The sequence below is a fragment of the Lagenorhynchus albirostris genome, chromosome 4 (genome assembly GCF_949774975.1).
Source record: "Lagenorhynchus albirostris chromosome 4, mLagAlb1.1, whole genome shotgun sequence".
Classification (NCBI taxonomy): domain Eukaryota; kingdom Metazoa; phylum Chordata; class Mammalia; order Artiodactyla; family Delphinidae; genus Lagenorhynchus; species Lagenorhynchus albirostris.
In genome coordinates, this window is record NC_083098.1 from 49052791 (window position 1) to 49629506 (window position 576716).

At 37.1% G+C, this 576716-nt stretch overlaps 3 protein-coding genes across 15 annotated transcripts; 2 read left to right on the plus strand and 1 right to left on the minus strand.

Moving 5' to 3' along the window:
• Positions 1–2750: 2750 nt before the first annotated feature.
• ALB (albumin) lies at positions 2751–142115 on the minus strand. 10 transcript variants are annotated; one of them, XM_060148028.1, is made up of 18 exons: positions 141840–142115; positions 137098–137343; positions 22003–22103; positions 19512–19549; positions 18749–18806; positions 17771–17903; positions 16232–16440; positions 15545–15677; positions 14613–14710; positions 12985–13114; positions 11776–11990; positions 10325–10457; positions 8895–8992; positions 7368–7506; positions 6284–6507; positions 4980–5112; positions 4271–4338; positions 2751–2910 (listed from the first exon to the last, which is right to left on the minus strand). In XM_060148028.1, exons 3-17 carry the CDS (start codon positions 22008–22010, stop codon positions 4297–4299), a joined length of 1791 nt encoding a protein of 596 aa, XP_060004011.1. In that variant the 5' UTR covers positions 22011–22103; positions 137098–137343; positions 141840–142115; the 3' UTR covers positions 2751–2910; positions 4271–4296. The 10 variants fall into 10 exon arrangements, with proteins under 10 accessions (XP_060004011.1, XP_060004013.1, XP_060004016.1 ...); XM_060148030.1 differs by having other exon boundaries at positions 137098–137699; XM_060148033.1 differs by lacking the exon at positions 141840–142115 and adding an exon at positions 141649–141797.
• ANKRD17 (ankyrin repeat domain 17) lies at positions 142039–303498 on the plus strand. 2 transcript variants are annotated; one of them, XM_060148023.1, is made up of 34 exons: positions 142039–142810; positions 214632–214785; positions 220165–220321; positions 223514–223661; positions 223923–224070; positions 225229–225462; positions 228627–228721; positions 230654–230891; positions 232253–232444; positions 232825–232934; positions 235144–235231; positions 236538–236665; positions 236917–237060; positions 237599–237701; positions 239196–239948; positions 244217–244365; positions 251438–251549; positions 251682–251827; positions 255124–255266; positions 256032–256245; positions 256748–256923; positions 258008–258170; positions 260494–260589; positions 261882–261998; positions 272714–272885; positions 274016–274463; positions 275121–275276; positions 277130–277279; positions 278632–280268; positions 286742–286939; positions 298970–299218; positions 299726–299904; positions 300308–300472; positions 301171–303498. In XM_060148023.1, exons 1-34 carry the CDS (start codon positions 142400–142402, stop codon positions 301228–301230), a joined length of 7833 nt encoding a protein of 2610 aa, XP_060004006.1. In that variant the 5' UTR covers positions 142039–142399; the 3' UTR covers positions 301231–303498. The 2 variants fall into 2 exon arrangements, with proteins under 2 accessions (XP_060004006.1, XP_060004007.1); XM_060148024.1 differs by lacking the exon at positions 239196–239948 and having other exon boundaries at positions 142043–142810.
• A 3691-nt stretch (positions 303499–307189) lies between these two features.
• On the plus strand, positions 307190–320845 carry LOC132519794 (cytochrome c oxidase assembly protein COX18, mitochondrial). Of its 3 annotated transcripts, none has more exons than XR_009540298.1 (7): positions 307198–307571; positions 308169–308269; positions 310354–310517; positions 311426–311547; positions 313136–313243; positions 314391–315694; positions 317721–319665. XR_009540298.1 is itself a non-coding variant. In XM_060148045.1 (7 exons), exons 1-6 carry the CDS (start codon positions 307230–307232, stop codon positions 313661–313663), a joined length of 888 nt encoding a protein of 295 aa, XP_060004028.1. In that variant the 5' UTR covers positions 307198–307229; the 3' UTR covers positions 317721–319665. The 3 variants fall into 3 exon arrangements, 2 of the variants coding, with proteins under 2 accessions (XP_060004026.1, XP_060004028.1); XM_060148045.1 differs by lacking the exon at positions 314391–315694 and adding an exon at positions 313613–313663; XM_060148043.1 differs by lacking the exon at positions 314391–315694 and having other exon boundaries at positions 307190–307571; positions 317721–320845.
• The last annotated feature ends 255871 nt before the right edge of the window (positions 320846–576716 follow it).

Genomic DNA, 576716 nt, shown 5'->3' on the forward strand with positions numbered 1-576716 from the left:
GCATACATATAGATCAACACATCTTCCAACCATGTTTTTTCCTGAACTCTTAGATCATAATCACTGCATTTTTAGAATGTGATCTCTTTCAATGTTAACTGCACTCCTGGCTTCCACACACAACCATCAACTGGGAGGATGGGTGAGAGACCTGGGGTGAAGCAAGGAGAGTGATCCTATCCTTGCAAGGGGTGTTTGGCAGGGCTCAAGACCAACCCAGGGGAGCACAATGTAACCACGGTGATGAAGGCAAGAGAGGATGTTGACTGGCAGGGTCCAGGGGCATTATGGAGGAATGATCTCCAAAGCCCTTGGAAGAGATAAATATATCCACCCCTAAAGACTATAGGAGGCTTTATGTGGAGATTGTGGAGGAATTGGAGTGACCACCCTGGGTGCCAGCATCAGGGAGCACATTGAATAAAGGACACCTGCCAGACCCCTGCCATCTTTGTGTACTGTAAACAGAGGCTGCCCTATGGGGACACAAACAACAAAGAGCTGCTGGATGGGACCACACATGCAGCTCAAGCCTAAGGGTCAGTTAACAGCCCAGACCCCAAACTCCTCTTGTGTCCAATGTGAGTCACACAAAACTCATCAGTCATAACCTTACTTAAGTGGGTAGAGGGGGAATGGAGTTGACCTAAGTAACGCTGGCAAATGATATTTTGACTGGAAATTGCGCTTGCCCGGCCAACCTCTCAGAACCAGAGAGGGCCTTGGGCTCCTGGATCACTCTTAGACTCAAGTGTCTGAATTCCCCTCAGGAATCTGATTGACCCTGTGTGCAGCGGGGAAGCAAGGCTCTTGGAGTTCTGCATTCTGGAGAGTCTTTCTCCAAAATTTTCAAGTCCGCTTTCAGTGCCTGGGCTGCAATGCCATCCAGACAGGGCATGTAGATCCTGGTCCCATGTGGATCCAGTTCTGTGGAAATGTCTCAATCAAAATTTTCAAGGTCTGACTCCAGGATTTTCCAGGAGCCCACCATCTCCATTTCTCCCCTTAAAGGCTCTCTTTGAGCTTTTTGATGAAGCAACAGATGTGGAAAAACATTTGATACAGTCAACATCAGGTCAAAACAGGGGTTGAGGGCCAATAGGGAGGGAGTGTGGAGCCTTTTTTAACTTGGTACAAAAATCTTTGTAAGCATCACTTAAAACTGTAAAGCATTATTATTAGGGACAAAATAAGCAAGTTGTGAATAATGTACAGTATGAAACCAACTTTATAAAAATTTTAAAAATACACAAACCAATAAGGTTATAAATGATTTTTAAGTATGTAATTGATAGACAATGATCTAATATCAGTGGCAACCTCTAGGAACAGGGAAAACAGGCTCAGTGTTGAGTATAACATCTTAATTTTTTATAAGAAAATTTCACCTTCTAACTGTTGCACTTCCTCAGTTCAAGATATCTTAATTATCCATTAGTGTACCTTTGTCCAGACTTCTTAATCCTCTCTTCCAATAATGCTTCTCCAAACTTGTTAAACTTCTTATATTCTTCTTGTATTGTCATCCTAAACTGTCTTAAATTTCTTCTAAGATCATTTTTTTTCCTAATTCAGTTAACTACCCTAGTCCTCCTTATCCATGGCTTCACTTTCTGCCATTTCAGTTTCTCAGGTCAACACGGTCCAAAAACATTTAATAGAAAATTCCAGAAATAAATTATTCATAAGTTTTAAATTGCACACTGTTCCAAATAGCATGATGGGATCTCGTGCTGTCTGCCCTGGACATGAATTATCTCTGTGTCCAGCATATCCCACCTGTTAGTCACTTAGCAACCCTCTCAGTTATCAGGTCAACTGTCATGGGACCACAGTGCTTGTGTTCAAGTCGCCCTTATTTTACTTAATAATCGCCCCAAAGTACAAGGGTAATGATGCTGGCAATTCACGTCTGCCAAAGAGAAGCCATAAAGTGCTCCTTTTAAGTGAAAAGGTGAAAATTCTCAACTTAATATGGAAAGGAAAAGAATTGTATACCGAGCGTGTTAAGATCTATGTTAAGGACATATCTTTTACCTGTGAAATTGTGAAGAAGGAGAAAGATATTCATACTAGTCTTGTTCTCACACTGCAAACTGCAAAAGTTATGGCCACAGTGCGTAATAAGTGCTTAGTTAAGATGGAAAAGGCATTAAAATTGTACGATAAGGTATTTTGAGAGAGTGACGACACCACATTCACATAACTTTTATTACAGTATATTGTAATCATTGTTCTATCTTATTATTAGTTGTTGTTAATCTCTTATTGTGCCTAATTTATAAATTAAGCTTTATCATAGGTAGGTATGTACAGGAAAAAATCATAGTATATATACGATTTGGTACTCTCTGCAGTTTCAGGCATCCACTGGGAGTCTTGGGACTTACACCCTGCAGATAAGGGAGGACTACTACATCCTTACAATCCTCTCTATCTTTTTGGTCCCCCACCTTTATAATTGAGTCTTAGTAGTAAGAAGAAGCCATGTTTTGTATGCCTTACCTATACCACAGTTTCTATTCTTTTATCCAGAATTATCATAATGTTAAAATATTACATTGAATGCTTATAATCCATAACTCAGAACAGTATTAATGTTTCTTTTACATAATTAACCCATAAGGAACTAGAAGTCCTCCACTGAAATGGGGAGAGAACAGTGGAACTTTTATAGCACCTACAAAATTTTCAGGGTGGCAACACATCTTTGAAAAATAACAGTCATGGACAATTATGTTAGATTCTTTTCATTTTTTTATTAATTGTAGCACAGAGAAAAGAGGCAAAATATTTAAAGAAATTTGTGTTCTTAAGACAGGGTGTTGGTTAACACCAACAGAAAAGAAAAACAGATGAATAAGCTCTGAGTTTTCGTTTCTCTTTTTTTCCTCTTACTCTCAGGGTAGGCTGAAAAACAAAAAGATAAATATAATTACTGTTTATAAAATGGCATGTGTTTTTTCAAATCTCTTCAAATGAATGCCAAATTGCTTAGATTGCCTTTCCGCAATTTCCACCAATGAAAACAATTCAAGCCTGTCCTAGACTCATGGCAGCTGAATTCTTCTGTTGGACTAGGGGAGAGGACACAGCAATAAGGATTGTAAAGTCCTCTCTTCGTCACACAGGCTTTTCATCATTAACTCTCAGGGTCATTTACTTAACTCCTACATTTTTTTTTTTTTTTTGCCACAACACACAGTGTGGCTTGTGGGATCTTAGTTCCCAGACCAGGAATCAAACTCGTGTCCCCTGCAGTGGAAGCATGGAGTCCTAACCCTGGACTGCCAGGGAATTCCCGACACCTACTTCTTACTTAAGTTAATTACAAACAAAAAAGTTGTCTTCTCAAAGTTAGACCTCTAGGAAGAAAATCTTGCCATTTAGGACTAAAACAAATCACATTTTGAAATGCCCAAATTTGCAAAGATATGAAGCTGGTTCCTTTCCTGAATGCACAATATGAAGGTTTTACCATATAGGCAAAGAGCAAGTTAAAATCTGATAGTGGAATAAACATCACAGTTTAAAAAATATGAAAATAATTCATGCTAAAAAATAGTTGGACAAATTGTTTCAAAAAGGAAGTTCATTCTATTTTTTATTATAATTTCCCCCAAAATACTACACCAAAATGGGTAAAACATGTTTATGTTCAAACACCTAAATTTTAAAGTGGGCCTTTTTGTCATAAGAAGAGAAATTCTCTTAAAGCTCAGCATGTTGACACATTGGAAACTTAGTAGCAAATTATTTACTTGTAATAAAAGTTCACATAAGGTAGACCTATCATATTCTCCAATGAAATGAATTTGTTCTTGAGCTATATGGTTGAACCATATGAAATCATTGATATTGAACTGTTTTTGTACATACAAAAATGCACTTTCATATGGTCCAGCCTATTGCCTAAAGTTTCCCACTCCTGAGCCAGTACGTAGTAGAATGACTCTGTCTTCTGTGTCACATTGGGTCAGAACAGGCCAGTGGTTAACTCTCAAGCCCTGGTTTAAATCTTTAATTTTGGCTCCGTGGTTGGGTAGTCCTTGGGTAAATTATTTAACCTATTTCTTGATCTAGGCCTTCATTTTCTCATCTGCAAAATGGGAATAATAATGGTACTCAACTCAGGCAACTATTTTGAGAAGTAAAGAAGTTAATATATATAATCAGTTTAGAACAGTGGTTAGCACTGGTCAGTTGATCTTTGCTATTTTAATAATAACTATTAAAATTAGTTTTTTAAAAAAATCTAAAGTGTAGTTACCTGAGATGCTTGTGGTTGTGTTCTTTTTAGGCTATGGCTTCTCGAGTTTTAACAACAAGTTTTGGACCCTAAATACAAAGAAACGACAGATGTGGGGAAAATATCAGCACCACTATTAGGGTAAAAAAGTAACATTTATACAGCCATTGGTGATTACAAAGTAATTTTATGTACATCACATCCTTTAATAACAGTTTAGTACTAGAATCTCTAGAAGGAAGCTCACCAGCATCATTGCCCCCAAAGGAATAAAAAAATTACTGTCAAGTCATACGGGGAATATTAAATGATTCAGACATCTAAATATAAATTTCCACACTAACCTGTAAAATAAACATTCAGATTCAACCAAATCACAAACAAGCATTTTCAAGAAAATGTTTAAATAAATTAATGCTTTGGTTTGATGATGTCTCTACCAAAACATCTCAGGCTTTATAAATATTTCTATCTATATTCATAAACATCACAACTTTGGAAACAGAACAAACATTACAAACACTTAGTAATAAACTACAGTGCAGCAGGAGATTTAAAAGAAAAAAGAGCTATTTCAGTCATTTGGTAAGACAATTGTATGAAGAATAAGATTCCTGTTCTACATGCACATAATGTCTTTCAGATACTTCAACCACTAACCCCTAGCTTGATCAAATGCAACAGCAAAGGAAATTAGACATGTGAAAATGAAGGCAAACAACTCCAGTACCTCCAGAGCAAAGCAAGCCTCTTTGTCTTCGGCTGCACAGCACTTGTCTACAAAAGCTGCAAAATCCCCCATAACAGTTTTCAGTTGTTCCTCTGTTACCTTGGGTTTGTGTTTTACCAGCTCAACGAGTGCACTGCATTTGAATGAAAACAAAAAACAAACAAACAAAAAAAACCGGAAAAAAAGTTTACTCTCTACAGAAAAATGGAGATGGTAAAAATGGTATCGCTGCTACTTAAGATGCTAAGTCTTAGAGCCAGACAACTCTGGACCTGAGGCCCAGGCTTACCATTATAAGCTTCAATATTCTTATTTGCATAATGAGGATAATAAAATCCACCTTCGCAGGGTCAGTGGAAGGATCAAATTAAGTAATCAATGTAAATTGCTCAACATTTGTAGTGTCAGTAAATCTCAACAAATCATTCTTCAGTAAATCACTGGAAAGGATGATGTCATTGCATTTATATGGTTATTCAGATTTTGGAAGTAATGCCATATGGAAGTTTTAAAATTTGAGAGTTAAAAATGATCCTGAAAAACTTACTTATCTTGGGCTCCATTTAAAAAGTTTCTAATCTGAGAATCTTTATATTTGGTTATTGTAATCTGCCCGTTCAAAGTTAATAATGGAGCGGCCATAGGAAATAAAACTATCCAATTCATGGGAGTGGGTGGTTCTCTTTCACTGACATCTACAGAGACAATAGTGCTAGAGAGTCATATGGGCATGGCAGGTTTTGCAATATGACTTTTAAGTCTATGTCCATGATCAGAATCCACCAGAGATAGTAGCAAATTTATGTTGCTAAATTTCATGCAATTATAACCCCTTGTGACAGCAATAGGGAGTCATGCCTCAGAACTTTAAATCCCAGATATTTTTAATCCAAGTTCCATTCTCAAAAGTCAGGTCTTGAGGGGTTGCCTTGTCTGTGCGTTGCCATAGAACAAACTGAAAATAACCATTCATGCCTAGAATTAAATTTCCATATGATTTCTACTAACTAATTTGCTATCTGCAAAAATGCATCAGTTCAGTTTTTTCTGCTGGACCTAGCCTAAGCTGTTATTCTACTGCAGCTTTTATCCACAAGATTATTCTGAATAGTACTGTTTTTTTTTTCTTTTGCTAAGAAAACAAAATGCTATCCATTTTATTCTTGACACTTTTATCTGCTTAATAAGGTCAATATTTAAGTATTTAAGGTATATAATCACTACTTAAGGAAAAGTTGCTCATTTTAATTTACAATTCTCACTATCAAGACTACAAACACATGCAGTAATGAAGTACTCCTCACATTTGTTTCTTGATTTGTTTCTCATTCTCGGGAAGTGTGCATAAATCTGCATGGAAGGTGAATGTTTTCTCATCAAAGGCTTTGGGTTCATATGTTTCATCAACTGTCAGAGCAGAAAAGCATGGCCGTCTGTTCACCAAGGACTCCGTGCAGCATTTGGTAACTCTTTCGCTAACTGGTGTCTTCTCGTGCAACACGCACAACCGGTTCAGGACCAAGGACAGCTAAAATCAGGCAGGAGAGCAGAAGTTCAAAGGAAGCATAATGAAAAGTTTTCCATGAAATTCCTACCTTCCAAAGGACCAAAACAAATGTTATATTTTAACTAGCAACATTGAATCCTAGGTTGATTTGAGAAAACGATTTGCTTATTTTTAGAACTACAAATAATAAGGGACTTTGAAGTCTTCTCTTTTAATTAAATTGTCTACATTTTAAGAATAATTTATTGAGAAAATAATTGATTAAATAATTTGAGGTGAATCCTGATATATGTCTTGGAGTAGGGAAGAAATAGTGTTATACTGATACATTAAAGATCCAATGATGCAAAGCAAAAATACAGGGTAGGGCTTCCCTGGTGGCGCAGTGGTTAAGAGTCCGCCTGCCGATGCAGGGGACATGGGTTCGTGCCCCAGTCCGAGAAGATCCCACATGCCGCGGAGCGCCTGGGCCCGTGAGCCATGGCCGCTGAGCCTGCGCGTCCGGAGCCTGTGCTCCGCAACGGGAGAGGCCACAACAGTGAGAGGCCCGCGTACCGCAAAAAAAAAAAATTTAAAAAAAGATCCAAAGAAAGTAAAAATTTAGAAAATTCCAGGATGGAACATTAAAAGTTCACAGAATTTTTTCAACAGTTTATCATTTTTGGAATCTTATCTAAAACCTCTTTCTGATGGTCAGGATAATACAGGTGACCAAATCCTGGCTGCCATTACCATATACACAAAACACACACACACACACACACACACACACACACAAACACACACACATTAGCCCACCCTCACTTCTGAAAGTTAGCTTTGTCAATATCTAAAAGCAAAAGTTCATCATTATTAACTTTATTATGTTCTAAAAGACTCACATAGTCTTCAGCACAGGACATTCTTTCTGATTCAGGATTCTTACAACACTTAGAGCCCACTCTTCCTAGGTTTCTTGAGACCTCCACGAGAGTTGGAGTTGACACTTGGGGTACTTTCTTGGTGTAACGAACTATGAGCCTATAACAACATAATCCATGTGTTTTCAGCCAGGCAAGAAACTGTCTTTTTCTAACACGTCAGGTCAAGCAGAGATCACTTAGCCAAAATCCACTAAGATGGTTTTCCATTCATAAAATTATCATCTCCAGGTTGGCGGGGTAATGTGGGAGAAGACCTTGTCCTGAGCAACTAATTAAGCCTAGCTTTGAATCCACCTGTGCTGTATAATCTTAGGAAAGTGGCTTACCTTATTGTAATTCAGTGACATTAAGATATTTATTAATTGCTTCTTTCTTTCAATAAAACCTACTGAGAGCTTAACATACATCAGCACTGTACTAAATTTGAAAGACATGGATGAAATTTCTCACCCATGAAATGGAAGGAAATATACCTGACTCAAAAGGGATAGTGCAAGGATTAAATTAAAAGGAACAAAGCATGCAATCAACCTGATGTGGTATCTAGCATGTAATAATCATTTACTAAGAATGCTAATCACCATTGAAAGCCAATGTATGACCATAATCTACTCAAGGGAAGAGACTATGTCTTGTTCATTGTTGTTATTCCTAGCACCTATAGGTAGAAGAGTGTTAACATGTGTAAGCTGAACAATAAATAACTAAATGATGTGTCCCTTCCTGTCTTAACTTCCACAGATAAGGCTCTATTTAATTGGGACATTAATCCATCATCTTATTAAGCTACTGCTACTGAAGATCTACTATTTTCTGCTCTGTGAAGCATTGCTATATTTTGTTTGCTCATAAACTATTTCTTAACTTTCAAATGGCATCCTCAGTTCCTATATCCCAAGATTTGATATTTTTCCTCCCAGACTTAAGAGCCCAATTTTTTAAAGTGCACTCAAATATAGGCCTCTTCATCCCATCAACTATTTTATTTCATTTTCTCTGGTCTTTCTTGATGGAGAGTGATTAGAAATGATACTTTATTTTCAAGATTAAAAGTTCTATGATAGGGCTTCCCTGGTGGTGCAGTGGTTAAGAGTCCACCTGCCAGTGCAGGGGACATGGGTTCGAGCCCTGGTCTGGGAGATCCCACACGCCGCGGAACAACTAAGCCCATGCACCACAACTACTGAGCCTGCGCTCTAGAGCCTGCAAGCCATAACTACTGAAGCCTGCATGCCTAGAGTTCGTGCTCTGCAACAAGAGAAGCCACCACAATGAGAAGCCCGCACACTGCAACGAAGAGTAGCCCCTGCTCTCCGCAGCTAGAGAAAGCCCATGTGCAGCAAGGAAGACCCAAAGCAGCCAAAAATAAATAAATAAAATAAATAAATTTATTTTAAAAAAAAGTTCTGATAGGTGGTCTATAAATTGGCTTAAATATTTATTAAATGAACATGAAAAATTTAGTCAATAAGCAAAAATACTTACGCATTTTGGAATTGATACTCTCCAAGTTTTTCAAAAAGTTCACAGTTTTGTTTAATTAAATTCTTAGGCTCCTCCACAAGAGGCTGAAGTTTCTCAAACTGAAAAATAAAAGAATAGTGTTTACAACATTCTCCCTGAGGACCAGATGCAGGTTGTGTTTCATCCTTCTAGGCATAATGAGATCCTTCCTCCTTTCTGCCCAAAGCCATGAAAATAGATTTTTGATGTCAAATCTATTATAATATGTCCAAACTGTTTATTTGATGAGACCGTATGAGATAAGTGATTAAGAACATTCAGACTCTGGAGTGCAACTGCGGATGTTTGAGCCAGGTCAACCTGACTCATGTTCTAGTTGTGCAACTTTACTTCCCATCTCAAAGCTTTAGAACCCTCATTTCTAAGATGGAGATGAACATGGTACTCACCTCAGAGAATTGCTCTTGTAGACTACCTGAGCTAATGAAATTAAAACATAGCCTGGAATATAGTAAAAACTCAGTAAATGATGGCTATGATTGTAAGTATCATCATTATTAAGCCATTTCTCCAGTTGGACCCTGAGCTTTCTGAGATGAGAGATTTTACCTTGGTCATCAGTTCCTGTGTGGCACTTGGCATATAACCAGTTTCTTGGTAGAGGAAAAAAATGACTTTCCTCTGATTCTTAAGTTTGCGCACCACTATATGTGCTAGGAGTACTAAATATCTCAAACATGATAAAATTCTATTTTAGCATAGCTAAATATGCTAAATATTCTCAAAACAGATTTCCTCTCCGCACTTAATTTCTTGTAAAACCATTCTTAAACTGTCTCAAAAAAGGATTTGAAAATATTCTAAAGTACTAGATTTCACAATCTTTCTTATGATACTAATTCTTGATACTTAATAAAATTGGAATCAGGTTAACTTTCTTTATATCTAAGTTAAATCTCTTAACATTTAAATTTACTTTATTTTGTTCTCAGGAGTGTAAAAAGGAGAAAAAGCATGGTCAAGATTTTGTGAAATTAGGGCTTCCCTGATGGCGTAGTGGTTGAGAGTCCGCCTGCCGATGCAGGGCACACGGGTTAGTGCCCCGAAGAAAGATCCCACATGCCGCGGAGCGGCTGGGCCCGTGAGCCATGGCCACTGAGCCTGCGCGTCTGGAGCCTGTGCTCCGCAATGGGAGAGGCCACAACAGTTAGAGGCCAGCGTACCGCAAAAAAAAAAAAAAAAAAAAAAAAAGATTTTGTGGAATTAGAGATTGCTCTCTTTGATCTTTCTATTTAAGGCTATTATTCCTATAATGTTTAAAAGCACAGAGTTGAAACCATCTTAAGAAAAAATCTAAATTGCACTATGTAACATTCTTGCGTTATTTTTCTTTCCTGTTATTAGAATCATCAGTTAAAGAGCTATATATTTTTTTCCTTCCAGAAACCTACCACTGTGGCATAGCATGCAGGAGGATCATCTTTGGCGCAGCAATCCTCCAGTGTGGCTTCATATCCCTTGGCAATTCTCAGCAGCAATGAGACAGAGTACTCAGGATGCCTTCTCGCATACTCATACAAAAACCTAATTAAGATGACAATAAAATAGATTTAGTTGGACAAATGAGCAAGACAAACTACATAATTGGGACTTCCCTGGTGGCCCAGTGGCTAAGTCTCCGCACTCCCAATGCAGGGGGCCCGGGTTCGATCCCTGGTCAGGGAACTAGATCCCATATGCATGCTGCAACTAAGAGCCAGTGCAGACAAATAAATAAGTAAATAAAACATCAAAAAAAAACACCCCATAATTAACCACAAAATTAACTCATATCATAAAGGTCTGAATTTGACTAAACGCCATGCAGTAAAGCTTAATGGCTAAGGACTTGGGAGTTCAGAGTTAAAGCTATCAAATCCTGGCTCTGCCACTTATTTTATTATATCACCTTAGGCAACTTATTAAAACTATCAAGACTTTGTTTCCTCCTCTGTGGAATGGGGATAATAATAGTACCTATCTCATAAGGAAAACTGTAGGAAATAGATGACGTAATCTATGTGAAACACATGCGGTCTGGCACATATTAAATGTCTGAGGAATGACACCCGTTACGATCAGGTATAATTTGTTTGATTCGGACTATACCTCAAAAAGGTTCTGATAGATTAATAGAGATATTTTCTTAATTTTTTTCCTCTCTGTATGAGTAAATTCTTAATGGTTACATAATTTTATGAAATATTATTTAATGTACAGAATACTATTATAATTGAGCAATAAAAATGCAAAGTTTATCACTACACTTACTGACTTTATATAATCATCGATTTTGTCATTTAATTGCTGTCATTTAACGCTGCCTTGCCATGCTACCAGACTTCTGGTCTTTTTAACCAAATATAAAGCATCTGGTAACATTCTACTTCTCTTTATAGTTCTTTGCTGACATCAGATATATCAATAGATAGGTAGATAGATAGATATAGAGACATAAAGATGTATTACATATATTCACAGATATATAAGTTCAAGAAATATTCTTTGAATGAATGCATGAATGGATAATATGTATATAATTTATGTATACACAAAATATTTCTACAGGTATTTCCAGAAATATTCCTAAGGAGTAAGGAATGAAATGGGGGTGTAAAAATGAACTTTTATTATTACTTTGTACTCTTCTCTATTAATTGAGCATCTGCTGTATGCATATATAATTTTACAACAATTTTTAAAATTAATTTTTTCCAAAAATGTTTAAAGACTGGGAGAAGAAAGAATAAAGAAACATTGTAGGCAACATGAAGATTGTAGCAATTCCAAAGGAAAGCCTAGAATAATTTCCTAAATCCTGAGACCATATAAAACTATGAAAGATCATTCCTTATCCACTTACGTGCCCAGGAAGACATCTTTTGCTTCATTATAGTTTTTGCAAACTTCCTTATCTTCAGCAAAATCAGCAGCTAATGGGGACAGGTTTTCAGGCAACTCATCTTTTTCCACCTCTGAAATGCAGTGGGATTTTTCCAACAGAGGCTTATCACAGCACTTCTGCAGTTTACTGGAGATTGTAGCTTGATTTTCACATATATACTTGGCAAGATCCGCCTACAAGCAAGTTGATGGAAACTGTTCAACGTAAATTGACTTTGCTGTGCTTCCTCCCTAGACTTTTACTATGTTGGCAGAACAAGTTCATTTTATTCTAAGACCATACATATACCAACCTGCGTTCTGTGAATATTTTCAGTCTGTGCTGCTAAGTCTAGAGACACAGAACTACTAAAACATTTCCACTTGATTTGAAAAAAACTAGTCAGTAATAAGGTCTCATATCTGTTATTTATTAATTTTATATTTCTACTGTTAAAGCATTTAAATTTTAAACTAAAACTCAGTACTGTTTTTCCAAATACTCCCCACAAATTAAGTGCAGGCATCTTGAAACCAAAAAACTAAAGTGTTACAGATTTTTGAAAAATTAGTCAAGATCACAGTCACAGACCCTACTTACACATGTAAAATATCTGCCTTAAATTTTCCAGAAAGTGTACTAAGAGATTAGTATTCCGGTATTTGGTCATATTTTTCAGTTTGAGAAAAAGATATGCTAAATATTTGTATTTTTAACACGGATAGTTGAGAGAATATAGAGCAAAAAGTTACATAATTTCCAAAGGTCTCTTCAGATTCTAGCCTTTCTCCAACTCCTCCCACCTCCTTAAAAAATCTTCTTACAAATCTACCTTTGTAACTGTCTTACTTCAGTTTTAAGCTTTTGTTCTCAGAATATGAATGAAAGGGATTACAAATTACTGAGTGAGTTTATCAGATCACTTACTGAGTAGGAGAAAGAAAGAGAGAGAGAGAGAGGAAAGAAAGAAAGAAAGAAAGAAAGAGGAGAGAGAGAGAGAAGGAAAGGAAGGAAGGAAGGAAGGAGAGAGAAACAAAGAAGGAAAGAACCGCAAGGCAAGGCAAGTATTGAGCAGATTAGAGCATAGAAAACTATCTCAAACCACTCTCAGTTGTTCTGATGCTAAACAAATTGATTCTACCAACTTAAGCAAGTAAGTTACCAAAAGGTATACTGAGGATTCTTTACCCTGTCATCTGCACATTCAAGCAGGTCACCATGGCAGCATTCCTTGTGGACTTTCGTAAGATCTGTCACTATCTTGGAAACCTCTGCAAAATCAGCCTTGGGAAATTTTTGGCTCAGGCGAGCTACTGACCTAAAGAAGAAAATTCTCCCATCAGAATATTAACAGGCAACATTTTATATCAAAGTACTAGGAAAATACTACGTATAACAAGAAAATTTAGGATAAAATAACATAGAGAAATAATTTGTAAGATTTATTAGTTCTTATTTTAATGCTAATTCTGAACCAAATTGTTCTCTTAGGGCAAAATGTTTCCTTAGGGCCTACTTATCCATTGTAGGAGTGTGTATGGTTGTTAGAAGTCCAGCAATTCATGAAAGCAGAAATCAAAGAGGGATTCTAAAAATGGCAACATGCTGAGAGGCATCAGGTTTGGAGCCCAGAGCTGACTTCCAGATCTGGCTTTATAGCTTATTGACAGTGTGACCCTAGGCAAGTTACTTAGCCTTTCTGAGCTTCAGTCTCTACAGAGTCACAACAACATGCTAAACCAAAGGATTGTTGTGAGGATTAAATTAGATAATACATATGAAAGCATTTTATGAACTGGAAAGTGCCATACAAATTCCAGTTATCCTTTTTTTTATTAACTAAAACACATTCTTCCTGACTTCCACAGGTCTCTGAGAAAAGAAATTTCATAACTTCTACAAAATTAGAGAGTTTTGATTCAGCATATTCTTACCAAGAAATTGATTCAGCATAATCTCTCAGCTCACTGACAAGATGTAAAAGGCTAACATCCACAAGCTTTCCCAAATCATTTCGGAGTTGCCTAAATCTGATAAAAGACACTTCTTCCCCCAAACTAATCATAGCCTGTTTAACTATGTATCATTTCATGTTGAGGTTGTTTCGTTTATTGATTTGGTTGCTTTTGGTGGTATAGATGGTAGGGATGACAGGCAAAGATAGTTTGTTCAAGTGCCAGTTTCTAGAGAGTTTGCAAAATATCTATTTTCATTTTATTTCCTGTTCGTGTTGACTAGAAGGGAGGGATTGGTGACGGGGGTGTGGGAGATGGAGAAGGGGAGTTCCTTGGCTCAGATACTGAAGGATGATGCTTCTAGAGCTAGCTAATAATATAAAAACAGAGGCCCAGGAAAAAACAAGACATTAAGCGCAGAACTGGTGCTACAAGAAAGTGAGAAGAAAACCTGATGGCTGAAATTAATTATCAGAACATAAAAAGACAAGCAGACACTTCAGATAATTGCGTGGAGGGGAGATAAAATTAAATAAAAGACCCTGACTACAGCTTTATAAAAACAGTGGACCATTATACTAAGATCACAGTCATTATAAATACATGGGAGTTTAAACACCTGTCCTAGAAGAACAAAAAAGTCCTCTAGATTCTTTGACTACTTAGAAAAGATATGATAAAAAAATAATGACAAATTGTTACTGATGCTCTGGTTTTCACCTCTGTCAAATTTCTACCTTTTAGACAACCAAAAAGATATATGCGAAAGCACTGCGTAAAATGACATGCAAGTGTACGGTTTTGTCAACTGAACCATCATCATTTGCATCATTATAAAAATGCAAACTAAGTTTAACATACCATGCTTTTAGAGCTCTTTCTCCGAATTTTTGGATACTGGTACACTTGAGTCTCTGTCTGGCAGACGAAGCTAGTACTTCTTCTCTCACAGTTTCAATCTGCAAAAAGAAACAATTTTGGAAAAATTAGAAAAGAAAAATTTTACGCAGACCACCCCTTCATAAGCTCAGATGAGACTATGCCAAATTGAATTTTAAAGAGAGAATTTACTCCTAAATTCCCAAGTATCGCTATTGGCAAATAACTATTTTGTTCTGTAGGAAGAGGAAAAGTCAGTCTGCTCATAGTGGAAACTTCCAGGTAGTTAAGAACCAGCATGGAGCCATTGTTAGGGAAAAGGGAACGGAAAGGAAAAGTGGAAGGACAGAGTACGCTAATATCCCAGGGAACAGAACTTTGCTGACTTCTTAATTTTGCATATAACCCCTTTCAATGCCTCCTCCACCAACTGTCATAACATCAATAAACTCCCTATAAAAGAGAATGCAGTGTAAATATTCATGGAATGAATGAATAAACCCAGGTTTCTAGATGCAGTTAAATTCTCCCCTACTTTAAGTTCCCTTCCGAATAAAAAAGTCTCATGAAAAGAGAAACAAAAACTGTGTTCCCTTGCTGTGTAATTTTAAACATGATTTTCCATATTTCACTACAGCAACTTGCACTATTAAAAGAGGCAGGATATTTAGACACATACACAGCGATTCCCTCTACCAGATCCACTTAGGCAAATCTTAGAAGGAGGAAGGTGGAAGACATAGGCCTTCAAAAAAGGTGAAAGATCTTTGAGGGGGAAAAGATGGAGGAAGGCTTTTTTGACCACGTAAAGAAGTTTCTATTGGAGGATTAGGTTTCCGAAATCTAACCATAAGATGTCCCCAAACTGAGATTTGATTATGAATTGATTCTTCTATTCTTCTTCTGGGGAATACCTTTGGTATCAGGCAGGCACCTTTATCAGCAGCTTGGCAGCATTCTGCAAAAACTCCTTTATATTGATGAGCAAAGTAAAGGAGTTCTGGGGCATAAAAGTAGGGGTGTCTTCTGGCAATTTCATATAGGTATCTAAATTTTTAAACAAAAAACAGACAGCCATTTTTCTATAGCAGACAGTATTGCAGGAAGACTTGTAATCTACATTCTCCCCAGAACCTCCAAAATCTGAAGACATCTAATTTACCAGTTAAGCTCAATTTACACATAATGAACTTGCTTTTGTCACTCTTTGAGTCAGTGAAAATGTTAAACTCATACATATATATACATATAAATATACACACATGCATAAATTAAATATCAGTGATATGTTATTGACTAAAATGAACTAAATTCTGAGAATACTAAATATATATATATCTTTATAATATTTTAATACATGTCATCTTCAAATATTTTCATACAGATAATATCCTGTTTTGATGAACTCCAAAAGATCTTTGATCGACATTTTCAACGTGTAGAATTTTGTAGTATCATATATTATTTCTTTGAAAATTGTCATTAGAACAGAAGCTTCAAGTCTTAATGTTGATAATATTTTTCAAAATAGTAATTGTTATAATGAGTCTTGACCTATTCCATAATTTTTAATTTTGAAGCTTAAAAATCTGATTACTTACTTTCCCCAAAACTTCTGTTCGTTTTCCTTAAACTCGGTACACAAAGTCTCAGGGTCTGGTTTCAACTTAGGGAGGTCTGGATTATCATCTTTGTGTTTCAGGAGGCATTCATTTCTCTCAGGCTCTTGTTTCCCACAGCAGTCGGCCATTTCACCATAGGTTTCACGAAGGGATGCAACTGCACACAGTTTATCTCCAAAGAGAGTGTGCTAAGTGAAAGAGAGCAGGTGTCAAATTGCTGGGCAGACTTTTGTTTTCCTTATACCCAAAGAATAGTATAAGGAATTAATATCTTGGTAAGCCTTGGTTAGTAAATCATATAAAAATCCACATTTTTCTCAGATTTAGAGACCTTCCCTTGATTTGACCATCTAGGGTCAAATCTAGGGAAATCATGTGTGATTTCCATAAGAATTAACTGTCACACTATCACTTATAGTGGATAAAACAGAAGGGCAAAAAGGCAATGACCTTAATGAATGAGCATAACTCCTATTTCCACCTGAGGCTAAAGGCTAGGAGAACAATCATTATAATAAAAACTCAAGGAAAAATATCCTCTAAGTAGCAAGTGAATTCACATTAGGGAGGGAAGTGTTCATATAGTTTCTCATTTGATCTGCTCCTTTTTGAGAGGTTCAACTTTTTAGTAGATACCATTCAAAACTGAGGAGTAACATAATCTACCATGCATTAGTTGTTATTGTATTAAAATATAGATTTTTTTGTTCTAGAAATATTTGCCTCAATGCATATTCCATTAAATGAATCCTTTCTGTCCCCATTAATTTTTATTATGAAAGTAATTAAAACTTTAGGGAAAATATGCTGCTCAAGACAGAATTTATTAATTTTTTAAAAAAGACACGTTTTTAAAATTCATATTTAGAGCAATATTATTGTGTGTAGCTAAAGAACTGATTCTGCCTTGAGGCAGAAGTACATATAGAGAAAAATAAGAGGAAGAAAGGCTTTAGTGATAAATAAAAAACTGCCTTGTCCCCAGAAAGGTATATATAGATTAAGTGGTGAGAGAAACATAAAGCTATCCTTATATTAAAGACCTATCTGAAAATATCACAAGTTCAAAGTTCTGATTTTTTATTGTATGTAAAAATATGAATATCCCTAAAATGAGGAATACATAGCTGTACTATTATTTCACCCGGGTAACAAAGTTAGCACAGAGATCAGGTGAGTACTTTCTGAAGATAAAAACTATACTATCATTATTAGCCTCTATGAAAAGAAATCTAACTTCAAATTTTAAAAAGAAACTTCTACAAATAAAAAATTTCCATTTAAAAACACTATGACTCTTGTGTGTGGTTTCAACAAAGAAATGTTTTTAAAATTGTGGGTATACTAGAATATATCTATCATTGAAGAAACAGTGGCTATACCCACTTTTGAGCGTTGCTTACAAATACGGTCGTTTAGTAATAATTGAGAAAACTAAAGTGGTATTTGTTTTCTTTGTAAACATTCAAGATTACGTAAAGGAAGAAGAAATACTATTCAAAATCAGAATATACTTACAAGTGACTTGTCACAATTTGCAGCTGACTCATCAGCAACGCATGTTTTTGCAAAGTCAGTTATTTCATTCACTAATTTTACATGCTCATCAAACGGGCTCTGCTGAAGATACTGAGAAAAGGCAATCAGCACCCTGAAACGAAGGACATAGAAAAATGTAGCATAATAAAATTTTAATATACAGTAGGTTGCTATGCTAGAAAACAAAGTGTGTCTGTATATGTTCTATATTTTACACATCTTTCTTACTATTATCCAGAAAGCCTGTTCACATCAGCTATTATCTGAGGCCTAACCAGGTATGTGTGGCTTTCTAAGCAAAGATGATTATATTTCCACCACGTATAAAAATATGTGTGTGCATGTCAGTAGATGCATACACATAGAGTAAGCAAGCAAAATGTATTCTAAATAGACCTAATTGTTAAGACTGGGGCATTACATAGGCCTTTTGACTATTTAAAACAAAAAACAAAAACCACACACATATCTTATTTAATCAGGCTGTAGAATAAGGTAGACCTTGAAAAATAAACTATTTTCTCAACTTTTACTAGATTAAAAAATATTAAAATCATCTCAAGAAACCACAGAACTATTTGCTAGGTAAAAATTTAGTAAGCAAGTTGTGAAAGGAACTTTCCACCATGCAGGTTATATAAGAGTTCCAGGGCTACACTGTCCAAATAGTTGCCATTAGCCATAAGTGACAATATATATTTAAATAAATTAAAATTAAATACTGTTTAAATTTTTGATCCACAGATGCACTTGTCATATTTAAAGTACTCAATAGCCACATGTGGCCAATGGCAGCTATATTGGATTACACTGATATAGAATATTTGCATTAATGCAGAAATCCTATTGGACAGTACTATTCTAGAATCTTTGATGACAGTGGAATATAAGGACTTCAAAATTATAACCAATACTATTAGAAACGTTAAATGTTCATTCTTAAATATTTTAACTTACAGGCCTTTGAAATTTTCTTCTCCCAGATCATTAAACCGATGAGCAATCTCACTCTTGTCTGGAGGAAAAAAAGGGAAAAAAAGATTTGCTTTAAATTCTAAAGAAACAACTGGTTAAGATATTATTTTTTATGTTTCTCTCCATTTGACTTAGGTATTCATTTGCTCCAAGATATTGAGCTCTGACTCCCAACAGAAAATCTTAGGATGATGGTGAACTATTTCTTCTGCATTTAAGCAGAAGAGTTATTTAATCTCAAATGATACTATTTGAAAAATCATTAAATATTTATAGCTTCATATTCAAACCTGGATAAGATCTAATGCCTTTGCAGTGTCTATTAACAGCCACTGAGAGGGCAGTCTGAAATGAAAAATATAAATACAAGTTCTATTTATAAGATTAAAAACACAGGCTTTATATTTTTCTGTATAAATTAAGGTACAGTGGATAGACCTTTGGGAATCTGGAGTTTTGAATTCTATCTTCAACTATATTCTGTGAAGTTTAATTCACTCTGCCTAAGTTCCCTCATGTGCAATAGCAAATAACAGTTACTAAACAATTCTCACTATTCGTTTCACCTAGGATGTTAGAAATGTAAGATAACTTCTTAAGGGTTCACAAATACAAAATATCATAACAGTCTAGAAAATAAATGCTAAAGGAAAACTTACTTCATTAAAGATTCAAGGTTTACTGAAACCTTCTTTTACTAGGAAAATAAAATAAAAGTTGAACAGTAGAAAAATAGAATTCTTACGTGTATCTCGACGAAACACACCCCTGGAATAAGCAGAGCTGAAGAGAAAGATAAGGGAAATAAAAGTCACCCACTTCATTGTGCCAAAGCCTTGTGGGGTTGATAGAAGAGAAAAGGTAGGATGAATAGAGGGAGATCAGCGCTAATATACTTCTTTAGCCAATAATTGTAGATTATTAACTAGACTCATCTTTGTATTTCATTGGCTCACAACTGATTACAAAAGTAATAGTATTCTTGCCAAAAAAATTGTTTGACTAAATCCGTTGCGTATGTTTGCGATCTGGAACTGTTTTCTCCACAAGACCTTGTCAATTCATTAGTTATGTAAAACACCTTATCAAATTTTACATAAGAGTTTAAACAATTTGTACGATTACCGTGTTCTCTGTGATTTACCATTTGAACATTTGAGTTTTCAGTATTTGCAAAAATTTAACCAAACCAATAACTTAAATAGACATGGGGAAGAAAATGGACACAATGGCAGTAATGATGATCTTTGCCATCATAATATACACAGGACAGGCTGAGCCTGATTACACCTTTAGTGGTTATAAGAATACTAGATCTTCTTTACTAGGCATCATATTTTTTCCATCCCTATTTCACGCTTTTTTCCTTTCTCTCTTTTAATAAAAAGAGAAGTCACATGCTCTTTTTTAATGTTATTTTAAATTTCAAAATAAATTTAACTTCATGTCTAAAAACAAAGCAAAACAAAGATAATTTTTTTTAAATGTTTTTTCAAACTTCCTTTCTTATTCTCCCCACCCAAGATTCTGATCTCTACCTCTGAATGACTATTCTCTCTCTGCCCTTTTGCTCTAAAAGATGAACTATGCATTTCAATCAGTGGGAAAATCGACCCTCTCTGATACTACAGAACAATAATTAGTACCAAGCCAGTCATTTCATTTAATTAAATAACCGAGTCAATTAAAACTGTCAGTCATTTTGCCCTATGGCACATATAGACTCAGAGACTAGTAAATACTCAAGAGAAGAATTATTTTTCCTATTCAGTTATATAGTGAAAGAAACACACTTTCTATGATCTTATTTTATTTTATTTCATTTTCAGGGTACTAATTAAATAATCAAGCACAGAAGAGGAGATAATAGAAAAACAGGTGATAGATTTTTAGATAGGTGACCGAGATAGGTAATATACATACAGACGATAGCTAGCTAGCTAGAGCTGATAAGAGTTTTTTTAATGGCTCGAGGGAGTCCGAATCAGGGAGCCAGACTTGTCTTTCCAGCCATAGATGAACAGAAGTAAACGAATATCTGCCTATGGAATTATTTCCATTGGAGACAACCATTTCTTTGAAGCCTGATATTGTATACTGTAAAAGAATGAAGGAAACTACGCTGATTTTCTGAATAAAAAAATAATTCCTTTTTGGGTAAATGAAGTCAACTTTTCTTTTAGCCTCCAAGAAAAAGTAGGCACTTTTATTTGAAGTCAGTATTCAACCCTGGCCTTTTCCTTAAAATGAGTCTTCTGGGAAAGCTTGATCAAACACACAATCCTTATCATTGGACTTATTTGTATGACTAATTCACAAAATCAGGCCTTTAGCATTCACACATATACTTTGTGCATATTTTTTTATTTAACAAATGAAGAGAATAATATTAGTTTTTCCACCTACTTTGCACTGTAATATTATACAGTACTATAATAGTAATATAGAAAACCAAAAGAAAATCAAATTCATTATGATTCTAGAAACCTAAAATTGATATTCCTATATTTAATGAAGATTGCATAATTTTCAAATATAAAACTGAAACACCTGAAAGAATCTTACTAAGAGTATCAATAATGCATTTTCCATATGTGTATCCTTTTTAAAGACTAGCAGATGGTTGAGAAATTAAAATATTTAATTCTTAACACTATCTGTTTAAAATTTATCTTAATTAATAAGTATCCCTTGAATATTTGCATTTTGTGGGTTCCCAAAGTAAGGATACCTACAGTTTTCTTCGATTAATTCTGCATGCACATTATAAACTGAAAGAAAAATGAAACTACATAATTGTTGGTTATTTCTAAATATTCTCTTCTTCAAGCTTTTAAAGTCATATTTAGTTAATCATCAAAGGAGTCTGGCATGGGAGTAAATGCAAATATTTAAACCAAGAGTTAAAAATACGTCTTACAGATTCTAGTTTCTTTTTATGGAAAAAGTTTAAAGAGAGAGTGGTTAAGATGATTACTTCATATGCAAAGGTTAATAACGTACTGATCATTTAGAAGAGAAAAAAAATACCTCAGTTGAAATATAACTGGGAATTAAACCTGAGCCTTTATCCCTTTCGTCCTTTATTTGTGCATTCATTTTGACAGGATAGAAAAGGCACAGTTTTGAAGCAAATGAAATCTTTCTTGAGACCAGTCCCCTACTTCTTTGCCCTGCTAATCATAACCTTAAACCTACAGCCTCCTACCACACTCTGAATTCCTGAAGTTTCTCACCAAGTCATCCAAACCAGCTTTCCTTCCAACTGTCCATCTTCTTGGTCCAGCCCTTATGCCATCTCCTTCTGTGATAGATTATTACTTCTGGGTTGTCTTCTCTTAGAAAAAAAGTGAAACATATGCATTAAAATGTGACAACAATGTCGGATAATAGCCTCAGTATTTTAATAGAGACTTTCTAGAAACACTTAACCCAAAGTCATTCCAAAATAAGGGAAATTTGGATCTTTTTGGAGAGAAATTCAAGAACAAAAAAATCTCTTCTTAGCATTTTTCCTATGATACTATGGACATATGTGTGGATAGGTAGGGTAGATCCTACCTATCATGAAGGCTCTGGACTGCTTTCTAAAAAATACGAAGGGTAGAAAAGTAAAAGACCATTAAGCATCAAACTAACTAATTGAAACATGGTAAGCAATTTAATTTCTTGTTCACTTGTGAAGATATATTTCCCATTAATAAATAAGAAAATAAATTGTCCAAATTGTATGAACTTATATAGGCATCTAATGCAAACAAAAAATTGTAATGTAATCCAAGTATCAATTGTCCCCTCATGTCCCTCCATAAACAGTTGCATTAGTGAGAAAATTCTTTGCTGAAAATTTCATAGGAAACAAAGAAAAGAAAGTTCACATTATGAAAACCACACTAGATCACCATTGTTGGCTTGTCCCATCCCTTAAGTTCTCTCTCCAAAGCTCCCATGGCAGGAGGGTCCCTTTTCCACCTTTCTTCATGTTACTCTGGGCCTCTAGAAATTACATGTACCTTCTCTCAGATTTCCTAACCATTTACTTCAAACTTCTCAACTCTTTACTATGCAGTTTAATTCAGCTCAGTGTCAATTTCTAGCTCCAAACTTGAACACGCAGATCTAGTTATATCTTTATGCTATATGGGTCAAGTTGAATTAAATCATCTTTAAGGACCCTTCTACCTTGAACATTCTGTGATTTCATATTCCCAATGAAACAGTCATAGCATGAGAAAAGGGTCTGACTGTTAGAATGAATATAACAAATTAGGAAATTGGGATACAAATCTGAGAATTGGTCCATTGCTAAGTTGCCCAGTGGCTCATCAGGCATTACTCTCTATCCAATTCAGGTTAACATTTTTAAGAAATGAAAAGATCATTTAACTTGTCTAAATTATGGAAATAAAATGACACTTTCTCATATCTTTCTAGCATTTTTCCAATCCAAGAAAAATATAGCTAATGTCTGAAATCCATGTTTATCCATTCTTTGTATAAGTTAACAACAAATAGTCTATAAACATAGAAATTGAAATTAATACTAGTGACTCCTATCTCATAATAGTAGCTACAGATGGACATCAAACAGAAATTAATACATTGCTGAGAGTTTAATAGTGCTTAGTCTCTTCATATTCTATATATTTTTTCAAATATAATTCAAGAGACTTACTACCTAAAAAGATTAGTTTAAAGGTACAAAATGGAACTATTTTTAACCTCTTGTAAAACAATAAAGGTTGTGTAGCTAAAATATTCTTATGTTAAAATGTCAGTGGATCAAATTTAGGAAGTTTTCATTAAAGGATAAAAATTGTTTTCTCCTTCATGTCTTCTAAAGCTTAAAATTAATCAAATGTTTTGTAATCTTACAGTGCTGGACTTTAGCTGAAACTTCTCTGGCTGGCCACCCAACTGAGCCATGAAATTTAAGTCTTGAAATTCTCGTTACCTTTTTAAGCATCCATATATGGGTTAACATCAAGAAATGAATTATTTGATCCAAAAAAACTTGTAACTTTTAAGAAATATATCAAATAAATAATTGGCCTAATCTTTTTTAAAGAGAAATTCATCTCTAGCCTAATTATAATAAACTATACAATGTAAATATTTTGAAAATGATTTTAAATATAATTATTGCACATATAAGCAATGAATTGTTCAAAATTAGTTTTTCGTGATATAGACATTGAAAAGAACAAAATTCTTTTATTAGAATAGTATTTATAGGTTTGAAGTTTCTGTTTGCAAAAATAGCTATTTGATAATAATATGTTGCTATAAAAATATGCATTCAAATAGCATAAAGAAGTAATTTCAGTAACGTATGATGTTGACAATGGCAATTTCTTTCCAAAATACTTTTGATTCACAGTTGTGAGATATGCAGTATATTTAATACATGTAGCTTAATTATTAGATGAAATATATACAATTACTATTTTAATTTTTATATTTATATTAGATATTCATTCATTCATTAAAATTATATAAATTGGCCTCTCAGCATTTAATGTTTTGAAGGCAAATGCTGTTATTGATGAGTTCAAATTTCTCTTTGTTATTACATGGAAAATTGGCAAAAATTGCACATCGAGAAGCATGGTATCTAAAAGCAAACATTGTCCTAGCATCAACAAACCCATTATTTATTTAGAAACACCAGTGTTCTTGCTGACGGCACAATTCTGAAAATAATGTTTCAGACTTATTTTATTACTTATTATTTTAAGCAGTACCACCTTGTCTTTCATTCATGTGAAAGAAATGTATCAAATGCTCACTAAATGCTCAAAATGTATTGAATGCTCACTAAATGCCACGCATTTCCTAGGCTATGAGGATACAAAAGATTAATAAGATACAGTCCCTGACTTTGAAGTTCTTGAAGACCTCCCTAGGTCTTGAAGCCCACAGTTTAATAGGGAAGGTAGAACCAAAGAAAGATAATTACACTGCAACATTGTAAAGTGCTGTGCATGTAGAACACAAAGTACTCCTGAGGTGCTAAAGAAGTATCAGAGGAGAAGCTCTAAATTTAAGGGCAATCCTGTCCATAAATAAGAGGTGTGGGCTCTAACCTCTTCAGGTAACTATGCAACTCAACAGACTGCAAAGCTTCAAATTTGCATTCTCTGGGTTCAATTTTGTCTATGAAGGAAACTTTGCCTGAAGAAATGGAATGAGTAGGTAGAGGGCTGAGGGAAGTAAGGAGGGTAAGAATATGTGTAATTTCTAAATGTTTGATAAAATACCAAAATGCAGAAAGCAAAGAGTTAGACCTGAATTTAAAAGACAATGAAATTTCCTGTAGGAGTAAGAAAGAAAAGAAAGGCAGGCTGGTAATCAGAAAAAATAAAGCAGAATTTTCAATTATTTGGATTTGCAGGCAAAGCTAAGGATGAGATTGGTCATTTTAATATTATAAACCCCAAAGAAATGTATTGTTCTGGTAGAAAGCTACAAAACTTCTATGGGGAAATAATTCATCTAAGATGACTGACAAAGTCAGTAGACCACCCAAATATTTAGTGATAAAACAGTGTTCTTGATTCAAGCCATATTTATTTAATAATACCATGTGCCTGGAAGTCTGAGAGGGCTTTCCCAGCGATGTGAGTTTTAAACTGAGAGTTTTTTAAATGGGCATAAAGAAAGATGAAAGAAAATAGCCTTCCAGGCACAGGGGACAAAATATGCTTGAGAAAAGAAAGAGCATGAAAGAAACTGAGAAAGGCTAGAGTTGAGGGGAAGCACAATGTGAGATGAGATATGAGAGTAGATGGTTTGTATGTCATCTTAGCTACAGTAGTATATTTGGTTTTCATTCTAAAAGCAATGAGAAGTTGAATGATTTTATTAGCCCAATGATATAATCTGATTTATGCTTCAGAAAATTACCCTGGTTGCAGTGTAGGGAAGAGACTAGAGAAGGCAAGAGTAATATCTATGAAGACTAGTCAGGGGATTAATGCAATAGTCCCAGCAACAGATGGTGAGATCTTGGCCTATAGCAGTGGTATAGAAATGGAGAGAAACGGACAGATTGAAGAGATATTTAGGAGCAGTACTTGTCTTGGACCCAAAAAAGAGACCGCCTTCTATAAAATCCATGCTTTAGAAGGCCTCCTCCGGCTTCTTCCAGCTATGTTCTGCCCCAGCTATGTTCTGCTTCCAGCTATGCTCTGCTCACAAAACCGAGGGTATGTCTTCCTCCTATTCTAGACCATGATTCAGGCACCCTAACCCTGGAACTCCCAGTCCAAACAGCTCTGAACCTCTTCTAGGGCCAGAGAGTTCCCTTACATGAGTATATCTTTCCATGGGCAGACCATATTACTGATGTATTTACTCCTAGGTCTGAGAAATGGCCAAGAGGCAGCTTTTGAAGGTGGTATATAATAAGTTGGGATATAATAAGTGGAATTTCCACATGCACATAAATAACGTCCCTTCATAGTATAGGATAAAGCCAGGGATAAGCAGAAAAGAGAGGTGGGCGAGGGGTGGGGGGTGGTTCTCTCCAGCACAAAACTCCAAGGAGAAAAAATCAGCAGGACTGGATGGATTGAAAATGGTTGGTAAGAAAAGTAGAGGTGTCATGATGATTTCTAGCTTTCTGCCTTGTACAATTCAATGTTTGTGGCATGACTCACAGGTCTAAGGAGCACTGGACAAAGACCAGAACTATGTAGGAATATCATTAGTATGATTTGGACATGTTTGATTTCAGGCATGTTTGAGACATCTAAGAAGAGATGTCAAAGACAAGAAAAAGAAATATAAGGAATCCAAACTGGAAAGTAAGAAGTAAAGCTGTCACGGTTTGCAGACAACAGGATACTATACATAGAAAATCCTTAAAATGCTACCAAAAAAACTACTAGAGCTCAACAATCAATTTGGTAGAGTTGCAGAATACAAGATTAATATACAGAAATCTGTTGCATTTCTATACACTAACAATGAACTACCAGAAAGAGAAATTAAGGAAACAATCACATTTACAATTGCATCAAAAAGAATAAAATACTTAGGAATAAAATTACCTAAGGAGGTGAAAGACCTGTGCTTGGAAAACTATAAGACACTGATGAAAGAAATTGAAGATGACACAAACAGATGGAAAGATATACCATGTTCATAGATTGGAAGACTTAATATTGTTAAAATGATCATACTACTCAATGCAATCTACAGACAATGCAATCCTTACCAAAATACCAATGGCATTTTTCACAAAACTAGAACAAATAATTTAAAAATTCGTATGGAACCACAAAAGACCCCGAATAGCCAAAACAATCTTGAGAAAGATGAACAGAGCTGGAAGAATCACACTCCTAGACTTCAGACTATACTACAAAGCCACAGTAATCAAAACAGCATGGTACTGGCACAAAAACAGACACACAGATCAATGAAACAGAGTAGAGAGTGCAGGAATAAACCCATGCACTCATGGTCAATTAATCTATGACAAAGGAGGCAAGAATATACAGTGGAGAAAAGACAGTCTCTTCAATAAGTGGTATTGGGAAAACTAAACAGCTGCATGTAAAAGAATGAAATAAGAACATCATCTAACATCATATACAAAAATAAACTCAAAATTGATTAAAACCTAAATGTAAGACCAGATACTATAAAACTCTTAGAGGAAAACATAGGCAGAACACCCTTGGCATAAATTTTAGCAATATTTTTTGAATCTGTCTCCTAAGGCAAAGAAAACAGAATCAAAAATAAAGAAGTGGGGCCTAATTAAGCTTAAAAGCTTTTGCACAGCAAAGGAAATTATCAATAAAACAAAAAGACAACCTACTGAGTGGGAGAAAATACTTGCAAATGATATGACCAATGAGGGATTAATATCCAAAGTACATAAATAGCTCATACAACTCAATATCAAAAAAAAACCCCAATTAAAAATGGGTATATCTGAATAGACATTTTTCCAAAGAATACATACAGATGGGCAATAGGCACATGAAAAGATGCTCAACATCACCAATCATCAGGGAAATGCAAATCAAAACCACAGTGAGATATTACCTCACACCTGTCAGAATAGATGTCATCAAAAAGACCACAAAAAAAAATGTTGGCAAGATTGTGGAGAAAAGGGAATACTTGTACATTGTTGGCTACACATTGTTGGGTGCAGCTACTGAAAAACATTATGGAAGTTTTTCAAAAAACTAAAAATAGAACTACAATGATCCAGCAATTCCACTCCTGTGTGTCTATCCAATAAAAAAAAAAATTAAAAAAAACCACTAATGTGAAAAGGTACATGCACTTCAATGTTCAGAGCAGCATTATTTACAATTGCCAAGATATGGAAGCAACCTAAGAGTCCATCAACAGACGAATTAATAAAGAAGATATGGTATACATATACAATGTAATATTACTCAGCCATAAAAAAAATTTTGCCATTTGCAGCAACATGGATAGACCTGGAGGGTATTATGCTTAGTGAAATAAGTCAGACAGAGAAAGACAAATACTGTATGCTATCACTTATATGTGTAATCTAAAAAATAAAACAAACTAGTGAATATAACAAAAAAAGAAACTGACAAATATAGAGAACAAACTAATGGTTACCAGTGGCAGGAGGGAAGAGAGGAGGGACAAGATAGGGATAGGGAATTAAGAGGTACAAACTACTATGTAATAAAATAAATAAGCTATAAGGACATATTGTACAGCACAGGGAATATAGTCAATATTTTATAGTAACTATAAATGGAGTACAACTTTTTAAAATTGTGAATCACTATGTTGTACACGTGAAACTTGTATAATATTGTAAATCAACTATACCTCAATAAATTAAAAAATATTAAAAATTAAAAGAACACTGAAAAAAAAAAGAGATGTCAAGCAAGATAGTTATAGAGTTTGGAGGGCAGAGGCAAGGCCTATGCTTGAAATATTATTTGTGAGTCACAAAGCAGTACAAGATTGAGATAGGCTAGGAAGAGAGTAACATGAGACAAGGAGAGGCCCATTATGGAGTGGAAAGACCAAAGATCAAATCACAGGTGGCCAGAGAAGAGGAAACAAGTCAAGGCATTGTTATACCAGGGAATGTAAGGGAAGAGAATGTCTACTAAAGAGTTACAAATGTTACTGACAGGGATAGTAAACAAGAATTGAAATAATATCTATTGCAAGAGCATTACCAATGTCCTTAATAGAGCTGTTTGATGGAATGATGAGCCCAAAAACTACACTGGAGTGGCTGGAAAGGTAGATGGGAGGAGAGGAATAAATAACTACAGTATAGATAACTCTTCCAAGAAATCTGGATGTTAAGGGGGGCAATTGGAGAAGGTTGAGGGTGAAAGAAAATTTTCACTGATGAGCATTTGGAAGCCAATGACAAGGGTTTTACTGATTGTGGCTTTTATTTACTCTGTAAGGAAGGGATTGCTAAGAATGAATGGCTTGGAATTGAATATTTGAGGGAAATTGAGAAGTTGAAGTAGTCATTAAAAAAAGAGGGCATGCACTAAACAGAGAGACGTATTACATGGGGCTAAATTGAAAAGTAAGAAAGTGTATTTGTGGCACTCATCTCCCTCTGCAACCCCTCACTAGGGCTCATGATAAACCCTCTCTCCCATTCCACAGCCCTCTGCACATCTCAAATGCATGTCTTAGATGCACCCCACCATTACTGTTCTCTTAGGTTCACCAAGCCCCCCACTGGCACCCCACCTCTACTCTGTGTGCCTTCTCTCTAATGGACACCCTGTGCCAAAACTATCATTTCTGATTTTGTAGGCAAATTCAGGTGGGTGTTAAAGATCAACAATCTTAGTAAACTATAACTCCACAAAATCTAGAAGTCTCTCCTTTATCTCAACCCCATGCTCCCAATTTCCTCAGCACTCTATTTCCTCCACAAAACCACCCCTAAACTTCTTTGAAACAAAGGCATTTTAGAAGTACTGCTGTTCTGTTGGTTAATTCCTGAGTGGAATCTCAGATAGGCAACCAAGTGAAGAGCAGAACCTGAGGCAGAGGTTCCATGGTTCTTCAACTCTCACCATGTAGGTCCTATCCCACTAGGACAGAGGTTAATTGACCCTTGTAAATAGCCTGTAAGGCCTGAACTTTGGTGCTTGAACTTTGGAATATCTATTTGGTTGTTCAGAAACTTATTTTTCCCTTTTTCTTTTTTGGATCATTAAGGTTGTTAGATCAGTGTTTCCTTACAATTGAAACGCTGCAATTTATATCCTACATGCCCAGTATAATATATAATGTCTTTGAAGGGATACCCCATGTATTATTATGTTCACTATATCTAACACCTGATCCAGTGCATACTTTGGATATGGAAGCCATTCAAAACTTTCACTGACTGTCAGTTTCACTTGACTGAGCAAGAGTCAATTGCACTCCTGTGGTAAGAGGCCATGAGCAACTTGATATTGATTCCGTATGTCCTCCCACATTTTGTGTTTCTCATTGGAATGCAACCTGGGAATTAGTTTGGTTACAGGGATAAAATGGAGGCAAACATGTTAGCAAACGCTGACTTACTTCAATCCTGGCCAACTAGAAAAGCTAACACATTCTTGCCATTAGGCATATGGAGATGTATTTACATAGCTTGATGATATATCCCATTGGTCCAGCAGCCACATTCACTGTCCAGAGTGTTGCTCAATTCTTAACCTGTTGCCGTATGGCTGAAACTTCTTTGTACTCCCCACCCAAATCCAAGTCCCAAGCCAATACTAATTCCCATTTATAATCTTTTGTGTGCAGTTTAGGTGAGTAAACAAAAGGGGTGCTAGAAAAGTTCAAATATGAAACTCTTTCCAATTATTCAACCACCTTGTTACGCAAGACCACCTGTAGAGAACTTGCTCAAGGCCACTTACTACACTGGTGCTATTGCTTCTTCATTAGCCATATTAAACTGATAGCTACAATAACCTAAATCAGTCCATTCAGAGGTTGTTCTTTGGTTCATTTTGACTATACCTTAAAATTGTGAGCACATTTCTGGGAAATATCAAATATGGAATGTGTCTGCAAGGATGAGGAGAAGAAGGTATGAGTAATATTCCTTTACTCAGTAGGAAAAATCTGGTGTAGTCAGACATTAATACAGATATCCTTTTTTTAAATTAAAAAATATTTTATAGCAAAAAAAAGATTAGATTGCACGGTATTTCTAATATTCTTTGCTATCCACACACTGAGGTACATCTAACCAACTTGTGCATATGTTGGAGTCTCTCCATCTGTAGCCATGATCATCTAAGAAGGATTTCTATACCCTGTGAACTTGAAATTATTTCCTAATGCCTGATGGCACAATTCAAAATCTATATTAGCTTCTTCCTTATTGCCAAAAGGCTCTACAACCCATCAACTAAAATAAGATTCTTATTTTCAACTATCTTTAGAACAGTTTTTCAAACAGGGTCACAAAATAAATTTCGTGCCATGACCAATATTTTTTAGTAAAATAAAATGAACGGAAATGATCAGGGTGAATTACATAGAGTAGGATAAATATCATTTTGTGAAATGTTTGCTATATATGTCATTAGTTCATTATGTAAAATGCATTTCTTACTACAGTCACTGTAAAAACACTTGAAGATCTATTCCTCCCCTTAAAATCCACTTGACATAAGCTCAGTGTGTATGTTCAAAATCAATTTGTCATCTTCCCACCACAACCCTCATTTAATTTTCTTCCAAATTTACCCACTTGACTTATTATTCCCTAATTCTCCATGTCACTCATTTTTATAACCTTATAGTAATTTTAATGCCTCCTTCTCCTTAACCTCAAGTATCCAATCTGTCCCTAAATAGTTCTGATCCATTCTTTAAAATCTCACATTTATCCTTATCCCCCAAACACTGACACAACTCTGGTTCAGGCTTTCACCAAACCATGCCAGAGTTATTATAATAAACTCTTAATTAATGTTCATACCTGGAGTCCTTATATGCTCTGATTAATCCTAAAACTTTTCTCTCCTTAAAGTCTTTTTACATTACATTGCATTTTAAATAAATTCCAGGCTCCTTACCCTGGTAGTTAAAATGTTCAGGAATCTGATTCCACTAGTTTATAACATCTGTGAAAGCAGAGGCTTTATCTTTCTCCATCACTGCAGTATCCCTAGTGGATAGCACATGATTGGCATTTAACATGTGTTCAATAATATTTGTTAAATGGATGAGTAAATGAGTGAACAAATAAAAGAAGGATCTCTGTAGCATAATCTTTTATTTCTCTTGCACATATAAGTTCCCCTATTAAGACAGTGATATTCAGTGTAATATTTTTGGCAACCCTATAAAATATATAACACCATAATGGGTGAGAAGATTGTGCAAGGTGCTGCAAGGTCATCTTCATCTTACCCAGCATACCAAGCTCATTTCCAGACCAGGTCTCTGTTTATTAGGCAGTCTCCCACCATGATGACTTTCCTCTGCTTTCTATTTATATAAATCCTCCTCTTCAGAGCACACCTCAGAACTTTCTCTCCCCCAGTCTTACAGTCTTCTCACTCTCTTCTGATAATTTCTATTACTTTTATTAGTTCTTAGTCATACCTCTTGAATTTTATGGTTTTACTAAATTGTAATTATTTTATAAGAGTAAAGATTTGCCCTATTTATTGTATTCTCCACAAAATCTCGGTCCAGTACTAGACGAGAGTTGTTAAACCCATTAATTAAATTTAATTAGTAAAAATGTGCAAAATGATTGTATTGTGGAAAAAAACTAAGGAATGTTATTAAATATCCATCTCTAGCAAATTTAAGAGACACACAAGAAATCACATACATTCCTGGCATGTAGTATTTATGAGTATTCATTCACAAATGTTTGTTGAGTGAATGAATGAGTAAAAAAACAAATAAACAGTTTCTAGTCTAGTGTCCATAAACTCTTTGATATCCATGAAAGCATAATGAAAGTCCATGGGCTTATTGTCAATATTGCAAATAATAATAATAGAAATTTTGTGTTTACTCACGATGAGACTGCAAATACTAACTAAAATCTCAAGTGCTTTTACATTAGATTAGGGGTATATCAACTACAGAAGCACTGATGAGTGTGTCAGGAGAAAAATGCAGCAGTTTATTTAACAAACATTTATAAGTGCCTACAATGTGCCAATGTTGTAGCAGTGCTCAGATTAGCTCATTTCCCTCCTCAGAAGAACGCTGTAAGGGCAACACTGTTATTATCTCTATTTTTCAACTGAAGAAACTGAGATTGAGTTAAAGTAACTGAGGTTAAGTAACTTGCCCAAGGTCAACAGTTAGTGAGCAACAGAGCAAGAATTATGAACTCATGCAGCATGGGGTCAGGAGGGTATAGATCTAATCTATGTATAGATCTAATCGATGATGGCTTTCAAAAAATTAGAGCAGTTGTTCTCCACTGATAGTCCCTAAAAGCTTTCATTATATATGCAAAGCTACATCCATTGCCATTGGCAGTAGAAATACTTTTCCTTGAGTTTGAGCTGCAGAAGCTGGCATGAGGATCTACCCTTTGTGTTTTATGCTTTATTCTTTGTTCTCCTAAAATAAGGTCTCTGTCATAGAGGCCTTGCTTTTTACCTTTCCTGTAACAATCCCAGTGGCTGCAGCAGCAAGATAGGCGGTTGGTAGAGGTGGCAGTGCAAGATAAAGAGGAAAACAGACACTGGCCACCACATTGGAAATTAGACAGTAAAGTATCCATGAATATTTCAAATTTCAGATAATCTGGCAATAAATTAAAGCTAGAATCTACTCTTTCATATTATTTTACTTTACTATGTTAAAAACAGGCATATAAATCTTTATCTTAAAATATTTTAATTCACATTCTTTTCAATCATTGCTTTTCCACTTCTAGAGGACCTGTAGAAAGAATACTCTTTCATAACTCTGAAAGCAAAGTCCTGTAAGCCACAAAGTCTTGCTCATCCTAGGAAGATTAGATTTGAGGTTGTTTTCAGTTTAGTTGTACTAACGATTGCCTTTCAAGCCCAGTAGGTTAGATAAGACATCTGTGGAATTTGTTTGGAGACATATGGGTGCTCAGATACAAAACTGCTGGATTAAGCAGAGGCAGTGTGGAATGGAATGATAAATACAAATGCAAGCCATGTAAAGGTGGCAACCAGAAAAAACAAGGTATTCATGGTAATGCGCATCCTTTCAGTAATAATTATTTGGGAGGTTTCTGGATGAGATAATACAGCCACTGCATAGAATTGTTATTGCACATTTCTTTCTCTTTGTTATTCATTCATTCAGTTCATTCGAATGGATATCTAGTGTCTGCTATATTTCCCACATATTTCTAGTGTCTATGCCAGGTACTGTATGAGGCATTATCATGTGTTGATTAAGAGCAGACTTGGGAACAGACTTCCCAAGTTTAAATGCCAGCCCCACTACTGGCTATGTAGAATTGGGCAAGTTACTCCAACTCTCTGTGCCTTGATTTTTTCTCTTCCAAATTGGGATAATGTTAATTCATGGGATCACTATGAGGATTAAATTAGTTAATGCATGTCAAGTGTAAACAGTGCCTGGCACATATAGGCACTCAGTGAATTTTAGGAAAAGCAGGTTGGAACCAGCACAGGCTCATACCTTGAGCGTGTTCAAATGAAATTGCACCTATAGATGTACATGCAAGAGCACTTTAGCTAAGAAGGCAAAACAGCATATGGCTAACTGTAGACTGGCCTTTAGAGACTCTGAAATTGTCCACATAGGGAAGGTCGAGAAAGTTCTGTAGGGCAGTGTGGTCCGAGGTGTGACTTAATCTAGGTCTTAGAGTATGGGTTCAACCTGGACATTTTGCTATCCTCATTATTCAGACCAATACAGTTTTAAGAGACTAAAGCAAAATCTTAGGACTAGAAAAGTCCTTATAGATAATTGGTTCCATGTCTTTTGTTTTACAGAAAAGAATATAAAGGCCAGTTAGCCAGCTCATCAACAAATTTGTTGATGACCTACTATGTGCCAGCCTCTACTCTAGGTGCTGGAGATTCACCATTGAGCAAAACATACATATTCCTTGACCTCAAGGAGCTTACATTCCAGTAGAAAAGACAGCAAGTAAACAAGTAAATAAATAAATAGCTAATTTTATGTACTGATAAGTTGAAGATAATAAAATCAGGTACTGAGAAAGAATGTGATTAGTGAAGGGCTATGGTTTTTCCAAAGGATGTCAGAGAAGACCTGTCTGAGGAGGTGACATTTCAGTTGAGATCTGAATGATGACAACGAGACGGGCATGGTGAGATTAGGGCTGGGGGCAAGGGGCATTCAAAGTAAAAGACACCGTAAGTGAAAAGGCTCTAAGAGGGGACAAAAAGTAAGCCAGGATAGCTATAGTGCAGTGAACAAGGAGAGAGTAGGAGATGAGGTCCAGAAAGGGCAGAAGCTGATGCTCTAGACCTCAGTAAGGAGCCTGAACTTTATTCTGGAGGTTGTTCAAAGTCATAGGTCAATTCTTAAGCAGCAGCATGACAAGATCTAATCTAAGCTTTAGAAAGATCACTGTCTAGATGTAATAGACCACACCGGGCAAGAGTGGAGGTAGGGAAACCAGCAGGCTTGGTAGTAGCCCAGCAAGAGATGATGGTGGTTTAGGTTAGGATTATAGCAAAGGAAATGGTGACCAGTGGTCAGATTCTGAATACATTTGGGGAGTAGAGCTACCAGTTCTTACTGATAAATTGGATGTGCGGTGAAAAAAAGACCCAATGACTCGTAGGTTTTGACCTCAAGAACTGAAGAATGCTGGAGCCATTTGTGGAGATGCGGAGGGTTTGGGGGACAGATAGGGGAGAAGAAGGTGGGAGAAGACATACAGGTTTAAGGAAGGTAATTGATAGTTCTGTTTGGCCTTGTTAAGTTTGAAATATCTGTTAGACATCCTGGTAGAAATGTCACCAACAGTACTTAATAGAGCTAAATATATGGTGAGAATTCATTAATTGTTGATAGATTATACATATATGTGACAATCAAAACCAGGCTTACCTTGATAGAAAAGATAATAAATTTCTACTTTTACCTATCTGCAGTCCCACTGAGTTGCAAATGGATATTTCTAAGCAATATCACTTGGTTATTCTCATGAACAATTATTGGTTAGTCACATACACTCTCTGATTTAATGATACAATATCTACCTTGGTGACCATACCGATATATCTTGACCCTACAATTTGAATATTCTTGTGCAAATAATGAGATAGATTTATAGTTGTATTTAATTTGGACAAATAATTAATTCAAAATCTTTCTTGAGAATATACATTGTATTAGAAACAATATTGGTACTTTATGATATGCACAAAAATATCAATATGCACAGTAATTTCTCCCAAGGATTTTACAAATTAAAAAGCCAAGGCAAGCCAAAAAAAAAAACTATAACATAAGGCATTCAGCCATGAATGCTAAATAAAGATACAAGCAAAAAGCACTTCTATTCAATCATAGTACTTTAAAATTTTAATATATAGAACTATCCGACCCCTTAAACTTTAGAATCATCTCTGACTGTAGTGAATTTCTTTTGCATACAAAAATCATCCTGTAGAAATCCTTCAATATATTAAAGAATGAATTCATTTAAAGATTTTTAAAATTATAACATCAGGCCATTCATCACGTTGAAGGCCAACGACCTGATGTTTATACTTTAATCCTTTGCCACAGATAATTTGCAAAACCTAGGCAGACAGCAAATACTTTACAACTCTGATCAACAAAGAGTGAACTATGTCCATTGAAAAGTATACTCTGGGCAAATGAATTACAGAAAGTCCACACAAAGAAATGACCTCCAGGGAGTAGCCTAGCTTTGGGGAGAGGGAGAAATGCTGAGTCCAGCATCTGTGTTATCAATCAGGGAAATCTTACCTGGTAGAGATTCAACAAACAAGTCCCATTATTCTATAATGTGGGTGACAGCTAACAGCTCTGAAAAGCTCCAATGGTAAATACAATAAAACAATCACTAACTTAGATATGACAGTGATCTAATTTGGGGAAATATTTTTTTTTTACATCTTTATTGGAGTATAATTGCTTTACAATGATGTGTTAGTTTCTGCTTTATAACAAAGTGAATCAGTTATACATATACATATGTTCCCATATCTCCTCCCTCCTGCGTCTCCCTCCCTCCCACCCTCCCCATCCCACCCATCCAGGTGGTCACAAAGCACCGAGCTGATCTCCCTGTGCTATGCGGCTGCTTCCCACTAGCTATCTACCTTACGTTTGGTAGTGTATATATGTCCATGCCACTCTCTCACTTTGTCACAGCTTACCCTTCCCCCTCCCCCTATCCTCAAGTCCATTCTCTAGTAGGTCTGCGTCTCCATTCTTGTCTTACCCCTAGGTTCTTCATGACATTTTTTTTTCTTATATTCCATATATATGTGTCAGCATACGGCATTTTAAAATATTTGTTATGGGGCTTCCCTGGTGGCGCAGTGGTTGAGAGTCCGCCTGCCGACGCAGGGGACGCGGGCTCGTGCCCCGCTCCGGGAAGATCCCACATGCCGCAGAGCGGCTGGGCGCGTGAGCCATGGCCGCTGAGCCTGCGCGTCCCGAGCCTGTGCTCCGCAACGGGAGAGGCCGCAACAGTGAGAGGCCTGCGTACCGCAAAAAAAAAAAAAAAAAAAAAAATATTTGTTATGTCTCACATGTTCTGCCAAGCCCCCTTAACACATAAGTGAAGAGGCATTTGTAAGGGACTACATGATGAAGTAAAACTAGGGATTATAATATCAGTTTTCTACAATACCTCACATCACTTTACCTCTTCCAATATGAAAAGTCTTAAAAATATGGCAGTGGGTGCCATACTACACACAAATTAGCAAAATGATCCCAGAGACATTAAACTTAGTTTGTAGAAGTTCTTTCTCCCTCTGACCTGCTGTCAAAACCTCATGATGTACAAGGAGAACACACAACTCTTATATGACACTCCTATGTTCAGAGAGAAGCGACTAAGCCCACAGACTGCCTGGGTGTGATCATCCCTCTGCCATTTACTAGTTTTTGCCATTGGACAAGTTACTTCTTTATGCCTCAATCTCCTCAACTATAAATTGGGGATGCGAATTTGTTTTAAAGGATTCAGTGATTTAATACGTGTAAAGTGCCTAGAAAGTACCAGGCACATAGCAAGTGCTCAATAAATGTTGGCTATTATTACTATAGCTTTTCTTATCACTATTATATGTTGTAAATACACAAGTACATGTATATGTGGAAATTATGGTGTCCAAAAAAAAAAAACAAACAAGCAAACAAATGGGAGTGAAGAGTCCAAGATATTTAGCAAACAGGATATGCTTTAGGTGGAGAGACAGAAAGAATACACACAGCTACTCACATATATCTTATTCATTACTGATGTCTGCCGAGGTGATTCTAGGAAATATTTGTAAGGCTAACCTACACAATCCTTGTAAAGAACCTTTACATTTTCCCTGTTTCAAAGTCTTAATACAGTTAAAAGCAGCCAAGGTTAATCTGGAATCCCTAAGGGGAAAAAAATTAAAAACCGCTAGAAAATGTTTATTTCATTTTAGGTATGCATGTTACATGCCTAGAATAGTACCAGGCACCTAGCAGAATCCTGATATAAGATGAGTGTTAAAACAGGAGTCAGAGTCAGTTCTGAACTCTGCCACTAACAGGCTGTGACCTTGAAGTGAATTACTTTCCTGTCTCAATTTTACAGCTACAAATGCAAGAGATAATAGTTACTATGTATATTCATAAGTTTCCTCTGGTCTTCAGCACTTAAAAACTTCCCATTTAAAAAATTTTTAAATGAATTAAGTCTCACTATTAATAGTCCTACTTTATCATTCTCCAAAATATCACAGGAGAGATTTCTCTAAAGAGCCTTACCTTCTATCTTAATTTGACAAACAAACAAAAAATGCCTCAGGATGCCCTTATTTTATATGAAAATTCCCAAAATTTGGGGTGTTGTCACTACTATCACTGGATATCTACCAAATACTCACACACTGAAGATGACGTGTCCCCATAAAATAAAATATCAGTACCTATGTGGTGGGATAGCATTTGATCTAGTAAATTCTCCTCCTTTTTTCAGAAAATGTTGATTTTTGTCATAAGTAGTTAGGATATTCTGTGCTAAATGCTTTAGAGGAGGGATGTAAAAGGATGAAAAGCATGGACAAAGAGTTCTCTTTAATGTTGGCTTCTAAAACTTAAGCTCTTAGAGGAGCTGAAAGTATTACTGAAGTAGACAAAATGTTTGGGGGAAGTACTTGGGGAAGAGCAAAGGACATGAAGAGACAAGAAATAATCTATCAGGCTGGGGAGAGGAGACAGACATGGAGGGAAGTAATAAGAATATGGTCCCTGGTAAATATCATATGATATCACTTATATGTGGAAACTAAAATATGATACAAATGAAGTTATTTACCAAACAGAAACAGGCTCACAAACATAGACTTACGGTTATCAAAGGGGAAGGGGAGAGGGGATAAATTAAGAGTTTGGGATTAACAGATAAAAACTACTAGGTATAAAATAGATAAACAACAAGGTCCTACTGTATAGCACAGGAAACTATATTCAATATCCTGTAATAAACCGTAATGGAGAAGAATATGAAAAGGAATATATATACACATATATATGTACATATATCACTGAATCACTTTGCTGTACACCAGAAACTAACACAACATTGTAAATCAGCTATACTTCAATTAAAAAAGAAAAAAAAGAATATGGTGTCTCAAAGTCAGAGAGAAAGGCTTGTCTTAAAGGCTCTCTTTTTCTCCAAGAGTGTAGGAAAGCTTTAGAAAAATTAGTATCTTGAGAGAAAGACAGACCCTGTATTCTATTCAGGAAGGGTTTGGGAGGGAGTAAGACCCCAGAGAGGAAATAACTGTGAGACGTGTCTGAAGCAACCCCAAAGTGATGGAGATGAAAAGTACTCTACTTGAGCAGGTTCAAAACTGAAATACATTTGACTTAGAAAAAATTAAGGAAAGTTACATTCTTACACAGCTGCTTTACTTACAAACACACACGTGTATTAAGTAAATTAAAACTAATTTTTCTTTGAAAATTGATCTATATCTCCCCAAATTTTTAGCGAATGTCAGGGATATCACAAATGCATTATAAACCTAAGAACCTAAAGTAACATGTATAATTTTAAAAATCACTTAAATAGATTAATTATTCAGGTTCATTTTTGCTGTTATTTATAAATCATATAATTTTATGAAAATAAGTTATATTACAAAGATTTTCAGAAGAAACTGGATGTAAGTGCCATGTTCAAAAGGTCATTCATTTTGCTTAAATTATCAATATCTCTAAATACACATATTTTTCAATATATAGTGACAATATTGCATATAATTGCACATATTCAATATCTACACATACAATTTTTCAATAGTTTCTACTAGTTATTTTCTTTAAACAATGGGAGTCAGATTTCTGATTCAATCTGATGACCTGGATTTGCTACATGTCTTTCTGTTTTTATGTCACTGTTAAGTGTCAATATATTCATAGAATTTAATCATATACCCTAGTAGGGATTTTTAGAGAAATCTTTAACTAATTTTGAAATATATTAAGCATTCATTGTTTTAGTCAATCATTCCACAAATATTTACTGCACGCCTATAGAGTACCAGGAATTATGCTAAGGTATAAACAAAGCACCTTGTTCCCAATACACCACTATTGAATAAAGTCAGTAATAAATATTTTCAACATGTAGTTTTTAACACGTTTTCATAAAATCCAGTGTGAGTGGAGACTATAGTAACGTGATTACACTACTAGAATTCTGTAGTTTACAAAAATCTTGGGAAATTAGAAATGCTAGTGAAATTTCATTAATTTGAAAAATCTGTAGGAATAGCTGCTTAATTTACCTTTTCAATTACATATCTTATATGAAATTGAAATGAAACAAAAACTGATCCTCTCATATTCCATTTGATTTACATTATTCATCCATTTTAATATGCCATTATTTATAGACATGATTTAACAATTTAGTAATAACTTTCCAGAGGAGAGGAAAGAAGAAAAAAAGAAAGCACCATTAAAAAACACGTATCATACACTAGCAAAAGTAAAATAGATAGCTAGTGGGAAGCAGCCACATAGCACAGGGAGATCAGCTCGGTGCTTTGTGAAAACCTAGAGGGGTGGGATAGGAAGGGTGGGAGGGAGATACAAGAGGGAGGAGATATGGGGATATATGTATATGTATAGCTGATTCACTTTGTTATAAAGCAGAAATTAACACACACAAATTAAGTAAAGCAATTACACTTCAATAAAGATGTTAAAAAAAAACCACGTATCAGTTCCAAGATGCTCCCTAATTTTAGATATGTTACAACAATAAAACAAGTAATCATCTTAGATTAGGAAACTAAGGTATTTTAAAGGCCATTTTTGAAGTTAGAATCTTATTTCCATTCAACAGGATTTGTTGTACTACTCAGAGTGCAGAATACAAATTTAAATGGACTGTTCCTTGAAAATTAACAGACTTAACTTTTGTCAAGGAAATATCTAACAATGCAGGAAGTGTCACTGCTTCAAATAACAAATTTATTTGAACCTATGAATTGCTACCAGAGTTGGTCAGCTGATTTTAATACCTAAGAGGTCACACATACCTCCTCATACACTCTTACCAAATTCTGAATATACATCAAATTCATAGATCATTGTAGTATTTGATGTTCTGGTCTCAAATTTTTAAAATTTAAGAAAATTTTATAATCAATTGTAGCAAATTTTATGTTTATAAGCACATATGATAGCAAGTTTGCTACACCAACAGAGAAATTACAGAGCTAATGAATTCACACATTTAAACAGAATTTAATTTAATTTTATTCAAATTAACACAAAAGATGGTATTCTGGGTGCTGGGAAAAATGAACCAAGCAGTATGTGATATCAGCCAAATAATTAGAGAATCAATCAAAGTAGAAAAGTAAACCAGACCTGATTCATCAAACCTAGTCACAGTGACGCTTCCATGTTAAATACCCTTTTAAAGATCAAAATTATATGAGAGAACATATTGTAGATCCTTAAAACTGTCTTAACTCTGAATTTGCTAATATCACAGTAATGAGTTACTGGACAAAGAAACTAGAAACCCAAAAAGCAATATTGAAATATATATGGGGCTGGCTAGACCTTTTAGGTGATAGGCTGGCATATAGTAAATGCACAACAAATATTTGACTTATTCAGTGAATAAGAGAATAAGTGAGTGACTCACTCAACATCCCAACACCCTCAATTGAAATGTATGTCTCAGCACAAGTATAAACTTGTACATGCAAAGGACCTTCAGAGTTGTTTGAAAGTAATCAAAACTGTGAATGTTAAATCTGCAATTTCTAAATATCTATCATTACAGATATGTATTAAATTTAGGAGTGACATAACTGAGAACTAAAATATTGCCTGCCAAATCAGTAAACAAAGGATGTTGCAGCCATCAAGCCACTATATTACAGCCTCCTGGGGGGTGAGCCCTGAAGGAATTCAGGATGGAGACAAACAGGGCAGTCCACTGCCAAGCCCATCTAGCAGTCAGCTGCTACAGCCACCACCAATGATGCACCTGAGGAAACCCAGGATACTGGCCCAGATAGCTGAGGTGCCTATCAAAGGAATTATTTCAATGAGCCGAGACTCTTGCATCTTCCCATACATAGAAAAGCACTAAATTCTTTAACTCGAGATATCTGGTTTTCTTTTATTAACAGTAATATTTTGATGTTCCACCTACCTGGTCCTTGTTGCAAAAACTCCTATTTATCCTGGCTCCCCCCTTGTCTCTTCGGAGCAGTCTCTCAGAGCTATCTGAGATGCTGTGTCCCAGGCTTAAGACCTCAGATTTGTTCACCGAATAAAATATAACTCTAAACTTTAAGTTGTGCATTATGTTTTAAGTCGACATAACAGTAAATTCATTATCTGAGGGTCAACAAGAGACTCAATTGGCTCCAAAAAAGAACTAACATAAATCAAAATCTCAGGGAAAAAAATAATTTATAGAAATGCTCCTTATAAGTAATAGCTCTCCCTTAATACAACACAACCTTAGCTGCCTATCCCCCAGTGTGGCACACAAGATTTTGCATGGTAAATTGAATTATACTGAATTAGTTAATTTACACACTTAGAAGTTTTCATGGTGAAGCAAGCATTGCAATAAAATTACTTTTCTAGTGTTTTATCTAATAGAGTGAGATATTCTTTTTTATAGATATTGCTATAAATTGAGACTTTGATAACATGTATTCCTGTTGCAAAATGCCTTGGACTGCTACTGCTCTATCCCCAGTATTCTGTGTTTTCCATAATCCACCAATCTTTTTTCTTTTCTTTTTGTCAAAGAGAGTAGAAATATTTCATTTAGTTGGATCCATCTTAAGCATCTGTAGCTTTACACTGTTCTCCCTCTTAACAAGAATTCTCATTTTGGCGCTCAGACAACTCACACACAATACCAGAAAGCAAAATTCAAAGTAAGCCTAAGGCAGCATCACAAAGCTAGAGGCTTTGAAATCTGGAATTTTGAAACTGCACATTAATAAGATTTTCTGCATACATAAAAATCTAAATGCATAAAAATAGAGCACCTTGAATCAGAGAAAGACAATAAATGCAAATCAGGGAACTCGAGCTTTACTTAGGTTTTCTTTTTTTTTCCTTTATTTTTATTTTTTGTAATTGAAGTATAGTTGATTTACAATGTTGTGGCAATCTCTGCTATACAGTAAAGTGACTCAATTATATACATATAGACATTCTTTTTTTATATTATTTTCCATTATGGTTTATCACAGGGTATTGAATATAGTTCCCTGTGCTATACATTAGGACCTTGTTGTTTATCCATTCTAAATAGAATAGTTTGCATCTACCAACCCCAAACTCCCACTACATCCCTCTCCCTTCCCGCCTCTGCCTTGGCAACCACAAGTCTGTTCTCTATGTCTATGAGTCTGTTTATGTTTTGTAGATAGGTTCATTTGTGCCATATTTTAGAGTCCACATACCAGAGATATGATATGATATTTGTCTCTCTCTTTCTGACTTACTTCACTTAGTATGATAATCTCTAGTTGCATCCATGTTGCTGCAAATGGCATTATTTTGTTCTTTTTTATGGCTGAGTAGTATTTCATTGCATGTATGTACCACATCTTCTTTATCCATTCATCTGTCGATAGACATTTAGGTTGTTTCCATGTTTTGGCTATTGTGAATAGTGCTGCTATACATGAACATAGGGGTGCATGTATCTTTTCGAATTATAGTTTTGTCTGGATATATGCCCAGGAGTGGGATTGCTGGATCATATGGTAATTCTATTTTTAGTTTTCTGAGGAGACTCCATACTGTTTTCCATAGTGTCTGTACCAACTTACATTCCCACCAACAGTGTAAGAGGGTTCACTTTTCTCTACACCCTCTCCAGCATTTATTTAAATAATAGACTTTTTAATGATGGCCATTCTGACTGGTGTGAGGTGTTATCTCATTGTAGTTTTGATTTACGTTTCTCTAATAATTAGTGATGTTGAGCAACTTTTCATGTGCCTACTGGCCATCTGTATGTCTTCTTTGGAGAAATGTCTATTAAGGTATTCACCTTGGGTCAGTTGAAGCCCTTAGATCTCAGTTCAACTTGGTGGGTGTTTGTAATCCAAGGGACTCAAGCAATCTGGATATTTCATGATCCCAGCTAGATGAGAGTATACCCATCAGTAACAAATCTGTAATGGGTTTACCTGCCTAATAGGAGTTTATTTAAAGTGATGTTGGACAAGTAATTCAACTTCTTTGGGTCTCAATTTCCTCATCTATAAAATGGAGTGATGGGGCTGGATGATTTATAAAGTTCCTTCTACAATTTCGATTCCTCTGAAACCACTATAAAGTGCAGATTTTTCTCTCTATGTCTAAAAATGAACAAGTCCCTAAGAGTAAGTCTGTGTAGGATCAGGCACGGGAAATGAGTGTTTACTCCCAAAAAGAAACACTTAAATAGCACTTATGATGGACCTTGCTCCGATCATTTTACACATAAGCACTCATTTAATCCTCACAACTGAGGCAGGTATTATTTTTATGCCCAGTTAACAGGTAAGGAGCATGGAGCATCAGGTTAAGTAGTTCACCTTGTTCCAGAGTGCACAGCTAGTAAGTAGTGGGGTCAGGATGCAAACCCAGGCATTTTGACTTCAGAATCAGTGCTCTTTGCCATTCACTCTGCTGCATGCCTGACACTCACAGAGCCCACAAACTTTATCCATATACTTAACACTGATTATTACAGAATTCTTCCAGATTCCCTACACATTAACTAAGGTCAGGGGACAGGGCTGACCACATGTGTGTTGTAGGAGCTCTGGAAGGAAATGTGACTTAAAACTCCTGATGTTGCAAATTTAACAGTGGTTAAAAGTAACCTATTCTTGAAAAAAAATATTATAACCCTGAAGTTCCACTCAACATTATAATGACATTTGCTATTAATTCCATTCAATATTATCTTTAGTTAGAAGCATAAATGAATATGGTTTAATTTTATATACTTTAAGCCTTGCTATTTAAACTCACAAATAAAAAAAATTACTTGTTAGACCATGAGTATTTATTTTTAGTTTGAAATATGATCCACACAACTTAATTGAACAGGCACTAGTCTTTTATTCCAGGACCTTATAATAGTAATAATGCTATATATCAATGCAACATAATTTCTTGTATAATGTTAAATATAACTATTTCAGTAGCTCTGGGAGACCATGAAAATAGTACAGAGAGAAGAACAAACATGTCTAAGGTTCAAATTCGAGTAAGTGGTACCAAGACACAAAGCCTCGTTCTTCTAAGTTGAGGTCTAGTAGCTTTCCATTATCCTAGTCCTCATTTAAAATACCTAAAATAGATAATCAATGAAAGAATAGAAAGATTTACCAACTACTACCCAAACATCTAAGAAATACATATGTCAAAAAAAATATTTTCAGGGCTTCCCTGGTGGCGCAGTGGTTGAGAGTCCGCCTGCCGATGCGGACACGGGTTCGTGCCCCGGGCCGGGAGGATCCTGCGCGCCGCGGAGCGGCTGGGCCCGTGAGCCATGGCCGCTGAGCCTGCGCGTCTGGAGCCTGTGCTCCGCAACGGGAGAGGCCACAACAGTGAGAGACCCGCGTACCGCAAAAAAAAAAAAAAAATTTCAGAGCAACATTTCCCAAAGAAAACAAACAAACAAAAAAAAAAAACACGTTTTATTTTTGTGGCAGGTGAAAGAATAAAATCAGAAAATAACAATAACAATTATGGTTTGGTTATGCATTGTAAAGTAGAAAGGCAAGTCTGTCCTTTTAGAAACTTTAAAAGAAAACTGAGAACCTATCACAATAAAACTGGGAAAGGGGAACCTGAATGAGCTTTAGGAGTTACTTACTAAGTTAATGTGCTTGCACACTAGGCATCTATTAAATGAGTTTTCATGAAGTTCAATCTCAACCAATTATTGTTTATATGGTCTCATTGAAAGAGCAGTCATTGTTAGCCAGTGCATAAAAGATCTCTTCAATTAAAAGCAAGATATCTGATTTATAGATCTTTCCACTTCAGCAACTAAGACACTAAACAGGAAAAAGTCTAAAGTTGAGTTTAGCAATCAAGTTGCAAGCCTAATCCTGTTGTTTGGACAGAGACCTTTGAAGACCCCTAATAACTGTGTTAGGCCACCTGACATTGAGTTGAATAAACTGAATTAAAATTAAACTCCAAAAAGAGCAATTTAAAATTGCGGGGCATGGGAAAAAGCAAACATAAAATACAGTCACCCATCTGTAGAACCAAGTAATCTATAGTGGAATATGATTACCTGAATCTTGAGATAAACATTAATGATTAAAATGTGGATGATGGGTCTCAGATTTATAAACTCTTGTTTCCACTAAAAGAGAGTCAAGGTTATTGCTGCGTCTCTCTAAACAAATTCTAAAGCCCACGCATGGTAACCTTTGAAATTTTAACAGAGCATCACCAGGCTTGCACTGATTGCTTCAGTTTACATGCCACTGGTCATAGAACTTTGAACTGGCCATTTTTGTTTGGAAAACTTGAAGATACTGTATCTCTTTAAGTTAAACAAACCCTTGGACATACACACATGCTGTTTAATGAGCGTTGTCCCTTACAAATGGAAAATTGCCCTGGTAAGGAATTGAATGGAATAGTACAAACCAAATGGAATAGTCCCCAAGCTGCAAAAATACTCAAATTTTCTATCTTCTCTCTCACCTACACTCTATATGAAAAAAATCTTTGCCTTTCTTTTTTATTTTTCAAGAGAATGGTCCTATATGATCTGGAGTTACACCTATTTGAATTTAACCTTAAAGGATCTTATTATATCATAGATATTATAAAACTTCATTCTTTTTGCTTTACAATATCCTTTATTCAGATACAGAGGTGTTTCTAAGCAAATTGCTGGTAGTGTAATTCTATTTTTCTGTTGAATTTCACAAAAATATCATAGGCATATTTTTAGAGGAAAGGATATAACCCCACGGTAAACTAAAGCTACATTTAATTCTTTAGCAAAGAAAGTTTAAATTATTTAATTAAATAAATGAAATTAATTTCCCACAGTGACAAAAATGTTCAGAATATTAATAATATTATTGCTACGTAATTACTACACCTCAGAATAAAAATATCAAACAGAAAATAAACAGCTGTGTTAAACTCTGACAGTATTCATTTATTTTTCTTTTATTGAGGTTTTAAACACATTGCCTTTTGCTTTTTGTCTAGATTTTTCTACTGCTTCAGACTAGGCTAGAAGTTGGTAGAGGTTAGAATATGTTCAAGTACTGTCAATGCAAAAATCACCCAATCCAAGCCCTACAATGACACTGTGGCCAATCATAGTGACAATTCAATGAATTACACTTATTGCCTTTTCGTTTCCTAAACTTTTAACTCAATCATGAGCAAAGATAATACATGAAATCTGAAGTTCAGCCTATGCATCCATTTGATATAGGGCAAGTTGTGTGACTAGCCCATAATGCGAAAGGAGCAGAAACTCAGTGGGAGATCTTTCTCTCTATACCTCAATCTAACAGAAGCATTCTCAAAACATGTTGTTCAAATGATATATACTCACGTTGCTTATCCTGCAGTAAAGAGCTTTTTAAAGGCATTTCAATTTGCATGCCACTGGGTGGAGCACACCCTATCTGGTGTACTACAGGAACGTCACTCCCAATAGTCTTATACCTAGCCTAATTCATATGTTTGTGTTATACCTGCCTGGTCTTTGTTGACAGTTGATTTTCTAACCCTCTTTTAAGCTGGTTCGTACTCCATTAGAGCAAAGAGAACTTCAGGAAGATCCTTTTTTATCATAACAACTAAGGAGAAAATGATTGCTTTAAAATCTAGGAATATTTACAATTTCATAATTCCCCCAATTAAAAAAAAATAAGTATAGTCAAGCTGATCAGGGAGTGTCAGGAAGCCTGGAGCTCTGCAAGCCTCATTCCTACTCTGGCAAAGGAGTCCTTGGAGTACAGGATGCCTGGATAGTAGCAGAGGCAGGCCTCCCTGTGGGTAACAGAAAGATAAAAAATAATGGAAGTCCTGAGGCCTCCCACCCCTGTAAGTCACATGAATTATCATGTAGAGCTCAGTTCTTAACAGGAATTTTCAGCACATCTTGTAGTCAGATCCAACCTAAAGAAAAGTGTGTCATAGCCATGGTTCTCCCATGCACAGTTACCTGATAATGACTCCTGTGTGAAAACTACTCATTTCCTCTTCGGTTTCCTCCAAATGCTTTCTACCTCCACCACTGCTCTGAACTGCCTCTCAAGTAGAGTATTCAACCTCAGTAGGAAAATATTTGCTACATGTTTCATGCATATGAAAGGGCCCAGTCAATGGCACTTGACTCACCTCTTTCACATTGACTTCCATAAAATTACATTATTTTAGTTCCTCATCTTCTTCTTGAGCCAATTGTTCTTTCTTATTTGCTTACAACTCTTCTTTTATCATCTAACAAATGGCTCCTTCGCCTTCTATTGAATCAGTCAGAAGTCATTTAGTTCTTTCTTTTTTGGTCTCTATTTACTCTCTCTCTCTCAGTTTTATTGTAGTAAGTATTAATGGACACACATACTTCAAACCACAAGCAATCCTGCACATTACTCCCACAAATATCATCCTAGAATATCACGTGCAATCATTGCTCTCCTTCCACTCAAAGATTTGTAATGATTCTCTATTGCTGAAAAACTTAAATCCAAACTAATACTGTGCTGGACCCTGTGCTTGGTACACAAAGGGGAGTGGAGACAAAGAATGTCACCTGCAATATCAGTAAACAAAGGATGTCATGGCCATTAAGCTATCAGCCAGTGCAGCCGCAAACCCATCCCAAAGGTGCACCCTGAGGGGATTCATGATGGAGAAAACAGGATACTGGCCCTAGACATTTGAGGTACATATGAAAAGAATGATTTCAATGAGCCCAGACTTTGCATTTTCCGTACATAGAAAAGTGCTAACTTCAGATGTCCTGTTTTTCTTTAATTAACAGCATTTTTTGATGTTCTGACTACCTGGTTTTTGTTGCAAAAACTCCTAAATATCCTGGTTCCTCCCTTACCTCTTCAGAACAGTCCCAGAGCCTGTCTCCCAACTTGGGATGAAAAATGCAGGCTCTCTTAGGGCAGTGAAAATTCAATGGATTGGTGAAATACAAGGTGCCAAAAAAAGAAGATTGTACATAACTGGTGTTCAGTAAATGCTTGTCAATGAACTAGAGAGCCAGGTTTCAATTAGGGGAAGGAAGTATATAGAAGAGAAAAGAAATAGGATTAAAAGATTGGAGATCCAAATATGCCAAATGGATAAAAGGGGTCGATAAGAGGAAATAGTGAACTTAGAGAGGGCGTGAGCTAGACGAAGGTAAAAGAAGTAATATCCATAAACAGCTGGATACCAGTAGTGATCCACAAGGATCTCCTACAGGCAAGGAGAGGAGAACCTTAGCATGAGAGAATACAATTATTTCTGAAGCAAATGTTAAAAAATAAAGCCAATTTACTAAAGGCAAGAAGGTAGAGGCAGATGAATAGACATAGACATGAAAATACAGACATATTTAATGACAATTTAAAAAAATACTTTCTTTCTGGCTTCTTTGTATATGATCTTCTCCCTATTTAATGTCTTGAGAAGGATTAAAACTGTTATATCAGGAATGCAAAGAAAAGCAGTGTTAATATTCACCTATCATTATAGGATTTTCAGGAGACACAATAATCTTGAGAAATTTTTTCCAGAGAGAAGGATTTACTCTTTAAGCTTGTTCATCCACATATTAAAAACAAAACTTGTATGATTTCAATCTACATTGTCTTCCCGCCCACCTTTTATAAGCTTTAGATAGAGAGAACTCTGAATGTGAATAAGGGACATTCCATTCTACCCAGGAATGAAATGGAGAGTCTTTCCAGAGGAAGAATAGGAAAAGCAACAGGGAAATTCATGGCTAATGTCAGTCTGATACCTGTAACAGAGAAGTGATGTAAATTCAGATACATTGAGGAGTAAGCCAAAAGCAGTTTGTACTGCTTCCCATTTGGAACTCTTAAAAAAAAATTTCCCTCACAAAGTATCTATGGAGCAAACATGAGGGGACCCTCACAGAGCAGAAATTAACATAATTGCATAATGATAGAGTTCTTTAATATGATCTACAACATTGTTTCTTACTAATTTTTAATCATATGTTACATGGATAAAGGAGAGATAGTGCACTAAGCTCATGGGTTTGAAGTCGGGGTAGGACAACTATCTGCTTTGTATCCAAGTGTAGCCAAACATGGTCCTTGCAGAGCTCTATCATAGTTAGGTGCAGACAGCTGAATTTTAGCATTTTCTCCACTGTGTAGATAGTATGCTGTAGAATCTTGTGGAATAGGAGAGTTAAATGCAGGAATATTGGAAAGAGGATTAACAGCACTCCAGAGCAGTAAAATTTAAACACATATACGTGGCAGATTTGGAAAGCTAAATCTTAATCATTTCTTTAGGTCAGCTTTAAATCAGAAAAGAAATGAAGTGCGGAACAGTGACCATCACACTGACTTTCTTGGTCTGTCTAGTGATAAGAACATGGTGTTCTAGACAGGTCTCAAGCAGAGGGGCCCAAAACATTAGTGGTAACAGTCCCTTTGGCAACTGTTTAATCAGTAAGTTCAATGTCACATGGAAAAGTTACCTAGAACATTCACAGTGTGTCTTATTCCAGAGAACCCACCCACACATGTTTGTCTACTATGTGCTCTGCCACAAAATTTTACCACTCCTACCAAAAGCCTGTTGACCCAGCCATGAAGTACTAAGCACGGGATTAGAGGTCACACATTACCAAGACAGAGCTCACTTCCACTACAAAAAATAACCTAGGATAAACATCCCTTCCTTCTACTTTTTCCATTCTTATTCCTAATATTGTCTCATCACTCTGAACAAAACACCATGTCTCCTTTATTTCAAACAGACCATTGGCATTTACTTACAGACAAGATACAAAATTTACTAACTTCCTTTTTTTCTGATATGAGCCTCTTTCTCACTTGCATGGAGAGAATTTCCTCTCTCTGACCCTTTAGTTACTGCTAAGTTCGATGTTCAATGAGATTTTAAAATATCTGGCCTTGCAGGAAAGAGCATAAATGGGGAATAACCAGTATCATTTGCCATTCTGAAGGTAAATGTGAACCCAAGTAACACATGTGTGATCCCACTACCATTCTAGGGGAGTAGGTCTCAATCTTTCATGTGTTTAAAATCATCAGTGGGGTAGTAGGATGTCTCTTACTAAATCATATTCTTCCAGCAACATTCCACACTAAGAATGATTTAATCCCAATTTTCAAATGATCTTCCAAAATGTACAACTGTCATTCTATGCAGATGATATGATACTATATAAAGAAAAACCTAAAGACTCCACACAAAAACTACTAGAACTGATAAACAAATTCAGTAAGGTAGCAGGATACAAGATTATACAACATACAAAAATTATACAAGATTATACAACATACAAAAATCAGCTGCATTTCTTTACACTAACAACGAAATACCAGAAAGGGAATGTAAACAAATAATCCCCTTTACAATTACATCAAAAAAATAAAATATTTACTTAGGAATAAACCTCACCAAGGAGGTGAAAAGCTTATATGCTGAGAACTAAAAAACATTAATAAAGGGAACTGAAGACGATTCAAAGAAATGGAAAGATATCCCATGCTCGTGGATTGGAAGAATTAATATCGTTAAAACCTCCATACTACCCAAAGCAATCTACAGATTTAATGTGATCCCTCTCAAATTACCCACGACATATTTCACAGAACTAGAACAAATAATCTAAAATTTATATGGAACCATAAAGGAACCAGAATTGCCAAAGCAATCCTGAGGGAAAAGAACAAAGCAGGAGGACTAACCCTCCAGACTTCAGACAATACTAAAAAAGCTACAGTAATCAAAACAGATTTGGGTTTTGGCACAAAAACAGACATATGGATCAATGGAACAGAACAGAGAGTCCAGAAGTAAACCCACACACCTATGGTCAATTAATCTGCAGCAAAGGAGGCAAGAACATACAATGGGGAAAGGACAGTCTCTTCAACAAGTGGTGTTGGGAAAGTTGGACAGCCGCATGCAAATCAATGAAGTTAGACAACTCCCTCACACCACACACAAAAATCAACTCAAAATGGTTTAAAGACTTAAATATAAGACATGACACCATAAAACTCCTACAGGAGAACATAGGTATAACATTCTCTGACATAAATCAAACCAATGTTTTCTTAGGTCAGTCTCCCAAGGCAATAGAAATAAAAGCAAAAATAAACAAATGGGACCTAATCAAACATATAAGCTTTTGCACAGCAAAGGAAACCATAAACAAAATGAAAAGACAACGTACAGACTGGGAAAAAAATATTTGCAAATGATGCAACCGACAAGGGCTAATTTCCAAAATATACAAACAGCTCATACAATTCAATAACAAAAAAAACCCCAACAAGCCAATTGAAAAAATGGGCAGAAGACCTAAATAGACATTTCTCCAAAGAAAACATACAGATGGCCAATAGGCACATGAAAAGATGCTCAGCATCTCTAATTATTTGAGAAAAGGAAATCAAAGCTACAATGAGGCACCACCTCACACTAGTCAGAATGGCCATCATTAAAAATTCTACAGGGACTTCTCTGGTGGCGCAATGGTTAAGAATCTGCCTGCCAATGCAGGGGACACAGGTTCGAGCCCTGGTCTGGGAAGATCCCACATGCCGCGGAGTAACTAAGCCTATGTGCCACAATTACTGAAGCCTGTGCGCCTAGAGCCCGTGCTCCACAACAAGAGAAGCCACCTCAATGAGAAGCCCACACACTGCAACGAAGAGTAGCCCCTGCTCGCCGCAACTAGAGAAAGCCCGTGTGCAGCAACAAAGACCCAACACAGCCAAAAATAAATAAATAAGAAAAGAGTCTACAACTAGTAAATGTTGGTGTGGAGAAAAGGGAACCCTCCTACACTGTTGGTGGGAATGTAAATTGGTGCAGCCACTATGGAAAACAGTATGGATTTTCCTCAAAAAACTAAAAACAGAGCTACCATATGATCCAGCAATCCCACTCCCAGGCACATATCCAGACAAGACTATAATTTGAAAAGATACCTTCTCCCCTATGTTCACTGCAGCACTATTTACAATAGCCAGGACATGGGAGCAACCTAAATGTCCATCAGCAGATGAATGGATAAAGATGTGGTACATATATATAATGGAATATTATTCAGCCATAAAAAGAAATGAAATTGGGTCACTTGTAGAGATGTGGATGGACCTAGAGAGTGTCATACAGAGTGAAGTAAGCCAGAAAGAGAAAAAAATATATCATATATTAACACATATATGTGAAATCTAGAAAAATGATATAGATGACCTTATTTGCCAAACAGAAATAGAGACATAGACGTGGAGAACAAATGTATGGATACCACGGGGGAAAGAGGTGGGGTGGGAGGAATTGGGAGATTGGGATTGACACATATACACTACTGATACTATGTATAAAATAGACAACTGATGGGAACATACTGTATAGCACAGGAGACTCTACTAATGCACTGTGGTGTCCTAAGTGGGAGGGAAATCCAAAAGGGAGGAGATATATGTATATGTATGGCTGATTCATTTTGATGTGCAGTAGAAGCTAATACAACATTGTAAAGCAACTATACTCCAATAAAAGTTAATTTAAAAATAAAATAAAATAGAAAAATTAAAAGTCTACAACTAGTAAATGTTGGCATGGAGAAAAGGGAACACTCTTACACTGTTGGTGGGAATGTTAATTGGTGCAACCACTATGGAAAACAGTATGGAAATTCCTCAAAAAACTAAAAATAGAACTACCATATGATCCAGCAATCCCACTCCTGGGCATATATCCAGACAAAACTATAATTCGAAAAGATACATGAACCCCTATGTTCATAGCAGCACTATTCACAACAGCCACAAAATGGAAACAACCTAAATGTCCATCAACAGATGAATGGATAAAGAAGATGTGGTGTATATATATAATGGAATATTACTCAGCCATAAAAAAGAATGAAATAATGCCATTTGCAGCAACATAGATGGACCGAGAGGTTATCATACTAAGCTAAGCAAGTCAGAAAGACAAATACCATGTGATATCACTTATATGTGGAATTGAAAATATGACACAAATTTGAAACAGAAACAGATTCACAGACATAGAGAACAGACTTGTGGTTGCCAAGGGAGAGTGGGTGTGGGGGAGGGATGTATTGGGAGTTTGGGATTAGCAGATGCAAACTACTATATACAGAATGGATAAACAACAAGGTCCTATTGTGTAGCATAGGGAACTATATTCAATATCCTGTGACAAACCATAATGGAAAAGAATATTAAAAAGAATATATATATATATATACACAACTGAATCACTTTGCTGTACAGCAGAAATTGACACAACAATGTAAATCAACTATATTTCAATAAACTTTTTAAAAAAACGATCTTCCACATCTAAATGCAATATTGCATCAATTCAATGGGATACCATGCCCTATACAAAGAAAAAACTCTTATAAATGCATATAAAATTATCTCTAAGGTGTACTGTTTAGGAAAAATCACAGTGTATAATAAAATAAAATAAGAACAACAGTTTTTAAAAGTAGTGTGTCAGGAGGGACATACAGGTATTGACTCGTTCATTGTAAAAACCATGTGGCTTGACTCAAGTGATCTGGAAGGATATGCAAGAAAATGGTAACACTAGTTAACTCCTGGGATGCTGGAGCTGGATGACTATGGAATGGTTATAGAATGGATACTTTTCACTGAACATTCGCTTATGCCTTTGTAAAAATGTGAATCATGTTAGTGAATTATTCATTCAAAAATAATTGAAACTAAAACTGAATAAATATTTAAGACTTGAAGTAGTCTTGTGAATCTTAGTACTGGTATATTTTATTGTATCATCATAGTAATCCTAGGAAAGTATAGACGACATTTGAAATCACATATTTCATAGACCTTCTCATATAGTTGTCACAACTGACTATAGCAGCTGAGTAGAATGCGAAACTGCAGGAGCAACCTTCAGAAATTACATCTAGCTTTAAAGTTTTAAAATCCAACATTAACTCTCAATCATTGCACATAATATTTTTCATTCTATAAGCACTGGAGAAAGGTAGAATTGATATTAAAGAAATTAAAGAAAAACAAACAGAAAATTTACCCTTTGCAAAAGCAATCATTTTCATTCTAGTTGGAAACTAGACAATAAGCTATATTAATGTACATTTTATTGGACAGCCCCTCTAAGATTATGTGGTTCTCTCAAGCACACACCATCTCTTACTTATCCTTGTAGCACCCAGTAACTAGAAGAGTGATTTTTAAGTTATGGTCTATGGGCCCTGCAGTACTTCAGATATTCTGCAAATATTTGATTTTATTTACTTCTTTTTAAATACATATATAGCTTAAACTATGTGTGTGTATACACACACACACACACATATATATATATGTGTGTTATATACATAATATATAAAATATATATTATATATATAAACACATTTTATTTAATGTTTTATATCCAAATTGGAGACTTTGGAGACAATGAAAATATTAACTTCTGGGGACTTGTCTGGTGGTCCAGTGGTTAAGACTCCATGCTTCCACCGCTCGGGGCATGGATTCGATCCCTGGTCTGGGAACTAAGATGCCACATGCTGCACGGTGCAGCCAAAAAAAAAAAGAAAAAGAAAGAAAATATTAACTTCTATGGGTAGACCAGCTTATTTTTATATAAATCTAGGAAAAAATCTTCTCTATGCATATATTAGAACTTTTTGAAAATGTCAATGCTTAGGAAGGTCAAAACTTTACAACTGGTGTTTTTCTAAAATTCAGAACTGGACATATCCATGGTATGTAAAATTCTACAGAAGATTTATTCTGTTCTGCTGCTCTCCAAGCTGGATGGGCAATTTCAAACTGATTCTATCTAGTCACTCTTGGGTCAAGGAGAATATTTAACTTCAAGTCACTTCAACCCTTAAAGTGGCTAAAGTCTTCACCCTTTGGGGAGTGTGTGCATTACAGGTATCCTGGGTCACTGTCAGGCAGAAGATTATCTGATGGGGGGCTAAGCAGAACTTCAAGGTACAGAGGATGTTACTCCAAAGTGGATAAATGTTGGAGAACTGACTGTTTTGGTGGCTGGTTTTGACCAGCGACAACAATAGAACAACATGGAACTCATCCAGGTTCCATGAAGCTTCCTGATGCTAGAACATATGAGGGAGACCTGCTTTGGCTGGTTGGTGTGAGGGGGTGGAGCATGACATTCCTTCTTTTACCTCTTCCCTAGTTATGAATAATTACCTCCTAAAGGTAGGGAAATTTGCTCTTCAGCTATGCATCCATGTCTTTACATACTTTTGCACCTCTCCTCCCCCTCAAAACTAGCATACAGGCAAAAAAGCAAAATATCCTTGAGTTACAAGTTAAATAAGGCTGTGAGCCCTAATTAAGGAATTTCAGGGGAAGGAAGATATAATTAATACTCAGAAATGCATGTGCCATGCTCAGATAAATGTCAATAAAGCTTTAGGATATCTGCCTACTTTTCTCGAATCATAATAATCACATGTGTGGAGACCAGTGAACTTCCAACAGGAAGCATCATGAGAGTATCATAGTTTTATCACTTACTGTAAATGTGGTATGTTTCTTGTCTGTTATATTCATGATAAATAAGGTAAGTAATTGCTAGATATTGTTAGTGATGTAGTTATAAAATGAAGTTATTCTCTTATTCCTATTAACCACAGTTATTTTGAGGTTGCAAATCATGCTGTTTCTCTTTTTGCTTTATTTTTAACTATTACCATTTGCAACTATTTTTCCTTTTTCCCCAGCTTTACTGAAGTACAATTGACAAATAAAATTGCAATATATTTAAAGTGTACAATGTGATGATGTGATGTATGTATACATTGTGGAAGGATTCCCACAAAAAGTTAATTAACACAACACTTCACATAGTTACCTTTTTTCTGATAAGAATGCTTAAGATCTACTCTCTGCAAATTTCAATTATATAATAGAGTGTTATCAGCTGTTACCAGTATTATACCCACTGTGCTATACATTAGATTCTCAGAACTTATTCATCTTATAATTGAAAGTTTGTATCCTTTGAACAACCTCTCCCCATTTCCCCACCGCACCCCAACACTGACAACCACCATTCTATTCTCTCTATGAATTTGACATTTTTTTTTTTTTTTAGTTTTCACCTATAAGTGATACTAGGAAGTATATCTTTCTCGGTGTGGCTTATTTCACTTAGCCTAAGGGTCACCAGGTTTATCCCTGTCGTTGCAAATGGCAGGATTTCCTTTTTTATTAAGGCTGAATAATATTCCATTTTATATATATATATGTATATATATACACACCACATCTTTATCCATTTATCTTTCAGTAGGCACTTAGGTTGTTTCCATGTTTTGGCTATTGTAAACAATGCTGCAATGAACGTAGAAGTACAGACATCTCTTCAAGAGAGTGATTTCCTTTCCTTTGGATATATAGCCAGAAGTGGGATTGCTGAGTCATATGGTAGTTCTATTTTTAATTTCTTGTAGAACCTCCATATTGTTTTCCATACTGACTGTACTAGTTTACATTCTCACCAGTAGTGTACAAGGGTTCCTTTTTGCCACATCCTCACCAGCATTAATCTCTTGTCCTTTTGATAGCAGATATCCTAACAGGTATTAGTTGATATCCGACAGTTGTTTTGATTTGCATTTCCCTGATGATTAGTGATGTTGAGCACTTTTCATGTACTCGGTGATTATTTGTATGTATTATTGAAAAAATGTATATTCAGGTCATTTGCTCATTTTTTAATTGGGTTGTTTGGTTTTTTGCTATGTAGTTGTATGAGTTCCTTGGATATTTCGGGTGTTAACCTCTTATCAGATATGTGCTTTGAAAATATTTTCTCCCATTCAATAGGTCACCTTTTCATTTTGCTGATGGTTTCTTTTGCTGTACAGGAGTGTTTAAGTTTGAGGTAGTCCAACTTGTTTATTTTTGCTTTTAGTGTCAACTCCAAAAAATTATTGCCGAGACCAATGTCAAGAAGCTTATTCCATATGTTTTCTTCTAAGAGTTTTATGGTTTCTGGTGTTACATTCAAGTCTTTAATCCATTTTGAGTTGATTTTTGTGTGTGGTGTAAGATAAGGGTCTAATTTAATTCTTTTGCATGTGGCTATCCAGTTTTCCCAACACCATTTGTTGAAAAGATTATCCTTTCCCCATGGTTGTATACTTGGTGCCTTTGTGGTAAATTAATCGATTATATACATGTGGCTTTATTTCTGGGCTCTCTATTCTGTTCCATTGATCTATGTTCCTGTTTTTAATGCCAATACCATACGGCTTTGATTACTATAGCTTTGTAATATAGTTTGAAAACAGGAACTCTTTGTCTTGCTCAAGATTGCTTTAAGTATTCAGGATCTTTTGTGGTTCCATACCAACTTTAGGATTTTTTTTTCTATTTCTATGAAAAAATGTCATTGGAATTTTGATACAGATTGCACTGAATCTGTATGTAGATCATTTTAGGTCATATGGCAATTTTAACAATATTAATTCTTCCCATCCATGAACATGCCTCCACAGAGAATGCTTGCTCTTCCACTTAACAACTGCTTCTTTGTTTGTTATGGTTCTGTGGGACTCACAAATGCAAACCCTATTGGCTCTCAGGGCTAGGTGGTTTGGGGGCATATCTCTTGGGTGGCAACCTTAAAAGTTGAGGCACTAAATGTGTGACCTAGACCCTCAGCTCCTCAGGGAGAGGCTGAGAATTAGGGGTCCGCTCCTGATTGTTGTGCCAGGTGGGGTTTATGGTGAAAATGTGTCTTAGCCTTTCCTACTCCTGTGTGTAGCTGTATATGCAGTGTATCCATGGGAAAGTCAGATCTTGCCATCTTGGTGATGTCACTCCAGATACTTGTAACTATTTTTCTTGAAACCTTGCAACAAAAGCCCTTCTAGACATAAATCAAGGAGGAAGCTAAAAAAGACTGCAACTGGGCTTCCCTGGTGGTGCAGGGGTTGAGAATCTGCCTGCTAATGCAGGGGACACGGGTTCGAGCCCTGGTCTGGGAGGATCCCACATGGCGCGGAGCAACTAGGCCCGTGACCCACAACTACTGAGCTTGCGCTTCTGGAGCCTGTGCTCCGCAACAAGAGAGGCTGCCATAGTGAGAAGCCCGCACACCGCGATGAAGAGTGGCCCCCGCTTACCACAACTAGAGAAAGCCCTCGCACAGAAACGAAGATGCAACACAGCAAAAATAAAATAAATTAATTAATAAACTCCTACCCCCAACATAAAAAAATTTTAAAAAAAGACTGCAACTGACATTCATGAGCTCCATTACCCAGGCTTATGTTGGATCAAAACAGCCTTCTTGCTCTCATCAATTGACTTTATATTATTAAATATTTTAATGTGAATCTGCAAAACAAATTTATACTAGGAGAAAACTGCTTTTGTCTGTGTGTAAATTGGGGTTTCAATATACAAAGTACATTATATTCATATATTGTTGTCAAAAAAACATTTGAAAAACACTGGCCTAGGTCAATAACCATGACAAAAAACAGGTTCAAAATAAATTTAAAATTCCCTTCTTATCTAAGTAAGACCAGTTTAGCCTCAACAAAATTCACAGTCATGCAATATGGTTAGAAAACAAAATTTGAGAATTTATAGGTTGAAGAGTAGTCTTGCAAATATTGTTACTTCTACCTTTAAGTAAGGAGATAATATAAGAATTACAAGAGTCCTTGTGAAATAATTTGATTTCAAGAACTTGATTTTAATAACCATGGATGTACAGAAAGAACTTATCTTGTTCATGTACGGGTTAGCTGTGATAATCAAGTCATAAATAATAGTCTTAGTTATATTCAGTAGCCCTTAATGTTCCTGCAAATTTGGTAGAACATATTTTACCATTTTTAAATATGTGGCACTTACCTATAAATGAGAAAATGTTGACATATGGTATTAATAAACTGGGCTCTATAAATATAAATTATCATAAAGGAAATAACTTTCTCAGGTTATTTCACAACTGTCATTCATTCATTCAGTGAATATTATTGCTGCATATTAATTAAAAAAACACTCCTACTGTCATGAAATTTACAGTCTAGCACAGGTAGACAGACAATATTAATGTAATAAATAAGTAAATTACATAATATTTTAGAGGGTGCATAGTACTATGGAAAAATTAAAATTAGAGCAGGTAAAGGGAGATTGGGAGTGCAGGCAACATAAGATTGCTTGCAATTTTAAACAAGACAGTCAGAGTAGACTTCACTGAGAATGTGTTATCTGAGAAAACACTTGAAAGAGATAAGGTAGGTGCCACATACGTATGTGGGGAATGAGTGTTCAAGACGAAGGGAACAACTAGTGCAAAGGCTCTTGAGACAGGAGCACCCCTGATGTGTGGGAGGAATATTAAGACAGTCAGTGTGTCTGAAACAGGGTGACCAAAGAGACAGGGACTAGAAGGAGAGGAAGTCAGACAGGTAATGACAGCAGATAATATAGCATCCCACTGGCCATTGAAAGGATTTCAAGTTTCACCCTGAGTGAAATGGAAAGGCAATGTAGGGTTTTGAGCAGAAAATATAGCAAACTTAATATTACTCCTTCACAATAAATATTATATAATAGTATATGTAATAGCAAATTATGAGGTTCTATATGAATAAAATGCCTTATAAAATTCCTCCTCTAAAATCTTAAATTCTGGGGAGCTTTTATTCTAGACACTATTATAAAAACTATTGAGTAGTCACTGTGTTCTAGGTGATGTTCATTAATTAATTCAACAAATATTTATTACGTGCCTACTGTGTGTCAGGTGCTACTCAGGCCCAAAGATAGGCATCATGGACATAAACACAAAAGCGTATAAGTGCACAGGGGTGGGGAGAGGGAAGGATGCTCCAGAAAAGCATCAAGGTTTAAATTCTAGTTTCACCATTTACTAGCTGTGTGACCTTGGCTAAGTTCCTTAACCATTTTCAGATCCAGTTTTCTCATATGTAAAAGAAAGTAATAAAAATATTTCTTACACTATAGGGTTTTGTCAACATTATTCTGGTTGCTATACGGAAAGCAGCTATTAGGGAGAGTTGTTAGGAGATATTGCAGTTGTTTAAGGGAGAGTCCAGGGTAGTGGTAGAAGTGGTGAGAAATCATCAAATTCAGGACATATTTTGGAATAAAACCAACATGACTCGATTGATGGATTTGATGTGGCATATAAGGGAAAGCAATGAATCAAGGATAATTGCTATGTTTTGGCCAAAGCTACTGAGTAAATGATGGGTCCATTTCATTGGGTTGTTGAGACTGGAGATTTGGGAGAAGGAACTGAGTTCTATTTTGGATATGTTATATCTCAGTTACCTGTTAGGCATCCAAGAAGATTTCAAGTAGGCATTTGGATATATAAATTTAAACTCAAAGGAGAAGCCAAGGCTGAAGATTTAAATATGGGATATGCCAGATGGTAATTATACCATGAGATAAAATTAATTGCTTAGATAGAGAAAAAGAAGAAGACCAAGGACTGAGCTCTGCGTTACACCAATAATCCAAGCTCAGATATAAGGGGGGAGTCAGCAGAGGAAAGAGAAGTGGTCGATGAAGTAGGAGGAAAACTAGAAGAGTGTGATGTCCCATAAAAAACATTAAGGATAAAGAAATGAACAGTTATTTCAAATCCCCCTGAAATTTTCAGGAAAATGAGGCCCGAGATTTGACCATTAGTTTTGAAAAGATGGGGTCATTGTTGATTAGTAGTACTTCCAGTGGAGTCATGTGGCTATCAGCCTGACTGAAGAGAGAACTGGAGCGGGAGTTAAGAAGTAAATGTGGAATAATAAGTAAAGACAACTCTTTTTTCCTGAATTTTGCTATAAAGGGGAGCCAAGAAATGACGCTGTAGCTAGAAGTCTTGGGCCAAGTGAGACTTTTTAAAGATAGTGGTGATATTTATATTCTGATGCGAGTGATCCAAAAGAAAGGCAAAAACGAATGGTGCAGGAGAAAGGATCTAAATGAAGGAGAAAATCCTTGAATAGGCCAGATGTTATGGGATCCAGCACACAAGTTGAAGAATAGTCTTTAGACAGGAGCTAGGATAGTTCAGCCACTGAATAAGAGAATAAAAAGTTTAAGAATAGGTGAAGACAAGATGGTAATTTTGGGGTTGGAAAGATGAGGTAGTTGTCTTCTGATTGCTTCTATATCCTGAGTGAAGTAAGAGTCACGGCCGTAGCTTAGAATGATGGGGAAGAGGGAAGTATTTGTTCTGATTTCCTGATATTTTTTTCTTCTTGGAATCTTTGGCCACTTCATATGCATGTGGCCTGAGCAATCATACAGGACCCTGCACCCAGAAGGAATCCATACTTGGTTTAATGCTCTGCTGCTGCAGTCTTGAAATTCTTAATAATTTTTTAACAAGGAGCCCCATAAGTATTTTGATTTTTCACTGAGCTGCAGAAATTAAATAGCTATCCTTGCTGGGAGCTTTTGAATCTTTGTCACCAGTGTTCTAGAATTTCACGAAGTATCATGGTATGAGTTTTTTTCAGCCATTGAACTGGATCATAATTTGGCCTTTTCAAAACAGTAATTACAGTTGACTCTTCAAGAACACAGGGGTCAGGGATGCTGATCTTTGGCAAAAATCTGTGTATAACTTTACAGTCGTTTCTTTTTATCCGTGGTTCCTCATCTGCACATGGACATCAACCAACCATGGATCGTGTAGTATTGTACCATCACTACTGAAAAAAATCATATGTAAGTGGACCTGCACAGTTCTAACCTGTATTCTTCGAGGGTCAGTTATAATGTCCTTCAGGTCTAAGGAACTTCCTTGCATTGCTTCAGTGACAATTTCCTCTTTTCCTTTTTCCCTTTATGCAAATCTTATAGTTTGAATATTGAACCTCTTGTACAAATGCTCTAGTTTTCTCATCATTTCCCTCCCATTTTGTATGTCCTTGTAGTTTTGTTCTACTTTCTGGGCTACTTCCTCAACTTTGTTTTCCAATCCAAATTCTGGTTTTTCTTTTTCCTTCTATCATATTTTAAATTTATTTCTAGTTTTTCAGTTCATGTTTTGATAGTCTCTTGTTTCATAGTCTCTGTGTTATCTTTTCTAACTATAGATTTTTGCTTTGTTTTGTTTTCTTCTGCTACTGGTATTTTCTGTATCCTCTGATTGTGTTTGTTTGTTTGTTTGTTTTCTCATCTCCCATGTAAGAGACTCCTCTCAAATGTCTAGTGAATTTTGGTTTTCCATACATATTTTAAAATTAGACAATAAATATTATTTGGAGATTTTGTAGTCTTTGTGGAAAGTATTGACTCTGCGCTTTGCTTCAGGGTGATCATATAATCCAGACATTTTGTTGTCCTTTACTCTTGGGTCTGTTTGCTTCTTCAGAGAGAAATTTTCCTAATTTCCTGCTTAGATATAGAAGTTTGGCAACCAGTCTTCTGGCCATCAGTGGAGAAAAGGGAGTTGGGATCTCACTACTTAAAATGCTGACTTTCATTTATGTTCCCTATTTTCAATACGGCATCTCATCCTTGCTTCTATCTGAGTTCAGAGATTTTCTGGTTCAGCAACTTTATTGACTAAATTTTCAGTAATTTAGTATAATAAGGGAAGGTTTGTCACCTGGATGCATAGAGAGAAGGGGGATCTGAAGAGATAAGTGCTCTCTAATTTCATTTAATTCTTCAGTTAAACCAACCATCTTTCATATCTACCTTTAAAGTTACTAGTTTCTTCCATTTATGATGATAGCCTAAATTCTGTGGCATATATCAGCTTGATTTTTATTGGCCTGTATACAAGTTTGCTGGGGCTGCTGTAACAAAATACCAAAAAGTGGGTAACTTAAAGCAAGTAAAATTTATTGTCTCACAGTTCTGGAGGAGGACAGAAGTCCAAAATTAATGTATCAGCAGGGTCATGCTCTCCAAGAAGGCCCTAGGAAAAGATCTGTTCCAGGCTTCTCTCCTAGCTTCTGGTAGCCTCAGCAATTCCTTGGCTTGTAGATATATTACTCCAGTTCTCTACATTCCCCAAGACATTCTCCCTATGTGTTTTCCCTCTGTATGTGTATGCCTTTGTGTTCAAATTTCTCTTTTTTATAAGGACACCAGTCATGTCGGATTAGGGTCCATACTAATGACCTCCTCCTAATTTGGTTAAATCTGCAAAGATCCTATTTCAAAATATGATCACATTCTGAGGTATTAGGGGTTAGGACTTCAAGATGTCATTTATTTATTTATTTATGGCTGCATTGGGTCTTCGTTGTTGCGCGCAGGCTTTTCTCTAAGTGGCGAGCGGGGGCTACTCCTCCTTGTGGTGCGTGGGCTTCTCATTGCGGTGGCTTCTCTTGTTGCAGAGCATGGGCTCTAGGCGCAAGGGCTTCAGTAGTTGTGGCACGCAGGCTCAGTAGTTGTGGCGCACGGGCTTAGTTGCTCTGCGGCATGTGGGATCTTCCCAGACCAGTGATCGAACCCCTATCTCCTGCATTGGCAGGCGGATTCTTAACCACTGAGCCACCAGGGAAGCCCCAATATGTCATTTTTTTAACAGACACAGTTCAACCCTTAACAGCCTCTCTCCCATTTTTCTTAAATTTCAGCTTTTGCCCGTCTGTTAAATGTTACATCTTTTCTATCCACTTTCCAGATCTCAAAATTTTGTTGCCTATTTCTTATGCACTGTTACTTACTTCCCAGTTCTCTTTGTCCTTATGAATTTATGTTTTTGTTATTTCTTTACTGTTTTGATAGAGTAGAGATAAATGTGTGTGCTCAATATTCTACATGTAACCAGAATCTCCAGAATAATCTTTTTGAAACTTAAATCATATTATATTGTTAGCCAGCTTACACCACCCAAAGACTTCTTGTGACACTGTGACTTATCATACTCCACAAGGATCAGCCCCAGACTAATCCTCCCAAGGCATCTCCTACCACTCTCCCCTCACATGCTCCACTCCAGCCATACAGTGTCCTTGCTATTCTTCACAATGGCCAAGAATGTTCCCACCTCCAGCTCATTCCCACCTCCCACCTCCTTTAGATTTGCTCATTTCTCTTCTTTCAGATATTCACAAGGCTTGCTCCATCACAGGACATTTCTATTATTCAAGTCTCCTTCTGAGAAATAAACCCTCCTGGACCACTGTCTCAGTTTGGTTTCTCCCAAAACAGATTCTGAGACCAAGACCGGATGCACAGAGTTTATTTGGAAGGTGATCCCTGAAGGCAGAGTGAGGAAATCAGAAAGTAGACAGGGAAGAGAGAAAAAACAGTGAAATTCCACCAACCCCCTAAAAATAGTAGTTAGGTGTTTTAGGCTAACTAGGAAAAAATGTTTGCATGTGGAAATGCACAAGAAAAAACTTTCCTGGCAAATTAGAGAATTGCCAAATTAAAAGACACATGGTTTATATTGTTAAGTGCTTTACATTAAAAATATGTTTCATTTCATTTTTAATAGTAAGCCCTATTTTATAATTATCTTCTCACTTTGGTTTAATAACTTTCACTTAAAAGCCTTTCATGTTTAAAACTTAATCCTTTCAGTGACCAATTTATAACAGACTCACAGTTAAAGTATTTGAAAATTTAACTTTTCCTTTTGGATTTTCTCACTTGAAAGTATAACGCATGTTATGACATTAAGTAAAGTCAGAATGGAAATTATATGTGTACTGTGAGTATAATTATTTTTTTTTTAAGTAGATATATGGGGGAGAGAGTGTAAACTAGAAAGCAAAGGAGTGATGTGATTACATTTCTAGAACTGAACCATAATTTTTCTCCATTGAAGTATCCAGATATTCTATAATGTAGTTATAGCACTTCTATAGAAAAATTATATATTCTAAGGATTTTCTTTATATAAATTCCTAATATCTTGTTTTTCATTTTATCTGTTGTCTCATCAATTTACAAATTATTTCCAATGTTTACCCAGTTACACTGTGTATACCAAGAGCTCCAGATGGCTTCTTACAACAAAGTTAAAGCAATCTTGTTTCTATTAAACACACTCCATGAAAATTTTCAAAAGATAAATGATGCAAATGCATTTTGACAGGGCGACCAAACACTAGAATACTTAAATCTCTCATTTGCTCTTTGGGGTATGTGGGAAGGCTCTGCAACATTATTTAAACGGTGACAAAATTCTGTTGAATATACAAAGGGGATTGAACAGGGAGTTAGGGAGCCTGAGTTCTAATCTCTGGTCTGCTTTAAACTGCTCTGCAATTTGATGGTTTTCTAACCTATCTGATCCTCAGTCATCATCTGTAAAACCTGAAGATTACCAGCCTCTCCCACATCACAGTGCTGGTAGGCAGACAAAGTTAGAGTACATTAATGTTACTTTAACTTAATTGGTTGTGAATCACAATTCAAAGGCAACTGAAATTATAATTGTGGCAAGTGTCTGATTAGCAGCAGTATTAAACAGGCCTAATTTAATTCTACAAGCTTAAAGCAAATCAGAGTTTGAGAGGAAAAAGAACAAGTTTAGCAAGAAAGCAATAAAAAGAAGAAAATAAGTTGGAAAATACCAGAGTACTCAAAAGAAAGGCATGGAATTTTCAGAAACATTATCTTTAATTAACCAAAAAGTTCTACATTAATTACTATTAGTAAATTATGTTTCCCCAGATGTCTGGTCCTTTACTAAATGGTTGCCCCTAATGGTGGTTTCAATTTGTGTGCTCTGCTATCTTCTTCCAGCAATACATGGCACACGTAGCCTTTTGGTTCATGGATAACAGTTCTGTTTGCAAACCCCTTTGGCCTATTTCAGGTGCTCAGATCAAGTTTGTGGAACAGAACTGAATTAATTACACAGGTCTTTGACTGCTACTTAGCATATAGGCTTGTGCAAAGAAAGCTACCCAGTTTCAATAGGGGCCAGGAGTCCAACAGAATTAATGCTGCTTCTTGCAGAGTTACTTAAACGCCTAATGCATTTTAAATGATCCATAAGTTATAAGGCAAGAAATTTACAAGTAATGTATTCATATAAAAGAAAAAATAACACTGTAAAAATTTTTTTTCTTTGACTTCTAGGAATCAAAAATCTCTCAAGGTGAGTATAACTCATGCACTTATGATATAAAAATATCTTATTTCCCTAATTCTTAGATACCTTAGAAAGAACTTAAAGGTAAAAATATTACACATCTAAAGAGTATTTTTGCATTGCCTTTGTACACCATTAAGCAACTTGAATTATTTTGTCAGCCAGCTAATATTTTAACCACCTGTGGCTTTCTTGGTGTTTATCCAAATATTTGTTTTTTCACGTAATGTTCACTCCATGGCCATGGTAGCTTTTAAACATTAAGTTCTTCTACCTTTGGACTTCAGGGCATTAATAGATGATAGGCATTTCTGCTGTGTTTTCTATGAGGGGAAAATTATTCCACAGTGGTTGGTATGTATAATTATAATAAAAAACTAGCATTTACTGAGCCCTTATCATGTGCCAAGAACTGACTTTTACAAGTATTATTTCACTTAACCCTCACAGCAAAGAAAGGAAATTGAGGCTTAGAGGAGTTAGGTAAATTACCCAAGGCCATAGCCCCTGTTAGTAAGTTAGTCAGAATTCAAATGGAGATCTGACTTAAGCACCATGCTGTTAGTTCAAGAGCAGCTCACTAAATCTTGCAGCAAATTCAGTTTTAAGAATATAATATATACTAAGAAAGACTTGAATAGTATAGCCTTTCTAATCCTTCTATATATAATCATTATTTTACCTGTGCCTAGAGCTATAACAAAAGAAGGAAGAGGAAGAGGCGGAGGAGAGAAAAGTAGGGAGGGCTGGCCGCGGGGAATAATTTTTTAATTTTTCTCCACTGGAAAATAAAAGTTAAATTCCAAAAATGGATGATTTGGATCATATTAGTTGGTTCTTAAACGATTAGCTCTCAACTCCAAATCCATTCTTCTTTTCTGTATTTTGTAAAGCTGGGACTGAGACTCTGAAAATTGCATTTCTCTCTCGTCAGCTAATTCCTGCTAAAATCTACCAAAGGGAGCATTAGAAGGAAATTAGAAAGCAGAAGGAGGTCTAATATATGTAATGTGGATAAGAGCAGAAGTTGCTGGAATATGAAAGATGCAACAGATAAATTCATTAAACACAAAACATGGTTCTTTAACATTATTAACAAAATGTCTGAATCTCTGACATAATTGATCAAGAAAAAAGAGAGAGAAAGTGAATGTCAAATCTTTATGTAGCATACCTTAAACTAAAATAATATTGTATGTCAACTATATTCCAATTAAAGAGAGAGACAGAGAGAGCAAAAAATATGAATTTAAAAAAGAACACATAACCAAAGTTAAAATAGATTAAAATAATAATAATGGAGATTTCTGACTCTGGGCATGACAGACCAGGTGATTTAGCTCTTAATCAACAAAAACTCTAACGTCAGTGGAAAATGGACAAAGGGAAAATATGAGATCATCAGAACATATGATAGAAAACTTCAAACATGCACAGAATAGAAGAATAGTATGGGACCTAGACTTCTGAGCAGTGGGTAGCGCTACAGCTTCTCATATTTCTGAAGCAGCACAATAATGTTACTTCTGGGAATATATAAAGAAAGTGGGAACTGGAACGGATTGCTGTTGTCAGGATAAAAGGCCACTGCTATAGCAAAGCTGCCATGAACAGCCAGCTAACAAGAAGGAGCAAGCAAAATTATAAAATATCAAAACTATATCATTCACAGTGATAGTGAAAGCATGTGACATTTGTCTACAATAGTGTACAAACTTTCTGAATACAATATGGCAATATGAATCAAGAAACATAAAAATATTCACACCGGGGGCTTCCCTGGTGGCGCAGTGGTTGAGAGTCCGCCTGCCGATGCAGGGGACACGGGTTCGTGCCCCGGTCCGGGAAGATCCCACATGCCGCGGAGCGGCTGGGCCCGTGAGCCATGGCCGCTGAGCCTGCGCGTCCGGAGCCTGGGCTCCGCAACGGGAGCGGCCACAACAGTGAAAGGCCCGCGTACCGCAAAAAAAAAAAAAAAAAAATTCACACCGTTTGACGTGGTAATCCATACTTTGCAGTTTATCTAAAGACAGGATTCAGAGATGTGCCCCAAAATTTATGTTCATGGTGGTTCAAAACAGTATTAAAACTTAACTACATGAACATACATGTCCTATGCAGATAGGGTCCTCCTTTTCACCAGAGTTACACGAAACTTGCATAAGTAAATTACATTTACATAGAATGTCTTTAGCCCAGCTTTTAATTAAGAAATCCAAAAACACTAAAATTCCCTGCTCCCTCCCAAAATCAGTCAAATAAAATGGTATCACAGTGGTCATTCCAAATGCAAGATGATAAAAATAGTTCCAGAGATTGGTCCAGCAATTTGTATTTCACAAAATATCCATTTTAAGCAGCCTAATAAAGTATAATTAAGAATTAGAAGGTGATAACTGGTCAGAATAGCCATCGTTAAAAAGTCCACAAACAATAAATGCTAGAGAGGATGTGGAGAAAAGGGAACCCTCCTACACTGTTGGTGGGAATGTAAATTGTTACAGCCACTATGGAGAACAGTATGGAGGTTCCTTAAGAAAATAAAAATAGAATTACCATATGATCCAGCAATCCCACTCCTGGGCATATATCTGGAAAAGGCGAAAACTCTAAATCAAAAATATACATGCACCCCAATGTTCACTGCAGCAGTACTTACAAAAGCCAAGACATGGAAGCAACCTAAATATCCATCAACAAATGAATGGATCAGTAAGATGTGGCATATGTACACAATGGAACATTACTCACCCATAAAAAAGAATGAAATAATGCCATTTGCAACAACATGGATGGACCTAGAGATTATCATTCTAAGTGAAGTAAGTCAGACAGAGAAAGACAAATATCATATGATATCACTTATATGTGGAATCTAAAATATGATACAAATGGACTTATTTACAAAACAGAAACAGACTCACAGTCACAGAGAACAAACTTAGAGTTACCAAAGAGGAAAGGGGGGGTATAAATTAGGAGTTTGGGATTAGCAGATACATACCACTGTACATACAACAGATGAACAGCAAGGTTCTATTGTATGGCACAGGGTACTATATTCAATATCTTGTAATAACATAAAATGAAAAAGAATATATATATATATATATATACACACACATATATATGTGTGTGTGTAACTGAATCACTTTGCTGTATACCAGAAACTAACACAACGTTGTAAATTAACTATACTTCAATTAAAAAACAAAAAATTTAAATGAATAAATAAAAACAATGGGAAATATTCAAGTAGTTGTTCCTAGTAAACAGGATCATGACTTAATATTGTTCTGTTTTATATTTTTCTGTACTTAATAATAATCTATTACGTTTTCTTTTTTATTGTACTAAAATGCACATAACATAAAATTTATCATCTTAACCATTAAAAAAAATAATTAGGAAGGTGAAATTGGAAAAGCAGCAAGAAAAGAAAATGCATAGTCACATAATCAACCATAGATCTTAGACTAAAGATCTAAGAATTAAATAAATACAGGGAAAAAAGAGAAACTAAATAATTAAACTTGACAAAGGAGTCTGCCTAAATCACCTCCTCCAGGAAACCTTCCCAGACAATTTGTAATTTGAGGTAGTGACCTTGTGAGTTCCCATTGTCCTTGTGCTTTCCCCTAATTCATCATGCTTACAGTGCTCATAAGGTGATGGTTTATTTATTTCTCTTAACCCCCATCCAATGGTGTGACCCTGAGATTGAACACTGTGTCTTTATTTCTGTGCTACCAATACCTGCCCAAAGAAGAATTTGATAAATGTTGACTGAATGAACTGGGGATAGAAAAAGTAGGGAGAGAGGATACTTTTTCATGAAAAGAGGACTGATTTACAGAAATGATAACAACGTTTAGGGATAAATTCATATTTCTTTTAATAAAAAATATGAATTGCTAGGTTTCTCGGTTTATGAACAAGTTAAGGCCTGTGCTGAGTTTCTTCGGCTTGCTTCTCCAGATCCACACTATGCCCTTCTCCACCCTCATCTGTGTCACACGAGACTGACATGCGTGAACTGCAGCAGCTGAATTGCTTGTCCTCTAGATTCCAGGGGATTCTGTCAATAGAAAGCCCTGGTGGCAGATTGGGGTTGGTAAGAGAATGAGGTGAGGATATTAATTTCCCAGGCTCCCTGCCTGCTGGTCACCATGAATGGGCTGTATCTCTCTGTAGAAGCTTTAGTCCTGGTCAGGCAGTCCTCTCCCTATAGCTGCCCTCTCTCATTCCTGGTATCTGCTCCCTTTTCTTGCTTCTTGAAGCCTAGGAGAAGTACCATCCCCCCATTTTGCTAAACCAGGGATAGTTTGCTTTTCTAAACTCTCCCCACACCTTTGTAAGCAGTCCTATTCTCAATGGCCTACTTTGAGGTGTCTGCTGATTCTTGCCAGGACGGTGACTATTCAAAGGCCTTAGTTCACAATTCTCCACAAGATCTCAAAAAAGGGACAAACTTTATGGTTGACATTAAGATCGTCTAATGAGTTTGGGGACTTTTTTTAATCCAAAGATATAATAATAAATATCAAGAGGATTTTTTGAGGCAGTGTTAATTAGCGGAGGAGTTTTACTGTGGGCAATAGTTAATCCATCTGGGAATTACTAATATAAACTATAGTTAGAAAATAGCAGAAAACAATCTATCGGTTATAATCCAGGAAAATCATCATTATTACCAAGATACCATTATAAAAATGATGCAATTTAATCTTGAAATTTTGAAGAATAATTAAGAATCACTATACAATAAATTCTCCATTATGCTATCCATTTTTATATCTTATACTCTCAGTGCTTAGAAACAGCACCTTGTACATAGAAACTGAGAAATCATTTATTGGATGAATTAATCAGAAACAACACTGAAAACAAAACAGGAAATGTCACCTTACACTTGCATAAAGGGGAAAATTCCACACTGGAAATACTGAGGCATTCTGGTAATTACCTAACAATAAAAACATAATGGACCTGAAAATGGACCCTGAAAATAGTAAATACTCATGAACAAATAAATGAAAATGATTGACTGGATTTGTACGATGACAATAGATGCCATTTGTTAGACATCTATACCCTGTTAAGTAATTCACGTATGTTAGCTTCAATTGTCACATTACTGCCCAGTGGAGGTGGTCAAGGAAGCCTTCTAGGAGGTAAAATTTGTGTTGACTCAGAAAGGTGGAGCAGGAATCATCCATGAAGATGAAAGGACAAAGAATGTTCTAGGTAGAATGCCATCATACACAAAATCACAGAGACAAAGAGAGTAGGATGCATTTCAGCAACTTCATATATTTCAGTAATGAAGAAAGGGTGAAGACTGGAGACAAAGTGGGATTTTATCATGAGGACCACAGGGATCCATTATTTCTACATAGCAGTGTCATTATCTAATGTTTGTTTTAGGCTTGTGTATGGAGCAGCAGTGAAAAGATGATTGTTATAAAGATTAAATAAATAGTAAAGGTAACTAATCAGTGTACTATAAAGCACTGTCCAGACACTAGTTATTTTTCTCAGGTGGTTGCTATACTACTTTCTGCCCTCTGCCCAACTGTACCAGCGTACTTTCTCAATCTCATCTATGGCTCTGTGCCCCATTAGCTGTTCAGTCTGTCAGGCAGTCACCCAATGGCGTTCAGACCTACCACAGTCTCCTGAAGCTGTGTATCCTTTATCTGACGTGTTGCTCTACAACACTCACTGGGATGAGAGTGCCACCTCGTGTTGTATCGCTGACTGTTCAAAATCCCCAACAGGCTTTCTTTTCACTTGAACTTCTTGTGGATAAGGCTACTGAAGCTTCCTCCCAGGAGTAATTTGGAAAACAAAATTGCTAACAAATAGTTTCCCAAAAATAACAGAAAAAGAGCCCAAGACCTTTTCAATACAGTAATAGTGTTAATGCCTGAATTTAGTAGATTTGTCCCTACATGCTGGAAAATGCTTAACCTATGTCCTTTGAACTCTTGCTATATTTGTTTTTTAAAGATTTATGGGTTTTTAAAAAAATTATGTTTTAAAATACAGCTGAAATTATGATCTGAGAGCTGACATAGGTTAAGTAGAAACCTACCCTGCTCTCTCTCACAGAGGCCCATACTCAATAATAAGTTCTGAGAAGGGATTCCAAGAGGTTGTTTGAAAGTACGTTCCTTGATGCCCGCAAAAGAGGCTACAAGCCTTTGCAGGCAGACCAACTATTTAAACTATTTTAAAAGAATTGTTAGAGAAAAAAATTTTCTTAAATTCCTGGAGAATGACCATGCCTAGATTCTTTTTGCCTCCTCCTCCCCACAGTTCTCCACAGGCACTTTTGCTTTACTTTTCTCCTCTTCTGGAGAAATGAGCTCCCATTTTTTTCTCATATTTGTTGAAAAATGAGCTCCCAACATCTGGGAGCTTATTTCTATTTTCTTAATCAAAGTATAAACCAATATACTGTCACTGTACACACATGATAAACATGTAATGCAAATTGACATTCTGTCCAAGAAAATAAAGCCTATATTTACTGAGCATTTTCTATATATTAACTCATTTAATCCTCACAAAAATCTACTAATGTAAGTATTATTGTTCCCATCTTAAGATTGAAAACTGAAGCTCAGAGAGGATTATACAAGTTTCCACATCAGGAAGTGGTACAATCATTTCAAATCCAGGTCTCTCTGATTCTAAACTCCTATGCCCATAATCATTATGCTTTATTGCCTCTAACCATAAAACTCCATAATTATAAGGATATACTAGTGCTGACTACCTCTTAAGTACAACCCAAGATAAACAAATTATGTGTAAATGTCAAAACTAATATAAATTTGGAAGTAAGATGATCATTCCAAACTTACCACAGGACTTCCCTGGTGACGCAGTGATTAAGAATCCGCCTGCCAATGCAGAGGACACAGGTTCGAGCCCTGGTCCGGGAAGATCTCACATGCCACGGAATAACTAAGCCTGCGAGCCACAACTACCGAGCCTGCGCTCTAGAGCCCGTGAGCCACAACTCTGAAGCCTGTGCGCCTAGAGCCCGTGCTCTGCAACAAGAGAAGCCACCGTAATGAGAAGCCCACGCACTGCAACGAAGAGCGGCCCCTGCTAGCCAAAACTAGAGAAAGCCCGTGCACAGCAAAGAAGACTCAACACAGCCAAAATTTAATTAATTAATTAATTAAAAAAAAAACTTACCACAAAGTTTCAGTATCAGGACTCTGTGGTACTGGCATAAAGGTAAACATATAAATTAAGGTAATAGAAATGAGAGTCCAGAAATGAAGCCACACAGCCATGATCAACAGATTTTAGGCAAGGGTGCCAAGACCACTAATAGGGAAAGAACACATTATAAACAAATAGTGCTGGGACAAATGAATAGCTGTATACAAAACAATGAGGTTGGACCCTTACCTCACACTAAACACAAAAACTAACTCAAAATATATCAAAGACCTAAATGTGAGAGCAAAAACTGTTAAATTTTTAGAAGAAAATAGGCATAATCGTTTTTGTGCTTTTTTCTTAAACATCTTTATTAGAGTATAATTTCTTTACAATGGTGTGTTAGTTTCTGCTTTATAACAAAGTGAATCAGTTATACATATACATATGTCCCCATATCTCTTCCCTCTTGCGTCTCCATCCCTCCCACCCTCCCTATCCCACCCCTCTAGGTGGTCACAAAGCACGGAGCTGATCTCCCTGTGCTATGCAGCTGCTTCCCACTAGCTATCTATTTTACGTTTGGTAGTGTATATATGTCCAAAAAAATAGGCAAAATCTTCATGACCTTGGATTAGGCCATGGTTTCTTCAATACGACACTAAAAGCATAAGTGACAAAAGAAAAAATAGATAAACTGGACTTTATCAAATTAAAAACATTTGTGCTCCAAAGAACACCCTTAAGAAAGTAAAAAGTCAACCCACAGAATGAGATAAAATTTTGTAAATCGCATATCTGAGTTGTACTAAAATATAAAAGGAACTATTACAACTTAATAGTAAGAAGATAAATAACCCAATTCTAAAAGAAGCAAAGGATCCAAATAGATGGTTCTCCAAACAAGATATAGAAATGGTCAATAAGCATATGAAAAGCTGCTCAATATCATTAGCCAATTGAGTTCAGTTATTAGTTCTAATAGTTTTTTGGTGGAGACTTTAAGGTTTTCTACGTATAGTATCATGTCATCTTAATTTTTCAAATTCTTGATTGCAGCACTGGCAGTATCTACTTTGATGACCCAGTTCTGCAATATGGATTTGGGTGTAGTTCCTGGAAATTCAGATAAAATCTCTTTTTCAGCACTAGCAATGTATCTCTAAGTAAGCCATTAATATCCTATAGGATAATTCCCTTTTTACATAGTGTGTATTCTGTTGCCTCAAACTGAACCCTGACTAATATACTACCTAATTTACCTTCAAAATCAAACCGGACAAGGACAATACAAGAATGGAAAATTGTATTAGGATGCCATTTATAAGTATAGATGCAAAATCCTAAATAGAAAATTAACAAATCAAATTCAGCACTGAAGAGCTAGAGCTAGAGGTGACCAAGTAGCGTTTATTCCAGGAATTCCAGAATGGTTCAAGCTCAGAAAACCAATTGGTGTGATTTACCACATTAATAGATTAAAAGAATAACATGATTATTTCCATTGAGGAAAAACTGCATTGAAAAAGTCAATATGCATTCATGATTTTTTTTTAAATAGCAAACAAACAATAGAAGAAAATGGGCTTAACTGAAGGTCATTTAATAAAAACCTTCCATAAGCATCATACTTCATGACCAAAAAACTAGAAATATTCTCTTTAGGGTCACAATACACAGATGCCCACTAAAGCCCCTGCTTTTCAATAATGTACCAGAGCTCTCAGATAATGAAATCAGAAAAGAAAAATAAATAAGAATTATAAAAATTGTGAAGAAAGGATTTCATCAATATTCTTCTTTACTCTCATTGTGCAGCAACAAGCCTATTACCCTTCAAAAATAGAATAAATCATCTCTGCAACATCCAACCACCTTTTTTCCTTCTTTGTCAAGTGGAATGAATTGTGGCCAGTTAACTCTTTCCACCTTCAGTTCAATTAAACTTTACTTTTCCCCCTGGTATAACCATTTATTTTAGATATTAAGACCTCTAAACCATTAAAAATTAGTGTTCTGAAGACAGGATGCAAAAAATGTATAAGTAGGGCATTAGGTATCTTTTTGTGAACCATCACTTATAGTCATTGATTCTCAGACCCATGCATTCTGGCTCTCAGAAAAACTGTACCACGTATTTTTTGCTGGTGTCAAGCATACAATACATTATGCAAAACAACATTCTGACCTCTCAAGATATTGCATTCCCACCTAGCACCATAAGTTAGGCTTCAGTAGTAATTTCTAACAACCTATAAGGCAGGTGGTAAGGAATAAACTGTAAACTATAAAATCAATTCCTTGGAGGCAATGCTGTGTGGGATAAAATGACAGTAAATAAGATAGTCAGAAACTCCACGCAATCAGGGTGCTACCAAAATCATGGCAGAGAGAAATACAATCTATATCCTTTCTAGCTACCTGCTCTCCACCTACTCTACTCGTTTATGGTACTATTGCAGGAAGACCCTAAGTGGAGGGCTCTCGGGATTCCTACCTCCTGGTATTCATGCTGTTGTATAATCCTCTCCTCTTGAGTCTGGGCAGAGTCTGTGACTTGGCTCTAGCCAGTAGATTATGGCAAAGGTAATGGAATGGCACTCCTGTGACTACATTATATTATATGGCAAAAGATATCATTTTCATGATTACATCATGTTATAAAAATCTCTACCTTAACACACTGGAGCAATGGACTCTCCTTGCAGGTAGGACTGGCTACATAATTTGTGGGGTCCAGTGCAAAAGCAAAATGTGAGACCCCTTGTTTAAAAATTATTAAGGATTTCAAAACAGCTACAGAAGAGCATTAAACCAAGTGTGGGCCTTCTAAGCACAGGACCTTATGTGACAGCATACAACACATGCCCAAAAAAGCCAGTTTTGTTTGTGGATTTGATGAAGTAAGTGGCCATGTTCATGAAGACTACATGCCAAGGAAATGTGGACAGCCTCCAGACAATAACCAGCAAAAAGCCAGGGCCTTCAGTCATACAGCCAACAACCCGAATAAGCTTAGAATTGGATTCTTCCCCAGTCAAGTCTCCAAATAAAAATGTAGTCTGGCCAACACCTTGATTGCTGCCTTGTGAGACGCTGAGTAAAGGACTCAGCTAAGCCATGTGTAAAATTCCGACCTATGGAAACTGTGAAATAATAACTATGTTGTTATAAGCTGCTAATTTTGTGATAATTTTTATGTGGCAATAAAAAACTAATGGATTTATCACATAAAACGTTGAGAATAAGTGCTTCTGTTGGCAAGTTAGGCATTCAGCAATGGTAACCAAATCAGCCTTCAGAAGTAAACATTGATGTTGCTACATCCATGCATAGCTTCCTTTCCTGAAGGATTGGGTCCATTAGAAGAGGTCTATCCATGTATTTTTCTTCTCAAACCTCCTTGTCTCTAAGATTCCTATCTTCCTCCTTCCAGGTCCATTACAATGATGTTGAATGAGTATAGATTCATTACCCAGGCCACACCTGCCATGAAGTCTGGAGATTTACCTGAAATACTCAACATTCCACCCATTAGGAGGAATTCCTTCTTATGTTCCTTTAGTGTCAACTTTGAGTGGAGTTGTAAGGCAGTAGCAGTTTACTTCCACTTGGTGCCAGAAAATCATGTAGACTAATCTGTTAACCAGAGTCAAATATTTAGGTATTAAGAAACTCCCCACAAGAACTTAAATGAGATTGAGGGGAAAATGACAGTGTGGCAGATAGCTGGCTCAGAATGTGGGTTATCCGCTTGTGCAACTTACTTGTGTCTTGGATATTCTCAGGCTTGTTTCCTTTTATATCACTTCCATTTGATGATAGAATACTTCTGGACATGACCAACTGTTGGGTTACTTTGATTTGATAACACATGGTTCATAATGGGAAGCTCTGATCAAGTAGTCACTTTGTCTTATGATCAAGGATTTACTATTTACCTTTAAGGTAATCATGCCCATTTGCCTCTATTGATTAAGTGTTTCTAATTAACTTTTGCTAACCTAGAATCTTTTCATCCTCACTGAAATGGAGGGAGTATATAAGATGCTGGCATTCTCCTGTCTCATGTATTTCTCAAGGATTTGGTAAAGAAATTGTCTCTGGACCCACTTTTGGAATACAGTTATGAGTGAGGAGAGTAAGATGCATATAACAAATTAATCCAACACGTCTACCTCCCAAATCTTTAATTCTTTTTTCTTTTGTTCTTTATGGTATGTCAATTTATTTTAATATGAACTATAGTCTAGATTTAAGTCAACTAAAACAGAAAACAGTTAAAACCACTCCCAGACGTTTAAGCTAGTGAATTAGAAATCAAATTTCTGAATAGGGTACCCTTATAGGTAAATTGCTAAATCTTAAATTATATTCTTCCTTTTTATTGGTCTCGCATGCTCAGATTCCATTATCATATGTACTGGTCAGATTTCTTTTAGCTAATTTTCAGTCTATGCCCTAGGTTAAAAATTTGAGAATGTCATTTCTTTTTTTTTTAAACTCTTTAGCATATTTAGAAACAACACTCCCTGCCCACTCCTGGTGCTCATCTATAACAGTCAGCATTTTTAGTTGGAAACTAAAAATAACCAAGTTCAACTGATTTATGCAAAATAGGAAACTATTAAAAGGATTTGTGGTAGCTCATAGAATCATTAGGAAGCCTAGACAATTAGAGACAGGGCTTTGCACCAAAAACAGTGCCCAAAATCACACCATACAACTGGTTTAATGAGAACCCACTGTTCTTTCACCAAACAACAGTTGTTGAAGTCTACATAGTAAACAGAGCTATCTTTGTATACTAAATGCCACCCAATAGCATGGGTGCCACTACTGCTATAAAATTTAATCTTGTGCAATGACCTACACAGTGATCCAGAGTTCCTCTCATCTGATTCATTAACTCCCAATTCCAAGTACCCAGGCAAGATCATGTGTCCACACCCTAGGTGCAAGGGAAGCTGAGATAGCAAGTATTTGACATTTTTAGTGTTTATAGTGGAAAGTAGGCTCTGCCTCCCACCATATTAACAAAATAGGAAGTTCCCAAAGTATCGGAGGGTATGAGTACCAAATGTCAACTATGATTGAAATTACACATATTATATGTACTCTGTGATCCACAAATTCTGCCCCTAGAACTCCTAAAGAAATTCTCACGCACATACAAGACAGGAACAAGGATGTTTTCTGAAGCATTGTATGTAATAACAAAAAAGTGTGGGGGGGGGACACAAATGCCATTGGTAGAGGATTAGATAAATAGGTTGTGATATGTTAAAATATTATGTCATTTTTTTAAAAATTCAGGTATTGTAAAACTACCGTGTCAGATACAATACTAAGCACTATGGACGGAGACTGGGGTGGGATGGGGAGAAGTTTACAAATATGAATTTCAAAAGACTGCTTATGAGATGTTCCCAATGAAGTGGAAGTACAGACACATCAGTATATCACTGGTACATATGTAATGTATCAAAGGATCAAATGGATCATGCTGTGATGATGCAGTTAGAAGAATCTGTCTGCATTAGTAGGAGAGGCATCACAGAGGAAGAAGATACATATATAAGTTAGGCCTTAAAATATGTACAAGAGTGTATGATGTAAAGGAGGAGAGTTCCATTCCAGGCAGTACAAATTTTACTTGTAAAGTCACTAAAGTTTGTTTTTCTGAAAAGTGCTTTTAAAGTACTTGACACTGTTCAGGAGATCTAAATAGACATTTCTCCAAAGAAGACATACAGATGGCCAACAAGCACATGAAAAGATGCTAAATATTGCTAATTATTAGAGAAATGCAAGTCAAAGCTACAATGAGGTATCACTTCACACCATTCAGAATGGCCATCATCAAAAAGTCTATTATTTAAATAAATGCTGGAGAGGATGTGGAGAAAAGAGAACCCTCCTACACTGTTGGTAGGAATGTAAATTGGTATGAGCCATTATGGAAAACAGTATGGAGCTTCCTTTATAAACTAAAAATAGAGTTAACATATGATCTAACAATCCCACTTCTAGGCATATATCCAGACAAAACTCAATCCTAAAAGATACATGCACCCCAATGCTCATAGTAGCACTATTTACAGTAGCCAAGACATGGAAGCAACCTAAATGTCCATCAACAGATGAATGGATAAAGGTGATGTGGTATTTATATATATATATAATGGAATATTACTCACCCATAAAAAAGAATGAAATAATGCCATTTGCAGCAACATGGATGGACCTAGAGATAATCATATTAAGGGAAGTAAGTCAGACAAAGAGAAATATCATATGATATCACTTATATGTGGAATCTAAAAAAATGATACAAATGAACTTATTTATAGAATAGGAACAGACTCACAGACATAGAAAGCAATCTTCTGGTTACCAAAGGGGAAGGAGGGAGGTGTATATCTTAGGAGTATGGGATTAGCAGATACAAACTACTATATATAAAATAAATAGACAACAAGGTCCTACTGTCAAGCACAGGAAATTATATTCAATATCTTGTAATAAACTATAAGGGAAAGGATCTGAAAAAGAATAAAGATATATATAACCCCTCCCAGCTACTCACCAGCTTCACCCAGCTACTTTCCTACGTTGCCCAGCTACCCGCCTACATCACCAAGCAGCTACTCACCAGCTTCCCGAAGCTACTTGCCCACCAGCCCTAACTATTCTCCAACCAGTCCTAATTACACCCAGATGTCACCCAGCTATAGCCCAACATCCCTCAGTTACTCACCTACTAGTCCCAACTAGTAGGTGAGGAGCCTACTAGTCCCAACTAGTAGGTGAGGAGCCCCAACTACAGCCCAACTGCTCCAAGCTACTCTCCGACTTCACCCAGCTTCTCCCCGACCTCGCCAAGCTACTCCCCTTTGAGCCCACGATACACATTACAGTCTCCCACCTATACCCCAAGTTTGCCCAGCTACAGCCCCAGCCCTCCCAGCTACAGCCCGACCTCTGGCAAAGTACACCCCAACCAGTCCTTCCCACGGCCACAGCTCACCAGAGTACACCCGACCTCTCCCAAGTACTCACCTACAAGCCCAAAATATTTGTCCACCTCCCCCAATTACTCTCCTACCCCCCAAGTACTCACCCCCCAGCCCCACCTACTCTCCTGCTTCCCCCAAAGGCTCGACCTACTTGCCCACCTCCCCTAGCTACTCGCCCACCAGCCCCCCCCATAGCCTCACCAGCCCAGCCATCAGCCCAGATGACAATGATGAGGAGAACTGAGGGTGAGCAGTGGGCAGTGGCACCTGGCAAGGTAAAGGGCGGCTTCAGGATGCTCTGCATTCCTCCCCTTCCCCACGGGGTGCAGGCCCCAGTCCGGCTCCTTTGTACATAGCTCCTTATGACAGAGTTTCCTGTTGAAGTTCTGGTTCCATTTCTGCCAGGGCTTTTGTCTTGCTCTCCACTTGTGCTGTCTCAGAACCCACTCACCCGCTGTGGTGTTTTCCTTCCTGCCCCACCTACACCAGACCTGTCCCCAAATCCAGGATCCTTCTTGCATGTGGCTTGATTTGGGGTAAAGGGTATTTTAACTTCTTAGGGGTAGTTCCTACTGTGGGTTGTTACATCTGATCCTCCTGAAGAGCAAAGCAAAAGCTACTCTTTTTATTATTTTATTTTTTGAAGTTTAAGTAAAGTTTACTAATTTTGACCAAAAAAACCCACACAAACACTACACATAACACTCCAATTTTTGTCCACTTAAATCTCTGCCATTTTATATTACACCACTGAAAATGTTTCCTACAAGTAAAGCAATTATAATTTGGCCAATCAAAGATAAATAATTCATTCATAGAAAACCAATCAATAATAAAATTGATGCCAAAAAATTAAACAACCTATAAAAAAATGGATAAAGTCCTAGAAATATACAGTGTACCAAAACTGAGACATGAAGAAATGGAAAATCTGAACAGACCAATTACTAGTTAGGAAATTGAATCAGTAATCAAAAGCCTCCCAACAAAGAAAAGTTCAGGACAAAATGGCTTCACTGGTGAGTTCTACCAAACATTTAAAGGAGAACTAATAGACTTCCCTGGTGGCACAGTGGTTAAGAATCTGCCTGCCAATGCAGGGGACATGGGTTCGATCCCTGGTCCGGGAAGATCCCACATGCTGCGGAGCAACTAATTCTGTGTGACACAACTACTGAGCCTGCGCTCTAGAGCCCGTGAGCCACAACTACTGAAGCCTGCACGCCTAGAGCCTGAGCTCTGCAACAAGAAGCCACCGCAATGAGAAGCCCACGCACCACAACAAAGAGTAGTCCCCCCCTTGCTGAAATTAAAGAAAGCCCGCACGCAGCAATGAAGACCCAATGCAGCAAAAAATTAATAAATAAATTTATTTTTTAAAAAAAGAAGAACTGGGCTTCCCTGGTGGGGCAGTGTTTGAGAGTCCGCCTGCCGATGCAGGGGACACGGGTTCGTGCCCCGGTCTGGGAAGATCCCACATGCTGTGGAGCGGCTGGGCCCGTGAGCCATGGCCGCTGAGCCTGCGCGTCCGGAGCCTGTGCTCCGCAACGGGAGAGGCCACAACAGTGAGAGGCCCGCGTACTGCAAAAAAAAAAAAAAAAAAGAAGAAGAACTAATACCAATTCTTCTCAAACTCTTTCAAAAAATAGAAAGTGAGGGGACACTTCCAAACTCATTTTATAAGGCCAGCATCACCCTGATATCAAAACCAGACAAGGATATTACAAGAAAAGAAAATTGACCAATATCACTGATGAATATAGATGCAAAAATCCTCAACAAAATATTAGCAAATTTAATTCAACAGAACAGTTAAAGGATCATACACCATGATCAGATGGCATTTTTTCCTGGGATTCAAGGATGGTTCAACATACACAAATCAATCAGTGTAATACATCACATTAATAAAATGAAGAATGAAAATCATAATGATCATCTCAATAGACGCTGAAAAAGTATTTGACAAAATTCAACATCTATTTATGATAAAAACTCTCAACAAAGTAGCTATAGAGGGAATGTACCTCAAAATAATAAGGGCCATATATGACAAGCCACAGTTAACACCATATTCAACAGTGAAAAGCTGAAAGCTTTTCCTCTAAGATCAGGAAAAGGACAAGGATTCTCACTCTCACTACTCTTATTCAGCATAGTACTGGGAGTCCTAGCCATAGCAGTTAGGCACAAAAAAGAAATAAAAGGGAACCAGGGAAAAAATAAAATTGTCTCTATTTGCAAATGACACGATAGTATATATAGAAAAGAATATATATATATATATATATATATATATATATACACACACACATATATAAAGAACAAAGCTGGAGACATCATGCATCCTGCTTTCAAACTATATTACAAAACTAGAGTAATCCAAACAGTATGGTATTGGCATAAAAACAGACACATGGATCAGTGGAACAGAATAGAGAGCCCAGAAATAAACCCATGCATATATGGTCATTTAATTTATGACAAAGGGAGCCAAGAATATACAAGGGGGAAAGGCTAATCTCATCAATAAATGTTGGGAAAACTGGACAGACTAATGCAAAAAAAAAAAAAGAACCTATATTTCTATCTTACACCATTCACAAAAATTAACTCAAAATGAATTAAAGATTTGAATTTAAAACCTGAAACCATAAAATTCCTAGGTAAAAGCATAGGGGGTAATTTCCTTGACACTGGTCTTGGTAATAATTTTTTAGATTTGACATCAAAAGGAAAGACAATGATAGCAAAAATAAACAAGTGGGATACATCAAACTAAAAAACTTCTGCACAGCAAAAGAAAACATCAACAATATAAAAAGACAACCTATGGAATGGGAGAAAATATTTGCAAATCACACATCTGATAAAGCATTAATGTCCAAAATATATATAAAGTCACACAATTTAATAGCTTAAAACCAAACAATCCAATTTAAAAACAAGCAGAGGAACTGAGTAGACATTTTTCCAAAGAAGATATATAAATGGCCAACAGGAACATGAAAAGGTACTCAACATCACTAATTATCATAAAAGTACAAATCAAAGCTACAATGAAGTACCACCTCACACCTGTTAGAATGGCTATCATCAAAGAAATCAAGAGATGGACAGTATTGGTGATGATATGGAGAAAAGAGAACATTTGTACACTGTTTATGGGAATGTAAATTGGTGCAGCCACTATGGAAAACAGTAGAGAAGCTCCATAAAAGATGAAAAATAGAACTACCATATGATCCAACAATCCCACTTTTGGGTGTATATTGAAAAGAAATGAAAACAGAATATTGAAGTGATGCCTGCACTCTCATGTTCATTGTAGCATTACTCACAATAGCCAAAATATGGAAACAACCTAAGTGTCCATCAACAAATAAACGGATAAAGAAAATGTAATATATATAGAATATATGCATTGTTTATATATATATATATACACACACACACACACACACACACACACACGCACACACACACAATGGAATACTATTCAGCCATGAGAAAGGAAATCTCTCCACTTGTGATAACATAGATAGAACTTAAAGGTCTTATACTAAGTGAAATAAGCTAGACAAAGACAGACAAATAACTGCATGACTGCATGGCATCACTCATGTGGATCATGTGGAATCTTTTTTTTTTTAAAAAGTCAAATTCATAGAAACAGAAAGTAGAAAAGTGGTTGCCAGGAGCTGGGGGGTGGGGTAAATGAGGAGAAGTTGGTAAAAAGGTACAGAATTTCAGCTATAAGATGAGTAAAGCCTGAGGATCTAATGTAAAACATGGTGACTATATAGTTGATAACACTGGATTGTATAAATGAAATTTGCTAAGGGAGTAGAAATGAAATATTCCAGAAAAAATATTAAAAATAAATCTGTGTGGTGAGGGCTAGATTAATTAACTAAAAGGGGGGGGAAATCCTTTCACAATGTATATGTATATCAGTTCATCACAATATACAATTTAGATATCTTACAATTTTATTTGTCAATTATACTTCAATAAAGCTGAATTTTTTAAATGGTAATAAAGTTGAGTTACTTTTCCACCTTAAGCAATAAAAACTTTTGAAAATGTTGCCATCTAGTGGTGTCAAACAAAAAAAATAATTAATAACTAGTAAATCGTTCAACCACGTTTCCTAGGAAAACTTTCCTTAGCAGTTTTCAAATAAGCAAATGCTACTCTTGTGCCTCTGCTTTAAGAAGTACTCTGGACTTAGGCTATTGGACTTTAAAATTTGGCTTCGTCATTTACCAGCTGAATGGTAAATGCCACAGGCAAGATGCTTAATTTCTCTGTAAAATGCACATAATAGTAGTACCTACCTCCCAGAATTAAGAAAAATTAATAAGAAAATCCATATAAACTTGTTTAGCGCTCTGTTTGGCTCATAGTATGCACCCAGTAAGTAGTCATTATTATATTACTTGATGGGGAAAGAGTCGCGAACTATTTGGGTTGTCGGTGAGAATGAAGTTTGAGTGATACAGCACTTAAAACTATGGCACTTTATACTGTCAAATCTGGTTAGAGTATTATACTTCTTTCTTGAAGCAGTAGAAACATTGGTATATCGTTGCTATCTAGATGGCAGGTGTTAATGACTGGTATTCTCTAATTTTAAAAGGTCCCTGGGGTTTCCCTGGTGGCTCAGTGGTTAAGAATCTGCCTGCCAATGCAGGGGACACGGGTTCGAGCCCTGGTCTGGAAAGATCCCACATGCCACGGAGCAGCTAAGCTTGTGAACCACAACTACTGAGCCCATGTGCCACAACTACTGAAGCCCACGCTTATAGAGCCCATGCTCCACAACAAGAGAAGCCACTGCAATGAGAAGCCCGTGCACCGCAATGAACAGTAGCCCTGCTCGTCACAACTAGAGAAAGCCCGCGCAGCAACGAAGACCCAACACAGCCAAAAATAAATAAATTAAATAAATTAATTTAAAAAAAAAAGAAAAAAAGGTCCCTGAATCTGACCATAATTGTGACTTACTGTCAAAATATTTATAAACTATAATTTATCCCTGATTTGGTCTGTTGGCTGTTTTTTTAAAAAATGTAAATCTTTCTAGGAGAGCACAAATGGAAGTGGAAGAAAGGCAGCTTCACTAGTTGGTTAAAAAAATCGAGGCTCGGACTTCCCTGGTGGCGCAGTGGTTGAGAGTCCGCCTGCCGATGCAGGGGACACGGGTTCGTGCCCCGGTCCGGGAAGATCCCACATGCCGCGGAGCGGCTGGGCCCGTGAGCCATGGCCGCTGAGCCTGCGCGTCCGGAGCCTGTGCTCCGCAAAGGGAGAGGCCACAACAGTGAGAGGCCCGCGTACTGCAAAAAACAAAACAAAAAAAATCGAGGCTCATATAAGATGCAATCATCTCTAAACCTGCCTGTCATGAAGGTAAGGCTGATGGAACTTGTCCTCTCTTTATTATATCCTTTGAGCTATAGTATTGCAATGACTTATTTTATTCTTCAAGACAGTCCTTACAGCTTATTTTAACTTGATTTCACCTCTCCAGTAATGCATAGTGTGATTTTTAAAATATATTTGACTAAAATGTCCCCTGAGATCTCCAAGGATATGACGACAAAATAGTTAGATCACACCACAATTGAGAATTTACAGGTATGCAACCAACAATATTCATAGTATTAGTTAGTGGATTGGAGTCAATCTGAGAGGTAAAAATCATGCCACGAGACTCTGTCATGAACACTTTTTTCTCAATATTTTTATCAAAAGCCTGATGAATAAAGCATGCTTTGTTTAAGTTGCAGAAAACTCTGGGTGGATAGATGTGGCAGGCAGCCTCTAAGGTGACCCCAATTATTCCTGCCTCCTGGTAGTCACACCTTTGTGGGATCCCCTGCCCTTGTGTGCAAACTGGTCCTAATAACTCACTTCTAATGAATATAATACAGCAAAAGTGATGGGAGTTGCTTCTGAAATTAGGTTACGAAGAGATTATGGCCTCCATTTTGCATGCTTTTTTCTTGGTCTCTCTTGCTAACTCGCTATGATAGAATCCAGCTGCCCTATGAAGAGGCCTCCCTGACGAGGAACTGAGAGAGACCTCTGACCAACAGCCCTGGAGGAAATGAATTCTGCCAAAAACCACACGAGTGAGCTCAGAAACATATCTTCTCTTAGTTGAGGTTTCACATGTGACTGCACCCCAGACACCCTCATTACAGCCTGTTAAGGGACTTCTAGTCAGAGGTAACCAGATAAGCCATGCCCTGGATTCCTGACCCACAGAAACTCTGAGATAATATTGTTTTGTATTTCAAGACATTAAATTGTGGGAATAATTTGTTATACAGCAATAGATAACCAATTCACTTGTTCGGGGGTCAGCAAACTACAGCCTGCAGGCCAAATCTGGTCTGATGCCTGCCATTGTATGGCCCTTGGGCTAAGAATGGTCTTTACATTTAGAAGAGTTTGGTTTTTTGTTAATGAAAGAAAAAAATGATATGTAACAAAGACCCACGGCCCACAAAGCCTAAAATATTCACTAGGTTTTTCAGAAAAGGCTTGCCAACAGTAAATAATATGACCCATAGCAGAATCAAGATTCCAAATGATTACCTTAACTCACTAAAATAAAGAAGTGAAGGTAATGAGATAAAATTTAGCAGTCATTAATAAAAACTTCTGTCCTTAAATTCAAAAGCTCAATCTCAGAAATATAGGATAGTGATCATGTGAATAGAATTAGAATATTTTAGTGGATCCCGGTCTCACAAAGAGCAAAAATATGGTGTGGATACTTCAAGTTAATATAATCCAAGATGGCATTAACATAAATATAAATCTAGTTCACAGAGAAATATAACCTCAAGACTACTCAACTCAACACATGTGGTGTATTTTAACATGGATCATTTTTAAATTGATTAGAGACAGTGGAGAAGGCATTTGTATTTATTTTGGTGGAAAAGCCTTTTAAATTTACTTTCTTAAATAATTGCAAGATTTTTTTTTTCATCAACATGATAGGTGGAACTACTAGTATCCAAATTTATGTATTTTATCTGTATTAATCTCTCTCCATATTTTTTTTTACTTGAATCTTCCTTTGATGCCTATTTGTAGTTTATGTTGAATAACATGTTTATAATTTTCATGGATGTCTTTCCCTTCCTCTTACATACCTGTGTTTGACTATGGAGGTGGCAGATGTTTGGTGTATTTAAGAGTATTATGTCCTATATATCTTTTATAACCTCTTAAAATTGGTCTATCACTGTCTATCTGTTTTCATATCCTGTATACACCTGTGCCCACAAATGTATCCCAGAGCTTTGAGGTAAGAGTCACTGCAGAATAAAATCCATCTAGAAACAAACAAAAAGCAGATCATTCATTTAAAACTAACTCTAAATTCACATTTATACTCATCATGAATGAGAAACAGAGAGACAAACCAAATATGTTTCAACTTACTTGAATTCAGTTTTGAAGACTGACTGGAGATATGACGTACCCAGAGTCACAATTAACTCCACTCATTCCATTTTTACAGTAAAATCTACTCTCTCCTGGTTTTTCTACCAGTGTAGTTTATTTTAACATCATAGTCCACGATTCCTTGTTTCCTGTTATTCCTGAGAAATTGCTCTGAACTGATAGGGAGTCACTGACTCAGATCCAATGGCTCCTTCAGCTTCCATACCAGCCAGTGGTAGGACAATCAAGGAGGACTGGTGATTAGAGCCTTTGACGCTGAACCCTGGAAAGCAGAATGTGGAGGCACTACGAGAGTTCCTCTTTATTTTTTATTTTATTTTATTTTTAGCTACTTTGGGTCTTTGTTGCTGCAAGCGGTCTTTTCTCTAGTTGCGGTGAGCGGGGGCTACTCTCCGTTGTGGTGTGCGGGCTTCTCATTGCGGTGGCTTCTCTTGTTGCGGTGGCTTCTCTTGTTGTGGAGCAGGGCTCTAGCCTCGTGGGCTTCAGTAGTTGTGGCTTGTGGGCTCTAGAGCACAGGCTCAGTAGTTGTGGTGCACGAGCTTAGTTGCTCTGCGGCATGGGGGATCTTCCCGGACCAGGGCTCAAACCAGTGTCCCCTGCATTGGCGGGTGGATTCTTAACCACTGAGCTACCAGGGAAGCCTGAGGGTTCCTCTTGAGAAGAGTATTTCTCCCTCAGAATGAGTGAAAAGTGACTGCCATTTTCATATTCTAGAGGGAGGTGCAGACTTTCACTAAGCTGACTCAATGATGAAAAGACAGAGATTAAAAGAAAGAAAACACAGAAGAGAGAATTGTAGTGATAACACTTCTGCTTATACTGAATCACTATTTGAATAAAATTTTACTTAAGTACTTAAGGTTAAAATTTAAATCTCAAACATATATTTGGGTAATGCTCATATTTGACTCTATTTTGTTCTACAAGTCCATAACTGGTAGCCTTCCACAATAAACTTCACTTAATATTTAAGTCATAGATCATGATAATCTATAAAAACTTCTCACTGTTAAGGAGGTGGATGGAAATCATTATGTTAAGCCTCTTAATAATGAGTGTCTCCATAAAAAATTTATTTCTTATAAATTTTAACTTGACTATGAGAAACTAGGAGATGCAAAAAAATTTATTTTAAGTTGTTTCAATAACTTGGGAAAAAGAAAAGGAAAATCAAGAATGAAGTAAACCAGCAGAATAACTTGCTTGTTAAAAAGGAAATTACAAGCATATATAACCAGACTTTCTATTTGTATATTAGTTACCAAGTAATTTACCAGAGATTATTCAAAGTCTTTAGTATGGTTTAGAAGGTGACTTTCAATGCGCAATATGTTTTCACTTGTCTGAGGATTAGAAAGTCACACGTCCAGAAAAGACTCTTTTTGGTATGCGATATATAGTTATGTGGTTATTGCATCTTTATTTTGTTTTTTGTTTCTTTTAATATTTATTTATTTGGCTGCTCCAGGCCTTAGTTGCAGCACGTGGGATCTTCATGGCCCCATGTGGGATCTTCAGTTGCGGCATATGAGCTCTTAGTTGCGGCATGTGGGATCTAGTGGGAGTGTGGAGTCTTAACCCCCGGACCACCAGGGAAGTCCCTGCACCTTTATTTTGAATTACAATTTTCTCTGTTACCGTGTATTGGCCTTAACAGATTCATAGGTCAATTAGAAATGAAAATGACTCTAAAATTAGTATTGCTTAATATACATTTTATCATTTAATTATTATTAAATATGCTATTATTTGTATTACGAATATCATTATTATTATAACATTTTATATTTATATAATGCAGAAATTTTTCTCCTGATTTTTATTAAGTAAACAAACAAAATGGCAGTAGAAAAAAATGTATATTATTGGCATGTCCCTCTAACACAGTCACTGTTTCTTTTTCCTTGTTCCCTTATTATTGTGCCCATATTCATCTATATTTTAAATTGTTGCTTTTGTGATAGACAAAATGTTACGCTTTAACTTTTTATTTAAAATTATAGCAAAACAGCTTTTCTCCCTGCTGCATGGATTCATAATGATCTTCTTAATGTGGTGATGTTCAAAGATTTCATAAAATGAAATAGGGTGTCACTTGTGGAACTCCAGGTGATTAGTCATGTCCACAAGGTGCCACTTACCTTGGTAAATTCTTCACTATCCCCTCATTTTACAGACTGGGACACCCAATTTGTTCCCTGTCCCAGAAACTGATTGAGTACGGGGCCTCATTCATTCTAACAAACATTAAAGAGACTGACATATGATGAAACTAGAATAGCCATTTATTAATTTACAATGAGAAGTAAAGAAGTAAAGATGCAAGCCTACCTTCCTGTGTTTGCTTTGACCTGCCTGTCACATTCTATCCGTCTAGGCAAACTCCATGAGATGTCTAATGATAGGGAGGTAGTCTGATTAGAATGGACTACAGACAGAAAAAGAATCCCTGAGTAATTTGAATGCCTGTCCCCATAACTGCTTTAAGTACTTCTAAGCAAGATAATAATGTCCTAATCAGTGCTGAATGGGCATGCTCCTGTTTTGTCTTCAAGACCTCTCCTTTTTTGTTGTTGTTTCCATTGCTGAACAACCTTATCCTCAGTTGGCACATTCTTTCATGAAATGTGCCAGTAAGTTCATTCAGGTTACAATTATATACTTTGGACTTGAAAGTCATTCTCCTTCTTCTGCCCTGATCTATTATGCTTTGATTTTACTGCCTACCTCTTGCAAACAACTTATTTTTCTTTAATATTAGTTATTGAAAAACACCTATTGTTCCCATATACCCCAAATATCCCTTATAAATGGCAACATAGTATTCCATTGAGTTCCTGCACCATAATTTATTTAAGCAATTCTCTATCAATGGCCATTTTGTATTTTTCCCTTCCCCACCCTATGAAATCATAATGCACATCCCTTTTTCTTCTTTGGCATTGTTCACAAGAATAAATTCCTATGAGAATTAGAGAATCAAAGGGAGAATACATTGCATACCTTTTTACATTTATTGCCTAATAACTTCACAAAATGGTTTGAGCAATTTATGCTGATACCAGCAAAATATAACAATTTCAAAATAATCTCACCATTTTTATTTCTCTGAAATTAAACATAGGAATAAAATTATAATATGTTGCTATTTCAAATCGCATTTTAATTACTACTGAAACTGGTCATTTTTCATGTCTCATTATTAATCTTTTCTTGTTAACTGAGTCAAATTATACTTTTTGTTCTTTTTTTGAGAAGTTGGTATTTAGCTTATCACTTTGTATAAACAGTTTATATGACATATTGTTTCTGTCAATATAGAGCCTAATATTTTCCCAATTATTATTTTAATTTAAGATGTCCAGATATGCTTTTCTGTGTTTTATAAATCTCTTCAAATTGTGTTCAGCCCATTTAATGTATTTTGATATTTATTTTTTGATAAAATCTTCCTCATTCACTTCCCTATTGTTTCAAAATACCTCATTTGTCATATGTTAAAATAAATGATTACATATAGCTAGTTTTGCTTTTCAACATTGCTTACAAGATTTATCAACTATCTTTAATAATGAATAAATCCCAGGAGCCTCACATTTCACCCTGCACTACATAGAGTTGCCCATGAAAGAAACAGCTCAATCGCAAATCAATGCCAAAAATCAAAACTTCTTCCTTTGTGAATTTTGATTGAGGCTCATATTAAAAACTCCTGTCTGTTTTCTTTATTCATTATGTTTTAATATTTATGACTTGTCTCTCACAATTGAAGTAGTATGGGCCTCAATTTCAGTTGTTCCAAAGAATTACTGCCTATCTTTTCGAAGTGCTCTCCACAAGACCTCTAAAGTGATTTACTTAGATTGAGTCTTCCTGGGCTTCTTTTTCTGACTACATATCATATCATAATATATTATTATATCACATTATAGTATATATTACATTACATTTCCAGTCACTTAAATTCTTTTGCATTTTGATTTGCAACTCAGTAGTCTAAGTGTGTCCTGATAGTTACACATATTGAAATAAGTTAAAGATAATATTCTTCGAAGTATGGTAAATTCTCTCTGTTACTTACATCAGCTATCAAACTCTACAGATAGAAAAATGAAGGGAAGGAGGGAAGAAGAGAAGGAGCAAAAGAGAATGAGAATAGAATTTACAGTTATAGTCATATAATTTTTTACAGCATATAAATGGAAACATTCCTTTATTATTTGTAAATGACTGCAGTTTTCACTTCCAAGATGCAAGGCTCTCTACCATTCTGATAATAAATACTATGCTATGTTCTGATCCCACTTAGACATTCTGTGATGTAAGGTATGACTATATATCTTCCAACCTTTGTATTCCCAAATTCTAAAAACAGGAATGTACAGATTTAGATATATGCTGCCAAAGGCAAAAAAGAGAGCCTTTCAACTATGCAAAGACAAGTCCTCTCCTGTTAGTCTAGTCATGTCTGTTTCACTAAAACTCTAATGTGTATCTCTAGATTGTCACAATGTACATCGGTAACATAGTACATGTATGGGGAAACAAAATAAAAATTTAGAACAGAAGACCCTGGATTAACAACTTTGAAATAATCAAGGCATTTTGGAGGGAGAATAACTAGAATTATAAGAAGGAAATATTGTTACAATTTCTCACTCTGTAATATGAATAAAAATGAGGGGTGGGGTAATGGGGATGGGGTGGAGAAAAAGTGGAATGTTATGATACTTACACTATTCCTGGGTAAGCCCCATGACTATGTTTAAATGATCACTGGTATTCATCCAATGTAGTCAGATCACTTTGGAGGACAATGATATTTAAGTCTTTACCACCCTCAACAAACATACTTGAGGGTGGAATTTCACACTTAGAGATTAACAGCAAAGTTTTCTAGTTAAGACACTTGGTCCAATAGTTGCCTTTGTTTGCAACAAAAAGTATTATTTACCATGTGAACATGGAACGAACAGAAAGTATTAAAAGTTATAGATTGTCACAGTTGATTTTAATATTTTGGGTTTAACATGAACCCTAAAATCCTAACTGGAAAAAAAACTTTTTTTAAAAAAAAGGAATCTGTCAAAAAATATACATATATATGTATACAATACGAGCTTTGGTAAAGACATATAACTTAATTCTCAAAAAAATATGGTTTTCCCCTAAACATCCTATAGAAAGTAACTGATTTTTCAAAAATCTATTCATGTTTTTAAAATATAAAATCCTAATAGTCATGCCATAAAATTATCTGAAAAAGATACTTTCTGCTTCTTTAAATATATATGACCTTCAGTTAAAGAAAACAGAAAATTCAGCCTTTAGATCTTATGCACTATTGAATTTTTTCATTAATGCTTCATCATACCCCTTTCTACTTGTTCTAATTTCAAGTTGAAGGTTGAGGTAGAAGGCAGAGAGTAGAAGTTGCATAAACTGTTGCCAACTGAATCTCCTTTTTAAAGTGATTTCAACAGTAAGTCCTTATTCCCAACCACCTAAGATCTAAACTATATCTCAGGGTCCTAGAGCTTCCATAATCTGGACCTAACTTTCCTGCTTTATTCCCAATAATCCTGAGTATTCTTCTTCTTTTCTGGTTGGGCCTATTAAACTCATTCATTCAATAAATATTTGTTTAGTGTTTACCATGTAGTAGACACCAAACCACAGTGTAGTGGTGGCACAGGCTCCAGAACCAGACAGATCAAGTTAAAACACAGGTTAAAATACCACTTACTGTGAGGTTTCTTACTGTGTGAGGTTCCTTAACCTCCATTTGCCTCTATTTCCTTATCTGTCAAAAAGGGGTAATATAGTATCATAATTTTATTGTAAAGATTAAAGGAAATAATACATATCAAGTGCATAGAACAGTTCCTGACACATAGTAAGCCCTCAAAAAACATTATGTGTTATTAGGTAGTGTATAGTGTTTAAGGAAAACAAAAATTAAAACAAAATTTTCTAAGTGTTATTCCCGGGGAAGTACAGGGTGTTGGGGGGGGGCAAAAAAGGCAACTGCATTGACAGGAAAGGTTTCCCAGGGAAGTGACATTGAAGTTGAGTCCTGAAATATAAGTTGGAGTCAGCTTGGTAATAGAAGAAAGCAGTAGTCTAAGCAAGAAGAACTATATGTGAAAAGGCCCAGGAACGCATTAACATGGTACTTTGGTGAAACTGAATGAAATTCAGTAGGGCTGAGGAATGAGAGATGAGGTCAGAGAAATGAGGGAGGATCCAGGTCACAGATTCTTTGAGTTTCAACTCCATACCAAGAATAATAAAAGGAATTTGGGGATTTTAAGAAGAAAGGCAATATGACCCTATTTGTGCATCAAAATAGGTAGCAGCAGAGTGAAGAATAAATTGGAGAGGAAAAGGAGAACAGGATAGTCCCTTGTGTCTTACTGTCATGACATGCTCTATCATCTTTCATAGGCCATATGAACACCATAGTCTTTGGAAAGCCTTTCTTCACTTCTTGAACTCTCACTGATCATTTTCTTCCTTCTAAACTCCAGTAGCACTTTTTTTTACTGTGACAATGCACCTTTAATCCATAACCTAACTACAAGGCTATTATCTGAGGGGAGGAAGGCAAAGCGGAGGATTAGTCATCTGTCTTTTCAAGCACAGCTCCAAGAAAGACTCACAAGCTCTTCAGGTCTTGCAGTTTGGATTCCTAGAAAGCAGATTCTGAGTTTAGTGTACAGTGAGTACTCGTGGGACTAAGGAGTACCCATGGGGTTGACACCTGTGGAAGGGAGAAGAGGAAGCAGGAGAGGGGAGAGGGAGAAGCGAGTAAAGCTCCACCCAACCCCGTTGGAAGCTTTGGAGCTAGAATGGTCTTTCAGATGGCAAGGCCTTTATACTCAATCCACTATTGGATATAGGACTTCCCAGGTGGGTCTCTGGAACTGAGGCAATCTCTGAAGGTGTTGAAACATGATGGTTATCTGTAGATAGCCCCTTCAGTAGCTGAGGCATCAGGCCTTCACTGAAGGGATATAGGTGGTGTATCACAATGTCACCACACTGGGATAAGATAGCCTGGACTGCTTATCCAAGAAACTTGACCAAAAATCTTCACCAGACTTCCATACATAGTTGCCTAATTATACCTCCTTGTAGCTATGCCCTCCTTCCCAGAAGAAGGATGAGTTTTCAGTGTAGACAGGCAAGTGGAGAGGAAGACTGTGGAAGAGAAGAAAAAGACAAAGAAGAAGCTAGAACATTAGGGGGAACATGCCCAGGCATATATGTTAGCTAGGTATATGCTGTTAGAGGGCTATTATCATCAACTAACTAGAGACACACAATGCTGTGAATTCCTGGAGCACTTAGACACTGAACTTCACTTGAGTGTAGCATTCCCACAGGCCATTGAACAGTTTTACCTGATGCTCTCATTCTTGAGGATATATATAAATATAAAATATTTGGCCTATTAAATGGTGCGCTTGCAACAGGGAGCAGATAATAACTGTGAATTTACAGTTGACTGCATGATCTGTTTTGCATCTGTGGCTCAAATCCAAAAGAGTAAAGGGAATGTACTTCACTCTTAGAAGATTTCTGCCCTTTAGAATTCCATAGATGAAATCTCTATGACAATCTCTCAACCCTCTTTATTCCTTTGTTGGGGCCCTGGTACTCTTTAAAGAGAATAATGAGAAACCCCAATTCTGCCAGGATCTATTGCAACTCCAAAGCTGCGCCAGTATGAGGCTGTCCACCCCCAAGGCTTTAGACCAACTCAGAAGGAGCATGAAATCTAATCCACATTCAAGAGAGCATTATTAGGGAAATGGTCTTTTGTATACACTTGGAGGAATTTAAGTATTTGATGATACTCTTTAGCCATTAGAATACTCTGGTGTTTTATTTTGTTTTGATTCTCCATGATCTAGATATGTCAAAAAATATGGTCTTATATGATTGCCTGGGTTTTGTGGCCCTAGGACCACTAAACCATCTTCACCTCTGAGGAAACGCCAGTAAATGTATCTCTGAGACCTTTGGGTTTGAATGTCTATGTTGGATTGTGTGAATTTAGCTAATGCTGAAAACTACATTACTCAAAATTCTTTTCTCTCTGTGTTACTAGGTTAGAGTTGACCAAAAGAGGAACTGCATGCGATTTAAAAGGCAAAAGTGAAGCAGAGGCCATCGCTGTCAGAAAGTCATTGTTGTCAGACATGGTGAAAACAGACACAGAATATTAGCAAGTTCCACCTTATCCTCCCCTGTATTTGGTTCATCCTCACAGCTGCTGGCCCTGCTGGCCAACAGTGACCCCAGGCTCTCCACCAGGTATTTGACTGTGGACCCACAGAGGCAGTAGGTACATGAAGGCAATAACTTCCTAAAGGCAGCAATTTCCATAGATCCCACCTCAAGTTTCCCCTTCACTGCTGCACTTTGGCAGCCTGAAGTACTTGGCTTCTTGCTTTTCCCTGCAAACTTCAACTTGTCTACCAGACAGATATTTAGAAGGTTCTGACTGGTGATGATTTCTCTGGGTCTCTGACTCCCCTCTTCCGAAATTTCACTTCCACAGCTCCTTTCACTTTTAATAAATCCCTTATTCCCCCAAATTTATAGCGATTCTATTATCCTGAAAGAACCCTGAATGATACCCTTTCTAGCCATGTAAGTTAGAGGAAAGAGAGATGTCAGTGATGTACAAATGGTAATTACCTTTCAAGAGTGGAAGATCCTCTTCACCTCAGTCTCAATCACACCCTACCATCCGTCTCCTCCTCTCATCATAAAGAGAGGCCTCCATCATCTCCATGGAGGAATCCCTGCCTTAAGGGTACCTCAGGCTGAGATGAACTCTGCCTGTTCTTAACTTTCTAGAGAAAGTTATCTGTGACAATAATTAATTACTCAACATATGAAACTGATTCGCTCACTGTAAACACTGTCTTTAAGATGTGAATACACTTATTGAGAGGGCATAAAATTGCTCCATAACCTGATGTTCTTAACAAAGAACAGCACAAATGAAAAGGGAGCTAAGCATATGTCAGGTGCTGTGTGTGATATTCTTCTGGGAAGTCAAACTTTATATCATGTATATATCAGGTACATATAAGGCAAAAGAAATCTATGAATTTATTGATGGACAAGGTTAATCATGTCTGAGACTCTTTGCTCAAAGGCTGACATGGCCCTAGAACCACAGCTAGAAGAGAAAGACTTTATCAGAGGGCAGCAAGAGGCAGACATTTGGGCCAAACAGCATCCGAGGGATCTCCAGAATGACTGGAAGCAGGCTTGAAGAATCAAGGTGTTGTTTTTACAAAAGTGAATCAAAGACAAATGTTGACCTGGCTAGATGCTGGGGTCCATTCAAGACCCCAAACATGACCCATAAGTATATATGGTAATCCTCTTTTCTGACAAAATGTTCTGATGCGTACCACTGCTTATAAGATTTGCATCTAGAATCAAAGCAGGCTCAAAATACCCTAGGAAAAATTACACCTGATCCTCAGAGCTCATTAAAAAACTGTTACCATGGTTCATCATAACCCTTCCCCTTCATATAGATTTAGTATAATTCTTAGTGCTTCCACCAAGATGGGGCACAAAGTATCCTTTACATTAATCACATTCTTCTTCAGAGCCTGTGGCCTTGCTAATTAAGGAGGTGTTCCAAATCCATAAACTACCTGACAATTTAGAGTGATACCATGTATTGCAATTATCGTGTTTCTGGGTGCAACGTCTGATTCATCCCTCTCCTACTCATTATCCACAGATGAAGATGAAAAAGAATGATCCACCAGATACAGAAAGAAAGAAAATTTCCATGGCTACATATCAAATAAGCAATATGACTAGGTCACTCATCTCATAACAGAGAAGTTGGCCTTTGACAGTTTTTATATCCTTTCTTCAACAAATATGGGTTTCATGCCCACTGCTTTCCTTTAGGCCTAGCATCACCATAACCTTTGCTGCAAGTCAATTCCTGGAAGAAATCCAAAATACCCAAATGAGTTATGGACATCTCCTGACACAAGAGAGATGGTTTTAATACCCACCATTACCCAGTCACTACAGCATGTGACTCTTCAGTTTCTACAGCCAGCATTGTCCAGACATAACATGTGGGTTGGCAATTGCTATGTTTATGACAACCCTGGTCAAATCCTCTGGTCCACTTCCCACTGTCCATCTGCCTCAAAGAAATTCACCATGCCTTGCATTATAAGACAAATTGTACGGTCATCCATCCTCTATTTCACCATCATAACCATAACACTTTTCACCTCCTTTCTTCAGATCAGTCCTCACCTTTTACTCCAATTCCAAACTTTAGTAAAGAGCCCAATACAATAACCAGGACTTATCCAGAAAACTCCTCTGTATCCTTAGAAGCTTCTCTTGAGCTCTCACTTTATTCCCTTTCTTTAATTGAAATTTGTCCCCTGAAGATACCCCTTCCTCTAAGACCCTCTCTAGTACATGTTTGTTGGCAGGTATAAGAGAGAGTTCTTGTTTAATGGCTTCTATTTTCTTTGTAAAATAGGAGATGAGATCATCAAATAGATGATCTTCTAAAAGATCAAGGAACAATTGGAGGGGTCAGAGATTGGACCAACTCATCAGCAAGTCCTATTGGCTCTGACTTCAACATCTATCTTAAATCCAACTCCTTCCAGTTACCTCCACCACTAACATGGCAGTCTAAGCAGTATTGTATCTTGCTGAACCTACCAAATCAGCATTCTGACCAGTCTCCCTATATCTTTTTGGTCTCCTCCACATAAGCAAGTAGGATGATCTTTTCAAAACACAAATCATCGCACTCTCTGGCTTAATACACTTCAATGGCAACCCATCTTTCTTTGGTTAAAGACAAATTCTTACCATAGCCCTCCTTTACTTCCTTGGACGTTACCTGCTTCTTAGACTCATCTGGCAAAATGTTTTTCATAGCTTTCTGACACAATGGTAACAATAGCCTTCTTTCAACTACTTGAAGCCACAATAATTCCTTTTACCACAGGGACTAAGATTGGATGTACTTCATCCTTCCTTTACCTGGTTAATTCCTCTTTTCCCTTAAGATCTCAGATCAGCCATAATTTCTCAGGGAAGCACTTTTATACTCTCTTATAGTGTTATGTACTTCATCCTCATAGCACTAAACATAGTTATAGCTTTCCATTAATTATAGTTATATTATTATATTTATATTTGTTTAAATGGGATAGTTGTATTATTATGTTATATCTAGCATTAATTTCCATTATTTAATTTTTGGGTTAATGTATGATATCTTTCTCCCACTTAGCTTGTAAGCTTAATAACAATAGGGACCATGTCTGTTTTTGTTCACTATTGTATCCTCAAGCTCTAGCCTGCTGCCTAATACATATATGGTAGGTGCTCAATGAGTATCTTTTAAATAAATGAAAGCTTAAATTGACAGTCTTGAACACTAAGGGAGGCAATACAAAGAGAAGACTCTGTGGCTCTTCTCATAACAGATGTGTGCCACCTATTACTCCTATTACTACTTTCTAACCTACACAAGAACAAGCTTCCTGACCCATAAAATGGGGGTCTTCCACTTCCAGGTTTTCCACCCCTGCATCCCAAATTCATTTTCACTAATCCCTGTGCACATGTCCCTAGAACTTCACTCAGAACCCAATTCCTTTGCAACTTATCCCAACTGCCAGAGATAAGGAGCCAAAATACACAGTAGGGAATGATCTGGACTTTGCCATTATTATAGCTAGTCCTGGTACTTTGTTTGGTATATAGTAGAGGAAAACACAAATGAACAACCACTGATGTGAATCCCTCATGTAAGGTCCAGTGATTTGGGTTGAGGCATTACTCCATGATCAAAAATGGGGGGTATGGTTCCTACAGAAATGGGGATTGAATCCTTACAGAAAAATTAAAGTGAAGCAGTTTGAAGTGGGAATGATTATTAGAACAGTCTTTTGAGAGCAGGCCAAGAATCAAAAAGAAGAAACCAAACACCAAAGTCTAGTTCAAAGGACAGGAGCAGAACTATAAATTGGGAATGGAGCCACAGTCAAAGGCCAGATGGACTATGGAATGAATGATTGCACATCAGGAACCTGGGAGGTGTCTACACAATAATTATAGTGAACAGATCAGAGCAGGCAAATGCCTGGGGCCATAAGGCACAGAGATGGAATAGAACCTCCTACTAAAGAAAATTGACTCCTTCAAAGGCAATCCTTGGAAAGTCTTCCCTTCCTTGAAAGCCCAAGCCTGGGTGTTTGTGTAGTAGTCAGAAGGAAAGTCACCTCGTAATCAGTTTCCTTTAATTCAGGCCCCCTCACATATTCAGCATGTGACCCACACCCAATAACAATTAAGCTTCAGAAATAGGTAAACTTCTCTGGTAACTAACAGGGAGCTTCAAGTAATCCAGCCCTTCTCACACTGAGAGTGACAAATCCATTAACCTCATTGCCATGTTACTCCTTTCTCCCACTGTTTTCTTGTGTTGACAAAATCATGACCTCTGATTTGTCTTCTGGCTTTTAGCTAAACATTCATTCCTTGCATCTGACAACAGATTCAGTTTCAGTAACTTTTCTCCAGGTTTTTGACTTAGACAATGCTTTATACTTATTTTTTATTTTTTATCTCTTATTTCTTCTAGCTACTCCAGATAATTAATTAACCTACTTGATACTGTCTCTGGAGTCCTTTATCTGGCTTAAAATTTAATCGCTGATGTCTCTATCCAACCTGTCCTAAACCTTTCCACTCTCAGAGTAGCAAGAACAAGATTTATAGAATATACAACTTAATGTGCATTTAGTTATTATCTTATAAATAATTGTGCAATTCCTTGCTGTTTCCTGTATATAGGCCATATCTCACTAAATAAATTTCTTGAGGAATAGGATTGATTTTATACTACCTCTCTAGTGCCTATAATGCTGAGCACCTAATCAATATACTGAGGTTGCAAATAAAAACTAAATGTCCATCATCGGATGAATGGATAAAGAAGATGTGGCACATATATACAATGGAATATTACTCAGCCATAAAAAGAAATGAAATTGAGCTATTTGTAATGAGGTGGATGGACCTGGAGTCTGTCATACAGGGTGAAGTAAGTCAGAAAGAGAAAGACAAATACCGTATGCTAACACATATATATGGAATTGAAGAAAAAAAATGTCATGAAGAACCTAGGGGTGAAACAGGAATAAAGACACAGACCTACGAGAGAATGGACTTGAGGATATCGGGAGGGGGAAGGGTAAGCTGTGACAAAGTGAGAGAGTGGCGTGGACATATATACACTATCAAACGTAAAATAGATAGCTAGTGGGAAGCAGCCACATAGCACAGGGAGATCAGCTCGGTGCTTTGTGACTACCTAGAGGGGTGGGATAGGGAGGGTGGGAGGGAGGGACACGCAAGAGGGAAGAGATATGGGAACATATGTATATGTATAACTGATTCACTTTGTTATAGAGCAGAAACTGACACACCATTGTAAACCAATTATACTCCAATAAAGATATAAAAAAAAGAAATTAAGATTTCAAAAAAAAAAAACAAAAACAAATTGTAGATGAGGTACAATGGGTATGGCAATGTTTAGCCTCATTCAAAGAAGCCATCCTGAGAAGTTAAATGTTACCAGATCCCATTTAACATTTCTACAAACAAACTTGATAAAATACTAATAGTCTTAATAAGTAAGATAGTTTTAAAAATAATGTGTTCATTTGTTTTTAAAGAATGTGTGTTATATTCGGGAGTGGTCAAGATGGTGGAGTAGGAAGACCCTGAGCTCACCTCCTCCTATGGGCACACCAAAATTACAATTAATTACAGAGAAACTATCAATAAGAATGACCTAAAGTTTAGCACACACACATAAAAAAGATTTTTCGCAATAAAAATGTAAAGAAGGAACCACAATGAGACAGGTAGGAGGGGTGGAGATACTATATAGTCAAGACCCACATTCCTGGGTAGGTGAGCCACAAATGGGAGGATAATAACAGTTGCAGAGTTTCTCCCCAAGGAGTGAGGGGACTGAGCCCCACATTGGGATGCTCAGAAGGGGGTCCTAGACCAAGAACATGAGCCACCAGAACATCTGGTTTTGAAGGCCAGCAGGGCTTTCATACAGGAGAGCCAGAGGGCTGTAGGAAACAGACTCTGCTTTTAAAGGGCTCATACAAATTCTCACATGCTCTGAGACCTAGTGTAGAGACAGTAATTTGAAAGTATCCTGAGTTAGATCCACTTGCTGATCTTGGAGAGCCTCCCAGAGAGGCAACAGGAAACTGGGACTACACCTGGGGACACAGACACTGGTGACATCCATTTGGGGATGCTCATTCTACCATGAGAACTGGTGCTAGCAAGTGCTATTTTTGAGTCTTCCCTCTAGTCTATTAGTAACAGGTGCTTACCCACTTACCAGTGGGCTGGCAAGAGTCATGGGACAGCCAGGTATGCCATGGGTTTGCCCACCAGTAGCTGGCAGCCTCCACATGAGGCAGGCCTGGCAACCAACAGAGTCAAGGACCAGCCTTGCCTACCAGCCTGCCCACAATAGGCAGCCTCACCACAACAGAAGGACCCACTCAACTCACATAGGAGGCACCCCTACAGCATATAGCTCTGGTGACAAGAAGGGAGTATGTTGTTGGGCCCCATAAGATGTCTCCTATATAAGGCCACTTCCACAAGATTGGGAAATGTAACTGACTTACCTAATATACACAAATAAACACAGAGAATTAGGCTAAACGAGGTGACAAAGGAATATGTAACAAATGAAAGAACAAGATAAAACCACAGAGGAAGAACTAAGTGAAGTGGAGATAATCTACCCAATAAACAATTCAAGGTAATGATAATAAAGACACTCATCAAACTTGGGAGAAGAATGGATGAACACAGTGAGAAGTTTAACAAAGAGTTAGAAAATGTAAAGAAGAACCAAACAGAACTGAAGAGTACAATAACTGAAATTAAAAATATGCTAGAAGGAATCACAGTAGATTAGATGATACAAAGGAACAAATCAGTGAACTGGATGATGGAACAGTGAAAAATCAGCCAAGCTGAAGAGAAAAAAGAAAATAATAATTTTAAAAAATGAAGGCAGTTTAAGAGACCTCTTGAGAACATCAAGTGTACTAACATTCACATTATAGGGTTCCCAGAAGGAGAAGAGAGAGAGAAAGGGGCAGAGACCATATCTGAAGAGATAATACCTGAAAAATTCCCTTACCTGCAAAATGAAACAGACATTCAGGTACAGGAAGCAAATAAGATCAGAGAGTCCCAGATAAGATCAACTCAAAGAGGTCCACACCAAGACACATTGTAATTAAAATAGCAAAAATTAAAGAGAGAATCCCAAAAGCATCAAAGGCAAAGCAACTAGTAATGTACAAGGGAATTCCCATAAGATTGTCACCTGACTTTTCAGCAGAAATTTTGCAGTCCAAAAGGGAGTTGCACGATATATTTAAAGTAATAAAAGGAAAAACTACAACCAAGAATACTCTACCCAGCAAGGCTATCATTCAGATTTGAAGGAGAGATAAAGAGTTTTACAGACAGCAAAAGCTAAAAGAGTCCAGCACTACCAAACTAGCTTTACAAGAAAAGTTAAAAGTACTTCTCTAAGTGGAAAAGATCATAACTAGAAATATAAAAATTATGAAATAAAAAATCTCATTAGTAAAAGCAAATATGCAGTAAAGGTAGTGGATCAACCACGTACAAATCTAGTAGGAAGGTTAAAGACAAAAGTAGTAAAATCATCTGTATCCACAGTAAGTAGTTAAGGTATTAAAAAAATAAAAATATGTAAAATATGATGTCAAAAACATTAAACATGTGGGGGGCAAAAAAATTCAGGGTTGTTAGAATGTGTTTGAACTTAAGTGATCATCAACTTAAGTTTGATCATCATCATCATCAAAATAATCACGTATATATATAGACTGCTATATATCAACCTCATAGTAACTACAAATCAAAAATCTGTAACAGATTCACACACACAAAAGAGAAAGAAATCCAAACACAGCACTAAAGATAGTCATCAAATAACAAGGCAAGACACCAAAAGAAGACAGGAGCAGAAAAGAACTACAAAAACAACCCCAAAACTATTAACAAGATGATAACAAGTTCATACCTATCTATAATTATTATAAATGTAAATGGACTAAATGCTCCAGTCAAAAGACATAGAGTGGCTGAATGGATTAAAAAAATAAACAAACAAAAAACAAGACCCACATATATGCTGCTTTCAATTCTAAACACAAACACAGGCTAAAACTGAGGGGAAACAAAAGGAAAGGAAAGCTTGGGTAGCAATACTTACATCAGATGAAACTGACTTTAAAACAAAGAGTGTAAGTGTAACACGAGACAAAGAAAAACATTACATAATGATAAAGAGATCTATCCAACAAGAAGATATAACAATTATGAATGTAAATGAACCCCACATAGGAGCACCTAAATACATACAGCAAATATTAACAAATATAAAGGGAAAAATTGAGAGTAATCTAATAATAGTAGGGGACTTTACTACTCCACTTACCTCAATGGACAGACCATCCAGACAGAAAATCAATAAGGAAACACTGGCCTTAAATGACCCATTAGACCAGATGGACTTCATAGATATATATAGAACATTCTATCCAAAATCAGTGAGACAGACATTCTTTCCAAGTGCACAGGGCATATTCACCAGGATAGATCACGTCCTAGACCACAAAACAAGTCTCAGTAAATGTAAGGAGACTGAAATAATATGAAACAACTCTTCTGACCACAAAGATATGAGACTAGAAATCACTACAAGAAAATGCAAAAACAAAAAAACAAAAAAAAAATGTGGAGGCTAAATAATACACTGCTAAACAACAAATAGGTCACTAAATAAATCAAAGAAGAGATTAAGTAATACCTGGAGACAAATGAAAATGAAAATACAACAGTCCAAAATCTATGGAATGCAACAAAAGCAGTTCTAAGAGGGAAGTTTATAGTGACACAAGCCTACTTTGGGAAATAAGAAAAATCTCAAACACACAACCTAAGCTTACACTTAAAGAAACCAGTAAAAAAACAAACAAAAAAATAGAAAAGGCCAAAACACTAAGAGTTGGTTCTTTAAAAAGATACAAACATCGATAAACCTTTACCCAGACTGATCAAGAAAAAGAGAGGACCCAAATGAATAAAATCAGAATTTAAAAGAAGTTACCACAGCCTGCCATGTCCTGCCCACTGCCTGATGCAAACAGTGGAGTATTGCTCTGTGGCAGAAGAGGGAGATGCCATGTCCTGAGACCTGCAAGAGTCCTTAGGATGGACTGACTGCCAAGTGAGGGTTCTTGGCTTCACGATGCAGGAAAGAATCCAAGAGCTGGCCAAAGAAAAGTGAAGGTACCATTTTAAGCACTAAGATGTCATTTGATCTTCATAAAATCAACTTTGAGATCTCCTTTTGTGAAATGTCAGTTCAAGTCATTTGACCCATTTTTTCCATCTCACCACATTTGGAAATGCAGAGCTCTGGAGACTTCCTCTTGTGAGAGCACCAGAATCACAACTAACTGCTGAACAATCAATGACAGGAAGACACTGGAATTCACCAAAAAACATACCCCACATCCAAAGACAAAGGAGAAGCCACAATGAGATGGTAGGAGGGAGTCAATCACAATAAAATCAAATCCCATAACCGCTGGGTGGCTAACTCACAAACTGGAGAACAATTATACCACAGAAGTTCACCCACCGGAGTGAAGGTTCTGAGTCCCACTTCAGGCTTCCCAACCTGGGGGTCCGGCAACAGGAGGAGGAATTCCGAGAGAATAAGACTTTGAAGGCTAGTGGGATTTGATTGCAGGACTTCAACAGGACTGGGGGAAACAGAGATTCCACTCTTGGAGGGCACACACAAAGTAGTGTGTTTATCAGGACTCAGGGGGAAGGAGCAGTGACCCCATAGGAGACTGAACCAGACCTACCACCTAGTGTTGGAGGGTCTCCTGCAGAGGTGGGGGGGTGGCTGTGGCTCACTGCAGGGACAAGGACACTGGCAGCAGAAGCTCTGCGAAGTATCCTTGCCATGAGCCCTCCCAGAGTTTGCCATTAGCTCCACCAAAGAGCCTGTAGCCTCCAGTGCTGAGTCACCTCAGGCCAAACAACCAACAGGGAGGGAACTCAGCCCCACCTATCAGCAGACAAGCAGATTAAAGTTTAACTGAGCTCTACCCATCAGAGCAACTTCCAGCTCTACCCACCACCAGTCCCTCCAATCAGGAAGCTTGCACAAGCCTCTTAGATAGCCTCATCCAGCAGAGGGCAGACAGCAGAATCAAGAAGAACTACAGTACTGTAGCCTGTGGAATGAAAACCACATTCACAGAAAGACAGACAAAATAAAAAGGCAGAGGACTATGTACCAGATGAAGGAACAAGATAAAACCCCAGAAAAACAACTAAATCAAGTGGAGATAGGCAACTTTCCAGAAAAAGAATTCAGAATAATGACAGTGAAGATGATCCAGGACCTTGGAAAAACAATGGAGGCAAAGATCAAGAAGATGCAAGAAATGTTTAAGAAAAACCAAGAAGAATTAAAGAACAAACACCTCAAAGAATTAAAGAACAAACAAAAAGAGATGAACAATACAATAACTGAAATGAAAAATACACTAGAAGGAATCAATAGAATAACTGAGGCACTCCATAAGTGACCTGGAGCACAGAATGGTGGAATTCACTGCTGTGGAACAGAATAAAGAAAAAAGAATGAAAAGAAATGAAGACAGCCTAAGAGACCTCTGGGATAACATTAAATGCACCAACATTTGCATTATAGGTGTCCCAGAAGGAGAAGACAGAGAGATAAATGACCCGAGAAAATATTTGAAGAGATTATAGTTGAAAACTTCCCTAACATGGGAAAGGATATAGCCACCCAACTCCAGGAATCACAGAGAGTCCCAGGCAGGATAAACCCAAGGAGAAACACGCCAAGACACATAGTAATCCAATTGACAAAAATTAAAGACAAAGAAAAATTATTAAAAGCAGCAAAGGAAAAATAACATACAAGGGAACTCCCATAAGGTTAACAGCTGATTTCTCAGCAGAAACTCTACAAGCCAGATGGAAGTGGCACAATATATTTAAAGTGATGAAACAGAAGAAACTATAGCCAAGATTACTCCACCCAGCAAGAGTCTCATTCAGATTTGACAGAGAAATCAAAACTTTAAAGATAAGCAAAAGGTAAGAGAAATCAAAACTTTAAAGATAAGCAAAAGGTAAGAGAATTCACAATCAAACCAGCTCTGCAACAAATGCTAAAGGAACTTCTCTAAGCAGGAAACACAAGAGAAGAAAAGGACCTACAAAAACAAACCCAAAACAATAGAGAAAATGGTAATAGGAACATACATATTGATAACTACCTTAAATGTGAATGGATTAAATACCCCAACCAAAAGATACAGGCTTGCTGAATGGATACAAAAACAAGACCCATATATATGCTATCTACAAGAAACCCTCTTCAGACCTAGGGACACATACAGACTGAAAGTGAGGGGATAGAAAAAGATATTCCATGCAAATGGAAATCAAAAGAAAGCTCAAGTAGCAATACTCATATCAGATAAAATAGATTTTAAAATAAAGAATGTTACAAGAGACAAGGAAGGACACTACATAACGATCAAGGGATCAATCCAAGAAGAGGATATAACAATTATAAATATATATGCATCCAACATATGAGCATCTCAATATATAAGGCAAATGCTAACAGTTATAAAAGAGGAAATCAATGGTAACACAGTAATAATGGGGGACTTTAACACTTCACTTACACCAATGGACAGATCATCCAGACAGTAATTTAATAAGGAAACACAAGCTTTAAATGACACAAGAGACCAGATAGATTTAATTGATATTTATAGGACATTCCATCTGAAAACACCAGATTACACTTAATTCTCAAGTGCACACAGAACATTCTCCAGGATAGATCACATCTTGGATCACAGATCAAGCCTCAGTAAATTTCAGAAAACTGAAATCATATCAAGCATCTTTTGTGACCACAACGCTATGAGATTAGAAATAATTCACAGGGAAAAATGTAAAAAACACAAACACATGGAGGCTAAACAATACATTACTAAATTACTAAGAGATCATTGAAGGAAATAAAAAAATACCTAGAGACAAATGACAATGGAAACATGACAATCCAAAACTATGGGATGCAGCAAAAGGAGTTCCAAAAGGGAAGTTTATAGCAATACAATCCTACCTCAAGAAACAAGAAAAATCTCAAATAAACAATCTAACCTTACACCTAAAGGAACTAGAGAAAGAAAAATAAACAAAACACAAAGTTAGAATGAAAGAAATCATAAAGATCAGAGCACAAGTAAATGAAATAGAAACAAACAATAGCAAAGATCAATAAAACTAAAAGCTGGTTCTTTGAGAAAATAAACAAAACTGATAAACCTTTAGCCAGACTCATGAAGAAAAAGAGGGAGAGGACTCAAATCAATAAAATTAGAAATGAAAATGGAGAAGTCACAATGGACACCGCAGAAATACAAAGCACCATAAGAGACTACTACAACTCTATGCCAATAAAATGGACAACCTGGAAGAAATGGACAAATTCTTAGAAAGGTATAACCTTCCAAGACTGAAGCAGGAAGAAATAGAAAATATGAAGAGACAAATCACAAGTAATGAACTTGAAACTATGATTAAAAATCTTCTAACAAACAAGAGTCCAGGACTAGATGGCTTAACAGGTGAATTCTAACAGACATTTAGAGAAGAGCTAACACCCATCATTCTCAAACTCTTCCAAAAAATTTCAGAGGAAGGAACACTCCCAAACTCATTTTATAAGAACATCATCACACTTATACCAAAATCAGACAAAGGTACTACAGAAAGAGAAGATTAAAGACCAATATCCCTGATGAATATAGATGCAAAAATCCTCAACAAAATACTAGCAAACAGAATCCAACAGCACATTAAAAGGATCATACACCATGATCAAGTGAGATTTATCCCAGGGATGCAAGGATTCTTCAGTATACACAAATCAATCAATGTGATACACCATATTAATAAACTGAAGAATAAAAACCATAAGATCATCTCAATAGATGCAGGAAAAGCTTTTGACAAAATTCAACACCCATTTATGATAAAAAACTCTCCAGAAAGTAGGCATAGAGGGAACCTACCTTAACATAATAAATACCCACAGCAAACATCATTCTCAGTGGCGAAAAACTGAAAGCATTTCCTCTAAGATCAGGAACAAGACAAGGATGTCTACTCTCACCACTATTATTCAACATAGTTTTGGAAGTCCTAGCCATGGCAATCAGAGAAGAAAAAGAAATAAAAGGAATACAAATTGGAAAAGAAGAAGTAAAACTGTCACTATTAACAGATGACATGATACTATACATAGACAATCCTAAAGATGCCACCAGAAAACTACTAGAGCTAATCAATGAATCTGGTAAATTTGCAGGATACAGAATTAATGCACAGAAATCTCTTGCATTCCTATACACTAACAATGAAAGACCAGAAACAGAAATTAAGAAAACAATCCCATTCACCATTGCAACAAAAAGGATAATATACCTAGGAATAAACCTACCTAAGGAAGTAAAAGAACTGTACTCTGAAAACTATAAGACACCAATGAAAGAAATCAAAGATGACACAAACAGATGGAGAGACATACCATGTTCTTGGATTGGAAGAATAAATATTGTGAGAATGACTATGCTCCCCAAAGCAATCTACAGATTCAATGCAATCCCTGTCAAATTACCAGTGGCATTTTTTACAGAACTAGAACAAAAAAATCTTTAAATTTGTATGGAGACACAAAAGACCCCAAATAGCCAAAGCAATGTTGAGGGGAAAAAATGGAGCTGGAAGAATAAGCCTCCCTGACATCAGACTATACTACAAAGCTACAGTAATCAAGACAATATGCTACAGGCACAAAAACAGAAATATAGATCAATGGAATAGGATAGGAAGCCCAGAGATAAACCCACACACCTATGGTCAACTAAACTATGACAAAGGAAGCAAGGATATACAATGGAGAAAAGACAGTCTCTTCAATAAGTGGTACTGGGAAAACTGGACAACTACATGTAAAAGAATGAAATTAGAACACTCTCTAACACCATACTCAAAAATAAACTCAAAATGGATTAAAGACCTAAATGTAAGACTGGACACTATAAAACTCTTAGATGAAAACATAGGAAGAACACTCTTTGACATAAATCACAGCAAGATCTTTTTTGACTCACCTCCTAGAGTAATGGAAATAAAAACAAAAATAAACAAATGGGACCTAATGAAACTTAAAAGCTTTTGCACAGCAAAGGAAACTATACAAAGATGAAAAGACAACCCTCAGAATGGGATAAAACATTTGCAAACAAATCAACAGACAAAGGATTAATCTCCAAAATATATAAACAGCTCATGCAGCTCAATATTAAAAAAAAAACAACCCAGTCAAAAAAATGGGCAGAAGACCTAAACAGACATTTCTCCAAAGACATACAGATGGCCAAAAGGCACAAGAATAGCTGCTCAACATCACTAATTATTAGAGAAATGCAAATCAAAACTATAATGAGGTATCACCTCACACCGGGTAGAATGGGCATCATCAGAAAATCTACAAACAACAAGTGCTGGAGAGGGTGTGGAGAAAAGAGAACCCTCTTGCACTGTTGGTGGGAATGTAAATTGATACAGCCACTATGGAGAACAGTATGGATGTTCCTTAAAAAACTAAAAATAGAATTATCATATGACCCAGCAATCCCACTACTGGGCCTATACCCAGGGAAAACCGTAATTCAAAAAGACACATGCACCCCAATGTTCATTGCATCACTCTTTACAATTGCCAGGTCATGGAAGCAACCTAAATGCCCACTGACAGATGAATGGATAAAGAAGATAAGGTACATATATACAATGGAATATTACTCAGCCATAAAAAGGAACGAAAGTGGGTCATTTGTAGAGACATAGATGGACCTAGAGACTGTCATACAGAGTGAAGTAAGTGGAAAGAGAAAAACAAATATTGTATATTAACACATATTGTGGAATGTAGAAAAATGGTACAAATGAACCGGTTTGCAAGGCAGAAATAGAGACACAAATGTAGAGAACAAACATATGGACACCAAAGGGGGAGAGAGGGGGGCGGGGGGCAGTGGTGGTGGTGGTGGTGGGATGAATTGGGAGATTGGGATTGACATATATACACTAATATGTATAAAATAGATAACTTATATGAACATGCTGTGTAAAAAAGATAAAATAAATTTAAAAAAAAATAAAAGAAGTTACAGCACAGAAATACAAAGGCTCATAAGAGATTACTATGAACAATTACAAGCCATTAAAATGGATAACCTAGAGAAAAATGGATGAATTCCTAGCAACATAAAATCTCCCAAGACTGAATCAGAAAGAAATACAAGATACAAACAAATTACCAGTAATGATATTGAATCAGTAATCAAAAAACTGCCAACAAACATAAGTCCAGAATGAGATGGCTCTACAGGTGAGTTTTACCAATTTTTTAAAAAATAAATTTATCTATTTTATTTATTTATTTATTTATTTATTTATTTATTTATTTATTTATTTATTTATTTATGGCTGCATTGGGTCTTTGGTGCTGTGCGCGGCCTTTCTCTAGTTGTGTCGAGCAGGGGTTACTCTTCATTGCGGTGCATGGGCTTCTTTTTGTGGTGGCTTTTTTTTTTGTTGGAGCACAGGCTTTAAGGTGCATGGGCTTCAGTAGTTGTGGCGTGTGGGCTCAGTAGTTGTGGCTTATGGGCTTTAGAGCACAGGCTCAGTAGTTGTGGCGCATGGGCTTAGTTGCTCCACAGCATGTGGGATCTTTCCGGACCAGGGTTCGAACCCATGTCCCCTGCATTGGGAGGCGAATTCTTAACCACTGTTCCACCAGGGCAGTCCGAGTTCTACCAAATATTTACAAAAGATTTCACACCTATTTTTCCAAACTATTCCAAAAAAATCGAAGAGAAAGGAACACTTCCAAACTTATTCTATAAAGCCAGCATCACCCTGATACCAAAACCAAAGTTACCACAAAAAATAAAATTACAGCCCAATGACACTGATGAACATAGATTCAAAAATCCTAAACAAAATATTAGCAAATCGAATTCAACCATACATTGAAAGTATTACACACAATGATCAATATCCAAAAATCAGTCAATGTGATAAAGCACATTAACAAATTGAGGAATAAAAATCATATGATCACCTCAATAAATGTAGGAAAACCTTTTGACAAAATTCAATGTCCGTTTATGATAAAAACTCTCATAAAAGTTGGTATAGAGGGAATATAATATAATAAAGGCCATATTTGACAAACCTACGGCCAACATCATACTCAGTGGTGAAAAAGAAAGAATTTTCTCTAAGATCAGGCACAAGACAAGGATGCCTACTCTTGCCATTTTCATTCAACATAGTATTGGAAGTCCTAGCCACAGCAATTGGACAAGAAAAAACAAACAAATGAAAGGAATCCAAATTGGAAAGGAAGAATTTAGACTGTCACTGTTTGCAGGTGACATGATACTGTATATAGAAAATCCTAAACCAACTCCAAAAAACTATTAGAACTAATAAATGAATTCAGTAAAGTTACAGGATACAAAATTTACATATTCAAAAATCTGTTGCCTTTCTGTACACTAACAATGAATGGTCAGAAAGAGAAATTAAGAAAAGAATCACATTTACTATTGCATCAAAAAGAATAAAATATCTTGGGATAAACTTAACAAAGGAGTCAGAAGACCTATATTCTGAAAATTGTAAGATACTAATGAAAGAAATTATAGACAACACAAACAAATGGAAAGATATACCATGAACATGGATTGGAAGAATTAATATTGTCAAAATGACCATAATACTCAAGGCAATCTACAGATTCAGTGCAATCTCTACCAAAATGCTAATGACGTTTTTCACAGAACTAGAACAAGTAATTCTAAAATTTGTACAGAACCACAAAAGACCTCTAGATAGACAAAACAATCTTGAGAAAGAACAAAGCTGGAGGTAATCATGCACCCTGATTTCAAACCATACAACAAAGCCACAGTAATCAAAACAGTATGATACTGGCACAAAAACAGACACATAGATGAATAGAGAGGCCAGAAATAAACCCACAGTTATATGGGTGATTAATCTATGACAAAGGAAGCAAGAATATGCAATGGGGAATAGACAGCCTCTTCAGTAAGTGGTGCTGGGAAAACTGCACAGCTACGTGCAAAAGAATCAAACTGGACTACTTTCTCACATCATATAGAAAAATAAATTCAAAACAAATTAAAGTCTTAAATTTAAGACCAGAAACCATAAAACTCCTAAAGGAAAACATAGGCATTACATACTCTGACATGAATTTTAGGGATACATTTTTTTTGGATTTGTTTCCTCAGGCAAGGGACACAAAACAAATGGTACTACATCAAACTAAAACACTTTTGCACAACAAAGGAAAATATCAACAAAATGAAAAGGTCACCTACTGAATGGGACAAGATATTTGCAAACAGTGCTGTCTAGTAAGGAGTTAATATCCAAGATATAAAAGAACTCATTCAACTCAACATCAAAAAAACAAACAATTTGATTAAAAAATAAGCAGAGGACCTGATAGTCATTTTTCCAAAGAAGACAAACAGTTGGCCAACAGACATGTGAAAAAATGCTCAACACCACTAATCATTAGGGAAATGCAAATCAAACCACAATAAGATATCACCTCACACCTGTCAGAATGGGTATTATCAAACAGACAAATTACAAGTGTTGACATGGATGTTGAAAAAAGGGAACCCTTGTACGCTGTTGGTGGGAATGTAAATTGGTACATTCACTATGGAAAACAGTATATAGCTTCCTCAAAAAATTAAAAATAGAACTAACATACAATACAGCAATTCCCCTTCTGGGTATTTTTTTGAAGAAAACAAAAATACTAATTCAAAAAGATATATGCATCCCTATGTTCATTGCATTATTTTCAGTAGCCAAGATATGGAAGAAATCTAAGTGCCCACTGATAGATGAATGGATAAAGAAGATGTGGTATCTATATACAGTGGACTATTACTCAGACATTAAAAAATGAATTATGCCATTTGCAACAAGATGGATGGACCTGGAGGGTATTTTGCTTAGTGGAATAAGTCAGTCAAATAAAGGCAAATATGGTATGTTATCGCTTATATGTGGAATCTAAAAAACAAAATAAATGGACCAATAACCAAAAAGAAACAGAGTCATAGATACAGAGAACAAACAGAGGGGCTGAGGGGATGAGTGAAATAAGTGAGGGAGATTGAATGGTACAAACTTCCACTTATAAAATAAATGAGTGATGGGGCTGAAATGGGCAGTGTGGGGAATATAGTCAATTATAATACAATATTTTTGTATGGTGACAGATGGTAACTTGGCTTATCATGGTGATCATGTTGTAATGTATAGAAATACTGAATCACTATGTGTGCATCAGGAGCTAACACAGTGTTGTGGGTCAATTATACTTCACAAAGAAAACAAACAAACAAGCTCAGAAAAAGTGATTAGATTTATAGTTACTAGGGGCAGAGGGGGAGGGGAAATTGAATGAAGATGGTCAAAGTTACAAGCTCCCAGTTATAAGACAGACAAGTACCAGGGATGCAATGTCAACATGATTAATATAATTAACACTGCTGTATGTGATATATGAAAAGTTGTCAAGAGAGTAAATCCTAAGAATTCTTAACACAAGGAAAATTTTTTTCTTTATCTTTTATTTTGTATCTATGTGAGATAATGGATGTTCACTAGACTTAACTGTGGTAATCATTTCATGATGTATGCAAGTCAAATCATTGTGCTGAACACCTTAAATGTATATAGTGTTGTATGTTAATTATATTTCAATAAAACTGGAAGAAATAAAGAACATGTGTTATATCCAATCATAGAAACTTACAATTAGAAACACCCTCAGAAGTAATTTAACATACACCTTGATGAATTACAGAGTATCTCCTTGATATTAATCTTGATCTCTAAGCCTATGGGGACAACAATAAAAACATAACTAACTGATAGAAGCCAAGAACAGTTTCCCTGAAAAAAATGACATTCAAAGCAAATTTTGAACTACACATATGAATTAGCTAGGTGAAAAAGGGGTGCACAAAATATAGGGTAAAGCCTGGGGGAGGAGAGACAGAAGCAGCTGTTGAGTTTCCACAACAGAAAGAAGGCTTGTGTGGTTGAAACAGAAAGAGTAAGGAGATGGCACAAGATGAGCTAGAAGCAGCCAGATTTTGAAGACCTTGCCAAGGATTATGGACTTTATCCTACGAACAGAGAGAAGTTATTGACAGATTTTGTGAGGAACATAATATGAAAGCTTTCTGCTTTTTAAAAAAGTCACTTTGGACTTTTGCTCCTTGGCAAGACAAGTAACCAGTATTAGATTTACCCTTCTGCCTGAAGTAAGCATAGAAATTGCATTGTAATAACATGGATGAACCTGGAGGACATTATGCTAAGTGAAATAAGCCAGACACAGAAAGACAAATATTGCATGATCTCACTTATAGAAGGAATCTAAAAAAATGTTGAACTCATAGTAATAAAGAGTAGAATGGTAGTTAGCAGGTGTTGGGGGAAAAGGGAAGATGTTTGTCAAAGGATACAAACTTTTAGTTATAAGACAAATAAGTTCTGGAGACCTAATGTTCAGCATGGTGACTAGAGTTAATGTATTACATACCTGAAATTTGCTAATAGAGTAGTTCTTTTTTTTAACATCTCTATTGGAGTATAATTGCTTTACAACAGTGTGTTAGTTTCTGCTTTATAACAAAGTGAATCAGTTATACATATACATACGTTCCCATATCTCTTCCCTTTTGCATCTCCCTCCCTCCCACCCTCCCTATCCCACCCCTCTAGGTGGTCACAGATTAGCACAGCTAATCTCCCTGTGCTATGCGGCTGCTTCCGACTAGCTATCTATTTTCCGTTTGGTAGTGTATATATGTCCATGCCACTCTCGCACTTTGTCACAGCTTACCCTACCCCCTCCCCAAATCCTCAAGTCCATTCTCTAGTAGCTCTGTGTCTTCATTCCCATCTTACCCCTAGGGTCTTCATGACCTTTTTTTTTTTTTTCTTAGATTCCATACATATGTGTTAGCATACGGTATTTGTTTTTCTACTTCTGACTTACTTCACTCTGTATGACAGACTCTAGGTCCATCTAACTCACTACAAATAACTCAACTTCGTTTCTTCTCATGGCTGAGTAATATTCCATTGTATATATGTGCCACATCTTCTTTATCCATTCATCTGTTGATGGACACTTAGGTTGCTTCCATGTTCTGGCTATTGTAAATAGAGCTGCAATTAACATATTGGTACATGACTCTTTTTGAATTATGGTTTGCTCAGGGTCTAAGCCCAGTAGTGGGATTCCTGGGTCATATGGTAGTTCTACTTGTAGTTTTTAAAGGAAGCTCCATATTGTTCTCCATAGTGGCTGTCTCAATTTACATTCCCACCAACAGTGCAAGAGTGTTCCCTTTTCTACACACTCTCTCCAGCATTTATTGTTTCTAGATTTTTTGATGATGGCCATTCTGACCGGTGTGAGATGATATCTCATTGCAGTTTTGATTTGCATTTCTCTAATGATTAATGATGTTGAGAATTCTTTCATGCATTTGTTGGCAATCTGTATATCTTGTTTGGTGAAATGTCTATTGAGGTCTTCTGCCCATTTTTGGATTGGGTTGTTTGTTTTTTTGTTACTGAGCTGCATGAGCTGCTTGTAAATTTTGAAGATTAATCCTCTGTCAGTTGCTTCATTTGCAAATATTTTCTTCCATTCTGAGGGTTCTCTTTTGGTTTTGTTTATGGTTTCCTTTGCTGTGCAGAAGCTTTTAAGTTTCATTAGGTCCCATTTGTTTATTTTTCTTTTTATTTCCATTACCCTAGGAGGTGGATCAAAAAGGATCTTGCTGTGATTTATGTCATAGAGTGTTCTGCCTATGTTTTCCTCTAAGAGTTTGATAGTTTCTGGCTTTACATTTAGGTCTTTAATCCATTTTGAGTTTATTTTTGTGTATGGTTTTAGGGAGTGTTCTAATCTCATACTTTTACATGTACCTGTCCAGTTTTCCCAGCACCATTTATTGAAGAGGCTGTCTTTTCTCCACTGTATATTCTTGCCTCCTTTATCAAAGATAAGGTGACCATATGTGCATGGGTTTATCTCTGAGCTTTCTATCCTGTTCCATTGATCTATATTTCTGTTTTTGTGCCAGTACCATACTGTCTTAATTACTGTAGCTTTGTAGTATAGTCTGAAGTCAGGGAGCCTGATTCCTCCAGCTCCATATTTTGTTCTCGAGATTACTTTGGCTATTCGGGGTCTTTTGTGTTTCCATACAAATTGTGAAATTATTTGTTCTAGTTCTGTGAAAAATGCCAGTGGTAGTTTGATAGGGATTGCATTGAACCTGTAGATTGCTTTCAGTAGTAGAGTCATTTTCACAATGTTGATTCTTCCAATCCAAGAACGGGGTATATCTCTCCATCTATTTGTATCATCTTTAATTTCTTTCATCAGTGTCTTATAATTTTCTGCATACAGGTCTTTTGTCTCCTTAGGTAGGTTTATTCCTAGATATTTTATTCTTATTGTTGCAATGGTAAATGGGAGTGTTTTCTTTTTTTTTTTTTTTGCGATACGCGGGCCTCTCACTGTTGTGGCCTCTCCCACTGCAGAGCACAGGCTCCGGACGCGCAGGCTCAGTGGCTATGGCTCACAGGCCCAGCTGCTCCGTGGCATGTGGGATCCTCCCTGACTGGGGCACAAACCCGTGTCCCCTGCATCGGCAGGCGGACTCTCAACCACTGCACCACCAGGGAAGCCTGGGAGTGTTTTCTTAATTTCACTTTCAGATTTTTCATCATTAGTGTATAGGAATGCCAGAGATTTCTGTGCATTAATTTTGTATCCTGCTACTTTACCAAATTCATTGATTAGCTCTAGTAGTTTTCTGGTAGCATCTTTAGGATTCTCTATGTAGAGTATCATGTCATCTGCAAACAGTGACAGCTTTACTTCTTCTTTTCCAATTTGGATTCCTTTTATCTTTTCCGACCACAATGCTATGAGACTAGATATCAATTACAGGAAAAGATCTGTAAAAAAGTACAAACACAGGGAGGCTAAACAATACACTATTTAATAACCAAGTGATCACTGAAGAAATCAGAGAGGAAATCAAAAAATACCTGGAAACAATTGACAATGGAGACACGGTGACCCAAAACCTATGGGATGCAGCAAAAGCAGTTCTAAGAGGGAAGTTTATAGCAATACAATCCTACCTTAAGAAACAGGAAACATCTCGAATAAACAACCTAACCTTGCACCTAAAGCAATTAGAGAAAGAAGAACAAAAAAACCCCAAAGTTAGCAGAAGGAAAGAAATCATAAAGATCAGATCAGAAATAAATGAAAAAGAAATGAAGGAAACGATAGCAAAGATCAATAAAACTAAAAGCTGGTTCTTTGAGAAGATAAACAAAATTGATAAACCATTAGCCAGACTCATCAAGAAAAAAAGGGAGAAGATTCAAATCAATAGAATTAGAAATGAAAAAGGAGAAGTAACAACTGACACTGCAGAAATACAGAGGATCATGAGCGATTACTACAAGCAACTCTATGCCAATAAAATGGACAACCTGGGAAGAAATGGACAAATTCTTAGAAATGCACAACCTGCTGATACTGAACCAGGAAGAAATAGAAAATATGAACAGACCAATCATAAGCACTGAAATTGAAACGGTGATTAAAAATCTTCCAACAAACAAAAGTCCAGGACCAGATGGCTTCACAGGCAAATTCTATCACACATTTAGAGAAGAGCTAACACCTATCCTTCTCAAACTCTTCCAAAATATAGCAGAGGGAGGAACACTCCCAAACTCATTCTACAAGGCCACCATCACCCTGATACCAAAACCAGACAAAGATGTCACAAAGAAGAAAACTACAGGCCAATATCACTGATAAACATAGATGCAAAAATCCTCAACAAAATACTAGCAAACAGAATCCAACAGCACAATAAAACGATCATACACCATGATCAAGTGGGGTTTATTCCAGGAATGCAAGGATTCTTTAATACACGCAAATCAATCAACGTGATACACCATATTAACAAACTGAAGGAGAAAAACCACAGGATCTTCTCAATAGATGCAGAGAAAGCTTTCAACAAAATTCAACACCCATTTATGATAAAAACCCTGCAGAAAGTAGGCATAGGGGGAACTTTTCTCAACACAATAAAGGCCATATATGACAAACCCACAGCCAACATCGTCCTCAATGGTGAAAAACTGAAACCATTTCCACTAAGATCAGGAACAAGACAAGGTTGCCCACTCTCACCACTATTATTCAACATAGTTTTGGAAGGCTTAGCCACAGCAATCAGAGAAGAAAAAGAAATAGAGTAGTTCTTAAGTGTTCTCAGCACACACAAAAAAAGATACCTGTGTGAGTTAATTGATATGTTAATTAGTTTGATTGTGGTAATCATCTTCCAATGTAAGTGTTTATAAAAACATATTGTACATCTTAAGGATATTAAATTTTTGTTAATCATACTTCAGTAAAGCTGAAATAAAGAAAACAAGAATTTTCTTATTTAAATGCCTTTAATAGATAACTGACTCCTTAAAAAAACATATTGTGAGGTTTATTTGTTTATTTATTTATTTACTTATTTTTGGCCACACCGTATGATATGCGGGATCTTTGTTCCCCGACCAGGGATTGAACCCATGCCCCGTACAGTGGAAGTGTGGAGTCTTAACCAGTGGACTGCTAGGGAAGTCCCTGTGAGGTTTATAAAATATGTAGAAGTAAAATGTAAGGCAAAAATTGTAAAAAGTCCAGAAAGAGAAAATACAACTATACTTCTATTACACCTATTATCTATTACTTCTATTAAAGATTTTTACACTATACATTAAAGAATATAATAACATTTGAAGGTACAATGTGTTAAGTTAAAGACGTATAATATAAACCCTATATCAACAACTAAAACTCTGTATCTCTTTATTGTGAATAATAAAGAGTTACAGCTAATAAGCTGACAAAGGATATAAAATGAAATAAAAATTGTATAATTGCTCTAAAAAAGTAGAAAAATAGGAAAATGGGAAGAAAGAACAGATGGGACTAACAGAAAACAAATACCCAGACCATATATTTAAATTCAAACATTCCAATGATCACATTAAATGTAAATGGTCTAAATAGTCTCATTTAAAAACTGGAGATTGTAAGGTTGGGTAAAAAGCAAGATTCAGTTATGTTAACATATAGGTTTAAAAAAAAAAGGATGAAAAACCACACCATGCTAAGACTAATCAAAAGAAAGCTGGGATGGTTATATAAATATCAAACAAAATAGATTTCAGAGCAAATATTACCAGAGTTGAAGAAGGACAAAAAATGAACAAATTCCTTGAAATACATAAACTACCAAAGCTCATTCAAGAGGAAACAGATAAGGGGCTTCCCTGGTGGCGCAGTGGTTAGGGATCTGCCTGCCAATACAGGGGACACAGGTTCGAGCTCTGATCTGGGAAGATCCCACACGCCGCGGAGCAACTAAGCCCGTGTGCTACAACTACTGAGCCTGTGCTCTAGAGCCTGAGAGCCACAACTACTGCGCCCGCATGCCACAACTGCTGAAGCCTGTGCGCCTACAGCCTGTACTCCACAACAAGAGAAGCCACTACAATGAGAAGCCCGCGCACCGCAACGAAGAGTAGCCTGCTTGCCTCAACTAGAGAAAGCCCACATGCAGCAATGAAGACCAAACGCAGCCAAAAATAAATAAACAAAAATAAATTTTAAAAAAAGAAACAGATAATCTAAATAACTCTATAGCTATTAAAGACATTGAATTTTTAGTTAAAAACCTCCCCACAAAGAAAACCCTAGTGTCATATAGCTTCACTGGCAAATTCTACCAAATATTTAAACAAGAAATAATACCAATTCTACGAAACTCTTCCAGAAAATTGATGAGGGAATACTTCCCAAATCATTCTGTGAGGACCACATTACTCAATACCAAAACCATAAAATTACATTATAAGAAAAGAAAACTACAGACCAATATATCTCATGCTTATATGTGCAAAGCTTCTTAACAAAATGTTATCAAATAAAATACAATAATATACAAACGGATAATACATCATAAATGGGGTTTATCCCAGGAATGTAAAATTGTTTTAATATTCAAAAACCAACCTACATAATTCTGGGTAATAACTGACTAAGAAAGAAAAACTACATGATCATTTCAATAAATACAGAAAAAAACATTTGAGAAATACAAAATACATGCCTGGTAAAAACTCTCATAAAATCAGAAACAGAAGGGAACTTCCTTAAACTCATAGACAAAATATATGAGAAACCTACAGTTAACATTATACTTACAGTGAAAGACTGAATACTTTCTTTCTAAAATCAGGAACAGGGAAAGGATGTTTATCTTACCACTTTTAATCAACACTGTACTGCTGGTTCTAGCCAGTGAATTAGGAAAGAAAAAGAATTTTAAAACATCTAGACTGGAAAAGAAGTATAACTCCCTTTATTCACAGACAACATGATTTCCGTGAAGTAAATCCTATGATGTGTACAAATAAGTTACTAGAATTAATAAGGAAGTTTAGCAATGTTTCAGGATATCAGATTCATATACAAAAATCAATTATATTTCTATATAGAGCAGAGCATCGTTTCATGCACTTATTTGCCACTCATGTATCTTACTTAGTGAATTGTTTATTCAATTATTTCACCCATTATTAGAAGGTAAACATACACCTACAATATGACCCAGCCATTTCTGCGTCCTACGAGAATATTCCTGGTCATGCCCTAATCTCAGGAAACTGTACATGGCAATACGTAACCTTACATGGCAAAGGGGACTTGACAGGTGTGATTAAGTTAAGGCTCTTGAGATGGAGAGACAATCCTGCCTTATCCAGGTGAGCCCAATGTAATCTAAGGGTTATTTTTTATTTTATTTATTTATTTTTTTGCGGTACGCGGGCCTCTCACTGTTGTGGCCTCTCCCGTTGTGGAGCACAGGCTCTGGACGCGCAGGCTCAGTGGCCATGGCTCACGGGCCCAGCCGCTCCGCGGCATGTGGGATCTTCCCGGACCGGGGCACGAACCCGTGTCCCCTGCATCGGCAAGCGGATGGTTTTTATTTTTAATGCACTAATAATCAGTATTAAGCAGTTTTTAATTTTCTTTAGTGTATCCAGATTTATTTTTGAAAATAGTTTTCAGACTATTTTATAGGCCCAACAATATAACAAAATCAATTTGTTGTTTAATACATATTTTTAAATATTATGTAAGTTTAATTGTTTAATGCTCTATTTCAATTTTTTTAAAAGATTTTTTTGATGTGGACAATTTTAAAGTCTTTATTGAATTTGTTACAATATTGCTTCTGTTTTATGTTTTGGTTTTTTGGTCGTGAGGCATGCGGGATCTCATCTCCCCAACCAGGGATTGAATCAGCACCCCCTGCATTGGAAGGCGAAGTCTTAACCACTGGACCACCGGGGAAGTCCCTCCATTTCAATTATTAAAAGTGTCTCAGTCTGGACAACATAAATTTGTTGTCGTTAGGTCTAAGAGTGACTTGTGCCATTCCACTGCCACCACTTTGTTCTCAGACCAATGTGTTCTGTTATTAGAATGAGTATCTGAATCCTTTAAGACAGTACTTCCCAACTTGCTTCTTACATCATAACTGAGTTCTTCAATAGACCATCCCACCATTCTATAAAGTCATTGCTTTATAGTTCAGTAATCACACGGATTTATAAACCATTTAAAACCAGTGGCCACATGGTTGTTAATGGTTGTTATTCTTTTGCTTTAGTTCATCTACATTAAAATTAGTTCTTTGGACAGATGCAATGTTGTATGAGATTCTCTAATGCTGAATAAGCCATTCTATCATTTTATAAATAGCATTGCTACAGGAAGTATGGCAGGCAAGAAAAACAAATATAGCTGCACAATAGTGGTCCATTCTATGAAGACAAATTGATTCCACCTATATATAGACAAAGTCTAATATAATCAACCTGCCACCAGGTGGCTGACTGGTCCTCCTGGTGTATGGTGTTGTTTCAAGTGCTCAGCATTGGCTTTCTGCTGCTGGAAGATTAGGCTCTCAACTATAGCAGTAGATAGATCAGCCCTCTGGAAGAGAAGTCCATGTTTTTCTGAGATCATAAATGACTTCTATCTCTGTCATCATACTTTGTTCAGGGAACCATTGATGAAGCAATGACTAGCTGGAGAAAGAGGCTAACTAGTAGCCACGTAAGAGGTCACATTGGCTACCTGATTAATGATAAGCCTCCCCTGCAGAGGTGACCTCTTTTGCTGCTGCTGCTGCTACTGTTGTTAGCATTTACATGAGATATAAATATGCTCACACTCTGTTAACATTACAGGAGGTCCATCTACGTACTTACCATCTACGTACGTACAAATGTACTTATCCCTTAATCCTTCGGTCTTATTTTTCCCATGTCCCTGTATGTCCAGCCAGACCACTAACCACTACCCATAAATAGACAAAGTACACTGCTTTTCCAGATTGAAAATGACACACACTGATTAAAGTTCTTCCCCCTTGGAGTTACCTTTGAGTGAGATTGTAATGCTATAGCAATCTGCTTCTGGCAGGGGCCAGCTCATTTTCCAGAACCATCTGCAAACCAGGATTGAATTTTTTCTTCCTGAGTCAACTAGTCATAGAGAATTCCCTATGTGGTCACAAGTGTGGGTTGATAGAATGGTGGCAATGTAGACAGAGTAGGCATCTGGTAATGTGAGGCACCTACTTGGTCATGTCATTTACCAGTGGCTTCAGTGACTCCAATCTTCTATATGTCATTTCCAGTTGATGTTAAAGTGATTCTGGTTATATACAGCTTTATGGTTTGGGTTTGTTAGGTTAGATAAAACCCAGTTGGTGATGGTCATCCCAGACTTCACGGCCTTAAATTCTCATGGTAAGGTGCTCAGTCTCTACTAAGGCTCACAGGACAAGCCCAGGAATATTCCAAAAGGAGAATAGTTGATTATATGGCACTGATTCAAAGCCCTAATAGGCTACACCATGATTCTTCTCCTGGCTCCAAACAGCATCTTGATCTGTTATAGACTCTAAATCTGTCATAGAACCTTAATCTACAGCCTAGACCAGCTAGAAAGTTCTCTTGCTTTGAGGATATTTCAAAGTTGGTAACTCATTAAATAGATTGGAGTAGCACATCCAAATGTAGTATACTCTACTTATAAAACTCAAAGAGGCTCATCAAGTGCTTTCTTAGTTATATGGGGAAAAGGTGCAACACTCTTCCTATTGTGCTGGAGGGAATATCCTGAGATGCTGAGACCACCTGACTCTCAGAAATTTCAGTGAGGTCACAGTTACCTGTATTTTCACTGGAGTTTTACCTCCCACTCCCTGAAATCCAGTCACCCATTACTATGAGTATATCATCAAAGTAGTTGGCCAGTGTGTTGTTATGTAGGATTATGAGATAGTGAGATAGTAAAGGTCTGTGCAGGCTAGAATGTAACCCAGAGCTAGAGAGCTGAAACAGATCAATGAAAGTATATTTGTGCTCCTTCAAGATAAAAACAAACACTCTTTTGGAGTCCTCTTCTTACTGAGATAGAAGGAAAAACACAATTGCCAGATTAATAGTTATATTATAACTGATAGAGGCTATGTTGATTTGCTTTATTAAAGAGAGCATGTCTGGGGCTTCCCTGGTGGCGCAGTGGTCGAGAGTCCGCCTGCCGATTCAGGGGACGCAGGTTTGTGCCCCGGTCTGGGAAGATCCCACATGCCGTGGAGTGCCTGGGCCCGTGAGCCATGGCCACTGAGCCTGCGTGTCCAGAGCCTGTGCTCTGCAACGGGAGAGGCCACAACAGTGAGAGGCCCGCGTACCGCAAAAAAAAACAAAAACAAAAACAAAACAAAACAAACAAAGAGAGCATGTCTGGAACAGCAGCTGTAACCAGAGTCACTACCTGATTATATTTACAGTAATCCACTGCTATTCTCCAAGACTCATCTGTTCTATATAGGCAAAAGAGGACACATAAATGTGAATAGAAAGAAATCATTGCCACTACATCTTTCAAGTCTTTTATGGTAGCACTAATCATGCAATTTTCCCAGGAATGCAGCTTTACCTTACTTCCATAAGTAACAATTCTAATTGGTGGATCACAGTGGCACTCCAAGTCCTGGGGATTCAAGTATGCTAAGAGTCAGTGTCCAGTAATTCCTGGGTATTCCCTTTTCTCAATGAATAGCTTCCAAGTATTGATCAGCTATTGCTACATAACAAAATTTTCCCAAAGTCAGTGGTTAACAACAATTATTTGTTCTTGTTCACATTGGTGGGTCAGCTTCCCTAGACTGGATTAGATAGGTTGAAGAAGTATACACAAATGCCATTATGTTATCCTTAAAAACCCAAAGAGGCCCCCTGGGTGTTGCTCTTCATTTTTACTGGTAGTTCTGTTCATCTCAGCTGGGCTTATTCACATATCTTAAGTTTAGCTGAGGTGCAAGTTTGCTGGTGTGGGTCTGTTCCACTATCTCTTTTTCCTTGAATATGTGAACTAGCTAGGATGTGTTCTCATGACAGCAATAGAGAGGCAAGAAGTCAAGCAGACATGTACAAATGACACAACGTTACTTCCATCTATATGACCTGGCTAAAACAAATCATATTGCTGGGCCCAAAGTGAGGAAGCAGGAAAATACACTCTGGCTATGGTAAGGACATAGCAAGGATGTGGCTAGAGATAGGGTTAAAGAAATGGGGCCAAGCATCAGTAAATATCCATGGGTCCCTTAAAGAAAGTAAGGAGAAACATTTGCAGCATGTACCTGTGATGCGTTTATCTTCTTCATGTGACCATTTCTTGGGGTTCTTAGGGACTGTAAAATGACTCAGGTTTGGAGATTAGGTAAGAAGCTTCAATTTTCAGTATGTTTTAAGTTATATCCAGGCCACCATTTTGCACAATTCAAGGGTGCACAATTCTCACTGTAGTAGGTCTTGTACTCCAGGAGATACCATCTATATAGACTACAATGTAAATGTTGCTAAGAGCTACGTGCGATGTGGTAACCCTGACTATTCTTGTAAGCTGCCTATCTATTTAAGTCCTAAGGAGCTTCATGGTCAATTTGCCATTACCAAAGGCCTTTCATTCTGAATTCCACTGTAGTCTTACAGTTACGGCAATCACACCTACCTTGCCTCTGTTGCTTAAATGCAATAAATTGGTCTGTACTACTATGGGATTACACCATTTCTATTAAAATCAGAGAGCCTTTTTCAATAGTATTTGTAACCCCCCACTTTATCCCCAGACTTTAGATGATGGAAACTAGAGTGTTGAGCTTTTCAAGACTACTGACACTTCTGTCACTACCTTCTCAATATCTTGATGAAGGGAGTATCCTCTGGGCTCTTCTGGGAGACAATGGAACGTAGGAGAAAGAGTGAACATGATAAATCACTCAAGTTTTCCTTTCTCCTTAAATCTTTCTATCCCTTACTCTACGTTTTGCTAAGGAACTTCTGATATCTCAAATCCACTTAACATTGTCCACCAGCAAAAATACATTTCAGTCACTCAAGCAAACAAATGATTATAATCACTCCAAAGTGACTACATCTAAAATAGTTATAACCACATGGAATTGAGAATCCTATATCAATAAGTTTGACTCTATCTAAACTTGTATTCTTTTTTCATCTTTATATGTATTTCCAGTTTTCTGGAGCATATCAAAAGCTTGCCACTGTTACACATAGACCTCTTAATGGATTATGACTCTAGTTATAGATCTGGTCTGGATCCAAGAAGTGGTAGAGATATGGCATGTGGTAGCTCCCTCAAGTGGGGTTGCTACAGAGATTTCAGGCACGGAGAGGACAGTCTTAACATAAAGGGAAGAGGGCCTGCTGGTAAAGAATACATGGTGAGGTTTGATGTTTTATGAACCTCAGGGTTATCTCAGTTCACCCAAATGTTCTTAGGGTCTCACTGTATCCCAAATAGTCCCTGATTTTTATATATAAGCCCCAGAAATACTGTAAATCCAACCTTCATTTTAATCCTGCAATTTGGAAGATGAGACTCTACATCTTATTTTCAGATATGATTGCTCTGGACCTAAAGATGCCAGTTTCTTTTAGGGCAATTATAGAAGCTCCCTAAAACTCTAATCATGCCTGGAGCCTGGAATTTAAAATCCTGGATTTGTCACGGTCTTCATTTAAGCTTTGTTTGGTATAGTTAAAAGCAGACAATCCACTCCACAAACCTGTATTCCTCATTCTCATTATATTCACATGGTTTGCCAAAGTCTTGACATCAGTAGGCACTACATTCCAGGCAATCACAAGTGAGCATCTAAGCAACAGATTTCCTGAGTCCCACCTACTGACGCCAAAAGGATTCTTGCTTGTTTAAAACCCACTCAGGTCAGATAACCAATCACAAGTTCACATTTTCTTGAGGATGTTGTCTATAGCCACTCTGGTACTACTCTATTGGTCAGAGTTAAGTTGAAGAGAGTAGAATATACTGTGCTTTAAGCAGAAAGGGATATATTATAGGACATTAAATAGCTTATAGAATTATTTTGATGGACAGATGAAATGGATTTTAGGTGAGCTTCCAGAATTACAACCTAAAGCCACACCTCAGAATAAGGCCACCAGAGGAGCTACGGGTCCTCCCAAAACCAGAAAAGTGCCTGCCTGTCAAGTTGAAGTCACCTATATTATTAACTTATATTATTTTCCTTCTCTCTGAAGAACTTTTTAAAACAATTCTTACAAGGCAGGTCTACTGGCCACAAATTCCCTCAATTTTTGTTTGTCTAAGAAAGTGTTTCTCCTTCACTTGAATGATAATTTTGTGGGGTACAGAATTCTAGGTTGGTGTTTTTTTCCTCTCAATGCTTTAAATATTTAACTTCATTCTCCTTTTGCTTGCATGGTTTCCGAGAAGTTAAATGCAATTCTTATCTTTGCTCCTCTATGGGTAAGCTATTTTTTCCCTCTGGCTTCTGTCAAGATTTTTTCTTTAACCTCTGATTTTCTTAAGTTTGAATATGATATGCCTAAGTGTAATTTTTTTGTTTTGTTTTTGGTTTTGTGTGTGTGTGTGTGTATGTGTGTGTGTACGTTTTGTTTTGGCATTTATCTGCTTAGTGTTCTCTGAATGTTTCGGATCTGTAGTTTGGTGTCTGACATTAATTTGGGGGAAGTCCTCAGTCATTATTGCTTCAAATATTGTTTCTGTTGCCTGCTTTCTTTTCCTTCTGGTATTCCCATTACATTCATATTACACTTTTGTAGTTCTCCCACAGTTCTTGGATAGTCTGGGATTTTTTTTTTTTTTTCAGTTTTTTTCTCTTTGCTTTTCAGTTTTGCAAGTTTCTATTGTTATATCCTCAGGTTCAGAGATTCTCTCCTCAGCTGTGTCCAGTCTCCTACTGAGTCCAACAAAGACATTCTTTATTTCTGTTAGAGTTTCTGATCTCTTCTATTTCTTTTTGATTCTTTCTTAGAATTTTCATCTCTCTGCTTACATTATCCATCTGTTCTCATGTGTTGTCTGCTTTGCCCAAGAAAGCCTTTAGCACATTCATCATAGATTTTTATTTTTATTTATTTTTAATTTTTATTGGAATATAGTTGCTTTACAAAGTTGTGTTAGTTTCTACTGTACAGCAAAATGAATCAGCTACACAAATACATATATCCCCTCTTTTTTGGATTTTCTTTCCATTTAGGTCACCACAGTACATTAAGTTCCCTGTGCTATACAGTATGTTCTTATTAGTTGTGTATTTTATATGTAGTATCGATAGTGTATATGTGTCAATCCCAATCTCCCAATTCCTCCCACCCCACCGTTTCCACCTTGGTATCCATACATTTGTGCTCTACGTCTGTGTCTGTATTTCTGCTTTGCAAATAAGATCATCTATACCATTTTTCTAGATTCCACATATATGTGTTAATATACAATATTTGTTTTTCTCTGACTTACTTCACTCTGTATGACACTCTGTAGGTCCATCCACATCTCTACAAATGACCCAATTTTGTTCCTTTTTATGGCTGAGTAATATTCCATTGTATATATGTGCCACATCTTCTTTATCCATTCATCTGCTGATGGACATCTAGGCTGCTTCTGTGTCCTGGCTATTGTAAATAGTGCTGCAATGAACATTGGGGTGCATGTGTCTTTTTGAATTATGGTTTTCTCAGGGTATATGCCCAGTAGTGGGATTGCTGGGTGATATGGTAGTTCTATTTTTAGTTTTTGAAGGAACCTCCATACTGTTTTCCATAGTGGCTGTATCAATTTCTTCATAGATTTTTTAAATTCCTGGTCTGATAATTTCAACATTCCTGCAAGGACTCTAGTTCTGATAACTGTTTAGTCTCTTCAAACTATGTTTTTTGCCTTTTAGTATGCCTTGTAATTTTTCATTGAAAGGTGGACATGATGTACCAGGTAAAAGGAATTTTACTTCCTCAGGAAAGCTCTGCCCTCCCAAACAAAACACAAGTCCCTAGGTCAGGTTTCCCTTGTAGCAGTTATTTTATTTGTATATCTCTCACACCACCTTAGACTATATTTTTCAAGGTATAAGGGCCCATGTTTGTGTTGCTCACCATTTTCTTGCCTAACATAGTGCATGGTGCATAGTGGGTAGGCAACAAATACTTGGTGAATGAATGAAAATCCATTCTAATTTTGCATAAATTGTCCATTTTCAACTCAAATTCAAAAAAAACACACACAGAAACAATAGCAACAACAAAATAAAAACAGGTTAGGGACAAAAATGACGGAATAATACTGTGCATAAGAGAAAAAAATTTGTGGAAACTATGAGGAATTGGAAGACAGCATTATCTTGTGTAAAGGCATTCAAAATTCAAATAACTTTGTAATGCTGTGAGGACAAAATAAAGTATGTCCATATACCAGTTTTGATTATAGGCTGTCAGTTTGCAATGCTTGCCTTAAATAAATTGATATATCCATTATATATTCACTATTGGTTATAGGCTGCCAGTTTGCAATGCTTAAGTTGATATATCCATTATATATTCAATACAAATGGCATTTAATGCCCTGAGAATATGCTCACATATACTAAGTAAAACAAAAACAAAAGCATGCTAAACAAGCATCAACAGCATTCTCGTTTTATTTAAAAATACACCTAGGGCTTCCCTGGTGGCGCAGTGGTTGAGAATCTGCCTGCTAATGCAGGGGACACAGGTTCAAGCCCTGGTCTGGGAGGATCCCACATGCCACGGAGCAACTGAGCCCGTGAGCCACAACTACTGAGCCTGCGTGTCTGGAGCCTGTGCTCCTCAACAGGAGAGGCCGCGATAGTGAGAGGCCCCCGTTTGCCACAACTAGAGAAAGCCCTCGTGTAGAAACGAAGACCCAACACAGCAAAAATAAATAAATTAATAAACTCCTACCCCCAACATCTAAAAAAAAAAAAAATACACCTAAAAAACACTGAAAAGAGTTGGACTAAAATGTCATCAGTGGCTATCTCTAGCTGATGGAATTAAATGTTCCTGTGTGTGTGCTTTTCTATATTTTGTTAACGCTCTACAATGAATATGTATTGTTTTTGTATCCAGAATTAAATTGTTTTCACAAGGTAGAGAATTAACTTGGGTGGCAATGTAGAGGATAAAATGGAGTAGAGTAGGATCAGAGGCAGAGAGATTAATAGACTTTTGCAATAGAATGGATGAAAGATGGTAGAAGCCAAATTAAGGCAGTGGTTGTGAGGCAAAGAAAGTAATTAGGTAGTGAGAACATAGAACATAGAACGAATGAATAGGATTTGGTAACCTTGGATCCATTTAGGTTGGAGATAAAGGCTAAGGAAACATTAGTTTAAACACTGTAATTCCATTGGTAACCCTGGATCTATATGGGTTGGGGTGGAGATAAGGGATATGAATTCATTAGTCTTATATATGGTAAATGAAATTGTGAACGTAAATGAGATTCCTTAGGGACAGTATATAAAATAGAAATAGGGCAATGGCCAGAATCATGGGGAACTCTTAATATTTAAGAACCAGACAGAGGAAGAAAGGCCTATAAAGAATAAGCAGGATTGATTAAAAAGGTAAAGCAACTAGGTTATCATGGAAACTAAAGGAAGGAAGGAAGGAAGGAAGGAAGGTTCAAGTAGGAATTGGTCAATGATGCTAGTGGAGAAAGCAACGTGCTTGCTTCTGAAGTTTGCTCCCTGTGAAAGGACCTCAATTAGTTCTGGGTCTTCCTCTACACTTGGGGAGATTGAGTGACTTATAAAATTAGTAAATTTGTGAAGAATGTCTGATTTAGCTTTGTCTTCCAACCTCAAAGAACAAGGTTGTCCAGAGACCAAATTCCCATTTGATCCTCCATGCTGTCCCTGTCAAGTGTTGTTGCTAGGAATTGGAGGTATAAATCTGCCTAATTCTGGGGATCAGTTGGCAGGCCGATTTGGTTTTCCCACTACGCAACATCAACCAACTTAACTTTATCTGTAATAAAGTGATATTTTGGCCCCCATTTCTATCCTTTGCTTTATTTCCCAAATTGTTCAGAACCTAGGCAAGAAGAGGGGGATTAGTTTACTGGGACCCACTTGGAAACTGCAACAATTGATGCCAAATTCCACACCAGGTAAGGTAGGGACTGGGAGAGGCTAATGTCTTTGGCAATTAGGAAGTAATCATAAATCACTATCTTAATAAAGTCAAACAATTTTTCCAAGGAAGGCAATTGAGGAAATGTCTCCATGGAGATTTGGTGGGACAATGTTAACTACTGCCCCAATCCTTGTTTTGTAAGATTCTCTAAGAATGGGACTATGCCACCCAGGGGACTATATTAGTCAGGGATATTTTAGTTGCACATGTATAAAACGTACCTTGAAATAGCTTAAATGAGAGCAGCAGGTGTGGGAGGGAAAAAAGACAGAACTTAGTGGCCACTTAATTAATGGACAATGGGTTAGTCTATGATCCTGGATTTCAAATGCTATCTGGACTCTAGTCTCTATTGCTTATAATGCCTTGGTCTGTTTTTTCTACAGGCATTCATTGCTTTGTTACATTTCACTTTACTGAATTTTGCAGATACTGCATTTTTTAAATAAAAGGTTTGTGGCAACTCTGCACTGAGCATACCTATTGGCACCACTTTTCCAATAGCATTTGTTCCCTTTGTATCTCTGTGTCACATTTTGTAATTCTCACATTTCAAATTTTTTCATTATTACTATATATGATTTGGTTATCTGTGAAACTACTTTGATGTTACTACTATGACTTGCTGAAGACTCAGATGATGGTAGCATTTTTTAGCAGTATTTTTATTTAAGGTATAATGCTTAAACATGCTTAAGACATAATGCTTTAATATGTTTAACACATAATGCTATTGCATACTTAATAGACTAGAGTATGGTGTAAAAATAACTTTTGTAAACACTGGGAAATCAACAAATTCGTGACTCACTTTATTGATATTTGCTTTCTTGTGGTAGTCTGGAACCGAACCTGCAATACCTCCAAGGAACACCTGTATGTGGTAAGGTAGGTTTGCTCCCTGTTGTGCCAAAGATGGTAAGTGGCAGCTCTAGCCTCAGTAAAATTGTCATATATTACTCTGGAGATTGGCTTGGCTCATGTACCTATCTTTATGACAGGGGAAGTCATATAACTGACAGCTTTATTACATAAAGGATAGGAATCTCCTGAAAAGATGGACATACAAAAGTGTTGTTCACTACGTTCTACCCTTGGCTACCCGGCACCTATACTTGTGCTTTCTTCAGTACACAGAATTTTAAAAATGCCCTAGTCTAAGACAATATAATTATACCATGGACAACTGAAATACTCTCTTCTCCAACAGGAGACATGCCAAACTCTCATCCAATTTTTCCATCTTGCTCTTGGAAACCAAGAGTTCTAGGTGATATGCATTTCTTAAACCAGGTTTGAATGTAGCACATCATAGTACAGCATGATAAAGATAACTTTATTAGATATTGGTATACACTTAAGGAAAGTAAGGGCACTCTAATTAGCTAGTAGATGAGGTTCTTGGTTAGTTAATACGTCCTTTTTTCTTTGGCTGTGTTGGGTCTTTGTTGCTGCGTGCAGGCTTTCTCTAGCTGAGGTGAGTGGGGGCTACTTTTTATTGTGGTGCACAGGCTTCTCATTGTGGTGGCTTCTCTTATTGCAGAGCAGGGGCTCTAGGTGCACAGGCTTCAGTAGTTGCGGCATGTGGGCTCAGTAGTTGTGGCTTGTGGGCTCTAGAGAGCAGGCTCAGTAGTTGTGGCGCATGGGCTTAGTTGCTCCACGGCATGTGGGATCTTCCCGGACCAGGGCTCAAACCCGTGCCCCATGCATTGGCAGGCGGATTCTTAACTACTGCGCCACCAGGGAAGTCCAGTTAATATGTCTTGAGTTTGTGCTCTGGAAGGTGCTCCCTGATCCCTTGCCCATACATAAGAGGGTACTGGAATTAAGCAATCATAGGCCTTTGTTTGCAAGACTTGGTATTTTTTGTCTATACAAGTCTCTTACAATCTTAGTTGGTTGCTGGTCACCTTGCTTTTTGGTAACTCTGGTTTAGAAACCAAAAACAGAGATGGTGTGTTAATCTGTTTTCTGTCCCTTAGCAATGTGTTACAAGTTTGGAATGCAATGTCTATCCTCCAGTCGACTAAATTAACTATGTATTTCTAATTTGGCCTTTGCATCCAAAATCATAAGCTGAGCAATGAGTTTAGGGATAATGCAGATAGGATTTATCTCTGTCCACGTGCCTCCAAGTTGCATCTCAGGGAATGGTTCCTCACAATGGGACTAATTTGTCAAAGTTTGTCGGATAGGATATACACAGCAAGAGATGCATGAGGTGATCAAGAATCAGGCTTTTTTCAGGGTTCCAAGTATATCTTTTACTGAGTTTTCAACTCCTTAGCTGTTTGCACTAACTTTAGCTCAGGACAGAGAATATGGGTTTTCCAAACCTGTACATTGCAGGTTTAGTTGATTCTCAGTCACATGGATTACTGAGTACATGCAGAAAGGGGGTGTCTTAGAAATATACAGTTGTTCCTCAGTACTCAAAGGTGACTGGTTCCAGGACCTGCCACAGATAGCAAAATCTGCGGATGCTTGGGTCCAGTGGTCAACCCTCCAGATCTGTGGATTCTGCATTTGCAGATTTAACCATGTATGTGGAGTCCCCCAGTACTGAGGGCCACTGTATTTATTTTTAAAAATTCGCACAGTTTAAGGGTTAACTGTATTCTTTCTTCTGCATTCATATAGGCAGCTTGAACTGAAATGTATCCCTTTCTTGTAGGACCTTGCTAATGGACACACTGCAAAATCCTGACATTTTTCTACCAATTCCCCTAAAACGTTAACCTTGATATAGATATTGTCTAAGATCTAAAATTTAACAATTTGCTTGCTTGCTACAACATAGTAAATATTAACGAACCTCCTAAGCCAAGGACTCATTATCACTGTGCATGCCACCTAGACTTACCAGTTTTACATTTCAGGGTGTGTCATTTGTTGACACTGGTATTATTTTATATACTAGTCAGGAATAAAAACCCAAACCTTGCCATTTTGAGATTTCTTACTCTTTTCCAGTTTAACAGTCCGTTTGAATGTCACATCAATTTTGGATGCAAGTTCAGGGAATTCAAAGTTTAACATATTATTAGGCTTTTCTCTCTCTCTAAGATTTTATCTGGTTGCTGGAGGTAAGTCCTTCACTACCATGGCATTGCTGGAGGGGCATCTGGCCTGCTTGCTGTCTAAATTTGTTGCCGTAAGGTCTATTGTTGATACAATTTGCAATCTATTCTCTCAAAATGTGATTGTTTTTCCTCTGCCCTTACTTTAGAATTTATGGGTGTTAGTGTCTTTTCAATAGGATCCTCTATCCAACCCATGGATTCATACCACAGCCTGTGCCATGAGTTTCAATCACCCTGTACTGCAGCAAGCCTGTGTAAAGCAATTGCGCTCTTACTGTGAATCAAATTTACATACCTCTTAAGGAATTCTGTATCTCCTTTTCAGTTCAGTGTAGTCAAGGAACATGCAGGAGTGGGAGTGGTTATCAATGCTGCCTGGCCATCTGCTTAAACATATTATGTTGCCATTTCTACTTGATTGTAGTTGCCTGTGTTGGGCAAAGTTCCAGGTGGGAAACAGGGCCCAAGCCACAAGCTCCCTGTTTTTGAATTCCGAAGTCTTCCTGGCAGTGTCTATCCCTTACCCCTTAGGGTTTCAACTCTGAGGAGAGAGCCAAGAAATAAGTCTCAATTCATGAGCACTTTTTTCCTCTTGCAATACCATCAAGACTGCCTCTACTGTCTTGTAATGATTTCTTTCTCAGACATGTTCGTGCCACATGGTGACCAAAGGCCACAGATAATTTAAGCTTTTGCTTAACTTCAGCCAGAGTGAGGTGCCTCTTTCTCAATAATGCTAGGCAAAATGGTGAGGTTGTCTCTGATTGGCTCCTTTTGTTAACCTGCCCATTCCTAAACCATTCCCTATGACTGAGGAATTATGGTAGTTTGGTTGGCTTGATTCATGGGCCCACTCCTGTGGTATGGGAGTTAAGACCAGGAAATGGATGGTTGCACCTGGAGAAACAAGGGTAGATCTATATTAGTTAGGACAAACTCTCAAATATCAGTGGGTCACACAAAAGAATGCATAGGAGGGGCTTCCCTGGTGGCACAGTGGTTGAGAATCTGCCTGCCAATGCAGGGGACACGGGTTTGAGCCCTGGTCTGGGAAGATCCCACATGCCACGGAGCAACTAGGCCCATGAGCCACAATTACTGAGCTTGCGTGTCTGGAGCCTGTGCTCCGCAACAAGAGAGGCCACGATAGTGAGAGGCCCACGCACTGCGATGAAGAGTGGCCCCCACTTGCCGCAACTAGAGAAAGCCCTTGCACAGAAACGAAGACCAAACACAGCCATAAAAAAATTAATTAATTAATTAATTAAAAAAAAAGAATGCATAAGAACTCTAACACAAGTTAATAGGCAGGCAGCTATCCTCCAAGTGAAGATTCAGGAAACCAGAGTCCTTCCACCTTGTGGCTTCGCCATCTTCTACACATGGCTTCCAATACAAATGCCTTAAGTTGCTGGGGAATGGGAGATGCTGGAGAACTTTTCATGTGATATCTTTTATGGACCAGAGATGCAATAGGAGCTCATCACTTATACTCACATTCCACTAGTTAGAATCTAATTGGCACATCTAACTGGGAAGCCTAATTGCAAAGGAGGCTGGGAAATGTAATCTAACTCTGTGCCCAGAAGAATCTAGTGTCTGCAAGAGTCCACTATTCTGATCACTAAATATCCATTTTACCTCTCTTCCCAAACAAAGAACATATCCTACTCCAATAAAGACAACCTAGAAGTTCTATCCAGTTACTAGGTCAGGCTTAAAGTCTAGTTTTTAGGTAATGTGCAGTCCTCTTCATTAGGTCCAGATACAACCTATGAATTAAAAAACACAAGTTATCTCTAATATCACCCCAAATTCCAGGAAACATATTGTACAGTGGTAGATCAGAAACAGGTAACTACAATATGCTCTCATTAGGAAAAGAGAAAACTGTGAGACACTAGGCAATATAGATACATAACAATGATGAAATACTGAGCAGGCATTTTGTGGTTCATCTGCTGTGAGTGGAGGAAATGTTGATGAGATCGCAATTTAGTTTTGGAGAGGAATTTGTCCTCTGTCTTCTGTATGGCCCAATACTGGCCTCTGAAATGTTTTCTGCCCATTATTACCCATAGCCACGTCCTATGTGAGTATTGGGGAGTTGTAAAGCATTTATGCTCTATTTTCTACTTATGCAAGTTTGGGATGGAACAGCTGCCTCAAGGTTTTAACACTTGAACAATATTTGAATCAAGTTCATAATTTGATCAGTAATAAAATTCCTTCAAAAATTTAGTCCTATGATCTATTTGCCTCCAGTAACTACACCCAAAGTTCTTACATAATTCTCTAACCCAATTTATTCCTTTGCTTCCTTGCCCCCGTGTCAGTTTCTCAAGAACTTCATCCCAGCCTCCTTGAGGCCACCGAAAATAACAGCCTTGGATGGAAAGGCCAAAGCCTTGATCTGATTTTTGTTCCAGCACTAAATCTTGGGAGGACTGTACTCAAGGCCTCTTCTAGTTTCATTTTTTTACTGTTCCAGGTCAAGAATTCCAAATATTCCTATGCACTTTCATTTCTGCAACTGTTTCCTGAGCTTATCTCTTTAGCAAAGTCTTGCTAAAAGTAAAATGCTAAAATGCAAAATACAGTATTACTTATACTCTTTTGAACTATTTCCTCTTATTATTGAGATTGTACTGAGCTACAGTCTCAATAGGTAGGTAATAGTTTTACCCCCCATTTTGCCACTGCGAAACATGGGTCTCCTTCCAGCCTCTGATACCAGTTTCTCCAACATCTGCTGCATCATCAGTAAGCCAATACAGCATATTTTATAGCATAAAAATATGGGGTACTGTCTAAGCAGTACCCCACTTCCAGCACCAATTTCTAGGTTAGTCATGGTCATTCTAGCTCCTGTAACATATGAATTCTCAAATCTCAATTTTCTCTCTTTCAAGAAGTCCAAAAAGCAGTGTTTCTAATTTGGAGGTGTCTGTCTTCCAAGTAGTAATTTAGCCATTCATGCTCCTTCTCTCTTCTGGCTCTGGCATCTTCAAAATACAGTTTTTAAGATCACCATACTCACTAGCTTCAAGTTGATGGACAAAGAGTGAAGATGGAAGGACTTCATTAAGCCTGAAAATGAGCATGTCACTTCCTTTTATATTTCACTGGCTAAAAGTCATTCAAATGACCACAAATAACTAAAGGGAAGTTGGGATATTTAGTCTAGCTGTTTGCCCAGGAAGAAGAAATAAGTTTCATGAATGACTAATCAAGTCTCTGTTACAAGATTCTAAAAGGAAAAAAAATGCTACATAAAAAGAACAGAAAGTCACTCCAGGGGCTTTGTCCATTCTAATAGGTGTGACCTTATTCTAATAGTTCCAACAAAATAATCATTTCCCTATTATATAAAAGAGTAAGAATTCATTTTGTTGTAAATAATGGAATTACTTCAAACAGAGTATTTGTGATAGTGTGATAAGTACATAAGTCAGACTGCAGAGGGTTAATAAGTGAAATTCAGATAACAAAAACAGACATTGAACGTAGAATACTCTTTAAAGCTTGGTTATGAAGCAAAGGAAACACAGTGGAACCACAAATGTAGAGGATTGAAGACAGAAAAGATAATAGAAGAGAACTCAGGGATTGGAACTACAGTACAGACGGATAATTCATCTTATATAAGAGCTGGGAGTGTCTCATTCCTCTGATATTGGAAGGAAGGAAAGATCCAGAAGTACCTAAGTTTCTAGCATTTGGAAAATTGAAGGAGTTTGTGACTAATAGCATCGATCTTCTTGTGAAGTTTGAAGTAAAGTCACATAATGAAATGTGGTTGGGATTTAAAGACTGCAAAAGTATTCTGGTGGGAAGGGAGAAAAAGGTGCTGAAGAATATATAAGTAGGAGGTTAAGACCTAAATCTGTAGTGTTAAGATACGTAATGTAGTGTACTGTTCTGCACAGAACTTAGCAACCACTGTAGGAGAGGAACAGGCAGATGATTAGCACTTCGTGTGTATATTTACTATAACACTTATTACACTGTAAAGCCCCAGGAAGCAGAGACTTAAATTTTACAAACTATGCACACAGTAGGCACATGATGAATTTTTGCTTGATTTTATAAACTATGCACACAGTAGGCAAATGATGAATTTTTGCTTGAATGAATTGATTCAATCATTGCCAATTCTGCCATAGTACTCTGTAGAGTACTGGCAACTGCCCACATTTCATATGGTATGCCAATGCTAAAAAGAAAAAAAAAGGCTAAAAAAATTCAGGCATACTCAGCTAAACTTAGCAGTCTTAAAACGGCAACTATGTCAGCTGAGACATACTTTTTATCTTGTGCCAGTACATCTTTCTTTGATGTTTCCTTCATTTTCCTTATGCTACTGTGTTATTGAACCTGAAAGGGATATATCTAAGTTCAATAAGCTACGTTATTATTCCAAAAGTCCTGAAAGTTCTTCAGACACCTACAACTGAACTCACAACCCCCATCACAATATTCCTTTCAAGAGATTCACAGACAAGGATGACTACTTATGATGCTTACTTCACAGATAAAAAGCTGAGTAGGTGAGGGGTGGAAGGACAAAATCGGGGTCATTCACTGAATCGTCAGCAGAGTCTGGCACAGATTCTGCTTCCTTCTCCTGTCTTCTCCCCTTGGAAACTTCAGAATTGTAGTGATCTCAGACTTCACTTAGTCGAACTCCTTTATGTTACACAGGTGTAAACTCAGGTTCAGGAAGTCTGACCCAAGACTTAGTCAAAGTGGGCTCTTTCCTTTACACGACGCCATCTCTCAAGATCCACAGCCCTAACTCACCATTTGGCGGTAGAAAAAAATGGCCAGAAACGAAACTACGTACAAGAGTCCAGAACCAGGCTCCACCTCCCGGATCAGGCAGTCCGGGCCTCCAGCTAACAAAGCGTCTGGTCCGTGCTTCGGTATGGGTTCCCCACCCGGCCCAGGCTGCTCCTCTCCAGCCTGCCCGCCCGCCCCCAGCACCGCAGCACTGCCCGCCCGCGGGGGCCCAGGACCCGACCCTCGAAATCTCACTTTCGTGTTTCGGCCACCCGCGCGCCACCGCTCAGGCGACGACTGATGGCGTCATCCGTACTTCCGCCTGCGGCTGCGTTCTAGTCATCAGCGAGGAAGGAAGAAGGGAGGTCTGAAGGGCTGTGTGCGGGGGAAATAGCGAGGAAAGAGAAGCAATCCGGGTGTAGCGGGCGCTACGGCAGTAACCGCGGCCCTCCTCTGTCCCCGGCGTCCCCCCATCGGAAGTCGCCCTAGGCACACTTCCTCCGACTCTGGGTAGTCTCCCCTCCGCTTGATCTCCCGACACCCCGGTCTCCCTCTTCGCCTCTAACCACCCCCTCCTAGCTCCCTCACGCTCCCTCCCTCTCCCTCCCTCCCATCGTCAGGCTCCCCGCCCTTAGTATCGCGAGACGAGGTGAGAGCTGGCGGAGCGGCGGCGGCGGCGGCAGCAGTAGAGGTGACCGAGGCGGTGGCGGCGGAGGCGGCACCGAGCGCTGTGTTGGTCCCGGTGCGGCCGAAATCGCGGTAGAGCGTAGCCCCCACGCCCCTCCCCCGTCCGCGCCCTCCCTCTTTCCCCGGAGATGGAGAAGGCTACGGTTCCGGTGGCGGCGGCGGCGGCGGCGGCAGCTGAGGGAGAAGGGAGCCCCCCGGCGGTGGCGGCTGTGGCGGGCCCCCCCGCGGCTGCACCGGCGGCGGAGGTCGGCAGCGGCGTTGGCGGCGGCGGCGGCATCGGGGCTTGCTCGGCCTCGTCTCCTCGTGGGATGGTGCGAGTCTGCGACCTGCTCCTGAAGAAGAAACCGCTGCCGCAGCAACACCACAAGGCCAAGCGTAACCGGACTTGCCGACCCCCCAGCAGCAGCGAAAGCAGCAGCGACAGCGACAACAGCGGCGGCGGTGGAGGCGGCGGCGGAGGCGGCGGCGGCGGCGGCACCAGCAGCAACAACAGCGAGGAAGAAGAGGACGACGACGACGAGGAAGAGGAGGTTTCTGAGGCAAGGGCCTGGTTTCAAGGGAAGGAGGGAGGAAGGGAGCGTAAAGGATAGGGGCCAAAGGTGGGAGGGGACTTGCGGTGGGACAGATTCCTGTGGGCTTGATCTGTCTTAGGGGCCAGGCTTTCCACTGCCCCCTTTCTTTCCCCTGCCGAAATTGTGAGGTGTGGACATGTGGGGGAGGGTAGCTGACACGTGGGGGTGGGAGGACCACGGAGTGCACAGAGTTGGTGAACAGCACGTTACCCTGGCATGGTTCACTCGGTTTAGGATGGAGGGAATCGCTTAGATTCCCTCTTTGCCCAGCCGGCGGGGTCGGCCTTGGGCCAGTAGGGCCGTGTTACTCCTGGGGCGGGGGCGGGACCAAAGCTGGAGGGGTAAGATAATAGGTAGATGAGTCTCGTGAGGAACGACTAGGAGGTTGGTACATATCTCCCACTTGTGAGGTGGAGGGGAGCAGTTTTGGGGGGAGGCAAGGTTGTAATGGACTCAGTGCTAGGTATTTGTGTACGTGAGAGACACGTGAGAAGCTGTACTTTTCCATACTGTTCTGCTGCAGGTTTTTTTTTTTCATAACTATTGTGGCTGCTGAAGTAACCTTCACTTCCTCAATCTCTCAAGGATTTTGGATGAACTGATCTTATGTCCATATACATTTATATGTAACTCGGTGGATGAAAAATATGTTTGATCCTTACATGTACATACTCTTACATTTTCAAATGCTTCCTTGGTGAGGAAGAATTAAGCTAGGCCCTGTTGCTTTCCACATAACGTCAGGCAGGTGAAGAGTCTGCTTTGGAGCCAGGCTTGGTTGTGGTGAGTTGGAATAGGAAGGCCTCTTGGTTTGTCCTAGTGATCTGGTTTCATAATAACTGTTTATAATTTTTCCTGGGTCCACAGACAGGCGGCGTTGCAGGACCTCATTCTTCAAAGAAGACCATTTAACCAAAACTCAGTAAAACATACCAACCATACTGAGAACAAGCGAAGAAGAGTTAGCCTTACTAGTTAGCAGCTCTTTTGTAACTCTTTTGTCCACTCCCTGAAATGGAAGCTTGAAAATCTTGATCTGAAGAAAGAAGTTGTAACTTAAGGCAGCAGAAGGAAAGCAGCTTTAAAGGCTGATTATAAATTAACTTATAAGAGAGAACAACTGAATTATCTAGAAGTACCACTTGCCATTTATTCTTTTCCACAAGCACAGCTAATTTTGGTAAAAGGCTGGTTTTTCGAAAATTGCATTATTGGAACTTGGGTTCCCTAATTTCAAATAGGGAAATACCTTTTAAAGAATTTGAGACTTGTCTGTTAGTAGAAGACCAGATTCTCTTTGACCTCAGACTGGATGAAGTTATATCGGTAGAGATGTAATAAATAGTTCGTGCGTGTATACCAAAAAGATGGACACTCCCTGCTATTTCATTTAGCCTACTGAATTCTAAGGGTAGGTTTGTAGTGATAGATTTTGTATTGACCTAGTTGGGTGTTTCAGGATAGTGTGTTGCTCAGCCTGCATATGAAACAGTGAAGAGAAGGATGTGACAGGATCCTTATTTCCAGTAAAATCTATTATATGGTAGTTAGAATCATTCAATTGTATTATTTTTACAGAGATGAGAAACATTTTAGAGGTAATCTCATCTAACCCTTTTATTTTAAAAATGAGACTTTTTTTTTTTTTTAAGGAAACTGGTTGTGGTGGTAACAGCAAAAGTGGAAATCAGAGTTTTCTAATGATTCAGACGAGTATACTTTTCATGACAATTTATTCCCTGTATCTCCCTCCTGACCTTTTTCAAAAACTAGGCGGTCAATTGCAAGGTAACACCATCATGCAGCTATGGGCAAAATACCAATATTTTATTAAGATTTTAAATTCTCAGATAAAGTATCAAGCTCTGGTTTGGAACTTAATATGAAGTTGAGTGCAGTACTTACTGAAATATTATTCTCTAAACTTCACATACCTAGATAGTTCTGTCCATTGGAATTGAGCCAAATAAGCAAAACTTTTAGTAATTCATTAAATCATGTAGAATAGGCTTAAGTTTGTAGGTGTGTTAGTTTTGTGAGTTGGGTTTGTTTTCCTTGGAAGATAGGAATGATATATGTTGACTGATCAACTAGGGGAGTGTTTTCTTTGTTTTTAATATGCTTTATTCTGTCTTCTGTACAGTGGTGTAAACAGTGGGTTTGTCATTTGTTATGGAGCTGAGTCAGGAGAAATAAGTGGAAGAAAGCACAACCATTTGTATAAATCTATACAGGTACATGATGAGGGATAAGCAGGCAGGAGGACAGTATGTCTCTGCACCTACCTCCATCCTTGACCAGAATAGAGAAATAAATAAACGTAATTGTCACTGTACACTATAAGCTAAATGGATGAGTTGTGCAGTGTTTTTCATTTCATTACCATTTTACTGACATGTTAGCAGAAGTTTAACTTTCTAGAGCTAGGAAATCTTGTGGCTAATACTTAATTGTACTTACTTCCTTTCTGTTATTGGCTACACAATGAAAAATATGGATAACGTCTTTGAGATTATTCTTCCAATAAAAAAATCATTGAAAGGTTAAGAAGGAGTAAGAAAAGTTATAGTTTTGGGATATTTAACCTACAAAAGTGGAGGATAATTTAACAAGAATATATATGTTTACTTCGATGAAATGCTAGCTGGATATTTTGTATATCTGCTGAAAGAGGGAACACTGGGAGGAAAGGAGATTCAATTTAAATAAAAGCTTTATTTGAATGTTCAAGAACAAGAATCTAATTTTTACTAAACGTTAGCGTAGGTTATTGAGAATTGGATTTTCTCTTCAGTATTTCAGAATAAGGATAATCATGTTTTAGATAATTTGTGTAACTTCAGATATTCCTTTACCCACTTCCCCAATCTGATGCAAAACCTTAGATCAAAAACTGAAAATTGCAGTAATTTTCTCAGCTTTCAATGGGTGACTAACCAATATGGAAAATAGAAATGTATTTCCTAACATAAAAGTTGTGATGCACATCTTTTCCAATTAGTGGATTTCTGATTAGATGGAGCTTGGATTCATATCTTTGGTCCATCACACACTACGTTTGTGATCTTGGGCAAGTTACATAACCTCTCTCCTGTTTCCTTATATGTTAATGGTGATAATAGTAGATTCTATCTTATAGCATTGTTTTGAGAATTAAATGAGTTAATACAGTTTTCATGTATTCCCATTTTCACCCTTAGGTGTTGTCATATTTGTTTCATTATTCATAAATGTTTGGAGTTTCTACTATATGGTAGGAGTTTTACTGTACTGAGTAAGCAACGGTGAGCAAAACTATTTTAAGACATTGATTTAAAAATATACCAATGATTAAATATAAGTTTGAGGAAGTATGAGAGTGAAAGCAAATGGTTAAATGTATATCCTGAATAAAGTATATGAGAAGTATACAGATGTTCGGAGAGGATATTCATACTCATTTTAAAGGCAAAGATACTGGGTTAGAAGGGTTTTATTTAGGTAACTTCATTAGGGTCACGTAGCTGATAAGTGGCAGAGTGGACTTAACCTGTGTTTGTTTGATTCAAAGCAAAGCCTGCCTATTCATTCACTCATTCACATACTCTGGTATGCCGTATGATGTTGAGTACGACATCAGTGATGTTGGCATTTCAGATGAGTTAAAACAAATTCAGATGGCATAGGGGAAGATACTTTTTGGCAGTAGGACAACCACTGAAGACAAATTAGCTACCCTGAGCTTTGCTTTTCTTGTTCTGAAAAGCTCATTAAAAAAAAAAAATACAGAGAAGTACAGATAAATATATTCATATTTCCACCATTTAGAATTAACAGTTGCTAACAGAATGAAACTTTATAGTGAAAACCACCTTGTTTAGAGGCAATCTTTTTGCTTCTCCCTGCCTTTCAAGACTTGCGCTTTTTAAGGTTATCTTAGAAAAAAAAAATTTCCTTTTAAATAGGAGATGTTAATTTAGGGTCTGGATAGGCTGTGAATACCCTGGAGTTAAACTCAAGATTTTGTTGAAGGTGCTTATAAGTTGTTGTTGTTTTTCTTCTTTTCTTCCCTTAACCTGTAGTATGTGTGTAAAACTTTCATTAGATACCATACTCAGAAGTATATGACCACCTCTTCCCTCCTTCCTACCTTGTTATTTTGAAACATTCTCACTGCGTGGTTGTGGGAAATCAGGCGAGCATTTATATGGATTGTTTAGAATTGGGAAACTTACTTCTAAGGTAATGTGGTAATGAAGAAGGCATATTTATGTTGTGAAGTAGGGGGTCGCAGATTTATCTGTTCTTTCTGGTAAATTAGCCCTATGCCTACTCTCTCTTCTCTTAAATTCTCATATTTTGCCTTTTAATCGATGAAGCATTTTCATCTAGTCTGCTATGTTCTGTCAGATCCAAAGACAGAAAACTTGTCTTACATATCTCTCTATCTCCTACTGCACTGTACCATGTGTGTTATTAATAAGTCATAGCGTCTTACCTTTGCTAGGATTTGGTGAAGTCAGATCTCCGAAGTAAAAATAGTTTATAAATATATCTTATTTAGTTACTTTGGACATATTTGGTACCTCAAGTCTTTTTTATTTTTTTAAAGATTTCTTCTTTTTTCAAAATATTTATGTATTTATTTATTCGGTTGCATTGGGTCTTAGTTGCGGCAGGCGGGCCCCTTAGTTGTGGCTTGCGGGCTCCTTAATTGCGGCTCGCCGGCTCCTTAGTTGCAGCACGTAGGCTCCTTAGTTGTAGCATGCGAACTCTTAGTTGCAGTGTGCATGTGGGATCTAGTTCCCTGACCAGGGATCGGACCCCGGGCCCCCTGCACTGGGAGCGCAGAGTCTTATCCACTTGCGCCACCAGGGAAGTCCCTGGACCTCAAGTCTTAAGGTAACAGAACTTGGTTGCAGCTATTTATGGTGGACCCCTGTCAGATGCTTTTATGGGATTCTAATTACTCAGTTTAGTCTAGTCATTAACCTCACCAACCTAATTGGAATTAGTACTGTGGAAGTTTTAACTGTTGAATAATCATCAAAGCAGTACATTTTGACTCCCAGAAATTCACTAGACTATTTGCTAGACTGCTTCTACTAGCATCCAGATTAGACCATCAGTTGACTAGGAGGTTGATTTTTAGGCCCTTGAGAGTATTTGCACTTATGACAGTATATTCTGTATTTTTTAAGGATAATTTAGTGGCTTAGGAAATGTGGATATAATGAGCTTCCTTATAATTTTTCCGTACTTGACCATAGACAAAAAGGAATTTTTACTTCCTAATGGTATGTGAATTAGTGCCTGCTGATACCACTTATATTTTTGTTAGGACCGATAGGGGGCACCAACATCCATGGTAACCTATTCCAAATCTGACTAACTTCCTTCAGCTTTCGCCTTTTGAAAAAAAAAAGTCATTAGGGAATAGAAGGTGATGGGTAGATATGAATACTCCTTCGAGTGCTTGGAACCTTACCTTCCTGGTAGAGTTATGCCTATCCATTTGCCACCCAGAAGCAAAATACCCTTCCTGACTTAACGGTGTTTTTACTTCTTAACTTTTTTTTTCTTTTGTCTTTAGAAACTATTCTTATCCAATCATGAGGGGAAGTGGAATTGTAGAGCATTATAGGTATCATTTTATCATGATTTGTAATTTAGGGTTTTAATTATTGAAAAGGGACATGCTGGAAATTTTATCTTCCCCAAGAATGCTATGAAAAAATCAATATAGACTTAATTATTGAAAGCATAACTTAGGTTGACTTCTGTCATCCTGCGAAACTCATAAACATTACCTGATCTTTTTAGAGTTGACTTTTTACGTTTACTTCAGGGTGAAACTAGAGATAAAAGAGGGTCAGGTGGAAAAACATGTAAATATCACAGTACTTTAGGAATTCCTTTTGGAGCCAATATTATTAGTGTTCTTATAGATAATTTTGATATATAATAAAATCTCTCAAAGTATGCAGATAGATCATGTTGAATTGTACTGATGGGAATGGACAACAAGATTATTGAGAATAGATTGAAAATTTTAAATAGGTTTATATGAGTCATGGGTAAAAAAATGTGCTTTTTTGATTAAATGGTCTGAAACAAAGCATGCTTTTTCAGTAAAAGTTCAACATAACGTTAAACGAGATTAAATAAGGTATTAGAGATAACCAAAGTCATAATTCTAATTTTAAATAATGCTAAGATACATCTGCAAAAAATAGATTATATATATTTCTGCCTGCTGTACCGTGAAAATGGTTACTAAAACTAAGGAAGTTCTAGAGAGAGAGTTTAAAAATGATTGGAGGGTGAGGGATGGAATCCATGATCAAGGAGGACTGCTGATTATCCTTAATTATATTCTCATTGCTCTTATTATTTAATGTTCAAATTAACCAGTTACTCAAACTGAGTCACAACATGTATTAGTGTTATTTCAATTTTGAAAATAAATAAACTCATTTCTCATTTCTTGAGATTATTTGAAAGTATAGACTAGACATGGCAAATTTATGAAACTAGTTTATAGCTGTGCATCTCCAGTAGGGTGTATTCCCCTCCCGAGCTATCATTTGGTCTCATTTAATCTTTAATTTTTTAATCCTCCCTGCCCCCCAGTAAAAAAGAAAGTAACAGAAAAGAAAAAAAGAAAAGTGGAGAAATAAAAGACCTATCCTAAAATTAATTCTTGGCTTGGTCTTTCCTCATGGAGTGTTTTTTAATTAAAGAACATTTGAATGAAAAATATTTCAGAGAGATCTGTGGAAAAATTGGTTTCATCAGTTTTGAATTTGGAATAAAAAAACATTAACATGAAGTTCTGTTTTCCTTTTCTTCTTTCCTATTGCCCTAAATCTGAAACCTGAGAAGAAAAGGAAGTCTTCCTGTTTGTGTTATACCAAATCTGTTTTCAGTTTAGTCTTTAACCCCGTTATTGTCTTTTCCCTTCTCTGTGCCACATTTCCCTCTTGTTTTTTATATGAAGTTAATAACAAAAATAGTCCTGTTGCAAAGCCTCTAGTGTAGTTCTTACTAGTGTGAGATTTGGTATAGGAGTTGATTCTTTTACTTGCCAAACATTTATTGTGTATCTACTATGTGTGGCTGTTTTTACTATATAATAATCTCAACCATTTCCTTCTCAGGGAATATGAAAAAGTTAGCTATATTTAAAATCATAGCTCTATATAGTTAGTAAAACTTTTAAACTTGCACACGTGAAAACTTAACACAGTGATGGAATTCTGTTTTTTATGATTTTTAGAAGATAAGTATCACTATTAGTATATTTTTCTAACTAAGTTTATTTAAGAGGCATTATTGAGACCTAGCATAATCACTTCGGAATTTTGAGGGTTTTGAAGAAATTGAGACATTATTCCCAGCTTCATAAAATTTAAATCTTGTTGAGACAAAATTAATAATAATTTAAAACTGTGAGGATGATTTTAATCCTGTATGATTACTTTACTTGGGAGTCTAACAGTTTTCAGTGTATCTGTGTGCCTTTAGAATTGGTCTCATTATAGGGATTGTTCTGTTTTTGCATACTGATAGTGTAGACTTTACATCTTTTATGAGTGTCTCTTGGAATACTCACTAATTTGGTGTATTTTTTTTTATTTAAAAATTTTTTTTAAGATGAGGCCTGTTATGTGATACTTTTATAGAGTGTCCTTGACTACTAAGTTACACCAAAGAAACATTCATTCTAATTTTACCCTGAAGATTTTGTAGTAAGAAAAGAGGTAGCTATACTAGTATACTTATGGTTGCTGCAGGTAGAGATGGGTTAAAATATGAAAAATTGAGTTACAGGGCAATGTCAAATGCAATGTTAAATATCTTTTAAATTAGATCTTAAATACAGTGTTTCTATAATTAAACATTATTAATTAATTAAGCATACATATTTGTAGAAACTTACACATATTTGTAGAAAATTTGACAAAATCAAAAAATATCTAAGGAATACAAAAATCACCTAATCTTTTTTCCAGAATTAATCATTATTATTTGAAATCATCTTTGCATTCTTTTTTTCCTCAGATAATTATTACATATTTATTTAACTATAAAAACTAGTGATGCTTGTTTTGTAAAAAAAAAAAAAAGAGTCTTCTAATACATGAAGTTTTTATCCAACTCTTAGAGTAAATGCTGCTAACAGCTTGGTGTATATCAAATGGTCTAGTTTCTTCGTTGGTGAGAGTGAGTTGAATGAGAGAGATGGTGTGGGTGTGGGTATGTGTGTGTGGCGGGGGGTGTCTGAGAGAGTATGTTAGGATTTGGCTCATTCTCATTTACTTATGAATGTTTCACAGTATGATGTTCATAATTTATTTGATCTTTTATGTTGGTAGACAGATTGTTTTCAGGACATTGCTATCACATACACATTGCTGAAGTGAACATCCTTTTACAGTTATTTTTGAGACAAAAGTATTTCTTTGGAATGGATTCCTTGAAATGGAATTTAAGGGCCAGAGGTTATTCACGTGTTAATTTGATAAATGCTCCCAAGTTTTACTTCCATCAACAGTGTGTAAGAATGCCACTGGATTTGATCATCTTAGTTTTTAAAATCTGTTAAACAAAAAATAGTGTTTTGTTTTTGTTTTCCTTATTACTGTTGACATTGAGCAAATTTTCCTGTTTATTTTTTATTTGGATTTCTTTTGAAAATTTCCTGTTTTATCTATTATTACAGTTGTTACTTATTCTATTAGAGTTTTTTTTTTCTTAGTGATTTGTGATGCTGTTTATATTTATGGGTATTAATCCTTCATGGTGTTGTTGCAACATATTCTCTGTTTACATTATTTTCACAACATAGAAGATTTTTTATTTTTTTGTAGTAAGATGAATTATTCTTTTATGACTCCTTCTTTACCCCAATATTTAAACAAAATTTCTTAGATATTTTCTTTTGATACTTCTATATTTTTTCCCCAAAGATACATGGATATCTTTTTGGATATAGTATTTAATTGTTTATCCATTTCTTATTTACTCTTTTCATCAGCATTTGACCTTGCTGACCAATCCTTGCCTCTTAAAAAGTGCTATTCTCTTTGCTAATGTAATACCACCCTCTCCTCTTTTTACATTACTAGCTGCTTTTTTTGGTCTTCTTGCTTCCTCCCACCCCCTTCACTGTACATCCTTTGGTTATTTAGTACATCATTGCTCATTCCTGGGCCCTTTTTGGTCTTTTATCTGCTTACTTCTTAGGTGATTTTATCTAGTTTTGTGTCTTTATATATGCATTTGCTAATGACTCTCAAGTCTATATCTCCAATATAAACCTTTCTTCTTGAGTACCGGGCTAAAACTTCTGGCCACCCAACAGTTGTACAAACCTTTCTTCTAACACATAGTCTTCTTTCTTCCTCAAGAGAATCAATCCAAAGTCCCATCTGGATACTACATATAGCTCACAGTGTAGGATATCTACATAATGCTTGTCCTCTTAATTCAGTCCAGTAATCTGTAAAATAATAAAAAACGTATCTATCCTTCCTTTGCCCAACCCATTGTACAGTGGTGAATAGGAATAGGATAATCATAATGACAGCTTCTTTGGAGAAGGAAGGAGTAAGTAGACAGCAGTCATTGGTCCATAGTAATGATGAAATCCTTCTGGACAGGAGAAGACTGCCCTGGCAACTATGTAAAATCCTTGGTTAAACTCTGATTTTGCTCTCTGGGAGGAATGCCCTTTTGAATATTGTGTGTGTCCTTGGCTTTGTTCTTTGGTGATTATTCCTTGTTATCTTCCTTTGCCACATCTGAAGTAGTAGGCATTTGAGATTGCAAAACTTTTATAGCACTGTACCAGTTGGCATACATTTAGGGGCTGCAGGGTTACTTAAAGTTCAGTTATAGAGTTTTATAGGCCAGTAATGTGGTTTGATGGTAAATCTGTCTCAAACATTTAATAGATTTCTGTTCTGTTTTCTTTAAGTCAGTACCATGTGATATTAACTACAGCAGGTCTCTTTTTGTCATATTTATTTTGAAATCAACTCATTCTCTTACTTCTCTCTCTACTAGGCCTTTTCCTTTCTCCCTGTGTTACCTGGCTACCTTGAGGGCATCTGAAATAATAGGCTTGGGTGACATATCAGTCAAGATTTAACCAGAGAGGCAGAACAAGTAGGAGGTTTATATATGCTAGATAGATAGATAGATAGGTAGAAAGATAGATAGATAGGTATATATTAAGAAATTTATTACAAGGAATTGGCTTACACAATTCTGGGGGCTGGCTAACAAATCTAAAATTTGTAAGGTAAGCAGTTGAAAAGGTAAGAGCTCAGGCAGGCTGGAACACATGGGCATGTGCTGAAGCTGTTCTCCATAGGCAATTAGAAAAGGAAGGTCCGGTGAAGGGATAGCACCTATAGACTCAGCTGGTATTTGGAGTCACATTTGTCAGGAAGAATCCAGTCTCTTTTAAGAGCTCAGCTGACTAGGTCCAGCTCACTAAGGATGATCACCCTAGCTTATTAGGGACTTTAATTATATCTGCAAATCCCGCCCCCCACCTCTAACAGCAGCACCTAGATTAGTGTCTGAATAACTGAGAGAAAGTATTTACCAAATGGCTGTTGCCCTTCTTTCCTCTTAGTTTACCCTAACCAACTTGACACATCAAAAATCATCGTAGGTGGGAAAGAAACACCCTGTACCTGATCTTTGCTACTGTCTGACAAAGAATCTTTGAGGTCAGAAAGTTAACTCCTTGTGTTTGGAATGCAGAAACAACTGCCTTTCCCAAACCTGAGAGACCCCAAATTAGACTGTTATAGAGTAGGGTTTGCTACTGAGAGATCTTCTCAGAGAGATCTCTGCTTACAAACTGCCTTATTCATAGTTGAGTTGATCTTTCTAGTTATTCTTTAAACAGCTAACACATCAATATTTTGAGTTTTTCTAATTGCTTTTCTTGGAGCTCCATACCTGGTAGTCTTGTGATGTGCCCTACTCGTTATTGCAGGCAAGAGTTTTACAAGATGCTTTGCTACTGCATAAGACTTGCTGGCTTCCCAGCCTGATACGCTTCCTTGCTACCTGTCTTCTAAGCCTTATCAGAATTTTTAGGAATTTGTTATTGCAGCATTCCACTACTAACTTACTGTATTAGTTACGGTATAGGATGGGTTATTTGAACAAAGAGGCTCCAAAATACATGAAGTTCAAACAGGGTAGATTATGTGATAATCTGGGGGTAGTCCTTCATGTCATTCGTAGATCTAAGTTTCTACTGTTTTGTTACACCATCCCTTAACCTGTGCTGCCTAATATGGTAGTAACTAGCCATATATGGCTACTGAGCACTTGAAATGTGGTTCTGGATTTTTAATTTTATTTAATTTTAAATTAATGTAATTTAAATAATCATATGTGGCTAGTGGCTACCATATTGGAGAATGAAGATACAGAATGTTTCCATCATCACAGAAAGTTTTATTGAATAGCTGTGCCTTAGAGTGTTGACTTCATCTACAAGTTCTAATCTGATTTACCAGCATTATGTCCATGTTCACCCTATTGTGGGCTGAATTGTGTTTCCTCACAATTCATGCTGAAGCCCTAACCCCCAGTATCTCAGGATGTGACAGGTTAAATCAGGTCATGTAGGGTGTGCTCTAATCCAGTCTGACAGGCATCCTTATAAGAAGAAGAAATTTGGACATAAAAAGAGACACCAGGGATGTGTACACAGAGAGAAAAGGCCATGTGAGGGCACAGTGAGAAGATGGCTATCTGTAAACCAAGGAGAGAGGCCTTAGAAGAAACCACACCTGCTGACACCTTGATCTTGGACTTCTAGCCTCAGTAACTGTGAGAAAATAAATTGCTGTTGTTTAAGCCACCCGGTCTATGTATTTTGCAAGGCAGCCCTTGCAAACCAATACACAACCCATGAGAAATAAGAACTAGAAAAGTGAGCACAGATAGCTTCCTTTTAAGGAGTTGACCAAGAAATTGCAAACATTACTTCCTGTTATATCCTGTTGGCCAGAACTTAGTTATATGTCCATACCTAGGACCTAGCTCTTGCTCTATGGCCATTATACCCAGATACAACTTGTGGGAGAAGTGTTTTACTAAAAGAAAAAGGGGAGTTTGGATATTGGGGGATAATTAAAGACTTACACCAATATAATTCTAGGATTACATTGTCCTTATGGCTAGCAATATAAGAAAAAAAGTCACTTCTGGCTCCTGAAATATTCTTTTTGGCCTAGTTTGGGTCATGTGTCCATTCCTGAACCAGCAACTTCTACTACAGAAGAAGATTTCTTTGTTCAGGCCTACATCATGTCTTTCCACTTCATCTTGGAGGTGGACTAGGAGAGGTCATTCCCACCTGAGCCATCTCTCTCCATCTTTGCTGCCATTACCCTAGTGCTGGCTATTATCTTACTTTGACTTCATAGCAGCCTCCTAATTTGATCTCCTAGCTTTCTCTTCTGGTCTCACCATACTCCATTTATTATTCATGCAACAACTAAGCTAATCTCTCTGAAATGTAAATTGTTATTTGACTTCTCATCTCTCTTAGAATAAAGCCCAAACTTCTAACTTGGCCTTAGGATGTTATATTGACTCCAATAAATGATTGTCTTTTGTCTCTTTTTCAGTATTTATATCTGTCGTTTGTTTTTCTTCTCTTATTGCATCAGATTTGAACAGGCCCAAAATGTTGAATAAAAGTGGTAATATAGGCTATCCTTGTCTTTCCCTTGTTTTAATGGGAGTGCTGTTGGGTCACTATTAAGTATAATCCTTTATCAATTTAGTATATCTCTTTCTTTTACCCTACTAAATATTAGCAGAAATGTATACTGAATTTTATCAAATGCTTTTTTGGCATCTATTGAAAAGATCATTTCTTCCTCTCCCTCCAATCTCTTCATATAATGAATTGCGATAATAAATTTCCTAGTTACCTGTGTTTGAGATACTTATTATGATGTAGTTTTCTTTTAACATACTGTTGGGTTTGATTTCATTAAGCTTTTGATTTATATTTTCTATGGAGATTATTCATTTCATATTAGATTTTCAAATTTATTGGGAGAAACTATAGATAATTTCCTTCTTACATCAGTCTTATAAAATTTGTGCTTTATAGATTTAATTTATATGCATCCTTTTTCCTTTCAATCTTATATGTTGTATTTTTAACTGTTTTTGCCATTGAGTTGTTAGAAGTTCGATCAAGTGCTTTATTTGATCTCTTTATAGTCAAGTAATTTTTTAAGTGGCTTAAGTAATTTAGTGTGTACGTCTTAATTGTGTATAATTTAAACAATTTAATAACAATACAACAAAAATTTTATTGTTTTAAGCACTTTAGTGTACAGTTCAGTAATGTTAAGTATATTCACATTGTTGTGTAACAGATCTTCAGAACTTTTTCATCTGGTAAAACTGAAATTCTCTACTCATTAGACAGCAACTTTCCATTCTCCTTTCCGCCAACTCCTGGCAGCCAACATTCTACTTTCTGTTTCTATGAATTTGACTACTTTAGATACTTCATATAAGTAGAATCATATAGTACTTGTCTTTTTGTGACTGGCTTATTTCACTTAACATGACGTCCTGAGGTTCATACATGTTGTATCATGTAACAGGATTTCCTTCCCTTCTAAGACTGAATATCCCATTGTATGTATATATACCACATTTTGTTTTATCCGTATATCCATCGACGGACATTTGGGTTGCTTCCACCTCTTGGCTTATTGTGCCTGTTAATTTTTACACTCAATTCTTGTAATTCGAATTTATACTGGCTTTGGAGGAAGACATGAACTTAGTCTTATGTTTCCAAATAGTTAATCAGTTGATTTAGCTATTTCATCATCTATCCTTTCCCACTATTTGAAGTACTACCTTTATTTCATATATTTAGACGATAGAACAATAGACTGGGTTATATCTGCTCAGTATGTATATCTTTATATGTATTGTATTTGTATAACCTTAAGGCCCACGTACTAAAATTAGTTGTTTGTACTAAGCAATTTCCTGTGCTTTTTGACAAGTAGCTAACATCTGTAGGGTTTTATGGTTAACAAAGTAATGTTCCATATTTTTCATCTTACTTAGTGGTCTTTTGAAAAAATATATATATATATATATTTTTTTTACTGCCTGTTAAGCCTGTAAGCAGGGTTGGCTTCTTTCCTTCCTTTCTTCCCTCCCTCTCTTCCAGATTTCTACTAAAGAAGTAAAGGTGCCTTCAGCACCAGCATCTGTACCATGTTCTTATTGATTTGTGATGTCATTAGCCTTAACTAGGCTGCCTTTGGACTTGAACACCTCCATAACACTATTAGGGCAGGATCTACAAACTATGAATGTGTTTTAGTTCTCTTGCATTATCATTCTGGTGTTCTTTAGTTTTGTTTCAATATTTTAAAAATATATTTCAAATAAACCAGGAATAATTTAATACTTATGCAGCTGCTATTCAGGAAATGTCAAAATAGCAGAGCTGCTATATGACCTGAGATAGATGTTTTAATTCTATTGAAGAGATGATACATCTTTTAAACTGAACCTATGCTAAAGTATGTAGCGAAGTTACTAAACTATGACTGATGTTTGTTTATTTAATGTTGGTGGAGTCTTAAAGGGAGATTGCATTATCTTTTTTTGTTATTAAATCATGTAGTAAATGTAAATTGTGTACTTGTGTAAACAAATTTTTGTTTTGCATAAATGGGGTCATTATAAAAATATTACGAAAATTTCTTTTTAAAATTAATGGTCTTATCATAGACTTTTCCCATATAAATACACTTATCGTTTATCTTATTCTTCTTAATGGCTGTGGAGTGTTCCCTTGTCAGGTATCATGACTTCCCTGGTTTTATTGAGTGTTTTGGCTGTGTCCAGTGTTCTACTACAAACAATACTGCAGTGGACTCTTTTTGATATGTATCTCTGTGTATGTGTGTCTGTATTTTGGTAGGATGTATTCCAATGGTGAAAGTGCTAGACCAAGGGTACATGGGTCTCTTCCTGTAACTCCCATTTTGTTATGTGTATGAGCACTGTATTTTTAAAACTACAGTGGTTTTGTAGTGGTTTAGTATGTTTTAGGATGTGCTATGTCAGATGTCAGCTTTCAAGCCCCATTAATATCTATTCTCTGTGGATGTCACTCTGTTAGCTGCTTTACCCATTAAGAGCCAGATAAAATATCACCTCTTCCCTGAAAGTATTCATAACACTTAGAACATTGGGTAATTATAACCTCAATAACTAGTATTTTAATAACTAGTATTTTAATGAGTGCTTACTATATACCAGGCACAGTTCTAATTGCTTTATGTATAGTATCTCATTTAACCCTCACAACTCTAAGAGGTAGATAATAATATTATCCACAGTTTGTAGTTGAAAAAAAATCAGGGAAAAGAATAACTTGCTCAAGGTCACAGTAAATGATGGGAATAAGAAATAAACATGGGCAGTCTCACATCAAAGTCTGCTTTTTTTAACTTCTATAGTTCACTGCCTCCCTACTACTCTTTCATGGTCTCCCTAGTAATTGCTCAAGAGATGTTTTGTATAAATTGTAGAACTCACTAGCTTATTTCATGTTGCATTTTGGTCATCTTTACAGATCTGTGTGAATGACATCTTTTTCTAGTTTATGACTTACCCCTGGGTCATTATACATAAGCAGTAATAGTCCTGGTACGTTTAAGAGTCGGTTAGAACACCATATTATAAAACTGCACCCCACACCCTTCAAAAAAAAGACTTTATAGGAGTGTAGTTAATGTTGCTCTGTTCTGTTACATCTTGTTGTTTCCCTAACTCCATCTTGGGAAAAATTCATGTGATTGATCTTGAGATGGATTTCATAGATTGTGAGTGAATCGTATGCTATTCTTCCCCTTTTCTGGAACGTCAAGTGAAAATAGATACCTTGTAGGTGACCTCTTTTATAGTAAGTTCTTAAAATGTGAAGTGAGAAGAATGCTGTCTTAGACCCTACTACATCTCTCAATTCATGCTGTCAAGTAAGTGTGATGTGCAAGCTAAATCTCTCAGAGCCTCACCTAAGAGGGACATCATAATACCTTCTTTTGCTGGGGGTCAGATGAGCTAAGTGTGTGCAAACATTTGTGAACTATAACAGTCTCCGTAAATATTAGTTTTTAAAACTGAAGTTTGAGGAAGAATGGAGAGTGTTGTAAAAATGGGGTTACTGACTAGTAATATGTTTGGTTGTTTTTAAAAAATACAATTTAAAATCTGTAAGTTAGAAAAATCTGACTCTTTTATTTTCTTTCCTGACTCCATTTAATTTGATTATTTTATTGAATTCATAGACTGCCAATAAAACTCTTCAGCTGTAATTGTGCATGTGGGTTAATTTATTTTAGGTGGAGCCAGTGTTAGCACAGGAAGTGGGATTCTGTAATGAAGATTCTACAAATAATAGTTGTGTGGGTTAAATGATCTTTTAGGATTATATCCTGGATTCATTAGATCTTTAGTATTTAAATAGAATATATTCTTAAATTCCCCCAGAATTTAAAGTTTTTTTACTACTTAATTATACTGTTAATAAAGAGGGACAGATAAGAGTAATGGGAAAGTCAACATCCTTTTCTTACTCTTTTATCTCCTTTTCTGGGAATGATGAGGCAAGCCATATTCGGTGACTTCTCTGCTGTAGGCTTAGCAGGTGATTCAGTGGTTCTAGATAAAATGGCCAGGTATCAAAGCAAAGATCTGACCATGCTGTTTTCTTAAGTCTCAGAACTTTTTTTTTTAAATAAATTTATTTTATTTATTTATTTTTGGCTGCATTGGGTCTTCGTTGCTGTGCACGGGTTTTCTCTACTTGTGGCGAGTGGGGGCTACTCTTCGTTGTGGTGTGCGGGCTGCTCATTGCGGTGGCTTCTCGTTGTGGAGCATGGGCTCTAGGCGCATGGGCTTCAGTATTTGTGGCACGTGGGCTCAGTAGTTGTGGTTCGCAGGCCCTAGAGCGCAGGCTCAGTAATTGTGGTGTGCTGGCTTAGGTGCTCCACGGCATGTGGGATCTTCCCGGACCAGGGCTTGAACCCATGTCCCCTGCATTGGCAGGCGGATTCTTAATGACTGCGCCACCAGGGAAGCCCCTTAAGTCTCAGAACTTTGAAAACATATCCCTAACTTACTTTGTGGATTGTTCTTTCACTTGTACCTTTCCTTCCTTTTTTTTTCTTACTCTGCCCAGTATTACCACCTCTCAGTCCAAGATCCACTCCACTATTCGACCCAGTTTGCTGGCTCCAACCCAAACTCTGGTACTGAGTTCTCTTAGCCAGAGCCGTGTTCTGGAATATATTTTAAGTTGTTAATGTGTTTTAGGTATGTGGGAGGTGTTTTGATATGTAGAAGTTCTTGCCTACTTTATCCTTATCACCAGATCCTCTTATCTTGTATGCCAAGACATAAAAAACATGGGCTTGGTATTGCAGCTTTTTGTCTCCATGCATGAGCAACTTCGTTTTGTTTCCCATGGAGCCCAGAAGAATAGCAAGGGGAGCCATTCATTGGCTTAGACAGCCTTGAATGTTAAGATTCATAAATCTTAATCAAATACTAAGGGCTTCTGACCTTAGTACTAGAAGCAGAAGTTTCCCTGAAAATCTTAATTGAAGGGTCAGATTCCAGTTTCATTAAACCCCAGGCATGTGAATACTTGGCAATTTCTGTGCCTGACATAAAATTACATTCCATTATAAAATAACCCATTGCCTTTGTATTTGTTTTCCAATATTTCTCCTGGAAAAAAAAACATTATATGGAAAAAGTTTAAAATCAAGTTGGGAAACTTTTGCATCCTGCTTTAATACTTTGTGACTTTGGGAAAATTACTGTTTAACCTCATTTTCTTCATCCATGTTGGGACTAATAATTTTTTCTAACAGAGTTTTTCTAAAGAATGGAGATAATCTCTATATCTAGTACACTGTCTTATATGTTGGAGGTATTCATTACTTAGTTTTTTTGTATTTAATTGTTAAATGTAATTCTTGAATGAAGTTGTCATTGTTCTTTTCCAGTCAGGAGCAGTTTTCTTTACCTTTTTTAGGTCATGGATTTTAGTTAGATTCTGATGAAAACTGTGGACCCCTTCTCCCTCATATGTACTTAAATATATACATACAGCATTTTGCAAATTTCAGGAGGCTAGAACTTTTGAGGCATAGGTCTATGAACCGTGAATTATTTACCTTAGGTGACGAGCACTGGATTTCATCTTTCATCCACTGAGGAGTTCAATGACCTTCTGTGCTTTTTATCACCTCTAAAATTAAAAAGTAAATAACCCCTTCCATACCTCTCCTCAAATAATCATATCAAAGCTAAAGAATTTTTCTTCCAGAAGTTGACACTATATAACCTTTCAGAGAGTTTTCTTTGGATATATAATAGATTAGAACATTTTAAATCACTACCAGTCTTTCCTCCTTTGTTCTTTTTGAAACCATTGGAATCTTGACTCAGAAAAAACTAGTTAAGAGATAATTGGTTTCTATATATGCTTTTCTTTCCCTAGAGGTATGAAGGATGTCTTAGGAAATGATAGGATGCACTTAATAAAGTTTATAGCTATTTCCTCATTCTGTGTTTAACACCAAACTATAAAGCTTTAATTTTATTTCTTCTGGCTTATTTTACAATTTTTGTCTTAACTTTTCTTTTAAATATGGTGCATTGAGTACATTCCTTTAACTTTCTTTCTTCCCAACATCCCACTTACATGGTTTAAAGATTGAACTAAACCACAGTTTTGAAAAGCAAAGGACAGATGTTATTACACTGGTCAAACTACCTTAAAGAGGAGTAAAAGGACTTCATTAGCTCTGTAGCTTTATATGTGCTCGGATGTGTGTGGGGAAGGAGGGAAGATCCATCTTTAGGAATGGATAAGTCCATATTTGAATAATATCATCAGTACTGGTTTTCTTTCAACATTTTAGTCTCTCTTTTCTTCTGTATTAGTTTTATTTTCGGCCAGGCAAAGATGGCTGCCAGAGGAGAGGGGGGATGGGATATTATTCTAGCCAGACCTGGGTCATATGGCCACCCCAGTGGTAGCTGGGGAGACTCACCTCCACCCAAATCACATGTAATATTTTCCCCACGGACAAGAGGGATTATATTACTAGAAAAAGGGACTGGGGAGAATGTGTGTTGAACAGTAAAATTGCAGTTGACAGTCCACTACAGGTACCATCAGAGGACAAGAAATTATGAAGAAGATAGGAAGTTCATGGGATTGGATTGACAGCAAAATCTCAAAGGAAACTGGAACTCAAGATACCAGAGGTAAGCTCAGGATTTCCTAGGGGAACCTCAGAAAGACTCCAAGCTTGGAGTCAACAAGTACAGAGAACAGTAGTGGGCAATTGGGTAATAATCAAGAATCTTTTAAAGAATTATTTTCCAAAGTGCTGCATTAGTTGGACCTCCTTCCTGCCCTTTCTCCAGTCTTAACAGCCCTGGTGGCAGTCATGCCTGCCCTCAGGCCAGAAGTCTAAGAACTGCTCTCTTTTAAGAAAGTAGATTAGCAATTCAGTAGGACATCTGAGGTGTTGGAACCTGAGAGAGAAGCAGAGGCACTGAAGCATGCCTCTTCAGAGAATAGCAGTTTTGGCGGATCCCAGCAAGTTTAACTTCCTGTCTAGGTACCTTTCTGGGATACCTGCTTAAATAGTACTACCCTCCCATTTAAGGGAGACACCATTTGGGAAAACAAATTCGAACAACCTCAGAGAGAGCCAAAAATAATCTTTTTTATGCCAATATAAACAGACAGACAGTTGAGAATAAAGATGGAAGAGGAGTAAGATGAAAGAAAGAACAGCTGACCTCAGATAAAATTCAGAAGAAAACTTCAAAGAAAAAAAAGTGTAATATGTATTCTACTAAGATTCAAGAACATGTTGCAATGATTAATCATAGTTTCATTGAAAAAGTGGCAGAGAACCAGGACAGATTTTGAAAATTATGAAGATAAATTTTAATGGATGGGTTAAATAACAATTTAGCATGAATCAAGACTGAGTTGTTGATTTGGAGCCAAAGAGGAGGAACTCTGTGTATGTGAAGAAAAAAAAAAAAAAGAAAGAAAAAAAATCTGGAAAAATTGAGAGAAAAAGAGTACGGAAAATACATCACAAAGTTTTCATATCTGTAAATATGAGTTCTAGAAGTAAAGAACAGGAAGGTGGAAAGGAGAAAAATATTGAAAGAAATCATTGAAGAAATATCATGAGCCAGAGAAAGATAATGAATTTCAGATTAAAGGAACCCATCTAGTACCACACAGGATGAATGGAAAAAGACCTATATCTAGACACGTCTGGCAAAATTTCAGAACTCTAAGGATAAAAAGAAAATCCTCAGTTACTGCCAGAGACAGGGAATAAAAAATGGAAAATCAGGTCTTCCCTGGTGGCGCAGTGGTTGAGAGTCCACCTGCCAGTGCAGGGGACACGGGTTCGTGCCCCGGTCCGGGAGGATCCCACATGCCGCAGAGCAGCTGGGCCCGTGAGCCATGGCCGCTGAGCCTGCGCGTCCGGAGCCTGTGCTCTGCAACGGGAGAAGCCACAGCAGTGAGAGGCCCGTGTACCGCAAAAAAAAAAAAAAAAAAGGAAAATCAAATAACTGAGTTCTTAGCAGCCGTGCTGAACGCTTGAAGATAGTGAAGCAGTATTTTCATCATTTGGGGGAAAATACTGAACTTAAATTTTTTATAGTTAACCACATTATTTATCATATGAGGACAAGTATATTTTTATATTTAGAAAAACTATGTACTTTATATGAAAATATTTGAGACACTATAATACAGTGGAAAATATAATCCAAGATAGAGGATATGGTGGTAGGGCAGTGTCGGGGGGAGGAAACTGGTAGCTACAGTGGCAGTCTTGGACCTTCAAAAAGAGCCAAAGAGAGGGCTTCCCTGGTGGCGCAGTTGTTGAGAGTCCACCTGCTGATGCAGTGGACATGAGTTCGTGCCCCGGTCCGGGAAGATCCCATATGCCGTGGAGCGGCTGGGCCTGTGAGTCACGGCCGCTGAGCCTGCGCGTCCGGAGCCTGTGCTCCGCAACGGGAGAGGCCACAACAGTGAGAGGCTCACACACCGCAAAAAAAAAAAAAAAAAGAAAAAAAGAACCAAAGAGAGCTAGAAGAAAATTCAAGTGCTGCCACTCTTAGAAAACATGGACAATTCTATTTCAACCAGTAATGTCTAAATGATATAAAATTACATTCTCTTCAGTGATTAGTATTTACTTAGTCACATTATAAATGCAGTTAATTAATTTTTAGTTTTTAGAATCAACCTAGAAAATATATAAGATAGACTTGATTATAGTTATGGAATAGTTAAGGAGTATAGTTATAAACCTTTATAATATAAAAATAATATAACATAAAATTGCGAGATAGAGGGCAACAAAGGAAGGGTTAGTGCTCATTTCTTCAATGGACAGTCAATAGATAGCACATAAAAATCGGTAAATCAAGAAACAGAAGTAAAATGATGTTAAAGTTAAGCTTGTAACCGCACTGGAAGTCAGTTAACAGCGTTAACAGTGTATTGCCATTTTGTTTCAGGCCAGTAACAAAAAGATTTACTGTTCATCTTGTGCCTTTGTGGCCTTTGAATTTTTTAAAAATCGCACTTTCATGCATCATATTTATAATACTAAAAAGATTGCAGATGTGTTTCATTTATCTACTTAAATAATAATACTTTTATTTATAAAGTGCCATTCCAGGACCACATGGTTTTTAGAAATTCTGTGAGGTAGGTAGAAATGGAGGATATACGGAAATTAATTCCAAGAAATTGGAAAGTTGCATAGAATACAAATATGAATACTTTTATGTAAGATGCATAATTATTTCTTGACTGGCTTACACTCTATTTTGTATGTCAATTCCGGAGTCCTTTCCATGATTCTTTTTTTTTTTTTTTTTAATTTTATTTATCTATGGCTGTGTTGGGTCTTCGTTTCTGTGCGAGGGCTTTCCCTAGCTGTGGCAAGTGGGGGCCACTCTTCATCACGGTGCGCGGGCCTCTCACTATCGCGGTCTCTCTTGTGGAGCACAGGTTCCAGATGCGCAGGCTCAGTAATTGTGGCTCACGGGCCCAGTTGCTCCGTGGCATGTGGGATCTTCCCAGATCAGGGCTCGAACCCGTGTCCCCTGCATTGGCAGGCAGATTCTCAACCACTGCATCACCAGGGAAGCCCTTCCATGATTCTTTTAAAAAAAAAAGTTTGTTAAAAATTTGGATGTATGGGAAAATTCTGAGTCCTTCTTCCCACTAGTGCCTTTAAATAAGATGACATTTTCTCTGACATACTGAAGACTGGGATTAGAAGCCTGGTTTTTCCATAAGAAGAAAGTCATGTGATCAAGGAGAGCTACAGCTACTGGCGGCAGGGTATATCTTCTGGAAAAACTGGAAGAAAAGATGGGAATAGAGATGGCCTTTTTTATCTTTCTGAAGATAGAGCTTATCTTATGTCCCTAGCTGGACAATGTTTGTTGAATGAAAGAATTTATTTTGATGCCACTTCAACTTAAAGATAGGTTGGCATCCTGTTCCTACTGTACATAGGTAAAATGTTTTTTGAAAGCCTAATTTTAGGAGTGTTGCATCAGAAACGTCTTTTGGGAAGCACATTTCTAATTGTATGTTTGTCATATTTGATTTTAAAAATCATGAAATATTATGCTGTTATATGCATTTAAGTACTGAAAGTGTAAACTGCCAAGACCCTAAGACCTAAGTACACTATCTATAATGATTCTACTTAAATTATACAGTTTTCTAGGCAAGCTGGAGTGCTTAAAAAGAAATCAAATTATGCAAATATATACCCTTAAAATAACTTACGAGAAATACTTTAAAAACTAAGCATTTTACTGGAAATTGTGGAATTTGTGTTAGAGAGAGATGGTTTACCTGAGCGTACAAAAACGAATATTAAAGTATAAAATTATATTTGGCAATTCAGTTATGCTTTTAAACATTTTGTAAGCTATTGGTTTTTCAGTGGCTACCCTTTAAAGAATATTAACTGCCTTCACTGAGAGACATTGGCATATGTGTTCTTGAAGAGGATGGGAATTCTCAAGTAATTGTAAATATAGTTGACTCTGTTAAGAAATTGATGAAAGAGCTATTGAAAGATATGAATGTGGGTTAAATTTGGTTTCATAAAACATAGTAGTGATTTCATAAAACATGCTAGTGTTTATCTGTTACACATATAAAAGTTGTTATATGTTAACTTCTGTTTTCTTATCTGGTGTTAGTTTTTATTAGATTTGGTAGTAAAACTGAATATCTGAAATTTGTGGGGGAAGTTGAAAGTAATGGTAGTAACATTGCTTCTAACATAGCTGTGTTGTGAGATATCTTCATGATGACCAAAGAGTCACAGTTACATTGACTGAAATCAGTATTTCTTTATATATATATATATATATATATATATATATATATATATATGGGGTTTGTGTTGGGATCTCTGGTCAGGATCAGGTTAGTGGAAAAGGGACCCCATTTTGCAATTTTTGGCCTAGTTTTTTGAGGATATAGACAATTTAATGTAATACATTTCCTAGGAGATGGAATTATGAGTCTGAAAGAGTACTTGCAATAATTGCTTGCAGGCAAACCATTCCAGATTTGTTATGAATAGACTAGGCTAGAAACAGCAGAGTGGTAATTGGCATCATGAGAAACCAGACTGATTGGAGCTTGCTGCCAGCAACTCTACGCCATCAAGCAACCAGAGAAGGAGTTGAGATTGCAAGGTTCCTTGGGTAGTTTTTGCATCCTGATTATTTTCCATGCCTTTGATACTGTCTTAAGTGACCTGGAGCTGTTTCTTGTGTCCCCTAGAGCAGGGGTCCCCAATTCCCGGGCTGTTAAGAATGCAGGCCGCACAGCAGGAGGTCAGTGGCGATGAAGCAGAGCTTCATCTGCCACTTCCCTTCACTCCCCATGGCTGGCATTACCGCCTGAACCATCCCCCCGCTCACCGCCAGGTCCTCGGAAAAATAGTCTTCCACGAAACCGGTCCCTGGTTCCAAAAAGATTGGGGACCGCTGCCCTAGAGTAGGACAGTCGTCCTTCCAGAAGGGTGGTAGAAATTGGTTAACTCAAAAAAATTGGCTTTGGACTTGTCTCTTGTTGTAATTTGCATTTTTATCCCCAGGCTCTCTACTCTCCCCACCACTGTGCTTGTGGGGTTGGGGTAGGGAGGTAGGCTGTGTGTGTGTGTGTGTGTGTGTGTGTGTGTGTGTCTGTCTGTGTGTGTCTGTCTGTGTGTGTGTGTGTCTGTGTGTGTGTGTGTGTGTCTGTGTGTGTGTCTGTGTGTGTCTGTGTGTGTGTGTGTGTGTGTGGTATATTTATTTTTGTTGGTAGATACTTGTTGCTTTGGAACAGAAGAAATTGAGAGCACTGTACTATCAGTAGATTTAGCCTATTTGAAACAAAACCAAAAAATGTTGAAGGAAGTTATTCCTATTATATATGTACTTGTTTATTTTTATTTGAAATGTTGTACAGACAAATTTGGGAGGTGAATGTTCTCCAAAAACAATAAAAATCTTGTCAATTTTGTATACATAGAACCTATTGTGAAATACTAGGAAAAGAATGAATTCATGGTGTGACCTAGCATCGGTAGAGACAACAAGTGCAAGTGTCCAGCAGGCACAACTGTAATTGCAGATGTGAAAGGAGGGAAAGCTGTTTTGTTTCTTACTTTGCTTAGTCTGTTACTTATATTTGGACAAGACTGTGGTTGTATTTAATTCTATACATGGGACACATCTGGATGAAATATTTGTTTAAATATAATAATACTTTCTGTACTGTTCTGAATGGAGTTTTGAGTTTTATTTATTAGTTAGATTAAAGAAAAATGGAAAGGGACTATATATCAGAGAAGATGAAAAAATCATTGAAGATTTTGATTTTAGACTTTGTTGAAAATCAGGATCAAGTTTTTCTAGATTATAGACTCTTGAAGGTGCAGTAACTATTTGTCATTCTATATCCATTGTGTAGTATAAAGCCTGTCACCTAGTAAGCACTCAGTAAATATTTGTATAAATGAATGATCAAAATAGTAATGATCTTTCAAAAGAAAGTTTACTAGGGCCTTTTTATAGCATTAGCCTTGAGAAAAATTTTATTTAAGCAATAAATATCCTTCCTCACATTTAGAATATACTAATGGATGGCCTTTTCATGATTTATATATTAGGTTATAATTTTATATATCCTTACTTAATCCTTTGTTACCTAAGCCTTTTAGGTGTTCCTCACACATCTAGAAGCCTGTCCAACTATTAACATTTATTTTGGAGGTTCTGGTGAAGTTTTAATCATTCTTATTTTTAAACATTATCATCAAAATTTGACCTGGGGGCTTCCCTGGTGGCGCAGTGGTTGAGAGTCCGCCTGCCAATGCAGGGGACGCAGGTTCGTGCCCCGGTCCGGGAAGATCCCACATGCCGCGGAGCGGCTGTGCCCGTGAGCCATGGCCGCTGGGCCTGCGTGTCCAGAGCCTGTGCTCCGCGACGGGAGAGGCCACAACAGTGAGAGGCCCGTGTACCGCAAAAAGAAAAAAAAAAATTTGACCTGGGATACATGTCAAGAAACTGTGATAGAAGCTGTTTAGTGCTCTTTGTGTTAATAAAAACCTATCTTCTTCATCTTAGTTTGCGTTCGATTTTTTTTCCAAGAATGATGGAAGGATTACTTTAGAAATTTATGCTTTAGAAATGAATAGTTTGAAATAAATGTGGAAGGCAAACAAATGAATACCCAACAGTATTTTATTAATTTAGTTTAGTAAGAACATACCCAAAGAATTCTGGATCTTTATGATACTGAATTCCGGCAGAAACTTCACAACTTAAAGAGTCCATTAAACCTGGGTGGAATTTGTATTTAACCGAAGTAGATTTTTTAAAAGTGTCATTTGATTCACTATTCTTCTGTGTTCTCCAAGTACGTACATATAGACAGAATCTGCATTGTGGCTCCTTATTTTGTTTTTTGGGGTTTTTTTGTGGTAAATAAATTCTTAATCTGTCAGGGAATTAATGTATTTTTTTTGTTAAGGGAACAGAAGTTAGATGAGAGGAGATGTAATTTTCATTTGCATTTCCTTAAAAAGTGGAAATGATGAGGGAGTAAGGATAAATCTAGAATCATGTTTTAAAACATGCTTATTTCTGATCTGGGTTTCACTTAATAGACTTTGTATCATTAATACTTACTATTTGTAGGGAAGCAGGCAGTCTCATTCACTGTCAGAGTGTAAATTCAACCTTAGAGGGCAATTTGGTAACATAAAGTTTTAAATACATGTACCCATCAAGAAATTTACAGTACAGTTATATTCAGGTATGTGCAGAGTATGTGTGCCCTTTTTTTGGGCATGTTCATTGCAGTATTGTGAAATGTTGAAGCAACACAAATGCCCACCAAAAGGGAACTGATTAAATAAATTATAGTACAGTTTTTTAGTGAAAATTTGAGCAACTATCACAATCAAAGAGAGAGATACATGTACTAATCTGAAACAGTTATGGAGTATTACATTTTTAAAATGGAGATGAAGAAAAGTATGTACAATATGCTTCCATTTGTATAAAAAATAATCTACACTAAGATAAGCTTTATATATGTAGGTTATTTCTGGAAGAATACACTAGTTGTGCTTTTAGGAGTTGGTGAGAGATAGGTTTACTTTTCCCTATGTTCTCTTTTATATAGGAATGTTTTCCATGTACATGTATTACTTTGCAGATAAAAACCATAGTTTTTTTTAAAAAAGAAAGTAATCTGTGGTGGTAATGAAAAGAATATTACTGTGCTACATTAGACATATATCGAGGGCTTCCCTAGTGGTGCAGTGGTTAAGAATCCGCCTGCCAATGCAGGGGACATGGGTTTGAGCCCTGGTCCGGGAAGATCCCACATGCCACGGAGCAACTAAGCCCGTGTACTGCAACTACTGAGTCTGCACTCTAGAGCCTGTGAGCCACAACTACTGAAGCCCACGTGCCTAGAGCCTGTGCCCATGCACCTCAACGAAGACCCAACGCAGCCAAAACTAAAAAAAATAAAATAAATAAGTTTAAAAAAAAAGACATATATCAAGAACCCCCAGTCATATTGTGGCATGATTTGGTTTAGGAGAAATATAAGGTAAATTCATGGTGATAGAGTTATTTTAATAATGTATATAGGGTATCAGAAATTTGACCATATTTTGTTATCCTTTTAATTTAAATTCTGTTTAACTCTTTAATGTATGTATGTCACTTATGCTTGGTCCAGGCTATTTTACACTTCTGCTGAAATATAACTTACAGAGTAGAAAAGAGAAAAATAGAGATGTTATTATGTAATGACTACATTTCACACATTTTGAGAGGTGAAGTTGGGTCAGATTTTGTTTTCCTAGTAGTTTGTTTTTATGTAGGCGGGTGAAATAATTATATTTATGCTGCAACCAATTATTTGTCCTTGTTTTGTTTGAAAATGTGGATTTTGATAAGTCTCGCCCTTCCCTAAATAGAAAAAAATATTTGATGGGAGCAGAACTTCTTTACAAGGAATATTTGATTGAAAAAAAAAGTTTTATGTGGAGGAACAAACATCAACAAAATGTTAAACCATACAAAATAGGGTTGCTTGCTTGTCAGCATATTTCTGTGTGTGTGTGTGTGTGTGTGTGTGTGTGTGTGTGTGTGTTTGGTTTCTTTGCTCCTCGTTCAAAGAAATCAGTGCTGGTCCTAAATAAAATTGTAACTTTCAGAAGATTCCTTTATGCAGTCTTGGTATTTATTAAGCTTCTTCTGTCCTTTTCCCCCACTTTTTATGGGAGGCTTTTCTCTTCACTTTGGACGTTTGAATCTTCTTATTGTAGTAAGTATTTTCCTTTATGATTTAAGTCACTTACATCTGTTAGTTTGTATTTGTTTGCGTAACTGTAAGTAGGTTAACTATCATTTACGCTTTAATGCTTTTGCCATAGGTGAAAATTAAAGATTTTGAAACCCATTTTAGGCAAATGGGAAAACAGGTTTTTTTGCCTACAAATTGAGGTTGAACTAGAAGGAAAGTGGCTTACTATTAGGATGTAGGGTCTTATAGCAGATGTATATGAATCTCCTTTCACACACCCTTTTGCCCAAAGTATCCTATGCTGTGGCATAGGTCCTCATATTAACAAAAGAACCAGAAAATAAAATTAAGAATAAATAATTACTTTGCTGTATAACAAAGAATTACAGGGACTTCCCTAGTGGCGCAGTGGTTAAGAATCCGCCTGCCAGTGCAGGGGATACGGGTTCAATCCCTGGTCTGTGAAGATCCCACATGCTGTGGAGCAGCGAAGCCCGTGCGCCACAACTACTGAGCCTGTGCTCTAGAGCCCGCGAGCCACAACTACTGAGTCTGCGTGCCACAACTACTGAAGCCCGTGTGCCTAGAGCCCGTGCTCCTCCACAAGAGAAGCCACGGCAATGAGAAGCCCACCCACCACAATGAAGAGTAGCCCCCATCACTGCAACTAGAGAAAGCCCGCGCTCAACAACGAAAACCCAATGCAGCCAAATATAAATAAATAAATATATTAAAAAAAAAGAATTACAGAAATTCTCAAATATAGATTCTGTTTATATTCAACATTTCTAATATCTTATTTCAGTGACCTAAAGATAATAGTCACAGAACACATGTTCTTGTCATCAGAAATAATTCCTAGTGGTAGCAATAATTTAAAAGGGGTTAGGATGCAAATCTGGATATCAGATGATTCCTTTATTCATGCATTTGTTATTTAACCAACAAATACTTAAGTCCTTGCTCTATGCCAGAGACTGTGCTGGCCCTGGGTATACCTTGGCAAACAGAGCATTGCCTGCTTTCATCAAGCTTGTGATCCGTAAGGGAGAGACATGATAAATGATATATAAATATCTGTAATTCTGTAAGAAAGCCATAATCACATCTTTATTACTAAAAACTTAACAGTGTATGTCAGAAAACATAAGGGAAGCACCGTATAATCCTAGAACAGGAGGGAAGGAGACAGTGAATGGTTTGATAGACTTGAATCTTAGGGGGCCCGATTTCTTGTCAAAGTTGGAAAGCCTGTTCTTGGCTTATGGGAAATAAGAATGTATGAACATACAAGTTTCTTGAATTCAAATCTACCATTACTTGCTTCTGTTGGAAGAAGGTTTGAGAAACAGAAACTTCGTTGATGACTTCTCCTAATCTAAGGATGAAGCAGTTTATTTGAAGTATGGAACGGATTGATCTGGAAGGAGGAAAATAGTAAGATCAGTTTTCTGGTTCTTCATAAGCTGTGTCTTAACAATGGACATTATTTTGTTTGAGAACCTCCAAATACCAGACACACTTATATATAAATGAAAGCGCTGTATATGGTCTGAGGGAAAACATTTTTAATATCATTTGTTTTCCATTAATTTCACACATCCTTTGAAGTCAGACCCTTCTGGGTTTGAATCTCAACTCTGCTATATAACTATGTACTGTCTGTGGCTTGATTTTCTCATCCGTAAAATGAGGGTCATATCATCTGGAGGAAGTATAGTAGATGGTTCAGAGGACAGACTCTGGAGTCAAGTACCTGGGTCCATATCTTAGCTTAACTTAATTAGCTTAGTTGCGAGTAAGTTGGGGAAGTTGCTTAACTTCTGTGTACCTCAGTTTCCAGAATGGAGATAATAGTAGCTACCTTTCTTTTAGGATTATTGTGAGATTTAATGAGTTAATATATACAAGGCACTTAAAGTGGTGTATCACATATAGTAAGCACAAGGTAATTATTAATGTTATTATTTTGAATTATTATCACCTAGGGTATTGTGAGGGTTAAATAACATGTTTATTTGAAAAACAATGACTTGTATATTGCCTGACACAGTGAGGATGTCTCCTAAATATCAGAAACTGAGTAGTAGATACTTTATCTCATTTAATCTTCTCATAAACCTGTTTAGAAGAAATTTTATCTGTTTTGTTGACTGTACCCAGGACAGTTTCTGATATACAATAGAAAATCCATTGTTGAGTGAATGTTATCCCTTTTTACAGATAAATAAACTAAGGCCCAAGAGAATTACAAAATCTTTCTACTAAAACATGACATCACTTTGAGGAGACATTACTGGAAAGGCCATTCATATCATCACTGAGATTTGACCATATGTGAATGGTCTTCCCTGTCGTTTTCCTTTCCTTTAAAAAATTCACTTTCTCTAGTTAGGTTAGGAAAATTTAGAAGAACTGTTCACCTTAGAGTTACAATTAGATTGGTTAACCTAATTGAGGGATCACTTCAAGTTCAGTTTGTATGGCACTCTCACAAGTACAGGGTTATTTTGTTAATACTGCAGAGCACAAAACATTGTTCCTCTCCCATTGCATTTTGTATATTATATATTATATAAGGGAGAAATTTGACAAAGTAAAAAATTTTACTAAAGTGAGGGTCAATTACAGTGATAAATATAAAATTAGCTCTACTGTTACTCACCCGCTTTATTTGCTATTAAATGATCCAGAAACAGTGTTTCTGAATTTCATTCATCTGAAATATTTTAGTCTCTTGTAGTATTTATGATAAGGTGGGGGGAGGCCATTTCTTTGGTTAGTAAATGACGTTAAAGACATTCCTAGAAAATACATATAACCGTGATGTGTTATGGTTTGCTTCAGTGATTGTAAATCTGTTGAATGTTAATCTCATTTCTCTTAGATATTTCCAAACAGATTAGTTTATAGAAAACCAGTTTACCATTAAAAAACTACATTAAATTATTACTTTCGGCACCCTCAAGTCAGCACCTGTAATATATGTGTTACATAATACATATGGCTGATGTAACAAATTCCTGATTTGGTATTACCTTGCATCCTTCTTTGCGTATTTAATACAGCCATTAATCTTACTACAAGGCTTTACTAAGGATAAATTGCTACGTAACCCACTTCAACCTCTTTTGTTCAACCAGGAAGCCAGACGTGTTTAAATAGGTTTTAAAAAAATGTTATTATTTCTTTTTTGAAATTTTAGAGTTTTAAAATTTGAAATGGTAAAATAAGAGACTTTATTTTGCCTGTTGAAATTACTTGACAGAAGTTTGCTTTGGAATAGAGCTTCTGTATCTTTAAAAAATACACAGTGAGTCACCCCCTGCTCTTTTGGTAGATGCCTGGCTAGTGAACAGCTAAGCTGCTTTAGGCATGTAATAGAACATTCCATTTCCTGTTCCCTTGCTGACACAGAGGAGTGTTCCTGCTGGCAATGATCTAATCATAGTGCAGTAAGAAACATGGCAGTTTGATAAAACATGGTGGAGACAGCGGCTGAAATGGAAGCATATGTTCTAGAAGACATTCTTGAGGTAGGGCTAGGTTTGTAAATGAAATGAAAGTTGAAATCTGAACAAAGAAATCTTATCTGCCGGAATTATTTTACAGATGAATAGATTAGAGGAGAGAGCAAAGAGAGGCAGAGCATAAAAGCAAGATACGGTCAGACCTTATTCTGTGTGAGAATGTGCCAATCTAGTTCACATGATTACTAAAACCTTATTTTGTTTAAACCTAATGTTTTGTAAATTGTAGATATATGTTTGATAGGGGAAAAAAGAAAAAGAAAGGAAGGGCCTCGGACTTAATAAAAAGCCTTGTGCTGGTGGTGACCTTTAGATTAACTCATTAGAAGGTGGGGTCTGCAAAGCAGCTTTGAGTAGGTTTAGTATCATATGTCTTAGAATTCATTTACATATCTAAGCCCAAAACTCTGCTTGCAGTTAACTATTAAAAACAGCTGGTTATTTTAGTTTCTAGGGTAAAATTAAGCATATATATTAATCTAATTGCTTAATTTAGCTGGTACATTCTGCTTCTAGGTTTTTCATGTGACTTCATTATAAAATAAATTATTAAATTAAAAATTAAAAGACTGTAAAATTTAACTAATGCTTGAGAGCTCACAAAAATCTGCATTTTGAGTCATGAGAATTTTAAATTATGTTTTCTTTTTTTTCCTGTTTGTGTCAGTGTTATAGAACCTATTTGCGTATAAATCAGTTCAAGAAAATACATGTCAAAGTGAAACTATAATTGGTTTTGGCCTTGGATGTAATATACCATCAAATATTTGTATTTATAGATATATAGATATTTAAATCCCATTTTCTTATTTTGGGGGTTGTAGGGTTCCCCCCCATTAAAAAAAACTGTCTAATTTTCATGATGGTGAGTGGTATTCCTAATACTTAGACTGTTAAGATAATTCGTTAAATATTTTACTATCTTCAGGAAGAGAATTTGTTAGGGGGAGAGGGCTTGGGAGAATAAGCTGCAAAGGGAAGCTAGGCGGGGTTAACAAGAGAAAAAAGCCTATGCGCATTATAAAGTGCTGCATGATCAATGAGCATTTTCTGGAGTCCCTCAGTGTATGCTTGGAGCTGACATTGCAGCAAGTCTCATGGTTGTTCTGCAGAATGAAAACTGATTCCATTGTATTATCTAGCTCCTTGCAGACACCTGCCAACATACTCTTTACCCCTCTCCTAAGAGCTATTGTCTGAGTTGAATTCTCTGGTTAATTTCCATTCTTTTCATTTCTTTTTCTTTTTTATATTTTGATAGAATTAGTGAGTCTCCTTAGAAGTGGTATGGTGTATCTTATAAATAGTGATATATACTTTCATCAAGGCACTTCAATAATTAGCAGTGGTCACATGACTATTAGTGGTTCAGATTAAACAAGTCTAATTATAAAGTTCTAGTGGGACATATTTATTTGCTTTTTAAAAATTTTGCTTTGGATTTTAAAAGAAGCGTACCTTATAGATTTCAGTAAATTTATATATTTTCTTTGGTCATTTAAAATTTCAGCATATGACAGATTTTAGACGTCTTACTTATTTTCTGGGAAAACCCACTTGGGCATAGTATAGGTTTTTTCTAATACTATCTTAAAAATTGGCTTTTCATTTTTCCCACTAAACACAGAAGTGTTTAATGTCATGTTAAGATTTTATGTTGCCTAATTTGTTCATAGTCACTAGTTAGTTACAGAGGTTATTTTACCTCTGTAATTTTTATTGTTTGTCCTAGTTTTCAGTTTCTCTTAATTTGGTTCCTATACACCTGTCGCATTAAACCATACTAAGTGAGTTTTCTCTTTATTTAATATTATTTTATTTAACTGAGTATTTGTCAGTTACTGGCAGACTAGAAGTGAAAATTTTCCAACTAGTAATAAAATATTCTTTTCCAAAATTAAAAGTGCTCATAATGACCTAATGCTAAAAATAAAAGTTTAAAAAGAATAGACTTGCTAACTCTGAAGCTAAATATACCATATTCTAAAGTACCTCATATTGCAAGTGGATAGATATATTTTATACAGTGAACTTTCTAGAAAAAAATTTTTAATGGGTTACCTCCTTGTGTAAATATCTAATAATGAAGTTCATCTATATGTCACATTGACAATTTTATTATTGTATCTAATATTGAGCCAAACAAACTTCTAATATGTGAAGTTTGTCACCATAATTTTCATCTTTATGACTGTTTATTGAGCATCTGGAATTTTATATAGATTTTTGATTATTTACATTAAACATTGAATTCCTGCTATGTTTTTCTTCTTTGAATGTAACTTGGTCTTTTGAATCTTACATTTTTAAAAGGTGCTTTTATTTAAGTTTTAATAAAAGGAAAACAAAATCAATATCAGTGAATTAGTGCAGATTAATTCTCATAATGCTATGGTTTACCTTTTAAATTGTGATTGTTTATTATATATACCCCTGTGTATTTAACCTCAATTTTTAGATGATCATCAAAATCATGAGTAAAATACTGTAAGTTTCTAAAACTTATAGTAAAACTGGAAAAGCTTGATTTCAACTTATATCATTGCTTCTCAGCTCTCCAAGATAATGGATTTAATAGAATAACTTGTTTGTTTTAATTATGCAAATAATCCAGTCAGTAATTTTCTTCTCCAAACCAAAGTAGTCAAAGTGTTTCTGTTCCTTTTGCCCACCTTAACTAATACTCAGGAAAATAGCCAAATACAGATGATGGAAAAGGGCTGGGAGCCTACGTAAATATCTCTTTTTTTGTATTGCTTATGTTATTTTTGCTGATTATAATTTTAGAATTTTGATGTTCTTCCTCTAAGTCATATATAATAATGAATCTTAGTACTCAGAAAGATCAGTAAGAAGAAAAAGTCCTCCAAACTTTTTTTGGAAGGGTATATTCCAAATTTGTGTGACCAAGTGCTGTGTATATAAACCTTAAGTTTATACATAAGCTTTTTAAATATGAAAACATAAAACATATGAAAGTTCATTTCAGAAACTTGATTACTATATATTCTGGTTTCATTGTTTCTATTTGAACCATGTTTAGTGGTTTTTCTATAAGAATTGCTTTAGAAATGAGAAATTTTCACAAATCTTTTAATTGTAATCAAATTCAAAATACTTTCTTCAGGTTATAGCATTTGATGTATTTTTCCTTTAAAAAAGTAGCAAGTTTTTGAAAATAAAAATATTTACAGGGCTTCCCTGGTGGCGCAGTGGTTGAGAGTCCGCCTGCCTATGCAGGGGACATGGGTTCGTGCCCCGGTCCGGGAGGATCCCACATGCCGCGGAGCAGCTGGGCCCATGAGCCATGGCCGCTGAGCCTGCGCGTCCGGAGCCTGTGCTCCGCAACGGGAGAGGCCGCAACAGTGAGAGGCCCGTGTACCCCAAAAAAAAAAAATATTTACAGTGTTAAGTATAATAACTCTCGTGCCCAATCTTGTTCCTTTGTCAGCTAGAGCCAGTTTCTAGCTTCATCTGTACTTGATTTGACAGGTTGTAATGCATAATCTAAAAGCCTTAAATCTCTATCGTTGTTCCTTAGAGATTCAGTGGTTGAGGATTTGGCTGAACTGTTTAGGGTGTAACTAAATTAAGGGGCAGATTTAAACATATTAAGTAGGTTTATTATGGAACCATTTCTTTCTCTGTATTTATCTTGACATCAGCGGGTTTTTAATAAAATAAGCTTGAAAGAGTCACAGGGACACTATTGTTTCCTTTTGATTTGTCACCATTATGGACTAGTGGTAAATAGTGTATTTTCGTCTAAACAGGGGAAGTCCATTTGCTATTTATCATAAAAATTATTTTTAGTAATGATATAAAATCTCTGTGAAGTAGACTCTTTTGACAGTTACTTCCTATATTTCTTTTTAGTCTATAAAATAGATTGGCTTATGTAATGCACATCATTTATATATTTTATCAGTAAGTCTTCCATGGATTTCTAAAGTTCTGTATCTATATAGTTAGTATAATACTGGTGACATTTTTCACTAGGAATAGTTGGAGTTACTCTTAGGACATAAATATAATTTGATCTGGAGACAGAAAAGTTTAGCTAAATATGTAAATTATTTGAATTAATGTAAGTAACATTTTCCATTCATTAAGAGGCTTTGGAAAGATTAGACATTTGGGGCAGATTGAATCTTATAATTTCGCTCCAGCATTGAGCATCTTTAACATGGTAGGCACTTGAAATTCAATGAGCTTATTAGTCCAGCTAACTTTGCTTCATAAAAGTAAAAATTCGGAAGATAGAATGTCTGTCATTGGTATTTAAACATTCTTGGATTCAGGATGTGTATAGATTTGTATTCGAATACTAGTATTTTACTTCATTTGTTCATCTGAATAGTTTGAAACCCATGTTTTTAGCATTCTGAATTTTTTAGTACGCAAATATCTTTCTTTAAGCACCTTTACGTTATCTTTTTTGTGCTTATCTAATTGTTATGCCTATTTATGAATGTCAGGCTGTCTGGAAAGTCCCCTAGATCCCATTTTCATCTTTTTATCTGTAAAGATTTTTCTATTACCAATTCAGTCAGTATGTTGCTATACATAATGTGTATGTATATATGTGTATGTTCATGCAACACACTCATATATATGCTTACATATACTCTGTATACACACATCCATGTTCATGCTACATTATGCTTTATGAATACTCTTATGTATATATGTGTATTTTCATGCAACACACTCAGATATATGCTTACATATACTCTGCATACACACATTCATGTCCCTGCTATGTTATGCTTTATGAATACTCTTATTTGAAACTCGAGTCTATCTTGAAGAGAGGGGCAGAAGTTGCAACATTGCTTTCACACACCAACTTTGGGAGAATGCATATAGGAGTAGTAGAAGATGACTAAGAGATACACTTATGTTAGTTAATAATCCCTCTAAAGAAGACTGATATTTTAGTGGAGTATAAAGGCTTCAAACAGCTTGCAAAAAGATAGTATAACTAGAGGTATGTGAATTAATCTGTTATTACTCTCACATGAGAGTAAAGGCAGGGTCATCCAAATGCCACTGGTCCCACATTAATCCAACATAGTCCAGTGGTTAATGTGGAGGATGCTGTACAGCTTGCATTAGGAAAAGTCTACATCATGTATTACCTGCATATACATGTAGCAACATTGGCACTTTTCCTGGTTCTGAATTGTTAGGGGCCCTGTTCTGACCCTTGACTGAAGAACTCAGTCTGATGTGAAATGACTTGATCACTACAAACTTGCTGAGTATCAAAGTCCTGCTTAATCATTGGTTCGGTTTTAATATATAGCTTCCAGATTTGCCAAGACAAACGTCTTTCAGGAGGTGTTTGTAAATGTATGTGAGATAACTTTTGGTTTAATGAGTGGTTAGATTAATATTGGCCATTAATATTGGTCTTGGATGGAATCACGCTTATAACTAACTGGCTATATGTCAATAGATAGGTATATGTTGTACGTAGGATGCCCACATAATTTTATGGTGGCAATAGAAATTGACCACATTAGTTACAATTTGTTGAAAATTTAAGTTATTATACAGAGGGATTGTGTCATTACATGTTAACATAATTTTATTAAAAAAAACCTGTTATCCAAAAGAAAAACAACTGAGAAGAATGGCCTTATTTTACATTTTTACAAATATCTTTTAAGTCTGGCTTAATAGAAGATAACGGGACTCATATATCTGCTTTTATATTCAGTCTGTTGCAATGCATTATTTTGGAGGAAGTCTAAGAAGAAAATGTCACGTTTATATGAGGGTTAAAAAAGGGGAAGAATATTTTAATAACCCTTTTGATAATTGTGGATATTCTTCTTTGATACCACTCCTAAAACTACTCAAATGGGGGTTTCCTGGAGGTCAGTTGCAGTGTGTAATCTGAAACATTATCAATGAATTTTCTGAACTCTGTTCAATTAAAACCCACTGTTTTTTTGTGTGTTTTGAATAGATCTCTTGGTGCATGATTTTGTAGCGCCATACATTGGCAATTGGAAAATACTGATTTACTGACTTCCAAATATTGCTGCATTTTATTCTGCAGTAATAACATTTGCTAATATCATCACCACTGTTGTCCTTAGAAAAGTAAAAAAGTGGGAAGCTGTCACATTCGATGACAGATATGTTTTCCAAAATTGTAATGTATACTTGAAAGCTTATCACTGATGACAAAGAAAGTGAGTTGTTTTCCTTGAAATGATATTGGTGTTTGTGAAAAAAACTATTGGTTTAGCTCACATTTATATGTGTTTTCTTGAGACAACTACAGTACCTTGGTATGCAGCAGAAATGTTTCCCATTTTGTTACACAGAATATTAAAAAGTAATATACTCAAGGTTGAAAATTTAAAAATTAGTACTTTTTACTGCTTCATAATGGAAACTCACCTTTTTTTTTTCTTTCATTTAATTATGAGTGCATGACAGAAGAATATGATGATTCATGATATGGCCATGATTTGTGTAAAGGAAACAGCAGTTTTACCCACCATTACTTTTGTATCATCAGTACAAGTGTCAACACAGTGAAACAGGCAAATAACATTTTAGTACTGTACTATAAAAATAGTTTTAACTTCAGAGACCCTCTGAAAGAGTCTTGAGGATCCCCATGGATCCTGTGGACCATACTTGAATAACTGCTGGTTTAGAATATTGCCCAACTTTACAGTCAGTAATGGCATAAAACTAAGATTTAGATTTAAGTCTATTTGATTAAAATGTTTTACCATTTTATCAAATTTCTTAATTTATCACATAGTCCCAACTTCTCTAATCACTTTGTCACTCTTTCTAGGTTTCTTTTTCCTTCAACTACAATGTAGCAGATTTAAGACATGGGAAACATTTTGTGGAAAAAAATTTAAATACTGCTTTACAATTATAAGCCCTAGATTAGTCATTCAGAATTTATGAAAAAGGATTTTGAGGATTCCCGAGTGAAATAGTGAGTGAAAGAAGCTAGACATAAGTAGAAAGTGGTTTTGCTTGAGGAATAACATTCTGTAAGTAACACTTTTGATTTTGGTAAGGATAATTAAAAACTTGAATGGGTTATAAATTTCATCAAATGTCATATGTTACAATTCTAAATGATTAGGAAAGGACTTTATCAATTATAACTATTTGAATATTCCTATCTTAGCTAGTAGAAACAAGTATATGAAGTATTTGTCAAATTTGAATATTTTTCTTTTTGAAGGTTTTAGGCTTCTTTTCTATATTCTGTCACAGGGGCCAGCTGGTTTTCATGCAATCACAGAAGTTCTTTCTTTGAGACTAGTTCTATTTTATATTGTCTATGAAAATGAAAAATGAGATTAAGATAATATATATCTTGGTTATCCAAAGACTAAGCTGTTTCAAATTCCTTTGCATAGTAGCAAATTAAGTCATTTAAAATCTACTTCATACTTTCCTCTTGTATTTATATGTACTGTGTTTTTGCCACAATTTAATTTTGAAATTGGCACTGAAATCATGTGGTCCCATAGGAAAAGATGGTCAGTTACATCTGCACATCTCTGTCTTTATGCTTCTTAAGTGCTGCAAGTCTTCTCCCAAACTCCAAATTCCAAGGGACTGTTGAGATGAGGAACAATGTTGAGCCAGTGTTAAACTGCTTGTTGGTGTTTTCTGCTCTCTGAATTCCTTCTTTAGTCTCAGACCTTTTATCATTTAGCCTCTTTCTCTTAGTTTTGATACCTGCTGCCCACTTTATTTTGATTTCTTATTCCTGCTACAGATGGTCTAGATTCTGCTCTTCTACTTGATGTTTGAATAAGCCTAGCTCCTTGATTACAGACCTTCTCATTTGTTGACCTTCTCCTTTGTCTAACTAGTGTTTATCCTTAACTGGTTTTAACCTTGAATTTGTCCTGTTGCCATTTCCCTAGTCTTTGTCACATGTTCTACATTTGTAATTTATGCACTGTCATCATAAAAAGATCAACATGTATTTGTATGAACTGTTTAAGCAAGTTTGAGAAATACAGTTTCTGAGTTCTTATGTTCCATAGGAAATACTGGTTAAGATTTTCCAAAAACTTGTGCTGGTGTTTAAGTGTTCACAGACATTGGAAAGTTTTCCTTTTTATTATTTTGTCACATTTGTACAATATTTGTTATCTTCCCAAAATATCTTTCTCAGTTTCTTTTTCCTGATTTTCTTGGTTTTATCTATGAAATAAAGTAAATGGTGATAATAGTAGATGGAAAATTGCTTTCTTCTATGAAACTTTATTTATTTAAAAAACCAAAATATTAAGATTAAGCTCTATAAATGTCATTTGAAAAAAATCTTGTCAGGTGGATCATCATTCTGTAAATATTTCATGAATTACAAAGAATATATCTTTTATAAAGTGTGATAGGTAAATGAGAATGCTGAATTATATTGACATTGATTTTTAAGTATTTCTAGAGTATATTTAATAGGCTTCCTTTTTCATTGTCTTGAGGTTATAGTGTTATTATATGATTTTCTGTGAATAGTTTTATTCTTGGTGTCTTCCGTGACTTAGCATTGTATCTTGAACACAGTAAATGCTTGTTTCTTTTTTTTTTTTTAAGAAGATGCTGGGGGTAGGAGTTTATTAATTAATTTATTTATTTTTGCTGTGTTGGGTCTTCGTTTCTGTGCCAGGGCTTTCTCTAGTTGTGGCAAGCGGGGGCCACTCTTCATCTGGGTGCGTGGGCCTCTATCGCTGCCTCTCTTGTTGAGGAGCACAGGCGCCAGACGTGCAGGCTCAGTAGTTGTGGCTCACAGGCCCAGTTGCTCCGCGGCATGTGGGATCCTCCCAGACCAGGGCTCGAACCCGTGTCCCCTGCATTAGCAGGCAGATTCTCAACCACTGTACCACCAGGGAAGCCCTGTCATTTTAGTTTGAGTTATACAATGAAGGAATTACCCTCCTATCTTTTTCTCTTGGGAAGTTCTTTGAACTCTTAGCTTTGGTTAGGTATATACATGGAATGAGGAAGAAGAACTAAAAGTTAATCACATTACTCAAATCAACCCAGGCGATCAGTAGGTTGGAGTTCTAAGACTTAGAGTCTTCGTATATTACTTGAAATAATTTTTTTTTTGTTCTCGCGCTTCTTAATTTCTAAAGTTAAATTGTACCATATAGTTTCTCTAAGATCCCTTCTAGATATAAAAGTCTTAACTAGAACTCTTAAGACAGTGGCTTCAGTAACGTCTAAACAAAAAGTTTGAGATGATGGTGTGTATCTCTCATGTAACTATCTTTTATTTGACATTCTTATACCCACCCAACTTTATCTTTACCATACTTAATATGAATTGTTTGCCTTTACATTGTATTCTAATATTCTGTTAGTACTTACATTGTTTACCTGCTACCCTCTTCAACATCTATTCATTATTCAAAGTCCTACTCCTTCCCTAGGGTTTTCTCTCTCTAGCTTTCCTTTCAAGTTGATTGTCTACTACCCTTTTCTGCTCTTAAAAAGTAATGCGAAACTGTGTACATTTAAAATATTTTAATGTCTCTGTAATGTCCTTGGTAAATGTTAAATTCTTTAATATGGATACCTTGGCTCTTTTTAAATTAAAAAAATTACTTCTGTATTTATGTAAAAGATGTTTCATCCCACAAAAGAATTTGAAGTAGCTTATAAAAGTATATATTATAAAAAATAAAAATACAAAAGGCAGAAATAGTAAATGAAGACCAGAGGTAAAAGCAGTACACAGAAAAGCATATACAATATATAATTACTAGACTTAGATTGAATTTACTAGCAACCAGAGCCAAATTAGAAACTTGATGAGTTTTGAGGTTTATGTTATTCATAAACTGCACAACCATACTACATGATCTGGATAACTGATATATTTCGTGCAATTTAGGTCTCAAAAATTTTTTTTCTTTGGGCCCCTGTATTGGAGGAACTGCTTGTTGTAATAAATAACTTCATCATTCCAAAAGTAAACAAGCTTTATATTGTTTCTACAGAATGTAAGCGAAGGGTTTTCTGTTAAAATTCAGTTGGGTTAAAAAAAATAGTACTGTAGCCTGAGTACTCAGTTTTCTGGTGGTCTGGTTTGTTTCAAGGATAAAATTTAGAACATCCGGAGCAGAGGTTGCAAACTCATGGTTTCTTGGCTATATCAGATTTAGAAATGTATTTTGTATAGCTCACATAATGTTGGCCCACATGATGGCCATTTATTTACATTTTCTTTAATTATCTCATAACTTTTGTGTAGTTTTCACTGTTCAGGCCTTGCAGATGTTCTGTTAAATTTGTCCCTGTAGGGGAGGAAAAACTTCTCTACCCTCTTAGATTCAGTGACTGAGACCTGCAAATTAAACTGATAGCAGATTAGCAGGAGAGAAGATTTATTACACATGCACATGGGGGGGCCTCATAGAAAAGAAGTGAAAACCCAAAGAAGCAGTTAGGCTTGGGAGCTTATATGCCATTTTAACAAAGGCTGATAAATTGTGTCCTGACTAGCCAAAGGAAAAAGAATTTGGGCTTCTAGGGTGGTAAATTGTAGGAAGGTAACTATATGGGAAAACTAATTGGTAGATAAGGATTATTTATTGAAGTTTCTTATGCAGACTTAAGTTGGAGCCATCACCAGTGAAAAGAGTCATCTCCAGTGATTGAGTCTTTCTCCTCTTCCTGGTTTGGGAGAGGGCAGGAGGGTATGCTTCACAAAGGGGACATTTGTGTTCTTTTAGGCAGAAAAGGGTAGGGCATAGAGTTCTTTCTGCATCTGCCTCTCAGTTGCCTTCAGTCAAAATAATCCTTATGCCAAAGTGGTATATTTTGGGGTGGCATATTCTAATGTCCTTTATCCCCTAAGTGTTTTATGTTTTGTTAAATTATTGTGAATGATAATTCTTTATATTTTATTTGGCAGTTGCTTATATATAGAAATGCAATGGACATTTGTATATTGACCTTGTATCCTACTGGCTTGCTAAATTCACTAGTTCTACCAGGATTGTTTGATGGTAGGATTTTCTACATACATGGTCACCACTGCAAATTAAGTCAGTTTTTTCTCCCCTATTTTTATGCCTTTAATTTTTTATTTCTTCCTTTATTGTCCTAGGTAGGACCTCCAATAAAATGCTGAATAGAATTGGTGATCTGTGGACAACACTGCCTTGTTCCTGATGTTAGGGGGAAAAGTTTAGTTTTTCCTAATTAAGTATGATGTTATCTATACTCATTTTTTGATTCTCTTATCTGGTTGAGATGTTCCCTTCTATCCCTAGTTTGCTGGGAATTTTTATTATCAAAAATAATATATATATTTTTTTTAGTTGAAGCATTTCAGTTTATTTCACTGAATAAGGTATTTTACATTTATTGATAACTCTCTGCTTTGTTCCAAGTTACTTATGTGGCTTACAAAAATACATATGAAATAAAAGAATCAATGGAGACAAAAAAAAGAGCATGTTAAAATGTAACTATAATACAGTTGACCCTTGAACAACACAGGCTTGAACTGGGCAGGTCCACTTATACATAGATTTTTTTTTCAATAAATCCATACTAAAGTATTGATATTACATGATCTGCAGGCAGTTGAACAGTTGGTTCTCAGATGCAGAACTATGGATACAGAGGGCCTACTGTAAGGCTTCTGACTTTCAGCTGCATGGGAGTCAGCGCCGCTAACCGCCCCCCACCCCCACCCCCCCGCCAGCCCACCGTGTTGTTCAAGGGTCAACTGTACTCAAAACATGTACTGTGAGCACCTCTAAGGTGGGTTAGTGAGAGCTGAACTTGGCACCTAGGTTCAAAAGATATTGAATTGTCGGGTGTTCTATCTGTTTCTATTAAGATGATCCTATGATTTTCCTCTTTTATTCTGTTATTGTGTGAATTATATTAATTGACTCTTGGATTTTAAGCCAACTTTGTATTCTTGGGATAAACTTCATTTGGTCATGATGTATGACCCCTTTTGGATATGGCTGGCTTTGGTTTACTAGTATATTATTAAAGATTATTGTTCTTCACAAGGCATAGTGGTCTTTAGTTTTCTTAAAAAACCTTTGACCATTTTTGTATTAGAGAAATGTTAGCCTCATAAAGTGATTGGAAGTATATCTTTCTCTTCTATTTTCTGAAAGCTTGTTTGAATTGACCAGTGAAGCCATCTATACCTAGTGTTTTATTTGTGGGAAAATTTTTAATGAAAAGTTCAGTTTCTTTGATAGAAATATAGCTGTTTAACTTTTCATTGTCAGTTTTGATAGTTCTAAGTATTGTAAGGAGTTTGTCTATTTCAATCTAAGTTGTTGAATTAATTGACATAGAGTTGTTCATAACAGTCTTGTACTCTTTAAATGACGGTAAGATCTGTAATAATCTTCCCTCTTTCAATCCTGATATTGATAATTTGCATTTTTAATGTTTCTTCTTTTCTACTGTGAGTATCAAAAGCTATAAATTTCCTTTTCATACACTGGTTATACCACACATTTATAGCCACATACACTGGTTATACCACAGTTTTATACCACACACACAAAACACATGTGTTGTGTTTTCATTATTACTTAGTTCTAAATGTTTTATAATTTTCCTTGTGATTTCCTCTTTGACTCATTCTTTTCTCAGCTGGGGTTTCATGGGAGAATTACACTTTAATGCTTAAGACATCTCTTTTCTCCTGTGCCTGTATAATGATACTGTTTATATAACATACTTGGGAGAATTGAGAAAATAGTCATTCAAGTCATTTTTGGTCATCTGTGGTTCAGATGAGGAACTATTTTTGAGAACGGTTCTGTGGATTATGTAAAAGTGTTTTATTTCTAAAATGTTGGGGTGTTGTAGGTTTCCAGTTATGTGTGGTCAGAGAATATACTGTACTCTGATTTCAGTTCTTTTAAATGTATTGAAACTTGTTTTATGGTCCAAAATATGGTTCATTTTGGTAAATATTCCATGCATACCTAAAAAGAATATATTCTCTGCAGTTGTTGGGGTGAGTGTACCATAAATGTCAATTAGATTATGTTAATTAATAATGTTCAAGTCTTTTATATCCTGACTGATTTTCTGTCTACTTGTCTACCAACTACTAAGACATGAGTTTTAAAATTTTCAACTATAATTATGGAGAGTCTCGTGTTTTCTTTCTGATCTGTCAGTTTTTGCTCCATTATATTTTGGAGGTCGGTTATGAGGTACATAAACATTTAGGATTATTACGTCTTCTTGCTAAATTGATCCTTTTATGTAATTAAATGTTCCTCTTTATCTTTGTTAGTATCCCTTGTTTTGTCTAGATTCTACTTTGTTGGTATATCTTTCTCCATTCTTTTAAGCTCTCTCTGTCTTTATATTTAAAGTGTGTTTCTTATAGACAGCATATAGTTATCTCTTGCCTTTTTATCCAGACTGTCAATTTTGCCTTTTAGTCAGTGTATTTGGTCCATTTTCACTAAATGTAATTATCAATATTTTATGTTTGAGTCTACCATCTTGCTAATTGTTTTCTACTTGTCCCATTTGTTATTGCCGCTTTTTCCATTGTTAATGTATTTTATTAGATTGAGTATTTTTAGTATTCCACTTTATTACCTCTGTTGCCTTAATACCTCTTTTTATTATTTTTAGGTGGTGGTTTTAGGGTTTGCAGTATACGTATTTTAACCCATAGCTGCCTTCACATAATAATATACCACTTAACACATAATGTTAGGAACATTATACCAGTTTATTTTATTTCTCTCCTGTGTCTCTTGTGGAATTATTGCCATATATTTTATTTCTACATATGTTGTGAATCTCCAGAATAGATTATTATTATTTAAAGATTTTTTTTAATGAGGAAAAGATACGCATTTTTGTATCACTCTGGTGTTCTTCATTACTTTGCACGAATTCAGTTTTATTGGGTATCTACTTGAATAATTTACATCCACTTGAATAATTTTCCTTAATGTTTCTTATGGTGCAGGTCTGCTGGCAACAAACTTTCTAAGGTTTTGTCTGTAAATATCTATTTCCCCTTAGGTTTGAAGGATATTTTCACTGCATGTAGCGTTGTAGGTGTTGTAAGATTTTTTCCTTTATTATTGATTTTCAGTGGGTTTATTGTTACATGCCTTGGTGCAGTTTGCTTTGTGTTTATCCTGCTTGAAATTTGTTGAGTTTATCCTGCTTGAAATTTGTTGAGCTTATTGAATTTGTGAGCTTATATTTTTCTCATTTCAAGAATTTCTCAGCAATATTTCTTTAAGTATTTTTTTTTTTCTGTCCTCTTCCTCTCTCTTCCTCGGAATTACACACTGTTACATCCTGCTAAAGGTAGCATTGCCTCTGTACATTTTTTCAGTCTTCTTCTCTTTGAGCTTTAGTTTGGATAGTTTCTATTGCTCTGTCTCAGGTTCATTGGTCCTTTACTCTGCAGTGTGATTCAGTTAATTTTCAGTAACAAATACTGTGTTTTTCAGCTATGGAAATTCTGTGTGATCTTTCAATTTTATATTTTTTATTTCTGTCTTCAATATGTTCACATTTTTCTTTGGGTCTTTGAGCATATTTTAAAGAGCTTAAGAGTCTTGTTCGCTAATTCTATGCCTGTCATTTTAAGGTCTGTTTCTGTTTATCTGTTTTTTTTTCCACCAGTTATAGGACATACTTTCTTGCTTCTTTGCAAGTCTAGTAATTTTTATTTGGTGTTGGACAGTGCGATATAACATTGTCAAATGTCTAAATATTATTGTCCTTTAAAAAGTATTGAATTTAATTTTGGCTAGCAGGTTACTTGCAAATAAGCTTCATTCTTTTGAGGCTTGTTTTGAAGCATTCTCATCTAGTATTCTATACTCTAAAGTTAGAGAAGCCCTACTCATTCGTATGTGTGACCTTTCTGGATTCTCTACCGAGTACCCCAAGTGTTCAGTGAAATCCCTCTCCTCTGTCTGGTTGAATCTTTTGTATCCCAGCTCTGTGGGAGCCCCTGTGGTTGTTAGATTACAGTTCCGTAGTGGTTCTGTTCCCGGTTCTTCTCTCCAGTTTTCTGCCTTACAAATTTTAGCTTTCTCAGCTTCTCCAACTTCTGGTCTTTGTCTCCTGAACTAAATAGGACTTACGTTCTCTGCTTTGTTTTCCTCAAATACTGCTGGATATAGCGGAAAGATGGAGAAGTAGTGTTCACTTCTTTCTTTTCAGTTATCATACCCCTCTTTGCCTGTTGTCCATTGTCTTAAAAGAGATGGGAATCTTAGTCAAGTGCCAGTTATTTTGTTGTAACTGTAAACCATATAGTCACTATATTTAAACTTCTGGGTTGTGGAGAGAATTATACTAAAATAGACTAAGTTATGGCAAATTTGCAATGAAATATCTTTCATGGCTAATAGAGTGCCACATCTTATAGTCTTTCTAGCCCTCATCTGTTTAGTTGTAAAGTCATTTCATATTTTATACATGCAATATTTACTCAATGTTGAGCAGTTCCATTGCAGATACTTGTGAAACAATTGACTGCCAATGTTAACTGTTGATAGAGTACTGTGTTTATATACCAGCATCTAATATGCTTATGTTTCATAGTACATTTTAAGGAGGCCTAAACATACTTAGTGAAAAATTCTAAAAATTGCTCTCAGCTGCATTTTGAAGCAATTTAAAATAAACTGTTTCAGGTTATTACTAATGGCAAACACTCTATTGTCAGGTCTTTAGGAATGAGGTGGAAAACTTTATTAATTATAAAATTGTATAGAAAACTTGGAAATTGTAAAATGGTTCAAAGAAAGTTAAAATGAACAATGTTATATTTTGGTATGTTTCCTTTCAGTCCATTCTTTATGCAAATACAGATATATGCACCTTTTTAACAAATTGGGACCATGTTATTTAAAAATATTATATGTCTTGATTATTTTTTCCCCTCACACCTTATTTATATTTTGCTGTGTCCTTAAATATTTGCTGAAAATATCAAATAAATATGTCAAATTGACTTTTATTTCTTCTTTTGCTATTATAAATAATACTGCAATGAGTATTTTCCTGTGTTTTCCTTTAGATTTCGGAAAACTTATTGTACATTTCTAGATCAAGGGGTATGGATTTTGAAACTTTTTTGTTAATTACATTAATATGTATTTAGTGTAAAGATTTTGAAGCATAAAGGAAAAACATAAATATTTGAATATTTGTATCTGTCTTTTTGCTCACATCTGGTTTATTTTTACTAGACTTTAGAATTTTATGTCCTTTTAATATATATACCTTGAGCTTTATTCTATTTTATTACTTTTTCTTGAAAATAATTCTTTTGGTGATTGCATAATATTCTAGCCTGAGAATATAACTTACTGTGCATTTATATTGTTGGATATCTGGGTTAGTTTTTCTACTGGAAATACATTTTTTAAATATCCTTTGGCCATTTTGCTAAGGAAACGTGGCTTTATTTTTTGAGAGAATCTTTATGTATTGATGTGAATCTTTGTCAAATGTGATGAATTTTTTCTGAGTTATTTACATTTTTTTGGTATGGTTTTTCTTTTTTTTGCGGTACGCGGGCCTCTCACTGTTGTGGCCTCTCCCATTGTGGAGCACAGGCTCTGGACGCACAGGCTCAGCGGCCATGGCTCACAGGCCTAGCTGCTCCACAGCACATGGGATCTTCCCAGACCAGGGCACGAACCCGTGTCCCCTGCATCAGCAGGCGGACTCTCAACCACTGCACCACCAGGGAAGCCCTCTTTTTATTTTTTTGCAAAACTTTTATATAAGTGTACCTTTTTCTTTGAATAATTTCTCTTATTTTATATTTAAAAACATCTTTCCTCTTCTGGAGATCAGATAATATTCGTCTATATGGTTTTTAATCCAGTCTTAGTAGAATTTATTTTATATTGTGATACATGATGTGATGAGATAAGAATCTTAACTTTTTACCCTAGCACCATTTAAACAGATGAGTAGTGAGGTCATTTTATATTCCAAGATACCTGTTCTTTACAGAATCAATTTCTTTTTTACTAGGATTGACTAAATCCTATGAGTAATCCTTGAGTAAAAACAGCTTGACATTCAACAAACCTGTAGTTAAACTTGAACACTAGTTCCCCAAAGGTATACATTTGGCATTACAGTTGTATTCCTGATACAGTCCAACCTCTGATGGAAAGGAGAGAGTGATCATGGTGTTGGTTGAGGTGGGGGCATCTGAAAGGTAGAGGTGAATGCCTGATTACAAGACTACTGTGATCCAGTTTTATTCATCAGTGCCTAGCATAGTGCTGAGTACATTAGAGGTATTTTGATGTGTTTATTTAATAACTGAGCTTCACCCTTAACATACCTCCCAGGGCACCAACTCTGCTTTCCTGAGAGTGCAACAGGGAAGAGCAAAATCTGACTCTGTGTTAGATCTGTTTCTTTTACTTTAACCCTTGCTTTTCATTGCTTTCGTTATTATAATCATACATAATGGCTTGCCTCAGAGAACCCTGCCCCTCTGCCTGAGTGTTAAACAAAAGTGCCTTTGTTCAGCTCACAGGGAGACAGTCTGACCCTGCCCACCTGTGAATGGAGAGAAAACATGAGAAAGAAAGGTTCTGATGTCTTTTATGTGATTTATAAAATGTTTGGCTGTTTTTGAATGTAAACAAAAGCTAATGGCAGTTAGAACAACTAAATGCCTTTCAATTAAGGGAAGTTATTTTTGTCTTCATATAGTAAACTACTTTCATGATGGAGTTATTAATCTTTATCTTTTAAGCAGTGGTTTAACCTTGGTCTTGCATTTGTATTTCCTAGAGAGCTTTTCAAAATTTTTATTCCCAAGCCAATACCCCCAAATGATTAAATCAGAATATCTGAGGATGTGGCCCAGGCATTAGTACTTTATCTGTTAATTCTAGTGTACAGCTAAAGTTGAGAACCACTGCTCTAAGAGTGTGGATAAAGAAAATATGAAGTGATATGCCCCCAAACTCTCCAAATGTCTTAGTCAATTCAGGCTGCTATAAGAAAGTACCATAGACTGAGTGGTTTGTAAACAGCAGAAATTTACATCTCATAGTTCTGGAGGCTGGAAGTCTGAGATCTCAGGGTACCAGTGTGGTGTCAGGTGCTAGTGAGGACCCTCTTCCAGGTTGCAGACAGCCGATTTCTTGTACTCATGTGGTGGAGAGCAAAAAGAGGAAGCAAGTTCTCTTATGACTCTTATAAGGGCACTAATCCCATTCATGAGGGCTCCATTCTCATGACATATAATCCTGATTACTTCCCAAAGGCCTCACCTCTTAATACCATTTCATTGTGAGGTAGATTTCAACATATGATTTTGTAGGGACACAAGCATTTTAGTCCATAGCATCGAGAAAGTAAAGTTGCTTCTTTATTAAATGCTGAATGGAAGCAGACCTTTGAATTGGCTGGCACTTTCTAAAAAAATTCAGGTGGGGAGATTCTGTAGTCTATTATGATAGACTTTTTCAATATTTAAATAATCTGGACAAAAATGTTCCTCCTGTCTTTATTTTATTTTATAATATAAGCCTATTTTGTTCTGTAATCAATGCAGACAAGAGACAAAAGCTCTTCTGTGTTCTTTTTTAGGATTCTGAAATTCATGATGGGTTAAAAATATAAGTAAATCTTTGTTAGCACAAGAACATTTTTAGTGTTTAATGTTTTTCTAGCTTCAAAAAAGGATATATACTAACTGTATGAGTTTTCATTACAATAATACTCCTCTAGGTGAAAAAGATAGACTTCATGGATATACTCTGTTGTCAGAAATTTTTTTAAGGCAATGAAAAAATATGAAAAGCATAGAGACATATTTCAGGGTCTCAAAATAAAGGACTTGTCAAAGTTAAATATATTTAATGATATAATAGTCATTCAACAAATATTTATTGACTGCCTCCTAGGTGTACTGCTCTTGGCTATAGCAGTGAAAAAGACAGATGAAGGTCCTACTTTCTTGGGACTTATATAAAAGACTGGCAGTATATAATTTAACTGGAAAATAAATAATACAATTTAATATTATCATTAATACTATTAAAAATGAAGTCAAGGTGATGGGGGTAGACGATGACAGAGAGGAGGAGGGTTCATAGGGTCAAAAAGTACTGCTCTAAGGAATGACAAATTTAAATATTTATTTTAATTAATTTATTTAAATTAAATGTATTTAAATTAATTAAATTATTTAAATTAATTTAATTAAATTAAATTTAAATTAAAAATTTAAATTTAAATAAACCTGAATGTTCAGAAGAAACTAGGCATTTGAAAATCTCAGTGAATTCCAGGCAGAGGGAACTGTATTGTAAATTTCTGGGGTATGCCTCTACAGTTAATGGGTTTTTTTGTTTTGTTTTGTTTGTTTGTTTGTTTTGCTGTACGCGGGCCTCTCACTGTTGTGGCCTCTCCCGTTGCGGAGCACAGGCTCCGGACGCGAAGGCTCAGCGGCCATGGCTCACGGGCCTAGCCGCTCCGCGGCATCTTCCCGTCTTCCCGGACCGGGGCACAAACCCGTGTCCCCTGCATCGGCAGGCGGACTCTCAACCACTGCGCCACCAGGGAAGCCCTACAGTTAATGTTTTGAAGGGGATTAGAAGAGGTAAAATTAATGAGGATATTTATATAAGGTAATGGAAAATTGAGAAAGTGTTTTCTTCAGGTAAATAGATGACTTCTTGCTGAAAAGTGCCTGGGAGCCTATTTCTTTGTCCTGCTGGAGTTTCCCTCCCCCCTTTTCTTTTCCTCCCACTTTTCTTGTCTCCCTCTCCTTCTGCCCCCCCCCTTCCTGCCCTACGAACATGCATGGGCACCTGCAGAGGGAGACTACATTTTTTAGCGGCCTACGGGGAAGGGCCCAGGGCAAGTGTGGAAATAATTTCTATAGCTGTGGTATAATTGCTGATGTCCTGTTGCCATAATTTGAGGCAAATGGAGCCATGAATAGGAGGAGATGTGTTGGGAAGAGAATGGGGAATTTTTAGAATGTACTATAGCTACTTTCTCTTGGATTTGCTCACAGAAGAGTTTGTTAAGATTTTTGATAGCAGACTCTTCAAATTCTTATATATCTTTTTATGTAAGTTTTAGGTCACCTTCCTTAGCTAGTATATTTTACCTTCACAGTTTTAAAACTTTGTAATTTGTTTTGTTCCTGACTCATCTCATTTATTATGTAATTCATTGGAGAATGTATTGGGGTATCATTTTGGGAAAGGATGGCTTTGATTTTGTTGGGGGATATGTGGTGGGGGCCGGATGTCCAGTGAAAGGAATTTTATAATTTTGGTTTAATCTCCTTTGTGATTTGGGGTGAAGCTGTAGTATGCTAAAGTAAATTATCTTAATTTTTTTTCTTTCTCTGATATTAGACTATTTATACTAAGGAATTACATCTGAAGTTATTAATTATAAATCATGTGCCTTTCAACATTCAAATTGTCTTTTTTCTTTTACAAAAATATGGATTTGGGATGAGATTTTGCATATGCATATATTTCAAAGCCATTTTGCCAGCATATCTTATAGACAACTTAGACACATTTCTTAGGAAGTCTTGAGCTTTTGAGTGTCAAGTAGACATATTCTTAAATAATCTAACGTTTTATCAAATGGAACATAGTGCCCATAACTATTCAGTTAATTTGTTGGGTATACATTTGCAGTGCAACTAATGGGATTTTCATTTGCAAAGAGAAACTAAAGTAAATGATGTGTTTGGGTAATTTAAGGAGTTCGGTGTATAGACTTAAATATTTTATTGCTAATTAAATAATAATTTATATTACTTTATTATCATGACTATGTAATGGATCAAAGTCAGTGATATTTTAGTAAAACTGTTCTGCTCCATTGAATGTTTATTTAAAGCAAATGAATGCTCACGTACAATTATTAAATAGATGCAGTGACCATGTTTCAGTTTGCTTGGGACAATTCTAGTCTATATTTGTTTTCCTGGGGTAATTTCAAAAATGTGTTGATTTAGATCATACATATGGATATCTAAGGTGAATGATGGCAGTAATATAAGGCTGAGGGTACTTTGGTTCATACATGGTTTTTCCAATATTTTTAGGTTTTGTACCACTGGATAATAGAAGCTGAATGTAAAGTATACTAACACACTTGAATACCCCAAGTCAAAGAGTAAATAATATATTTAATGTGATTCTCATCCACCTGAATTTCTTTGTCTTGGCTTAGTTTGGCTAAATGTTCTTTCTTGAAAGTGCTGTAACAGGGTTCTCTTTTCTTTTAAAAGTTAAGACATATTTCTTTATTTGTGGTGTTCTGATTAGAGTTGCTTAAGTTTTGAGTGGAATGTCCCTAGTCCTATTTTTTCCATAAGTCATATTATTTTTAATGTGCTATTTTGCAGAATGTGAGGTTCGTCAGGATGCATTTATTGTGTTATAGCACAATTGTCTATGCCATAAACATTGCATAAACCTTGATTTCCATAATGTAAACGGTATTTACTATATGACTATAAGACCAGTGGTATTTGCATAATAACTGCTTTTCCATCTTCTACCACAAGAACCCTTCTTACTGTGGGTAGGATATATTAGCAACAGAAGAGCTAACTATTTCAGAGCTGCTCAGTTTAGAGTGTTTGTTGGGGAGTTGGAGGCTAAAAGGGTGCTATTCAGAATGCATCCTGAGTTCTTGATAACCAGCAGAGAAATAGAACATTTTAGTTAGAGAACGCTTACAAAGCTTTTTCTGAAAATTGAATGTATTAGTTTCTTTCAAACATTTTAAATGTAGTAAATAAAATATGCTATGTTTGTGACATTTGATGTGTGAAGTGCTATGGTAGAAATAGATTAGTAAAGACATAGATCCTATCAACCAGGAGTTACGGATCTCATTATTAATACTCACATCCAAATTAATTAGCTAAGAAAATCTAGTGAGTTTAATTGGCCGTGAAGATTCTTTTAATAATGTAAACGATAATTAATTTTTAATCTTTGTAATTTAAGATATTTAAATTTCATATTTGCGTTAACTCACCGCAAAATAGTCCTATTCCGAGGATGGAAACAAAACTTTTGTGGAAACACTATGTGACGCAAACTGGCATGCCTGCTACTTCTTGTCTGCCAGCAGACAACAAAATCGGTGAACTTAAAAAGTAAGATTTCACTGAGGAAACCAAGATAGGACAAAGTTTGAGTTTTTTTTCCTAGGCATGTATTTTCATGATTGTGATTTTATGTATGTCTAGTAAAATTATTCCAGAGTAAGAGTTACTTAATGACAGCTTGAAAAGAGCAGTATAATTTCCAGAGGCCATTTGAGTAATTTTGTGAACCTTTTATCAGGTCATGCCAAAAAATCCTCACAAACTTAGCTAGGGAGAGCTCTTAGTACATTTCAGTCCTTTGAAATGGTTCTTGAGGTCGGTGCTAAGCAAGGAATTTAGTTACTTGAAACAGCTACATAAGTATAAACTTTAGGATATAGAGGATCTACTTAAATGTCTACTTACTTTATGAAGTAATTTTGAAAAATATTGATTCTTGTCCACACTAACATTTTATGAAATAATTTTATTTATTATTCTTCACATATACCTTGACATACATGTCTTTAACACAATGTTTTGGGTCATTAGCACAGCTTGCCAAAATACATCTTTCTTTCAGTTTAAGATTAGTGAGATAAAGTACTTTCACAGCTGTCTATAATGACTGAATCTAAAGCCACAAACACCTATTCTTATAGCTTAAGACAGTTGGTGTTTTCATTTTTCCTCTATGTAGCTATGTATTCTTGATTGCTACAGTGAAATCATTTACTGAGTAGTTTAAAATGTGCTCTTTGAAAGGTTTCTTTATAATAACATCCATCCAGCATTTAGAATTGAAGACTGGGAATAAAGTTTTAACCTTGTTATATTTCTTTGCCTTAAAAAATTATCATGTGAATTTTGTATATATTTATATCTTAGTCTTGCACTGTTTTGGACTAATGTGTCTTCCCCAAACAAGGAAGCATGACAAGGTGATTGACCGTTTTTTGAAGCATTTTTTGGTGTGGGTGGAGGAGGGTCAGCATTGCTTTACCCTTTATTTGGTTGTATAGTCTATTTGGCTTCTATATATAAATTCAGATTTTTAGGACTCATTTCTATGCAAAATACAATTAATTTTAAAATTAAAAGGTATCTTTTTGTAAGTTCATTGAGGTTGATAATACAGATGTTCTAAAGCCTCACCTATGAAAGGGTTACCTTTTTTTCTAGTTTCAGGATTTTAAAATTTAGTGAAAATCACAAGCGAGCAGTAGTGGCTTTATTCTTATTACATGGCATAAAAAATGTACCTCCTTTTAAATACTACCTCGACTCAAATAAAGTAAAGTTAATGGATAATGGAAAGTATTATAATAGGTAGCAGTGATCTGTTCCAGTTATTACTGAAATTTATCAAATATGGTACAGAAATATTTATGAATTTAAGTGAGCAAGTATCTAGTGTCCTAATGTTGCTGCTGCTCACCATTGTTTGATATGCCAAGAATATTCTTTTTTTTAGATCTTACCCAAATATTGGAAATTATTCATTTAGCAATTATTTTATTGAGTACCTATTGTGTTCTTAGAGCTTTGGTTACATAAGTCAGTGAAATATAATAATTTTTCCTACCTTGGGACATTGTAAAGACTTTGGCATTGCTTTAAGTGAAATGGGAGCCATTGGCCAGTTTTTAACAAAAAAGTCATAAATCTGATTTACATTTTAAAAGGAATTGGAATACTTAGAAATCTGACTTTTAATTATTTATGCTTGATTAAGTTTTAGGTTTTATATATAAAACCTAAAACATATATAACTTAGGTAGGGTTCAGTCATTTATTTGGATGATAGTCTGTCCCCTCCTCTGTTGCTGTCCATTGTAGAGTATTATCTCTGAGCAGTGGAGGCAGTGAGACAGTGAAGATAGTAAAGGCAAGGCTCTGTACGTTCCACTGAGAAAAAATACGGGAGGAAGAAGAGCTTTCTTTTCTTGGAGATGGGGAATACAGAAAGATGTCAATTTAAGATATGTTTAATTGAGGTGCCTGTAGCACATCCAGATCAGTGGAAACTGATATTTGAAATTATCAGTTAAAACGTGTTTGTAGGGCTTCCCTGGTGGCACAGTGGTTGAGAGTCCGCCTGCCGATGCAGGGGACACGGGTTCGTGCCCCGGTCCGGGAAGATCCCACATGCTGTGGAGCGGCTGGGCCCGTGAGCCATGGCCGCTGAGCCTGCGCGTCTGGAGCCTGTGCTCTGCGGCGGGAGAGGCCACGGCAGTGAGAGGCCCGCGTAACGCAAAAAAAAAAAACAACAAAAACGTGTTTATAGATGACGTTACCTTGTTAACTTACCTAATTAAACATAACTTAAACAAACAAAAAGACTCAAGATGAAACAAAGGGGACATATTAGTATTTAAATGAGTTAGTCAAGGAAGAGAAGCTCAGAAGGGCGTGATTAGAAAATACTTGAGATGGTGGGCACATTTATTTGTGAATTGGTCAGGAAAGAAATGATCCAGAAGGGAACAGATAGACTAAACGAAAGAGGAAAGGTTTAGGATCCTAGAATGCAGTTAAATACAGATTTAATAGATAATAGCAAAATGATAGAATTATAGAGGCTAGATATTAAAATGTAAAACTTCAGAGTTAGAAAAAGGTGTAAGTGTTCAATGTATAACCATGAGAATAGGTTATCATTGATTAGGTGATGTTTAAGATCCTTTCCACCTTCAAAAATTTAGGATTCTTAGAATGGAGCATTCTTTTTTTTGTTAAATATAAAAGAAATATTGATACTAGAAATCTTTCTTTTTAATTGACTTTTAACCTTCTCATATTTGATGTTTATTGAATAGTAAAATTTTATCATTTTTATCATTTTTAAGCATACAGCTTTGGTACAGTATGACTTTCTGTCAATTATCATTCCATTAACTTTATTTAAAATTCCTATAAAACTTCAAACTTATTTTGACTTTGATTAAAAGTTTCTGTGTTCTCTGACTAATGGAATTAAACTAAAAGTAAAAAATGGAAAGATCTCTGGAAAACCCCCAAATATCTAGAAATTAAATAACATACCTTAAAAATAATATATAGGTCAAAGAGGAAGCCACATGGAAAATTAGAAATATTTTGAATTGAATGAAATAAATCAGAATTTGTGGTATGCAGCTAAAGCAATGCTTAGAGGGAAATTTATAACATTAAATGCTTATATTAAAAAAGAGTAAAGTTAGTGACCTCAAGCTCTTCATTAAGAAATTGAAGGACTTCCCTGGTGGTGCAGTGGTTAAGAACCCACCTGCCAATGCAGGGGACATGGGTTTGAGCCCTGGTCTGGGAAGATCCCACATGCCATGGAGCAGCTAAGCCCATGCACCACAACTACTGAGCCTGCTCTCTAGAGCCTGTGAGCCACAACTACTGAGCCCATATGCCATAACTACTGAAACCCACGCGCTTAGAGCCCATGCTCCGAAACAAGAGAAGCCATCACAATGGGAAGCCCGCACACCACAGCAAAGAACAGCCCCCACTCGATGCAACTAGAGAAAGTACGCACGCAGCAATGAAGACCCAATGCAACCAGAAGTAAATAAATAATTAATTAAAAATAAATTTAAAGAAAAGAAATTGGAAAAAGAAGAGCAAATTAAACCAAAGCAGGCAGAATGCAAGCAATAATAAACATAACAGTAGAATATAAATTAACAAAAATTAATAAATAAACATAATAGTAGAAATTAATGAAATTGAAAATAAAAACAACAAAGAAAATAAAACTGAAAGTTGGAAGTAGGTTCTCTGAAAGAATCATTAAAAGTGATTGAGAGAAAGAGAGAGAGAAAAGACAAGCTATCCCATCCATATACATTAAAAGGTTAATAAGGGAGTATTATGAATTACTTTGCCAGCTAATTTAACTTAGATGAAATGAACAATTCTGTGAAAAACACAAAATATCAAATTTCACTCAAGATAAATAAATAACCAGAATAATATTATATCTAACAGAGAAATAGTATTTCTAATTAAAAACCCTCCAGCAAAGAAAACTCCACATCTGAATGGCTTCATCTGTGAATTATATGAAACATTAAAGGAAGACATAGTTCAAATTCTGCAGAAACTTTTCCAGAAAATAGATGATGAGGAGTCACTTCCCAACTCATAAGACCTGCATTATTACCCTAATACCAAAACGCAAGCAAAGATATTATAAGAAAAGAAAATTATAGACCAGTATGCAATGAACCTAGATGTAAAATCCTAACAAAATATTAGCAAACAGAATCTAGCAATATATAAACAAGATTATACATCATGAACAAATGGTGTATATTCTAGGAATGCAAAGTTGATTTAACATTTGCTAATCAATCAGTGTAATTCACTACATTTATATACTCAAGAAAAATTATTTTATAATCTCACTATATATACAGAAAGAATTTGGCAAAATTCAACATGCATTGTTGAAAAAATTTTCAGCAAAAATTTTCAGCAAAATTTTCAGAGAATTCTTGTGTTTGCTGAGAATTTTTTTAACCTCATAAAGGGTATTTATGAAAAACGTGGAACTAATGTCATACTTAACGATGAGAATGAATGCTTTTCCCCCTAAGGTTGAGAACAAGGCAGAGTTGCCCATTCTCATCATTCCTACTCAACATAGTGCTAGAGATCCTAGTCAGGTAAGTTTAAAAAAACTTTTATTCAGCAATAAAAAGGAATGAACTGCTAACGCATGCTGTAGGGTAGATGAATCTTAAAGCCATTGTGCATTTGTGAAAGAAGCTGCACTCAAAACTCTGGATGATTCCATTTCATTCTGTAAAAGAGAAAATGAAAGTAACAGAAAACATGATCACTAGGGGCAGAGGGTAATGGTAAGAGATTGCCTATAAAGGAACAAGAGAAATTTTTGAATATAAGAAATATTGTCTATCTTGTTTATGGTGGCAGTTATGTAACTAGTTGTCAAAATTCACAGATTTATACAACTAAACATGGGTGAATGTATTCGAAATTATACTTCAATAAACCTGACTTTCAAAAAACTTTAATTGGGTACAGAAGGGAAAAAAATGAAGGGAAAGAATATAATATTCTCCTGATTTTTCTTCTCTTGGGAAACCAAGCAGTTGCTTTAACTGAATCTTACAATGAGTGACTTTGATGCCAAGACTTTTTTCATTCATTTAAAAATAATTGGGTTGCATGTGTGTTTCAGACTGAATTACACATACCAGCAAGTTAATCCTATATACCTCAAAATAATACAAATTATTATGGTAGTTCTTTTGGAATTTTTGTTAGAAATATGGAAATAAGTTATTCTTGATATTTTTCTTTGAAGATCTAAAGGTTGTTTTTAAATTATTTGCGAAGATTACATAATAGGAAACTACGTGGTCTTTTTTATTGTTGTTTTTAAAGGTAAGCAATATAGAAGGGTACAGACAAGTAAAACTGTAAAATTCTCTCATTGATTTCACTCTTTGATTACACTGTTAATCGCTTGGGTTTATATATCTTGAAATGTTTTGTTTGTGTTCTTGTACACATACATTTTGTTTTTAAAATCAACTTAAGCAGACGCATACCATGCCTGCTTTACTGAGGCATTTTTCACCTGATGTAATGTTGATATCTTTCTACATCAGCATTCATGTATTTATTCAGGAAATATTTTTATGTTTACGACTCTGTTCTAGTTGCAAAGGACAGAGCAAGGAACAAAATATGGTCCTTGCCTAAGTGAATTTATATTCAAGTAAGAAGAAGATAATGAACAAGTTGGGGGGAAAATGTCACTATATTGTTAAGTTTCATAAAGATAAATAATGAAGTGTAAAGAGATGAAAAGTGAAGGGACAGAATGAGCAGGATACGTACCTTAGATAGTCGTGGTGTAGGCTTTTATATGAGACCTACTTTATTCTTTAGATGGTTATTTATTATTTCATAGTATAATTTATTTAACTTATTCTGTTGATGGGCATATAGATTACTTAGATTTTTTTCTGTTATAATCAATACTTTAATGAACATCCTTGTACATATTTTTTTGCTTACATGTACAAGTATTTCTGTACACTAAATTCTTAGAAGGAAAACTGCATTTTAAAATGTCTATTATAGATTCTGCCAAATTATTCTCCAAAATAGGCATTATCTGTCAATGGATAAAGAATAATACCACATTTTAATTTGTATTTACCTGATTCCCAGTGAAGTTGAGCATATTTATTGGTCATTTGTTATGTCTTGTGTAAATTGCCTACTCATATCATTTTGCCCATTGCGGGATTTGCCTTTTTCTTACTGAAATTTTAGGATTTCTTTATAATTCTGTTTATAATATACTCATCATATTTTATAACATTTTCTCCTAACCTGTCAATTGTCTTACTTTATGGAATCTTTGGATTTTTCATTTTTATACTGTCAAAGTCTATCAGTCTTTTCCTTCCTAGCTTCTAGGTTTTGTGTCTTTCCAGAAAAGCCTTCTTATAGTAATTTAGTCTCTTATATTTTCTTCCACTACTTCTTTAGTTTTATTTATGTTTCTAGTAGATTTTAATTCATCTGGAATTTTTAGAATATATACTCTGTGGTTGGGACCTAACTAATTTTTTCAGTTTTGTAACCATTCTCCCAAAATAATTTATTGAACGATATGTCTTTTTTTCCACTGACTTGATATACAATCTCTATCATATTTTAAAAGTCCAAAATATATTTGTTCTGGATTTAATACTCCATTGCTTTGATGATTGTCATTTTATATTTGACATCTGGTAGGGCACCCCTCCCCATTGTCTTTTTCAAAAAAATTTTGGCAATTTCTGTGTATTTTCTCTTCCAGATGAACTTTAGAATCAACATGTCAAGTTCCATTAAAAATCCCTTTGGGATTTTGATTGGAAGTGCATTGAATTTACAGATTAATTTGGGGAGAATTGACATCTTTACACTATTGAATCTTCCCATCCAGGAACATGGTATGCCTCTCCATTTCTTCAGGTGTTCTTTTATGTCCTTTAGTAAAGTTTTATCGTTTTTTTTCATGTAGGTCTTACATTTTTCTTGTTAGGTTTACTCCTGGGTATTTTGTAGTTTTTGTTGTTATTGTGAATTACATCTTTTCTTCCATTTTGCACTTTATTTTTCAATTGGTTATTGCTACTATATAGGAAATCTATTGATTTTTGTATGTTGATCTTACCATTTACTTAATTTTCAATTGATTCTCTTGAAATTTCTAGAAGGCTTATTATGTTTTCTGCAAATGATGGCATTTTGTTGTTTCCTTTTTTCAGTATTTACTTCACTATTTTGTTTTTTTGTTCGTTTTGTTTTGTTTTCTGGTCTTATTGCATTGGTTAGGTTTCCAGATCTTTTCCCTACTAGTTCTGATTTGGGCATCTTTTCTGATTTAAATGGAATACTTCTAATATTTAAACTTCTACATTTATATATGCCTTAGATTTCTGATAGAAAACATTGTCAAGAACAAAAGTGTCCTTCTTGGCTTACCAGGTATTTCCATGGTAATAGATACTGTGTTTTATCATGTGTTTTTGTTGAGATGATACATTATTCTTTTCACCTCTAACATTTTAATGTAGTGAATTACATTAATACATTGACCTAATATTGGTAATGGTGTTTCTCATTTTTAGTATTTATTCAGCAAGTATTTGGATACTTGCAATGTCGGATATTGCATTGTGCCAGGAACTTTGCCACAAACTTGGTGATAGCACTAAGTCTGAATGGTTCCTCTCTTTTTTATATGGAGAAGAGAGATAATAAGCAAGTACCCAAGGACAAGATAATTTTAGACTGTGGTAGTACTGTGGAGGAAATAAAGAGAATGGTATGGTAGAGAGATGAGGAGAGTACCTCTTTTGATATTATCATCTGAGAAGGTAAAATATAAACTTAAGACCTGAAGAATGATGAAAGCATTGGGAAAAGCATTCCAGGTAGGGGAAGATCACACATTAATTGTATTTCTTAATGTCTCCTTGATCCCCTTTCATATATGTGTGTGCTATACTTTTTACACAACTGCTGAATTTTCTAATGGTGTTTTATTTAAGTTTTTGTTTTGTTTAGTTTTTTTTTTTCGGTTTAGGTTTACTAATAGGGTTATTTATGCTTATGAGCTAGGGAGTTTCACCATCTGATTTCTGGACTTCGTAAATAAGATAATAATGTTCTGTTCCTTCTGAAAGGACTACCCTTAAGATTTCTTCTATGGATATATTCTATTACATTTCTACCTTTCCTTGAGGTAATTTTGATGATTTCTTTTCTTAGAAAACCATCCATTTTGTTTAGACTTTCACATTTATTGATGTATAGTTGTGCTCAGTTTTCTCCTTATATTTTTTTCTTTCTCTGATTTTCTGTAATCAGACTTGTCAAAGGCTTGTTTCTTTCTTGTTAGACTTACCCAAGAAGCAATTTTTGGGTTTATTAATTACTTTCGTATCTCTCTGAATTACTTCATTTCTATATTTATCACTATAAATTATATTGATATATTTTGATTTGTATTTTATTTTTGAAGCTTTTTATGTATTTTAAACCTTTCTTGTGCTCTTCTGAATACATTTATGCTCTAAATTTTTCTCTAAGGATTGCTGTGACCAAATTCCATTGGAAATAATATGCTCACAATTTTAATTTTCTTTTCCTCCGTATTCTGAGAGTTCATGAGTAGGCTTTTTTTCTTTTCTTTTTAAATTTTCAAGTACAGTGTTATTCTTTTATTGATAATATTTAGTTTCTTTTAGCTTAATGGACCAAGAATGTAATTAATTTAAAAAATGTATTAAAAAATCTGTTGAGATTTTCCTTTGCTTAAGATATGATCAGGTCTATTTTACTATGAAATATAAGTATAGTTCATTAATTCTATTTCTGAATTGTCCATATCTTTGCATAATCTACTTGATTTCCTCATTTTCTGAGAAAGATGTGTGGAAAGTTTCCCACTAAGTTGTGTGAATTTTCAAGTTGCTTACATTTCCAGTATTTTTACTTTATATGTTTCTGTTATATTGTTAGGGTACAAAGAAGTTGAGCTATCACACACTCCTGGTGTATTGTATCTATTATCATTATGAAATGTTTTTTTTCTATATAATGCTTTTTGCCTTAAATTCTTCTTTGACTGATATTAATAATGGCACCTTTGACTGGGATTGCTTTTTCACACCTCTGTTTTCAACTTTTATGACAAAAAAATTTAGATCTCTCTCGTAATAGCATATAGTTGAGTTTTTTCCTTTTTTTTTTAAATCCTAATCTACGTGTCAGTTTTAAAATAAGAGGAATTTTCCCATTCACTTTTATATTAACTTGGTCTTTCGGTCTTTGTTCTTTTTCCTAACATTGAAGATTATGGCGAAGATGTATTTTCTTATTATCCCACACCCCACCCCCTTGTCTTTAACTGAATTGGAGTTTTTAAAATTCTATTTCCCTCTCAGTTTGAAAAATATGTTTTCTTCCTGTTCTTCAGCAGGCATTGGATTGCATTAAACACTGTTTGTAACTAGTTGCTCCCTTTCCCTTAACATAGGCTTTTGACATTATTTCATTCAAACTTGACTTTACTGTTTTTTAAATAATTTGAAATTTTAGTAATATATTTGTTTTAATATGCTTCTACTTTTTTAACTTTAAGGAATTATTTATTAACAACTACCTGAAATGTTAATGAAAGATTATATTCTACTAATTTATTTTCTAACTCCTTAGTCTTACGATTCCAAGGCTGTCCTTTTCTTGGATTCATTTTTGTTGTTAAGGCATACATTCTCTAAATTCAGAAATGTTTGTGGCTTTTAAATTTTCAGAGTGCTTACATCTCTAAAAAATTACCTTGTTCTACAGTTTAGACTTTTTAGAAATAATTGTGCTTCATTTCTTTTCATTGCAAATTGTCTTCTAGCATCTAGTTTTGTATTTGGAAAGTCTAATATCAATCTGAGTTTTAATTCTCTTATTAACAACACCCCCCTGGAATCTTTCTAGACTTTATATCCTTGGAATTCTCAAATTTTACCGGGTCATGACTCTGTGTGTAGGTGTGTAATCTGTATGTGTGTGTATATCTGCATGTGCATTTTAATGCCATCCTACAGGAAATTGTTTTATTTTGAGGCTCTTTTTATGATAATTGATGAATAATGATAAATAGCAGAAGTAGGCTAAATTTATAATTACATTACATTGTATTATTGATATGAACTTAAGGAAACCCTTGAAATAATCTATAACTAATTCTGTTAGCAAAAAATCTACTTAAAAACTCTAGATTTGAGAATTCCATACAATTTTTACTTATTTTAAACATAAATAATTTGTTCACTTTATAAAGTTTATAATTAATGTCAAAAATTTCATATTGTATTGATGATTTAATACTGAGTTGTTGCAGGCATGTAAGTACTTTGAAGCGTTAGAAAAGACGTCATGTCTTGTATTAGCTCTGTGAGAACACTGCTGTGTTTTGCAGTATATCACTGATGCTTAGCACATTCCTAGATCTTAACTAAAATTTATTAGATGGATAGATGAGTATGAATGAAAGAATATAGGTATAAATCAGTGTTTTCTTAATGAATAGACTTCTGAAAGCTAAATTTATTTTAGTCAGGTTCACTTTAGTTTTATTTGCTTTAATCGCAGGATACTAATACCATAATGTCAGACTATTAATTGATGCTCTTTTTACAAGGACTTTAAGTGGGCTTTTATTTTATTTTCTTATTTTATTTTAATGTATACATAAATCAGTGTTCAGGGACTCCAGTAGTACAGAAAAATTACACCCCAAATGTATTAATTTTGGAATAATTTACTCTTTATTAAGAGTTGCAGTATTTTAGCTGAATTTTACCCTATTTAAGACTATAGAGTGGGGTGAATTGGGAGACTGCGATTCACATATATACACTAATATGTATAAAATAGATAACTAATGAGAACCTGCTGTATAACACAGGGAACTCTACTTCACTTTGCTGTGCAGTAGAAACTAATACAACATTGTAAAACAACTATACCCACCCCCCCAAAAAAAAGACTATAAAAAATACAGAGCAAAGAAATTTTTATTAGATTTTAGGACCATGTACAGAAGAAAATAATTATGATGTACAGAAGAAAATAATTATGATGACTATGATGATTGTTTCTTATAATAAATATGTGTTTGTATTCAAAGAACTTGGAAGAACACATACCATATTTTTCTGGGCTTGTTTGAGAGACATAGTGTAAACTATTAAGAATTTATTCAATCAGTGTTATAAAATTATCATAGATTCAAATTAATCTCTTTTTTAATATTTACCTTTCTATATACAGCCTTTTAATATTATTATTATCTTGAAGTTTAGATTACCAGCTTGACATTCAATGATAAGTGGAGGGTGGTTTCCAGAACAACAAAAGCAGTAATAAATTGGTGGATAGTGATGAGATGGGAGGACGGGGAGTGTTAAAGGTCAAGAAATCCAAATTCTGTAGTTGCTAGCATTCTCGTTTTTTAAAGTATGTTTACTCTGGAAGACTGACCCTTTTTCCTATCCCCACCTTGCATAATCTTTCATTTGATATATTGATCAAATGATTGATAATTCCTAATTGGTTTCTTTGTCTCTGTTGTCCTGTCTATCCAAAACCATCTTTCACGTGGCCTCTATCTTTCTAGAATGCTGAGTATTTATTTTAATGCTTAAACCCTTCAGTAAGCTGCCTTATAAATTCTGAACTTCTCAGCATGATACTGAAAGACCCCATCTTACTCAAACATTATTCTTTTTACTATTTTCATTCAGAATTGTCTTTTCCTTCCTCTGTACAATCACTGTATTAGTATCTATTTTGTACTGTTTTCCAATTTTGTTTGATATAGTTAGCTATTTGTACATAGAGTTGCCTTTCTATATTTATATTTGTGGAAGGCATTGATTATTAAAAAAATCATTTTGGATTACCATTCTCCTGTGGCTGTCCTACTGCTTTGCACATAGTATGTAATTGGCAGTGAATATTTGTTAAATTGAATAGAGTTTGTATATATAATGTCTGGTTAATCAGAATATACTGTATCCTTATTCTTTGGAGTGAATACCAGTTTATTATACTACCAAATGGACTGCTCTTCTCTTATATAGCAGTGATAATACATTTGTTCTGAAGAGGAGTTAATTTGAAATGTTATGCTAATTTTCACAGTTGGTCCAAATGACACTACATTTCCACATTTTCATGTGACTTTGTGTTTTGAATATACAAGGATTGGGAATGCCATTAATAGCATAAACAAATTCATTCAGCTCTGACCATTGTTAAAAGACCTTGCTTTTTATTGTTAAGCATTTGTGTTAAGTTTATTTTGGGGAGAAAGTAAAAAATAATTTTTTGGGGGGGGCTTCCCTCGTGGCTCAGTGGTTGAGAGTCCGCCTGCCGATGCAGGGGACATGGGTTCGTGCCCCGGTCCGGGAAGATCCCACATGCAGCGGAGCGGCTGGGCCCGTGAACCACGGCCGCTGAGCCTACGCGTCCAGAGCCTGTGCTCCACAGCGGGAGAGGCCACAACAGTGAGAGGCCCGCGTACCGCAAAAAAAAAGCAAAAAAAACTTTTTTTGAATTTTATTTTTTTTATATATACAGCAGGTTCTTATTAGTTATCTGTTTTATACATATTAGTGTATACATGTCAATCCCAATCTCCCAATTCATCCCACCACCACCCCATCCCTACTTTCCCCCCTTGGTGTCCATACGTTTGTTCTCTACATCTGTGTCTCTATTTCTGCCCTGCAAACTGGTTAAAAAATACTTTGTTAATTGAATAGTATTACCATTAAATAAGTTTTTTAAACAAAAGCAACCTCTGCAGTAAAACATCACCTTTAATCTTTAAAAACTAAAAGGATTTAATGTGCACAAAAGTATAGAGACTAGTAAAATAAAGCCTCTATAAATCTCTTTTTCAGATCACCAGTATCAAGAATTCAGCACACCACTTTGTTTTAAATTCCTGACAATATTTCTGTATACTACAATATGCATCTCTAAAAGATAAGGGCATTTTCTTACCTAACCAGAGTAATTCCTTTATACTATTTAATGCACAGTTCATATTCAGATTTCTTCATTTTCCTTGAAAATTTCAAATAAGGTCTATATTATTTTGATGGTTATGTCTCTGGAATTTCTTTAATTTAGAACAGTTCTTCCCTTTTACTGTCTCTGTCTCTCTCTCTCTTTTAAAACATGTTCTCGATTTTAGTTTAGTCTGTGTGCTTCTGTTTAACTCAGTGGTTCCCAGTTTCCCACCCCCAGGGTTTTGTTTTTTTTTTTCCTCCAGGGGGACATTTGGCAATGTCTGGAGGTATTTTTAGTATCACAACCTGTGATAGGGTTGCTACTGGCATCTAGTGGGTAGAGGCCAGGGATGCTGCTGAACATCCTGAAGTGTATGTATAGGACAGCTCCCAACAACGAAGAATTATCTGGCTCAAAATGTCAATGGTGCCAAGATTGAGGAGCCCTGATTTAAATTTTTCCTGATATTTGCCTTAATAATTTTTATAAACTGGAAGTTATTTCAGGGAGGCAAGAGTACTTCATAGGAGGTACTGTGTATTTTATGTTGCATAAATCAGGGGCATATAATGTTTAGTTGTCTCACTTTTAGTAATTAAACATTGGATTCAGGTATTAACAGCTTTATCCCTTAAATATAGAATTTAAAGTCAGCTTTTCTAGAGCAGAGTCAAACAACAGCCTCTTTTTCTGGTGGAAAGAATATTGAACTTGTTAATTGGATAACTGATCTCTTGGTGTTAGATATGTAGAAACTTGCTGTTTATATACAGATCCTGTGCTTTGTTTTTTCATCTGTAGCAATGAATTGAACGTGGTGATTTCTAAGACCCTTGCATTTTGATGGTTCTTTGTATTAGACCAGAATTTGATGCACAAACACCATTTCATAAAATATCCAGCTAGTCAAAACAGCACATCCAAAATAGTTTAGATATAACTTAAATTGTCATGCTTTGAATATTGATAACTTTGACATTATTTCCCTTAAGGATGAATAAACTTAATAAGGACATCCCTTTCCTTCTGTCTCTCCACTCTTCAGGAAAGTTATTTATACATTTCATTTAAGGAAAATGTTTCAGAATATTTATGTGAATTTCTTATTCAGACCATTTTTAATGTTCCGGAACTTGGCCATTATTCAAAATGAATTTTTTTCTATAGAAATAATATGATAAAAATGAGTTAGGTTTCAATGGGAAAATGCATTTTAGTTTTCAATCTGAATTTCCTCAACTAAGGAAATGTTAAAGAGGTATATGCCCATAACTTAGTTGACATTTGAATAAAGGATTACTTATTTTTGTATTTTTATAAGACTGCATCTCCTTATATCAGTCTCTCTACTTGTTCTGTAATGTAGCACAAGAACTTTTCCAGGTGGGAAAGGAGGAATTGGTGTTAAAGGAGGAAGTCCTCTTCTGCTACCTCTTCAGAACTCCTATGCCTCTTTTTTTTTCTCCTTTCTTCATCTTATGCACTTTCTACCTTGTATTATTGTTATTGTATAATTTTACTCTCACATTAAAGAAACAAGCTCCTAGGTAGTAGGCTTAATTTTACACATCTCATAGTAGTAAACATCAGTATCTCTTGTACAAAGACTGTTTGTAATAAAGGTTTAATAAATCAATGAATATAGCATTTTTCCCTACCTGCTACCTAATATTTGATTTTTCTATATCTATAAAATATACCTTTAAATTTATTTTTTGTAACTACCTCTCCCTTCTCCAAATACACTGCAACATTTTAGAATCTGAAAGGGAAGGGTCCCCAAATCATCTTTTATTTATTCAAGAGTTATTTGAGTCCTGACAATGTGATGAGCATAGTTCTAGTTGCTGTATATATATCAGTGCTCCAAAGTGCCTATTTCCATGGAGTTTAGAAAGACAGTAAATATATATAATAAGTCATGTGAAAAATTCATGAAAAAATTACGCAGAATAAGCATCTAGAGATGGCTGAGAGACTTGCTTAGGTCTCACAGGTAGCGGATGAAGCAGAAATGGTACCTAGGTCTTTAGATCCTAACAGTATCCTTGAAATTAGTTTATTCTTCATTAATCTTAAACTGGGGGGGTGGGGTGGGAGAGAATATAATAGACATCCATTCCTATTCTTTTCTTTCATCCTAATGTCTTTTTAAAAATCTATATATAGTATTTCATAGTCACTTGAATCTACTGATTTTTAAGTTATCAAGTTTTTCACATATCAAGAATAGTGGGCTTTAAAAATCAATATGAAAACTTTTATGGATGGGAATTCCCTGGCGGTCCAGTGGTTAGGACTGCGGGCTTTCACTGCTGAGAGCACGGGTTGGATCTCTGATCAGGGATCTAAGATCCCACAAGTTGTGCTGCGCGGCCAAAAAAAAAGAACTTTTATGGAGACGTTTTAAATCAATAAGAAAACATATTTCTTCTGCACTTAGTATCCCTCATGAAAAGATAGAGATGCATTTTTCTTAGTAAATTTTCACCAAACTTAGTTAAGATACAATGTGGCATAAGGGGACCTTGTGTCAGCAAATCACTTTTGATTGAAATTTAATACCTTCTGTGATCTAATTTGTAGCTTTCCGACTTTTCCTATAGTAAACCCTGTATTCTAGCATATAGAAATTTTATGCTTGTCTACCAGTGCTACATTCCTTCTTCTCCTTTTTTCTTATATCAATTAGTTATTTTGGTCAAAATCCTTTCATATTCTTTCTGCATGCATTGTCTCCTTCAAACAGTCTTAGTACCTTTGATCTGTACTGTTGGTTTGGCACTTTGCACTGCTCTTTGATATCTTTTGTTTTCTAAAACCTTAATCTGAAACATTATTTAATTTTTCACCTGTTCATTTTAACCTGTGTTCATTTTTTCCATGATTATTTCCTCTCTCTTTTTTTTTTTTGTCTTCTCCCATTGGATTGAAAAATTGTAGATATTTTAACAGAGAAAATTTCATTGGGATGCAACTTTTTCTCTAGAAAGACTCATCGTCTGGACCATGGTTAAAGATAGGAGGACATAGTTTTTACCAGGCTATAATATTGAATCACATGTGTCTATGACCAAACCATGCTGAAAAGTCCCCTTCCTAATGTATAACACCTAGGCTTTCACTACTGCCTTTAAAAATAAAGTTTAAAAAACATTATTGTTTTTTTCTTAACTCCTTCCTATCATATAGATTTTTAAGGTTAATATAGAGCAAAATTCTTGAAAATTTTCAAATATTTACAGAGATTATTTTCAGAGTATTCGGTGTCTATTTATAGTTGAAATATTAGAAATCTGAAATGTTATTTCATATTAAACTGCATTAGCTTAATGGAAATTTAGAAAGAAGCATATTATTTCCCCCTAAATTTAACATTCAGTATTAAATATGTATTGATATAGGATTTATGCCTGGTTGCTAGACAGGTGACTTTTAAAGATGGAACAATAGATTTCTGATGTTATGTTGGTTAAGAATTTATTTCTGAAGTTTTTAAATCTTATTTCTGACAGCTAGATACTAGGCATGAGGGTAATTGTATTCTAGGTTATTAATAACTTTTATATCTATTTTAGTTATTACAGTGTTAGAAGTACTTTAGACTTGTGAAATAAATTTCACCTGATCATGTTAGTGATATTTTATGTAATAATTACCAACTTTTTATCAGCAAACTGTAAAGAATTATATCTTTATACCTATTTGTAAGTAGCTCTATGACAAGGGATGTCAAAACAAAACTTTTCCCCATGTCTTAAGAGTTGCTATTTTCTAATTCTTTACATTTCTTTTAATTGAATCTGGTGTATGTTACTGTATCAGTGGTTCTCAGTGTATGGTCTGCAGCCCTCTCAAGTTCCCAGAAATCATTTCAGGATGTTCAAGAGGTCAAAAATGTTTTCATCACAATACTAATATGTTACTTGCCTTTTTACTGGGTTGATATTTGCACTGATGATACAAAAGCAATGGTAGGTAAAACTGCTGGCCTCTTAAGGCCATGGCACAAAATTGTGCTAGTATCATTGTAGTTATCACTGCCATATATACTCACAGTTAAAAAAATAAAATGAAAAGCCAGTTTCACCTGAAGAATAATCTTGATAGAGCAATAAATATTAATTTTTTGAAATTTCCACTTTTGAATACATGTCCTTTTAATGTTATTGTGTGACAAAATGGGAGGAACACATAAAGCACTTATGCATATGAAAGTATGGTGGTGTTTGAGGGAAAAGCACTTGGGCTTTTTTGAGATGTGAGGTGAACAGTCCACTTTTTTTTTCATGAAATGTCTTTTTTTGCTGGAAAAATATAAAAGACAGACACACTATGCCTATCAAACTTGGGCATTTGGCGAATGTTCTCAGAAATGATCGAAGTGAGCCTTTAAGGGAAACAATCAACAGTATTTGTCACCAATGATAAAATTAAGCTTTCAAGCACAAACTAGAATTTTGGAAATTTTATTTGCCTGGGCTTGACAGCGTTCCAGTACTTAAAAACTTTTGTAATGAAACCAGTAGTGATATTAATGTTTTGATTTTTTGATATTGTAGTTTGATTTCAAATACAGTAAATATTAATAAATATAACCCTTATATGAAGTCCTTGGGAGCAGCACTACTTTATAGGTGTATAAAGGTGTCCTGAGAACAACAGATTTAAGAACAGCTAATTTAGGTCCTCTACCAAAGTCAAAAGGTTTCATGTCTAAGTATTAACCTCATAACCTCTCCCATGCACTACCCTTCCCCCATGAAATTAGAATAGAAAAGAATACATATGATTTCAGTAAGAAAAGAAAATAGACTACATATGATATGAATAATATATTCTTAAATTATTCTACAGATGTAATTTTCTCTTTTAAACTGTGGGCTTATCTATCCCATTGAAATTATTCAGGATTGCATTGTATTTATCTTTGATTTTGATGTTAAAATATTTCTCTTCTCTTCCTTTTTCTTCTGTTTATTTCTCTTCCCACTTTCCTTTTCTCCTTTCATTCCTCCCTTTCTTCTTTTTTTGGTATTTGTTTTCTAGGTGGAGTCTTTCATTTTGGATCAGGATGATTTGGAAAATCCAATGCTGGAAACGGCTTCCAAGTTACTCTTGTCAGGTACTGCTGATGGTGCAGACCTCAGGACAGTAGATCCAGAAACACAAGCTAGACTGGAAGCTTTACTAGAAGCTGCAGGTAAGTCTGCAAACTCTACATATATAATAAGCCTAATTTTCCAAAGTTCTACATAACTCTTAAAAACTCCGGTTATTATAAATGTCTGATGTTGGATATTTAGTATAAGACTATTAATAAAGATTAATGGATTACTTTCTAGAGCATAACATGCAACATTTCATATAAGCATAGTTTCATTACCAGAATAAAATTGACAGGTTGTTGTAAACCTTATAAACAGAGACTTCTTTTTTTATTTTTTTTGGCTTCATTGGGTCTTCCTTGCTGCGCATGGGCTCTCTAGTTGCGGCGAGCAGGGCTACTGTGTTGCGGTGTGTGGGCTTCTCATTGCGGTGGCTTCTCTTGTTGCGGAACACGGGCTCTAGGCGCGTGGGCTTCAGTAGTTGTGGCACATGGGCTCAGTAGTTGTGGCTGATGGACTGTAGAGCACAGGCTCAGTAGTTGTGGTGCACAGGCTTAGTTGCTCTGTGGCATGTGGGATCTTCCTGGACCAGGGCTCGAACCCGTGTCCCCTGCATTGGCAGGCGGATTCTTAACCACTGCGCCACCAGGGAAGTCCAAACAGAGACTTCTTATGCAGTTAGTTTTCATTAGTCCTGAATTCCATCTTTGAAAATTCACCTACTTTATAAAACGTATTTATACCCCCAAATTATAGTGCTTTCTCAGTCTTTCATAGAAATGCACAGAACGGTGAAAATTTTGAGTTGTTCTGCGTGCATGTTTTCCGCTGAGGTGGTGCTCTCTGCCTTCTTGTTTCAGCTCTCATACTGTAAACAAGTGTCCTTTCCATGGTCTACTTAGTGCCACATTTTCCACATTTTTGTGCCTTTTGTTGGTGATTTCAAATGGCCCGCAAGTATAATGCTTAAGTGCTATCTAGTGTTCCTAAATGTGAAAAGGCTGTGATGTGCCTTTTGTAGAATATACGTGTATTATTAGATAAGCCTTTTCAGCATGAGTTATAGTGCTGTTGGCTGTGAGTTCAATGTTAATAAATCAAGTATAATATATTAAATAAGATTGTATTTAAATAAAAACACACATAAAACAAGCTTATGTATTGACTGGTTAATGCAAATGCTGTGGCCAGAGACTTCAGGCACCTAGCCCTGTATTTCCCCTTGGAGCAGTGGTTCAGTATTCATTAGTTCAGTGTTCCCAGTGACTTTACAGAACATAACTACCATGAATAATAAGAATTGACTGTCTATAATTCCCTCCACTTTTTCGTCACAGATTGTCTTTTAAAACCTTGTAAAGTGAATCATCATTATATTTTTGTAAAGTGGATCATCATTATATTGTCTTCATAAGAAGTGTTTTAATTAGAGTTTATATACATAACCAAGAGTAAACATCATAATATATAATATGCCTTAAATATAAGGGAATAGTAACTCTAAATCTCTGTGATCATTTAAAATAACCATATTTTCTTAACTTTCCTAAAGTGGACATAAATATATGGTGAACATTAATTGTTCATGGCTTGAGCACCCTGAACCAATGCTAGATTTTGTACATTCAATGCATATAAACTGATTTTATTATAGCATAAAACTGACCTATTGCTGTTTGATAATGCTTTCAATAAATATCTCATAACACAGCATCTAAATATTTGAAGGACTCATGGTTAAGTTTGATTTCTATCCTGGGTAAAATTCTAGAATGGATTATTAAGGGAATGTTGACCAAATACAGATGAAAACATAGTAGGGGCACATGCAAGGTTCTTTCCTTGAGTATGGAAAACTGTACAGGGTAGCAGTGATATAATTTAGCATTTGCCTGAAATTTGATGTTGCTTTAGGAGTTTACCTGAGAGAAATGAGGATTGTGAAATTATTTGAAAACATGTCATAAGAGGAACAGGGAATGTTTCTCCTGAAGACGAGAAGACTCAAGTTGAATATAAGGGATATTTGTTTTCTGTGGTTCGAAGAGGCAGAACCAGGCTTAAAGGTGCTACATGAAGGTAGATTTCAGCTGAAAGGAGCTACTTTTGGAAGTAGAGTTCCTTTTTATAGGATGCTAATAGTTGCTTCATTTTTCTCATTTCTGTGTTTATTCCCTTTTTTTTCCCGTTTTCTTTATAATAGCTAACAATCAATCAAGATGTCAGCTAAGCTGAGTTCTCATCTGTAGGCTGTAGAAGAAAATCCATTTCCAAGTTTATTATTGTTGGCAGCAGAATTTAATTCCTTGGAATTGTGGGACTGAGATCCTGATATTCATACAGACTGTCAGCTGAAACTGCTCTCACCTCTTTGAGGTCGCCCACATTCCCCCCATCTTCACATCAGCATGGCATTGTGGAATCCTTGTGCTTTGAATCTCTGATTTCCTTTTCTCCAACCAGCCAAAGAAATCTCTTTGGTCTTCCTGGGGTCATGTGATAAGGTCAGGCCCACCCAGATAACCTTCTTATCTTCAGGTCAACTATGCTATATAGCATAACCTAATCATGGGGATAAAATCTATCAAATTCACAGTCCCAAAGATTATATAGAGTGTGTACACCAGAGCTGGGTAATCTTGGGAACATTTTAGAATTCCTAGTATACCAGTGATTGGACAGAAGCCTCTCCATTTCTTTGAGAACCCCCAAATGTCAATATCTTTAAGTCTTTTCTCTGTGGCTGTTTAATTTCTTGAGAGACACATCTGCCTGTTTCTGTCTAGTGAATTATAAATGCTGGCTGCCAGCATTTTGGGAGCTGAGAGTAGAAAAGGGGCTAAGGATCTCACTGTTTATCATGTATATGTTCACTTAATCCTCATTTTCAATTTAGTGTTATCTCTTCCTCATCTATACCCAATATCTTCTAGCCCAGGGTCTTTCTGGTTTAGTCTCTTTAGAGAATAATTATCTGGCTGTGCAGTTTGGGATGGAGTCTTAAATGTCTGACTGCTCCTCACAGGTGTTCAGCCAGTCTCTCTGTTTTCCAACCCAAGCCTCACCCCTGAACCTGGAACCTATATATAACTCCTGAGTTCTATTGGGTTGATCACTTTGTTTCTCGCTTATTTCTGTGTTTCTGCTTATTCTGTTCTGCTAAGTCAGTTAATCTCCTCTTTACTATGTCTTTATGAATATTAGCTTTGATTTACAAATTTCTTCTAGTTTTATCAAAGATGGAGTTCCTGTTGTATTTTAGTTCTCCTTTGAGTAAGTTCTGAGAAGAAAAAAGGGGGAAATAAAATCTTAAAATCATCTTGAAATCAAAAATCTAGATAATCATTTAATACACCTTTTCTCTGAAATTATATGGTTCTGTTCAATTGATTAAATGTCATAACTTGGAAAGAATAATTTGGTCATCGTGTATCATTTCTGTTATTTGATCTTCACTGATTAATATCTGATAATTGAATAAGACCAGTAAAAAAGATCACCATAATCCAGAGTAGCTAGATAAATTAATTTCCAATCACTGTTTATTTGAAAGGTTACTATGTATTTCTTAGGTTACTTCCTAGTTATTTTTACTAAAATAGTTATCTTTACTTATGAAGATAGGAGAAGTTCATAAAAATTTAATATGGAATATTTTATTTTAAATGTTATTTTTTTAAAAAACAAGGATTACCATATCCTCTTGTTTAGTTCTTTTTTGTCACTGACAAATAGTTGTTACATAGCCAATCTGAGTTGGCTAAAATATTGGAGCTAATTCTCTCATGTGAGAATGCATCTGTGATATTCGTCTCAATAATGTTAGGATACTTAACTAACCACAGATATCTTATTGAATAAATACTACTATAGCATGTTCAGACTACAGTTGGCTTTTAATATTAGTGACACAAATTATGCAGTAGGTATCAGTCTTACCAGATTAAGACTGTTTTTATCCTTTGTATGTCTTGATTGTAGCAGACACTAAATATGACTGCTCTGAACATTTGTTATATCTAAATATCTAAAATCAGAAATGCTTTTTGCAATATTTATTCCGTAAGATGTAATATTTCATATCTTGGATTTGTCAGAAGGAAAAGCAAATGCGTATAAAGTTTTTTTTAAATAAACTTCAAACACAAACTTATATGATATTATTGAGCCCCTTCCACTATTAAAAGAAATCTGTACGGATATGTTTATTATCATTTGGGAGATCTTTTTGGTCTTTGTCTTAGTTAAATAGTTTGTTTTAAAACCTCTTTAAAATAGTGTTTCTTAAACATTAATTGCGTTTGAATCACTTGGGGATCTTTTTTTAAAATGCAGGTTATTGATCAGTAAATTTTAGGGTCTCAGATTCTGCATTTCTGACAAGCTCCCAAGTGACAGTAATGCTTCTATCAGTAGTTCATGAACCACATGTTGAGTAGCGGGGTTCTGTAATATCCATTACAACATTAGTTGTTTTATCTTCAAGTTAGAGCAAAGGTTCTTAATCCTGGCTGTGCATCAGAATCTCCTTAGAGCCTTTAAAGTATGTAGATCCCTAGGCCTTCCTTTTACTTACTGAATTGTATCTTTAGATATAGGAGAATTCAGCATCTGTACTTTTGAAAGGCTCCACTGATGGGCAGCCTGGATTAAGCAGCACTAAGTTTAGAATGTTAGAGATCAGCTTGCTTTATAGTGATATGGAGAGTAGCAACAAGTTGTGTTTCATGTACATGGTAACTAACCATTTCTGCTTTTGAAATTTAAAAAAAAATTTGTCTATTCTGAATATTTTTTAGATATGGTGTTTTTAGACATGATTTTGGGTGTATGTAATAAATTGTAGTCGTAATTTGAAGCAAATAGGTACTCATAGATAGGTTATCTTTTATATAGCCTATAATGTCTTATATGGCCATTTTTTGGTCACAAGTGGTAGTAGCCCAACTAAACATTCTTAAATGAAAATGGGCATTTACCAAAGGTATAGGTATGGTGCTGGCTTCTGGCACTACTAGTGTCAATGAGTCAAATATAACTTTATCAGAACTGTCTCCTTCCTATTTCTCTGCTCTCCTCTCCTCTATGTTGACTTACTTTGGGCAGTCTTTTTCTCTTTGTGGTGATAAAAGTGACCAAATAGCTCATGACTCACGATTTAGCAACCTTTGAGCATAGGTTCTTCTTGCAAACGTATGGCAGAAGTCTGAGTGAGGACACCCGACTGTCCCAGCATAGACCAACGACCCATTTCTAGAACCAGAGAGTCACAGAGTTGAGCACTTATGGACCACATGGAAGGAATAAGACTAATAGAAAATTGGAGAACAGTGATTTCCCAGAAGATTCTGGCCAGGCAATATATATGTCCAGTGTATCATTTGGAGTTTAACATAAATAGAGTTAAGTAACTTGAATTTTGCTTTGTTTCTCCTTTTGGGTATATCTGAATTGGTGTGAAAATAATATAATAGGAATAGGCAAATTATCTACGGCTGATGGTAAAGCCTTTGCAGATCCTGAAGTGCTTCGGAGGTTGACATCATCTGTTAGTTGTGCGTTGGATGAAGCTGCTGCTGCACTTACCCGTATGAGAGCTGAAAGCACAGCAAATGCAGGGCAGTCGGACAAGTAAGTGTATTTCCACTGTGATCAGTATAAAAACATTTTCTTAAAAATAATTAAAATAGCTAACATTTACTGAGCATGTATTTTGTGCCTGGCAGTATGCTAACCACTTTACCTGTGATATCTTATTTATACTCACAAAAAGCCTTAGGCATGGATTTTGTTTTTATTCCCGTTTTACTCATGAAAAGCAGAAAAGAAGTAACTTAAGATTGAATAGGTAACAAGTAGCAGAGGTAGGACGCCAGTGTCTGTCTGACTACAAGGCTGACTTCTTAGCCAATATGTTATAAAAGACCTTTTGCTTATTTAGATTTTGTTTTCTTTTAATGTTTTGGTGACAAAGAAGTAAATAATTTCTAATTAGTCATGCCATTTTCTACTTCATGTGCATAGTTCTGACCATTTTGAAGGGCAGGGTTTTTATTTGTTTATTTGTTTTATGAATGTTCAAAAATGTCAGAGATCTAGTTTCCATAACTTGAATGTAAGTGAGTTCCAGGGATGTTATTTTTATTTGTCCTATAATTCCTTTTATATAACATTTCACGTGTAGTAAGAACTCAGTAAATATTTTCTGACTTGGCCTTTAAAGTTTTTCTGATGATGTTATGCAATAAAAAACAATTACACCATCTTGTATATAAAACAGTTATGGGTAGTATAATGAAAAATACAGTGCCAAGGAAGCAGCTGGAAAAGAACCATTAATACATGTTACTACTGTCTTCACCCTTCAGAGGCTTCTTTTTTTTCCTTTAACTGAAAAGAAGCCATTAAGCCATTTTATTTACAGTTGACTCAAACAACACACGTCTGAACTGCACAGGTCCACTTACACACAGGGTTTTTTTCTTTCTCTTCTTCTTTCTTTCTTTTTTTTTTCTTTTGGCCATGCCACGTGGCTTGTGGATCTCAGTTTCCCGACCAGGGATTAAACCCAGGCCACAGCAATGAAAGCCAAATCCTAACCAGAGAGCTCCTAGCACAGGTTTTTCTCAGTAGTGAATACTACATTGCTGCACAGTCTGTGGTTGGTTGAATCCATGGATGCAGAAACGTGGATACAGAGATATGGAGGAACTGCATTTATGGAGGGCAGACTGATTAGTTATTTGCAGATTTTCAGCTGAGTGGAGTGTGGTTACCCCTAACCCCTGTGATGTTCAAGGGTCAACTGTATTTTAGCAGTTACCTTTAAATAGTTGAAAAAAATGAGAATACTCTTTTATATATGAGTTTAGAGAATAAAAAATAACATTCAAGAATTGTCTTATATAATAGTGTTTTTATGCAACATCTTTTAGTATTAACAAGAATGTGAATTTGCTGTTTCTCTTAACTCTGTTTGTCTTCATTCATCTAAGTTTTCTGTTTTTATTAATTTATTTTACCATCCTTCTCATAGATTGACTCTCATTCTTTAGTTAACTTCCAGTTCTATTCCTTAGCTAACGTTCAGTTTTACTAGCCTATGATATTATTGATATTCTCCAGATATTTTTTAATGTGCCTTCTGGGACTGGCAAGACACCTTGAAGAGTATATTAAAGCTAGTTCAGCAGGAAATAGAATAGCAAAATAAAGAGTCGTAGATTCTTTGGCACTGACACTACTAAAAGTGATCAGAAAAACACTAGGCCATGTTTGTGACAGTCATGTTTGTTCAGCAAAGCTTGAGAAACAGTGGAGCGCGGTGGGTGTTTTGTGACAGTACAGTTAACAAGTAGACAAAATATATAGTATGGCATACAATGATACGATTATGGGCAGAAGAAATTGAATGCGGAAGTGCTAAGGCAGTGTTTGGGGTTAGGGATCATGTTGCATTTTTAATACGGTAGTCAGGGAAACCCTCATTTAAAAGGTGGCTTTTTAGCAAAGACCTGAAATAGATAAGGCAGTGAGCTGCGCCTGGGAGAAGCTTTTTTGTCAGAGGGATAGCAGATACATAAATCTTGGAGTTACAGCTTAATTAGCATTTTTGATGAAAAACGGGAAAGCCAGTTTGGCTAAAGCGGAAAGAGTAAGTGAGAATAGTAGGTGTTGAAACCAGAGAAGTAAAAGGAGGAGTTTGAGATCCTACCACTGGACAGGTCTTATAAGGATTCTGACTTTTACTGTGGGTAAGATTAAAGGCCAGTGGAGGATTCTGAGCAGAGGAGTGACAGGTCTACTTCCTTTTAAGCAAGATCTCTCTGGCTCCTTCACTGAAAAAAGCCTGAAGGAGGAGAGCAAGGGTAAAAGCAGGGAGACTGCTTAGGAGACTTCACCTTAATCTTGGCTAAGGATGATGTTCTTAAAACTGGGTGGTAGTGATAATATAGGTATAGAAAACAGGTTATCCATGGATGATGGCTTTAGTACCTGAAGTGACAGGGCCATGTTTTAAGAGGAGGTTGTAAGAATTGAGGTATATTTGAAATAAAGAGAATATTAATGAAGAGACTCGGAATTAGTGTTTTTCTAAGAATGGATTTTAACCGCAAGTGAAGGAATCTTTAGAAATGTCCATAGTTGAAATTCTTTTGGAAGATTTACAGGGCAAATGCTTTACTCTAAGTATAATTTTCTGTTGTTCCACCACTTTTTCCACTCTCCTTTTGCTTGAATTAAGCCTTTGCCTTACCTGGATATTTTTCATACTTCCCCAAAATATGATGGCATAAGTAAATACTTCAAAAAAAGAATCTCCTTCTCAGTTATTCATAGATTAGTCAAAATTACATGCTCACAACTTTCCTTTCCTATCTGATTTCCCTTTACTTGATTGAAGAACTTAGGCATTTATAATTAGTAAAAGTTTTACCCATTTCATTAAACCTTATAAAATTTTTCTAGTGACTAAACAGAAGTGTAATTATAACTTGTATTTCCTTCATGTGATTTTTCTATACAATTTTATGTTTTAAAATTTTGGATTTTTCCCCTACTTATAGTAAATTAGACTTTATCTTTCAGTTACATGATTGAAAACATTTTGTAATGGGGATAATTTTAATTCAGTGACTTTTATATGTAGATTTTAAAAACTCAGTGAACTGAATCATTTAATTTTCTTTTTGTTATGAATCATATTGAAATAATCATTCTTTTTAGCACTACTGTCCAGATTAATTTGAAAAAATCAACACTTATGCTGGGCAATTTTTTATATTCTTATATCCTGATATTACAATATTCTTCCCCCAATAGCCGCAGTTTGGCAGAAGCCTGTTCAGAAGGAGATGTAAATGCTGTGCGAAAGTTACTCATTGAAGGGCGAAGTGTAAATGAACACACTGAGGAAGGGGAGAGCCTCCTTTGTTTAGCTTGTTCTGCTGGATATTATGAGCTTGCACAGGTTTGTATTATCAAAATAAAGCTCACAGTTTTTAATTGTTTTGTTTTAATTTGGCCTGTGTATTAAGGGAATAATAAACTAAAATCAACCATCAGGCTCATTTCAAGAAATAGTTTTGTTAGATACATTTTCTTTGTTTATTGGCTCTTTTGTTTATTGGCTCTCTAACATGACTAGGTAGGTGTTAACATAAATATATGTTCAAAAACTTTTGATGAAAATATCATTTTCTAATATCCTTTAAACTTTTTCTTTCATAAGGTTTTGTTGGCAATGCATGCCAATGTGGAAGATAGGGGGATCAAAGGTGACATTACACCTTTAATGGCTGCTGCTAATGGAGGACATGTCAAAATTGTGAAGTTGCTGCTAGCTCATAAAGCTGATGTCAATGCACAGTCTTCAACAGGTTATGCATACTTCTTTTTCAGTTTTTAAATATTAATACCCTCTGATAGTAATTAATTCACATGAAAGTGATCATTAGTGATGCTTTCACAATTATCAGTGCTGCACATTTGTATATATCTGTGCATTAGGCTTAAAGTACATAGAATGTATCTTGAATGAAATTTCTCCTGTTTTGTGTATGAGTGCTATTAACTGGCCTTGGTTCTTTTATATTAAACACTGGCTCAGTTAAAAGGACCATCCTCTTGGAAGTGGAGAGGATGGTCTCCACCTCTCAAACCCAAGTTTCCTATTTATCAGGGGAAAATGGAAGGGAAGATAGGGAGAATAAGAAGGATACGCAACAGAAGGCAGGTCTGTCATTGTCTAGTGTTAATAAATTGCGGCCTATAGAAAAAGAAAGTATTATGAAAACATTATGTTACACAAGAGACAATGTTAATCTAAGTTTTTTTTTCTTTCAAATTTGGGCATAAATGGATTTGTGTAAAAGCTCTAAAATATATGAAAATATATTTTGTGCATTTCCTTCATGCAAGATTTTTAAATTTATCAAATATTTTAAATAATTTTAAAGGTCTGCATGTTCTGGTTTGCGGGGGTTTTAGGAATTCTTATTTTACCCAGAAGTTAACTTTTTTCCCCATGTAAAATGGGAGATTTTTATCATTAAGAGGGAATGTTTTTGAAATTATTTTAACTTTGGCCACCAGTTAACTGATGTGTAAAGTTGTGGTGAAAACAGTACGTGATTAAAAGGAACGGTATGAGGTATATCTATATATGATGAATAATTATAATCCAAAGAAAAAATAAAGCTTGGGAACCATTTCTCTGATTAAAGTTAGAATCAGTGTAACTTTTTCCTCATGTGGGAGGTTAGTTTCAGAATTGCTCAGTTCTTTTATAACTCTACAATTGTGATAAGTGTATCTGATTTTCCACATGTGTTTGACCCTGATTTTTAAATGGAAAGAATAGGGAGTTGATTTCAGTAAGATAAAATGTAATGAAGAAAGAATTATATATATAAGTGTAATAGCTAAATTTATTAAGATTATAGTCTCTCATTTCATTTTTGTCTTTGATACTAAATAAACCTCTGTTTTATTTTGGTATTTTATGTTAATGTCTTTGTTTTTCTTCATTCAAATAGGCAATACAGCACTTACATATGCTTGTGCTGGAGGTTATGTAGATGTTGTAAAGGTGCTCTTGGAATCCGGTGCTAGTATTGAGGACCATAATGAAAATGGTCATACTCCTCTTATGGAAGCTGGAAGTGCTGGACATGTGGAAGTAGCCAGATTGCTGCTAGAAAATGGGGCTGGCATTAATACGCATTCCAATGAATTTAAAGAGAGTGCCCTTACGTTAGCTTGTTACAAAGGTACAGTAAAGAACTTTTTTTTTAAACAAAGTTTTTAAATTCATGAAATGACAGTTACTTCATATAGAATGGTTAGTCACTTAAAATAAAAAATAAAATATGGTAATAGTATATAGTACGTTATAAATAAGTGTTTAAAGTGTTTTAGAGTTTAAAAGTTTAATATATAAAGTTTATATATTAAACTTTTAAAATATACACTCAATATTATAAATATTGTCAGTGAAAAATGACTGTTGATCCAGTTGTTTTATTAGAAACAGTTATTTAATTTTAATATGCACTGTACTTTTTAATGATTTTGCTTCTCAGAGTATTTTGCCTGGTTTACACAGAAGAATCCTATTGAATCCGGAAGCGTTTAGCCTGTAAATTTAAAGTAAATGCAATAAAAGCTAGAATGAGGGGCTTCCCTGGGAGTCCAGTGGTTAAGACTCCACGCTTCCACTGCAGGCGGCGTGGGTTAGATCCCTGGTAGGGGAACTAAGATCCCACATGCCGTGCGATATGGCCAGTAAAGAAATAAATAGAAGCTAGAATGATTTATTAACAAGAAGGTGCTTAAGCTATTTCTCATGATACCAAGAAGAAAGGAAAAGAATTGAAGAGAAAGGAGGATATATGAAAAGGAAAATAAAAAGTGGTGTGGAGGGAGTTTGTATTCAAAAGAACAATTTTAGAGTATCATTAACACGTTTAATAAAGTTAGAGGGAAGAGCTGGTTGAAATTGAAAATACCTACCAATATATAGCTGTACAGAGGGGGTACATAGTGTTCTAAATGATGTCAATCAACCTGAAAATATTGATAATAGAGTAAAATATCTTCTTTGGGGGGAGCAAGATAATTGTCTGGAAAGATACTTGGTCCTCAGCTAGTTAATCTAGATTCTAAAAACACAGCCACAGAGCCAGACATTTTTCAGAATCAACCTTTTTGACAGATAAATTGCTATAAACTAAGAAACATTTTTTTTTTTAAAGAAGATGTTGCGGGTAGGAGTTTATTAATTTATTTTATTTATTTTTGCTGTGTTGGGTCTTCGTTTCTGTGCCAGGGCTTTCTCTAGTTATGGTAAGTGGGGGCCACTCTTCATCGCGGTGTGCGGGCCTCTCACTGTCGCAGCCTCTCTTGTTGCAGAGCACAGGCTCCAGATGCTCAGGCTCAGTAGTTGTGGCTCACGGGCCCAGTTGCTCGGCAGCATGTGGGATCCTCCCAGTCCAGGGCTCAAAACCGTGTCCCCTGCATTAGCAGGCAGATTCTCAACCACTGCGCCACCAGGGAAGCCCTAAACTAAGAAACTTTTTAAAAAGAAAATTTCATGAAATTTTATACCTGCATAGCCCATTCACTTCAATGTTTTCTACCATCTGCAGCTGTGTCATGATTGTATCATAAAATAAGTGATACATTTTTGACCCAGAGGCATCAAGAAAAAGCTCTTGCAAGGCAAGGTATAAAAGTTAAGGAGAAAAAGAAAAAAAGGAGGCACTCACTCTCGATGGCTGAATCTTCACGTACACTAGCTTGTGAGTGAATGTCTCCTTAAATTTTGCACCCAGGGCTTTGATTCCTTCACCCTTGTGTTGGACCTCCTGTTGTTTTGTTTCATTCTATCAGTACTTCAGAGTGGCCAGGGTTTTGTGAGGTCTTTTGGAATAACTTCACTTAAAAAACATGGCTAAAATACTCCTTAGACACATAAGTGACTAAAATTTAAGTTAAATGTAAAAATGTGCTCTAAAGGACTTTTGATTTTTTCGTGTTGCAGATAATTCAGATTAAGGGTACTTAGGAAGCACAGCTGAGGTCTCTTACTTCTCCAGTTCTGTTTAGTAGTTACGCAGAGGTTGATCTTCATTGGGAGGGGAGAAATTAAGCCTTGGGGCAGCCTCTCCAGGGCAGGCCGATTGGGTGGCTCTGTCTTACCTTTCCATCAAATACTTTTGAAACCGGAACTAGCTCCATTTTACTACTGAGACCCAGCTGGCCAATGAGCTTTGAGATGGGGCTATATATAACTACTCTTCCCTCTCTCCTATGCTTGTAGCCCCACCCTGCTGAGGTTGGGGCTTGCAGGCTTTCCTTAGAGAAACTGGATATAGAACTGAGCTGGTAGAGAACATCTCTACTACTTCCAAGGATCCATGGACACTCTTACTTTCCCCTATTTCTGGTGAGGTCTCTTAGGATACAGATTGACAAGGAGGAGATGGGGAAGGGATAGAATTCAGGCTGAGACTTAAACATTGATGTGGATCTTTGGGAAGGGAGAATGACAGAGAGCAAGGAGAGATAGTTTGTTAGCAAAAACAAGGTATGGCAGGTGCTACACTTATTCACCAGAGTTAATTTTAACTGTTCATGATTCTGCCATCCACTCCTTCCTCCATTTCCAGTTGACTGAAAATTGACTGCAGCTCATTTCCAGATGAAGTTGGAAAAAAATTAGTCACTTTTCTACTGTTTCTTACATAGTATCTGAAGTCCTTTTTAAAATATAATTTATGTTCATTGTAACTACTCACAAGGTAATCTTTATCTGAACTGAAGCATATGGTTTATTTGAAACTACATAAATATATGTGTGTGTATATATATGTGTGTGTATATATATGTATGTGTATGTATATGTTTATATCTAAATAAATGAATAAATATAAATGGTGTTGTTTCAAGAATATTTTTATATATATGGTTTCCAACTTACAAGCAGGTTGTTCCTAAAATGTCTGTGAGTTAGTTATGGAAACTTAAAGCTCATTTCCTCATAGAAATAACTTCAATGATGATTATCATCCCAGGCTACTAGTTCACAAAAGCTAATTTAGTCTATAGTATAAATAAAATAACTATGGCATGCCTGGGCCCTAAAAAGATTGTAAACGGGATATTCTGGGTGTTGCATTTTAGGGCCACCTTTGCTCACCTACAGCAAGGATTTTAGTAATAGCAGTTTCTAGGGTAACAGGGTAAGGAGTAGAACAGCACAGATCACTTATATAATTTGTGTTGGGCAGTTGAGGGTGGCTTGTAGCTGACTTTAGTATTATGGTAATAAATGTATTGCTGTAAGTTAAATACAACTTTTCAAAATATTGTTAATTTTATTTTTGGGGAATAATAAAATATTTTTAAGTAATCTTATAAACTTTTGGTTTAGGACATCTAGAGATGGTGCGATTTCTTTTGGAAGCAGGCGCAGATCAAGAGCATAAAACAGATGAAATGCACACTGCTTTAATGGAGGCTTGCATGGTAAGATTGGTGAAATACATACATGAAATATATTTATATATTAGGTAGAGACAGAGTCAGTGTATAGTGAGTGCCGTTTCCTTGGGTTCAAAGATTCTGTTTATCATGACTTGTGGATCAGAACCTCAGCTATCTGAGTTATAAGAGCCAGTCGTGCAGTATTAACTTCTATCAGAGGTGCTTTCTGAAGCTTTGTAGCACTACCTTCATTTTCTTAGTCTCCCATAGTTATACTGGTTTTATGTAATTGGCACAAAAAGTGACTTTTTAAAAGTTGATCAAGGATATTAAAAATGAGAACATAATCCACAGAGTATGCACATAATACTAAGTAAAACATGCTCATCAAACCCGTAATTTAAAATTTATGAAAAATTTGAAATTAGAATATTATCTGCATTACATAATTCTCCCTCTGTCATTCTCCTTTCCCAAAGATCCCTTTCCAGAGACTTTCCCTTCCCAAAGATCCTCTATCATGCTCTTTTCTCAGCCTTGAATTCCTTTTTTTAAGAACTTTTTTTTAATTTGTACTTGAGAATGCGTAATAATAGTACTCTTAAACTTTTGTATCTCAGTCTATGACTTGTGGCACAGAAATGAATCAGAATAACATTATAGGCAGATTTATGAGAAAAACACACCAAAGATAAAGCAGACCCCAAATTTTAAGTTTCTTGTCTCAACTTCCCTTCAGAGAATGATTATTGAAAGGATGTTAAATTTTAATTACTAATTTTAAAAAAATTAGGTAGCCATTTAAGACGAGTTATTTTTTGTTTTTCTTATTGCCATACCAGTGTTTGCTTTAGTAAATTATTCTTTTGATTAAACAAATTTTCTGGGAGGGTTTTGAGTTCCCCATCTGTTAAAATAATATCCTTCTCTAGGGTTGTTGTGAGGATTAAATGACATAATGTGCGTAAGGAACTTAAAACATCCTTGCCACCGCCATTAGAGAAACAAACTATATGTAGATTAAAAAATTAAACTGGAATATTCTGTAGACCTACTTTGCATGCAATATAAGTAAGTGTTATAAGTAGATGAAAGATACTAGTAGGGGCCATACGTTTTGGAGACTTGCTAAGAGACTGAGGTTTTAAACTGGACTTTAAAGGAAATGTAGGAGTTGACTACTTATGGAAGGAGAAAATTCTGAGCTAAAGGAACAGCAAAGTAACCACAGGGATAAGACATTAAAGTTGTGTAATATGGCAAGTACCAAGGCAAAAATGGGCATGACATGTTCAAAAGAAGATGAAATGTCTGTGAGGTAATACAGAAGGAAAAAATGTATCAAAGGAAGAAAGAATGGAAAAGTGAGCCTTGGGGTTGCCAATATTTAGGAAAACTGTGAGAAAGGGAGACTGGTAAAGAAGACAGAAGATATTAAGAGAGAACTTCTTTTTCTTTTTCTTAATTTTCACTGGCATTTGATTGTCAAACAACAAAGGAATTACCATGTATATATTGTGTTCCCTTTTCCATCATGCTCAATTTCCCCACTCCTCTAAAAAGTATTGGATTTTTCTTTCTCTACCTAGCCAAAACTTTGCTTATCCTTAAAGTTTCTATGAAAATCCTACTTTCCCTTTCTAAACTTTATACTTTTAGCATTTAAGCTTATACTATGCAGTGTTGATGTTATCTCACAGTAATCTCTTATGTGCTTACTGTTTTTTTTTTCTGATGGTTAATAAGCTTTTTGATTGAAGATATTTTTCTACATATTTTATATCCTCAATTGCTATTTACTACTAGAGTAAACTGTAGATATGTCTTAATTAATGCTTGCTTACTCACCTGTTAAATGTAGATTTATTCTTATTTGAATTGAGATCAGTCAACTTCATTGTATAGCAATTGAGAAGTATTTTTAAAGATTTTTTAATGGTGCTGATTCAGTTTTTTTAATTGCATTGTAATCAGGATGGCCACGTTGAAGTAGCTAGGTTACTTCTTGACAGTGGTGCCCAAGTGAACATGCCTGCTGATTCATTTGAATCACCATTGACTTTGGCTGCATGTGGTGGGCACGTGGAACTTGCGGCTTTACTTATTGAAAGAGGAGCTAGCCTGGAAGAGGTCAATGATGAAGGTTATACACCATTGATGGAAGCTGCTCGTGAAGGACATGAAGAAATGGTGGCGTTACTTTTAGGCCAAGGTAACCAATACCAATCAAGACACTAACGCATAAATGTGTAAAATGTAAGATTATGATTTTATAAAATTGAATTTATTTCATTTTTCTAGCAGATTTGTAATGAGGTGCTATCACAAAAACTAAAGATGAAATATTTTCTTTGAAAACAGCTCTCATACTGTACTAAATAAAATCAAATGGACTTCTTTACTATTTAAGAGCTTTCAGAGCCATTTTGTGCTGTGTGAATAAAAATAGAGAGAAGTGGGGGTGGGATAGGGTTGTAGGTTATGTAGGGGCATGTATGAGATTCAGCATTTCTGCAGCTAATGTATTGAGAGAATGCCTCTTAGGGCAGAATACCTATTAATAAATATTTGATGTTTCTAGTGTTTCATAAAGTACACTATGGGAAATCTTGCCATAAGGACTAACTTGATGAGAATGCAACAATGCATGTATAAGAAGCTGTCAAGGAGCTCAGTACACTGTGGGCTTCTCTTTTGGGGAAAGTGAAACAGTTACTTGACTGTATTAAGATACCTTAACTTTAGAAGTAATCTCGCATCTCTATCCATATTGGTAGCCTGGTTTTATATCTCTTTTAGTAGTAAAGGTTTTGTTTGTACAAATTTAGGAGGAATGGCACATTTTTAAAAAACCTTTTACTGAGAGGTAATATTGACTAGAATTTTAAAAGCATAGTTTTTGGAGCAGACTTTTTAGTTTGAATCACAAATCCACTGCTTGCCGATTTTGTAACTTTAGGCAAGTTTCTAACCTTCTGTGCCTCACTTTTGTTGTCTGTAGGGTTGTTGTGAGAATTTATAGATGTGTTTAAAGCTTTTAGAACACTGTTTGTCATATAGTGTCTGTTAAGTGTTAACTGTGGTGATGGTGGTTGTAGTGATGATGATAATGTTGTTGTGACCTTGGGCAAGTTAGTTAATCTCAATTTCCTTAGCTGTAAAAATGGAGCTAACAATAATATGTAAAATGCTTTAAATATTACCTGACAAATAACAGCATATTGAATATTATCTATTTATTATTTTCATCAACATCTTTATCATCATTATTTTGAACCTTTATAACTAGGGGATGTGGTTTATTTTCTAAGGCCTTAAATCACATGACTTGTACCTTCTAGCTGAATAAATCTTATTCCAGCAGTGTACGTCAAATATGGACTAGTGGATGTGGTTTTGATAGTTTTCTTTATTTTTAACTGCCTCCTAGAATAGGGGAGAGGTACTTCATCATTTAGTAAATTAATATAAATGTTCATTTTTGAACTATAGTTTACTAGAAAATAATAATGTTTTGCTTATCTCTGGAATAAGTTAATGACTTTCTTTAAATAATTAGAATCTTTATTTTAGGAGCAAATATCAATGCACAGACAGAAGAAACTCAAGAAACTGCCTTGACTTTGGCTTGCTGTGGAGGCTTTCTGGAAGTGGCAGACTTTCTAATTAAGGCAGGAGCTGATATAGAACTAGGGTGTTCTACCCCTTTAATGGAAGCTGCTCAAGAGGGTCATTTGGAGTTAGTTAAATACTTATTAGCTGCAGGTAGGCATTTTTGCATTTGGGAGTTTTTTTACATGATTTATTTAAGTAAAAATATTGCAATGCAAATAGCTTTTTTTTGATGTATGATGCACTGAATGTGTATAGAAAAATAATGTGATAAATTTTTTAGTGTATTTTGAATAAATAATTTACCTTATTGCTGTTTGAAATATCTGCAGTTTTAATTTTAAGCAGTAATCTATTTCTAATTTTTTTTCTTTTTTGCTTTTAAAGATGCTGACAGTATTCTCTATTTCTAGAAATGGATAAGGCTGTTTTGTCTAATTTGAGGAGATATGGCTTATCTAGAAGAAATTTCAGTATCCACATTTGTGTCTTATGATTCTTTTATTAAGGCTGTGTATCTAACACTACTGCAGGAGCTAATGTTCATGCAACAACAGCAACAGGGGATACAGCACTAACATATGCCTGTGAAAATGGTCATACTGATGTAGCTGATGTCTTACTTCAGGCAGGAGCAGATCTGGTAAGCTATGTCACTTTCTAAATCTTAATATTTAAAGCTAAGACAAGAAATTAATTGAAAGGAGATTATAGACGAAAGGTGTTTCTTTACTTCTGATTTTATGTTGGCCTTTTTGCCATTCTTTATCTCACTTAGTCATATTTTTTTCCTATGCTGTTTGGTGTCCATTCTTATTTTCCTTGTTAGCAGGACTATCCAGTCTACTACCCCTTTTCCCCTACAAAAAAGGGAAAATTTTGTGTTTGATATGTTAATAAATAATCATAATAATTAATACAGATCTTCTCTTAAGTACTTAGCTATTTTTAGAAGCTTTTCTGATCTGTCATAAAAAGGCAAATATGGCTTAGAGGCATTTCACTGTAGTTTAGGAAATAAATTGTACCTATACCATCAAAGCATTATTAAGTAAAGGAGTTAAAAAGATAAGTGTTCAGTAAATAATATTTTCCCTCAAATAACTTTTTATTTAGTGAGAAGGATGAAATACTGAGGTCATTTTTTAAAATATTTATTTATTTATTTTGGGCCGCATTGGGTCTTCGTTGCTGCGCACAGGCTTTCTCTAGTTGCGGCGAGTGGGGGTTACTCTTCGTTGTGGTGCGCAGTCTTCTCATTGCAGTGGCTTCTCTTGTTGCTGAGCACAGGCTCTAGGTGCGTGGGCTTCAGTAGTTGTGGCACTCAGGCTCAGTAGTTGTGGCGCACGGGCTTAGTTGCTCCATGGCATGTGGGGTCTTCCTGGACCAGGGCTCGAACCCGTGTCCCCTGCATTGGCAGGCGGATTCTTAACCACTGCGCCACCAGGGAAGTCCTTACTGAGGTCACTTTAAGGTAGATTACAAAGAGATGTCATAGGGAAAGGACAGACAGTAAAAAAGCTCAGAAGAGGTGAAGACGTCATCTGAGATGTTATGTTTGGGGCTGGGTAGGGTTTAGAAAGGTAGATACTGCGCTGTTGTTACAAAAGAGATACTCCAGTTGGAGGAAATAGTATGAGTACAGCCTGAGACGTAGGGAAGAAAAAAGCAATTGTGTGTGGGGAAAATAGTTACTCTTCCAGTTTAACCTGTGAGGGAGTAAGAAAGGTAGGTTTTAGTTAAAACATAAGCACCCGTGTGTTCATGGGGCTGAGATTAATAAGCAAATGTGTTTTCCTGTAGAAGTTCATAGTTTATGACAGAAACTCACATGCAGGCAGAAACAGGCTCCTCAATTAACTGATTTCTTAACTTAAACTTTACTTAACTTCTCTTTCCTCATTTATGAAAGGAGAGGGTTAAATTAGATTACTATTGTGGCCTCCTTCAGCTCTGTCTGTGTTGGTACAACTCTTGGAGAACTTATGACGCACATTATATTCTAGCTAGTCATGCGTATATTCTTCTTACTAGGTTTTGAGCTTCTTCAGCTTAGGAACTAAATTTCTAGTGTTTACTACAGTGACTGTGAAACATACAGCAATGTAATCTTGCTTAGTTAATTGCAATGAAAACAACTTAGTGTATGACTTAAGAGAAGAATCATCCGATGTAAGTGTAAAAAATATTGGCATGTAAAATGCTTTATAAAAGGTGTTTTTTTCTCAAACCTTTATACTGTAAGATCTGAAAATTTTTCCTATGCTGATATTCTGAATTGCAAAAATGCAGCTGGTTCTCCATCCTTTTGAAACCCAGAAATCTCTAGTAATATCTTATAATTGATGGTATTAAATATCACTAGCCTTGTTATTTTTATGTAAGGTAAAATAGAAATAATGGGAAGTCTGTAAAGACAGAGAGTGATATACTTAGAGAAATTCATACACGTAGGATACAAACTTATGAAAAGAAAATCACTTGTAGTGGATTAGGATAATGTTGATAATGTTGATTGTTTGGAGAGGGCTGTGCTAGAGTGCCATTCATTGTTCAAGTTCCACAGTCCTTTTTGTAGAGAGAAGGAAAAATTACCCAGATGGATTTAGATGAGGGTGTAACAATCACATGAATATAACCCCAGTTCTTAATTTATCTATGTTTCCATAGAACATGTTTCTAATTCGAGATTGTTTAAATTAAAGAATGTATTCCTAGATTTACTTCAAAGCATGTTATTTAATATATTTAGATTCTGAAATTAGTTCAGTTCTCTTCCTTTTGATTTTCATGAAAGGGAATAATTGTTCATTAGAAATTAAATATCAAGTAAGTCTGTGGTTTTTAAACAGGAGCATGAATCTGAAGGTGGAAGAACTCCTTTAATGAAAGCTGCAAGAGCTGGTCATGTTTGTACCGTTCAGTTCCTAATTAGTAAAGGTAGGTTTGTGTAAGGCAGTAATTTTTTTCCACAGGTATCTATCCCCTGCCCTTGGGTATTAAGAGATTTACAGGTAAAGAACATTTTGGAGGTGTCACATGGTGGAGGGATGCTACTGAGATTTTTGTGAGTGGGTAGTTGATAAACGTCCTGCAACACATAGAACCATTCCAAACTGTGAAGAGTTCTGATACCGAATACCACCCTTGTTAAAAAAATTTCAATACAGAAAAATTTCTCTGTGTAAAAAACTTTGAGGGTTTAGATACCTTGAAGTCTTTTCTGTTTATGTAATAATATATCTCGAAACCTGGATTTTTATGTTGTTTCTGCCACTGATTAATTTGAAGGCAAGTCACTTTTCTTCTTTATATTTCCTTGGGCCTAAGTTTCCTTCTTTGTAAAATATAGAGAGGTGTTCATAAATATTGCACCCCCCCCCCAAAAATCAAAATTGAAATGGAACAAATATGCCAAAAATGCATTTTCATTCATGGTCATTTATTCTACTTTGAATACCAAAATCCTTAATAACAAAGGTAGCCTAAAGTTTGAAATCGTTTGTAGGTAAAGAAAATAAATCAGAAATAACTTACTGGTCAAAGTATTTTAGGCAATTTGAACACTTCCTTGTGTTATATGTTTATAAATAAGACATAGTATTCTCAAGAATGAAATTATTTTCAGTTATTATCTCCTCTCTTCTTTAATTTTAATGAGTTTGATTCCAGTTTCTTCCTGGTATTTTATTTCCATTTCCCACATGCATAGCACAGTGCTCCAAATCAGGGATGAATTCATATTAAGGGGAAAATATACCTGTTTTCATTCTCAGATATTTCCCAATGAAAAAAGATTATACTACTATTACTTACTATTTTTTGTTAATTCCTTCCATATTTGGCCCATAGAGGGCAGTGTGGTTTATTTTTTATTGGTTTTTAGTCATCTTTCCCACTGAAGATATTAAAATGTAGATAAAATTTTATATTTTACTTTTTTAAAACAGTGATTATATTAGGAATAATACATACTTTTATCATTTAATGGTTCATACTGAAACATTTATGGATGAAATTATATCATGTTTGTCTGGGATTTGTTTTAGAATAATTCAAGATGGGAGAGGAGAATGGATGTGGGTATATGTGAAATGAGATTGGCCATGTTTATAATCATTGAAGCTGGGTAATGGGTATGTGGGGCTTCATTATACTGTTCTCTCTACTCTTCGATTTTGAAGTTTACCATAATTTAAGAAACAACACTCTATTAACATGATTTTTCATGCCTTGTCTGTTTTAGGAGCAAATGTGAATAGAACCACAGCTAACAATGACCATACTGTACTGTCCCTGGCTTGTGCAGGGGGTCATCTGGCAGTGGTGGAACTACTTTTGGCTCATGGGGCAGATCCTACTCACCGTTTAAAAGTATGTAACTCAAATGTTTCAGGTAGCATTGTGAATTAATTTTCACTCTTGAGCATAACAAATTATTATCTATAAGTTCCACTTGTATTGGCATTCTAAATGTGTTCATTTTCTTCTGTTTTTAGAGAAAAGTGTTCTTTACTAAACCTAAAACTTTAATGTGTCTGGGGCCTGTTGGCTATATCTTCCTTAATGTTTCTGTAAATTAATTTAAAAAAAATTTTTTTCCCCTTCCATATTCACTCTTTTAGGATGGCTCGACTATGTTGATAGAAGCAGCAAAAGGTGGTCATACAAGCGTTGTTTGCTATCTTTTGGACTATCCTAATAACTTGCTTTCAGCCCCTCCACCAGATGTCACTCAGTTAACGCCCCCATCCCACGATTTAAATAGGGTAAGCTTCTAAACTAAAGCATTTTATGTTATATCATCTTTTTCCCTTTTTCGGTCATAGTTCAAGATTAAACTAGATTGTTTTTTGTTATAATATGTAGTTCTTTTTATAGATAACATACTTGATATGGTTAATGAACCTCTGATGTAATATTCAGATTCTAGATTGATATGATTTTACTTTGCTTTCTTACTGTGGCCAGAATAATCTTTTGATTTCAAAGTTCATTAAAAAAATGTCATGGAGGGAATTCCCTGGTGTCCAGTGGTTGGGACTCAGCGCTTTCACTGCTGGGTCCCGGGTTCAGTCCTTGGTCGGGGAACTAAGATCCCATCCCACAAGCTGTGCAGCATGGCCGGAAAAAAAAAAGTCATGGAAAATAATTTGATACCAACACATTTTAAGTAAATATGTTGCCTGAGATTGTCATATGAAAAACTATTTCGAATGGATCTTTGTAACTTATTCTTCATTTAAAGCAAATTATGTAATGGAAGGTGAGGAAAAGCAGATATATAATCAGTTTCATTTGTCTTAGGCTCCTCGTGTACCAGTTCAAGCACTGCCCATGGTTGTCCCACCTCAGGAGCCTGACAAACCACCTGCCAATGTTGCCACTACTCTTCCCATCAGGAATAAAGGTCAGTTATACTTCTAAAGACTTAACAAGTTGTCCAAGTAAAAATGATAAGATTGCAAAAAAAACCCAAAAACTGGCCATTTAAAATTATTATTCCACAAAAAATGAATTTTACTAGGTCGGCATAATTGAAGATTTTTTTTTTAACAATGAAAAAAGCATGTTATTGGGAGAGAACATAGTTAAGAACACTAATTTGTGCTGGAATCAGAAGTATTAGCAGTAGAAATTCAGATGCTCATCTTTGATGCAATTCTGATTATCCATGATTTCCTCTAATAACTAGTCATTTCTATTCATGTTAAAATGTTAGGCTGCGTATAATTGGGTGACATTTTTGTAAATTACTAAAATTTCTGTAGTGATATGAGGCATAATATTAATAAGCTAGATCAAAATTAAATTTTATTTTAGAATAGCTGGTTTTAATATAGATTTTATATCTGGAATACCTTTTCTCAACCAAGAATTCAAAGTTACTTCAGATATGGTTGTTTGTTGCTCTAGAACTCTGAGGTCCATATTTGGTTTGTGGAAGTTACATCATGCATGTTCATAAGTTATGTCCCAAAAGATTACAGCTACCAGTTTTAATCAGTTTTTCCTTTTAGAAAGTTTTACCTGAGGAACCAATGTGGTTTTAATTTTTTGGTTTTTGGCTACCTATATTATTTTACCAACAAGAATACTAAGTATTTCCACCAGTTCTTTTCAATCACCACTACCAATCTAGAGCCTTGGCACCTTTTTCAGTTGGTATAGCAAGCAAATGATTGCTATACCGATAGCCAGATATGTTTATTCACCTGGCTGTCAGAAGATACAGTGGATGTCATAGTTCAGCATCTTTTCTTCCAGGGAAACTGAATCCCATTTCTCTACTGGCCAGGTAGCTTTGTGAATATGTGAATTTCTATCTTACCTTTATCAGTCTTGAAGATGGTAGGCCCCAACAAAGACATATATTTTAGTTGGATTTTAATTTCCTGGTACTTCTCAGTGGTTTGAGTACTCTTTGTGTGTATGTGTGTGTGTTTAAAAGGCACAGACTATTAAATGTAGAAAAACCTTGACTTAGAGGTTTAAGTTTTCCCTACATCTTAATAATTTAGCATTATTTTTCTGTTCTTATGATAAGTTTTTACATCTTTATGACCAGATGAGGTATCTATCTACACATAGCCTTAGATTTTACTTTAATTGTACCACTTAGATATCACAAACCTGCATCCCTCTATTGTCTAATTGTAACCATGTGATATTTTTAAAATTCTGAAATTAATTTCCCAAAGATTACTCTATGCACATAAAATACATACATTTTATATTTATGATAAAGAAGGTGGATTTGTTTTTAACTCCTTAACAGTGCATTTTCACCTTCTATGGATATATTAACTTGGTGCATAACTGTTGGCACTAAACCTCCCAACAGTAACTCTGTAATGAGGATGCCATTCATGTGCACTTCTGAGGGGGTTTCTTTTTCACACAGCTGCTTCTAAACAAAAGTCCAGCAGCCATTTGCCAGCAAACAGCCAGGATGTACAGGGTTACATCACCAATCAGTCTCCAGAGAGCATTGTAGAAGAGGCTCAGGGAAAGTTAACAGAACTGGAACAGAGGATAAAAGAAGCCATAGAAAAGAATGCACAGCTGCAGTCCTTGGAACTGGCTCATGCTGACCAACTTACCAAGGAGAAGATCGAGGAGCTGAACAAAACAAGGGAGGAACAAATTCAGAAGAAACAAAAGATTTTGGAGGAACTACAGAAAGTAGAACGAGAATTACAACTGAAAACTCAGCAGCAGCTAAAAAAGCAGTATCTAGAGGTTAAAGCTCAAAGAATTCAACTTCAGCAGCAGCAGCAACAGTCTTGCCAACATCTGGGACTGCTAACTCCTGTTGGGGTTGGAGAACAGCTTTCCGAGGGAGACTATGCACGGTTACAGCAAGTGGATCCCGTTTTGCTTAAAGATGAACCCCAGCAAACTGCTGCTCAGATGGGTTTTGCACCAGTCCAGCCTCTGGCCATGCCTCAAGCTTTGCCTCTGGCGGCAGGTCCCTTGCCTCCAGGGTCCATCGCAAATCTTACAGAACTGCAAGGAGTGATAGTTGGACAGCCAGTACTGGGCCAAGCACAGTTGGCAGGGCTGGGGCAAGGAATTCTGACAGAAACACAACAAGGGTTAATGGTAGCCAGCCCTGCTCAGACCCTCAATGACACGCTGGATGACATCATGGCAGGTGGGTTATATTGTTATGAGCAGGTATCAAATATGATTTGCTTAAGGCGAGTAAGAGTGTGCCAGAATTTTTTGCCGTTACCCAACTTGAGAACTATTTCTGGACTCTTGAACCATGTATATCTTTAGAAATATTAGTTCAATCTCAGACGTTCTCAGATGGATACAGGTCAAATTAAAGATTAGCTTATTCAATGCAAGTGGCTGAAACTTTCTGACTCAGGTGGGTAGGCTGGGAATCTAGGTTTTTCAGTAGTCAGGTTGATGTTTGATTTTTTTGTTTGTTTTTGGTTTTTCTCTTTAAGTTCAGAATACTGATAAAATTTTGGCTTTTTTGCTTCTGTATTCACACCAATAAACTCGGAAATTGGTAGAAGTTGAAGTGCAAAACTAGTAGGATATATCAGAAAGCTTATTTGTGAACAGAAATACTTTATATCCTAATGGATCAGACTTCAAACCTGATGGATATTAAAAAAAAAAAAAGTAAATACTTATACAACAATAATAAAGTACCAAACCAAATAAGGTTTGATTATACTGTATGTCAGTGATTTATCCCCTGTGAATGTTCATGTGTAGTTTCTTTCTAATTGTATTATGAGCAGGTGTGGTCCCTTGATAGTATCATAAATGATATATCTTTAAATGGGTAGGCAGAGAAATTTTTTTCCATTTTAATTAGATTCATTGGCAAAAAGAAATATTTTAGGGGTTGTCTTAATGGTTCTAGTTTGGGGTACTTAGTTTTTGTGAGTTCTGTAACAAAGTAGTAGAATGAGATTTTACAGGATTATAAGCCATAAGAATACTGTACTGAAAAGAATAATTTTCTTCATTTAAAAAAAAAGTAAAGAAAAAAAACAGAAAAAGAAGGAACGGGAAAACAAAGGGAGTAAATAGGTGAATTTTGGTAATTTTCATCTGCTCTCTTCCTCCCTTTTAATTCTTTGGTCTATACTTAAAGGATGATTGAATTTTTTCTAATTTTGAAACTGTGTTTAAGTAGCATTATATATTATGATGAGATTATACATAATTTAACTTTAATCTTTTAAAAGAATAAAAGAAAATGAAATTGTATAGTGTTGAGATATTTAGCTAACATTCAGAAACTAAGAAACCAGCTAATGAGACAGATTTTGTACTTAGAAATTGCTCTAAAGTTTCCTAGTCTTCTTTTAGTATCACCTCAACAATAGTATGTGGAATGAAAGTCTCTGCTAATCTTAGAGGGTACAGTAACTACATCGGAAAAAATGCTATTAATTGTTAGTAAGAACTACAAAGCTTCTTATATTAAGAAGTATACATTTTTCCTATAGATTTGAAAGTTACTACTAATCACCATTAGTGGGTTATAATAATTGGGAATGTAATTTTAAAAACAGTATATATCTTATGAAAATTGAAGCACAGTAGCTCCAAATGCCAAATTTGATATTACTTTCATGGCCATTAATCTAGATCATAATGGTGTTCTTTATAATATGTCAATTCAACTACCAAAGAATGTGTAGAATTGAGTGTTATTTATTCTATTAAATGAAGAATGGACATTCCATACCAATGAATATTAAAAATTTTTTGATATGCTATCAGAATTTACCTGATGTTCTTGGGCATAGTTCAATAATGATTTGCCAGTTGTATAATTTTTATGCTGATCAGAATTATCGGAGGTTTGTGAAGTAGTTTTTCTGTTGATTTGTTTACCAAACGAAAACAATTAAATTCTCCCTATGTGTTCCAGGTGTTTTCATATAAAATTATTTTTTAAAGCTTATAACTTCTTAGGAAATATGACAGATACTTGTCATATTATAAAAATACTTTACCTGTTTATTCTCATTTATATGGGGAGAGGAGAGATGGCCAGAAGAAAGAACAGGATTAAAAACATCCAGCTACCTCCCTGCAACCCATTCCTGCATCATGCATGTGCACGTGCACAAACATACACATATACACTCACTTCCACAGCCTTTAAACTTCTTCTCTAGTAATTGTTATTTCAGTTGACTAATGACCATTTCCATTTCTTTCTTTGGGTTTTTTAATATCTTACAACTTCATTAGGCTCAGTCTTCCTTCTCTCCTTCAGCATAATGTCTGTTCTTTATTCCTTAGTCCCCATTTATTAGACTGCTTTTATAAGATTCAGTCTCTTTTTCTCTAGTACTTGGCTGGTCAGAATCTTCTATCTTCCTTGGTTTCTGTACTAGCCAAACCAAAATCAGTTCCCTATTTAACCAGTCTTAACAACTTGCCTTTGCTGTGCTGTCAAGTTCCCTCTTTCCTTACCTGACGTTAAAATTTCTTTGAGCATCTGGTTTTCCCTCTCTGACCCTAAAATGAAGTTCCACACGTAAAGATCTGGTCTGTACCATGGTTCCTTCAGGTACCTACATATTTACAATTGTTACTTTTAATTTTAGAGAATGGATGAGTGACAGGCAGCTATTTAGTTTTAGTAAACCAATATCATAGGTACCCCAAGGGAATTAAATGAGAGAATTGATTTTTCCTATCTCCTTCTAGAAGAGGTGATAAGAAAAACCAGTTTGACCAAAAATAAGAAAACTAATATGTTCTTTAAAAGAACTTATTCAAATTGAAATGTAAATTATAATTTAGTCATTTAACAATAAACTTAGATTTTTTTGTTCAGTATCATGAAATAAAATTCAGTTTTTTGGACAGATTGGTGTTCATTCTGTTTAAGCTAATTTTGTGTTTAGCATTTTCATTTGTGAAAATCAGTCTAATCAGAGGAGAATATGGAACCCATTTTAAGAGCCATAGATTTTATATGGTTTTGAAATTTATATCTAGAATGTGTACATTTGAATTGTCTTGATCTTTTTCTTAACATACAAAACTATCAACGTGGAGTAACAATATCAAGGTCATTAGATGATTAACATGTTAGTGTTGAGTACATGCCCTTTTCTATTGATCTGGATCCCTAAGGATTCAAATAGTGTGTTTTGTTTTGTTTTGTTTTGTTTTGTTTCCTCCTTTGTTCTTCCTTTGGCTTTTAAGTGGACTTAAAAATGTATAATTTTAGAATGTGTGTTGCTATAATGTATAGTGTATGTTTGTGCCTGAACTAAGGATTTCATGTAAAATAGATTTCTTAATTGACAATTGTGTTTATAATTGTTATGATAAGGTCTATTTCAGTTTTGTTCTTGGTAGGAGCATAACCTCTTTTGCCTGGTTTCAGATCCAGTTGTGAATCATGATTGTTTTCTGTCTCATGTAGTTGATAACTACATTGGTAACATACATCCACACTACTGTTGATCATTCAAAGATTAATGCCCAGACTCTAGTGCTATAGCATTTTTAATAAGGGGGAAAAAGGATTGATGTTCACATGGCAACTCCAGAAGTGAGTTGATGAGGGAATAAAGTACCCTCAACTGCTACCACCTTTGGAATTCTCCCATCTCAAGTACTGACCTAATTAGCCCCTTCTTAATTTGCTTATTTTGATGAAAATAATATCATGGCAAAATTATACTTAGAAGAACTAACAGTAATCTATACTTGAAGGCTGATTGCATGCATACATTTTTTTCTACCCTAATATTTTAATTTTGTCCTCCTAAGTCAGTGTGATTGCTAGATTGATTGGTGAGCATTTTACGCCCTTCAGAATAATTCTGTATGTGAGAAACTGTTTCTGTGTGAGGATCAAATTTTTATATATATATATGCTGTCATACTGAGGGCCACCCCCTGTCTGCAGTTAATAAAAGAATAGGAAGTATTTTAAATATTCAATAGCGAATGTCCACAAACAGTGATATTACTTTCATTAGTTCTAGAAAATAAGGTGTGAAATTGGCAGGTAAAAGACACATTTTCTCCTTCTTAACTTGACTATTTTAACTTTTATTCCTTTTCTGATTAAGAAGATATAATGGATAACCATTTGCATATATATTTAATTTTAATTCATAAAAATAGTTTTGTTTTCAGGGTTATTTTGAATTAAGGTTTTGTGATTACATACCATAAGAGGGGAATTTGTTTTTCATATGGTTTATTGTTTAGCAAATGGGTTACTCTCAATATATATTTAAATTTTGGTCTGTTGTCCAGTGTCAGAAATAACCAGGAAAATGAGTTATTAGTGCTATGGCAGTCTACCTGTAGATATTTTGTTTTTAAAGATATTTAAATATTTTCTGACAACTATTTCTTGCTGTTACCTAACAATGTTTCATCCTCATTAAGTACAGTTATTTTGTTCAACAGCAGTCAGTGGAAGAGCATCTGCAATGTCAAACACTCCTACCCACAGTATCGCTGCTTCCATTTCCCAACCTCAGACTCCAACTCCAAGTCCTATCATCTCTCCTTCAGCCATGCTTCCTATCTACCCTGCCATTGATATTGATGCACAGGTAAGCTCCAAACTCAGGAGTGATAGTTTTTAGCTGGAATTATATCATCATTAGAAACATTAATCAGTTATTTAAATCATCTTAGACTGCTTTGTGTCTGGGCAAAGACCTGAGCCACAGTTATAAATTAGAATCCACATTTAAAGAAATAAAATACCAAATACAGATTACTACTGATAATTATTGTGAAGATCTGGTTTCTGATATCATCAAGTAATCTTTTTTTCTTAAACTTTAGTTTAAAAAGGGATGTAAAAAGAAAGAACTTATTTAAGATTATGTATTTTCTTCTAAACTTAAATTAGAAGATGTGTCTTAAAATTCATATTGGATTCCATTTATATAGCATATATACTCAGTTACATTTATATTGTCTTTGAAAATTCTGATCTTGCTGACTGAAATATGTAGTAAGTCTATGTGTCTGTTTCTATAACACTGTTAAGTTTAAAAAACAAGTTTTTTAAAAGACTTAGTTTACCGTGAAATGTCAGAGCAAAGTGAGGTTGGAAAAGAGAAGGTAGCTTGTGTTGTGTCCTGAAGAAATGCCAAGTAGCCTAGCTTAGAAGACTGCTGAATGAGGTAAGGGTATGTGGCTTTCTTCAGGACTGAGAAATGTTTGAAGTTTATTTAGTTTTGTGTTTTGATTAATGCCTGATGGAGAGACTAGTGTGAGGGTGGTGGTGTACGTTATAAAACTTGCAGTTTTATAAATGATCACTTCTTTATAAGCATCAATTTTAGGGAGGGGGGATGGGGGAGGGGGGAGAGAGAGAAAGAGAGAGAGAGAGAGTGTGTGTGTGTGTGTGTGTGTGTGTGTGCGCGTGTGTGTGTGTGTGTTTGTATTATTGCATCCTTAAGGGCCTGTACTATTAAACTATTGAAATAAAGCCTCCTTTTCATTAAGATGTTTCTTGGTAATACTATGAAAAAGGAATTTCATTTCTGTTCTTACTTGCTTCCCTTATTTTATATGAGCTAACTTTTTTTTGAGCACCTAAAATAGTTAGGGGCTTTCTTTAAGGAATAACTTTATTCAGTCTTCAGATTACACATATAAGGTAGCTACTCTTAAACACCCATTTTCCTGCTGAAGAAACCTAGACTAAGAGAGAGATTAAACATTTGGCTTACAATCACTTCATTTAACTAAGAAATGGTGGGGCTGGAGTCAAACTTAGGTTGGTTTGACTTCAAAGGCACCCTTCCAAATGCCATACTATAGGGCTTCATTTTTAGTCTCATAAAAAAAAGTAGACATTCATTTGGTGAACCACAATGGTTTACATTTCATATTGATAGCATTGTAAAATTGGATTGAACTTTTTATTGAATTTGCATTATTTTCCTCTAATCTGTTTTGCTCTGAGTCTGTTAATGTTTTAACCAGAAGTATATTTTCTAATTTTGTGAGATCAAAAATTGATCCATAAGCAAAAGTAAAACTTCACCAAAATATAAAGTGTTTCTTCTTTTTTTTTTTAGTGCTTTAAAATAAAACAGCCACAGGGACTTCCCTGGTGGTCCTGTGGTTAAGACTCTGCACTTCCACTGCAGCGGGGCAGGTTTGATCTCTGGTTGGGGAACTAAGATCCCGCGTGCTGCATGGTGCAGCCAAAATTAAATCAATTAATCAATCAGCTACAGAAAATGTTCCATCAAGTATGATCATGATTTTATTGAATTTGAGATTATAGTGATAATGAAATTTTATCTGACTATACCACTCAACCAACCATGAATTAATTTCTGAGAAGTTACATATAAATACTTTTAAAAAGTTAATTGAACAAATGATGTACATTTTAAATGTAGTAGACATACTTATGTAAAAAGATTTGACTATGGCTCCTTAAAAATCTGCTTCTTTATCTGGTCTTTACATTGAGGCTTTTCAGTTGGGTTAGCCTAATATGAGTTACAATACTTTTCATGGAGTTTACCATAACTGCTTAGTTAGAAATTTCCTGTTTTGGAACACATAATACAAAATAATTATTTGGAAATAATTGTTCACCATTTTTTCTTTAACCTTCAGTGTTAGTTTTTTTAACTTACTAGTTTTTATGATACCAAGAAGGTACTTAAAGTGATAAATACAAAGATTCTTTTATGCTTAATCCACCTGAAGTTTTTTCTAGATTCTCAATACAAATTCCATGAGATTTTACGTAATGGATATTTTGGTTTATGTGTGACAATGCTGTGCCATTACAGACAGGTGATATGATGAAGATTCTTCCTCTATTTTGAAAGATTAAAATTCCTCTAGTAATTGGATTTTCCATTTGTTTATTTAACAAAACTTAACATGTACATTCTTTTTTTTGTTTTTTTTGCGGTACGCGGGCCTCTCGCTCTTGTGGCCTCTCCCGTTGCGGAGCACAGGCTCCGGACACGCAGGCTCAGCGGCCATGGCTCACGGGCCCAGCTGCTCCGCGGCACGTGGGATCTTCCCAGACCGCGGCACGAACCCATGTCCCCTGCATCAGCAGGCGGACCCTCAACTACTGTGCCACCAGGGAAGCCCAACATGTACATTCTTACTCTTTACAGATATTTACTTCTTTAACTTAATCTCTGTAACAATTCCATGAAGTAGGTACTGTTGCTATTACCATTTTACAGGTAAGGAAAGAGGCCTTGCCTAACAGCCAATTTTTTAGTGGAGCCAGCTTTCAAAGAAACAAAAAAAAGACTCTGGGTCTAAAATCTAGAAAATGGGTCTGCCTAGATAGCAAAGGGCCATGTGTGTTTAATCTTTACATCTGTTTAGCATATTTCCTTGGCCATACAGCATATTTACCACAAATCTTAAGGAAGAACAAAAGTGTGATTTTTTTAATGTCTCAGTATATAAGTCTCTTTTTTTAAATGCTAATGATTCTTGAAAAATGGTCCTTTAGTTGATCATTATAGTAGGGAACTAATATTTTAAACAAGGATTAGCTGGAATCGTATGTGTAATTTCTGGCCCTTAAAGAATGCTGACGATAAGAGTTTGCATTCTTTATAACATTCCTCAAATCTTACGTTCTATAACTAGAAATCACCCTTGGTTTGTGTGCCACAGGCTCTCCGCCTCTCATGTAATGGTCTTATTGAATTAAGTTTGGATACTATCAAAACTTTTAAGATTAATACTACACACTGTGCTGTTACCAAAATTTATTTTAGGAAACATCAATAAATGATAGTTTGAAGTAATTATTTGGGACTGTTTTACTATGCATTCTGATAACATAGCTCTAATCTCTTTTTATTTTGCTTGAGTGGTGTAATAAAACTTATACCTGGGTACTCTAGATATGGAAATTAGGAATCACATATAGATTTTTAAGAACTGTGGTTTTATATGAAACAATAAATCTGGTTGAAAGTTAGAGCTGAATCCCCTGAATTAATTAAATATTTTCTGTATTTTATAGTGTGAACTTTTTATTAACTCTGCTAGCCGAAAGTGAGAAAGAATTAGTTGTTCTCTTCATAGGTTCTAAAACCTGTGTTCTGGCATGAACTGAACTTGTGTTCCAGTTCTGAACTGCTTGACATTTTATTCTCAAATTTCTAAAGGCTTTCCTTAAACTTGGAATAACTTATTCTAGCACATCTCAAAAATGAGAAAAATAAATACCTCCTCAGGTAATTTTGCCTTTTTTTCCTGTTTTTAATAATTAACATGTATCTATTATCTTTTAAAGAGGTAGGTGTTAAATTTAACCTACATATCAAGACTGAAATTGTAGAGTATGTAAAATTATGTTTTACCTTTAATGGTATAAATGTCATTGGTATTTCTCTTTTCTTCTGTTTTTGCAACATGGAAAACAGTTTCACCACGATTTAATGAGAAATTAAGGAGCCCAGGAAAAAACTCATTTAACTCATAATAGTAATATGAAATACTCTGCCATTAAAGCATTCTACTTTAAAATGCATGCATTCGACTTGTTTATATGAAGTGTTTTAAATAGGTTATTTACTGTCTTACTGATTTTTCTCATTTATTGAATGCCCTAAAGTGCCATCCTTTTTAATCTTATACATGACCCCTAACGTGGTTAGAGAATGAGATATTTGGGACTATGGAGGTCTAAAAAATATTCAGCCCTTTAAATCCTAATAGTTTTCAAAGTAATTTATTTAATTACTTTAAATGAAATGGATATACTTTTTTATAGTTCAGATATTTTTTTTCACTTATATTCTAGCTCATTAAAAGCTGCCTTTTCCTTTAATATTTCATTTGTCTTATGATTCTTGCTTTTTTTTTAATCTTATAAAATTGAATAGTCATGCTGGTAATTTACAGAATATTTTTACATTTAATATAATTTTATCATTTTTTATAAGCCTGAATCATCATAACATGTTATAATACAGAATGGTTATATTTTATGATATTGTGAGCTAAATGGAAATTTTCTTTAGAATATAAACCTGGAAAGCTCTTAACAAAGCTCTGGGCATCTTTTTCCTCTCCAGGTTTCTCTTAGATATATGACCAAGAATGTGACTTGGTAACCAGTATAATAACATAACTTTAGTGTTACTTTGCCTTCTAGAAAGTCATCACCTACATTTCATTTCCTTGATTAGAAATATTCAAAACACCTGTTTTCTTTAATTCAAAACTACCTGTATCTTATCAGTAGTTAATTTTAACCCAAACTCCTACTTCAGTTAAATTGTTTCTTGATATATTGCAAATCAGGATATTTCTTACCATTTTGGGAATATGTAGTATATATTTGGGGGGGCGGTGAAAGTCTCACTTCAGAATCTTTAAATTCTTTCATTATTGTCTTAAAAAGATTGTTGTAAAATATTAATTGCTTTAATTTCACCTTAATGCAGAAATATAGTGAAGTTACCTACTTTTTTTTTTTTTTTAACAAAGTTACCTACTTTTAAGTTGCCCAGGGAATTTGACTAACCTCCCCATCTTCTTCAGCTTTAAATATCTTTTCCTTCAACTCTCACATTGTTCATATTTCTCTCTTAGTTTCAACCTAAATTTGCCCTGTACAGTAACCTGTAAACTCCTAGTGAGCAGAGACTGTATTTACTTACCTTTGTCAGCGCTAGAGTATCTAGCAGAGTACTTTGAATATAAAAGGTGCTTAATAAATGTCAATTGAATTGATGTTTTATAATGTGGAAAAAACGCAAATTTTACTGATCCTCTAAAATTTTCCATGCTTACCTTTTCCAAATTTTGTTTGTCTCTTCATTCTCTATTACGATTGGCACCAGTTTCCTAAATTACTCTTTAACCCCTAGAAGACTTCTAGAAACCTCATAAACTTTATCATAAAGTTGACTCTTTGTAATAAAGATTACTCTTCTACTGATTGTCTATACTAACATAGAGAACACATAATACAGATAGGCTTAGCATTCTGTTCACCTCAGTCAGCTGTGCCTTAGGGCTGCTCTCTGATGTAAGAGGGTAAGCAGCATTTTGTTATCGATGATCTTCTTGGTTTTTTTTACACCAGTCTTTACCCATTGTTAGCATATGTGACCATCGGAAGGTTATTTCTCTGACCTTTGTCTCCTTTTCTCTGAAATCAGATTCCTTCCTTATAAACCTGAAATAAATATAATATTATATAACACAGTAAATATATATTTCATTTATGTAATCCTTTGTTTTATTAGTGATAGCTTTTATTCTATGACCCTTACAGCTACTGTCATTCATTCAACTTAACTATCTTTTATTGTTTCCTAGGCAAGACATCACTAATAGGTAGAGAATGCAAATATAAATAAGACATGTTTATTACCTTCCAGGAATTTATAGTCCCCTGAGGGTGATAGACACATAAGTAATATTAACATAAGGAAGATTGGTGATAAATGCTGTAATAGAGGTAAATATGTAAAAGCGGGAAGATGGCTTAGACAGAGCTATACAATAAAAAAATAATGCAAGACTCATATAATTTTATGTTTTCTGGTAGCCACATACTATGATAGAGTGTGACCACTGGTTAAATCTATTATTGGTCACTATCACTGGCATAAGTCAGAAGTAAACTGTATATAAACAGTGTCATGTCTCAATTATAATTGTGTTTGTCTTTCAAAATGCATTGTATATTATATTTTTTTGTTCCTTTAAATTTTTAGGGGCTTTGTTCCTCGAATGCAGTTAAGTTACTTGGAAATAATTTTTTCATTTCAAGACTTGTTTTTCAGCTTTGTTAGATGGGTCCAGAGTAGCTAATTTGGCCTAATGGCTGAGGATTTTTCTTGATATTCTGTGTGTTTTGAGGGTCTTTCTGCTCTGGCTGTGGGAACCAAACTATTCCCAGTTCTGTGTAAGCTCTAGGTGTTGTTCAGTCCCTTCTGGTAGTCTTTCCCTGGCCTCCAGTAATTTTTCTTATGCATGTATGTTGATCAGAGCTCAGCTGAAGACTCAAGGGGAGCCCTCTGCAGATCTCTGGAGTGCTCTCTGTATGTAGTGCCTTCCTCTCCAGTAGTCTACCCCATGAATTCTAGCCACCTTCACTTCTCCAAACTCTCTTTTCAATGCAGGGAGAATGCCAGGCTCTATTTGGGTACCCTCTTCCTGCACTTTAGCCTGGAAACTCTTCAGGCTATACAATAAGTTAATCATTTCTGTCCTCAGTGATCACTGTCATGTGTTGCCTGTCTAACTAACATCATTTCAAATAGTTTGTCTTTTTTTGTCGTTTGGGATGGGAAGATAAATCTTGTCTATGCTACTCCATTTATGGGTAGAAGGGAAAGTGAGTCCACTGTAGTATTTCTTAAAACATGTAGTTGAAAATAGCATATGGTTGAAAATCATACATTTTTTTCTTCTTGCTTGCTTTAAGAATTGGCCATAAAGTTCAAATATTATTTGTAGTTTAAAAAAATCACAAGTTGACCATTAGTGGGGAAAAAAAAAGAGGTTACTATCCAAATGTTTGATATAGTAGAATGGTATATATGTGTGTGTGTGTGTGTGTGTGTGTGTATTTGGTATATGTACATATTATGTAATTGATGTTCACATTTTTAATTGTCTAATGAGCTAATCAACAATTTTTTACAGACTGAGAGTAATCATGACACAGCGCTAACGCTTGCCTGTGCTGGTGGTCATGAGGAACTGGTACAGACATTGCTAGAGAGAGGAGCTAGTATTGAGCACAGAGACAAGAAAGGTAAGGCCTACTTTTGTTAACTTTTCTTCTGAATTATTTGTGTTCTGTGACGAAATACTACTTGTAGCCCTATTTTGATGGACAACAGCACTGTTTCTTTGCTTAGCTAAGAAGATCTTTATTTTACTCCAGGTTTTACTCCGCTCATCTTGGCTGCTACAGCTGGTCATGTTGGTGTTGTGGAAATATTGCTGGACAATGGTGCAGACATTGAAGCCCAGTCAGAAAGAACCAAGGACACACCGCTATCTTTGGCTTGTTCTGGGGGAAGACAGGAGGTATTGTCCCCAAGTGTAATTTTTTTTTTTCTCTCTGTTTAACAGATGTGCACTTTAATTTATATGACTTTGTGGTAACAGTGGACAGACATTAAGATTTATCACAGTAACTGAGACTATAATCTTTTAGCAAAAGGATAAGAATTAGTGTTATAAACTGTCTTGCCAGAAAAATCATACATTGTTTATTATCCTACTCATCTGAAAGTACGAACTGCCATAGGAATCCCTCTGTATTGCATTCAGGCTAAGAGAATGATTAAGACATCCCAAATCAAATCAGCAAGCTCCTGATAAGTGGGGCCTGTATTCACTCATCTTTTCTTGTCCCAGAGTACTTAGTGTGAAAGGTACTTAAGCTCAGCCTCTGTTTGCTCCATTGTGTGTCTTCTTCGGACATTTAATAATCAATTGGATAACCTCATTCTTCTGGCATTTAATAATTAGTTGGATAACCTCATTTTAAATCACTTTTTTAAATCCAATTCTATTCACCAGTCGTGCTGTCTCTATGGATTGGTAACTTCTCAGTTAGGGAGTTGTTGAATCTTATATTTAGGAAGCACTCTAGGTCATTCCAGGTGAGTTTCCTACCCTCAGCTTAAAAATCTTTTTCTTTTTTATTTCACCATTCTAATTATTTTCTGTATTCCACAGTGGAGGTGATTCTGTCAGTCGGAAATGTAAATGTTCTGTTTTTGATATATAATGAAAGTAAAATTTTGACTTAACTGAAATTTTCAATCACTGTGTGGTTTGAAATCATACTTGTCTCATAACATTTTTCAATATTGAATCAAAAAGAAATCAGTTGATTTTCTTCCTTTCAAAGCAATGTTAAAGCCTATAGTCTACTGTAATCTTTATGTATTCTTACTAAAATGTAACAGATGCGGTAATGATAATTATAGAAGTCTTTTAGGGTAATAATTTTGCCTATAACACTCTTGCTTTTATTTGGTATCATTAGAACAGTAAAGTATTTTGCAGTAATTAATAAAATATTAGAAAGTCATTTTACTATAAAATCAAAAAATAATTCTTTTATATTGAATGTTTATTACTTTTGGGGAATAGACCATTCCCTCTGAGAGATAACTAGGGTCAGTTATCTTTGCATAAAAGAATTAAGAAACTTTAGAAATTTGATTAGGGTTTTCTACTTTATTGCTTAAGGGACTCTTTGTAAAATAAAATAGCCTAATGCCAGTTTGGGGGCTTGTTTTTATGATGTTGTTACATAAGCCAGTTAGTCTTACTGGCTCTAAAAGCAAAAATGTGATAGAAAGTCATCTAAAATTAGTCATAGCTTCAGAGAAAGATAAGAATCATATCGCTTATACATGGAATCTTAAAAAAAAAATACAAATGAACTTATATACAAAACAGAAATAGACCCACAGACACAGAAAACAAATTTATGGTTACCAAAGGAGAAAGGAGTGGGAGAGGGATAAATTAGGAGTTTGGGATTAACATATACACACTGCTGTGTATGGAATAGATGTCCAACGAGGACCTACTGTATAGCACAGGGAACTATACTCAATATTTTATAGTAACCTCTAAGTAAAAGAATCTGGAAAAAAAAAGTATGTATATGTATGTATAATTGAATCACTTTGCTGTACACCTGAAACTAACACAACTTTGTAAATCAATTACACTTCAATAAAAAAATTTTTTTAAATGAAATTTAAAATAGAAAATGCTTATGAATGTGAACGTAAAAAAAGACAAAAATAAAATAAAATTGGTCATAGCTTTATTCAAACGAGTAAAGTTTTAGCTGGTAGTAAGGCAAAGCACTGTTCATTAACATTTATTTATTTCCCAGTTAGATATATTATTAACAGTAAGAGCAAGGATAAGTGCTATGAGCTTGAGCAATCCTTAACTTCCTTATGCCTCATTTGTAAAATGAAGATAAGATGCTAGTACCTGTGTCAAAGAGTTTTTTTGTGCATTAAATGGCATAATAGACAAAAGATCTATGAATGGCACTTAAATAAATGCTAAATATTCTCAGCAATCAGGGAATGCAAATTAAGACCCCAGTGAGATACCACCAGCTACATCCACTAGAATGGCTAAAATTATAAAGATTGACAATACCAAATTTTGCTGAGGATATGGAGTAACCAGAACTCCTTGTTGATGAGAGTGTAAATAGTACAACCACTTTAGGAACAGGTTTGGCAATTTCTTAACTAAACATGCACCCAGAAATTCTGCTGCTAGGTGGAGCCCATGAGCAATGAAAATATATTTCCACAAGAAATGTTCATGGAAACTTTATTCAGAATTGCCCAAAACTAGAAACAGTAGAGATGTTTATCAGTAGAAGGGATAAAGCAGCACATTCACATAATGGAATGCTATGCAATACACACAGTTGATTTTCAAACACTCTGTGATTCATTTATATGAAGATCTATGGTAAATGAAACTAATCTTTGGGTAGGATTGACTGAGAAAGAACATGAGTAAATAACAGATTTAAATTAGGTTTATGCGTTTCTCGATACAAATTAGGTTTATGCGTTTCTCGATACTCAGTGACTATACACTTAAGTTTTGTGCATTTATTGAAAGTTACAAATTTCACCTAAAAAAAACCTAAAAAGCCTAAAAGCAAGTAAGAGTTTAGTTCATGGTACACATGCTGATGTGTTTAAGGGAAATTGCAGGTGTCTACAATTTACTTAGAAATGAAATGCATCAAAAAATGATGGACAGACGAATAAATGTGATAAAGTAAGCAGAGGAGAATGTTAATGGTAGAATCTAGGTGATGATTGTATGTAAATTTTTTTCAACTTTTCTGTGTGCTTAAAAATTTTTATGGTAAAATGTTGGGGGAAGATAAGTGTTAGCTTTATTCCAAAAATGTTTTTAACATTTAGTTTTTGATTTTAAGTTTAAAAAATATTTTAAGGACATTTACATGTATAAATGAAAAAATCTTATTCTATTTTACCACTATGTGGTGGAATAATACAGAAATACTAATTTCCAAAACAGCATTGCACAAGAACACATGAGGTCAAGATCTTTCAATGAAAACACTGTGCCATTTCAACAGATTCCAAAATGGATTTTACTTGAGAAACGATTCCTTTATCGGCCTCTAAGACCTTTTGCTTTCATTTGAGACTGATTTTGTGCAAAGGATGAATGACTTTCCCCTTCTTTTGTTATACAATAAAGCAGAAAAAAAGAGAAATCAGAAATATACACCTTGCAAGTTGTCTCACCATAAGAAGAAAACACATTTTTTCCTTTTCTTTTTCCAGGTGGTGGAGCTATTGTTAGCTCGAGGGGCAAATAAAGAGCACAGGAATGTTTCTGATTACACACCTCTAAGCCTGGCTGCTTCTGGTGGCTATGTGAACATTATCAAAATATTACTAAATGCAGGAGCTGAGATTAATTCTAGGCAAGTTTTATTCTCTCTCTCCAAGTCCCTTAAGAGTGTTATGTTAAAGATATTTGTAGCACACTTTTTAATGCCATATTTAGGAAATGCCTTCATTACAAATTTAGAATTCAAATTTAAGTGTTTAAAATTGTTGACATAGAACTTGAAAAAATTATCACTTTATTTCTTATGATAAACGTAAACACATCTGTCTTATGTTTTTATTAGCAAGCAAGTATATACTTTAGAATGGAAAGTTCATTTTAATAATGACTTAATAATTTATCACTTTCAGCCCAAGTCATTATGTTGAATGAGATACAGAAAGTATTCTAGTTCTGGGTAGTAAAATATTTGTAGTGTAGTCTTGATAATATCTCAAAGATTTAGTAGGGCTGAGAAGAATGATTATTTTAAATAATTCTGCAGAATAAAGAATCTTAAATCCTAAGATAGAGTTCTGTATTATCATCTAGTTTTTCTGGGACATTTAAAAAATATATTGGGCTTCCCTGGTGGCGCAGTGGTTGAGAGTCCGTCTACCGATGCAGGGGACATGGGTTCGTGCCCCGGTCCGGGAGGATCCCCCATGCCGCGGAGCGGCTGGGCCCGTGAGCCATGGCCGCTGAGCCTGTGCATCCGGAGCCTGTGCTCCGCAACGGGAGAGGCCACAACAGTGAGAGGCCCGTGTACCGCAAAAAATAAAAAAAAATTTTTTTAAATAAATAAATAAAAATAAAAAATATATTTTTCCCTTTGTTCTCCCCATACTTCCACCCCTAGAACTGGTAGCAAATTGGGCATTTCTCCTCTGATGTTAGCAGCTATGAATGGGCACACAGCTGCCGTTAAGCTCCTGTTAGACATGGGCTCTGACATAAATGCTCAAATAGAAACCAATCGGAACACTGCCCTTACCTTAGCCTGCTTCCAAGGAAGAACTGAAGTGGTTAGTCTTCTGCTTGATAGAAAAGCAAATGTGGAACACAGAGCTAAGGTAAGAAAAAGTCTGAGATTTACCCATGGGTTTATTACTTTGACATTTAAGGTGTACATTGGCAATATGCTAATTATACTTCTAGTACTTTGTAGTAACATTTATCTCTTACATATATAAACAAATCATTCTGTGTGACTCAGTTAAGCATTAACTCTTGAAATACCTCAGCAATAGATTTTTATAGGTAATAATGACATTGGGGTTATCAGCTGAAAACTATGTAGTATAATGAAAGAGAAGAGAGGGAGCATTTATTAAGTGCCAGTTATATGCCAAGTACATGTGTCTTAAAATTTTTACCAACAAATGGACATTAGGTAGAATCATCTGCTTTCAGTAGACCTCACTGTAACTGAGAGAGGTTAGCAGTGTCAGTGCTGAAATTTAGTCGTGAATTTTGTAACAGCTGTACCGTATTGCTCCCCCAGATCGTTGTTCTTTAACATTTTAGTACTTTCTGGTCTCTTACGTGTTGTTTTTTATTTTTCACCAAACCTAGACTGGCCTCACACCGCTAATGGAAGCTGCCTCTGGTGGATATGCAGAGGTGGGCCGAGTTCTTTTGGATAAAGGTGCTGATGTTAATGCCCCTCCAGTGCCCTCCTCGAGAGATACAGCTTTAACCATAGCAGCAGATAAAGGGCATTATAAATTCTGTGAGCTTCTCATTGGCAGGTATGATGCTACCATACCCTTCATATATGAACATGGTATTACTAGTGATTACTACTCTCTGTGCAAATTGAACTATTAAAAAATCAGATGTGATTACTTCTATAAACTGCAGTGTATTTTTTTATGTTTTAAACCTATCTCTATTATTTTCCACCCATCCAGAGCTATGCTGCATTGTTTAATATATTTCAGTGCAATCTAGAAATAGTTCTTTTCTTCCTTTTTTGTCTGTGTATACACTTTTAAAGTAATATAATAAGCTATTTGAACATCCATCTATTGTCATCCATATTCACATCTCCCACACAGTTTTGCAAAGATATCACCTTAAGTCTTGTAAGTCTGGCAATAATCTAAGGCTTCATTGTTGATTTTCTTGTTCTGTAATTAGGGCTTTTAAGAGACAGTTATGGAACTGTTCAAGATATGAGATAGAGTCCAGGATATTTTTTGTTTTCAGTCACTTAGGAGTTACTTGCCAGTCTTTCAAAGTTGCTTGTCTGCTAAATTAGATTGCCTACTTTAACAGTCTGAAAGACTTTTGCATGGTGTCCTAACAGTAGTAATTAGTAGTAGCTACTATCAACTAGTTATTTACCATGAGTCTTATCTACCATGATGCCCACTGAGTGCTAAACCTTCATGTTATTTTAAGATTCATTCTTTTACGAAGCCACATAATATAAATACATGAATACAAATAATCTGAAAGATATAATCACCTCATAGGATACTGTTTGTGCTCTAGGATACTGTTTAATATATTATATTAACAGGATGTACCATTATTTTTCACTAAAGAAAATTTTACATTTTCTCAGGATTTTAAGCTCAGAATTATGCACAGTCATTATTTTTAAAATAAGAAAAGCAATTATTGATATATCATTAGTTTTGATTCAATGGCTTTTAATTTGATGACTGGAAATTCTTTGTAATGTAATTCTGTTAGAGAAATATATTTTAGTCCTATATATTTTAAACAATTTTTTCCTTTACAAAATATTTTCACAAAATTCATAGTTGATTTTTATTATTATCTGTGTCATTTCATTTAAAACTGATATTTGTGTCATTCATTTAGGGGTGCTCACATTGATGTACGTAACAAGAAGGGGAACACTCCATTGTGGCTGGCAGCAAATGGTGGACACCTTGATGTGGTTCAGTTACTGGTGCAAGCAGGTGCAGATGTGGATGCAGCTGATAACCGCAAGATAACTCCTCTTATGGCAGCATTTAGAAAGGTAGAAGTCTTTCATTCTCAGTCACTTGGATATTTTTCACTTAGGCTAGGAAGTGCATAATTTAATTATCACTAAAGACTCTCATTTTACGATCTAACAGTAGTGATGAAAGCAGTAAAATAATAAGCAAATAATCACTCTGATGGCAACATTGAAAGGTAGATACAGGTATGCCAGAAAAGCCATTAATAGTATCCATATTGGATGTCAAAGCTAAGTAAACTTTTAAAAAGTTGTTCGAATAGTATTTTCAAAATCTAGTTGCAATCTTAATCTTTCACAAAATATAAATCTAACTAAGTAATTAATTACTTGTTTATGAATGAGTGTTTTCTTGTATTAGCACAGCAGAGAAAAGTTTAGCTTAAATTGATTTCATTTTTAATTATTCACTTTAATTTCTAGGAAAAAAGGAAAAATGAAAATTCAGCTGCCAGTATTTGAAACCTTCAGAAGTAGAAATAAATTTTGTAAAACTGAAACTTTCTGTAATGCATAGCACAGAACTGTGTATAAGTAATTTGATTTAATATTTTGGTTGATCTCTTAAATGCAGGTCTGATTTGTTATTGGGGAAGCCAGACTACTATTCCAGGGATTATAATTTTGAGTTTTGTCATTCTGTAGGTATAATTTTGAGTTTTGTCATTCACGTAGGTAAAATCTCTTATAGATTCCAAATTACTTTGTTGTATTGAAAATTTTTAATATATAAATTGTAAAAAAATCATCTTTTCCTTTTTCTCTTATTATTCTCTCTGACTCTTGTTCTTTATACCACCTCCTCCCTGGGTGTTCTAGACTAGCTTCCCACTGACTCTCTGAATTTTTTTTTCCTTGCTAATCAAACTTATTCTCAGTGGCTACCTACCTCTTCTCCAAGCAAGCTAGCATATAAAGTTTATCATCCAAACCATTTCACTATGTTAGTATCCTCTTCAAGTACCTTTTCATGTCTCCCCAGTCTCTGTAATCCTTTGAAATCCAATCTTAGTTTGTTATTCAAAGCCCAATCTAGTGCTTTTAGAACTCATCTCCCATTGAGTCCCTAATGTGGAGTCTTCTCCTTGCTTGGTCTTTTGTCACTGTCTCCCATAGCACCTTTGTTCTCATCTTGGGAATGCCCATGTCCTTCCTCATTCTTCCAAAATTACTCATTCTTTGGGTACAGTGTAAATCTCCCCTTCTATAGAAACTCTTCCCATTCCATTTGAGCTCACATTGAGATATCTGATCTCTTAAAGGTTGTAGAAATTCTACAATTCATTATTATCTTTATCATTTATTTTGACAAATATATATTGTTATTACCTTAACATCTAACATGCATATATCTCATCTTTCCAAATAGACTTAGCTCCTTAAGAAAGGCACTTATCTTTTATACTCTTTGTATTCATTCCATTATTTTTCTTAGTACCTACCATGTACAACTGTAATTGTTGGCATATTACATTGTACAGATTCCAACTGTTGCTTTTTGTACAAAATGTAATAATCAGGGATCCACACACAAAGTCAGGTAACTGTATGAGTTGTCCCATATAAATAGTTTAAATACTGTAGAAGTGTTGGTGAGATATCAAGGAAAGGTGCAAATGGCATTTAAGCTATTCATTAAAAGATAGGGATAGTTCAAAAGGATGCAGATGAGAAGGAAGAAATAAATGCAATAGAGGAAATGTACTAAATATAAACAGATGTTTATTCATCCGTTTATATGTGTTGTGTCAGTAATAGTGTGGATTAGAGAAAGTAGAAAGCCTCTTGAAGGCTGGTCTAAAGATTTTGAACTTAGTGAACTGTGTTACAGTGAATAATATAATCATCGCTCAAGCCTTAGGAAACTGTATGTTATTTCTTTTGCACTACCTAGTATAGTGCTATGCATTCAGTTTTTATCTCAAAGAAAGATCAAAATTGTTATTTCTACTCTTTTAATGCTTAAAATTGAAACACGATACTCAGTTCTAATGAATTAGCTAGGAAAAAAAAGATGAGGTTTTTCTTTTCTTTCACACATATCCTGCATTTCTTCATACTGACTTTATTGTTTTTTTAAATTCAGAATGGTTTAGAATTTTAGGTCAGGTTATTCTGTATTTTTTTTTTTTTTGGAGGGTAGGATGAAAATGAACAATGTAGATTTATCTAACTTATTAGAACCGAAGCCTGTCTCTTTTTCATTTAAAGTGCGAATAATACCCAATTTAAGTCTTTATTTTGTGGCACTAATGTTAATGGAATCTTAGTTAAGACAGACTAGATTTACTGAATCCTGATAGAGTCTGTTTTCAGTCTGACACTGATATCTATTTTTTAGGGTCATGTGAAGGTGGTGCGCTACTTAGTCAAAGAAGTCAATCAGTTTCCATCCGATTCTGAATGTATGAGATACATAGCAACGATCACTGATAAGGTAATATACTGATTAAATTCATCCCCATTATATGAGCTTGGGATCCCATTTGGCTTTTCATATATATGTATATTCCACGCTAAGATAAAAAAAGTCTTAGTTTGAACAATAATGTGTGGTACATAGCACTTTTCATTTATCTAGGATTTGGGAATGAAGTATGATATTTAAGAATCTCTTCAGATGATTTACTTACCTCATGAAGTAATAAAACATTTTCTGTTTTAGAATTACTTTATCTTTTTAAATAGTACTTAAGCTAATTTAATTTTAATGTAAATACTAAACAATCTAAAGCAAATTATTGTTACTATTCATTAGTGCTGTAATCTATTCAGACAGATATCTCTTCTGAGAGGAACAAGTCAGTGGATTTTTTTTATACCTAAACAAAAATTAACACAGTACTTTTAATTATGGTCAAGAAAACTCTTAACATGTTCAACATAATATAAAAGTTGGAGTAACTGTCAGTTTAAGAATGAATTTGCTAGGATTTTTGCAGGGAAAGTAAGGAAAAATAAATCCCTTTAGAATTCTAATTGAGATCAAAATATTTGAATAAAATCCTAAGACATGCCTCTGAAAATCTAAAAATGTCTTTAATTTTCTCAGCAGTTATCACATGATAGTGAACAGCTTTTTCCCATAAGTTTTATTTAACATAGCTAATCCACTGTCTTGCCTGCCTCTAGATTCATTTATGACAATTAATGTTCCTAGATACCCCTTATGGAAGGGGGGGCAGAGATTTAAAATAAAGCTTTTGTCTTAATAGGGAAATATCCCTTTCCTGTCAAAAACTGTATGTTCTAAGAATGAAATCACTGAGATGTCTATAAATACATGCTTTTTATGAATGATTCCAGCACAAGAAGTTATAGCAACAAAGCTTAAATATTTGAGAACAGTTCTTGCCAAATAAGTATTTTAAATTGTTTTAAACCTATTTTTTTTGTTGACGTTGACCTTTTCCTTTAGCCCATTAACCAGCTGACAGATTATTGCAGCTCTATTTATAGTATGATTTCTTATATTTAAATAACAGGAGTAAATAATTTTAGTACCAGTCAAATGGATATTATTTTGAAGAACAATAGAGGCTCTTTGCTAATGTATTTTTAAAAATATACCATTTAAATTATGTTTTTATTTGCATTCTTTTTTTGCCTTACTACTGATCTTTATTGCTTATGTTCATTCAAGTACCTTAATTAATATTTTCATGTTTTCAGGAATCTCTCTAAATGTTAATTTTTTGAGTCTGGAAACATCTTAATTTTTCATTTTAGGAGATGCTGAAGAAGTGCCACCTTTGTATGGAGTCGATAGTACAAGCCAAAGATAGACAGGCTGCTGAAGCAAACAAAAATGCCAGCATTTTATTAGAGGAGTTAGACTTGGAAAAGGTAATGGTAACCTTTACATATGAAAAATACCTACCTTTTTCCTTTCAGCTTCTCTTCCTCCCAATTTGTAATCTGTGGTTTTTTGTTTTGGTTTGGTTTTGCTTTAAATTATGTACATGATTTTTCTCTCCAAGTTTGGCTCAAATAGTGGAGAGGATTATGAGTATTTTAAACATCATTATATCATTAAAATAGTTTTCTTTATAATCGAATTAACAAAATGTTATTGTAGGAATTGCATTGATCTGCAAGTCAGGGAACCTAGCCTCTAATGCTCAATTATCTCAACTAATGTTCTCTTAATCCCCATCCAACTCTGTACTTCATTGATCCTAGACCTTGTAATTTGTTGCCAACGGATTTATCAGAAGTACCAAATACACTAGGAAGGCATACACTACCAAGCCATGACCAACTAGTGAAATACGACCAGTTGATGGAATGTTTAATGCGCACCTTTTTATTTTATTTTATTTTTATAAAATTGTACGATTTAAATGCATGAAATGTATTGTATATCTATTATTTTTTTAACATCTTTATTAGAGTAGAATTGCTTTACAATAGTGTGTTAGTTTCTGCTTTATAACAAAGTGAATCAGCGATACATATACATATATCCCCATATCTCCTCCCTCTTGTATCTCCCTCCCACCCTCCTTATCCCACCCCTCTAGGTGGTCACAAAGCAACGGAGCTGATCTCCCTGTGCTATGCGACTGCTTCCCACTAGCTATCTATTTTACATTTGGTAGTATATATAAGTCCATGCCACTCTCTCACTTCGTCCCAGCTTACCTTTCCCCCTCCCCGTGTCCTCAAGTCCATTCTCTACGTCTGTGTCTTTATTCCTCTTTATTCCTTTCCTGCCCTTTAATGCGTACCTTTTTAAATGGATGATTTCTCTTGTATTTTTCTCTTTCAGGCACACTACAGTATCATTCCCATTTATTCCCATGGGGAGTAAAACACTCCAAACAATGTACAGTTTGGGCAGTCCCATAGCTGCTTCTTTACTCTCTGTTCCTATCAATAACTGTACTCTATAATGTAATAGTAGGAAAGGAATTGGTTGGTATTGAATATTATGGAATATATATTCTGCCATATTTCATCTTTTTAAAAAAGGTTAAAAATGCTATGAAATTTAACATATACTTTTTAGATTTATAAAGGATATGCAGTGATAGTGGGGGCTGGGGTACCCCCCCCCATGCAGTTGAAAAGCAATGTGTAACTTTATACTTGGGCCCTCCATATCTTCAGTTGCAAGTCCCTGGATTTCAACCAACCACAGATTATGTAGTACTGTAGTAATAAGTACTGTAGTACTTATTCATTTTAAAGAATCCGCATAAAGTGGGCCTGCACAGTGTTGTTCACAGGTCAATTGTATATATAACATTTTTCATTTGGGTCAAGTCCATTCTTTTTAATTAGACTTACTGACTTTGTTAAGCTATATATTTCATCTCACATAAAGAAAGTATGAATTATTTTAAACATTTTGTTCTAAAGTCAATGTGAAAATACAGTATTCTGAAAAATATATTTAAAATCAGAGGTTCTTTTTTTTTTTTTTTTTTTTTCCGGTACGCGGGCCTCTCACTGTTGTGGCCTCTCCCGTTGCGGAGCACAGGCTCCGGACACGCAGGCTCAGCGGCATGTGGGATCTTCCCAGACAGGGGCACGAACCAGTGTCCCCTGCATCGGCAGGCGGACTCTCAACCACTGCGCCACCAGGGAAGCCCCAGAGGTTCTTCATTTTAAAAACTTTCTAGTTTAGATTCTGATCAAATGAAAATTAGCTTTTTTGGCCACTTTGAAGTTTTAATTGAACACATTGAGAACAGATATGGTTATAATTATTGTAACTATACCTATTTTTAATATTCAGTTTCATCAAATATTTATTTAATGTTCACTAAATACCAGGCAATATAATAGGGCCAAGTTGTATGACAGAATATGTATTATTTGAGTCTTCTCTGTAAGAAATATTATTACCCTCATATTACAGATGGAGTAACTGAATCTATGGAAGTTAAGTAACTTGCCGAAGCTAGGCTAAGATTTAAATCCACTTTTTTTAATTCTAAATTCCCTGCTTTCCTCTCCTCCCTTAATTGAAGTCAACCTACATTTTAGTGCTTTCTCCTTATAATATTATAATATCCTGTTTTTGCATTACTCTCTCATTTTTATATGTTAGAATCGCTAATTTATTTCATAATATTGTTTCTTTTTGCATTTTTATAAATCTTAGAAGACATCCTTTCTATAGCTGAGACATAGATATCTGTTTTTAAATAAAATCTTTAATTGTTTCATACCTTTGTTGTTTATACGTTACATGAAATACATTTAGAGATTTACTGCATACCTGTGGATCAAAGTCGAGAAGCAGCTTTTAGGAATGTCCTATTGTGCATGTCTTCAATGATTTATTTTCTTTTTTCTTTATTACAATAATGTGTTCAGTTTAAATTGTGAACTATGCAAAGATAACTAAAAGAAAAGCATACGCCATCATTGTAAGGTAACTGAAGTTCAAAACCTGGTATGGTAATTAACTAAAAGTCCTCACTTCTGACCTTTAAAACCTTTAAAGACCTTACATGTTCTGCCCACTCACACCACTTCTTACTCCTGTCTGATCTTATTTTACTACTTTCTCTTGTTCACTTTGCTCTATCCATAATGACCATCCTTTTTGCTCTTGCTATGCCTTCTGCCTTGAATGTCACTTCACTTGCCTCATATTTTAGTCTCCCTTTCACATTCTTCCTACTCTTCTTCCCTTCTTTATTTTCATGTTCTAATATTCTAAATACTGTATTTTACTTAGTTAGCTTGTTTGTCTCTCTCTACCACTAGATTGTATGAACTACAAAATGGTGCCTGGCATGTTAGTAAACATTTGTTGAACAAATAAATATCCATGTATATGAAAACTGTACTTTTTAAAAATTAGAATCATGCGAACATATTACTCTAATACTTGCTTTTCCCTCTCTCAATAAGTGAAGAATATTGTCAACTGATAGTGATTTATAACTGCATAATATACTCCATAGTAGGTTTGTTTCCAGTTTTGTCACTACAAATAATGTTGCAATAAACATCATTATACATGTTTCTTTATATTTTGGTGCTTTTATTTTTATGGAGTAAGTTTCTTCACTTAGGTCAGTATATTTTAAATTTGATACTTTCAGAATATTTTCCTACTACCATCAGCAATACATAAGTGTTTTTTCCTTGAATTCTTGCCAGTCTTTCTTAACCTAGATGGTCATGCTTTCAGAGCCTCAGATTTAAAGCAATTCAAAAGGAATTTCTTTCAATGTCATTGCATATTTTCCAGTTTTTTTTTTTTTTTTTTTTTTTTTTCGGTACGTGGGCCTCTCACTGTTGTGGCCTCTCCTGTTGCGGAGCACAGGCTCTGGACGCGCAGGCTCAGCGGCCATGGCTCACAGGCCCAGCTGCTACGCGGCATGTGGGATCCTCCCGGACCGCGGCACGAACCCGTGTCCCCTGCATCAGCAGGCAGACTCTCAACCACTGCGCCACCAGGGAAGCCCTATTTTCCAGTATTAATTGTTAATCAAAAATTAATTAGATGCAAATTCTTCTGCATGGACTGTTACTTTATAAACAGTTTTGAATGGGGATGGTACATAGATAGAATTCTAGACTGTGGACGAGACTGTTCTTTCCTGAACTCCAGCCCCTTTCTATTTCTATTTGAAAAATTATCAGATTGAGATGTGTTAGGGTTTGGTTCACTATTTTTAATGTATGATTTACATCTGGAAAAATACACCGTTTTGCCTTTTGAGGCTCAGTACATTCTGGCTCCACCATTTCTGATTTAGAAATATCATTGGAGTGGTCTTGTCTGGTTTAACATGGATGTTCTGCATGGGTAACTTGTGTAAAAATGCTCCTTTGATCAACCTTTCTAATTTGAAAATGTTGGTTAATAGGTTTATAAAAATTGCTGCTGAGAATACTGCTCATTATATTTACCAGATTCCCTTATCCTTATGCAGCAAACACTATGTGGAAGAGTCCATGCTCTAGAGCAGTTCATCTTGTCTAACTGTGGAATACTCTGGCAGTTAATTTCTTGTTCTCTTAGGACATGAACAACTAGGTTATGTTTTGGGCTGTTAGAATCCATAGTGGGTATTATTGGTCTGCATTTTTAATGTTTTACCCCTCTTCTTTATCACTTATTGTTTTTTCTCTTTGTAAACTTTCATAATCTTTTAGGGAGCTATGTACAGTATATTTTTAAAATATTCCTAATAGATGTTTTCAGTTGGGTTTTTTGCCACCACTGAAGCTATTAATATGCCCACCTCACAATCTCAGTTTCATACATTTCATTCTCTGATTATCACCTCTTGTCTTTTCAGCTTTACTCCCTCTAGAATTCTACCTCCAGCAAGCCTAAAAACATTCTGTCTACCAATAAATTGTAAGATCCATTTATCGTACCACCCTTCACTGACCTTACTCTTTTCTTTCTCCTTTTTCTTTATTGAAGCCTAGTAATTAAAGGTGTCTAAGGAAAAAAAGCATTCAACCTTGATGACTAATTTTACTTTAAATGTGTGACAGTGAACCCTTTAATGCCTCCCAGTAGTCATACTATATATTTCCCTAGTTTAATTTACTCTCCCACTCTTCTAGACCATTAGTTCTTTCTCCTTTATCCTGCGACTTCTGGTACATCCTCTTCTTCAACCTCTGATGACCTTGCATGCCACTTCAGTAAGAAAACTGAATCACCAGAAGAAAACTGCCAGAGACTTCCCCTACCCCATCTCCCCAACCCACCAAGCCCTGTACCCATATATTTCCTACCAATTACTAGATAAACTTGTTGTAACCAATCCCTCCATTTGTGAACTACATCATATTTTCTGTCTGCCATCCCTTACTCAAAAACATTGTTTTGGGGCTTCCCTGGTGGCGCAGTGGTTGAGAGTCCGCCTGCCGATGCGGGGGACACAGGTTTGTGCCCCAGTCCGGGAAGATCCCACATGCCGCGGAGCGGCTGGGCCTGTGAGCCATGGCCGCTGAGCCTGTGCCTCCGGAGCCTGTGCTCCGCAATGGGAGAGGGCGCAGCGATGAGAGGCCTGCATGCCGCAGCGATGAGAGGCCTGCGTACCGCAAAAAAAAAAAAAAAAAAACATTGTTGTGGCAGTTTTCTTTTCTTCTATATCATTTTCCCCCCTCTCCTGGATCATCCTCATCATCATATAAGCTTCTTTGTTCAATCTTAAAAAAAACTTCTGATTTTTCCAACACGTCCCCGCCCCCCCATTTTCAGCTACAAGCCCATTTCTGCTCCCATTTGCAGCAAAACTTGTCTATTTTGGGTATTCCAATTCTTTTTTGTCTTGAATTTACTCCTACCAGGCTCTCACTCCTACAGCTCCACCAAAACTATGCCTTTACGGTCTTTGGGGACTCTCACTAGCTAAATCCAGTGATTACTTCTCTATCCTTATCTTACTAAGCCTAATAACACCTGACATACTCTATTTATCTGGCCTTCATTACACTACACAGTCTTGGTTTTTCTCTTATCTTTCTGAATGTTCCTTCTGTATCTCTAGTTCCTCCTCTTCTCTCCTCTTAGTTGGCAAGTCATTTAGCTTATTACATGATCTTCTTTATCCACTGGTCATCTCATCCTGCTTCTTACCTTTAAATATATACTAGCTGATCCCAAATTTATATCTTTAGTCCAAACCTCTTCCCTACCTTCCAGTCTGTTATATCTAGCTAGCTACTCAACATGTCCTTTTGGATACTTAATTAGACATCTCATACTTACGTTCAAATGTGAACTCCTGATCTTTGCCCACTCCAAACCCACAACTCTGTCTTGTAATTTGCTCAGGCTAAAGATATCGATATCATGCTTGATTTCTCTCTGTCCTCCATTGTGTTGGAAAATCTAGTTACCTTTGCCTTAGAACTATATCAAGGATCCTAGTCACTATTTATCACTTCTCACCCTGATTCAAGTCATTAATATCATCTTTTACCTGTATTTCCACAGTAGTCATTTAACTGGTCTCCCTGATTCCATCATTGCTCTGCCGTCTGTTCTCTATTTAACACTTAGAGTGATCCTATATATCAGTTAAATCAAATCACTCTTTTGCTCAAAACCCTACAGTGCCATTTCCCTCAGAGTAAAAGATAAAAAGTCTTTAAAATGCCCCGTGGGACCTTAGGTGATGAAGTCTCCTGATATGTTCTCTGAAAGTCATTTTCTATTATTCTCAACCAGACTGACCTACTTAAACATTCCAGGCCTACCTGAACATACAGCTTATATACTGACTGTTCTCTTTGCCTGCTATACTTCAAATCTTTTAAATGTTTACTTAAACTTCACCTTCATGTTCCCCTATATGTCCCCATATACACACTTCTCTTCCTCTGCTCCAGTATTCCTGTTTTACATTGTACTTAACACCTTTTTAAAAAACTGTATAATGTATTACGTTTGCTATCTGTGTGCCTCCCCCAGCAACTAAATGTAAGCTTCATAAGCTTCATGAGGGCAGGGATATTTTGTCTTCTGCTTAGTCCTAAGAAACTAGAACGATGCTTAGTACATAGTTATCAAAAAAATTTTGCTGGATCCTGCCCTTCCCTTCCCCTGTACTCCTTGACCTCTTTTTCTGTTATTGATACCACTACTGAATTCAGAAATAATTGAAATCTTGATGTAGTTTTCAGATTCTCAATTATCTTTGCTCCGCATTCTCTATATCCATCAAATAAGTTAGTGTAGTAAATTAACTTAATCCAGTATCTGGCACATATTAACCCCCTAAATATTAATGGTATCAGTATCATCATCATGACCTTTAATTGAGCTTTGGCAGTCTCTTTATGTCTTCTGTTCCATCCTCTCCTAAATTATCACTTCTCACCTGAAGTATTGCAGTAGGCTTCTTAACAGTCTGTCTATAAATAAATACCTTTGCCTCTGTCATCTTTTGCCTTCAGTTTAATCCTTCTTTATTCCAGTGTAACTTTTCCAGTTCCCATAGTTTCTGATACACAGATATGATTGCCTTTACTCCCTACTCGAAATCCTTCAGTCTTCATTGTCTGCATGGGAAATTTAAAACATTTGGCTCTTCCTGTCTTCTCTAGGCTCATCACTCACTATGGTTTTCTACTCCTCACATATCTCATTCACATAACTGTATCCAAATATGCACATGGGGGACTTCCCTGGCGGTCCAGTGGTTAAGACTCCACACTTCCAATGCAGGGGGTGTGGGTTCTATCTCTGGTCAGGGAGCTAAGATCCCAGGTGGCTCGAGGTGCGGCCAAAAAAAGAAAAAAAACAGATTTGCACATGGCATTTCTTTAGTCTGGACTGCCTTTCCCTGAATCCTTAAATTCTCATCTTAAAAAGCTTAACTCTCAAACATCAATTTGTTTCCTGAATCTATAATTAGAAATCACCAGTTAGGGAATTCCCTGGCAGTCCAGTGTTTAGGACTCAGTGTTTTCGCTACTGCTGGGGCCTGGGTTGGGGAACTAAGATCCTGCAGACAAAAGAAAAAATCAGTTGGACTAGTGCTCTTTCTTTCCTTTTCCACAATGAGGTTATTTATTCTGCAATTTGACTCTTTTCTTCAAAACCTCTACCCTCCCCCACATATGCTCACAAACATGTAGCAGTTCCCCGGTAAGTGAAATGAGGTCTAGGGCATGTACCTTGTGAGAAAATATAGAATGTAGGCTGAATTTCTAACCCTGTTTACCTGCACCTCCAGACTTACTTGAGTCTTATGGTTTAAATACTCTGTTTTCATCTTTTCTCCTTCGGATCTTGTATCAGTTATTACCACCTCTCCCATACTTTAGTGCCTGCTGTTTCATTAACTCCTACCCTCTTTCTACAACTTCATGAAGTTAACTATCCTAATGAAACCTTACCACAAATTTAGTATTTTGTTTCCTTATCTAAATATTTTAAGGGAATAATCTATGTCTTGACTCTACTTTTCTTTTTTCCTTTTTTTTTTTTTTTCAACTTTTCTTTGTAATTCTCCATCAGGACCATTTGCTGCTTACTTCTCCACTAATTCAGTGAACTAACTATGGCAGAGGTCACCAATGGCATCTTATTGCCAAATCCAGAATAAGATTAGACATCTCATACTTGTGTCCTTACTGATACTTTGTGATACTTACCAGTGTTGATTTGCCTTCCTTTATGAAACTCTTCTCCCATTGAAGCTGCTTTCTCCTGATTGTCTTCTTCTGCCTGATATATGCCTTTCTGAAAGTCTCATTTGGTCTTCCTTTTTTTTTTTTTTTTTTGCGGTACGCGGTCCTCTCACTGTTGTGGCCTCTCCCGTTGCGGAGCACAGGCTCTGGACGCGCAGGCTCAGCAGCCATGGCTCATGGGCCCAGCTGCTCCGCGGCATGTGGGATCCTCCCAGACCAGGACACGAACCCGTGTCCCCTGCATCAGCAGGTGGACTCTCAACCACTGTGCCACCAGGGAAGCCCTAGTTTTTCTATTTTTAAAAGTTCTTCCCCCCTCTTGAATACCAATCACAATTATTGCTTACCACTGGACACATTTTAAAAATCAAGGAAAATTAATAATTCATCTGGCCGAGCCAAAAGTCTTAAACCTCACTTCTTATTTTTATCCCCCCAAATCTATTTCCTGGCTTTTTTTCCATACAGATGTGATATAGATGAAATATCAGTTTTATTATTCCTGATTCTGAATTGGAGAGGCTTAGTATCTATCTGTAGCCACAGTTGCTTTGAAAATGTTTCTTTGGCACACCCTTCACCCCCCTTTCTACTCCTTTTCTTCCCTTTACACTTAGCTATTTATTTCTTGAAAGTCAGCAAAACAGATCAACCCCAGGCCTCCCTCACTGGAGCTCAGGCAGAGATGTAGAAAGTATACGGATCCTGAGGACAGGCAGCTTAGCTACATTAAAGCAAGGCTGAATGAGCTGAATCATACACGCTCAGTTCCTTCTTTCAAACTCACCAGTCAGGTAGTACTCCTTCCTTGTAGTGAACTAGGGTGTGAAGGTCACCAATTACTGTTTTCTTCTCAGTCCTTTGGAAAGGTCAAAAGCTCCTCCCTTACTGGTCTTCAGAGGAAACTTGGGTACTTATGGAAGACCAGCAAAAATTTCTAGGGGGTAGGTACTATGCAGACAATTTTTATATCTCCAGTTTCTGTTTGTGTTCTTTCCTAAAATCCATCTGCTTGAGAAAGTATCTGGTGTTCTATAGATTCTCCTTAATTATTTACCTTTTCAGAAACAAAAGTCATATCTCTTACCCAAGAGAATGTAATTATGGTGCATTGCCCCAGGGTGTGAAAACTTTCAAGGTGGGCAAGACCTTTTAGGCACCCAACAAGGATTATTTCAAAAGGGAGGAGGAGTGTCTAGCAAAAGCTAGAGACTTAAAAAGTCAGACTTTTTCTCAAGAAAAGTAAGTCTGATTTGGCTTATAAGTTTGTCTTTAAGGGCTGCTTTCAGTAGTTAGGATATTGTGACATTTTCCATAAACTGAGTATCATTGTTTTGACACATATTTAAAATATACATAAAATGTATAGAAAGCTAGATTATATCAAGGAATATGTACTTTGAAAATGTCATTTAGAGAACATGCAAACAAAAGAGTTTGTAGATGATTTTACCATTTTATGAGCCAAAGAGGAAAATTCAGTAGTTAAAATAGCTTATTAAGAGATGTTATTGGACTTTAAAACTTATTCCTAGTTTTTTTGACTGTGAAAGTAATATGTATCCAGTTTAACAAATAGAAACAATGTACAGTTATATAAAGTAAAATTGAAAGTCACCATCTTTCTGCTACTTCTTGTCCAAGCCCATGCTCTAGAGGTAATCACTAGTAAACCTTTGATTTGTATCCTGGATAGATTCACATAAAGCACCGGCCCCCCCCCCCCACCTAATGAGATCATTAGTTTGCAATTTGCCTTTTTTTCCCTAGCAAATGTAAATTGTGAGCATTTTCCCAGGTATACATTTATAACTTTTAATGGTTGCCTAGTATTCTGTGAATATATACTGTTGTTAACTTCTCCCCACCCCATGGCTTTACCTAGCTTCCATTTACTAGTATTGTAATCAACTTTGCAATGGAAAGTATTGAGCCTATATTTTTCCACTAGACGTAGTCATTTTATAGAATATATTCTTAGGATAAGCACTTTGTAATTTTCATAGGAGGCTTTCAAATTACCTTTCTAAAAATGTTAATGTTTATACTGACAACAGTGTAGGGAAGAATTCATTTTCCCAAACTTTTGCTAGCTGATATCCTTATTAATTTTCCCAAATTAATGAACAAAACATGGTAGCTTGTTATTTTAATTTATATTTCCATAGTGATTATGAAGTTATGTATATCTTTATCATTCATCCATTTTGAAATTAGGTTGTCTTTATCATTAATTTGATCTTGACATTTAAAAATATTATTTTCTCTTTACAGTGATTTGAGTATGATCTTGATCAAACAATGAATTGAACTAAGATGACTTTGAATTGTATGGTATCCCAGTACCCTTAATGATAAAATGACATTATGTGACAACTTTTTTCCAAGGTAAATTCCAGTGTTATAATTCTGTTTTATTGATTCTTTAACAGTTAAGGGAAGAAAGCCGGAGGCTGGCTTTGGCTGCAAAAAGAGAAAAGAGAAAGGAGAAGAGAAGAAAGAAAAAAGAAGAACAAAGAAGAAAACTAGAAGAGATTGAAGCCAAAAATAAAGAAAACTTTGAACTCCAAGCTGCTCAAGAAAAAGAAAAGCATAAAGTTGAAGGTATTTTCTCTAAACCATCTAATTTGTTTCATGTAATACATTCTACTCAAAATTATATTTCCTTAAATATCAGTAACTTAAGGCGAAAAAAGATCTCTATGTTATTAAGGCCTAAAGTATTCATATGCTATTTTCATTTTTTGACTTCTTCCCAGCTTTTTATTATAAAGAATTTCAAACCTACACACAAGTTGAAAGAATAATGAAACAAACACCTGAAATGCCCTTCACCTAATTTAAAAATAAACATTTTACTGTATTTGCTTTATCTTTTTCTCTAAATATACATACATAGTTTTTTCCTAAGCTGTCTGAAAGTAAATTGCAGACATCTGACATTGCACCTATAAAACATCAGCACACATTCAAGGAATGACATTTGCTTACATAATTGCAATACCATTTATAATACCTTAAAAAATTAACAGTAATTCCATAATTTCATCTACAGCCAAGACCATATTCAGATTTTTCTTAAATGAGGGAATTATTTTTAACTAGGTTCTAAATAAAAAATTATTTGAGATGAGGATATTGTTAGAAAGAACCATTGTCATTAAACCAATGTGTGTGTGTGTTAATTTCCCCCTCCTCCAGCCTTTTATTTTGAAAAATTTCAAACTACAGAAAAGTTTAAGGATTAGTATAATGAACACCTGTAAGTCACCTAGATTCATATAACATTTTGGCACATTTGTTTATCTTTTTTCCTCTCTCTTTTTTTGAATAGTCTTATATATGTTGTACACATCATACGAAATTACCCCTAAATACTTGAGCAGTGTTTCCCAGAAAAAGAACATTATTTTACATAACCACAATAGCATTATTACACTTAAGAAATTTAATAATTATGTAATAATATGTAATATACGGTACATATTCATATTTCCCAAAGTGTCCCCAAAATATTTTTTATAACTGCCTACTATGCGTTGTTTAGAACTTAGGGACAGAGAGAATAGATCAATCATATCCATCTCATTACCAGTGAATGCTGGAATGACTGATAACTTTATATCTAATAGTAGTAGTAAAGTAAATTCAGCATTTATTTTTGTCGAGTGCTTAAATCTAAATATATGCCAAGAACACTAGAACTTGCTAATTCAGTATTGCTACTTCTACAGATGAGCCTGAAGTCTTGACAGAGCCTCCAAGTGCCACAACCACTACTACCATAGGTATATCTGCAACCTGGACCACTTTGGCAGGTTCCCATGGTAAAAGAAACAATACCATAACTACAACCAGTTCAAAGAGGAAAAACAGGAAAAATAAAATTACTCCAGAAAATGTTCAAATTATATTTGATGATCCACTACCAATCTCATACAGTCAGCCAGAGAAGGTGAATGGAGAGTCCAAGAGCAGCAGTACCAGCGAGAGTGGAGACAGTGATAACATGAGAATTTCCAGTTGCAGTGATGAAAGTAGTAACAGCAACAGCAGCCGAAAGAGTGACAATCATTCACCTGCTATGGTCACCACCACTGTGACCAGCAAGAAGCAGCCATCAGTTCTGGTTACATTTCCAAAGGAGGAGAGAAAATCTGTTTCTGGCAAGGCTTCAATAAAGTTAGTTCCAATTTTCATTTTCATGATTTATAGTATCATTATGAAACACTTTCTTGCTGAATTGTTTAGTAAAGCAGGCAGATGAACAACTGACAAAATAAGGGTTTGTCTTTGTTCTAAAGAAGGCATGATTTCATTTGAATTAAAGAATTACTGTAGGGCTTCCCTGGTGGCACAGTGGTTGAGAGTCTGCCTGCCGATGCAGGGGACACGGGTTCGTGCCCCGGTCCGGGAAGATCCCACATGCCGCAGAGCGGCTGGGCCTGTGAGCCATGGCCACTGAGCCTGCGCGTCCGGAACCTGTGCTCCGCAGTGGGAGAGGCCACAACAGTGAGGCCCGTGTACCACAAAAAAAAAAAAAGAATTACTGTGTAATTTCTTCATTTTGGTTGTTAAACTTAACCCATGAAAAGTATTAATTATGGTTTCTCAGGGATTATTATTGTATTTCAGTTCTGCTAAATTTGACCTCTAGATAATATCTTCTTAAAATTGGCCCTTCATATTATGCTAAGTATTGAAAAGTGAAAAATAAATTTCTCATTTATTCATCATAGTATTCTTAAAATAAAGAATATAATCATGTAGTAGATTGCCTTTATCATTAAAAATTCTACATCTCTTCTATATTTAATGTGTTTTTCCTCCCTGTTAAAGATTGTCAGAGACTATCAGTGAAGTGACCAGTAATTCTCTTTCCACTTGCACAAAATCTGGTCCATCTCCCCTTTCCTCTCCAAATGGGAAATTAACAGTAGCAAGTCCTAAGCGTGGACAAAAGAGGGAAGAAGGATGGAAAGAAGTTGTAAGAAGGTGACTGATTATTTCTTTGATTGTTTTTCTCATTTTTATATGTGCTCTATTTCACAATGAAGCATAGTTTACCTTACAGTTAAATTCCCCTAACTCTTCCAGAGGTTGCAAACAAACTGGTGGCCCAAGGCTGCATCTGGCCAACAGAGACGACGTATACTATATTTTAGATGGAAAAAAAAAGTGTATGTTAACACTTTTAAAATTGAGAAATTTTACATAAAAAGTTAGATCATTGTGGTGTCTGCTTGACCCCCATAGGTATTGGTATTTGGTAGTGAGCTAATTTATTCAAGGTGATAGATTGTCTTGTTCGGCTTTGTAACCTCAGAGCCCACTATGTAGTGTCTACTGCATACTTGTAAATGTTTGGAGAATGAATTAAATATTGATTTTAAACTATTCTTCAAATCATAGGATACCTTTATTTCCGGAGTTTTAGGACTAAAATATTTTGCTTGGAATTTTTAAATAATATGTATTAAAAAGTAAAACAACATCCCAGAAACTAAAAGGTGGTAAGATACCACAGACCTAGAAAGGATGTGATCCATTATAAATCTTTGATAACCTATTTTAAGGAACTCTCCAGAAATTCCATCAAAAAAATTAAACTTTTGATTGTTTTAAAACAAAATCTGTAGTGAACCAAGCTTATTACTGTTAATCTCAAGATGTACTGTACATTTTTTATCTTATTTTGGGCCAACACTTCCCCTCAACCCCCATCTCTATCTTTATCTCTTTCTCTGTCTCACACACATTCTTTTGAACTAACTGAAATCACAACATCAGAATACTTTCTGTACAAAAATAAGAGAATTCAGTTTTCCTGCATGTATTTTATATTGTAGTATGCAAGCAAATTCTTAACTAAATTAAAATAATGATCACTGACTGATTATTATGTTCTTTAGGGAAAAAGGAATTATCAAGTAACTTAGTTATGTATACAAAAGGGCGGGGATCATACCTTACCATTTAAAAACCGTATAATTTCATATTTAATCTATTCTAAATAAATAATTTACTTATTCATTGAAGCACAGTTGGCTCCTTTTTATTGAGAGTTATACTGTTTTTCTTTTAGAAGTATTTTTTAATTTAGACTTCTCAGAAATTTATATCTACCTTTCCTGAATCTGAATGTTTAAAATTGTAATGTAATTTTGTGGGTGTTAGGTGGGTTTTGCTTTTTTGGAATTCCAGCAGGCTTTTCTCTTTCCTCACACAACTAAACGTCCCTTAGCAAGTTTCCATATTTGTGGATAATCATTTTAATGACTCTAGAAGAATGCAGGGCAACAATGAATTTTTAGTATCATCCTTTCAGTTATATATTAGGGAATAAAAACAAGAATATGAGTCAAACACCCAAAGGTACCCACAAGAAGCCTTTCTTGACTCCTTGGGGTAGATTAGATGCCCCAACCAATGTGTCTTTATGATACCCTATTAGAGCTCTTACAACATCGTGTTGTAGTTTTCTTACTTGGTTTCTACATAGTCAGTATATGTAGGCAGGAACCCCTGTCTTTTATTTGCCATTAGTATTTGCATTAACACAGCGTATATCTACATGTATGTGCGTCACAGATATTAATGAAGGACGAAAGTCAAAAAAGCAAACAGTTTTTGGTAATGAGATGAGAAGCTGTGGTAAAGCTCTCTCTTTCTTTCTCTTTTCTGTGGCTCTTAGTTGCCCTTTATCACTTAGAGTGAGAGTAGGTAGAAGAGGCTTACTCAACAATATTCTGCATTTACAGAAACATATTTTAGTAATAATTCTTATTTTAATTACAACCACTGATAATTATGATTTATCTTAATTTATTTTTGCAACTGTTAAACAGGTCAAAGAAAGTATCTGTTCCATCAACTGTGATATCCAGAGTGATTGGAAGAGGAGGCTGTAACATTAATGCTATTCGGGAGTTCACTGGTGCACACATAGATATTGATAAGCAGAAAGACAAGACAGGAGACCGGATAATAACTATAAGGCAAAATTTTGTCTCTTACGATTTTTTTCTTTTGTATTTTATTGCACTAGAGCTTAATTATCAATATATATAAGCATTTGAGTTTTCAATGGAACTTTGTATTTAATAGCATACTTTTTAAAATGGGAATTTGATTCGTGTTTAAGATAACCTTTACAGTTTTTTTTTTCTTATTTATATGCTCTTGTGAAGTATTTCAAAGGGCTTTAAAGGAATTTTTCTTTTGTGTGTGTATGGCAAAGGTTTGAATAATCTTTTCCTTATATAAACTTGTAATATGACATTCTTAAACACTTTTTAAGAAGGAGTGGGTTTCTAACACATTCTAATCTGTAGTTTTCCATCTTTCTCTTAAATTAGCATTTGAGATTTGTTATTCTGAGATTGTATCCTTAGAATATGAGCTCAGTAATAGGTTTAAATCTGAAGTGGATATTTGTTTTAAATTGAATACTTGAACATGTCTGTGCCTGAATACCCTTAGAGTAAAGATGATATTCTAAGAAATCATAAATTTGGTTGTGAGAGACAGGTGCCCTTCCCAGTAATAGAAGGACAGATAGTTTTTTAGCCTGCCTCAAGAGGAAGGAAGCAATTAACCAGCTCTGTTTTGCACTTATCCCCTTCTCCTATCTTGTTTATCCCTCCCCTGGGATAGGTGTAGTCACAACTTGCCTTATCCAGAGAAGAGGGGAAGTAGATACCCTTTATAAGTAATTTTCCCCTTAGGGTCTCCATAAGGCTTTCCTTTCAATCAAATATTTTCCTGAACATCCAAGACTGGGGTTTGACCTTATGGCCATTGTTGTAATTATCAGGATTCTTCTCTCATTTTGAGACATCTGTCCAAAAGAGTTATAATAATCACTCTACTAATAGAGAAACCACTAATAAATATAAATGGGGTCATCTTAGCTACCAGGATTTAAAATAAAATACTATTTTCTTAGTGGTATTATTTTTCTTGCTTATTTGTACTGCTTTTAATATTGATCAGCTGTTCAACTTCATGGTAACAATATGGATTACATAGGATTTTAAGTGCAGTGCTTTTCCTGTCTAGAATGTATTTCACAGTTGGAAGATGATTGTTTAGTCTGAGGAAACAATAGTGAAATTAAATTTTTGGGAAAAGAAGTCATTTACTTTTCCTTTGAAAAATATAGTGGTGTGTCAGGAGAGTTTATTGCTTTGTTTGCATAATACCTCAAAAATAGTCAGAAAATTGCTTCTTAACTTTTATCTGTTCTCTGTATGTGTGTACATACACATACACACATGAATTAATTTAGGCTTTACATATTAAAAAGGGGAAATTGGACCTATTTTTTTTTTTTTTGGTCAACTTATAGGGGTGGCACTGAATCAACAAGACAAGCAACTCAGTTGATCAATGCTCTGATCAAGGATCCAGACAAAGAAATTGATGAACTTATTCCAAAGAATCGTTTGAAAAGCTCCTCAGCAAATTCCAAAATTGGGTCATCAGCACCTACCACCACTGCTGCTAACAGTTCCTTAATGGGAATTAAAATGACGACTGTAGCTCTGTCATCAACATCTCAAACTGCCACAGCACTCACTGTGCCTGCAATTTCTTCTGCATCTACTCACAAAACCATTAAGAACCCAGTGAATAATGTGAGGCCTGGTTTTCCAGTTTCTCTTCCATTAGCATATCCTCCTCCACAGTTTGCACATGCTTTGCTTGCTGCTCAGACTTTCCAGCAGATCCGTCCACCAAGGTTGCCCATGACACACTTTGGAGGTACTTTTCCACCAGCTCAATCCACTTGGGGTCCTTTTCCTGTCAGGCCTTTGAGCCCTGCCAGAGCTACTAACTCGCCTAAGCCTCACATGGTGCCTCGCCATAGCAATCAGAATAGCAGTGGTTCTCAGGTGAATTCAGCAGGTTCTTTAACTTCAAGTCCAACAACTACAACCAGTTCATCAGCTTCAACGGTGCCTGGTACATCTACAAATGGCAGTCCAAGTTCACCTTCTGTTAGAAGGCAGCTTTTCGTCACAGTTGTGAAGACATCCAATGCCACCACAACAACAGTCACAACCACAGCAAGTAACAACAGCACTGCACCCACAAATGCCACATATCCTATGCCTACTGCCAAAGAACACTACCCAGTATCATCCCCATCTTCCCCATCACCACCAGCCCAGCCAGGAGGGGTTTCTAGAAACAGCCCTTTGGATTGTGGAACAGCATCTCCAAATAAAGGGGCATCTTCCTCTGAACAGGAAGCAGGTAGTCCACCAGTAGTAGAAACAACAAACAGTAGACCTCCAAACAGCAGCAGTTCTTCTGGGAGTTCATCAGTTCATTCTACTCAGCAGCAACCTCCGGGATCTGTTTCTCAGGAGCCAAGACCACCTCTTCAGCAGTCTCAGGTTCCTCCCCCGGAAGCTAGAATGACTGTTCCTCCTTTAGTAACAACAAGTTCTGCTCCAGTGGCGGTGCCTTCTACTGCCCCAGTGACTTACCCTATGCCTCAGACACAAATGGGATGCTCCCAGCCTCCGCCTAAAATGGAACCCCCTGCTATTAGACCACCCTCTCATGGCACAGCTGCCCCTCACAAGAATCCAGCTCCTGTGCAAAATTCATCTGTTGCAGTCCTCAGTGTCAATCACATTAAAAGACCTCACAGTGTTCCCTCTTCTGTCCAGCTACCTTCGACCTTAAGTACACAAAGTGCTTGTCAAAATTCAATACATCCAGCAAATAAGCCTATTGCTCCCAATTTCAGTGCCCCCTTACCATTTGGGCCCTTTAGCACATTGTTTGAAAATAGCCCTACTTCTGCTCATGCCTTCTGGGGAGGATCTGTTGTTTCATCTCAGTCAACACCAGAATCTATGCTATCAGGAAAATCCTCATATTTGCCAAATTCAGATCCTTTACATCAGTCTGATACTTCCAAAGCTCCAGGTTTTAGACCACCATTACAGAGACCTGCTCCAAGTCCCTCAGGTAAGTTTGTATTTTCTGACATTCTGCAGCTGCTCATTTATACAAATGATTTTGAAACTCTGGGTTATTTTCTAATACTTTTACTCTGTGACTGGGTCAGATAGACAGACAGTAGTACTAATTCAAATGCTATTGTATTGACTGTGTCTAGAATGGCATTGTTATTTTTTAAATCTTTTTAGAAGCTGTAATGGATTTTTATCTTAAATTTACTATAAATAAGTTTATTCATCAGGTATATTTTTCTCTCTCAAAGTAAAGAAAAGGGGACTTCCTTGGTAGTCCAGTGGTTAAGACTCTACACTCCCAATGCAGGGGGCCCGGGTTCCATCCCTGGTCAGGGAAATAAATCCCACATGCCACAACTAAGACCAGGCGCAGCCAAATAAATAAATAAAAATATTTTAAAAATAAATAAATTTAAAAAGTCTCTTTTTTTTTTTTTTTTTTTCCTGCGGTACGCGGGTCTCTCACTGTTGTGGCCTCTCCCGTTGCGGAGCACAGGCTCCGGATGCGCAGGCTTAGCGGCCATGGCTCACGGGCCCAGCCGCTCCATGGCATGTGGGATCTTCCCAGACCGGGGCAGGAACCCGTATCCCCTGCATCAGCAGGCGGACTCTCAACCACTGCGCCACCAGGGAAGCCCCTCATATTTTAATTTAATAAGATAATGCCATCAAAAGTTTGCTTTTAGTTCAAATAAAAAATTATTACCAAAGATTTTTAAAATTTGATTTCACTTCCGACTGTCTTTTTTGTTTTAAAAATAATGAGAAAAATATAGAGATACATAGTTCAAAAGGGTAGGCACTAACTATATGTGCTATTTAAATTTAATAAAATTAAAAATTCATCTCAGTCAAACTGCCCATTTTTAAAATTTTTTCCCAGTTTTGTTGAGATGTAATTGATGTACATCACTGTATATGAGTTTAAGGTGTAGAGCGTAATGGTTTGACTTACGTACATTGTGAGATAATTGCAGCAGTAAATTTAGTTAGCATTCATCATCTCCTATAGATACAATTTTTTAAAAAAAAGAAAAAGGAAAAAATATTTTTCCTTGTGATGAGAGCTCTTAGGATTTAGTCTCTCTTAACAGCTTTCCTATGTATCATACAACAGTGTTAACTACCGTTACTATGTTGCACATTACATCCCTAATACTTACTTATCTTGTAACTGGAAGTTTGTACCTTTTGACCACCTTCCTCCAATTCCCCCACCCCACCCCACCTCCACCTCTAGTAACCACAAATCTGATCTCTTTTTCTATGAGTTTGTTTGTTTGAGATTCCACATATAAGTGAGATCATACAGTTTTTGTCTTTCTCTGTCTGACTTATTTTACTTAGCATAATGCCCTCATGGCCCATCCATTTTGTCAGAAATGGCAGGATTTCCTCGTGTTTTTTTGTGGTTTTTTTATGACTAAATAATATCCCATTGTGTGTGTGTATGTGTGTGGTATGTATACATATATGTATACATACCACAGCTTCTTTATCCATTCATCCATGGATGGATACTTAGGTTTTTTCCATGTCTTAGCTATCGTATATAATGCTGTTACGAACATGGAAGTGTAGGTATCTTTTTGAGTTAGTGTTTGTGTTTCTTTTGGATATAGTTCCAGAAGTGGAATTGCTGGATCATGTGGTAGTTCTATTTTTAGTTTTCTGAGGATCCCCCTTATTGTTTTCCATTGTGGCTGTAGGCTGGTCATATTTCAAGTGCTTCCTTGTTAAGCACATAATGGCTGGTAGCTGCAATATTGGAGAGCCCAGATACTGAACACATCTGTTAATATAAAAAGTGCTGTTAGACAGTGCTGATATCTAAAGAGGATCTAAAGATCTGGTTTTGAGTGACTGCTTTTTCTTTTTTAACTTTTTACTTTGAAATATTTTTAGATTTATAGAAGACTTCTTCTATAATTACCCCAATTTCCCCTAAGTAAACATTCTTACACCATATATTTATTAAAACTAAGAAATTAATATTGGTACAGTACAATTAACTGGACTACAGACTTTATTCAGATTCCACAGTTTTTCCAATAATGTTCTTTTTCTGTTGCAGTGTCCAGGATACCAAGTTGCATTTTGAGCTTTGTGGTTTTGTTGTTTTTTTTGTTTTTTTTTTTTGCGGTACGCGGGCCTCTCACTGTTGTGGCCTCTCCCGTTGCGGAGCACAGGCTCCAGACACGCAGGCTCAGCGGCCATGGCTCACAGGCCCAGCCGCTCCGCGGCATGTGGGATCTTCCTGGACTGGGGCACGAACCCGTGTCCCCTGCATCGGTAGGCGGACTCTCAACCACTGCGCCACCAGGGAAGCCCAAGCTTTGTGTTTTAATATGAATATTTCAAATAATTAAAGATAATTTCATTGAGTTATTTGTAGTGAGGTGGATGGACCTAGAGTGTCCTACGGAGTGAAGAAAGAGAAAAACAAATACTGTATGCTAAAAACAAATACTGTATGCACGTATATATAGAATTGGGAAAAAAATGTGGTTCTGTAGAACCTAGGGGCAGGACAGGAATAAAGACGTAGATGTAGAGAATGGACTTGAGGACACGGGGAGAGGGGAAGGGTAAGCTAGGACTAAGTGAGAGAGTGGCATGGACATATATACACTACCAAATGTAAAATAGATAGCTAGTGGGAAGCAGCCGCATAGCACAGGGAGATCAGCTCGGTGCTTTGTGACCACCTAGAGGGGTGGGATAGGGAGGGTGGGAGGGAGATGCAAGAGGAAAGAGATATGGGGAAATATGTATATGTATAGCTGATTCACTTGTTATAAAGCAGAAACTAACACACCATTGTAAAGCAGTTATACTCCGATAAAGATGTTAAGAAAAAGTCTACCATTAAAGCAATAATAAAATAAAAATAATTTCATGCTAGAGATAGACAAACTATGGTCCATGTGCCAAGTATGGCATACTACCTGATTTTACATTTGTGGGTTTTTTTAATTGAGTTATAACAATTATGTAATATTTAAAAAAATTTTTTTTAATTTTTAAAAAGAATAATACGTGACACAAAAAATAGTACATTCGGAACTTCCCTGGTTGTCTCGTGGTTAAGAATTCGCCTTCCAGTGCAGGGAATGTGGGTTCAGTCCCTGGTCAGGGAACTAAGATCCCACATGCCATGGGGCAACTAAGTCCTGGTGCTGCAGCTAGAGAGCCCACGCACTCTGGAGCCCGTGCGCCACAACTACAGAGAAGCCCACGTGCCACAGCTAAGACTCGATGCAGCCAAAAATAAATAAATAAATAATTTTTAAAAAATAAAATAGTGCATTCAAATTTCAGTGTTCATAAATAAAAGTTTTATTGAAATACATCTATGCCCATTCATTTACATATTGTGTTATGGCTGCTTCCATGCTCTGCTGACAGCCTAAAAATATTTATTATTTAGCCCTTTACAGAAAGGTTGCCAACTTGTTATGTGTTATTGAAGAGATGACATTCTGGGACTAAAAATTTCTAAATAGAATGGAAACTGATTGTTATTTTTACCTATTTCTATAACACATAAATATAATGTAAAGAACATGGTCAGTAAATATTTCCTTGCTGGGGGTTGATTGAAATATTTTCATGTACTTTCAAAAACACTTTCTCTTAATACTAAATAGAATCAATATAATTTGGTTGTAAAAGCTTCATATGCTAATTAGTACATTGGAAATGCTTTTACTTTTTTCATTTTTTTATTTTTAAAAAAGTTGTATTGGAGTGTGGTTGATTTACAGTGTTATGTTAGTTTCAGTTTACAGCAAAGTGAATCAGTTATACATATATCCACTCTTTTTTGGATTCTTTTCCCATATAGGCCATAACAGAGCATTGAATAGAGTTCCCTGTGCTATATAGTAGGTTCTTATTAGTTATCTATTTTATGTCTAATAGTGTGTATATGTCAATTCCAATCTCCCAATTTGTCCCTCCCTGCCCCTTACCCCCTGGTAACTGTAAGTTTGTTCTCTACATCTGTAACTCTATTTCTGTTTCATAGATAAGTTCATTTGTACTCTTTTTTTAGATTCCACATATAAGCAGTATATGATATTTGTCTTTCTCTGTCTGACTTCACTCAGTATGACAATCTCTAGGTTCATTGATGTTGCTGCAAATGGCATTATTTCGTTCTTTTTTTATGGCTGAGTAATATTCCATTGTATATATGTACCACATCTTTGCCCATTCCTCCATTGATGGACATTTAGGTTTGCTTCCATATCCTGGCTGTTGTAAACAGCGCTGCAGTGAACATTGGGGTGTGTGTATCTTTTCAAATTACGGTTTTCTCTGGATATATGCCCAGGAGTGGGATTGCTGAATCATATGGTAGCTCTGCTTTTAGTTTTTTAAGGAACCTCCATACTGTTCTCCATAGTGGCTGTACCAATTTACATTCCCACCAACAGCGTAGGCCAGTTCCATTTTCTCCACACCCTCTCCAGCATTTATTGTTCGTAGATTTTTTGATGATGACCATTCTGACCGGTATGAGGTGATACCACATTGTAGTTTTGATTTACATTTCTCTAATAATTAGTGATGTTGAGCATTTTTTCATGTGATTTTAGCCATCTGTATGTCTTCTTTGAAGAAATGTCTATTTAGATCTTCTGCCCATTTTTCGATTGGGTTGTTTGTTTTTTTTGATATTGAGCTGCATGAGCTGTTTGTATATTTTGGGGATTAATTGGAAATGCTTTTATATTTCATTTTTGTAGAGTTGGAATTTAGTGAAAATACTTCACTTTTCAAAAAATATGAAATCTAGGTAATGTGTTAAGAAAGACTAAAATTAAGATTTAGAGAAAAATAAATAAATTCTTGTTTTGTGGAAAAGTATAGAAAAAAGCCGTGCTATATCGGGAGGTAAGGTTTTGGGGTGTACAGTTGATTGGAGCCAAAATTAGCAATGAAGTTTAACTTAAGAGTCTATCAGAGGGAAGTATTAGATTCAGGTCAACATAGGCATGTTTGCCTTTACAGCTATACCACTATTTCTACACCCTAGAAATTAACATTAATTCAGTAATAGCACCCAATATGTAGTACCATCATCCCAAATATACCCTTTATGCCTGTATGTTTCTTTTTTTTCTCCTTTTGATCCAACCAATGAAGATTCACACATTGCTTTGGCTATTATGTCTCTTTGATCTCCCACAGTCTAAAACATCTCACCACCTTCTTTTGTTCTTCTTGACATTGAATCCTTTGAAGAGTCCAGTTGTACTGAAGAATGTCCTGCATTTCAGATTCACCTGTTTTCTCAATCTGTGGTTACATTCTGGTTAAACATTTCTAGCAGGAACATCAGATAGGTAATGTTTGAATCTCACACTGCATTGTATCAGGAGGCACTCAGTGACAGATTGTCCTTCTCTTATCTATGGAAAGCATGGCCACTTAGTTAAGATGCTGATTGTCAGATCTCTCTATTATAAAAGTATAGCTACAGGGGCTTCCCTGGTGGCACAGTGGTTGAGAGCCCACCTGCCGATGCAGGGGACACGGGTTCGTGCCCCGGTCCGGGAAGATCCCACATGCCGCGGAGCGGCTGGGCCCGTGAGCCATGGCCACTGAGCCTGCATGTCCAGAGCCTGTGCTCCGCAACAGGAGAGGCCACAACAGTGAGAGGCCCGCGTACCACCAAAAAAAAAAAAAAAAAGTATAGCTACAATCTTTTTTTTTCTCCTATAGTTTTTTTTTGGTTTGTTTTTAGTTTTGTGGGGTTTTTTCGGTTTTGTTTTTGTTTTTTTATTTTAGTAGCACTCTTAAGTTCACAGCAAAATTGAGAGAAAAGTACAGGGGTTTTCCATATACCCCCTGCCTTCACACAGGCATAGCCTCCTTTATTACTACATCCCACTTCAGAATGGTATTTTTGTTACAGTTGATGAACCTACAGTCACACATCCTTATCAAAGTCTGTAGTTTACATGGGGTTCATTCTTGGTGCTGTACATTCTGTGGGTTTGAACAAAAGTCTAGTATAGTAACCATTATACTATCATCCAGAGTATTTTCAGTGCCTTAAAAATCCTTTGTGGTTTGCCTACTCATCCCTCCCTTCCCCATACGTTTTTAAAGGTAAAATTTTATACAACTCCTTGGCCACTAAACCTATTTAAATTCTAGTGTTAATATTAAATCTATATGTATTCTATAATAAGTAATAAAATGTCAGAATTAAAATTAAATGTAAAATGTTTTCCTTGGTAATTTCTTTTTCATAGCTATATTTAGGAAATAAAGGGGGAAATAATGAGTGGAATAATGAGTGGAATGACTGGAAGAAGTAAGCAAGGAGAAATTTTTTTAATAATCTAAAATATTTTTGGATATATTAGGGACCTCTTGGAATTTTAGGTTTTTCTAATTATATCTCCTAGGGGTAACTATTATAAATTATGATTATCTTCTACATTATAGGTATTGTCAATATGGACTCACCATATGGTTCTGTAACACCTTCTTCTACACATTTGGGAAACTTTGCCTCAAACCTTTCAGGAGGTCAAATGTATGGACCTGGGGCACCCCTTGGAGGAGCACCCACAGCTGCTAACTTTAACAGACAACATTTTTCCCCACTTAGTTTGTTGACTCCATGTTCATCAGCATCAAATGGTGAGTAATATACACTGTAGTTCCAGAAGAAGAGTTTGTCTGTATGTTCCCTTAAAAAACAAAAGGTTTTGGGTTTCCCTAATGGCACAGTGGTTGAGAGTCCGCCTGCCGATGCAGGGGACACAGGTTCGTGTCCCGGTCTCGGAAGATCCCACATGCCGCGGAGCGGCTGGGCCCGTGAGCCATGGCCGCTGAGCCTGCGCGTCCGGAGCCTGTGCTCCGCAACAGGAGAGGCCACAACAGTGAGAGGCCCGCATACCACAAAAAAATCCCCCAAAAAACAAAAGGTTTTAAGTTTTTCAAAGTTTGGAGTCTTTAAGTTTTAAATCTCTTAATAATTTAATTTCTATAAAAATGTAATTTGTATTCATGGCAATCTGAAATCAGGAGGAATTTAAATAGAATTTCCAGGTTTTTAAAGTATTAGAATCAACTTCGGCTCTATCAAACCTAGCATATTATATTGAAATTAATTTCTAAGAGGGATCATTTTTTGAGAATGAAAAATCTTGTTGTATCATCTATTGATACACATTTACTTTCAGGTTTGAGAATATAGCTTCCAAGAAGAAAGATTTGTAGCCTTAAAAGTAGTATAAATATAATGTTCTTTTGGTCTACCTTTAAATCTCATCTATTACATAAATAATACAACTGATTTCACATTACCAGATATGTGATTTTAACTGTAGTCAGACTTTGAAGCAGTGATCAGATTTTTCAGACCAAGGAAGATCATTCATCATTAGGGAATTCAACTCACATTAAGAGAATTCCATAGTGAGGCTATTATTTGTGGTTATTTATTTATTTAGCAAGGATAAAGGCATCAAATTGCTTTCACCTTGAGGAAATTTTAATAAGAATCCATTTTTTTTTAAACTACCAAATTTCTTCTAACAGTGTTAGAGCCCAGTTAATAGAGACTGGTTAACTGAATGAAAGAGTAAAAAAATATTAGTATTTGAGAGATGCATATCAAAGTACATTGCCAGTGAAAGCATGAACTAAGGTGTAGCATATAGTGAATTTACATATTTATAGTTTTTCTTGTGTTTGTCAAATAACAAGGACTGTCACTTGGAATATTAATTATCCTTGTACAGGTGTCCCTAAGTGAAAAGAAGTGGTTTAAGAAAGAATTCAAAGTGCCTGTGATAAAAACATGCCAGAAACAAAGTGAGAAGTATGAAAATAAAGTACGAATGTAAGAAGAAAAAAAGTTTACAGCAGTTCTCATTGAGGATACTTTACCCATCTTTGAAGATAAAGTGAATATACTATAACATAGCTACTTAGCCTGGCTTATCTAAACTAAGCTATTAACAGAACACTGAAACTAAATATAACTCTAAGGAATAACTGATTATGACATTTAAGTCTTACTATCTGGCTTATAAGGAAAGGTTATAGCCTCAGTTATTTAAAGCTGTATTCAATGCAACATAAATTTCTGTGTACTAGAGGAATATGGATATTTGTTTTATTTATTTAGTTTATTATAAGGAAGATTGATAGGTATATATTGAATGGAAGGTAATTCACTCTGTATTAAAAATTGGCCTGGGCCTTCCTGGTGGCACAGTGATTAAGAATCTGCCTGCCAATGCAGGGGACACGGGTTCGAGCTCTGGTCCGGGAAGATCCCACATGCTGCGGAGCAACTAAGCCCGTGCACCACAACTACTGAGCCTGTGCTCTAGAGCCCGTGAGCCACAACTACTGAAGTCCACGTGCCTAGAGCCCATGCTCTGCAACAAGAGAAGCCAACGCAATGAGAAGCCTGCACACTGCAACCAAGAGTAGCCTTGCTTGCCGCAGCTAGAGAAATAGAGAAAGCCTGCACACAGCAATGAAGACCCAACACAGCCAAAAATAAATAAATAAATAAATTTATTTATTTATTTAAAAAGTTGGCCAAAAAAGGGTGGGGGGAATTCCCTGGCAGTCCAGTGGCTAGGACTCCGAGCTTCCATTGCCAGGGGCACGGGTTCGATTCCTGGTCAGGGAACTGAGATCCCGCAAGCCGCGCCACGTGGTGCAGCAAAAAAAAAAAAAAATTGGTACTTTATCCTAATTCAGGGTTCTCTCCCTTTAGGGAGGTGAATTTGAAGAGATTTTAGGGCAAGTTACAACAATTAAGGAAAAAAAAAAGTAAAGTAAAATATTGAGGATTACCAATGAACTCTGTTTGTAGTATAGCTAATAACCATATGTTACATGATAATAACAATAACAACAGTTAATTTACTGAGGTTTAGATACTTTTCAAGGTAATTTCCCCCCCAGATTGCCTTTGTCAGCAAAATCCTAATATAGACAGGTAGGTGAGCTTAGACAAGTCATTTCAGTGAACCTCAATTTTCTGATCTGTTAATATCCACCACACTGGATTAGTTTAAGGAGTAAATGGGATAATCTACTATTACTATTGGTCTACTATTATCTACTATTACTACTATTATCTACTATTACTGTTGGTCTTTCTTCTTTTTGATGATAATGAACAGTAAGTGTTAGTCCTGTTTTCTAATAGTTTTAGAAATGTACTAATGGAATGGTAACAGAAGAGCAAACATATTTATAAGTAGCCAGTGATTAAAAAGTCTGAAACATAATTTTTTAATGATTTTACCTGCTTAGTTTTTTGACTCCTCTTAAAATTAGTTTTTATTCCTAAGTATAGAACAGATCTGAATCAGTGTCTTCTGAGTATGTTGAGCTGAAACTAAACCGTTATAGGAATAAAAACATCTTCCTTAAAATATCTACATATGGGTGATTCATATTCACCTATTTTTATATAAAAATAAGGATAGTCTTTGATTTTCATGTTCATAAAGAAATAGGAATTGGGAGAAAAGGTGTTAAAATGGTAACATCATTGCTATTGAAATGTGTTACCTGAAATTTTTTGGTACTTAATCTTTAAAATAGAATGGATTCTCAGAAGCAGAGAATGTTTTAATATAAAATAAAACATACTTACTGATACTAATGTTTATTACTTTAGGAAATACATTAGAAATTTTTTTTCCCCTTTTGAACCATGAACCACTCAAGGTAAACATGTTGCATTTGATTATATCTCTAGGGTCTTTAAAGAGTAGCACAAAGAACCCGTGTATATCCCCCCACCCCCACTCACTAATTGTTAACATGTTGCCACATTCCTCCCTTTCCCCACCATGTATCCCTGTGTGTATGAGTGAGTGAGTGTGTGTCTGTGTACATGTGTGTGTGTAGAGTATGTGTAGGGATTGTAGGGGTTTTTTTTCCTGAATCATTTTAGAGTTAGTTGCACATATCAAGCTGATTTCCCCTAAATACTCCAAATTATAATATTTTGGAAGAACAAGAACGTTCTCTTCCACAACTACAATGCAGTTGTCAATTTCAGCAAATTTTACATTGATACATTATTATTATCTAATGTATAGTCCATATTCACATTTCATCACTTGTCCCAATAATGCCGTTATGACTTCCTCTCATTCAAGATTCAAATCAGTATCACAGATTGCATTTAATTCCCATGTCTTTTTAGTCTCAGAAAATCTGGAACTGTTTCCTTAGCCTTTCTGTATCTTTCAAAGAAAGCTTTTTTTTTTTTTTTCAGATTATAGGTTAGTTGTTTGGTAAAATGCCTGAGTTTGTTTTTCTGATATTTCTTCATGATTAAGTTTAAGTTATATATTTTTGACACGAATATTAGTATTAGTCAACATTGCACCCTTCTCACTGACATTAGAAGGTATAAAATGTCAGTTTGTGCTATTATTGGTGCTATTAACTTTGATCTCTTGGTTTCACAGATTTCTACACTGTCATATTGTCATTTTTCCCTTTGTAATTTATAATTAATATGTGGGGAGTTGCTTTGAGACAATTCTTATTCCTCATCAGACTTTCAGGCAGAATATAAGGGAAGGGGGGTGGAGAAGTAGCACTTATCTCAGTAGAAATAATAGTTTTATTTTTGTAACCATGATAATATTTATAAATTTAAAACAAAACCAACCTTGATAAAGGGGAAAACACTAAAATTGAATGTAAATAGAAACAAGTAAACCTATCTGTATTTTAGATTATTAACATAAACCTACTAAAAGAAAAAGAAACAATCCAAAAAACTCTTAAAGACAGTAGTATTTTGTATACCCTTCAGTCTAAAGACAAATAAACTTCAGACAAATCTGCAATTCTACTTAGGACATTTGTTTTTTTATAATATTATAGATAAACAATTTTAAAACTATATGGGGTATATTGTAAGGTTGAGCAAATGAATAAGTAAAAATATTGATGATGATGTGATCCAGGATTCTCACTGTAAGAAGAGAGAAATATAGAGTAGAGTAAGGCAAGGAAAAACCCCATGGAATTGGATTGGAATTAGAGGATCAATATGAACTCATGATTTTATTTTTTCTTTTATTATTATTTTTTAAAATAAATTTATTTATTTTTGGCTGCGATGGGTCTTGCTGTGAGCGGGCTTTCTCTAGTTGCAGCAAGTACGGGCTACTTCTCGTTGAGGTGCACGGGCTTCTCATTGTAGTGGCTTCTCGTATTGCAGAGCATGGGCTCTAGAGCGCAGGCTCAGTAGTTGTGGCGCACGGGCTTAGTAGCTCTGCGGCATGTGGGATCTTCCCGGACCAGGGCTTGAACCCGTGTCCCCTGCTTTGGCAGGCGGATTCTTAACCACTGTGCCACCAGGGGAGTCCATGAACTCATAATTTTAAAATGACGTTATGTGTTGCATTGAATCATATAAAATTGCCATTTCGCCACCCCCCCAGCACTGCCTACTGAAAGGGCCTAGAAGCAATGAATTTTCAGTAGCACTAAGCGTATTCAGTGTCCAGATCTGTCTGTTAAATATTTCAGTTTACTAAAAGAAACTAGGTCTTCTTGGGGAAATAGCTGATTGGAGAGCTGGGGCAGGGAAAGTATAAGGGGAGCCTGCAAAAGTCTTAGAGTGTCAGAAAGTAATTCAGTGCTCAGATGATTGGGACATGTCAAAAGGACACAGGAGGCGGCTTGAAAGGGGCTCCCACTAGCCAAATTCAGGACAATTTGACCATCAAAACGAATAATGTCAGCTCATTGAATAAAACAAAAACCCATGTTTACATAATGATTGTAAATAAAATTTTAAAATGCAGAAGAGGGAATGTTGCTCCTTACAGTATAATGACAACTCATAAATGTAGAGGAATTATAATTTGAGTCATCATTTTGCAACTGTTAGAATGATTGATTCATGCAAGACTCTCAGACTTTTTTACCTTTAATACTGAGCTTTTAACTAGTTTTCATTTTCCTTACCTAATGTAAATCTTAATACTTTTTAATGACCATTTAGTTTGTTTCATCTGACTTCTAACTCTTCTTTAGGTAATCTGTTCACATGAGTGTAATTTCATGTTTTTGTTTATTTCTGGTAGTCTTTTAAAATTTTGTTTTTAGTATTTATATTTTTCTTAAAAATTGCCATTCTGGGTGCTGTTGTAGAACTAACCACAGAAGCATGACTTACTTTTCACAATATATGTATCTGGTTTATGTACTTGAACAGGTTTTATCACCACTTCTCCATACATTCCACTTTTCTTTTCCCTCCCCCTCTTTAGGACATCAGGACATGGTATTAGGACTCTGGCAAATTAAGTTGGGATGTGGGGGACATGGGTCCCTTCCTTCAAAAAAAAAAAAAGAAAGAAAGCAAAGAACCTTCCTTGAGGCCCCCAAACAGCAGATTGGTGATGCCGGAGACCCTTCTGCATACAGTCTGGGCAGAGATCACTTCAGCCCTTATTCCACTCAAACTGCTAAGGTCTATCCTACCAACATTCAACCAGTCCATGCATTGAGTACTGATCACTGGCTCTGGTCTGTGAGTTTCAGGCCTTGGCAAATTTAGTCAGTGGGCCATTTTGACATTCAGTCTTACAAAGCTGTTGTCGGATCAAAAAGCAGTAAAAAAGCATTAACAGTTTTTTAAGGAAAAAACTAATTTTATATCGTGACTTAGTACACATGTACCTGTGTGTGATTGAAATATATTTACAAAACAATACTTATCCTTACAATATATGTTGCATGCTGGTATTTTCTATTCTGTTTTCTTTAACCTTTAAAACAATTTTTTACGTTAGTCATGACCAACCACATTCATCTCATGATCTACTATAGTTTAATCAACACTGAACTGAAGCATGAAAGTACAGTGTAATTTTCCTGCAGGAGCACTTTTTCCATTTGTAAGTCACATTGCTCTTTCAATTTGAATTCAGGACCCTGTTGTCATTTCAGAACTGAGGTGGATTTACTGAAGCTTCAGTTTCAGGATAATCTTATTTGCAGGGGGCCCTGCCAAGGTCCTGTACCTGATTTTGTATTTGTAGTTTCACATTCTTTTTCTAAAACAGATTCCCAAGATTATATAGGATCCCATAAAACCTCTAAAACCTTTTTTTTCTCTAATATATGTTAGCATATTTAATAACATGACTCTGATTTAGATTTTGCTTCTTTTTTTCTAATTAAAGAAATTATAATAATTAGAGATGAGAAGAGAAGTTATAATTATGCTCTTTTCGTAGCAAGGAATATAGACCGACCCAAGCAATCTCAAGGAAAATGGTATTTACTTTAAGGCTGTGCAGGGCGATCTTCAGAACTGTCCAGGATTTAGTACAGCAACTCTCTATCTCTTTCTATAGTGGATTTATGATCTCTCACTCATGGTCTGTTTCTTATCTTGCTTACTCTCTTTACACCTAGGCTTCTTCGTAATCTCATCTTATATACGGTCCTCAAAGATTTAATTCAGAGTTAATTAAGCCAGTTTTTCTCTGTTTACCAATTGCACCTTTCTGATTGAGAAATATGGTTGGCTCAGCTCATATGTTCAAGTAAGGTCGTAAGTCATAGATTACCAGCTAGCCTGAAGTAGATCATTGTTCAGTCAGATGCCTGCTGTTAGTCCAGTTAAGCCATCAGGAAGGAAGCAGAAAACAGTCATCTGATAAACTTAAAAAAAATAAAATAAAAAAACAACGAACTATGGCTAGTGAGGTGGCAGAATCTGTGAAAAGGGCAAATTTTTATTTTTTCAGGCTTTCTCTAGTTGTGGCGAGCAGGGGCTACTCTTCGTTGCGGTGCGCGGGCTTCTCATTGCGGTGGCTTCTCTTGTTGTGGACTACAGGCTCTAGGCACACGGGCTTCAGTAGTTGTGGCATGCGGGCTCAGTAGTTGTGACTTGCGGGTTCTAGAGCGCAGGCTCAATAGTTGTGGCGCATGGGCTTAGGTGCTCCACGGCATGTGGGATCTTCCCGGACCAGGGAACGAACCAGTGTCCCCTGTATTATCAGGTGGATTCTTATGTACTGTGCCACCAGGGAAGTCCCAGGGCAAATTTCTTAAATGAGGTGGGTTAGCAGGCAAGCCTCGTTATTCTGCTCATTTAAACAGAATATGGAGGGTTTCTTGGGACCTCCCTAGTGGCACAGTGATTAAGAATCCACCTGCCAATGCAGGGCACACAGGTTCGATCCCTGGTCTGGGAAGATCCCACATGCCACAGAGCAACTAATTCTGTGCACCACAACTACTGAGCCCGCATGCCACAACTACTGAAGCCTGCGTGCCTGGAGCCTGTGCTCCACAGCAAGAGAAGCCACCGCAGTGAGAAGCCCGGGTACCGCGACAAAGAGTAGCCCTTGCTCGCCGCAACTAGAAAAAGCCCGCTTGCAGCAATGAAGACGCAAGCAGCCAAAAATAAAAAAATAAATTAAAAAAACAGAATATGGAAGGTTTCTGTTATTTTGCTTTGCTTTTGTTTTTTGAAGGATACAGTAAAAGAGTGAAAAACTAGCTCTAACGTAGAAGTTAGGGCAGGCTCCCAGAGATGAGTCTGAGGAAAGGTAGGATTCATTCGTTCTCCTTCCATCAGTCCTTCCTGCTTGCCTTCCATCTCTGCTTCCTTCCTCCCTGTCACCTTTGACTGTGTCTTCGTGTTAGTTTTCTGGGTTGATTTTTCTCAGGTATATAATTGTGCCCTTTCAATATGTAGTTTAAAAAACAAAAAATAGAACTTTGTGTATCATATTTACAACTGCTTGTGTTCCTTGCAGTTCGATTTAGTCTTTTCTGGAATATTCTTTCATTTCTAATCCTTTCCTGAGTTTTGTCATCTTGTTTCTAGTTTTACTAATTCTGAATTATGCTGTTCTTTCAAATCTTTTATTTCTTTAAGCTCACTTTGGAATTTTAGATTATAGTCTCTTTCTGATGTGCCTTTAGAATATTAGACTAAACTATAGCACTGGGTTTTTTTGGTTTTTTTTGTTTTGTTTGTTTTGTTTTGCGGTACACGGGCCTCTCACCGTTGCGGCCCCTCCCGCTGCAGAGCACAGGCTCCGGATGCACAGGCTCAGCGGCCATGGCTCACGGGCCCAGCCGCTCCGCGGCATGTGGGATCTTCCCGGACCGGGGCACGAACCCACGTCCCCTGCATCGGCAGGCGGACTCTCAACCACTGCGCCACCAGGGAAGCCCAGGGACTGGTTTTTTTGGCAGCAGGAACTGGTTTCGTGGAAGACAGTTTTTCTATGGACGGGGGTAATGGGAGTGATGGGGAGTGGCAGATGAAGCTTTGCTCGCTTGCCCGCCGCTCACCTCGTGCTGTGCGGCCCGGTTCCTAACAGGCCGAGGACGAGTACCGGTCTGCGGCCCAGGGGTTGGGGACCTCTGGTCTACAAGTTATTATGGGTCCATATCTCCTTTAGTTAATAGAATAGCTTTGCATGGAATTCGACTGCAGTTCTATTTTGTTTTGAATTTTTTAATGAAGTGAGTTTTCCTGAACATTTAGAAGGAGTAAGTGGATCCGGATATCTTCTCTAGCTTAAAGACTCTAGAATTTCCTCTTGTAAGGAAGTGTGCAAAAATATGGTCTTATACTTTGTTAAATCTCTTGGCTTTGTTGTCCTTACCCACACATCCAGCCTACCCACCTCTTCCACCTCTGCCCTACTCTTGACTGGATATTTTCTTCACTTTGCTTTTGTTGTCGCTTTCCTGTTCAGTTTAGAATCTGTTCCCAGAAGTTTCTTGTCAGTGTAGGACTTTATCAGCAGGTACCTTTAAGAAGTCATAGCGAGGACTTCCTTGATGGTCCAGTGGTTAAGAATCTGCCTTCCAGTGCAGGGGACGTGGGTTCGATCCCTGATCGGGGAACTAAGATCCCACATGCTGTGGGGCAACTAAGCCTACATGCTCTAGAGCAGGGGTTCCCAGCCCCCCGTCTGCAGCCTGTTAGGAACCGGGCCTCACAGCAGGAGGTGAGTGGCAGGCGAGCGAGCAAAGCTTCATCTGCCGCTCCCCATCGCTCCACATAGCTCACATTACCACCTGAATCATCACCCCCATTACCACCTGAACCATTCCCCACCCCCCACACACATCCCCCACCCTGTGGAAAAATTGTCTTCCACAAAACTGGTCCCTGGTGCCAAAAAGGTTGGGGACCACTGCCCTGGAACCCACGTGCCACAACTAGAGAGAAGCCCGTGCACCGCAATGAAAGATCCCACATGCTGCAACGAAGATCCTGTGTGCTGCAACTGAGACCCAATGCAGCCGAATAAATAAATAAATAAATATATATTTTTTAAAGTCATAGGGCCCAAGTTGCTCCAGCTTTTTCAGACCTTACTGTGAATCCCTTACAATCACCCATGCATAGGCAGAACTCTCCCACTTTCACCTGCTGTTCTCAGATTGGCCTGCCCTGCTTTCCTTTGAATACCTTTGACTGTTTTGTGGCTCTTCTGTTCTCAGGTCTAGAGAATTGCTTCCTTCCACACAGATGCTGCTACTACATGAGTCTTATAGCTGTTGGTGATTTGTCCCCATTCACTTGTATCTTTGGATTCATTTGGATATCTTGTCTGTTTTGTTATAGATGTTATCCATGGGCATGGGTTTTGGGCTTAGCTAACTTATTGGCTTTTTTTAATGGGAAGAATCAAAACCTGTGCTACTGTTACTTCCATCATCCTAGAATTCCTTCTTATACCACTGTAAGATGAATTTTTAAATATTTATAATTTTTTTGAAGACACATGTGGCTTTTCCATTTTCTTATCATTTGTTAAAAGTAAATGCTGTCAAGTAATGCTAATGGATCCATGACCGCAGGAAATATATTTTAATTTTTCATTAGAAGGTAATAGTTTTCTTGGTTTACTTTTACAGTTAAGTCCATGTTTCATGTTTTTGTTCCCCAATGAAATCAGTATCCATACAATAAATTATAATTTATAAGGTACTTTAGCATTCATTCCTTTTAGTTAATAGTCACGACATCTCATTGAGTGGCGGTACTATCAATTTAACCAAAATAGACTTCTGCAAGTACTAGTAAGATGGAATTGATCCCCACAGTACTTTCCAATTTTGTATGATTCTAAAATATATGTGAGAAGTCTTCTAAAAAACATGTTCAGGCCAATAATATTATTGAATTTTCTTTGTCTTCCAAGTTCCCTGAAAAGTACCTAAGGATATAGAAGCACTATGTTTGTGTGTACAGATAGATTGATTGATTTTGTAAATTTATTAGCTACCTGAGTCCTTTTGGATAGATACATACACACACACACACACACTCCCACGCATACACACATATATATAGAAAACTTAAATGCAAACATAAATGAAAAAATATTAAATGACTATCACTAGGGCATAGAGTCAGTTATGAATAAGTTGTATCTATGCAGGTAACTCTTTTGACTTTTTAAAAATTTATTTATTTATTTATTTATTTTTGGCTACGTTGGGTCTTCGTTGCTGCACACAGGCTTTCTCTAGTTGGGGCTAGCGGGGGCTACTCTGGTTGCGGTGCACAGGCTTCTCATTGCGGTGGCTTCTCTTGTTGCAGAGCACAGGCTCTAGGCTCGTGGGCTTCAGTGGTTGTGGCACACGGGCTCAGTACTTGTGGCTCGTGGGCTCTAGAGCACAGGCTTCAGTAGTTGTGGCGCATGGGCTAGTTGCTCCGTGGCATGTGGGATCTTCCCAGACCAGGGCTCTAACCCGTGTCTCCTGCACTGGCAGGCGCATTCTTAACCACTGCGCCACCAGGGAAGCCCAACTATTTTGACTTTTAAGCTTCAAGCTCCTCCACAATTCAGACTCTATTTAAATTTGAATGTGCTTGAGATTTGAACTTTTCATAAGAAATACAGTTTTGGTTATTTTTGTTTATCCTTCTTCTCTGTAGTGTGTAAAGAGATTAAATCACTAATGAATGCTCCCAAATTGCCTATATTAAGAACTAGCTTTGTTTTGATAAGTAGAGCTTAAACCGCCATTTCTAAAAGTTTTCTGTGGAATACCCACAAGATAGAATGAAACAGTTGGGTTATGAAGCATAGCCTTCTGTTGGTATTTTATCAGCATATTAAAGTTCTGTGAAGTCCTGATTTAAAGAAACTTATTTTTTTCTTAAGCTTGATCTTCCAAATTTGTTAGATACCTGAATATCTTTGTTTTTTCATCATAACATACCAAGGGACAAATGTTCCCAAGGAAAATAGTTTGAGAATTGCCAATACAGGCAGTGGTTTTCCCCACCTTCATTTTGTTGTTGTCATTGTTGTTTGTTTTTTTAATTTAAACATTGTCTTCTCATTGCTCTGGTGTTCCATTCTACCCACTGTCAAGGGTAAATTTATTTAAATATTAATTAGTGTGTAGTTGCAGCATTCACACCTTCACATTCTACTATCATGAAACTAAATGGGAAAATTGTGAGCCGAATTAAAAACTGACTGCAGAGTCATAGAACTTTAACCAAATTTTAATATACATAATTTATTATCTAAGCATTATACTCAAATTTCATTTTTTCCTCAAAGAATGCATATTTAAGATATCTTCAGAATTTAAGATTCTGTTTTACAAAAGTACAGGCTGTATAGTTGACATGTATATTATTTGAAAATATCTTTTCTTTAGATTCTCCTGCACAGTCGGTATCCTCCGGAGTTCGTGCACCTTCTCCTGCCCCATCATCAGTACCTTTAGGGTCAGAAAAGCCCAGCAACGTCTCTCAGGATAGAAAAGTTCCAGTCCCTATTGGGACGGAACGTTCTGCACGTATCAGGCAAACTGGAACTTCAGCTCCATCTGTTATTGGGAGTAATTTGTCCACATCAGTAGGGCATAGTGGCATCTGGTCCTTTGAAGGGATTGGTGGCAATCAAGGTATGATATGCTATTCTGCTTACTGGAAAGTAAGTTTATGCATTTAACTAAAATATTGTAAGCAGTATTTAATTATCATAGGCATTCTTTAAAAATCTGTATTCATGTCTTTTTGTTTTGACTAATCAATTTATTTAAGAGTTTGAAACATTTTTTTGTTCCCATGTGAGCTCTTACTGAATTTATCATTGCTTTCTGAAGATAGTTTAATGCAAGCATATTATTTTCTTCATATTAAGGAAATATTAATATTTCTTTTGGGTCTCTTAAGCTTTTATCTTAGCTTTTTTTGTTTTGTAACACAAAGTGTTTATGTTACTTTGTTAGGCTATTATGTCACTACCTACAAACATGGAAATACTGTGATAAATAAATAAAAGTAGGTCATTATTCTGAAGGAATTCACAATTCAATATGGAAAATATTCAAAATATATAAATTTTTTTTGCTGCTTTCTGATTTTAAATATCACCAATTATTTTTTTCTGCCTCTTCATTTTCCCTCAGACAAAGTAGACTGGTGTAACCCTGGGATGGGAAATCCTATGATGCACAGGCCAATGTCTGATCCAGGAGTGTTTTCACAGCATCAAGCAATGGAGCGAGAGAGTACAGGAATTGTAACTCCTTCTGGTACATTCCATCAGCATGTTCCTGCAGGATACATGGACTTTCCTAAAGTTGGGGTAATGGTGATTTAAAAGCATTTTCATTATTTCGAAATGATTTTCTGATTATTAGCCTTATTTCACTTACCAGAGTATAAGCGTTTCTGAAATGATGCTGGAGCTTTGGCTTGGAATTATAGGTCAAAAGCTGGCTAAAATATAAACATTTATAAATCCTGATTTTGTCCCAGTTTAGAGAAATGTTTTTTGACAAAATATTTTATATACTAGGCTTATGGTATCTTCTGTTTAGTGCTAGAAGAAATCATATTATGGAAAATAATTTTTACATCACCTAGATAACTTATACTTTTCCAAAATGAGGTGAAGTTTCAAATATCAGTTCTAAGGCTATTGATTATACTGGGAAAAGTAACCAGTGACTTGAATGTCCATAATCTTTGCTTTCTCCTCTTTTAAGGGTATGCCTTTTTCTGTGTATGGGAATGCAATGATTCCTCCAGTAGCACCTATTCCTGATGGTGCTGGAGGACCCATATTTAATGGCCCTCATGCTGCGGACCCCTCTTGGAATTCCCTGATAAAGATGGTTTCAAGCTCCACAGAAAATAATGGCCCTCAAACGGTAAGGCTGATCATTCAGTGAACTTTTATTTAGTGTTTATGAGCTGCCAAGACAAATGGGATAAAGATAAATCATTGTTGTGAGAGAGTATGGTGAATTTGAGCAGTTGAGGAAATTGAGGGAAGTTTAATGTAGCTGAAATACAGCAGAATGATATGGAAAATGGTACCAAAGGTAGTGGTTTGGGGCTAAAATTATGAAAGGCATAATTAATATATTCTGTTGGGTGGTAAGTAAAACATTTTAAGTTGTGAAGTGTTGTAATGTAATCTTATGTATCAGAATTTACTAGTGGTGTGAAAAGGGCCATCTAGAGGTTATTTATTAAAAGTATTATAAATGTCAAAACAGTATATAACTGTGAAAATGCACAGAAATGGTTGTATATTTTAGCTTATTATGGTATATGTTTAATACCTGATTCATTTTCCTTCCACAGTCATCAACCTGTATGTACTCACATAATGGTTTTTAAAAAACAATGATAATTCAGATCCTGTTTGAGGGATAAGAGGAGAGGCAGGAAAACAACAGATAAAAGTGGTTTATCACTGCTTTTCTTCATTGTGCAAACTGATTGAGACTTAGCTATTTTAGTTCATAAATATTAGGAGCACTTCCTTAGTGTTGAGGAGTTTTGTTTTAATCAAATATACGTTCAATACATATGTAATAAAATGCGTGCTCTGTATTCATAGGTGTGGACTGGACCCTGGGCACCTCACATGAACAGTGTGCATATGAACCAGCTTGGCTGATGAGGATCAGCTTGTTAGCCTGCAGATTCCTTTTCATTCAGAGGAAATCACAAGTGGCCGAAAAAAATTTATGCTCCCAAATCATTCTACTGATGTGCTTGACTGAAGTGTGTAGGCTTTTTGCAGAAGAACTTACTAACTGACCTACTTTCTGTGAACATTTGTGACTGCCCATTCCCCATCATCCTCTGTTTTACCTTAGTTAGCATTTTTCTTATCATTTTTCTTTTTTTCTTTCCCTCTTCCCCTTTGGACATAACTTTCTGTTGAAGCTGTTCTTTGGCTGGTTGGTTTTAGTACTGTAAACTGCTTCTGAGCAAACACGGAAATTTAGCAAAATTATGTAAACTTGATCCTGAAGTTTTAGAATGGCAAATAAATGTACAATTGTTTACATAACAGAAAAGGCTAAGCAGAAAGTAAATTTCAATATGTCAGTATAGAGGCTCTACTTTATGTAGACTTAAATTAATGTGAGATATGTACCTTCATATTCAGAAATCTGGATGTTTCCTTCATACATTAAACTATTAATAAGTACAACTTTTTTGCTTGTGTAATTTAAGTATAAAGTAAAACAATGGGCATTATCAGTGAATGCTTCCCGACGTTGGCTTTTAAAATACCCATGCTTCTCTCTTTTGAGTTTGTTTGCAGCAAGGCACATATAGAATAAGAAATTTATCACTTTTTCATGTCTCTTTATTACCTTGTCACACTTTTAAAACTAATACACACTTCTCTCTTCATTCTTTTTTTCTCTCTTCACCCTTACCACTAATACCGGTAAAATTTTCTTGCTGATAGTGAAATAATTCTGTAAAGATTTTTACTCTGATGGCTGCTACGAAGAGGTGGAGAATCTTCATCATCACTTGTCGTTTCTTCTAACCATAAAACATACAGTCTTTTTGAGAATTTAAAAAGCCACCACTGGTTCCCAGTCAGCATATATAAGCCCTTAATATACTGTTTATTATTAAACAATTCAATGTACTATTTTATATTGGATAATATTGATTCTTAACATTGGCTTTCTGGTCACCAGGAGTCAACATAAAAATTCCAATTTTCAGTAATTTAGTGGAAGGTGTTTGGTTTTTTGCGGTTTTATTTTTCAATTTTAAAGGCTTCTTAATCTCTACACTTGTATATTAAAAGTGAAAGGGATCAACAGCTAACTTGGGGCAAGTAATAAAATACATTTTGCATTTTTCATTAAGACAATTTATGGTAGACATGAATACACAGGTTACAAAATGAAGTCTCCATTTAACCTGTTTATATAAGACACAGGGCCACACTAAACTACTCAGTGGAATTTATCTATTCAGTTCACTTGGAACAATAAACAGTAACATATCCAAGAAGAATATGTGTCCTACCGTCTCATGTGGAAAAATAAATTATATGGTTGAAATGTAAAAGAAAGTAAGCATAAAAGTAAAGTGATGTATATATCAATCTGTCTTTTTTTAAAAAAAATTAGACCTAAATTCCTCACTGTTGAAACATAAACATTACGAAGATTCAGATAGATCACCCACAGTTGACAATATTAATATGGTTCCTTGGCTGTTCAAGTAAATGAAATGATTTCTTTATTCTGGTAGCCTGAGTAAAGAGTAGAAAAGAGGATTTCTCAAACATATCCAGAAGTTTGTAAACAACACATTTATATCTTTTATTTTAGGAGGTGGTCTTAAAATATATAAATTTGTTTTCCTACCTGTCCTTGATTGATATGACCAAATTTAAAGGAAAAGCTAAATGAAAACCTACAAATAAATATACTTATGACATAAAATTATTGCACTTTACTAAGAAAGGGGTATAATGCTATTTAACAGAGTATTTTATGTATGACTTTTGCCACCATCCTATAATTTTTTGCTTGATTTCTTTGCTGTGTTTACTAGAGTTTATTTTCTAATTAAAATAATCTTGCTAGATAACAGATACTAGCCAGTATTTATCAAAACACATGACTTGTGTTGACTCACAAAAGTGAATTTCTTAAGGTAGGGTGTCTTACTAAAAAAGAAAAGGAAAAAAAAAAACCCTATATATATATTTTTTACTTTAAAGCTACAGGACAGGGGAGTATTGATTGGAATGTTCCTTATTTAGTTTTGGGGATCAGGCTTGTTAAATACAATACCATGGTTTTAGAAGTCTGTAGTAGGAACATTTTTCAAATACATTTTTTATATTTCAGATGTAATGCAGTGCACTTTTATTTGAACAATAAAAAACATAATCTTTTGAGACCATGCAGGTCTTTTTTTTCCCCTTTTTGAAAGTAATGTGGTATGTATAATTGCAGACTATGTAAGGTATTTCTTTTCTCTTATTCTTTTAAGAAGCAGCTTAACTCTTGGACATAACGGTTAGGTTAGTTCACACCTTAAATCCCAAAATAGTTAATATCCCAATTATTGTGTAATCTGTTTATACCAACCATTCCATTTTAGAGATAATTTTGTTTACTTGTGCCAAGAGAATCCCCATTTCATGCCTTTTCAACATATATTTCAACATATACCAATATATTCAAAAAAAGTAATTTTAGTATTCATGTGAAAGGTATTTTCCCCTTCTGTTCCCTGTTACTGTAAAGTTAAATCATTTTATTTTATTAATAATTGAAAATTAATTTTTTTGGTAATTACTATACTTAGTCATTTTTCTTCTCAGGAAAAAGGAGGTAAATAGTTCACTAACTGTTCCTGTCTTGTTTTTCATGAAAATATTATTCCATTTTTCTTTTGATTCAAATGACCTAATACACATTTCATAAAAACTATTTTGCACAATAGTTTGCACAATAGTGAATACATTATTCACTTTAGTTTTAAAACAATACAAAGTGTTAGATTAAACTGGAAATCTCGCATTAGAGAACAGAACATTTAAAGAATGACAAAACTTTCAAATAACAAATTTTTAAATCAGGATTATTTCAAAATGATTAAAATATCAAAGGAAAACCATTACACTGCTTTTCATTACTAATATGGAGATTCAGTATTCCAGTACTCAATGTATTTTTACTTTAGATAAATGTATTCAGATGTCTTTTAATATTAATGTTTGGGACACTTACATTATACTTTGTAAATTCTGGATGCTCCTGAATCTCTTTGGAAATATATATATCCTATTGATAAATGCTTAAACAAGTCACAACACTCAATTAACTGGTGTTATTGTGAATTAACTGGTGTTATTGTGAATCAACTGGTGTTAATTCCAGGTGACTGGAATTTAGGGTGAGCGCATCATTAGTGCTTTAATACTTAATCTACTGTGTTACACACCTTGATTGCAAAAATACCATCACTTATCATTTTGGGTAAGTGAATATAGAGAAAAATGTGCCACTGTAGCTTAGAAATTCTTAGAAGTAAGAATTTCTTTACGTGACACTTGGAATGTAGGACTAATAGATGTGTTACAAGGGGTCTCATATTAGACTTCTACCTTTAAATGAATTCACACTTTTGAAAAGTAAAAGCCAATTTTGCATGCTCAATACTTAAAAATCAATGATAAGATAATACGAGAGGGTATTTTTTAATGAGAGAAAAAAGCTAATTCTACATTAGGTATCTTTGGTTTTAAAAAGTAATGTATTAAATAGGAAAAAGAGAAGAAATTAAATCTGATTCCCAGGGAACACTAACAATTCCTTGTGAAAATATCCTTTAAAGTCAAACATTTCAGAAGGCATATATGGGAAATGAGAAATTTAAATGACTGTACATATATACAGTTTATGTATAATAGCCTACATTAATATTTTGACCTCCATTCCTATGTTCAGCACAGCGATGGATAAGAATTTCAGAAACTTTAGAAAGTAAATATATAGTCTTTGTTTTTAAGGAGTTTAAATAAAATTAAGAAAAAAGTGTGTTGTAGTAAGAATAAAAGACAGGAATAGGCTAATAATGTTGAACTTTAAAAAAATGTTTAGTATGTCCATTTGCAAAGTACATGATTTCAGTTGGTTGGTTTGCCCGATATTTGCATGGTCATTTTGTACTGTACTCTGCAACTCAAAAGATACAAGGTATCACAATGTTACCAGTACATACATATACATAAGTGCTGACACTTCTTTTGCCTTGGGCTTTATAATTGACAAATACTTTTCCCAACATTCTCTACCAAGTAGACAGCCAGTTCTGATCATCCCCATTATCCAAATTTTAAAATGTATGTTTATGTATATGAAGTTATCAAGTTAAATATTCATAAATTTTATTTACATCACAATATTCAAGCTTAAAACAATGGAACATTTGTAAATGAGAATGTAATTTGTGACCCCAAAATGTAGCAGAAAGGGTGGACCTACACTGGTTGAAGAGGTCCCAGTCCCGACTCCTGATACAGCTTAACAAAAGGAAGTCTTAGGAGTTTGAGGAATAGCTTGACAAACTTTTGTTTTAAATTATATGAACAGTGAATGCATAAATATGAATTTTTCACTTTAGGATCTTTATCCTTTAATCTCCTTTTCTCCTGGATATCAAAAGATCAGATTCCCTAAGCTTATGTGCCACTGTGGAAGGACCAACTCCTAATGTCATCAGTTCTCTGGGAGGAGAGGAATGCAGCAGCATAGAAGTTGCTTCTTTACTCACAATCTTTGGGCCAAGATATTTCCCTCTAAAATTCCTTTCCACTTTAAATCAGTAGTCAGTAGCAACAGGTTGCTTGTTTTAACTTGACAAACGGATAGGGAGATAGATTGATAGGTTTTTACCTTTAAAAAGGAAATTCTATGTATAACAGATATTGGAATGTGTGTGTTAACATTCAAAAATTCATGCATGGATTTATCAGCCAATTTGAAGGAAGATGACTTCCAGAATCCAGAGGAAAGGGTATATCTGGTACCCTTGGGTAGGTGCATAATGAAGCAAGAACAGTAGCTTCAGTTTGACATTACCCCAACATTGGTTGGAGCCTTCGTTTTAATCAACGTTTTATTCCTCACAACACAATTTGGCCTCTAGGTGTAGGGGTGACCCTTCTTTTAGGAAACTCCTTCATGTTATTCCCGTGTTTGCTTTTGCCAGGAGCAAAAAACCCAAAATTAGCCCATATACATTTAGCCTATTCCTTTTAACCAGAAGACACCTAATGTTGCTGTTCAGGCTCTTGAAAGCTTATATAGGATATATGTTAAGCCCCAGTAAAGAATTCACCGCGCTGCCAGTGATAATTCCCCTTAACTCAGGAGATGGTACTTTACCCTTAACATAAGGTGTTTTGCTGCTCTTTATGATGAAAGAAAACACTTAAGTTGGGTCTGAAAATGTCTATTATGACAGATGAGCCAATTAAACATACCACAGACTAAACTAAGCCTAGTGCATAAAGGTTGTTGATTAAAACAATCCAGAAACACACGCCTGTCTCCAAACTGGCATTTCAGCAACATGTTGACTCCTGGGTAGTATAATCTATCTCAATCTCTAGCGGAAGCAATTGTGGCGCACAAAAAGACGTGGGGGACTACCTCCTGATCACATAAGGTAAAACTTAAACCGTGACCCGATTAGTTTAAGTGAAAAAGAACGGAAAGGCACAACCCGAACACCAACTTTACAAGGTGAGCTCTTCCCAGAAAACACTTCTCCCGGCCCAGTGCAGCAAGCCCCGCCCCGGGCAGCAAGCCCCACCTCCGACTCTGCAATTCCGGTCGAGCCTCTGAGGAGCTCCACCGCAGCACCGCGGAAGTTTCGTGTGTGCGCAGTAGGCTTGATGAGTGCCGCGTGGGAAAGGCGGGACTTCCCTACGTCTTGCGTCATCTCTAGTGCGACGCAATACGTCACTGGTGTGACTGGGAAAGTCAATTATGGCTGCCGGCGGGCTGCCGCCATCTTTACGCCCGGCGTCGCCAGCGCATGCGCGTAGCGGCCTCGGTGAGCGGTACGCGCAGCTAGCCCGTGTCGTACGCGTGTTGGGTACAGTCGTGTGCAGAGATGCTGTGCCGGTTGAGCGTTAGGTGGCTGCAGCCGCGGCCTGCCCTGCAGCTCCGGGGCTTGGGCCCACCGGTCGTACCGGCCCCCACCGGCGGCGCCAAGCCCTCCGCTCTGCCATTGTGGGCGGTGGCATCAGTCTCTGCAGTTGGCCCGAGCGGCGCGGGTGGCTGGTATGAAGCCCTGGCTACGTCGGCGCCGGTGCAGGGCGCCGAGGACGTACTGCTCTTTGCGCACACCGCCTCGGGCCTGCCCTGGTGGGGCAGCATTCTTCTCACCACCGTGGCCCTGCGCGGCGCTATCACGCTGCCCCTGGCCGCCTACCAGCACTACATCTTGGCCAAGGTGAGGGGCGCCGAGCCGCGCATGGACGCGCTTCCGTGGTGAGGACTGGCCGACGTCTGCCCGGGGCTTAAGGTCCCCAGGTACCCCCGGAGTGCTTAGTGTTAGTCATCAGTACCAGTAAGGCAGTGAGCTACTTTACAAAAAGGAATTAACACAGGGCAGAAGTAAATGCAATTTTTGGTGGCTCTGTGACTGCCACAGAGTATATTAAAGATTCTTAGTAGACTTCTGTTTCCTCAGTTGACATTACTGGGAAATCCAGGAATTGAAACATTAAAGTGCAGAGTGTAGTTCTTATATAATCCTTATAATAACCCTGTGAAGTAGGTGCTGATATACATTTTATATATGAGAGACTAGGACTTTAGAGGTTAAATAATTTGTCCAAGATCATACTGATGTACAAGCTGGAGTTTGAATTTGGTTGCAACTGAGGAGATCTTAAATTAACATCCTATACGCAGACTTAGGGTTTCTTGACATGACCAGTAAACCACATTTTTAAATGAGCTGAGGGAATAGAGAGTGAAATTATGAATGGTTATGAATAAAGATCTTTTATGTTCCCATAACAAAGCCTACTTTTTCTTTAGCTAGGTGGAAAATTTGCAGCCAGAAATAAAAAGCATTGCAAGGCACCTTAACCAAGACGTTGCAGTTCGTGCAAATCAGTTGCGGTGGTCCAAAAGAGCTGCCAGGTAAGCTAATTCTGTGCATATAACACCATGAAAATATATATACGTATATATAATGTGTAAGTGATTTTTATTATAGGTTTTGGTATTCTGTAGCTTTAGCAGCAAAGTAGTTCTTTTTTCTCTTTAATATTTTAATAAGTTTATGTGGCATGGTAGTTTTATATACTGGACCGAAAGCAAAAAAAATAGGGAAATAAGAAGAGAGAGTTCCTTGTCCTTAAGGGACTTCAGGCTACTGAAAAAGACAGACATGTAGTCAAATAATGACTGAACTAAGTACTGTACAAAAGATTATGTACAAGGAGTTGGGTCATCACGGAAAGTCAGGAAAGCCTTCACAGGATGAAGATACTGTGACAGTTGTTGGGATTTTTGTCAACAAATGATACAGGTTATTTACAAACTTGACCTTTTGACAACATACAGCAGGTAGTAGCCCAAAGGAATGGGGAGGTAGAAAGTATGAATGACATGGTAAAAGCAACTGGATAGGCAAGGTGTTGTCATTCTGCTCTGGTTACCCTATGTAGTTGTCTGCCTGGGTTCTTAGAAAGCCCTTGCCCAAGGGTGCTCGACCATGGCACAGTTCTATGCCTACAGTCATCCACTAGGAACTTGTAAGTCCACCTCCTTCTATCAGCCTAAGCTAGTTCTGCTTAGTCAGTTTCCCAAATTCTGATCCTTACTTGACTGTGACAAAGTGTTCACCAGTTCACAGCGATGAGAAAAATAAGGTTTTTTTAGTATGAATATGTAATATATATACATATATATAGCTTTCCATATATTTTTATCTATATAGGTGTAAATTTGCCAACTATCTTTGGTATGAAATTGTGTCCCTCTTTATATAGAGTTAAAAAGACCTGACATTTTAAAAAAATCATTTTTACAGCTTAACGTCTTTATTTGCTAAAATAGGAAGTTGGTAAACCTATAGTTTTGAAGTTTTACTGATCAGGGAAATCTGAGGACTACAGCTCTAGGCCAGAAGAACAAATTAGTAGCTGCTCACCTGGGTTATAAATGCAGCCTAGACAAGACTGTGGCACCTTGCTTATGCAGCACTGGCAGGATGATTGTCCAGACACATCCTTAGACAGATGAGTGGCTTTCTAGGAAGACATATCTGAGGTTTCCTGCATTTTCAATGGAGCTGGGTTTTGAAGCGTGACAGGGAAGTTGTCAGGTGAACAGCCAGGAAACTGGGCAGTCCACACAGATGATATAATAACTTCCAAAGGCATGCTGATGTGGAAGTCTGATTTGTTGGATGACCCCAGTCATTCAAGGGGCCAGAATATACAGAAGAGTAAAGTAAAGAGAGTAACTCTTCTAAAGAAGAGTTACAGGAAATAAAGTTGGAAAAGCAGGCAGAGGCTGAATTACAAAGAGCCTGCAATGTCTCCGTATACTGTCTTAATTCAGTACATTATAATTAGATTAAATTCAGCAAACCTATTGAAAACCAACCTTGTACAAAACATGCTGTGAGAGATTTAAAGATGAAGACCCAATACCATAGTATAGAAAGTGGGACTTAACAGAAATAACTAATATGGTTAATAGAGAAACAGAGTAGGAAAGCCTTTATGAAAGAGTTGATTGAAGAGTGAAGACCATTTTGACGGGCCAAGAGCATACACAGTACAGAACCACATTGCAAGGTATATTCGGGGATCAAGTGATTGAGCTTGGCTGGAGTGGAGAGATATGAGTAAAATGGGCTTTCACCTCTAGTATTTGTGATTTAAATTGTGGTCATACCATGTTAGTAGTGAAATTTCCCTCCTCAAAGCCTAGTTTGCCAGAGATCACCAGAATCAAAGACTGTAGTCTGACAGTGTCAGATTTATCAAATTGTTAATGTAATTTGCGTACATTGCTAAAGAACTTTGAGTAAAAGGCTTTATTTGCCTTTTGTTTAGGCAGCCCCGTGGTATAGCTCACAACAACCAAAAATCCTGCATAAATCCTTTAGCCAGTAACCACAGCACAGGTGTGTTTGTGCTGTGGGGATGAAACACTGCTAGTAGTCAAATGACATTTTCTCCTTTCCCTTTTTCCCTCTTCCCTCAAACTAGGCTCACTTATCTAAAGACTATGCGGAGGCTTGTTTCAGAGCTGTATGTTCGGGATAACTGCCACCCTTTCAAAGCCACTGTGTTGGTCTGGATTCAGCTTCCAATGTGGATATTCATGTCTGTTGCTCTCCGGAATTTTAGCACAGGGGCAACACATTCAGAAGGTAGTTATTATTGAAGTCTGTTTCCCCCAAATAAGTTTTCTAACGTTGTCTTTGTACTCTTCTTTTTTTTTTTTTGTGGTACACGGGCCTCTCACTGTTGGGGCCTCTGCCGTTGCGGAGCACAGGCTCCGGACGCGCAGGCTCAGTGGCCGTGGCTCACGGGCCCAGCTGCTCTGTGGCATGTGGGATCTTCCCGGACCAGGGCACGAACCCGCGTCCCCTGCATCGGCAGGCAGACTCTCAACCACTGCGCCACCAGGGAAGCCCTGTCTTTGTACTCTTAAAAAAAAGCAAAAACCAAGCAAAAAATAAAAAACATCCATACTTCTCATAACTAGAATACACTTTTATCATCTCCCTTACAAGGGTATAGAATTTAAAATATTAAGTGTAAAGCAAACTAGCTGTGTTGAGAAAACAAATCAATCTAGGAAGGACGTCACTAGTACTGCTTCTTGGAGGTCATGGTTATAATTCCATAATACGGTTTCCTGGCCAAGAATTTTTTCTATTAATAAATTTAAGAAGCCAGAAAAGCTTTCACAGTTATGAGTGTAAACATTAATTAAGAAAGGTTATAAACTAAAGGGCTTGTTTTTTACTTTCATTTAAAGGCATTTCTAACCAGAAAGTAATCTAAATAGACTTGAAAGAAAGTCTAATTTTTAAAATTTTTTAAATTTAAGTCTGAAAAGATTACTGCTACATATCTTTATTGTCTCTACATCTATTTACTACAGAAAGCTTCTTGCCTCTTTCTCAGTACAGGAAGAACTAACTTATGTTGTGGAGTGAAAATAACCTGAATAAAAAGTGCAAATCTTTAGTGTGAGGAACACCTTATTGCAATTACTTCCCTCTGCTATTTTAGAAATTCTTTTGTTTTACTTATAAAAATGTTTCAGCAGGTTTTTCTGTTCAGGAGCAGTTAGCTACTGGTGGGGTCTTATGGTTTCCTGACCTCACTGCCCTGGATTCCACTTGGATTCTGCCTGTCTCCATTGGTGTCATCAACTTATTAATAGTGGAGGTCAGTGGTTTTAAATGAGATTTGCTTGCCATTTAAATCATTGGGGGTTTTGTTGCTGTTCTGACCTCAAATGTAAATTGTATTTGAGTTGGTGGTGATAGCTCTGAGCTAAAATTGAGACTCCTTAGTTTTGGTCGCTGATCAGCTGTTGATAAATTGTCTTAGGCCAGTTCCTTAACATCTCTGGGGGTCAGAATGCTCATAATTAAGAGAGCTGAATTTGAACATTTTCAAAATGTCTTTTAGCTTTAAAATTATATGATTCTAATACATACAGTTTTGTGATTTGCTTTTTGGTAAAGACAACAATTAAAATGCCTAATGAATCTGGTTTTCTTCCCACAATGTATTGATGTTTTGTGTATATGTTTAATATGTCAGTTTGTAGGTGGTCAGTACCTGACTGCCATTTTTAAGTTACACAACCTTAGAAAAGCCATAGAACTTCTTTATAAGATGGAATGGAGAAACATACATATAAAATATGACCCCTATTCCATAAAGAACTGTTCTCAGACTCTGAGTAGAACATAGACTCTTTGAGCTAGAAGAAACCTTAGAAAAGACCTAACTCAGTTGAGATTTCACAGACCTCATATCCACAGCTCTCTGTTTGGGAAATCTAATACAACCCTTATTTTTTCAGACGAGAAAAGTGAGGATGATACTCTGAGGTCTTGCGTGAAGTTTTCCTGAGGAAAGACTATGTGTAGTCTAAGTGTGTTAGCCTAAGAGCATCTACCACAGTGCTGTTAACATGGTTGGTAATTAGTGAATATTTCTTAGAAAGAAAGAATCGATAACACAGGGTCACAGTGAATAATGTCAGTCCTCTAGTCTTTCTTTTATTCCATCTAAAGACCCAGCATGCATAAGTTTAATAAAAGCCTGTTCTTACTTAACATTCACCATGTGCCAGGCACTATTGTAAGCAATGTACATGAATTAACTCATTTAATTCTTAAAATAATCCTGTGATGTCAGTGCTACTATTATCCCCATTTCAAGGTGCAGAAGGTAAGGCACAGAAAGGTTGAGTAACTTGTGCAAGGTCACATAACCACTGAATGCAGGGCTGCCTTGTGAATCTAGGTAGTTTGAGTGTAGAATCTGTTCTCGTAATCATTAAGTTATGCTGCCTCTTAAATAAGTAATTCATAAACCATAACAGCCTTTCCTAGCCTTGGTTCTTTTCTGTACTCCACGTAGCCAGATCACAAACCTTTGAGATACCTGTTAAGTTCCTTCTTTATGCCAGGTCCTGTGTTTAGGTGTTAAAAAACAAGGACAGTGATTCATACATAATACTTATCTTGAAGGGACTTCAGTTTTGCAGACAATCTTTAAAAAACATTGACTTGTAAAAATTATGCTGTGATACTGTTTAGTATAGATGAATCTCTTTATTGCTGTTATTTAAAGTTCCATTTAAGAATTTTACATAAATTTATCAGTTTTATTTTAAATTTTTATTGCTTTTCTTAAAATATAGGTAGAGGCCAGTCAAAAATCAGTTTGTATTTTAAAGCTTGTCTCATTTAATGTGCATTTCAATAATCAGCATATGTTATATATTCTACCCCTTCAGATTTTTGCTCTGCAAAAAGTTGGAATGTCTCGTTTCCAGACATATATAACGTACTTTGTTCGTGCATTATCGGTGTTGATGATTCCAATTGCAGCGACAGTACCTTCAGTGAGTAAGCACCAGTATTGCGTGAAGCATGTGCTAAATATAAATCTTCTGTTTCTAGCTTAGACTGGCTGGGATTCTGCCTCTTCTATTGAGCTTCCTCTGACTACTCAGTCCCTTACTGGTTTCTGGGTTTCTGTAGTAACGAATCTACTGTCTCTATCACCAAGTGACATCTGAATATTTCTTGGGGGATTGGTTAATCTTCCTTTACGTGAATGTGTCTTAACCCTCCTATTAAACCAAACTCCTTTTCCTCTTTTTTTTTTTCTTTTTTTTTTTTAATCTTGCAAAGTACCTGATGCAGTACTATGAACATAGTATTTGCTCTGTTTGATTAACTGATATATTGAATTCCTTCTGTCTTCATAGACTGTTCCAAGGAGTTTTAGCACTGAAAAAAGAAACAAAACTTTGTGCTAGGTTTGTATGGGTTCATATGTAATATTGTTTAATCTCATAACAGTTTTATGAGATACATATACTTGTCCCTATTTATATGTAATTAAACTTTTATAGAAATAGAAAAAGAAATGTTATATTTGCAGTTATTTCATATTTTTAGCCTTTTGCTTCCATGGATACTTTAGTGCTAAGATGGGTAAAGCTATGTCAGGCATAGAGCTGTCTTAGCTCTGAGCCAACACATAGACCGTAAAGTAGTAGTCATTTGTTGCTGGTAGTTAGAGTTATATCATTTATATAAAAGTACTTTATAGGACTTGTCTTAGGAATCTGAAATAGTATGTTTTCATCGTAAAAAATGTGAATTAAATGTTTGTTTTTTTTAAGACATATTTATTCTGCATCATGATCAGACTATTACATTTAGCAGTCAATAGCATGGGTGCAAAAAAAAAAAGTCACAGTGAAAACCTTTGTTGGAATGCTTTACACTTTCCACAGAACAGAAACTGAAATAACCTGTTATACACTTAGTCACAAATACAGTCCTCGAGTTTTTTGGCCCATACATATGAGTATTGTCTAAAACATGTCTTCTTTGTAGCATCTAGGCCCTGCTACCACTGTGCTTGGCTGAGTTCACAAATCTGTTGTACCCTGTAGCTTCCCTGTCACTTCTCTGGCTCTCCTCTCCTGCTAAGCGTTGTTTCCTGGCAGTAATCAGAACCTCCTGCCACTGCCACAGCTCCTGCTGCTGCTGGAACCGCCACAGCCACCTTGGTTTTATCGTTTGACGAAGTATTGGCCTCCACCACCATAGAGGCGAGAACTTTTGCCTCCAAAGTTTCCTCCTTTCATCAGTCCAGAATTTGAAGATTGACTGTTGTAAATGCCAAAATCATTGTAGCTTCTGCCACCTCTGAAATTGCTTCCGTCGTTACCAAATCCATTATAGCCATCCCCACTGCCACCATAGCCACCACCACCATGGCTTCCACCAAAGGCATCTCGACCACTGAAGTTTCCTCCACCACCAAAGTTGTCATTCCCACCAAAACCACCGCCACGACCACCACCAAAGTTTCCAGAACCACTTCGACCTCTTTGGCTGGATGAAGCACTAGCCATCTCTTGCTGAGATAGGGCTTTCCTTACTTCACAGTTGTGGCCATTCACAGTGTGGTGTTTCTGAATGACAGTCTTGTCTGTGGGGTCATGGTCACCAAAGGTTATGAAAAGTAAAGTCTCTCTTGTTGCCGCTGCCTTGGTTAGTCATGGTTTCAATCACTTCAGTTTTCCCATACTGTTCAGAATAATCTCTTAGGTGATGTTCTTCAGTGTCTTCTTTAATGCCACCAACAAAAATCTTTTTCACAGTTAAGTGGGCACCAGGTCTTTGAGAATCTTCTCTTGAGACGGCCCTCTTTGGTTCCCCAACTCTCCCATCCACCTTGTGTGGCCTTGCCTTCATGGCCGCATCCACCTCCTCCACAGTGGCATACGTGACAAACCCGAAGCCTCTGGAGCGCTTGGTGTTTGGATCCCTCGTTACCACACAGTCTGTGAGCGTTCCCCTTTGTTGAAAATGGCTCCCCAGACTCTAATCGGTTGTTTCAAAGCTCAAAGCTCAAACCTCCGATGAAGAGCTTCTGCAGATGTTCGGGCTCTTTGGGAGACTCCGACTTACACATGATGGCAGTAGATGGGGGAGACTTCAATGACGCTTACTTGGCGGTGTCCATGGGCTCAATTAAATGTTAAATGTTTTTAAGCTGTCACTTAGACATAGTACCATCATTAATCCTGTGTAAAATAAGTTTCCTTGTTTCTAAAATAGACACCATAATGTCTGTGAGAATTAGTGAAATGACAAGTGTCTATTATAGTACTTTTCATGTAATAATAATATTATTATAAAATACTCTGTAAAAACAGAACAATACAAACTCACTACATTTCTAAGGAGAAATAATACCTGTTATAACTGAGGAAACCCCCAGATCAAGTGAAATAGGAGCAGTAAAGTTGTAGTGAGAGGTTGGATTCAAAGTGAGTAACAGAGATCTGAAAAACAGTGTCTTTTTTTTTAAGCTTTTTTTTTTTTTTTTTTACTTATTTATTTTATCTTATTTATTTTTGTCTGTGTTGGGTCTTTGTTTCTGTGGGCGGGCTTTCTCTAGTTGCAGCGAGCGGGGGCTACTCTTCGTTGCGATGCGCAGACTTCTCATTGTGACTGCAGTGGCTTCTCTTGTTGTGGAGCATGGGCTGTAGGCGTGTGGGCTCAGTAGTTGTGGCTCGCGGGCTTAGTTGCTTCCCGGCATGTGGGATCTTCCCGGACCAGGGCTCGAACCCAGGTGCCCTGCACTGGCAGGTAGATTCTTAACCACTGCGCCACCAGGGAAGCCCTGAAAAACAGTGTCCTAAGTACCCAAAAATCCATTCTCTCAAATACAGGAAATTCTGAATTAGGTAATTCAGTGTAGAGCTGATGGAGCGTCCCTGTGAAGACTTGAGAAAGGCAGCCTGCTTCTCTCTCAGTGCTGCATCATCCACAGCCTGTAATGGTCTTGAAGGCCGCAGGATAGTCACGATGGCCACTGGAGCTTGTTACCTTGCGAGAATAGTAAAAAGGTTCCTCAAGCACAGTCAGCCCTTTCAGGACCCCGGCCAGGTGCCCCACCAAACACTGAGCTTCCATCTTAAATATGTGACTGTACCTAACTGCAGAAGAGGTTGGGAAGGATAGTCTTCTTTTTCTTTTTTTTAGATGGCAGTATACCCTGCTGAAAATTAGTATTTTTCTTACTAAGGAAGAAGAATGATACTTAGTAGGCAGTTTTTAGTCTGACGTAGTTGAGGCTCAGGATACTGTTCGCTTCATGGATAAGTTTGATGATGATGGTAGTTAATATTTATTCAACATTAACATTGTACCAGGCCCTTTTTAAAATCATTTACATATATTAGTATACATATTTCTCCCAACAGTGCACTGAAGTAGGAGCTATTATAATCTCTACTTTACTGCTGAGGAAACTGAGGCACAGAGAGGTTAAGTAACTCATCAAGGTTACTCATCTTTTAAGTGGCAGAGTCTAACACACATCCAGGCAGTTTGGCTCTTACTCTTAACTACTGTGCTAACCTGCCTTTAAGGATGTATTGCTTACTGCCCTTAAAAACTTGCTCTGGAACAAATGCAAGTGCTTAATATGGGCGACATTACTGTGCTTACCACTCTACCTAAATTTTCTCATTTATTCCTCACAGCATCTCTTTGAGGTGGGTACAGTTCTGTCCCCATTTTATAGAAGAGAAAACTGAAACAAGAAAAATAATGTACCCAAAGTTAGATAAATAGATTTCAAACTCAGGCAGTTTGACTCCAGGACCTGGATTCAACCACCACGTGGTCTTGCCTCTGGGGACTGATTACCTTCTGATGCCAAAGAAAGGTTTGGGAAAGATGTATGTATGGGAATGTTTTGAGAGGCCGCAGAACTTAGTCTTTGACCTAAATAGTAAGTCTGAATGGTAGTAAAAAAGAAAGTTGAAGATAATGCTGAGACTCTTTGTCTCAGGAAAAGGCAAAGATAATGCAGTCCTGACTACACTTAGAAACTGGTTGGTGGGAAAAATTTGGAAGATAGGTGACTGTATATAGGTCTAGGGGGGCTAAGTTTGCCATGATAAATGGCTGTGCCCCCAGTAGCGTACCTTCAATGTAGCAGCCTGTCAAGACTCTTGGTGGGGAAAAAGTATGCTTAACTGCCAGAGATGGAGGTGAGATCTCTCTTGGACCTCTGCTTGGGAGCTGTTCTCTGTCATCCACTTTCTGTCATGAATACCTCTCCTTTTTGTTTCTTTTTGCTTTTGAGTCTTCCTTTCAACTTTCTTACCTACCTATCTGATCTGTCACAGGTATCTAATAGCTACTGAAAGTCTTGGTCAGTCCTGGTGTACTTATATTTACAGAGATTGTAATTTTTTTTTTTATTGCCTACCTATTTCTAGACCTTGGTGTCCTTGGAGAAGGGAGAGATGCTAACTTTCATGTCCTTTCTTCTCTTTACAGTCGATTGTTCTCTACTGGTTATGCTCCAGCCTCATGGGCCTTTCACAGAACTTGCTGCTGCGTTCTCCTAGATTTCGCCAACTTTGTCGAATACCGTTGACCAAGTCAGATTCAGACACTCCTTATAAAGACCTCTTTGCTGCCTTTTACGCCAAGTTCATTTCAAGAAAATGACATACTTTCTAGTAATTTTGAAACAATTACAAGTTTCACTGTTAATGTATTTAGAAGATTTAGAAATTCAGATATGGTTTAATTTGCTTTTTAAAATCATGAGCTCTGTGAAGTACTGTGGATTAAGATATAATCCAGATATATTTGATAGTACTTAAAATCTTTTAAGTGCTAAAAACGTAGTATGTTCAGTTATATAAAAGTGGGATCAAAGTGTCGGGCCCTGTTTATAAAATTACAACTTGCGAGAGGTGCTAGAACTTTGGAGAACAGGACTAGAGAAGTTTGATAAAATAAAAGAATCCAGTGAAGTGATTTTTAAAATTTTGGGGGTGTGGAGGATCATAGACCCGGTTGATCATTTAATAAAGCCATGGTTTTCTCTTCAGAAAAGTCCTGGAACTCACAACATGGAGGCCTTTATTGACCCCCCTTATGGTAATTCCTGGTTAATAAGTATTTTTCTAATGGAACATACATTGATGATGAGTTAATGTGTGATTTTAAAATGAAAAGAACTTGAGATACATGCAGTGGAGTAGTCCACGCATGTAAGAAAGTACCTAATAGGGTAGGTAGTGTTGCTTCTCAACCTTGCTCTGAAGGAATACAAAAATTGTACATTTCCTTTCTCTGTAATTTAAGGAGTCTAGAATACAGAGCATAGAACTAAGTACTGCTAGAGCCCAAAGTAGAAAATCTTAAGCTAATCATATAGAATATGAAGGAACCCAATATCTCTGATAATCCTTTAAGAAAGTGAAAAACTGGTACTAGGGTCAAGGTTATGCTAATTGGGAGACTCCTTTAGACCTGTACACCTTGGTATGATAATGCATAACATTAAATTGGTCTGAGGATCTTAATATTACAAAATTCATAATTTCATAGCTTAGAAAAAAGGATCAAAGTAAATTTTAAAAGCTCAAAAGATCAGGATAGTATTTAGCAAGTTTTAAAAATAATGACTGAATACATGAAGTTACATTAGTTACACTATTACTGGAAATTAAATAGTAGGTGAAGAATCATCTCATTCAGCCAGAGAGCATGCATATGAACATTGTGTATTCAGTCATTAGAGAATATAGGTAGATCACATAATTGTGAAGTAAGCTTGTGGTGCAGAATTCTGGAGACAGAGCTGTTTGAGTCTTTCCTGTCATCTCAAAGTATAGTAGACCCTTCTGTCTTCCTAGCCCCAAAGCCACAACCATTAAGAGCTTCAAACTGTCAGCAGCTAGAATCCCAACAAACAGCTGAAACAGACTTCATTAGATACGGACTAACATAGCCACAGATAGGGAATGATTCTGTGACTCTTGAACATATTAACTTGACTATAGTCGTTTGTGGAATACAGTTTCAAAGTAAAAGGGACTATTAGAAAACTTTGAACTTTATTTGGTAATTGTGTTGCTCTTGTTAATATTGCATTGCTGTTTTGGAACTCTTATTGTCAGGTAAAATATATAATGATGTTTACTGGTATATTTGTTTTCTGTGGATGCTGTTAACAAAATCTTTATGCTGCTTATGCACCAGGAGGAAGATGCTATTGAATGTATTTGATATTATAAGATATATCTCTTTCAAATTTTTCTTTTAAGAGATAGATTTAGGGATTGCCCCTGAGGTCCTACAAAAGAGGGTCCTCCCCACAGTTCTCCACCAGTATACTCAGAAAGCCTAACCTTCATATCTGTTTCACCTAAGACCTTCCACAATCTCAGTTAAGAACTGATGAAATAAAATTCATGTTTTACGGCAAGATGAGAAAAGTTTAAACATAAATTTTTTCTTTGTCCCTTTGGGCCTCCTCCCTCCCCTTTAGCAGGTATTGTGCATCTGCATTAACCAGAGCTCTTTAGGAGATGACATTCCTTAATCTCATTAAGGGACACTGACTCTTTAGGAGATAACCTTCCTTCTTGTAAGGGACCATGATGACTCATGACCCACTGTTTGCTTTGTACCTGTAGGTCTGGATTGTGTAAACTGTTAATAATATGTCGTATGACATAAACCCTTTGTCTCAAAAACGTACATAACTGTGCTTTGACCCCTAATTGGCAGAACGGTCCCCAGAGCTTTCTGAAAGTCTACCTCTCAGAGTATAATCCTCAAAATTGGCTTGAAATTTTTGCATTTTTTTCCTTAAACTGTTGATGAATTTTTCTGTTGACAGAGCTGTACATAAAAGCACTTTGATCCTGGTTGATTCCTGTCCATAGGAACCACAAGGCCTGGCAGTTACCACAAAAAAAAGAAAAAAAAATACCAGCTGAGGAATGGCAGCAGAAGAGATTAAACCAAGAAAGCACTTTTACACAGAAGCCTTGCCTAGTTCTTAGAGCAGTAACTTTTGCTTTGCTGTAACTTGAACATGAGAGAGATCCGACACAACTGTCCCAAAGGAATATGTAACAAGAGAACCCTGTTCCCTTGTATTCTCACTGACTACCTTCTTGACTGCCCAGTTTTTACGTAAGTTTTGCAAGATAGTCTTACCTTTAATTGCCTAGGCCTACACTGCTGATTTTCTTCTGTAAAATGAGGACTTCCGGGTGTTTGAGAACAAAAACCTTGATGGAAAGACCTTAAAATCAAAATAAATGCTTTAAGAAAGCAGCCCGGCTTCCCTGGTGGCGCAGTGGTTAAGAATCCGCCTGCCAGTGCAGGGGACACGGGTTTGAGCCCTGGTCCGGGAAGATCCCACATGCTGCGGAGCAACTAAGCCTGTGCGCCACAACTTAGGGCCCGCGAGCCACAACTACTGAAGCCCGTGTGCCTAGAGCCCGTGCTCCACAACAAGAGAAGCCACCGCAATGAGAAGCCTGTGCACCGCAACGAACAGTAGCCCCCGCTCAACGCAGCTAGCGAAAGCCTGTGCGCAGCAACGAAGATCCAGTGCAGCCAAAAATAAATAAATAATTTTTTAAAAAAAAGCAGCCACTGTTAATGAGTTTTTCTGTCTAAGGCAACAAAAAAGAAATTTCTATCCTTGAAAGTTCCTGCTAGACTCCAGAGGGCCAAGAATTTCTTGAAAAAGAAACCTCTGGGGAAAATGCCCCATTTCTATCTTTTCTATTTTGAGAAAATTTTACGGTCATGCTCCTCTTCCTTTGTGTCCCTGATGTGGCAGTTATATTTGTTTTTCCTTAGTTGAGAAGGCAGCATTGTATTTAATTTAGCTTTGGTTTTTGTCTTCTGGCTAAATTGTAGCTCTCCGGGAAAACTTAAAACTGGACTATGAAATATACCTAACTATATCCCTTTCATTGCAGCTGCATTTCTGCATGTTCCAACGGTAGTACAATTGATAATTTGAGGAATTTCTTCTAATTATAACCTCAAACTTCCTGGCTTTTCTGTGAGTGATGGATGCTTCTGAGGGTAAGGAGTATTAAAAATATGAATTCTGTATCTGAGAATTAACAGCTGCTTATTCCATGTTATTCATAATGTGTCCCATGTGTTGCTATAGGTAGGAAACTCTCCTTTTGTGGTTTCCTTATAGAAGCTTCAGTTGTGCTTATATGAGTTTTCAAATACAGATGTTCCATTTTGGGATGCAAGTGAAAACCAGAAATTCCCATTTAAAATTACAGTCACAACCAAGTAGAGATTTTAAAATGAAATATTTTCTTCCTTTAACTCTCACGTATCTACATCACAATGTGTTACTTTACTTTAAAATACAGTCAATCCTCATTCACAGTTTCATATTTGTGAATTCACCTACTCACTAAAATTTATTTGTAAAATGCTCATGATATTTTTTTTTTTTTGCGGTACGCGGGCCTCTCACCGCTGTGGCCTCTCCCGTTGCGGGGCACAGGCTCCGGACGCGCAGGCTCAGTGGCCATGGCTCACGGGCCCAGCCGCTCCGCGGCGTGCGGGATCCTCCCGGACCGGGGCACGAACCCGTGCCCCCTGCATCGGCAGGCGGACTCCCAACCACTGCACCACCAGGGAAGCCCGCTTGTGATATTTTTGCTGTTACTAGCAGACATGTGGCTGCACGCTCAAGAGCAGCAAAAAATTTGAGACCAGTGCACACATTCCCAGCAGCAGTCAAATCAAGTGACACTGCGTTTTGTTTCAGCTCTCATACTGTAAACGTGTCCTTCTTGTGGTCTATTTAGTGCCATGTTTTTCTCATTTTTACACTTTTTGGTGATGATTACTCTGTTTAAGATGGCCCCCGAGCACTAAGTACAAGAAGACTGTGATGTCCTCACAGAGAAAATATGTGTTAGGTAAGCCTTTTTCCAGTGTGATTTACAGTGCTACTGGCCATGAGTTCAGTGTTAATGAATCAACAATATATATTAAATAAGATGTCTTTAAACAGAAACACACATAGGACGTGATTATGTCTTGATTGGTTGATAAAATTGGTTGTTGTGACCAAAGGCTTGAAGGAGCCTAACTCTGAATTTCCTCTAGGAGTGATGGGTGGCTTTATAGAACAAAACTACCGTGAATAATGAGAATTGAATGTATTTCAGCCTATGCTGCACAGTTTTATAGTCATATGGTGGTTTAAATCAGGCATCCTTAAATTGAGGACCAATGGGCCACATATCTAGCTCACGGCCCTTTTTTGTACAGCCCGAAAGCCAACAGTAGTTTTTACATTCTTATATGATTGAAAAAGAATGAAAAGATAATATTTTGTGACACATAAAAATTACGTGAAGTTCACATTTCAGTGTTTTGCTGGTGCACAGCCATGTTTGTTTATGTATTATCTGTGGCTTTCATGCTTCAACTGCAGAGCTGAGTGGTTGTGACAGATTTTATGTCACAGTGCTTCATACTGTGCTCAGCACACAGATCTTGGTGATGTGGTTATAACTCCACAGCATTTCGTGTGTACTGCCCTACTGCGATATTTTATTTTTTATTACCAGTTCATATCCAGTCAAAATAAGAAAAGTGGATTTTATATGTCATACTTTTAAAGCACAGTAGAGTATGGATTATTTTGTTATTGAATTAGATGGCAAAACATTGTGTTTATTATGCAGTGACACTATCGCTGTGCTGAAAGAACAGGATGTATGTTGACATTTCCAGACATCATGATATTCCCAACTTGCAGGAAAGCGATGGTCAGAAAAAGTAGAAAATTTAAAGTGGAATATCTCATCACAGCAGAATGGATTTGAAAGAAAAACTCACAACTAATGGAAAATTCTGTTTCCTCTATACACTACCCACAGAACCCTTCTGGCCACCAAATGTGTGTGTGTGTTCTCCATACCAAGCAGTTCTCCAGTTCTTTGCAGGCACCAACTCAGTGTCCTACAATTTAGTTCAGTTCTGATACTACCTGGAGTTTTCACCTGAAAACTGGGTTTGCCTCTTGGTGGGTGTCCAGCCAAGAGACACAAACAAGCCAAAGATCAGGAGAAGAAAGGATTTATAACTTGCAGCAAGTAAGGAGGACACGGGGGATTTTCCAAAAGGAATGTCTCCCCGAACTGCAAAATTGGGGAAGTTTTAAGCTAAGGATATGTGCACATTCAGGAAGGGGCTAGAGCAGAGGAGAATTCAGCACAGAATTGGGGCAAAAGTCAACAGAGTCCAAGTTCCCAAGGGTCAGAAAAGGTTAACATCATCATTCCTTAGGTTCTGACCTATCTGAGGTCTCAGTGTGTAGTTACCATCCTCCACCTGGGTGGGGGCCTTAGTGCTTTCAGAACTCAAAGATAATGTATCAGATTGTTATGTATATCCCTTGAGGAGGAACTAGAACTCTCATCTCTGAACTGTTGATTCTTGACTGCATTTCCTTTGTTCCTGCATTCCCTTATGATCATTGATTATAGAGACCTATTCAAGGGCAAGCATCCTAGGCAGGCTTAGATCACAAAATGGCTTAGGGCAAAAATGGCTTCTCTCACATCAAGGAAGCCATGCCTGGTTCACCCCCTACCTTATCTGCTTACAGAGTCAGTACAGATTGCACAGTCCCACAAGACTGCCCTCTGTCCCTGCCCCCCACTTCAGACACCAATCTGAAGTATTACCTACAACCTCTGCCCGACTTGGTTGCAAATCTGGGGTTCCCATAACCCTTTCTTTGGGTTTGATAATTTGCTAGAACAGTCCACAAAACTTAGGAAGGCATTTAACTATTATCCATTTATTATAAAGGATGCAACTCAGGAACAGCTAAATGGAAGGATTGCCTGGGTCAATGTATAGGGCTGGGTACAAAGAGCTCCTATACTCTGCAGGCTTCATTACGTAGGCACGAGTGATTACATCATTGGTCATTGGTGATTGGATTCGGTCTCCAGCCCCTTTCCCCACCTGAGAGGTCAAGGGATGGGGCTGAAAGTTTCCATTTCAACCCTCTGATCTTGTGGTTGGTTCCTCTGGCAAAAAGAAGCTGGGATTGAGAGATCTCATAGACTCCACCACCTTAAGAGATGGAGCAGTTAGCCACAATTCCAAATTTTGACGTTCAAGCCACGTGTTATTATCCTGTTGCTGCTGTAGTGAATTACCACAAACTTAGTGACTTAAAACAACACACACACAAAAACAAACAAAAAACCCACATTTATTATCTTACAACTCTGGGGGTCAGATGTCTGAAATGGATCCACAGGGCTGCGTTCCTTCTGGAGGCTCTAGGAGAGACTCTAGTTTCACACACACCCAGTCTCTCTCTCTTGTCTTATCTCTTTCTTTCACTATGACTCTCCTGCCTCCCTCTTACAAGGACTCTTGTAATTATATTGGGCTGCTCTGATAATCCAGAATAATCTTCCCATCTCAAGATCCTTAATTTAGGCACATTTTTTGACCTTGTTTCTCATGTCTAAGCACTACCACTTCTTTTTTTTTTTCATCTTTATTGGAGTATAATTGCTTTACAATGGTATGTTAGTTTCAGCTTCACAACAAAATGAATCAGTTATATATATACATATGTTCCCATATCTCTTCCCACTTGCCTCTCCCTCCCTCCCACCCTCCTATCCCACCCCTCCAGGCGATCACAAAGCACCGAGCTGATCTCCCTGTGCTATGCGGCTGCTTCCCACTAGCTATCTACCTTACATTTGGTAGTGTATATATGTCCATGCCTCTCTCTCGCTTGTCACCGTTTACCCTTCCCCCTCCCCATAGCCTCAAGTCCATTCTCTAGTAAGTCTGTGTCTTTATTCCTGTTTCACCCCTAGGTTTTTAATGACATTTTTTTTTCTTAAATTCAATATATATGTGTTAGCATACGGAATTTGTCTCTCTCTTTCTGACTGACTTCACTCTGTATGACAGACTCTAGGTCTATCCACCTCATTACAAATAGCTCAATTTCGTTTCTTTTTATGGCTGAGTAATATTCCATTGTATATATGTGCCACATCTTCTTTATCCATTCATCCGATGATGGACACTTAGGTTGTTTCCATCTCTGGGCTATTGTAAATAGAGCTACAATGAACATTTTGGTACATGACTCTTTTTGAATTATGGTTTTCTCAGGGTATATGCCCAGTAGTGGGATTGCTGGGTCATATGGTAGTTCTATTTGTAGTTTTTTAAGGAACCTCCATACTGTTCTCCACAGTGGCTGTATCAATTTACATTCCCACCAACAGTGTAAGAGGGTTCCCTTTTCTCCACACCCTCTCCAGCATTTATTGTTTCTAGATTTTTTGATGATGGCCATTCTGACTGGTGTGAGATGATATCTCATTGTAGTTTTGATTTGCGTTTCTCTAATGATTAGTGATGTTGAGCATTCTTTCATGTGTTTGTTGGCACTCTGTATATCTTCTTTGGAGAAATGTCTATTTAGGTCTTCTCCCCATTTTTGGATTGGGTTGTTTGTTTTTTTGTTATTAAGCTGCATGAGCTGCTTATAAATTTTGGAGATTAATCCTTTGTCAGTTGCTTCATTTGCAAATATTTTCTCCCATTCTGAGGGTTGTCTTTTGATCTTCTTTATGGTTTCCTTTGCTGCGCAAAAGCTTTTAAGTTTCATTAGGTCCCATTTGTTTACTTTTGTTTTTATTTCCATTTCTCTAGGAGGTGGGTCAAAAAGGACCTTGCTGTGATTTATGTCATAGAGTGTCCTGCCTATATTTTCCTCTAAGAGTTTGATAGTTTCTGGCCTTACATTTAGGTCTTTAATCCATTTTGAGCTTATTTTTGTGTATGGTGTTAGGGAGTGATCTAATCTCATACTTTTACATGCAGCTGTCCAGTTTTCCCAGCACCACTTATTGAAGAGGCTGTCCTTTCTCCACTGTACATTCCTGCCTCCTTTGTCAAAGATAAGGTGACCATATGTGCGTGGGTTTATCTCTGGGCTTTCTATCCTGTTCCATTGATCTATATTTCTGTTTTTGTGCCAGTACCATACTGTCTTGATTACTGTAACTTTGTAGTATAGTCTGAAGTCAGGAAGCCTGATTCCTCCAGCTCCGTTTTTCGTTCTCAAGATTGCTTTGGCTATTCGGGGTCTTTTGTGTTTCCATACAAATTGTGAAATTTTTTGTTCTAGTTCTGTGAAAAATGCCAGTGGTAGTTTGATAGGGATTGCATTGAATCTGTAGATTGCTTTGGGTAGTAGAGTCATTTTCACAATGTTGATTCTTCCAATCCAAGAACATGGTATATCTCTCCATCTATTTGTATCATCTTTAATTTCTTTCATCAGTGTCATAATTTTCTGCATACAGGTCTTTTGTCTCCTTAGGTAGGTTTATTCCTAGATATTTTATTCTTTTTGTTGCAATGGTAAATGGGAGTGTTTTCTTGATTTCACTTTCAGATTTTTCATCCTTAGTGTATAGGAATGCCAGAGATTTCTGTGCATTAATTTTGTATCCTGCTACTTTACCAAATTCATTGATTAGCTTTAGTAGCTTTCTGGTAGCATCTTTAGGATTCTCTATGTATAGGATCATGTCATCTGCAAACAGTGACAGCTTTACTTCTTCTTTTCCGATTTGGATTCCTTTAATTTCCTTTTCTTCTCTGATTGCTGTGGCTAGGACTTCCAAAACTATGTTGAATAAGAGTGGTGAGAGTGGGCAACCTTGTCTTGTTCCTGATCTTAGTGGAAATGCTTTCAGTTTTTCACCATTGAGGACGATGTTGGCTGTGGGTTTGTCATATATGGCCTTTATTATGTTGAGGAAAGTTCCCTCTATGCCTACTTTCTGCAGGGTTTTTATCATAAATGGGTGTTGAATTTTGTCAAAAGCTTTCTCTGCATCTATTGAGATGATCATATGGTTTTTCTCCTTCAATTTGTTAATATGGTGTATCACGTTGATTGATTTGCGTATATTGAAGAATCCTTGCATTCCTGGAATAAACCCCACTTGATCATGGTGTATGATCCGTTTACTGTGCTGTTGGATTCTGTTTGCTAGTATTTTGTTGAGGATTTTTGCATCTATGTTCATCAGTGATATTGGCCTGTAATTTTCTTTCTTTGTGACATCCTTGTCTGGTTTTGGTATCAGGATGATGGTGGCCTCGTAGAATGAGTTGGGGAGTGTTCCTCCCTCTGCTATATTTTGGAAGAGTTTGAGAAGGATAGGTGATAGCTCTTCTCTAAATGTTTGATATAATTCGCCTGTGAAGCCATCTGGTCCTGGGCTTTTGCTTGTTGGAAGATTTTTAATCACAGTTTCAATTTCAGTGCTTGTGATTGGTCTGTTCATATTTTCTATTTCTTCCTGATTCAGTCTTGGCAGGTTGTGCCTTTCTAAGAATTTGTCCATTTCTTCCAGGTTGTCCATTTTATTGGCATAGAGTTGCTTGTAGTAATCTCTCATGATCTTTTGTATTTCTGCAGTGTCAGTTGTTACTTCTCCTTTTTCATTTCTAATTCTATTGATTTGAGTCTTCTCCCTTTTTTTCTTGATGAGTCTGGCTAATGGTTTATCAATTTTGTTTATCCTTTCAAAGAACCAGCTTTTAGTTTTATTGATCTTTGCTATCGTTTCCTTCATTTCTTTTTCATTTATTTCTGATCTGATTTTTATGATTTCTTTCCTTCTGCTAACTTTGGGGTTTTTTTGTTCTTCTTTCTCTAATTGCTTTAGGTGCAAGGTTAGGTTGTTTATTCGAGATGTTTCCTGTTTCTTAAGGTAGGATTGTATTAAGCACTACCACTTCTAAATCAAGATCTGTGGAGATGAATGTACTCCTCTGTCTTCCATGTTGCCACTGCACTATCTAGATCTAAGGAGTCACTCCATCTCCCATCATCTCCCTTTTTTTTCCTATCTATAGCCCCCTGTTTCTTTTAGATGGTGGTGGGGAGAGCAGGGTCACTTTCTGACACTATTTAGAGTAATCCCTCCAGGTTGTGTCTTGGACGTTAATGTCAGTGCCTTGGGCAGGGTGTGTTTTCTCCCTACCATCTTCCTGTGGGCAGGAGCTTACTAAAATGCCTTACCAAGATAATCCTGACCATGGTCTCTGACATCATCCACCTCAGGGAACCTAACCCGTCCACCACTACATATGATCAGCTTCCAGTAGTCAGTTGTTTATATGTCTGGAATGCACAAGTAACATTTCTGGAACCAATATCTGGCTTGCCATTCCTGTTGCTGCACATGAGTAACTTGTCTTTTCTGTATGTCAGTGATGTGCTGAACTGCCCAAGGGGTAAGATGTTCATTCCCCCAACTCAGCTCCAGCTTGACAGCTCTGACACCTTGTCACTTACCCTAAAATTGTTTAATGGAAGCAGGGCACATATTCAGAAATCAAAAAAGGTGAGTCCGTCATGCAGCTGGTAATTCCTGGTGGCCTTGTAGGCGTGGCAACCCACACATTGGCTCCATTGTTATTTTCTATATGCAGAGTGGCTCACATTCCTTGTCGATGAAGTTCTATTAAAATTCTCAGGATTGGGGGTTTTCTGAGGATAAAAGGGAATAGACGTTTTTTTAAAAAAGCCCTGCCAAATGAGACATTTCTTTAGTAACCACCTCTCAGTCTTTCCCCCTTGACCACATAGAGTAAAGCAGAGATATTTTTCCCCATAATGTCTAGGCTAGAATTTGGCCTTCTTGAGGGTAGGAAGTAAAGTGATTGATCCACCAACAAAAGTGTGTATACAGATATTACTCTCTGATTTTATGAAAAAGCTTTATGGGTATGAATTCTATGAGTTTGTTCATTAAAATTATCCTGGATAGCCCACTGTGGTGGGTAATGTGCTCAAATGAATGCACTGGCCACCAGAGTCACATTTTAGTCAAGACACTCAGCTCTCTTTGTCCTGGAGAAGAAGCATTTCTACATGAGCTCTCGGGGTGCCTCTGTTCCCCAGGTGTCCAAGGTTAAGATGCATAGACCTCAGCCTCCCATGGGCAGCATTTCTGAGGAGGTGCCAGCTGCACCCACAGCCACTTTTGTCAAGAATGCTTTTATTCCCATTTCATCCTCACAACTAGGACTCAGTTCTCCCTTCACCCCATCTGAAGCTTCAGATGTTCAGACAGACTTTCACCAGTCCTCAACCTCCATCTGAGATACAGTAGGGTTAGGTTGATATGATTTAGGGCTTTATACGTGCCCAGGTACAGAGGCGTGGGTTGTCGGGTACCTGTCTACTCGCCACTTTCTCTCTCCTCCAGTATTCCGTACTGTTCCGATGCCCTTGCTGGTGGGACACATGAATCTCCATGGTTACCCCAGACTGAAAATAGATGCTGAAATTATACTTTGAGAATACCACCTTACAGTAGTCCTGGGAAGCATCCAGTTTACACAGAATAGGAAGATAAGGGAGTAATTATGAGCTCACACTTGAAATGGTACCTCTTCATTCTGTAAATTTATATCTAATAGCCCACTCCAGTGCTAAAGATTCTAGTTTGTACTTTGTTTTTTTTTTTTTTTTTTTTTTTTGTCTGTACCACGTGTCTTACAAAATCTTGATTCCCCAACTAGGGATTGAACTTGGGCCGATGGCAGTGGAAGCAAGGAGTCCTAACTACTGGACCACCAGGGAATTCCCTAAAAATTCTCGTTTGTAAGTGGAGTACAAAGCTCTGTAATTCCATAGTCCCTCAACTAGCAAAGGCAACCAGCTGTTCCTGTTCTTTTGTTCTCTGGAATCATCTTATATTGCACTGCCCCTAAGCCTTCCAAACAGATGTGAGTGTGTCATATGTAGGTCAGATGTTGGTACAGTGACACTGAGAAGTCAATCCACTTATGCATAGAATGCTTGCCTGCTGGCTTCTTCTCCCAGTGGGACCAGGATAGAATGACTCCACTCCTCTCTCAGTGCCCAAGACTGCTGGGGGTCATCAGAGGAGAGAGAAGACAAGGTGGTAACCTAGTGAAAGTGTAGCCTCAAGTCAAAATAGTGAGAGGAATTGGAAATCCAAATCCTTAAAAAACAACAACAGCCCACTGATAACTCCCAGGTATAAGGTCTCTAGTTCTCTAAAGTGCATGAGACAGGGCCAGTGTTTGAGCAAGTCTTCCAAGGGATTTTGTGTTTGCCTTTGGCTGAGATAACAGGTGCCCCACATATTTGACAGGGGTACAGTAGATACAGTACAATTGACGAGTACCATGAAGTTTCAGATTCGCCTTTTTGAGATGGTCTACTGCTTTATTTTTATTTATTTATTAATAAATTATTTTTGGCTGCATTGGGTCTTCGTTGCTGTATGTGGGCTTTCTCTAGCTGCAGTGAGCGGGGGCTACTCTTCGTTGTGGGGCGTGGGCTTCTCATTGTGGTGGCTTCTTTTGTTGCAGAGCAGGGACTCTAGAGCGCAGGCTCAGTAGTTGTGGCGCACGGGCTTAGTTGCTCCGCAGCATGTGGGATCTTCCTAGACCAGGGCTCAAACCCCTGTCCCCTGCACTGGCAGGTGGATTCTTAACCATTGTGCCAGCAGGGAAACCCTGGTCTACTGCTTTAAAGTCTCTTCTCTTGTTCTTCCAAAGAGTTACCAAATATAATGAGATTGTCTAGATGCACCATTATGTCCAGGGAATTTGCGTTCCCAAGCACTTTCTCTAGATCAGCTGCTGAAAGGTAGTTGGAATCCCAGAGGTTTGGTGTTTTTGTTCCCTAAAATGTAGGATTAACTTTTTTTTTTTTCCTGAGCTAGACCTTTCCTTTGTTTCATCTAACTTTTCCTTTCTTGCCATAAGACTGCTTTTGACTCGTCTACAAGGTTTTTCTTCTCTTTTATTCCCAGGTATATTCAGATATTATGTGCACACTCGCCTCTCTCTGAGACCAAATGGGTTTAAAGTCTTCAAATGGGTTTAAAATGGTATCAGTTCAATTGGTCTGAGGGGTCAGATTGCAGGTCTGCTGCAATCAGACAAGACTTAGCCTGCTCTGGAAGGAAGTATTCTTTCTTGCTTTCTTTGGGAAAGAAATTGTGGACCTGGGGTGATATTAAATCAAAACTTTCTTATCTCATGCAGTATATTGAAGGGAAAGGGATTGTTTCCCCCTATCTTTTGTTCTAGACAGTAACCACCCAGACCACCATTAGCATAAATCTTTATTCTAAAATACTGGCCCTGAGAAAGTCCAATGGAACATTCTGACATGGGGGAGGAGGGCAAAATTGTATAGAGTTTAGCACGAAGGGTCACTTAACATTTAGATGATTTGGAAAATTAGTCAAGGGTGTTCTCCTTAGAGTGAGGAATAGTTTGTGCTGATTCATAGCCATGGTTTGGGCATGGATTTTATCAAGAGCAGTGGAGAACAACAAGGGGCTAAGGTCATATGTAGAAGGGAGTAGAGAGGAACAGTTGCAGGGACCCAGTGGAAGGTTCTCGGGTCTCTTACACTGTTTTTTTCTCTTACACTATTTTTAATGTATATATAAAGACCAAGCATGTTTTGCAGACAGAAAGAAGGCTATTTCATAATAATTTCACAAGCATTGTACATTCACTTTCTTTGTAGCATTATGTACCCTCAGAAGGGACAGACAGATAATTGCAGTACGTAGTTGGAAGAACAAGAGAGAGTTTTCACGATCTACCAATTCATCTGATTTCCGATTTCCATGAGAACTAAGATCATTATGTGGTAATAGCAGAGGGTCCCAGGGTTTCCCACAACAACAGGGTGAGTCCTCTGGGAAAATACCCATTTCTTAAATTTAGGAAACCTGTTACCACGGACCACCACCACCGAGCACTGGCTCAGCAGTTTCAGCATTTTGAAGTCCCAGCGTGGGATATTGATGTGTTTTAGCCCATTTGTCCCATACCATACTCCACATATGTCTTAATTTTGTTGCACTCCAATATCCAGGCACTCTGACATTAATATGATGCTTAAGTTAGTCATTTTCTCTAATAAACCATTTTTTTCTAGGATACTCCCTAAAAAGTAGAGGGCTTCATATTGCCAGTGTTTTTTCTGTCTGGCATATTTTACATCCCATTCAATGATAAAGAACACCTAAATCCTGATTTATAGTTTACTTTTCCATTACTTAGTTTGATTATAAGACCTCTTTTGATCACAGTAAGTGGCACCCTAATTCAATCTAACTTCAGAAGAAAGAGGTTATATTTATTCATATAACTACAAAGTTTATTGGTAATGTTGGGTTTAGGCATGGGTGGTCCTAGAAGTTTAAACAGTGTTCTCAGGACCATTTTCTTTTATTTTTCAACTTTGCTTTCCTTTGGGTTGGCCTGATTTTTGAAGCTCAAGTGGCAAATATGGCCACTAGTAGCTCTAGGCTCACAATATCTCTTCAGTTAGTGCTTCCTGTACTTCTAGAAAATGTTCTAGGGAAGACCTTGATTGGCTTGTGTGGGTGTAGTATATTGTTTGGCCAGATATGGGTTACGTTTACCACTCCCAGATCCAGTGTTGGGGTAACTCCAACCTAAACCATGTGAATGGAGTGTTGGGAAGGAATGGATTTTCAAAGGATACAGGACTTCTCCATCCAGCTCCTTAGCTGCTCAGCAGCATATGTATATATAATATAATTTATTATAATGTAATTAATTTTAATATATATGTAGAATTAATATCTTAATATAATTTGAATGTTACATTTGTTATATATAAATAGGTAATTTATATAAATATATAACTTAAAACATAATGTAACTATTTCTCCTTAACGGAAGACAGCCCAAATTTTCATATAATTCCTGCATTTGCTTTTATTTTATTTTTTAATAAATTTATTTATTTATTTAGTTTTGGCTGCGTTGGGTCTTTGTTGCTGTGCACGGGCTTTCTCTAGTTGTGGCAAGCAGGGGTTACTCTTCATTGTGGTGTGTGGGCTTCTCATTGCGGTGGCTTCTCTTGTTGCAGAGCACAGGCTCTAGGCGCACGGGCTCAGTAGCTGTGGCTCACGGGCTGTAGAGCGCAGGCTCAGTAGTTGTGGCGTGCGGGCTTAGTTCCTCCGCGGCATGTGGGATCTTGCCGGACCAGGGCTCGAACCCGTGTCCCCTTCATTGGCAGGTGTATTCTCAACCGCTGCGCCACCAGGGAAGCCCTGCATTTACTTTTAGATCCAAGGTCTTTGAATAATTTATATGCCTCTCAGTTAGGTTCATGAGATTCTACATGGTAAGAAATATACTTACGTGTCCAATAATAAGTAGTGGAAGGGAAAGAAAACAGGAAAAGTTCCCATTTGAGGTAGGGAAGAAGGGAAATCACCGTGTGGCTGCAGGTTCCTAGTGCATGCACACACACAGCCCCTGGGGCTCCCTGACGGGGAAGTAAAGCCGTTTTAGTTTGTCTTGCCCACAGCCGCAGGTGAGATGAGCACTGGGAGGGCTTCCCTTCTGGAGCTGCACCAGTTCCCTTTTGGTACTGCTTTTCCTGCCTGGGAGGCACCTTGGGAGTTAACAGGCTTGTGGTTCTGCTGGCAAAATATTTACTTTGAAACCGTTCCAGCCTTCCCCTTGACTTGCTTTCTCACAGTTCCATGGTCTAGCAAGCAACGCCAGAGAGCTTGTTGATGTGTGGTCTGTGAGTCCTGACCCTGTTTAGGGGCAGGCCTTACTGCACTGCCCATCTTCTGGTTCTCTGCTTACTGCTTCTTATGGACCTGTTTTTCAGAAACTATAGACTGGGTGTCGTTCTGCAGAGCAAACCTCCTCCTCACTGCTAGGCTGCATCCCAGTGCATTGCTGTTTAGAATGGCAGTACTTATTATCATTGCTCGGCAGAAAGAGGACTGAAGGAGGTAATGCTGGGGAGAGGCAGTGCAGTGGGGAAAGATTTTCCTGTTGGGACCTGTAGGTGACACTGGGCCATACCTCTCCTATAGTGACAGGAAAACAATAGAGAGTGTCCAACTCCACCTGGCAAGCTCCTGCTTTGATTTTTACTTTCCTTTAGTTCTTCTAAGTCCTAGGGAGAAGGGCCTGGGCCAGCCAGACTGCACTGTCACAAACAGTATGGAGGACGGGCCTCTGGGGTATAACACTAAACGCTATGGCCAGTCAGTCCCAGCATTCCTGGGTCTTTTCCAGTACTCAGAAGGGATTCCCCAGGAGTTTGCCATCACAGGGCCAGCTCAGCAGAAGCAGAAAAATGTGGCACCTTGAAGAAAAAGGCCCTGAACTCGTGAATAAGAGCCTGTTTTTAAAACACAGCTGAGCTTCTGGTAGTGTCTAATCAAATAACTAATTCGTTCTTCTTCGTGGTCCTGAACCCAGGCCATGGCAGTGAAAGTGCCAGGTCCTAACCACTGGAGCACGAGGGAACTCCCTAGCCATTTTATTTTTAAGTTGTCTGTACTGGCTATCTTCAGTCTCTCATTCTTCTCTCCCTCCCACTCTCCATTACTTTGACCTTTTGCATTGTGCTCTAGTTCACTAATTTGTTCTTCATCTGTGTCTATTCTGCAGTTATGTCTACTCGGTGTTCTTAGTTTGATTTTGTTGCAGGAAGGGGGACCCCTTCCAGGGCCCAAGAGTGGGCCCTTGTCTAACACTTGGAAATGAATTGTCCAAGGAGACACACGTGCTGACAAAGCAAGAGACTTTATTGGGAAGGGGTGCCCGGGCGGAGAGCAGGAGAATAAGGGAACCCCGGATAACTGCTCTGCCACATGGCTCACAGTCTCAGGTTTTATGGTGATGGGATTAGTTTCCGGGTTATCTCTGGCCAATCACTCTGACTCAGGGTCCTTCCCGGTGGCACGCGCATGGCTCAGCCAAGATCAATTCCAGTGAGAAGGATTCTGGGAGGACATGTGGACTGGCTTCTCCTGCCTCCTTTTGACCTTTCCTGAATTATTCCGGCTGGTGGTGCCTTGTTAATTTTGTGTTCCTTACCAGGACCTCCTGTTTAAGATAACTCATGCTAGTAGCTACTATTGGGCCTGGCCAGGGTGGGCAGTTTGAGTCAGTGGTTCCGCTGACAATTTCAGTTACAATATTTAAAAGTTTATTTGTTCTAATCAATTCTTTTTTTTACAAAAGCCGTCGTTTGCTACATGGGTAAGCCTACTCTTGCTACATGGATCTTTCTGTTTAATGATTCTGAAGGTATTAATTATACTTCTTTTAAAAGAACTTTCAGTTTTATTTCCTCGGGAGTTAGTTCTTTTGCGTATTTAGGTCGATGCTTATATTTCAGGGCACGATTTTACTTAACTATTTGGTCATTCTTGGTTGTATTTTTGTCTTTGATTTAACTTTCTTCTGCTAGCATCTGTTATTGTAGCAGCCTCCAGTAATTCTGAGGAAAGGCTGCAAGGCAAAAGGTGTCAATAATGTCTTCTTCTATGAGGAGTGCTCCTTGTTCCTCTCAAGTATAGCTGGCCACTCAGGGCATTACATTGCCCCCTAATTCAAGGACTTACAGTCATTTTTCTTATAGCTGTTAGATGACTCTGCTGGCTGTTATTTGACATAAGCAAGATCAAATGGTTGAAGGGCTCTCAAAACAAGCGGACAGTTGCCCTTTCCCTTGTCTATCTTCAAATTTGCCAAATTTCCAAGCTTAGAGTACCCTCAGAACTGCGTCCACCTTTCATGTAACTCCTTCCCTGCATACGTTTTCTTCATCATTTCTTCATCATTTCTATTCCATTAATGATTGCCTCGTTTTTCATTGCTGCTATAGACTTTTTTTTAATATCTTTTTTTTTCCTTTGGTAATTTCTAGAGGTTTGAGCAGTCAGACAGGTATCCCCAGTCTGCTATGTGGATTCCTCCTTTCTCTTCAAATACTGTGCCACCGCAATAAACATCCACATTCCTCCTGAAACTTTTTTCAATCCTTATTTTGCTTCACTTCTTGATTTCTACCTTTTTGGCAGCATTTGGTATGCTTAACCACTTTTTTCTTCTTTAAACACCCTTTTTAATTTCCATGGCAAAGCATGCTTTGAGTCTTCCTCTCCTATTTCCGATACCTCCCTTGTGGTCTCCTGTTCCTCTTAAGTCTTGACCATTAGAGTTTTTTCTAGGTCTTATCTTCTCATGCTACATCCTCCTCTAGGAGGTTCTTTTGGCCACAGTACCATCTATGCACTTACGTATTCAAAATCTGCACCTCCAATTCTTTGGCTCTCTAGAGCTTGAGACTAATAATGTTACCTGACTATTGGACATTTCCACGTGGCTGTCTGTAGGCAGTAAATTCAATATACCTAAAGTTCAACTCATTATCACCCTCTGACCAAACCCCTTCCTTTTTCTATATTCTCTACCGAGTTGCCCGGGTTAGAGAAATAAATATCCTGAATTCACCCTCTCCTGTAACCTTCCTTTCTTGCCTCATACTCTAAATTATAAAATTCTTTTGCATGTGTCTGCTTCTGTAAGTCCCCATTGCTGGAACCTGTGAGCCACCATTATTTCACTAGGATTTCTACAACATCTTTCTAACTGCTCTCTACCTGCAGTCTTGTCTTTTCAGCCTATTCTTCATTCTGTAGCTATAGACCTTTCTCAAAAGGAAATAGAATCTTGCCGTTTCCTGCCTAAAATGCTTTACTAATCACTGTTTTTTAAAAATAGAATACAAAGTCTTCAACATGGTGACTCATATACTCAGCTTCAATTTATGCAGTCACTCTATTCCTGATTTTTCCCCCCAGGACTTTTCACATTCCTAGCAACACTGCTTCGCACTTCAACCATCCTGCAGTTGAAGTGTCGTTTCTTCTGGGAACTTTCCCTTGCCTCACACATTAGTGTTGAGTGGTCCTCTTCTTTGCATCCATAGCTCTTGCCTGATTCTACATGGCCCTTATTACCCTGTATTGTAACTGACTTGAATGTGTATCCTCATTAGCACATACCCAATATGAGGGCAGAAAGAGTGTCAGGTACAGGGTTTTACCCCTTAGACCTAGCACACGAACAGGCGCTTGATAAATTCTGAATGAACAAAATAACAACAATATTTACCACATATTTCATAGTACTTGTGTCAGACCCTGTCCTGAGTGATTTTCATGCTTTAGCTTATTTACTCCTTGCAAGAACCTGGTAAGTTATAGACTGTTATCATTCCCAGTTGACAAATGAAGACATTAAGGTTTAAAGAGGTTAAATCTCAGGCTCAATGGTGCATAGTACATAGTAATAAGTAATTCAATCTGGATTTAAATCCAAGTCTCTACTGAGTCCTAAAATGTGAATGCAAGGAAGGAGGGTATTGGCTGGAGAGGAGTATTAACCAGATTTGTATGGGAATAGTGGATAGGGGTACATGGATCCAAGACATTTACTTTATAATTCTTTTACAGTAACTTAAACCAAAGCATCTGCTATAGGCTGAATGTTTGTGTCCCCCCACTTCCAAATTAACCCCCAAGATGATATTATTTGGAGGTGGGGCCCTTGGGAGGTGATTAGGCATGAGTGTGAAGCTCCTGTAAATGAGACTAGTACCCTTAAAAAAAAAGACCCCAGCGGGCTCCTGCCCCCTTCTGCCATGTGAGGATACAGCAAGAAAATGGCCATCTATGAACCAGGGAGTGGACCTCACCAGACCGTGAATCTTCTGACACCCTGCTTTTGGACTTCCCAGCCTTCAGAACTATGAGAAATAAATGTTCGTTGTTTAAGCCACCCAGTCTATGTATTCTATTATAGCATCCCAAATGGACTAAGACAGTATCCGAGTTGGTAAAAATCAAGATTAGAAAACAGTTACCCCAAGCCTTCTTCAGATACCCAGGAATCTACTTAAAACAGGCTGTCTGAAATGTCTTCAAATGAAGACATCTGAACATTGAAACATCTGTAATTGTTGCCTGATTTTTTAAACCTTACATTATGCTTAGGTATCAAAAATGTGTATAGAAATTTATCAATAAGAATATTCATTTCAGTGTTGTGAAATCAGAAAGAACCTTAAGTTTCTAAATAGGCAGTTGACTCAGTTTTTTCCTATGACCGTGATGTAATACTGTGTAGACATTAATGAAGATGATGGGGAAGGTAATTAATGACGTAGATATTCATGACATAATTAATGGGGGATGAGCAAATTATAGAACAATATGTATAGAGGTTCTTTCAGATGAAATTGAATCAGTAATTAAACAACAACAACAGAAACTCCCAACAAACAAAAGCCTAGGACCGGATGGCTTCACAGGTGAATTCTACCAAACATTTAGAGAAGAGTTAACACCTCTCCTTCTCAAGCTATTCCAAAAAGTTGCAGAGGAAGGAATGGTTCTACACTCATTCTTTGAGGCCAACATCACTCTGATACCAAAACCAGACAAAGCTATCATTAAAAGAATTACAGAATAGTGTCACTTATGAACGTAGATGCAAAACTCAACAAAATGTTAGCAAGCCAAATCCAACAATACATTAAAGGGATAGTATCCCATGATCAAGTGGGACTTGTCCCAGGGATGCAAGGATGGTTTGGTATCCACAAATCAATTAATGTGATACACATTAACAAGTTAAAGAATAAAAAACATATGATCATCTCAGTAGATGCAGAAAAAGCTTTTGACAAAATTCAACATTCATTTATAAAAACTTTCCAAAAAGTGGGTATAGAGGGAACACACTTCAACATAATAAAGGCCATGTATGATAAGCCCACAGCTAACATCATACTCAATGGTGAAAAACTGAAAGCATTCCCTGTAAGATCAGGAGCAAAACAAGGATGCCCACTCTTGCCACTTTTATTCAACATAGTATTGGAAGTCTTAGCCACAGTAATCAGGGAAGAAAGAGAAATAAAAGGAATCCAAATTGGAAAGGAAGAAGTAAAACTGTCACACAGTTTGCAGATGGCATCATACTATACATAGAAAATCCTAAAGACACTACCAAAACCTTACTAGAGCTCATTAATGAATTCGGTAAAGTTGTAGGATACAGAATTAATATACGGAAATCTGTTGCATTTCTATGCAGTAACAACAAACTATCAGAGAAATTAAGGAAACCATCCCATTTACAGTCACATAAAAAAGAATAAAATACCTAGAAATAAACCTACCTAAGGAGACAAAAGACCTGTACTCAGAAAACTATAAGACACTGATGAAAGGAATTGAATATGACACAAACAGATGGGAAGATATATTATGTTCTAGGATTGGAAGAATTAATATTGTTAAAATGACCATACTATCCAAGGCAATCTCCAGATTCAGTGCAATCCCTATCAAAATACCAATGACGTTTTTCTCAGAACGAGAACAAATAATTTAAAAATATGTATGAAAACATAAAAGACCCTGAATATCCAAAACAATCTTGAAAAAGAAGAACAGAGCTGGAAGAATCATGCCCCCTGACTTCAAACTATACTACAAGGCTACAGTAATCAAAACAGTATGGCACTGGCACAAAAATGGAAACATAGACCAATGGAACTGAATAGAGAGCCCAGAAATAAACCCATGCACTTATGGTCAATTAATTTAGGACAAAGGAGGCAAGAATATACAATGGAGAAAGACTCTTCTGTAAGTGGTATTGTGAAAACTGGACAGCTACATGTAAAAGAATGAAATTAGAGCATTTTTTCACACCATACACAAAAATAAACTCAAAATGTATTAAAGACCTAAATGTAAGATCATAAACTATAAAACTAGAAGAAAACATAGGCAAGACACTCTTTGACATAACTTGTAGCAGTATTTTTTTGGATCTGTCCCCTAAGGCAAAGGAAACAAAAGCAGACATTAAAAAATGGGACCTAATTAAACTTAAAAGCTTTTGCACAGCAAAGGAAACCATTGGCAAAATGAAAAGCAACCTATGGAATGGAATGGGAGAAAATATTTGCAAATGATATGACCAACAAAGAGTTAATATCCAAACTATATAAATAACTCTTAGAACTCAACATCAGAAAAACACACAGCCCAATTTAAAAAATAGGCAGAAGACCTGAATAAACATTTTTCCAAAGGAGACATGCAGATGACCAAAAGGCACATGAAAAAATGCTCAGCATGGCTAAACATCAGAGAAATGCAAATCAAAGCCATGAGGAGACGGCACTTCACACCTGTCAGAATGGCTATCATCAGAAAGACCACAAATAACAAATGTTGACAAGGTTGTGGAAATAAGGGAACCCTTGTACACTGTTGGTGGGAATGTAAATTGATGCAGCCACTATGGAAAACAGTAATGGAGGTTCCTCAAAAAACTAAAAATAGAACTACCATATAATCCAGCAATTCCACTCCTAGGTATATATCCTAAGAAAACAAAAATAGTCATCTGAAAAGATACATGCACCCCAATGTTTATAGCAGCATTGTTTACAATAGCCAAGATATGGAAGCAAGCTAAGTGTCCATCAACAGATGAATTGATAAAGATGTGTGTCTGTGTGTATATATACACACACACACACATATATACATACATATACACACAATAGAATACTAAGCCATAAAAAATGAAATTTAGCCATTTGCAACAACATGGATGAACTTGGAGAGTGTTACGCTTAGTGAAATAAGTCAGAGAAAGGTAAATACTGTATGTTATCACTTACATGTAAAATAAAAAAAAATAAACTAGTGAATATAACAAAACATAAACAGACTCACTGATACAGAGAACAAACTAGTGGTTACCAGTAGGGAGAGAGAAGAGGAAAGGGGCAATGTAAGTATAGGGGATTAAGAAGTACAAACTATTATGTATGAAACAAACTACAAGGATGTATTGTACAGCACAAGGAATATAACCAACATTTTATAATAAGTATAAATGAAGTATAATCTTTAAAAATTGTGAATCACTGTGTTGTACACCTGAAACTTATTTAGTATTATAAATCAACTATACCTCAATAAAAAGTAAATTTAAAAAAGAAGTTAAATGCTTACACAAAGGATAAGCCACAAAATATAAACAGTGATATTTTCAAAACATTAATATTTGAGGGGCTTCTTGCTTTTTTGTGATTTTCCTGAATAATTTCTGAAGTTAAAAAGTGAAACATTTCTTTTGTCATCATAAAAAATGTAGTTACATCTTTTCAGAAACATTTGGATAAAGCAAAAATTTATATAATTGTTCTTATTAAATGAGATCTTAAGTCTTTTGAAAAATTATGATTTTAATGAATTAATATGGTAATTGAAGTGATTAATTAAAGATTAAACTTAAAATATCAGAGTGGGGCCTAATGATTAACTTACAGTGAAAATAAAATGAAATCTAATGTTGAGCCTTTTATTCTTCAAACTTTTCTTCATCTACTTGATTGGTGTGTCTTATAGCACAGGTGAGGTAATGATGGTAGCAATGGGCAGGTGGCCTGCTGACAGTTCTGAGAAAAGTTGCAGAGGCAGTTCTTCTGTGCTAAAGGAATCTCTTCACCCACCCTGCAGGTTGTGTCTTAACCAGATAGCCCAACACTGCCCACTAGTGGTTTGTAGAAAAAGTATCGATGCTAATAAAGGGAAGGTGTTTTTTATAGGCTTTATTACACCTAAGACTTTCAAATTATAATGAAATATTTTTCTGCCTGTAGAGCTTTATAATTCATAAGAAGCAGCCTCTTCATTTTACAGATGAGAAAACTGAGAGGTTAAATGAATAGCTATAGATCCCAAAGCTAGATAGTGATATAGATGCTAGAACATGGGACTCCAGTGTCTATAGCCAACATCATTTCTGCCAAGCAGAGCTGCCATCTAAGTTAGATTGCTGATATCCTAAAAGTTTGAGGTATTTGTAAAACAGTGTCCTGAGTTGTGGACTCAGTTATGCATAGGAAGCTCATAGCTCCTCATTATTTTAAACTATCTCCTAACTTTGCATGATGATTTGTGGTACCTTGGGTTTAGATTAGCCTTTGAATCTTGGGGACTCTGTTTATGTATTCCAGTTAGACAAGATGTGCAGATGATTAAAACAGCACTCAGATGTCTTGTTATTGCTGATGAGGTAAAGCTGGCACATGAAAGATGAACTTTCTGGAAATGGACTCCTTGTCCCTAATAGCAACGGTAACTGGAGGATCTAATATCATTTCTTGCAGACACATTTTCACTCTTAAAAGGGCATGTTATTTCTTGAGTTAAGGCTTGTGTGGAATTATTGTGGTTCCAGTTTCATAATCTCCTGATCCCCCAAAGGTAGAATTGTGGCCTTTGTGTTGTACCTCTTTCTTTTGGAATAGGCAGCAAGTGAAACCACAAAGTGTTAACGAATGAGATGGTGAGACAGATAAGTCAACAATTTGACAGGATGTGTCTATTTGCACATCTCTTCATTTAGTCTTACTCATTTCCCCTGACAGCATTTAGAAATGGGAGCACTTTACTTGATTAACTAATTTGCAAGTCTGTGACTAGAGGGAGAACTCATCTGGATTTTGAACTGACTTGTATCAGTTCACAGAAATGAGAGTCAGATTTGGGATTAATGCCTCTAGGTGGTGCCTGTGACCTACATTTGGATTTGGCAACTTTGTCAGAGGCAGAGGAAAAACACTGCAGGGGAGAAGGGGCTTTCGTGGGTGAGTGTGTGTGTGTGTGTGTGTGTGTGTGTGTGTCCTACTTTGCAAGCTCTGTGGGGAGGCAGTGTTAAAGACCAAAAGGAGCTTGGGGACCCTATATAGTTATTCAGTTCTCATTTTGCCAGTTCCCTTTGTTTTCTCCAGTTTTAGAGAGAGAGTTCACAAAACTGATACAAATAAGAGTATGAAATTCAGGAAGAAAATCTGGAATTTTAAAATCTCATGACAAACAGTTTATGTTTTCAGGAGTGATGAAATGACTCTTTCATGTGTATATTAGCGTATAATAGTTGTGTAACAAGCATATACAGAAGGCATTCTGTTAGAATTCTAATCTTTGTCTCTGATGTTTATGCACAGCCTGTTTTTTCCTCTTCTTTTGTATTTCAGCCCTGGAGTATATAGAATATCCACTGTTTTTGGCTTGTCAAGGTTAATTTGATCACTCAAGTGTATTTTTCCAGTTGACATCCATGTATTAGTTTAGAAAGCAGAGCTGCAAGGACCTTTAGAGATCAGCAAAGAACTGAGTTTCCAGATTTTTGGTTTTCAAGATCAATAACCTTTTCAAGCAGAGACAGTCTATTCACATCCTGGGTCACATAATCTGTAATTAACAGAGCCTGGATTGAAGCCTGGGTCAACCAGTCTCCAAACTGAACTATCTTTTTGCTGTTATACACTCAGAAAAAAAATTTTTTTCAGTGGATTTTCAATGATTTCATAGACCCCAAATTTGGAGGTCAGTTTTGGGTTGGCAATGTATTAATTAGTGAGGACATTCAAGCCACCCCTAAAATCATGTCACCACTGCTTCCTAGAGGGAGAAATATTTTAACACCAGATGGGTAAGAAGATTTGATCTCAGAATCAATGGCAATCTTTTATTTTAGTAACTTAATTTCATGTAAGAAATTAAATTTCTTGGGACTTCCCTGGTGGCACACTGGTTAAGAATCCACCTGCCAATGCAGGGGACACGGGTTTGAGCCCTGGTCCAGGAAGATCCCACATGCCGCAGAGCAACTAAGCCCACGAGCCACAACTACTGAGCCCACGTGCCACAGCTACTGAAGCCTGTGTGCCTAGAGCCCGTGCTCTGCAACAAGAGAAGCCACCACAATGAGAAGCCCGCGCACCACAACAAAGAGTAGCCCCTGCTCGCAGCAACTAGAGAAAGCCTGCTCAAAGGAACAAAGACCCAACGCAGCCAAGAATAAATAAAATTAAATAAATTTATTAAAAAAAAGAAACTAAATTTCTTACATGATTTCTACATTGTTCATTTCGCCTAGGACAGATGAGCCCCTCTTAGTTTGTTGGTGGTCCAAGAGCTGCATTAGAGAATCACTGATCTATGACAATCTCTTCCATTTTTCAAAAGGAGAAACTGAGGCCCAAATAAATTGATATGTTTCAGGTCATATGTCCAGTGAGTAGCAGAGAACTGAGTCTTCCTTGTTAGTTTAAATAGTTAGGAACATGGTTAGTTTTCTCACACTCTTCTCTTTTCAGCTGTTGCTGAGTGAAGGACACACACAAAAGCAAAGAAGAAACAGTATATGGCAGGCAGAAAGTAGGTCCCATAATGAAATTTTCAATTCTATGTCATTATGGCACTTTGATTTTCTGTCAGATCCATTTCATTTCTTTCTTTCCTTCGTTGTGTTTTGTTTTTATTTATTTTCCCCCAGCTTTTTTTTGTTTTTTGTTGTTTTTGGCTGTGTTGAGTCTTCGTTGCCGCTCACGGGCTTTCTCTAGTTGTGGTGAGCGGGGACGACTACTCGTTGCAGGGCATGGGCTTCTCATTGCAATGCCTTCTCTTGTTACGGAGCATGGGCTCTAGGTGCATGGGCTTCAGTAGTTGCAGCGCGTGGGGTCAGTAGTTGTGGTGCATGGGCTTATTTGCTCCACAGCATGTGGGATCTTCCCAGAACAGGGATTGAACCTGTGTTCCCTTCATTGGCAGGCAGATTCTTAACCACTGCTCCACCAGGGAAGTCCCTCGTGTATATCTTAATTATCAGATATATTCATTATTAATCAGATATATGAATTATCTGACCACAACCTGTCTGCAAGGGAGATTAGAAAGTGGTCTTCTAGTTGAGTATATGGTCTTCAAGAAAGCAAGAGAAACTGAAATCAGATTGGCAACTAGCAGTTTCTCTTACATATAAGAACTACGGAATGCAACTTTTATATCTGAAGTAGGCATGCAGTAAATGAGTCAAGCTCAAATTGTGTCATGATAATAGCAGAAAATGAGATGGACATAGGGACGTATTTACTTGACAGTTATGTTGTAACCTGCTATTAAATCTTGCCATTGGGACTACGTAATAATGATTAAAAAACAGACTTCTTATTGCATTTGTTTTTGAAACAAATACTTGAATGTCTCCTATATGCCAGGCAATGTTTAGATGCTTGAGATATACCAGTAAACCAAGATTCTTGCCTTTGTGGAGCTTATATTCTAACAGGGGTATATAGACAATGAACAATAAATAAAATACCTTCCAGAAATCTTAGAGAAATAGGTATTTAGTGCTTGGCACCCCTGTATACTCCTTCCTTTAATGAAAAGCCATCTTTTAAACTTGTTTCCAATTTACAAAATTTGCTCTTATTTTACTTTGACCTTTCAAATCCACATAGGTGAGATTTACAGCTTTTGTATTTCATTTTTAAAAATATTTATTTATTTTTGGCGGCACCATGTCTTAGTGTGGCACGTGGGACCTTTGTTGTGGGATGAGGGATCTTTTTTGTTTTTTGGTATTTTTAGCTGCAGCATGTGGACTTCTTATTTGTGGCATGCGGACTCTTAATTGCAGCATGCATGCAGGATCTATTTCCCCGACCAGAGGTAGAACCTGGGCCCCCTGCATTGGGAGCATGGAGTCTTACCCACTGGACCACCAGGGAAGTCCCCAGCTTTTGTATTTTAGACCCTCTTTGGTCACCTCTGCTATTTTGGTTATGCTAGCTTAATAAAATGAACTGAATTACCTGCCAGCAAAATTGTCTGGTTCTAAAATCTTTTATTAGAGGTAATTAGTTGATAACGTTCAATTTCTTCCAAGCTTATTGATCTTTTCATGTTTGGTATTTTTCTTGAGTTTTTGTTATATATATACTTCCTATCAACCTTTTATTTCATTGAGATTTTGGAATTTATCAGCACAGACTTATAGATAGTAATTATTTAATTTCAGAAAAATCCCTATCTCTTTTTTCATTGTAAGCCCTTCCTGTCCCTGGGACTTAAGTATGAGACCATAGGGACAGGATTGGAAGACAGTCTCAGAGACTGACGTTGGGCTCTACTCATATGCTCTTCTTTCATCATCTGTGAACAAATGCATGATAAAAGTAGGTTACTTTATTAGTCAGAAATTAAGTTATTATAGAAAAGAAGTGGTTTGCTTGTTCTCCTGTATTTGTAGACTATGGCTTCTATCTGCTACTGTTCCACAGCTAGTTTTTGATTAGATGAATGACTTCTTTTCCAGGAAGCTCTCCAGTTCCTCCTACAAATAATACCCTAGACCAGATCCAGGTTCCCTCTTTTCAGACAATCCCAGGTATGTCTGAGTCCTAGAATGTGATCTTTCAAGCTGAGCTCTATATGACATATATTGGAGCTCCTCAGTGTGGCTCCGGATTGAAAAATTATCAGTATGCAGAAGCTGGATTGGAATCAGTGTAAAGAAGAATTTTTAATAAATCTTGTCCCAAGTTAGAATGGGCTTCTTTGGATGGTTACACTCTCGTCACTGGAGGTATCGGAAAATTGATCAAATGTTCATTCAGTGAATGTTTAGAAGGGACTCAAGCCTTTGAGGGAAGCAGTTCAACAGGGTAGTAGTCTCATCCTGTCCTGAGAGTCTGTGATTGTATTCCTTGGAATCTCCCGCAGTGCACAGTTAGGTGCCTTGTCACTGAGTGAACAGGGAGTCAAAATTAATAAACTAAAAGGAATGTCCAACAATACTTCAGTGTTACGGGAAGCAGAGAAACAAACCTGCATGATGAAGTCTGGCCCAGGCTGTTTCTTGGGTATAGAGAGCCCATAGAAACTGTAAGTAAATGCTACTGCTGATGTTAATAGTGTTAAAAAATAAAATTCACCTGAGTAATTTAAAGATCAAATTGGCTTGATTCAACAATTCATGAATTGGGCAGCATCCCACCTAGCAAAGAGAAAGGAACTCCCAGGAGCTGTACAAAATAGAAGGTTTTTAAAGACAGAAAGCGGGTGGGACAAGGAAGTCATAAACAAAAGAACGGATTTTTTCAGGTAAGATCACCTTCCTTTGGGGGAAGAGTGGGGTCTGTCATGCAGATTACTTTACTAGTGTTGATCAGGTGATTCCAGATTGACTGCTAAAGGTCACATTCCTGGGAGAGGTTGAAACTGCAGTTAAGTCTTGGTTTGCTGAAGTGGGGCTCAGCACAAGTGATCTATTTGGGACCTATTATTTCTTTTTAAACAATACTAATCATAGTAACCATGATGATAACTGCCTCAACTGAGCACTTACATATTGATAGTCTATAGCAAGCATTTTGTCTATGATGTTTTATTTATAGTTCACAAGGGCTCTGTGAAATAGACATCATTTGCCCCATTTAATGAACCGGTGCCCCATTTTTTTTTTTTTTTTTTTTTTTTTTTTGCGGTACACGGGCCTCTCACTGTTGTGGCCTCTCCTGCTGCGGAGCACAGGCTCCGGACGCGCAGGCTCAGCGGCCATGGCTCACGGGCCCAACCGCTCCGCGGCATGTGGGATCTTCCCGGACCGGGGCACGAACCCGTGTCCCCTGCATCGGCAGGTTGACTCTCAACCACTGCGCCACCAGGGAAGCCCCCCATTTTTAAAGGTAAGGAAACTGGGTAAATTAGAGCATTTCAAGAGTTGTGTATGCAAATCAATTGTAGGAGTGCCCCCCTATGATCATCTTAGCCCTAGAGGTGGGTAGGAAGAGCATGAGGCACCTGGATTTCCAGGCCAGTCACCTTTGACCAAGTGCACCTAGCCCCAGTGTGCTGTAGAAATATTATAATTCTCTATGCCTACCATGATGTGAAAATTGGGAAGCACATCAAGTTACCTATCCAAGGTGACAAGCCTCAGATAGGGCCCAATTAGAGATCGAAACCGAGGTCTGTATGACACTAGAGCTCATTTTCTTTCCACTATACCTCACTGTCTTTGAAGATCTGAGAAGCGATGGTTCAGAAATGTCAAGTCCTTCAGATGGAAGCAGAGGGAGGCAGTAGAAGATGGCTAATTCTGTAACATGGGTTTCAGACAGAAGATGTAGATTTGAACAGTTCAGCACCTCTAGGGCTGGTACATGATGTACACTAGCATGAGGTTAAGATTGAGAGCTCTGTTGTCAGCCTGCCAGGATTTAAAACCAGACTCCATCACTTACTGGCTGTTTGACTTTGGGAAAATTACTCTGCTTCTCTGTGCTTCAGGCTTTTCATTTGCAAAATAAAGAATAATTTATTGAATGATTCAGCAAATATTTGCTGAGAGACTTCTATGTGTTAGGCACTGTTTTAGGGTCTGAAAATGCAGCAGTGAATAAAGTACTTGATCTTTGAGTTTATCTTACTTGGAGTTCTTCAGCTTCTTGGGTGAATAGATTAATTTTTTCCTCAACTTTATTGAGATATAATTGAATATAACATTGTGTAATTTTAAGATGTACAATACAATATGTTGATTTGATAAACTTATATATGACAATGTGGTCACCATGGTAGCATTAGCTAACACCTCCATTACATCACATAATTACCATTTCTTTTTTGTGGTGACAACATTTAAGATCTATTCTCTTAGCAACTTTAAAGTGTATAGTACAGTATTATATTACACTTATGGTACAATATGTATAAGTGATATCCATATATGTGACATCATGCAGTATTTGTCTTTCTCTCTCTGACTTATTTCACTTAGCTAATGTCCTCAAAGACTATCCATGTGTTCACAAATGCCAGGATTTTCTTTCTCATGACTGAATAATATTTTATTGCATATATGTAAATACCATATCTTCTTTAACCATTCATCCATTGATAGACACTTAGGTTGCTTCCATAGCTTGGCTATTGTAAACAATGTTGCAATGAACATGAGGGTTCATATATCTCTTTGGAATCTTGTTTTTATTTCCTTTGGATATACTCAGAAGAGGGATTGCTAGATCGTATGGTAGTTCTTTTTTTAATTTTTTGAGGAAGCTCCATACTGTTTGCCATAGTGTCTGTGCCAATTTACATTCCTGTCAACAGTGTGTGTTTTGTTTTCTCCACATCCTCAACAATACTTGTTATCTCTTGTCTTTTTGATGATATCCATTCTAACACATGTGAGGTAATATTTTACTGTGGTTTTGATTTGCATTGCCCTGATGATTATTGATGGTGAGCATCTTTACAGGTATCTGTTAGTCATTTGTACGTGTTCTTTGGAAAAATGTCTGTTTAGTTTCTCTACTCATTTTTATTTGTTATTTATTTATTTATTTTTGGCTGTGTTGGGTCTTTGCTGTGCACAGGCTTTCTCTAATTGCGGTGAGTGGGGGCTACTCTTTGTTGTGGCGCACGGGCTTCTCATTGTAGTGGCTTCTCGTTGCAGAGCACAGGCTCTAGGCACGCGGGCTTCAGTAGTTGTGGCATGTGGGCTCAGTAGTCATGGCTTGTGAGCTCTAGAGCTCAGGCTCAGTAGTTGTGGTGCACGGGCTTAGTTGCTCCGTGGCATGTGGGATCTTCCTGGGCCAGGGCTCACAGAATTGCATTGGCAGGCAGATTCTTAACCACTGCGCCACCAGGGAAGCCCCATCTACTCATTTTTAAATTGGATTTTTTTAATGTTATTGATTTGTATAAATTCTTTACATATTTTGGTTATTAACCCCTTATTTGATATATGGATTGCAAATATTTTCTCCTGTTTCATAGATTGCCTTTTCCTTTTGTTGATTGTTTCTTTTGCTGTGCAGAAGCTTTTTAGTGTGAAGAAGTCCCACGTGTTTATTTTTGCTCTTGTTACTTGTGTTTTTTGTGTCGTATTAAAAAAAATCATTGCAAAGAGCTATGTCAAGGAGCTTTTCCCCTATGTTTTCTTCTAGGAGTTTTACAGTTTCAGGTCTTACATTTATGTTTTTAACCCATTTTGAGTTAATTTTGGGGTTATAAGGTAGAGGTCCAATTTCTTTTTTTTTTTGTAAGTGGTTATCCAGTTTTCCCAACAACATTTATTGGAGAAACTTTTTTTTTCCATATGAGTGTTCTTTGGCTCCCTTGTCAAATATTAGTCGACTGTTAGATTAATTTTTTATATCATATTTGCTAAGTTGTTGGCCACTATTTATTCACACTTTTTTTCTGCCACTTTCTCTTTATTCTCTCCTTCTGTGACTTCCACTGTGCATATATTTGATAGCTTGGTGGTTTTCCACAGGTATCTGAGGCTCTGTCCATTTTCTTCATTCCTTTTTCTTTCTGTTTCTTGCCTAGTTAATCTCAATTGACCTGTTTTCTGATTCTTTCTTCTGCCAGTTCTGTTATGAAAAAGCAGCAGAGAGTAATGTTGGAGTGGGCACTACTTTAGCTAGAGTACATATGGAAGGCCTCTGAGGAGATGACATTTGAGTTGAGACTTGGTCATGGTTAAAGAACTGTTTCCTAAAGATAGTGGGCTGTTCTCAGACTGAATTGTAGACTCTGCTTCCATAAGTTGGAGCAGGGGATTGATCCTTCCCTGAGGATCTCCATAGATGAATGCATTTGATGGAAATTTCTGTGTTCCTACTTGAGCTCTCCAGATATGCAATACAAATAAATGTTCTAGTTCTGAGGGCTTTATTTTTTTTTAAATAACTCATTGCCAGTTGTTCTAAAACACCTTGCATTTGCAAAGGAACCTTTATTATTTAGACAGGCTTGAATTTTCTTTGTGGAGAAGTGGGAGGACTTAATTACAGTTTCAACACACATTGGCATGCTTGGAGCAATTCAGAAGGAAGTCAAAGAATTTTGAGAATTTAAGCCAAGGTGCTTATTCCATCTTAATAATGTTGTGACTTGATGTTTATTTACCCCTAAATATTCTCATAAGTATCAGGTAATTGGGCTCTATTCTATGTCCTAAAGGCCCATATTCCTGAACTTGGTGAAACCAACTGAAAAAATGAATTCCAAAAATGGAATCTCTCCATGGAAAATGTGTTGCTTCCAGCCCTTGGTATTTTCACCTAAGGCCTGTTGGCACCTGTTCTTTGGCCAGCTGAAACAAGCATGCTGTGCTACATAAAGGCAGTTTCTATGGAAACCTGAACCCAAAAGATATTGGGGCTTTGAACATCAAGGCAACACCCTGAATTGTTTGGAGAGCCCAGTGAAAGTTTCAGAACTTTATTCTCCACAGAAAACGTTACAGCTAAGACTTTAAAATGTTTTCTTCTCCAGGTTCATTAGAGATATGTGTACAAGATAGAAGTTTCTAGTTTGCTTGTGAATTTATCTGTTCTAATTATTTTACCAGCTATTTTACAACATGTATCTCTGCCATAAAGAAAATTATCATCTTCCATTTTCCCTTCTTATCTTTATTTTAATAAATATGTGAAGCCGTAAGACACAAAGAATATGCTGAGCTTGTAAATTTGGAAGCAGATAATGATTCCTCCTTTTCATAACTCATGGATAACCTATTCAGTATATCATTTTTTTCACACACCTTAAAAAATATGTACAAATGACCACATTGCCAGATGCACACACAGCTGAATTGCAGCTGTGCCTGTAAAGCTTCTTTTTTTAAATTAATTAATTTATTTTTGGCTGTGTTTGGTCTTCGTTGCTGTGTGCTGGTGGCGAGCGGGGGGCCACTCTTTGCTACGGTGCACGGTCCTCTCACTGCCGTGACTTCTCCCGGTGCAGAGCACGGGCTCTAGGCACGTGGGCTTCAGTAGTTGTGGCACACGGGCTCAGTAATTGTGGCTCTCGGGCTCTAGAGCTCAGGCCTAGCAGTTGTGGCGCACAGGCCTAGCTGCTCCGAGGCATGTGGGATCCTCCCAGGCCAGGGCTCCAACCCACGTCCCCTGCATTGGCAGGCGGACTCTCAACCACTGCGCCACCAGGGAAGCCCTGAAGCTTTTGACTTACAGTAGTGTTCCCTAACATAAGTGTAATCTTTAAACTGATTCCTTGTTTAGTACTTATAACACAAACCCTGTTATCACAACCTTAGCAGAAATTAAAGTACAAGAAAATATTTTCCCATGAATGTGTCTTCCCAAGAGTACATTTTGTGTTTATTTTAGGCATGTTTAGACATGTTTCTTCAAGTTCCTATTTTATAAAAGCTCTGATGAATAACAGTGCTGCATATTCTTCCTGGCTGTTGGATATTGTCAAGAAAAAATATCTGAATTTACAACATTTATCTGTGGGCATTTGTATTCTTGATTTCATGGGCCATTGTAGACTTGGCTAGATATATTATGATTAGTTATTCAAATGCATCATATTCACCATGAAGTAATGAAATGAAGACTAGGTATGTTACACCAGATTTACAATTAATCTGTACACATGAAATATGGAGAAAGGGAATGGTACAATTTAACCTTTCATGACCTTTACTTCTCAGAGATGGCCAGAACCAAAGTAGTAAAGCTACCTTGACTGTATTTACTGGAGTCTAGTTTTTTCAACATTCCTGTAGGGAGAAGTTGCTTTTTTCCACCTTGCAGAAACATTCCTTCTCTGTTCCTTCTCTTTGGGACAGTTCCACTTTGTCCCAGCTCCATTTCCAGGCAAGTTCTACATGTTTCCTGTACTTCTCACTCTTGCTTTTATCCTTCATCTGTAGAGAATCAGTTGCCCATTTGCCAGAATCTTCTCTCATTATAACTCTACTTTTTCCTTCCCCTACCACGAAGTAAGGACATTTGACTCAGCATTGTGGTATACCTTTATCTGGAATTTTAACTTCTCTCTATGCAAAGCATTATATTTCAATAGTGAGCTATAACTAGGGTTTAAATCAAACTGGCAAACAGTCTGTCATTTAATACACAGAATCATAGGATGAAAAGGTATAGAAGGGACTTTTGGAGAGTGTTTATCAGTATTTTGCCTTAATTTTCCAATAAGGGATTTCTAACACAGAGAAAAAGGACCCTATTCACCAGATGTCTGGAGGTATAGAGATAGTTCCCCTCAGAATGAGCATAATATGTCTTTGATCCTGCAACTTTGAAACTGACTCCAAGTTATATCTTTACTTATTTTCTAATAAATGTTCTAAATTACTTACCAATGAGTACAGTGGTCCCTATTTATCTTTCCCCTTTATGTAGCACTTAGTACATGTCCAATATAAAATATGTAGACTGGACAATTATATCCTATAGTAAATGAGTGAAGTGACACCATGAAATGTAAGGAGATTTGCTTAAGATCACCGTGGTAGAATCAGCAGAGAATTCAGGGCCAGTGACTTCCAGCCCAGTGGATTTCCCATCAATCTCTGACAGATGTTTCAGCCTGATGTCTTTTCCACATGGGTTCCTGGAAACTAGGGCTTCTGGAAGTTAGGAAAATCTGGAACATGACTGACCCCATTTAACCTGGTTTCTGTGCTATTTAAGTAAACCTAGAAAACTGCTCTAAGAGTAATGTACCTCTACATATGCCTCTGACAGGGGCTCAAAGGGGGAGTTGTGAGGATGTGTGTGTGTGTGTGTGTGTGTGTGTGTGTATGAGACAGTGGATAAATGAGGGGTGAGTGGTAGTAGTGGGAGCAGTGGTGGGTAGCTTTCAACAGTAGATCGTCATATTTTCCCATTTCCTGAAACCACAGCTGTTTCCTGAAGCCCATTAGTCCGGTTTAGGCTTCAGGCGGCTGGAGGAAAGCATTATTTAGTGAGTGCTGTAGAAGTTGATTCTTGTGGAACCCATGAGAGTCAGATCTTGCTGTTGTGAAAATTTTCATAGGATTTTGAATTTTCAGAGACATTTTGTACTTTGCTTGTGAGCTTGATATAGTCTCGTTCTCTGTCTCCCAGATAAAATCCATGGATAAAAAGAACTTCATCTCTTCCCTATGGAAGATACAAAATATATTTGAGGGACTGAATGGATAAATCTTTGTAAATGATCATTACTCAAATTTACATTGCCATTTTCATGAAAAAGGGGGAAATTTTGCTATTTTAAACTAAATTGAAGAGTAGAGGAAGGTAATACTATGTCCATTGAAAGACTATAACAGAAATAAAATGTACATACTCTAATCAGTCAAGCAGAAATAAGAGAAAACCTGTGTTACTTCCTCTCATTGGTGAGATTAGAAAATTCTGACTCCTCTCTTTGGTCAGGTGAACTATTCCTGGTTATTAAGTGAATGCATTCACCAAACAGTCACTTCACAGGACACCTTCTTGGTGCCAGCCACTCAGGTGAAAGTCGGAAATACAAAAATGACGAAGGTCATTTGAGTCCCAAGTTTCTTACAGTCCAGTGGAAAGACAACCGCATGAATAATTAACCAGAGTATAATTAACGAATTTTATGCTAGTGATATAAACCAGAAGAGGGATTGTGTTGATATTATCTTGGGATGTTAAGGAGGGTTTCACTGAGAAGATAAGTTGAAATGCAAGGACGTATAAACATTTTTTTCCAGTCATAGAAGGGGAAAAGGCATTGTAGAAGGAGGAAAGCAAAGGCCAGGCAATGGATGGATGTGGGAAAGTGCCATGTGTGATCTCTTGGGAAAATGAAAGGAGACAAGGTAAGTGCAGGTCAGATTGAGAAGGGCGTTCATGGTATGGCATGCCCACGTGGACATGGGAGCCAACCCAACTTTCAACCAAGAAATCGCTGACTGGATAAGGGCTCTTTGAAATGACATCTCTGATAGGAGCTCATAGAATTGATTGGGTGGTGGGTGGTATGAGAAGATGGGAGAGAAGGAGTGCCATCTAACTCTGTAAGTCCTTTCTTCATACAGATTCAAAAAAATGTTGGTAAAAATACAGCCAGGTTTCAGAAAAGCTAATTACATCTCTGATTGGTGGCCAAGGCAACAGTAAATACAGATAAAAAGAAGTTGCATGCAATGAGAAAGCGAAGGGTAGTTCCAGGAATTGTGTGAGGAAAGAATAAAAAGCTCTTTAAAAGGAGACATTCAGAAAGCAATTTGTCTGACGTTGTAGGGATGTTGGAAGCAGTTAAAATATTATCTTTAGCCCAGTAGAGAGGAATGAGAGAGCACAGAGAAGGAATATCCATATTATGTATTTATTTATTTATTCCACATGATTTAATTTAAATGAAAAAATATCTTGATAAGAAACTTAAAAAAAATAGACATACCCCCTGCCCCCACACACTCACACTCCTCAACTGCCAGCATCCTGCACCAGAATGGTACATTTGTTAAACTGATGAACCTACATTGAAGTATTATTAGCACCCAAAGCCCATGTTACAGTTTAGTCTTGGTGTTGTATCTTCTGTGGGTTTGGACAAATGTGTGATGTCATGTATCCACCATTATAGTGTCTTACGGAATAGTTTCACTGCCCTAAAAATCCACTGCACTTTTAAAAACATTTTAATAATTATATTTTTAAAGAAACATGTGATATACATGTTACATGTATATAAAAGATTAGAATTAAATTCAACAGCATGTTTTAAGAGTGCTGACTGTGTCTTATAGATTCAGATTTCCTGCTTGCTCACAGGGTGTACTACCATCCTTTCCTGTCATCTGGCCTTTTACTAGATTACTCCAGGCCCACTGGGCATGTTTCATTTCATCATTAGACCTAAATAATGGTGAAATAAGATTACTTGTGTCAGGGGACAGTTCCTTTTTTTCATGAAAATTTACAATAAAATATGTGGGTGAAGAGGCTTCACTTAACTCCACCCAGGAGCAGTGAAATAAACATGTGAGGGACGTCTAAATAATTTCAACATGTCCATATTCCTGTTGGAAGAGGACAGTCATTTAGAGCCCCAGGTGCTCATATCACCCATACTTTCAGACCCTGCAGCAGTAGTGTGAATAAGTTAAGAAATTCCAGCACAACCAACTGCAGCAAAGCAGCTGCAGTAGGGTGGTATGTGTGTTTGGTTATGAATGGGAGAAAAAGTAATTTTCATAGCATTCTTTAAATAGGAGTTCTAGTTCTGTCTGAAGATAGATGGACAATTGTAGGATTATAGATAAGATAGACCAAGTTCATGGATAGTTTTGGAAAATGAAAAGCTGATGTTTTAATAAAATCCAAAATTGGAGTATTAAAAAAGGGGAAAATGATTTGTGGGATGAAAGAACAATTCTAAGGATGCTTTTTCTTTTGTCCATTACCCCCACTTTCCTGTGAATTAAATGTGAGCACAGTTTTCTTCTTAAGAACATTGGAATGCCACCTTTTGAAATAATTTCCATTTTCTTATGGCATTTAAATAACATGTTTTGGATATGCTTGAGAATGCAGGAAAGATTTGATTATATGGAAATTTATATCCAGGTATAAATCCAGTATGTTTACGTCCTTTGATTTTTGAAGCTGGTGGTGAGAGGGAGCACAGCATGTGGTGAATATGTGGATAGAGATGTGAAAAGATTTTTTTTTCTCTTAATATATTTATTTATTTATTTATTTTTGACTGCGTTGGGTCTTCGTTGCTGCGCATGGGCTTTCTCTAGTTACAGCGAGCAGGGGATACTCTCCGTTGTGGTGCACGGGTTTCTCATTGTGGTGGCTTCTCTTGTGGCGGAGCACGGGCTCTAGGCACGCGGGCTTAAGTAATTGTGGCCCACGGGCTCAGTAGTTGTGGCTTGTGGGTTCTAGAGCACAGGCTCAGTAGTTGTGGCGCACGGGCTTAGTTGCTCCGCAGCATGTGGGATCTTGCCAAACCAGAGCTCGAACCCGTGTCCCCTGCATTGGCAGGCGGATTCTTAACCACTGCCCCATCAGGGAAATCTCGAAAGGATTTCTTGGTCTGATGTGAGGCCAGTTTCTCCACTCCTCACCTTCCCCCACCATTTCTAGAGTTGTCTAGAATCCATCATAAATATGACTCCAGTGAAGCATGCAAATCTCTCTTCTTCAGAGTATTGTTCACAGTGTCAATATGTATTCCATCCCTGAGATGCTTTTGTGTAAATAAGAAGTACTACTTTATCAAAATCAATATATGCAAGGGTGTAAACCAGATATCAAACCTTCAGATTTTCTTCATGACATATTAGCAGTGCTAACTCTAGTTTATTATTTATGTAGCAAAACCATGTAGGAGTATGTGTGAGCGGCAGTAGACAAGGGTGGAGGAATCTTGCTGCTCACATCAAAGATGTTAGGATATCAGGGACTGTTATCAAAATTCCTTTTTGCAGAGGGTTCTCTAAGGCTTCTGGGAAAAGCCAACTAACTAAGTGGCCTACTGACTAACAGCAGCGAAGAGATTCATTGAATTGGACACTTGTGCTGTGTGTATCTTTCTGAATATACGATATACTTAACAAAATTTACGTTAAGAAAGAGTGGGAAGAGTATTTAGGGATTAACAGGTACCCAGGCCACTGGCATTAGGGCATTTAAACAGTAAAGAGAGACAGATACTGACTGCTGGTTTCTGGTGAAAATATCACCTCTAGGTAGGAAATTCACCTGAAGATAGCTGACAACTGGGCCTAAAACTTGGAATACGGTTTGATTGTTATGGGGGAGAAATGTTTTTGAGAATGTCAATTAAAAAACATTCTCCAGTGTAGCTTTGGGGGAATGTGTCCCACGTTCCATCAGGGAGGGGACCATAAAAATTGAACTAGCAATCTGTACTTTAGTTGTCAAACAAATACTTGTACACTTGCAGGTGGATGCTTGTGTGGTGGAAAGAGAAATTCATCAAAGGTGAGATATGAGAATTTGTTAAAAAGTGGGCCAGCAGTGGTACAAGCAAGGCTGCTGGAAGAAAGAATGGAAGTAACAGTAGCAGTAACAGAATTGGTTGGAGACTATAATCCAAGGAGAAAATGACCCCTGACCCCTCCAGGACTCAGTGAGACAGGGAAGTGTTAGGGATTTGAAATCTCAGAGCTTACTATTCAAACACAACTAAGATTCTTACCTATTCACTTGATTGTCCCTATAACTTCCTCCTTCCTATGCTAGCCCTCCTCTTATAAGTGACCTGGAGAAACAGGGGTATATTCTAATTGCCATTTTAATTGTCATCATATCTTGATTGTTTCCTAAACTGGAATGATTTCAGGAAATAAGCTTTATATTTTAAATTAAAATAGCTACAGTGTGCAGGGTGGACTTTATTTAAAATATGTATATGTGTAAGTGTAAATATATAAGTATATTTAATCCTATCTTGTGGCAGTACTTAATTCACACATAGATAATAAGCAACTGATTTATTTAGGGCATTGTGCTAAGTGTTGAGTAGGGTACCAAGAAGTTAAGACCCAGTCTCAGCTCTCAAATTTAGTGAGAGAACTGATAAACTGTTAATCTGTTTCCAGGTTTTCAGTTCTAGGACTGAGTGGTGGTTTGTGTGATGAATTATTCAAGATAGGCTAACTTCTGTAAAAACAAAACAACTCCTACACTGAGCAGTTTACATGTCATACATTTTTGCAGTTCATTAGGGGTGAAGGGTCTAGTCCACGCAGTAATTTAGAGCCCTAGGTTCCTTCTTTTCCATGCCTCTATATCATGTAAGGTATTGGAGTCCTCCCTTGGATTCTCTGCACCTGGGCTTCAGTTAGGGGCCAGGCCTGGAAGATTTTTTTAGGCACTACATCTGGAGGTGGGTGAATGTCACTTTTGCTACATTCTAATGGCCACATAACCCACTGACTAAAAGGTGGTCTGAGAACTGAAGTCTTTGTGTGTTCACAGAGGGAAACAAAGTGGAGTCTCAATGATATATAGCATAGTCTGTGCCATTGGAAGGAATCTCTCAGGCTGACCTTTTCTAGTTTCTGGGAGCTTAAATGGGATTTGCTCATCAGTCATTAAATTTCCCACCTTTTAGTAGGAAATGGAAGCATGGAAGACAATGAACACTTATCAATTGCCTACTATATACATATATGATCTCAATTGGCCCTCAAACAATCTACTTCAATGGGTATGATTCTAGATAACATATGTAGTTGCTGAGGCTGGGAGAGGTTAGGCAGCTTGCTCGAAGACACTTAAGAGATTGATGGAATAAGTATAGGTCCATATGTCTGTTTCCAAGGCATTTACTCTTTCATTATCTCTGAAGTAGGAAGTTGGGCTCAGGATGAACAAATATTTGTTGGATGAATGAAAAGATAAAAGAATTAAGTTATGCAAAAAGATAAAAGTAAGCAGTTCAGAAAATAATTCAAGAAACATTTATGGGGTTTAATAATGAAAAAAAAGACAGAAAAAAGTAAAATATGTGTGCTTAGAATGAGAAGAAATAGGTGCTCAGCACTTAGCTGTAGTCCCACTCTGAACCTAGGGAACAGTTATTAGTTCTTTTGTTTTTGAACCATTCATTCATTCAAAAACCATTTACTGAAAGCCAACCACGTATACATAAGATACAGGGATACAGAAGACATAGTTCTTTCCCTCATGAAGCAAGCTTACACACACGGGATATGAATAACCATTCGTTTTTTTTTTTTTTTAATTCATTCATTCATTTACTTTTGGCTGCGTTGGGTCTTCATTGCTGCGTGCGGTCTTTCTCTAGTTGCCGTGAATGGGGGCTACTCTTTGTTGCAGTGCACGGGCTTCTCATTGTCGTGGCTTCTCTTGTTGCAGAGCACAGGCTCTAGGCGCGCGGGCTTCAGTAGTTGTGGCACGTGGGCTCAATAGTTGTGGCTCGCGGGCTCCAGAGCACAGGCTCAGTAGTTGTGGCTCACGGGCTTTGTTGCTCCGCAGTGTGTGGGATCTTCCCAGACCAGGGATCGAACCCATGTATCCAGCATTGGCAGGTGGATCCTTAACCATCGCACCTCCAGGGAAGTCCCTGAATAACCACTCTTTTTTTTTTTTTTGCGGTACGGGGACCTCTCACTATTGTGGCCTCTCCCATTGCGGAGCACAGGCTCCAGACGCGCAGGCTCAGCGGCCATGGCTCACGGCCCTAGCCGCTCCGCGGCATGTGGGATCTTCCCGGACTGGGGCACGAACCCGTGTCCACTGCATCGGCAGGCGGACTCTCAACCACTGCGCCACCAGGGAAGCCCATGAATAACCACTCTTGTATAGCTTTCTTTGGATTTGGGCAGCCCTTTCTCTGCATGCTGTAGTTGAACCTGCCGAATGATAGTTTTGTTCTCTCCAGGCAGAGGAAGAACTCCTTCTAAAGCAGGGAAGAGGAAGTACAGTAATAAGAAAATTGTTTCTTATTACTGAAGCCTTACAACCAGTCTGCTTTTCTAGAAATTGTTGTATGGCTTTTCCCAGACACAGAGGGGAGCTCAACATTTAACTGTAGTATCCGAAAGCTTCTTTGGAGCAGTGTGGTTAAATAGGTTCTTAAAGGTTGAGGACCTTTTCAGCTCTGCAAAATCAGCCTCCATCATGCTTATGTGTATCCTTCTTAACTAAATGTGGTGATTTTGCACTTCCTAAATTGATCTGTGATAGAAAGATCCCAACATCTGGGGATATGAAGAGGAAATGTCAAGTGACGGGCAAGACTTTTTCACTAATTCTGCAGCTAGTGAGTCCCTGAGTGAAAACCCTGCAAGTAAAATACAGCATTATAAAAGAATCATGATTATTTCTTTAAAAAGAAGATTCTAATTATAATTTTAACACATATTGAGGTGCTAAAGTAATCTATAATGCAATTATTTTTAAGTCAGATTAAGTTAAATATATTCAAAAGCTAATGTAGATAACCTCTCTCGATATATACCATCTCTTTCTGAAGTTCTCTGATGTCAGTTTAGAAAAGCACCTTTCTTCTGTTGAAGTGTTAATCAGATGTACTTAATTTTTCTGTCACTTGAAAAAAGTATTAAATCACATCAATATTTCTTGAATTTTTCCTTCCAGATTACTCACTTCGATCTTTTTATATGGTTAAATTAAATTTGCTTTTTCAATTATTCAACAGTATATCATCCAGTATTTTCTATGTATCAGGCCCTGTACTAGGTGATTAGGAATAATCTGTGAACCAGCTGGAAAAAGTCCCCGTCTTTGACCTTGGCTCTAGCAGAGGGAGATGGACAATAAACACTAACTAACAAATTATGTGGTAAACGCTAACTGTAACAAATTATGTGGTTTATGTTTTTAGGGTAGGTCTCCTTGAGAAGGTGACTTTAGAGCGAAAACTTGAAGATGAGGGAGCAACCCTGTGTACACCTTGAGGAAGAGGCTTCCAGACAGCAGGAGCGCTCTTTGCAAAGGCCCTGAGGCAGGAGCATGCTTGGCATATTTGAGGAACAGTGAGGAGGTGAGTGCCTGGAGCAGAGAGGAGGGGAGGGGAGCTCAGATTGGTAAAGTGGGCCAGATGGCGGGGGTGGAGGGGGGGCGGTGTAGGCCACTGTAAAGATCTAGTCTTTTATTCTGAAGGAAATACGGAACAGGTTTTTGACCATAGTGGGAACATGATCTTTCCCTCTGTCTTCCTCTGTTCTAATGCTCCTTTGCTGTTGGACATTTTTGTAATATTTATAATGGTGTTATTAGTAGTCTAATCATGAATAAATTCAGATTTTTATCTGGTATCTGTTGCCTACAGAATGCAAAATCAGATACTGCTACAGCTTAGTTATGTCAACAGACAATTTTCTTTGTAGATTCCAAGTGGTCAGGAGATTTCTCCATTCTGTTGGCTGACTGCTTGTGACCCAGTCGGTCCAAATATCAGCCTGGTTGTACATTTACAGAGTGCAGGTTTTAGTAACCAATCTTGCAGTGAAGCAATATTTACATATTTTATAACTTACCTGATTCTACTTCTTCTAGATGGATCTCTGAACATTTACATTTTAATAAACTTCCCCAGATGAAATCTTTCTCCATGTACGCAATAACTCCCTTACGTGTTTGAAAATACGAGGAAGCTTATATTTTATAGTTTACACCCACTACCCTGCTGTGATTGAAGGGTGGTACCCTTCACATGCTATGACAGAGTGTTCTGTATTTTCCAGTTAGGTTCGGAGGGTGTTTTTAGGTCTTGCCCCAGGCCCATAGCCTGGAGAGGTTGTTGTCCAGGTTGCCCAGGTCACCTCAGGGTAATGGCCAGGTAGTAATGTGTGTGAACTCATGGAGTGATGTGCTTCTGATTTCAAGCACTGGGTCCACCTGAGGAGAAAAGTTGTGATTATTGAAGAGTCTTCACAGATTTGCCAGCTTCATACTGTTTCACATAGAAACCTTGAGAGTGGAATAAGATGTATCTGAGTTTGATCATCATTGCATATAAAAAGTGTAAGCAATCTTTAAAATTCCTAGAAGATAGCATAGGTTAATAAGTTTAAGATCCCCTTTTTTTTTTGGTCCCAAATATGTTTTTATTTTTAACACTCAGGCCTTTCTCCTTTGTGTCAGCTCTCTTAGAAAACAACCAACCATTACTTCTCAGAGTCAGTAATTTAAATTGCATACTCTTCTCAAACGAATTTCTGTCAACATTAAATTGCTTCCTTCAGCCCAAGAAAAAGAATGCTTTAGTACACAAATATTTTAGGGCTCAAAATAATCTTTTTGAAATGTGAAATATCATTAGCAAATGAAAGGCAGGATAACCATAATCATTAGCACTACTTTAATTAGCTATTATTTGTATTTGCTGTTTTGTACTATATTGAAGAATTACAGCTATTTCATGGTCATTCTTCATTTTCATTCAAAGCTTGAATATTGAAAGAATCATTAAAATGCCTTCTTAAGGGCTTCCCTGGTGGCGCAGTGGTTGAGAGTCCGCCTGCCGATGCAGGGGACACGGGTTCGTGCCCTGGTCCGGGAAGATCCCACATGCCCCGGAGTGGCTGTGCCCGTGAGTCGTGGCCGCTGAGCCTGCGTGTCCGTCCGGAGCCTGTTGCTCCGCAACGGGAGAGGCCACAGCGGTGAGAGGCCCGCGTACTGCAAAACAAAACAAAACAAAACAAAACAAAAAAATGCCTTCTTAATTTCTTTGCCAATTTATAGACGTCATGACTCATATTTAAAAGTTCACTGCTTTGTTTATGAAATTTAGATTTGTTTACATATCTGAGACTTCCAAACCAGTGAAGTACCACGCTCAGCTGGAACTTAGCACTCCTCATTTTCCGTTCAGTAAGTTGATGTAGGGAAAGGTTTCTTAAACAACACACACACATGTTCTGGAGAATTTAATGAACACCCTGGACGTTCTTCACGAGCTTCCTAAATTTTGTTTACAATATGAGGGAGTTTATGGACGTTAAAAACTATTGAAGTAGGTGTCTCAGAATGAAGGCACTAAACAGGAGCCTCTAATGATAAGATCTTAAAAGTAAAATATATCAGTCAGGATAGCTTAAAGTATGTCTCAGTAACAAGCAAAGCCAAAAATTTCAATGGTCTAAGACTACAAAGGTTATTTTTTACTCACACTACATTTTCATTGTGAGTCAGCTGGAGGTCTCTAATGCAAGTCACCCTCCCTCTGGGATCAAAGTTGAAATAGCAGCTAGAATGTGGAAGGTTGCTAGTTGCTCTTTGGGGTCTCAGCAGTAATTCAGCATTCTTCCTGGAAGTGACATACATCATGTCTGCCCACAACTCTTTGGTTAGAACTAGTTATTTGGCCCTACCCAAGCAGAATGGGTCTGAGAAGTGCAATTGTACCACATACCTGGAAGGGGGAACTGGAGCATTTCAGGAACAACACTGCTGACTGCTATATGGGACCACTCCTACCTCAATTAGGAAGTGATTGTGTACTTTCTGAAATCCTACTTCTCCTTCCTACATACAGTGCCTTTAAAATCCTTCTCCACCTTCTAACACAATATCTTTCTTCCTATGAAGGTAATATCTAAACTAATTTTTTTTAATTATCATAACTATGAATTGACATAAAAGTCACGGATGAATTTCACATCAAATTCTTATTCAGTTGTATGTGATGGTGGACAATTAGGACATTAAGTATACAGTAACTGGTCAGAGGAGAAGTCTATTTGATAGCAGGAAGGAAAGGTATCAATCAAGTTTAGTTATAGACTGGACCAGTTGGTGGCTAGTATGCTCTGGTTCAGTTCCTGTTTACAGCTAGTATACATTCTGATTTGGTGAATACATCCATTCTGATGTATTTTTCATGCCATGTCTGCTTTAAATACTTTGAATATCATCTCTGGTTAGTAGAAATAAATAAGTTAATGAATTCAGGAGAAGAGACAGGTCAGCAGGATCTTATGAAGATATAGATGAAACATATGTCAGAGGAATTATGAAATATTTTACCTTCTTATGTCTATAAAATTGAGATGAGTCAAGAGCATAGTTGGAATTTGATCAGTTAGAATAGAGGATCCAACTGAGACTGAACTTATACACTACTGGTTGCCCTGGCAACAGGGCCCCCTTCCCATGCCAGCAATATCATAGGGTGAGTGAAGTAAGAATTGGAGATAGAGAAATATGTGTTCAAGTCACCTCCTACTTCTGGGAAAGTTAGGGGAGAAGTTTGCTAAAGGCAAAGACGAGGTCATGAAAGGGAAAGGATTTCAATTAAAAAAAAAAATTAAGTATCCCTGAGCTTGAAAGCTTCTGGGTATAGCACTGCACATAGCAATGTTTCTTTCCTGACTCTGGTTGAAGGCGGGCTAGGTAGTAAATCATGTGGTTGCATATCTACATTATCTCTTCCATCATAGCCCAGAAAAAGCACTGGACTGGGAAATTGTGACCTGTGTAAATTGGCTTGGACTGGAGCCATTTGCTGTGTGGATTGCTCTGCCTGCTCTTACTGTTACCCAGGAAGTTCTCATTTGCCTAGAAGGGTCAAGAGGGAGTCAAGACAGGCTTGCCCATCATATACCCAGAGAAAACCATAATTCAAAAAGACACATGCACCCCAATGTTCATTGCAGCACTATTTACAATAGCCAGGTCATGGAAGCAACCTAAATGCCCATTGACAGACGAATGGATAAAGAAGATGTGGTACATATATACAATGGAATATTACTCAGCCATAAAAAGGAATGAAATTGGGTCATTTGTAGAGATGTGGATGAATCTAGAGACTGCCATACAGAGTGAAGTAAGTCAGAAAGAGAAAAACACATATCGTATATTAACGCATATATATGGAACCTAGAAAAATGGTACAGATGAACCAGTTTGCAGGGCAGAAATAGAGACACAGATGTAGAGAACAAACGTTTGGACACCAGGGGGAGAAAGTGACAGGGGTGTTGGTATTGGTGTGATGAATTGGGAGATTGGGATTGACATATATACACTAATATGTATAAAATGGATAACTAATAAGAACCTGCTGTATAAAAAAATGAATAAAATTCAAAAACAATTTATTAAAAAAAAAAAGACAGGCTTGCCCATATTTTCTGTGAATTTAGTTTACTTTGTTTTTAATGTTGCCCTTAGGTGTATTTTATTCTTGCTAAATACTTTTCACATTTTGAAAAAAGAATTTTTGTGTTAAAGAGGCATATTTGGGGGCAACATGTTCTAGTTTCCTTTGGTGGATTGCCTATAGTCCCTGTAAAAACCTAAGAAAAAGGGTGAGAGAAACCTCAGTTGGCTCATCATACAGGTCAGAGGCACAGGAGCAATCCTTGAATCTTCCATAGGATTCAACCTTCTCACCAAGACTAAGGGCTCCATCAAGGCTCCAAGATAGTGAGATGATTTTGATTCCTTAGCCTTGTCTTCTGTGCACATATAATTTTCTAGGCACTTAGCAGGACTAAAGTTATGATTTTCATGGGTATTTGGCACTGTTGATTTAATTTACCCCCTTCCTCCATAAAAAGTATTGAAAATTATGTTTTATGTTGGTATAAAGATAAATATTATATTTTAAGATACTTTTTTGACCTATAAGTTTATTTTCCTTCTGCTTCTAAAATAAATTAAAACATTTTCATGAGCTTCTAAACCTATTGTGGACCCTAGGCATGGGGTTACTGCTGGGTCTAATGGGTAAGTTGGTCCTGAACCTCTAGGGATGGCTGTGGTTATGGAAGGAGTTTGAGGATTCAGGAATTCTGGTCCAACGAACTGTGATCTTTTATCACTAACAATTTCAGCTTGAGAAGAATCTAAAGCAAGGATCAAGCCTCCATAACTTGTTAAAAAATTATCTGAGTAGGGAAGTAAGTGTTTTTGTTGGTGGTGTTCATCTTTTATCCCACAGTTGCTTTTTATGCAGTGAAAGGCAGAAAAGGCAATGAATTTGCCTTCTGCCAAAATATAACCACAAGGATTAAATAGGAAGACTTGGGAAGCAATGCATGAGCCAAAGACTTTTCTTACCTCCACCACTGCAGCATGGAATATTTTAATTGACTGACTGATTGAATCACTTATAATGTGCTCTCTGTGTGGTGCTAGGGTCATGGTGAGCAAAACAGACATGCTCCTTGATCTTGGGGGTATGTAGTCCTGGGTTGGGGGGCAGGTGGGGAGGATAGGAGAGAGATGAGTGACCAAGCAATTATAATATAGAATGTTGTACTCTATCGAAGGAGAAAGTGACAGTTCTGAGAAAGTTTATGGGAAGAGCACTTAACACAGATTTGCAAGGCACAGGGACAAATAAATTTTTACAGATGAAGTGAAATCACAATTGAAGACTATAGCGTAAGTAGGAGTTAGCAAATGATGAAAATAAGAAGGAAGAGGAGGAGAAAGAAGAGGAGAAGGAGGAAGAGGAGGAGGAGTGGGGAAGGAGAAGAAGGAGGGGAGGATGGGAAGATGTCAAGAGGCCAGAAGAGAACTTAAAGGGTGGGTGGGAGGCAAGGAGGGGCACAGGGGAGAAACAGGGTGCATTAGAGGAACCTCAAGGAGTTTGGTATGGATGGAGCATAGAGCACGTGGAGGTAAAAGAGGAGAAGCTTAGAGAGTAGGGCAGAAGCCATGGAGGCAGGGTCTTGAAAGTCATGATGAAAGTTCCAACTTTAGTATAAAAGCAGGGAGCCATGAAGAGTTTTAAGCAGTGGAGTGACACGTTTGTGTTTGCATTTAAGAAACATCATCCTGATTACAGGATAGATTGGAAAGAGAAGGGTATGTGGGGGAGAGGGAGAGATAAGAATCTATTGCCATGTTAATCCAGGCAGAGGAGATGGTGATGACTTGAGCTATACTAGTGGCAGTGGCTATGCAGAAAAACAGATGTGTCTGAAAGATACCTATCTAGGAGCTCTCATTGACAAGACTTGTGATAGACTGTGGAAACTGAGAGAGAGGCTAATTATACCCTAATTATATTTGGGGTGAATACAATTTATTCATGGTACCATTCAACCAAAGGGAGGGAGTAGGAAGAGAATTGAAATAAAAATCACAGGGAAGATCTTCTTTGCAGATTAATAATGAATTCAGCCTGTTCTCATCTGGGTATGATAATCCTGTAAATCTGATGCCCAATTTGACCTCTGTTATGACCACATTCATGGGAGCACCACATTGTACAAACAGTTACTTTCTTCTTGTCTTCCTCCTCTTCCCTTTACCCTATAACCATACAATTTTTTGCCCCAACTCCCATCCCTTTCTAGAAGAAACCACCCCAGAATGCCAATCTCATGGTAGGACTGTTTCAGCAGGAGACTCAGGCAAGACCAGCAGCCTCTGGCCGCACCTTGCTTTGGCTACTGGGTAAAAGGCCTAGACAAGAATGTGCTGTAGTTTATTTGGGCATCACTTGATTTTTCAATTGGCTAAGGAACACTGTTGCCTTAGCAATTTGCAGAGAAAAGCAGATTGTTACTAAATTTTCACCATTCAACCCTTGAAGCTGCCAAACTTGCCTCAGCCTGGACTAGAGGTGATTCCATCTCAGGTTAAATTTGGGGAAAAGAATCCTGGAGTGGTGAGTAGGTGGGTGGAAGTTTAAGGTGCAAGTCCTATCAGACGTTTTCTCTGAAGATGGTGTTCTTCTTTGAAAAAGATTTTTGTTTCTTTTTGTTTCTCCTTCTCCCCCTCCCTCCCCCTTTCTCAACTCCCTCTCCTCTTCCTCTTCCTCCTTGTTCTTCAACCCCCATCTCCTCTAACTGTTAAGTCTTGCCGTCCACAGAGGTTAGCCTGGCAAGTGTGATGAAGGCAGTCAGAAAGATGAAACAACAGGGTGTTCGGTGTGCCAGGCACTGGGCATGAGCTTTAAAGGAAGAATACCTTCCCCGTCCACTGGTGAATAGTGAGGATGTTTTACTGTCTATGCGCCTTTTTTTTTGGTGGGGGGAGGTGGTATTAGAAAAGGTTGGGTGGGAAAGTTGGGTTGGACTGGGAAAAGGAAAGAAGAACTGCAAAAGTGTTTTTCTGTAGAACAGCCGAGGTCTTTGTACTATATCTTTTGTTTGGTTTAGTTTTCATGGGCCCATCCTTTAAATACATACAAGCTAGGTGTCAGAAGGATGGAAAAGTCATCTGGAATAACGATGGGAGCTGTACATGACTTCATGGGAAGAATATTGCTCAGGGGAGACAAGTGGGAAACTTACATAGATGTGGGAGATTGACACGTTGTTCACTTTCCAGAGGAGGCTTGGTGGGGGACAGCAGGCCAAATGCTGGTAAAATGTTCTGAAGGGCAAACCTTACATGGCCTGAGCATTTGGAATTTTTTTGTTGGCTTCTTTCTGTTGCCTCATTTTCCAACTCCTTTTTGGGCTTAGGAAAGCTCTCTTCATTTTCTTGTAGGTTGTTAATTCCTTAATATGTAAGCCTTTGTCTCATTGACTAAATCCAAGCCAAAGGGGAGCAGATGAGAAATTTATGGTCTCACAGTTCTGTGAAAATTGGAGTTATGCTACTAAAAGCCAAAGAACTAGCAGAAGTTAGGAGAGAGGCCTGGAACAGATCCTTCTCTAGTACCTTTGGAGGGCGTGTGGTCCTGCTGACACCTTGATCTCAAACTTCTAGCCTCCAGAACTGCGGGACAATACATTTTTGTTTTTTCAGCCATTCATTTTGTGGTACTTTGTTATGGCAGCCCTAGGAAACTAATACACACCATCTAAAACCCTTAACAAAGTGAGTGCCAGAATCTATGCTTCAAGTGCCTTCTCTCTCTGTCTCTTTTGCAAACTTTCTTTTTTCTATAGCATGAAGATAGCTAGCTCACAGATGGCGTCTGTTTGCAGTATTGTTACAAGTGGTTATGTTTCTATGTCCTTTCTGTATATGTGGTTGAGGTGAGCTTTGCTGATGTATGTGAATCTAAGTGTTTCAAAATAGACCTCAACATGAGCTCTGGATGAATATGTCCTTTATTTTTGATAGTTTTTAAAAATATTTGAAAAAAATACTTTTACATTTTTAGATGGATTTCAAGGACAATTAACTATTTCCTACATGTAAATAACTGTTAGAATGAGTGAAATTGGACAACCTCAGGTAAGTCATTTATTTCTCTGAGTCATGCTTATATTTTAAACAATGGTGGTAACGTTTCCTGTTTATATCAAAGGGTTGCTTTAAAAAAGCAAACTAAAGAGTGTGAAAGGCCTTTATGAACTGTAAAATACCATACAGTCTTGTTGACATTCACCAACTATATGATTTTTGCTTTATTTATAATTTTCACTATGCATTTTTTTAAATGAATTTGAGCTATCTTATAATGAAATACACAAACTCTAAGATGATTAAAATAGAAAATAAAACCATCTAGGGGAAAGGGAACACAAATGTACCCCAAATTCTAAGCTAGAATAGTGTGGTAAAGACTGCCTTAGCAAACAGCTAGACTACAATTCCCAGCCTTCTTTGCAGTTAGAGTGGCCACGTGATTTGGTTCTAGCCAGTGAGTCCTACTGAATGGAAGTGATCTGTGCCAGTTCCAGACCTGACTCATAAAGCCTCCTATAGGGTGCTTCTCATGCCATAACCCATTCACAAAGGATGAAATGGTGATGTGAAGACCAGCGTGAGCTTGGAAGCCATGCATTGAATATGGCAGAGTTTTGTTAGCCTAGAATGACTGTTAGGAGCAGATCCTATCTTTCCTCCGCAAGGTACTCAAAGCACCTGCCCTCGGCTGCCATCTGAGCATGTAATGAACCTCTGCTGTCCGTACATTTTGAGTCTGCTTGTTACAGAAGTTTAGTCTATCCTAATACATACAGTTACTGTATTTGAGTATTAAATTTAGCATTCAAAATTTATGAATTGGGCTTCCCTGGTGGCGCAGTGGTTGAGAGTCCGCCTGCCGATGCAGGGGACACAGGTTCGTGCCCCGGTCCGGGAAGATCCCACATGCCGCGGGGCGGCTAGGCCTGTGAGCCATGGCCGCTGGGCCTGCGCGTCCAGAGCCTGTGCTCCGCAACGGGAGAGGCCACGACAGTGAGAGGCCCGCGTACCGCAAAAAAAAAAAAAAAAAAAAAAATTCTGAATCACAGATTTCTACAACCAGAAGACACTTTAGAGACCTAGCCCAGTCCACTCACTTTTCAAGTTACCATCTCTCTCTCTTTCAAATCCTCCAGTGTCTCCAGATTGCCTTCATAATTAAATTCAAAATCCTTAACATGGTTCACAACACATGTTCTCATTTCTCCCTACTTCTCCTTCTTGTTTCTTGCCACTCTTTTCTTGCAGATCCTTCTCCAATTAAACAGAAAAACTTGCCTTTCCTCTTTCTCATTTCTATGCTTCTTGCTCTCCTTGGACTGCTCTTTGTCTTTTTCTTGAATATTATGAGATTATCTTAACTGTCACATCCTCTTGAAACCTTTTCCTAACTCCCCATTTCCTGACTGGTTAGATGCCCCTCTTATATTTTCCCACAGCCCTCCATGTGAACAATTCTCATAACACGTACTTTGCTCCATTATAAGCATCGGTTTGATTTAGGGACTTGTTGACTAGATTAGAGTTCATCGATGGCAGAAGACTTTCTCTGAGACATTTTGTCTCCCAAATTTCTAGCGTAGTACCTGGAATGTTTTCAAATAATTGAACAACTTATTTCAGCAAATATTTATCAAGTGCTTCCCATGTGCCAGGCCCTTTGTTAAGTGCTGGGGATCCAAGGACAACCAAAAATTGACAAGGCTCAATTGTAATCGGAGAATACAGTCTAGTGAGGGAGACAGATATGAATCAAATAATCACACGAACAAAAATACAACCTTGATAAGTGCTGTGCATATACATATTTTAGCTACTAGTTCCTTTCCAGTCTGACTTCCCAGCACTTGAGCAGAAGAAATTTATGATTTGGCACTCAAAATTATTGCAGTTTCAGAACATGCGAAATTATTGAATCCCATAAATAATAATCATAACTATTACGTTTGAGCCCTTATTGTGGGTGAGGCGCTGTGCTAAACACTTTGAAAGGATTAGCACATTAAGATCTCATTGAATCCTCATGAAAATCCTATCAGTTATAGACTACTATTGTAGAGAAATGAATTTATATTTAGGGTCTGCAGACCAAATTCAGAATTAGAACCATCCATGTAAAAGTGTAGTCAGGCATAGATTGGGGAATTGGTTTTCAGGTATGTCTCAGACCCAAGTTCTGATCGAACACCCAGGGTTATCTGGGAATTGACCTACAACACACCTTTCTTCACAGATGGAATTAAAAAGTGGGATGCTTCTTAGATCTGGTGAAACTTCACTCTAAATCAGTAGTATCATTGGCGTCTGTGTATTCCCAGGATCACCTGGGGAGGCCTGGAAAAGTATCAATACCTCCATCTGAGGATTTACTGCATGCTTCCTTTTTCCCTCACTCCCCACCTCTCTCTCTCTCTTCCTTCCTTCCTTCCTTCTTCCCTCCCTCCTTCTCTCTCTCTCTCTCTCTCTCTCTCTCTCTCTTTCCCTTTTCCACCATTTCCTGCTTCCACACAATTATCCCCATTTTTCAGATGGGAAAGTTGGGACTTAGAGGGATTGTGTTACAGGGATAATAAGTGATAAATCTAGAGATGTGATGTTATTTGCCTAAATTCAGTTAGGAAAAATAAAGAAAGCTCTGTTTTCATACATATGAAAATAGATGACTTATAGAGATAAGAAAAAGTTACAGGTTTATAATTTCAGCTATCTGAAAAAAGGAAGCACTCAAGTTTTTCAGGTGATACACTTTTGGCCTTTAATTATAGAAGGAATTGTTTGAAATTTTATTATTCATTCACTCACTCATTCACATATGAGAGTGAAAATGTTCCATAGAACACTGTCCTTACTCTGGAGGAAAAAGAAACAGATATACAGACAAATATAGGAAGGAGGTGGCATTTGATCTGGTCCCTTTAGTTTAGGTAAAAATCCATGGAACTGAGAGAGAGAGTGAGAGAGAGTATAAACTATGTAGAAGTACAGAGTGTAAACAAGCTTGGAAGTATTACTGGGCTTGTAAGGAAAGAGCAAAGAGCTGAGTATGCTTGTTATAGAGGGTGCTGGGAGAGTGGTGTGGATGAGAGTGGCTGGGGGACCAGATCATGGAAGTCTTTATAGGCTACAACTAGAAGTTCAGATATTATCTTATATAAAATATAAAATGTGAGGTTGAGCATCCCTGGTGGCACAGTGGTTGAGAGTCCACCTGCCAATGCAGGGAACACGGGTTCGTGCCCCGGTCCGGGAAGATCCCACATACCGCAGAGCGGCTGGGCCCGTGAGCCATGGCCACTGAGCCTGCATGTCCGGAGCCTGCGCTCCACAATAGGAGAGGCCACAACAGTGAGAGGCCTGCGTACCGCAAAAAAAAAAAAAAAAAAAAAAGGTGAGGTTAGTGAAGACATTTGGGACAGGGAAAAGACATAATCAGGCTGATGTTTTCAAATGGTAGTGGTGGAGATTGAAAAGAGGGATTGCTTTGAGAAGGATCTTTTCAAGGTAAATTTAAGGGATAGAATCTATGTGTCCTGATGGCAAACGTAATTTAGGTGAGATGAAGGGCTAGAGCTGTGCTTTCCAATAGGACAGCCACACATGGCTATTTAAATCAATCAACATTAAATGCAGTAAAAATTCATTTCCTCAGTCATACTAGCCACATTTCAAGTGCTCTGTAGCTACAAGTGGTTAGTATTACCATATTGGACAGCATAGACACAGAGTATTTCCATCATCACACAATGTTCTGGATAGCACCAGACTAGAGAATTACTCTGTTTTAAATGTGAACAGTGAATGACAGTGGTACTTATCAAAATAGGGAATATAAGAGAAAGAGAAAGTTTGAAAGAAAAAGAAAAGGACTTGGACACAGTGAGTTTGAGGTGCTATGGGGCAGTCAGCTGAATATGTCAAACATGCTACTAGAAATTAGGTCTGTGCTCAAGATGGAGGCAAGGGTTAGAGAGAGACATTTCAGAGTCTTCACTTTATAAGTACTAGCTGAAGACATGGAAATGGGTATGAGAAGAGGACCAGGAATACCCCATAGTTCTCCTCCATTTAAAGAGGAGTAGAGGAATAGTGGTACAGTATGAAAAGTAATCCAAGGAGGAGGAATCTGAAAAGCCAGAGAAGAATTCTGAGAGAGTGATAATCCTAAAGTCAATAATGACAAATCAGGCAAAGATGTCCAAAGGCTTAGAGCATCCAAATAGGATTGGTTACAAAAAAACTCCTTTGGCTTTAGAGGTCAGGAAGTTATTAGTAGTTTTGCCTGGAGAGGTTTCAGTGAGTGGTGCTAGAAGAAGCTTAATTGCGGCAGAGCCAGGATGACATTGGTGTGTATGGGGGTGGGGGTGGGGGTGGGGGGGTATAAGAGAGCTCTCCCTCCTTTTTGAAGTTTGGCTGTGAGGGTGACAAATAGAGGTTATTAGCTGGAGGGACAAGAAAGAATAAGGGAAAGTTTTTATTTTTTAGAAAATGTGAAACTTGAAATTTCTTTACCTGCAAAAAAATGAGTGGGTGGAATGGAAAAGACTTAAATGAGCTTGGAGTGAAGGTATAATTACTGAGCCAAGTGTCAGAGATAGTGGAAGAAAAGGTGGGTGAACCTTGGAAAGGGAAAGATTCTTCTGTTTCTCAGAGCCAGGATGGAAGGAGAGAATGATTAATATCTGAGGGTTGAGGTAGAGAAGTTTGGAACTGTTAACCTCTTAGTTTTATATATATTGTTTTCAACTCTGATTTATAGACAGTACAAAAACATTATATATATATGGATAATGTTGAACCTTGATAACATCCAAAAGCATGTAACCAGCATGTAACTTAATTCACATAATTTTGCAGTGTGGAAAGCTAATGAGGTCTAAATAGACAATATTCCAGAGAGGAATGACTTGATAGTACATTCATTAAACTACCTCTTCATATGTCAGTGGTTTTTGTTTTTCACGGTACGCGGGCCTATCACGGTTGTGGCCTCTCCCGTTGCGGAGCACAAGCTCCGGATGCGCAGGCTCAGTGGCCATGGCTCACGGGCCTAGCCGCTACGCGGCATGTGGGATCTTCCCAGACCGGGGCACGAACCCATGTCCCCTGCATCCGCAGGCAGACTCCCAACCACTGCACCACCAGGGAAGCCCTATGTCAGTGTTTTAATTGGACTTCTGTAGAGCAGGTTAATAATCAGCTCAACCTTGAATTTTGTGGTTAACTTAGATCCAAGGAAGACTAAGTAAATAAATAACTAAATCTACACTTGGACACATCATAATTAAACTGCATAACACTAAAGACAGAACATAAAAGAAAACCTGAAACACTAACAGGGAGGAAAAAGCATTATTTACAAAGGTAGATAATTAGGTTAGATTTGCAACAGACTTCACAGTGGCAACAATGGAGAATAGAAGAAAAAAGGAAAATATTTTTCAAGAAAACAGTTGACAATCTAGTATACCCAACTAAACTATAATTTAAGGGCAAAGGTAAAATGAAGACATTTAACAATAATCTTGAAAGAATTTACTAGTTATTCATTCTCATTGAAAAAAATTACTCAAGGACACACTTTATTTTTTTTTCCTGTATTTACGTTTATTGATTCAATCCTTTAATCATTTATTCAACACATAGTTACTACATGCCAGGTTCTGTTCCAAGCACTAGAAATACAGCAATGAACAAAACAAAATCCCTGCCTAAATGGAGTGTAGTTCACCTACTGCAACTACTAGTGTAGTTAACAGTACTGAGCATTTGGCCAGGTAGCAGTTTCAAAAATAAAGAAAATGGGTAACATGGGGTGTGGTCATCTACAAACAGTGGCATTAACATCCTGTCCTGGGAGAAGCAAAAGAAATGAGAGATAGGGAAGAGCAGACAATAGAGGGTCTTGGTGCTAAGTCACAGAGTTTGAATTTCATTCTGTAATAGGTAAGAGAAGGACACACTTTAAAGGAATTAAAGCATTGAGAGTAGAAGGAAGGAATGAGAAGCAAGAAGCAATGTGACAAAAAGAAATTGGTAAATATAAGAATATTTAAATAATCACTGACTCTGTAAAATAATAAAAGTAATGCTGACTACTTCGAAGGTAAAACACAAGTGGAAATAAAATACCAGACAATAATAATATGTAAAATAGAATATGATTGGAATGAAAAATTCTGAAAACCTTTTATTATTCAGGAGGAAGAGATAAATTGTTTTAGATTTTAAGTCAAATTACGCATGTGGAAATTATAAGGGTAACCACTAAAGTTATAGCAATGGAATAAATAAATTCAAATAGTTCAAAATCTGAAAACAAAAAAAAATAAAACTTAAGCCAAGCAACAGAAAAAGAATTGCAGACAATTTTTCACATTGTGGCAACTAGCTCTTTTTTATTTTAATTAAAAAATTTCTCACTATCAATTATGAATGACTTTGAGTGTATGGGCTGAGGAAAAAGGGAGAATATTCCTCTGTGCCTACTATGTGCCAATCAATATAGTGCTAAATGTTAGTGTTATGTAGTATTAGTTTGGTGGTGAAATAATCATATGCATAGAAATTCCAACAGAGTTAACAGAAGACTATTAGCACTACAAAGAGAACTTAGGACAGTTTTGGGGACAAGACCAACTTGTAAAAGTCAATAATATTTTCCTATACCAGCAACTATCAACTAGAAAATATAATTGAAATAAGATACTATGTATAATATCAATCAAAATGAATAAATTTCTAGGAACAAACCTAAAAAAGAAAGCCAATATCTTTGTGGAGAAATATTTAAAACTCTGTTAAAGACATAAGAAAAGTTTTGAATAAATAGATAGGCCAATTTAATGTAGTAAAGATGTCAATTTTCCTCAAATGCATCTATAAATGCAATACAATTCCAGTCAAAATTCCATCTATATTTTCTGAAAAACTTGAAAAACTCTTCTAAAATTTGTTTGGGAAAATGAAAATCCATTTATAGGTAAGCCACAATTGAAAAAGAAGAGAAAAGACAAAGTTTATTATATGAGATATTAAGACATTTGACAATTATATGGTTTAAAAAACACATAATTGGTTATGGAACAGACAAATAGATCAGTGGAATAGAATAAAGACTGAGAAATTAGACTGTATATATGGGAGACTTACACAGCTGACAGATAAAGTGACGTATTAGAAAATGAAAGCGCAGATCATTTTTGTGGCATTGGGAAAATTTTCACTCGAAGAGAAATTTGGATCCCTACTTTACACTGTATACAGAGGCAATTCTGCATGAGTTAAAGACATCATTGTGAAAGTTAAATCTTATAAATCTAATAGAAAAATATTCATACAAAAAGGTCAACAACATCAACAAAAAAAAAGACAAGAAACCCAGGGGGAAAAATGGGTTGACAATATGTAAAGGCAATGTAGAGAGGGAAGTCTGAATGGCTAACAAGTTCATAAAGAGAGTCCTCAAATGCTGTAATCAGAGAAATTAAATTAAACACTGAGGCACCATGTTAAAGCTATCAGAGTACAAACATCAGAAATGCACATGCAAAGTGTTGGTCAGGATATGTAGTGATAAATACTATGTTCTCTTGTGGGTCTGTGAAGTGGCATGTTCACTGTTGTTACACCCTGTGGCCTAGTGTATTTTTGGGTATTTGTCCCAGAGAATTTCTTGCACATATCTATGAAGTTACATATAATGTTAAAATATGAAATAATATGTGTTAGAGCTCATGAAAGTATGAAATATTTGAAGAGAGGAGAAAGTAGGGCAAGTTGGTCAAATGCTAGTAAACTTGTTATCCTCTCCTTTGGGTCTGAGTCTTGAGGGATGCCCATAAAGCCATCTGGATAGGTATGAGGGAATCACAAAGTGTCTGGCTCATTTGTACAGGTCTTTATGCAAAGCATTGCTTTTGGCTTGAGCCACATCTAACATGGTGAGAGAAGGAAAGAAACCCAAGTAGAGAATGGTGTCTAGAGAAATGAACCAGAGGTATTGTGCCTGGTTCCACAGTGCAGAAGATATGAAGGCAATGAAAGGAATGGAGACTGGGCTCAGGACAAAGAGGCAGCAACATGTGGGGACTTGCTAAGAACAAACCAATGGCTGTGTCCACTGACTTCACTAGCAGTGACCAGCCACATTTCAGGAGACGTCATCATAAAATACCCAGGGGCCAAACCATATCCAGCTACATCACAAACCCAGGTACCAAGAAAAGGCATAAAGACCTACAGGTGAGGAATGTAAGCCCGCTTTCCTCTAGGGTTTAAAATCACATGATTTCCCTTATACTTTCAGACATTGGAGAGGAGAGAGGGGAAGATGAAATATTCTAAAAAGGCAGAAAACTTGCCCAAAAGAGAGTTAACCTGATAGAAATAGTTAAACAGGAAGAGATGCAGATGCCTTTAAATGGCATGGGAGATTAGATCAGTTTCAAAATAAGACAAAGCTGCATTTCTCCCCTGTATACCTGAATGTAAAGTCTGTGGCATGTCTTTGCTACACTGCCATATGCGTTTTCATTGAACCAAATTAAGTATGTGATCCAGGCAGTTCTTTTTCACACTTGATCTAAACAGATGGAAACCCTGTGGAGCAAATTACAGGATGATTCAGTGCAGGAAACACACTTTCACAAGGAAACAAGAATCATGAAGCCATGGTATTCATGTGTAATGGGTTCACCCACAACCTATTAAACAGAAGTCCTTGTGGAATAAAAGCAGCTTCCATAAATCTTAATAGTTTTGACAAGCTGAGAAGCTTGAGTCAGCCTCACTCAGATGACTTCAGGGCTCCAGAAGAGTTCCCCTTGTCCCCACTTTTAAGAAAAAAAATCTCCTGACAGATGCTATACTTTGCTTTTCAATCCTAAGTTAAAGCCTTTATTTTCTATTAAAATGCATGCAACTTGACTTAATATTGACTTAAAGCAATTTTCTCCAACTGTATTTTGAGTAATAATGTCTGCCAACAGAGAGAATTTACTGTAAGATACTTGTTTCTTAATCTTAATTATTCAAAGATATGGAACCGTTCAAATTAGAACTTCCAGTTAGCATCTCGAGCTAGCTCTGACCACTTCACTGCCTTGGTATTTTCCAGGCTAAAGTTACCCCCACCACACACATTTATCACTTCCAAAGCCTCCAAAATGGAGACAGAGTGAACTAAAAAGCTAGTACCATGCAGTTCAGGGGAAAGGACACGATTAGTTATTGAATCAGGTCACATCCTAGTGTTGTTTTTCACTTAGCCAAAACCTTAAACTGAGTCTCATTCATGTAAAGGAGATAATAGGACTTCCTGCACTGTTGTAGGGAAATTTAATTGGTTCAATATGTGTAAAAGTTCCCTGTATTTCATACAGTTTGTCATAGTTATTCTAATTTCAGGAATTGTTTATAAGAAAGTTATCTAATATATGGAAACACTTAGGTACACAGACCTATTTGGTGCAGCATTATTTATGTATAAGTACAAATAAAATAAGAAAAAGAGAGGGGACTTCCCTGGTGACGCAGTGGTTAAGAATACACCTGCCAATGCAGGGGACACGGGTTTGAGTCCTGGTCCGGGAAGATCCCACATGCCGAGGAGCAACTAAGCCCGTGCGCCACAACTACTAAGCCTGCGTGCTGCGACTACTGAAGCCCGCGTGCCTAGAGCCCGTGCTCTGCAATGAGAGAAGCCACCACGATGAGAAGCCCATGCACCTCAACGAAGAGTAGCCCTCGCTCACCGCAACTAGAGAAAGGTGGCTTGCAGCAACGAAGACCCAACGCAGCCAAAAATAAATAAATACATAAATAAATTTAAAAAATACATTTATTAAAAAAAAGAGAAAGAGGAAAAGACGTAGTTAGCTCTTTGTCTGGTAACTTTTTTTTTTTTTTTTTGTGGTATGCGGGCCTCTCACTGTTGTGGCCTCTCCTGCTGTGGAGCACAGGCTCCGGACGTGTAGGCTCAGTGGCCGTGGCTCACGGGCCCAGCCGCTCCGCCGCATGTGGGATCTACCCGGACTGGGGTATGAACCCGTGTCCCCTGCATCGGCAGGCGGACTCTCAACCACTGCGCCACCAGGGAAGCCCTGTCTGGTAACTCTTGACCTTGCTTTCTAAGTATCCAGGTTTGACAATTATCAGTCCACAAAACAGAGTTCACCCACAAATTTGAAAAAGTGTTTTTGGAGTAGCTATATTTTCCCTTGAGATCTTATACTTCTTCCTTGTCTGTCCCCATGTGTCTTTATATATCTGTGTCTGTCTGTATTTTCTGTGCTAAATTCTATGTGCCAGGTACTCACATGGGAAGCAACATAGAAATGCTGTTTGTTGACTGTTAAGCCTGAGAATAGAAAGATACTGAGTAATTAATTGCCCTCCTCTTTCCTCCTCCCCTCCATTTCTGTCTCTGTCTTCATCGCTTCCCTCTCAAATGCACACAATCAAGAAAGCCTCACCCGGCCCTTTACTCTTGTCCTTATGTTCCCTGTCCTCTGTACCTACCATCCTATACTTACAGTTTTCTCCTGCTTCATGTACAAGCTAAAGGGTCTTTGAACTTCATTTCCAGTGCTCCTTATTTCTGGCACCCATATACTTGGTGTCCAAGCTTCCAAAGGGCAGAAATTAGGTCATAAATTTGTGGATTTCTTACTCAGAACAGGAATCATTGCCTTTGAACAACACATTGCCTTTTTACAACACTTAGTTCTAGAAAACTGATGGTGATTCCTGTTCAAATGCAAAGAAATTTTGGCCAGTGAAGATATGATTGATTCCACTGTATGCATCTATTAGCAAATCCATTTTAGTGTCTATTTGAATTCTCTTTTGAAGTATTTTTTTACATATTATTGGTGCCCTCATTAATCAGTTTAATAAAATTTTTGACGTGTGTTAACTTTATATTTATGTGAGTCATGATATTAGTCTTTAAAAAATTATACCTTAACATAGCCAGTGGGGAGGGGAAACTAAACCATTTAATTTCTAATATTTAGGGTTGGTTTTGCCCTAGTTTTTTGGGGGATGGGGGGTGGGGGAGACAGGCTCTGTTCATCACTAGTTGTTTAACAGTAGATAAGGGCCTTGCTTCATCTGAGCCTTAGTTTCCTCATCACCTTCCCATTCTTAAAATGGGGGACTCTCCCTCAAAATGACCAGGAAAACCGTTCTGTGTCTACTCAGCTTTCTCCAGATAAAATGTTCTTTTCAGTATTTCAGTTTTTCCCTAGTTTTATCTAACTTTAGTGCTGTAAACAAGGAGGCTCTAAGAAAGAGTAAAAGGTAAAGTTAATAGTTATTTGAGAAGTTTTGGTGAGCCTTTGTTGGAATTCCTCCCAGAAATTGAGACTTGAGTGGATGACTCTAAAGTGGGTAACAAATGTTTTCCAAAGTGAGCTACTTTCCAATTCTTTGTTTAACTAATCAGTTGATAGATCATTAAACAAATTTTGGTTACAGAACCCTGTATTAGTTTCCTGGGTCTGCTATAACAAAGTACTACAAACTGGGTAGCTTAAAACAACAGAAATTGATTGTCTTACAGTTCTAGAGGCTAGAAATCTGGTACCAAGGTGTCAGCAGGGCTGTATTCTCTCTTAAATCTATAATGGAGAATCCTTAGCCTCTTCTAGCTTCTGTTGTTTGCCAGCAAGCCTTGGTATTCCTTGACTTGCAGATGCATCACTCCAATCTATTATCAGATGGCTATTCCTTGTGTGTGTTTACCTCATCTTCCCTCTGTCAGTCTCTCAATTTCCCCTTTTTATAAGGGCACCAGTCATATTGGAATAGAGGCCTGCCCTGTTCCAGCATGACCTCATCTTAACCTAACTAACTGCACCTGCAACAACCCTGTTTCCAAATAAGGTCACATACTAACATATTGGGAGTTAGAACTTCAACATATGAGTTTGCAGGGGTGGGGTGGGGGGCGGGAGAGGGGTGACAATTCAACCCATAACAAGGAGAAAGTTAGAATTCTAGAGGAAAGAAATTGCCAACTCCAAGCCAGATAATTGACCAAGAACCTTGATAATTCTGTATGTTCTCTGGGGTTTTTTTGTTTGTTTGTTTTTTTCAGGCTCTAAGTCAATAAAATTTGGGAGTTCAGCTGAGTCCCTGGGTATTCATCTTTGGTTGGAGAACTGTTTGGAGGCTGGGTAGGTCCATCAGAAGCATAATTCTCTCCCAAGGTGGCTTGGCATATGGAGCTCACCATGGGTAAAGGTAGTGGTAATGTGTGGGTGAGCCAGCGGGAGAGGTAGGTGAGTCCAGACACAAGTTGAAAAGGACATTTCTAATCTGGATTCACTTCCCAGCACATCATAGAAAGCAATTCCTACTGGACCTGGGGAAAGTACCTGTCTTCTCAGTAGAGTGGTGACCCTCTCCTTCCAGAGTCACAGATTTATGAGTTTTCCTGTTGATTTCTTTATTTTCATCCCCCTAGTTGCTTAGAGGAAAATCAGGATAATTTTGAATGTAGAGCTTTCAATCTAAGGTCTTTTATTGCTCCTGAGTTTGTGGTTTTGGGTATTACTCATACCTTTACATGCACAAAGTAAGCTTGAGTTGTTATGTGGTCATTAATTAATCAATTAATCTAAGTAAAACCTTCCCTGTTAGGCATTTCTTGTATCATCTTTCCAGTGAGTTTGAAACCAGGTTTCCAAATAATTTCTGACCATGAAAGATCCTTTGGCTTAGGATTCATGGTAGAAAAGTTCATGGAAAGCCTAGGGGTGTTAACTTCTTTCCCGGCTGTATTCCAGCTGGTTTTAAATCCCTCTGCTTGCTTTGGCTTTCCCACATTACCTCTTTATGTGGGTGTTATAGGAACCTTCCTCTCAGTGTCCAATAAAACTCACCCCTTCCCTCCTAATCTTGCTACAAAAAGTTGGAAAAAACCCGATGGTAATCTTACCTTAAAATTAAGGCCAGAGGATAGACAGAGGCAACTAAGAGGATGAAGTTAGGAGTGGTTGTAATTTTTCACGTTGAACTGTTTGTGAGCAACAGTCAGGAAAGAGCCCTACAGAGGGGATGGCCCTTTATGAGTTCCTTGGAGGAAATATGTGTCTCATGAGAATTAGAAGTTTGCCTAGAGATTTAAGAAAGGATTAGCAGTTCATATGTGCTACCAGCCAAAGGCAAAAAGGAAGTTGTTCTTGTGGGTGGTCAGAGGTCCATGGAGCCATGGGATTGTCTGACAGAGGTAAATATCAATGAGGAAAAATAAAGAAGGGATTTCTTCTAAGCAGACAGCTTGACTATTAAGTCATCCAAGCACTGAGCACTGATGGGGATGTTCAAATGTGGAGAGCACCACACTTTCCCAGCAACCCCAGAGATTAGGGTTCTTGTCTCTGTTCTGCCATTAACTAGTTGGAGGATCGAGTACAATCCCTTCATGTCTTTGAATCTCTCCTTCCAAACTTAACACTCTTTACCATTGGTTCTGGTTCAAATAACTTTTTCATGGGTCTGTCCTTTTGCTTTAAAGCCCTTTTGACCAAAACTTTCTTTAAATGCATATATATGCATTTGGGAGGAATACTATTAGTGCTGTTACGAATACTGCTATTGGTGTTGTGCAATGGGGGCAACTCTGTGACAGGCACCACAATTTGAGTGATTTATATGTCACCTTCTTTAATCCTAACAGTGATCCTAAGAAGAGATATGACCATCCTTTACAGCCGGGGAACTGAATCTCACGTAGGTTATTAAAGTGTTCAAGTGGAAATGGACAGTTTAAAAGCACCCAACCAGTAAATAGGGCCAATGGAAATGGGACTCAGACAGGCTGATGAGATTTTGAAGGTGGGAAAGGCCTGTGATGAGGGGTGAGCCAGTGGGGGCTCCCTTGTTCAGGGAAGTGGCCGAGGGAGGCATTTGGGAGACAGAGGAGGTTGCTGAGCATCTCAACAAAGAACCAAAAGACAGGGAAAAGTACAGAAAAGGAAGGTGCTAGGAGACAAGATTCTCACTAAAAATTATATTTACTCCCCTTTATATAATTGTGAAAATAACACATGCACATTGAAGAATAATCAGACAGTACAGAAAAAATTAAGCAACCGAAGAAAAATATACTATAGACCCTTTTCCACAATTATTTTCATTACTGCATATTACCTTCTAATTTTTCTCTAATGTTCCCATTTTCCTCAGGCTGCAGTCTGCTTGATATTAAATCATAAACATTTCCCCATGTTGTAACATAGTCTTTTTTATTTTTAATTTTACTTTTTAAAAATAAATTTATTTATTTATTTTTGGCTGCATTGGGTCTTCATTGCTGTGCGTGGGCTTTCTCTAGTTGCAGTGAGCGGGGGCTACTCTTCGTTGCAGTGCGTGGGATCCTCATTGCAGAGGCTTCTCTTGTTGCAGAGCACAGGCTCTGGGCGTGCGGGCTCAGTAGCTGTGGCTCACGGGCTCTAGAGTGCAGGCTCAGTAGTTGTGGCACACGGGCTTAGTTGCTCTGTGGCATGTGGTATCCTCCCGGACCAGGGCTCGAACTCGTGTCCTCTGCATTGGCAGGCAGATTCTTAACCACTGCGCCACCAGGGAAGTCCCACATAGTCTTTATTATTATCATTTTACATGGTAACATACTATTTCATCATATTATGTATAAAAAACCATTTCTCCATGGTTGGATATTGGGAACTATGCGGTTTTATGGGTAACTTAAAATAGATTTTTCATAGGTGGTATTTCAGTTCATTACATCTGGAGGAATCTGGTTTCTAGGAACCCTCTTGGGTTCAACAGACCTATAGATTTATTAAAAATGAGAGTTACCCAGTATCTATTCCACCAGCCGTTTGTAGAAGATAAATATTAGAAAGTTGGTAACATGGAATTAGTATTCTAAAAAATAGAAAAAGATAAAAAAGGAATAAAGGAATGGAAAGTGCTCTTTGGGTGTCAAGGAGAGTCAACGAGGAATTCAAGACATCAATAGAGAGATTAGTGACTATAATAATGTATTTCTGTGTTCCGTATTAGAAGACATTCGGCATAGTCTGTGCGAAATGAAGCCAGAATTCCAAGTAGAAATGGAATAACTTTAAGAAAACTTTTCTTGGCACTGTAAGCTCACACATGTACTTTTATATGCTACAAAGTTGAAAAAAAAAAAGAAAATTCTGAAGTCCTGAGGCCATAGCTATAAAAAAAATTAAGGTTTTAAAGTAGATTTGTGAGAGTAAGAAAACGTGTTACGGTACGCTGCTGTTCTATACGGTGCTTTTGCATGCTGGCAAATGTTCTGCTTCTGCTAATGTGAACAATTATTTTTGCTGGCAGAAATAGTTCAAATAAAAGTAGAAGCAAGCCACCATTTCTTAACATAGTAAAGCTGAAAATTTCAAACATTTAATGAAAATTTTTTACACATTTATTTCATCGCTATTCAAGGGAAGTAGTAGGCATTCCATGAAAGTTTGTGTTTATGACAAAAGTAAATTGCTAGTGTAAAGGTATTTGGAGGCTAAAAGTATGATAAATAGGAGATGATGTAGAAAGAAACAAGTGTATCTATTTAAAAAAATTATTATTATTAGCTTCAGCCTTCTCTGACTGTGACAAAACTAGGTGAGTCTGGAAAAGACAGGGCGAGTAGACTACCAAATATTCATTCATTTCTTCTTTGTGTTTAACGGAAACTGAATTTTGCTCTGTGCGTCCATGGGTCCAGATAAAATACTTTCCCAGACCTGCTTGCAGTTAGGGGTGACTACATGACATTTTCAGCTGATGAAATAATTAACAAAACCTTCTAGGTTCTTTCCCTTTGCTCTGTCTTCCTTCTCATTTTTGCCTGGAAAGCAGGTAGTGAGGGTGAAGGTAATGGCCAACCTGAGAACATCTCACAGCAAGGATGAGGAATTAAGCTTCATAATGAGAATGGGGGAGTGAAAAAGAAGTAGGATCTTGGGGCACCGATGACACCATGGAACCTCTGGACCACTCTTCTCTGTACTTCGTTTTATGTGAGGCAAATTATGTGAGGCTGTTTGGTTAAGCCACTGTCATCAGATTTCTGTTACATCCAGTGCACACAAATCCTAAATGATGCAAAGCCCTTGATATAGTCTCTTTTTGTAACCTATATTTTTATTTATAAAGTATCCATTATGATAATGATGTGTTTAAGGATTTTTGTTCTCAAACCCTCTCAGCTATTAATTACATTAATGAGTTAACATTTGTAAAGTATTTCCTCTTGCTCATCACTGTATTTAATGCCAAAGTGTCTGACACATTGTGTGCACTTAATAAATATATATTTACAGGCAATTTGGAAAGTTGTTTTGGCAAATTGTGTGTATATATACACACACACATTTGCACACGTATCTTTACATAAATGTATATATGAGCAAACATTGTATATAGTTATAATTATAAATTATGTGTTTAAAAATACTTGTAGGACTTTAAAATACTCAGATATGAAAGAATTACTCTATGAGAATAATTGCCACTATTTATTTACTTTCCAATTAGGATTTGTATATGGCTGTGATAATGGACATTTTTGTGTTGCGTGAACTCTAAGGTTTTAGACAAACATAAGAGAACTGATTGGCTGAAAGGGAGTTAAGGAAACAGTGACTTTGGATTCCCTCCAGCAACATTTGTCAGACCACCTGAATAAGCATTCTGCACAAATCAGACAAAACAAAACACACAGGATTTTAAACTCAGGTACTTTTGGAAATACAGAGTGTTATACCATTCTTTTCCTGGTGGTTCAAGGTCCATTAAAGTTGCCTGCAGTAGAGAAATCTGTTCAACTTTGTTTAATCCAGCATTTCCCAATCTTTTGTGTGATTATGAAACCCTTCTTCCAAGTTACGTCAATTAATACCCATTGGAAATATGTGACGGATACTCTGGGAAACCCTATAATACAGGGACCAGAAACATGTAAAATTACCACTAGTATTTAGTATTGACCTAGAAAGTCTAATGCAGTTAAATAATAATCAGAAATAAGACATATGATTTTTGGAAAAGGGGAAAAAAATTAAGACTTTTTACAGAAGACAGAAATTCCTATTTTACCGTGAGAGTGGGATATTTACTTTGTTCTCTACTTTATCTCTGATGGCCAGAGTACCTGTGTAACACATAGGTGCTCAATAAATACTTGTTGGTGGAAGGAAGGCTTAATGAAGAGAGGAAATCTCATGAGAAACCAGTACGCCAGAGAAACACTCTGGGAGATCTGTCCAAGAGCCATGGCTCTATGAGCTTTCTGGAGATTGGAACATGCCTCACATACTGCTTTTTCTCCAAATTTTCATTGTTTGGAATTTTGAGATTTATAAAAATCCAGTGATAGAAAATATGTGGACTTGATAGCTATCAATCAGATTCCTTCTCAACATAGTACTCCAGGAAAAACAAAACAAAACATAGTACTCCAGGTAACTACTACCAATTGATTGGAGTAGACAAGAGACCTTATTGCCATCTATAATGTAAGACTTAATATTCTTTTTTTTTTTTTTTTTTTTTGCGGTACACGGGCCTCTCACTGCCGCGATCTCTCCCGTTGCAGAGCACAGGCTCCGGGACGCGCAGGCTCAGCGGCCACGGCTCACGGGCCCAGCCGCTCCGCGGCATGTGGGATCTTCCCGGACCGGGGCACGAACCCACGTCCCCTGCATCAGCAGGTGGACTCCCAACCACTGCGCCACCAGGGAAGCCCAAGACTTTATATTCCTTTTTTCCTGGTCAAATAACTTCAATTATTTTATAATCAGCAGACTCACCTCCCTAGCATTGGCTGAAGACAGGTGATTTTTTCCCCCTCAAATACTGTTGTGGTAGTTTTAAAATAATCACAATTTCTTTGACATTTCTCTCTTTGATGGAGGGAAACTAGTTCCCCTTCCATTGAGTATAGACTGGAGTGGACTTAGTGAATCTCTTCTAATAAAAAGAATATAATGGGAGTGACAGTGTGAAATTTTGAAGACTAGCTATAAAAGGCACTGTGACTTACTGCTAATTCTCTTTCTCTCTCTCTCTGTTTCTGTCTCTCTCTCAGATGATTCACTGTGGGAAAGTTAGCTGCCACATGGCAAGAAACCAAGGCCTCCTGCAGATAGACATATGTGAGCCATCCAGCAGGGCTCCTCCAGCCCCAGTCAGGCCTTCAGGTGAGACTGCAGCATCTGCCAACATTGTAACTAGAACCTAATGAGGGGCTCTGAGCCAGAGCCACCCAGATAAGCCGCTTCTGAATTCCTGACCCTGAATAGAAACTGAATAATACATGTTTACTGTTTAAACCACTACGTTTCAGAGTAATGTTTAATGTGTAAAAGGATAACAATACAATTATATTAAAGTTTTTTAAAGAAATAAAACTCATTTACAGCCTCTTTTAAAACACCTTCTCCTGTATTCCCAATTTCACCACGTTGGTGTTGCCGACTTTGCTACTTATGCAGCAATACCTGCTTTTTTCTTTCTTCCAAAGCAGGGTCAGAAAACCCTTTTTATAGAGGGCCAGATAGTAAATAGTTTAGGCCTTGTAGGCCGTGTGGTCTCTGGCGCAATTACTCAACTCTGCCCTTGTAGCATGAAAGCAGCTGTAGACAATATTTAAATGAATGAGTGTGGCTACGTTCTAATAAAAGTTTATTTATGGGCGTTGAAATTTGAATTTCACATAATTTTCACATCACGAAATGTCATTTTTCTTTTGGCTTTTTTCACCCACTCAAAAATGTAAAAGCCATTCTTAACTTGTAGGTCACTTAAAACCAGGCAGTGGGCCAGATTTGGCCCATGGTGTAGTTTGCCAATTCCTGTACTAAAGTAATAGAATTCTTGATATTTAGCTGGCACATGGATGCCCAAAATAAAGACAACATTTTTTTCAGACAGTAGCCATGTAACCACACTATGGTTAATGGGAATTAGGTATAAATGATATGTAAAAAATTTGAGTCATGCTCTTAAAGGGAGGTGGTGGATTCTCCCCTTTTACTCCCCCCCTTTCACTTCCCACTGGCTAGAATGAAGGTCACCTTGGACCGTGTGGATGGCAGAAATGTCCTTGATATAACAAAGAGAAAGAGCCAGAATTCCTGCCTCTGGGCCATGTGCAGTCACACTGTTATGAGAATGACAAGTCAGACTACAATTGTTTTGTACAGGGACCTCTGTTTTTAATTCCTTTTCACACTTTGCCAAATCTATATTCTAACTAATTCAGCTGGTTAGACTTTGGCTAACATCTCTAAATGTAATGACGGGTTAATGTGTAGTACTTTCAAGAAGCACTGCAGACAGTGATTAACAGCTATGTGTGGAGTTAAAAAATTCATTCTTGGTTCCTTATCAAGTCAGGATAGTCTGGATATAGGACAGCTTTGACGTTTCTAAAACCAGAATTTCTAAATAATTGCAGGTGTTTGCCTTTTCTTCTGATTGTTGATTTCCTGTAGTTTGGAAGTGAATATGTCTTTGTATTCCTTTTCTCCTCCGTCTATCACACTTATGGCCAAGGCAGGAACATTATTAATTGGGAGAAACATAAACAATTTACTCCTTATAATCTCTGAGGAATAATTAATGCACATTGTCTTTTGTGGAGCTTATTTATATAAATGAATAGGTCTAAAAGTTCACCCTCCCGCCGCCCCCATGGTCCTATGGATTTTCTCAGTTATATGATAGCTGAAAGAAATTGTAGGTATAAGAGACATACTTATCTTGTGAGCATATTATATTTTCCCCAGCAGAACTTGGGGGGTCCCAGGCTGTGAACGACAGTGGAAAAATGATCCCACAGTCTCAAAGTCTGGAAACCACTCTGAGACTCATCAGCCACCACTTGGCAGCACCAAAGGATCAGGCATTGTCCAAACACAATTGTTGTGAGCTCTCGTGCTGACGTACAGTATTTCCCATTCATCTCTTTCCCCCTTTTCTCTCCTTTTTCTTCTCTCCCCGCCAGAAACCAAACTAGCTTGGACTAGTCTTCCAAGTGCTGGCTGCTGGTGTCCCCGAGAGATTTCAGGGAGAAGCAGTCTTGGCCGAGGGTTAGAGCCAGAGGCCGACCGGGGAAGGGAACAATGTCTGGGTTTTGAGAACAGCTGGAGCTTCGGAGGGAGAAAAGCAGCTTGGCAAATGAGGAAAGAATGTGCTTGTCACTTCAAGAGGCAAGAAACTTCGATTTCCCTCCTGCCTCTGCCAACAAGTGTTCATTGGAAAGGACAGAGTGGTGGTGATGGCAGGTGACTTTGGTTTGGATTTTATGGAATTTTTCGTGTTTATTTTACCTTTTCAAAGAAAAGATAAATGTACAAATCCCACAGTTAACTATTCTGAATTCTGCTTGTGTTTTTATTGGAGAAGTGAGTGTTGTTCCTCAGAGTTATTTTTAAGAATGCCACCCCTGGCCCATTTTGAAACTCTGCTTGCTTTCCTTGCATGTAAGCTAATATATGTGATAGGGATTTTGGAGAAAAGTAGCAGAGTGTATTTAAATGGAAAGTGAAGGCCCAAGGGAGAAAAAATCCTGTTCTGAGAACACGAGAGAATTTACAGTTGGAGGAATCAGATGGGCCCATTTAGACAAAATAGGAAAGTTTTAGCTGAAACCAAAGGTGAGCTTATGAGAAGTTTGACATAGTTGGGGGGAAAAATTTTTAAGATGTCATACTCTTTGGTCATGTTTTGATTTCTCTCTGATTTTCTTGGATTCTTATGGAAATGGATAGAACAACAGAGACTGTTTTCCCATTCTGAATTCCATTCGTTAGACTTGGAAAGTGTGACCTGATTTTAAGTATCCCTTTTAAAATGAACAAAAAGACAATCCAATATTAATATTTGAAAAATAATGTTACCATTTTAAAATCTCTTTCCTCCCTTTCTGAACTCTCAACATTTTTGCCTACTTTCAGAATTCTCCCTTTAATTGTACTTAACTGCTGTTTTTTTAAATTTGGCAGTGGGAATGTTGGTTAGTTGGATCTTGGGACATAAATACATCTAAAAGTTAAAATGGGGAATAAATGGGAGTATTGGGAAGGGAAAAACTATTTCTTGAGTTCTACCTGTGTGACAGACCCCTTTACTAGGTCCTTTCCTTGTTAGAATCTGTAAAGTAAGAATTATTATGACCATTTTAAAGAAGGGAGACTGAGGCTCAGTGAGGGTCTTTATAACTTGTCTAATATTACCTGATATTCTATTCATGGTAAAGTCAAGTTATCTGGATTTAAACTTAGTTTTGATTCCAAAGTCCATATTCTTTCCAGTGCCCCGATTTTGTCCACATAATAATATCTGGGTTGATTATGTTTAAACTGATTAATCATTAAAAATTTATTGATCAGAAGTAACCTGTATATATTAATTAGGATTCCCCTTTTGCTGGTGTGTTGTGATTCTAGGTAATGAGACTTTATTACAAGGATTCAAGGGACTACAGAGTCTTCAACTATATAGTTACTTTGCATCTCCAAATTTCCAAGACTGGAATTAGTACTCTCAAGAAAAAAATAATCTGATGTGGTCTCTTGTCATTACCCACGATGAAGTTCCTGGCCTGGCAAGGTTCACCAAACCACTTCAGACATGGTGGCTTCCTCCACATCCAAACTGTGCAATAACTTACCTTTAACTTGGGCACTCTTTTCTGAGGCCAGAGTAGAAGTTTCACAAGGCATATCTGGTGTAAATCCTTGCAAATTTTTTGGAGGAAGTGTCTCTTAGGGCTGCTGTCCTTAGAAGGAGATTATGAGCAAAGCAGGAACTTGGAATTTTGTACCTCTTTCCCAGCACGTGAAGAAACAAACTGGATGTAAAGAAGTCATGAAAAGAAGCGAGTGAGGGCTTCCCTGGTGGCGCAGTGGTTGAGAATACACCTGCCAATGCAGGGAACACGGGTTCAAGCCCTGGTCCGGGAAGATTCCACATGCCACGGAGCAACTAAGCCCGTGCGCCACAACTACTGAGCCTGCCCTCTAAGGCCTGCGAGCCACAACTACTGAGCCCTCGTGCCACAACTACTGAAGCCCACGGGCCTAAAGCCCGTGCTTTGCAACAAGAGAAGCCACCACAGTGAGAAGCCCGTGCACGCAAAAAAGAGTAGCCCCTGCTCACAGCAACTAGAGAAAGCCCGTGCACAGCAACGAAGACCCAACGCAGCCAAAAAATAAATAAATAAAAAACAAAGAGCCTCTCCTGTGGGTTGACACAATTTTTTTTTTTGAGTATCTGCTTTACGTGAATCATGGTGAGAATATTAAGAATCATTTTAGAAACTGGAAAAATTCTTAACCCAGAGAGATCATTACTTTGCATTGCTGTGTTTCCACATACAGTAAATTCAACACAAACATGGCTTAGGGAGTATCTTAACCACTCTGGAAATGTAGAAGTATTTCTTATAATCCAGAATATTTAATTAATCAGAACTTCAATTCCCCAAGCATTCTGAGTAATCAGTATTTTCCTTTGTGAGTTTCAGATGAAGAATCATTTGCATGATGACATATCTGGGTTGTTCAATACACTTTCTTCTGAATCTTTCTTTAGCATGATGTGAGGTATACTTGGGAAATGTGCATTTAAACAGTAACAGCAGTGATTGTAGTGAATTCCAAGTGGGGATTTCATGCTCTAATTTCCATGAATTGAGGGGTAATATTTTTACGTTATTGTTTTCTATAATAAAACCTAAACCCAGCTGCACATGTCTGGCAATTTAAAAGTTTCAATAAACTAATGCTTGATAATAATACTGACCTATTTCTCCTAAGGATTAAATAAGTAGAGGTTTTATTTTACAACTACTTTTTAAAATAGTGTGTTATCATGTAGAACCAATGCTACGGGTATAATAGAACTTTGCTGTTAAGTCAGTTGAGTAAAACATGTACAGAGTTTTTTCTCTTGGCCAACACTCTCCTTTATAGGGCAAAGCAGATCAGAACAGTTGACCAGGGTGTTATATCTGCATAGGCCCCACATTGCTCTTGTCTTTTTTGTAAAATCGAATATATCTTTTTTTTTAACATCTTTATTGGAGTATAATTGCTTTACAATGGTGTGTTAGTTTCTGCTTGACAACAAAATGAATCAGTTATATATATACATATGTTCCCATATCTCTTCCTTCTTGCATCTCCCTCCCTCACACCCTCCCTATCCCACCCCTCCAGGCGATCACAAAGCACTGAGCTGATCTCCCTGTGCTATGCGGCTGCTTCCCACTAGCTATCTACCTTACGTTTGGTAGTGTATATATGTCCATGCCTCTCTCTCGCTTTGTCACAGCTTGCCCTTCCCCCTCCCCATATCCTCAAGTCCATTCTCTAGTAGGTCTGTGTCTTTGCTCCTGTCTTACCCCTAGGTTCTTCATGACATTTTTTTCCTCTTAAATTCCATATATATGTGTTAGCATACGGTATTTGTCTTTCTCTTTCTGACTTACTTCACTCTGTATGACAGACTCTAGGTCTATCCACCTCATTACAAATAGCTCAGTTTCATTTCTTTTTATGGCTGAGTGATATTCCATTGTATATATGTGCCACATCTTCTTTATCCATTCATCCGATGATGGACACTTAGGTTGTTTCCATCTCCGAGCTATTGTAAATAGAGCTGCAATGAACATTTTGGTACATGACTCTTTTTGAATTATGGTTTTCTTAGGGTATATGCCCAGTAGTGGGATTGCTGGGTCATATGGTAGTTCTATTTGTAGCTTTTTAAGGACCCTCCATACTGTTCTCCACAGTGGCTGTATCAATTTACATTCCCACCAACAGTGCAAGAGGGTTCCCTTTTCTCCACACCCTCTCCAGCATTTATTGTTTCTAGATTTTTTGATGATGGCCATTCTGACTGGTGTGAGATGATATCTCATTGCAGTTTTGATTTGCATTTCTCTAATGATTAGTGATGTTGAGCATTCTTTCATGTGTTTGTTGGCAGTCTGTGTATCTTCTTTGGAGAAATGTCTATTTAGGTCTTCTGCCCATTTTTGGATTGGGTTGTTTGTTTTTTTGATATTGAGCTGCATGAGCTGCTTGTATATTTTGGAGATTAATCCTTTGTCAGTTGCAAATATTTTCTCTCATTCTGAGGGTTGTCTTTTCGTCTTGTTTATGGTTTCCTTTGCTGTGCAAAAGCTTTGAAGTTTCATTAGGTCCCATTTGTTTATTTTTGTTTTTATTTCCATTTCTCTAGGAGATGGTCAAAAAGGATCTTGCTGCGATTTATGTCATAGAGTGTCCTGCCTGTGTTTTCCTCTAAGAGTTTGATAGTTTCTGGCCTTACATTTAGGTTTTTAATCCATTTTGAGCTTATTTTTGTGTATGGTGTTAGGGAGTGATCTAATTTCATACTTTTACATGTACCTGTCCAGTTTTCCCAGCACCATTTATTGAAGAGGCTGTCCTTTCTTCACTGTACCTTCCTGCCTCCTTTATCAAAGATAAGGTGACCATATGTGCGTGGGTTTGCCTCTGGGCTTTCTGTCCTGTTCCATTGATCTATATTTCTGTTTTTGTGCCAGTACCATACTGTCTTGATTACTGTAGCTTTGTAGTATAGTCTGAAGTCAGAGAGCCTGATTCCTCCAGCTCCATTTTTCATTCTCAAGATTGCTTTGGCTTTCAGGGTCTTTTGTGTTTCCATACAAATTGTGAAATTTTTTGTTCTAGTTCTGTGAAAAATGCCCGTGGTAGTTTGATAGGGATTGCATTGAATCTGTAGGTTGCTTTGGGTAGTAGAGTCATTTTCACAATGTTGATTCTTCCAATCCAAGAACATGGTATATCTCTCCATCTATTTGTATCATCTTTAATTTCTTTCATCAGTGTCTTATAATTTTCTGCATACAGGTCTTTTGTCTCCTTAGGTAGGTTTATTCCTAGATATTTTATTCTTTTTGTTGCAATGGTAAATGGGAGTGTTTTTTTGATTTCACTTTCAGATTTTTCATCATTAGTGTATAGGAATGCTAGAGATTTCTGTGCATTAATTTTGTATCCTGCTACTTTACCAAATTCATTGATTAGCTCTAGTGGTTTTCTGGTAGCATCTTTAGGATTCTCTATGTATAGTATCATGTCATCTGCAAAGAGTGACAGCTTTACTTCTTCTTTTCCGATTTGGATTCCTTTAATTTCCTTTTCTTGTCTGATTGTTGTGGCTAAAACTTCCAAACCTATGTTGAATAAGAGTGGTGAGAGTGGGCAACCTTGTCTTGTTCCTGATCTTAGTGGAAAAGGTTTCAGTTTTTCACCATTGAGGATGATGTTGGCTGTGGGTTTGTCATATATGGCCTTTATTATGTTGAGGAAAGTTCCCTCTATGCCTACTTTCTGCAGGGTTTTTATCATAAATGGGTGTTGAATTTTGTCGAAAACTTTCGCTGCATCTATTGAGATGATCATATGGTTTTTCTCCTTCAGTTTGTTAATATGGTGTATCACGTTGATTGATTTGCGTATATTGAAGAATCCTTGCATTCCTGGAATAAACCCCACTTGACCATGGTGTATGATCCGTTTAATGTCCAGTTGGATTCTGTTTGCTAGTATTTTGTTGAGTATTTTTGAATCTATGTTCATCAGTGATATTGGCTTGTAGTTTTCTTTCTTTGTGACATCCCTGTCTGGTTTTGGTATCAGGGTGATGGTGGCCTCGTAGAATGAGTTGGGGAGTGTTCCTCCCTCTGCTATATTTTGGAAGAGTTTGAGAAGGATAGGTGATAGCTGTTCTCTAAATGTTTGATATAATTCGCCTGTGAAGCCATCTGGTCCTAGGCTTTTGTTTGTTGGAAGATTTTAAATCACAGTTTCAATTTCAGTGCTTTTGATTGGTCTGTTCATATTTTCTATTTCTTCCTGGTTCAGTATCAGCAGGTTGTGCATTTCTAAGAATTTGTCCATTTCTTCCAGGTTGTCCATTTTATTGGCATAGAGTTGCTTGTAGTAATCTCTCATGATCTTTTGTATTTCTGCAGTGTCAGTTGTTACTTCTCCTTTTTCATTTCTAATTCTATTGATTTGAGTCTTCTCCCTTTTTTTCTTGATGAGTCTGGCTAATGGTTTATCAATTTTGTTTATCTTCCCAAAGAACCAGCTTTTAGTTTTATTGATCTTTGCTATTGTTTCCTTCATTTCTTTTTCATTTATTTCTGATCTGATTTTTATGATTTCTTTCCTTCTGCTAACTTTGGGGTTTTTTTGTTCTTCTTTCTCTAACTGCTTTAGGTGCAAGGTTAGGTTGTTTATTCGAGATGTTTCCTGTTTCTTAAGGTAGGATTGTATTGCTATAAACTTCCCTCTTAGAACTGCTTTTGCTGCATCCCATAGATTTTGGGTCGTCGTGTCTCCATTGTCATATGTGTCTAGGTATTTTTTATGGCTGAGTAATATTCCATTGTATGTATATGCCATATTCTGTTTATCCACTCATCTGCTGATTGTCTTTGATTAATTTTTAAAATGGAAAATTACTTAATAAATACAGCCCAATAAAAAATACTTTCAACATGGGATTCAAAAGGGAAAATATTAAGATTATGAGATATAAACTCTGTATAGCAACCACTGGATCTCCAATGACTAGTATATTTTATGGCACATAGTAGATACTCAACAGATATTTATTGCATGAGTGAATGAATAAACCACTGTAATATGTTAAAAACTGACTTAAACATAGAATAAATGCTCTCTATTGCACAAACCCAAGTAAAAGACAGAGCGCAAGGGAGCTCAATAGCATCTACCGAGGTCAATCATAAGGGCACAAAGCAGAATGGAGAAGGGTGGATCTGGAGGGGCGAACTGAGAAAGCCAACATATGCATCAAGAGTCACTCAAGTCGTAAGTGGGCAAGTGGCTGCATCTCTTATTCAGGGCTGTGTAAGCATGAGTGTGCTTCCCCTCATTAAACCTCTTATATTCTGGCTATTAATGTAAGGAGTTAAAAATAGCATATAAAAACTAATTAGGGCTTCCCTGGTGGCGCAGTGGTTGAGAGTCCGCCTGCCGATGCAGGGGACATGGGTTCGTGCCCCGGTCCGGGAAGATCCCACATGCCGCGGAGCGGCTGGGCCCGTGAGCCATGGCCGCTGAGCCTGCGCGTCTGGAGCCTGTGCTCGGCAATGGGAGAGGCCACAGCAGTGAGAGGCCCGCGTACCGCCAAAAAAAAAAAAAAAAAAAAAACTAATTATTTTGATTAATATACAGTTACATTTTTGGAAACTGGGGAAATTTAAGACCCACAGAGTGACAGTAATGTGAAACTTTAGAAAAATTGAAACTTACCACACAATGTACATCATATGCCCTAGATCTGATTGCAAAGAAGCAAAATGAAATTAATAGAAATTTTGCCAGTTTAAGGACTCTGGGAAAAGGTCTTGTGCTGAAAGAACTCACTACACTTTTGCAAACATAAATCAACTTTAAGACATAATTTTCCTCGAATGGTTAAAGAATGAATGTCCTTGTTAACCTATTTTATGGACATAATCAGAACACTTTCACCACCCAAAGCACTGTTTCGTTATTCTGCAGATTGTAATGAATTTGCTCTGCTTTAGAATTGCCTTATGTCCCATATGCTATAATTTTTTAAGCTGGGAGTAATTTCATGATGCTTTTATTTAGCTAGCTTAAGATTTAAACATAAATGCTTATAAATAATTTTTTGACAATACTTTTGTGATTTATGGACTTGCCAGGAAATAGATGTAGTCTATATACAGAGCAGTTTGACATATTTTATTGAGAGAGAGAAAATTAAGAGGTTGGGAGAAAGAAACATACGTGAGTAAAAAACATGTAAATCATATATGGGAAATGGCTAAAGAAATGGATGTAATTTAACTTAAATAAGGGGTGTTTGAAGACCAATTAATATGGAATTAGTATGCTGACTAGATCTTTCTCTTTACTAAGGGCACAGGATAATGAACTTAAAAAATATAAGTTAAGGATATGATTACTGGATTCAAATAGACTTGGGTAAGAGTCCCATCTCCAAACACTTGCTAGCAGATTATAACTTTGGCAGATTCCTTAATTATCTGACCTTCAGTTTTCCCATATGAAAATACAGATAATAACAATAATTACCTTATCACATTGTGGGGAGGATTGAATGGGCTCAAATCTGCCCCCTGATGCACAGCAAACATCCAATAAACGTAAGCTACTTTTATTGTTCAAAGTCAAGGACAAGTTAAATATTGGAGAGGATCATCAAAGGAGTAAGTCCTTCCCTTGAGAGCAGTTGAGGATACGAGAGGGTCATCTCTGTCTGCAAGCAACATTCTTCTCCAGGTGATCCATTTATGTATTTTTCTAGTCCACAATCCTAGAAGTAAACTATAAATAAGGAGCAACTGTTGTAAAAATACTTTTTATACTCTTTCAGTGTTGGCTTGTTATCTCTGGGAAGGAAAATTTTGCTACTGAAATTTCATGTTTGTCACTCTGAAAGTGGGTTGGAATCAGCCTGGCTGCTGATGGGACTATACCGACGTTTCCAGTTGGGAGTCAGTGTCTGAGGCATATGCTGCTCTTCATGCCCTGCTCTTATCTCTCGGGCAAGCCTCACTATTTCAGTGAGACCAGCCATATCTGCCAGTATTTTCTCCAAAGACAAGGATGTCTACTTTGCCTGGGCATATGGCAGGTGGAAGGGCCAGGGGATTGACACTCCAGGAGTAACCCTCACCAATGACTGTTGGAGTTGGTGGATGAGTTCTTGAACTTCTTTTCTCCTTGGGTGAGAAAATATTCATTTACACTCTTTTCCCATGGGAACCATCCCAGTCACTCACATGGGACTGGCTTGATAATTCACCTTTATTGGCTGACTTCTCTTCCTTGGCTCCTTTCCCCTACTCCCCCTCCAGTGTTTGGGGTCACCTCTCAAGTAAATGGCTTGCATTAAAAATTCTTGTTTCAGAGTCTGCTTTGGGGGGAGCCAAACTGAGGCAGGGTGTCAGTGGCTTTCTTTTGTAATTTATTTATTTTCCAGCTTAATTGACATATAATTGACACACAATTGTGTAAGTTTAAGGTGAAAAATGTATTGATTTGATAACACATATATATTGCATCTTTCATGTTTTCATCACAATACAGATCATAAGAGATTTGATGCAAATGGGAAAGGATGGGATTTATGGGGGAACTGGAAAGAAGAATGTCCATTCATTTTAATTACAAACATGTTATTTAATACAGGCATACCTTGGAGATATGGCAGGTTTGGTTCCAGACCACCGCAATAAAGTGAATACAGCAGTAAAGCAAGTCACACGAATTTTTTGTATTCCCAGTACATATATAAAAGTTATGTTACATTGTACTGTAGTGTATTAAGTGTGCAACAGCATTATGTCTAAAAAAATAATATACAGACCTTAATTAGAAAATACTTTATTGCTAAAAAATGCCAACCATATTCTGAGCCCTCAGTGAGTCCTAATCTTTTTGCTGGTGGAGGCTCTTGCCTCGATGCTGACGGCTGCTCACTGATGAGGGTGGTGGCTGCTGAAGCTTGGGGTGGCCATGACAGCTTCATAAAATAAGACACCAGTGAAGTTTGCTGCACTGATTGACACTTCCTTCCACAGACAATTTCTCTGCAGCATGTAATGCTGTTTGACAGCATTTTACCCACAGTAGAACTTCTTTAAAAATTAGAGTCAATCCTTTCAAACCCTGCTGCTGCTTTATCAACTAAGTTTATGTAATACTGTAAATCCTTTGTTGGCATGTCAATAATTTTCACAGCATCTTCACCAGGAGTAGATTTTAGCTCAAGAAACTACTTTCTTTGCTCATCCTCATTCATTAAAATTTTATCGTGAGATTGCAGCAATTCAGCCACATCTTCAGGCTCCACTTCTAATTCTAGTTCTCTTGCTATTTCTGCCACGTCTGCAGTTACTTCCTCCACTGAAGTCTTGAACCCCTTAAAGTCATCAATGAGGGTTGGAATCAACTTCTAAACTCTTGTTAATGTTGGTATATTGACCTCTTCCCAGGAATCACAAATGTTGTTAATGGCATCCAGAATGATGAATCCTTATCAGAAGGTTTTCAGTTGACTTTGTCCAGATCCATCAGAGGAATCACTATGGCAGCTATAGCCTTATGAAATTTACTACTTAAATAATAAGACTTGAAGTTGAAATTACTTGTTGATCCATGGGATGCAGAGTGGATTTTTATTTGTTAATAGACATGGAAACAGCATTAATCTGTTGTAACACCTCCATCAGAGCTGTTGGGTGATCAGGTGCATTGTCATTGAGCAGTAGTATTTTGAAAGGAATTTGTTCTGAGCAGTAGATCTCAACAGTGGGCTTAAAATATTCAGTAAATCATGTTGTCAACAGATGTGCTGTCATCCAGGCTTTGTTATTCCATTTATAGAGTACAGGCAGAGTAGATTTAGCATAAATCTTTTTTTTTCTTTAGCATAATTCTTAAGGGCAGTAAAGTTTTCAGAATGGTAAATGAACATGGGCTTCTACTTAAAGACACCAGCTGCATTAGCCCCTAATAAGAGAGTCAGCCTGTCCTTTGAAGCCAGGCATTGACTTCTCCTCTTTAGCTATGAAAGTCCTAGATGGCATCTTATTCCGATAGAAGGCTGTTTTATCTACATCGAAAATCTGTTGTTTAGTGTAGCCACCCTCATTTATGATCTTAGCTAGATCTCCTTGATAACTTGCTGCAGCTTCTACATCAGCACCTGCTGTTTCACTTTGCACTTCTATCTTACGGAGACAGCTTCTTCCCTTAAACCTCATGAACCAACCTCTGCTAGCTTCAAACCTTTCCTCTGCAGCTTCCTCACCTCTCTCAGCCTTCACAGAATTGAAGAGAGTTAGGGCTTTGCTCTGGATCAGGCTTTGGCTTAAAGAAATGTTCATGGCACCCCAAAACAATTACAGTAGTAACATCAAAGTCACTGATCACAGATCATCATAACAAATATAATAATAATGAAAAAGTTTGAAATATTTAGAGAATTACCAAAATGTGATACAGAGACACAAAGTGAGCAAATGCTGTTTAAAAAAAAATGGCACTGATAGACTTGCTTGATGCATAGTTGCCACAAACATTCAATTTGTTAAAACACGGCATCTGTGAAACAATAAAGCAAAGGGCAATAAAATGAGGCATACCTTTACTAGGTGCCAGACACTGGGCTAAACACTGGTGGCATAAGACATGGGTCCTGCCCTGGAGAGACTCACATTCTATTAGGAAACACAGACATAGCAATCCTTCATTAAAATCCAAGGTGACCCATGACTTATTTAAGCAAACTGAGTGCAAAGTACTTATGGGAGTACAGATGGGAAAGAAGTCCAGAAGGCTGGTGGAGGTGTACTTCAAATTCTGTGATATTTCTACTAAAGGATGAGTAGGACTTTGGTAGAATAAGGTTGAGAAGAGCCTTCTAAGCAGGGAAAACATCTTGCGTAGAGCTTGAAGATGCGTGAAGTGTTTGGACAGTTGGAGAAAAGTTTATTGTGGGGTAGAAAAGTGGCAGGAGATAAGGCTGAGAGAGTGGAAGAGCCTGAACATGTAAGTTGTAGAACAGATGATAGCATGGGGAAGGACTTGATGCATCAGAAAAAGCAAGTGCCATCATGCCTTGTTCCAACACTGCCTTTTCTGTATGTCTCCAGGGCAAGGAGAAAAGGGAGAGAAGAAGAAAATTCACAAGAGAGGCTGTGTATTTTCAGCTACCATTCATGAATGATGATCAGTTGCCAGGCCCTTCCCAAACCTTATCCCATTTTATCCTCTTGAGAAGCCTTTGAGATAAGACTATTAAGACCTTTCACTGGTGAGGACATTGAGGATCAGAAGAGGTCTAGAGAATTTTAAAGTTCAGAGTTCATGATTGCCTGATTCCAAAGCCATTAACCACTGCATTATACTACTTCTCTTTTCGAAGAAGCAAATGTGGGGTGGACAGAAGTTGCTGTGATTGTTATTGTCTGGATTGGTGCAACAGCTAGGTGGAGGCCACTGAAAGGAGAGCCCCAGTTGCTGACTTCTGCTTATCTGGGGCAACAAAGAAACCAGAAGGAGTAGCCATCATGTTGAAAGTCATTTGTTTTTATTATTTACTTTGGTGAAGTCTCCAAGAAGTATTTTGGATTTGGAGTATTTGTTTGTTCAATAAATTCAGTCTTAGCAATTGCTAAAATCATCCAACAGAGGAAGAAAGAATAAAAAATTAACTTAAGTCACAACAATGGCAATGCCAGTGCTATAGAGCAAGTGAGTTTTGGCCTGTGGTTAATCACTTCCTCTAAGAGCCCTCATACAGTACCACCGTTAATTCTACAGCACTTCAAAGTTTATCTTTTCTTTTGTAAAAGCCTTAAATAAACAAAATCATAGCTTTTCTGCTATGTTCCCAGCACTTTTGAACTATTTGATTTCTTTTGAAGTTTAATGGTTGTCTTCAGAATCTAGTTACTTGAATGAAAATGTTTGCCATTAAATTGTCAGTTAACAACAGCTCAGGAGAAAGTTGACCTAATTGGCATGACTTTTAAGTTTTTTTCTATTAGCACCATTCTTAAATCGAGATAGACAAAAAGATAAAATGGACCATATCTTTTCATAAATAATGAAAAAACAGACATTTAAATGCTTTTGAAAATGCTAAGCACCATGCATTCTCATGCTACACTATAGTAGAACAGGGAAGGAGTACAGAGACAATCTAGGAAATGGGATGCTCCCATTTAAGCATGTGATCAAAGCATTAATGAAAAAGCTCTGCAAATTCTACAATAATTGATTCTCAATCTTCTTCTAGACTAGTAAATAGTCTTATAACAACAATCTACTATAGTCAGTGCAACTTAAAAAATTTTTTTTAACATTAAAAAAATTTTTTTTGAACATTCCATTTCTATAATGTATTTTAAAATACCCACATCATCAGGGGCCCTAAAATCTACACTCCAGAGTTATAAGAACATCATGGAATGTGGGGGCTGGACGTTTTGAGCAGTAATTGTTTCAGGTAGCAATCTTATAGTCAGCTTTAAGTCATTTTCCCATCAGCCACTTGAAACCCTTTAGAACTAGGACAGTGTTCACTCTATATCACAGACTCCCAGTGGTCTTTGAGAAACAACCTGGAAGTTAACTTGCTGCTTGTGATGATGGGTGATTCCTCTCTAGGCTGAAGAGGAAAAAATCTGATGCATTCATCTAAAAACTTTATTTGCTATGGGAATTGCTTTGGCTAATGCAACTTTTAAGATCTGTTGGTTCACTCAAAGGTCAAGGAACATTTATATAAGGAATCTTCAATAGCATTCTTTCAGCTTGGCAAGCCGTGAATGCCCTGATGCCAGTTTTTCCCTCTTTTGAGTATTAAATTTGCGTACGCCTTCATTTGAATTCCCACCAAATAGTGAAATTGTTTTCAAAATATGCAGATAACTTCGTGTAAAGCTAGAGCCTTTTCTTCTACTTTTATGTCCTTATGTCCTGACCCTCCTGAATAAGTCCGCAATAAGGGTCCCTCTGCCCAGTGTCGTTTGAGGCAATAGAATGAGACTGAGTTTGGTCAGAAGCAAAGGAAAGCTTTATTCTTTGGTAAGAGACTGGAGAGGTGTGAGCTTGTGCTGCACATTGCCCTCCCGCTGCTCTAGCCGACAAGCCATGGGCAGGGCTGCTTTATGTGGATCTCATCAGCGGGGAGGGGCGAGAGTGGAGTTCTCGCGCGAGCGAGGAGTTCTCGCGCGAACGAGGCAGGCACAGCTGTGCCGCTCAGGTTCCATATTGCAGTGCCGGGTGCAGCGTCTGTGCGCACGGCCCGCCGCAGCCATCTTGGATTGTGGTGTGACGCAGCACTTTTGCGTATGGCCCGCTGAGCTGCAGTGTCGGGCACAAAGGTTTTGCGCTAGGAACTCTGGTTTGAGGGGTCGGGGCAAGGTCTCTGCCCACGGCCCACTACGAGCAAGTGAAACTAGACGAAATACAAAAGAAAAGGAAAAAAAAGGTAAGATTTTATTACTCAGATTCTGTTGTTATTTCCCGGGAATTGTTAATGGGCTTTGCCGGTGACAAATCCCCCCTCTGTCTTTTGTCCTGCTCCTCATTCTTGAGTGGTGCAGGTCCGTAAGTATTTCCTGCAGGTTTGGGACATCGTCATAACCGCGGGGAGAGGAACAGAACTTCTCCCCAGCCGCCTTTAGACGTTTGTCCCCAGGCCTCAGCCCAGACTGCCTGCATCCCTGAGCGACCACCATTTGTTTAACCTTTTGGAGACAGAGAACACCGGACTATTTAAAATTCATGGCCAAGGTCTTCCCTGGTGGCGCAGTGGTTAAGAATCCTGCCAATGCAGGAGAAACGGGTTCTGTAAGGTCGGATCTTGATAAACGGCACCGCGAAACAGAGGAAAGCTTCAAGTGAGCTTTATTAGGGAGCGCTCCCGAGCGAGGTTCACTGATCCGAGAGAAAGGGGCCAGAGAAGTCGCACCCGGGCGAGGGTTGGGCAAGATTTTATAGGGGAAGAAGGGAAAGGGGTGTGGTGAATCTGGGAGGGCGCAAGGTATTCCTTATTTGGTGGTCTCTTCGGGTATCGTGGCAATATCTGGTGCCGGTTGCATCAGTCTTGGGACCGTTAGTCCCGCCCCTCGAAAGGCGGGAAGGCTGGGCCGTATGGAAAGTCCCCAGGTCAGTTCCTGGAACTGGGTGGTCCGGCGAGTTTCGGTCTGATGCAACCTGTGAATCTGATTGCGTTCCCCTGCCTCGGGCCAGTTGGCCTTACAGGTTCAAGCCCTGGTCCGGGAAGATCTCACATGCCGCAGAGCAACTAAGCCCCTGAGCCATAACTACTGAGCCTGTGCTCTAGAGCCCGCGTGCCACAACTACTGAAACCCACACACCTATAGTCTGTGCTCTGCAGCAAGAGATGCCACTGCAGTGAGAAATCCCGTGCACTGCCACAAATAGTAGCCCCATGCTCGCCACAACTAGAGAAAGCCTGTGTGCAGCAACAAAGACCCAACGCAGCCAAAAATAAATTAAATTAAATTAAAAAATACATGGCCCAAATATTAGCAAGCCAATAATGGTCAAGTGACAAATTATTCTAAAAATAAAGGTATCTAGGTCTTTTGCCTGCAGGCACAAGACCTGTGTGGCCTGATGTGAAGGCTCACTGTCATGGCCTGAATATCCCTAGTCACACTTTTGTTGTTTTTCGGAAGCAGAGAAAGGTTCATAGGGAGTAGTCTGGGGGGGTCTGTTGCTGTTTGTTTGTTTTTTTTTTTTGCAGTACATGGGTCTCTCACTGCTGTGGCCTCTCCCGTTGCGGAGCACTGGCTCCGGACGCGCAGACTCAGCGGCCATGGCTCATGGGCCTAGCCGCTCCGCGGCATGTGGGATCCTCCCAGACCGGGGCACGAACCCGCATCCCCTGCATCGGCAGGCGGACTCTCAACCACTGCGCCACTAGGGAAGCCCTCTGTTGCTGTTTTTTAACCTCTTCTGAAAGTTTGGTGGTCCGAATGGTCAGGTCCACACTACATCAATGTATATTAAAGATACTACATTGATCTAAGAAGGAACTAGCTTTGTGGAGTTATAGACGCTTGTAATTATACACACAAAAACATACTTGGGGGACATCTTGGGGCATGGTTTCAGTAATTTTTCCCCTTGTGTAAGTAAGTTACTCTGGTTTGCAGTACAACATTCTATAGAATGTTAAGTGGAAGTAGATGCTCCCTATTTTTCATGTGGAAGTGGACCAATGTCCATAAAGAGTGGCAAATAAAATGAATAATGATTCCACACACACACACAAAAGGAGTAGTCCAGGGGGTCTTTTGCCCCAGGTTGTCTCTCTGCTGGTTGGGATTTAGGGTCTCTCTTTACTGGAGTGTGATGTACCCACAAAGTGATCCCCTGCAGCTTCAGGGCAGAATGGGTGGTTGGGATCACCAAGTGGGGTCAGTTCCCCTTAGGAGTGAGCTGGTCTTGCAGGCTGCCGGTTTTCCAGGTTTTTAGGTTCACCCAGTCTCCTGACCAGAAAGAGTGGAAAGCCAGGTCAGTGGGTGTGGGCAGCACGTGGTTACCATATTCCATAAGGGCTTTCATGGTTTCTCCTACCTGGAGGGCACACTTGAGTTGTTCCATTTTGAGGGGGTTAAGGTGTCCCTTCTCTTGGGCTTGGGGAATGGGTCTGCCATACCTGAATTCAAACACACTTTAATTTTTCCCTTAGGGCAATCAAAAGCAACTTAATCCAATTTTCTTGAGTCTCCTGATACAGTTTGTCTAAGGCCAGTTTCAAGGTCTGATTGAATCTCCCTACTTTCCCCGATGATTGGGGTCACCAGGATGAGTGCAAGGTTCATTTTATGCCTAGGGCACTTGTTATCCCCTTCATCACTTGAGACACAAATGCTGGACCATTATCGCTTTGTAGGGATCCTAAGAGCCCAGACCTGGGGATTATTTCTTTTAGCAACTTCAGCTGCCATTTCAGTTCTAGCAGGGAATGCTTCTGTCCACCCAGAAAATGTGTCTACTAGCACCAGGAGATATCTGAAATTGCCTGATACTCTCAGTATCACAGTGAAATCAGTCTGCAAACCTTCCCCAGGATATGTCCCCCTGGTCTGAATGGACCTTATCTGGGGGCTTCTAGGGGGTTTGGTGTTGGAGTGGTTTATTTTGCATATGGGGACTGTCTCAACTATGTGACCAATTATACTTTTCATGCCAGGAGTTACCATGACCACAACTAACCACTCTCTCACTTCATCCTAGCTTACCCTTCCCCCTGTTGGTGTCCTCAAGTCCATTCTCTATGTCTGTGTCTTTTCCTGTCCTGCCCGTAGGTTCATCAGAACCATTTTTTTTTTTAGATTTTGAGATTGTTCTAGAAAAAACATTCACTTACTGACAGAGGCTAAAAGAGAAAGGGCAGATTTAAAAAACTTGAATATATAGTGTTCTATAGTTGAGTTAGTATTTGTCTCTCCACAGGAACATTTTCTTCACCCCTGCTTCCCCAGATTTATTAAGACAAGGACTGTGTTTTATTTATTGTTGTATATCTGGAACCTCACATCTGTCTTGTAATAAGATTGGATGCTAAAGAAATATTTGTTAAATTGAGCAAACTAAACTGATTTCTTTTTATATGCTATTTATTCTAGATTTGCTTATTCAACTGTATTGAGGGATCATAGAGTTACTATGATTGTTATTCTTTTAAGACTTAGAAGCAACTAAGCAGCAGTGGCATAAATAGTAACATCATCTGTTTTTATGAATCAACATGCAGAAGAAGACTTAGAGGCAAATTTCAGGCTTAAATATAGAATGTCCATTTCTATATTAAGTCTACAGAAAACTTGTCATTTTTCCAGTGTCTACCCAAAGAAGATAAAATGTTAATTTCCAGTGAGTTCAGTCCAATTATTCTTCAGAATTTCTTTCCTAAACTTTCTCTTAAAGCCAAACAATGAATAGCTATGACTCTCTGTACCTACTCATACATTAGTGTCTTCTTTTATCACCTGCATTTGGTTGTTTCTAACACTGGCCTTGTGAGGGGTTAGAACTAGAATCAGAAGTTGCAAACTGATGGTCTGCACCCAAATATGGCTCACATAGTTGGTTTTGTTTGGTATTTTTAAAATTAGTATTTGTATTTGTGGGTCCCTAAAGCCACCCTCAGGTTCAATGTGTGATTTGCTAGAAGGACTTATAGGACAAAGAAAAACTGTTTTACTCATGGTTACAGTTTATTACATCAAAAGGATAAAGACTAAAATCAGCAATGAAAAAAGGTGCATAGGGCAAAGTTCAGGAGACATCAGGCAGAAGCTTCCAGTTGTCCTATCCCAGTAGTCCTGGGGACAGTGCTCATTCTTCCAGCAACAATGTATGACAGCCTGCTTGGAATATTGCCAACCAGCAAAATTACCTGAACCTTGGTGTCTAGTGTTTTTCTTGGTTGGTCACATAGGTGTGACTGACTGCCTATGTGGCTGGCCTTATTCTCCATTCTCTCCAGAGGTCAAGCTGATATCACATGACACTAGGTCCGTATCATAAATCACGTTGTTAGCATAGACTATCTGATGTGGTCCAAGGCCCTTAGGTAAACAAAGCAGTCTTATCAGGCGGGATATTCCAAGGGCTTAGAGGTTGCCTTCTTGGAACCAAGCAAAGGCCAATCTTTCTTAGGAATGTAAAGAGCCAATCTAGACCTGTTGAGTGAATACTCTACTGCACAGTATTAATTGTAAAACCTATGAGGTTTAAGAGATTTCACATTAAATATGGATTTTTTGGATTCTCTTGAAAATGTGTCCTACATGTTACCCTGGCTGCCACTGATGGGAGCTGAGCAACTTTTTTACTTTGAATAAGGCATGTGCTTTCTAGCTCACCAAAGTCCTTCAATATTACACCTAGTTTGTTTCACACAATTACATGACTTACTTGATTCTTATAAGTGTTAGATTATAGATGGTTTGGAAACTAAGAGATATGTTGAAGATTGAGAATAAAATAAAAAAAATCAGCCTTTTACCTACTGGATTTGTCATGTGACTCCTCACGTTGTTTTTCTATGTTACTCTGTTCACCATTTCTTTGCTTAACTCATGGGATAAATTGTTATTCTGAGAATATCATAATTATCCAAATAAAAGAATCAGAAGTTTACTCTAGAGTAATAGTTTAAATTTTTAAAAAATCTGGGGTCTAAAAAGAATTTTTTTGCAGTAAAGTAACTATATATTGTCTACTTTTTCTAAACTCATTCATCCCTTTTTCTTCCTAAACTACTTTCACCAGAAATAAAGGAATCAATATTGTTCCTTATTTTAGTCAGTATCACATAGAAGGTTTAGTTTGGGAACCAGGACATAAACGTTTTGATCGCATATGACCACTTGCACTTTTTACTGGGACCTGTTCTAAGTTACTCCCCTACAACCTGGCTACTAGGTTATAATGAAAGCAATTCGCAGAAAAAAAAATTGCCACACATTCAAGTATTTGTTAAATAGACATTCTTTAGAAAATAGGCACAAAACAATTGATAATCTTTGGTAAGCTTGTCTTCTCTTGGCTGCCTTATCACAAGAATGTTTTGCTCAAAGCACACATCCATTAGTACAGAGACAGGAATAAGGCAGATGAATTCCTTCTGATCCAAGGGATCAAAGCATGTCCTTTAGGAACCAAGCCTGAGTATTACCCATAAAGGCACAGGCCAGAAGCTTCCAAGATTCTCAGTCTCTGTTCAAGTATGTTTGAAGGGTCATGAAAATATTTTAGCTAATCCACATCTTGAATACCTTGAACATATTTCTAACATTTGTATCACTAATTAACAAACCAGTAATTTCTCCAATAAAACCCATTTCTGATGCTTACTTCACTAGTTAACGAAGTCTCAGCTGTTGACTGAGATGTGGCTAACCAAATTGCCTGCAGTGGCCACCTTGGAGTGTGGCCTTTCTGAAATAATACCAGCTAACTCTCTTGTAGTCTGAATTTTATAGAGTGATTGCTTACCTTAGAGTTGAAGCTTAAACTAGCTGGCACATTCATAATACCAAATTGTCTCTGCTGAATTATTTAAAAATAAATTACAAATATCTTAACACCTTTCCAGATTTCTAGTGGTAATGATTTCCACATTACTCCTTGAGAGAGTAGATATCATATGATCTGTTCCCTACTCCAAAGCAGGAGATGCACTTAAAAATATCCACATATATAGATATCTGTCACATTCTTAAATTCTGTGGTCATTGTGAGAAAGGAGAGACTTTGTTTGTGAGTTGATGGTTTTTATACTTTAACTCTTTTGCTGATACTTATTTTGAGAAAAAATGCCAGTTTTTTTTAAACTTAAAAGGTAATGATGAATAAAGGAATAAGATTTATATAGAGCATAAGTTTATAAAGCAATAAATCATAATAAAAACTAGCACCCAGAATGTATGGGTAAAAAAACCTCTTGGTGTGCAGCAGCTTATCTGACTGGCTTTGAGATTTGTTCTTTATAACAGTGGGCAATCAATTATAAAAGTCTAAGAAATATTGTGTTCATCTTAGTACAATAATGTTAAAGCAAGTTGGTAATTACCAAGAATCGCAAGTTCCATTTGTAGCTATGTCCTTAGAGCCATTAAAAAGTCAGCTTTATTACTGAGAGTCCTGCAGGAAAGCTAAATTTGTTATTAAGGCTCTGGAATTTTCTAGCTCCCAATCTCTTTTTCCCTCCACTAAAACAGTTGTTTTCACAGCATGGATTTGGATAACTAAAGTTTCTTAGGAACATAAGGATCATATTATAGCAGAATAGATGGTATTTAATACAACACTAATAGTATGTATGGGACTAGAAAGAGACAGGTAAGAGGATTTGTGAATATTTGAGTCATTTCCTTTAAACCTTGTGATTTTGTCTTACAAGCAGACTTTTAGCTTATTAATGGTTCATTCTTTTGATGTTTAAGAGCAGAATAATGATTTTTCTTTCTTTAAAATTTATGTCAAACAATGGATACCTGAGCTTACTCTTTGCTATCAACACAAAATTAAATATTACATTTTGTATATTTGTATACTCAATTGTGTATAATACACATATAGTTATACCCTTGCATATACCAGTTATGAATCTAATTTTCTTCTCCAAAGAGTTTTTCCTTCACATGTTCAAACTATACCCATCTTAGAGTTTCTTCTCTTTGCCTGCTCACTCAGCAGCACTCACACTGAAAGACAAAAGTGATTGGGAACATGTATAAAATACAGTTGGTAAAGGAGCAGGGAGAAAAAGATGGAAAGAAATTCTGTGTCAGGAAAAGGGATGTTTTATGTGCAGGAACTATAGAAGGCAATAAGATGTTGGGTAGTATTTCTCCAACATTTGAAGGAATATCGTGAAATGTGTTAATCATTAAGGGAGCCAAACCTTTTCAGATACCTCATTCATGTGTTATCTTGAAGTAAATCTGAAGCTGGTGCTTGTTCTGCTAGTGATTTCCTGTCCACAATGGGGGAAAGAGTTACTATTTTTAATTATAGTGAAACCCTTGTTGGTTGGGCACATTACCTTCTTTTGAGAACCACTTTACTGTTTTTATTTCAGGGATGTTAATAGCATATTTTATCAGTTTTGAAAGGTTTCTAGTTAAATGTTTAATAAGCATGAGGAGTGTGAGCTGAGGGGTGAAAGGGACAAAATAGAATAGGTCCCAAAATTCTCTTTCTAGCGCGAGCTAGAAAGTTCTTTGAGTTCTCCCTTTAGACACAAAAATCAGAGGAACTGTGATATGTATTTTTAAAAAATATTCGTTAGCTGAATAGGAAAAAAAAATCACAGAATGCCAGTTTTTTTTTTTAATGTAAAGCAGCAAAGTCCCAGCATTTAAAATTTTTTAAATTTTTTAATTTTTTTACTTTTGACTGCACTGGATCTTCTTTGCGGTGTGCAGGCTTCTCATTGTGATGGCTTATCTTGTTGCAGAGCACGGGCTGTAGGCATGCAGGCTTCAGTAGTTGTGGCTCGCGGGCTCCAGAGCACAGGCTCGGTAGTTGTGGTGCGCGGGCCTAGGTGCTCTGCAGTATGTGGGATCTTCCCGGGCCAAGAATCTAACCCGTGTCCCCTACATTGGAAGGCGGATTCTTAACCACTGCACCACCAGGGAAGCCCAGTCCCAGCATTTAGAAAAAGACTCTTAAGTTCATATTTAGATTAAGCCCAATCAGTGTGTATCCACTGTTTTGTTTTGTCTCCCCCCCCCCCCCCCCCCCGTACGCGGGCCACTCACTACCGCGGCCTCTCCCGCTGTGGAGCACATGCTCCAGGCGCGCAACTCAGCTGCCATGGCCCACAGGCCCAGCCGCTCCGCGGCATGTGGGATCCTCCCGGACCGGGGCACGAACCTGCGTCCCCTGCATCGGCAGGCGGACTCTCAACCACTGTGCCGCCAGGGAAGCCCCACTGTTTTTATATTAAACTTTATTACTCTCTCAAGTATGTTCCTTTATGTAACTAAATACATTTCCTGAAAACTTCTGGCACATACATATAACTGGCAGCCATTTGTAGGATGATGATGATTATTATCTGCAATTTATTTTTATAGGTGATCCACTATAGAGTCTGGTGGTTATTAAGCTACCTATCAGTATCATAGAGGTTGTGGAGAAGAGAGCAATGCTGTGAGCTCAGAGATCTGCATCTTCATCTCTGTATGATGAAGGTACCCTGGTATGGTGCCTGGGATTTATATAATAGGAATTCAATAAATGTTTTACCTTGAGTAACTGGAAAAGAGGAGTGCATAAACTGTGATTGACACAGTGCATTTTCTCCATTAATTCGCAAACCCCTCAAGTATAATAGATACCATTTTTTATCTCTGTTTTATTAATGAGGAAATGTTGACTGGTGAGTTTTTGTATCTTGCCCAGGGTCATATAACATAATAAATGGTGGATCTGAAATTTGAAGGCAAGTTCTTTAACTGCCCGTTACACTAACTTGCTTTTGCCACAGCGTTCTGAATATTTAAACTTTTTTAGAAGGAAAGGAGAAGTTCAAAGTTTTCAGTGAGAGTGCTTTTGAGACCTAGTGGTTTTGCACAGTGACTGGTGCATAAAGATTTTATTTTATTTCATTTTATTATTTTTTTTTTGCGTTACGCGGGCCTCTCACTCTTGTGGCCTCTCCCGTTGCGGAGCACAGGCTCCGGACGCGCAGGCTCAGTGGCCATGGCTCATGGGCCCAGCCGCTCCGCGGCATGTGGGATCTTCCCGGACTGGGGCACGAACCTGTGTCCCCTGCATCGGCAGGCGGACTCTCAACCACTGTGCCACCAGGGAAGGCCGGTGCATAAAGATTTTAAATGGATGTTATGAGTGCTCTGAGTTTCTGCTTTGGGCAGGAGATTTTTTTTTTTTTTTAATGCAAACATTTCCAAATGGGAAAGGCAGAAAAAAAAAGTCTTAGAAATCTTTATTCTTTCACATACATGGGGGAAAAATCCCAGCAATATGAGGTGGTGGCTTGTATGCAGATGCCAGTGACTGTTGCTAGATCCAGTTGAAGCATTTATTCTGATAAGGACATCAACTTACTGTGTTTTAATTTTCTACTCAATTTTCAGACTCAGTTTAGATTTTTGTAATATTAAACTGTTTCTAAAGCAGCTTTTAAGGAAACCTCCCATGTGAGGCACTTTAGTTAATTATTTACCTAATTTTTTAGTTAATAATTAGAAAGTCATGATGTATAAATTAAGTGAAACAGGCTGTGTGCCTAGAGGAACAGGTGGGAAGGGGCAGTTTCAGAGATATCAGCTAGAATGGCCCCCATGTTTTATTCCTTTTCCAACAGCACCCCACCCCTGCACCCCGGGAAACAAGTTTTCCAAGGTCCCCATGGATGTTTATTGTCAAAATTTAAAAACAATTTTTCAATTATCAAAATTTGAGTACCATGTCTGACTCCCAGTGATCTTGGAGGCTCGCACCATTCCTGATCCCTCTCTCTTTCTGCACCCTACTGTACAAGTGTGATTTCACCAATGAGAGTGGGGAAGCAGTGAGAGTGTCCATGCTTGAATATTCTCCAAGTACTCCAGCTCTCCAGGATTATTTTACCTGTTAGATTTCACTGAAATTGACACAACCCCCTTCCACTAACCTCACATTATATTTGATGAGAACGCAAAACAATTTCTAATATTTTGGGCAAAGAAATTTTTTTTGGTGCTGGGCAGGGTGGTAGAGATTATGATTTCCCTGAACGTCTCTGGCTCTGAATTCCTGCCTCTGCCTCTCTCAACTCTCTCTCTCTGCTCTGCATTTTACTTCTCTCCTTTCTATTCTTTGCTGACTCTCCCCAGATCAAAAAATTCATCCTATTGTGTCATTCACAGCAATTCAGTTTTCTGCAGCCATGACTGCAAACTTATCTGCAGATCTACTTTTACATATTCAAAACAGATCAACAAAAAGCTTGCTAAACATGGGCTTCCCTGGTGGCACAGTGGTTAAGAGTCCGCCTGCCGATGCAGGGGACGCGGGTTCGTGCCCCGGTCTCGGAAGATCCTACATGCCGTGGAGCGGCTGGGTCCGTGAGCCATGGCCGCTGAGCCTGCGCGTCCAGAGCCTGTGCTCCGCAATGGGAGAGGCCACAACAGTGAGAGGCCCCTGTACCCCTAAAAAAAAAAAAAAAGCTTGCTAAACATAACTTCTGTACTGTTAGCAGCATGAAGCACCATCAGAAGCTTTGAAATGACAGTTTTTCTTTTATCTTGGGCCAGCTCAATTTCTTGGGTAGGACTTTCTCCTCCTTACTAAAGCAAAAGGCTACAGTCAGTATTGTTTGTTTTGTTAATAGAGAATACTTATTTCCCAGGTTTCTTGTTTCCAGGAAGAGAAACATTCATTACTGCAGGGGAGGAATATCTTTTCCTCTACCCTTCTTTGCCTGATCTAATAATCATATTATCATAGGACAAAAACAAAGTTAATTACATACGTACAGGGGCCTCATAAGAATATGAGCCCCACAGGCAGTCAGACAGCTGAGGCTTATATGCCATCCTGAGCTAAGGAGAAGCGGGTAAGGGTGTGGGACTTCAAAGGGGAAGAAGACAGTTCACAGGAAGATGGGAAGAGCAAATGTTTGGTAAACAAATATTGGCCATGCCATGCAGAGACAGTGGAACACAGGAATTTGGTTTCCAGACCCAGCCGAGCTCCCCTCCAGCTAACCACACCTGGCCCGTATTATTTGTAGTTATCTCTGGTGATAGTGCTTTTCCTAGACCAGGCCTTCTATCTAAATTCTTCTTGGCAGTTAAGGGAGAGATTAAAGTTTTTCTTGAATCTGCTGGGTCTTGATTGCCTTCAGCTCAAAATAGTCTACATGCTAAAGTGGCACATTTTGGGGAGACTTGTTCTGATCCCCTTCATTGCGGTAACACATGTGACCTCTCCTTGTCCCTTTGTTCTGTTCTTTGGTGAATTTGGGACAAGAGACTGGGCATGTATGGTTCACATCTTCCCTCCGCCTGAGTCTTGGTGTCTGCCTGCCTAGAAGGAGTGTACAGTCTGCATTGCTATTCTGTGATGTCAGTCTTAAGGGGCAGGTCCTTCTCTCCAGGCTGCCTGTGACTGGATGGGTAGACCTAATTCTGAGATTCTAGGTATTATGAAGCTTTTTTTCCCCATTCTACTGATCTAAGGCATATTCTTTCATAGCTCCCAAAGTAATAAAGCAAACATTTTGATCTCCATTTATTTGACTTTTACGTGTCAATTTCTCAGTTATTTTCAAACTTATATGTAGATAGGAGGGGCTCTTTGCTGGTTTCCTCAAACCCCAACTACTTTATTTTATTTTATTTTGTGGTGAAGGAGAGTACATCTTTATTGTAAAGGCACTAATACAAGGAGTACAGGTGGCTCATGCTCTAAATCCCCGAGCTCCAAACCCCATCTGATTTAAGTAGCACACCCCCCCACACCACCGATGTCATGTTCCATTATTACCAGTATCCTAAATCCCTAATGCCTGCTCCTCTCACCCTTCAGTCTCAGAAGACAATCTAATCTCCTATTTCAAAGGGAAAATCAAGCCAGCTGTCTCTTCCTTTGCCTTAAATCATGAAGATCCTTCCCCTCTTTCCTCTAGCCTTCAAAAAAGGAGGTGTTCCACTCTTGGGGTAACCACTTTACATTGCTTTTAATCTCATGCCGTCAAGCCACATATAGGACATTACTCCATCTGTTAGCACCTTCTCTGTTGAACCTCTAGTTTCTCTCCTGCTGTCTCCTTTTTCTGCCTGTAAATATACTTAGGTGTCCTTCATCTTAGAATTCCTTCCCATTACCCTGTCTCCTCATGACGTTATCCCACTTTCTTCCCTTCACAAACAAGATAAAGAGTAGTCTATCCTCACTGATTTCTTCATTATGTCCATTTTTTTCCTTAACTCATTAAAGTCAGGCTTCAACACCACCAGTCTAATGAATTTATTCTGATAAAGGTCTCCATTGAATTCTTTTTTTTTTTAATTTAGTATTTATTTTGTGGCTGTGTTGGGTCATTGTTGCTGCACACCCGCTTTCTCTAGTTGTGGCGAGTGGGGGCTATTCTTTCTCTAGTTGTGGTGTGTGGACTTTTCATTGCAGTGGCTTCTCTTGTTGCAGAGCACGGGCTTTAGGCATGCGGACTTCAGTAGTTGCGGCACGTGGGCTCAGTAGTTGTGGTGCGCAGGCTTAAGTAGTTGTGGCATGTGGGCTCAGTAGTTGTGGCTCGCAGGCTCTAGAGTGCATGCTCAGTAGTTGTGGCGCACGGGCTTAGTTGGTCCACGGCATGTGGGATCTTCCCGGACCAGGGCTCGAACCCATGTCCCCTGCATTGGCATGTGGGTTCTTAACCACTGTGCCACCAGGGAAGTCCTCTATTGAATTCTTAATTACTAAGTCCAGTGACTCTTTTTCATTTATCATTCAACTTTCCTTGCTGCATCACTTAACTCATTTACCGACTCTTTCTTGAAATCCCTTCTTGGGTTTCATGGCATTACTCCATCGTGCAGTCTCTGGAATCTACTAGACTGGGGTTTGCATTCTACTTCTACCACTTACTGTGAGGCTTAACCTTTCAAAACCTCAGTTTTGCCATTTGTGAAATAGTGGTAATAATAGTATCCTCCTAATAGGGTAGATGTGAGAATAAAATAGAAAACAGTACCTGCTAAGCTCTCACTCTAGTCCATGGCATTAAAAATCTTCAGTCCTACTGCCCCACTGAAGTGGCTCTCCTAGTACAATGTGAAGCTCTGTGTCATTAAATCCCACACATTTTTCATTCTCATCTTTTTGAACTCACAGCATTCAATACTCTTGCCTATCTTTAAAACATTCTCTTCGTTTCCTGGATACCATACCCTCTTGGTTTTTCTCCTATCTCTCTGCCGCCCCCCCTTTCAATCACCTTTTCTGACTCATCCTTATTTATTAAATATTGAAGGGGTTAGAGTGTCTTGAAACCATCTTGTCTTCTCATCCTCTATTCTTTACCATAGTCATGAATTTAGTCCTCATCTATCTACTGATGATTTTAAAATTTATTTTTGTAGCTGGAACTGTCCTCTGGGCTGCACAGTTATATATTCATCCATCTACTCCTGTATATCACAGGGAATCCACAGACTCTCTGTGCCTTAAAAACTGAAGTTGTTCTCTTCCTTCACCAAACCCTGATTTATCCAGAGTTTTCTAATATCACTTCTTTCCAGAAATGTTTCCCATACTTATTAGATTAGGTCAAGCTCCCTATTTCAGTGTTCATATCATCCTCTATTTCTCTATCATAATGTTATCACAGTTATAATTGAATAAATAGTTACTTGATACCTCCTTTCCCAGATAGTACAAGCTCCACGACAGCTAATGTGTCTGCTTGTTAACTAAGTAAACAGCATGTAGCACTTTACCTTACATAAGTAAACATTTAATAAAGAGATAAAGTAATATGTGAAAAGAAATTTATTGTTTCCTGGCATATAGCTATTACTCAAAAATGTTAGCTATTACAGTTTTGGCCCCCAGTCTTTAACTTCTGTTTTCCTCTCTACCCCTTTAAATATTGGTGTTTTCCAAGGTTTTTCTCTCTCTCTTATGTCATACTTTACATATCCTTTCTAAGCAATATAATCTACTCTGTGGTTTTATCTGTCCCCACTGTGCTGACATTACGGCGAGGCGCTCAATTTATATTGAAAGACCAGAGAAAAGATCTCTGAGGAGTTACATTAAGTGCTGAGACCTACAGGATGAGTATGGGCCTGACCTCTCTAGGCCAGAGGGCTGTACAACCACTATAGGGAATGAGTAGCCCTGGAAAAGGGCCTGAAGGTATCTGAAGCAGGGCATTCCAGATAAATCCCCCACTTACTGCTGCTGTTTCTTCTTGCATTAAATTCTCATCCTCTCCGCTTTGCTGAAGCAATGTCGCTGGGCTTGACTCTGGCTACATCTTCTATTGCCATTCATGCAGGTCATTCACTAAATTGCAGTAATTCTTCAAGATGTTGAGAGGAAAATTGCATCTCACCCATGCTTAGTGCTATAAACTGTTATGGTGGGACACATCCATATGGTTCTGGGCTTCCACTCTTAAATCTCTTTAATTGACAGTCATTCACACAACCACTTTTTTTTTTTTTTTGCGGTACGCGGGCCTCTCACTGTTGTGGCCTCTCCCGTTGCAGAGCACAGGCTCCGGACGTGTAGGCTTAGCGGCCATGGCTCACGTGCCCAACCGCTCCGCAGCATGTGGGATCTTCCCGGACCGGGGCACAAACCCGTGTCCCCTGCATCGGCAGGCGGACTCTCAACCACTGCACCACCAGGGAAGCCCCACACAACCACTTTTAACAAAGCAAAAATTGTTAATACTATTCCCTTTCACTCTAAAAATGTCTAGATTTGAATGATAAATTATATGACCACCCTCCTTAAAGTCCACCCAACCTAGAGTGGTTGGGTGATTGGAGAGAGAGAAGGGTTTCTAATTTCAGCCACTTAATATGCCCAAATCTAGCCTCTCTCATGACAACTGAAGTCCCATCATTGAGCCAAGTTCATCAATCTTTGACTGTCTCTTTTGTCAACTTGAATGACTTCTTCAGAACCCTTAGTTTACATTACAGATAGATGGCCTCAGCTGGGACCTTAACGGTGCTGCTGAGATACTCTATTTGCACTGAATCCTAAAAGATGGGGAATAAATTTCAGTCTCTTTCATATATGGAAGCTCTCAATCTCCTAATGTGAATTCAAGCACCTTTTCTCTGATACCCTTGAATTTTGCATACCTGGAGTATTATTTAGTCAAGCCTAGAAACTCTAGTTTTACCTTCTACTTATAAAACATGATTAAAGCAATTTACTCCAATAAAGATGTTAAAAAAATGATTAAAATAGTCCACTGATAAGATTCAGCTAAGAATGAAGATCTGTCTAAAGTTATAGATCATCATCACTGAGAGACTTAGAAGCAGCTCACAACTTTTAAATGGCAGCTTCTTGAGCTTTTATTTATGCATATATATGCACATATCATATGTGCACACATTCATGTATCTAAACATAGAAAGAAGTCTAAAGGTTATTCATGAACTGATAAACTGTAAAAGCTGTTTTCAGATCAAACTAAAGAGTATAGGAACACATAGAAATCAACCTGGTTACATTTTCATCAGCAAACATTTTTTGAACACCAGCTATATGCTAGGCATTGTGTAAAGAGCTGTATTTTTAAATAGCATAAGCAATAAAATGATGTGATTTGGGGAAAAGTTGATCTTTTTTGTAGTTTGTAGTTCTCTGACCAAATTAATTACACATTTATCCTTCTCCCATAGAACATCATACTCATGTCCTGTATAGCATACATCACACTATATTACAGCTATTTGCTTCCATTTTTATTGCCTTATATTGTCTATGATCTCCTTGAGCAGAAACTCTCTCTCTTCATCTTTATAATGCCAACTACTGGCCCAGTTCCTGGACTATAATAGGTGCTATTTTTTTCTCTTGATGCTAGATTCTTAACTTTTCTTTATATAACTCAATTTAGAGCTAAAACAACTGAGTGGAGTTGAAGTCTGTGTGGAATAACTTTAGCAGCAGACTGAGAAAAAAGACAGTTACAGAAATAATTTACTAAGTTAACTGAATTGAAAATAAACTTCCAGACCTTGATGTAAAATTAGTTTAGAGGACAGTGTGTAAGTTTCAGAATGATGATAGGTTCCAGCAAATTTAGTAGAGTTGGCATATGATGAACTTTATTTTGAGTAAGAACCATGTTTTATCATATCTGTCTAGTCCACCTAGATAATACCTTAAGGCCGGTGCTAAAAAAATGCTCATGAAATAAATGAGTCTACATTTGTCATAGATTTGTATTACATGTTCTAGTAGAAGTAGCATTTGTTTTAATGTTTAATACTTATCTAATAATAAGGAAAGCTAATGCTGATTATAAATGAAGCATATGCTTAGGAGTTAATATTTCCTTATGAGCAGAGCAGTTATTAAGTACTAAACAAATATTTGGCAAAATAACAAAATCAAGTGGCCACACTGCTCTTCTCTGTGACTGGTCTAGCAAAATTGGGCATTTTCCCTACTGTCATTCCTTAGTCTGTATCTGTTGTAGTTCTTATTTTTATGGCTGATATTGCTTATACAGTAGTCCCCCCCCCTTATCCATGGGAGATATATTCCAAGACCTCCGCTGGATGCCTGAAACCTTGGGTAATACCAAACCCTATATATATACTTATGTTTTTTCCTATACATCCATACTTAAAGTTTAATTTATAAATTAGGCACAGTAACAGATTAACAGCTAATAATAAAATAGAAATTAGAACAATATAATAAAAGTTTTGTGAATGTGGTCTTCCTCAAAATATTATACTGTACTTACCCTTCTCCTTGTGATGATGAGGTGATAAAATACCTATGTGCTAAGATGAAGTGAGGTGAATGGTATAGGCATGGTGACTAGTGTTAGGCTACTACTGACCTTCTGAAAATGTGTCAGAAAGAGGATCATCTGCTTTGAGTAATCCTGGATCATTGAACCATGACAGTGTAGTTGGCTGGATGTCAGGAGTAGACAATGTTGATGGTGGGGGACCCTGGGGAAAAAAAGTGGGAGAGCAAGAGACTTCATCACTTGCACTTTGCTGGTGGTGCAGTGGTTAAGAATCCACCTGCCAATGCAGGGGACATGGGTTTGAGCTCTGGTCGGGGAAGATCCCACATGCTTCAGAACAGCTAAGCCCTTGAGCCACAACTACTGAGCCTGCACTCTAGAGCCTGCGAGCCACAACTACTGAGCCCACGTGCCACAACTACTAAAGCCCGTGTGCCTAGAGCCCGTGCTCCAAAGCAAAGAGAAACCACCGCAATGAGAAGCCCGCGAACCACAACAAAGAGTAGCCCCTGCTAGCTGCAACTAGAGAAAGCCCGCATGCAGCAACAAAGACCCTCCACAGCCAAAAATAAATAAATACATTTATAAAAAAAAAAGAGAGAGACTTAATCACTCTACTCAGAATGGCATGCAGTTTAAAATTTATAAATTGATTATTTCTGGAATTTTCCATTTAATATTTTTGGACTGCAGTAGTTGACTACAAGTAACTGAAACCTCGGAAAGTGAAACCAGTGGATAAGGGGGGACTGCTATAGTTATTTATTTACCTGTTGATTTCACTCACTGTGGACCCTTCAAGGGGCCAGTGTGTGGCAGCCTGAGATTGTGGCACAGCTACATTGTGGCTCTATGTCCTTTGATTCATTACTCAGCCTCTGAGAATGTCAGTTTCCTTGTCTATAAAGTAGAGAAAATAATACTTTGCCTCATAGGACGATTGTGAAGATTTAATGAGATTGTGCGAATAAGCTACTTTATGTCACCTAGTATTCCAGATATGTGAAGTCATGCCTTCTATCAAAAAAAAGTCCTTAGACTCCTGTCAGATAAAGTAGGAAACCCAATGCCTTCCTAACATTTTTGTGGATTCTCAAGGAAGGTTTGGGGGGCGCTTCCATTCTCCTCCTGACACTTGCTCTGCTCCAAGCTTTTTCTCCATCTTAACTTCAGTTAATGTTCCCTGTCTATCCTTTTTCTCAATGTTGCTGCCCTCTCTCCACCCATGTGAACATCTCCCTTTTTCTCCAAAGCACCATTCATATGTCAGTATTGTGAATAACAGATTTTCAGTGGTTTTGTTGGTGATTCTGGGGTAAGGCGGCTGGGGTGTTAATTTCCATGCAGAAAAGGAAACAGCAAATTCAATATCAGTCCTCACTTCCTAGACTTTCATCACTTTAGTCCACCCTAGGGAATATCTGATAGACTCTTCATGCCTCTCCTTAGGCCCCGATCTTTCACCAAGTTGCAGAATCCACAGTTAGGTTGTGTGTGTGTCTGTGTATGTGTGTGTTGGTGTTGTGGGGTGAAGGAAGGAAAGGATGACTTGTAATCTTTTAATGACCTCAGACTTGGAATTTACCTCTGCCTTTGCATGACCTTTCAAATGCAAATTATTGTTCTTCAATGTGTAGTCTCACATACTGTTTATTCAGTCTTCCTAGGTATTCTGTGAGCTCTAGATGTCTGTTTACAAAAATACTTTATTGAGGTGTAATTTACATTCAGTACAATTTACACGTCTTAAGCTCATAGTTGATGAGTTTTGATGGCTATGTACCTGTGTGTAATCACCATCACAATTAAGCTATAGAATAGTTCTGCACTCCTAAAGATTCCCTTGTGCCCCTTTGCAGACAGCCCTCCTCCACCAGCCCCCAACTCCAGACAACCACTAATCTGCTTTCTGTCATTATAGATTAGATTTCCCTTTGCTAGACATTTATGTGAATGGATTTTTCTGGCTTCTTTCTCTCATCATATTATTTTTGAAATTAATCCACAGTGTTGTATGTATCAGGAGAGCATTCCTTTTTATTACTGCATGGCATTACACCATATGGATTTACTAAATTTGATCTATTCAATCACTCGCTGATGGACATTTGAGTTGCCAGTTTTGGACTATTATGAACAAAGCTGCTATGAACATAAACAAATACAAGTCTTTACATAGTGGTATGTTTTTATTTCTCTTTGTTAAATATCTAGGAGTAGAATGACCGAGCTATATGGTAAGTCTATGAGAAACTGGCAGACTGTTTTCCACAATGGTGATACCATTTTAAATCCTCACTAGCAATTTATGAGAGTACTGGTTGCTCTACCTCTACCACCGATCGTTGACATTGTTAGGTTTTAAAATTTTAAATATTCCAGTGGGTGTGTAGTGGTATCTCATTTAGTGGTTTTAATTTGCATTATCCTGACAACCAAAGATGCGGAGGATTTTTTTATGTAGTTATTGGTGATTCATGCATATTCTGTTGTGAAGTGGCTACAGAATCTCTGTAAATACCAATTGGGTCCTTTTTATATCTTCTGTTTCTCTCCTCCTCATGTTTATGTTTTTCCTCTATATTCCTGAGCATATGGAACAAATTTAAAATAACTGTTATGTAACTGTTATAATGTATCTGTCTGCTAATTCCATTAACTCTCTTATTTTTGGATTTGTTTCTACTGATTTGTATTTTTCCTGCTTATGGGCTGTATTTTTCTGCTTCTTTTCATGCCTGGTAATTTTTGTTCTAATGTCAGACATTGTGCATTTTTTGTTGTTGGCTGCTGGATTTTGTTGTATTCTTTTAAATATTTTGGGGCTTTGTTCTGGAAGGCAGGTAAGTACTTGGAATCTGTTTGACCCAGTTAAGTCTTGCTTTTAAGCTTTGTTTGGACATGTCTAAGAGTAATCTTTAAACAAATAGAGTAGTCTATAGACTAAAGCTATAAAGATATGCTTCTGAGGACTCTACCAATGGCCCCCATTATTATGAAATCTTTCCAGTTTGTCTTGTGAGCCAAAAATCATTCCTAGTGCCGGGTGAGATCTGGGAATTGTTTGATTGTTTGGCGCACTGCTTTTTGGTGGTTCTTCTCTTTTTTTTTAAATCTTTTTTAAAAATTAATTAATTAATTTTTGGCTGCGTTGGGTCTTCATTGCTGTGCATGGGCTTCTCTAGTTGTGGCGAGCAGGGTCTACTCTTTGCGGTGTGCGAGCTTCTCATTGTGGTGGCTTCTCTTGTTGCAGAGCACAGGCTCTAGGCATGTGGGCTTCAGTAGTTGTGGCATGGGGGCTCAGTAGTTGTGGCTTGCAGGCTCTAGAGTGCAGGCTCAGTAGTTGTGGTGCAGGGGCTTAGTTGCTCCGCGGCATGTGGGATCCTTCCAGATCAGGGCTCGAACATGTGTCCTTTGCACTGGCAGGCAGACTCAACCACTGCACCACCAGAGAAGTCCCCTTTTTGGTGGTCCTTTACCTCACATTGTGGAGTGTGACTCCTTGTGGGCACAGACCTATACTCAACAAAAGATTCAAAAGGAACTCCCTCCTCTTATGTGCTGTGCCCCACACATTCTAAATACTTTTACCTTCTCATATTCTGATCTCTATTTCCTCAACTTAGTGAGATGGTGGGACTCTGTTTGTGCTTTCCTCTCCCTATGCTGAGGCAGGAAACTAGGACTTATTTAATTCATTTCTATTCTATCAGAGGCCACAGTCCTGCACTGTCTGTTGTCCAGTGTCTGAAGGCATTTGTTGATATATTTTGTCTAGTTTTCTAGTTGTTTAATGTGGGAGGGTAAATTCAGTCACTGCTATTTCTTCAGCTAGAAGCAGAGGTTCATGTATGAATATCATTTATAAAATTGAGGACTGTAATAGGATTAAGAACTTTTAATTTTCTAATTAAGAAAACAAAAGGAAAATTTATACTTACTATAGCCATTTCATAAAAGAAGGTTCATGGTAAAAAATTAAGAAATATATATTATCACTATGTAGGATAATCCTTTCTATTAAATAAGTTTTGTTCATGAAAAATTACATTATTAATTTTCCCCTCATTTTGTCACATGAGTAGAGTTTACTTATCAGGCACTTGTAATCTGTTGATTAGTGTTCAGAAAAGACTGATCCAGGCCATGTCATCCCTTTCTTACGCCCATACTATAGAAAAAAGTACTGAGATTCAGGTAAATTAATGCTAAAGTGATAAATGTTTAGCAATATAGCCAAGTCTAAGACTCAGATTTCCTGACTCCTAGTTTCCTTCTTTTCCTCCATCACAATGAAGTTTTCTGTGTGTGTGAAGATAGTAAAATTGAGCTACTGAACACTTTAGACATTATCTTCCCACTGAGGTATAACATTTCATAAAGTTATCTTGGCCCTTTTTTACTATTCTTTATTCTGAGTTAAGTACAATTATTATTATTATAAAAATGCTATTTACTATTTGTGTAGCACTTTATACTGTTTATACTGAGAGCATGTTAGTTTTTAGCTTCTAGAAAGTAGAAAGTATGCTCAATGAAGCAATTAAAATAAGAGCCCTGGGGCTTCCCTGGTGGCGCAGTGGTCGAGAGTCCGCCTGCCGATGCTGGGGACACGGGTTCGTGCCCCGGTCCGGGAAGATCCCACATGCTGTGGAGCGGCTGGGCCCGTGAGCCATGGCCGCTGAGCCTGCGCGTCCAGAGCGTGTGCTCCACAACGGGAGAGGCCACAACAGTGAGAGGCCTGCGTACAGCAAAAAAAAAAAAAAAAAAAAAAAAAAAAAGAGTCCCAAGATTTCATAGAATACTTAAACATATTCAGATAATATTTATTGAATTGATTGCATTTGAAAAATACCAAATTCAAGACCATTAATCTTAAAGAAAATAATTTACTAAACATATATTCTATTTAATAAATTAATGAGAAGTTACCTAAAGAGATGACTTTATCTTATAAAGAACTTGACACTTTTACTTGGATGTCTCCAGGCAATTAAGATTTACATTTTCTGAAACTAATTCATTTTACCCCTCAAAAATCTCTTTTCTAACACTTATCTTATTCAGTTGCTCATTTCAGGAACTTACAAGTTATACTTGGTTCTTCCCTGTCCCTCAACTTCTACAATCAAGTCTCCAAGTTTTATCAACTTTACATCCAAAATGTATATCAAATCTTTGTATTTTTCTTCACCTTCATTACAAACCACTATCATTTCTCACTCTTTTTGGACCTCAACGATTGTCTGGTTTCCTCACATCTATGTTGGTTCCTAGTCTTTACTCAGCAGACAAGGGATCTTTAAAAAATTCAAATCTGTTCATGTGACTTGTGGGAGAGACAAGGATGCTCACCAAACCCTCCATCTTTTCTCTAACATCTATCAGCCTCCTGGAGTTAGGAAGGCTATGGGACTAGTTCTGGCCAATTGACTGTGGGCAGAAGTGACATGTCAGTTTTAGGCAAAAGAAGAGAGAAACTAGAGTCTAACTCACCAAATGCCTTTACTCTGCTGTGAGGTCGGTGCTGTGAGCACATTCCCCATGGTGAAGTTACAAGTCAGTCAAGTTTCCTTCAGCCTGGATTTTTGAGTGGCTTTGGGGAGAAGAGTCCCTGTCAACCCGCAATAGACATATAGCATGAATGAAAAATAAAGTTTTTTTCCTTAAGCCACTGGGATTTGGGGGTTACTACAGTATAATTCAGCCTATACTGCATTCTCATTGGTTGTAGGATACAGTCCTGAATTACTAATGAAGCTTTGAATGATTCTTAACACACCTGCCACTCTCCATCTTCATCACAGTTTGGTCATATTGGTTTTTCTCTTTTTGTTAAATGTTCTTTCCTCCTTAAACCACTGCGTATCCTGGCAACTTTGAGGGTAACTGAGTGTCATCTTTTGTATACTGCCAGTCACTGATCGTGCTAATGGATTGGGTTAATTATAGCATGTCAGCACGTATTGGGTGGAATTTCTACTAAAGTGCATTTTTTGTAGCTGATACAGAAGTGGCCTTGTTAGGCCATGAATTGACATAAATAGTCTTTAGGGGTAAATTGGAAACACAGTATTACATTCATTTTTAATGAAAAAAGAAACTAATTTGAGGTAATTTAAAAAGTCAACAACATCAAGAAAAAGTATTTGTTGGAAAGATATTTAGGTATCTCATGGAACCCCAAAATATCTGAATTTATAGCCTGCTGGGATAGGAATTAAAAAATAAATCTCTGTCCCAGGCAACAGTTTTTTCTCTTCAGTCTCTAGTCTCTGATTTGCTCACCATACTGCTTTATTCTTTTCTATCAACTGGAATTATCTGCTTCTTTGTGTGCATGGGGGTAGATGGCTACCCCCAGTTCTCAAGCTGGAATTATCTTGGTTCTGGTCATATGGTAGAAGCTAATTAGCTGTCTCTGAACCTTTATTCCAAATTGCTAAGAAAAATATATTTAGCCTAGTCAAGGTCACTTGTGTGTGCATGGGAGGGGTGGGGTGTGTGTATGGTGAGCAGTTCTTAAAGAAATGGGATCATTGTGAAGTGAGCAGAGACCCTGAAGTTATTTCCATTTATTTGAAATCTGGGAAGCAGTGTCAAGAGCAAATCAAGGAGTTGGTAGGTGAAATTCACCAAGTTTTATCTCAAAAAAATTTTAAAAATCTTAAAACCAGGAAGTTTATCTAAGAATCAAGAGAATTATTTATTAAAGATACGAACAGAGGATGAGAAAAATGACAGATTTTGCTTAATTTATAAAGGCTTGTTTTGATTGGCCAAATGCCTATGAAATTAATGAGTTATAATACACAAAATGGACAGCATTCAGGAAGCATTGGTTAGTTCCATCTCCCCTCTCACACTTCTCCAAGTTGGGTTTTTTTTAAAGGAAATGCATAAATGCTGGAAGGGTTTTGGTTATATGAATAGTAAAAATCAAGGAGAGAATTAAAAAACTAAAATGTTTCAGAGTTTCCAAAACCGGAATTCAAGGAATTTCACAGGTGGCAAGAGTGTTGTGGAGATGAAGATGGGCCAGATATCTTAGCCAGAGGACTCCAGAAGGGGTGCATGCTCCCAAGGATAAAATGATGGAGTACAGAAAGAAAATATTTAATTTCTGCTTATACTTATTCTTTATCTAAAAATTAAGAAGGAAATGAAACTTTGCTGATATTTCATATACAGATCAAAGCTGGTAGCCTAACTTGGATTATATGTTAGACTAGAGCTACCATGTGTGGTACATGATAGAAAGGGAATATGCAGTATGGCTAATATCATATACTTTGCAACCATACTCCCTGGGTTGAGTCTCATCTCTTATACAAACTATCTGTGTGACTTACATGAATTACTTAACCTCTCTGTGCCTCTTTTGCCTCACATGTGAAATAGGAATGAAAATAATTTATCTCATAGAATTGTTCTGAAGATAAATGAGCTGATAGATGTAAAGTGTTTGGAAGAGTTGTTGATATACAGAAGCATGATGTGAGTGTTAGGAACAACTATGAATCTGAGAGAAGAATGGGGTTCTAAACCATGGAGGAGCTGACAGTGGTGCCTTCCCTCTTTTGTTCAATTTCAGCCTTATGTAATGTATTACCATTCAGATGAATTTTATCCAATGGAATCATACAGATTGCATCATTTACATTTAGTGAGAGCAGAAAGGCTTCTTGGTATCATTAATATATAGAAATAAGCAACAAACTTTTTTTTTCATGTAAATGTAGAATAAGAACTCTTGATTTTGGTTCTTGGTGACTCTAAGTTCTTTTCTTTCTCAAAATGATAATTTCTAGGCTATTGTTTGTTATTCATATCCTATTTATTTGAGACATTTAAAGGCATTTCACTTAATGCAAGAAAATTGGTCAGAAAAGCACTATTAGATTAATTGTATTAGGCATCAGCACTATGGTGGAATCTTTAATTTGGGGGCAAATTAAAGAATAGATATATCTTTGACTATAAAAATAAAAACAGACCCCAAAGGTAGAATGTGTGCACATAATCGTTATAATTATTTGGAGGCCCTGAATGGGTTGGATTGTTCAGATTGTTCTGCTTGGTTGGGAACAAGAGGAGATAATTGAGAGAGTCTTCATAGAGGCTGGTAAGATCAGCTCAAGGAACCAATCGTGTAATGAAACTTATGCAGGTCAAACCCTCTGGGTGCCTATGCCATTGGTGGCGTAAATGGGTAGGTGAGGAAGCATTTTATGTTCTGTAGAAAAGGCAAAAACTCAGCAGAAATGATATTGAGAATGTTTAAAAATGGTGGAAACTGTTTTCACATGGTTTCCTAAGATTAAGGACCAGGAAGACCATCCTGAGTTGTGGTTCCTGTGTGGCCCCCTTCCATTTTCCTTCCCTATGCCCGGAGAGTCAGAATTTGGAGAAGAAAAATAGCCAAACTAAAGGATATGCTCAAATTATGTTATGGTTAATTTTGTGTGTCAACTTGACTGGGCCACAAGGGTACCAGATATTTGGTCAAACATATTCTCTTTGTATCTGTGAGGGTGTTTTTTTTTGATGAGATTAACAATTGAAGTCAGTAGACTGAATAAAGCATGTTGCCCTCCCTAATGTGGGTGGCCCTCATTCAGTCTAAAGGCCTGAATAGAATAAAAAGACTGACCTTTCCAAGAATAACAGGGAACTTTTCCTGCCTGAGTGCTGAGCTGGGACATTGGTGTTTTTTTCCTTTCTTAGTCTTTGTACTTGAATTGAAAGATCGGCTCCTCTTCGTCTCAAGTCTACCAGATTTCAGACTGGAACTAACACCATCAGCTCTTTTGAGTTTCCGGCTGACTGCAGATCTTGGGACTTCTTAACCTTTGTAATCATGTGAATCAATTCCTTATAATAAATCTCTTTATGCAATAAAAATACAAATATAAATTTAAAAAATGTCTCCTGTTGGTTTTGTTTCTCTGGAAAACATTGACTAGTACAAGTTTCAATAGTATTAGGAATGATTTTTCTCATTCTAATACATTCTAATAGTATTAGAATGAAGAAAAATGACCCACATGGTGGCTCAGGCAGTACAGCCTTAAGAAATTGAATTCAATGTGGAGATCTGAAAAAAAAAAAACTAAACAAAAATAGTTCTGAATTAAAGCACTCAAAAATACTACATTTTATGCTAATAGTACATCTTCTTTGGGATTAAAAGCAGTATATGGCTGCTTAAATCATTATGTAGTACAGTATATTGACAAGTAAAGGAAAGAAATGTAAGTCAGCCTTAAAAAGAATTCACATGTTTATAAAAACTGAACAACTGAATCTTAATTAAGACAGTCTACTCTTCAGAATCATCCCTTATATTTCTGATGTATTTTATGGAGTTGAACATTAACAATAATATTATTGAGGATTTTTAGTTTGTCTTTTAACCATTAATTAATATGGATTTCACCATTCACTTAACAATATGGCATTGTGATTCGTCAGTGCAGGAAATAAACATTTGTAGCATGGCTTTTTTTTATTCCCTAGGCAGCCATGAAACCAAATAAAGAAGAGACCCAGTGTTTTGAATTACACTTCTTTTTCTGTGTGCAAAATGGTCCGAGTTTAGTGAGAAAATGTTCCCCTAAAACCTTAGAACATGTTTACTTGGATTGAACTTTAAGAAAAATTAGAGTTGGAAAGAGGAGAAAGGTGCATTTTAATAATCTGAGTGAAAAAATGTATATGTATGATAAGTTCTCTAATGCATGTTTTTGATGAATTCTGTTATCTTGGCCTTTGAAATAAAATGGGTAGGTGCCTTGATAAACAGGAAGACAATGGTATTAGTGAAATTGATCAAGTGACACTAAACCTAACTCTGGCTTTACCAGTCTGTACTTGCCTAGGCTTTTCCACCCATTTCAGGTATGCTTATAATAGTTGGAGATTCTGGGATTGATTTCCCTAGGCTTCAATTAGCCAAAAATCAAATACTATTCATATTTCATTCCCAGTTTCACCACAAGTCCAAGCTTTTGCCAAATATCCCAGTACCTGAATCCAGAATATATTCCTTACAGACTTTATTTCTCATAAGGTGTTATTTATGTGACTGTCTTGGGATTGCATAACATGATTTTTGATTTAACCAAAAGGCAAAAGCAATGCACTAGGTGCTACTTGTGAGACAGTGTCTGTATGAGAACAGTAGTCTTTTGAGGTAGAATTAGACCTGCAAGTGTGGGATAGCCTGCCAATTTCTAACAATAAAATCAGACGTCTTGGCAAATGAGTTCTGGGTAGTATGTAGCTTTTACTTACAGATTGGAGGGGTCCAGCTCTTGAATACTAAGGAAAATAAATCCAGGAAGGTGGAGTACGGGGGAGATGTTGCTGTTTCCCCAGATAAGCAATTTTCGGTGCTAATGGGAACGCACAGGTCTGAGAACTGCTTTGGTTTCTTGGTGGTGGCTAAGAGAAGAAGGTTAGATAATATATTGTATGTCAAAGACGGAAGTTTAACAGAGAGTGAACCTTATGGGGAAGGGCTTTCAATTTCATATGTTACAGAATTTCAGCCCTGTCTTGAGACACATAATAATTATATGAAACCAGAAACAATAAAGTCATGGGTAAAATAATTTTCCTAAGCTTGTTTCTCTTTTGCCAAGCTCTTCTCTCCTTTCCTGTTACCCAGAGTCTTTATTATCGTTCATCATCATAACTCCTCCTGTGTCATTTCACCTGAGGCTCTTTCAGACTCTGATGATAAAACTAAAAATTCTATTTTAGCAATAATTTCAGTGGCCAATTTTTGTTCAATGTGTTATCCCTCTTAGGTAATATTTGTAATTTAAATCATAGTTTTCTGCACCTCTATCCAAAGGAGCAACCCATGATAAGGCAGTTTAGGCTCCTTCTTGCTGTTATTCTAAATATCACCCTTTGACCCCAAAAGGCATATAGATTAAAATATTATTCTATGTCTTAAAACTAATTCAACACATATTTAATAAAACCTACTATTTGTCAGGGGCTGTTCTGGACATATGGAAACAAAGATCATAAAATACAAACTGTATTCTCAGTGACCCACTGAAGATGTTAGTGAAAGGAGAATGTTAGAGGGGGAGGAGGTCATTCACTGTGAGTGTGAAGCACCTAAGTTAGAGGGAAGAGTTGTGAGATTCCAAGTTATATGCTAATCACTCCTCTGTTTCCCGTTGTACCCCCCATGTCTTGTCTTCCCCATTCTACTGTGAGGTCCTCGCTCAGGAAACAAGTCTATCGGTACTTGCAGTCAGGGAGCCATTCTGACAGTTCAGCTTTTGGCTCTACAACCTACCAACTGTGACCTCGAGCACATTTATTTACCCCCTTGAGCCCCAATTTCCTCATCTGTGAAAATGAGGGAAGAATAATCCCTAAATTGCTTATTTGGGGGAGGATTTCTTTTTTTAAAATTTAATTTTATTTATTTTTGGCTGCGTTGGGTCTTTGTTGCTGCGCGCGGGCTTTTCTCTAGTTGTGGCAAGTGGCGGCTACTCTTCGTTGAGGTGCGCGGGCTTCTCCTTGCGGTGGCTTCTCTCGTTGCGGAGCACAGGCTCTAGGCACACGGGCTTCAGTAATTGTGGCACGTGAGCTCAGTAGTTGTGGCTCGTGGGCTGTAGAGTGCAGGCTCAGTAGTTGTGGTGCACAGGCTTAGTTGCTCCACGGCATGTGGGATCTTCCCAGACCAGGGCTCAAACCCATGTCCCCTGCATTGGCAGGCGGATTCTTAACCACTGCGCCACCAGGGAAGTCCCTTGGTGGGGAGGATTTAATTGGATAATTCATGCAAAGCACATAGTACAGTTCCCAGCACATAGTAAGCCTTCAAAAAATGTTGGCAAATATAAATAAAAATGGATGTACCACATGGCCCAATCTTTATATGGAATTAAAGGGAACAGAAATCCAATTCCAGAAGCCTTGATGAATAATGTAGAGAGCTTTGGTGTCATTTTCTTAAAGAAGATGGCCCAGAGATTTTATAGAGTCTAACACATAAGAAGCTTCCGAGAAACACTCTAGAGTAATTTCTAGTTATTTGTTCCACTGTCTCCACAAATTCCATGGCATTCATGACACCTGCTAAAACCTCAGTTACATTCTTGGGTAAATTTGTCTTCCCATTAATTCCCCCCTCCCCTCTTCCCTGAATAGCCAACTCCCTGTTGAAGTTCATGCTCACACTTCCCATGTACTTCCCCACCCCTGAAGTATGACCGGCCCCACTATGTGCAGCCCCTGAGAAGCCTAGGTTTTCTCTCATTTGGATTTATTTTCTCATAAGCATTAGTTATCCTGAAATTGTGATGAATCAAAAGCTATATCTTGTTGCATAGTACTAATAACATTATCAGTAAATGAATAACCAACTCATGACTGCTGTTGTAGCATGAAAAGAGCCACAGACAATATGGAAATGGATGGGATGTGGCTGTGTACCAAGTAGAAAACAACACTTTTTTTAAAAACAAAACCAGGTGGGTTATAATTTGCTGATACCGGATGTAGAGGTTTGTCAACCATTGTAAGGACTTTGGCTTTTACTCTGAGGACAAATGATGCTGTTAGAGGGTTCAGGGCAGAAGGTTGGCATAGTCTTACCTTTGAAAAGGATCACTCTGGATCGTTCTAGTATAGATTTTTTTATAAAAAAGCAAATGCCATGCATTTAATTTGTATATTTACTTATGTTATTTACAGGGATGACGAATTGGGTTACAACTAAGTTTAATAAAGTATGACCTTTACTTTTTTCCCATAGTGAGTATATTTATAAGTCCCACTAATGTATATAATTCTGTCAGCTTTATCCAAGGCTGCCTTACATTATGAAAATTGAATGTTCCTTCAACTTTATCCTCATACCCTTTGATTTGTGATCACCAGTGAGGATTTTCTTTTTCTAGAACTCCTCGTCAGCACAATCTTTCTTCAAACTGCGGTTCGGTGTGACTTCTATATTTTCTTCCTTCTTGAGTTTTCTTCCTTGCTTCGATGTGTTGTCAGCGCTCTGGATGAACACTGCCTGGTAGTGTATTCTGCCAGCTCAGGGTTTGGAGGCTTAAGTGGGGGAGGAGCATATAGGGAGGAAGTTGGTGTAATAACTGTAAATGGAAAGTAACCTTTAAAAACTGTATAAGAATTTAAAATTAAAAGATATCCTTCTAATGTTAAAAACAAGAAAAGGATCACCCTGGTCTGTGTTGAGAATTAACTACAGGGAAACAAATATAGAAGGAGGAGAAAAGGTAGAGGGATTATTGCAACAGAGAATGATGGCATGAAAATGAGAAGTTATGGCATTCTGGAGATATTTTGAAGATAAATATTACAGGGTTTGCTGATGGATTGCATGTGGGTTAGGAGTAGTAAAAGTTAGGCAGTGGGATGGCTGGTTAGAAAGCAGTTCAGTAGTCCAGACAAGGGGTGATGCTGGTGGGAACTAAGGCAGTGGCTTATTGATTTTATGTAAAAAGCTGGCTTTGTGTAGTAGTGAAGGGGTGTGGCTGGGGCAGGGAGTTATTCCCTAATACTCTTTTCATGTGGGAAAACTATTGCTCTGCCTCATTTCATGTCAGTGTGTTTCTTCTGGGCTGCAACTTAAGAAACTTAAGAGAAAATGTGAGGGGTTGCTGATAACATCTCTCCCAGCTCTGTGCCTGAGTGGCGAGAATCCTCTTAGCCTCTAGGGGGAGATGCTTGCATGCCTAATGCAATGGCAGTAGGCTAATGTTGACTTGGCTTCTTGTCTTTATTTCACAATTTAGTATGTGAGAATCTGAACCTTAGTTATAGTCGTAAGAAGTTATATTATCAAGTTTATAATCATCTGATTATATAATGTACCTTCGTTTTTATGTTTATTTTATATAACACCTTTATTTTTATAGTTTTATTTTGTCATACACTGTAATAGAAAAAAAAATCACTGCCAATTGAAACACCATGCTTCTTCTCACCTCAGTTGTGAGACACATCCTGAGTTTAGAGCTGTCAGCATGTTAAAAATATGTGTCTTAAAAATCAGTGAAATACAGCAAAATAGCAATGTAAGCTGAAAACCAAATGAGTTATTCTTTTGCACTTTTGAGCTTTTTTCCTGAGTGCCCGTAGTGCATCAGAATGCTCTTTGGAAACTCCAGTATTACCATACCTGAATTTTAAAAATAACTAGTGTAACTTATAAAGCCTATTTAAATTATATTTTAGTGAATATCTTTAAAAAATATTACGCATTTTAGCTAACTTAACTGCCATATCTTAAAAAGAACATACTGAATAATATTCTACCTTTTATAAATGATGTGAAGTCATGATTATAAATGCCATTTGTGTCCAAGATACCACTCTCTTTGTTTTACTCCTACTCTAGTGGCTCCTCTTGTCTCCTTTGTTGGTTCCCTCTTGTTTTCCCTAATCCCTAACTTTTCAGGTGCCCTGGGCTCAATCCTTGCATATCCAGTCTTCTCTTTCCATACGTGGTCCTCAGGTGAGCTCCCTAACTTCCTGGTTTTAAATACTTTAATTATCACCATCATAACCTCCCTCTGGACTTCTTGCTTGTATCCAATTATACACTTGTCTCTTTCACTTGGATGCCTATAGAGCATCTCAAACCTGACATCTCCAAATGAACCCCTCATTTTCCTTCTAAAAGTTCTTCCTCCTGCAGTCATTTTATTTCAGCAAGTGACATTTCCATTTTTCCATTTGCTTAGGCCAAAAAATTTGGTGTCATCTTTTACTTCTCTCTTTCTCTCATCCCACATATCCAAGCCCTCAGTAAGCTCTTTTCACTCTACCTTCAGAATATATTCAGAAACCCACCATGTCTCTCCACCTCTACCGTGACTACCATTGCCTCTCACTCCAAGTTCAACAGCCTCTCCCTGCTTCTACCCTTGCCTACCTAGCACCCATTCTCTACCTAGTGGTTATTGGTGATTGAGCCTTTAAAAATGTGATCAGACTATGTCACTTCTCTGGTCAAAACCCTCCAATGGCTTTGCAACTCCTTCAGAGTAAGATCCAAAGTCCTTACCTTGATCTATAAGGTCCCCCACGGCCTTGGCCTCTACCTCCTCTCTGACTTCATCTTCTCTTTCTCTTCTACTGACTCACTGTTTTATCACTGGTTTCCTCTGTGTGCTCCTAATACAGAGTTTCTCAGTCTCGAGGCTACTGGCGTATGTTTTGTTATGGGGGGGTTGTCCTGTATATTGTAAGATGTTTGGTAGCATCCCTGGCCTCTACTCAGTAGATGACAGTATCTTTCCTGCGTTGTGACAATAAAGAATATCCCCAGACCTTGCCAAATGTCCTCTGGGCATGGGGGAGCAAAACAGACCCTGGTCAAAAACCACTGCTGTAATGTATCAAGCATGCTTCTTCCTCAGGAACTTTTCTTCTTTTGTTCTCTCTGCCTTTTCCCAGATACCACATAGCTTGCTCCCTCACTTGGTCAGGTCTGTTTCAAATACCATCTTAAGATAAACTAGCTGTCCCAGTCTTATACCCTCTCAACCTTACACGGTTTTATTTTTCTCTGTTCCATTTACTGTTGGCTGGTTTTAGTCACTTACTATATCCAGGTGTGTCCTTCAATGTGGAGGGAGCACAGTTAGGGTAAAACTCTTGGTCTCTTTTTTCACTCCACCCCTGGAAAGTGGATTGACTTATCTGATTGGCATATTTGGTAAGAAAAAAACTGGGTGTTTTTGGCTCAGTCAGTGCTCATTGTATTTTTTTTTTTTTTTTTTTTCCTCCTGGAGGTATGTTTCCCTCCAAGGGCAAGTGAGGGGATCTGTTCCATTTCATGCTATCTGTGACTGCATGGGTAAGTTTTCCTCAATCTGAGGTACAATGACGTTTTGGCCTTTTTAGCCAGACTCTCCTATTTAGTCTTTATCAGTAACAAAGGTGCTATTTTGTGCTCTTTATGTTATGTCATCTTATATCTCAGTTTGTTCAGAACTTAGGGAAAAGGAGTGATATTTACCAGACACCTTGAGACCCTAATGATTGATGCACTGAGAAATGAAGAAAGGACTGGATGTTGGGGAAGTATAATAATTTGTGAACAATTGAGGATTCTGGTATGGTGAGAGCATGCAGCTTTTTGGTTTGGGATTTTATTGTGAGGGTAGGGGGTACTGACTTTAGCTATTTGTAGAGGGTTATACTTGGGCAGTTTTTAATTACTGTGGCCTGGACAAGAGGCTTTAGGCCTTACCCTTGGTGATGACTACATTGTGGACAGATGTCTCCATAGTCCACTTTATTTCTACAGGGTCAAGACTGTGGATTCTGGGCCTCAGAGAACCAGGGCTACTTGGGCCTTAGCAAGGGCACGGGGGTCTCTTGGGCCTTGGCAAATGCTGACTTGTGTGGGCAGCCCTCACAAAAGCAGGAACACACAGGTGCAGGGTGAGCAGGCCTTGGCAAGTGTAAGGACCTTCAGATTGGTGGATGCAGCTTTGCCTGGGATATTGCTGAGGCAAAGATTTGACAGTAGGCTGAAGGGACTTTCCATATACAGCCCTTTGACACTAGGGGAAGGCAAGATATTCATTACCATTCAACATCAAGGCAACTAAGTCTTATGTATACTACAGAGCATTACTGGGATCTTGTTTTAATTGTTAGTGCCAGGCCTGGTAGGCAGAAGCAAATTCATGGCCCCATACTCCATTCAGAATTCCTGAGGAAGGGACTGTGGAGAGTTCAATTTGGATTTATGTGCTCTTTCCGTAGGCTCAAGAGTTCCTTCTCACCACATGGTCTCAAGTTGGTTCTTGACCTGGTTAGTTTTGTAAGAGGGAGAAATTGACAGGAGGCAGGGTTTTTAGGTCTAAATACTCTCTTGATGAGTAGAAGAAACAGCCATTGTAGCCTAGAACCAAGAGATACCTGATTTCAAAGGAGTGTGAACATGATGATCCTGAATAGAGACCACACTCCTTTTCGAATGGGGTGCTGTAATTTGTAGCTCAAAAGGGATACAGAATGAAGTAAGTCAGAAAGAGAAAGACAAATACCGTATGCTAACACATATATATGGAATTTAAGAAAAAAAAAATGTCATGAAGAACCTAGGGGTAAGACAGGAATAAAGACACAGACCTACGAGAGAACGGACTTGAGGATATGGGGAGGGGGAAGAGTGAGCTGTGACAGGGCGAGAGAGAGGCATGGACATATATACACTACCAAACGTAAGGTAGATAGCTAGTGGGAAGCAGCTGCATAGCACAGGGAGATCAGCTCAGTGCTTTGTGACCACCTGGAGGGGTGGGATAGGGAGGGTGTGAGGGAGGGAGACGCAAGAGGGAAGAGATACGGGAACATATGTATATGTATAACTGATTCACTTCGTTATAAAGCAGAAACTAACACACCATTGTAAAGCAATTATACCCCAATAAAGATGTTAAAAAAAATAAAATATATATCAATCATAAAAAAAAAGGAAACAGAAATCGGATAAGCACACTGGAAATGTAAGGATCCTTGACAAAGAACTGGTGATTGGTGCTCTCACCAGTGTAAAATTTCAGTTTTGTGAGAAGACAGCAACATACTGAAAAGAGAGACAGAATACAGGAGGGAAGTGGATTCTTCCCTCCTCCGCATGTTAAATGTTTAATGCCAAAATTAACTTCTTACTGGAGTAATTCTCTCAATCTAAGGTAAATCCCCAGGTCTTGGGCTTCAGGCATCAGGTTAAGCTGACTGACATTCTGGCAAAACTATCTATCCTCATTTTTTAAAAAAGACAACATTGAGTCTCTGCAACACTTAAATATTTGGTTTAAGAAACATAGTTTTTCCTGAGGTAATAGTATTGGAGGGATATGTTTATTTTCTAACTTAGTGGGTACTGGCTGGTGCTGTGACATACTTATGTGTCCAATTAACTTTTTGGACTCTATAATAAGGGAAGTGCATCAAAGTCTTGGCATTGCACTTATGTAGCCCCTAGGCAACCACTCCCTTCTTGTAAGAGACAGCGCACACTGCCGCTGATTAAAAGACCCCCAACTTCACCCTGGCAACATGAACCCTTTTGGAGCAGAGTAAGAGACTTTGGTGGAAAAATTTTGGATCTGAATTTTATTGAACTTTTAACATACATAGGCAAGCGTATTTGGTTCCATTGAATTTTAATCCTTTTGGACATAAAATTGCAGAGATTTAATCTTTGAACTTCTAATTTTTCTCTGAAATTACCAAATAGAAGAGAGTTTATATCTAATTGTGGATCATCTTTTTTTTTTAATGTCTTTATTGGAGTATAATTGCTTTACAATGTTGTGTTAATTTCTGCTGTATAACAAAGTGAATCAGCTATATGTATACATATATCCCCATTTCCCCTCCCTCTTGAGCCTCCCTCCCACCCTCCCTATCCCACCTCTTTAAGTGGTCACAAAGCACTGAGCTGATTAATTGTGGATCATCTTTATGTAGGCCTGTTATTATAGAGTGTCTTAAATTGTTTACTTTTTTTTTTTTTTTTTGGCCTCGCCGAGTGGCATGTGGGATGTGGGATCTTACTTCCTTGACTAGGGATTGAACCCACGCCCCTTGCAGTAGAAGTGCAGAGTCTTAACCACTGGATGGCCAGGGAAGTCCTTTAAATTATTTACTTTTACTGAAGAATCTCTGATGTGCTCTTTTGGACAACGTGGCTTATCACAATTGGGCAGGAGAAATAGGTTGCCAACCTTGGCACAGTGACCTTGGAGTTGCTTTAAATATTTTAGGGTTTTCTGGCAGCAAAGTCTAAACCTCCCAAGAATATACTCCCCAAAGAAGTGACTGGTATTGGAGGAGTTGCCTCAAGAAGACAACAGCAGGATTATTCTAATAAATTGCTTTCTTCTACTCTGTGAGGGATAGCAAAACCCATAGTTAATCATAGACTTAATGGTTAAGCCCAGTGGATTAAAAGATCAAAAAGCTGGTAAATGTTTGAAGAAGCGGGTAGAAGTGCTTCTTAAATGCTGATGTCTCCTTCCAGGTCGAAGGAGTTAAGTAAGTGTAATACTAATGGTATCTCTTCAATCCTTTGCTCAGAGCACATCTAAGGAGGAGAAACTAACTTATTTAAACATTTGGGAAGAATAAATTGTGCACACTTGGTGTTCAGCTCCTTCATTTCTCTCCTGAGCAGTCAGTGACATCCTGGTTCTATATGCCATAAGTCTTAGCCCAGGCTGTTCCCATAAGAGAATGTCCTATCTTTTCTAGGCTTGCCTATGACTGGGTGGGAAAACTTGTCCAATTTGGGGGTTCAGAATTACTGGCTAACTTACTTGTTAGGCACATCCCCCAACTTAGCCTTTGTCAGTAGTAAAGTTGATATTTGATCTATTGTCAGTCTCTTTCACTTTTGTCTTATTTTTCAGTTTGCTTGGAACCAGAGCAGAGAGATGTTATTGTTGAACTCCCTTGTAAATACCTACTTACCACTCTCTGATATATTCTTTCTTTCTTTCTTTAATGTCCCTCTACCCTGGAATACAAGTTCCAGGGTAGGAACGTGTTTTAAGTATCTGCCATATCCACAGTGCCCAGGGTTAACACGAGGTACGTGCTCAATAAATATTTATTGATGAGGACATTGATTATTATGCCATAATGAACTAGGGTGATGACCTCAGGGATGATCGGGGTTTTTCTGAATTAAATTTCTCCATGTATTTTGTGGATTATTGATTTCCTGTCTCTGCTCTTTCTTAGGAGTACTATAAAGATACATTCTTTTGCTTGCTCTCTACCATCTTCTTACTTTCTAAACTTCTATGTAGTTAGGGCAAATAATTTTAAAATAATAGCCTAAGAGTCTTTCTTTAGTAAAGTACATGGACCTTGTATATGAATTGAGGCTGTTCTGTAGTATTTCTCTTTCTGGTGTTTAGCTGTTTCAGTAACTTCAATTTGCTGGATACATGATACCTGGATAAGTGAGTAGTTACATTTTATTATTATGAAATTGAGAATAGTGCATATACGTTTTGAAGTTGACAAGAAGGAGATTCTGTTTTGCTTCCATCAAGGCCAACAAGCAGTCATATTATCACATTTACATATTTGGCTTCAGTTCGTGTTGAGTTTTGTCTTTCAAATGTCCTCTTAAAACCCTCTTTATTCATAGGACTCATTTCTTCCTTTGTTTTCTGGATTTAGGCATGTATAAATTTGGGCACTCTCATGTTTATTCTCAGGCACTTTCATCTCTTTAGTTTCCTTTATTCCTATGTGGCCAGCCCTTAGTAATGTTAGGGTTTTGAATTAGGAATGATTATGAGGCAAACCACAGGCTTAAACTTAATTTTGTGTATGTGTGTGTATGGGTTTCAGTTCAAGTTCGGTTAAGTAAAAAGGTTTGCATTGCCTTTTTATTGTTGTTATTGTCCCTCATGTATTAAAATTCCATTTGGAACCTCAGGAAAGGGGTGGCTTTGTTAGAATTCCGGTACTCCTGCATTTCAATGGTCATAATACCAACTTAATATCATTAAAACTTCACAGCAAACTCAATTAGAACTGTTTCTGTTAAAAGCAACAGAAACCAATTTGAGGTAGGCAGCCATTGAGATAGATGGTCCCGCTGACCCCCACCTCCTGGCACTTACACCCTTCTCTGGTCTCTTCCTCTTAAGAGCAGGCTAGACCGAGTGACTTGCTCGTAATGAGTAGAATGACAAAAGTAATGGGAATCACTTCTGAGATTAGGTTATAAAAGACTGTGACTTCCATCTGACACTTTCCTACTCTCGCCTGCTCACTCTGATGAAGCCAGTTGCCATGCTAAGAGCTGTTCTGTGGAGAGGCTCACATAACAAGGAACTGAAGCAGCCTCTGGCTGACAGCCAATGAGGAACAGAGGCCTTCAGTCCAAGAGCCTGCAAGAAACTAAATCTTGCCAATAACCACTAATTGCGCATGGAAGTGGATTCTACCCCAGTTGAATTTTGAAACGACATTAGCACTGCTGATACCTTCATTGCAGCTTCTTGACATACCCCTACCTGGAGGACCTAAATAAGCCATGCTTGGACTCCTGAACCATAGAAACTATGAGCTAAGAAATGTGTGCTGTCTTAAGCTACTAAGTTTTGAGGAAATCTATCACTCAGCAATAGATAACATACACATTCTAAATCTATCATGAAAGATTATATTTAATAATTTAGTAACTTACATCTTCAATTGTAGTTAAAAGCAAAGAAAAGGAAATCATCTGACTTGTAAAAGCATTTGTTACTCAATCATTAGAATAACTTACTTTCTCAGTTTCTGGGAATCATATCCAAAATGGCTTTACCAAGACTTAACAGATAATTACAGGTAATATGTGCTTCTTTTAAACTTAGATGCTCCTTGTTTAATTCAATATACTAAAAAAGTGGGAAATTTGGAATGGTGATTTTTTAATCTTTGCCAACCTAACATTTTTGATATATTTTAATCTTTTAATATTGCCTTAAATATATTTTTCTCAAAAATTTTGAAGTTGCAAATTTAGCTCATTCAACTTATAGAACATATTGGCCAAAAACCTAATTTCCAAAGTTATCTTTGTGTTCAAATTAATTAAGCAAATAGGATTTACGTTCTGTTGGAAAAAGCCTGACTTTATTTTAAAATTTTAAACATGATAACACACATTTTAAGAATATTATATAAACCACTGAGAAATAAATTGTGGTACACATCTTGTAATATTCAATTGAAGAACCAACTAGAGAGTGTTGGGTTTATTTTTGCCTTCAACAGCAGACAGCCTCTGATGGAAGAAGGAGAAGAAAGTGTGTGTTTGCCAGGTGTTTACCTGGGAAAATGAGTCTTGGGAAGAATTTCTCAGTCGGGTAATAGAGAATATTAAGCTTCCTTCCTTATCACCAGTGTCACAATATATGACTTTCATAGTGAAGCTCAAGTCTCATTTCTGTCTTTGGGGAAAATAAAGTTGTTGTGTGAAAAATAATGTTACTAATCTTATTAATAAAATAATTTATTAGCGCTATTCTATGGAGAAAAATATCCTCCATAGAATAGAAAGACGTTCTCCAAAGAACACATATAATAACATTTTTTTCACCTTAGGTTGGAATTAGGTGGGATGCTCAAGGTGAAGATGCGTCATGTAAGTCTTAACACTTTGTAGGTACCAGTTTTGTTTTGTTTTTAATGTGTTGATTTAAAGGCCATTAGTCTGTGTTCTGCAGGTGAAGGTGATGACAGCAAGTGGTTAGGATATCTAGAGATCAAGGGTTTTGAGCACAGCTTTGAAGTTGCTGAGGATATTTCAACTTTCATAATATATATTTATATGTTTATGTTTATGTTTATATATAAACATAAAAATATATGTATAAATATATATAAACATTATCTATCTATCCATCTATCTATCTATCGGTCTATATGATGTCAGGAGCCTAGAATTTCCTTTTCTAGAAAGAACAAAATATCAGCCCTTAAGGCAACGTGGGGGACTTCCCTGGTGGTCCATTGGTGAAGAATCTGCCTCATAATGCAGGGGACGCAGGTTCCATCTCTGGTCAGTGAACTAAGATCCCACGTGGCATGAGGCAAATAAGCCTGCGTGCCACAACTACTGAGCTTGTGCACCTCAACTAGAGAGCTTGCGTGCCAAAACTACAAAGCCCACGTGCCCTGGAGCCTGCGTGCCACAACAAGAGAGAGAAAACCCACATGCCACAACTAGAGAGAAGCCTGCGTGCTGCAACAAAAAGATCCTGCATGCTTCAACGAAGATCCTGCGTGCCGCAACTAAGACCCGATGCAGCCAAAAATAAGTAAAATAAATAAATAAAAATAAATAAATCTTAAAAAAAAAAGACAACATGGAAGGGAAAGCTGGCTGACTGCTATAAGGGACTGCTTAACTTTGGAATGGGCTACTAAGCGAGACTGTGAAATCCCATCCTCTGGCTGCCTACAGAAGTAGTGTTTTCTCATCTGTCTGGTGTGTTAAGACAAAGATGGGATATGGTTGCAGGAGAATGGAGATGACCTCTCAAGGTCCATCCAGTCCTAAAAGTGACTAATTTTTGCAAAGGAATGCATAGTGTCGGGTAATAGGGAAATAAAACCGTCTATCTAGAAGGCATGTTACGAATTAGAATTTGTAATTCTTGGGAATTTTCTCAAGAACTGATCAGTAACATATTTTTTTGTAATCTTAATTTTAAAATGATGGTGCCTAATGAGAACCTACTGTATAACAGGGAACTCTACTCAATGCTCTGTGGTGACCTAAATTAGAAGGAAATCCAAAAAAAGAGGGGATATATGTATATGCATAGATGATTCACTTTGCTGTACAGTATAAACTAACACAATATTGTAAAGCAACTATACTCCAATAAAAATAAAATAAAATGATGGTGCCTACTTTTACACGTTGCACATTCTGTATTTGTATATGATTTGTGTAATGCATGCTTTTGTAAGTAGTATATACACAGATCCCTTTTCTCTACTAGCTTGTGTGCTCTTCTAGGCAGGTACCACCATATCTTCTTGATCTTCATATGCCTAGAACCTGGCACAGTGCTGAAACTTAGCAGGGGCTAAATGAACTTTTGATGGACCAAACTACCCTGATTCTGCCCCTGTAACACACTGTACCTTTCCTTGTAGCATTTATTTCACTCATGTTGGGGCATTGTCATTTCTATTTACTTTACCTTCAACATTAAGTTTTGCTCTTTTGCTTTTCTTTGTTTTAGAGAAACAGTGTATTTTAGTGGCAAAGTCGCATACTCTGCCAGACTAAAAATCTGTTCAGGTAACCTGCTGTGTAACCATATGCAAATGCCTTAATCTCTCTATGCCTCAGTGTCTTCGTCTGTAAAACGAGTGTATTGACAATATCCATTTCATAGGGTTTCTTTTTCTTCTTCCAGTTTTATTGTGATATAATTTACATAGAGCACTGTATAAGATTATGGTGTACATTATAATAATTTGACTTACGTATGTCATGAAATGATTCCTACAATAAGTTCAGTAAGCATCAATCATATCATATAGATATAACATTAAAGAAATCGAAAAAATTTGTTTTCCTAGTAATGAGAACTCTTAGGATTTACTCTCTTAACAATTTTTGTATATAACATAGAGCAGTGTTAATTATAGTTATCATGTTGTACATTACATCCATAGTACTTACTTACCTTGTAACTGGAAGTTTGTATCTTTTGACTGCCTTCATCCAGTGCCCCCTCCCCTTAATCCTCACCTCTGGTAACCACCAACCTGATCTCTTTTTTCTGTGAGTTTTTGCTTGCTTGTTTGTTTTTGTAGTATAACTGACCTATAACACTGTTAGTTCCTGGTATACAATGTAGTGATTCAATATTTCTATACGTTTCAAAATGATCCTCATGATAAGTCTAGTTGTCATCTGTCACACTACAAGGATATTACATTATTATTGACTATATTCCCACATGGTACACTTCACACCTGTGACTCATTTATTCTGTAACTGAATCATAGGATTTTGTGGAGGACTAAATGCGATGCAGTATGTAATGTGTTTAGCACAATACCTGCAGATGGTATCAACAAATGATACCTAATTTTACCTTACTGTGTAGACTCATAAGCATCTAATTCTCTGTGGGTGAGAGACATGCAATCCAGGTTGAGTTGAAGTAAGTCAGGATTTGGGGGAGAAATGGTCAAAGGCTGTAGTGGGTGGAGATTGTAAGAGATGATTAGTAAGTTAACGTTTGACTTAGTCAATATATTTTAATTAAATATATTTTAATTATTATCATCATAGTTATTATTTTTTTAAAAGATGCTCTTACCTAAATCCTCATCAATCCTCTCTACATGCTGCAAGTTATGTGCAACCTTACTTTAATGCCATGTGTTTCCATGTGAGTTTTATGAAGTTAGTACCATATGCTTTCATAGGGAACCCATTCTCAAAGGCTGTCATGGGATGCAGGGATTTCATTTCAGAGAAGCATAATTGCTGTAACATGTGGGATACATTTATGATGCTATATAAATAAAAAGTGCTAGTGTATATGTTCTCATGGCTGCACTCTGGGAACAGCTTTAAAACAGTTTTTGTTTCTAAGTTAGAAATAGTTCACGTAGAAGAACTGCTACTATTCATTCATTAATCTTCAAAAGTTAAACAGTGACAGCTCTATATGTCTCATTGCATTTTATTGTCCCAATAAGCATTAAAAACAAAAACTAGGATGGTAGGTGAGATGATTTATACCATGGGAATGTTATCAATAATGAGCTACTCAGAGTGGCCTATTTGCTCTCAGATCTGTTTCCTAACTCCCCTCCACCCACTCTGTTTTTTTAAAAAATAAATTTATTTATTTTTGGCGGTGTTGGGTCTTTGTTGCTGTGTGCAGGCTTCTCACTGCAGTGGCTTCTCTTGTTGTGGAGCACATGCTCTAGGCGTGCAGGCTTCAGTAGTTGTGGCACACTGGCTCAGTAGTTGTGGCTCACGGGCTGTAGAGCACAGGCTCAGTAGTTGTGGCACACGGGCTTAGTTGCTCCGTGGCATGTGGGATCCTTCCAGACCAGTGATCGAACCCATGTCCCCTGCATTGGCAGGTGGATTCTCAACCACTGTGCCACCAGGGAAGCCCTTTTGTATCCTCTTAAAAATGCTTTCTGGCTAGGTTTGGCTAATGAACGATCTTGGTGGGAGATCAGGGGACAAGACGCCCTTCATTTGCTTGGGTTGGGAAGAGTCCTCTTTGGCACTGGCTGTGTGTCTCATCAGGGTTATAGCTTTTGCGGGACTGGCCCTCTATCATTGTTCCTACTAACCCTGATAGTCCAGCTCTTGCTGCACAGCTTGGTTTTTGGGATTGGCCCCCTCGTCTCCTCCTCTTGTTCTGAATCTTTTTTTTCTTTTTTTTTTGCGGTGCACGGGCCTCTCACCGTTGTGGCCTCTTCCGTTGCAGAGCACAGGCTCCGGACGCGCAGGCTCAGCGGCCATGGCTCATGGGCCCAGCCGCTCCGTGGCATGTGGGATCTTCCCGGACCGGGGCACGAACCCGTGTCCCCTGCATCGGCAGGCGGATTGTCAACCACTGGGCCACCAGGAAAGCCCTCCTCCTCATTTAGTCAGTTCAGACCTAAATATGGTTAAAGATTTTGTTACTAATTTCTGGGTTGCCTCAAGGACCCACCTTCAGTTTCTCAGCTCTTCCAGACACCTTTCAAGTCTTTCTGTTGCATTATCTGACATGGACCTTGGTGCTTACAGTAGGCTATTTAGGGATTTTAGCAATTTGGATAGATAAACAGAGACCTTTGAGTTTTTATCTATATGTAGCAGATCTATTAACATACATAGTAGATGTCATAGTCCATTTGAGCTACTCTAACAAAATACCACAGCTTGGGTGGTTTATAAACAGCAGAAATTTATTTCTCACAGTTTTGGAATCTGGGAAGTCTGAGATCAGGATGCCTGCATAGTCATGTTCTGGTCAGGGCATTTTTCTTGTTTCTAGGTAACAGCTTCTCACTGTGTCCTCATGTGGTGGAAGGGGCTAGGGAGCTCTGTGGCGTCTCTTTTATAGGAATACTAATCCCATTCATGAGGGTTCCACCTTCATGACCCCAGCACTTCCCAAAGGTCCCACATCCTAATACCATTGAGCATTAGGATTTCAACATATGAATTTTGGGGGTACACAAACATTTATACCATAGCGGTAGGCAATGCAGAGGTTTCTGGAATCTTGTTCGTTTGATTGCAGGGAGTAAAACTTTGTTTCTTAATCCCTTCTAAGGACTTGAATGCTTTAGACAAAGATTTATTAGTCTGTAGCTCTTCTCTTATCAAAATTCCTGTATTATTTCTCTGTAGCTGAAATTTGCATGACCATTTTTTTTTTTAGTTGATAAGCAGAAAGACAGAGGAAGGAGAACGTGGAGGCTCTGTACATCCCTCTTGCCAGCTCAGAAAGTTTACCTCAACCTCAGGTGCTTCTGTGTTGATATTTAACTTTCATGGAACAAAGAGTAGCTCTTTTCATAAAGGGATAGGAAGTGTTGATGGATTGGTTGGTGCTGGTGGGTATAATACATTCTAGAGAGGAGGCTCATCATAGGTATGAAAGACCTTTCTCCTCCTGCTCTGATCTTCTCTTTCAGGGCGGAATATTAAAAGTGTTGATTTATACCAGGGGAATGTTATCAGTAATGAACTGCTCATAGTATTCTGGATATATGTACTAGTCTTAAGCAAAGAAAGTGCCAGAAGCAGTGTTCAAGAATGCTAGGTTATTACTTGGTCAAATAATTTCCTTATTTACTATTACTTGGTTAATGTAATACCAGGGATTGAATTGAGAGCATTTGCTGCTTTCAGGCTCGCAAGAGGGAGGAGATATGGGGATATATGTATATGTATAGATGATTCACTTTGTTATAAAGCAGAAACTAACACACCATTGTAAAGCAATTATACTCCAATAAAGATGTTAAAAAAATTTTAAAAAAAGTCTTTTATTAAACATTTTTTGTTGTCGAAATTTATTTTTTTCCTTCCAGTTTTATTGAGATATAATTGATCTTCAGCACTGTTTAAGGTGTACAGAATAATAATTTGACTTACATACATCATGAAATGATTACCGCAATAAGTTTAGTGAACATCCATTATCTCATATAAATACAAAATAAAAGAAAAAGAAAAAATATTTTTTCCTTGTGATGAGAACTCAGGATTACTCTCTTAATAACTTTCATATGTCACATACAGCAGTGTTAATTATGTTAATCATCTTGTGCCTTACATCCGTAGTACTTATTTGTCTTATAACTGGGAGTTTGTACCTTTTGACCACCTTCATACAATCCACTCCCTGCCTGCCCTCCCTGCCCTGCACCCACCTCTGGTAATCACAAATCTATGTCTTTTTCTAGGAGTTTGTTTGTTTCTTTTTGAAGTATAAGACTATGTTAGTTCCTGGTGCACAATGTAGTGATTCGATATTTCTGTGCATTTCAAAATGATCACCATAAGTCTAGTTACCATCTGTCCCCATATAAAGATAGTACATTCTTATTGACTATGTTCCCCATGCTGTACATTTCATCTCTGTGACTCGTTTGTTTTGTAACTGGAAGTTTGTACCTCTTAATCTCCCTCACCTATTTCACTTATCCCCCACCCCCTTTGGCAACTACCTGTTGTTCTCTGTGTCTATGGCTGTTTCTGTTTTGTTATGTTGGTTCATTCCAGGCTCTTACTTTTGATTGCTTCTAATTCCTTTAGGCTCCTTTGGAAAAACACAATGTCAGATAACTAGGCAATGGTGATTTCAACCAGAAGAGAATTAATTTCTTTCATTTAATAGTATCATTCTTGTTAGAATAGGATGCTATTTGGAGGTAAATGGCGAGAGACACAGCATTTCTTAATTCCCTAGATGCCTAAGATTCATAGCTCAGCACATAATTTCTTGTGGTAAAGAGAAACTCACAACAACTACTACAACAACCAAATTCTATGTTTCAATGAGAGACTATTCTTGCCAACAACTTCATGACCCTCACATAACTTAAATTTATGGTTAGAGACAATTTTTTTAAAGGAAAAAATAAATTGGCACTAAATTCTGTCATTGGTCCCATGTTTTTTGGACATATTCTGTAAACATTCTTATAAAGATTATTTGGAAAAGGTCATCACAACTTGATATGTGTATATATTTTTTACTAGTTTCATTGCCAAAATAAATTAGTTCAGGGTCAATAATTATCTTTCAAATCTCTTTTTTTTTTAAAAACATTTGAGAATCTTATCTGAGGAAGTCATCCAGAAGACTAGTGATGTTTGTACTAAATTAAAGGCTTAGAAGCTAAAGTTCAGCTCAATAAACATTTGCTTATTATCTACTTTGTGCTATGAGTAAGGATATGAATAAGGCAAGTCCTTAGGACAGTAGGTTCTCAAATTTTATCGGAATCATCTGAAGAGCTTGCTTAACCTCCCCCACCCGCAAATTTTCTGATTCAGCAGCTCTGAGGTGGGAACCCAAAATTTAAACAGTTCTCAAGTGATGCTGATACTGTTGGTCTATGGGTCACAAAAAGAACATAAAAATGTATGATTAAAGTGTGATTTATGTGCTAAAGAATTCGGAAGGATACACAAAGTGGGATTAATTAGAGAATAATTAAACCCATTGTAGGATGGAGGTAGTGATCAGGAAAAGCTTCAGCAAAGGATGACACTTGAGCAGGATTTGGTAGCATGAATGAGAATTCAAAGAGAAACAATAGGCACTAGAGTGAGAATTTCTGTTAAGTACCAACATAATAGAAATGTACAGAGGTAGGTCAGAACATAAGTTATTCATTCATTTAACACATTCTAGTAATATCCATTACATCCTGAGAATAAAACGGTAAAAAATAGTGTGCTTACCGAAACACTCATTGGTATATCATTTGGCTAGAGCATGAATACCAGAGTGCCATGAAAGGAAATGGGCCTGGAAAAATAGTTGAAGGCCATTAGGGATTCATGGATAACATGTGCCATGCTAAGGAGTTTGGATTTCACCCTCTCGGTAGTAGGGAGTATTAGGGGGAAGATCACTCTGGCAACAGTGTAGGGAATGGATTGGAGGGAGACAGAACAAGATTGGAGTAAAAGAGACCAGTAAGAAGGCTATTGGGATAATCTGGTTAAGAGATGATGAAAAATCCAGCAAAGTTTTATTTCAGTTATGAATCATGTGACATTTAAACATAAATTTGTGCATTTTCCCCTCCATAAGCCCACCACCAGTCACCCTCTCCCATTAGCGTGTTAATTGTTTAGAGCCTCCGTGATTAGTTTTTTATCAAATGTGGTATACACATGGGCTCAGTCAAGTATGCATGAAAGTATATTCTTGTGTAACCACCTCAGCAAGTAACAGGGAGTAATTTAGACAATTGGGAAAATGAAATTGGGTATTTTTTGAATATCTGAAAAACCATCTTTAAATTGTTATTTCTTGTTACGTTCTTGGCTCTAAGTTTAGCCAGTGGCTCTATTGCTGTTCCAAATTTAAACCGTCTTCAGATATTATGGACTAGCTTAGAGCATTGGTAAAATTCTATGTAGAGTACAGAACACAGAGCTTGTTTTTCCGTCTGCTAACTTCAAGGAATATCCAATGAAGGTGATGAGAATCACACAGGAGAACTTCCTCATACCCACATTCTTTTAGGCCAGTTCATGTCTTTCATTATATATTTAATTCTTGCCATGCCAAAATGACCCATTTGTTGAAAATGTAACTTCAATATTTGTGGTAAGCAGAATTTCTAATATGGCCTTCCAAAGATGTCCTGCGCTAATCCCTGGAACCTGTGAATTTGAGTTGTCTCTGCCACAATTATATTATTCGGCACAGTTGACCTTAAAATAGGGAGGTTTTCTTTCTGGACCTAATCTAATCACATGAGCCCTTAAAAGCAGAGAGTTTTCTCCAGCTGATAGCAGAAGGGAACGTCAGGGAGATTTGAGGTATAAATATTCAAGGACCGGAGGCTGGTTTGAGGACTAAGGGAATCAGGTGAAAAGGAACATGGGTGGCCTCGAGAGCCATGAGTTGTCCCCTGTTGACAGCCATTTAAAAAAAAGGGGGCCTCAGACCTACAACTGCAAAGAACTGAATTCTATCAGCAACCTGATTTAGCTTTGTTATAGACTAAATAGTGTCCCATAAAATTATATGCTGAAGCCCTAACAGCCAGTACCTCAGAATGTGACTGTATTTAGAGATAGGGTGAATAAAGAAGTAATTTAATTAGAATGAGAGGTCATTAGGGTGGGCCCTAATCTGATACAGTAAGAAAAGGAAATTGGACACAAACATGCACAGAAGGAAGACAAATTGAAGACAAAGATGGCTATCTGCAAGTCGAAGAGAGAAGCCTCAGAAGAAATCACGGCTCCTGGCAGCAAATCTTGACTTCTGGCTTCCAGAACTGTGAGAAAATAAATTTCCATTGTTTAAAGACACTTAGTCTTTATTATTGCAGCCCTAATAAACTTGGAAATGGATTTTTTTCCCTAGCCAGGCTGACACCATGATTTTGGTTTTGGGATACTATAAGCAGAGATCCTAGGGGAGCCCATCTGAACTTCTGACTTATGGAACTGTGAGATAATACATGGATATTTTAAACCACTGAATTTGTGGTAAACTGTTACACAGCAATAGAAAACTAATGTAATATCCTAAATTATTCATGAATATGTCATTTAAATATTTTAATTTTTTTAAGTCTTGAAAATGTCAATAAAAGTATTTACTTCAAGTGGAAACTTAGCTGGTTTTAGATTAATGGACTTTATCAAATTCAAAGTTATGTTGACATTTTTCTCTTTGGTGAGAACAAAGGGGATATATCATGCAACCTTTGTTGCTATAAACCAAGCTTGTTCAGGCTTCTTATGGAAGGTGGTGATGAACCTGAATCCAGGTTGAATTGAAATAAGTCAGGATTTGAGGGAGAAAGAGTCAATGGCTATGGTTGGTAGAGATTTGTACTACATGATTGCTAAACTAATATTTAACACTCCATAATTCAACATATTTTAATTACTCTTATCATCTAATTATTACTTTTTAAAAATGGAACTCAGAAAATCACAAACTGCTGGATAAATTTAAAACATGTAATTGATACCCTGGAGTGAACATGTTTCCCAGGGCCCATGAACCCTAGGAATAGTTCAGTAAAGTCATACAATGAAATGTATCACCAGTGACCTGTAGCTTTCTGAGAATTTCCTTCCGTAATGTATCACAGCCATGAGGGCTAAATTGGTCCCTCCTAAGTGATTGACCGACCACACCAAGTTAAAGATAAATTTGTAGTTTTAGAAATGAAAATCAACAATCAAGGCATACTTTTATTTCCAGCATATATCACCACTGCAGAGAAGATAAATGAGGTCAAGTACAGAGTTTGTAGGACTGTGGGGAATATTTGAGTGTTTGTCACATACTGCAATTTCCTCTGAATAATTTTGGAGTCTGAGTAAGCAAGTCATAGACATAAATTAAAATAGCATGTCTGCCTCATTTTTTTCCTAGAAAATGACTTACTTTTTGACTTATATTTGGGAGTAACTAATTTTTTCACCTCCTGACCATTGTTCGCTTACTCATTAGGTTGATAAATTTCATGTAACTATTCCCATATGTTTATCCGCTTTGTAGATTATTATGTATAATTGCTCATTTCTCATTCTCTGCCTTTTGAGTACTTTCCTGATCATTAAATTTTCTCACCAGATTTTAGGCAAGAAAAAAAGTAAGAGTGAAAAATACAACTGGCTATTGTGATGATTAATGACAACCCTAGAGGAGGTTTGAGGTGATAGCAGAACAGTATCACTGACTTATCTTTGGTCACTGATGTGTTATTGTCACTTAAAATAGCACACAGAAGGCACATGGTATTTGTTGCACAAATGAATGGGAATTCTGGGTTACTTGTGGGTTTTTATCATTATTGAGTGAGCTTGAATAGTTTCTCCTATGTATATTGGCTCATATTTTTTCTTTTGTTAGTTTTCTATTCATATCCTTTGTCATTTTACTGATTGATGTTTATATTCTTAACTTGTAAAACATTATATATATATATTATATGATAGTACAACTGTACCATAAAGGTTGCATATGTTTCTTTTAGCTTATTTATATAATTATTCTTTAAATTATAAAACTCTTTTATTCATGCAAAATTTTTTTACTTGAAATGCCACAAAGAACTTTCCCATTCAGATATATTCACCTACATTTTCTTCATTTTAGATATATTATTTTTTAAACAGTTAATCCGTTCATTCATTTGGCATTTATTTTGGTGTATACTTTGACATTAGGATCTAAATTGATTCTCTTTTGGTAAATCAGCTAATGTTTTTAGTTAGCAAGAAATTCACTGTGGCTGTATGAGCAGAAAAGACACTTATTAAATGTGTATTGTGTAAGTCACAGAATCACCAAGAGGTTTAGGGAAACAGTGTGGAGGCTATGCAGACAGCATAATCTAATATCATGCTTCATATTTGCTCTTGAGGACCCACTGCTACTCTGACTGAGCACTGAAGCCTGCAGTTTACACATTTGAAACCAATGGCTTTAGACATTGGATAAGGCACATGCAGCCCAGGACACTCAACCTTGCTGCAAAAACCACTGCCACCAGGGAGAATTGTTCACGTTTCTTGCTTCTTTGGTCTACTGGTCCTCAATTCCATATCTGGGGCAAATGTGTTATATGCTAGAGTGTAGGGCATAGCTCAAGCCCTAGCTCAAGGGAAATTGAGGAAGTAAACACTTGCATTTTTAATCACGATAGTGGAAAGCAGTTTTTTTCTCCCTCCAAAACTCATAAAGTAGAGAGATTCAGATGCTGAGATTGTATACTTTTCTTTCTTGAAACTATAGAGGAGTACATCATTATGTATTTACATTAACGATGCTTGCAATAAACTCTTTGTGGTTTTGTGGGAAATACTGGGTTGTGGGGAATGGGGTCATGGATATGAGTACAGACTGCCCCTGGTGTAGAATTAAAAATATGATCTTTGTGGTGTAAGTGCTGGGTTTGAATTCCATATTCTAGCTCTGTGATCTTAATCAAAATAATTAACATCTTTCTTAGCCTTAGTTGATCTTTAAACTGAAGATATCAATATTCACTATGTTGTGATGATCATAATTGAAATGAGGTAAAGTACATAGCACAGTGCCCAGCACAGAATATGCACTTAATAAATGTTATCATTATTGGTAACAGTCATTATGGGTTCAATTTATTTCTGCTGTAGCTGGGCTGTTGTCTCTGGTCATTTGGCCCCTTAAATTTCAGTGAAAAATGCAATTCTTATTGTTGGCTGGTGCCAACTCCAATAAATATCAGATTAAAAAATCATCCCTCTCATAATGTTTTAGGGTCTGGTTAGCCTCTGTATACCACTAAGGGGCAATATTTTGGGGGTTTAAGATATATAAGAATGTAACATCCTAATTCTGTTAAATGGTTATTTTCAATTATAAAGGTTTTAAATATACACAAAATTAGGAAAAATAGATCATTGACTCCCTCTGTACTTTACACCCAGATTCAGTAATTATCATGATTTTGCTACATTTGCTTCATCCAAGTTAAGTTAACGTATTACATTTGATTGGAAGTTAGCTCTGGGAGTTTTAATAGATGACTGTTTAACTTTATTGGTAAAAGTATTTCAAAGGTAGAATTGGATGCTTCATATTATATCACAGCAGGAAGCATACAACATCTGGTTGTCCCACTTTTATGATGCTAGGATTGATCATTGAGTTCCGGTGGCGACAAGCTGATGCCTCCATTATAAAATTCCTCATAAACCCTTTCATCTAATGCTTTCATCCACTAATGATCTTTTCCTGGCCCAAATATTACATTAGGAGTTACAAAATGATGATTTTTCTAATGCTATGATTTCTTGCACATTTTTTTTTTTTTTTTCCGGTACACGGGCCTGTCACTGTTGTGGCCTCTCCCGTTGTGGAGCACAGGCTCCGGACGCGCAGGCTCAGCGGCCATGGCTCACGGGCCTAGCTGCTCCGCGGCATGTGGGATCTTCCCAGACCAGGGCATGAACCCATGTCCCCTGCATCGGCAGGTGGACTCTCAACCACTGCGCCACCAGGGAAGCCCTTCTTGCACATTTAATAGTCAGAATTTTCTTATCTTTTACGGCTATTTGTCTGCTCTGATGTAAAGGAAAGCCAGGAATAAGGCAAAATAAATGCTCAATATTTTATTTTAATAGCTAATATTCAGAATAAGGAGTTGGGTTGGCATCCTTGTTACTTTTTTTTCTTTGAGCTGGGATCTTTATTATTTATTTATCTTTGACTGTGTTGCGTCTTCATTGTGGTGCGCGGGCTTCTCATTGCAGTGGCTTCTTTTGTGGCGGAGCACCGGCTCTAGTTGTGCAGGCTTCAGTAGTTGCAGCACGCTGGCTCAGTAGTTGTGGCTTGCGGACTCTAGAGGGCAGGCTCAGCAGTTGTGGCACATGGGCTTAGTTGCTCCGTGGCATGTGGGATCTTCCTGGATCAGGGCTTGAACCCGTGTCCCCTGTACTGGCAGGTGGATTCTTAACTGCTGCGCCACCAGGGAAGTCCCCTGATTACTTTCAGTGGTGTCTGGTATGTTTTTTTTTTTTTTAATTTTAGTAGAATACAAAAAGGAATCTATTTGCAAACCAAATAAAAACACTGATACACTACGAAATGTAATGTGGATGGCTAGTGGCAAGCTGCTGCATAGCACAGGGAGATCAGCTCAATGCTTTGTGACCACCTAGAGGGGTGGGATAGGGAAGGTAGGAGGGAGGCCCAAGAGGGAGGGGATATGGGGATATATGTATACGTATAGCTGATTCACTTTGCTGTACAACAGAAACTAACACAACATTGTAAAGCAATTATACTCCAATAAATATATAAAAAATAATAAAAACACTGAACAAATTATTTTATTTTTCCTTTTCCTGGTTTTTGTGTTACTTCCAATCTTATGTTTATTCATATACTTATATACATACATATTCATATACATACTATAAATCTTTTTTATTGAGACACAATTAACATATTAGTTTCAGGTGTACAACTTAATGATTCAATATATGTGTATATTGTGAAATGATCACCATAGTAAATCTAGTTAACATCCATCATCACACGTATTTGCAAATTCTTTTCCCTTGTGATAAGAACTTTAAAAAATCTACTCTTTTAGCAACTTTCAAACATAAAATACAGTATCATTAACTATAGTTACCATGGTGTACATTACATCCTCAGGACTTATTTTATAAATCGAAGTTCGTACATTTTGACTACCTTCACCCATTTTGCCAACCCTCCACACACGAACTTTCACCCCACTCCCACCCCCAGCAACCACCAATCTGTTCTCTGTATCTGTGAGTTTGGTTGTTGTTTTTTTTTAATTCCACATATAAGTGAGATCATATGGTATTTGTCTTTGTCTGACTTATTTCACTAAGCATAATAGCCTCAAGGTCCTTCCATGTTGTTGAAACTGGCAGGATTTTCTTCTTTTTATGGCTGAATAATATTCCATTGTATGTATGTGTGTATATATATATATACATATATATATATGTATATATATATATATATATACACACACACCACATTTTCTCTATCCATTCATCCATCTGTAGTCACTTAGGTTGTTTCCATGTCTTGGCTGTTGTACATAATGCCACAATGAACAAGGGGGAGCAGATATTTTTTCAAATTAGTGTTTTGATTTCCTTTGGATAAATACCCAGAAGTAAAATTGTTGGATCATATGGTAGTTCTATTTTCAATTTTTTGAGGAATCTTCATACTGTTTTCCATAGTGGCTACATCAATTTACATTTCCACCAACAGTGCACGAGGGTTCCTTTATTTCCACATCCTTGCCAACACTTGTTATTTGTGTTCTTTTTGGTAATAGCCATTCTAACAGTAATTTGCATTTCCTTCATGATTAGTGATGTTGAGCACCTTTTTATGTACCTGTTGGCCATCTGTATGTCCTCTTTGAAAAAATGACTGTTCAGATCCTCTGCACATTTTAAAATCAGATTGTGTTTTTTTTTCCTGTTGAGTTATATGAGTTCTTTATATATTTTGGATAATAACCCTTTATCAGATATATGATTTGCAAATATTTTCTCCCATTCTATAGGTTGCCTTTTTATTTGGTGGATGGTTTCCTTTGCTATGCAGAAGCTTTTTAGTTTGATATAGTCCCACTTGTTTATTTTTGCTTTTATTGCCTTTGCTTTTGTTGTCAAATCCAAAAAATCATCATCAAGACCAATATCAAGGAGCTTACCTCATATATTTTCTTCTAGGTAGTAGTTTTATGGTTTCAGCTCTTCTTATGTTCAAGTCTTTAATCCATTTTGAGTTGATTTTTATGTATGGTCTAAGATAGTGGTCCAGTTTCATTCTTTTTTGCATCTGGCTGTCCACTTTTCCCAGCACCATTTATTGAAGAGATTGTCCTTTCTCCATTGTATATTTTTGGCTCTTTCGTTGTAAATTAATTGACCATATATGTTTAGACCATGTATGTGTGGGCTTATTTCTGAGCTCTCTATTCTGTTCCATTCATCTGTGTGTCTGTTTTTAATGCCAATGTCCTACTGTTCTGATTACTATAGCTTTGTAATATAGTTTGACCTTAGGAAGTGTGATGCCTCCAGCTGTGTCCTTTTCCTCAAGAACTGCTTTGGCTAATTGGGGTCTTTTGTGGTTCCATACAAATCTGGGGACTGTTCTGTTTTTTGAGGGGAGAAGGAGAGAGGGAGTAGCTTTCTCTCCTTTACATGAGTTTTATATAGTTGATATGTTTAGTCATTAGCATTCAAAAATTTTTTTGTGCTCAGATTGTTTCATCTTTAGTTGATGGGAGCCTCTTCATACTGGCTCTGTGTTCTTTTGATGTTCTTTTGGTCATAAGCCACATTGTGCAGTATACCAGAACTCAGTAGGAAGTTGTAAATTCTGAGTATACAGTAATTTTCAATAAATTATACAAAAGTATAAAATCATATAGCTGAAAAGAAATATATTCATAGTGACACATAACAGCCAATAAAATATAATAAATTTACTGGTAAATTGAATTCCATACCACATATAGAACACATACTAGCACTGTATCTCAACGAATATTGGGGACTAAAAAGCAATCCACAAGATAAAATAAATGTGGAAAAATTTACACAGAACATGCAGGGGAGAAAATATCTCAGTAAACATTGGTAGAAATTAAAATAGTAAAGTAAAATTAATTTACATGAATTCCTACACAGGTAAGAAAACTATGTGAAAATAAATCATTTGATGAAATAACTGGTACAAAATATAAAGCAAAAACTAATATTGAAGGAATTACAATGCCATTCTTATGCATACACTAAAGATAGATTTTCCAAGATATATCAGAATATTTCATTGAGTATTAGTATGCAGCCAAAAGAGAAAAAACATAAGAATTCTAATGGAAATTTATGTTCAATGAAGACCATACTGTGTAACAAACACAAACAATAAAGATTTTAATTATCTTCAAAACCTAGAACACAATAATCTTCAAAACTGTATATAATATCAATCATAAAGCTTGATAATCCATCATCTTTATAGAAATTCAGCATTTATTTTATTAGACACTAAGTCATTACTATCTTCAAACTACTGTTTTGTAAGTACTCTTACTGTGTTCATTTGAAAACTCTATTACCAATAAACTTGAACCTAATTTTATACTAATATCTCATTGCTTTTGAGAGATGGATTATAGGGTTAATAAATAATAACCCTAAATACAGGGGAATAAACCAAAATCTAATTTTGGTGAGTTGTTTGGTTTGTGGCATGCCACTTTTGATGAAAACAGTAATACAAACCTCTGTTAAAGAGTGTGAATTTCTTTCTTTGCTGTGATGTTTTCCATTGCTCTGCTCCACTTCTAGTGGTAACATTATTATTACTGTTATTTTGGAATTAGTGGATTAATAGTCTTAAATAACCATCCTAGACCTGTCAGCAATGTATGGCCATCCGACCATAATATAGAATTTTCATATGCAGGTAAATTTGCAATTTTTGTTGTTGAAAAAGCTGTGTATGTAAGCTGGAAGATAGAATTTTCTTCATAGTATCCAGATATACATTATGTCAGGTGTAGTCATATATACCCTAGGAGCATACAGATTAGCTCCGTATGCTGCAGTGAGTTCAAAAGTCAATGTGCCCCCAGAAGAATTTTTAAAACACCTTTTTTTTTTTTGCGTACGCGGGCCTCTTACTGTTGTGGCCTCTCCCGTTGCGGAGCACAGGCTCCGGATGCGCAGGCTCAGTGGCCATGGCTCATGGGGCTAGCTGCTCCACGGCATGTGGGATCCTCCCGGACTGGGGCACGAACCCGTGTCCACTGCATCGGCAGGCGGACTCTCAACCACTGCTCCACCAGGGAAGCCCTAAAACACCTTCTTTAAACTTATGAAGAAGGTTTAAAAAATATTATTACACAATCAGGGCACTGATGAGACTCAGCTTTAAACCATTTTTGATACTTCAGTGAATGCCTATTCACTTTGGTTTAGGATAGTTAATGTATTAGTAAGGATTCTCCAGAGAAATAGACCAATGGGGTACATTTATTAAAAGATTTATTATGGGGAATTGGCTCACAGGATTATGGAGGCTAAGAAGTTCCATGCTCTGCCATCAGCAAGCTAGAAACCCAGAAAAGTCAGTAGTGTAGTTCCAGACCAAGTCTGAAGGCTTGAGAACCAGGAGGTGCTGATGATGTAAGTTCCAGTTCAAGGTCAGGCGACTTACCCATCGTAAGTCCCAGCTTATGCAGTGAGGCTCAGAGTGAATTCTTTCTTCCTCTGCTTTTTTGTTTTATTCAGGCCCTCAATGGATTGGATGATGCCTACCCACATTGGGGATAGCAATCTGCTTTACTTAGTCTACCATTTCAAATGCTGATCTTATTTAGAAATACCTTCAAACCCAAAATATTGTTTAACCAAATATTTGAGTGCTCTGTGACCCAGTCAGGTTGACACATAAAATTAATCATCAGAATTAGGTTTGTTAAGTTAAAGATAGTAATACGTATGTGTTCTTCACATGATATTTTCCATGTCCAGGCTATCCTGAGGATTTTTCAGCTCTGGGATATTTGCTAATAGATTCTGAAACTGCAACATGTCCTAACATTCAGGGCTTCTTTGTTCTCTGTGTATCTTTGAAAACATGGTATTCTAGGGAAATACGGTGATTCATCAACTTTGATGCAAGTTGACTGTTCTCAAATTACCAGTCTATATAGTGGTAATTTTTATATATGTATCAGAAATAGTGGATTAAGGCATTTCATCAATTTAATCTTCATGAAGCTTACATCACTTTGGTTCTCTATTTTATTTTGCATTCCAGACACACAGAATCTAAAAAGATATAACTTTTTTCCTAGAGATTATTTTCGTATATGTATAAAGTCAAGTTACAAAGCAATTCAATAGCTTTGTGGGAGTATATGTTCATATGCATTCTTCTGGGGATGGGGGGACATCATGTAAAAATTGACGACTTCTGAGGGGAAAAAATGGAAAGAAGTTCAAATTTTGCAAATAAAACCAAAATAAATTTTCATTCTTAGTAGTACATTTCCAAAATTAGGCTGATGCTGTTTTGGTTTAGTGGAATGGACTTTGACGTACAACATATAAGTCATCTTTGGCCTTGAATTGATTATGAATATTTGTGTTAAAGCCAACATTTCTGAAAATCCTGACTCACAGATACATATAAAAGCAAAATGAATCAAAGCTCCTCAGAATTGCTTTGCTTGATTAGAGTGAGCTAGCGTTGGAGCATGCAAACTGAATAAGGTACTTCACGTTGAATTTGGGTCACTTCATTTCCTTAGTTCTCAAGGCAATGGGATCATCTTTGATAAAATTTTCACTACCAATGCCCCCTGTCAGCAAGGAATGGATTTCAAATGCCTATTTTATTATTAAGGTCCAAAAAGCTGAGGAAACCCTCAGAAAATGTCTGTAGGATTTCCAACTCTGCCAGCTGAGAAATCGACAGTGATTTGTCAGTCTCAGCCTTACCCTGTGAAGCACTTCCTTTGGCATCTTGGTAAGAAATTGCTTATGGTTTTTTAGCAGCAGGGCCTTGGATCAGAAGATTTACCTTTTGCACATGGCCAAAAATACTTGCCAAGTAAGCCAAGCAATGAATGAATATCTCCCTTTCAAATTGTTCTGAGTGGGTTTTCTTTTTCTCTTTTTCTCTGAAGTTTAATCATGTGCATTGACTTGTCCCCTGGAATGCCAGTGAGTGTCCATACAGTAGAAAAAAGATTATAATCTTATTGCACTTTTTGACCAAATTTCTTAAAGTGGTGACTCAAGGATATGGCTCTGACAACTTTCACAGCAGCAGAAAAGACTTCTTTCATTGTTATTGGCCGAGTCTTTGATAACAACACACACCAGTCTGTACAGCAATGCATTCCAGTGTCATGGGTTGCTTCTCTCTTCACCAGAGCAACAAAACTAGATATATTTCCAAGCATCAAAGGTGCTCTATTTTGCACAAAATACCAGAATTTTCTTTCAGTTGAAGTGTTTCTTGGCAAAGAAATGATGTTCACAGCCCCTAAGAGTTTCTAAAAGGGGCTCACAAAATAGGAATTCTTATAAGAGCTCATTTGCCCTTACATTTGTGAGTAGTTTTATCCAGTTGAGTGCTGAAGGAAAGTGATTTTTTTCCACCATGACTGGATTCAAAACATTAGAAGAAATGTCAGTGATTTTGTACTAGATAATAAAGTTTTATAGCAACACACTTTTTTTTTTGCGGTACGCGGGCCTCTCACTGTTGTGGCCTCTCCTGTTGCAGAGCACAGGCTCCAGACGCGCAGGCTCAGCGGCCATGGCTCACGGGCCTAGCCGCTCCGCGGCATGTGGGATCTTCCCGGACTGGGGCACGAACCCGTGTCCCCTGCATCGGCAGACGGACTCTCAACCACTGTGCCACCAGGGAAGCCCGCAACACACTTCTGATTTTAATTCTTTTGTCCACAGATAGGCTCAACAATTTGTGTGGCATATGTGTCAACACAGTCTCTCGAATCATATCGTGTTGCTATTACCTGTCGGCATGATCAGTGACGTTTAGATTTCTTCAAGGCAAGCTTTAGGTAGTATAATTTACTTTAGAAGATTTTTTCTAACAAAACAAATTTTAAAGTAACAGGTGGGGAAAAATATTTTTCCTTTTTTGTGGAGATCTCTATAGATGGCAGATTAAAAATTTAATGCTATAGAATTTTTCTTTTGGAATAGTCTTTCTTGTTAATTAGCTGATGCAGAGGTACTGGAGCCATGCACTGTTTTGAGATATAGCTGTGATCTTCCAAAAATCATAATTACCAACACATTCCCACTGCTTGCAATACATGTTTTGTAATATTGCTTTTCTGACATTCTGTGATTCTCTTTCAAATGTTTTCATTTATTTAGAAAAAGGCAGTCCTAGAATTCCTAGGGAGAACCCAGACATGTCTCCATCCTAGAGTGAGATAGTGTTTGAGCCTATTTGATAAGCATGAATGCATACAGCTGTCTCTTCCTCTATCTGTCTAATAAGAAATGCCAATGTACCTTCACAGCCTTGTTGTATTTTTGTCATAGTTCCCACAGTTGATTTGACTCAATCTGGAATAGAACCCTATAAATAAGTAATGTTCCATGGAAATGTTTTTGTTTTATTGTAACGATGATGACATGCATTCATCCTAGGGTTATTTTAATAAATTAAATAAATCTTCATAAATAAATTACTTCTACATTGAGAGAGGCCTCAATATCTCCTGCTGCTTCTAAATTTCTTAAATTAGGCAATACCAAGGTTGATAATGATCCTTCATGAGTTTCATTCAGCTTGGTATAACTCTATTTTTTTAAACAATATTTTGTCATTTTCTCTATAGGGGTTCCTTCATTTAGCGACTACATTTTCAGTGTTTGGCCATTAAACAAGAAGAAATAAAGTGTCCATGTTGATTTTGCCACATGCTTGCTCCTCCTGTGGTCTTGCCCATCTTAGCTGATGGCAGTTGGGTCTTCTCTCACAACCTACATCTAGCTCGTTAGCAAATCCTGCTGCCTCCATGTTTCAAGCTGTATCCAGAATTTGACCATTTCTGACTGTCTTTCCCACTACCACCTTGAACTATGTCACCAGCATATCTTGCTTGATTTAAATTATTAAACTCTTAAAATGGTGTTCCTTCTTCTACCTTTACACCTTAGTCCCTTCACCCAGCAGTAGAATTATACTGTTATAGCATAAACCATATCATGTCATTCCTTTGCTCAAAACCCTCCAATGGCTTCAGACGCATTTTAGGATAAAGTCCAACATTCTTGGCAAGGAGTCATATATGGTCTTGCCCCTGGTTACTTGTTTTAGTCAAGTTTCCACTTCGGTGTTACTGCATAACAAACAACAAAATCTCTGTAGCACAACGATGTGTATTAGTTTTTCTCCTTCACAGGGCTGCAGGTCTGCTGAGGCAGTTCTATTGCAGGCTATGGGGTGAATTCGGCTCTGACCTGTATCCTTCATTTGGAGACTAGTGGCTCCCCAGGCCCTGAACTTTTCATGGTAGATGTAAAGTAAAGAGCACTAGAGGCCAAAGCCAACCTTGAAAGCCTCTCAAAGCCTCTGCTTCAGGCTTTCTGGCTAATGCTCTATGACTTCACCTCTAAAACTTTTCTCTCCTTTTAATTGTCTCAACTAATTGTTTTAATTAATGTAGCTATATAGTAAGTCCTAAAATCAAATAGTGTGATCCCTCCCACTTTATTCATTTTCAGAATGTTTGGGCTATTCTAGTTCCTTTGGCTTTTCATATAAACATTAAGATAAACTGTTGGTAGGGATTGCATTGAACCCATAGATCAGTTAGGGGAGAAGTGACATCTTTATTTTGTATTAATGTGTTATGTACTAAGATATCCAATCCATGATAAAGGTCACTGATATTTTTCTTCAGAATTTTGTAATTTCCAGCATTTTGTGATTTCCAGCATTCATACTCTGCTTTTGTTTGGTTACATATATGTCAAAGTATTTTGTTTTCTTTGGAGCGATTGTAAATGGTATTGTTTGTAGTTTTATTTCAGTTGTTTAGGAGCTTGTTTCTTAAAATTTTGCTATACACTCAGGGTTTAAAAAATACATGTGTTTATATATAGTGATATATAAATATCACTACATATACATAGTAGTCATACCAAGAAGGCCATAGTTTTTTTTTACTCTTTTGAATTTAGTCAGATAACTTTTCTGGTCAAGTACCTACAGCTATGTATATTCTCTGGAGGTTTGCAAAGAAGGTATAATTCTGTTTATAGTATATAAGATTGAACCTGATCATTTTTATTTATTTATTTTTTCTGCGGTACGCGGGCCTCTCACTGCTGTGGCCTCTCCCGCTGCGGAGCACAGGCTCCGGACGTGCAGGCTCAGCGGCCGTGGCTCACGGGCCCAGCCGCTCCGCAGCATGTGGGATCTTCCCGGACCTGGGCACGAACCCGTGTCCCCTGCATCGGCAGGCGGACTCTCAACCACTGCACCACCAGGGAAGCCCGAACCTGATCATTTTTTAATCTGACATTATCACTTATATTATTACAATCCTTTGTGGTCTTATTTTTTTCTATGCAACCTATAAAACAGTAAGAGCGATAGGTTCAAATACCTAATTAAAATTAGTTTTGTTTTATCAATTTATTTTGTACATCATTCTTTTGCTTTCTACCTGACTTCTTTTTCACATGGTAATGATACCTATATTTCAGCCAGTGAGTATCATTTAGTTTGTGCATGTTTCTTTTAAACACATATATTTGAATTTTGTTCCTTCTTTTCTCTCGAGTCTATGTCATTTACCTAGGAGTTTTAAGTTCTTTATGTTAATAGATTTATATTTATTATCAACATTTACACTTAAAATTTTTTTTCTTTGTATTTAATGCTTTTTCTCTTCTGTATTACCTTTCTGATTGCCAAGTTTCCTGGCTTTTTATGTAGGAACAATAGTTTGCTTCTTTATTTTTGAGCGATTTGAAAGATGTCTACTTGTAATTCTCTCTATGGTCACCATTAAGTTTTGTAAAAATATAATTAAATTTACATTTTTCTAAATCTACAAGTGAAGACATCCCTATAAGACAAGGTATTTATTCACTCCATCTACCTCTCTTTCTACTTTCTTTTTCCCTCTGTTTCCTGGTCATTGTTAAGATAATCTGTAAAAATAAATCTAGATTATTATTAATAAACTAATATTTTATTTTATGCATATTATCTTTAAAAATATATTATTTTACATTTTCATTTATTGTGTAACCATTTTAACTGTAGTAACCCAACTATTTCAAACTAACTTCATGGCTAAGACATTATTGTTCAGCACCAGCCCTTTGTAACATGAATTACTCATTTTCAAATCCTTCATTTTAATTTATCCTTTGATTGGCTAGAAGTACATCTTTGAGTAATTTATTTAAAAAGTATACATATCTGGTCTGTTTATAAAGGTAAAAGGAATTTTTTTCTATTCACTCCACACAATTGATATCTCACTGAATAGATCTTTTTTACAGCTGTGTAGATAACAGCTTTATTATCTTCTAAAGTTATTAAAGGAGACAGTGTTACAAAGTCTAGGGTGAAATTAATTTTGTTGCCTTTTCTGTCTGGCTGTCGTGCGTGTGTGTGTGTGTGTGTGTATGTGTGTAAAGAGAGAGAGGGGGAGACTTTATTTTATTTTTGTAAACTTTTATAAAAATTATTTTGCTAAAATTTGTCTAGTAATAGGTCACTTTCCGTCACCAGTTTTTGCTGGTAAGTGGATAAAATTCTAATCTGGCCTCTCTTTTTCTTCTAAGGAGTTTTATTGTTGTTGTTTACCTATAATAACTTTAATCATTCTATTTCATTAATTTCTGGGGTCTTCTTTAAGATTCAGTAATACCTCACAGGTTGGTACTTTGCTCTCCTTTTTTCATCTTCTCTCTCAAGTAATTTTCTCCCTTCACTCTTGTCTTCTCTGTCCTCGTATAAGCTTTATATCCACATTGTATTTGACTTTTAACATATATAGTTTGTAGTCTTTGGTCCCTCTCATGAAGATTTTAATTATTGAGTGTACTTTTTTTCCTTGTGGAAATTCTTTATGTCATCTATCTTCTTTTTCATCTCTATTTCCATTTTTGTATCTGAGCCAGTGATCTCATCTTCATTTTTCTGTGTAAACACTTCCTATTGTTTTAGAAGGTATGCTTTTCTTTTCCTTAATTAGATATGAAGCAGTTTCTAAAAACTATTTTTTCTGGGTTTTATAACAAATTTTTAAAAGTAATTTTTTTGGTCTGAACCCTTACTTTATTTTCAATCCACGCTAGATTGTTTTCTGTACACTCATTCTTCTTTTTAAATAGATTCTCTGCAATTTAAAGTTATTATAAAACAATGGCTATATTTCCCTGTGCTGTACAATATATTCTTTTTTTTTTTTTTTTTTTTTTTTTTGCGGTACACGGGCCTCTCACTGTTGTGACCTCTCCCCTTGCAGAGCACAGGCTCCGGACGCGCAGGCTCAGCAGCCATGGCTCACGGGCCTAGCCGCTCTGTGGCATGTGGGATCTTCCCAGACCAGGGCACGAACCCGTGTCCCCTGCATCGGCAGGTCGACTCTTAACCACTGCGCCACCAGGGAAGCCCTACAATATATTCTTGTTGCTTATCTTTTTTATACATAGTAATTTGTACCTCTTAATCCCATAGTCATATCTTGCCACTCCCTGCTTCCTTCTTTCCACTGGTAACCACTAGTTTGTTCTCTATATCTGTAAGTCTGTTTCTGTTTCGTTACATACATTCATTTGTTTTATTTCTTTAGATTCCACATATAAGTGATCACATGCAGTATTTGTTTTTCTCTGTGTACACTTCTTAATTTTCTATGAATGAGGAAAGATTTACACAGACTCAGTGTTTGTCAAAACACAGGGTTTGTAGCTATTTTTTTTAATATATATTATTTGTGTGCTTTTATAAGGATTTATTTATTTTGCCCGTGCCGTGCGGCATGCGGGATCTTAGTTCCCTGACCATGGATCGAACCTGTGCCCCCAGCAGAGGAAGCGTGGAGTCCTAACCACTGGACCGCCAGGGAATTCTTATAGCTATTTCAAGATGGCCTGCTGCCTAGGTTAATGTGCATAACTTCTAGGCCAATTTCTTTTGCCCGTCAAATTTTCAACCTTTGCAGATCTGCAGGACTGAGATAGGTAACCTCTCTAATTCCCACTGTATAATTCTCTTAATCTGTGAGAAGATGAAGTATGTTAAACACCTTAGCCTGCAGCATGCATTGCTCTAAATACTCTCCCAGTCTATTCCCCAGGCTACTGTGCTTTCCATGTGGGGATTACAAGTTGCAGATTGGCACCACCCATCATTTTCCTTCACCTTTGGCCAATAATGCCAGGAATGCAGTCTCTGAATGTGTGTAAAAGAGATGCTGAAGGAACACGGAAAGGAAGAGGAATATGGCATGGAATGTCCCACTAGTATAATTTTGATACAGTAAAGTAATGGCTTTTCATTTTCCTGTTTGGAACAGACCCAGCAGCTGAGTTGTGATTAGGTGGTAGTGGGAGGGTGATGATGGGGTTTGGGTAGAGGATGTGAACTGGTTATAGCTTCCTTCAGCCTTACTCTAGGAGAGCCAGGCTCCACTTTTTGACCTTGTAAAGCATGCATAGGCCGTTTATTGTGTTTCTCAACCTTGATACACCAGCCTTCTAGTTAGAAATTTTTCCCAACTTCTGCATTAGTGTCTTCTTTCCTTACATTTCATTGATGTAGTAAGTATTCTTCCCTGTATTTTCTTAAGTATTTTATTGGAAATTTGGAATAGGGGCAGTTAATGAAATGCAATTTTTTTTTTTTTTAACATCTTTATTGGAGTATAATTGCTTTACAATGGTATGTTAGCTTCAGCTTCACAACAAAATGAATCAGTTATATACATACATATATTCCCATATCTCTTCCCGCTTGCGTCTCCCTCCCTCCCACCCTCCCTATCCCACCCCTCCAGGCGATCACAAAGCACCGAGCTGATCTCCCTGTGCTATGCGGCTGCTTCCCACTAGCTATTTACCTTACGTTTGGTAGTGTATATATGTCCATGCCTCTTTATCGCTTTGTCACCGTTTACCCTTCCCCCTCCCCATAACCTCAAGTCCATTCTCTAGTAAGTCTGTGTCTTTATTCCTGTTTCACCCCTAGGTTTTTCATGACATTTTTTTTTTAAATTCCATATATATGTGTTAGCATACGGTATTTGTCTCTCTCTTTCTGACTTACTTCACTCTGTATGACAGACTCTAGGTCTATCCACCTCATTACAAATAGCTCAATTTCGTCTCTTTTTATGGCTGAGTAATATTCCATTGTATATATGTGCCACATCTTCTTTATCCATTCATCCGATGATGGACACTTAGGTTGTTTCCATCTCCGGGCTATTGTAAATAGAGCTGCAATGAACATTTTGGTACATGACTCTTTTTGAATTATGGTTTTCTCAGGGTATATGCCCAGTAGTGGGATTGCTGGGTCATATGGTAGTTCTATTTGTAGCTTTTTAAGGAACCTCCATACTGTTCTCCACAGTGGCTGTATCAATTTACATTCCCACCAACAGTGTAAGAGGGTTCCCTTTTCTCCACACCCTCTCCAGCATTTATTGTTTCTAGATTTTTTGATGATGGCCATTTTGACTGGTGTGAGATGATATCTCATTGTAGTTTTGATTTGCATTTCTCTCATGATTAGTGATGTTGAGCATTCTTTCATGTGTTTGTTGGCACTCTGTATATCTTCTTTGGAGAAATGTCTATTTAGGTCTTCTGCCCATTTTTGGATTGGGCTGTTTGTTTTTTTGTTATTAAGCTGCATGAGCTGCTTATAAATTTTGGAGATCAATCCTTTGTCAGTTGCTTCATTTGCAAATATTTTTTCCCATTCTGAGGGTTGTCTTTTGGTCTTCTTTATGGTTTCCTTTGCTGCGCAAAAGCTTTTAAGTTTCATTAGGTCCCATTTGTTTACTCTTGTTTTTATTTCCATTTCTCTAGGAGGTGGGTCAAAAAGGACCTTGCTGTGATTTATGTCATAGAGTGTTCTGCCTATGTTTTCCTCTAAGAGTTTGATAGTTTCTGGCCTTACATTTAGGTCTTTAATCCATTTTGAGCTTATTTTTGTGTATGGTGTTAGGGAGTGATCTAATTTCATACCTTTACATGTAGCTGTCCAGTTTTCCCAGCACCACTTATTGAATAGGCTGTCCTTTCTCCACTGTACATTTCTGCCTCCTTTGTCAAAGATAAGGTGACCATATGTGCGTGGGTTTATCTCTGGGCTTTCTATCCTGTTCCATTGATCTATCTTTCTGTTTTTGTGCCAGTACCATACCGTCTTGATAACTGTAGCTTTGTAGTATAGTCTGAAGTCAGGGAGCCTGATTCCTCCAGTTCCTTCTTTCGTTCTCAAAATTGCTTTGGCTATTCGGGGTCTTTTGTGTTTCCATACAAATTGCAAAATTTTTTGTTCTAGTTCTGTGAAAAATGCCAGTGGTAGTTTGATAGGGATTGCATTGAATCTATAGATTGCTTTCGGTAGTAGAGTCATTTTCACAATGTTGATTCTTCCAATCCAAGAACATGGTATATCTCTCCATCTATTTGTATCGTCTTTAATTTCTTTCATCAGTGTCTTATAATTTTCTGCATACAGGTCTTTTGTCTCCTTAGGTAGGTTTATTCCTAGATATTTTATTCTTTTTGTTGCAATGGTAAATGGGAGTGTTTTCTTGATTTCACTTTCAGATTTTTCATCATTAGTATATAGGAATGCCAGAGATTTCTGTGCATTAATTTTGTATCCTGCCACTTTACCAAATTCATTGATTAGCTCTAGTAGTTTTCTGGTAGCATCTTTAGGGTCCTCTATGTATAGGATCATGTCATCTGCAAACAGTGACAGCTTTACTTCTTCTTTTCCGATTTGGATTCCTTTTATTTCCTTTTCTTCTCTGATTGCTGTGGCTAAAACTTCCAAAACTATGTTGAATAAGAGTGGTGAGAGTGGGCAACCTTGTCTTGTTCCTGATCTTAGTGGAAATGCTTTCAGTTTTTCACCATTGAGGATGATGTTTGCTGTGGGCTTGTCATTTGTTGAGATGTCTTCAGTAGTTTAAAACATTTTCTCTACTTCTGAACTGAGACTTCTTCCTAAGAGCTTCTAGGTTCACTTCATCTTCATGACAAAGATTTATATCATTTTCTCTTAAAAAATTTCATCCTTGGATTACAGTGTAATTGAATTTAAATCTACTAGTTCTGGGCTTACACAAAGCCTGCATATCCATCTGACACTTCTTTTTTTTAATTAAAAAATTTTTAAATTTAATTTTATTTTTTTATACAGCAGTTTCTTATTAGTTACCTATTTTATACATATTAATGTATATGTGTCAATCCCAATCTCCCAATTCACTGGCACTTAACTTCTGCCCTTTCTCAAGGGCCATGGGGCTGACTCCACAGTGACTTTGCCAGACTTGACCTTAGAGTTGGCTCCCATTGGAAGCTTGGCAGTAGCTAATTCAACCATGCCTTAGGTCCCGGCTTCCCTTGCTCATTGCCCAAAATGTAATCTCATCTGTTATCTCTTTTCTCCTATTGGCTTCTCTTCATATTACCTGATGCTCTGATGCTTTTTCTTTCCATGGGGCTATTCCCCTAATTCCTATACAACTTTATTTCTGAAAGCATTGTTTCTTAGTAGGAAATTTTCGTCTGTGTGCAACCACTTCCCTGAATGGTAGAAAGAGGATAGTTTTTTATTTTCTTGCTTTAGTTCTTTAGTAGTGAACAAGGCTATTAAATTAAATTTTTAAATTTAATTTTATCTATTTTTCCATGTGGGGATTACAAGTTGCAGATTGGCACCACCCATCATTTTCCTCCACCTTTGACCAATAATGCCAGGAATGCAGTCTCTGAATGTGTGTAAAAGAGATGCTGAAGGAACATGGAAAGGAAGAGGAATACGGCATGGAATATCCCACTAGTATAATTTTGATACAGTCAACACATATCCTACACACACACACACACACACACACACACACACACACACACACACACGTTCTTCATGTTAGCCATTTATGGAGTTATGGGATGGTCCATTCACCCTAGCAATTTCCATAATGAGGAATGAGCTTTTATAATCAGAGAAATGGGCCTGTTTCTCAGCATAAAGAGATGTTAAAGAGATACACAGCAAAAGTTAAACAGGCCATATGATTCATTCATACTCTTCTGTTTCAAATGTTCCGTTCTTATCTACTTTAGTCCCGTCTTGGTACACTAGTCAGTGTGCAGTGTGGCACTGGCAACAGCAGAGAAAGTTAAGCCCAAATCCTCCATTATTTATGTGTTACTTAGCAATTACAAGAACAGTTAATTGGACTGACTAAGTGAAAAGTGGCCAGGGACCAGACTGACACCCCTCACCCCCAACTATGATTATAATTGGGACCTATTTTTTCTTCTTTTTTAAAATTGAAGTATAGTTGGTTTACAGTATTATATTAGTTTCAGGTGTATGACTAGTGATTCAATATTTTTGTAGATTATATTCCATTTAAGTTTGTTACAAAATAATGGCTGTATTTCTCTACACTGTACAATATATCCTTGTTGCTTATTTACTTCAAACGGTGTAGTTTGTATTAATCTCATACCCCTGTCTTGCCGCTCCCCACTTCCCTCTCCCCACTGGTAACCACTAGTTTGTTCTCTATACCTGTGAGTCTGTTTCTGTTTTGTTATATAAGTTTATTTGCTTTTAATCCTTATACCATCTTACTTTAGAGCATCTGCATGATACTGTGATTTATAAGAAATTTATATTAGGGTTTTCGTCATTTCTGGCATTGGAAATGACGAAAACCCTTGGAATTTTTTAAATGAAGAGAGCAATGTATGTATCTTTTGTTAGGTTAATGAGGTGACTTTGGGGGAAAACACCTAAGGATGGAAGCTGGTTGATAGTGGAGCCAACCAGATGATTAGAGGGTTGGAACTTTCAGTCCCACCCCACAGCCTCTGAGAAGGAGGGGAGAGGGGCTGGAGGTTGAATCAATCACCAATGGACGGTTATTTAATCAAACCGTATCTATGTATTGAAGCCTCCATGAAAACCAAAAAGGACGAGTTCAGTGAACTTCCCAGTTGATAAACACAAGGAGTTATGGGCAGAGTAGTGCACTTGGAGGGGGTGTGGAAGCTCAGTGCCTCTTCTTTGTATGTTGCCCTATGCATCTCTTCAACCTGACTATTCCTGAGTTATATCCTTTTGTAATAAACTGGTGATCTAGTAAGTAAAATGTTTCTCTGAGTTCTGTGAGCCATTCTAGCAAACTAATTGAATCCAAGGAGGGGACCATAGGAACATTTGATTTATAGCCAGTTTGTCAGAGGTACAGGTGACAACCTGGATGTGTGCCTGTTGTGTGAAATTCAAGGAAGAGGGTCACTGGAATCTACAATCTATAGCTTGTCAGTCAGATGCAGTGATAACCTGGGCTTTCGATTGGTGTCTGAAGAGGGGAGGGACTAAACCCTTAACCTGTGAGGTCTGATGCTATCTCTAGGCAGATAGCATCAAAATTGAGTTAAACTGTAGGACACCCAGCTGGTGTCAGCATTGCTTGCTTGCTGGTCTGGTGGGAAAACCCCCACCTCCACACACTTGAATTGGTGACCAGACCCTTTTTAACTTGCCTTTGCATTCTCTTTCTTCTCTGGAATCTGGTGGCTGAATGCTGATTAGCTGGCAATTTTAGTAAGGATGAAGTCTGACCGGACTCCCTACACCTCACTTGGACATCCTCATCCTGGCTGAAATGGAAGTCTCTGTTAACTTGATGGTTAACCACCCCCTCCTTCTTGAAACTCGACTCTTCTGGTTTCCACGACACTGCATTCTCATGGTACACCACTCACCAGTAAGACTGTTTTTTCCATGTCTCCTTCCTTAAACATTGGTGGTTATTGGGGCTTGGGGAGTGATAATCATGTCTCTTTCCAATGTGGCTTCTGAACCAAAGGAGAAGTAGACACAGGATGCAGATGGAGATCAACATACCAGTTTTATTACAGTAACGCTGAATTGAAGAATGCAGCCTGAGACCACAATTGGATGACTCAGTCTTTTGAGAGAAATGGATGGACTTTTTTACCCAGTTGTAGACAGTGAAGCAGGAAACCCTTAGGCCTCCCCGCTCAGGGCAAAGCCTGTCTCTGTAGCTTCCTGTAGTAGAAGTAAAGATATGTATCCATGCAGTAGGCCAACTAGTCTGAAGGTGAACGAAGATTGGACCCTGGATCACACTTGTGCAGACACATTTTTTTTGTTGTTTTACCAATCTAATAAATCGCTCTTCTTTCCTTAGAGACCTCTCTGAGTGTTTGAGAAATACATTTTTTTACTTTGTAGGCTGTCCAGCCTGATATGCAGATATCCTCCCAATATCTGATTAATTCCCCTCCTTGTTCCACAAAGAATGTCATCAGTTCCTCATATGCTATTAAAGATGGTGACTGCCCCCACCCTAACTCCTCATGTTTACACCTAAGCCTTCATGACTATTTAGATTGTTTTTTTAAAATAGATCTTTATTGGGGTATAATTGCTTCACAATACTGTGTTAGTTTCTGTTGCACAACAAAGTGAATCAGCCATATGCTTACACATGTCCCCATATCCCCTCCCTCTTGAGCCTCCCTCCCATCCTCTCTATCCCACCCCTCTAGGTCATTGCAAAGCACCGAGCCGATCTCCCTGTGCTATGCTGCCGCTTCCCAAAAGCCAACTATTTCACATTCAGTAGTGTATATACGTCAATGCTACTCTCACTTCGCCCCAGCTTCACCCTCCCACCCCATGTAATCAAGTCCATTTTCTATGTCTACCTCTTTATTCCTGCCCTGCAACTACGTTCATCAGTACCTCTTTTTTAAGATTCCATATTATATATGCGTTAGCATATGGTATTTCTTTTTCTCTTTCTGACTGACTCTGTATGACAGACTCTAGGTCCATCCACATCACTACAAATAACTAATTTTGTTTCTTTTTATGGCAGAGTAATATTCCCTTGTATATATGTGCCACATCTTCTTTATCCATTCATCTGTCGATGGACATTTAGGTTGCTTCCATGTCCTGGCTATTGTAAATGGTGGTGCACTGAACATTGTGGTACATGTCTCTTTTTGAATTACGGTTTTCTCAGGATATATGCCCAGTAGTGGGATTGCTGGGTCATACAGTAGTTCTATTTTTTGTTTTTTTGGAGCCTCCGTACTGTTTTCCATAGTGGTTGTATCATTTACATTCCCACCAACAGTGTAGGAGGGTTCCCTTTTCACCACCCACTTTCCAGCATTTATTGTTTCTAGATTTTTTGTATAATGGCCATTCTGAATGGGGTGAGGTGATACCTCATTGTAGTTTTGATTTGCATTTTTCTAATAATTAGTGATTTTGAGCATCTTTTCATGTGCCTCTTGGCCATCAGTATGTCTTCCTTGGTGAAATGTCTATTTAGGTCTTCCGCCCATTTTTTAACTGGATTGTTTGTTTGTTTTGAGCTCCATAAGCTGTTAGTATATTTTGGAGATTAATCCCTTGTCTGTTGTTTCACTGGCAAATATTTTCTCCCATTCTGAGGGTTGTCTTTTTGTCTTGTTTATGGTTGTCTTTGCAGTGGAAAAGCTTTTAAGCTTAATTAAGTCCAATTTGTTTATTTTTGTTTCCATTACTCTAGGAGGTGGATCAAAAAAGATCTTGCTGTGGTTTATGTCAAAGAGTGTTTTTCCTGTGTTTTCCTGTAGGAGTTTTATAGTGTCTGGTCTTAATTTAAGTCTTTATTTAATCTATTTGGAGTTTATTTTTGTGTATGGAATTAGGTAGTGTTCTAATTTCATTCTTTTACATGTAGCTGTCCAGTTTTCACAGCACCACTTATTGAAGAGGCTGTCTTTTCTCCATTGTATATTCTTGCCTCCTTTGTCATAAATTAGGTGCCCATATGTGCGTGGGTTTGTCTCTGGGCATTCTATACTGTACCATTGATCTATATTTCCGTTTTTGTGCCAGTACCATACTGTCTTGATTACTGTAGCTTTGTGATATAGTTTGACATCAGGGAGCCTGATTCCTCCAGCTCTGTTTTTCTTTTTCAAGATTGCTTTGGCTATTCAGGATCTTCTGTGTTTCCATACAAATTGTGAAATTTTTTGTTCTAGTTCTGTGAAAAATGCCATTGGTAGTTTGATAGAGATTGCATTGAATCTGTAGATTGCTTTGGGTAGTATTGTCATTTTCACAATGTTGATTCTTCCAATCCAAGAACATGGTATATCCCTCCATCTGTTTGTATCGTCTTTAATTTCTTTCATCAGTTTCTTATAGTGTTCTGCAAACAGGTCTTTGTCTCCTTAGGAAGGTTTATTCCTAGCTATCTTATTCTTTTTGTTGCAGTGGTGAATAGGTGTGGTTCCTTAATTTCTCTTTCTGATTTTTTGTTGTTGGTGTATAGGAATGCAAGAGATTTCTGTGCATTAATTTTGTATCTTGCAACCTTACCAAATTCATTGATTAGTTCTACTAGTTTTCTGGTGGAATCTTCAAGATTTTCTATGTATAGTATCATGTCACTGGCGAACAGTGAGTTTCACTTCTTCTTTTCCAATTTGTATTCCTTTTATTTCTTTTTCTTCCCTGATTGCTGTGGCTAGGACTGCCAGAACTATGTTTAATAAGAGTGGTGAGAGTGGGCATCCTTGTCTTATTCCGGCTCTTAGTGGAAATGCTTTCAGTTTTTCACCTTTGAGTATGATGCTTGCTGTGAGTTTGTCATATATGGCCTTTGTTATGTTGAGGTAGTTTCCCTCTATGACCATTATCTACAGAGTTTTTATCATAAGTGGGTGCTGAATTTTGTCAAAAGCTTTTTCTGCATTTTTGAGAAGATCATATGGTTTTTATCCTTAGTTTGTTAATATGGTGTATCACATTGATTGATTTGCATATATTGAAGAATCCTTGCATCCCTGGGATAAATCCCACTTGATTATGGTGCATGATCCTTTTAATGTGCCATTGGATTCTGTTTGCTTGTATTTTGTTGAGGATTTTTGCATCTATGTTCATCAGTGATATTGGCCTGTAATTTTCTTTTTTTGTGATATCGTTTCTGGTTTTGGTAACAGGGTGATGGTGGCTTCGTAGAATGAATTTGGGAGTGTTTCTCCCTCTGCAGTATTTTGGAAGAGTTTGAGAAGGATGGGTGTCAGCTCTTCTATAAATGTTTGATAGAATTCACCTGTGAAGTCATCTGGTCCTGGACTTTTGTTTGTTGGAAGATTTTTCATTAGAGTTTCAATTTCATTACTTGTGATAGGTCTGTTTATATTTTCTAATTATTCCTGGTTCAGTCTTGGAAAATTGTACCTTTCCAAGAATTTGTCCATTTTTTCGTGGTTGTCCATTTTATTGACATATAGTTGTTTGTAGTAGTCTCTTATAATCCTTTGTATTTCTACAGTGTCAGTTGTGATTTCTCCTTTTTCATTTCTAATTTTATTGATTTGCGTCCTCTCCCTTTTTTTCTTGATGAGTCTGGCTAAGGGTTATCAGTTTTGTTTATCTTCTCAAAGAACCAGCTTTTAGTTTTATTGATTTTTGCTATTGTTTTCTCCGTTTCTATTTCATTTATTTCTGCTCTGTTCCTTATGATTTCTTTCCTTCTACTGACTTTGGGTTTTCTTTGTTCTTTTTTCTCTAGTTGTTTCAAGTGTAGTGTTATATTGTTTATTTCAGGTTTTTCTTGTTTCTTGAGGTGAGGTTGTATTGCTATAAATTTCCCTCTTAGAACTGCTTTTGCTGCATCCCATAAGTATTGGGTCATTGTGTTTTCATTGTCATTTGTTTCTATGTATTTTTTTATTTCCTCTTTGGTTTCTTCAGTGATCTCTTGGTTATTTATTTGTGCACTGTTTAGCCTCCATGTATTTTTTTTTTTACAGTTTTTTTCCTGTAATTGATTTCCAATCTCATAGCATTGTGGTCAAGAAAAGATGCTTGATGCAATTTCAATTTTCTTAAATTTTCCGAGGCTTGATTTGTGACCCAAGATGTGATCGCTCCTGTAGAATGTTCCATGTGCACTTGAGAAGAAAGTGTATTCTGCCACTTTTGGGTGGAATGTTCTATAAATATCAATTACATTTATCTGGTCTATTTGTCATTTAAAGCTTTTGTTCCCTTATTTATTTTCTGCTTGGATGATCTGTCCATTAGTTTAAGTGGGGTGTTAAAATTCCCTACTATTGTGTTACTGTCAATTTCTCCTTTCATGGTCAATAGCATTTGCCTTATGAATTGAGATGCTCCTATATTGGGTGCATAAGCATTTATAATTGTTATATTTTCTTCTTGGATTGATCCTTTGATCATTATGTAGTGACCCTCCTCATCTCTTGTAACAGAGTTTATTTTAAGGTCTATTTTATCTGATACAAGTATTGCTACTCCAGCTTTCTTTTGATTTCCCTTTGCATGGAATATCTTTTTCCATCCCTTCAGTTGCAGTCTGTATATGTCCCTAGATCTGAAGTGGGTCTCTTGTAGACAGCATATATATGGGTCTCGTGTTTGTATCCATTCAGCCAGTCTGTGTCTTCTGGTTGGAGCATTCAAGGTTATTATCTATATGTATGTTCTTATTACCATTTTCTTAATTGTTTTGCATTTGTTTTTGTAGGTCTTTTCCTTCTCTTGTGTTTCCTGCCTAGAGAAGTTCCTTTAGCATTTATTGTATATCTGGTTTGGTGGTACTGAATTCTCTTACCTTTGTTTGTCTGAAAAGCTTTTGACTTCTCCATGAAATCTGAATGAGATCCTTGCTGGGTAGAGTAATCTTGGTTGTACGTTCTTCTGTTTCATCACTTTAAGTATATCCTGCCACTCCCTCCTAGCCTGCAGAGTGTCCGCTGAAAAATCAGCTGATAACCTTATGGGGATTCCTTTGTATGTTATTTTTTGTTTTTACCTTGCTGCTTTTAATATCTTTTCTTTTAATTTAATTTTTGTTAGTTTGATTAATATGTGTCTTGGTGTGTTTTTCCTAGGGATTATCTTGTATGGGACTCTCTGTGCTTCCTGGACTTGGGTGACTATTTCCTTTCTCATGTTAGGCTAGTTTTCAACTATAATCTCTTCAAATATTTTCTCAGACCCTTTCTTTTTCTCTTCTTCTTCTGGGACCTCTGCTATTCAAATGTTGATGTGTTTAGTGTTGTCCCAGAGGTGTCTGAGGTTGTCTTCAGTTCTTTTCATTCTTTTTTCTTTGTTCTGCTCCTTGGCAGTTATTTCCACCATTTTGTCTTCCAGGTCACTTATTCGTTCTTTTGCCTCAGTTATTCTGTTATTGATTCTTCCTAGTGTATTTTTCATTTCAGTGATTGTGTTGTTTATCTCTGTTTGTTTGTTCTTTAGTTCTTCTAGGTCTTTTTTAAACATTTCTTATATTTTTCTCAATCTGTGCCTCCAATCTATTTCTGAGATTCTAGATCATCTTTACTAACATTATTCTGAATTCTTTTTCAGGTAGACTGCTTATTTCCTCTTCATTTATTTGGTCTTGTAGGTTTTTACCTTGCTCCTTCATCTGTGACATATTATTTTGCCATCTCTTTTTTATTTTTTTAAAAGAGTGGGATTGTGTTCCTGTCTTATTGGTTATTTGGCCTGAGGCTTCCAACACTGGAGTTTGTAGGCTATTGTGTAGAGCTGGGTCTTGGTGCTGAGATGAGGAACTCTGTGAGACCTCACTCTGATGAATATTCCCTGGGGTTCTCTGTTAGTACAGTTGTTTGGACTCAGAGCTCCCACCACAGGAGCTTCCACCCAACCCCGGGCTCATGAACCAAGATCCCACAAGCTGCCGGTTCACTTGTTGGTCCCTCCCATCTCCTTGGGCATCAAAGTCCCCCACCAGCAGCTGACAGGTCCCCTAGTTGTGGGCTCTTTAGTTCTTTCATGCTTATGTAGTTCCCATTCCAGACTTTAGAAAAAATAATTACAAATACTCATTCTATAGGAATTTTTAGGCTTAGAAAATTTTTTAGGCTTAGAAAACAGATATCTTGTGAAAATATTTCTTAAACTTAGGAAGCATGCATTCTTTAAAGTTGCACATATACTTAGAGGTGTCATCATGATAATGTTTTCTTGTAAAATGCTGCCATATTTTCCTAGTGACCCTTGTTCTAGTATTTCTAATGGAAATAGAATCTCATCAGGCCTCAGAATATTGGCATTGATGGGGCCTTGTATTTTACATGAGTCTGAAGCTTGGTTTGGGAAAAATATTCTGAAATCTGGAAGGAGTTGTGACTCTGAGGAAGAGAGTGATAAAATATCTAAGATATTTTTTAGTACACTATTCCCAAATGAGTGTCAGCTGAGTGGGGAAGGAATTCCAAATGGCCCGTTTCTCCAAGACTGAGAAACTGCATTAAATTTTAACCTGTTTGACTATAAGACATTTTGTTTGTTTGTTTGTTTGTTTTTTTAACCTCCAAACCAGATCTCATCCGTGTGTGTATTGGACTTGAGCTTTTTCCTCCATGTTGGAAATGCCCTTCCCAGTGTGAGATGCTTCTCTTGACATGCATGAAGGTAAAGACGTGCTTTGACTTGGGCAAAAAGCAAGGGACAATGAACACTTTACAGGCAGTTCAGGCCTGGAAGGCAGGAAATTACTTAGTGCATGAATCAATATTTAAGTAGCTCCTTCTGTGTTCGCAGAATGATTCAAGCTCTAAGGAGAATAAAGAACGTTCTGTTAGTTCACGTTATCTTCTTGTTGTATGCCTATTTTCTGATTGAAAGCTTAACATATAAAAAGAAATTCCTGTGGGTCACTCTATTAGTCTGTTTGATAATGTTCTCAGATTTGGGTTAATATTTCTAACTCCCAGAACATAGAAGTCATCTACCCAATCTACAACACCACTCAACTGGTAGTACTCAGGATTTCCCCTTCTAGATTTATGGATGCTTTCTAGATGAGCCATAAGAACAGATAACCCATAGGAGTGTCTCTTTTTCAGACAGAAAAATATCTACAATCATTAGGACTGAGTTTGACTTTCCAGTGCCTGCCTAAATCCAAAGTGTGCATTTCACTCAGTTGCTAGATACTATACTGGTTGTACAACTCCTCTTTCAGTTACAGAATGCAAGGTCTTGTGCCCAATGCACAGTGAGGCCAAATAAACTGAAACATCAGTGTTTGGTGCAGAGAAAGGTTTACTGCTGGGCCAAGAAAGAAGAACAGGTGGCTCATGCTCAAAAACTCAAACTCGCTGATGGTTTTTGGGGAGAAATTTTTATATGCAAAATTTGGGGTGAACGCTGCAGGGTGTTTGACTTTCTTCTGATTGTTTGATGATGAGGTAACAGGGCAGTGTTCCAGGAATCTTGTGCTCAGCCTACTGTTACCATTCTCCTCCTGGGTGGGGGCCTTAGTTACTGTAGAAGAACTCAAAGATATTGTTATGTGTATTCCTTCCAGAGGAACCAGTACCTTGCTCCTTCCCTGCTCTATTAATTCACTGCTCCCCCTTTGTTTCTGTATTCCCTCACTTCACTGTTTAAACAAGCAGTCGTTTGAATCTGCCCTTTGGAAATCAGGGAAGGTCTAGGAGGCTGGATGAAGACTTTCCTACAGACAAGAAACCAGAAACAGGGGAGATGGAAAGAATTTGTATGGAGGTGGGTAGGAGGGGGTCCCCACAAAGTCCTGCTTGGTTTCATTTCCCATTCTTTTCCCAAGAAATCCATTAGAATATTGACATACATGCCAAACCATTTACTGATTTCTTCATTCATTTATTCAACACTACTTATTGAGTACCTTTTGTGTCTGAGCACCGGGGTTACAAAGATGAGTAATATAGGTTTCCTGACTTTGAGACACCAAATATCTAGTGAGGAAAACAGACATAGAAACCAGCATGATAGGACTATATGATGTGTGAGTTAACAGTGTTACCGAGCTCAGTTTTGGCTGCTCACTGCTTAAAGCCAATAATTGAGAGGCAAATGTCAGTAGGAAGGAAGGATGCTTTAATCAGAAAAGTCAGCAATCTGGGGAGAAGGTGGACTTTTGTCCCGAGACCAGCTCCAAAGATTCTGCTCAGCCATGATAGTTTTTAAAGTGAAAAAGGGAGAAATAATCTCAGTGAATCATTGAGGCAGGAGGTTGTATTCTGCATCACTTTCCATTGCCAGCAGACTGGCTGATACTATCTTGCACGAGTGATCTGCCTGCAGGATTGCTAAGGGGGGGTGTTGAGGGTAGAGAGCTAGTCATTCTTTAACTACTTAATTCTTTATTCTTCTTTTATCTAGGAAAAGAGTCAACAGGTTAGGCAAGGCATGACGTGTGTTCAGGAGAGCATAAGTCAGGAGTTAGTTTAAATTGCCTAGTGATCTCATTTTTTTTTTTTTTTTTTTTTTTTCGGTACGCGGGCCTCTCACTGTTGTGGCCTCTTCCATTGCGGAGCACAGGCTCCGGATGCACAGGCTCAGCAGCCATGGCTCACGGGCCCAACCGCTCCGCGGAATGTGGGATCTTCCCAGACCGGGGCACGAAACCGTGTCCCCTGCATCAGCAGGCGGACTCTCAACCACTGTGCCACCAGGGAAGCCCTGATCTCATTCTTATAATTAGGTTTTTTCAAGTTAGAGGGGGACAGAAGTGTGCAAACAGGAAAGGGGCAAAAGAGCTGCTTTCAACAGAAGTATGTACAAAGCTGGAGGAGTCAGTTGCCTTGGGATGAGAAGGGGAAAGTGGAACGTTTTGGCTTCATCTTCGATCACCCATGGGGAGTTTCCCAGGTAGAAGGGAAACCTAGAGAGAAAAATATGTGCTCAGAAATTGTAATTATTTAGCCTGTAAGAGCACTGTTTCTTTGGGGATAGATAAACAACGAAGTTTAATGTAGAAACTGGTAAACATTGAATGGCTGGTTTTCTTCCCAGTGGAGTGAGATTCCTGGAGCAAAAGAGAGGAGGATGGTTCTTATCCAGAGAAACATTGCAAAATCAAGTGGGCTAAAGACAGTTTGATATTTATACATTTGGATACTTGCTTTTTGCATTGTTTGTTTATCAAGCTCTAATTTAAAATTACTTCAAACCCAACTGTTCCTTTGGTTGTACATATATTATTGAACTGAGACAGCATGACTAGAATAATCTTGGTTTGACCATATCTTTATTTGATTTTTCTCCTTTTCTTCCAGGATTATACACTGATTGTGAGCAGCCAGACGAAAACCTCTGTAGCCAAGAACAAGGACTGGGTGAGCCAAGGGTGAAGGGGCAAAGGATGTTAGATGACTCCATGGTCAAGCAAACAGCATTTTTGGCCTCATTGCCATGAATAATTGCTGAATTCTTTAGAATAGGGGAACTCAGGTAAATGAGTGCTCTTGTCCTCAACTGACCACATTGGAGGTCTATGTGGCCACTAGCCCCCGCCCTATTTTGGATAGGCTGTGCAACCCAGGGAATAGAGGAAGCTAGAACTAAGTCTTGTTTTGGCTTTCTTTAGATTGAATTTGTTATTGTTGTTTAAATTTGTGTTTAATTTTTTTTTTCATTCCTGAGATTTCCCTTCATTTTCCTATTCAAAAGGAAATCCTCCACATAAGTGTGTAGGTCTTTGGATGCCGCTGAGGGGAAAAGAATGGAGAGCTTACTTTTTAATGCTTGTTATCATAAAATATATTATAGTTAATATTTTGGGTGGTGAATGAAGTAGATCGACTAACCATGTGTGAACATCTTCTTTGCTCTTAATGTGTTAGTTGAGATAGGAACATAGTATGTCAGAGTATTTATGAGTTGCTTTTACCCTGGAAAATGTGCTGGTGCACTGCATTGGTAATATCAAAAACAAACATTTCTGTATAAGGTGTTTTCTAGTCCTTCCATCCTCTGTATCTCTAAACACACTTTTGTTTACCCTGCATGATTGTAGTGGTACTCCATAATCCCCCTTTGTTTCCATAAGCCATAGGTAAAAATTGCTCTCAATAATCCATGGTAGCTTTCATTTAATAAATCATATCTTCTAGACATTTTTTTCTCTTCTCTTTATTAGGGCAGCCATCATTTCTACCTCCCTAAGAAAAACTGACATAGAGAATGAGAAATAGGAATCAAGGCACTAAAGTACTTTGAAAGACCTACAGTGTGAATATGTACTTTTTAGGAAGCAGGATCAGATGATACTGTTAGAAGAACTCTACATTTATTAATTCAATACCCATAACAACCCTAATCCCCAATTTATAACTCCCAGTTTTCAGTTTCAGCCTAGAGGTTATAAATAACTTGCCCCAAGGCACGGTTGAGTTGCTGGAGCCTGAATTCAGGTACTGTGGGCTCTCAAACATTATGCTACAAATAACTTGTGATTTTTTTTTTTTAATTTAGCTTTTTTTTTTTTACATCTTTATTGGAGTATAATTGCTTTACAATGGTGTGTTAGTTTCTGCTTTATAACAAAGTGAATCAGTTATAAATGTGTTCCCATATCTCTTCCCTCTTGCATCTCCCTCCCACCCTCCCTATCCCCCCCTTCTAGGTGGTCTTTAGTGCAAAAGAAAATCAGTTTTCTTGATTGAGTTTAATTGGTAAAGTTGACTGAGTTTAATTACCTTATAAAATCTATTTTAATTTTTCTGATTTTATGAAGAGGACTGATTTAAGTATACTTACAGCTACTGTACTTAGTTTCAAAGATATGAAATCAGGTGGCTGTACTCTGGCACACTAAGCAGCTGTATTGAGACTCACATGACTAACACTTGGCTGGACCCAACATCTGGTACTGGGCCACAGTAAGCACGCCCCGCTGGCTGAACTCAGAGATTCAAAACATTCAGTCTTTGCACATTAGCAGGCTTCTGCTTCGTTCATACAAGTGTGGATTTTGCATAAAGTACAAGGCAAATATGCATGAAACTTTTCAGAGGAAGATGGTATTTGGAGAGGTATTTCATCTTCAAATTATTTAAATTGGACATTGTTAAGTAGTTAGAACAAACGAAAACTTTCATATGTTATGTAAATTAGAAATCACGCGAAACAATATGATAAGAGTGGCTATTGCAACTCCCATAAAAAGAGAATAATGAACAGTACATAATAAAAGATGCTATGATTGGATGCTTAGGTTCAAAGATCATCTGACATTTACTAGCTATGTGATATTAAAGTCATTTAACCTCTCTGTGACTTAGTTTCCTCATGTGTAAAATGAGGATAATAATGGCACCAATATCATATAGTTATTTTGAGTATTAAATCAGACAATATATAAAAAGCATGTACAGAGTGCCTGGTACAGAGTAAGCCCTCAATATTAGGAATTACTTCATTCTTGAGAATGTGTATTATGGATTGCTGTTTGTCTTAATTGGACCTCAACCAATGAGTGACTTCAACCAATAAGAACTTACTAATGAGCCATTTGTTTATACCAGCTATCAATACCCAAACTATTAAACTGAGGTGATAGTTGATGTTGTATAGGTTTGTTTACAGAGTGACTTACTATGGTGGGTGGCTTATGATACAATTAAAAGAATATAAACTTCTATGAATGGGTGAGTCTGTGACAAGGCCAGAAAAAAATTGAGAATCAATATATGCATAATGGCAAAGTAAAATGACTTTGGGAAAATACAGTTTGTCTCATGTCAAACTCTAGCCCAGGGCCAGGCTAGTTCTAGAGTCACCTCCAGCTTTGATGATTTTAGTTTATGTTCTACTGCATAGGCAGGCATTTTGAACTCAAAGATATTTTGGTTTAGATGATGATAATTATAGGACTTAAATCGTCTCTAAACTGTCACCCTAAAATATACTTCCAGTAGTTCTGATGCTGGTAATATATTAGCAGTCTATGAGAAATATAATGGTTTATTTGTCAGTTAAATCCCTTAATTAAAAGTGGATTAGAGAGGAGATTGGTTCAGGATGGCAGAGCAGAAGGACGTGCTCTCATTCCCTCTTGCACGAGCACCAGAATCACAACTAACTGCTGAACAGTCATCGACAGGAAGACACTGGAACTCCCCAAAAAAGATACCCCATATCTAAAGACAAAGGAGAAGCCAAAATGAGATGGTAGGAGGGGGGTAATCACAATAAAATCAAAGCCCATAACCACTGGGTGGGTGACTCACAAACTGGAGAACAGTTATACCACAGAAGTCCACCAACTGGAGTGACAGTTCTGAGCCCCACATCAGGCTTCCCAACCTAGGGGTCCACCAATGGGAAGAGGAATTCCCAGAGATTCAGACTTTGAAGGCTAGCAGGATTTGATTGCAGGATTTCAAAAGGACTGGGGGAAACAGAGACTCCACTCTTAGAGGGGACACACAAAGTAGTGTGAGCATCAGGACCCAGGCGAAGGAGCAGTGACCCCATAGGAGACTGAACTAGACCTACCTGCTAGTGTTGGAGGGTCTCCTGCAGAGGCGGGGGGTGGTGGTGGCTGTGTCTCACCGTGAGGACAAGGAGACTGGCAGCAGAAGCTCTGGGAAGTACTCCTTGGCGTGAGCCCTCCTGAAGTCTGTCATTAGCCCCACCGAAGAGCCTGTAGGTGCTAGTGCTGGGTCGCCTCAGTGAAAAAACCAACAGGGAGGGAACTCATCTGTTGGATACAACTCATCTGTTGGATGCCCCACCCATCAGCAGACAAGCAGATTAAAATTTTACTGAGCTCTGCCCAGCAGAGCAGCAGCCAGATCTACCCATCAGTAGTCCCTCCCATCAGGAAACTTGCACAAGCCTCTTAGATAGCGTAATCCACAAGAGGGAAGACAGCAGAAACAAGAAGAACTACAATCCTACAGCCTGTGGAACTAAAACCACATTTACAGATAGACAAGATGAAAAGGGCCATGTACCAAATTAAGGAACAAGACAAAACCCTAGAAAAACAACTAAATGAAGTGGAGATAGGCAACCTTCCAGGAAAAGAATACAGAATAATGATAGTGAAGGTGATCCAGGACCTCGGAAAAAGAATGGAGGCAAAGATCGAGAAGGTGCAAGAAATGATTACTGAAGACCTAGAAGAATGACAGAACAAACAAACAGAGATGGACAATACAATAACTGAAGTGAAAAATACACTAGAAGGAATCAATAGCAGAATAAGTGAGGCAGAAGAACGGATAAATGATCTGGAAGACAGAATGGTGGAATTCACTGCTGTGGAACAGAATGAAGAAAAAAGAATGAAAAGAAATGAAGACAGCCTAAGAGACCTCTGGGACAACATTAAATGCAACAGCATTCACATTATAGGGGTCCCAGAAGGAGAAGAGAGAGAGAAAGGACCCGAGAAAATATTTGAAGAGATTATAGTCAAAAACTTCCCTAACATGGGAAAGGAAATAGCCACCCAAGGCCAGGAAGTACAGAGCGTCCCGTACAGGATAAACCCAAGGAGAAACACGCCAAGACACATAGAAATCAAACTGGCAAAAATTAAAGACAAAAATTATTGAAAGCAGCAAGGGAAAAATGACAAATAACATACAAGAGAACTCCCATAAAGTTAACAGCTGATATCTCAACAGAAACTCTACAAGCCAGAAGGGAGTGGTATGACATACTTAACGTGTTGAAAGGGAAGAACCTACAACCAAGTTTACTCTACCCAGCAAGGATCATATTCAGATTTGATGGAGAAATCAAAAGATTTACAGACAAGCAAAAGCTGAGAGAATTCAGCACCACCAAACCAGCTCTACAACAAATGCTAAAGGAACTTCTCTAAGTGGGAAACACAAGAGAAGAAAAGGGCCTACAAAAACAAACCCAAAAAAATGAAGAAAAAGATATAGCATGCAAATGGAAATCAGAAGAAGGCTGGAGTAGCAAAACTCACATCAGATAAAATAGACTTTAAAATAAAGAATGTTACAAGAGACAAGGAAGGACACTACATAATGATCAAGGGATCAATCCAAGAAGAAGATATAACAATTATAAATATATATGCACCCAACATAGGAGCACCTCAACACATAAGGCAACTGCTAACAGCTCTAAAAGAGGAAATCAACAGTGACACAATAATAGTAGGGGACTTCAACACCTCACTTACACCAATGGACAGATAATCTAAACAGAATATTAATAAGGAAACACAAGCTTTAAATGACACAATAGACCAGATAGATTTAATTGATATTTATAGGACATTCCATCAAAAAACAGCATATTACACTTTTTTCTCAAGTGCACACAGAACATTTTCCAGGATAGATCACATCTTGGGTCACAAATCAAGCCTCAGTAAATTTAAGAAAATTGAAATTGTATCAAGCATCTTTTTTGACCACAACGCCTTGAAATTAGAAATGAATTACAGCGAAAAAAAAGTAAAAAACACAAACACATGGAGGCTAAACTATGTTACTAAATACCAAGAGATCACTGAGGAAATCAAAAAATACCAAGAGACAAATGACAACAAAAACATAATGATCCAAAACCTATAGGATGCAGAAAAAGCAGTTCTAACAGGGAAGTTTATAGCAATACAATCCTACCTCAAGAAACAACAAACATCTCAAATAAACAATCTAACTTTACACCTAAAGGAACTAGAGGAAGAAGAACAAGCAAAACCCGAAGTTAGTAGAAGGAAAAAAATCATAAAGATCATAGCAGAAATAAATGAAATAGAAACAAAACAATAGCAAAGATCAATAACACTGAAAGCTGGTTCTTTGAGAACATAAACAAAACTGATAAACCATTAGCCAGCCTCATCAAGAAAAGAGGGAGAGGACTCAAATCAATAAAATTAGGAATGAAAAAGAGGTTACAACAGACACCACAGAAATACAAAGCATCCTAAGAGTACTACAAGCAACTCTATGCCAATAAAATGGACAACCTGGAAGAAATGGACAAATTCTTAGAAAGGTATAACCTTCCAAGACTGAACCTGGAAGAAAAAGAAAATATGAAGAGACCAATCACAAGTAATGAAATTGAAACTCTAATGAAAAATCTTCCAACAAACAAAAGTCCAGGACCAGATGGCTTCACAGGTGAATTCTATCAAACATTTAGAGAAGAGGTAACACCCATCCTTCTCAAACTCTTCCAAAAAATTGCAGAGGAAGGAACACCTCCAAATTCATTCTATGAGGCCACCGTCGCCCTGATACTAAAACCAGACAAAGATACTACAAAAAAAGAAAATTACAGACCAGTATCACTGATGAATATAGATGCAGAAGTCCTCAACAAAATACTAGCACACAGAATCCAACAACACATTAAAAGGATCATACACCATGATCAAGTGGGATTTATCCCAGGGATGCAGATTCTTCAACATACGTAAATCAATCAATGTGATACACCATATTAACAAATTGAAGAATAAAATCCGTATCTCAGTATATGCAGAAAAGCTTTTGACAAAATTCAAAACTCATTTATGATAAAAGCTCTCCAGAAAGTGGGCATAGAGGGAACATACCTCAACATAATAAATAGCCACTGCAAACATCATTCTCAATGGTGAAAAACTGAAAGCATTTCCTCTAAGATCAGGAAAAAGACAAGGATGTCCACTCTCACCACTCTTATTCAACTTGGTTTTGGAAGTCCTAGCCATGGCAATCAGAGAAGAAAAAGAAATAAAAGGAATACAAATTGGAAAAGAAGAAGTAAAACTATCACTGTTTGCAGATGACATGATACTATACATAGGGAATCCTAAAGATGCCACCAGAAAACTACTAGAGCTAATCAATGAATTTGGTAAAGTTGCAGAATACAAAATTAATGCACAGAAATCTCTTGCACTCCTATGCACTAATGATGAAAAATCTGAATGAGAAATTAAGGAAACACTCCCAATTACCATTGCAACAAAAAGAATAAAATACCTACAAATAAACCTACCAAGGGAGACAAAAGACCTGTTTGTAGAAAACTATAAGACACTGATGAAGGAAATTAAAGATGATACAAACAGATGGAAAGATATACCATGTTCTTGGATTGGAAGAATCAACATTGTGAAAATGACTCTACTACCCAAAGCAATCTACAGATTCAATGCAATCCCTATCAAATTACCAATGGCATTTTTTACAGAACTAGAACAAAAAAATCTTAAAATTTGTATGGAGACACAAAAGACCCCAAATAGCCAAAGCAGTCCTGAGGGAAAAATGTGGAGCTGCAGGAATCAGACTCCCTGACCTCAGACTATACTACAAAGCTACAGTAATCAAGACAATATGGTACTGGCACAAAAACAGAAATATAGATAAATGGAACAGGATAGAAACCCCAGCGATAAACCTACGCATCTATGGTCAACTAATCTATGACAAAGGAGACAAGGATACACAATGGAAAAAAGACAGTGGTGTCAGGAAAACTGGACAGCTACGTGTAAAAGAATGAAATTAGAACACTCCCTAATACCATACACAAAAATAAACTCAAAATGGATTCGAGACCTAAATGTAAGACTGGACACTTTAAAACTCTTTAGAGGAAAACATAGGCAGAACACTCTTTGACATAAATCACACCAAGATCTTTTTTGATCCAACTCCTTGAATAATGGAAATAATAACAAAAATAAACAAATGGGACTTAATGAAACTTCAGAGCTTTTGCACAGTAAAGGAAACTACAAACAAGAAAGACAGCCCTCAGAATGGGAGAAAATATTTGCAAATGAATCAACGGACAAAGGATTAATCTCCAAAATATATAAACAGCTCATGCACCTCAGTATTAAAAAAAGAAACAACCCAATCCAAAAATGGGCAGAAGACCTAAGAAGACGTTTCTCCAAAGAAGACATACAGATGGCCAAGAAGCACATGAAAAGCTACTCAACTTCACTAATTATTAGAGAAATGCAAATCAAAACTACAATGAGGTATCACCTCGCACCAGTTAGAATGGGCATCATCAGAAAATCTACAAACAACAAATGCTGGGGAGGGTGTGGAGAAAAGGGAACCCTCTTGCACTGTTGGTGGGAATGTAAATTGATACAGCCACTATGGAGAACAGTATGGAGGTTCCTTAAAAAACTAAAAATAGAATTACCATATGACCCAGCAATCCCACTACTGGGCATATACCCAGAGAAAACCATAATTCAAAAAGACACATGCACCCCAATGTTCATTGCAGCACTATTTACAATTGCCAGGTCATGGAAGCAACCTAAATGCCCATTAACAAACGAATGGATAAAGAAGACGTGGTGCATATATACAATGGAATATTACGCATAAAAAGAACGAAATTGAGTCATTTGTAGAGAAGTGGATGGATCTAGAGACTGTCATACAGAGTGAAGTAAAGTCAGAAGGAGAAAAACAATTATTGTATATTAATGCATATATGTGGAAACTAGAAAAATAGTATAGATGGACTGGTTTGCACTGCAGAAATAGAGACACAGATGTAGAGAACAAATGTGTACAACAAGGGGGGAAAGCGGCTGGGGTGGTGTGGTGGTGTGATGAGTTGGGAGATTGGGATTGACATAGATACCCTAATACGTACAAAATGGTTAACTAATGAGAACCTGCTGTATAAAAAAATAAATAAAATGAAATTCAAAAAAAAAATTCAAAGGTACACCCCCCAAAGCTTTTCAGAAAATGTTATTTTTGTTTCAGTGGGAAGTCAGAGGTATGCAGTTGGAATTAGCAAATGATATCTCATTACAGCTTATCCACTGCTTGATACCCAGATCCAGTGCCATTTTTCCATTGTGTGTCTACTTTGCAGACAAAGTTTACCAGTCTTTACTTTCATCAATAAAAATCTGCTAGAAACTGGCACTTCTGATATTCAGTACAGATCTTTAATCTTATTCTGTTGAACAATGCTTAAGTTTAATCAGTGTTAAAATAACCTACAAAATAATTTCTTGAAGTGGTGTCATGTGTACTCTGGAATTTAGAGAGTATATTCTCTAAAATTTCACATATTATCATGTTTTGATAATTTTGAAATTTTGATAATTTACTTTTAGGATTTACTTTCTAAATCTGGAAAACTTTTTTTTCCTCTTTTTTTTTTTGGTAACAAACTGCAAATGGTTTATTTTTAAAACTAACCAGATAAGGAAGTCTTAAGAGTCCATGCTTTTATGTTACGAATTTTTTATTTTTAGTCTTAGGAAATGAGCATTGGAATATGAATTGACTTTTGTCCATGCAGTCTTCCAGCTATAGCTTTCCTTGCCCTTTCCTTCAAGTCCCTGTTTATATACCCCATCATTCTTAGAAAGGATTCTTATCTTTAAAAATTTGGGTTTTGCCATTAAAATTTATGTAATCTTAAAAAAAAAAAAAGTGGGTTAGAGGTGAGTGTACTAAAAAAGACTACAATGTTCCATATTTTGTGAATTGGTAATCAGCCTGCTTTAAAACATTAGACTTTTTATTGAATTTTATTTTATTTTATACAGCAGATTCTTATTAGTTACATATTTTATACAAATTATTGTATATATGTCAATCCCAATCTCCCAGTTCATTCCACCACCACCACCCCCCCGCCCCGCTTTCCCCCCTTGGTGTCCATACTAAAACGTTAGACTCATTTTTAAATGCTGCCTATATTATCTGCTATTCATTCCCATTTACAAATGGTTACTAAATAAATTTTTAAATTCATGAAAAGAACAAAAAAAAGACTTCATATGCCACAAGTGTATTCTGAAAAAGCTGGCCAATTTTCCCAAAAACTCAGACTACTAATAGAAAGTATTAAAAATAATAAATTTTATAGAATTCTTGCTTTATTATACTTCTATGACTTTTTACTGGAATGCTTGCCTCACCTAACTTACTAGCATCTTTGGTTTTAGTCAGTATCCTGATTTTTCTCTGTATTAGTAATCTACCCCAACACCCAGGTTGGTGCAACTTCTGTTTACTTGAATGCCCCAGAATTAATTTTATATAAGCTGTGAATTTATAGCTCCTGGCCAGATAGTAGGAAAACATCTGGAATGAAAAAGTAAAGTGATTTCTGTGGTAAAATTGAACCATCTATTAGGAGTGCGAGTGGGCTGGTCCTTTGTAGCACTGCCCAGAGTTGGAATGTGTACCGTATGCCCTTCCAGGGTGGGCTTAAACACATCTTTTCCAGGTCTCAATATTGTTGTGTCTGTTCATGTTTTAACTGTTGTTGTCTCATGGGTGGGTTGGGAATATGCTAATCTGGAGATGAGAGAAACTAAGAAACTATTCACACCATCTAAGCTAATGCTCCATAAGCATTATTCTTGAAAGGAGAGACGAGGGCTAAGTTGTACCAGATGAAATTTGTAATGGAGAAAGCACCCTGGGATCCAATTGTTTGTGTGTTCCTTAGTAGACAGCACAGAAAAACGAAGACTTTTTCTTCAGTGCCAAACTATTTAATTGCATACATAAAACTGCTGTGAAACATTGACAGCATTAGTTCGAATAGACTCATCTACAAAAGGGATGGAAGCCTAGAGTATGTGATTGAATGAATGGAGAAACTCGTTAAGACTGTTGCTCACTCCCAGGAAGCTAGCAGTATTATCCAGGTTTTTTGGTAAATCTGTATGCCCTTGGTTCTTTTCAAAGAACCAAGTTTTGGTTTTGTTGATTTTCTCTACTGTTTTCTTCTGTATTTTATTAATTTCTTATTTCTGTTTGCTTTAGGTTCAGTTTGCCCTTTTTTCCAGTGTCTTTAAAAGGAAGTTTAGACTGTTGATTTGAGATCTTTCTTGTTTTTTTCTTTTTTCTTTTTCTTTTTGCGGTACGCGGGCCTCTCACTTTTGTGGCCTCGCCTGTTGTGGAGCACAGGCTCCGGACGCGCAGGCTCAGTGGCCATGGCTCATGGGCCCAGCTGCTCCGAGGCACGTGGGATCTTCCCAGACTGGGGTACGAACCCGTGTCCCCTGCGTCAGCAGGCAGACTCTCAACCACTGCGCCACCAGGGAAGCCCGCTTTTTTGTTTTTGACAATGCCCTAGGCATAAATTTTAACATCCTCTGATTCAATTAAGTATGAGAGGGAAGTTTTTGAGGTCGGTCTTTAAGGTTTGTTTTGATGCTAGGAAGGCTCTTCCTAGCTGTATCTTTCCCTGGTTCTTTCTGATAAACTTCTGGCTGATCTGTGGTTTAGTTGTTGCTCTATGAAGCTACCGGCTACTCATAATCACTTACCATCAGAACCCCCACTGTGTTTTGAGAGTATCTTTAGGCCTGAACTTCCCATTGTGTATTCCTAGTGAAGTTACTTCCTTTAGGAAGCACTTTTGAACCCTTTGTTCTTATATCCCACCTCTCTCCTTGGCAAAGCCTGTGCACCACTGCCCCAGATCTTGGGAGGAGGAGTTAGTGGCCTGCTCCTCTAGAAGTGACACCCCTGATTTATGAACAGCATGCTGGGCATGGACTGTGCCTCTGAGTCTTCTCAGACTGCCTCACCTGGCATGAAACCTTGTGCTGTGAGTAAGCTGGAAAAATATTATTGGTCTACTGCACCTGGGGAAGAATTTCTGCCCTATGAATGAGTGTCAGGTGGAGAAAGAGAGCCTCTACCCCTCAGCTGTTCTTGTCTGGAATAAGGGGCTTCTGCAACATGGAGTTGAGGGTGTGGGAATGAGAAGTGTCAGAGACCTGCCTCTTCTGAGAGATACTGTAGCGCTTGGCTGGGAGCTTGACTGGGAAGAGAGCCCTGGGTTCCCACCCAAAGTGGATTTTCCATCACACCGAGCTTAGAGGTAGGAATGGAGCACATTGTGTGTTCAGATGTGATAGACTCTCAAGGTGTTACTGAGATTTAGTAGATTTGCTTCAATAAATGTTTCTTCATTTGCTGTATGCACTTAAGACAATTTCTAGAGTTTAAATGGTATTAATTTTTTTTTCCTTTTTTTTTTTTGCCACTTACCGTTGTTTTGCTGTTTGGTTGATTATTCTGTGCAAGTCCTCATCCTACCCTTCTAGATATTCTCCACCTCTAGTCCTTCTTGATTTTTACATTTTGGCAGTCCCATTTTCATTGATTGATCAGTCCTTTTAGGTGCGTTCCCATTATAAGTCCATTGTAAAGTATGTTCACTTGGCTTCTCCCAAGGTAGTCCATCCACCTATAAATTGATATGTAGAAGATTTTGGAAAGATTGAGAATGTAGCTTCATGAAATAAGAATTTATAAGCATATAATAATTAAAATACCTTGCATTATGTCGTCATTTCCTTTTGAGTAATCTGATGTTATTGAGATTTAATTAAATTAATTAATTTGACTAAAGATAGAGCTGAGTAAGTAGAAATCAGATTATTCTGTGTTATGTGATTTTCAAAGACTTCTTCAGAGAGTAGAAAAAATTTTAAAACCTAAAATGAAACTGAAACTCCTACTCTAACGAAATACTGTTTACATTGTTAATATATTCCTGTGGCTCATGAGCCTGCAAAATGATCAGGAGGAACATTCAAAGAGAAAGAAGAAACGACTGAAAAAAGTTTTGGAGGAAATATCAGGTGTTGCTGAGTAACAAGCTATGCCAAAACCCAGTGGCTTAAAACAATAATTATTTATTATTTTTCATGACACTGTAAGTCAACTTACCTAGGCTAAGCTCAGGTGGACAGTTTTGCCTGAGTTCACTTTCGTGTCTGCAGTTGGCTGTAAGTGGCTCTGCTCAATGTATCTCTTGTTGTCCTCTTCCTATGACCAGCAGATAGCCAGCCCCAAGATGTTCTTATGATGGTGGAAGAGATTCAGGATAGTAATTCGTAGCATGCAAGGCCTCTTGAGGCCTAGGTTTGGAACTGGGCACCATAACTTGTCCTTCATTCTTCTGGCCAAAGCAAGTCACGTTGGGTGTTGGAAATACACTCTATTTTAATGGGAGGAACTCCAAACTCACATAATATAGTAAAGAATTAGGGTCAATAGTGCAGTCAATCTACCACAAGGAATTAGGGAGGAAGTAAAGAGAGTTTTCCCAGTTTAGTTATTCCTGTCAAATGTAAGTTGAATTCCATTTTTGTTACACTTAGAGAAGAAAAGAACAACCTTTTGTAAAATACACTAGTCTGTCTTGTTGAGGGGGAGTGTATGGTATAAAAAACTAGAAAAACCTAGGATGGAGCTCACCAGCTGTTGTATAAGTAAGCAGACTGGCCCTTACAATACCTGCCCTTTCATGATAACGGTGCTTATTTTGTGCTTTCTTATGTGGCTGTCTTTTGTACGGGCATACAGCAAATTATTCTGGAAAACAGATAACTAAGCATTTCTAATTCTTGGGAGGTTTAATCTTTACTTTTCTCAGGAATGTGCAGCATCAGCAGGTTTTGTTTGTCTTTAAAATGAGGAGGATTCTAGTGAAGCTGACTTGTTACTCCACAAATATCTTAAAACTGTGGAACTTTCCCTCTGGAATTATTATATGTGAATGGATTCCTACATTTTACAATGGAAAAGCATGAAATCATAGCCGGCTTGGCTACTGCTATTATTCATTTAGCAGGTTTTATTCTTTTAACAGTTAAACTTCCATTATGTTTTACTATTTGTTACATACCATTTTTATGTGTTTCACAGTTTTATGCATTTTGCAGTTAACTATTTGAAAGAACGTTCAGTCCTTGAAAATAAGAGTGATTTACCATTCTTGTGCTTTTGTCTTTACTAATGCTGTGTGTATTTTTTAAAGATAATAAGTTCTCCTATGAAAAAAGTCTAATAACACACTTTATTTTTCTTGCTACCTACAGCAAGTCCTAATGTTTCAAATGTGAGGGTGTATGCTTGGGGATGTATCGATGTACAACATGCATACCTACAAATGTTAGATTCTGTATCAAACACACAGACAAGCACAGCAGAAAAAGGAATAGAAAGCTCTAGTAATAATTACACAGAGTTTTGGAAAACACATACATATACACACAAACAAAAGGCTAAGTTGAAAATAGTATTCTATAATGCTAAGTGTTGAAGAAAATATATGTAATTTTGAAGGAATTCTTACCTATTTATCAGGAGTTTTATTCATATTCATAGTTAATGACAATTTTAAAACCAGATTAATTCTGGTATTAGAAAGAGCTTGTTTACTTGGAGAATATATGTTTCTATGCATTTGTAACAATAATTTGCAAAATTATAAGAAAGTGAAATGCTGTTTTCTTCCATTAGATTTATTTCTATATGTTAATATATATAAAGTATGACTCTAAGGTAATGAGAATATTGTACATTAACAAAAAAAACCAAACAGCTTAAAATGTATGGAATGTATTCTTCAAAATATGTGTTGTCCATCAGGTCATCAAAGGAAGAAGTGGAATCTGTTCTGAAAAAATAATTTTTTAATTGTTCCATGAAGAATTAGTCTGAGTTTCATAAGAAAAATCACTCTCATTTCCTTATTTTCAGTCTCATCCACAAATATTATTCAGCTTGTTTTTTTACTTTATTCTTCAGACTTCACCTGACTTGTAAAAAAATCTGTTTTGTTAATAGTAAATATATTCACATGATTCTCTGACTCAGAAGCTACGAAAGTTTCCCTTTTGTGGGTATCTTTTCAGACATATTTTAAGAAAATACGGGCTTCCCTGGTGGCACAGTAGTTGAGAGTCCGCCTGCTGATACAGGGGACACGGGTTTGTGCCCCGGTCTGGGAAGATCCCACATGCCGCAGAGCGGCTGGGCCCATGAGCCGTGGCCGCTGAGCCTGCACGTCCGGAGCCTGTGCTCTGCAACGGGAGAGGCCACAACAGTGAGAAGCCCACATACCACAAAACAAACAAACAAACAAAAAAAACAACAAAAAGAAAATACAATTGCATAAATGTGTTTATTTCTCTCATATTTTGCAACATAGTAATATGCTCACAAACAACTTGTCAACTTTATTTTATTAAGGAAAGTCTTGGAGATCATCTCATATCCATACATAGTTTCCACATTTATTTTTTTCACAGCTGTAGAGTACTTCAGTGTATAAACCTATCCCCAGTTAATAAACAGGTAGCAGTGAATAACTTTGTATTCAAATGACTTATGACTCTTTTAAAACCAAATTCACCTTCAAAGGATAAGAATTCTTAGCACTGTGGATATTAACAAGAATGTATCACAGACTCTGAAATAAGTGAGCCAAACTATTAAGGAAAATGGTAATATTACAAAGGTACTTTGAAGACTGTAACATTAATTAGGATGTATACATCCGACATGTGTTTGAAAAAGAAGTCTCATTATTTTTCAGTATATCTCTTATTTTGGTGACAACACAATGACTTGTTTTCCATGTGTCCTATCCCCAAATAATATTGGAGAAAAACTTAACTTTTGTTTTATTTCTTTTTGCTTTTTCTTGGGAAATGCGAATAGTTCCTACCTTATTACAATAGTTTCTTTGCAGTTTATAAAGTGCCAGTGAAACCCTGTGAAGTGGGTTTAGTTATGTTATCTCTTTTCCATTTTGTTGAAGAGCAAACAGATTTAGAGAGATCTAAAAACTTGTTTGTGTCATGGAGCTAGAAATTGACAGAGCCAGGGTTTGAATTCTATCATAAACTAAAATAAATTAGTACTATAGTTTCTTTAAGAAGAATGGCTAGAGAATGTGCCTAATGGAATAATGATAATATCTAGATGAATGTAGAATCTAGTGAGATATCATCAGAATTTCACAAAGCATGACAAGAATCCAGAATCCAATTAGGGAGCAATGAGATCTGTTGAATCCAATCAATTGGATTTCAACTACAGGTGAAAAGGAAGGCATAAAAGTTGCAGTCATTTAATCTAGTGAGGAAAAGGCCAAGAAGGGATAAAACAACAGTCTTTATACAAGTGAAACAATTATGTTTTAGGAATGAAAAGTAATATTCCCCCTCCCCCTGCCTTACATTGTGGATTGGATAAGAGGGAAATTCCTAGCCTTTAATCTTCAAATTTTGTCTTGAAATAAGGGATGCGTAGTCCTCTCAGGGCAAGAAGTGTTTAATGAGTTATTGACTGAGTAGGGATGGATGGAGACATATGGAGCCATCAGTTACAAAGGACACTGAGCAGGAAGTTGGGAGGCTCAGACCAAATTCCTTGTCTGGCATAAACTAATTGCATGATCTTTAAGGTGAACCACTTGATCTCCCAATGTCTAAGATTTTTCCTCTGCAAAGCAAGAAAACAGTCCTGTACCCCAATTTGTACAGCATCATTATGGCAGAAAAAAGAGATGACCACAAGGGAATCCCACTTCTGCCACCTACTAGAAATATAGAAATCCTTCCCTTCCTTGGGACAGACTTTGGATAGGTATCCCAACTCAGAGACTTTTCCAAACTAGGAAGAATGGCAGGGTAGTTAAGTGTATAGGCTCTGAGAGCATACTGCTATAGGCTTACCCAACTTAGCTTCTTATCGGATGAGTATCTTCAGACAAGTTATTTTAGTCTTCCAGAACTTATTTCCCCATCTTTAAAATGAGATCTTTAAAATCATCATCATAATAATGGAGACATGGTAGAATTAAATGAACTAAAAAAAATAATGTACTTAAAACAGGAGCTAGAACATACTAAGTGCTAATAAGCATTATTATTACATTCTGACCTGTGGGACTTCTGCATCTGAACATCCAGAAACCTCTATTGGAATACTTATATTTGTATCAAAGTGGTATTTTGATTCATATTAGAGCTATTTGTTTCCTTGCTTTTTTTTCCACTAGATTTTTTTTTATTGGAGTATAATTGCTTTACAGTGTTGTGTTAGTTTCTGCTGTACAGTGAAGTGAATCAGCTGTATGTATACATATATCCCCTCCCTCTTAAACCTCTCTCCCTGCCCCCCCCATCTAGGTCATCACAGAGCACTGAGCTGAGCTCCCTGTGCTATACAGCAGGTTTCCCATTAGCTATCTATTTTACACATGGTAGTGTATTTATGTCAAACATAACTCTCCCAATTCATCCCACCCTCCCCTTCCCCCACCATGTCCACATGTCCCTTCTCTACCTCTCCATCTCTATTCCTGCCCTGGAACTAGGTTTATCTGTACCATTTTTCTAGATTCCTCATACATGCGTTAATATACCCCTTTGGCGGCAGCAGGCTCTACTTCCAAGGGGTTCTGTCTAAAATGGTCTAAATGACCGTCTTTCCTTTGAAGGAGGGATTGAAGATGGCTGGTATTCCTTTCCCGGACCAGGGGCCTAAGAAAACAGAAGAGATGTGTGAAGCAGGTGTGGGTTGATTGCATTGATGGCAATCTTCTATAGTTGTGCTCCTTATCTGAGGGACAGCCTCCTGATTTGCAAGCAGATGGAGTAGACAGATAACAGCAGCAGAGGTGGGAGTCCTGAATTCCCAATGCTAACAGGGCTAAAAGGGAGACCCAGAACTCCAGGAGTTGAGGTTGTAGAGTGGCTGTAGGTCTAGTTATTCCAAACCACTTCACTTGCAGTTCTGTGAGCAGATTGTGTAATTTCAAACCTCCATACTGTGTACATGGTTCTCCCACTGCCTAAAACTCATTCCCTTCCTTGACCCCCTGGTCAATATCTCCATCATTTTTCAAGGTTCAGTTGATAGGGCACATTCTCTACTGTACCTCAGTAGAATGGGCTAATCTTACATTTGGGTTCCCTTTAAAATAAGTACATGTTTTTATTGTAATACCTATAGTACTTATATGCATTTTCTTTAAAAGTTTGTTTACTTTTATTAAATTGTAAATTCCTCAAGGGTAAAGCAGGGTATTATCTTTTTATCCCTAGTGCTTAGTGCTGGGTCTAGCACATAGTATGTATTCAATAAAAATTTGTTAACTGACTGTATGATTGATCCAGAAGTTGACAATTCACATCCGTAGGTGCCTACAGTGATTTCCTCTATAAACCAGACAGTAACTTAGCCTTGATGACTCACTTTTCTTATTCTAAAAGTTGAGGCGATGTGCTTTTCTTTTCCTCAAAAGTATTTTAAAAACCTGTGAAAGTGCTGCTGAAAGGGATTTTAGTTGCTGGATGAAAGCATCCCCTAAATGCTGAGTATGACCATCATAAGATGGTCATGGATATATGTCACATGCCAGTTTTACCATATATTTTAGTATTTGCTGTTTATGTAAGAGCTATTTTATGATGAGAACAAAAAGGTTAGCAGGAAAAAGAAAACATGTTTCAGTGGTGAGCTTATTCATGTATTAGGAATTTGAGATGAACCAGTGTAAATAATTGTGGACCTTAAAAAATTAAAAAAATTTTTTTTGAGTTTTTGGTTCCTTAAGTTACTTTCTTTCTCTGTTGTTTTAAATTGCATAATTTGTGGAACCACCATTTGCCTTAATTTAGGATATTTTTTTAAAAACTTCCAAAATATATGAGTTAAACTTTGGTATTTATGAGGAAAGTAATTAATTCAATAAATACTTCATATATACTTATTTTGTAAAAATTGACATTCTGGTTGTGAAAGGAATGCAACGTCCTCATTAAACTCCAACAGGAAGGATAAGACACATTCATAAATTAATGTAATTTAAGGCAGAATACCAGAAGCAACGTAAGCCATGTGCAAGAAGACTGTGTGGGGATCCAGAAAAGGCAGAGCTCACAAGTTACGAATTTACATTTGAGAGGAAGACACTCAAGTTGTATCAGGTTTGGGACCAGCAAGTCAAAATTAATGCAAATCAGAATTAGGGGAATTAGGCCATCTCTTTAATTGTATGTACTTTTTGGCTCTTGAGACATAAGGTTAAATTTGTCCTCTGACTTGAAAGTGGAGCACGAAATAAGAGGTGTGGAGTCATAATTTTTCCCTCTCTAGCTATTCCTAGGGCAGCTGGTTCATTGATCTCATGGAAACCACACAGCAAGAAGTCTTGAGACATCAGCTCACCTTCAGAAATAGCATGTCTAAAAAAATATAGGAAAAATGTTGGCAGTTGTGGAAGCCAAGTGATGGTTCATGAGGGTTCTCTATACTATCCTTCTCTACTTTTGGATATGTTTCAAATTTTCCATTAAAATAAAGGGCAGCCACAGGGAGCCCTGGGTGTTTGTTGTGAGGGAACTCATTTTCTTCTGCTAACTACTATACCAGGCTTGAAGATGCTGTGCCCCTGACAGGGAGAGAACAGCATTTGCTTCTTTTCTCCACACAAGGTACCAGAAGATGGAAGAGTGGTCCTTTGAGAGCTAACTGCAGCCCTGTCTTGCTGTGAAATTAGGAGACTGGCTTGTTGATGCTTCATTATCAGAGTTTATGTTTTATCTGTAGGGTCAATGTGGTACAGCATATAAAATGTTAGATTGGGAACTGGAAGATTTGACTTTCAGGCACAATTCTGCCACTTGCCAGCAAATTTTGGAGGGCAAGAAACACTTTATTGAATCCTCCCTCTGTGCTCTAGAAAATGGTCATATACTACCTCATATGTAATATCTGTAGAGTAGAAATCACCTCTACCTACATCAGTGGGTTGTTTTGTGGCACAAGCAAGATAATACATGTAAATAATTTGAAAATTTATAAATCTCATAGCTTATAAATATGAGACATTGTAAAGATTAACATTAGCATATATTACTTATTAAAAAATGAATATTAATGAATAGCTTATTAATAGAAATTTGTCAATAAATAGTTCTTCAAAATAGCTGATATCACATACCTAAGTTTCCATGTGGGCTATTGAAAGGACTTTCAAGTCGTGAGCCAGTGAGTATGAATAATAACTCATTAAACCATTATACATTCTAATAAAAGTATCATTACATATATGGTTAGTAAAAAGGCTTAACTAAGAGTTTTCTAAAAATTAATTTCGAAAAATTGTAGCGCATTCTTGATTTGCATGTAATACTTAATTCTCATCCCAGAGACCTTGGCAGAAGCTTTATCCCATTGGTATTACTCAGTGATTTTTTTTTAGTTGAAGGGAAGAGGAGGAAGCCAGCTGCAGCTCTGACACTTATAATTGCACCCCATGCAATAGCAATAGTTACCTATGGGCTGTTTAAGTTGAAAGTAACATCAGCCATGCAAATTTCACATCAATTAAAAATGAAGGGAGAAAATTGTCATATGGAAAAGGACTAAATTACTAGGATTAAGTGAAGGAAATTATTTCTAATATTCTGTGAAAGTATAGCTAGCAAGTAATGCAAAAAAAATTAAAAAGTGTAACAGTAAAATGATACTTAAGTACTAAATTGGGCTCATTTTCATTTAGCAATTCAGAAAAAATCTGGTAACACTCTGGGTGGTGTGTGCAGAAACTCTCAGTGAAAATTTTAATCCCTGTTTGGAAAAATACCAGTTGTAATGATATGTCTCCTCAACTAAATTGTCTGTGGACCATAAGTTTCTGAAGTTGGCTCAGCCTACACTGATGTGGAAGTGATTATTTGGGGACATTCCACTGTGCTCTGGGGGTTGGAGAGTGGTGGGAGCATGAATCTGTGAATCAAGTTTATATGTCCTGGTATGCAATATTTTGTTTCCTTGCTTAGAAAGATAACTGTGTTCTTCCGATCTTATAAGTGCATCTAGTTGGGCTAAAATTATTATACATGTCTGTAATATCAAAGGAATATTCTTAATCTTAAAAGAAATCAGATAATAATAATAAAAATCTGAGACCTAAGTTCAGAGAAACCAAACCTAGTGCGGGTTCATGGCTCACTCAAGGCCACCCAGCTCTTTAGCACCAAAACTGGGTCTTAAAATGAGAGGATTGGGTTGCAGCCTCCCCAGGGATTTTCTTCTTTGTTACATGAATACTGAAGTCCTTTCTAGCTTTCAAGTACCACAGCTCCCACTCTAAAGGTCTCTTTCTTCTTATTTCTTCAAAATTTTATTTTGAAGGGAAACTTTTGAAAGAAATTTTACTTAGACTGTATTTACTACAAAATAATACTTTATTTTTTATAACTTAGGAAATAGATGGAAAGGCTGGTTATTAATTTTGGAGGACGGAAATTGCAACAAACCAGTGTCTTCTGTATTTAGAATATCATAGCTAATCAGATAATTCAGCATAAACAAGGACATTACTTTACTCGTGCTACCCAATATCTAGGTGATGCTAAACTAAAGAAAACTCTAAATAATTTAGCTTAGAAGCACAATGGCTAGAAATATCCATTCTGGTTCTGCAAACAAAGACTTTGTTTCTTCTGAAAATCATTTAAACTCTTAGGAACTCAGTTTCTTCATTTGTAAAATGAGAATCTCAAATTACTTGGCTTTAACGTTCCTTCCAGATCTGTGATTTTGGACTTTTGGGATTTGTATCAAATTAGAACACTATAATCTAATGATAATTATTAATGATATTTTCTTTCCGCATTATTCTAGGACAACAGATTTTTTATTTTAAAATTTATTTTAGAACTTAATTATTGACACCTTTATATTTAAAGATGACAACAGAATATTTTTAAAAAGTGACTCTAGGATACATCTGAATGTACTCCTTTCACATATGTGTTGTCAAAAGCTTCCACTCTTCTGTTTCCATATGAATCTGTGGGGCAGAGAAGTTCCTCCTGAGCTGTAAGGGATTCCCTTTTTAAATTGGGAACAATGCTAACTCTTCAGCACAAGCTTCCATGTTATATAAGATTTAAAAATAAAGTGAAACAGTGATTTGCATATATTATTTTGGGCAGAAAGAAGCTAATCAAATTTCATAAACTAAGAATTTGAGTTCAGGCAGAAGTCTTTACTTACATCTAGTGGTTTAGAAATAGGAGGCTAATAGAAACAAATGATGAAGTAACTCTAGATGACTACCAGAACAGGAGAGGACAACTCAGAAAGATCCAAGGACACAAGTGCATGCACACACATACACACACAGCTTAAAAAATAACAAAAAGGGGAAAACTTACTCTAGCATTTGCCCAAGGCATACATATAAATGTAGGTTTCTGAAGAGAGGGAAATCCATGCAACATATGACCTCTCAGAAGGAAAGAGACAAGGCTGATATCAGTGAGTAAGCACCAGCCAGTATGCCGTAACTGGCTCCTGGCTGGCATCTGCTCTGAGTGTTAGTGCCCATGCTTCACTGGTCTTTATTTTTCATATCACCAAATGATCTATGGAAAGGATTCCCTAGGCTCAAATGGCAAACTATATTCATTCCATAAAATTGTCTTTATTGTTCCTCTCCTACAATCACCAGGGACAGGCTAGAATAAACAGGACTCTTGTCCAGATGAGTAAGATTCTCAAATATGGTGAAGAGCAACAATTGAGAATTGCCATGTATTTAATGAAAACTAGAACAAGAAGAGCTGCCAAAATCAACAAATGGAAAAACAAACACTGAGGAAATGGAGATAAAAGAAGAATAAAGAAAGCTTTATAATAGAACCAATTAATATTCTCAGATTTGAATAGATTTTGCATCAATAAAAGACAAATTTTCCCCCTAAAGGGGAAAAAATCCAGTTAAGTGTTCTTGCAAGTAAAAACAGTCATAACCAATAGAAAACATTTCAGTTGAGAGGCTAAATAGCTGAAAGGACAGAGCTGAAAACCAACTCAGTACACTGTAAGATGAAGCCAATAGTTCACAGAGAAAGCAATGCAAAATAACAAAGGGTTAATAAGGAAGTGTATTAGTTTCCTATTGCTGCCGTAACAAATGACCACAAATATAGTGGCTTAAAACAACCCAAATTTATTATCTTATAGTTCTGGATGTCAGAGCCCTAAAATCAAGGTGTCGACAGTCTGTGCTTCTTCTGGGAGCTCTAGAAGAGAATCTTTTCTAGCTTCTAGAGGACATCTGCATTCCTTTGCTTGTGGTCCCTTCCTCTGTCTTGAAAGCCAACAACATATCATCTTCAAATCTTTCTCTCCCTTCATGTCTTACTGCTTCTGTTGTCACATATTCTCGGACTCTGATACTCCTGCCTGCCTCTTTTAAGAACTCTTGTGATTACATTAGGTTCACCCAAATAATCCAGGATAATCTTCCCATTTAAAGATCCTTAATTTAATCACACTGCAAAGTCTCTTTTTTCATGTAAAGAAGGGGTCATGTATTTATAGATTCTGTATGGTAATATGTGGACCTGTTTGGTGAGGCTGTGGGGGTGGGACCTTATTATGTCTGCTACAGAGAAAATATGAGAAAAACATTAAAAGGAATAGAATATAGACCTTCAATACCCATATCCATGCAAAAACAATGCCCCAAGAAGGTAAGGAGAGGACAGATGGAGCAAATGATCAGTTAAGGGGAGAAAATTCTCCACACTGAAGAAAGCAGTAAGTCTTTATGTTGAAAGGACCATGCAATACTAAGCGCTTGCATAAAAAGAGACCTACAACTAGACTCTAGTGAAGTGTCAGATCTCCAAGGATAAAGAAAAATGCCTAAAAGCTTTCACAGATAGCAGCTTAAACACAAATGAGTGATATCAGATTGTCATCAGGCTTTTATTAAACAATACTGAGACAAAATTATTTTAAACTTAGAATTCTATTCCCAAAATACCATTCGTGAGAATTACTCAAGGCCTTATTCTAGTGAAAACAAAGGGAAGTAAAAGAAGGAGGAAGGCAAGGGATGCAGGTAACACTGGAGAACAAAGGTACCAGTAAAACTAATAAAGTCTGAAAAATTGGTGCATATGTTAAAAAATAATCACAATCTGAACTATAAACGCCAGATGATTCTAATGTGAATGCTGGCAGAGCTGGTATGGGTAAGGTAGGAGAGAAGTGAAATGAAGCCAACACTTTATTTGTCTTGATGGCAGTGAAAAATATCTTAATGTAGCTTATTTTTGCGTTTTTTGATTAAAATTTAAAAATTAAATTAAAAATAATTGGATTGACAATATTCTATGTTACTATATTTTGAAAGAGATGTTCTCATATGCTGTTGGAAGGTATGTATTTTGTTAGTTTTTTTTCAGAGGACAATTTTGTAGTTTCTTTGATATTTTAAAATGAATATATACTTCACCCCAGCAATTTCATCTCTAATAATTGACCCTATAGAAGCATTTTTATATCTACAAGAAGGTTTTCAAGAAAGTATATATGGCATTATTCTTAATTGTAAAAAATGGAAAATAAGCTAAACCCATATGGACTAATTTGATTAATTATGGACAAGTATGTCCTTGTTAAAAAAGATCAAGTTTATGAATGTTTACAGACTGAGAAATATCTTCAAGTCATATTTTTGTGAAAAGAGTAATAGAATTACAGTTATAATTATATTTATTTTAAATGATCCTGAAAAAAATATATTTTCACATATGTATGCAATTATAGAGTTGTCTGGAAGAATACAAGCCAAAATGTTAACAATTATTATCTTTAGGGAGGAGAGTTGATTTGGGAGAGGATTTGCTTTCAATTTCAACTTCTGTTATTTTACAGTAAGAATATTTATGTATTATGCATATTACTCATGTGACATTTTAAAATTTCAAAAAGAAAATAGCAAAAATCCTTGAAATGCCACACCAAAGGACAATTACTGTGCATGCATCCAGACCACTTATTATAATATGAATATGCAAATATATTTAATTTTCCATAAATGAAAGCATACATACATAATGCATTTAACTCAGTTTTTAATTAAAATTTTTTATTTTATGTAGATTCACTTGCAGTTGTGAGAAATACTACAGAGAGATTTAATGTACACTAAGTTGATTATCCTAATAGTAACATATTGTAAATCTGTACAATATCACAACCGTGATACTGACATTGAAGTCAAGATAGAGAACATTTACATCTCCACAAGGATACTTCATACTGTCCTTTTATAGTCACACTCACTTACCTTCTACCTTCCACTTCCTACTTAACCTCTAGCAACCCGTAGGTTGGGTTTTTCACTCAGAATAATTCTCTAGAGATTTATTCAGATTGTTGCATGTATCGATAGTTCATTCCTTTTTATTGCTAAGTAGTATTCCACAATATGGATGTAACAAATTGCTTCATCAATCACTTTTTGAAGGATGCTAATATTGTACATTATGTTGACTGATTTTCAACTATTGAACCAGTCTTGCATGACTGAAATAAACTGTTTGAACTTGGTGTATAATCCTTTAACATACTGCTTAATTCTTTTCACTAATATTTTCTTAGTGATCATCTACATTGATGAGAGATATTGGTCTATAGTTTTTTTTTTTTTCTACTATCTTTATCTAGTTTTGGTTTTAGGGCAATACTAGCTTCATGAAATGAATTAGGGAGTATTTCCTCCTATTCTGGAAGAGTTTTTGTTTTTGTTTTCAATTGGAGTTATTTCTTTAAATGACTGGTAGAATTTTATAGTGAAAACATATGAGCCTGGAGGTGGCTTTTTGGGGGAAGTTTTTAAATTATGAATTCACTTTTTAACAGTGTGTATATTCAAAGTATCTTATTTCATATTGGGTAAGGTGTGGTAGTCTGTGTTTTTTAGGAAGTGGTCCATTTTGTTTAAGTCCAGCTTTATTTCCTTGATTATTTTCTTTTTTTTTCTATTCATTCTGCTCTTATTTTTATTATTATTTTCTTCCATTTGCTTACTTTGTGTTCATTTTGCTCTTTTTCTACTTTCTTGTGATGGGAGCATAGATTATTGATTTTTGAGACATTTCTTTTCTAATCTATGAATTCAGTGCTATAAATTTACTTCTCAGTACTGCTTTAGCTATGTCTCACATATTTTGACATACTATATTTTCATTTTCATTCAGTTTTATGTCTGTTTTCAATTTACCTTGAGACTTCCTCTTAATTATGGTTTATTTAGAGATATGTTGTTTAGTTTTCAAGTGTTTGGTGATTCTCTTCTTACCTTTTCGTTATTAGTTTCTAGTTTGATTCCATTGTGATCAGAGAATACACCATGCATGATTTCAATTTTTCTGAATTTGTTTGGGTTTGTTTTATCACCCAGGATATAAATTTGTCTGGACATATGGACCATGGACTCTTGAAAAGAATATATATTTTGTGGTTGTTTATTTATAAGTGCTAATTATATCCTTTTGCTTGATGGTGGAATTGAGTTCTTCTCTATCCTTGCTGATTTTCAGTTTAACTGTTCTATCAATTGTAGAGAGGGGGGATGTTGAGGTTTCCAACTATAATTGTGGATTTTTCTATTCTTCCTTTCATTTCTGCCAGCTGTTAACTTCATAAATTTTGCAACTTTGTATCTGGTGCATTCACATTTAGGAGTGCTGAGTCTTCTTGGTGGACTGACCCTTTTATCATTATATAATGTCCCTTTCTGGCTCTGGTAATTTGTTTTTCTAAAGTCTACTTTATCTAATATTAATATAGGCATTCCTGATTTCCCTTGGTTGATGTTTGCATAATACATCTTTTTCCATCTTTTTCCTTTAAACTTGTCTATATCATTATATTTGAAGTGAGTTTCTTGTAGATAGCATTTCTTGTAGATAGCATTTTCCAATCTCTGTCATTGGTAACTGTAGACCATTTACATTTAATGAAATTATTGACCTGTTAGTGCTTAGGTCTGCCATTTTTTTTCTGTTTGTTCTGTTTTTCATTTTTTGTTTTTTTATTAACTGCTTACATTAATTACAACATTTTCGATTCTGTTTTGATTCACCTATAATTTTTTTAACATCTTTATTGGAGTATAATTGCTTTACAATGTTGTGTTAGTTTCTGCTGTATAACAAAGTGAATCAGTTATATGTATACATGTATCCCCATATCCCCTCCCTCTTGCGCCTCCCTCCCAGCCTCCCTACCCCACCCCTCTAGGTGGTCACAAAGCACTGAGCTGATCTTCCTGTGCTATTCACCTGCTTCCCACTAGCTATCTATTTTAAATTTGGTAGTGTATATATGTCCATGCTACTCTTTCACTTTGTCCCAGCTTACCCTTCCCCCTCCTTGTGTCCTCAGGTCCATTCTCTACTTCTGCATCTTTATTCCTGTCCTGCCCCTAGGTTCATCAGAACCATTTTTCTTTTGTTTTTAGATTCCATATATATGTGTTAGCATACGGTATTTGCTTTTCTCTTTCTGACTTACTTTACTTTGTATGACAGACTCTAAGTCCATCCACCTCACTACAAATAAATCAATTTCATTTCTTTTTATGGCCGAGTAATATTCCATTGTATATATGTGCCACATCTTCTTTATCCACTCATCTGTCGATAGACACTTGGGTTGCTTCCATGTCCTGGCTATTGTAAATAGTGCTGCAATGAACATTGTGGTACATGACTCTTTTTGAATTATGGTTTTTTCAGGGTATATGCCCAGTAGTGGGATTGCTGGGTCTTATGGTAGTTCTATTTGTAGTTTTTTAAGGAACCTCCATACTGTTCTCCATAGTGGCTGTACCAATTCACATTCCCACCAGTAGTGCAAGAGTGTTCCCTTTTCTCCACACCCTCTCCAGCATTTATTGTTTCTAGATTTTTTGATGATGGCCATTCTGACCATTGTGAGTTGATAACCTCATTGTAGTTTTGATTTGCATTTCTCTAATAATTAGTGATATTGAGCATCCTTTCATGTGTTTGTTGGCAATCTGTATATCTTCTTTGGAGAAATGTCTGTTTAGGTCTTCTGCCCATTTTTGGATTGGGTTGTTTGTTTTTTGATATTGAGCTGCATGAGCTGCTTGTAAATTTCGGAGATTAATCCTTCGTCAGTTGCTTCATTAGCAAATATTTTCTCCCGTTATGAGGGTTGTCTTTTGGTCTTGCTTGTGTTCTCCTTTGATGTGCAAAAGCTTTGAAGTTTCATTAGGTCCCATTTGTTTATTTTTGTTTTTATTTCCATTTCTCTAGGAGGTGGGTCAGAAAGGATCTTGCTGTGATTTATGTCATAGAGTGTTCTGCCTAAGTCTTCCTCTAAGAATTTTATAGTGTCTGACCTTACATTTAGGTGTTTAATCCATTTTGAGTTTATTTTTGTGTATGGAGTTAGACAGTGTTCTAATTTCATTCTTCTACATGTAGCTGTCCAGTTTTCCCAGCACCACTTATTGAAGAGACTGTCTTTTCTCCATTGTATATTCTTGCCTCCTTTGTTAAAGATAAGGTGACGATATGTGTGTGGGTTTATCTCTGGGCTTTCTATCCTGTTCCACTGATCTATATTTCTGTTTTTGTGCCAGTACCATATTGTTTTGATTACTATAGCTTTGTAGTATAGTCTGAAGCCAGGGAGCCTCATTCCTTCAGCTCCATTTTTCTTTCTCAAGATTGCTTTGGCTATTCAGGGTCTTTTGTGTTTCCATACAAATTGTGAAATTTTTTTGTTCAAGCTCTGTGGAAAATGCCATTGGTAGTTAGGGATGGCATTGAATCTGTAGATTGTTTTGGGTAGTATAGTCATTTTCACAATATTGATTCTTTCAATCCAAGAACATGGTATATCTCTCCATCTTTTTGTATTGTCTTTAATTTCTTTCATCAGTGTCGAATAGTGTTCTGCAAACAGGTCTTTTGTCTCCTTAGAAAGATTTATTTCCAGGTATTTTATTCTTTTGCAATGGTGAATGGGATTGTTTCCTTAATTTCTCTTCCTGATCTTTTGTTGTTTTTGTATAGGAATGCCAGAGATTTCTGTGCATTAATTTTGTATCCTGCAACTCTACCAAATTCATTAATTAGCTCTAGTAGTTTTCTGGTGGCATCTTTAGGATTCTCTATGTAAAGCATCATGTCATCTGCAAACAGTGACAGCTTTAGTTTTCTTTTCCAACTTGTATTCCTTTTATTTCTTTTTCTTCTCTGATTGCCATGGCTAGGACTTCCAAAACTATGTTGAATTACAGTGGCAAGAGTGGACATCCTTGTCTTGTTCCTGATCTTAGAGGAAATGCTTTCAGTTTTTCACCATTGAGAATGATGTCTGCTGTAGGTTTGTCATATACGGCCTCTATTATGTTGTGGTAGGTTCCCTCTGTGCCCATGTTCTAGAGAGTTTTTATCATAAATGGGTGTAGAATATTGTCAAAAGCTTTTTCTGCATTTTTGCCATAATCATATTGTTTTTATCCTTCAGTTTGTTAATATGGTGACATTGATTTATTTGCGTATATTGAAGAATCCTTGCATTCCTGGGATAAACTCCACTTGATCATGGTGTGTGGTCCTTTTAATGTGCTGTTGGATTCTGTTTGCTAGTGTTTTGTTGAGGAGTTTTACATCTATGTTCATCAGTGATATTGGCCTATAGTTTTCTTTTTTTGTGACATCTTTGTCTGGTTTTGCTATCAGGGTGATGGTAGCCTCGTAGAATGAGTTTGGGAGTGTTCCTCCCTCTACTATATTTTGGAAGAGTTTGAGAAGGATAGGTGTTAGCTCTTCTATAAATGTTTGTTAGAATTTACCTATGAAGCCATCTGGTCCTGGGCTTTTGTTTGTTGGAAGATTTTTAATCACAGTTTCAATTTCAGTGCTTGTGATTGGTCTGTTCATATTTTCTATTTCTTCCTGGTTCAGTCTCGGAAGATTGTTCTTTTCTAAGAATTTGTCCATTTCTTCCAGGTTGTCCATTTTATTGGCATAGAGTTGCTTGTAGTAATCTCTCATGATCCTTTGTATTTTGCAGTGTCAGTTGTTACTTCTCCTTTTTCATTTCTAATTCTGTTGATTTGCGTCTTCTCACTTTTTTTCTTGATGAGTCTGGCTAATGGTTTATCAATTTTGTTTATCTTCTCAAAGAACCAGCTTTTAGTTTTATTGATCTTTGTTACTGTTTCCTTCTTTTTTTTCCATTTATATCTGATCTGATCTTTTTGATTTCTTTTTTTCTGCTAACTTTGGGGTTTTTTTGTTCTTCTTTCTCTAACTGCTTTAGGTGTAAGGTTAGGTTGTTTATTTGAGATGTTTCTTGTTTTATGAGGCAGGATTGTATTGCTGTAAACTTGCCTCTTAGAACTGCCTTTGCTGCGTCATATAGGTCATAGTGTTTTCATTGTCATTTGTTTCTGCGTATTCTATAATGTGTTTTTAATGTGTTTGTATGATTTTGAATGTGTTTTTTTAGTGATTGCTCTAAGTATTACACCGTATATATATATTTACCCCACAGACTACTGGTATTGTTGTTTTACCAGTTTGAATGAAGTGTAGCATAGCCTTACCTCCATTTAAGTCCCCTTACTCTCCCCATTTATAACATAATTGTCTTAAATATTGCCTCTGCAGTATTAGAAATACTTCAGACAGTGTTATAATTTTTGTTTCTGCCATCGAATTTAAAAAATTCAAGAGGAGAAGAGTTTATTATACTTACCCACATTTTTTGCTTACTGTATTCTTCCTTCTTTTCAGTTTCTTTTTTTAAAAAAATAATTTTTTTTCTTTTTAGAGAACTTCCTTCAAGCCATTCTTTTAGGGTAGGTCTGATGGTAACAAATTCTCTTTTCCTTCATCTGGAAAATGTGCTGATTTCTCCTTCATTTCTGAAAGATGTTTTCACTGGGTATGAGATTCTGGGTTGCCAGTTATTTTATACAACAAGTAAAAAATATTACATCATTTCCTTCTGGTCTTCATGGTTTCTGTTGAGAAATCTGATGTCATTTTAAATGTTTTTCTCCCTATAGGTAAGGGATCATTTTTCTTTCATTGTTTTCAAGGGTTTTTTTTGTATTTAGTTTTCAGATGTTTAATTATGATATGTCTTGGTGCGGATTTTCTTTGGTTTTTAATGTTTGGGATTCAATCAGCTTCTTAAATCTATAGGTTTATGTTTTGGGTTCAGTTTGGGAAATTTCAGTTATTATTTCTTCAGGTACTTTTCAGCCTTACTTTCTTTCCCCTCTTCTTCTAGAACTTTGTCATATAATTATAACATCTTTGTCATCTCAGGGTTGTCATCTATTGATTTTCTTTTTTATTCAGTTTAAGAAATTTTTGGTTCTTCGTATGATGAGTAATTTTTAGTTGAAACCTGGTCCTTTTCATGTTATGTTGTGTTATATACAGTATGCTGTATCTTACTTAAACCTGTTTTAAATGACCTTTTTTGTTATTGCTCTAGCGTGGAAGGGTGGTTCCACATCATTACAGGCTAGGTGGATATAGAAGCTCAAGTTCCCCACTTGGCCTCTGTTGATAACCAACATTGGTGGTGCTCTTTCTTACTGCCAGGCAGGGGTGGGAGTTATGGTTCCCTGTGGTCTCCACTGACTCCTGGGTGGGGGTGGCCTTGTTAGTGCTGAATGAGTGACAAAGTTCTGAGTCTCTACTAGGCCTCCTCTGACACCCAGGGAGAGGGTGAGGGATGCCTCATTACTTCTGGATGGAGATGGAGGTAGGTTCACCACATGGTACCCACTGTCGTCACATTGGGTGGACCCATTATCAGCTAGCAAGGATGAAAGGCCCAGTTCCTTACTTGGCCTTTTCTGATTCTTGGTCAGGTGTCAGAGTGCTTCATTATAGCCTCATTAGGCTAGAAGTCTAGACTTCCCATTCAACCTTTGCTGACATGAGTAGGGGTGGAACCATAGGTTTTCTTTGGTGTTTGGCTAGAAGAGAACAGTATTGTCTAAAAGCTTTGCTTTGGATTTGCTGCTCCTTTCCTGGTTCTTTGACTAGAGAAAATAGGTGTTTGTTGGAGCTATTTTTGTCTTTAGCCATTGACATTGTTGGATTGCTGCCTTCTTCTGCTCCAAATCTGAGATGAGGCAAAAAGAAAATTTCAGGAGCTCACTAATGTGCCATTTCTTGGGTCTTGATGTCCCAGGTTGTCTGACTTCTTCTTTCCATCTCTCAGAATCTTCTTAGATTTGTTTTATTTATAATGCGCAGGGGTTTTAGTTGTACTTAGGAGATGGAATAGGGAAAGTATGTCTACTCCATCATCCCAGAAACAAAAATCCTAATGATAAATCCTGATAAAGCAACATCCATTTTGCAACCTACTTGATTTACTCAGTAATGTTTCATGAAGACCTTTCTATTCTGATGAATACTGATTGATATTATCCTTTCAGTAGACAGATATTATTCCATTGTCTGATTATTACCATAGTTTTCTTTTAACTAATCAATTACTAGTATACATTTAGTGACATAATAAATGATGTTGTGGTAGACATAATATAGAGACCACATTCTTTTATCTATACTTCTGAAATCCGAAAAACTATAAAAACAATATATTTTATAATGTTTGGTGTTAATTCACTTTGTGGCAAAAATTTGACTGGAATTCACATGAGGCTGTTTATAGTCTTAATTTATCCAATGTGGTTCAACACTTCATGCTTTCTATAGAAGTATTAAGATGTTAGATTATGGTTTGCTGCCCAGACTTTGCTGGGGTTGTTATGAAACATGTGGTCTATGTAAATATCTTATTACTTTCTAAGATCCAAATGTTCTAAATGCTAACAAACCTTTAAAAATATTCTTAGGAGATTTGAAACATCCCAGGAAAGTTATTGCCAACTTTTGGGTCATACCATCAAATTGCACTCCTAAAATATTACATTGTATGTTCTTCTACAAGCTCTTGACAACACTGGATATTTTCATAAAATAGTTTAAATTTACATTTATTCTTTGTGGGATTATAAATAGAATCTATAAATGTACATTTCAGAAAAACCTAGAAAATACAGAGAAACACTAAAGAAAACTAAAAATATTTACAATGTCTCTTTTCAGAGGTAATGACTTTTAATTTTTTTCAGCTATTTTCATCATATCTACTTTGAAATACAAAATTGGAATCATACCATATGCAATTTTTTTTTTTTTTTTTGCCGTATGCGGGCCTCTTACTGTTGGGGCCTCTCCTGTTGCGGAGCACAGGCCCCGGACGTGCAGGCCCAGCAGCCATGGCTCACGGGCCCAGCCGCTCTGCGGCACGTGGGATCCTCCCGGACCGGGGCATGAACCTGTGTCCCCTGCATCGGCAGGCGGATTCTCAACCACTGCGCCACCAGGGAAGCCCGCAGTGTATTTTTATTTCATTTTTTCATTAGTGTTGAACTGTAAACAATTGCCTCTTTCTCTAAATATACTTATATAGTATAATTTAAGTAATTGTATAGATTTTATTGAATAGATATACCATAATTGATATAACTAATTTATTTCTTTTGGGCAAGTGGATTTTTCCCCTTGTAATTACACTGTAATAAATATGGTTATACACATTCCAAAATGTAAGAGTTAAAAAGAAGGAGGCTTGGCCAAAGCCTGATTTATATCTCTTAAAACTGAAATTCCATATTTTCCAAAGGTGTTCCAGTTAACTCTGATTATGGTACTTTTATTTTCATAAGAATGTGACTCTGAATACAAATTGAGAGAAATTAGTTTTAGCTCTGTTCTCCCTCATTTCTTTCTTTCTTTCCCCTATATCTTCCTTTGTCCTTCCTTCTGGAAATGTTTAAATATAAATAATTAATTTCTGTCAAACAAAGAAAAGAAGAGATAGACTTTTGATTGTCACGATAACTTATCTTGAAACCCGGAAAAGGCACGTGAATTTCTTGTCTTCACTTTCTTCAACTATAAAGTGAGAAAGTTGAGTTAGTAGTTATCTAAGGTTATTCCCAGCTGCTAAATTCTTATGTTTTCCTTTCTTCAGGCCATCATAATGTTATTGAAGTGATGTATTCATCATTTTTCCAGTTTTTTCTGTTCTTTTGCATGATTTTTTTGGGCAGCCATTGTTTATCTTTGTTTTTTTTTTTTATTTTCAAATTTTCTGGTAGGATTGTTTTGTGTGTGAAGAATATGGGGGTGCATTTTTCAGTCACCATATGAAGATTTTTCTATATTTTACCTTATCTCTGCTGGGTGGGTGGGAGAGTCAATCACCACCCTGAATGTCTCAATACACTGTGTATAGACTACTTTTCAGGATACAGAATATGTACCAGATATCTGGGTCTTAGTTTCCTTATCTGTAAAACAGAAAATTACCTACCTCACAGCTTTCCCTTGAGAAGTAAGTGAGGTAATAAATGGGAATGTCCTCTGTGAAATGAACAGAAATCAGCCCTGGAGCACCATCTAAGAGACTAGAAGGATCTCTCACCACTAGATGGCAGAGTGGAGCATCACGTTTGTCCATGCTAAATTGAAGCCAGTTGACTTTAGTTATTCTAACCTCTTAGGCCAAGCATCTATTTTTTTCACATTTTCATTAATCTACCCTTCTTATTCTACCTGCTTAGCTCCCAAGACCTTCAAACTGATATTTTGAAGTTCTTCTCCTTTCAAGCTGTCAAGAGAAGTATTTTTTGCCTCACGTTTGCAGTTGTCTATCCGCACTCCCTAGCTACTTGTTGGCTCACTAGCCTTGATTACTCAGAAGACAAGCCAAACATCTTGAGCCGGAGAGTGCGGTTATTATCCTGTGAAGTTAAGAGCCAATAACATAAAACTTTCTTACATATGTCCATATGGCTCTTGTCATTTTTTGGAGGTCTGACATCAAGGACACCCCTGAGGGATTGAGTGTCAAGGTAAAGAACACTGTACCTGGCACCTGGGAAGTCAGTTCACATTCAACTTGATCTCACTGGCGTGTGGGTGATTTAGTACGTTATAATGGGAAACAAAACCCTCTGTAATTCATGTCTGATTAGGACAGTTACAGACACAGTTTTTCACTGTTTGCTTTTTAGATAAATTTAACATTGGAAATCAACACATAAATAAAGAAATACAGTTGTTTTCTTATTTGCTATGGTTAGAAGATATGCAGTGGTAACTCCAAGTCTTGGAACAGGGCTGAACATTGACAAGAGTACTCCAAATCAAGGGTTTTCCTTCCAAATAGGCAGAGTAGATGGTACTTCAAAGATATTATCTATAAAACAAGTGTTAATAATTTCCTTTCTAAAAATATCTTCCTCATAGTCCATCTGGGATGCTCAAATTTTCCCTGTTTGGGTTTAAGGCATTGTTACTCTTGTGTGCCCCATAAAAGTGCATGTTCCATTGGATTATAATTTCATATGAATTTATTTTTAGATTTACTATGTTAGCATGAGGAGCTGGATCCCATGGATCCAGAAAGCTAAATAAACTAAGCTAAGTAATATCTAAGGTCAAGTTAAGGTTCCTTAAACAGAGTTAAAGACTGTGTTTTGATGGAGTCAGAGTACAGGATATCTTAGAGGAAGAATAGAGATCAGAGCAGCAGGTGGTATCCAAAAGTATTGAATGTCTACATGGAGGAAGAGTAGTGTAGGCTTAAGGGTTATCAGTAGGTTAAATGAATAATGTACGTGAATTCTTTAGCCCAGAGCTTGACACAAGGTAATCCTCAACAGTAAATAAAAGAGGTACTCTTATTTTTTGAAAAGAACAATAAAATCAAGAGAAACTGAAAAAAAAAGTTACTATTACTACAATGTGTCTTGCAGATTGATGCTAGGGTGACAACAGAGAACAATACAGGCTTGGTTCTTGCACTCAGGGAGCTACAGTTGGGTAGATGGGCAACTAACTAAAAATTGTAACTGAGGGTAAGGTAAATACTATGCTGGAGGAAAATCAGAGCAGGGTGTTTGAGGAGCATTCAGGGTTTTCTAGAGAAGGTGATTTTCTACTCTGTGACCTGAATGAGGAATGGGTGGTGTGGGGAAGCGAGAAGAGAGGAGGTTCAAACACAGGAAACACATACATGAAAACCCAGAACTGAGAATGGGCAAGACATGTGTTCAGAGCTGAAAGGAATTTAGTTATTGGAGGGTAGAGTACCAGTGGGTCACTGTTTTGAAATAAGGCTGAAGAGGTTGGCAGCAGAAGGGAGAGTGGAAAGTGGTGGGCATAAAAGACATAGCTATAGTTGTTTGAAGCTGGAACTAGCTCCTCCAAAGTGAGAAAAACCTTAGTCACCAGCGCAAATTGGCTAATTCCTTTTGGAACATCAATGCTGCAACCAACTTTTGTTGAATTTAGGAGAAAACTGAACATTCTTATGACCACTCTCATGCTCTGAATCAAATGCTGCAATTGGAATATTGTTACTTCTCTCCTTACACTCTTCCTATTCTCTTTCCCTCAGAAGCGTCAGAGTGGTGCAAAGGTCACTTCCCTTGCATTTCTCAATGTCTACCGCTGTGTGGCACTATAGAGAACAAGCAAAGGTCACAGGGGGTAGAAGAGGACACAGCTGAATAAACAGGGAGTTCAGAATTGTTACAAATTAAAAAAATAAGTATACAGGACAAGTAAATAATACAATTTATGTCACGTCCACTCCTACCCTCTGCTGAGATAACCAGTGTTAACAGATTGGTGTGTATCCTTTCCTACCTTTTGCCAAGACCAAATACAAATAAAGCTATACATACATATAGATAGGAGGTGGGTCAAAAAAGATCTTGCTGTGATTTATGTATGAGTGTTCTGCCGATGTTTTCCTCTAAGAGTTTTATAGTGTCTGGTCTTCCATTTAGGTCTTTAATCCATTTTGAGTTTATTTTTGTGTATGGTGTTAGGGAGTGTTCTAATTTCATTCTTTTACATGCAGCTGTCCAGTTTTCCCAGCACCACTTATTGAAGAGACTGTCTTTTCTCCATTGTATATCCTTGCCTCCTTTGTCATAGATTAGTTGACCATGAGTGTGTGGGTTTACCTCTGGGCTTTCTATCCTGTGCCACTGATCTATATTTCTGTTTTTGTGCCAGTACTATATTGTCTTGACTACTGTAGCTTTGTAATATAGTCTAAAGTCAGGGAGTCTGATTCCTCCAGCTCTTTTTTTCTGTCAAGATTGCTTTGGCTATTTGGGGTCTTTTGTGTCTCCATAGAAAGTTTAAAATTTTTTGTTCTAGTTCTCTAAAAAATGCCCTTGGTAATTTGATAGGGATTGCATTGAATCTGTAGATTGCTTTGGGTAGTATAGTCATTTTTACAGTATTTATTCTTCCAATCCAAGAACATAGCATTTCTCTCCATCAGTTGGTATCATCTTTAATTTCCTTCATCAGTGTCTTACAGTTTTCTGCAAATAGGTCTTTTGTCTCCGTAGGTAGGTTTATTCCTAGGTATTTTATTCTTTTTGTTGCAATAGTGAATGGTATTGTTCCCTTAATTTCTCTTTCTGATTTCTTGTTGTTAGTATATAGGAATGCCAGAGATTTCTCTGCATTAATGTTGTATCCTGCTACTTTACCAAACTCATTGATTAACTCTAGTAGTTTTCTGGCAGCATCTTTAGAATTCTCTATATATAGTATCATGTCATCTGCAAACAGTGACAGTTTTACTTCTTCTTTTCCAAATTGTCTTCTTTTATTTGTTTTTCTACTCTGATTGCTGTGGCTAGGACTCCCAAAACTATGTTGAATTACAGTGGTGAGAGTGGACACCCTTTTCTTGTTCCTGATCTTAGAGGAAATGCTTTCAGTTTTTCACCATTGAGAATGATGTTTGCTGTGAGTTTGTCATATATGGCCTTTATTAGGTTGAGGTAGGTTCCCTCTGTGCCCATTTTCTGGAGAGATTTTATCATAAATGGGTGTAGAATTTTATCAAAAGCTTTTTCTGCATTTTTGAGATGATCATATTGTTTTTATTTTTCAGTTTGTTATTATGGTGTATCACATTGATGGATTTGTGTATATTGAAGAATCCTTGCATTCCTGGGATAAACCCCACTTGATCATGGTGTATGATCCTTTTAATGTGCTGTTGCATTTTGTATGATAGTATTTTGTGGAGGAGTTTTGCATCTATTTTCATTAGTGATCTTGGCCTGTAGTTTTCTTTCTTTCTGACATCTTGGTCTGGTTTTGGTATCAGAGTGATGGTGGACTCACAGAATGAGTTTGGAAGTGTTCCTCCCTCTACTATATTTTGGAAGAGTTTGAGAAGGATAGGTGTTAGCTCTCCTGTAAATGTTTGATAGAATTCACTTATGAAGCCATCTGTTCCTGGGCTTTTGTTTGTTGGAAGATTTTTTATCACAATTGCAATTTCAGTGCTTGTGATTGGTCTGTATATATTTTCTGTTTCTTTCTGGTTCAGTCTCGGAAGATTGTCCTTTTCTAAGAATTTGTCCATTTCTTCCAGGTTGTCCATTTTATTGGCATAGGGTTGCTTGTAGTAATCTCTCATGATCCTTTGTATTTCTGCAGTCTCAGTTGTTACTTGTTTTCATTTCTAATTCTGTTGATTTGAGTCCTCTCCCTATTTTTCTTGATGAGTCTGGCTAATGGTTTATCAATTTTGTTTATCTTCTCAAAGAACCAGCTTTTAGTTTTATTGATCTTTGCTATTGTCTCCTTCATTTCTTTTTCATTTATTTCTGATCTGATCTTTATGATTTCTTTCCTTCTGCTGACTTTGGGATTTTTTTGTTCTCCTTTCTCTAATTGCTTTAGGTGTAAGGTTAGGTTGTTTATTTGAGATGTTTCTTGTTTCTTGATGTAGGAATGTATTGCTATAAACTTCTCTCAGAACTGCTTTTGCTGCATCCCATAGGCTTTGAGTTGTCGTGTTTTCATTGTCATTTGTTTCTAGGTATTTTTTGATTTCCTCTTTGATTTCTTCAGTGATCTCTTGGTTATTTAGTAGTGTATTGTTCAGCCTTCATGTGTTTGTATTTTTTACAGTTTTTTTCCTGTAATTGATATCTAGTCTCATAGTGTTGTGGTCAGAAAAGATACTTGATATGATTTCAGTTTTGTAAAATTTAACACGGCTTGATTTGTGACTCAAGATATGATCTATTCTAGAGAATGTTCCCAGAGCACTTGAGAAGAAAGTGTATTTATTGTTTTTGGATGGAATGTCCTATAAGTATCAATTAAGTACATCTAGTTTATTGTATCATTTAAAGCTTGTGTTTCCTTATGTATTTTCATTTTGGATGATCTATTGGTGAAAGTTGGGTGTTGAAGTCCCCTACTATTATTGTGTTACTGTGGATTTCCCCTTCTATGGCTGTTAGTATTTGCCTTATGTATTGAAGTGCTCCTATTTTGGGTGCATAAATATTTACAATTGTTATATCTTCTTCTTGGATTGATTCCTTGATCATTATGTAGTGTCCCTCTTTGTCTCTTGTATTAGCCTTTATTTTAAAGTCTATTTTGTCTGATATGAGAATTGCTAGTCCAGCTTTCTTTAGATTTCCATTTGCATGGAAAATCTTTTTCCATCCCCTTACTTTCAGTCTGTATGTGTCCTTAGGTCTGAACTGGGTCTCTTGTACACAGCATGTATACGGATCTTGTTTTTGTATCCACTCAGCCAGTCTGTGTCTTTAGGTTGGAGCATTTAATCCATTTACATTTAAGGTAGTTATGAATATGTATGTTCCTATTACCAGTTCTTAATTGTTTTGGGTTTGTTTTTGTAAGTGTTTCCTTCTCTTTTGTTTCCTGCCTAGAGAAGTTCCTTTAGCATTTGTTGTAAAGCTGGTTTTGGGGTGCTGAATTATCTTAACTTTTGCTTGTCTGTAAAGGCTTTAATTTCTCCATTGAATCTGAATGAGATCCTTTCTGCATAGAGTAATCTTGGTTGTCGGTTTTTCCTTTCATCACTTTAAATATGTCCTGACACTCCCTTCTGGCTTGCAGCGTTTCTGCTTTAAGATCAGCTGTTAACCTTTTGGGGATTCCCTTGTATGTTATTTGTTGCTTTTCCCTTGCTGCTTTTAATATTTTTTCTTTGTGTTTAATTTTTGATAGTTTGATTAATGTGTCTTGCCGTGTTTCTGCTTGGATTTATGGGACTCTGTGCTTCCTGGACTTGTGTATTTCCTTTCCCATGTTAGGGACATTTTCAACTATAATCTCTTGAAATATTCTTTCAGTCCCTTTCTTTTTCTCTTCTTCTTCTGGGACCCCTATAATGCAAATGTTGCTGTGTTTAATGTTGTCCCAGAGCTCTCTGATACTGTCCTCCGTTCTTTTCATTCTTTTTTCTTTTCTGCTCTGCAGTAGTTATTTCCACTATTTTATCTTCCGAGTTGCTTATCCATTCTTCTGCCTTAGTAATTCTGCTATTGATTCCTTCTAGAGAATTTTTAATTTCATTTATTGTGTTGCTCATCATTGTTTGTTTGCTCTTTAGTTCTTCTAGGTCCTTTTTAAACTCTTCTTGGATTTTCTCCATTGTATTTCTGAGATTTTGGATCATCTTTACTATTATTACTCTGAATTCTCTTTCAGGTAGACTGCCTATTTCCTCTTCATTTGTTAGCTCTGGTGGGTTTTTACCTTGCTCCTTCATCTGCTGCATATTTCTCTGTCTTCTCATTTTGTTTAATTTACTGTGTTTGGGGTCTCCTTTTTGCAACCTGCATGTTTGTAGTTCCTGTTGTTTTGGGCGTCTGCCCTCAGTGGGTGGTGTTGGTTCACTGGCTTGTGTAGGCTTCCTGGTGGAGGGGATTGGTGCCTGTGTTTTGGTGGGTGGAGCTGTATCTTGTCTTTCTGGTAGGCAAGGCCACCTCTGGTGGTGTGTTTTGGGGTGTCTGTGAACTTACTATGATTTTAGGCAGCCTCTCTTCTATTAGGTGGGGTTGTGTTCCTGTCTTACTAGTGGTTTAGCATGGGGCATCCAGCACTGGAGCTTGCTGGCCGTTGGGTGGAGTTGGGTCTTAGTGTCGAGATGGAGACCTCTGGGAGAGCTTTTGCCAACTGATATTATGTGGGCCGGGAGGTCTCTGGTTGTCCAGTGTCCTGAACTCGGCTCTCCCACCTCAGAGGCTCAGGCCTGACACCAGGCCAGAGCACCAAGACCCTGTCTTCCCCACAGCTCTTTCCTTATACTTCTAACAGGCTCATGAGTAAAAGAGCGTCACCGCACCTAAAATGCCATATTGAAATTCCCAGTGATGCTTTATTCTCCTCTCTCAGACTATACACCTCCTTGGTCTGTAGTCCTGCTGCCCTCTGGAAGGACAAGCTCAGCATGGTCACCTTCTTGCCCTCCTCCTCTGTGCTGCCAGGAGTGGCCCCCGCAGCATGGCCCGCCCTGGGATCCCCATACCACCCACAGTAGCTACATGCTCTCCCAGCACCTCATCCTGCTGCTCTTACATTATGATTTATTTCCTTCTACTAACTTTGTGTTTTGTTTGTTCTTCTTTTTCTAGTTCCTTTAGGTGTAAGTCTAGATTGTATATTCGAGATTTTTCTTGTTTCTTGAGGTAGGATTGTATTGATAACAAACTTCCCTCTTAGAACTGCTTTTGCTGCATCCCATAGGTTTTGGATTGTTGTGTTTTTGTTATCATTTGTTTCTAGGTATTTTTAAATTTCCTCTTTGATTTCCTCAGTGATCTCTTGGTTATTTAGTATCGTATTGTTTAGCCTCCATGTGTTTGTGTTTTTTACGTTCTTTTTCCCTGTAATTTATTTCTAATCTCATAGTGTTGTGGTCAGAAAAGACGCTTGATATGATTTCAATTTTCTTAAATTTACTGAGGTTTGACTTGTGACCCAATATTTGATCTATCCTGGAGAATGTTCCATGCGCACTTGAGAAGAAAGTGTAATCTGCTGTTTTTGGATGGAATGTGCTATAAATATGAACTAAGTCTATCTGGTTTATTGTGTCATTTAAAGCTTTTGTTTCCTTATTCATTTTCTGTTTGGATGAGCTGTCCATTGGTGTAAGTGAGGTGTTAAAGTCCTCCACTATTATTGTGTTACTGTGAATTTCCTCTTTTATAGCTATTAGCATTTGCCTTATATATTGAGGTGCTCCTATGTTGGGTGCATATATATTTATAATTGTTATATCTTTTTCTTGGAGTGATCCCTTGATCATTATGTAGTGTCCTTCCTTGTCTCTTGTAACATTCTTTATTTTAAAGTGTATTTTATCTGAATATTGCTACTCCAGCTTTCTTTTGATTTCCATTTGCATGGAATATCTTTTTCCATCCCCTCACTTTCAGTCTGTATGTGTCCCTAGGTCTGAAGTGGGTCTCTTGTAGACAGGATATAGTTGGGTCTTGTTTTTGTATCCATTTAGCAAACCTGTATCCTTTGGTTGGATTATTTAATCCATTCACATTTAAAGTAATTATCGATATATATATGTTCCTGTTACCATTTTCTTAATTGTTTTGGGTTTGTTTTTGTAGGTCCTTTTCTCCTCTTGTGTTTCCCACTTAGAGAAGTTCCTTTAGCCTTTGTTGTAGAGCTGGTTTGGTGGTGCTGAATTCTCTTAGCTTTTGCTTGTCTGTAAAGGTTTTAATTTCTCTGTCAAATCTGAATGAGATCCTTGCCAGGTAGAGTAATCTTGGTTGTAGGTTCTTCCCTTTTGTCACTTTAAATATATCCTGCCACTCCCTTTTGGCTTGCAGAGTTTGTGCTGAGAAATCAGCTGTTGACCTTACGGGAGTTCCCTTGTATGTTATTTGTTGTTTTTCCCTTGTTGTTTTTAATAATTTTACTTTGTCTTTAATTTTCATCAATTTGATTACTATGTGTCTTGACGTGTTTCTCCTTGTGTTTATCCTGCCTGGGACTCTCCGCGCTTCCTGGACTTGGGTAGCTATTTCCTTTCTCATGTTAGGGAAATTTTTGACTATAATCTCTTCAAATATTTTCTTGAGTCCTTTCTCTCTCTCTTCTCCTTCTGGGACCCTTATAATGTGAATGTTGATGCGTTTAATGTTGTCCTAGAGGTCTCTTAAGCTGTCTTCATTTCTTTTCATTCTTTTTTCTTTATTCTCTTCCTTGGCCATGAAATCTACCATTCTGTCTTCCAGGTCACTTATATGTTCTTCTGCCTGTGTTATTCTGGTATTGATTCCTTCTAGTGTATTTTTTCATTTCAGTTATTGTATTGTTCACCTCTGTTTGTTTGTTCCTTAATCCTTGGTGTTTTTCTTTAATTCTTCTAGGTCTTTGTTAAACCTTTCTTGCACCTTCTCGATCTTTGTCTCCATTCTTTTTCTGAGGTCCTGGATCATCTTCATTCATTATTCTGAATTCTTTTTCTGGAAGGTTGCCTATCTCCACTTCATTTAATTGTTTTTCTGGGGTTTTATCCTGTTCCTTCATCTGGTACGTAGTCCTCTGCCTTTTCATTTTGTCTTTCTGTGAATGTGGTTTTCATTCCACAGTCTGCAGGATTGTAGTTCTTTTTGCTTCTTCTGTCTGCCCTCTGGTTGATGAGGCTATCTAAGAGGCTTGTGCAATTTTCCTGATGAGAGGGACTGGTGGTGAGTATAGCTGTGTGTTGCTTTGCTGGGCAGAACTCAGTAAAAGTTTAATCCTCTTGTCTGCTGATGGGTGGGGCTGAGTTCCCTGTTTTTTTCACCTGAGGCGACCCAGCACTAGTCCCTACAGGCTCTTTGGTGGGGCTAATGGCAGACTCCAGGAGGGCTTATGCCAAGGAGTGCTTCCCAGAACCTCTGCTGCCAGTGTCCCTGTCCCTGCGGTAAGCCACAGCTGCCCCCCGCCTCTGCAGGAGACCCTCCAATACTAGCAGGTACGTCTGGCTCAGTCTCCTATGGGTCACTTCTTCTCCCACCGGGTCCTGATGCATACACTACTTTGTGTGTCCCCTCCAAGAGTGGAGTCTCTGTTTCCCCCAGTCCTGTTGAAATCCTGCAATCAAATCCCGCTAGCCTTCAAAGTCTGATTCTCTGGGAATTCCTTCTCCCATTGGTGGACCCCCAGGTTGGGAAGTCTGACATGGGGCTCCGAACCTTCACTCCAGTGGGTGGACTTCTGTGGTATAATTGTTCTCCAGTTTGTGAGTCACCCACCCAGCAGTTATGGGATTTGATTTTATTGTGATTGTGCCCCTCCAGCTGTCTCACCGTGGCTTCTCCTTTGTCTTTGGATGTGGGGTATCTTTTTTGGTGAGTTCCAGTGTCTTTCTGTCGATGATTGTTCAGCAGATAGTTTTGATTCTGGTGCTCTCGCAAGAGGGAGTGAGTGCATGTCTTTCTACTCCGCCATCTTGAACCAATCTCAAAGCTCTTGGTTTTCTCTGTCCCAGGTGAACAGCTGGACCCATTGTCAATGTCACCATGTCTCTGTTTCCCTGTTTTTAAAAGGGGCTACACTTTACACATTACTTTGAAACTTGCATTCTCATTTAATAATATATCATAGACAACTTTCCAGTTTTAGAAACATAAATAATTAATACAGTCTTTTTAATGTTGCATACTATTCTGTAATATAATGCACTATAATTTGACCAACCACTCTACTTTTGAGGGACCTTCAGATTGTTCTCAGGTCACACTCTAAACATGCTATAATAAATGTGCATATTTATAAATTCTTACAGCGGTGTTCTATGGGTTGTCATAGTGGGTGCCAAGAAGGTGGCTTAAATGAGTCAACACATTTATATAGGAACTCTGCATTTTTTTCTTTTGAAGATGCCAAGTGCTTTCCATTTTTCTGAATGCTTGAAAGCAACCAATTCTCAAGTTTTGGGTGAAGGGAGTGGTGATTCTTAGCTTTAATCCTCTTCAGTCTTATCAAGGCATCATATAAACCATCAGCACCCAAACTTGTTGGTCTCAGGAAACTTACACTATCAAAAATGATTGAGAACCCCAGAGAGCTTTTTTGTAATGGAAATAATATCTATCAATATTAACTGTACAAGAAATGAAAACTGAGAACTTTTTTAAAAATTATGATTTCCTTTAAGGATAACAATAATAAGTGCCTTACCTATTAACATAAATAATATATTTTATGAAAAGTATTTATTATTTCCAAAACAAAAAAATTACTGGAAAGAATGGTATTGGCTTTTTTTTTTTCCCATTTCTTTAATATCCAGATTTATAGAAGATAGCTGGATTCTGGTATCTGCTTCTGCATTCTGGTAAGTTGTTTTGGTTGAACAATATAAAGAAAATTTGGCCTCACACAAATACATTTGCAGAAGAGGAGTATTTTAATAGAATTTTCAGACAATTGTGGATATTCTTTGATACTATATCAAAACTTGACAAGAGGTAGTTTCGTAACTACGTAACATTTTATGTGCAGTTTGGAATCTAAAACCATATCAATAAATGTGTATTCTTGTTACATTGAAGTTCATTGTTCTATCTTGCTTCTTGAATGGATCTTTTACTCATATATTGATCATTTAAAAATATGGGTTCTGTGAGTTATGTAGGGCTTCCTTTTTTTTTTTTTTTGCAGTACGTGGGCCTTTCACTGTTGTGGTTTCTCCCGTTGCGGAGCACAGGCTCCGGACGGGCAGGCTCAGTGGCCATGGCTCATGGGCCTAGCCACTCTGCAGCATGTGGGATCTTCCCGGACCGGGGCACGAACCCGTGTCCCCTGCATCAGCAGGCGGACTCTCAACTACTGTGCCACCAGGGAAGCCCTATGTAGGGCTTTCAAATGCTGGTGGTATTAATTTCACCAGCAATCTAATCAGAAAAGTCTTTTAGTAGTAGGAAAATGTGAGGATCTTAGTGGTAAATTCTAGTTTTCTAAAATCCTAATTTCCACTTTAAACATCAAAGGTTATCATTGGAAACATATACTGTTAATTATTTTCCTTGAAGTGACAGACTTCATTCATTTTGAATAAAGTATTTGCCAGATACCCAATTATGAATAAGCATAGTTTATCTATCATTGGTTCCTTCAAGTAAATGGTGCCTCATGTAAAAGAGGCTAGTTTAAAAAAATAAAAAGAAAGGGCGCTGGTTAACTTATAACTCAGTCTCACAGGTGGTTTTCTTGAGTCAATCTTTACACTTCCTTTTTCAGCAACAATTCTTTACACATACTTCTTGTTTATTTCTTTCCAAAGTATATTAAAAAGTGTATTTAATGGTCAGGAATTAAGAAAATTAGTATGTATTCCTGCATCATCAAAAACATTCTTAAGTGTAACTGGACTTTTCTTTTTCTTGCAAGTGTGTGACAGTGAAGAAATTAACAATTACTTTTGCAGTTTGGTTCCAGTGCCTTGATTCATACTAAGGCCCCTAAAGTTTTATCCTCCATTGCTTTGGAACCATCAGTGAACATGCCAATATAGTAAAAACGATAAAAGATTTTGGTCTTATTTTGAAAATATTTTGACCTTATTAGCCCCCCAAAAGGTTTCAGGTAACTTTAAGGGTACAGCCAATGTTGAGGACTACTCTTTTGGATCAGTACTTCTTAAATATTAATGCACATGTAAATTACCTGGGGATCTTATTGAGGTACAGAGTCAAATTCAGTAGTCTTGAGGTGGGACCTGAAAATTGCATTTGTAAAAAGTTCCCAGGTAAAGATGATGCTTCCTGTAGTTGGCTACACGTTGAGTAACAAGTCTCTAGACCTGCATCATCCAATACAGTAGCCATTAGTTCCATGTGACTACTTTAATTTAAATTTAAAGTAATTAAAATGAAATAAAATTAAATGTTCAGTTAATCAGTCATGTTAGCCACATTTTGATCACTCAAAGCCACCTGAGGCTAGTGTCTATCATACTAGACAGAGCAAATATAAAACATTTCCATAATCACAGAAAGCCATTGAACAATGATGTTCTAGATTGTTTGCATGGAGTTAATAATGACAGGCTCATGTAACTAAGTTTATTTAAACATTAATCAGAAACTACCCTTCAAAACATGTGGGAATAACTTATTATGAATAACTTCACCATTTTTCTGATAAATGCAAAAAAGGCAAATAATTTAGGATTTAAAATAATGTTTTAAACTCAATAGCTTCAAGTTGCCTGACCAATTTCTTATAAACTCCTTACTGCCATGTCTTTATGAGTTATGTAAACTGATACTGCCAAGGCTGGAGTATGATATTCTATTTTTTGTGGAAGAAAGGTTTCTGTTTAAAAGTTTAAAAGATTAAGAGTGACTGATATGGAGATAGAAAAATTTGTACTCACTGTAAATGATTTTCATAATCAAAACATAGTCTTCCATACAACTCACGAGGAACAATTTCGGTAAAATAACTCCACTGGGGAGAATAAAAGGTTATGCCTCAAAGGTTAGCAGGAGGGATAGTGTTTTTCCTGGGCACACGCCAGTGCAGACAGCGTGCTGAGAGGCATTCCTTGGAGTTCTTAGGCAGTTCTTACTCCGATGAGAGCTGGCCAAACTCTGCATACCCCACCTGACTCAAGGAAACGTTCCAAGGTAGGCTTTCCAACAGCATTCCTAGTCTGCAAAGTTCGCAAGCTGAGACGAGCCTATTTGGAGTGAAGAGCAAGTAAAAGCTAACAAAAATAAGAGGAAAGTGGGGAGGCTGTTCTAGATTGTACTGTGGGCTCTTCTTTAGGTTGTTTTCAGTCACCTCTCTATCCATAAGCACAGTTTACTATATACTTGTAAAGAATAGGTTGTAAATGTAGCACACCTGAAACAAGGCTTGTTCTTTGGGGCTACAAGAATATCTCAATAGCCATGCACAAAACCTTTTGTCAAGCATTCCAGCTTTAAAAGTGGATGTAGTGCTGGATCTTTTGGGAGAAGTGAAAATTTCCTACCCTGATAATGGTCTCTGTTTATGTACCTAACGTGCTTCCATAAAATTCTTCAGTCAGAAGACAGAGAGAGTGTTCCATCAGTCTTGGCCACTGGTTTGCCACTGCCCAGAAGCACAAGATTAGCAGCTTTTATAATTTCATCCTCCAGGGTAGGTGGAGATGCTGTTCTTGTCAGTTGAATTCTCATTTGAGTCGATGTATCTTGGCTTTGAAACTTTCCAGATATTAGTAAAATACCCCCACGAGGAGCAGACTGATGGACTCCATTGGAATCTCCACCTAAGAAACGTGTTTTCCTGTTGCCAGTTAGCTGTCTATCTGTGGTTGTGTAACTGGACCACCATTGTGTCAGTCTCCCAGCTCCCATGTTCATGTTAGAGCCACATCTTAACTCTGTGCTCTGTCTCGGACCCTGGAGTCAGGTCCCTGTGGTCACCATTATGGTGAGAGGTCAGGCAAGGGGCGTTGTTTTTATTATTTGGTTGAAACAAAAATAGGGACATTTTAGGTAAAAAGTAGGATTTCCTTTTGCTCTTAGATATGGAGGTGGAGCATGAGGGGAGGCAGATTGTTGAATCTAGGGATGCAGAACTGTGGATGTGGAACTGAGGATAGTGTGTGAGGGCCAACTGTAAGTTACAGGCAGGTTTTGGACTGCTGGGAGGGTTGATACCTCCAATCCCCTGCCTTGTTCCAGGGCCAACTGTATGAGGAACCTCAAAAAATAGAAGTGCCCTGAACCCCTCTAGGTCTCTGAGAATGCCTGCTTGCAATCTAAATCACATGGAGTTATTTTTAATTGACAAGTTAGAATATTAGTTTATGTGGTACAATTAGATAATTCAGCCACAGTTAATTACAGTATAATTCTTGCCAGAATTTCTTTTAGAGGCAGCCTAATTAATTAACACATTAACTTTGTTCTCTAGCTTTGGCCCTATTTACCTGAGCAGCTGTGCTAGTTTGCTAGGTTGTTAGCCAGGTTGTTATTCAGGCTCCTGCTGTTACTGTGTTAAAATTTCCTCTTGTCTCTCAGCTTTTGTAGAAGGCTAGAGACTCACACATTCACTTCAGATATCATTTATTCAAGTTCCTTCATTTTAAAAACAAAGAAATTGAGGCCCAGATAAGTTAAAACACTTGTTCAAAAAACACAGAGTCGTGGAACTTCCCTGGTTGTCCAGTGGTTAAGACTTCGCCTTCCAATTTAGGGGGTGTGGGCCTGATCCCTGGTCGGGGAGCTAGGATCCCACATGCCTCACGGCCAGAAAACCAAAACATAAAACAGAAGCAATATTGTGAAAAATTCAATAAAGACTTTAAAAAAGGTTCACATCAAAAAAATCTTTAAAAAAAAAAACAACCAAAAAACACAAAGGTAGTAAGTAGCAGAATCAGTACTAGAAAACCATCTCTCTTTTCCTTTATGTGGCAGTCCATTGGAAATGGCAGTTTCTCTGGCTCTCCTCCAATGTGTGTCCTTTCTCCTACAGGCACTTTATCTTTAGCTTCTGGTTTTGACCACCTTGGGTGAGCAGTGATGAGTAGAAAACATTGATTCTGCTGAATATTTAGGAAATTTTTCAAGATGATCCACACATCCATGTTTGTTCATTGCCAACAGTAGTACTTCCAAAAAGAATCCACGTTTTGTACATTGAGACTTTGGACTGCAGAGTCCTTCTTGGCCAGGTACTATGCAATATGTTTCTTTGTATAGATTCTGAAATTAGTTAAAATTAAACAGAGCATCAAATTTAATATCTCCATTGCTTGTATAATGAAATCATTCTAATATAAGCACTAGGACCAGATTATGTGACTTCAGATACATTCTACCATATCAGTTTTGGGACCTTGAATAAGTAACTTTACCTCTCTGTGTCTCAGTTTCCTCATTCATAAAATGGGGCTAATAATAGTTTTTATCTTACAGAGTTGCTGTAAAGGATAAATGAAATATTACATGCATAGCTTTTGGAATAGTGCCTAAAACTTAGCCATTATTGGTATTTTTATAGTTTAATCCAAGTTTTCTTACTAAAAGGCATACATGATGGGAATTTTTGAGTATGCATCTCAAAGATACATATTTCTTTGTATTATATTTGTATGACTGTCCTATTACATATATATAAACTACAAGAATAGAAATTAAAATTGATGAGATAAAGCATTAAAACTTTTTGGTTGCCAAGAGACTGTTGCATATATATCCCCACTGGAAACTCTGGACACTACTGGTCTACTCTCATGCCCTGTATTTTGTGCTATTGCTGCCTTCATTTTTATTTCACAGTCTACCATCAACCACAAAATGAGCAAAGGACAAGCTTCTTTCCTCTCCTAAAGCAATTATTCCTGTGATAACACTGCTAACTTTAATCAAATTTAGTGGTTTAAAGTGCTGGTAAACTTAACAACATATATCTTCAGTAATTAAGGACTTTTCCCCATCTGGCACCAGTGGAATTATTCTGTGGTCATTAGTCATAGGCTGTAACAAATTACACTGTATGCTCAGTAGTTAGAATTTTTTTATTGCTTAAATCTGAAGGCTATCATAGCTTTTCAGTGTCTTTGTTTTTTAAAATATGTTTTGTTCATAGATGGAAGTGCATAAAAATGTTCTCTTTCTTTTCATATTTTTTAGTTTGTCAGTGGAGGATTTTGCATATGGTCCTAGTTACAATAGGGAACCAGAGACATTCCACAGAGGTCTTGGATGTTCCGTATGTCAGAGTCCCATATGGGCTGCAGATGATGTTTAAAATGAAGGTTGTCTTTGGATAGCTTTACACTAAGACATATCAAACACAATTTGTAAGATGATTAATGCTACAGGAATTATTTTTCTCAATTTTTATGTGGTTACAGAAGTTGTTGAGGCATCTCCAAGATGATAAGTAATTATGAAAATTCAAATCAATTTTTTATTTAAGGATTTAAGTTGGTTACCCATTTTCATTTTAGAGGAGGTAGAAGTGCTCATTCAGTTAATAATGACACAATAACCATGAGTATACTACTGGAATTGTTAGCAAGTTCATTTTATAACTTCTCTCAGATATAATTTTAAGAAGGAATTATTTTGGAGACTAAGCTCTTGTCAATTGTTTTGTCTATGGTTTCTCTTGCTGTGCAAAGCTTTTGAGTTTAATTAGGTCCCATTTGTTTATTTTTGTTTTTATTTCCATTACTCTAGGAGATGGCTTGAAAAATATACTGCTGCGGTTTATGTCAAAGAGTGCTCTGCCTATGTTTTCCTCTAAGAATTTTATAGTATCTGGTCTTACAATTAGGTCTTTAATCCATTTTGAGTTTATTTTTGTGTATGGTGTTAGAGAGTGTTCTAATTTCATTCTTTACATGTAGCTGTCCAGTTTTCCCAGCACCATTTATTGAAGAGACTGTCTTTCCTCCATCGTATAGTCTTGGCTCCTTTGTCATAGAAGCACTTTGCTGTACACCTGAAACTAATACAACATTGTTAATCAACTATCGTCCAATATAAAATAAAAATTTAAAAAAGCAGTTATTACATATTATTACATACTGCACTAGAATTAACCTGGAGTTTACCTATATTATTTAATAAATAGTATTCTATCACATGTTACTTTAAAGAAAATTTTATCTTTAGTTAACAAAGATTCATTCTATTTTTGTAATTTTAAATATTTTGGGGTAATGCTGTGGGAATTCATAAAAAGTGTAGAAAACATAGTACACAACTTCAAATAAGTAAAAATTATACAGAGAGAAAGTTATTAGAAATACAACTGAACAATCTCAAGACATAAAACTAATTACACGTAATAATAATAAAGTGCAAAAATCGGAAAGGTGCTTGGTTCAAAGAGAATGAGTTGAGTCTAGTCACTTAAGTATCTGAATTCAGCTGTGGTAAAACTAGAATGACTTTATGATTGAGGAGGATTTTTAATAAGTATTTTTAAGGTTTAAAGGAAAGGAGGGAACAAATTTTCCCACCCTTTAGAGAGTTAACATAACTTAAAAGGGACAGAAATTAGGGTGTGTCAAAAGGCTTCTTGGTCCAGGTCTTAAATTTGAGGAGGCCTCATGTGTTGGCTATTATTGGGTGCCAACTTGTACAAGAAAGCAGAAGTAAGTTACATCACAAACGTTGATATTAGTCTGGGATATTCTCCATTTAGTCGTCTAGGCACCATATTGCAAACAATTATGGGGGTTTGCTAAGCATTCATAATTAACCATAAATGGTGAGCCAATTTTGTTGGAGAAGATCAATGTAAGCCTAGGTCCCACTTCAAGAATAGTTTGTGTGGCAATTAGTTTTATGTGTTAACTTGGTTCTCAGTTTTTTGGTCTAACACCAGTCTAGATGTTGCTGTGAAGATATTTTTTAGATGTGATTAATATTCAAATCAGTAGACTTTGAATAAAGCAGATTATTCTCCATGATGTGGATGGGTCTTACCAATAAGTTGAAGACTTTATGAGGAAACACTGAGGTCTCACGAGGAGGAAGGAATTCTGCTTCCATACTTGCCTTTGGACTCAAGACTGCAATGTCAACACTTGCCTGGCTCTCCAGCCTGCCAACCAGCCTGCCAAACTAAATCAACCTCTCCCCTCCTCCCCCTCCCCCATCTCCTTCTCCTCCTCCTCCTTCTCCTCCTCCTCCTTCTCCTCCTTCTTCTTCTCCTCCTCCTCCTCCTTCTTCTCCTCCTCCTCCTCCTTCTTCTCCTCCTCCTCCTCCTTCTTCTCCTCCTCCTCCTCCTCCTTCTCCTCCTCCTCCTCCTTCTTCTCCTCCTCCTCCTCCTTCTCCTCTGACTTCTCCTCCTTCTTCTTCTTCTCCTCCTCATTCTCCTCCTTCCCCCTCCCCCTCCCCCTCCTCCTCCTCCTCCTCCTCTCTCTGTTAATGCATCATAATCTGTTCTGAATCTCTGAAGGACTTTGACTAACACAGGGTATGAACATTTGCTGTTGCTCATAGTGATTGATATTTCCTCAAAGGCACAGTAGGATTTTATCTTTCAGTAACCATACATGTTACCTCTATTTATTCAAGAAACTGTGTCAAAAATGCAATCACATAGTCACCTTTAAAATATATACATATATTTTAATCATATTTTTATATTTATTTGTAGCATAGTCCATAAAAATTCCTGGGAATTTAAAAAATATTTTATATTGTCTGTTTATGTTTTTGATACTTTTAAACTTGTGTCACATAGAGTAGAAGCACATCGTACTCATTTTATTTAACTGTACATAAAACTACATTTTTTTCCTCCTCCCTCCCTCCCTTCCTTGTTTCTTTTCACCAGCTTTGTAATAATATTTTAAGGTCTATTCATAATTTTTCAATATAAGAACAATTTCTCTTGCCATTAATAGAAAACAACATATTTTAATCACACAATGAATTCCCTGATTTTAGGTCGTATTTAAGAAATAGTTTAGTAGAAAAGTGTGGCAATACAGATGATCAAGCTGCAAAAGTTTTATTCTACTAATAATATGCAGGTCTCTGATTTGTTGCTTTATCCTTTAACTTCAAATTTATTATGTTGAACCATATAAAATTGCTGATATTCAACCATTTATGACCTACAAAATCTTTTTTTTTTTTTTGCGGTACGCAGGCCTCTCACTGTTGTGGCCTCTCCCGTTGTGGAGCACAGGCTCTGGACGCGCAGGCTCAGTGGCCATGGCTCACGGGCCCAGCCGCTCTGCGGCATGTGGGATCTTCCCGGACCAGGGCACGAACCTGTGTCCCCTGCATCGGCAGGCGGACTCTCAACCACTGCGCCACCAGGGAAGCCCCAAACTCTTTTTTGTTCTTATTACAGAAAACCACTTAATGATCCACAAACATGGCAGTTTTATCGTAGAGCCCATCCAAACGTAAGGAAACTTCACTGACACCTAGGATTACCTACACCAGAGCATGGGAAGAGTTAACAGCAAGTGGCCTCAAAATCTAAATGCTGCCCAGGTCTCACTGAACCAATTAGGGAAATCTCCTGCCCTTGGTGGCTCAAATACAAGAGAGGTCAATCCTGTGAGGTGATCAGGAGGATGCTTTGAGCATACTATAAAAAAGATAGCTCAGTAAAACGGGAGATTTATTGATGAATGTTAATGTTATAATGATGGGTTCTATTTCTTAAGGACAATCTTTTGAGTGATAAGGTTAACAAAAATATCAAAACTCCACTGCTAGGAAAAATGATTTCTATATGGAAAGTTAGGAAGACAAAACGATGAAATAAAGGAGGAGAGGCTCTTTTGTAAAATAAATAGAAGTCCAAGACTGGGTCATGGCTCTGAGATGGATGGGAAAAATTATAATCAGGGTCATGAACAAAAACAGCAGTCTATATGATAAAAGTAGGAATAGTGACAAATCAGTGTAATATAATCACAAAGTAATTTGGTACCATTAATGTATTATAAAAATTTTAAGAAAAGATAAAAAATAATGCTTTAGAAAAGTTATAAATGTATGGTTTATTTTGAAAAGCATTTTCAGAATTTTTATAATTCCAAACATTCTGCTCTTGGTTAGTTATCTTCTACTAATTATTATCTTCCTCAACTTAAACCAACATTATTAGTTTACACACAAAAAGAATGGTCTAAAAAACAGAAATGGGTTAGAACTGAAATAAGAAAAAGATGAGTGAAGTATAATGTTTTATTACTTACAATGTAGTATAGTGTAAGTTTTTTGGGGGGGTTCAGATAGGGCTGCTTCTCTGAGTATATGTGGGTAAGCTACAATATTTGTGTTAAAAAAGCACTCTGAATTTTGCTGCACTAGAACTTGTCATATAACATGTGGTTCACTGAAGGTCATTCCCTCAAGTACATGATGTGCCGTGTGAAGTTTGAAACTAGTAATCTTGACGGTACGTGAAATGGTAGGATTGAAATGTGGTCTGCACAAGATGCCACAAGACAAAATACCAGAAGAAAAACATTACCACAGTGCTGTTTGCCTTGTAATCACTCCTATATTTATTTACTTTAGTTTTTTTGTTTGTTTTCAACTCAACTCTAACCCAGATATTTGAGTTAACTCAGTGGACTCTTAAGGTCATCTGCTTACTTGATTTTTGCAATATAAATAATTATAGCATAATTTTAAAATGTTTTAATTAACCAAACAGATACAGATTAAGAAAAGAATATTAGAGGAAGTTTCCTAAATATCTTTAAATTCGAGACCCTCTTGTAGAAGATAGAGAAGGCATCTTCTGTGATGATTTAGACTAGAAATTTATCAACCAACAGTCTTCAAGTGTAGCCATATAGGATTTTTTAAACAGAAACATTTCACATAAAAATCTGTTTTTCAAGCTTCTCTTGAAAACTGAGAACACTTTGGCAACATCAGGCCTGCTTCCTCCATGGCGCCAATCAGCTGTGGAATAGCAGCGACTGCTTTTGGACTAGGCAAGTGCTCTTTCACTTGCTACAGCCCCACCCCCCGCCCCCGTCCTGGCCAACCTCATGTAACTCTTAGCTACCTGATTTCTGTAGGCATCTGCGTCTGTGACTTAGTAAAGAGACACATTTCAGTTCTGCATGACAATTTTTTTTTTTTGAGGTAGAATTGACAAATAAAACACTAGTTTCAGGGTTATGGCATAATGATTCAATATTTGCAAATATTGCAAAGTGTTCACCACAGTAAGTCTAGTTAGCATCTGTCACCACACATAGCTATAGTTTTCTTCCTTGTGATGAGAACTTTTCAGATCTACTCTCTTAGCAACTTTCCAATATGCAGTACAGCATTATAGTCCCCACAGCATGACAACTTTAGCCTTCTAACAGTGAGACAGGCTGCCTCATGGGGTAGTGGGTGGCCCTGCTCTGAAGTGTTAAAGACGGTCTAAGTGTAGAGAGAATCAAGAAAAATAGGTGTGAGACTTGGCTAGATGGCCTCTCAAAATTGTTTTCACCTCTAAACTCCTTTGATTTGCTTCATTAATGTAGCGTCATTTTCTGAGAAATGTTAGTCTTTACAAATTTCACTTTTTTTAAATCTTTTTTTTACAAGAAAGGTAATAAGAAATCAAGACATGCAACTGGCATGTATTAGGAAATGAATGGAAGGTGTCTATCCCTGAACCCAGGGCCTTTCTGTCCAACATATCTGTTTGTTCATTTGGCATTTATTTATTCAGCTCCTTCTTTGTGTTCAGGATCCTGGGAATGTAGGGCTACAGTGAATAGACAAAGTATATGCTTTTATGGGAGTTTGTATCTGGACTTTGGAAATAGAAAATAAATAAGTATATAATTTTAAAGAGTAACAAGTACTATTAAGAAAATGAGGCAGAGTGAGCCAATCTGTGTGCATTCTTTTAGAAAAGGTAGTTGAAAAATACTCCCAAGAAAGTAATATTTAAGCAGCGAATGAATGAGTAGAAAGGGTTAGCTATGCAAGGATATAGGGTTAAGGGCGAGGAGTGAATTTGACTTCTTCAAGGCACAACAAGAAAGCTACTGTAGATGTTGCATAGTGAGCGAGAGAGAGAGGGCAAGAAATGAAGCCAGATCGTAGGGAATGTTCGGAGTACAGTGGGAAGACATGAGACGATTTTAATCTGGGGAATGATGTGATCTGATTTAGGGTTTGAAGGGTTGGTTTGGCAGATCTGTAAAAGACGAACTGCAGGGGGCAGAAGAGGATGCAGGGAGAACAACTGGGAAGCTGCTCCTGTAATCCAGGGTAGGTAGTAAAGGTGAAGTGGTGGGAAGTGATGATATAAGATTTATAGTGAAAAGAGAACTGACAGGATTTGATGCTGGGCTGAATCAAGAAGAGGGAGAGAGAGAGAGGAATGAGGAATGACTCCTCCGTTTTTGGATTGAGCAATTGGATGAATGATTGCTGGTAACGGAAATAGTGAAGACTGGGAGAAGCAAGTTCTCCCAGCAAAACCCAAGTAGCACATTAAATCTTTCCTGGAAAAGGTAGGACATAAATACACAAGAGAAATATATTGAGTACGAAGCATGAATATACTTATATTCACATGAAATAAATATGACACTCTCCCTCGTCCTGGAGGACTCATAGTCTAGTAGGGGAAACACATGTCAAAAACGTCATAAAAGTTTATATCCAATGTGATAGAGATGTGAACAAAGTGGAAGAGGAGGGCCTTTCCTTATGATCATTTCCTTATGATCAAGAGGTAAATAGACAGTTTTAACAACGGGCTCACTAGTATGTCTCAGGAATGGCTAGCAGCATGACTTGTTAACCTAAAAAAAAAAAAAATTTTTTTTAATCACTATTCACCTATTCTTTTATGGGGAAAGGATTGGATTTTATTTAACCTTTTCTCAGAGGTCTTATTTTCTCACATTTCAATCATCCCCACAGCTCTCTGGTAAATTATCCCTTTACATCACATGATGGAGAGAACATGGAACATGAAAGAAATTTCAGTCTGTGCTGCTTTTTTCTACAAATTCTAATCTTGTTTTCACTCCCTTATCTCTTTTCTGTCTCAACAGCAACCAAAGCCTACCAAGTGTTTCTTAAGAGTCTATTATGAGCCAAGTACTTGTTTCTTTCCACATTCTCTTTACTTTCTGGCACTTGAAACTTTGAGTATGCTAAAATTTCCAGCTGTTATTTTAAAAGCATTCTTAGACTTCCTCTCTTCCTGACTCAAAGTTTTATTTTCTTCAGCACCTCCTATCTGTCTCTTTCACCTTGTTCTCCATTTCCCCCTTTTTGCTTAAGTAACCAATAACCTGACAGTCTGCCATGTTTTTGCTTCCTATAATTTAGCTCACTCCCCCCTTCCCCCACCCACGGTTCTTTCCCATTTCTTATTCTTTAATTGGAGCTTCCATATTCTCCTTGATTACCATTTCTCTTTATTTTTCTGAGTTGTTCCCTGTCCATATCACTTAATTCTGTTCTCTCTAACATGGTCTACTGCCTACCATTTCTTTAGTAAATCCATATTAAAACAAATTTAATATATGAACTTTTCTAGGCAGCTTAAAATAGTTCGATAATGTTGATTAGATTAAAGATGTTTCAAACATCATTATGAATGGTTACTCCTGCCAAACAGCAATGCATGTATTTTTTCCTTTCTTGCTGACTGGGGTTTCCATTGATAACGTTTTCTTAAAAGAAAAAAAATTTTACGAACAACTGATCTATTTGTCTACTTGCCTGGTTTTAATTGGGCAGGGACCGAGTAAAGACTGTAATTAAGTATAATCCAATCGTACCAAATAAAAATCCAAATAAAAGGTTAACCAAGTTAGATTTAGAGAAGATAATAAGACATAAATGAAGATACACATGAAGAGAAAAGCAAGGAGTGAAACACATTTCCAAGGTCCGTCCTTGTCAATAGATATTTAAGAGCCCTTTATTGGAAATTTCTGTCATTACAGATTCAGGAGGAATTATACTTCTCCTTTGAAACTGAACAAGATTCCTTTTTTCCTATGCACTGCTAGAAAGACTGAAGGCAAATTCATGGCCTAAAGCAACTTCTCTTTCTTCCTTCTTTGACCCTCTATCAAGAAAGACGTTTTCAGCCCCAAAGCATTTTGTTTCCTTATCGACTGTCTATTTTTAATTTGTTATCTGTGGCATAATATTTATGTAAGCCACCCCAATTGTTCTGATGAGAGATGGCATATAAACACTCTTCCTTAATAAACACCCTTTCTAACCATTTGGTGTCACTGTTCACCCTGTTTCAACCCCAGTCTTAACTGACTAGAATATGAGCCATTTGGTTAGAAAAACTGTCACATTTGGAAAGGAGCAGCCAGTCAGAGAGAAATTAAATTGTTTTTCTTTGTCTGCCTACTGTTCCAAGTTTTTGCTGGCGTTGCCAGTCATTTGGAGAGAGAAGTGTGGGGCTCGTTCAGCTGTCAGTGAGTGTGAAGGAGGTTGGGTGGATGCATGCCAGCCTCTGCTTTTTGCCGTGGAGTCAATAACTGGAGGCTGGGTAGGCACTGGGGGAGGCTCCACCAAGTCACTTTCAGAGGAAACAGCCGAGGCTTCTGAGGAAAGAAAGCTTTGTCACTGTTGAGAAACTGATGGCATTGGTCTGCAAGTCAAAGCTCATATTTCCCACTTTGATAATCTCTGGCATTAAGAGTCTTTGTGGGCAAAACAACTTTATACTATTCACCAAAAGCTGAATTTGTCTTAAGGTTAGTCCAGTCATTCAACAGGGATGAGATGCTGAAATAGTAAGGATCTCTCTGTGTGAATCAGTCTCTTGAGATGGCTCTGGAGTGTTGGGTCAGATCCCATTGTATTTGTCTGAGGAGAGTGATTGGGGAGATATTTAGAGGTGTAGCTCTCAAGTGTGATGAGAATGAGAAAAACATAGATGGAGTGAATCGATGTTTGATTGAGAAAAGTTATCAAGGAAAAAACTAATCCTAAGGAGAATGGTGGAAGATATATAAACCATGGAGCTCACTATAAAATACAGTAAGCTAATATGGCATGTTTAAATTCAGAGGCCAGTTTGTCAGACATTCAGTGTTAATAAGTATATATTGGGTTGGCCAAAAAGGTCGTTCAGGTTTCTCCATAACATCCTTATGGAAAAATGAGGATGAACTTTTTGGCCAATCCAATATTTCCAGAACTATAACAGAAATTAGTGACTCAACTGATGATAAATTAGTCTAGTGACTTTAGGATGGTGATCCGTCCTATAGGAAAAGCATGTGTTAGAAACAATGACAGGAAGAAATTTCCCTTTCCCCAGGTTTTGATGTTTACTTAGTGATTGTGTTACTATGCTAAGGGCTACTTTTTTTAAACATCTTTATTGGAGTATAATTACTTTACAATGGTGTGTTAGTTTCTGCTTTATATCAAAGTGAATCAGCTATACAGATACATATATCTCCATATCTCTTCCCTCTTGTGTCTCCCTTCCATCCTCCCTATCCCACCCCTCTAGATGGTCACAAAGCACCGAGCTGATCTCCCTGTGCTATGCGGCTGCTTCCCACTAGCTATCTATTTTACATTTGGTAGTGTATATATGTCCATACCACTCTCTCACTTTGTCCCAGCTTACCCTTCCCGCTCCCCATGTCATCAAGTACATTCTCTACGTCTGCATCTTTATTCCTGTCCTGCCCCTAAGTTCTTCAGAACCAATTTTTTGTTTTGTTTTAGATTCCATATATATGTGTTAGTATATGGTATTCGTTTTTCTCTTTCTGACTTACTTCACTCTGTATGACAGACTCTAGGTCCATCCACCTCACTACAAATAACAAATAACTCAATTTTGTTTCTTTTTTTTTTTTTGCGGTACGTGGGCCTCTCACTGTTGTGGCCTCTCCCGTTGTTGAGCACAGGCTCCAGACGCACAGGATCAGTGGCCATGGCTTACGGGCCCAGCCGCTCCGCGGTATGTGGGATCTTCCCGGGCTGGGGCACAAACCCGTGTCCCCTGCAATGGTAGGCGGACTCTCAACCACTGTACCACCAGGGAAGCGTTTCGTTTCTTTTTATGGCTGAGTAATATTCCATTGTATATATGTGCCAGATCTTCTTTTTTTTTTTACATCTTTATTGGAGTACAGTTGCCCCCCAATGGTGTGTTAGCTTCTGCTCCATAACAAAGTGAATCAGTCATACACACACACACACACACACACACACACACACACACACACACACACACACACACACACACACACACACACACACACACACACACGTTCCCACATCTCCTTCCTCTTGCGTCTCCCTCCCTCCCACCCTCCCCATCCCACCCCTCCAGGCTGTCACACAGCACCCAGCTGATCTCTCTGTGGTGCCAGATCTTCTTTATCCATTCATCTGTTGATGGACATTTAGGTGGCTTCCATGTCCTGGCTATTGTAAATAGAGCTGCAATGAACATTTTGGCTTGACTCTTTTTGAATTATGGTTTTCTCAGGATATATGTATGCCCAGTAGTGGGATTGCTGGGTCGTATGGTAGTTCTATTTTTAGTTTTTTAAGGAACCTCCATACTGTTCTCCATAATGGCTGTATCAATTTACATTCCCACCAACAGTACAAGAGGGTTCCCTTTTTTCTCCACACCCTCTCCAGCATTTATTGTTTGTAGATTTGATGATGGCCATTCTCACTGGTGTGAAGTGATACCACATTGTAGTTTTGATTTGCATTTCTCTAATGATTAGTGACGTTGAGCATCCTTTCATGTGTTTGATGGCAATCTGTGTATCTTCTTTGGAGAAATGTCTATTTAGGTCTTCTGCCCATTTTTGGATTGGGTTGTTTGTGTTTTTGGTACTGAGCTGCTTGTAAATTTTGGAGATTAATCCTTTGTCAGTTGCTTCATTTGCAAATATTATCTCCCATTATAAGGGTTGTCTTTTCGTCTTGTTTATGGTTTCCTTTGCTGTGCAAAAGCTTTTAAGTTTCATTAGGTCCCATTTGGGATTTTTGTTTTTGTGATACATTTTTTTTTAATTTTTGAATTTAATTTATTTTTTTATACAGCAGGTTTTTATTAGTCATCTATTTTATACACATCAGTGTATACATGTCAATCCCAATTGCCCAACGCTTCACGCCACCACCCCCACTCCCCCGCAGCTTTCCACCCTTGGAATTTTTGTTTTTATTTCCATTTCTCTAGGAGGTGGGTCAGAAAGGATCTTGCTGTGATTTATATCATAAAGTGTTCTGCCTGTGCTTTCCTCTAAGAGTTTTATAGTCTCTGGCCTTACATTTCATTCTTTAATGCATTTTGAGTTTAGTTTTGTGTATGGGGTTAGGGAGTGATCTAATCTCATTCTTTTACATGTAGCTGTCCAGTTTTCCCAGCACCACTTATTGAAGAGGCTGTCTTTTCTTCATTGTATATTCTTGCCTCCTTTATCAGAAATCAGGTGACCATATGTGTGTGGGTTTATCTCTGGGCTCTCTATCCTGTTCCATTTGTCTATATTTCTGTTTCTGTGCCAGTACCATGCTGTCTTGATTACTGTAGCTCTGTAGTATAGTTGAAGTCCGGGAGCCGGATTTCTCCAGCTCCATTTTTCTTTCTCACGATTGCTTTGGCTATTCGTGGTCTTTTGAGTTTCCCTACAAATTGTGAAATTTTTTGTTCTAGTTCTGAGAAAAATGCCATTGGTAGTTTCATAAGGATTGCATTGAATCTGTAGATTGCTTTGGGGAGTAGAGTCATTTTCACAATATTGTTTCTTCCAATCCAAGAACATGGTATATCTCTCCATCTATTTGTATCATCTTTATTTTTTTCATCAGTTTCTTACAGTTTTCTGCATACAGGTCTTTTGTCTCCTTAGATAGGTTTATTCCTAGGTACTTTATTCTTTTTGTTACAGTGGTAAATGGGAGTGTTTCCTTAATTTCTCGTTCAGATTTTTCATCATTAGTGTATAGGAATGCAAGGGATTTCTGTGCATTAATTTTGTATCCTGCTACTTTATCACATTCATTGATTAGCTCTACTAGTTTTCTGGTAGAGTCTTTACAATTCTCTATGTATTGTATCATGTCATGTGCAAACAGTGACAGCTTTACTTCTTCTTTTCTGATTTGGATTACTTTTATTTCTTTTTCTCCTCTGATTGCTGTGGCTAAAACTTCCAAAACTATGTTCAATAATAGTGGTGAGAGTGGACAACCTTGTCTTTTTCCTGGTCTTAGTGGAAACAGTTTCATTGTTTCACCATTGAGAACAATGTTGGCTGTGTGTTTGTCATATATGGCCTTTATTATGTTGAGGTAAGTTCCCTCTATGCCTGCTTTCTGGAGGGTTTTTATCATAAATGGGTGTTGAAATTTGTCAAAAGCTTTTTCTGCCTCTAGTGAGATTATCATATGGTTTTTATCCTTGAATTTTCTAATTTGGTATATCACATGAATTGCTTTGCGTATATTGAAGAATCCTTGCATTCCTGGGATAAACCCCACTTGATCATTGTGTATGATCATTTTAATGTGCTGTTGTATTCCGTTTGCTAGTATTTTGTTGAGGATTTTTGCATCTATGTTCATTAGTGATATTGACCTATAGCTTTCTTTCTTTGTGTCATCTTTGTCTGCTTTTGGTATCAGTGTGATTGTGGCTTCGCAGAATGAGTTTGAGAGTGGTCCTCCCTCTGCTATATTTTGGAAGAGTTTGAGAAGGGTACGTGTTAGCTCTTCTCTAAATGTTTGATAGAATTCGCCTGTGATGCCATCTGGTCCTGGACTTTCGTTTGTTGGAAGATTTCTAATCACAGTCTCAATTTCAGTGCTTGTGATTGGTCTGTTTATATTTTCTGTTTCCTATTGGTTTAGTCTCGGAAGGCTGTGCTTTTCTAAGAATTTGTCCATTTCTTCCAGGTTGTCCATTTATTGGCATAGAGTTGCTTGTAGTAATCTCTCATGATCCTTTGTATTGCTGCAGTGTCAGTTGTTACTTCTCCTTTTTCATTTCTATTGAGTCTTCTTCCTTTTTTCCTTGATGAGTCTGGATAATGGTTTTTCAGTTTTATTTATGTTCTCAAAGAACAAGCTTTTAGGTGTATTGATCTTTGCTATTCTTTCCTTCATTTCTTCTTCATTTATTTCTGATCTGATCTTTATGATTTCTTTCCTGCTGCTAACGTTGGGGTTTTTTGTTCTTCTTTAATTGCTTTAGGTGTAAGATTAGGTTGTTTATTTGACATGTTTCTTCTTTCTTGAAGTAGGATTGTATTGCTATAAACTTCCCTCTTAGAAATGCTTTTGCTGCATCTCATTAGTTTTGGGTCATTGTGTTTTCATTGTCATTTGTTTCTAGGTATTTTTTGATTTCCTCTTCGATTTCTTCAGTGACTTTTTGCTTATTTAGTAGTGTATTGTTTAGCCTCCATGTGTTTGTAATTTTTACAGATTTTTTTCTGGAATTGATATCTAGTCTCACTGCATTGTGGTCGGAAAAGATACTTGATACGATTTCAATTTTCTTAACTTAACCAAGGCTCCATTTGTGACCCAAGATAGGATCTATCCTGGAGAATGTTCCATGAGCACTTGAGAAGAAAGTGTATTTTACTGTTTTTGGATAGAATGTCCTATAAATATCAATTAAGTCCATCTTGTTTAATGTATCATTTTAAACTTGTGTTTCTGGGCTTCCCTGGTGGCACAGTGGTTGAGAGTCTGTCTGCCAATGCAGGGGACACAGGTTCGTGCCCCGGTCCGGGAAGATCCCACATGCCGCGGAGCGGTTGGGCCCATGAGCCATGGCCACTGAGCCTGCACGTCCAGAGCCTGCGCTCCGCAGTGGGAGTGGCCAGAACAGTGAGAGGCCCGCGTACCGCAAAAATAAATAAATAAATAGATATAAAACTTGTGTTTACTTATATATTTTCATTTTGGATGATCTATCCATATGTGAAAGTGGGGTGTTAAAGTCCCCTATTATTAGTGGTTACTGTCCTTTTCCCCTTTTATGTCTATAAGCATTTGCCTTATGAATTGAGGTGCTCCTTTGTTAGGTGCATAAATATTTACAATTGTTACATCTTCTTGGATTGATCCCTCGATCACTATGTAGTGTCCTTCTTTGTCTCTTGTAATAGTCTTTATTTTAAAGTCTATTCTGTCTGTTATGAGAATTTCTATGCCAGCTTTCTTTTGATTTCCATTTGCATGGAATATCTTTTTTTTTTTTTTTTTTTTTGCGGTACGCGGGCCTCTCACTGCTGTGGCCTCTCGCATTGCGGAGCACAGGCTCCAGACACGCAGGCTCAGCAGCCATGGCTCACGGGCCTAGCCGCTCTGCGGCATGTGGGATCCTCCTGGACCAGGGCATGAGCCCGCGTCCCCTGCATCGGCTGACGGACTCTCAACCACTGCGCCACCAGGGAAGCCCCTGGAATATCTTTTTCCGTCCCCTCACGTTCAGTGTGTATGTGTCCCTAGGTCTGAAGTGGATCTCTTGTAGACAGCATATATATGGGTCTTGGTTTTGTATCCATTCAGCCAGTCTTTGTCTTTTGTTTGGAGCATTTAATCCACTTACATTTAAGGTAGTTATTGATATGTATGTTCCTATTACCATTTTCTTAATTGTTTTGGATTTGCTATTGTAGGTCTTTTCCTTCTCTTGTGTTTCCTGCCTAGAGAAATTCCTTTAGGATTTGTTGTAAAGCTGGTTTGGTGGTCCTGAATTCTCTTCGCTTTTGCTTGTCTGTAAAGGTTTTAATTTCTCTCTCAAATCTGAATGAGATCCTTGTTGGGTAATTTTGGTTGTAGGTTTTTCCCTTTCATTACTTTAAATATGTCCTGTCATTCCCTTCTGGCTTGCAGAGTTTCTGCTGAAGGATCAGCTGTTAACCTTATAGGGATTCCCTTGTATGTTATTTGCTGTTTTTCTCTTGCTGCTTTTAATGTTTTTTCTTTGTATTTACTTTTTGATAGTTTGATTAATATATGTCTTGGCATGTTTCTCCTTGTGTTTATCCTGTATGGGACTCTCTGCGCTTCCTGGACGTGACTATTTACTTTCCCATATTAGGGAAGTTTTCAACTATAATCTCTCAGATATTTTCTCAGTCCCTTTCTTTTTCTCTTCTTTTTCTGGGACCCCTATACTTCAAATTTTGGTTTGTTTATTGTTGTCCAAGAGGTTTCTGAGACTGTCCTCAATTCTTTTCATTCTTTTTTCTTTATTCTGTTCTGCGGTAGTTATTTCCACTATTTTGTCTTCCAGGTCACTTATCCATTCTTCTGCCTCAGTTATTCTGTTATTGATTCCTTCTAGAGAATTTTTAATTACATTTATTGTGTTGTTCATCATTGTTTGTTTGCTATTAATTCTTCTAGGTTGTTGTTAAACGTTTCTTGTATTTTCTCCATTCTATGTCCAAGATTTTGGATCATCTTTACTATCATTTCTCTGAATTCTTTTTCAGGTAGACTGACTGTTTTCTCTTCATTTGTTTGGTCTGGTGGGTTTTTACCTTGCTCCTTCATGTGCAGTGTGTTTCTCTGTCTTCTCATTTTGCTTAACTTACTGTGTTTGGAGTCTCCTTTTTGCGGGCTGCAGGTTCGTAGTTCCCTTTGTTTTTGGTGTCCGCCCCCAGTGGCTAAGGTTGATTCAGTGAGTTGTGTAGGCTTCCTGGTGGAAGAGACTGGTGCCTGTGTTCTGGTGGATGAGGCTGGTTCTTGTTTTTCTCGTGGGCAGGACTGCATCTGATGGTGTGTTTTGGGGTGTTTGTGACCTTATTATGATTTTAGGCAGCCTCTGTGCTAATGGGTGGGGTTGTGTTCCTGTCTTGCTAGTTGTTTGGTATTGAGTGTCCAGCACTGGAGCTTGCTGGTCATTGAGTGGAGCTGGGTCTTAGCGTTGAGATGCAGATCTTTGGGAGAGCTTTTGCAATTTGATATTATGTGGAGCCGGGAGGTCTCTGGTTGTCCAGTTGTTGTGAACTTGGCTCTCCCACTTCAGAGGCACAGACCTGACACCCAGCTGGAGCACCAAGACCCTGTCAGCCACATGACTCAGAAGAAAAGGGAGAAAAGAAAAAGAAGAAAGAAAAAATAATAAAATAAAATAATGTTATTAAAATAAAAAATTATTAAAAATAAAAATATTAAACAGTCATAAGAAAAGAAAGCAAGCAAGAAGAGAGCAACCAAACCAATAAATCCATCAGTGGTAACAAGCACTAAAAACTATACTAAAAAGCCCCCCCAAAACAGAAAACCAAAAAACAGACAGAACCCTAGGGCAAATGGTAAAAGCAAAGCTATACAGACAGAATCACAGAAAGAAGCATACACATACACACTCACAAAAAGAGAAAAAGGAAAAAAATATATATCTATATATTTAAAAAAAAGGAAGAGAGCAACCACATCAATAAGGAATCTACTAATGGTAATAAACTCTAAATACTAAACTAAGATAAACATAAAACCAGAAACAAATTAAATGCAGAAAGCAAACCCCAAGTCTGCATTTGCTCCCGAAGTCCACTACCTCAGTTTTGGGATGATTCGTTGTCTATTTAGGTATTCCAGAGATGCAGGGGGGTACATCCAGTTGATTGTGGAGATTTAATCCACTGCTCCTGAGGCTGCTGGGAGAAACTTCCCTTTCTCTTCTTTGTTCGCTCAGCTCCTGGCATTCAGCTTTGGATTTGGTCCTGCCTCTTCGTGTAGGTTGCCTGAGGTCGTCTGTTCTTCGTTCAGACAGGTCGAGGGTTAAACTAGCAGGTGATTAGGGGACTCTGGCTCACTCATGCTGGGGGGAAGGAGCGGTATGGAATGTGGGGTGAGCCTGCAGTGGCAGAGGCCAATGTGATGTTGCAACAGCCTGAGGCACGCCATGTGTTCTCCCGGGGAGGTTTTCCCTGGATCACCGGACCCTGGCAGTGGCGGGCTGCACAGGCTCCCTGGAGGGGAGGTGTGGAGAGTGACCTGTGCTTGCACACAGGTTTCTTGGTGGCTGCAGCAGCAGCCTTAGCATTTCATGCCTGTCTCTGGTGTCTGTGCTGATAGCCGTGGCTCATGCCCGTCTCTGGAGCTCGTTTAGGCAGTGCTCTGAATGCCCTTTCCTTGCACACCCCGAAACAATTGCCTCTTGCCTCTTAGGCAGTTCCAGGCTTTTTCCTGGACTTCCTCCCCACTAGCTGTGGTGCACTAGCCCCCTTCAGGCTGTGTTCACACAGACAACCCCAGTCCTTTCTCTGGGGTCTGACCTCTGATGCCCGAACCTCAGCTCCCAGCCCCCACCCGCTCTGGCGGGTGAGCAGACAAGCCTCTCGGGCTGGTGAGTGCAGGTCGGCACCAACCCTCTGTGCGGGAATCTCTCCGCTTTGCCCTCTGCACCCCTGTTGCTGCGCTCTTCTCCGTGGCTCCGAACCTTCCCCCCTGCCACCCGCAGTCTCCACTAGTGAAGGGGCTTCTAGTGTGTGGAAACGTCTCCTCCATCACAGCTCCCTCCCCGAGGTGCAGGTCCTGTCCCTATTCTTTTGTCTATGTTTTTCTTTTTTCTTTTGCCCTACCCATGTACTTGGGGGCTTTCTTGCCTTTTGGGAAGTCTGAGGTCTTCTGCCAGTGTTCAGTAGATGTTCTGTAGGAGTTGTTCCACATGTAGATGTATATCTGATGTATTTGTGGAGAGGAAGGTGATCTTCATGTCTTACTCCTCCACCATCTTGAAGGTCTCTCTATGCTAAGGGCTTTGAATGCAGTATATTATTTACTACTTATAACAAGTTTATGAAGGTGGCTCTGTTATCACCTTTGTTTTCTGAATGATTTCTTAATTGAGGCTGAGAAAGTTACTGCAGCAACTTGCCCCAGGTTACAAAGCTGGAAAATGGCACAGCCAGATTCAAACCTAGACACTGCTCAAATTATTCACTGTTATGCTCTATATATTTCATTCAGGACATAGGTGCAAAAAAAAAGTGGAAATTTATCTTAACCCTTAAATCTGTTAGTCATATACAGACTAATATTTGAAGGAATTGTTGAGCCATTGATACATTTCTAAGGAACAGATAAGACACAGAAATAAATGCCTCCAGCACAGAACTTTGCAAGAGAAGGTTAAACAAGACTGCAATATAAAAACAGTTTTCATGCAGGTATTGGAGCTTAGCAAGGTACAGTAAGACACTTACTGAGACCCACTCATGTAGTGGGCTCATCTTCACCATGTCTCATTGTTCTAAAAATAAATTTTATTATTAATTTACTTCGTCTCTCTGGATTTTGTTTTTCTCTTTTTAAAAATAAGAACAATAACTGTACGTACCTTGTAAGTTGTTGTGATGATTGAATGATTCATATACTAAAAGATGGTCCGGTACTTAGTGAGTTCTCAAATGTTAGCTACCACCATTGTTAGCATCATCATCATCTCACTTAATTCCTTTTATTTCTCACACCAGTACTTACTGTATGACCGGCAGTGTTCTAAGTACTTTATATTTATGAACTCAGTTCATGCTTATAACATATGTGGTGGGCATTGTTATCATGCCCATTTTAGAGTGATGACTCTGAGGCAGTGCTACTCAGGATTCTGGGCTCTGAAAATGGCCTTCTTCATCATCACCCTAAGGCTTACACATACTATAAGAAGTCGATCCAACCTCAGAGAGCTACCAAGGGCCAGAACTGGAATTTGGACTAGTACTTTCCAACTGTAAGTCTAGACTCTGCATTTTTTTGGGGTGTAACTTGGAGACTGATTGGAGCAGAAGAATTAAAGCAAGATTCTCCTTAACAATCAGAGATGTATTGACATTGCATTTCAACACATGAATACACTTTAACTTGCCAAAATCAGATGTTCTGGAAAAGAGGAATTAAATATGTGGAAAAAAGATTAGTAGATAATATGCTCAAAATGAGCAGGAAGAGAAATTATATTAATGAAACAACATAAAATAACAAAATGGATCAAAAGAACCTAAACAGACACAAACCCCAAATCTAAAACCCTGAAAGCTCATATTAACATGGTAAAACAAACCAGGAATAAAATAATTGAATTATGTTTGTTTGCTATTATGTTTTGTTTTTCCAGTGATATTGAATAAGAAAACTTATTAAATTGTAACAATTTTCCAGAGACATTGTAATGCTAATTACAAAATTATTTAGCATTTTTAATTCTTCGACTTTTGTACCAGACCAGTTTTTGTATCAGTTCAAATTTATTGAAAACACCTTCCATACACCTTTGTGATGATTCAAATTGGAAATGTTTTAATATTCTCCTCAGCTCAATTATCATTTATTGAGTTTTCAAAAGACTCAAAATTTCATACCTCAAATAAAGTACCTATTAAAACCAATAATATCTGAATAAGATGAAATGATCTTTTTACTCCAGATTTCTGCCTCTCTTTCTTTTTGCGTCCCACTCTGCAAAACCAGGAAAGACTTCATTAGGCCTTTTCCTTTGCATTGTTGTAGATGCTGGGGATCCAGTGATAAAAAGATAAAGACAAACCAAGTACCTGTTCTCCTAAAATGAAGGAGAAAAATAAAGCAATGACAAAATGCCTAAATGCAAGACAACAACAACAAAAATGGTTGTAGTCTTCTTTTAATGCTGCAGCTACTACTGAAAATAAGAATAATAGTAATAATAACGAAAATAATAATAACATGATAGGTAATAGTTATTGAGAGCTTATTCCTGCAAAGTACTGTTAAGCATTTTGTACACATTATATCTTTGAATACTCACAATTCATTCATTCTGCAAGATTTTATTAGGAGCCTACTCTGTGCCAGGCACTCTGCTAGAGCTGGACATTGATCAGTGAACAAAATAAAGTCTGTGCTCCACTGACGTTTATATTCTGGAACCAATAAGTAGTGAAAATGTTAAAAAATGAACTTATGATAAGTGTTCTTGTCACAAAGATAATAAAGAGGGGGAGGACTCTTTGGGAAGTAATGGATATATCTATGACCTTGATGATCCTGATGGTTTCACAGGTATATACTTATTCCCAAATTCATCAAGTGGTATATTTTAAATATATGTAGCTTTTTACATGTCAATCATACCACATAAAGTGGTTAAAAACATACCAAGTGTTGTGATTTGGCAAGCTGAATTAATGGTGAAATCAAGGATAGATGTGGAGTGGTGGGGAAGGAGAGTTCATCTGAAGAAAAGAAGAGAATGTCAGTTTCTAATAGGTTGAATGTTGAATTTGAGGTTATAGCAGGTCATACAAATGGAAATGCCCATGGCCATCTATAAATAGAGAAGGGGCTTTTGGGAAATAAGAACTGGAGATGGAGATTTGGGGATTACCATCTCAGGAGATAGTTGAAGCAATGGCATTTATAAACTCACTGACTGAAAGAGTAAAAGAGAAAAGTATGATGGGCAAAGGACCCTTGAGACACAAGAAGGGGCAGGAATGATGAGTAAGAGTTATCTAAGAAGAGAGAAACAGAGTAGTCAGAGAAAGAGAAGAGACCAGGAGAGTTCTAAATGCAGCAAGGAGCTCAAGGTAAAGACAGGAGACTGTTATATTTTGGTGAGAAAATGGCTGCTGATAATATCAAAAGAGTGCTTTACATAGAGTGGAAGCAAAGGGAGTGCAGAAACCAAATGCACGGGATGGAATAGGGTGGGCAGGCAGGAAATTGATGCAGTCAGTCAAGGAAACAGAGATAGGATAATAGCTAGAATGGCTAGTAGGGCCATTCCAAGAACAAAGTGGCATCACTCAGCTCACATCTAGTCTCTGGGTTCAAAAGACTATTGAGGAAGAAATTACTATCAGCTCGATGAAAAATTCCTTATGAAATATTGAAGAATAATCCATTTTTCCACAAAGTAGTTGGCCTGTAGCATACAACCTAACATACAGAAGAGACCTTGGTATAAGTTCTTGAATATGAAGTGGAAAATCTGTGCCCTCCCATGTGAATGTTTTATTTTCCCATCTTCCTTCACATAGAGATTTATTTTTGCTGTCAGTCAGGAGGGAACATTGTCTGGTGGTAGGTAGTAGGGTTTGAAGCAAGGGAGAAGATGAGACATACTCTGTCACAAGGTTGCATTTGTATTAGGAAAATATCATTTTGGCAGGAGAGACACTGTAATTTGTCAAGCAGATTAATCTTTGGAATGGAAAGTCCTAATCAAGTGGAGAAGATTTTAATATATCTCTTGGATAGATAGGTTGGCTGCAGCCCTGTAACTGCTATGGGCGTGAAAAGAGACTCAGAGGATCTGCAAGAATCTATCGCATGGAAATCATGATAAATTTGGAGAATCTGTATAATTAGATTTGCTCAGTGTTGGCATGTTCCCACTTTTAGCAATGCAGCAGAACAAGTAGAAAATGCTCATTTAGAGCATAGTAGCCTATGTGTAATACATTAAGGTTCCTTTAATCTATCTATAGGTTGTGAATGGCTAAAAAAGTAGAGAAATAATCAGAGTAATTTTTCCTTCCTCTTTCACTCTAATTATATTTATTATATTTTCAAAATAAGCAAAAAGGAATTGACAGGCAGAAAATTCAAAACAACACCCAAGAGCTAGACTGTTTCTTCAAACTTTTAAATGCCATTCCAGTTGAAACTATATTTAATGGCAAACTCATTCCAATTATACTCTGAAATTCTTGTCCCATTAGGGGGTCCTTCAGGAAACATTTGTTTACTGATAGATGCACAAAGACTATGCTTTACATGCTGATACTTCTTCACATATTTCATTACAGGAATGATGGTAGAAGTTAGTGCTTCTGGAACACAGATATTTGGCTTTGGTACAGCTTCATTTCTTCAAAGTTAGTGCCAACTTCTGTGTATCCTCATGGTAGTTAGCAGAGTGCTCTAAGGGTAGTCAATAGTCATAAAACATAGTTCAGCATATGAACACAAAGAATACTGTTGTATTTTCAACTGTAGTAAAAGCAGTTAAAAAATTCCATAAAGAGGCCAAATGGACAGAATTTAAGTTCTCAATACATACTGCTAATTACAAAATAATCATTATCCAATTTCTAGTTGTTGATGATTTGGGTATCTTAAATTACAATTTGTAATGAAGAAGATTATATCCAGTGTTTCCAGCTCAGTACAGTCAGAAAGATAACCCTATTTGAGAGAGTAATGGAGCTTCTCTTGGGTAGGGGGCAGCCTACAGAAATATAATACATATAGCTGGGTGCTGCCTAAAATGTACATAAGCTGCCACTATTTTATCAAATTGTAAATCTCTCCTTTAAAAATCTTGGACAGCTTGTGCACACCATCTGCTCTTTGTCTGTATTCCTTCCGTGCATTTCTTAATCTAGAAGAATGGTTCTTGAAATTCGTACAGGACTCTTTAAAACGTTTGCCACATATTTTGAGAAGCATCTGGTTGGAAGAAGTCCCATTTTCTGTATTTGTTCCCAGCTGTCTAGTGTGTGCCATGTTTCTTGTGAATCTAGTTTTGTTAACTTTTGGGGTAAATGCTTTTGCATTTGCTTCAGTACATATTTATAGTGAGACTAATAGCCCAAAGCAAGTTGCTAAGGGTTGTATAAATGAAAGTGTCAGGAAAACTTGATTAATTTACCTGACATCTAATTTGCACAAGGTTACCTGAAAATTGGTGTTTGTTTCTTTTGCTTGATGATTTCAAGATGGACCTTGTCCCTTTAAGGAATCCTGGATACCTCAAATACTTTCTCAAACATCTGCTCCAGTTTCATCAGGAAGATTTTGGGATAGCTATAATTCACATAGCTTTCCTTCAGCAAAAAAGGCACCTACCTGTCAGTAAGACAAATTTTCCAAGGAGCTCAAAAATGGAGAGTGTTATAATGGAGCTCTGAATCTAAATAGGGACAGAACTTTCAGGTAAGCAAGCTGTGGAAAGTTGTCTGTTGCTGGCTACCTTTTATTATTTTAATAGTTTTTGGTATTAAATTAACACACTCAATTAAAAATTTGGAAATTTAAAAGCATATAAAAAAGAAAATTAAAATCATACATAATGCTTAGAAATAATCTCAATAGCAAACACTTTCATGGTGTCACTAGGTAATAAGTACGTTTCTAAGTGCTTTACTTATGTTAATTCTTTTAACTCTCATGATGATTTTTGTTTTTTGTTTTTTGTTTGTTTTTTTGGGGGGTACGCGGTCCTCTCACTGTTGTGGCCTCTCGCGTTGCGGAGCACAGGCTCTGGACGCGCAGGCTCAGCGGCCATGGCTTACCGGCCCAGCTGCTCCGCGGCATGTGGGATCCTCGCAGACCAGGGCACGAACCCGTCTCCCCTGCATCGGCAGGCGGACTCTCAACCACTGTGCCACCAGGGAAGCCCTCTCATGATGATTTTAATGATAGATATAATACTATCATAGTCCTCATTATAGAGATGAGGAAACTGAGGCATAGATTAATTTACTTGCCTAAGGTCACTTGGCTGATAGGTGGCACAGCGAAGATTCAGATACAGGCGGTCTAATTCCAGGGTCTAACTCTTAATTGCTATGCTGTGCCATCAACTCTTAGTTATTCCTATTCACACATATATGAAAATCCTTCTGGATCACTTTCATCAAGTTTTTAAAACAAAGTTGAAATAAGACCATATTTAATTATTTTCTTTCATTTTATTTACTTAATCTTGTAACAAGTTTTCTCCTGTACTATCTACAGATGTAAGTATCTTTGTACTGAAGATATTTTAATTCAGTAAAGTTGCTGAGACCCCTTATTTCATGTATCCCTTATTTCATGTATCACCTGCTATCAAAAATTTGCTTTGCCTACGGAGCCATAACATAGTACAGAAGACAAAGTGCTGGGTGCCAAACTGGTACAGGGTAGGTCTGAGTGAATGACTTTGGTCAGTCCCTTAGCCTCTTTAAATCTCAGTTTCCTCATCTATAAAATGGGGGTAAGTATATTGATGACCAGGCTGTAGGGTTGCCATGATGACTAAACGATATGCCTGTGAAGTGTGCTTACTAAAGTGTACAGCCATTTATAAATGTCACAGTTGTTGCTTTTAACAGTAACAATAATAATGAGCATGTTTAGCCACGACTGTCAATACTTAGAGGAAATTCTTTCTTAGGCAAAGGAGGAGATAAGAGAGGTTTATCAAAGAAATGAACATAAAACTCTGTCACTGCCAGGAACTAATGAAGAATCCTTCAATAATGGTGATGGAAGCACTGAAAAATAATCCCCAGCATAAATAAGATTTCCATGTTATTTCCTTGTAGACTTTTTCTATCAAGTTTTCTTTCTTTTTCTTTTTTTAATCTTGTCATTTGACTCCTTTCTAGTCTAAGATCAATGAATTGCTAAATCAACTGCTTTCATTTTCCTCCCGTTTTAATTTGCGATTTGCCCTTTCATTTCTCCCTCTTCTACTTTGTTACTTGATGTCCCCCTTTTCTCTTCTCTTCCCTTCCCAATGTCATTGATGTATGAAGTGCTTCTATTTGTAGACAAATCAGGTCTTGGGTGAGGGGCTGGAGTCTTGCCATGGACCTTTGAGAGGTGCCTGTCCATCCTGTTTTCTGCCTTTGCACAGAATCACTCACATCCACATGGTTTCAGGCACAGAAGCCTGGACACTTGTAATCGAGGCCTGCAGGGAAGGAGATTCTGAATCTCCGTTTCCACAATACTGCAGCAACCTGCAACCTAAAACCTCAGGAATCAACCTGATAAATGAACTGCTTTGTAACTGACATGGCTTAACCACTTAGGAAGGAGATAATATTCAAAATGCTAATAAAATGATGAGGGTGGATCGTTTTTAAACTCTCAGTTCCTTCTAAAATTGGTTGAATATATCTACAAAAATTGCACTGATGACATTTTATATGAAATACCCTAATTCTCCAGCTTTTCCCATCTTTGGAAATTGTGGGTAGTAGCTCAGCACATACTGACATGTTTTTGTATTTTCTTTTAATTTGGGGCTTGGCACTTACATTAGAAATCCAAGCAAGTCTGAACAGCAGATCCAACTGAGGTGGAATACCTGCCTTATAAACTTGTTATGGAGATATTCTTGAGAATATGTGAAGAGACAGCCTACATTCTGAGAAGATATCATCAGCCCCTGTCCACTGCCTTAGATTCATGTTGCCCTGTCCAGAGAAGGTGCCACAGAAAATTCTGCTGTGGATAAGTCTAGACAGAATATTTTTGGATGCTTTGAGCGTATCCCTCCAGATTAAACACTGTTGCCAAGGGGTTAATTGGACTCAAAAATCCCTCCCCATGAGGTTTGAGAGTCAGATATAAATTCCATCTGTTTCTTGAAGCAGTTTATGGGCTTGGCAATATGATGTGTTGGCCTGACAATTGTTTAAAAAATCCCTTTTAGCCTGATACAGGTATAATTTTTTTATAGTATCCAGATTTATTTTCTTCAACATCTAATTTTAAGTTAGAAACCACTCCAGTTCTGTGTCTGGGATACCAAATTTGTTCTGAATGTGAATGCTACATAGCCGTCTCTTGACTAAAGAGGTGTAACTTTCATACTGTAGTGGGAATAGAACATTCTTCCCCCAATTTTAATGCTATGAGAATTGGAATTTTATAAATAGTGAAAGTCAGCCCTGAAATATTTCTTGACTATACTTTTTTTGCTTCAAGGGATTGTCTACAAACTGTCTTCAGTTTGTAGGATCTGAGATGATCTCTAGGCTTATGTAGACTCTGTGTTCAGTTTCCAGAAATAACTTTCATATAGGTAATACCAGGTTTGAAAAAGTTAAGAAGTAAATAATATCTTAAAGTATTAAAATTGGGAAAAGTCAGCTTTTCACCTCAAGAGGTGAAAGTTGTCTTAGTCGTGGAAAGGAAGGATCTGATTCTGGCCCGTTCATCACCCACGGCCCTGGTTTTGAATTTTATATAAAGGGCTACCTTAGCTATAATCATTCGTGGGTAGGGAATGCCTTCGGGTCTGTCTGCTTCAACCCCCTCATATCTATGAAATATCTGACTTTTTATCATGCTTCCTCTCTTTTCTATAGACCTATTTGTCCACATGATCAGATTATAAACCTGTTTTCTGACCTGGCTTCCCCTTAAATTATGCTTCTAATCTAATAATTCTCCCTGGCTCCATACTCCACCACTGCTGACAAGGGGCTCTGTTCCTGCAATCTGCACCAACTGCTCACAGAACTTTATGTGTGGATATTAATGCTTCAGCTTCACTTTTATGAAGAAAGAGATTGGACAGCATTCACTACTTGTTTTTCAGCTCTCAGAAAAGACAGAGTTCTTAGTCTGTGAGGACACTGCACCTTCTGTACTTTCCCAGTCTACCAACAGGAGGTATGAAGCCTTAGGCCATGCTCTGCACCAAAGGAGATATCATTTCCCTTTATTTAGAGCTAAGAGTAGCAGGCTTCTGTCACCAGAACAAGAGGATGATGACCTCAGCAGCCTCAGCTAGTTTTGTGGACCAAGTAAATAAACCCAAAATGTCAATTTCTGGGAAAAAGATTTGACCCTAACCCTTAGAGATACATGGGGAAACGCTATTAAGGACTGGTACCCATGGCACTCTTGTCCCCTTCTGGTCTTTTTGACTGACCTGTTCTTCTTTAGATCATAATTAGACACTAGAAATATTTCCTCACCATCTGTTCCAGGATTCCAGATTAATAGGTTTGGACTCTTCAGAAATAAGAAACCAGAGTGTCCTTAACTCTATGAAGACTATGAGTTAGTATCTGGAACTGCTCTCTGCTTTTGTGGATGCCTGATCTCTTGAGCTAATGTTTATTCCACCAGCTGCCCTTTTTAACATGCCCAGCCTCCCAAGAGCCAGATGAAAAGCTCTATGTGCACCTGCTTTTCCACTCAGAACTGTCTCCTGGCTCCATTCCTCATCATCTCCTCCAAACTGCTTTCTTATTAGCTATCAGTCTACATGTTCTTTAAATGTCACTAGGCTCCCATCATTACTAGTTCCCCTTTGAAATGGCATTTTGATTTCATGCTGGATATCATTAAATATGCCTTTGAGGTAGTGTTTTGGTAAATGCCTCCATCAAAAAGCTTCAGATCCATGAAATTATAACTATGTCTTTGGCTTCCCTGTGACTTTAGACACTGACTGAATACTGTGTTCTTTACTGGTTAATAAGAAATCTAGTGTTGAAAGTCATATGGCAGTTCCTGTCTCTAGATATAAGTGACTGTCTAATCCAGAGCACTGATTCTGTGTGATGAGCTGCATCAAGTGTGAGCAGACATTAAGCTTCTGTGAGGCAGGAACTTTCTTCCTCCCTCCCTCCCTCCCTTCTTTCCTTCCTTTCTTCCTTCCTTCCTTCCATACAAAATTACAAAATCATCATAAGTCTAGTTACCATCTGTCCCCATACAAAATTGTTACAATATTATTTGACTATATTCCTTATGCTATATATTACACCCCCTGGCTTTCTACAAACTAGAAATTTGTACCTCTTAATCCCTTTCACCTATTTTGCTCAACTTCCACCCTCCTCCACTCTGGCAGTCACCCATTTGTTCTCTGTATCTATGCGTCTGGTTTTGTTTGTTTTGTTTTTAAGATTATACATCTAAGTGGATTATATGGTATGTGTTTTTTCTGTCTGATTTATTTCATTTAGCATAATGCTGTCTAGAGCCATCCATGTTGTTGCAAATGGCAATATTTCATGTTTTTATGGCTGTTTTTATATATACTATATATTATTATATTATATATTTTTATAATTTGTTATAATTACATATAATACCATATATATATATATATATATATATACACACACACATACATACATACACACACACACAGCACATCTTCTTTATCCATTCATCTAACAATGAGCATTTAGGTTGCTTCCATATCTTGACTATTGTAAATTCTACTGCAGTGAACATTGGGGTGCATATATCTTTTCAAATTAGTGTTTTTGTTTTCTTCAGGTAAATAACCAGAAGTGAAATTGGTGAATCATATGGTAGTCCTATTTTTAATCTTCTGTGGAAGCTCCATACTGTTTTGCACAGTGTCTGCACCAATTTCCTGTCCCACCAATAGTGCATGAGGGTCACTTTACTTCACATTCTCACCAGTGCTTGTTATTTGTTGTCTTTTTGATGTCTTTTCCATTCTAACATGTGTAAGGTGGTATCTTATTGGGTGTTGATTTGCATTTCTCAGATGATTAGTGATGTTGAGCATCTTTTCATGTATCTGTTGGCCATCTGTATGTCTTCTTTAAAAAATTTATCTATTCAGGTCCTGTGCTCATTTTTTCAACCTGGTTATTTGGGGGTTTTGATATTGAGTTATATGGGTTCTTTGGATATTAACCCCTTATCAGATATATTTTTTGCAAATATCTTCTTTCATTCAGTAGGCTGTCTTTTAATTTTGTTGATGGTTTTCTTCACTGTGCAAAGTTTTTTAGTTTGATGTGGTCCCATTTGGTTTTTTTTGCTTTTCCCTTGCTTGAGGAGACATATCCAAAAAATATTGCTAAGACCAATGTCAAGTAGCATACTGCCAATATTTTCCTCTATAAGTTCCATGGTTTCAGGTTTTACATTTATGTCTTTAATCCCTGTTGAGTTTATTTTTGCATGTGTTGTGAGAAAGTACTCCAGTTTGATTCCTTTGCATGCAGCTTTCCAGTTTGAAATGGTGTCCCAACACCACTTATTGAAGAGGGTCTCTTTTCCCCTTCCCCTATTGCCTCCTTTGTCATAGGTTAATTGACCACATAACTGTGGGCTTATTTCTGGGCTCTCTATTTTGTTCCATTGATCTATGAGTCTTTTTTTCTTCTTCTTTTTTTTGGTGCCAGTACTATACTGTTCTGATTACAGTAGCTTTGTAATATAGTTTGAAATAAGGGAGTGTGATACCTCCAGCTTTGTTCTTTTTTCTCAGAATTGATTTGGCTATTTTGGGTCTTTTATGGTTCTATATAAATTTTATAATTATTTGTTCTAGTTCTGTGAAAAATGTCATTGGTATTTTGATAGGGATTTCATATGAATTGGAGTATTGTCTTGGGTAGTATGGTCATTTTGACAATATTAATTCTTCCAATCCATGAGTATGCTATATCTTTCTATTTGTGTTGTCTTCAGTTTCTTTCATCAGTGTCTTATAGTTTTCAGAGTACAAGTCTTTTGTCTCCTCTGTTAGACTTATTTGTATTTAATTCTTTTTGATGCAATTGTAAATGAGATCGTTTTCTTAATTACTGTTTCTGATATGTCATTATTAACATATAGAAGTGCAACAGATTTCTGTTTATTAATTTTGTATCCTGCAACATTACTGAGTTCATTTACTAGTCCTGTTAGATTTTTAGTGGTGTCTTTAGGATTTTCTATATGTATTATCATGTCCTCTGCAAACAGTGACAGTTTTACTTCTGCATTTCCAATTTGGCTTCCTATTTCTTATCTGACTGCTTTGGCTAGGACTTACAATACTATATTGAATAACAGTGGCAAGAGTGGGCATCCTTGTCTTCTACCTGATCTTAGAGGAAATGGTTTCAGCTTTACACCATTGAATATGATGTTGGCTATGGGTTTGTCATATTATGGCCTCTATACCCACTTTGTTGAGAGTTTTTATCATAAATAGATGTTAAATTTTGTCAAATTCTTTTTCTGCATCTATTGATATAATCTTACGGTTTTTATTTTTTAATTTGTTAATGTGGTATATCACAGTTATTGATTTGCAGATATTGAGACATTCTTGCATTCCTGGGACAAATCCTACCTGATCATGGTATATAATCCTTTTATTGTATTGTAGAATTCCATTTGCTAACATTTTATTAAGAATTTTTACATTGATGTTTATCATATTGGCTGTATCTCTCTCTGTGTGTGTGTGTGTGTGTGTGTGTCTGTGTGTGTGTGTGTGTGTGTGTCTGTGTGTGTGGTGTCTTTGTCTGGCTTTGTTATTAGAGTGATGCTGGCCTCATAGAATGAGTTTGGAAGAGTTCCGTCCTCTTCAGTTTTTTGGAATAGTTTGAGAAAGATTGGTTTTAACTCTTCTTTAAATACTTGTAGCATTCACCTGTGACTCCATCTGGCCCTGAACTTTTGTTTGTTGGGAGTTTTTAAAATTACTGATTCCATTTTATTGCTCATAGTCAGTATGTTTATATTTTTTATTTCTTCCTTATTCAATCTTGGAAGATTGGATGTTTCTAGGAATTTGTTCATTTCTTCTAGGTTTTTCCAGTTTATTGGTGCATGATTGTTCACAGTCATCTCTTAGGATCCTTTGTATTTCTGTGTGTTGGTTGTAACTTCTCTTTCATTTCTAAATTTATTTTTTGGACTCTCTTTTTTTCTTAATGAGTCTGGCTAAAGGTTTATCAACTTGGTTTATTCTTTCAAAGAACCAGCTCTTTGTTTCATTGATGTTTTTCTATTGATTTTTTAGTTTCTATTTTATTTATTTCTGCTCTGAGATTTTTGATGTCCTTCCTTCTACTAACTTTGGGTTTTCTTTTTTCTTTTCATAGTTCCTTTAGGTGTAAGGTTAGATTGTTTATTTGAGATTTTTCTTATTTCCTGAGGTAGGCTTGTATTGCTATAAACTTCCCACTTATAACTGCTTTTGTTGCATCCCATAGATTTTGGATCATTGTGTTTCCATTTTGATTTATCTCCAGGTATTTATTTATTTCTTCTTTGATTTCTTTAGTGAGCCACTAGTTGTTTAGCAGCATATTGTTTACCCTCCACATGTTTGTGATTTTTGCAGTTTTTTTTCTTGTAGTTAAATTTTAGTCTCATGCCATTGTGGTCAGAAAAATGCTTGATATAATTTCAGTGCTCTTAAACTTACTGATACTTGTTTTGTGGCCTAGCATGTGGTCTATCCTAGAGAATATTTCACATGCACTTGAAAAGATAGTGTATTATGCTACTTCTGGATGGAATGTTATATATATATATATATATATACACACACACACACACACACACACACACACACACACACACATTAAGTCCATACTGTCTAATGTGTCATTTAAGGTTAATGTTTCCTTATTGATTTTCTGTCTGGATAATCTGTCCATTGATGTAAGTGAGGTATTAAAAGTCCCCATTATTATTCTGTCACTTTCTCTGTTTATGTCTGTTAATATTTGATTTAGGTGCTCCTATGTTGGGTGCATATATATTTATAGTTGTTATACTTTCTTTCTGAATTGATCCCTTGATCATTATGTGAAGTTCCTTTTTTATTATTACAGTCTTTGTTTTAAAGTTATTTGTCTGATACTAGCATTGCTGTCACAGCTTTCTTTTCATTTCTGTTTGCGTGGAATATCTTTTTCCATCCTGTAACTTTTCAGTCTGTGTGTGTTTTTAGATCTGAGGTGGTCTCTTACAGGCAGCACACATATGGGTCTTACTTGTTTATTGATTCAGCCACTCTATGTTTTTTGATGGTAGCATTTAGTCCATTTACATTCAAAGTAATTATTGATAGGTATGTACTTGTTACCATTTTGTTAATTGTTTGGGGGTTTTGTAGTTCTTTTAGTTCCTTCTTACTTTGCTCTCTTCCCTTATAAATTGATGACTATCTTTAGTATTGTGCTTAGATTCCTTTATTTTTGCATCCTTGTATCTATTATAGGCTTTGGTTGTGGTTACCATCAGGTTCATAAATAACAACAACATGATTATTTTGAGTCTATGATCTCTAAGTTTGAACTCATTCTAACAAGCCTGTATTTTTACATCGCCCCATGTTTTATGGTTTTTTAGCATCTTTATTTGATTATAATTGCTTTGCAATGTTGTGTTAGTTTCTGCTGTATAACTGACTCATTTGTACGTATACATATATCCCCATATCCCCTCCCTCTTGCACCTCCCTCACACATTCCTTATTCCACCCGGCTAGGTGGTCACAAAGCACCGAGCTGATCTCCCTGTGCTATGCAGCTGCTTCCCACTAGCAATCTGTTTTACATTTGATAGTGTATATATGTCCATGCCACTTACTCACTTCATCCCAGCTTACACTTCCCCCTCCCTGTGCCCTCAAGTCCATTCTCTACGTCTGTGTCTTTATTCCTGTCCTGCCCCTAGGCTCAGCAGAACAATTTTTTTTTTTTAAGATTCCATATATATATGTTAGCATACGGTATTTGTTTTTCTCCTTCTGATTTACTTCACTCTGTATGACAGACTCTAGGTCCATCATCCTCACTACAAATAGTTCAATTTTGTTTCTTTTTATGGCTTAGTAATATTCCATTGCATATATGTGCCACATCTTCTTTATCCATTCATCTGTCAGTGGAAACTTAGGTTTCTCCCACGTCCTGGCTATTGTAAATAGTGCTGCAATGAACATTGTGGTACATGAGTTATTTTGAATTATGGTTTTCTCAGGGTATATGCCCAGTAGTGGGATTGCTGCATCATATGGTAGTTCTATTTTTAGTTTTTTAAGGAACCTCCATACTGTTCTCCATAGTATCTGTATCAATTTACATTCCCACCAACAGTGCAAGAGGGTTCTCTTTTTCTCCACACGCTCTCCATCTTTTATTTTTTGTAGATATTTTGATGATGGCTCTTCTGACCATTGTGAGGTAATACCTCATTGTAGTTTTGATTTGCATTTCTCTAATGGTTAGTGATGTTGAGCATCCTTTCATGTATTTGTTGGCAATATCTTCTTTGGAGAAATGTCTATTTAGATCTTCTGCCCATTTCTGGATTGAGTTGTTTGCTTTTTTGATATTGAGCTAAATAAGCTGCTTGTATATTTTGGAGATTAATCCTTTGTAAGTTGCTTCATTTGCAAATATTTTCTCCCTAGCTGAGAGTTGTCTTTTTGTCTTGTATATGGTTTCCTTTGCTGTGCCAAATCTTTTAAGTTTCATTAGGTTCCATTTGTTTATTTTTGTTTTTATTTCGATTACTTTAGGAGGTGGGTCAAAAAGGATCTTGCTCTAATTTATGTCATAGAGTGTTCTGCCTATGTTTTCCTCTAAGAGTTTTATAGTGTCTGGCCTTACATTTAGGTCTTTAATCCATTTTGAGTTTATTTTTGTGTATGGTGTTAGGGAGTGTTCTAATTTCATTCTTTTACATGTAGCTGTCTGGTTTTCCCAGCACAAATTATTGAAGATGCTGTCTTTTCTTCATTGTATATTCTTGCCTCCTTTATCAAAGATCAGGTGACCATATGTGTGTGGGTTTATATCTGGACTTTCTATCCTGTTCCATTGATCTATACTTCTGTTTTCTGCCAGTACCATACTGCCTTGATTACTTTAGCTTTGTAGTATTGTCTGAAGTCTGGGAGCTTGGTTCCTCGAGCTCTGTTTTTCTTTCTCAAGATTGCTTTGGCCACTCGAGGCCTTTTGGGTTTCCATACAAATTGTGAAATTTTTTGTTCTAGTTCTGTGAAAAATGCCATTGGTAGTTTGTTAGGGATTGCATTGAATCTGTAGATTGCTTTGGGTAGTATTGTCATTTTCACAATGTTGATTCTTCCAATCCAAGAACATGGTATATCTCTCCATCTATTTGTATCATCTTTAATTTCTTACATCAGTATCTTACAGTGTTCTGCATACAGGTCTTTTGTCTCCTTAAGTAGGGTTATTCCTAGGTATTTTATTCTTTTTATTGCAATAGTAAATGGGAGTGTTTCCTTAATTTCTCTTTCAGATTTTTCATCATTAGTGTGTAAGAATGCAAGATATTTCTGTGCATTAATTTTCTATCCTGCTACTTTACCAAATTCATTGATTAGCTCTGGTAGGTTTCTGGTAGCATCTTTAGGATTCTCTCTATGTAATATTATGTCATACGCAAACAGTGACAGATTTACTTCTTCTTTTCCAGTTTGGATTCCTTTTATTGATTTTTCTTCTCTGATTGCTGTGGCTAAAACTTCTAAGACTAGGTTCAATAATAGCGGTGAGAGTGGACAACCTTGTCTTTTTCCTGGTCTTAGTGGAAACGGTTTTATTGTTTCACCATTGAGAACAGTGTTGGCTGTGGGTTTGTCATATATGGCCTTTATTATGTTGAGGTAAGTTCCCTCTATGCCTACTTTCTGGAGGGTTTTTATCATAAATGGGTGTTGAAATTTGTCAAAAGCTTTTTCTGCCACTAGTGAGATTATCATATCGTTTTTATCCTTAGTTTTCTAATTTGGTGTATCACATTGATTGCTTTGTGTATATTGAAGAATCCTTGCATTCCTGGGATAAACCTCACTTGATCATGGTGTATGATCCTTTTAATGTGCTGTTGGATTCCCTTTGCTAGTATTTTGTTGAGGATTTTTGCATCTATGTTCATCAGTGATACTGGCCTGTAGTTTTTTTCTTTCTGACATCTTTGTCTTGTTTTGGTATAAAGGTGATGGTGGTCTTGTAGAATGAGTTTGGGAGTGTTCCTCCCTGTGCTGTATTTTGGAAGAGTTTGAGAAGGATAGGTGTTAGCTCTCCCATAAATGTTTGTTAGAATTTGCCTGTGAAGCCATCTGATCCTGGGCTTTTGTTTGTTGGAAGATTTTAAATCACAGTTTCAAATTCAGTGCTTGTGATTGGTCTGTTTATGTTTTCTGTTTCTTCTTGTTCAGTCTCGGAAGATTGTTCTTTTCTAAGAATTTGTCCATTTCTTCCAGGTTGTCCATCTTATTGGCATAGAATTGCTTGTAGTAATCTCTCATGATCCTTTGTATTTCTGCAGTGTCAGTGGTTACTTCTCCTTTTTCATTTCTAATTCTGTTGATTTGAGTCTTTTCCTTTTTTTTGTTGATGAGTCTGGCTAATGGTTTATTAATTTTGTTTATCTTCTCAAAGAACCAGCTTTTAGTTTTACTGATCTTTTCTATTGTTTCCGTCATTTCTTTTTCTTTTATTTTTGATCTGATCTTTGTGATATCTTTCCTTTTGCTAACTTTGGGGTTTTTTGGTTCTTCTTTCTCTAATTGCTTTAGGTTTAAATTTAGGTTGTTTATTTGAGATTTTTCTTGTTTCTTGAGGTAGGATTGTATTGTTATAAGCTTCCCTCTTAGAAGTGCTTTTGCTGCATCCCATAGGTTTTGGGTCGTCGTGTTTTCATTGTCATTTGTTTCTAGGTAGTGTTTGAATTCCTCTTTGATTAGTTCAGTGATCTCTTGTTTATTTAGTTGTGTACTGTTTAGCCTCCATATGTTTGTATTTTTCACGGGTTTTTTTCTTGTAATTGATATCTGGTCTCATAGCATTGAGGTCAGAAAAGATACTTGATACAATTTTAGTTTTCTTAAATTTAACAAGGCTTGATTTGTGACCCAAGATATGATCTATCCTGGAGAATGTTCCATGAGCACTTGGGAAGAAAGCGTATTCTGCTGTTTTTGGATGGAATGTCCTATAAATATCAATTGAGTACATCTTGTTTAATGTGTCATTTAAAGCTTGTGTTTCCTTGTATGTTTTCATTTTGGATGACCTGCCCATTGGTGAAAGTGGGGTGTTAAAGTCCCCTACTATTATTGTGTTACTGTTAATTTCCCCTTTTATGGCTGTTAGCATTTTCCTTATATACTGAGGTGCTTTCTATGTTGGGTGCGTAAATACTTACAACTGTTATATCTTCTACTTGGATTGATCCCTTGATCATTATGTAGTGTCCTTCTTTGTCTCTTGTAATAGTCTTTATTTTAAAGTCTATTTTGTCTCATATGAGAATTGCTACTCCAGCTCTCTTTTGATTTCCATTTCCATGGAATATCCTTTTCCATCCCCTCACTTTCAGTCTGTATGTGTTCCTAGGTCTGAAGGTGGTCTGTCATAGACAGCATATATACAGGTCTTGTTTTTGTATCTATTCAACCTGTCTTCTCTTTTAGGTGGAGCCTTTAATCCATTTACATTTAAGATAATTATCAATATGTATGTTCCTATTACCATTTTCTTTATTGTTCTGGGTTTGCTTTTGTAGGTCTTTTTCTTCTCTTGTAGTTCCTGCCTAGAGAAGTTCCTTTAGCTTTTGTTGTAAAGGTCGTTTGGTGTCACTGAATTCTCTTAGCTTTTGCTTGTCTGTAAAGATTTTAATTTCTCTGTCGAATCTGAATGAGATCCTTGCTGAGTAGAGTAATCTTGGTTGTAGGTTTTTTCCTTTCATCACTTTAAATATGTCCTGCTACTCCGTTCTGGCTTGCAGAGTTTCTGCTGAAAGATCAACTGTTAACCTTATGGGGATTCCCTTGTAATTTATTTGTTGCTTTCCCTTGCTGCTTTTAATATTTTTTCTTTGTATTTAATTTTGATAGTTTGATTAATGTATGTCTTGACATGTTTCTCCTTGTGTTTATCCTGTATGGGACTCTCTGTGCTTCCTGGACTTGATTGACTATTTCCTTTTCCATATTAGGGAAGTTTTCAAGTTTAATCTCTTCAAATACTTTCTCAGTCCCGTTCTTTTTCTCTTCTTCTGGGACCCGTATAAGTCGAATGTTGGTCCTTTTAATGTTGTCCAACAGGTCTCTGCGAGTGTCCTCAATTCTTTTTATTCTTGTTTCTTTATTCTACTCTGCGGTAGTTATTTCTACTATTTTGTCTTCCAGGTCACTTATCCGTTCTTCTACCTCAGTTATTCTGCTATTGATTCCTTCTAGAGAGTTTTTAATTTCATTTATTGTGTTGTTCATCATTGTTTGTTTGCTCTTTAGTTCTTCTAGATCCTTGTTAAACCTTTCTTGTATTTTCTCCATTCTATTTCCAAGATTTTGGATCATCTTTACTATCATTATTCTGAATTCTTTTTCAGGTAGACTGCCTATTTCCTCTTCATTTGTTAGCTCTGGTGGGTTTTTACTTTGCTCCTTCATCTGCTGTGTATTTCTCTCCCTTCTCATTTTTATTAACTTACTGTATTTGGGGTCTCCTTTTCACAGGCAGCAGCTTCGTAGTTCCTGTTGTTTTCGGTGTCTGCCCGCAGTGGCTAAGGTTGGTTCGGTGGGTTGTGTAGGCTTCCTGGTGGAGGGGAGTGTTGCCTGTATTCTGATGGATGAAGCTGGATCTTGTCTTTCTGGTGGGCAGGACCACATCCAGTGGTGTGTTTTAGGGTGTCTGTGAATTTAGTTTGAAATAGGCAGCCTCTGCTAATGGGTCGAGTTGTGTTCCTGTCTTGCTAGTTGTTTGGTATAGGGTGTCTGGCACTGGAGCTTGCTGGTCGTTGAGTGGAGTTGGGTCTTAGCGTTGAGACGGAGGTCTGTTGGAGAGCCCTCACTGACTGATATTATGAGAGGCTGGGTGGTCTCTGGTGGTCCAGTGTCCTGAACTTGGCTCTCCCATCTCAGCCGGCTGGAGCACCAAGACCCTGTCAGCCATACGGCTGCTAGTTTTGGATGGTCTACTGCAGTGACGGGAGATGGTTGTGGCTCACCATGGGGACAAGGACACTGGCAACAGAAGTTCTCCTTTGCGTGAGCCCACCCAGAGTCCGCCATTAGCCCCACCAATGAGCCGGGTCTGATTTAGTGTCTTTCCTGTATGTTTGCCTTTACCAGTGAGACTTTTTTCTTTCATAAATCTCTCATTTCTAGTTGAGACCTTTTTTTTTTTGCTTAGGGAAGTCCTTTTAACCTTTCTTTTTTCTTTTCTTTTTGGCCACACCATGTGGCTTGCGGGATCTTAGTTCCTTGACCAGGCATGTAACCTAGGCCCCTGGCAGTGAAAGTGCTGAGTACTAACCAATGGACTCTCAGGGAATTCCCTAACATTTCTTATAAGGCTGTTTTAGTGGTGCTAAACTCTTTTAGCTTTTGCTTTTCTGTAAAACTCTTTATCTCTCCTTCAAATCTGAATGATAGCTTTGCTGGGTAAAGTATTATTGGTTGTAGTTTTTTCTTTTATCACTTTGAATATATTTTGCCACTCCCTCTTGGTCTGCACAGTTTCCACTCATAAGTCAGCTGCTAATCTTATGGGAATTTCCTTGTATATAACTTGTTTCTTTTCTCTTGCTCTCTTTATCTTTAATTTTTTGCCATTTTGATTATAATATGTCTTTGTGTGGACCTCTTTGGGTTTGTCTTTTTTGGGACTCTCTGTGCTTCCTGGATTTGGATGTTTGTTTCCTTCCCCAGGTTAGGAAATTTTTCAGCTATAATTTCTTCACATAAATTCTCTGCCACTTTGCCTCCCTATTCTCCTTCTGGACCCTGATAATGTGAATGTTAATACCCTTGTTTTTATCTCAGAGGTTTCTTAAACTATCCTCATTTTTTAGAATTCTTCTTTCTTCTTTCTGTTCAGCTTGGGTGATTTTCAGTACTCTGTTTTCCAGATCTCTGATTTGTTCCTCTGTATCATCTAATCTACTGTTGATTTCTTCTAGTGTTTTTTTTTTTTTGCAGTACGCGGGCTTCCCACTGCCGTGGCCTCTCCCGCCGCAGAGCACAGGCTCCGGATGCGCAGGCTCCGGGCACGCAGGCTCAGCGGCCACGGCTCATGGCCCCATCTGCTCCGCGGCATGCAGAATCTTCCCGGACCGGGGCATGAACCCGCATCCCCTGCATTGCCAGGTGGACTCCCAGCCACTGCGCCACCAGGGAAGCCCTCTAGTGTATATTTTATTTCAGTTATTGTAGTCTTTAGCTCTGTTTGTTTCCTTTTGTATTTTCTGTCTCTGTTGAAATTCTCACTGTGTTTGTCCATAATTCTCCAGAGTTCATTGAGTATCTTTATGATCATTATCTTGAACTCTTTATCAGGTACATTGCTAATCTCTGGTTTGTTTAGTTCTTTTTCTGAGGCTTTGTCTTGTTCCTTTGTTTGGATCATATTTCTCTGTCTTCTCGTTTGCATAAAACTATATATAATCAGAAACTAGGTAGGTTGGTTATGTCTTCCAATCTTTGAGAAGTGACCTTATGTAGGAGATGTCATAGGGGGCCCATCATCACACTCCCCTTGATCATCAGAGTTATATGCTCTAGAAGTAGTTCCTATGTGGGCTGCATGTGTCCCCTGTTGTCATGGGGCCAACTAGTGTGGACACACTGTTGGGTGCTGCCTTGTGTGGTGGCTTCAGGCCCTCTGGAGGGTGGGGTAGGCTTCCCGCATGGTTGGCCATGTGGCCTGATGGTGCATGGCTGAACTTGCTGGTCAGTGGGGTTCCTCATAAGATTGGCTGTGCAGCTAACAGGGCTGTGTGGCTACTGCAGGCCCACTTGTGGGCAGGGCAAGTTTCTGGCAATTATAGAAAGAAGGAAGATTTAAAAACTTGTCAGCTCTGATGTCATTGTTGTAGAACAAAACGGCACTTGTCAGCTCTTGTGTCATTGTCATAGAATGAGTTCCCAAAAATGGCCTCTGCCAGCATCCCCATTCCTAGGGAGAGCCAGTTGCCTCCTGCCTCTCTAGGAGGCTCTCCAACATCAGTGAGTGGGTCTGACCTAGGCTCCTTTCAAACCACTGTCTGCGTGCTGGGGCTTGAAACATGTGAAGTTTTGTGTGTGTCTTTTAGGAATGGAGTCTTTGTTTCCTACAGTCCTCTAGCTCACCTGAAATAAGCCCTGTGGTTTTCAAAGCCAGACATTCTGGGGGCTCATCTTTCCAGTGCAGGACCCTGAAGCTGGGGGGCCCAGTGTAGAACTTAGACCCCTCGCTCCTTGGGGAGAACTTCTCTGGCTATGATATTCCTCTTGCTTGTGGCTTGCTGACCCAGGTGTGTGGGTCCTGGATATACCATATCTCTGCCCTTCCTACCTATCTTCTTTATGTCTTTGGAAAATCTTTTCTTCCAGTCTTCAGGTTGTTCTCATGGATAGTTGTTCTGTAAGTAGTTATAATTTTGGTGTGCCCATGGGAAGAGCTGAATTCAGGGTCTTCCTACTCTACCATCTTGGAGAAGCCTCCTCACAGGGATTTTCATATTCTTATCACTTGGTGTACTGTCTGTTAGACATAGTATCAACTCAGCAGCTTTCCAATGAACAAACACACTCCAGGGAGTTTGAGGGCATATGTGGAATTTTAGACAGCTCTGCATTCTCAAAAACTTAATTATGAATTTATAAAAAGGTGAAAATATACATCAGACATCAAAGTGACTATGAAACATCTCCATATGCAGCATTACAATTTTATTAAAATTATACTTGGGATTTAAGTTATAGAGGTATAACTGAGGAATGACAAAGAATGGCTAATTCCATTGAAAGAAAATGTATTTCTTACATTTCCCCAGAGAAGGCAGAACATACCATACTAGGCCACAGGAGAACCATTAGATTTTGGCCAGGAAGCAGAAGCAGGAGCAAGGAGAAAGTCTAGGCCGGAACCTTTATTGAGGTTTCGGCGGGAAAGTCAAAATGGGACAGGGTAATCAGCTCAGAATGTCAGTGGGCTCTGAGCTATATTGTAGTCTCTAGTTGTCTGATATCTGACCCTGGGTTATTTAGGACACAGGAAATGTTGGCTTGATGTGTGAGAGTTTGATAAGGCCCTGAATTGGTTAGTTTTCATAAAAAAGATGTTCTTTCAAGTAAGTTGTTTATTATCTTTAGGAATTTGTTAGCCCTGGAAGGGGCAGTTTCTCCCCATGTTTATAAGGCCCCCTAAGAAGTCAAAACATCATACCATAAAGAAAATTTTAAAAAGCTTGATTAATACAACAAAGGAAATTGTTGCTCACCAGTTCAATGACCCTTGGACCCCTCAGCCAAATCAGAGATCTGAAAAGAGGTCAGAAAATGACTTTTGAAGATGTTTGCTTGGAGGAGAAACTGTTTCTATATGATAGCTCCCTTACCCCAATACACAAACACACATAAGAGGTGAAAGGATTAAGGAGCTCTGCTTTATTCTCCTCAGGCATGGTAAGGGGAGCTGCTACAAGCCCTTCCTGGGGACCGGTGATGGGTATTCACAGTTTGGTGCCTGACCCAAGTCTGAGAAAATTAAAGTATCCTATGGCCAGTTGTTTAGTTCAAAGAAACATGTAGTCCCTGGTATAGAGCAGATATGGGCCAGGCAGGAGACAGAGCCAGTGGTAGTAATGATCTTAGGTCTTGTCCAGTGGGGCTACCTGGAGGAGAGAAGGAGTCCAGCAGAGAGAAGTTCCAGGTGAGCCCTGAATTCCTAAGGGCTGCAGAATGAGTTGCAAGTGACCACCCAAAATAGAGACACATCTGACCAGGTCACGAGAGCTACAGGAGAGGGTCCCTAAGTGATAGAAATTGCCAAAGGCCCCTCAGACACACTCACCCAAAACAGAGCTTCAAGTATATGCTGGTCCCAGGGAGCCTGAGGGCAGCTTACGAGAATGTCTGTTCAAATAAGACTTTTATCCCTAAACACTTCATTCTTTCCATATTTTACCCCAAAGTGTCCAAAAATGGTTAGTAAGCCAGGCAGGGTAGAGATTGGTACAGAGAAGTAGAGAGGAAGCCATCCATTTCACTCCATTTCTACTGCAAGTTTCCAGCCTGAAGCATACTAGAAACCCAGTTCTGGTTGACTTCCTGGCAGGACACCTCTAATTTCTGAATTGAGACTATGTTTTTTTTTTAAAGTGAGGGTAGCACGGTCCATTACCAAAAAGCAAGCAGAAAAGTCATGGGACCTATGAAAAATTTCATCAAGGGACAGAAAGAAAGCAACAGAGGACAGAAGCAGGTATTCTGCCATATAAAAGAAAGCTACAGTGTCTGAACAAAGCTGAGAAAAAGCACACTTTTGGTAAATATCTAGCACAGGAAATAGAGAAGCCTGTAGAAGTTTCTGCATTATACCTCCAGCGCAATAACAAGAAGACATCATCTCTTTGAAAGCAAAAGATTAATTGAAAAAAACAATAAGTTGGGACGCAGATCTAGGGAGGTAAGAAACGAGTGAAGGAATCAACTGAAGAGTCATAGAATTAAAATAGTAAACAGCATATACAGAACCAAATTCACATTCAGAAAACAGAATCAGTGATGCAGAGGACTAACAAGAAGCACTCATATTTTTTCTTCTCAAAATTTATTTTATTGAAGTATAGTTGATTTACAAAGTAGTGTTAATTTCGGCTGTATAACCCACATGTATATGTATGTGTGTGTATATATATATGTATATGTGTGTGTGTGTGTATATATATATATATATATATATACACACACACATTCTTTTTCATATTCTTTTTCATTATGGTTTATCACAGGATATTGCATATAGTTCCTTGTGCTATATAGTAGGACCTTGTTGTTTATCCATGCTTTATATAATAGTTTGCATCTGCTAATCCCAAACTCCCAACCCATCCTTCCCTCCCCTCCTCCTTGGCAACCACAATTCTGTTCTGTATGTCTGTGAGTCTGTTTCGTAGATAAGTTCATTTGTGTCATATTTTAGATTCCACATATAAAGTGATATAAAGTATTTGTCTTTCACTTTCTGACTTACTTCACTTAGTGTGATAATCTCTGGGCCCATCCATGTTGCTGTAAATGGCATATTTCATTCCTTTTATGGCTAAGTAATAGTCCTATGTATAAATATACCATAGCTTCTTTATCCATTCATCTGTCAATGGAAATTTAGGTTGCTTCCATGTCTTGGCTATTGTAAATAGTGCTGCAGTGAGCATAGGGGTGCATGTATATTTTTGAATTAATAGTTTGTCCAGGTATATTCCCAGGAGTGGGATTGCTAGATCATATGGCAACTTTATTTTTAGTTTTTTGAGGAACCTCCATACTGATTTCCGAAGTGTCTGCAACAATTTACATTCCCACCAACAGTGTAAGAGGGTTCCCTTTTCTCCATAACCTCTTCAGCATTTGTTATTTGTAGATTTTTAAAAAATGATGGCCATTCTGACTGGTGTGAGGTGGTACCTCACTGTAGTTTTGATTTGCATTTCTCTAATAATTATCAATGTTGAGCATCTTTTCATGTGCCTGTTGGCCATCTGTATGTCTTCTTTGGTGAAATGTCTATTTAGTTAAGAAGCAATCTTAAAGAATCCTGAGAAAAGAGAGCAAAGATGGCTCTTGTCCTTGAGTACATACTGGACACCAAACACATGTTACGGAGGAAGAAACTGAGACCTGTCAAGGTCACCTAATATGCTCAGGAAAACAGCCAGGAAATGACAAAGCAGAACTGAAACTCAAATCTGTCAGACTCCAACACATGTTTGTTAACAATGACACTGTGCTAAACACGAGGGTGAGACATTTAGATCCGAGGGAGAATGAAGAAAGAGATAACTTATAGGTCGTAGGTATTTATTTAAAGAGAAAGAAGCAGAACAAATTGAGAATATACAAAAATAAAAAAAAGAAAACTTTCTTGAACTGAAAAAAATTAATTATACAAATGAAAGATCTTATCTAGTTAGAAAATTGGACAATTGATCTAAAAAAATAAGAACTGATTCCTTATGTAGAAGTGAGGGTGGGGGGTATGGAAATAAAATAGTTAAACCATGAGCAAAACAGATGCATTTGCTGCTGTTAAGAATGTGGAGACAAGTATTCATATTTATGGAAATATCAAGTATTATATAAAAATATTAATCATAAGAAAATAATCTGAAATGCAGAAAAGTAATTATCTAAAGGAGGCAGACATTAATTTTATAATCAGAAAAAATTAAATAGTTTAAAAGTTTTAAAAATGAAATAGAACTAAAATAATATTTTAATGTTTAATATGATTATTAAAATATATTTTAAAACTTGCTTCTTATTAACAGAGCTTAATATCTGAGGTTTTCATTGGTGGAAAAAATTGTGCTGTTCCCACAAAAATTCTAAGAGGAAACTATGGACACATGACATAATAAACTAACAGTGTAGAACTGTGTTGAGTTTGGCAATAATCTTTCAATTCCTTGATGTAACCCTAGAGAAAGCAGGACAGGTCAGCAGATGGTGGCTGGTCTCTAAGACAGAAGATGTGAGTTCTATTCTAGTCTGCCATTTATGATATTACCTTGTGCAAATCAGTTTCTCACTCTAAACTCTAATATCCAGCCTAGAATATCCTCATTTAATATTTCTTGCCCAAGTTACTTGTCCAAGGCCACACAGGTAACAAATGTTGAAACACATGAGGTTTGGTAAATCTAGGCTGGCTGGAATATAATCAGATTTAGAAAGGGGGGAAATTCCAGTTAGAACAGTGTGAAGAAAAGTCTGGTGTTCAGACCACATGAGAAGCTGGCTTTTCCCAGCCAGTACAGACAGATATAATAATATTTCAGCATATTAATATATTTCATAATGTTATATTTATTACTATATATATCTCAGCTTTCTATTATTATTATAGTTTTTTTTGGTTTGTTTTTTGGTTTTTTTTTTGCGGTATGTGGGCCTCTCACTGTTGTGGCCTCTCCCGTTGTGGAGCACAGGCTCCGGACACGCAGGCCCAGCGGCCATGGCTCACGGGCCCAGCCGCTCCACGGCATGTGGGATCTTCCCAGACCGGGGCACGAACCCGTATCCCCTGCATCGGCAGACGGACTCTCAACCACTGCGCCACCAGGGAAGCCCTATTATTATAGTTTTATAATCTAATTACTTACACATTTTCTTATTATGTCCTCAGGAAGATCTTTGGAGTTTGGAAGAACTGCTTTTATCATCCTCCAACC

Bases quoted from the DNA above. Each gene is read 5' to 3' on its own strand.
- ANKRD17 (XM_060148023.1), top strand. From the start codon at position 142,400: ATGGAGAAGGCTACGGTTCCGGTGGCGGCGGCGGCGGCGGCGGCAGCT. The intron at 225,463-228,626 runs GTACAGTAAAGA...CTTTTGGTTTAG, and splicing joins TACGTTAGCTTGTTACAAAG to GACATCTAGAGATGGTGCGA. The intron at 256,246-256,747 runs GTAAGAAAAAGT...CACCAAACCTAG, and splicing joins ATGTGGAACACAGAGCTAAG to ACTGGCCTCACACCGCTAAT.
- ALB (XM_060148025.1), bottom strand. From the start codon at position 19,590: ATGAAGTGGGTGACTTTTATTTCCCTTATCTTTCTCTTCAGCTCTGCT. The intron at 15,678-16,231 runs GTAAGTAATCAG...TTAAAAATTTAG, and splicing joins GAACAGAAGTTTTGGGGAAA to ATACCTATATGAAATTGCCA. The intron at 6,508-7,367 runs GTGAGTCTTTTA...GCCTGATTTTAG, and splicing joins TGTCCTGTGCTGAAGACTAT to CTGTCCTTGGTCCTGAACCG.
- LOC132519794 (XM_060148043.1), top strand. From the start codon at position 307,230: ATGCTGTGCCGGTTGAGCGTTAGGTGGCTGCAGCCGCGGCCTGCCCTG. The intron at 308,270-310,353 runs GTAAGCTAATTC...CCCTCAAACTAG, and splicing joins TGGTCCAAAAGAGCTGCCAG to GCTCACTTATCTAAAGACTA. The intron at 313,244-317,720 runs GTGAGTAAGCAC...TTCTCTTTACAG, and splicing joins TTGCAGCGACAGTACCTTCA to TCGATTGTTCTCTACTGGTT.